Genomic DNA, 507193 nt, shown 5'->3' with positions numbered 1-507193 from the left:
TTAAAGTGTACAATTTCAAAAAAATATTAAATGTAACGACTGTTACATTGCAACTGCGCTTCGAATTGTCAGGATTTTTGGTAAATAACCATCAACAGATACTAGCTAGATATAACTAGCTCTTAAGTACAACTGCTGTCAACTTATCGTTGAAGTCCGAGACTTTTCAGACCCCACTCGTATGCTTGAATGATTACACATATATTTAGTTATGTTATGTTACAAAATACCGATTTACGGAGAGAAAAAAACTTGCAAGAGACGTGCACGGAATCCCATAAGTGTTTTAGGGAACCCCACAGAAATGCTGAATTTTCATTACATAAATGGGAGAAATCAATTTGACGTCATTAATATTTAACGTAGAATAATTCTTAGTCTTTCGACCAGTTTAAATTTTTTTTCAATCTATCTCCCGTTTAATTTCATTATTTCTCGGAAAATATGTCATCTTACAATAGTCTTTAAAATTACAAATACAGTGTGAATGATCAAATAAAAGGTCTAATGGACGTTAAAACATTTATTTATTTAGTATTTTGTAAAGTTTTTAACCAATCTGTATATGCAAAGTACATAAACTTTACTCCGACATTAGTACCTTCAATCTTTATTACTGCGTATTATGAAAGTACATACTTAGTTTTAATTTACAACCTTATTTTTTCCTTTTTTTCTATAATTATCATTTATTGTCTGCAGAAATTCGAAAGATATTCATATATTCGAATTTAATATTATACAATTCACTTGCAAGTATTTAAAATAATCACCTTTTTCACAATACTGTACTCTGTAATTACTGAAAATTTCATTCAATTATCTTAATTTTTAAGAAAGTTGTGTTGTTTTATTGACATATCATATTTTATTAGATCACAGATATTTGTGTAGGTTATATCATAAACAGTACGAAAAAAATACCGTGAATTTTGAGGCGAAATTGGTCATAACTCCTTAATATTGAAGCTAAAGACAGCATTTTAGAATCAAAGTGTCTTTTTACAATTATATATTAGTTAAAACAGGTTTAATGGGCAAAAATGATTTTGAAATTTTTTATTTCATACCTAATATCTGGAGGAACACGCAACGTAGAGTTACCAACATAAACTGTTTGTACTTTATCAAATAACATAAAAAAGAAATCTCAATCTGTCTTGTCTTAAAAGTCCTATAATACTTCCCCAAGAGCCTACGTCAATTAGACCCATTAATTTCTGCATAAAATAATTAAATGAGTTGTATGAGAATAAATAAATAAGGTAAAACGAAACATGGATTAAATTAAAGTATTAATTATTACATGTAGATTGTTATCCCGGAGAGTCGTTCTTGTAGGAAGGAAGAATATCCCAAACTTCGAAAACCAGTTTGAAGCGGTCGTTTGACAAGAAGTCAGTTCGATGTTCCACGTTGTTCTGTTCGACTTAGACAAGACTTTAAAAAGGCACAAATATGTTAGAGCCAGGGATGGTTTAATTGACTTATTGGTATAAAATAAGCCAGCAATATGATATGTTTTAAACATTTGGAGTTTGAGAGAAATGACAAAATATCCAGGGTTACGGATGTTACGGAAATGAACAAACTTTTTGGACTCACTGAACACATGATGAAAACTCTGTGAATTTATCTTTCAAAGACTAACAAAGTGAAACATCATTTTGTAGGGAAGGGTTTGAGCTACCCAAAAATCATATTTAGAAAACTTTTTTTTTTCTGTTAAAGAAAGTGTATTCGGCACATATGCACACTTTATCGTTAGGTTAGGCATTCAGAGGTTTTAACAACGCTCAATCATTATATTAAGTTCACCGCTGACTTTGTTTTGAGATGCCGTGGAACCAGAATCTATATAGAGAACGGATTTGGCATGAGATGTGGACCAGGAAGAATTCGGAGTTTAGGTATTGTATGTCAGGATTAAGGGTCCATATCTAATCAAAGAGGAACGACAGTTTGTGGAGAGATCCCAACCCCAGAGATAGACAGGCTTGTGATCCTCAAATAGGCTATGAACTCAAAGACGCCCTTCTTATAGCCATTATTGTTTTTTTTTTTTTTTTGTGAGAAGCAATTGCACTTTTCTTAAAAAAGAGAAATATTGGAACGAGTATTCTCTTTCATGGCAAGGAAAGAAAGGCCATTTTAGCACGCATACTTGTCCGTAATAGTGTTGTGTCAGTCCTTAAATATTCGTTCCTATCGACTGATCTTTAAGACTCTCAGTCCTTCGGACAGTCAGTAATAGAACTGATTAAAAAATTGATTGACGTCATGAAGGTTCCCAGACTTTATGGATACAGCAGACTATATGGAGACAGTTTTGTTTCTATATTTTTTCTGTCTCTATATTGTCCATTTTCAGACTATATGGAGGTCCTTTAAATACAACAACTAATTCAAACTCACCATCATATTAGCTTGCTAGATGAATAATTAAGTTCTAGTAACGTTTTCACCTTGTGACATTTTCGGCTTCTACCGTTTTAGTATTTAGACTTTTTCGCCTTGGATGATAATAAAGTGAATATTACCTATTTGTTTTTATAATTTTTATTGTTGTCCTGGAGTTTTTGAGAAATTAGAAAAAAAAAGTAAGCAAGACACAATTGTTCACACTTTAATACGTAGGTTTCAAAGCATTTGGAAGGAATCACGGAATTAGTACTGCTACGATCCCTAACAAAGAATCATCGGCATTTGTACCCCGTTCATTTCTTCATCAAAAGACATCGTGAAAAAATATCGAATATCTATAAAGGATTGAATTCTTACTAGTGTTATAGTCATAGATCTAGATGTGGAACTAGTCCATGGACGTCTACAAGGATTTGTGTTTATTATATATGTTATGTATTGTCTTGTATTTACTTTTAGATCATGACGTAGGGATTTGTTTTAAATAGATAGTAATGTACCTTGTGTTTTAAGAGTTGATATATTTTAATATTTATATGTATGTACATCCTTTTAAGTGTAATCCCTTATATAATATATGTTTTAGTGTATGATTGTACCCCCAATTCGAAGGTGTTCTTATTGGCTTTACTCCAGTCCGTTACTTCCGTCTGTTGGTGGTGTTCGTAGAACATTACAATATATCAGTTAATTATACTATATGTGTATTTTGTCTTTATATGTTTACACCAACTCGTTAATTTGTGGCAATCATCGATTTACCTATTACAGTGAGGATTTTGAATCCTAACGAATGTAAGAAAAATATAGTTTCGAGACCCTTCCGAAATAAAACATCCTTTGTAGTGGTTGATAAATACAAGAACCCGATAGATTTTTAGAGTATTCTATATTTGACGATTAAATAGGATAAGGAGATTTTCACAGTTTGAGGTTTATAGTTGGAATATATTTTATTATTAAAATTGGTTTTTCATTACAAATCACACTTAACGATTTGAAATATAATTTAATTAATAATAATAACTATAATTATTATTACACAGTCAAGTTCAACCTTATAAAAACTAAGAAAGTCCATGCCTAGAATGGAACATTAAGCATCGGCGACTATGTCCAAGGGGACCTCCTTAAAGAGCGAAAAACGGTTAATCCAAATACATTAATCTTCACCCATTTCCTAAGAATAACAATAATGATATAAGACTGAGGTTGCTTACAAGATTCGATGGAATATAGGATATGGAAACTCCAGTTTCGATAACAGCATAAATTATAAAAAATTAATATTCCATCTATTAGTATTACGTATAATATATCTTTATTATGATTAGTTTTTGTAAATGTAAATTATATAAATAGAAAAAAAATCACAATTTTCTATAAATTTTTAACAGAGTACAAATTGGCAATCAACTAATTATAAGTCAAAGTTTTGAATATAAAAACTCAAAAACACCTTCCAATTTTTTATGTTAATGTGTGTAAAGGGTGTAAAACTCCTTTTTCGGTCATCTAAGTTTCAGTTATGTATTGATCAAAAAGATATATTTAGAAAGGTTTAGTTTACAAAGGCCGTTTTTGTAACCTTTATTCATTTGAAAATAACATATTTATTGTTACCCTCCTCTCTTAGAAGCACGTACAACTCCTGTAGAGTACACGACCGTGAATAAAGGGTGCCTGAATGTAATATTCAGAGGTCATCGGTACTCTAAAGACAAGCAGAGGAACTCTTCAAAATAAAATCTCGTACATTAGGTTGGACTCCTCTGCTAGCTGTTCTCTCGACTTCATGGAATTGGTTGTAGTCCTTGATCAGGACACCCTCGAAGTAGGGTATGGATCCAGGTAAAAGACTCTTCTTTCTTCGATTATTCTCATAGTCGATGTTATTTTCGATGTGCTCAAAACATAGCACATCAGAGTCTTTTATATCTTATCAATACACGTATCTAAGTCTTCCTTTCTTTTGACTCCATTGGAAAATAAAAAAACGATATGTCAGGCCTGGGAACTGTCCAGTGATTTAAGTGATTTGCAATAGAACGAAGATCAAGCAGGCATTCTCACAAAATAATGACCAACTCAGCACAATAATTCTTATTGACTATTGACTCTTCCATAAGCTTCAGTTATTATTGTCACCTGTTTCAGCGTATAGACTCTCTTACTCGTGGGCATTGGGACCTAAAATAGGGTATGAACAAGCTGACAATTTAACTTTACTACTTGATGAACAATTTTCTCACGCGTTGGGCATCTCATATATTGGTATAGTATGCGGTTAACATAGGTAGAAAGTAGACTTGCTCATTCATCCAACCAAGGAATTCTTGAGATCTAGGGATACGGCGACTGTGCACATCAAGTCATGAGAAATTAATCTTGAGTCTCTCTTCTATCCGTAGTCCACCTACTACACGAAGTCTGTTCCGATTCAAAGAAGGAATCCGTCAAAACTTCAATCTTTGATTTGAATTGTATAATAATAATTAATACTTCATATTTGGATTATTTTTCTTTTCTTTTTTCGTCTTGTTTTTTTCCTTTTTAGGAAAAAACGGTTGGAACTTCAGATTTTTGAAAAAATTATTTTTAGAATCCTTTTTTCAAAAAAAATAATTTTCGGGGAACGGCTGTGGATTTTTGAAAACAAATATATTCCAAATTCATGCATCATATATTATTCTATTTACAATTGTCGACATTTGAAAAAATTAGCTTCATTACCGATATTAATTGTCCATCTAAAAGACGAAGGGTGGATAAGACGAAAAAGAGAATGTGAATAAACCATGGGAACGCCCCCACCCCCTTGTGACCTGACCAATGAGCTAGATAAGTCAATTTAGTAGATGTTGCAGACACCCTCAAAGTTATGGAGACAAACACAACCCTGTTTTAAATAATGATCAGAGGCTCTCTTTTTTCCATCCGATTCTTCTAAATGGCAACCATTGTTGAAAATGAAAAATGCTTCAGAACTAGAAGAAACGTCGTTTCAAAATATTGTGTAATCGCAACAGGAATGAGCTACTCCATTTTCTGATCGTGGTGCAGTATTTAATTTATGTTATATAGAAATGTGAATATAATGGAGGATATTCGAATACTGATCCATTTAACTTTGTTCTTCTCGATCTGATATGAAATTAAATATATCGAATTTAAACAGTCATTTGAAAAAAGTTATTTTTTTGTTTTAAAAGGCATTCTAAAAAAAAGTCGACGTGAGAATCAAAATGTTTCCTAAAGTAATTTGATAATTGCTCAACCAAACTTGAAAATTTACAAAAGTTGATTCTTTCACTTTTTCTTTCTTTCGAATAATCAACTCTAACCGGTTTTATATTTAGTTTTTATTGAACAATTTTGGATTGAGCACCCTTTTCGATTAAAGTCGATATCAAACATCAATTTTTTTACCATCAATAGTCAAAATCTACAAGTATCAATGCAAACATTATTTGTGAGTACTTACTTAATTAGTATAAAATCCCGGCTCAATAGTTTTATATTCGTTATTATTATTGAATTAACAGAGAAATAAATAAATAAGTTGATATACATTTTATGCATTCAATTTATTTATTTTGAATCAAGAATGTTGCCTCCTTGTAAAAAAAAATTAAAAAAATACATAGATACAAAAAACCGAGCACGCAATAATCGCATTGACTATACAAAATAGTGATGTATCAACTTGAGTCAATTCGGTCGAGTCGAACTGAGTTCAGCCGAACCAAATCGTTAAGGATCGACTTGAGTCGATAAATTAGAAAAGGAAAATAAATACAAAATTAAGTAGACACCTGCTCATTCATTAATTTTATTTAAATAAATACAGTGAGTCTGTTATACGTACCTACATTTTGCAGCGATTTTTTTACTTTATGAGTACTCATTAGCTTATACTTTTTAGTGAGTTGGAGATTCTGTAATGCGTTACAAAAACGTGCTATTCGGTATACCACAGTTTTATAACTATTTTGGTCTATTTCTAGACCAGAAGTTCTCAACAGTTTTTGAATGTTAGCCAAACAGAGATAAATAAATAATTTTGCAGGCTTTAATGAAACATTGGCTTTAATTTTATTTAATGGGACAATAATTAATATAAGCATGATAAAATTCATTGATGTTGGAATATTTTTATGTGTGCATATTATGAGCCTGTAATTTGCTCCTGAATTCTGAGTTATCTATATAAAGTTCACATTCCGACTGTCAGTCCTTATCTAATCTAATTGATCATGAGTAAATAGAGGACGCATTTACATTTTTCTCGGATCTGGGTCGGTTCGGATCTTTAGACGTAAATATTTGAGTAAACTTCGGGTACCAAAACATTCAGATCCTTATCCTGAACCCATAATTAGACGGTTACTTGTCTCAAATTTTATGGGCATTTTACAGAAAGGTCGGACCCAAATAAAATAGAATCTGGATTAGAATTATATTTCTTCGGATTATTGATGCCGAAAGAATGAATAACCCAATGTAGTTACTATTATAACATAATTACTATTTATTATTTTTATTTTTTTAAACATTGGAAACGTTGTTACCTTCATTGTATCTCCCAACCTCTCGTACAAAAAGAAACAAAACAAAAAGGGCCAAACTCATTTGGTAATAAGTTAATTCTTTCAACTATGTAATTATTTATCTGTAATAGTTGATCATTGTTCAGAGCTTAATAAGAGCTAACTCGTATTCAACCCATCAATGATTATCAATATTAATAACTATTTATAAATGAGGACTGATTCGAGGAAAAGAAGAATAAACTTCGACAGCTGATAGTGTATATTTTGCGTTTGAGAAATAATTTGGATTAATCACCCGATACAACTATTTATGTAGATGTGTCTCCAAGTACTAATCAAGATAAATGGAGATGCTAAGTTTGAAATAGATTATATTTTTTTATAATTAGGATTAAGTATTGAGAAATAAGTTTTTAATATCCGAAAAATCCCTTAGACCCTTTTTTTGATCCATAAAAGTTCGAGTACATGAAGCCGGTTTGGGTATCGGATCTCGGATCTTTTATGACATTACAAGTTTACTTATAGTGTACCTGAGTAAATTGGATCTGGGTCCAAGAAGCGTCTTAGTTTTACTCATGCTGGTGAGTTTACTAATATTTTTATTTTTCACTACACTCATCTCAGAGAAAATAGACTCGGATCCTTGATAACTATAAATATAGGATCAAACCAGGGAACACCAATTTTACTAGTGAACAATTTAGTGAGGATGTGATGTTGGTTGATGTTAGCGGTATGATGAAAAAAAGAGGATATTACCTAACACCGGTAAAAACAATTAGTTGCAATTGATTAACCGCCTCCCTGAGATTATTGGGTAGTGTATTTATATAAGTCCTGCTTTAAAAACGTCCAATTATACCAACCTCAAATGCTTTTATTTTAATTTTATTATTGTTATTAATATAATTTTCGTGGGGGGAGTTGAACCATGAGCCACCTGTTGAGCATCCATGGTGTAAACTGTCTCTAGAGAGGTTGCGGAACTTCATTACTAGCTATAAATATTGATTAATTAGAAAATCACGCCACAAAACTCAAGACGTTATTTGGTGAGATTTAGTGATAAAAATCAAGTTGATCAGAATCAGGTTTTTTCAAATTTAGAAAACCCATCGACACAACACTAATTTCAAATTCACGCATCGTTTCTTCAAATAACAAAACGTAGTTAATATATTAGACGAATATTCATGTGATTGTTAACCCCTATCATCAAAATATTTTTCCTTTTCCCTTCAATAATAAAATCACATCAAACTGACGATAGTCAAATTATGACTTATCATTAATTGTTGTAGCCAACTTCTAAAAGGACTAGTAGAGCTAAATGAGGAGGCTACTCACACTTAAAATCATTTGATTGAGCTGTGATTGAATTAGATGTTGATTGAGATGTAAAGATATATCTGTAATTAAATAAAAAGTTTAGTATGACGCTCAAAAAACTGAAGATATGTTATATATTTTAAAAAAATGCGAAAGCAGAAAAAAAAGATACAACTCTAACTTAAAGGAAATAATATATGAAATTGGCAATCGTTTCAGTTACTACATATATAATATACATTATCGCAGGTCATTTCAACTCATGAACAATCAAGTATATCATACATATACTTTTGTTTACGTTATAGCCATATGAATTCCGTTTCTACTCCTTCGATTCCCTCATCCTTCAAGGATATCAACTCCGAATGGATCATCTCCATGTGTAAGGAAACACTCTACCCACCACAAAAACAAGAAGGATTCCTTTCTCCTTCTCCAAAGATAGAAGTGGATATCAAACCATGGGCGGATGGTTCTCAAGGTGCCTTAAGTGATATTCTTCTTGTGTTTGTTCATGCCTCCATCCCTATTGGCCGTTCCCAAAGTAGAGCTCATCATCTATTTGTCAAAGTGATACCCCAGAGTATGAGGAAACTCATTTTGAAGCATAGGCTCTTTGAGAGGGAACTGATCATGTACAGGTAATTAATTATAAGTAATATCATTGTTCCACAATATTCATCATGAATAACGTAAATAAATATATTCTAAAGGTCCAGAATTAAAATACATTTCCAATTAGAACTTTAATCTATCTTAAAATTGACTACTTAGTATCTCTCTTATTTAATACAGCTTAATTATTATCCATAGTACAGGGTGTAGAATAAATACTGTCAAAATATGATTGGATGGAATATAAGTTATAAAATTTAAACTAATTTCAATTTAGTTCCTGCTTTTTATTATTACAATCAATAAAAATTACTTAATTACGTCAATTTCAAGAATACAAAAAACGAATTTTTCAATTTATTTTGCAAACTCTTTGAAGGCAAATAATTCGACAGCTAATAATGCCAGAGAGATCAAATGGATCCCATCAGATGTGGTGTCATGTAAGGATGGTTAATTGTTTTAGTTTGTACGAATCAAGGGATGAAACTGGATTTATTTTAGAAAAAGTAACATTTTTTAAGATGTTTACAGAATTGGCAATAGCTAATTACTCAAACTACTAATCCTCCACAATTATACAATAAGATATGTTTTTAATTAAATTTTGTATCTTTTTATACGAAATAATTATCCATTTATAACTCTCAATTATAAGTTATTTAAAGAGAGCAAAAAAATAGAGATAAAATCACAAGGTATTAAAACACCAAAGTTTGGTGTATGGGCAATGAAGGGCATCACCTATCTAAACAGCCCCACTACTGAAAATAAACCTATTGCTTTTGTTTTTAAGATGTTCAAATTCACTTGATTTTCATCACTATATATGAGTTTTATGTGTAAAATGAAATAAAAGATTAAATGAGGGATAAAAATAATTATTATCTTTTTTTCTTCGATTCCTACATAGTACAATTTCCCTTTATATTTTATGCAAATATCGTAAAGACTGAATAAAAGACAAAGTTGTATCTACCAAGTGGTCCATTAAAATCTGAACACTTTTAATTTTAAACTTCAACAAGATGATATAGTTTATTAATTAACAATAGTATTTCAACAAAGTTAATACTATAAATAGATGTGTGTTTGAGCTCTCTTAATCATTAATGTAGCTGTTCTTTGCGGCAATGATGGCTTCCAGACGGCGGCAGAAGGCATGGCACCTGCTGGAGGTGTAGTCCCAGTGCTGGCTGACAGTTGCTTTGAGGGACTCGGTGTTTGGATGAAGAACACTACAGTTCTTTCCCTCTATACGTTTAGGGTGTATATCAAGGGAGTTGGGATTAGGGCTGTAGGGTGGGGGCAAAAGTGTCAAAAAAAGAGTACAAGAGAACTAAAAAAAAAACTTATTCAAAAGAGTCTTTCAACGGAATAGATGGGTGTATTTCATTGATGGTGCCAAAAGTGGCCCCTCCGCCCCCATAAGGCTCTTTCCACCCACTTTTTTATAGCTATCTGGACAGTCTGGTGTAAAACCTCAAGATCTCTTGTATGGGCCCTCATGGACTTGAGAGGATTTGCTTGGCCTGTTTTGTTTTTTAACTCCTCCGGATCCATTTTGACATTTTTGACGGAGCTATTCTTCCTCTCCAACGTTTTGGACTTGCTGACGGCGTAGACCGCGATCCTGGAGACGCCCAACTGCTTTGCGTGCGCGAATGGAAATTTGTCGATCACATTCAAAAGTCATTTTCTCGACTTGTACGTAAGCAAAAGAGCTCAAGTATGTTTTATTTTATAAATAATTGTTTATGCTTTAATATATGGAAATATGAATTAATTTCAATCACTTAACCTTATTTAATAATTGAATTAGTAAGTGCTCAGATTTCAATGGACTCCACGGTCCTCAGAACATAAAAATACAACAGTTCTTATAATATATCACATACCATAATTTCATTCCAAATATGGATCAAAAATAGTCAGTGAGATACACATGCAAAGCTTTTGAAGGCAAGGACAGTCATATTTATAAATCAAAGTGTTGCGTCTTGACGAGGGAGAGACACAAGCTTATTTATAATAGGAGAGATCCAGGATGACCGAGAGAAATGAGGAGAAGAAATGACGTGGAGGAATAAAGCTACACAGTTTATATGCTCATGTGTCTTCTAACTATACTCTAGTATATTTACAAAAGACGATACTATTTATAACACGTAAAAACAGTACTTATAATACATAGACGAATTTACAAGAAGATAAAAACCAGAAAGGACATATTAAATACATAACACAAAGTGAAGCTATTAAGATAATAGCCCAGCCATCACCTGATGTTCAGGGTTAATGAGTGTTGTTTGTACATAGTTTTTTGATCCTTATCATTAAATCTAATTTATCCTACCTAGATAAATAACTCGTTTTCTTTTGAATAGAAGGCTAAATAAACAAAAACAATCATCATGTGCATAAATGTGTGGTGATAACATAAAAATATGCTGAGATTTTTTCGATGAAATAGAGAAAAACACATTTTGAGTTTTTTTACTTCAATGAAAAACCAAAGAGGATTTTTGAAAGAGTCAAATACATTATTAAATCAATGAAAAACTGCTCAACAATTTATTAATATGATTGATAATTGTTTAAAATTTTACATGAACATACTACATACAAATTCAGTCAATTTGATCGTGTGGTGTTTGAACTTTAAATCCAATTTTGATATCGTATATATAATAAATTTCAATTGTTGCGGTATGTTCTTAAACAGCTAATCTCTTTCTTCTTTTGGTTATTCTTTCAACGTGAATACTTATACACTCTTCTTTAAAAATATTTATCACATCATGTCAAATATTCGTCAAACATTTGTGCTTTCTTTTATTTTATCGCCACACAAATGTAAATATAATTTTGATATTTCATTATATCATTGTTGATAAGAGTCCTGGAAAACATTTAATTTTTTCCCTCGTATATGTACAAACAGCAAGGAATTACATTTTTTTAGATTTTTGAAGGAACAATGAACCAAAATTAACAACTACAATATTTAAGATACTAGGGTATCGCGCCCGATACAAAAAGTGAAACTGATGAAAACCGGGTGTCTTTTTCAGTTCGACCTTTTTTGGAGTCGGCAAACTGAAGAGGGAATTTTCTTTTCTTAAGCTTCTAACATTATTATTTCCTTCTTGAGGAATGAGCTTCCTTTTCTAATACATATAAGCTACCACACAGATATGGGATTTGTGTAAGAGTACCTGTTATATAATTTTGGGGGGAATAAATGAATTACTGCTATAAAGAGGAGAACCTTCTACAGTTAAAATAGCATTTGTATAGGGAAAATTTAAATATATATTTACTTTATTATGCATTTGAAAAACAATTTACACCAAAAATAGGCGAGAATTCTCTTTTATAGGATGATGCTAACACACCCATGACTGATTAAATAATGCACAAAAAAAAAAGAATGAGCTCACGTCCATGCGTTTTTCCTTTTCTAATAGCTACATTTCGTTTTTTCGTCTATAGCTATAATTGATGTATATGAAACCTGATTAAACATTTGTATGGGTTCATAAAAGACAGAGAGTAATCTTGAGGATTTGGTCCTTGTGCATTTCCTTTTTCCCTCGTCACAGCTGTTTATAGCTGATCTAATGAAACGTCATGACAGCTAAGCTGCTCTCACCCAAAACATTATACAAATTGTGAGCGTTTCCATGTTGATTTTAAGTTTCTGTTGCGTCTTGACGAGGGAGAGACACAATCTTATTTATAATAGGAGAGATCCAGGATGACCGAGAGAAATGAGGAGAAGAAATGACGTGGAGGAATAAAGCTACACAGTTTATATGCTCATGTGTATTCTAACTATACTCTAATATATTTACAAAAGACGACACTATTTATAATACGTAAAACTCAGTACTTATAATACATAGACGAATATACAAGAAGATAAAAACCAGAAAGGACATATTAAATACATAACAGTTTCTTTCTGTTAATATGCTTAAAATGTTCCCAATTTGCACATCTGAGAATAACTGAGGAATTACAAGAATGCCATAAGTTCAAAAGGCTATTTGTGAACCATTTGTCATATTTTGATGGGATGAAAACATTTATTATTAGATTATAGAATACTTTTTTTTACATTTAACTTTAAATTTTAGTATGGTTTATTTAATAAATAAGCAAAGTAAGGTTAAGTTAAAATGTTACAAAATTAAATATAATCGAGTCGGTTATTTGACTCATTATAATAAGTAATTAATATTTTTGATGGAGGAAGATTAACCCTGTATTAAATACAGGGTTTGAAAGCAAAATGTGGACCGAAATGCTAATTATGTAATTAAAATAGACAGGTTTTGTGATTTTTTTCTGCATATTCCGAATTTCCTGTCCTTTTTGAATAAGTAATAAATAATACCCAATTCTCAAATCTTTTATCATGAGTGAGTAAGAAGCAAAAAGGCAGAGGATCTCAGACCTTCAGGATGCCAAAATTGAGGTGGGAGAGATTATGGACATTATGAAGTGCTCCAAGAGCCTCATTTTCAAGGTGGTGAAGATGGAAAAAACCTCTCAAGGAAAGAAGGAAGTGGGGGAATCAACTTGAAAAGGGATTCTGAGTTTCTGGGGGACCTGAAGAAGAAGATCAAGGAGGACCGCACAAAAACCATGAATCGCCTCTCTAACAAGTTTGACGTGAACGAGGGAACAATTAGGAGGGCTGTGAAGGAGGACTTGGGGGTGTCCTCTTACACAAGGAACCCACGCTACCTGTTGACGGACACCTTGAAAGAAAGGAGACTGCAGAGGTGCAAGAAAGTTTGTGCGTGGATCAAGGGAAATGGACCGACAGTAAAAAATTTCTCTGACGAGAAGATTTTCACCATGGACCAGGTCTACAACAGTCAGAACGACCGTTGGCTTGGGAGATCACCAGAGGAGGTCAAGGGGGTGTTCCGTACAAAACATCCGAACAATGGTCGTGGCGTCTGATGGCAAGAAGATGTGTCCCTTCTTTTTGAAGGCTCGAGAGAAAATCGACCAGGAGGCCTACTATAAGGTGCTGAGATTCACGATACTGCCATGGCTCAAGGCCACCTATTCAGAGGACAACTATGTGTAGACCCAAAATGGTGCATCCTCATGTACATCGGCTTAATGCCAGAAGTTCTGCGCCGATAACATGGCTGATTTTTGGCCTAAGGACATGAGGCCATCATCTTCGCCGGATTTTAACTCGTTGGACTTTGCTGTGTGGGTTACTTTGGAGAGGGAGACTAACCGGACATCTCACCCGAACGTGGACTCCCTTAAAGCTGCCATTGTGAAGGAGTGGAACATCTTGTACAAGAAGTTCATCATCAACTCCTGCAAGGATTCCTGCCGTCGTGTGGAGGCTGTGATTGCTGATAAGGACGGGCATATTGAGTGAACATGTTGACAAAGGGCGTGTCTCAAAGTTTTGCTAAAAAATTTCTAAGTTATTGACATTTTTCTAAAATCAGTCATTCATCCCACGTTTTGTTTCCGACCCCTTAATATTTCATATCCAATGTATTGTATTAGCATTTATTGATTAGATGTAAGTCATTCAGAAAATTAAACTGAAAAAATCAATCAAAGTCGAACTTTTGATAGAAAATCCTTTGAAGTTGTAATATAATGTTTATTCTATAGTTTTAGCTATAATATAAAGACAAGACATTGATATTTATTTGATTTGATTTTTGTATAGTTAGACCCATTTTATAGGAAGTGTTTTCAAGATAACGTAAAAGAAAATAATTTATCTTACCTTGGTGCAAGGTTTTTTTAAAACAGGGTTATTACCTTTAATTTTCCTCAATATTGTTATTTTACTTTGAAAGATGGTTCTGAATTGTAACTATATTCTAATAACGTGATTTACTTACCCTCGTAACAAAGTTGGTTAAATGTTACTCTTTATATAAGTTGGCAATGCCATTTCAACGGGAAGTCATAAATATGTTTTATGACTTGAACTTTAAGTAATACATACATAATTAGATAAACAGTAATTGACTTCAGAAAAAGGCAAATTATTTGTATGATGACATAAATCTGTTGCAGAATGCATTTTTGTAATAAGGAAATTGAAAGTATGTAGGGATATCTGTTTTATCTATTCATTATTTTAGGGATGTTTTCCCACTATTGATTAAAAAAGTCATTGATGACCGCGTACCAGGATTTCAATTCAAGCATTTTCTTCTCCCGAAATACGTTTTTGGAGCTGTCAAAGATGGAAAAGGAGTCTTGGTTTTAGAGGATTTATCTCGTAGTGGTTACACAATTAATGATTCATCTTTTAAGCTCTTCGATGTTGATAAATTAGATGTAAGAATGAAAAATATATTATATAATAATTACAATGGTATATTGATCATATTTTAGTTGGCATGTGGAGCTCTTGCAGAATTCCATGCGCTATCCATGGCTTTTAATGAGATATCCGATACAAAACTGGAGGAAATATTTCCAATTTTAGATCCTAAAGGTCTCATTTGGTTTCAGGCAAGTTTTTTAAATGTGTTATATGTTTTTTGGCTCCGAAACTTTACCAGCTTTGAAAAAGAATAGATTTGGAAATGAAAATTATTATTTTTTTAATAAATAATGGCAATAAATCGATAACTTAGAGGAATTATAAATTGTGAACGCAAGCAAATTATATGACATAATAAAAATATATATTTCTATTGATGGGTTGGAAATTAAATACTGTTCAGAATCCAAGTATTTACCCTAGTCATTTACTATTACATATATGAACACTGTGTAAATGATCACATTAGTAATCACTGTAATGACCTTCAATATTCAGTTTTATGAATCAATTTTCACAATTAATATTTAGAAAGCTACTTCAATTTAATAAGAAAGTACAAATAGTAAAGCAGAATGAGATAAGACCATCATGTTAAGGGTAAAAGGTCTAAGAGGAGGAGGGGGGTTTAAATAGGAGAGAGGAGAATGTACAAAGACATCTTTGTCTTTGGGGAATGTCAGAAGTTAGTTTCCAAGGGGTAGGTGTCCTAGAGCTCAAACTAACAAAATATGTATTGCTGCAAGATCTCGCCTAGTAAACAGCACTCATACCTAATGTTGTATCAGTCTTAGAATTGTATTTCTAATCAGTCTTTTTTTCTTTTTTTTTTCTTCTTCTTTCAGTCTTTTTTCTAATCGGTCAGTATTGAACCACCATTTATCATTTATCAGTCAAAAAAATCATTTTTGTTATTTATTGACAGCTGTCAATTCACTAATCTCACTTGATACATCATGGCTATTTCATAATTTATTATTTATTATGAATAAACGAAGTAGTAAGACGGGACAAAAGGACAGGAATACAATTTCTTGTTAATCCCTCGTAGGCATTGTATATTTATAAATATATATTGCCCATTAAATTATTCACATGAAGAAATTTTAGCTATCATATATATTATACATGTGTATAGCTACGCTTTAAAAAAATATTACTACTTAAGAAATAAATAGCAATTGTTATGACTGACTTACTTGGCTAACTACCAGTTGATTTTGGGCCCTTTTTTCTGTTTCTTTTTTGAGATGAAATGACGTAGTTAGTAACTACTTAATTTCAGCTGTTGTAGTTACCATAAAGGACTGATAAGGAGCTATCCTAAGACTGAAAAAATAATCAGGACCGAACCAATAGGCTGCAGTCTATTTAGTTTTCTTAGGATTCTCCAACACTACTTATACTTTATAAGTAGATATGGGATTTGTGTAAGAGAGCCAGGAGAATGCGAGAGTTAAGCATATATTGTTATTGAATTAAGACCATTGTTAATATCAGCTGCTTGTTATATGATTTTAGAGGAGAAAATGAATTACTTCTATAAAGAGGGAAACCTTCTATTTTTAAAATAGTATTAGTGCAGGGAAAATATCATATTTATATATTTTATTATGCATTTTTAAATCAATTTATACCAAAGAAAAACGAGAATTCTTCTTTTAGAGGGAGATGTGATCACTCCCACAACTGATTAAATAATCAACAAAAAAGTAGAAAGAGCACACGCATCAACCGTTTTTCCTTTTCTAATCAGTATAATTTGTTTTTCTTTTTTTTAAATAGATCCCGTCTTTGCCTATTAGTTTACTTTAGCATACAAAAATAAAATATATCAGGATGAGTTTCCCTGAGCCAAATTTCTTCCGTGATTACATGATATATTTTGAATAAATGCTCTAATAAATCATTAACTCTTTCTCGTTCATCAGGATGACATGCTTCCATTTATAAATGCCATGAACGTCATTTCAAAAGCATTTTTAAAAAGTTTACCCAATGAACAAGAAACTTTGAGGTGAGCTGGACGGAATAAAGTATACAAAAGACTGCGTAAAGAACGGGACAGAAACGTACGCTAAGTCATACATCACATCCAAATAATATGTAAATAAATACTTCTCTGATCCACCCTTTTGATTAAAATTTGATTTTTTTGTCCCAAGTCCTCCTATTTCATATAAAACACAATGTTAGATATAATTGACGGGAATTTGAATCAATTACATACTTTCTTTGCTCTGATAGGCGTTTTGAAAAGGTAGCAATGGATCCCATGGATATATTCAACGATGAAATTAGTCGAAAGGGATACTTTGATTGCCTTCAACATGGAGACTCTTGGCACAATAATTTCCTCTTCGAAAAAAAGTCACATAAATCTGCAATCATTGATTGGCAAGTAAGCACTGCGAAGTTTTAAATATATTTACTAAAGGAATACATGGAATTTGCACTCTTTTTCCCCTTAAATTTTGTTTCTGTCCCACCACAGGCTATTTTTTATTAAACAATTCTTTTAAAAAAATTTAATCTCTAATTTTTTTATTTATTTTACTAATAGTCACTTTGAAAAAATACCTTTGGTGATCAAAGGAAGACTGCATGTTCCAAATATATATTCTTTGATTTAGCTTAATACTATATACTTAAATATTGCTATTTTAGTTGTCATACTATGGAAATGGACTTAGTGATCTTAGCTACTTGATTTACTCATCTACCTCCAAATTCACACGTTTAGAGCAACCCAACTTTTTAGTACATTCCTATCTTAATGTCCTAACTTCCACTCTAACAAAATTAGAGCTTTCAAATATTTGTATAAATTTGAGTGTGGATAACTTTCTGAATGAATTCAAAAAGGTAACTTATTTTGATATGCCTTGTTCTGTTCAATTCAGTGCACGTAAAATTGCCTTGAGGGGAAATGACTCTTCATTTACTACAAATGTCATGTTAGATATTAATTCAATAGAAAAACATTGATTAATTACTTTCAAAGGATACAAATTTGCTTAGGTGATTAATTTGAAAATGCATTAATTTATCAAAAAAAAAAAATCTTAGACTTACATTTTAAACATTAGAATTGAGTTAACTAGATTACATATTTTTCTAATTCTTAGAATGATTAATGATGAAATATATCCCTGCAGTTTAGCTAATAAATTAAAAATAAACTTAATGTAGGTCATTGTATATCAGAAAATTATAGATTTACACTAAGTGCTACAACATTTAGTGTATCAATCGATCAAATATATACAATAAAGTCAAATTAATATAGTTAAAATGCTTATTTTTTAAACAAAGGAAAATAAATGCATAAAATGTAAGACTATTTGAGAAAAATATGACGTTAAATTATTCAAATTTGCACCATAAAGTAGATTTAAAAATATTTTAATTTCAAAACAAAAGCAAATGCAATTGTGTAGCCTATTGGAACTATTAAAAGATATTTATATATTGAAGCAGATATGAGGACTCGAGTCCCTTTTTTATAACCCGTGACTTGGTGTTGAATCAAAATTAATTTTCTTGAGATTGACTTGACTTAGACTTGAGATTTTAATACTTGTGTCTGACTTGATTTTTTGATTTTGAGATGTAGGATAAACCGACTTGACTTGTCCAAGACAATAATACTTGAGAATTGAAGCCTATGACTCGAGATTTACGTGTGACTTGCGCATGGGAAACTTGGCCCCATGTCTGTTTTGATGTATTAATTCTCGAACCCCAAATTTTAAATAAATGAAGGGGAATTTTCCTAAAACAATTCAATTCAACAGTCAGGGAACTTTCAAAGGACATTTTTTTTTTCGGGAGGGGGGGGGGTCATTATTATTATTATTTTTTTAATTGAAAAATTAAAATTCATTTATTAATTTTTGGGGAGAAAATTTCAAACATTCATTGCTTTTCACAAAAAATTACAAAAATCGGCAGTTGTTCTCCAAAAATGCAATTTTTTGGAAAAAAATTTGGGAAATTAAATAAAATTTCTTATTTTAAATTTTCTAGTAAAAATCCCAGCCCCCCAGCCCACCGCCTGCAGACGCCCTTGAACATATAATACTAGAATTTCTAGTGTTACATGATTCCACTCAGCATCTCTTTCCAGAGTCTACCACTAACCCTTCTTCTTTGTGGAAATATCGAGGATCTAACATTAAGAGAATATGGAGACAAAGACAAAAAAGATTCAACATTGAAAAGAAAGACTTCCATTGCATCAAATATGGAAATGATCTATCTTCATCAACAAGGACGAACTCTCATGATAAGAATGGATCAGAAAAAGGCAAGATCAATACGACGAAAACATTATCTTGACTTATGTAAGGACATTTTAAAGTAGACAAATATTTTGAAATACAATCAGTAGTTGCAACAGACATGCATCATTAATTATTATCTGAAGTGTAGAATATGCGTTATGCCCTTCCAATAACATGATGTAATAACAAGTCAACATGACATGTTTAATATGGATTGAGCAAGTCATTGAACTATATTAAGTTGTTAAATAAGTATAACGGAAAACTTTATATCTCCCAAATCTTCACAAAAAGAGTTTTGTCCTTTGTCTGAGTTCAACTATACAAAAAAATACTACCTTATCGCTGTATTACTGTACAATCATGCATCTATATATATATGTATATATATCAAGGTACAAGTGAAGTAATTGTGGGAATGAACTCAACTAACTGTACTTCAAATAATATAATAAGGACCTCAGACATTATAATCCAACTATAATCATATGATGTCCAATCAGAAGATAACCTATGTAAAAAAATGCTAGTGTGTTGTTGATAGAGGATATTACCTTAAGAGAGGGGTTACAGTTAGGCCTTTACAAAGTCATATAAATTCTAGTTTGTACAAACTTATTATCGAAATATTGTATAATATAGAAATTGCATTCATTGTCATCAGAGGATTTTGAGCTAATGTTTTCGTAGCCCGAACTCGAGTCCAAGTCGAGTTTCAAGACTCAACTAAGTCTTCCAGGTACTCATCTGATATATCTGTGTGGTGTATTACAATTAACTATTCAGATTCGTCGCATAGATAAAGTGGCAGTGAGGAGTTAAGGGAACACCAGACAAAGAATAAAGATAAAAGGTGACTATATTCTCTTGAGCTCTAAAAGACACTGTTTGAACACATACACAAAAAGGTAAATGGATAAAAGATAGATTTGTAAAAGTATTGCATTTATACATCAGGTAAAAATGGGTTTAGACTTATCAGTCGTTTAATTAAAATACACAATAATCTGCTCTATCTTTCATGGAATAATAAATAAAAGACACAACTGCTAGAGCAGTTCCAACATTCAACAAGCTACAGCTACAAAATTTACATCAGAGTCACATAATATGAAGAAAGTTATTGTGCAAAAATCAATAATTTTTGTCGACTCTTCTTTGAGATATTGGATAAAAACTGGTTTTTTTGACATATTTTTATTTTGTGCCATTTTTATGGTAAGCTTTTGAAACAAAAGTTGGTAATTCAACAATTCTCTACTCTTTTTCTTCAATATGTCCTCCTCTATTCGGAAGGATGGCTTCAATACGGGGACGAACGGAAGCACATCTGGCCTTGATGAAGGCTGAGGACAAGTTTTTCCACCCCTCCTTGATTACGGCCTTCAGGGTATTGACATTCGGGTAATAAGTCCTGTTAGTCTTGCTCTCCAAGGCACACCAACCAACGAAGTCCAGGGGGTTCACTTCGGGTGAGAACAAAGACAATTAGTCTGCTAGCCAGAAGGGAGCCATATTCTCCCTGCATAAATGTTGCACTTCTTGAATGGGGGTGCCGAAAAAAAAAAGTAGGGAAGCATCTTGCTGCCGACTAAGGCCACGACACTGAGGATCATGACCTGAGCTAGATGTTTGGTCCTGTAGGTACCCTCGACCTGAGCTCTGATTCAGCCAAGAAGCGATCATTTCACCTATTCAAAAGAGAGTCCACTGTGGAGATCTGCTTGTCGGATATCGAATTGTGCGCGGATGAGATTGCCCACTCTCTGTCGTTTTGCTTGTTGCTCGGAAATTTTGGATCGCACAAAAACAAGAATACCAAACATCAAATTGTAGCTTTTTGTCAGTTCTTTCGAATGGCGCCAAGTACTAAATTCAAACTTATAGAACTGAGGATTCTAATTTTTAGTCCTAATTTTGTGACAAATATCTCGTTCATCAGGATACATTGTATCTTTCCAAAAAAATATACTAAATACATGAACTCATCATATGTTTATAAACTTTGAACACATCTCATGTTTTCATCATCATTCTCAATTCATTGGCATATTATAAATAGAATATAACAGATGTCATATTTAACACATACTACAATCAAAGGCATTATCATTTAGTTGTTGCTTCTTTTTTTGAGAAATAAGGCATACAATAAATATTCTATTCGTACATACACACGTGAAACTTTCGTGTTACTTTTCTAAAAAGTATTTATGAGTCATCCAAAATATTTGAGTCAATAACTTTAATGTCTGGACAATACGTGAGCGGAAATCATGTACCTACCCTATCTATTAAGGAAATACCTTAGGAAAAATACTTTTAGAGTCATTATCAAAATGATGAGTGATTAATTAGTAAGCATAGCACGTGCAACTAATAAATAATTTGATATATTAAACTTTACCTATACAATAAAAAAATAACTTTCCTTCAATTTCATACCTTTCTTTAACTAAAAAAAGTTACAGAAAAATGAAATATTCGGTGTTAATTTGTTCCGTCTTAAACCCAATTTCATTCGTACAAAGTATTATATATATTTATGAAATACTTTGTTCGGTAATCACAGTATTTTTATTGGGGGGGATGACTGGAGTGACTACTATGGATGACTCAACAAAAATGGCCGATAATTAATACTGTTACTTTTTGTGGAATAAGTTACTCATAAAATAGGTACTATTACTCTGTAGAAAAGTAATTTAGTTCTATATTTCTTATTACTTAGAATCATAATAATATTACTTTACTTGATATTACTTATTTTTCGATATCCCCTAAGGAGATGAATAATGCTACAGTCGATTTGGTGAGTTTCTTTAAATTGAATATTGGTTAAGTTATTATTTCTAGACTAATATAGAGTTCTACCCTTCAAAAACTACTTTATTCTACCTTTTTTGATGTTCTTTATCATCTCTACAATCAGAGGATGAGTTGCTTTGATTGATTTTTTCCTCTTCTTCAGATTGAATCGAGACATTTTATTAATTACTAACTATTGGCAGATTCAATGAAATAATATATATTAGGTGATTACATATTACTCGATTAATAATTAATATTGATTATTACAGAAATATATTAATAACTAACGCATTCCTACCCATATATTTCTTCAAATATGCTATGATTAAATTAAATAATTATCAATTTTGTCAATTTTATTTGTTTTGTTGAGGCCATGGCTTTATAATACATAGATTTGGTAATGACTAATGACGAATAGGCTGTTCTTGATAATAAAGGAAGCAATGACTCATGACTCATGGATTTGAAATATTTTATGATGATTAATCATTTTTTCAATTACTCTCAAGTCTTATCAAGTACCGTTGAATTTTTAATAATTACGAATATCGAATGCCGAATTATAGAACTGTTATTATATATGATTACTAGTTAATTATATATTCTACATATTGGAATATTATAATTTATATATTCTGCACAAGTTTTAATTTGTATAAATAGATTGAACTAGTTGCAATTTGCACCTCTCACGTGGTCTAATATAATTCATTTCAATAATAATTACTGACTATTAATTAATACTATCATGTCATATTGATCTATTAAAAAAACTTAGGTATTTAGTACGTATTTAAGATTAATATAACCGTGGAGATTTGGACTTTATATATCCTACAGTGTTCCATAGTAACTTTCATTAAGAAAGTATAAAATTAGACCATTAATAGGTATATTGACCATCTAAAGAGTGTTCAATTATTTCTATTTTCTTCATTCCAAGTATTGTAAATTCTTCATCTTATTTTTCATTACAATTTGTACCATTTGCTTTTAAAAGTTGCAACCTATAAAACAAATCATCACAGCTGTTCCCTGTTCAGGTTCAACGGTTCAGAGGCGTTGCAAGAAAATTTGCGCCCAGGAAATGAGATTAGATACAAACAGGGCCGCAGCTACCTAATACGCAGAGTGTATTGTGCCCCAAGTTCCAGCAGGGCCCCCAAAAACTAAGGTTGCTTAAGACAATGGTTTTCAAAGTGGGGCTATGAGGGGGCTAGGGGCACAGGAGGATGGAGAATTGAGGATTGCTAACAGTCCTGAGCTAAAAATGCATTAGTATAGGGGGTCTTGGTATAGTAAAGTTTGGGAAACCCTAACTTAAGAAATATTATAGTTATCATATTATAGGGACCCGTCAAGCTTAGTAGATGAACTAAATCCATAATCTACTCCACCCCTTCCCTCTTTTATTTACAGCGTCTTGTACCTAAAACCACTTTTACAGATCCATAGAATAGCCCTTAGATATTTGGAACACAGATACAACTGCATTACCCATGCAATGTAAAAAAATCATTGCACAAAAAAAAAACTCAGAAAATTGACTTATTGATTTAAGGTAATTATTCTTTTATTATCTATATTGTATTTTCTTTATTTATTCAATATAGGAACTAAAGCAGAAGACCGAGACCAATAAGCAATCAGGGCCGTAAGTCAGTATTGCGCTTTGTCCGCTTCAGCGGACCCAAAAAAAAAAACCTTACTCAACCGTCCACCAATCATATAGGTATGTAAATATAGATGAATTAAGTCATAATTAATTATTAAAATCTATTATATATATGTAACTTATGACCAACTCATAATAGTACCGAGTCATTATAATAAAATTACATATTTGTAGCACGTCCACCCAAAAGGAAGCTAGATAATTTTTCTCAAAATTGAACATGGAATACATTTTCCAACAAATTATAGTTCATATAAATGAAAAAATGATTCTGATTAATCCTTTGGAGGCACCACAAATTGTACTTAAAGTAGCCAAAATTCACCGGCCCATTTATAGAATTAGTAAATTAATAAATTATATCTCTAAGACAATATTGGGGCCAAATTAAGTCAGATAGATAAAACGGAGGTTTTAAACTACAGTTAACACTCTCGGGTATCTCAATTCATCGCAGAAATTTGAATTCAAATCCTGTAATTTACCGTAATATCTCTTTCAAATATTGTCTGTCATTTTATAAATATAAAGGATTGAACCTTTGAATATAAAACGAGTTTTCCGCTTCCCGTGATACATTTATGATAATTAATAAATTACTGCAATTATTTCTAGAGTACTTAACAGCCAAAAATAAAAAACAAAGACGCACACAACATTTTTCGTATGGATTTAAAGTACTTCACATTGAGTGGATATTTGAGTTAGATATTACGTTTAACGTTACTGGTTGCAAATGTGAAGTACTTTACAGCCAAAAAAAAAAAAAAAAAAAAGACGCACACAACATTTTTCGTATGGAATACACTTGAAATATTTAAGAGCGTGAGAATTTGTTTCATTGAATACAAGATAAATTAAACTATTACTGCTTAAAAGGGACATAAATAATAGTTATGTACTTTTTAGATTGGATTGTTGCAGTAATTCATTAATTATCAGAAATGTATCATGGGAAGCGGAAAACGCATTTTAACAGAGAGTTGGTGATTTGTTCCATCTGTCAGAAAGAAATACAGAAGGACAACTTTAATGATCACAAAGTTAAACTCCATAAGAATGACCCCAGCTGCAAGTATCAAGTGAAAATTGATCATAAGAAGCAGAAAACATTGAACTTTGCTGTTAAGAAAACTTCCTCTGCTACATCCTCATCTTCAGTCACTGCCTCCTCCTGTCCCGATGACCCTGCTCCAGTTGAGGCCTTACTGCCTGAACCAAGATCTGAAAAGTCCGTTTCTGCTGAAGACAAAGTTACTGCAGACACAGAAAATAATGGCGACTCATCAAATTACCCCAGCGGACGGATTTCTCATGGAATAAGACTTCCTAATCTCGATATCGGACCAATCTTCTCTCCCGAGCAGCTCTCTGTAGTCAACAACAACAATATTCCCTCTACAGAGGACTCTGAGACTAGCGACAATGTCCAGGGAGGTGAGAAGAGCAAGATTGAGGAGATGGAGTTTGTGGACGGAGGCCCAGAGTACCCTGTCGTCTTCACGAGCCAGCTGGGTGACCCGATACTTACCGAGCGGGAGCCAAAGCGGAAGGACATCCAGACCAGAAACAGAGTGGAGACTGAGCGGGAAACTGTGCCTAAAGTCGAGAGAGATCATCCTCTACAACCCAAGTTACAAACATACAGTCCTCAGATAGATGACAAATACTCCAGAGACTTTCAATATGATTGGTTCCGTAAGTTCCCGTGGCTAGAATATGACGAGGTTGAAAAGTCAGCCAAGTGTTTCGCCTGTTCCAAATTTTCCATTTCCAACCTTGGGAAATTTGAGTTCAAAACATGGAAAAACAGTTCCTCGTTGAAAGTTCATTTTTAACAACAAAAAACACAGACTGTCGATGGAAAAGCGGATCAATTTCCTCACATCAAAGAGAAAGAATACCTCGGTTCTTGGCCATGTTCAGTCTCAACATGCTGAGGAAGTCGTGAAGTGGCGAGCTTATTTGAGGTATCTTTTCCAAACTGTTGGGTTCCTCGCAAAGCAAGGATTGGCTTTTAGGGGCGATTCTGAAACAAGAGAAAAGTTGACGGAATCTAAAGAAAACAATCGAGGAAATTTCTTGGAGCTTTTGTCCCTGCGTTCACACGACAATCATATTCTCAAAGATAAACTGGAGGCCGAAGTCAAAAAATTTGGTTCAGCTTGGGCAGGTTTTGCCAAATGGACTTCACCTGATATCCAAAATGAGCTGATAGAGTTATGGCATCCAAAGTGACGGAAAATATAATTGAAGATGTCAAGACTTGTGCCGGCGATGATGACTACTGGTTCTCTGTGATTGTTGATGAGACATCAGATATGTCAAACACGGAGCGGTTCAGTCTGTCACTGGGATATCTGACGAGTGAAGGCATCAAGAAAGAGAGCTTCCTCAAGTTTGTAAAAGTTACCCAGACTGCAAATATTTGTTTGAGAAGCTTCACGAGGCTGTCAAGGATCTCGGCCTTAACCCCGCCTGCACTGTCTCCCTGGCCGCGGACGGTGCCTCCAACATATCCAGCATCAAGAAGGGTCTTGCCGCCAGGTGGAAGGAAGCAGCCCCACTGTGTGTCTACATCCACTGCTACGCCCATGTCCTCAATCTTGTAGTCCAGGATCTTTTCTCAGATATAACCCTGTTGAGAAATACAATGGGGACAGTACAAATTTTATACAACTTCATTGAAGGGTCACGAAAGAGTTCAGCAATCTACAAGTCGGTGAAGATACCAAGTAAAGATGAGGAGCATGACAAGGTGATGACCCTGAAGAACCAGTCTGCTACCCGCTGGAGTCTCTGCTACGATGCTGTACACGCTGTATCTCTAGGGATGGTCAGAATCATGAAGACCCTCATAATAATGAGAAAAGATAAAGATACATTGTCGAGTTCAACAGCAACTTCTCTGCTCAACAGCATCTTTAGTCACGAATTTGTTTTCGGCATTGAACTGTTGAAGACACTCCTCAGACACACATCTAGCTTGTCAGATGAACTTCAAGGCAGAAAGGTTGACCTAACAAAGGCCCGGAAACACGTCAACCTAGTGATTAGGACTCTTGAAGATCTTCAGAATGAGAAAATCTTTGAATCAATCTGGAAACTTGCTGAATTGAAGTCGTCTGAGATGAAATCAGTATTTGACCAGGAGGACTCAATTGATTTGGAATTCAAGGAGGCGAAGATTCCAAGGAGAATAAAGTGGAAAGGAACAACTAAATCCTACTTCCGGGAAACACATTTCGATGTTGCAATCAATAAGATTGTATTAGAGCTTGAGAGCAGATTTGCCACCGACGATACAAACATCACAATGGATCTCATTGCAATCGTCAATGACAGTGAAGTGGAGACCTGTGTCATTGAGCGTGTCACCAAGCACTACAGACTTGAACTCGAGCAGCTCCAGTCAGACCATGCAATCTTCCAGAAATTCAAGGTTAATATTATAATGTTTCATTTTGCATTATATGTTTAAAATTTATGTTTCTCTAGGCAGATATTGACACAGAAGACATGGTTTCGTCACAAATTGCTGCGGAGTTAATAAGCTGGGGAGTGTTCCGCCTGATGCCGGAGCTATACAAGGTGATCGTTATCCTGGCCTCAATGCCCATCAACAGCTGTGAGGCGGAGCGGTCATTCTCCTGTCTCAGAAGGCTCAAGAACCACATGAGGACCACTATGGACCAGGAGAGGCTCTCCTCCCTCACCCTCTTGAACATGGACAGGGTGATGGTGGACAAGGTGCTCCATGAAGACATGGACAGTTTGATTGACACCTTTGCGTCAAGGAAAGAGAGGAAAAACTTCTTCTTCTAATCATGATAAAGAACACATGCATTTTTTTCTTCATTTTTTTCAAACCCATCACCACGTATACATGCGAGTTAAGAACATCAAGACTTGTGAACATAATTTATTTTCTGTCGATGTAACCGTTTCATGGTATATTATAATCTCGTTCATTATCTTCATCCGTTATTATTTTAAAAATATTTAAGGTGGTTTAAATTGTTTGACTTAATTGTATAGTTCAAAAATTTTCTCTCATTCTTGCACCGTGCATTTTATACTCCTTCCTTTATGAATAGGTCGGCATTGACTTTCCGTCTAGAGTTTTTCCTTTCATTTTATTTTTCCCAATGTTTGCCTGAAGAAAATAATGGTCCGACAGTCCATTGGACGATATTCTTGCAAGATTTAATCTATGCTGTAGCATTTGCCCTGTTTAAATATCCCACGTTCACCACTGAAAATCAACCGTTCACCCTTGTAAAGCGGACCGAAAAATCTTCCTGACATACGGCACTGTAAGCAATATATTACTGTTTAGGTTATATTTTGTTGGTTCCAGATCTAGCAGTTCAAGAACCGGAACCTCTTGAGCCACTAAAACCACTAGATCGATAAAGGCACAACGTTGCATAGCATATACAAACCAAACAAGATATAAAAATTATTTTTCAAACTTTTGTTTTGGATAATAGGATATGAAATTTAAATTAAAGAACTTTTGAACTGTATTTACAACAGTTAGACTCAAAATGAACTTCTGAGGGTGTATAAATATAACTAATATATATTCAAAATATTAGTATTTTAACTCTACTTATCAAGTAGGGATAACTGGAGTAATTTGAGCCACTTTTTCAAAATCTCCTATATTATTGATTCTATTATTGTCATATTTCTAGAACTTTCTCAATAGATGTACTTTTATGTTGTGCATTCAACATTTAACATTTTCAGCACTTATCTATAACCAAAGTTGATAATCCTTTAGAGAAAAACGCATGCTAGGAGAAGGGGGAGAAATACTTATGGTATCATTGTTTAAAATACTGATGTGATTATCAGCTGCCTGATTTATTATGATTTTTGAGGGTATAACGAAAATATTTATCAGCAAAATGTTTAATGAAGATATACTACGTAAAATTGACTTCGACGTTATTTATCCGTTACAGTAGATTTACAAACGTCACACTCCATGAAATTGTAATTCATTATGAACCATATTCTCAGAATAATAACTAATGAAACGACAAAGTAGAGTACTTCGTAATATATTTGAAGTTCCAAGTTTAAAAAAGAAAGGTTAAATCAAATATAATCTACATACTAAAAAATGAACCATCATAAATTTATGTTAAATATACAAAATTAAACAATTATTAGAATCATATAACAAATAATAGTAATAAATTATTAATACAGAATATTGAAATAATAGATTGATCCAAATAATATTTCCTTGTTCTAACATAGGAATTCAGTTAAATATGTCATAACTTTAGGTTGCAAAACACAAGCCAGATGTGGAGTTTAATCAAAAAGATCGTCCCCCTTTTTTCCTAATGTGGAAGTTGCTATATACAATTGTGCACATGATAGATATATCTCAACGGATGAGATCTAAATAATTATTTATAATAAAGTAAATGTCAAAATCATAAAATTAAACAATAAATATACTAATAAAGAAAATGTTAGAATTAAATCCATCGTAAAAATTTTGAGCAAAAGCTAATTATGTAGTTATGTCCGGCGATATTACTCCTTATTAAGAGTATCAAGAAAGATTTTTACCAAGTTATTTATGCTTGTATGACAACATACTATTATTATGAAGGATAGACAGAATTGCTAATTATAATGATACACCCAAGGCAACTACCCCTATTGTTGTGACTATTTAAGCAGTTGTTTTTGCCTTTTATGAGTTTTCTGAACGCAATTTCTTGGAACTTATCAACCATAACTATTCCTTAAGTGATAAAAAAGTAATATGTATAGACTATGTAATATTGGAAAACCTAATGATCTTACCCAAGCTTAAAGTGAAGAAACTAGTGTCAGACAAACTAGTTGCGAACCATCCAAAGCTACTGTCCCCGTTGTTGTGACCATTTAAAGCAGTTGTTTTTGCCATTTAATGAGTTGTGTATCATAATTCTTGATATTCAATTGTGGAAAAACAATTCATGGCTTTTGCATCATGATAAGTGTTTCGAGGATTGAAAAAATTGTTGGCAGAAGTGCATTGTATCTAAGGGGGATGACTTTAAAGGGAACTACATAAATATTTCCACATAAAAATGCAAAGTCACATTACTTTTTGAACACACTACCCACAAGGTGGGCAAGAAGTATTGGTTAGGCTGGATATAGATTGTACATCCTATTTTGCAAAGTTTGACAAATCTGTGCCAAATTTAAAGTTTTGACTGCTCTGGATACACCTCCTACTAATTGAAGATTTGGAAGTCCATTGATAATATCAAAAATATTCACCTCATTGTTGGATTTTCGGCGAAAGTCATTATAGATATGGACTAGTTCTTAAGTTAATTGATGGCTATGGAACTAACGTTATTTAATTTTTTATTATTATTCTTTTTGTTTTTATCTTCACTTTTAGTTTGATAATTTTCTGATTTTTACCTTTTTATTTTTAACCTTAAAATTTTATGTGATGTGTATAGCTTTTGGTTTTTGTCAAAAAGTTTATATTTTGTTCTGAATGAAGTTACGCCATGTGGCTGAAAAAAAAATCCACAAAACTATGGGCAATATTACTCCACAGAGTCATTTCATATATTTTATTATGTTACTAATAAATGTAACGTCTTAGAAACTAATGCTTATTACCACATAATTAACTACATTTGATTATAACTATGTTTAATAATTAATCTGGGGTTGGACAACAATTTAATCCACTATAAAGGGCAATTCAAAAAAATATATTTAACATGGGAAAAACAGTTAAAAAAAACACATACCTTCATAACATGGATAGAATAATTACTCTGAATTTGATATGGCTGATAGAGGACATCATTTATTGTCACATGTGAAAAAATATTTATTCTAGAATTAATTTTAAATTGTATATTAAGATATATCATATTACCCATGGCCTCATATTACCCTGGTTATCCCATCAGTTTCAAAAACTAACGCTAAGGTTGTTTTGTAATTTAAATCTTATAAACAGTCTATGTTATAAATAGCTAATGGGTAAAGATATCGTATTATTAGGAACAAATTAAAGAAGAATAACTCTAAATATTATTGTCATTGATGCTTGAGCTATAATGGTTCTTACCCATTAAAAATATATGGACAAGTTAAATCGACGTATTTTTCTTAATACTTTGATTTCAGGACTTTAAAGAATAAAGTATGCAACTAAATATCTAAGCTATGAATCTATTCATTAATTCTGATCTCCAAAAGTTCATCCTTGAATCCTTTGCACACAAATTATGAAAAACAAAAATACGTATGATTCGGTGTACCGGTATATAGATGTGCCTGAATGCTGACTTTTTTTAAATATTACTATATTAAATTTATATTGGAACACGTACTTTTGAGTTGTGTCCCATAACATCATAAAAATATTGGCAAATAAAAAAAACTGAAGAAATAGTTCACTCCCATTTAATAGTTATTCAAATATTGTGCCTTATATCTATTAAGACTGTTGTAAAATATTTTTTTTTTTAGTTTTGAGTTCTATATAAATAGAAGGCTTTTCATTTTTTGTCAAAATTATGCACATTTGAAAATCTCGTTATTTTCTATTTTATGCAAATCGTATTTCTATATCATTCTCTTTAATTGAACCCAACAAAAAAAAAGCTCTTATCAATTGCCTCTTGTAACCTTAGTAGTAGTATTACGAATATAAAAAAAATAATGCGTTATAAACTTGAAATAACATGCATATATGCATCTAAAAAATTGTTTAGATGAGAAGTAAATTTTTTATTTACTTCAAAAAATTCTCAAATTGAAATTCGCCAAGAAAAGTGCAAAAAAAAATCCACTAATTTTGCAAAAAAAATAATTCACAGCATTTATTGGAATTGTAAAAGAAACACAAACCTACTAATATTTTTTCGTACTTGCAAAAACAAAAAAGTTATGAAGAATAATGTTGTCGAAAAAATAAAACTCAATAACTTGTTCCTTTTTTGTAAATATTGTAAAAATTATGTAATAAAATGTTCCAGGAATTGGAAATACTCCATTTTAGATGTTGTGTAGGCATCATTTTGCACAAAAAACATCGCCTTGTGTCATTTTTTTTTATTAATTGAAAATTGACGTTTGATGAAAAAATGCAAAAAAAAGAGAGACTAAATTGAAAAATTATTCAGAAAATGACAGATATTTCAGTTAAACATCAATTTATATTTGGGAAATTTATATGCAAACCAATCTCCCGACAAATTTCTGCAAACTTTATTCTATATACTACTATATACTAATCCAACATTTCAATGAAACTTTCGTTTTTTGTTTTGTTTTTCTGTTGCAAAAAAAAAAAAAAGCATGAACATGATGAAATATTGGATTTCTAGATAAAATTTAACTTTTAGAAACTATAAAAAAATAAAATAAAAATATGGACAAAATAAGAAATCGGTGAAAATTACACTTTCGTTTTTTGTTTTGTTTTTCTGTTTAATTTCTAGATAAAATTTAACTTTTAGAAATTTATTTGGAAATTTTTTTAACATAAAAATTGATGTTTAACTTAAATATCTGTCATTTTCCGAATAATTTTTCGATTTTTTTTCATCAAACGTATATTTTCCTTTTTTAAGAAGAAATGCTACAAATCGAAAGATTTTGGACATAGAATTATAAACCCTTACATCGATCATTTTCAATTTTCAGAACATTTTATTAAATAATTTTTAGGTATTTGTAAAAATGAACCAGATATCAAAGGATATTTTCTAGTCTACATTATTTTCCATAACATTTTGTTTTTGATAGTGCAAAAAAAAATATTGGTAGCTTTGTGTTCTATCCTTACAATACCACTATTAAATACTTTTTTTGGAAAAAATTACAATGTTCTTTGCGGATTTTGATTGAGCCAATTAAAAGTTGGACTTCTCATGTAGACAAATTTTTTCATGAATATATGAAGGTATGATATTTCAAGTTTATATCACAATTTTTGTCATCCTTAACATTTCATATATACTATTACTAGCAAAGGGTTATCCGACGTTCTCGGCGGAAGGAAAGAGTGGAAAATCATATTCACAATGATCAATTTTATTTCTTCTAAACTTTTAGACTCTTTGGTTCGGGTTGGTTTATAATAAATAATATTGATTTATTATTATGAAAAAAAAATGTGTTATAAACTTCAAATAACATAGCAATATATTTGCATGAAAAAATTTGTATAGATGGCAAGTCCATTTTTTATTTTTGTCATTAAAATCCCGAATCGAAATTTGCGAAGAAAATAGCAAAAAACTGTTTTTCACTAAAAAAAAAAGAAAAATTATTCAAAAACAGACAAATATTTCTGTTAAAAATCAATTTTTATGTATCAAATTTGTACGCATACGAATTTCCAGAAACATTCCTATAAAATTTATTTTTTCTACAAATCCAATATTCCATTGAAAATTCATATTTTTACCTGAAAAAAAAACCCAAAGTGCAATTTTCACCGATTTCTTATTTCGCCCATAACTTTTCTGATTTTTCATAAATTTAGGAAACGCTGTTATTCGTATATTTGTTTTTTGAGACGCCAATCACTTTTAGATTTATAACTCAACTCTCTATTTGGTCACTGAGCTCTAAAATACAGCTTTTGTCTTTGGGGTATTAGATAATTTTTTTATATGCGCCCCCCAAAAAAAAAAGATCCCCCCTCTTTGCTTCACCAGGTTGAAAAAAAGCAGCCATGCAAAATGTCTACCTCCTAGGTTCAACGGTGGGAGCATCCATAAACAAAGTTGATAATCTTGTAAAGAAAAACGCGTGCAAGGAGAAGGGGGGAGAAAAAGTTAGGTATCGTTGTTTAAATTACTGATGTGATTATTAGCTGCCCGCTTTATTATGATTTTTGAGGGTATAACAAAAGTTTTTATTAGCAAAAAATTTTAATAAACATATACTACGTATAATTCACTTAGACGTTTTTTATCCGTTACAAGTTGTTCTGACATTGGAATTCAGTTAAATATGTCATAACTTTAGGTTGCAAAACACAAGCCAGACGTGGAGTTTAATCAAAAAGATCATCCTTCCTTTTTCCTAAAGTGGAAGTTGCTATATACAATTGTGCACATGATAGATATATATCTACAGATGAATGATCTAAATAATTATTTATAATAAAGTATATGTCAAAATCATAAAATTAGACAATAAATATACTAATAAAGAAAATGTTAGAATTAAATCCATCGTAAAAATTTTGAGCAAAAGCTAATTATGTAGTTATGTCCGGCGATATTACTCCTTATTAAGAGTATCAAGAAAGATTTTTACCAAGTTATTTATGCTTGTACCTATATACTAAAATATTTAATTATACTTAATCAGTGCAACTCCAATTGACCAATGGGGCATGTGCATTGTTTGCTTATAATATTTTGTAAACAAAGAGGCAAAATAGTTGATTTTTAAGCAGATGAGGTAACTCCGTGTCAAATGAATAGAATTGACTCATTTCTATACATATAATATTGTGATATCATGGGATATTTGAAATTGTTGACTTTTTTTTTTTTTTTTGTTACAAGTCTATTTAGAAATTGCAATTGTAATAATAAGGTAAGAAATTGCTTAAAATAGGAGAAAGCTTTTCTTATGCAGGCAATTAAAGCCTCATAGTAAAACAATAAGTAATGGGATAAATAATTAAATATTGTTAGATGTGGTACCAAAGTGAGGCCACTCGGACAAAAAGTCATTTCATTACTTATAAATGTCCTTTGTGTTAGCCGAAGCCACTATTTTTAACATTGTATTATTGGTAATGATGAAAATCGGATGTATTTTTTAGTTCGCCACTGTGTTAGAGTTGGCAAACTGAAGAATGAAACTGTTGTGATTATAGTTTCATTCCTGAAGAGTGAATATCAATTTCTATTACATTAAACTATATTCCAAACCTGATTAAACATTTTTATCTGCTCATAAAAGACGGAGAGTAACCCTTAGGATTTCTTGCAGAGTTAGAAGTATAAGTCTTTGTTGGAATCAGAGTAAAACTGAGGATCGACATTGGAGTTCTTGCCTTTGTTTTGTTTATTTCCTTCTCCCACCCGTCACAGCTGCTTGAAACTGATCTAACGAAATGTCATCACAACTAAGCTTCTTTTCTCCAAAACATTAACATTCTTTATTTTCAATTTCCTTTTTTTTAAATGCCGAAAATGCTCTCAATTAGCATCACTATCTATGGCCATGTTCAAAGTACTACGTAGGTTAGAAGGGTGAATTTTGAAATTGCAAACAGACGCTATGATAAAGTACTTATATCATGTGTACCAAATGCGTACATGGGGAAGGGGGCGGGAAAGCAATTGCACCAATATTTGATATGTGGTAGTCTCTTATGTGTATTTAATATTATTTTTTGTGCCGCGAATGAGTCATCATTTTTTTACTCATGTCATTACTAATTAATTAAATCAATCCAATAAATTATTAGACCATGAATCATGCTCTATCCCTCCTTGTGGATGCCCTGACTGGACTCTATAAAAAGGTTTACGAGTATAAGGAACTTGAATTGGTGAGTGAAGATTTGAAACTAGACCAGATACAAAAGACTTTATACTCCACTTGGACATCCTCTCAACTCTATTAAATAAAATTTGAGATCAGTATAAACGTAGGAAAATAGGGGGGGGCATCACAAAATATTAAGACTAAATTAGAGAGTCACATAAAAGCAACCTATTACAAATACATTAATCTAGTGTTGGACTCAAGAGTATTCGAATTGGAGAAAAATCTAATTTTTTGATTTTCTGAAAATTAGTTGAACTTACCCTAAAATATTTTGCTGGAAATTTATTTGATTTAAACTGGAATAATCAAAATATTCCTGCAATGATGAGTCAATTTCAAGTATCACTCAAATGGACACTAAAAAACTACTGTAAACGCTCTTTATTTATTAAAATAAAAGTTATGAATTTAAAAAAAAAAAAAAGAGGAACCATTTATATAATAAATAGAAATTCCCAAAAACTTAAACTCGAAAATTTTAACAAAACTTTATTCTAGCCAGAACTAAGATACTTGCACTCAATTTTTTGGTTTGAATCCAACGCTTTAGTAACCTACTGCCCTAACCTTTAATGGTATTCCATTCTTCATGATATTATAATAATTATTTATTAACCTGTAATGGGAACCTTTGGAAATGACCTATTTTTTCAATAACTATCATCTCCATACGTTTTCAGTTAATTTTTAGGACTGGATTCATTATTACCAACCATTTCAAATATCAACTTTTATAGGCCAGAAGCCATCTTGAAGCAATTTTTCTTATCATATTTTGGAACTTTGTCAAGCAGAATGATGAAATTCAAACTTAAACCCAATCCTTTTGTTAAATTTTCTTTAACTTTCATCATTTTACACTTTCTGTGTACACACAAATGGACAAGTGAACCTTTTTCGTTGTCACTGCATAATATATCAATGTTTATTTACTTTGATTTTAATCAACTTTTTTTCCTTTATTCATCTAGAAAAGTAACATCATACACATATAAATAAATATTTTATTTTAAAATTTCTTTCATAGAATAAAAAGAACAACAAAATATGGCAATGCACTCCAATACACGCCTTTAAAACAATGACTAACCCATGAGCAAGAAAAAGTTTTTGAAATTTCAAGAAGCAACCCTAAAATCAACAAAGAAAATTAGTAGAATAACGGGGGGGGGGGACAAAACATGCAAAAAGCGAGCAGTTGTAGTAAAGAGAATTCTTTTTTGTGTGGGACTGATCAAGACAACTTTTTTGTGTAGAGCGAACTTTACAACAAGACCGGTCCAGATCGAACTTGGACATCAATTTAGTTCGTACAAAATTGATAACAAACTAGTTTAGGATGAACCCAAACCAAATCATTTTATTGCTTTAATAACAATTTCAAAGTTTATTCTATATTCGTTGCAATAATTTTCAAGTTATAGTTAGTTAAGTACTTTTTTTATGTTGTGATGAATCCAAGTATAATTAGTAAAGGTATGAAGTATAAGTACCTATCAAATAGGTACTATTTATCATCTTGAATTTATACATGCAAATTGTAAATCATATATAAGGTAGCAGATATTAACAAGGGCCTTGATTAAGTAATAGTCTCACTGTTTTTAGGATAAAATTATAGAATATTACAATAAGTTATCTTTAATACAAATGTATGTGTATGAAATAAATATATGTATATAAAGGAGATCTCTACTTATGTGCACAGAGGTCATTTTTTAAAGAAAAAAATAAGTTCAGCGATTAGAAAAGAAAAAACGGTTGTTGCGTTTGCTTTTTTTTTTTTTTTTTTTTTACTCTTTATGTAATAATAGGTTGTTCTGTTGTTATCTTCTCCCCTCTGAAGTAAGCATTCTCCCCTATTTTTGATTTCAATTGCTTTATAATGCATAATAAAATTAATAAATACAAATTTAAATATAACTATAATATTTTCTCTGTAGTAATGCTATTTGAAATATAGAAGGTTCGCTTCTGTATAACAATAATCCATTTTCTCCACCACCCCCTAAAAAAATAACAATCATATAACAGACAGCTGATACTAACAAGGCTCTTAATTCAGTATACCATAAGTTTTGCTCTTACCTTCTCTTTGTACTCATTTTTTATGTATAAAAATGACACCCTTACTTATGAGTTATAATGAATTGAAATATATACATAAGAGATGATTAATAGTATTGACTAAAGGACTCAAGGGAAATAGAAAACGCTCAGTAGAAGAAGTAAACTTTAAAAAAAGTAACAAAACGCGACCATTAGCTTGAGGAGATACAATGGTTTATATTTCTAGTATATTTTTACAAAATATCTCTCTTTCATTGATGTCACTCAGTTGACAGTTTTCAACATTTTGAACAAAAAATTTGTGGATTACATTAAACCTACGACTGGAATAATTAATATGGTTCGTTTGTAAAACGATAATATGGTGAAATTAAAATGACTAATAATTAAGTTATCTAAGTTCAGTCGATCGTTAGAAGCTTAGGTTATATTATAAATTTATTAATAATATTACAATGATTCTGATCGACAACACTTCTTATAGGCAATATGACGTGTTCCCTTGGACTTGAATCAAGTGATAGTTTGAATACTTAGCCAACTTAGCTATTTTTACAAAAACCTAACAGGGCGAGGAGCATTCCTTCTTTGATTTATAAAAGGGATTTGGGTCTCAATTTCATTCTCAAGGTTAGATGGAATTACTTCCTAGGTTTATGGAATAAATTTTCATCATGAAGATCCCAGACCAAGTAACACAGCACCGGATGCATTTATTGACAGAGCTGGTCCCTAGTCAACTACCAGTGGGTGAGACGTACAACTTTGATCATGGGCACATATTTTTATTTTATAAGAATTATCTCTTATTAAATTGAATAAACCCACTTCTTTTAAATTCTTATAATTTAATGTAAATAATTAAATTCCCTTTGTTATTTAATTACATAGTTCATATTATTGAACTTTTCTCCTATTGGGTTTGAAATGAACGTTGGTTAAGTAGTTTTTCCATAAAAGAACTCAGAATTGCCAATATTTACGTGCTAAAAGGACAAAATAACTATGGTATCTATAGATTTTAATGATATAAACAATTTAAAATAAGTTGAAATTAATTATTAATGACTATGGTAATTTAGTCATAGGACTGTTGTGATGTAAACAGGAGAGGAAGTAAAGACAATTAATTAACTAGAAAATTATGAGGAGAAATATCATTTATTTCGATCGTATACAATCGTAGTCGTAGTTAAAGACCTGGAAGAAATTATATAAATATTTATTGATATAAAATTATAGATAAAAATCATCAAACTTATTATTAAAAAATGAATCGAAGAAAAAGAAGTATTCGAATTTATTAATGTAGTCAAATTCCAATAAAATAAACTGCTTTTTCCAATAAAAAGTCGTTTTTATCTTGATTTTTTTTCAATTTAGAGAAGTAAATGATATAATTTTTGAAAAGTTAAGTAGGTATATAGTTGAATTAAACAATTTAATTACATTTGTAAAATAATTTTATATTTATTTCATTTATTTAGTCATTTTATTTTTATATATATTTAGTAACTTTATTTAAATATTTAGTCATTTTTTCCAAATAAATATTGATTTATTATAATATTTTTTATTGTTACGTTCGTTAAACTTGATAAATCGACTTAGGGAGCCCGTCATGTTCAGTTTTTTTCATTTTAAGAGTTTGTTCTTGTATGATTTTTTTCATCTTCTTTCTCTTGGAAAACATTCTCAACAATCGACAATATTCAAGCGGTATGAATTATTATAATTTCATAATTTTATTTTTACTAAAATCTAAATTCACGAATAAAAATGAAGTTTATAGCAAATTAAAATTGGCAAAGTTGATTGTATCCGAATTTTTTTACTTTATGTTGCTTTTTCCAAGTAGTTCATGTAGTGAAATATTTGTGTCTTGAGCGCACTGGACGAACACGGAAACGCGTTGTTTTATCCATTAACGAACCAGTTTCGCGCACACGCTTCACAAATTTATCCACAAACTACCTGGAAGGCGCTTTATTTCGACCGACGTAATTTTCTTGCAGTTTCGTTTGAAGACTCTCCATTTTGGAAGTAATTCTTCAGTATTTCTCAACTTTCTTAGAGCGTAAACTTAACCATTTCGTAAACCGGAGATCTTTTACAAAATATTAGACACAATGAGAATGTTACTACAGCTCTCAGATGTCAAAAAAGTTGTAGTTCAAAATGCAACCGCTAGATGGGCGTTATTAGATACTGAAATTCGATAGATAACTGAATAAAATGCCTAAAATAACGTCTCCTTCTGTCTGCATTTCTGAAAATGGAGGCCCAGGAATTTGGAAAACACTTACCGTATTAGAAATAGATGGCCTGTCGTATATGTCGATATAAATGTGCCTTTAGTCCCCCGTCTAGAATTAAACACCACTCATTATCTTCATCTCATATCAAGAGCATGGATATTCATCTAAAAAATCAAGTTAATGATGAATACATCAAGTCATACTTTAACTTTGATCTCACAAAGATGATTATTGCATGTAATATACCCTTACCCATTGCTAATCATCCTTCGTTTAAAAAAAAATTATGGATAAATACAGGGGTAAACCCATCCCTTCCCGAGGAACCATGATTAAATTAATGGAGGATGTTGGTAATGATGTCATTTATGCTAATAAATACTCTCGTTATACCCTCAAAAATCATAATAAAGCAGGCAGCTGATAATCATATCAGTATTTTAAACAATGATACCACAAGTCTTTCTCCCCCCTTCTTCTTGCACGCGTTTTTCTCTACAGCATTATCAAATTTGTACATAGTGAAACCTATAGTGCTATGGATCCCTTGTCCTCTTCCTAAAATAAACACTGTTAGCAAGATTAATATAAATACAAGGTTAGATCATCACGTAATCGGGCTTGCTAGAATTTTCAATCTGATGTATTGTACCGACTGCTGGGCAAGACAGGCAAATTTGACAAAACACGCAACCACTCATCTAGTATGACGTCAATATTAAAAGCGTGTCAAACATCTGTCGTACACGCATTATGGTACAAACTTGTATTTCTATTAACCTTGACTGTTAGTACGGTTGACCCCGTGTCTTCTTTATTTGAAATCAAAAGATAGTGACACTAGGTTTTGAATCAATACCTAGGATGAAAATCATTAACAGTATTTGTTTGTAATTTCCCTAAAAGAACTCTTAATCATGATTTAAAAAGTTATAAATGCACCCATATATTTCATTATTGAGTTATGTACAACACAGTATAACAGGGCGTGGGCTGGAGGGGCTGTACCACCTCAAAAAAAAGGAAATTTTTGCTTTTTACTAGAAAATTTATTATTTCACTTTTTTTTATAAAAAATTTGATTTCCTGTGAATAGGATATGGATTTTGAAATTCAATTTTCCAATTTTTTTCACAAAAAGATTAATATTTTGTCTACAGCTGTGGATTTTTTGAATTTTTTTTCTAAAAATTTAATTTTTTGAGAATAGTTATTTATTTTTATTTTTTTGTGAATAGCTGTACTTTTTCTAAATTTTTTCGAAAAAATATAATATTTGAAATTCAATTTTTAATTTTTTTTCCAAAAAATTATAATTTTTGGTTTCTTTACCAATTGAATTATAATTTTTGGGTTTAATTTTTAAAAAATCCAAAAACCAAGGCCCCTCCAAAATATATATATATATACAATCATGCAGACGCCCTTATATAAGTACAGATCATCATCTAACAGAATTTCCACTCAGGTTTTTTTCTGCATGCTACAGGGCATTCTTGCCAAAGACTCTCTTTAGTCTTTGCAACGGCTCCAACAAAATTATTTGGACCTCTTTTTCTCTGTAGGGGCCACGGAGTTGCATTTAAATATATTCTACACAAATATGAATCATGATGAAGTACGTTGTCTCGTCCCCAGTTATTCCAAACGTGTCTAAAATGGAGGAATTATTTTCTCTAGTAAACATATATTAAATACTGGATACTTGGATAGTAAATGTTGATCATGATTCCTATGTGATACACCAACCCAAACACTGGGATCCAATAAAATAGCCCTCCACGATCTTCTCCATAAACTACGGGATTTTACACCAGTTAAATTTGTTTCCCAGAGTCCACCTCATGAAATAGTTATTCATAAATACAATGGTATAAATTTAAATTGCTAAATTATAACTTATGAGATAACACATACCCAAAATTTCAGTACCATGTTGAGGATGATCTCTCATGGCGTGAAGGATTTTATCAGAGTGCATCCATTCGTGTACTGCAGCCACTTCTCTCTCGGAGAAAAGACTATCTAGATCCCTACTTCCCATTAAGTCCACTTGTGGATCAAGAGTGGGAAGAAATCTCCATACCATGCCAAGCATGGAGGAGACATTTCTTGAAAGACCTCCAGGAAGATTTTTTACATTACATAGATCAACGTGATCATTTCTACATACAAGATTACAAATACTTTTGAAAGAGGGTTTGGTTTTATCAAGATCATAGTAAAGACGCATGATCCATCCAGGAAAGTATTGCTTAAGAGATATAATATTGGCTAAAAATGTGTGCATGTAAATATATGAGATAAAATACAATATAAAAAACCTTACCCTCTATTCCCTGAATATAATGAAGAGATCTTTCAGTACTTATAGCTCCTGGATTTATATAGAAAGAATAAGCCATTACTTGCTGCCCATTACCTCTTCTCCATGCTGTCTCTGAACATGTTGTTTCTCGGTATAATGTTATAATTTGATTATAATGAGATTTTCCGCTCAGCCAATCATAATAACTACCAGAATATGTTCTACTACAATTGCAGCCCTCAATTGGCACAATTACACTCAGTTTCATAAGAGGATTCCCCCAATGGATCACCATTAAGATTTTTAATATCAAGATGAATATGATCAGCTTTTGTAGGATTTTACGAAATGACCAATGGAGCATCTTCATAAATATAAATATACATATATGTAAATATAATTTTAAAAATATCAAAAATGTCTTATTTAAAACAAAATGAAAAACGTCTTCTATATATTTTGAAACTGGCTCTGCCTAAGTCTCACACTTTAACATAAAAAATTAAGGCCCTGTTTGACCGTATTTTCTTTGAAGACTCCTCTTAAATTCAAATTAAAAGAAAAAGAAAGGGCCCACCAAATTTATCATTGCCTTTGATCCAGCTTACGATAAAAACTGCCCTTGAATTCAATTTCGAATTTATTTTTTTAGATTTTAAATTTTGAATCCTTTTTTTATTAGAAAATAAAATACGGGGTCCTTTTATGTTTTTTCTTTTAATATTTATCTCAAATGACCTTTTTTAGACAAAATTTATTAATTAATGAAAAATCTACTATTTTCGAAGCCCCTATTTTTATAATCAAGTACAGGGACAGAGCAAATGACCCCCTTATTCAATTTAAACCCGGTCCTTCTGGTCCTAAATAATCAGAACGGGTGGTCACTTTATTCTATATTCAATATGCCTGGTTATATATATATATATGATTTTATGAATTTAACTCAGCGTCTCCCAAAATAAGTGATACTGCCTCCCTGTGGGTGGTTCTTTGATGTAGGGGGGAGGGCAATGGAGGTAATAGAGCAAAACAAAAGGTGATTACATATTTTTACATACAACAAACAAATGGATCTTCAAATTTAAAAAAAAAAAAGTATGTCAAAGAGGAAACCTACAAATAATCTTTCCTATTCTTTGTTTGACATTAAAACTGGCCTCTGTGATGATCTAAAAAACATCAAAGATACCACTGCTTATTGTCAGAGATATTCATAAAACTCAATGAAATTATTTTGTAGTTGGAAGGAAATTATACCAATAATTTCTAAGTTATATCTGTTGTCTTCACCTTCTTGCCTAAGTGTAGGTTATTCAAACAAAATTTAGACCGTCATTAACTTTATCAATTTCTAAGTATGAGTGAATTGGATTAACAAAATAACAAATCCGATAATCACCTCCAAGAGTACTTTGCTCTCCTGGTAGAGTTGCGATGATACATATCTGAAAGATATCTAGCTCTTTTATGACTAATAGTACCAAACTGGGTTGTCAATCAATTCTTAGAAGTCAGCAGAGAGGAAACAAGAGAGGTAGAGCAAGATTTTTTTTTAATCAAGAAGGGTACATTATATAACTTTGTATGTACGTCATACTTTTTTTTCTATCTCGAAATTGGAGACAGCAACAGCTGAAACAATTGAATTTCAATCCTCGAAACCTTTTAATAATAAGGAAATAATTTCGCAAAGCGATTAATATATTATTAGAATAAGAAGCGAGGGATCTTGACTTTTTTCTAGATATTCGGACAATTAGCACTTTGGAGGATCATGAAAGTAAATGGAAGGTTTCATTATATGCAGGAGGTTATCCATGGACTGAGGAATAAGGGCGGGGGAGATCACATCTCATTGAGTAAATCACTATAACTTTTTCTTGTATCTACCATGAACCATTACAGTATAATTACAGGATGAAATTAATAGGTATCCTGGAGAGGATCTTCTATGCTATCAAATTCAATAACTCCTGAAACAGAAATTACTATAAATATACAGTACAAACTCTAATGTTTGTCCAAATCTACGTGGAAATTTATTCGAGCAATGGTGATCCATTGAGTCGGGATCCCTCTACTCCAGTCTTCATCTTGCAAAGTTTCGCTTCGTTTAACTTAGCAAAGTTCTTTCATTATTATGAAAAGGTTGCAATAATTGAAGTTCGACAATCAGATGTTGATGTCTCCAATTTGCAGGTACCCAAGAACGACATTGAGTTAAGTTGAGCGTATCACAACAAGATTTTTGCCTACAATAAAAAATTAGAATTACTGAACGTGGGGATATACGCCTTCTTCTTAGTAGGTTTAAACCTAATATGGAGGAGAGGAACTAATATCCCTACACCAAATACACCCATTCTATTCGAAGAAATTGTGAAAACATATGGTTAATTATTTTTCAAGAATATATTTGTTCTTTAATTAATAAATGTGTTGTTTTCATTTTGGAAGAGAAACTTATATGTGTTTAGGGGGGAGGCTAGAAGATTACATTGAAGCCAAGGGGCGGCAGCTAGAAAAAGTTTAGGACCTCCTGATTTAACTAAATGACTTTGGAGCTGGAAGTGGATTGGGATATTATTTTTTCGAAAAAACGAGACATATTTACCTTTATGTTCAAATTGAGATTATTATCCTTAAGTTAAAGTGAATACAATGATCTTGGCCTCTGAATTATGAAACACTATGAATGAAAACAATATTTGATTTTTTTCATTTATTATTTATATAAAGACTGTAAACAAGTCCAAGATTTAAAAAAAAAACTTGTAATATAACCCTTGTGAGTAAAAATCATAAAAAATTGCAATAAAAAATAATGTAATAGAGTTTCTTATCAAATATTGTACATTGTGTCTACGAGTAAAATATATTTTTTATTATACATATTATGTATTTCTAATCTATACATACATACGTAGGTACATGCACTTGTTCTCAAACAGCTTACTTTATGGTAAACAATACAAAAAGCTATTATAGTATTTATTTGTACTCTTCACGACTAGTATGAGCTTATCTGTTCCACGGACGCATGGGGCGGGGACGCAAAATGCTGGTGATTTTGTTTTGATTGTTCTTTGGTTTCAGGTGTGGTGAAGGATACCCAAGACTCTTCAGTTTTCACAATTGATTTAATGTAACATGTCGATCCATCTCCACAGTTAGACGCATTGACTCAATCATTTCCGGTGTCCTTTTCTTGTTCTTTTTTTCGGATCCACCACAGGTATCTGATGGGTGTTCTTCTGCTCGAACTTTGGCAATAATCCCATAAATTTGGAAATCTGAGATGGCAGAGACTTCAAAACAGCCATTGACCAACTTTATTATCTTGGAAAACCTTTCATTTCCACGAGTAAGGTCTGAAACGAAATCATGAACTCTCGTCATTATTATTATTTGGGAGGGGATAAGCCAACAAGGCATTTTGATTGTCAGTTTTTGAAATTAATGTTGTGTCTGATCCAGCTTATTCATATCAAAAGGATGAATCTGTATGAATGAAATTTTTAGTCTGTTTTTTTAAATTTTAACAATATCTTTAAAAATGAAGGAGCTGTTAAAATATTCGTATATTCAACCATAAGCCCGTATACATACGTATTCCTCAAAATGCACAGAACAGGACAACGGTAGCTTATAGTTATTCAAAAGATAATGCGCATAAAATAGACTACAACAATAGTAAATTTAAGGCACAAGGCAATCAAGATATTCTAGTATTATAAACATTCTAAAAAGTTTCGAATTCCATACATTTTGTTAAGCAAATTCAAGTTCCGCCGGCGGGCCCGATGAACTGACGTCGCGAACCGTAGTTTGATGACCACTGATCAAGAAGATAACTCCCCAAGAAATCATCAGTCTTACTTTCCATTTTCATGAGCATACTCACCACTTAGATGTTCTCTCCTCAAGAATAAAATAATGATAACAACAGCTTGAGAAAAAAAAATATGACGTGATAAGCCAGGGATGAGCTTGATGAGCTTTACCTACTCAAGCTCGTTGCTGATTTACTCCAAGGAATACTAGAGTTATATTGAAGGTATTGTCTTTTGACGCCAATACGTTATGGGAGCACGTTATTCCCTTCGTATTATTATGTATTGTATTTTGCTCTTTGCTGTAGAAGATTGGGAATTGTAATTTTAATTATTAGTTATTCATATAAATGTTAATTATGACTAATTACACCAAAATAAGTAAGAGTATAAATTGTGTACCACCAGATTGGATTGAGCTATCTTATGTTGATACAAAGATGGGAGTTCTATCACAGGGATTCCTTGAAATGCATGATAAGAGACTTTTTGTTTCATAGACTCAAAATTGGTGTGAATGGTTCTTTTATTTTCCAATGGGATTTGGATTATTTTTATTCCGACAAGTTTCCTTACTCAGACAAGGCTATTAAGAAAATTGATCTCCCCCCAACTCCACTTAAACGCCCGGTACTAGTACCGGGGATGGGAAACTTCAGGTCCCATCCAAGTAAAAAAAAAGAAGATTATATTTGTTGTCTGGTGTCTACGCCTAAATGCTCTTGTTTTTGTTGTTTTCATGCTAAACGTTGCTAGTTACATTGTATTAATGTTTATATTCGTCAACATTCAAAACTTTTAAAAAACTCATCGTCTGCCACGGGAGATTTCCCCCTATAAGGTATGGAAGGTTAGATCCTCCTAAAATTACTTATGTCACCCGGAAAACCTATAAGTCGAGGTATATTTACAAAATAAAACGGAGTCTCTTCCGACAATTTCTTATCATAATATAGTTGGATTGTCTGCATAAAATATAAATTTCAATAAAAATGTACTAGATCAGGGATGTCTAGCCTTTTAATATAATGGGCCGCATTGCCAATTGAAATATTTTAATGGGCCGCAGAACCTATTAAGTTAAATTTCTTGAAAAATGGCTTTATAAAACTAAACTATTAAATACAAATTTATTTCAATTATAGAGCAAATATAAATAAAGACCAAATTCAGGACCTGCTTAAAAAAGGAAACTGGCTACCCTGTTAGAGTCCCAGAGAATACGAGTTGCCGTCAAATATTTTTCAGTTTTTGTACGTACTATGAGCGTTCTACGCGTTTTGATGATATTTCGACTATTTTGCTAAAATATACTATTTTAAGTGTGAATGAGTAGTGGGCCACAATGTTACCCGCGATCCAAAGGTTGGGCATCCCTTCATTAATTTATCAAATTGCTTGCAATGAATCTTGTATTTTAGTCAAATCCTTAATGATCAAATTGCTTGCAATGAAATTGTATCTTAGTCAAATCCTTAATTGTCAATTTTGTAGCAATGAATTATTTAATAATCAAATTACTCAGAATCATTTTACCCGACAATGTAAATGAAGTTAAAATGACCATTGACCACTCTATTAGAAATTTTATAGATTGACCATGCATTTTGTACATTGCCAGCTCTAACGGACATTGTGCAATATTTGAAATCACCATAATTTGTTCTTGAGCGAAAAATTATAGCTTGACTGAATGTATACAACTCAAAATCAAAGTAAATTTATCTGAAAGGGTTTTTAAAGTAAAGGTTCAAAAAATTGATGTACTAATTATTTAAACTGATGATTTTGTCCTTCAAAAATAAAGTATCAACTTCAGCTTGTGTTTGTACGAGACCATTATGTAGTAAGTTTCATTCAAATAATTAATTTATATAAAATAAAAAAAAATTATTCTTCGATTGATCTTTTGGATACTAATATGATTAAGCAGATAATTGGTGATTGTATCATGGTTTTTTTGTGCTGTGCGCACATTTACAATTTCCAGCTTGATGACATTTTCTTATCTGCTGAGAATAAATTTATTGTTCCACCTTTTCAGTATTATAACCCATGACTATTCAGTCTAAGACGACAATTTTAAAATATATATATATATATCATTCCAAACTATCAATTAAGAATAATTTATTCTTAAATGTGTGTAGTTTTAAGAAAATTGTTTATGTTGATTTATTATTTTAGGGACTGATAATTTAAATTTAATTTCTAGAATATGATCAAGAATAGTTTCTTAAAGTTGGATTTATAATATTTAGAGATCCCAGCTCTGAATCTGCAGCTATTTAAAAATATGCGAATCCAAATCATAGATAAATATACATATTGTATGTGTGCCAAACAGACTCCGTGAGTAAATAGATGTGACTCAGCTAACACCCGGCTCACTCATCAGCCATAAGTATTACTGCATGGGAATTAGATGTACCTAGTTACTAAAAATTACATTATTTTGATTGGTTTAAGCTCATGAACGGGGATATAGAAAATTAATACAGTCTGATTGATGAAGCAAAAGTTGATGCTATTATAATACCCAGGAGTGACACTTTTAATGAATATTAATTATGAATTATAATAAAACATGAGATAATTCAGAATTTCAAATTCCTAAATGGCCTTCAAATAACAATACCATCATAAGAATTTTCATGAAGCAAAACTAATACTCCTTCATTTCAATCATTTCCTAATAAAGTATAACAATTCCACAGTTGAGAAGAATTAATTAACTATCCTATCATTTCGTCCATTTTCCTATCACTTTTTTGAAAAAAGGTTAAGAGAAACAATAAGTATTACCATGTTGATAAAATGAATTATATTAATTACCATATAGATAGACCATAGTCGCATATAAGTCATAAGTAAAGGTGGGATGTGTGTTAAGAAAAAAACTTAGTATGCCGATTAGAAAATGAAAAACGGTTGAGCGCGTGCTCTTTCTCCTTTTTTTGTTCATTATTTAATGAGTCGTGGGTGAGTCAACATCTCCCTCTAAAAGAAGAATTCTACCCTATCTTTGTTGTAAACTGTTTTAAAAGTGCATAATAAAATAAATATATATGAATTTATATATAGCTATAATATTTTCTCTAGACAAATGTCATTTTAAATGTAGAAGGTTCTCTTCTCTTACACAAATCCCATCTCTAGTCGTTAGTTATGCCTTATATGTACTATATTATGCATATGAAGTTAACTATAAAAAAACAAAAAGATGATTTGCTAAAATATATTGCAATAATTATCATCATTGATATCAAAAATAATAAGAAAAAGAGCATAGGTAAAAACTTAAAAAAATTTGTAAAATCAGAGTGTCATTTTTTAGAAAGTTGCACACTATTCATCATCTACGCTACGAGGAATAATATGAATCAATATTATATTATTTAATCCTCATGCACTCGAAGAATAAGCTCTCTTTCTTCTTCTTCTGAATCATGATCAGTATCCTCTGGATCCGATGGAGGTAGTGAGGAACATCGACTCAACGAAGGAGATGGAGGCTCAGAAATAGGTTTTGGAAAATTGATGCAGCCAGGTAATTTTTCATCATCATCCAATACGTCAGGAAATGTATGCTTAAGAGCAATCATGCGCGCTTGTCTGTAATAAATGCCCAAGCTCTTCCAATCTAGAAGGTCACTTAATCTTTCGGTTCTATTTCTCATAATAATACGTTGTCTACGGTTCATTCGAGAAAATTCATAGATGAAACTAAAGTATGATAAAAAAATAAATAAAAGTGGCTTCAAAAATCGTTAATTAAAATCTATAATTACTTTGAAAGATCATTAATGGATTCGTCTAATCCTTTGTGCCTTCGATCAACAACATAAATACCGTAGCTCTGAGGATCCACGACATGTTCTTCCATAAAACATCCAAAGCCAGAAAGGTTAGTTGTAATTGATGGAATCCCCATAATTGTGCACTCTGCTGGTGTGTAGCCCCATGGTTCATAATAACTTGGAAATACTCCCAAATGGCAACCTGCAAATGATTATATTACAGGTATTATTGTTAATTGTACACAGTTATATTTCCATTCTATTACCTCGAACAAATTCGTTGTAGTCTAAACCAAATAGAGGATTCGTTGATGACAAAAACTCCGGATGAAATATAATTTTAACTCGATCACTTTTATTATTGAAGAGTTTACATCTTCTAATAGCATTGATAATGGAATCATCCGCATCATTTACAATGTTGTGGGTTGTGATGGGAGGAGTCCCTGCGGTTTCTGCAGCATAAACACATCTTTTTAATCTAACTATATCCGATTTAAAAAGTAAATCATCTGATTCAGGTAAATGACCTTTTGAACAGATATCAAACATTCTTTCTCCGATTTCTTTTTGAACTTTATCGATGGTATCTTTAAGTGCTTTAGTAACAGCATGACCCCTTAAAGATTCCACGTTGAACCCTTTGTTCATTGCAGGAAAGATCAAAAAGACAACTATTGTGCGATCTGTACCAGATTGTTGGAGCATAAAATTGAGTCGAGCTAGGGATTCAATGAATATGTCCACGCCCTTGTTGATGAATTCATATCGGCCAGCAGAAAAGAGATATAAGGTTTTATCTAGATCAAAATCAAAATGGCCATAGAAGTGACCTCTAACAAAGTCATTTATTTTATTTTTTGATATTGCGTGAAGATTTTGAAATTCGTGAAGATCACGAGTAACATTAAGTCCATTTGGTGTAATGATATCCGGTTTTCTCTGTATCAAATACTCAGCTTCTACACTTGTTATGTCCGAGACAGTGGTAAAACAATCTGAAAGCGATGCCGCAGCACGCTCAAGGCAGTAACGATGATAAAATCCACGTTTTCCAGCTTCTTCATCCAGATCAAATTTAGATAAGTTATTATAAAAGTCTGTACTTCCAGCGCATAGCATTCGTCCCAAAAGAGTAGCATGGGTTGTAAAAACGGTTGCAATTTCTAATTTCCAAAGACGGGAAAATATTAATCCAACACCAGACATCCATTCGTGGAAATGAGCGACAATGTGTGGTGGAACATCAGCATATCCCTGAGACCAATAATGAAAAGAGCCCAAGAATTCTGCAACCATATTTCTGTAAAATCAAATCAGGTCGTTATTATAATTATAATGAATAAAAATAACTGTGTTAAAATATAAGAACTTACCCAAAAATTGTGATATCGTTTGTTTCTGCATCTGAATGAGGAATACCGATCCCTGCTTTTTCAAAAAGATCTTGCTTTATGTCATTTAATTTGAAGGCTGCAGATCCAATATCAAAGAGGATAACTTGTGGATTTCCATCAACAAGCCACCTTCCGGTATGGAGAACATATCCTCGTTCTCTCATTTGTTCCACTGCTTGTCCAAGAGGATGATGAAGCTCAAATTCCTGCTCTTCAATTTCCTGTTTTGCTTTATGTTCAATATATGGACCTAGAAGAGCATATTGATCCCCAAGTTCTGAAACGGTGACACCCGTTTTGGAGCGAATAACCGTGTAAATCCCTCCAACTTTATTAGCAACTTCCCATGCACACTCAAAACACCAGCGATTATTAGTAGCAAAGAATTCTCCATAGTCGAGATGTCGACTCAAATCCGCTATAGACTCGGAGCGATAAAAACGTTTCGAAGTTCGGAAACTACCCACAGAACCTTTTCTCTCCATTTCAAAGACACAACTGTTATGAGAAATTATTTAAAAAATATGTAGCCGATGAAAATGAAAAAAAAAATCTGTCTCGTGACGAGGATGACCTTAAAAGTTTCGTTGATTTTTCATAAGACGCTGTTGCGTATCAAATGTTAGTTCATGGGGGAAGGAGTATGACCAGGGACCGCAGTTTAGTCATACATCTTCGGTGAAAAATAATATGAAACTGAAGTAACAAACTCCACTCAACGATTTCATAAAAATGTATTTGTCAACTTTTTTAACCGGTTATGAATTGTGAGATATTAATGTAGCATTAATTTCACACAACTCATAACATTAATAATGTTATTTTAACTCATCTCTGGGGTTACATATGAGAGCAGCATTTCACACTTTTTCCTTATTCTCCCAATAGTTTCTTTACTTATAAGAAACTAGAGAGATTTCGTCATCCCATTCCTTACATTTTCCTCTCTATTTTATATTTTATTTTAAGCCATTTCATCATTAAATAAAACGAACGCAACTTTCTGGCACATGTATAGTAAAGGGAAAGAATAAGAAAGCATCCAGGACAACCTTTATTATATGAAATACCTACTCTCTACTCCGCAGAAAGCAACTCCTCATCAGGTCGAGGATCAGAATAATGAATAACATAAGTTAGGAAATACAGTGAACTTTGAGTCATTTTTTTTTTAAGGATGGATGGACGACAAGTTCAACTTCCAATTTGTTTTTCACAGTATCATGTACGAGGAAATTTATCAAATATACTTTTCAAAAGACGTAAAAGAATCCAGCATTAAATTTATTTTTGTAATATGATTATGCAAAATTTAACATTTCCCTCTCATGTGTAGACTCCAAAAATTTTATTGAATGTACATCGGACTGGTTTTTATTATTATTATTATTTTTATAAAAATTTTGGGAGGAGACATCAGTCTAAAAATATTCCTTATAGTAAAAAGTGAAGAAATATAAAGTTAGAATCATATTGATCAATGTTTAGTGGTTGTTTGGGGACTTTGAGTTTGAAATTTTACAATTTCATTTTACAAAAATGGAATCCCTACTAGAAAATACTCAACGTAAACCCAAATAGAATCATTGATAATAGATAACTATTTTAGATGAATAAGCAATCTTTCAAAAGCTATAAATTATAATATATTTCCCCCTAGATTGATTATTTCTTATTTTTAAAAAAATAGCTAAAAGCTAGGGTAGAACGGAATTACAAATGTATAGCTACGCTTTTAATAAAATATGACATTAATACAGTAGACTTAGTTAATGTCTACTATTATTATAATAATTTATAAAGTATATATGTGCCGCGTATATAACAAAAGATCTAATTACTATTAAAAGTCTTAGCAAAACATTTTCTCGATAAGCCTTTACATTGATCAATCAGGGCCCAAGCAACAACTCCAAAGGTGAAAGAGCTAGGTAAAATTTGATGTGCGTATTAAGGTAAAAAAAAAAATTAATACTGAGTCCATATTATAAATTAAAAACAGGATATTCAAATAAAATTAGACTTTATAGTGAAATATATCAAATGAAATCAAATATATTAGACAATGGGTATATTATGTTAATTTTCGAAATGTTTTTGAGCCGTAGAAACTTAGAACGTAGAATCAATTATAATTTTTTTGGGGAGATGATACGGAAACTAAAGTATTAACGCAGATCCGCTCTAAATACGGAAGAATTTCTCAATGGAAATGGTATCGAAGAAAAACTATAATATATTATACTAAATAATGGCCGAGTCTATTTTATAACTAGATTGGGTTTTTTTTTTTTTATTATTACTATGTTTGAAAGGCCTGTCAATATGGTTCAAACTTTAAAATGTCTTCCTTTTTTACAAAAAAAAAAACAAACAAACAAACAAAAAAAACATTCTTGATGAACGATGTTCCCCCCATCAACGTTTGGGAAAAATACATCTAAGAACCAGTCAATGTCATTTGGGTCGTCATTGATGAGCTTGAGAATTTGAAAAATGTCAATTTGTAAAAACTGTTTATTGAAAGGTAATTGAAGGACGTATTCCATATTAATGAATGACATATTACTCGCATCGACTCTACTCATGACTTTGAATTAAAAAGCTAATTATAATTTGTAATACCTCCCATGCATGACCAGGCACAAAAGTTTACCTTTTCCATTTTAAGCATATGAAGTTATTTTTATGTCATTGCTACTGAATGAACGTCCTTAAAGTACAGAATCATATAAAATTAAAAAAATTATATAAATGTGTAAATCTAATCATTACCTGGATTCAAATGAAAAAATAGCAATAACATAATAATTCAATGTAATCAACTATGAGTGCATTATTTCACTTAAATATTCGATTATATTTCTATTTACTTTGATTATTTGAAAATATTCAAATTGTCAAAGAACATTTACTTCTCTAACATTAGTTATACAGTATAAGTTATACTGTATAACTAATGTTAGAGAAGTAAATAACTTATACATTATTTTGGGATACTTTTTAATTCATTAACACAAATCCTTCTTGACGTAATAGCTAACTAGCTGGCACGTATGTAAAAGAAGGTACAAGTGATTTGTTAATCATGTGACTCCAATAATTTTAAGCATTCCCCTAAAAAAATCCTTTGATAGGCGATCAATCCCTTCTTAAACCTATTAAATTAATCTCATTAATGCAAGAGGGAGTCGATGATTTAGGAAAATGAAGAAATTCAACTGAAAAGAAGAGAGGAGTTACCTGCTTGCAATTTAAAGGTACATGCTCTTGTCAATTGAAGCCATAGGAACGTCAAAATGAATAATTGGAAGTGCAGTTGAAGGTTTCCTCACTTTGGGCACCAATTAGAAGAGAGATGTGTTGAATTAAAGGGGACGGTGTTACATCTAACATATCTAACACAGAAATATACCGTGTAGTATTTGTTGTCAGCTGTCTATGTTTCTGCTTCTTTCTCTTAATAAGTGCTCTGAACGTTCATTGGTTGAGTTATAATTTTAAGCTCATTTTAAGCTTTGAATTATAGGTATTAAAATTCCATAGTTGGGAAGAATTGGCTGACTACCAACTGACTTTGAGCGTTTTTTCTGTTAATCTTCGGTGAAGAGGTTGCGTGAATGAATAAAGGTAACATAGAGGGAGTACGAAGTGAAGTAAGAAGGGAGTGAGTGCGTCAATCTATTAAGTAGTAGAGTCAACAGTGTACTACTTCAGAAACTCATAGTATGTCCAAGGTCAATCCCTAAACATATTTTATAATTTTAAGTTTATTAAAGTAAAATAAGTGGATATTTATCCAAGAATGTCTAGGTCCGGAGGTCATCAGGATTCTGGAGTCTCTCAATGTTATAAACTAGTGGTGGTGGGGGCAGGAGGTGTAGGGAAATCCGCGATCACAATTCAGTTCATTCAAGTAATTATTTTGAACCCTCCTGTTGCATTACGACTTTGATCCTCATTTCTTGTATTCATTTGATTTAGAGCTACTTTGTGACGGACTATGATCCAACCATTGAGGACTCCTACACCAAACAATGTGTCATCGATGACTTTGTTGCAAAATTAGACAGTAATTAATTTTTTTTAAAGCCGCAAGGAATCAAAGATTTTCAAAAGTGACAATTCATGATGAAATTCTTTGATCTCCGTGGATTTTTTCATAACATATGAGCAATGTATGTATCCTTTCCAGTCCTTGATACGGCGGGTCAAGAGGAGTTCTCAGCCATGAGAGAGCAATACATGCGTTCAGGTGATGGATTTCTCCTCGTATTCTCAGTGTCAGATCGAGCTTCATTCGAAGAACTTACCAAGTTTCATATGCAGATCCTGAGAGTAAAAGACAGGGATGAGTTTCCCATCATGATGGTTGGTAACAAAGCAGATCTGAAGAACCATAGAGTGGTAGGTCTTCTATAATAAATTCATCCCTTAAAATTTTCTCGCATTTCTTATCAAAATTAATAAGTCATTGAATTTAGGGGTATCTGTCCAAAAACACTTGATTCAGATACCAAACGTTTTCAGAGTATCTAATATTTTTGTATAATTACTTGATTTATTTAATAATTAAGAAGGAATGTTCTGTCATTCTTCATGACAAAACTGCTCCAATTATAGGAGTTACTTTCAACCTTGATACAATTTTAATCGGGTGAATCTCTCATAACGGTGACTGCCTACATGAAAAATACAAACTTCTTTTATTTTTAAAACTGTTTCATACGTTTAAACATATGCAAGTCCAATAGAAACACATTTTTCCAAATACACCTCCATAAAAAAGCATCATATCCATTGATACCTCGTTTTCTCAAATGAACCAAACTAAACAGATTAAATCAAAATTCAAAAGTTCATTGCCTTTTTTTTAAATACTCTCGGCCTTATTAATCACTCATGAGTTAAAAAACTTTTACATTTTCTCAGATTTCTGTCGAAGAAGGGCGAGCAATGGCACGGCAGCTTAAAATACCCTATATTGAATGTAGTGCCAAAGTAAGGATGAATGTGGATCAAGCCTTCTATGAATTAGTTCGATTAGTGAGAAGATTTCAAACCATAGAGCGTCCTCAATCCTCTTCGAAAGTTCATCGTAGAAAAAAATCCAAATGTACCATTATATAGAGGGTCTCTTTTCTGGTTTAACTTATTATTTCTCAATAATGCAGTGTTTGCTTTACTATCACTATTATGTGCCTGATGATAATACCCACTTAACCGCCTTTAAGTTAACTTCAATTATTCTTATCATGGATTCCTTGATAATTGAATAATCCAGCTTTTAAAATTCACCCAACCTTTCTACTTACCTGATCCATTGAAGTGTATAATAAATATATTTCAAACATATAAATCTATATTTTTTTATAGAATATGTTTAAATTAAAACAATTTTAGATGTTGGAAAGTATTTGCTTAAAATACAAAATGCACCATGAAAGTCACCAAGAGTGATTATAATATTCTAAATACTTATTTTAACAAATTTCTAAATCAAATATGAATTAAATTAAGACAAATTTCTATTGAATTTAATGTTTCATGAACAAAATGTCAAGCAGACTTTAGATAGGTAGTACAACTAATCAATAAAGCTCGATCTTTAACAAGAGGCTCATTTTATTATTATTTACCCATTCCATATTTTTTTAAACTTGATAACTTTTTAATTTCCAAAAACTGTTACGGCATTACAACATTAGGAAACACTTTGACCATGAACTAATCTGGTATCTATGTTCTAATGACTAGAATTTTTGGAAAAAAAACATGGGTAACTACTACACGAAAACATATTCATATAATTTAACTTATCCCTATACCTTTTGTTTAACAAATGTATATATTTTATTACTATTAGTTATATAGAATATGTGCACAGTTTATTTTTAAAGTAGAATTACGATCCACAATATACATTTGAGTGTATTGCTGTCCATAACATTATACATGTGGATCCACTAACCATTTGTGAATGATTTTTTTATAGAGTTCTCTACAAAATTATTTATACTTAATTTTTTAATGTTGTTTCTCTTAGTATTAACAATGAATAATATTTTTAAACTTTGCAGCTATTTCCCCCCGACCCTCTAATGAAACTACATAATAGTCCATTAGGTGTTATCATTAGTTGTCATTTATAAAACAGTGGATTCATTTAACCCTTAATAGCGTTCAATTCTTGTTATCATCACCCATTGTGCACAAATTTTAAAAACAGTCATACTCAAAAATTATTTAATTATCATACACCTAACTATATTTTATTCCAAAGAATTACTTGTATGTGGTAATTGAACATAATATTTTTTTTTTCATTTATAATAAAGTTGAAACAATTTTTTTCTTTTAAATCTCAGCTCTTTCCAAAAGAGTATAATTTTTTAGTCCAACTATTTACTACAAAGAAATATATTTATTAATTAATTATGCGTCATATTAGGTTGTCGATTTTTTTTTTTTTTTTTTTTTTAAATAATAAATCTCAAGTTCAATACATAGTAATTATTGACACACTGCCAAATTAATCTTCTTTTGTTGTACGGAGAAAAAAAATCTAAATTAACAATTACGTACTGTACAAACCATTTATAATATCTGATGAGGTTTCTTTCAACGATAATCTCTTCTTTTTTTTTTTTTTTTTTTTTTCTTGAAATATTTATATTGCACTTTCCCCCCATCGATAATTATTTATAGATCCGAATTATAATTATATCTATATGATGATTCATTTATTAATAATGCTGTTAATTATCCTTTAGTTATATGATATTGTAATATTAATATTTAAACTAGTATAAATAAATATATAACTAATATCCCACTTTATACAGTTTCTTTTCTTATCGGACAGCAAGTCTTTGGATTGCAATTTGTATTTTTACAGATGTAGTGACATTCATGTTCAAAACATTCTTCAACATTCAAAAACTCTGGTTGTATAGCTACATGTCCATGATTGCTATCCAAATATTTCGTGAGCTCTTGAAAATGAGATGATCCGTTCTGGAATAAATAAAAGTATGAAACTAATAGCATAACTTATAACGGAGTTTGAAAATAATGTTTATGATGAAATTTCAATGAGAAATAGTCTAAAATTACCTTTGTCCTATAATCATTATTTTTTATACTTTCACATAAACGCATAGAAACAAACTTTGTTATGAAAAAATTCGTTTGATAGAATTTTTAAGATGTTTTAGAATTCTTCAAGAAACGTTAAATTAATCATTATTCTATATAAAATGAGCTACCTCTGTATCTTTAAAAATGATGTGACATGTGATTACATCCTTGCTGGGCGTCAAGTACCAATGATGGAATTCGTGTACACTAAGTACTGACGGAAACTTATTAATGAGATATTTCTGGAAGTTTTCTTTATTTTTGAGAAAGGAAGGACAGCTCTCAATATGCCCTTGCAATATTGTTTTACAAAGAATCTTCATGAATGAGCACTGGCTGAATAGAAGTACAAGGATTGTCACCAAGGCAAAACAAGGATCAACATATATTATGTATTTAGGATTTACAGAATAAAGTGATAGTAGCATGATAATTCCTGTTGCTGTCATGAGTGCAAAGCAACCTATAAAAAAATCATTAATCAATATCATTTGAGAGACAATTAATACAATTATCCATGCATTTAAATTTTATCAACGTTACTTGAAAGGTCACGAAAAAAGTTATCTATTCTAAAATTCCGAACAAAGTACCAGGGATTAGGCTCCTTCCCAATATCATTCATAGCTGATAATATACCCATTTGATGATTTGTGTTTCCTAAAATAAGGTAACATATTAATTAATTTAAAATAAAAAAAGAGCCAGGAAAATGCTTACCACCAATTAAAAGAAACGTCACTACCCATATACCAAAATGGATACCAGCCAATATACATACTTTACCAGGAGTGTGCATTACATCTAAATGGTCAATGTGGAATAAAGTTTGTAGAGTTTCTACTGTGGTAGCAAAGCACATCGAGAATAGAAATATTTGGCTCCCAATTAAACCAAGAACAGGTATTCTTGAATATCCATAGGTCCATCTCTTTTTTTCGTACGTTTCAAGCTATAAATTTTGACAGTATGCAACATTTAAGAAAAGGTGATTCTTTAGATATATCTCTGATTTTATTTGATAAGAGTATTCCCCAAGAACACTTCATGATTTGACAAGTTGTTTCTAAACATATATGAAATTAAACCTTAAAATACCAGACAGTTTGCTGTACGTATAAAACTATATTTACTCTTTCCCATCTTTTTATACTTTCATCGCAAAATAACGAGGTGTTTCCAGAAAAAAAAGAGTTTTTAGAAATAGACAGAATTGTCATTACTTTCTAAACATTAAACTATATATCAACACAATCAAGGAAAACGAATCCAAAAAGGTCATAAAAAACATGATATAGTCACTCGATTTAAAATGTACTAAGTTATTTATCATTAAGGTGTTTTATTACTTTTGGGGAAAATTGAAAAGGCCGATTCTTATTTTTTTTCGTAAATAGTTACCTTTATATCAAAGTAGGAAAAAATGAGATGTTGGCAGTACAATTTGGAAAAAATATTCAAAACTCTATTAAGGACAATCCTAGCATCGGCCCTGATTCTACAGTTGCAGATCATAACTTTAAAAATATTATACTTTTTTAAGCTATAAATAAATGTTTGAAATTTTTCATAGTTTTATAATTATATATTGTGGTTATTATTATCTAGATTGTACATGCAGCATCAATGTACTTGATGTTTGCTTAAAACCAAAACTAATATCCCCTTACACATACTTTCAAAAAATTTAATTAATTCAATTACATCACATCCTAGATCTGACATAACTAGTATTAATATAACTTTTTTCTATCTGTGTCAAATGAATTGAGTAATCATAACTAAAGGGCCTTACAGAAAATTCACAACATTGAAAAGATATTTCACAAAATTGTTACGCAAATTCAAACACGAAGTATTTATCAATAATATATAGTAAGACCCACTCCCTTACAAAACGAAAATGAGTAGTTTAAGCTGAGATTGTTCTTCAACAAAGAATATGTGGATAGCCCTAACTCGTTATTAGTTAAATAAAAAGTATCCAGAAGAAAGAAACACTAGGCTAATTACTAATGAAACGATAATTCTAACATTTTGTCACCCTTTTCTAACGCTCTGAAGATTAACCAAATAAATTTGAATCAAATATACCTTCTTAGATGCAGTTGAAGAAGCCAAATTTATTAAATTATGAATAGACTGATTTGTCACAACCAATAGAGTTAAACAATGCGTAAAGTGTCCCAGAGTCAGTTCTGCTAATACTAAAATAAATGTCAGCACGAGTGAGATAATCAATTTAATAATCGACTCCATCCTCAAAATACTAGTTGACACACTTGATCTCTGTGTTGTAAAGAAGAGGAGACACATATATGAACTGTTTCATTTAATTGTAGTAAATACACATACTCACGCAAAAAAAAAAAAAAAAAAAAAAAAAAAAAAAAACCGAAATAAAATGAAAAATGTGATCTAAATGTCCATTTGTCAGTTAAGTAAACTACTCTAAATTTGCGAAGTGATAAAAATAAAAGATTAGATAAGAAAGTTGAAATTTAAAAAAAAATCATATTTTCATGTTTATTAATTAATTAATTATAATTTAATATGAATGAATAATAAGAAAAAAAAATGTCCATGATGATAATGACATTTCTTTTTTTGGTACTTTTATATATATATATAAATTTCACTGATGGTGATCGACGGATTTTGGAACCTAAGAATTCAAAAAGGGCAGATGGAAATCACTAAAAAAAAAGTGTGACTTGGTTCACAATGTAATGAGGAAAAAAAATACGAACATTTAAGAAATTCGACTAAAAAAAAAAATCCAAGAGTTCTTGACTTTAAGCCGTAGCAGTTTCAGCAGTGGCTGCTTCTTGCCCAGGTTTCATAGCATCTGGAAGCTCAGGTGGAGAGGAGTAAGGAGTTTTCTTTAAATCCTCATAGGTATTTGTAGCTGAATCCTTGTACGCTAGACCCACTTCTGCTGGGAATTGAGCTTTCGCCACATTGGCGTTGAGACCATAGTCGGACAGAGATTTGTCGTCTTCCATTATCTAAAAGATAACAAACAAATTAAGTGGATGTTAAGATGCACTTTGAAGAAGTTTGAGGCTAGAGCGGACTTGTTCGTGGATCTTTCACACTTATCCCGCCGCACACCCAACGCATTTATAACGACAAACTACTACTGATAATCCTACAAAACGAATAAAAGAGTAAAAGCACCTGATCGTCCTTGTTAAACAGCCTTTGATCCCCAGGAGATCGTTTCGTAATGCCTTCTATCATCTTCTTCAATTCAAGAACGGAGGTGGTTTCTTTGGCATCTAAAAAGATTGTTGTCTCACAACGGCGTACCATTAAAAACACATCCATCCCGACCCCCTTTCGTCAATCTTGGAAATCCAAGTAGTCCAGCGGCAGCTCACTAGCAGAATTCAGGATCCCGAAATTTCCTCTTTCCTTCTCTGTTACTCACTCTTTTTCTTTTCTTTTTTCTTTTACTTCCCCCCCCCCCTAACTTTTTTTAGTAGCGGTATTGTAACTCCGCCCATTGAACCCCTTACATGTTCTCACACTGTCTCTTTCTTCTTTCCTTCCTTTCATTTTTATAAAGGAGCACCCTAAATTGCTGGAGTCTCCGGGGCATCTGCTGTTCTATCTATCTATCTTTCTCTTTTTCTTAGTGTGTAAGTGTCACACACAGCACACTTTATTCTTAAATATTGTAGCCTAGTAATATTATCTAGTCCGGTATTTCTATTTTTATAGCCACCAGCTAGCCACTGCCAATCACATTAGTTATCTATGAGACTATGACCAAATTATATCAATTAATAATTATCATCCTATACTGAAGAATTGACTTACCTCGGATTAGGATATCTCATATCACTATTCAATTATATCAATGATGACTATGATAATCAAAAGAAAGAAACTGGGGAGGAGGGAGATATTAAAATAGCTTTTTACTTTATTTGTATTGACCATAACGTATCATAAAATTAAAGACCTATGTTATAAAATAATCTTTAATAGTTTTATGTTCTGAAAGTCAGTGGTACTTATGAATATATATTAAAGTTGGTCAGTTCTGGATTCCACCTAAGCCATTAATAGTAAAGAAGAGAACCAACTAGAATTGGCTTGAAAAGAAATGTTTACTCCTTTGATAATTTTGTTACATAAAATACCTTCCTATGATGTCTATATACAACAATCAATGTTGTTTAATATTACTTAGTTTAGTAATAAGTTACTATTATATATCACTCCATTGAAAAGTAATTCAGTTACCGTACTTTTATAATAATAACTTTTGATAAATAATTTTGTTCTATCTGGATTACTCGTTACTAGGTAACGAATTACTAGTACCCTACATCAGGGCCCTATAAGTGTAGGGATCTGAAAAAAATCACAACTTATACTTATTATACTTTGTTGTATATAGACATCATGCAATAGAAAGAGGGTTATGGTCACCCTACTTTTTGAGAATTATCTTGTACCTAGTCTTGTTTTGATTTTCAGAAAAGGACATTTGGCCACAGCAATTAATATTATTTTGCTGGTTTTTTGGAAGGGAATATTTTGAAATAAGTAAAATTTAGGGTTATATTTCGATTCTTGTTTACATTCTTACATCTAAATTTTTTGGTTTAAAAAAAATTGAGTTTGATCTTTCTTTAATTTTACAATGACTTATTTTATATTTTTTTATTATTACAAAAAATCCCTAATGTATATTAAATTACGAAGAGCAATCGTCATCTTTAGAACGAACATTTTATCCCCTTTTTGTAGATCCTGAAGATAGACTTAATTAATAAAAACCGGACGTTTCATGAATTAAAAAAAAAATCAACAAACATATAGCAGCAAAATAATGATTATTTTTTTAATTACAGTTATTGGAGTTAGCAGAGCCTTTATAAGAATATAAATAGTTAAAGGACTCAAAAACTATTAACTCGTTAAAATCCCAATTTTATACAATAAATTAATAGTAAACAATAAATATGCCCAATGAATCTAAGAATTCATTGATATTCCTAATCAGCAAAAGAGATTGAGAAATGTCACAAAACCTCCTAGAATCAAACTATGTACTTCATCATGATGGTTTGGATGGATCTTTTTCGCGGAACATCCGGATATATGAATCTGAGTCCACTCATTGTTCCATTGAACTCATATGTGCTTATGACATTGGTATCCGGATATTTGTCATGCTCAGGGATCTCATCTCTTCAGAAAAGGCTCTTGCGCCTTACTCGATGGATATAATCTCATTTAATGGAAGTATCAGTCATTGTGGAGATATTTTTTATCGTCCAACCAAATCTGTTTCTTCATCATACATTGGTTCAAATACACATCTCCCTCCATAACTAGTATGGAATTGTTGTATACTATACTTCTGAAATGTGTAATGATATGTTTAATGAAGAGGAGTAATACCGGATTGAAATTTACGGTGTGGAACAAAGATACTTATCATCCTTCAACTACATCTCTTCCGTTGAAACTCTTTCAAAAGGCTATGCATTCTCCTTGTTTCTCTCGGTCGTCCTGAATTCCTGATATTAAATAGTTTTTTGCCTTTCACACTCGTCAAGACACAACAATTTCTACATTATATGCATCAAGGAAACTTAGCAATGAAATAGTTTTCATGAGTGTGAGTTACACATCTTGACTGATTTCTGTTAGTAATTCCTAGTTTGAAAGGCTCTGGATGGGGAAGAAAAATAAAAGAGGGACTTGTGTTAAAATTCTCATTTTTTTTTTTTTTCCTAAGCAATCATGGTCAAGTACTGAAAAATCTTCATACATGCAATTGTTTCCCACTCTGTTGAGTATGAGACCTATGTTTTGTGAATTGCATGCCTTCCGAGTCCTAGAGATTAGGAATATCTACTCCCTCTTCAAACATGCAAGGTAATCGCCCTCCTTGAATGACCGTTTTGCAAAGTTCAAGCAAAGGGTTAATATTCGTATATTTGTGGTACAAGCTCACCTCTTTCCTTAGGTCAATAATGACTTCACCGTTAAGACGCGAAGGCGTCGATGCTATATCACACTGAAAGGGAAATACAAGGACAATGAAGCGTATTCCCAGAAGAGGTTATGAATAAACTCTTCTCACATACTAGCCGATTGGGTTGTCCCACTATTAGGTGGCTAGGCCACTCACTTCTGATTTCCTCAGCTTAGCAGTACGGGCTAGAGGAAGCGGGTGGAGTAATGAGGAGTACTCGAATCTACTAAGTGCCTTCCTGAAAGAGGCGGCCATTCATACTATTCCCCTCTTGAGTACTGCTGCGCTAAATAATATTGAGTTTGACATAACTGTTAAAAAGTGCTACCTGGGTCAACTAAGAATGAAGAAAACTTATCCTTTAGTCACTGACAAGGTGGATGACAAGTTTGTGTCCTCTTCTGAGCAGGACGACCCCTTCCCAATAGTGGAGGGAGCTAGGCCTAAGTCGATTGATGCCAAAACTAAATGCCCCAAGTTACCATCCAATGAGAAGAAATTTTTGTTCTCAGTAGAGAATGCTTCTAAAAGGTCCTGTTATGCATAGCCAAAAGAATGGTAAACCACTTTCTTTGGCGTGGCTAGATATGCGTAGAGCATTCGACTCTGTTAGCCATAATCGCGGATTAGGCCCCTCATAATAGACGATGTCCCTTTACCATTGGTTAATTATTATAGAATGGTCTATATAAATGCTAGCACAAGTTTTGAGGGTGATTTAGGTGCTAAATTACGCAGAGGAATAGTGCAGGGAGACAAAATGTAAGACACTTTAGTGATGAAGTCTGGGTTTAATGATTTGGACACTGACGCGCCTTATGAGATTGACATCTCTGGTACTGCTATTAACAGAATGATGTATGCTGATGATACCATCCTAATATGTAAAAACCTTAAAAGTCTTCAGGTCTACTTAGAATCTTTTGAAATTGCAGCAGTTAAAGTTGGGTTATCATTGAATAGTAATAAGTCGGGTCTGTCGTCTATCATAGAAGGAAATGAAAAAGGCCTCATGTACGTTGACCCTTCCCATATCCTCACTAGTTCGGATGGTACTATCAAAAATATGGAACTCAATGATCTTTACAAGTTTTTAGGTATACGTTGCTCTAGTTTTGGGCAACAAAAAGCGGATATGATCAATTGTCTAAAATTGCAGCTCAAAAGGCTCGATAATACAATGATTTCAGATAAACAACGCATACACATCCTTAAAAGCAATGTAATAACACGGTACCTCTATGCAGTGACAAAATCCAAGATTATCAAGGGGAACTGTAAGGCTTTTAAAATTGTAATGATCAAGTATGTCCGTAAAAATAAGGGACCCGTTCCACGATGCGCCTATAAGTTTTCTTGGCTCCTAAGCTGAAAATGGTGGACTTGGAGTAATGAACCTCCTGTCAACTGCAAGCTTTGTCTACAATAATAGGATACATTCACTAGTGAAGAGTAACAATATTTATATTAGAACCCTCTACTGTAAGCTGTCTGGCTTTTTCGTGGACATATCGATAAAGTATAATACCACTTTGGTACATGAGAAGACCAAATTTCAAGAAGTCGTGAAGGCCAACATAATTATCTAGGTAAGCACAAGAGGTATGAAGTATGCCTTCAGGCTAAGGAGAATCACAACTTTCTCCAAGACAATACTTTTAACATGAACATACAGAGTTCAAAAGGGTGGTGCAAATCATGGCGCGCAATGTGGCAACCAAGTCTAAATTTAATAGATATAAGGTAATTCCAAAGAATAACAGATGGAAAAGGTTTGGTCAGCGGAACGTCAAAGACCGAACCACCTAGACAGGTTTTAAACCTCCTTAAATAAGTTTTGGTTTTTGTAGGTTGTAAGTGATATTTTGCTTTTACTTAGTTGTATATTCTATATATTATATTTATGTGTATGATAAAATAAAAGTAGTGATGTGTCACGAGTAAAACTCGAGTTTTATGAAGTAAATTAAAAAAAAAAAGACACAAAAAACTCGACTCGAGTGCATAAAAACCAAATTTTACTCTGAATTTGTAAAAAGCTCGTAACCCCTCAAAATATTGGAGCTCTTCAAAAACTTGGGAATCCCTATTTTTCTTTTTGGAACCCATTATTACATCAGGAAGTTTTCCTAAACTGACTTCCTTTCTCATTTAAATTTAGAATTTATATTTTATCAGATGTTGACATTAGTGAAATGTGTACTCTTATTCCCAGTTCGTTTTAAAATTAATCTTTGTCTAAATATTTGAATTCCATCAGGAAAACTCGACATTTCTTGGAATTACGCAGTTTATTAAGTACACACACTAAAGGCCTGCTCATACCAATAAAAATAGGACAAAATAGTCTGTATTAATATAGATTAATTAATATTTCTTAATGTATGACTATGAGGGCCGCTATTAAATATAAATTCGAATGTTCAAATTTGTTTTTCACTCCATTAGCTACAAATTCGTTTGGCTTATCCCTTGAAATTTAAGCTTAAATATAATCTTCTTCTTGCAGGATTTCAGGATTACGGTATTTACTTTGTATCTATCATAAGCATAATCTTTTTTGTTTCAATAGTAGTTATATCTTGAAATGAATTTATTGGTTAAAATTTTAATATGTATTCTTATTCGATAAATAATAATAAATTGGTCATTAGGAATTTTAATGATGAGGCAAGTAATTGTGAACCTATGCGACTCTAACAAACCTGTTTATCTTTTGAAGTCTATAGTTGAACCACGAGGTTGGGAAATTGTCAACCTTGCATATCTTATAGCAGCTATACTCAAGGTTGTGCCCCGTTCAGGTCCAGTGGTTCTATCGGTCCCGATCCTTTCATTTCAACGGTCTCGGTTCTTTTTTATACAGGCTTAGTTTGGTAACAGGCACCTAAAACAAAGGGGTTGCTAGAAAATTCGGGCCCAAGAAAATGGAGAATTGAGTATTACTTTCAGTCTACACATACATAGTGTACATGTTTAGTATAAAGGGGGCCTCAGCAAAAAATGTATTAGTTTTGGGGACCTTGGCATAGTAAAATTTGGAAAATCTTGGCTTAAGAAATATTATAGGACCCTAACCAGCTTAGTTGCGAACCTGGATCCATGATCTACCCCACCCCTTCCCTTTTTTATTCGTACCGTGTGGTGCGTAACACCACTTTTCCAAATCCGTTATAATCTTGGTTATACAAGGTTTTAATTCAAATTATGGAAACTTAAAAAAGGGAAAGGGTCAGAATCGAATTTTTTAATAGATCTAACTAACCAGGAAAAAATATTGGGATTTACAGTCTATGCAGCAAAAATATAAAAGTTTCTTGTGTCAATAGCACGACTTCAATCAAACGCCACTTCGAAAACATCCATAAAGTCGCTTTATAAGTTTTTATCAATAATAATATTTTATAACGAATTATTAAATTAACGGAAAAAGGGAGAACGTATATTGAATACAAATTAAAAAAGGGAATTTAAGAAGATTGGCAAATTAATCTTAGTATGTATTTTCAATCTTTATTATGGTTATGAAGATGGAAAATGACAAGCTACCAATGGCGATGACAATAAATAAACCACAAGGTCAAACATTAGAAAAAATGGCTTTATATTTACCATAATCAGTATTTTTACATTGACAATTTATGTTGGATTTTCAAGAGTGTCATAAGGGGGTGTAGGTTGGATTATATTTATATCAAATGGACAAAAAACAACAAAAAAATGTTATACACAATGAGGTTTTAGAATAGAAATTTACACATTATACTAGATCGTTTTAGTTTAGAATTTTAACATAAACAACCTAAATAAAAGTAAAATATTTTTAATTGGCTATCTTTAAGGTTTCTTGGTTCTAATGTTGCTGACATTTTCGCCCCTTACATTTTTGCCGTTGGTAATTTTTCCTGGAGGAGATTTTGTTGCATGACCTCTTCGCCGTCTTTTTATATTTTCGGTTCGAACTTTACTGTTGTATCTCGATCAGCTTAATTATACAACTATTAGAGAAGAAGAAAATAAGGAAAATAGTGATTAAATAATGACAAAGAAGTATTCTGTAATCTTGTACTATTTATACTTTATAAGGAGAAGGAGTTATGACTCACGAATCTGGGATGATAAGTTTATTTCAGAAGGATCAAAGTTTCTTGAAGAAATGGAAGACTTGATTTGACATGAGCACATCTTTAACTATTTAAAACATAATCTTAATTATATTGTTTTTCCATTTTTGGATGGTGTTTTTTTTATTGTAAAAATATACATAATAAAAGATAATGGTGTATATTCTCCGTTTCGGCGTTATTGGCGTTATTAATTCATTTACAAATAATCGGGAGATTAAGAAGGAATTCAAACTATTTACAGCGATTCGTTCAGCACTTATAAATAATGTTCAACATATTTGCTTTAGTTTTTTTGCTATTAGTTTCAACAATAATATTTTAAAAATAATAACTTGTTGTTTTAGTAATCATTGGTTTGAATTATCATTTGACATAATCATCATGGTTATATATGGTTTTACCTAGCTGCACAAATAAGAGCACTAAACATGGTCTTAGCTTCTATAAATTTCCTAGACATCCAGGTGCATCAAACTCCCCATAGGAGTTTGAATCAGAAAGACCACGTTTTTATTCTCAGGATCCGTTATGGAGACAGATACATTTAGATTTCGAACAGGGAAGGGGAGGAATAATGAATTCGTGAGTTAACTCAATCCTGAACAAAAGTACCGAACCAATCCATATGGATAACTAACTATTTTGCAAGCTCTCGAGAGAATTTTTAGAAATTTTATATGAATTTTTTGTTCAATGAGGACTAAAACAAGTATTTTCTTTAAATAAATAATTGTTTTCCTCATGATGACCAAATTATTTGACTTCTATGACTTAAAAATCCTCAAGATGAGTTCTTTTCAAAGTGTTGTATCTCTATTTCTTTTAAATCCCCGGGTTCGAATAAGATATAAAATATATCCCTATATTATACGACAAACGTGAACAGCCGAAGGCAATAAAACATCATTGCCTTGTCACCTCTATATATTTTTTTCTCCATGTATATCATCTGTCAACAGAAAATTGAAAAATATTTATAAATGATTTAAATGCAGTCGTTCAAAGTTACAACTTAGAAGACAACTAATCGTAGTCTACCAAGTTATTAGTATCGTAACAACTGGATCTAAATAATTTTACATTTATAGGTATATTATATTCATAAACTTAGAAACATAGATTAGTAAGTCCCCCTTTATATAATCCCAGCTCTAAGCTAATGAGTTTAATTCTATCTGGAGGCCCACAAGCTCCAATCATGCAACCCGTTGTAGTGAAAAACATCATTTTTCACCCCAACAGGTTGCGTGATTGAAGCATCTACTCCTCTAGAGAGTCCAGTACAATTAGAGATGATTGTTGTTTATGGGTTGAGAAGTCGTGACGTCATGAGGCAACATTGAATCTGCGCAGGAAAATCATAACATTAAATTAATATAATTCACATACTCAGCTCTACTTAAACTGTAGTTAAAAGCTGGCTAAAAGTCTTGGTGTTCCATGTTTTCATCCTCTCCGTAATGAAGAGCCGTGATCACGAATATGAAGACGACGATGATGGGGAAGACGTTGAGGAAAAGGAGGAAGTGTTGAGCTCTTGCACAACCTGTAATGGCTATTATGGTCCTTCATTCGGTGAGCCCGTTTGTGCCACTTGTCACGCCTTCCTATACGCTGACGATCTTGATCCAGAAGGAGTCAGAGATTTGAGTTCTGAAGCTGGTGGGGAAGATAGAGACTCTGGGAATGAAGAGCCCAATGACGATTTTCCCGCTCATGATACTAACAATAACACGAATCGGAATAATATAAATATTAATCATAGCCTAAATAATAGCAATGGCGGAGCGGTGGTTTATGGATTTTCTCCGAGAGTAGAAGCCTTGAACCAGGTTCGACTCGGAGATGGTGGTCCACTGGACGAACTTCCGCCTGAAGTCCTTATTGTCATATTTTCTTATCTGGACGATATTTCTCTGTATGCAGTGGGAAACGTGTCCCATCGTTGGAATTCCCTCCTCTCCCGCATTAGTTCCGAAAAATGGCAAGTCTATACGCAAAGACGATGGCCTCTCTTTGTACCTTTTGCATCCATTCAGGATTGGTATGCTGTCTATTCAGCGCTAATCGAAAGTTCATATTGTCTTACGTGCATCTACCAAATGACAGAAGTGATACCCGCAGATAACAACTCACTCCCACTTCGATGGAAACGCTTGGGGCATGATCTACGCAACTTTTCACAGGATCCCTTAGAAGGTGCATTTACCTCACTATTCTATTGAAGTCTTTGTAATTCTTATTTTTATGACTACTCCTTTAATTTAGGTATAAGGGCGCAACCCTTAGATTCAAGTTATTACCATTGGCAAGCTTCGATTACGGGTCCTGTTGGAAGTCCGTATGAAGGAGGAATCTTCTTTTTGTATCTTAAAGTACCTTTTACCTATCCATTTGATCCGCCAAAAGTTAGATTCCTTTCCAGAATATTTCATCCTAACATATCTAGACATGGTGATGTTGGAATTGATCTTATTCAAGAAAACAATTGGTCCTCTAGTAAGGAAATGAGTCAGCTAATCCTACTACATACGATTATATATATTTGTTTCTGTAGGTCTTACTATCCCCAAAGTTCTCATATCGATTCAAAGCCTTTTGACGGATCCTTATTGTGACATTTGTATGGAACCTAGAATTGGATCTTTGTATCGAACTGATAGAAAAAAATTTGATGAAGTGGCTCGACTATGGACGTGGAAATATGCAATACACGATGCTATTCCGCCCAAGAAACATAAATCCATGTTGATTTAAACTCACTTGATTATTTTTAATGGCCTTTACAATCAACAACTCTTATTTAAATATTTAGTTTTATTTAATTGTAAAATGTTGTTAAATGCAAGTTATTCATGTTTAATAATTTATGGTAGAAAATATATATTATATTGAAATATAAATCTGTCATTTTATAAGACTCAGCTCAGTATGTTTGTTCTACTGTTTAGTATTTTTAATATTAATTAATCATTGTAATCCATATTTTTGAAAGTGTATATACTTTCACGAACCGTCTTTTAGAATTATAATTAGAATCACTAAGCCCATTATTTAAATTGAAGAGTTGTCAACTCAATGAATCAAACATGCTTTATATTATATTCTTATTAAATTTATCTTAGATAAATTTAATTAGGGCACATGCTAAATGAAATAGTGACTTTCTTTGAATTGAAAGCTCAATAGTGCCTGACAGACTGTAGAAGTAACTATGAATGAGAAATAATCATAGCTAGAGATCCTATGATTTATGAACAGCTATAACAGGAGAGAAGAACCTATGGCAGAAGGTTGACTTTGAATATTGTGGAATTTCCAAATAATTTAATATATGATAAAAAGTCTATGTGCCCCCACAGGCAGTACGGCCAGAGGGTTTTTTTGTGGCTGGGGCCTGAGAGAGAGAAGCAGGGTGTGTAAATGAAACTTATTCCAGAATGAGGAGGAGTAGGTCGATAAAAGGAGGAAAGGAAATGAAAGCAGTTGGCCTCATTGATTTGATCCTATATTCATCCATTTTTCCGGCCTAAAAAGAATCCAATTTTTCTCTCGGCTCAATAGCAATAGACAATTATTAACAGAGCAATTATTTTTCCCGAGACTGGACTCCAATCTTGAATCTACCTGAACCGAGAATGACTGTTGAAATCGAGACCATGAGTGAGGGGGACAACTCCACCTTCCCCAAGAATGGGCAAAAGGTGTCCTGTCATTATGTGCTTACCCTCAAGAATGGAAAGGTGGTGGACTCCTCGCGGGATCGCGGAAGGCCATTCCAATTCACTATTGGCAAGAATGAGGTAATTTACACAAATTGACTCCGAGTCCTTCACTCCCTTGATTACAATGTTTTATCTCCTTCAATCCTAGGTCATTAAAGGCTGGGAAAACGGTTTGGCTCGTATGTCTGTAGGTCAAAGAGCTAAATTGACCATTCAACCAGAAATGGGATACGGCGCACAAGGAATTCCCGGCTGTATTCCACCCAATTCAGTTCTCATCTTCGATGTTGAATTATTGAGAGTGGATTAAATAGTTATAAACAATGTGATTTTGATATTTCATTAAATAAGGACTTAATCATTTAATGAATTCTTGTATCAAGATTTTTTATTAATAATCTCTTTTACATCTCGTATCGTAACTCCTTATTATAATTATTAATTACTATTCTATAAACTAATAAACTAAATAAAAAAACAGTAAGCGTGTTTTTTGTGATGTGAACAAAACACTCCAACATCTTCCTTAACCCTTTAAGTTCTGAACATGAGGGAAGTTAAAAAAACATTATTTATCATTTAATTTTTTGCTGAAATAAGCACTATTGGAAGAACCACTTAATTTAGAGATACCAAGATAAATAAAAAACATTACTTTTGTCACATGAACTTTAACCAAACTTTCTGGTATCATAGGCATGATAATTATTATTAGACTAAAGCCACATTACTTCAAAATAAATAAAATTTTGGATAAAAAAATGAAGCCATGTTTTTGATGACTAGACGATACCTGAATCAATAGTTGTTGAGATCACAGATAGAATTCATAATTAGCAAATCGGTTATTAGGCTTGTGAAATAATGAATTCAAAAGTAACTTAATGAAATATCCTTAATAAGGAATAATTCAAGATCTAGAATCCGTTAAAGAATATAGCCCTGGACTTGCTTCATCTTCAAGTGAAAAATGAGTTTTTCTATCTGAAAGTTAAACTTTTTTTTTTCAGAAATTGTAAGATAAAATAGTCTTCATTGACACTAATTGGAGTGCTGCTTAGAACTAAAAACAATTACTTTAGGTCCCACAAAGTAGGGTTTCCCCATTTGACATCTTTTAAAGAACATAAACATATTAATCCCTCCAAAGATTGAAATTTCGAAGGTCTTACAGATATGGCCCAAATTAGATAACCTGTTAACTATAAAAGATACATTGAGTTATTATATTGACAGGAGTCCATAGATTTCTGGGATGAAGTAACATCCAGTCTGTGGGACGAGGACAGTCGAAGGTGTTTTTCATAATTCTCATTGAATAAGTTATACTATAACTTATTTTGATATTTTTTATAATAATTCTACAAGTAAAATTAAAATGTATTTAAATGAAAAGTTAGGTTTTAGTTTTTTAATTAATTATATATGGGGTAGAGGGAGGATACATGTTACGATTTTTTGTTGATTTTTTTAACTACCAAAGTTTCACAATTTAAAGGATAATTCAACGTCCGGGCAACATGAAATAGGTAGTTACCAAATACAAATACTTCCAAACTATATTTGATGAAGAGCAATAATTAATATCCATTTATTGGTATTTTCGAAACCAACCAAAAAAGGGATACTTAGTACACCAGGAGTAGATATGATAAACGGTAGGAGGAAACATGGTAAATGGTATGATTAGATATGGTACAACAGGAAGAAACACATAAAAACTACCATTTGTTATATTCAAGTATTTATTTTACTTTTTATTACAGCTTGTCGGAATAAAGTAAATACTTATAATTACATGTATATATAAAATAAACAAATAAAACATTTTACAGAAATAGAGCATAGTTAATAATAAAATTTAAAAAAAACATTTTCTTAATATTTACTGTGATTGCTAATTAAAGTATAACATGAAATTACACAAAAAACATAACATAATTATAGATAATATATTTATATAAATGGTACGAGTATATATAATAAAAATGGTGAGTGTTGAAATCAGTGAACTGAATATTGAAACAAATTATATATTATAAGCATGTTAATTAATCGAACATCATACTAGACAATTACATTTAATAAATAAAATTAAAATCACATGTTTTATAATATAAATATATCTCAACAAACACTTACCTAAAATGTTTACTTTTTGTGTCAAAAATCTCAATGTCGAAATTCTCTATAATTGTAAGCATTAGGCAACCCGGGGGGGTATATTGACATGATAAACAAAGGAAAAAATTTAGTCGTCTAAGAACAGGGTGGTTAGATAACTTTTAATTTTAAAGTTATTGGCAGTGCAACATGTCTCCTCCGTAACAAGTATCCTCCCTCTCCCCTAGCATTATTTATCACAAACTTAAAATGTGCAAGTTGCAATATTGGATATTTTTAAAAGTGGGTCATTTTAACCCTTGGAACAACGAGTGTGCATTAAAAATAAATACCATACGAGAGTTAAAAATACAATTTTCATTCATAAGAAGCTTAACCACTGAGTTTGTGATTTTTTTTTAGTTAATACTTATTATGTCTATATATAGGTTTATGACAAGCACTTGTTAACTGTTGTTTTTGGCGCGCTATAGCCCAAAAAATTTGCAACTTCGTCACGCAATTTCTCTTCATGAAAAAACGATTCTTTATGACTTATCTTATAATAGGACTTTTTTTATCACTGAAGATTACTAATAATGTAATATTATCAACTTTTAACATAAATAAATTTCTTTTTCTCATTTATAAATTATCGTACAAATAAATATTAATTATACAATTGTTAGATGTGGAGCAAATTAGTCACTAATTATGATTATAACAAGACTTGAACTCCAAGCACTGGTCATTAAATCTCAAGTCACAGTCGATATATACCTTATCCTAAATTATAAAGATTCCTTATTTTCAAAAACATATTTTCGATAATTAGAAACATTGTTGCCATAATTAGTTTTTCACAAAATAACGTGAGCTCCTTAGCATTGGTATTTGCTTTGAAAAAAAAATATTAACCACTAATTAAGATTACATAAGGTTGAACACGATCACAAATATTTGATGAAGTATATATCTACATATAACATAAATAATTAGGTGTACATTTTGAATATAAAGATAGGATATAAAATACTTTAGAAATAATTCACAAAATTGCAAATTGTCAAAAAATTTAGTGCAAAAAAAATAAGTAGGTTCCTAAAATTAAAATACAGATACTTCTAGTTTTTTTCTTGCAATTCTTCTCACATTCAAGTCAAGTATCTAGTCCTTTCAAATTTTGCTAAAGTTGATTCATCAAATGATTAAACGACTCAAGTTTACATTTTTTTATCATCAAAACAACTTAATATGCTCATGGCTCAGTACCTAGTAGTAATAAGAAAATACCTTATTATTATAGTATTTGAATTAAAAAATGATCTTATCAACTAACAAAACTTATTCAACCTATTCCTCAAGTCTGTTTTTAACTTTATGATTTTATTTTTAAATTCATCAATGAGGTGTTTCCCCATATTTTTTACAAATTGAGATGCAATAAATTATAGGCGACCTCGTAAGTATTTATTCATAAATCGACCTCTTTTTATTTCATTACACATGGATAATTGATTGGTATTAAATATAGCCAAAAAATGGGAAATTTAAAAATGATTTATTTTAGCTGCAATATCATTTATACTAAAAGTGTAGTTACTAAGGTTTTATTCAATTATTTATTACTATAATGATTAATAATATCATTTATAATAGTTTTTCCTCTATATAATACTTCGTGGACAAGATCTAACTTGTATAAGCAGATTTTTCAAATTGCAACTAAAAAATTTGATAATATTTTTGAATAAAGAATTTACAGTGCTACTTGTAATGAGGATAATATAATATAATTGAATTTTTTTATTTAGATGGTTCATATAGCCCTGATGGTGTGATTTTCCACTTTTTTTTATAAAAATTATTAATTACGTATTTATAACGATTATGTGACACATTGTATATAATTATTGAAAGGGTTCACAGTTCCACTACTCGATCCTTAATGTATAATAAATCAGTTAGTTTAACTAGGTTTGATACATCAAAATGAAATTATAGCATCAATTAATATTCAGTAATTATATTTAATTACGTTTAAGATACAATTTATACGTACAATAGATCTATTAATTCGTATAACTTACAAGTTGTACAAAATCGCACACGACTATTTACTATTTGGATGTCATGAAATGTGCCAAATGTTTGTTATGGGTGTTTGTTAAGAAATGTAAACAACCTCTTACATGTTGATCAACAGTAGTTCTGCAAGTTCCATGCTCACGTTGGTAAATATAAATGTTGCATTTGTTTTGGATGTTAATGAACTATTAAGTGACCGGTTGAAAGAGTGACAAATATCATAATGATGGAGGATGATATAATTCAAATTGGAAAGACTGTGGTTATCGAGCGAGGTGACTATATGCGCCTTCACACGCTCTCTAACACGAATCCCTACGTATCCTTGGGTAGGGATAAAGTGGACTTGACGCCCATCATCGGACAAAAGTACGGAACTGTTTATGAAATGATGCCCGATAAAAGAGACGTATTCAAGCTCAAGGAGTGTTTAGAAGGTGAAAAGAGATTTGAGGAACACTTGATAAACGAAACAACCCTCTCTGGTGAGGATAATCGGAACATAAGCGACGGAAGTGTTCAAAAGCTGAGTCGCAATGATGTGGAAAAGCTTCGAGAGTCTGGTTCTTCAGGTACGGAAATAGTGGAGAAGCTCATGGAGAACAGTGATTCCTTCAACTCGAAAACGCGATATTCCCAAGCCAAATTTCTGAAAAAGAAGGCCAAAAAGTATTATCCATATCTCAGTATAGGACGTCCGTCCATCCGGGTTCTCATGGATATATTCTACAAACAAGATCCTATCAAACTCATGAATCTTCGCATTGACTCACTTTCCCTGATTTTAAGTCGTGCAGATATTCGTCCTAATGGGCGTTATATCATTTATGAGTCGGGGTGTCGAGGAATCATTGTTGCTGCAGCTTTGGAGCGCATCGGATCTTCTGGAAATATCATTCATCTTTATCAAACAGGTACTCCTCAAAATCAAAGTCTAGAAGCCATGAACTTCCCTGCCCCTGTTTCGGATCGACTTTCGACCATCAACCTATCCCATTTTCGCACATTATCCCACGGGGGCTCAATTCAACTCAATCCTAATGATGGTAAGGGGGGTTCCAAGAGGGAAGCATTTCGTCAGGAAAGTATGAAAGCATTTGAAGTAATGCAAAACAAAGACATGGATGGGCTCATCATTGCATCTAAACAACATCCCACAAATATTGTATTGACACTCTTAGATTACCTTGCACCTTCTCGCTCCTTTGTCGTATACTGCCCTTATAAGGAACCTCTAATTGATGCATATATGGCTGTCAAAGAAACCAATAAAACGATTATGGTTACGCTCAGCGAATCATGGTTAAGATACATACAGGTCCTTCCTGATAGAACACATCCTGAAGTTCTTATGTCTGGTGGAGGAGGATACGTTCTTGCTGGAATTAAAGTGGATAACTCTTAATTCAATAAAATATATTGAATTCAATTGTTTTATTTAACCTCCAATAAAATAAATATATTTGTACAATATAAAAATTACAGAATCTGGAATATAATTTACTACATAATAATTAATTAATATATCATTAATAAGTATGTACAAATATTAGATTTGAGCCCGAATATTCGAGTTTTTGAGTTCTGGATCTAGTCGAGCTCGTATGAGGACTATTTTTTAAATTTGATTGAGTACGATTACGTCACCAGGATGCTCCAAAGTGACATTTTTGGCCACCTTGAAGAGGTCAACGAGGACATGTCAAAGTTGGTCAAGGGTAACTTGTGACTACAATGACGGTAAATAAGACCGTCTAGAGCTTAGACCTCACCTCTTCTCAGCTGTCACCAAGCGCCTGGAGCGCTCTACCAAGATCTTGAGACAGTTAAAGATTGGCCAAATTCGTCCCCAGTGATTTTTCTCAGACGAAAAAGTTGTCACCTTCGACGGTCACACCAAGTGGATTGCTGAGACCGAGATAGAGGTCTCCCAAAGCTGAAGAGTAAGTAACTCACTCCATCATGGTCATCAGAGTCGTCTCGAAGGAGGACGACTTCATGCCAAGAAGCTGGATCTTAATCACGTCAGAAACATATGTGCTAGCTTTAGGTATATGATTGAGCATGTGGTAGTCGCCAAATCGAATAAAATGATATTATTATGCAGATATTTTTAATTAATGGCCGTATCATTGACCAAGTTACTCTTGTTATTGATCTTGATAAAGTCAAACTTTTTCAGATTTAATTGTTAGACCCGGTACACTTAAAAATGAATAATATAAATGTGTGGTTCTGGATATAATGGAATGATCGCCTGTTATATAATCGGGAGGGGGGGAGAGAATGAATTACCGTTACAAAGAGGATAACTTTCTAGATTTAAAATAGCTTTAGTGCAGGGAAAAGATTGTAATTTATTTAAATTCATATGTATTAATTTTACTATTCATTTTAAAAACACTTAGCTCTGTACTTCAGAGGAAGAAGTTACCACCACGGCTACCTATTAAATAATGAACAAAAAAGGAGAAAGAGCACGGACAACAACCGTTTTTCTTTTTCTAATTTTTAAACGTAGTTTTTTCATTACAAACCTATCCTCTTTAAATATACAGAAGTGAGCAATAACAAAAGCAACTAGAAATAGTGCTCTTTGTATACATGCTACATGCACAGTGAGCTCACCCCCGCATTACTAAACTCTACTAGAATAATGAGTATATTATTGAATGATTAAATCTTTGTATTAAAAAGTAGAATAAAATACTACATAAAAGTTAATTTTTTTTCATTTAGGATCATTCCAAATATATAAATTGTTGGGATGAATTTTCCTCGTGATCAACTTACTTTGAGAGAAACTTGCTTCAAGATGAAGTTGTCTTGGGACAAAAGGAGGGAGATGAACTTTCCGATGGTGAAAAGAGTGATGTGAATTTTCTGAACAAGGAATATCTTATCTTATCTACATATACATTAGCTTTCTAAATTTATAAATATAAAACTCAGTTTAACAAAAACAATTTTTAGACCAACAATGATTTATGAATACATTAACGAACTTTATGGAGTCACAATTCAAAAGCTACGCAAATAAAGTGCACAAAATAATGTCTTACACTGTGGAACCACTGTCGTAAGGGGTAGCTAGATACAAAAAATTTTTTTTTTTAATATAAATGAGTTTACAACAAATTTAAACCTTAAATTCGTACTTCTGAAATTTTTTAAAGATAATTTAGCTACAGTTCGTACTTGAAAATAGCTTTGCCTTTTCTTCTGATTTAAGATAGTTGTACCATGATGTTTTTCTTCCTATTTATATAACTTATAACTAAGCCCGGTACACAATGACATACAAAACTTTGGTTGACATTTTTATTTTATGTAAAACTTTTTTAGTAACATAAGTAAGATTTTGTATAGATGATTGCAAACACATCGAAAAAAAAATTTAGTATTTTTATATTAAATTCACTTGATATTACCCCATATTCACAACCGTAAAACATTTGAAAGCCTTACTTGTAGAATGATGTTAAAAAATGTGCTCAAATCGATTGTTACTCTTTTAAGAAAAAAATAGGCATACTAAATAATAAATTTTCCATTCACTTAATCAGGTAATCATTTTTAATATTTCATTTCATTCATATTGTAAGGTAACCAGATAACCAACTAAAACGATTTACTGTCATTTCCGTAATCTATGTATTTTTTATTACATATAAAGGTCTAAAATAGACTCAACGGTTTATAAATTTACTTAATCTATATTAAAAGTTTTTCGTATCAAAATATTTCAAACATATATAGACGTAGAAGATTATATTTTATTTGGGGAGCAACTTCAATTTTGCATGAATATTAATATGTAACTACTAATGAAATACAAAATTGGAAACAGAACCGTGAATACATTTTCTAGATTATAATTTTTCTTATTGATCAAATTGTCATTTTTTTGTATATTTTTATATGGGAAAGCAAAAAAAAAAAAAAATTTAAAAATTTGTCAATTTTTAACAGAATGTTTAATTTTTAGAATATAAAAAACATATATTGTTTTGGAGTATATGAATTATATTTAAAAGTTGGTAAAGGAAAAACGGGTGTTGCGCGTGCTTTTCTTCTTTTTTGTTCATTATTTAATATGTTTTTTTAGCTCGCCCGTTTTTTTTTGTCATTATTATTCAACTCTTGATAAGGTAACTTACTTTCCTACTGCATTCAATTATATTCAAAAATATCCTTATGTCCTTATAACAGACATAGAGTAACTTGAGTATTTATTGTGGGGTTATAATTGTAAGTCCTTGTTGGATTTGGAGTAGAATTGAGGATTGGGATCGGAGTAATTCTTGAAAATACCACGTTTTATTTCCTTCGAGCCCTCCTCCCTTGTCACAGCTGATTGTGGTGAAATGAAAATGTTAAGACAGCTAAGCTGCTCTCCTTCAAAACATTTTTCAAATTGTCAGGGTTACCATGTTAATTTTCCATTTCTTTTTTTTAATATGCCCAAAATACACAAAATGTTCATCCTATTAATAATTCATCATGGTGTTAACCTCTTCCTCTGAAGTAAGCATTCTCGTCTTTCTTTGTTGTAAATTGTTTTAAAAATACATAATAAAATAAATATTTGTGAATTTAAATACAATTATAAGATTTTCACTAATGCTATTTTAAATTTAGAAAGATTCTCCTCTTTATAGGAGTAATTCATTTCCCCCAAAAAAAAAAAAAAAAATATATATATATATATTACATAACAGAAAATAAAAGTTATTATACAATATACATAGAACCACATATTGATATTATTCAATTTTAGAATCTATAGGGGTTTAAAAAATCAATTCGGACAAAGTTTGACTAGATTAAGGTTAATAACAAGAGTAACCCCCGTTAAACACAACAAATAAATAAAATAATCATAAAAAAGGACAATTTACACACCTCAATTAAAAAACATAATCAAAAAAGGATCTGACAAATCATTTGAAGTTTTGATTAAACCAATGTAGAATGACTGAAATACTTAACTAATTTAAAAAAATCGCAAAACTCACGTTAAAAGAACTTAACTCATTTAGAAGCGGTATATGCTATATTCCTGTGGAGTCTAATTTCTTTTTAAAAATATTGATGAACTGTATTTTGCAAATAAAATAAAATTGTGTAAGCCCAATATACTAGTAAAAACAAAAAATTGATTGTATTGCTTGATTAAAATAACAGTGAAATTGGTGGAGTTGTAAAAAAATATGACCTTAGTCGCGTGCAAGACTTTTTGAAGTTACACCCTGAACATAATTTTTTTATTTATATACAGACGGTTAAGATTTTTTTACAACTTTAGCACTTGCCTCCTAACCACTTCCACACATGCAAACACATGTATATCCTAGGAATGGGATTTTAATAGAGAAAAAACACAGTTTATACTTTAAAAAATGGAAAACGGTTTAAAATAACACAAGAAGAGAGTTAACATAAAAATACTTTTATTTTTATAGTAATTTTCCTAATAATATTAGTTACATTACACAAACCCTAGCATTAAACTATATATATTATAATTTATTAGAGGGAAATGTGATCACAACAATGATATAGCAAAAAATAAACAAAAAAGATAAAAGAGGACACACAATACCCATTCTTTCTTTCTAATCTAAAAACAGTTATTTATCCATATTTTTTGGTGAGCTTGGTCCGCAAGTTCCGCTTCTGCCTTCTCCTTGCTATCTACAAACCTCCCATCCCCTGACATAGTGGGATTCATATTTTTGATCAAAAGTAAATTCAAACAACATACATTTTCCATGAATTATAAGTCCATTATCCAATACTATCGAATTTAGGGATAAGGTGATGATATAATTTGAAGGAAAACATTTATTTAACACATTCTCTATTCATATTTATTCCAATTATAAATACTATATTTATTTGAGAAAAGACCATTATTCATGTACCTATTCAATATTATATCATATTATATACAGCCGTAATATCGTGAATTACAAGGTACAACTGCTTCTGAGAAGTGTACGTAATCAAAAGTGCTCTTAAATCAAAACTTATTGACAGCTTATAAATTAATTTACAATAGTACCATTCGATGATAATGTGCCTAAACATCTGTTTTGTCATAAGCACAGGCCTGAGACTTTATTTTTTCTTTGGGTATCCAAAGAAAAACCTAGTTAAGGATATATTTTTAATCGAAGTGACATTTCTTTTATTTCAGGTAAAATTTAGAATGAATAACAAAATTTGACACTTTTTGACAAAACATTTAAAATTTGACATTTGGACAGAATGTTGTGTAAAAAAGTTTTGGAAGTCGTTTTTTTACTAATTTCACTTCTGACATTTGTTTGCAAATATATTTGAAATTTTAACTTTTTTTTTTCTTTTCAATCTGTTGTTGAATCTAAAAATATTAGATATTTAAGGTATTAAAAACAGGTAAAAAGAAAGAAAGTACCGTATAAAATTGTATAAAAACGGTATTTATAAATGAATGGAATCTTACAGGTGTTTAGCTCAACTTATATCAAAAAAGATAGGAAAATGGGAAGTACTTTATACATAAAAAATGAATGGGACATTTGATTTGCCCAGAGCTTCAAAAATTGCCTGAAATGCGCTAGTCTTGCACTTTTAAAGTTATATTTGCTCTGAAAAAATTGCGCTTTTAAATTTAGCATTAAAAATTAAATTTATAGAAGGTTTCAAAAGTTATACAGAAGTCAAAGTTGAGGCTCCAAGAAGAAAAGGATCTTACGCATCAAACAATGAATTTTCTGGTCCATTTGTGCAAAGGACTACAATCAAATTATCCTCATATCATAACAAGAGTATGGATATTCATCTATAAAATCAATTTGACGATGAATACATCAAGTCAGACTTTAACTTTGATCTCACAACGATGCTTATTGCATGTAATATAACCTTATCCATTGCTAATCATCTACGTTCAAAAAATTTATGGAGAAATACAAGGGTAAACATATCCCTTCCCGAGGAACCATCATTAAATTAATGGAGGATGTTGGTACTGATGTCATTTATAGAAGTACATATAAAAATGTTTTGAGTCATCCACACCAAATGATGATCATGTTATCAGTAAAAAGTATTTACGAATATCGAAATGGAACTCTGAATTTTGTACTATCTCACAGTAAGTATTCAATTTTTTTAAATCTAACCATAAAATATGATTTTATTTTAGCTAAACATATCAAGAATTATGATACACAACTCAGTAAAGGGCAAAAACAACTGCTTAAATGGTCACAACAACGGGGGTAGTAGCTTTGGATGGTTCGCAACTAGTTTGTCTGAGACTACTTACTTCGCTTAAAGACTTTGGTATGATCATTAGGTTTTCCAATATTACATAGTCTATAAATATTACTTTTTTGTCACTTAAGGATTAGCTATGGTTCATAAGCTATAAGAAATGATGTTCAAAAAACTCATAAAAGGCAAAAACAACGGCTTAAATGGTCACAACAACGGAGGTAGTTACATTGGGTGTAGCATTATAATTAGTAATTGTGTGTATCCTTCATTATAATAGTATGTTGTTATACAAGCATAAATCACCAGGGGTCTTTTTTTGATGCTCTTAATAAGGAGTAATATCGCCGGATATTACTACATAATTTTTATATCTAAGATAAGTAATTAAGGTTTAAAATTTTACTGCATGGATTAACTTTTCTTTTCTTAGATAAACATGAAATAAATGAAAGTGGGATTCTAGAAGCTGTTCGTACTAAGATTGGAAGAAGATATGGATTTAAATCTAACATTATTTTATGATTTTGACATTTACTTTATTATTAATAATTAAGATCTTATCGGTAGAGATTTTTCTATCCTGTGCACAATTGTATATGCAACTTGCACATGAGGAAAAAAGGGTGATGATATTTTTTATTAAACCCCACGCCTGGCTTGTGTTTTGCAACCTAAAGTTATGACATATTGAACTGAATTCCGATGTTAGAACAAGAAAATATTATTTGGATCAATCTATTATTTCAATATTCTGTGTTTATAATTTATTGTTATTATTAGTTATATGATTCTAATTGTTTAATTTTGTATATTTAACTTAAATGTATGATGGTTTATTTTTTAGTATGTAGATTATATTTAATTTAAGCCTTCTATTTTAAACTTGGAACTTCAAATATATTTCGAAATACTCTTACTTTGTCGTTTTATTAGTTATTATTCTGAGAATATGGTTCATAATGAATTACAATTTCATAGAATGTGACGTTTTCAAATCCACTGTAACGGATAAAAACCGTCTAAGTCAATTATACGTAGTATATTTTTATTAAACATTTTGCTAATAAATTCTTTCGTTATACCCTCAAAAATCATATAATAAAATAATATATTAAATAATCATAATACAGCAGGCAGATGATAATCTCATCAGTATTTAAACAATAATACCATATGTCTTTCTCCCCCTTCTACTCGCACGCGTTATTCTCTACAATCAAAAACCAAGCTGTCCCCAAAATATAATCCTGCCGACTCTGGACTATAGAGTAACTATGACCCATAGTTACTTGCTACTAGTTCCCTTGTTTTGCACTCCCCCAACCAGTATTAACTTCGTCAGCTATTTTCAGTTTCGTCTCGTCTTCGTCAGAAAAATATGCTTCGTCATCATTTCGTCAGCTTTCGTCTTTGTCAGAGTTTCGTCTGCGTCATAATATTGTCTTCGTAAGACATCGACATTTTTTTTTGTCATAGTTATCTTTTCTTTTGTCTTCGTCAAAGTTTCGTCTTTGTCAGAGTTTCGCCTTTGTCAAAGTTTTGTATTAGCTAAATTATACCAGCCACGTGTAGTGACTAGCCACGAGTAATTGACGCGTGACAAGTAAAACTCGTCACTCATTGTATATTAACCTGTTGATACTTGTTTTTCCTTTTCTTACTTTTCTAATATATAATATCATCAGTGTTCTTAGAAATGCAGGAAATGGGACTCATCTAAAAGATTTTAATTAATTCTATAAAATAGATATATACATAATTAATGTTTGTTTTGTTATAACAGTTAAAAAAGGAGTTAAATGGGATGAGTCCTAAAGATCCCGGACCGTTCATTCTAGTACCGAGAAGTTGGGGTTTCCTTGCACAAATTTTTGGTACTTCTTTAATGACGAGTACTTCATGAAGAGTTTTTTTCCTTGTGGCCCATTACTAATAACTAAGTAGTTATGACGTCATCCATTTGCAAAAATGTATCAAATTACCGTATATGGTTAACTACATAATAACAAAAGTTCAGAATTTATAAGATACCCCGTATTCACTAGTCAAAAATGGCATTTTCGCCTATTTTTGCCCCATTTTAAAAGAAAAAGCGTATGTCTAACTTCATCTGAAATCCATACGCTTATAATATGACGTAACTCATTTTGTATATCTTCATCTCGTCTTCGTCAGTTTCCTCTTCGTTATGATTTTTGTCACATTTTCTTATTCGTCATGAAAGAAAAAAAAATCGTTGACGAACTGATTTCGTCTCGTCAGGTTCGACGAAGTTAACACTGCCCGGTTTCTTTTTTTAACATGCCCATTCTACATTGGATTTTCATCATTGGAAATCTATCTCATCTGAGGTGAGATAAGAGATAAAATAATATATCGTTGGATCGGATGGGTTAGTCAACATTTCTGAGCCTCCCTCAGCTCTATAACTACGATTATTGTTTTTTATTATTAAAAGTTTGACAACCGGTTACTTATTGTAAATTTAATATATAAAAAATGAAACATCTTCTCAAATTGTTGAATATTTCACAAAAGATACCATATTTTAAATTATTGTACTTTTTTTTATTAAAACATTTATTGCTATACATCATTTAAAAACCTACAATCAGTACGGGGATATGTAAAAATAATTTTAACTTTTGGTGCCCTCGCAATAGTTTGCTAGATTAGGTATCCTACTGGAGTATGTCCTGTATGTGTTCTAGGGATTCAGTCAGCCCCCGATATCAGAATTCATTAAAAACTGGAGAGGCTGGAGACGTAATGTCTTTGAGAAGGTCGAATATTGTCTAAAAGCTGTGTCAGCTCAATTATAAATTTAGGACATTCATAAATAGATGAAGTGGTTCTCCATCTCTTAAATCACACCCACGTCATAGTGGGATAACTTCATGGTGCATGGGGTGATAGTGTAGGTGTAAGCGACAATGCCCAGTGGTAAACTGAACTAAGGAGTTCAGTTTTCCTTTCAAAAAATCCAAGAGATGTTTCCACCTCCCAAGTCTTAATCTTAGAAGCATTGCACGGCTTTGACGGCAATAGTCAAGGTTTGGCCAAAGTGTCTGGCATTCGTCAATATATGAGCAGATACCTTCTCCTTAACAGATGACCGAGGGATACCAAAAATTCGTGTAGGAGGTTGATTTAGAGCTTCAGCTATGGCTAGCATATCAGCTACCCAATTTCCAGTGTGGCATTACTGTTACCTCTTACCCAGTAGAGGTAGAGAAGGATCTCACTACCTAACGACCTCAAAGGAGTACTCTTTGTCTCTATCGACAGTAATGCTCCAATTGCTGCTTGAGAGTCTAATCAGATGCATCCCCTAGGACCCAATTTCTCACGATTGTCTTTAATCCAAGAAAGTGGCTCTTTTATGACGCCAATTATTAACGCTTTCATCCTAGGTATTGACGATGTGCAGACGGGCCATCGTTGCAAGACTCTGTGCCTCTAAGAAAAGGGCAGAGTTCTAAAGAATACCTCAAAAAGGAAATTAATAATTGTAAGTCCTTTTTGGACTCATTCTAGAATTGATGATAGACATCGGAGTAGTTATAGAAAATGTCCTTGTATATATCGTTTTCTTCTTCCTCCCTTGTCACAGCTGACTGTAGCTGATTTTTTCCAAAACATTCCTTAAACTGTAAGAATTACTAATTACCTTATTGATTTTAGTTTTTTTTTAACATGCCCCACACGATTTTTACCACTAACTACTGAATAATTTGTTAAACTATGATATAAAGTTTTTCAACACCTCTATTACCCACATTTATCGTGTTGTTCATTTGAAAGTTTCTTATTTTATATATTAATAATTGGGGTCAAGTGTAAATTTAACCATCTTTTTAAAAATTATAATTGTTTTATTAAAATTCCAAAAAAAAATTAATTATGTAGAATTGAGGATCGACATCATATGAATTCTTCCCAGTGCCCTTGTTTATTTACTTCTTATCCTCCATCCTTGTCACAGCTGATTTTAGCTGATCTAATGAAACGTCATGAAAGTTATGCTGCCCTCCTCCGAAACATTCCTCAAATTGTCATGGCTATGTCATGAGGATTTTGAAATATCCCTAAATTATATATCCGTGGAGATGCAAAAAGAACCTTTTTGGCGAGTGGGAATAACTCTTAAAGGCAAACACTATTTTGTAATTTTTAAATCTTATATATTTTTTTTTAATTGTCATCAATCATCATCACATCTGTCAAATAAACATATACATATTATGAAATTTCAAATGAGTATTATTTTAATAATGCATAAATCAAGTGATATCCTTTAAAAAAAGAAAATATTATAAAATACACATTACACATATTATGGGAAATTGCTTCTTAATTCATTTTGCATCTGATGTACTTAAATGCGTTAAAGAAAAGCCACTCTGAGATAAAGCAGCAATTTAATAAAAGCATCTTCATTAAGTCATTAATTATTATTTAAGACTCACAACCAGTGCTACAACCGATAAGTATATCAAAGAAGGGGTAATAAATTTTAAAATTTGTACTGAAATATTTTTTGGATGATCTTTTCAGGACCGTGACTACAGGGAGTTACAGACCCCTTGGTCCAAATTTGCTCGTCAAATTTTTAAAAAGATAGGGTTATGTGTCAAAAATTAAAGTTTGATTTTTTATTACAATTTGAAATAAATAAAAAATTTCCGGTTATTAAATATTTTAAGCTTTTCAGACAACCCGTGTCTTTTCCACAAAGTATTGTCAATTTTACTTACATCTATAAGGATAAAAACTTTCAACATTTTCAATAACATTTTGTCTGACTGAAATATTCCATTGGGATCGCCCCCCCCCCCTCTGTGGTGATAGCCCCGTAATGTTTATCTGCAGTTACGGAACTTCATAAGATTATTAAAAAAGTATTATTGTAATATAAGTATTTTAAGTACTCCTTTTCATGTCTTGGATTTGAATAAATTCCATTTATAACTTCATACAACGAGTAATTTAATTAGTTATGCCAGGAGATATAATGTCTAGTAAAAAGAAATTCATTATTTTTTCTTTAATTTCAATATTTTAATAAGCATAGTAAGAATGATCCGATTTTGATAAAATATGCACTGTTTTGTTGTTTAACTTGTAGCTATTTTGAAGGTAATCTCATAATGCCTCTTTCCTAGAAACCCCCGTCCCTATTGTACACTACTCATTCAAGCAATAATAAAATTGTATAACCAGTACTTTTAATACGAAATCTTATCTTTTTTATGTCATCTAGCTTAACCCGATCAGACTTATACAACGTGAGATCCAGATTACTAAAGCTATGTATCCGAAAAATAATGGATTTATTTTTACTATTATCATATTATTTAATGAACTCATAGCCCATAGCGAAGAGTAATATTCTACATTAAATATGATGTTAAAATACCTACCTATGAGCTAGGTAACTACATAGATTGCCTCAGTGTTTCCGTGAGATTATTTCACAGTAACCTATCTAGGTACTACTTAGTTACTTATGAAGGAGCATCAACGACTATGCAATGCACCGTTATCACCATTTATTTTGCCTCTTCAAATATGTATTAATTTCATTATAGGCCGTAATTTATGGCAGTCTCTCTGGAGTATCTTAAATTATGAGTCATTTACTTAAGTCTTGGAATTGATGTCATGATTCGCTTCCTTTTTTATACTTCATTGAATAATAATATGATCAGGGAAATCTTTCACTCGCTCAACAGGCATAGAGCATGAATTATGATATCATCTATTTACTGAATATAATACATATACTGTATAAATATATTTTTGAGAATGAACAATGATCTGAGGATCAGAAAGAGAAAGAACTCGCGTTTCCTTCCTAAAAATAAGGGGTTGTTATAATTCAAGAAACGTCCGAAATTATGTACATAAAATATTTATTATAAGTTCAGTATTTTTATTTTTTACCTATAATAAGTAGTTGTACGAAGAAGAAGTATTTTTAAGAATTAAATGGTGACTCAACAAGTGGCAGTACAGTACTTTTTATTTCTCTTCAAGTCAGTGCCTCCACCATCATGATGGGTGTGCGTCAGAGAACACCTTCAAGCCGGCCCGAAATTCTTTTCAATAAAGGCGCTGACGCCAGGCCTAAGAACATCTCCAAAGCTTCCTTCTTTAAAGAGATGAATTAAGTTCATAAGTTGTTACTTGTTAGAACCTCTGAGCGGTTGTGAGTGCTGTGCCAAAATCCTTTTCTGTGCCAAATATTAATCATGGCTTACCACGGACCATCATATGGATTGAGCCGAGAATGTGCTATGAAAGTAAGTTCCTTATTAAATCATGATCAGTACAAAATATGTATTTATAATATATACATCTGTAAAATCTACAAAAAAAGGAGCCTCTCTGAATGAGGGAGGCGGAATTAAAGTTATGTTTATGTATGTAGTATACCTTACCTCAATTACGGGTTAGCATTTTTTTAATTAGATCTACTTCCTCTGATTCATTTTATGTACCCGCATGTGGCATGACTTATCTGTAGCCATAGGTATACTATGCCCAAATGAATAATGCAGTAACTTTCTCTTTGAGGAAGTTAAAAAAGATGTGTAGTTCCTACGATAGGTTATAGGAGCCCAATAAATGGTCCTTAGGATTATGAATATATGTATATATTTGGGGGTTTTACATAACGATTCCTAAGAAGATAATTGCACAGGTCAAGGGGATGGGCTTTGCAAATTAATGGGAAAACACATCCCACTTTGGGGGATATTTATTAAAGTTATTATTATACTACAGTGGAACTAGATTTATTTCTAATGTATTTTTTGCCCATAGAACGGGATTTTATTCAATGAATAAAATAAATAAGTACTTGACTCAGGTTGTTATCTATGTTATGTACAATCACATATATACAGAGGTAGGTACTTGCAACTAAACTTGTACATGAGTCCATATTTTGAAGACTTGCGATTTGAGTTGATCTCACAATTAAAGACTCACATCTTGACTTTGACTTGAAAGTTAATTTTTTTTTTACTGGTTAAAAAATAATCTTAAAGGTATCTTATATTTTCTCAGGACTTGAGACTCGACATGGACTTGCAGCATGATGACTTTTCCCCCACCTCTGCATATCTGTACTAAAAAGTCAAACATATTTATAAACTCGTATTTTCTTACAGTTAGTCAGCTTTTTAAGATAATTGTGCTGACCTTTCAAAAAGTGGTTTCCTTTCTTTATGTTGATGCAATTCATGAAATAATAATTATGTATCAAAATTTAAGAAATGTTTATTATAAAATTTTATTTAATAGTCTCAAGCCAAGTTCTCAATTGAACGAGCCCAAGCTTCCTTATCCTGGTTGGAAGCAGTGATAGAAAAAAAAGTAGAGATTCCTAATGATGAAATAAAAGATCAATATGACTTCGGAGCTGTTTTAAAGGATGGAATTCTTCTATGCGAGTAAGTAACCCATTTTGGATAATAATGACTCATAGACAGTATACTCCTGGTATTATTTTTTTCTGTGGTGGTTAGCACTGAGTGTGAGCAAGGAATTGCCTGCAGGAAGCAGGAATATTATTATATGATAGATAAATGAATGAGTATTCAATAAATTCTTAATAGAGGCATTTGTTTTTATATCTTTTTAGGTTGATAAACAAGCTTAATCCCGGTTCAGTGAAGAAAATTAATACGCTAAATACTCCCTTTAAACATGTAAGTTCATTATGAAATAATTCTTATATTATTTTTCCTTTAAATGAGTGGCAGTAACATAATAATGTGGATACCTAAAAAAGGAAAAAAAAAAAAAATGAAATGAGGAGAATGACGAAAAACTGGTTAGTGAACCGTTTTTATTCCTTCAAGGTTAGGCCCAGTCAAGTTCTCTCTCTTCCTTATGTTAATATAATATGTACCTTCATGTATATAATATTGAATACTCTAATATCTAAGTGGGAAAGAAGTATTCATAGGACTTTTGTGCATACTTTTTTATGTCAAGTTAAGTTGTCTTGACTTTATTATTGACCGTGTACACTGTACGCGTACTTAATCATTTCGAATATTATTAAGGCTTTTCTTTCAACTCAATGAATTTAAGATCCTAATCATATTACTTGAAATCATATTTTTTTTTTAAAACTAAAAATAATAAATCATTTTTATAAATCCCACAGAGAGAAAATATTGAACTCTATTTGAAAGGTTGCGAAAATTATGGTATCAAACCACAGGATCTCTTTCAAGTCAACGACTTGTACGAAAATAAAAATCTCTACATGATTGTTGATAATCTCTTTGTTATTGGTGGATTGGTAATTAAATCCGTCATTCATATTTATAAAAATACTCATGTATCTCAATCTCAAAACAGGCCCAAAAAAAAGGTTACGAGGGACCTGTTATCGGTGCTAAAATGGCTACTTCCAATAAAAGAAACTTTGACGATGATGTATTAAAAGCTGGACAAAATGTGATTGGACTTCAATACGGTTCAAACAAAGGAGCAAGTCAGGCCGGTATGACTGCTTACGGAACAGGAAGACAGATTCGACCTGACGGTGGGTGACTAAGATATAATATTTAATGTGAATAAATGGTTTCAAATGTTTAAAAAATACTTTTTTTTTGTATATAGAAATTGGACAAAACTGAAGATGGGACATGGTGTGTTGCATTACAATGCAATAATAAATATTTACATTATCTGTTAACTTAACTTATTCCAACAATTTTGGGGAGAATAAAATTATTTAATTTAAATTGAGGATTTCGGACTATTTATTAATTGTTCGATAAAAATTCTAAACAGACTTAAGAATTTACTGTTGATAACAAAAAACGAAGAAACACTTAAAAAAGTTCATAATTTGTGGGAAAGTGGATGGGTTTCATTGAAGAATAATGACGGTAGCAATGATTCCAAGAAAGATTTTTGAATGTGTCTATGAGCTTGTTGTAAGTTTCTTGAGAGGCCTTATCTTCATACTGCTTGTTCAATATTTTTAAAGCTCTTCCGAAATGTTGCATCTTTTCAGCATGCTTGGAAGTAAATGTAACAACTCTTGAGTCTGTTGACTCCACGATTTTCATCAATTGGAATAAAATTTCAGTGGCTTCTTCAACCAAATCTTTTTCACATAGAGCCAAACCTTTCTTAGATAATGTTTCTAAATAGATAGTCTTTTTCTTTTCTATTTCCTTCTTAGTTTCAGAGGCATTTGAGCTAAAGTCATGCTTGGTAGCCATATGCACGAGTATCTCATCGGCGTTTATACCTTTGAGCACTTCATTGGACATATTAATAATCTCATCAAAATTTTTGTTCGTTTTTTCGTTGTCTAGCGACTGGAGGTGAGCAAATTTGACTTGAAGATTAGCTAATCCCTCTTTTTCAGTTTTTAAAAGTTCCTCATAGAGTTCCTTGTGTGCATCACAATTATAATCTAATTTTGCTAGCCACCCAACTTTCAAATCTCTAAGAGCTTCCTTATATTCATCAATTTTTTTTCTATTCCCGTTATCATTAATATCATCACTTTCAGAGGTAGTTGTTGATTTATTAGAGCTGTCATCTTTAGATTTCTTACAATCCAAAGATTTTTTATCTTTCTTTGGAAGTTCAGGAATGATGTATTTAAACGAGTATACATCGCATTTTTTTCCATATTCATCCTGAAAATAAAAATAAATATTGGTTGAAATTATGTTTTATGAATACCAAAGCAATCAAATAGGTTAAGTGATATATATATACCTTAGATAAGGTCATTGACCCAGATAAGTACTGCCCAAGACCGGACAAATTTTTTATATATTTATCTGAGTTCAAGGGACTGATAAACAAAGGAACTTTTCTGTATGCTGCCAAATTGAAAGAGTTTGACTTTTTCCCTCCAGTAGAGGCATTGGCGTGGGAAGTATGTACATCCAACATAATTGGAGAACTCAACTTTTGAGAAAGCAGTATATTTAAATCAGTAATCTTGTCAAGAACATCCTTTTTCTCATGACGAACATGAGCTTTAAGCACATAATCACCCTTATCAACCTAAATATATAAAAGTAGTGTAACTAATTAAATAAATGTACATTTTATATATAATTTGCTCACCTTAGAACTCCAATGGGAAGGATAAGCGTCACCAGAAGATATCAACTGTTTATTAGAATCATATAACATCCAAAGTTGCGACTCGTATTCAGATTCATAGAGTACACTACTTAGAAGAGGAATATTTGGAGTGATTTCCGTTTGCTTAGGAATGGAAAAATTATAAGTTAATTCTAGTTCATAGATGGTGCTATTATTAGGAAGAATATCTCGTTCTTTCAAGGGTGAGATACAAGACTCAGAAGGCCTTAGAACTTGGACAGAGTTTTTCAATTTGATTTCAGGTTGGACCTATCAAAATACAATTAATATCAAACTGAATCTATTGGAATAAAATACTAATCACCTCTTCATCGTGTAGATCACTAAAAATTTGAAAACGATGTATCCCTTCTCCTCCATGCATCATTATTTCTCTCGAATCCGTTTTAACGCCATAGAAAGTTACAGAATAAGACACATTGATAGAACCAAGATTTGACCAAAACTTGGCTAAGCAAATTTCAATGGTAAACCCTCCTATAATTAATTGGATTACATGAAAAGAATCATAAAAATAATAACGACATGACTTACCTCTAACGGAAATTCCATGAGTGAAATCCTCTGTTTCAGATAATGCAACAATTTTTTGATTTTCCATTGTCCGGACACTCCTTTTGGGAAGTAACTGTACAGTATGTAAAATAAATTTCCCAGCACCAACTTTTTCAGCTGAGCGAACATTTATAACTGCCCAAGTAGCATGCTCAGGGACAGAGATAAAGTGTCTTTTGATGGTTCCTGGTTTAAATGGTGTGTTTTTAAGTTCTAAATGCGGTCTAGGAAAGTCTATCAAAGATTCATTTCTTATCACAGTGATGGGTACTTCAAAAAGACAGCCTTGTTCAACATTTTTAAAGTTATATGCTTTGATGAAAGCGGTATGTGGACCAGGTGGTAGACCTGTAGGATCTACATGAACAATAATATGTCTTCCGTCATACATGAGATCTAGATATGTAGGATATTTAACCCAAGAGGCATCGCAGGAAAAGGACAGCTGGATATTGAACTTGATTTTACGGTCTGCTGGCTGACTCTCTTGATTTAAGAAAATGGGCGTTATTTTCACAGTAATTTCAGAAGCTTTTAGAGCTTTTCTATCTCTGAGATGAATTCCTTTTGATCCAGAGTTACAGGAAACAACAAACCTAACATCACGTTCTACTGCTTCTCCGTACTCAACCATATGATTAAAAGCTTTCTCAACTTGCATTAATCCATTACCTTGAGCAAATTCGCAATGATCCTTAATATATTGCGCAGTATTAGCAAGAGCTCTCTTGAAATTAAAGGGAGAGTATTGAACTCCTTTTTGTTTCAAACCAGAAAGTATGCACGCACTTGCTCCACACGCATGAGGTCTAAAAATGAACAAATTAAATAGTTTGCACATACATTGATAAATTTATAAGCATACGATGCCATTGAAGTTCCATGCATTAGTTGTCCACATTTCAATGTGCACTCTGCAACTGATGTGATCGCCCCCCCAGGAGTGCACACACAAACACCCCTATCTCCATCTATTGTTGGACCTCTACTAGTCCACGTATATGGCGTCCCTGGAAGTTTTTCCCGAGCCGAATACATAGCAAGCATCATTTCAGGAGAAACGTAAGCACCAATGCCAATCACATTATTAGTTGAAATATCTGGTGGAGTTCCAACTGTAAATAGAGCAGGCCCATCATTCCCTGCAGAACCAAACCATATCACACCATGTTTGTTAACAACCTCTCCCATCAAATGACCAATACGACCTGTATTAGACCAATGACTGTGTTCACCATAAGACATATTAATAACATCAACCTATTGTTAATATAAATTACAAAATAGAATCACTAAAATATAGGCTCTTATTATTTATTCACCTTATAATGCTCTGCTCGCATGATATGAAAGGATGCTCTAGCAAGAGCAGTTCCAGTCTCCATTGAACTAAGTCTGCCATCACCGATTGTAATTGAAACTATTTGAGCCCCAGGAGCAGTTCCATTTTTCTCAGGTTCATCCGGATAATGAGCAGCAGCAATTGAGGCAACATGGGTCCCGTGACTGGAACAGACACCAACAATTTGAAGCACATCTCCTTCATCATAAACATTGATACTAACATTCAGTTTGTCCAATTCTGTAAGACAGCCATAATCTCCAGTCTCTCTGAAAGAACGTAATTTAAGGCCATTTTTGAGGTCGCCCTTCTCGGATGTGTCAATGATACACGTCCAATTTTCGCCATCATGATAAAGTACACAGTCATAAATGGGACCAGGATCACTTTCCCGATATTTTTTATCCACAAAATTCAACATTTCACAAACTGCATCCACATTATCTTTTTCTAACTTTTTAACACCAGTCAAGGGCTCAGAATTTTCAGACTCAAATTCATCTAATTTTCTTGAGGCAGACACTAAGGCGGATTTATGCTCAGGCTCCCAACTTTTCTCGAGTCTCTCTTTCACAACTCTATCCTTTAGACCCCTAGGATACAGATCAAAGGCCTTTTTGACTCCAATACGAAATTTTCCATTATCTTTACTAGAAACAAGACCTTGCGGTAGATTCAGAGTGCGTCCAGATAGACCTGAATTACCCCCCAAAAAATATATATTTGTATAATTTGTTTGCATTAGCTAAATCATTTTTGACTCAAATCCCAAAGTTAATATTGTGGTAAATAAGCAGGACTATGAGCTGATTTATCAGTTTTTCCATAGTATTATATTACAAAGTTAAAATTCTTGGAATTACACAAGGAAAAAGGAAGTATCACATTTAAGAAAAAGCTATTTCTATGTCAAAAATAAACCTATTGATACCCTTCTACAAAAAATGATTTCATTTCAAATCATGACTAAAAGATGGGATTTGCAATTCTAAAAACGTATGAGAGACTTAACACTACCAATAATTTTCCCATCCGCTGATGGAGAACTAAGTGTAGATGTGTCAACATCCCCGGTGCCACTTGCGTCAATGCGATCTATTATTTTCCGCTTTCCGTCAGAGGTTGTTTGAAGTCCAGGCACTCCAGGATCAACACCTAATCATGACAAATCGAATATTAAAAAGGAAACTTCAAATATAGAACAGAAAAAAAGTGAACTTACTGGAATCAAGAATTGCAATAATAACTCCACGTCCATCATATGTTGGATACTTGGTATTGAAGCTAAAGAGACCCGTCTCTTTCTTCGGAATCAAGGAAGAAGTTGGTAGCTCATTTAAATCCATTTCTTTTTTTCAGCCACTCCTAAGTATTTCAATTTTCAATGAGTTAATGAAGAAATTCAAAACACGATACTTTCCCAAGATTTTAAAACTATTCTTTGTCTTTTTGATATTTTTTATCTCACCGCACGCTTTTCCCTTTCTATCTTTTCAATATTGATGTAATGTGAGTCTTTCTTTCTAATTTCTTGCCTTCAGCAGCTTCAGTTTCTTTCCTTTTAACATCACTTCAGCAGCAATGGAGGAGTACAGTGCTTAAAGGCCAGCTCTTTTAATTTATCGACCAACCAGACAAAACTTCACCATTTGTGACTTTCATACAATATTTTCTTACAGGTATATGTAGTAACTACTACAGGCTGTATGTAATTAAAGTTTTCCCCCATAAAATAATTAGTTATACTTGGAAGTCTTGAAGTATATTCCTAGTTCCAATTTCCTCTAACTAATTAGTAATTCAGTATTATTTGCGATGAATGTACGATTTAAAGAATAGTATTTCAAATAATTTACGTGAATTGCAATAATATGATGGATAAAATGAGTTAGATCGAAAAATACCCAATAATAAATACAAACACTATACTTAAATTATTTTTAACTCGAGTGTATTTTTATTTAAATGAACATTTAAATTACATCTATAATTAACCCATTAAGACCAAAGTTTTGGAATTTAATTTCCGAGTTAGCTTCTATTCTCGTCTGAAAAATAATAATAACAGCTCATAATTTTGTTTATATTACGTGATGAACCACTTTAGTATAGAAACTAAAGTACTCCCTCTGTGAGCTTTGGCTACACACGCTCGATGCTAAAAATAAGTCAACTAATATTTTCTGGTATAGACTAGAGTTGATCTAAAAACCTGCTAGATTACATTCATTTTTGCATACCATTCTTATTAGTGTTGGATCGGTTCTAGGACCAATTTCCTAATCAGTCTCTCCCCCCACTTTTCAGTCCTTTTTTTATAGGTCCGATCTTTTTTACCATTCAACGGTCCTAGCTATCTTTTTATTTTCTTCACTCCTAGCCTAAGATGGAAGAATATAAGAACTAAGAAAATAATAAATGATAGCTATAATTTTCTAGTCACACACCTCCTACTTTTAACTTCAGGTATTTTGTCTCTTTAAAAGAGGTTATGAATTATGATGGAACTTCAGCGACTCAAATGAGGTTGTTCGTAGTAACTACGGCATTTCATCTGTTGTAGTTACCATAATAGACCGATATTGATACATAAATATACTCATTTTTCTTTCTAATATGATGTGCGTGCTCCATACTACATGCAAAACGCCTGCGAAATTTCATTAATATGACTACATTCTTATTTCGTTGATCAAAAATGACTGTACGGATTATATACAATCATAATTTTTTCTCTCACTAGATGGCTCTCAAGTAGAATCATTGTTATTTTAAAGTCTTTTTCACGAGTAAGATTTTTTCATAAAAAACATATGTTTCACCAAATTCATTCAAACTATATCAACTCACTGAATGCTCAAATTGTATCTCATGGTCACATAATGAAATGCCCTAATTCCCTTTTAAATTGAAGGAAGCAAGAGTTGTTGTAACTGTAATCACCCAAGTGCGTACATACATATGTTTATTCAGACAAACCTTGCTTTATTAACAAAAAAAAATAACAAACTACACTTCTGTCCTAACGGGTTAATATAATATGTAAATGGGATTATATGATATTTGATTAATTAATTATCTTTCTCCAGTCGAGTTAGCCGTTGCTTAATCTTAAGTTGAAAACTAGAGTATTCTCCTAACAGTCGAGCCAAACGCGTAGACATTCCGTCAATGTGAAGTTCTAAAGTAATTTTCATGCAAAAAAAAATATATATATATATATATATAAAGTATATAAATACTCAAACCCCCTTACCTAATCTCTGTAGTTTCTGGCTTATGGACTCCTGTTCAGCTTCTTCTTGTCGAGCACGATCTTCATCAATGAGATTGTCTTTCATTAAGATCTGTTTCCCCTTCTCTAAAAGACTAATTATAATTGTGTTTTTTTTTAAAGAATGTACAGATGAATTATGATTAAGGATATTGAATTACTAAACTCACTTTCTTTTCGCCTCTGGATATTCTGACAATGTATCCCATAAATCATCCTTTGAAAGAGAAAATAGATCGGAATAGCCAACACTTCTTACATTGGCAGTTCTTCGATTCCCCGTTTTATTTCCTGGAATATTTAAAATGCTCACTTCCCCAAAGACAGCCCCATCCCCAAGAGTAACGAAGACCGTTTTCCCATCATCTGCAACAACATCAAGTTTTCCTCTTTTGATAATGTACATCTCTTTACCAACATCCCCTTTGCGACAAACGTAGTCTCCAGGAGAGAATACTTGGAGTTTTAATTTAAGAACAAGGTCCACCAAAAGACCTTTTTCACAATCTTGAAATATTCTCACTTTTTTGAGTGTATCCAAATGAACATGAATTGCAATTTCGGCTTTGAGTTTATCGGGTAGCATGCTTAAAACTGACTCTTCATCCATGGATTGCTTGTTGCTCCATAAATAGTCAAACCATTTGATAACTCGATTCTCTAGATCCTTACCCACTTTTCGAAAAACCATATATTGCTTGACAGCGTCCATCTTATTTTGAAAATCAGCTCGAGCGGCATTCATGTTTGTGATCATGGAACCAATATTACCAACGATCGTAGCAAAAATAAGAACTCCAATGAGGAAATCCACTGTGACAAAAAGATATTCGATATCTGCAGCGGGTTGAGGAGTTTCACCAATTGTTGTGAGAGTGAGCGTGGACCAATAGAAACTATATATATATTGTGTTGCTAAATTGGGACTTCCTTGATAAACCCATCCATCAACGCCGAACCCAATTGCAAAACTAATTGCAAAAAATATACAGGCATTCCAATGTATTAACACTAATATTGAGAGTACAACTTTCGTTATTCGAAAAGCATTTGGAAAATTGGTTCTGGTCTCAGTCTTTTCAAAGAACTCTACCGTTCTATCAAGGCGAAGAACTCGATTGAGTCGTGCAATGACCGGACAAGGTACTGTTTCAAAACAAGTATCCGATAAAAATATATAATAAATATCCATGGGGAATATACTCAGTATATCAAGGATAAAATATTTTGATTTTAAATAACGCTTTCGTAATTTAGTCGAATCCCTAACCAGGAGTCCTTGCTCTAAATATCCTTCATGCATTCTAACAAAAATGTCAATCATATATATTATATCTGACGTGTGATCAAGAATCCTCCATCCTATGGGTATTAAATTCTCTAGTTCCCAAAAAACTGAGCGACCAATCACAAAGATAATATTATAGAGGACAACCAAATTGACAATGGAGAGCCACTGAAAAATAAGAGATTACCCAAATTAGAACTGTATTTATTTTCTTTGTGGGTCTTTACCTTATAGAAATAAGGTTTACTCGTATCAAAGATGATTTCATTTGTTGATTTAATCTTTTTCACCCCTCCATTACTCCATGATTTGATTTTGGACATACAGTAATTCATTTTAAGTGTATTTTTTGTGTGATTTGACTCCAGCTGGAATAAAGATGATTTTGTTAAATATAATTTTTTTCATTTGAAAAGCAATTTCCTAGTATCTACATAAGCTTATACATATATTAAGCTTGTATGTTGTATTAATAAACGCATGAATTTTATGCATGATTGTAAATATTATTGACATAATTATACTTTGAAGGCATGAAACTGGTTTGGTAGGAAATTTTCATATCCTCTCTCCCTGTTTTTAATGTTATTTTATCAACTCGTAAATATAATTTCCTCAGATATTTTAGCTCTAATTACAGTATGTACCCATCATATTTCGATTTTCTGAGCGATTGTTTTCAAGTGGTTCTCAAACTTTTTAGAGTGTGTGTTATGTACCAAGATCTCCAAGTGTTTCCACTAGAACATTAGGGGTATATGATCGCCCAAAATGATACCCTCTCAACTAAATTATATATATAAACATAACTTAAATATTATTCTACTATAATTGCAGAATTGGAATCACATTCTAAATTCTTGTATTTAGCAATTGTTTAGTTTTTTAATGTGTTCTCCAGACCTCTGATCAACTACCTTGGACAAGTCCATACCCTTCTTTTTTTTAAATACTCCAAATTTTGGTCTCATTTAAAAAATGAGAATAAAATAAAATGTCATTACAAGCTAGTTAGCCCACAAATCAAAATCCTAGTCACGGTTATGATCCCTCCTAAAATTTAAAGTATCTCCCTTTAGGTATAATTCTGATTACGGGACTAACTTTACATCCATTATGTCTAACGGAATATATAGTAACCGAAGGCTTAACCTATTTTATTATAAGGGTGATAATTTTGGTAAGAATACAAAAGCGTGCTAGGAGAAGAGAAGAAATACTTATGGCATCATTGATCAAATAATAAACATCTTCCTCTATCAAGAACGTTATCAATTCCCACCTCCATTATTCAATATTAATATAATATTAGATACTGATAGTCGATAGAGAACTGAATAAAATGCCTGAAATAACATCGCCTTCTGTCTGGATTTCTGAAAATGGAGGCCCAAGAATTTGGAAAATAGTTACCATATGAGAAACATATGGCTTGTCGGATTTATCGATGTAAATGTGCCTTTAGTCCCCTGTCTAGAATTGCACGCCACTAATTATCCTCATCTCATAACAAGAGTATGAATATTCATGTATAAAATCAAGTTAACGATGAATACATCAATTCAGACTTTAACTTTGATCTCACAAAGATGCTTATTGCATGTAATATAACCTTATCCATTGCTAATCATCTACGTTCAAAAATTTATGGAGAAATACACGTATAAATTCTTCCCTTCCCGAGGATCCATCATTAATTAATGGAGGATATTGGTAATGATGTCATTTATAAAAATACCCCCATTGTAAATTGTGAAGTTAAGATAATTTTCAGCATGTTTAGAGTCATTTACACCAAAATTACGAAATGGAATCTAACAGTAAGTATTCATTTTTTTTAAAAATCTAATCATTAAATATGATTCTATTTTAGCTAAAATTATCAAGAATTATGATATATAACTCATTAAATGGCAAAAATAAGTGCTTTAAATGGTCACAACAACGGGAGTAGTAGCTTTGGATGGTTTGCAACTAGTTTGCCTGACAATAGTTTCTTCATTTAAAGACTTGGGTGTGATCATTAGGTTTTCCAATATTACATAGTCAATAAATATTACTTTTTTTATCACTTAAGGACTAGCTATGGTTGATAAGCCCCAAGAAATGGTGTTCAAAAAACTCATAAAAGGCAAACACAACTGCTTAAAGGGTCACAACAACGGGGGTAATTACATTGGGTGTAGCATTATAATTAGTAATTGTACGTATTCTTCATGATAATAGTATGTTGTTATACAAGCATAAATTAAGGGGGGGGGGATCTTTTTGATACCCTTAATAAGGAGAATATCGCCGGACATTACACCATAATTAGCTTTTGCACTAAATCTTTACGATGGATTTAATTCTAACATTTTATTTATTAGTATATTTATTGTCTAATTTTATGATTTGGACATTCAATTTATTATTAATAATTATTTAGATCTCATGGGTAGAGATATATCTATAATGTGCACAATTGTATATAGCAACTTCCACATTAGGAAAAAAGGGTGATTATCTTTTTTATTAAACTCCACGTCTGGGTTGTGTTTAACAACTTAAAGTTATGACATATTTAACTGAATTTGAGTCAGAACAAGAAAATATTATTTGGATCAATCTATTATTTCAATATTCTGTATTTATAATTTATTGTTATTATTAGTTATATGATTCTAATTTTTAATTTTGTATATTTAACATAAATGTATGATGTTTTATTTTTTAGTATGTAGATTATATTTAATTTAAGCCTTTTTTTTAAACTTGGAACTTCAAATATATTTCGAAATACTCTACTTTGTCGTTTCATCTGAATATATGGTTCATAATGAATTACAATTTCATGGAGTGTGACGTTTTTAAATCTACTGTAACAGATAAAAAACGTCTAAGTCCATTATACGTTTTATATCTTCATTAAACATTTTGCTAATAAATACTTTCGTTATACCCTCAAAAATCATAATAAATCAGGCACCTGATAATCACATCATTATTTTAAACAATGATAACATAAGTCTTTCTCCTCCCTTCTCCTTGCACGCGTTTTTCTCCACATAATTATCAAATTACGGGTATTTATGACGTTCCTCTACGTACCACTAGGGGGAGAGCTCGAGTACCAAAGTTTCAGAACCACTGGTCTAGTCTTACGCACTTCTTTTTTGTACAAACACACCCTTAATTCTAAATTTAATGTTTAGGTACATAGATTTTTTCTGAATGTCCTAACACATATTTACAGGAATTTTACTACTACTTAAAAGGGTCGGCTCTCCAATAATCTCATGATCATTACATAATGTGGACACACACAAGTGATAATCTTACCCTGATGATCATTGCTCAACTATTTCGAACGACTGCAAAATATATAGGCCATATGTGTTTCTAAAGTGTACATTGAAACCCTTTGCAATTCAATTATTTTAGACATTTATTAGTGTTTAATAACTGAACGCCTTCGTTTTATATAAATGTTAAATAATAGTTCAATTTAGAAAACAATTGAAGAAGTGAAAGATTTGATAAGGATTAAAATAAGGTTTGTACGAATATGATCTCTTAAACAATCAAATAAATGATGAATCCATACTCAAAATCGTGTAAAACTTATTTTTCCTTCATGATATACCACACTTTTAACGGATACACACATGTATTAGCGGAAATCATTATTTCCATTTAGTGGTGGTATTTGTCCTAGGTCCCACTCTTTAGCCTAAAAAATACGGGCCCCCTCCAAATTCTTTTATTTATAAAAACAAAATTTGAAATTAATTTTCTCAAAAAAAAAAAAAAAAAAAAAAAAAAAAGGAAAGATCAAAGAAAGAAAGAGAAGGATTCCACAAGTGATTTATCTAATACATATACCAATAGAGATAAAACAGAGTGATGAATAAAAAACCCCGCTTTTACTGTAAAATTGAAAAAAAAACCCTGGAATTTTTTTCTCAAAATATTAGCATACTGAAGAGATAAGAAGTCGAGTGTCAGAGATATTGTATGAGAGATACAGAGTTATATTAAAAGCAAATCTTTTTCGTTTTATCTATATTGGCCCCCATCAAGAGGATATTAATGTTATCATAATACAAATAGCGTGCATGCTTTATAAATTTAGAAGAACGAGGACTCCATAACCAGGTGATATTTTAGATTTTGTATATAAGATTTGTGATATGAATTAAATTTACAGTTCCATGGTTAAAAAAAACAATACTATGGTGTAAAAATATATATTTATATTGTATCATTAAGAAAAGTTGAATTAGAATAAAGTTGTACCTAGGTACAAAAAATAAACAAATTAATAAAGCTACTCCCAATCCAATAATTGGGGATAACAAAAATTAAATAATGTAATTCACAAACCTAAAACTTCTTACCTCTTATATAAAAAAAAATGTAATTGTACCTAAAAAAAGAATATAAAATTTCTAAAAATTATACTTCATTTCGCTCAAAGCTACATTAACTAAGATAGAAACTCTAATATAATTAAAAACCTACAAAATTTTAACAACAATACATTTAATACTTATTCATCCCTTACTAACTTTATTCAAATAGCAAAGACTCTCACAGTTAAACATAAAAGTATTTTTTATTACAGCAGAAGGAAACTGTAAGGCTCAATTCTGTTAATCATGGCAATTTCTATAATATTTTTTTATTGGTGTAAAGCATTGTTTCAAGTTGAACTTAGAGCTATAAAAAAATAATCGCCATAGGAATCAGGAGGGCTATGGTCCCTTAATTTTATTTAAATCGTCATATCCCGTGCCCCTTATATATATATACTCGTATATGCCGTGTATAAGTTGCAATTTCTTCGTTATAAAATGCGTTATTTAATTACCATATTGGTCGTTCTAATTACCAACTTTTCATTGATACTATAAATTCATTTCGATCTATTAAAATTACATGGGTATAAATTATTATATATTAAGAAGTAATATAACTTCTGGCATTTGAAATTTATAATGTGCTACTTAATACTTATATTTTAGTAATTTGTATTAAAATAGCCAAAAAATGACACCATTAACATATTGATCATACATGGAACATTCAAGAATTGCATGATCCTCATACCAAATTGCAGCACATGCACGAAAAAATTTCTTTTTACGGGAGGTTATGGGTCTTTTAGGAAAGGGCCCACACTTTTATCTTTGTCTTAGGGCCCCTGTTCTAAAAAAACAATCAATATACAGTCACCCTTGGTATTGTTATCTCTCTCATATGACTACTTTTAATTGTCCCCTCCTACTCTTAAATGGAATTTTTGCACTTGTGTACTGTATACGCAAATGTTTTACTAGATAAGTTTGTGAAATGTTGCGTTAAACAATCGTTGGAATTAAAAACACAATACAAAATTTAAGTCAGAGAGTAATGCTTCAGCAATCAGTTTGTGGCGTTGTTTGAAACTCATATTATTAACATAGTCAACTTGTATTATATAGTATTGTTATGGATATTTATGGTTCAAGACTGGTTTTTTAAAAATAGGTGTAGTATTCTTAAAAGATATAATAATCGTATTTAGAATAGAAAAATATGGGATTAATATCTTAAAAAATGGTAAATATACTATTTTTAAATCAAAAATGTTATCAACCGATCCAAAGAGAAAAAAAAAAGGCTTCGAGAATATAATAAGCAAAAATAATGACTTTTGCCAAGGACTACTAGAAGTCTTCTAGTAGTCCTTGCCTGTACCCACAAGTGAAAATTAATCGAGGTTGCATTAAAGAGTCAAAACGAATTCCGTAATAATATTTTTTTTTTAAATCTTTTATCTGTATGTTTTACAAGGCTTCTGCTTTTATTTTTGGATGACATCTCTAATTCCAAATGATTCAATTTAAGAAAAAAAATAATAGTAGAAACCTTTATTCGTTTTCTTTATTGAATGACTAACTCTGTAATTTTTGAATAATATATATTAACTAGCGGTAGTACCCGGTATTACTTAGAGTAATTAGTCATAAACTAATCTTACTTTAATAATATAGAAGATAACATCCCAAGAAATTCATTAGTATTACTCTCTGTTTTTCATGAACACGCTTACAAGTGTTTTACTCAATACAATCTTGAAAGTAAAATAATATCCATGGATGAAAATAATATAATCCACCAGTTTGTTAAAAAAAACCAAAAATTAACGTGGTCACCCAGAAAATTTGAAGAATGTTTTGGAGGAGAGCACCAATAATAATTAATTAAAGAATAAAAAACATATATTCAAGCCTATATATTATGAGCTAGGAAGTACTTTAGGCTCTAGAGCGCTACCTGACTGAGTCTTAACTATAAAGACTCGATGCTACATACAAACGACATTTGTGTTTCCTTTTTATGACTACATTATTATTTCTTAGATAAAAAATATGTATATGATACACATCAGGGATCACTATATACAGACACCCTGTATACACGCTCGATGTTATTTGCACACGTCCTCCAAATTTCATTAATACGACTGCATTATTATTTCTTAGGCTAATATATGTTTATGATATACAGTATGGAACACTACATACACTGCGCCGGTTGACTTATTTTCTTATACAGGTGTGCGCGTCTAAAACTGAACACTCCTTTAAATTTTACGCCATGCACATATTCGTGATTTTATTGAGTTGAACCCGGTTTATACTTCGAGGCAAGGGTCTTGACTAGTTATAAACAAAACTCCAGCAAAATCTAAATAGCAACAGTGGAACAAAAGCCAATAATATGGAGAGACGTCAAGTCGCAATTTTGGAACTTTCCGCGGAGGGAAAAACTCCCACTGAAATTGCCAAGGTTCTGAACTGCAGCCGCACCACCGTTTACAGCGTGGTAGGCAAAGGGACTCCTAAGGCGACCACAAGATCTAAGTCAAGGCCTCGAAGGTCGGACGAAATGGTTGCTGCCGTGAAAAAGTTTGTCGAGGCAAGGTCACCGTCAGCGGCCTCTCCAGGGAGTTCAACGTCGGCAGAAGGACCATGGACCGGCTAGTTAAGAAAGATCTTGGCCTTAAGGTCTACAAGAGAACCCCTCGTCAAGCCCTCAAGCCTGTAGACAAGGAAAAACGCCTCGCAAGGTCGAAGATTCTTCTCAACAAGCTTAAGAAAAAGCCAGCCGATGTCGTCATTTTGTTCAGTGATGAGACGCCCTTCAGCCAAGGCGAGATGGTGGCCAATAACACGGGCGTTTAAAGGGGATGCTGTCTGGAGTCCAATATAATTCCAAGGACCAGCTGAAGTCTGCCCTCAAGAATGCCTGAGCCAACCTCGACCAGAGCTTCATCGCCAAGTTATGCAGCAAGTTCTGGTCCAGGCTGGAGTTGGTAGTGGAGAACATGGGCGGCCATATTGAATAGACATGTATCTAAGACTCCCATCTTTCATGTTAAATAAATTAATTCGTCGACCACTCTAAAAATTACATAATTATTTAACTATTTTTAAAAATTTCAGAGAGTTCAGTTTTAGACGCGAACACATGTATTCAGACAGAAATTTTTTGCTTTGTTAATATAGATAACAGTATGTACTTAAAAGTGGACTGTTCACAAAAAAGTACAAATATTTTAGTTTATATCGAAACAATTTACTTGAATATTTATAGATTTGGAAGATAATGTATATTCATTCTTTTTTTCTTCTGAAAAAAATTATAAATAGATTTAAAAAATGCGATAAATTCACATTCCATTTACTTAATGAAATTCAAATGAAGAAAGATACACAAACAACATGAACTTTAATGTTCGGTAGGAAAAGATATTCTAAGTAGAGTATAAAGAGATATATTTCCATAAATCCATATAAGCAGTAGCAGGTGGGTCAAGGGATGCATCCCCATCCCCTTTGATGAATATTTTATAGGACGCCAAATTAAGAAAATATTAAAAAAAAAAAAATGATTAGTTTTTGTTTATTTTAAACCAAAGATTTGAAATTTTGTAGTAAAAAATTAAAATAAATCTTCTAAAGGCGGCAAATAATATTCTGAAGGCCCCCTAAAGAAAATCTCAAATATATTTTGTGCAAAATACTTGATCTAAAATTTCCCTAAATGCAGTTTTTTATACAGATTTTTTAAAATCTGTAGCTAAGGGGCGCTAAATTTTACACATGCTCTGCATTCCTCCACTGGATCATAGGCGGAGGTTGCGGAAAGACCAGGGGAAAACCCTTAAGATTATTGAATGAACTTATATATTTTATATACTTAGTACAGGGGCGTTCGCAGGATAATGTTTTTGGGTTTTTTTTTTAATTTTATGAAGAAAAAAATTTTAATTAAAAAAATTTCTTCACCCCATAATTTGGACCTTGTTTTTAGAAAAGAAATGCTTGAAAATTTTTTACTCCTATTCTTAGATATTTTTTTTCTTGCAAAACAATAAATTTTAAACAAGAGAAAAATTCCTTTATTTGGGAAGGGTTTCTACCCTTTTTATGCCCTACAGTTCCCTTCATGCAGACATCGCTGTAGAAAGTAAACAAATACAATTTTCCCTCCCCCTCAAGGAGAAATTTCAAACTCTTCTCTAACCCATTAGTGTAAATATCAAACATCGTCTTTTCACTATATATATCTACATATACGTATAAATTCTTACTTAATTATATATTTAGCTATCGGTGTTCAATCGAAGGATGATAAAACTCCAAATATAATTGGGCTAGCATCTTATACAATGAAATCATATAAGTTGTAATTTAATAATCGTTATATCAAGGTTAATAGAAATATAACCTTGCGTTGTACCACATTTTAATTGTCTGCTAATAATAAGTAATACTCTTATTTAATTTTATCAAATAATTATGAGTGAAAAAATAAGGGGTAATTTCATGGGGGTAAATTCTTAAGTTTCAGCCTTGATTGTGAAGAATAAGGGCTCTGACCAAGTAGATGTTTTTAATACAATGACTAGACATATTTTTGTTTTAATAAAAAAACATTATCCCAAAAAATATAAAGGAAATAAAACGTATATTCTAAAATAACGGGCTTATTAAATTATTCTTAAGAATACATTTAATAAAAATTTACATTTGCATTTACCTAGAACCCCGCTCAAGCTAAAACCGGATTTGCATAGGCACTTTAACGTAATGATTAATGAATAGGGATACCACGCAAAATATTTTCTAAAAATAAATAAAAAAATAACAAGATTAATAATTAAATTCGAATTTTAATAGAGATCAGCCTTGCTCACTTTAAAAACCGGCCTTGCCTGTAACTAGGATTTTTATTTGAGGAGGGGTTGATTCTCCCAGAAATTTCTTTTTTTTCTTAAGATGGTTTTTAACTAATTTTGAATTTTTCTATAGGTATATTTATTGGTGAAGACAATTTTTAAATGTTTTTTGTTATAAAATATATTTCTTAGATGACGTTTATTCAAATTTTAAAACCTATAATTTCTATTGCATTTTATCGTTTGTAAAATATGAAAAAAAGACATCCGTATTTCACAAGAAAAAAAAATAAGACACTATTTTGGTCCTCCCTTACAATCAAGGGTATTTAATTAATGTAATAGCCATTTAGTTTTAATAGATCAAAATGAAATGATAGTATTAATGTACTTTGATAATTAGAATGCCCAATTTTGTAATAATAATACATTTTAAAAAGAAGAAATTGCAACTTGTACATTTTTCTTATACAAGTTCAAACTTGTACATTTTCTTATACAAGTTGCAACTTGTACACAGTATATATATATATATATGATAAAAAACGGCTCTAGAAACGCCCTTAGTTCGAACATTGTATTGTTTAGGAAAAGTCCACCGCCTTGACCTACGATCACAAGTAACTTTTTCATTTACAAGGTTTCATCTCATTTTTTGATTACAGTGTATAAAATGTATGAAGTGACAACCTAAAAAAATATCAAAATGTTCCTTTCTTATTTGATTAAAAGCTTCTTTTTTTTTTTTTAAATAAAAGAGGAATTTATGACTAATACAAACCCAAGAAAAGATGTTACAATTTTTGATGCACTTTTTTACACACAAGGAAATTATACAAAACAGGACGTAGAATGGATATTATGAGAAAAGACGTACAAATAAACTGATCTTAAAACCCCTTCGAATTGAACATTGTAAATTCATCAAATTGATTAAAAATAAAAAAATAATCCCTTCAGCATTGATTTCTATTTAAAAGGATAGTCTTATACATATTGCATTTTGGAATTTAGATTTAATGTAATCCAGAGATGAGAGCGTAAATAACCATGCAATTAATTATATGTAAATAACTCATAAAGAACTAACATTAATTTCGTAATTTACTGTATCCTTAATCTACTTAAAATGTAAAGTGTCTTTGATATTTATGAATTAAATGAAGAACACAGTCAATCTAGCAAAAGCAAATGACACCCCTTAAAAATATTCCAACGATATTCTTTGCACACCTTTAATGATTAGGGGTTATACTCATATTATTTATTAGCATAATCATAAATATATATGACTTTTTATGAAGGACATTGAATGGTTTCTTTAAATATCTACTTGTATGTTTCTTTTTATTATATAAAAATAAAAATATCCCAACTTTATAGTATGTTGTATATATACGAATAATACCATTAAGAATTAATGTTTGTATAATTGAATAATTAATTATTTGAGGGAAACCCAAACCAGAATTGAAGAATATCACTTATCAACACTAATTTGACGTACGTATAAAACAACAAAAATGACAGAAGGATTCAACAGGAGCTAGAAAGAAAGAAAAGCCAGACAGAGAAAATTGAGTAATAATCAGCAAATGTATAGTAAGGATTCTTTCAGGTACACCAACTGAATATTTTTTAGTCAGATAATTTATTAATATTGATTATTTTATATTATTTACCAAAATTTTATGAAGTTCATAATATTGTGTTTGCAATAGTTATAGTTATATCAAAATAACGTTTCAAATATATTATAAGGAATTTCACTATAAGATTAAAAGTCATTGAATTAAAAATGGATGACCTCGCATGTAGCATCTTATATAACCGATTAACTTTTTTTTGTATGGGAGTATTTGTAAATTTTACTGACTTATTATTCAGATTATTCATAAGATCCGAAAGCAAGCTGCTGAATATTTTTTTTATAAATAAGTATTAATCTAAAAAATAGCTTAAACACCATTGAAATAGTAATAAGTAATAACAGGTAATATTATTATTATTTCAAGAAAATAAGATGTGGCTATAGATGACGTCATAACTGACGTGGCCGTTTAGCTTAGTTTAAAACAATCTTAAGGATCAATTCATATCAATCATATCATCGGCAAATTCAATGAAATGATTGAAGTCACGGATTTTCAAAGTAAGTGAATGGGAAATCGTTTTTTCGTCTTTCTTCTTTTGGGCTGGGTTATGGCGTTTTACGGAAGTCGCTCATCCCGGCTGATAGTGAACAAATTCCATGAGGATCAAGAATTACTCCGCTCTGATAATAAAACTCCGTGGTATAGAGTTGAAAACCCGGAATCCTCTTTTGTTCAATTGAGTTATGATAGTGAGACAGAGGTTTTTGTGAAGGCTTCTGTGGAGAAGTCAGATCGATTTTGGTTCCAAGTGTATCACAACCTTGCCATTCCATGTTTGAAGATCTTTTACTCTCAAACAGACGTGAATGGACTACTTCAGAGAGGCTCCATGTTTGTTCTCTCTCTTCAACAAACCATTCAGCTTTTGCCAGCACAGGAATATCGCAGTATTATCGACTTGGGCGCTGGGGATGGCGAGGTGACTCTTCGTCTCAAGTCTCTTTTTACGGATATGTACGCCACTGAAGCCTCCTCCATCATGCGCTCCCTTCTCACATCCAAAGGATTCACTGTTTTGGATCAAGATCATTGGGGAGATAGTGGACCATTTGATGCAATTTCTTGCTTTAATCTTCTTGACCGATGCGCCGAACCTCTATCCATCATAAAGACAATTAAAAAATCACTATCTCCAAACGGAGTAGTCATATTAGCCCTTGTATACCCTTTCCATCCCTACGTTGAGTTTGGAAGTTCTACAATGCCTAATCAAAAATTAAATATTTCTACTGAGTCTTTTGGGGCTCATGTAAGTTCAGTGGTCGAGCTATTTGCTCAAGAAGGATTTGCTCTCAAAGCATATTCTCGTGTTCCTTATTTATGTGAAGGAGATCTGCGTCGCTCCATATATTCCATAGATGACTCCATTTTTATTTTTACCCATAGATAATGATTTATTCATCATTGTTTTGCATGTGCAATACTTGAAATAAATATATATTTTTTCTAGAAATCGGTGTCGGGTTGGCGGGATTCGGTGTCGCCTTTCTGTTTTTGGGTGTTGTATTTTTATTTGATACTGGCCTTCTCGCAATAGGAAATGTGAGTTTCCCTTCATGTTTCACAACTTAATCCAGTCTCAAATCTTTTTTTTTTTAATATAATTTTGCTTATAGATTTTATTCATCAGTGGGCTTTCTTTCGTGATCGGATTGGAAAGAACTTTTAAATTTTTTTGCCAATGGCATAAAGCTAAGGGATCGCTCTCATTTTTTTGTGGCATTTTAATCGTGCTATTCGGATATCCTAAAATAGGAATGCTCATCGAATGCTACGGCTTCATTGCTCTCTTCAGCGGATTTTTTCCTGTCGCAATCAATTTCCTCCGCAGAATACCAATTATCGGAACGTTTTTAAGTCTTCCCGGAATAAGTTCGGTAATATAACACTTTTCTAACTAAGATTTTTTATGCTTACACCCGTTTGTCGTTTGATGAGAATATTAATTCTTCATTATCTCCTGTTATAATTTTATTGCAGATTGCTGAGCAAATGGCAGGAGAAGGAAGAAATAATATTAAATAATAATTTGTTATTTTGTTGATGACCCCCTGATTTATTACTTAAGTATCTTGTCTGTATTTTTGAGCAATGTAAGTAAAACCTTAGTTTTTGGGAGGGGATTGGAAGACGGAAATTTAATATAGCTCATTTTAATATATACACTTTATTTCGTTATGTTTCAGTATGTGGACAGGTTTGCCGGAGAGCCCTATAAGAATATGATATGATAATACTGGTTTTACTCGCAAATCAAAACAACAATATTTAATAAGTCTCTTTTTTACTCTAAATTCCCTTCCAATTATATAATTCCTTTTTCTACGAGAAAATATCGGATTGACTATCATCGGGAAGTTCCTGAGTCTTGATGAGTTCTGATTTAAATTTACTAATGGTTTCTTTGGCAAGCGCTAATTTATCCTTAAGCTCCGCGATTTCACTTTGAACTTTTGATCGACCTGTTTTGATGGATTCCTTGGTTTTTGACCTTCTTTCCTCGAAGTCTGTTTCATGCTTGTACGCATCAAGCGTGAAGGGTCGTGTCGTCGTTAATAATGTGTAGATATACTATTAAACAAATATATATATATATAGAGGATGATAATTTTAAATGTGTAAAGTGAAACGTGATAAATAATAAAAACTTTGATATTTATGTATGAAACTACCTATACACAGACCTGAGTGGGATCTTGAAAAATGACTTCGTCATAATACTCGGACACGACTGCTTTTTTCCCTTGTAATAAAATTTCAGATGAATTGGAAGAGGAGGTATGAAATAGCTTGAGAACATGGTAGAGCGTCACGGACCTCTCTGTGGGATGATCATTAAAGTAGATCTTTATTTGGACTTCAAATTCTCCCCAACCGGTTTCACTGACCTCATAGGGGGGCTTCGTTACGATTCTATTGGGATTAGGATAGGAGTCATGGAGTTTGAACTGCACTTTCTTCACGTAGTTTGACATATCTTCGTTGTTAAATGGCTTGACATAGATGGTCCAGTCATGGGTGTGCCCATCGGACTCTCGCTTCTTGCCAAAATGGCGAGATATATTACCATATACTATGGGTTTTACTATCAAATTGCCCTTTAGACGATTTATCCCACTATCCACGGATCCACTCATTCCGTTTGTGTTTCGCAATGAATAAATATTAATAGACGACAGTCTACTATTTAGTATTTACTTGAGCCGAGATGTCGAGTAGTAAATAAATAATAATCAAACCAAATGTAAACACAGAGTACGTAGGGGTACCAAATGAAATCTTATTTTAATTTCACATGAACACTTACGCAACCTTCAAATATCACTCAATCTTATCTACATTAATTCTTTATCTATTACTATTTATTATGACATCCATAGTTTTGCAACTTCTGCTGTACTCTTTAATAAATTACGTTATATTTTTCCATTCTATTTACTTATGCAATAAATAATGGAGATGATCAATTCGCTGAAAATATCATTTTTATTCATGATTTATTTATACGTTTAATCAAATTAATGAATATTCAGGACATGAATATGTCTTGTTGGCCTAAATCCAACTCTTCATTGATGAGTGCTGGCTGTTGTACTTGATCAATGATCCGAATATGTCCGAATATGATGACCACAAACCATGTCATTTTTGAGGAGAATGAATGTGAATGATGCAAGTCCCATAGCTATAAGTGACGTCATTTTCCTGAAAGAGAATGAGTGCGTCAGTGTGCCTCTATCAAAGGTCTAGTCCGGACAATCAAAATGATCCAGAGGCATTTAGTTCGGATTACCAAGTGTGGATCTATAAGGAACACCGAAGCTACAGTGCCATGGAGTGCTTTTTAGGTGGACGTCGAGTAGCACGGAAAATATTGAACGTTGCACTTTTCCTCATTTCCACGCAAGAGAATCTGAAATCCTCGTCTTTCATTCTTCCACTCATTCTCATGGCTTTACCACTTAGACCCAGTTTTCTCGCTTTTGGATATGGCGTGTCTCCTATACTCAGGTTAGAGCATTCTTGATTCGTCATTAATAATAACACTTAGTTACTCATGAGTCATGACTAATTTAATTTTTAGTGTGTGTAATTAACTTTTCATTAATATTTCCTATTTATTTGTCTTTCTTTATTAGAGAACTCACAGATTCAGTGAGCACGGACTCCATCCAAACCTCCAGTTGCCTCGCCTTCATTGTCCACCTTCTCACTCATCGCTATGAACTGACACAAGATTCATCCGTTGTGTTTGCTAATGCAAGGCTTAGTTTATGCGCTGCCCTCTTTGGATCCGTTTGTTTGGCATCTCGCCTTCAATCCAGCTATGAAGCTTTTCTTTTGCTAAGTGTTGCTGTTCTCATATTTGTTCTAATTCCCCTAATTGAAGTGGAGTTGATCCAAGATTTCGTTGCTTTCTGTATTCTCAGTCTCGTTATTCCCTATAAATTTACAGCTTATCCTTATAAAATAACCTCATTACTCATTCTCCTCCTTTTTGTGTCATTTGTTTGTCCTATTTTATATGTCCGATGGCAGATGTATAAGAGTGTTATGTCTGGACCATGGGATGAGGCTGTTCCTCATCTGGATAAAAGACAAGTGGTGGATAAATCACTATGATCATTAGTTATACTGACGTAATATGTACATTGTTAAATCTAATCGCTAAGTATACCCGTTGTGGAATTTCTTGATTCCTTTTATTAAGTTGTTATTCAATGCTCTTCTTAATTATCCTCATATTTTGATCCAGATTTATTATAATTTTTATACAAATGCATGTACAAAGAAATCAATTATTTAACTTTCAATCAGTCTCAATGTTCCTTAAAAACGTTTTCTAATTATTTCTTCCCCATTGCATAGTCACTTAACCAAAATACTAAGTTTGTTAAGTATTGTCAAAATTACAAAGTTGATTAATTATAATTTTATAAATAATGTTGCCTCTTTTTCTAGCAAAACAAATATTATTTTAGTTACATTTGGTACTCATGCTAACTATTTGTTTTGATATTTATGTATGTAAAAAATAAACAGGCATTATTAGGGTTTTTTACAATTTTTTATGTACTTAAAAACTAAAATGCAATTACCAATTAGTATGTTATGTAATAAATGTTTTATTTGTTTCAAAATCAATGACATGAATATTAATTATTTAATTAATATGTAATATTCAGACATAGTTAATGCATATGTCGAAGAAATATAGAGAAAGATCAGAATGGATTTAAAGAGATATACTTATAATAATACGGAAATACATGTCAAGTACACAGTTTGTCGACTATATTTACTAAAAACTGTCAGTATCAACTGTCAGTATCAGTTATCAGCTGGGAATGGAATCTTCAAAAAACAATGATATATTTTACTAGATGCTTAGATCAAGTACCTGTAATTAAAAAATAGCTTACGTCTAACAAATATAGATACTCACAACCTTTGTTTTATTAATAAAAAGATAAACATTTAGGTATTTCATCATATTTTTAAAAAGGTCAATTTAATATTAATATAATACTCAACATTTCATTTCTATCTCAAATATAAATAATTTTATCCCATCTTATTTGCAATCAAATTACCAGAGATAAAGAAATATAATAACTTTATATCTGAAACCTATCAATTCCGTATTTTGTGACTCTTCAAATTGGTATTACCTCACTAAAGAATTGCATGTCACATTATTACCTCCAGGGGGACCATGGTCTCCCCAATTTTTGTAGAACTTAATATTATCTTAGAGCCGCAAAAAAAAAAAAAAAATGTGATTCATTTTCATAATATAGTTATCCCCAATAACTTATGGGCTTGACCCCACTTTCAAAAAAGGTCCACGGAGCCTGATTTGATTGTATCCTGTAAACTTTTTTCAAAACAAAAACAGAAAAAAGGGTAAATACCAGTTGGTAGTTCGACAATTCTTCCCAAATTTTAAATATTATTCAATATAAATAGGCAGTAATAATTTAAAGCTTTAAACTGCTTAATAAAATTCTAAATTACTAACCAAGGTTCATAATACTGATAAAGAGGAAAAAATAAGATAAAATATCGAGAACTGATTTAAAAAAAAACACAGGTTAAATTTTGTTTGGATTCCATCAAGCGTGAGGAATAAATGCATCAAGACCATATTATCTATGTACAGTCATGCTGTGACCTGTATTTCAGGTCGAAAGTTCGACAAATCTATGGTGTTTGATCGGTCCTAAGACTGATGTCCTATTCAGTCTCAATGAGTTTTTCAATTATAATTTACTATAATACATCTTAATTATCTTATTATGAACATAATTCATACGTCATATTTAATTATATTGATCTTATAGTATAATTAAATGTATCCTTAAACGATTAATTATAATATTAAGAAACACCGTCTACAACTGTTTGTCTATTTATATATTAGAAAAGGGGGGAAAAGAAGGAAGAAATATAGAAAGGAAGGAAGTATGAGTTGCGTGAGAGTGAGGCTCTTGCATTGTATATTATGCTGTAGCCTGTAGCCGTAATCTATTGGTCGTATTAGGATTTTATTTTCCTCTTGAAACTCTACTCCGGAAGAGTTGAGACCTGATATCCGTAAAATGGCTGTGAAATTGAAGAAAAGGGCTTTGGCCGAGTATCACCACTCCTCCACAATCACTGAAACAGAGTGCAATCCTGAACCCTTAAAAAAGAGTAAGAAGTTGTGGATGCGACTCTTGCTACGCCAATCGGAGGATTCTGCTCGTTCCCTCCTCCCCAATCCGAGCCTTTTATCCCCAAGAGAGTTGTCCATGTACGCAGTGAATCTGAGTGGACGCTTATCCTTGTTATCGAGTGAGGAGATTCGGGACTCGTTGGTGAAACTCTCTGATCTCTTGGATTCCTCTGAGAATGAGGACGTGCGAAGTCAAATATGTGGGATTTTGGTGATAATCATTGGAAGAACACCCGCCACTCTAAAAAAGTGGACAGCACTTCTCAAAGAAAAGGCGGAATCCTCATGGTTCAGTGTACTAAAGAATGAGAAAAAGGGTTCTGAAACCATTCCAAAGATTCTTCATCTCTACGCCACGCTCTATAAGCTCCATCCTCCCCTCATTTCTCCCAAAGTTCATAATCTTGCTCTAGAACGCCTTAAAGATCCGGATCATGATGTCCAAGCCAAAGCACTAATTCTATTGGGGCACACAGCGGGTCTTCAAGGGCACAAAGAAGAGGTTGTCAGTCTTATTGCACAATATACTAAAAGCTCGGATCCACGAGTACGTTCTCAAGCCTTTGAAACTCTTCTCATCATTCATGAAACTCTATCCCCTCTAAATATTGAATTCTATAAGGAAATGGAAGGGGCTCTTAAAGATGATTTTGATCGTGTGAGGGGGAATTGTTTGAAATTAATAAGTGCCATGTCCAGAGTCTATCCAGATCATGTTCTCCGGAATAAAGAAGAATTAAGACTTGCAGATGATGCATTTTCCAAAATTTGTGAAGGTTTTAATGATGTAAACGTTCATGTGAGAGAGTTAGCGGCAAGTCTAATTGGAAATAATGCGAGGGTGTCTCAATTGTTTTTGGAGCAAACTCTTGATAAGAAACTCATGTCTAATATGCGGCTCAAAAAATCTGCTCATGAAAGAGAAGCAAAGATGGTTAGTGCTGGAGAGTGGTCATCAGGAAGGAACTGGGCGGACGATGCTCCAAAAGAAGAGCTAAATGCTGAAACTGTTAGTTTAATGAATTTCGGAGCATGTGGAGCATTCATACATGGATTAGAAGATGAATATATGGCTGTACGGAGTGCTTCTGTTGATTCTCTAACTAAGCTATCCATTGAAAATTCTAAATTGGCTATGTTGGCTCTTGACTTCTTGGTTGATATGTTTAACGATGAAATTGAGATGGTTCGTATTCGTGCCATTGAGAGTCTTACACAAATAGCACCTCATATTGTATTACAACTTCATCAGATTGAAACTATTCTCTCAGCCCTCGATGATTTTTCTTTCGTTGTTAGAGAAAAATTGCACATCATGCTTCAGTCTGTTTGCATTGCCACCAAAGACGGTCTACAAAGAGTTATTAATAAACTCTTGGAAAATTTAAAGAAATATCCTCAAGTTTGTATATTTTATAAATACTATTATTACATATATTTTGCTAAGTTCATGTTCATTTCTAAACATGGGACTCCTGATACTTTAATCTCGTACCTACCTACATATGTACAATATTTCCTTTCTTCAAAGGAAAGGGGAAAAAGGCAAGAGTATTAGCGACCTTCTCACGTTTATAAAAATTAATTGACTTATCTTACTATTAGAAAGGATTCATTTTATTTATTTTTTATTTATATAACTATGTAGAAATTTCTTTGTTTTGATAATTTTCTTTCTTTATTTTTTCTCATAGGATAAAAGATCTTTGTTTGTAACATTCAAGAAAATTGGCGCGAGACATGCAGAGCTATCACTTCCACTTGTGACACAATTACTGGAAGTCCATCCATTTTTTGACACGCCTGAGCCAGATGTAGAGGATTCTTCCTACATTTGTATTCTTATTCTTATATTTAACGCAGCAAAACATTGCCCTACACTTGAGGCTCTTTTAGATATTAACACAAAAAGACATTATCAATACTTGGTGGACACGTTTCCAAATCTTGTTCCTGCATCATTTGATACCAAGGGGTGTGTTAAAGAGGAGTATGACGATGGAAGCTCCTCAATCGGCACAAAGTTTCTTTCTCAGGTACTTCATCGGGTAAAAATCTCAGTTTCACGCTCTATAAATGAAAGGATAACTATGGCAGATCGAGCTTGTGTGGATTTAGAACGACTTGCCTCAATTGAACCTCCAAAATCTTCTTCTGCTGAATTCGCTCGTCTATATATTTTATCTCAATCCCTCTTTTTCAAGTGCCTCAAAACTAAATTTTGGGTAAATAATAGTGTTCTTGGAATTGACATGATCAAAAATAACATTGATACAATGTTCAAGATATGTCTCCAATTACGCCATAGATTTAGAGTACCCAAGGACTCTGTTTTGCACAAGAGAATCGGAGAACTCAAACTCGTTGTTATGGCTCTGAATTTATTATTCATTGTTCGAGCCTCAAATAAAAGTGCACTTAACGCGTCTGAAATGTTTATGAAGGAGATGAGTCGAGTTATATCCTCTTATGAGGATGAAGAAGGAAACGTGAAAGAAGATGAAATTTTGTCCACGTCTCCTTTTCTATACAATTTATTGTGTAAGCTCAACGAGGAGAAGGAAGAGCATAAACCTGGTGTCATAGCTCGAGTCGTTCAGCCATTGCTCTTGTCAGACCCTATAGAATCCCTTCAGGAATGGCCAACTGACGATAAATCCATAACCATGACAAAGGCTGTCATTTTTGATCCTCCCGGAAATAACGAAGTTGCCTTGAAATATACGGCGGGGATGGTTTTAGCTGTGCCGGTGGATGCAGAGCTCTATGGAGTTACTGATGAAGATATGCCAAACATTCGACTCTCTATTAAAACACCTGATCAAAAAATCCTCATGGTCACTCCAAGACCCTCAGAGTTTTTCAAAAAAAGACGATCATACTTACAGACTACTAACCAATGCACTCATGTCACATCAAATTTGGTCTGAGGCGATGCATGTTGAAATAAGTCTTGTTCTGGATTTAACTGGACTCTCTGAACCCTCTTCATCACACTCATCCTCTTCTTCATCACATCATTCAACCCCAAAGCGAAAAAAAGCCATTCAAGACGAAGAGAAAAACATAATTCATATATCAGACTCTGTTAAAGTTTACGTTTTGCCCAAGGCCGTTAAAAGAGGCATTTAAAGGAAATAAATTTTTCTAAATACAAAAACATCCGGCTTGAACAATATGTGTTTGTGTGCGTATGCAGTATGTATGTATTGCCGTTGATACATAATCATTATTTACTCAATGTTGGGCTCTATTTCGGTTATTATTGATTTGACACCATAGCCTCTCTTCCTGATTTCCTCATATTATTATATTTTTATTTATATACATACTTAATTAAAACTCCAGATGTTGAATATATAGATAAAAGTTTTTATTTCTTAGTTTTGATCATAAATATATATTTATATGTATTATAAATGAAGTATTTATAGTAATATTGATATTGTTTACAATAATAACATACATGCGTGTGGTTGGACTAGGAATCTTTTCATTAACTTAGGATACAACAACTCATGGAACTTAATATATTATTTGGAAGAAGAAGGTTAGCCACTCTCAAGAAATTATACAGTTTTTATCTTTGTCTCCTAGATTTCCTGGTGCTGCAGCAGCAGCTGCCGCTATCGCTCGATGACCATCAAGTACAGAGTTCCCAACAGCACTGCCAACAAGGCTTCCTTGATGAGCATGAGCGTGAGAGGGGAAAGAATTCTGTTGCTGAGGAGGGGAAGAGGGTTGAAGATGTTGGGGCTGAAGTGATGCAGCTCGCAGACTTTGCTGTCTTTGATGGAGGTGAGGGGGCTGAGAAATAGAAGCAACATGTTGAGGTGGTGGTGGAGGAGATGGGTAATTAGGACGAGAGAAGGAGCCAGATGTAGGATGTCTCCGATGACTGTGTCTGACCATATTGGCTCGAGCAAGTCTGTCATTTGGAACGTAGGATATTCTGACTCCTCCGTAAGCTCTTCTGGGTGGAAGTTCATAAGCGTAGGGATCATCATCACTGTCTGAAGATGAGTCTGAGCAAGTTGAACAATAAGCATCGTCCTTTGAATTTGTGTACTCTCCAAGGCTGGCCTTTCCGGCAAAGGAATTACTCTTGGAAAAGGTGGGTTCCGTCAAAGAAGGTTGCCTTCTTCGTTGACTCTCTTCAAGATGATGTCGCCCAGAAGAAGATTGGGACCTTCGTCCCATTCCAGGAGATATTTGACTCGTATCAAAGCGAACAGAAAGATTCTTTGCCGAACCATTCTTCTCCCCAGCGTTATCCTTCGGTCTATTTAAATTACTTTTAAGTTGTTGGGGAGGTGGGTTGTTTTCCTGAGGATCGAGATTCTTATTGAATCGCTGGCGAAGATCTTCATCGTCAGAGGAAGACTGATGAGGTTGCTTACGTTGTTGTGGAAGAGAGTTGTTAAGAGTAGTTTGCTGCAAGAGTCTTTCAATTTGTTCAGGTGACATTTCACTAGTTATAACCTCGATACCTTTCTCAGATATTAGTTTTTCAAGATTTTTTTCTAGGGCACGACGGTTTGCTTCAACTTTAGATCGTGGAACCATTTCACTATTGTATTGCTGAGGAGGAGAATTTAAAACAGATTCTCCGGCCTGAAGTGATACCTCTGATGAAGTTGTTGTAGGTTTTAGGATTTGATGAACAGATGTCACAGGCTGAAGTCCAGGTAGCTTTTGTTGTAAGGCTTTTCGTCCCATTTTGGGACTGCGAGGCACAGGAGGAGGAGGAATATTGTATAACTGGCTATTTCCATGCATTTTGGATGAATTTTTGGCAATCATTCTGGGAGATCCCATACTAAGACCTGCAATACTTGAGGAGTTACTAGGTTGGTATTTTTTATAACGACCAAGAGATTCTTTTCTTCCAAGACTTCCATAGCGATCATAATTTTGGTCTTTTTTTGAAGTAAAGATGGAGATTTTGGAGGTAATGAACTTCCGAGCGAGTTCCTGAAAGATGCATCTCCCTGACTAGAATCTTTAATGGTACGAGAACCAGATGAAGGAACAATGTTAGCGGTAGAGTCTTTAGAAGAAATGGGATGATTATGAACAGCATAGCTTCCAAATTGAGTTGGAAACAGAGCAGAGTTTCGATTAGATCTTGATACACTTGAGATGGGTGTATCGCTTCGATCACTACTATCACTATTAAGAATACTACTTCCTTTCCCAGCTCTAGAGCCCGGCTTCCACACGAAGGAACCAGCAGATGAGCCCCTTTCTTCTGATGGTAATTTCCTTTCAAACGTAGGAGATGTGGAGAAAGAGCTTTGTTCAGATAAGGACAAATCCGATGTTTCATTGAGAGGTCGTGGTTTTTTAACATTATCATACATTGGGGGATTACTTTCTATAGTAGATAAGGATTTACTGTGTGATTTGAGTTCAGATGTATTGATTTCTCCTTTGGAACAAGCGATAGAACAATAAATGAGTCCTCTACGAGGTAGAAATGGACGACCCAATAGTGTAATTCGACAAGAATGACAACAGAAGCACTCGTTAGTAGCATGCCAATGTTGACCTTCATGTGTCATTTGTCCTATAAAATAATATAAAAGAAATGGATGAATATTTCGGATACTTAATAAACCCATTGTTAATTCTTTACTATACCTTGGTCCACACCGATGGTTTCTCCACAAGCATCACAATATTCAGCAAACATACAGTCAAAACATTGTAAACAATAAGGTCTTCCTTCTCTCATGATATATCTTTGTCCTCCGAGTTGCCTATCACATTCGAAACAAGCAAAGTGTTTCATGTGCCATGCTCGGCCTTCAGCTTCAGTACATTCATCGGATAGTATAATCTATTAGAGAGATATAAAAAAGATTCAATAGTATAAAGAATGAAAGATTAATATTATTATTTTAGCATGTTTATGGGTAATTACTTCGTCACACGCAGAGCAGCGAGGCTTCATTGTTTCCGCATTGTGGCGACCACAGTAGAGTTTCCCATCTTTATAAAAATAAATCAGATCCACCAAAAGTTCATTACAGACAGTGCATGTAAAACAGTTTGGATGCCAAAATCGATTCAAACCAGCTCGAGATGCAATTACACTAATATCCCCTCCTCCAATGGACTCTGTACACTGAAATATGAATAGAAATAGGATATAATGTAATTATAAGATTTATTGTCTACAAAAGGGTCTACTAAGTTTTACTTACATTATCACATTTGGAAGGATTTTGAAGCGTAATAGGCATTTGTTTCACGGTTCCTCGTCCCAAAGACTCGCGTTTTCTTTGAGCGGAAAAGAGACGGAGCTCTTTTTTCTCTTCTTCCGAGAGATTGTTACAATACCTAATATAACAGAAAGGATATATTATGTAAAGTAATTATTACAATTATAATTGCATGTCCAAGCAGTACTACTCCAATTATTTTTATTATTACCGGACTTCATTGTCATGTGGAGGTAATTGATGTAATAGTTGTTTGATTCGATACTTTTCCCCTACGGAGTTGACATAGGGAACTTTATCTTCAGGTAACGTAGAGAAATAAAGATGAACCTAAAAACAAAAGAAAGATGCAATATAATATAACATAGATACTCGTATAAGAAACGTTAATTTCAGTCAAAAATATATTACATAGACACACACATTCCGTGATGGGAATGATGAAGTTTCATGTCAAAAAAGAGATAATAATAATATGTAGAACCAAGGCTCATGTGATGATGTCAGATGGGAAAGAGAGAAGGGAGGGAGGCTAAGTTGTTATTATTAATATTACAGACTTAGAAAACATCATCATAATAATAGCCTAGCTACACTTACTTAGTGAAAATATAACTACATTATAAATAAATATAGCAAGCATAAATACCTACATATGTATTGTATATGTCTGGAGACAAATGGGAATGCAACAAATGCAATGCACATTCCAATTTCCTTCAAATATATTATGTATACATTATGAGATAAAAACAAATATTATAAATGTATATTAGAAGGGACGGCCGAAGGATTATATTTGGGGGGTGGGGAAAGCTTGGTTTTTGAAAATTTTTTTTGAAAAAAAAACAAAAATCCGAAAATATTTTTTTAAATTTGAAAAAAAATTAATACTAAATATTTTGTAGAAAAATTTCCAAATCCATAGCTATTCACAGAAAATTACATTTATTGTAATTTTTTTTGTTAAATTAAATTAAATTTCAAATATTCATTAAAAAAAAATCAAAAAATCCAATATTACATTTTCTAGTAATAAGGAAAAATTCCTTAATTTTGGGGAGGGATACAGCCCCTCTAGCTCACCCCCTCTGATTAGTAATGCTTAAACTCGGCCATAGATTAATAATTTTTTTTCAAATATCCTTTTTACATAGAAAAGGTCGATCTACATGTATTTATTATTGATATGGCCTTTTTGAACAATTTAATAAATAATTTTAGAAAAAAAAATATCTAGCGGGGGGTCCCAATCAAGAATCAAGTGTGGGACCTGAAGGAAATGCTGTACCTCCTAAAACTGACAACTATATTTCGGTGCAGATTGGTGTTTAAAACTGTAGACCAAATTTATGAACGAAGACCGAACTTTCCTTTTTTTTTTAAACAAATAAATAACGTTCATTTTTTTTTGTGGGACCAGAAATGGAAATAAATTCGTAAAGCCCAAATTATGAATTTTTAATGAAAACTGTTTTAAAATATAACTGAATAGTCTTTTGTTCATTTATCTGACAATTCTTTAACTGTGTGTGTGTGTTTTTTTTCTTCGGAATTAGAAATAAATTAGCAAATTTTAATAAGACAAAGTATATCAAGGGTTCAAAAATGTCAGGCGGGGAAGAATTATGGTTATTGGGGTCTCAGACCGAAGCACAACTCAACACTAATAACTATGTATTTAGAATGTACACATACTTAAGTAATGAGTTCATAATGTAGTAAAATTAATTTCCAAAAATATTTTTTTTTTGCAAAAGAAGATGAAAGGGGAGAAACATATATATTTATATATGTGTGTAAGCAAAATATAATGTAATTACATGCCTGCAAAGTCTGTTATTTTTTTGAAGGAATAATTGTGATTCTATTTTTTCTCTCTCAAGTAAATCTTGGAAAAATATTATCTACATATTAATTATTATTTATGTGGTGAGTTAACACAAAAAGAGTTTTGAATGTAAATCAAGAAAATGAGAAAATAATATATCCTATTTAGGTATTTTTTTTTACATCATGGGACATCCTTTTTACTATACTTTATATCCCATTATTTCGTAGACATACATTATTCCCAGGGATGTTCTCCGTAGGGGTGGGCTGGAGGGTTAAAGGATTTATTTTCTAAAAAAGCTAATTCGATCAAATTATGCAACGGAGCAAAAATTTTCATTTTTCTAAATTTTTTTCAAAAAAACCGAACCCCCAAAAATATAATCCTGTGGATACCCCTGATTCCGATCAATCAGAGGCTTTCTATCCAAATTTCGAGAATGGATTGAGATGTCCAAGAATATTAACTTTAGTTCAAAATATTTCATTTATTTACATTACATCAATTTTTAATTATTTCATTGTTTATGAAGAATTTTTGTTACTTTGACATGTGTAATTTGCAACACCTCCAAAGGATTATTGGAATAATTTGATTATAGAACGATAATTAATTATTCGTAAATGAATACACAGATATGTAATTCAGACTCAATTGTGATAAATTTCATTTTATCTTGCTTTTGTGTTGACCGGTCACATGTGCATTTATCTAATAAAAAGGGTGAAAAGAAGAAGAAGAAAAAAAAAAAAAAGGATTTACCAAAATTTTCTCTCCTTTTCTTCCAAGATATATTTTTATTTTTCATTAGTGAAGAAAGGGTTCAAAAAATAAGAAAATATGCATTTTCCATTGAATAAGTATAATAAATGTCCTTACCTGATCAGGTTTGAGTCCTGGAGGAACCCAAGTGTACTCCTCCAATGCACAACCCGAGTCATCATCCGAATGACTTTGTCTCACGGAGGAAAAGTCTGAAGGATGAGCTCGGGATCCATTGGAACATCGATCCGAGGAAGAGGGATGTCCTCCAGTGGTAGTAGTGGTTGTAGATCCAGATGAACTTGCCGGAGATATTTCTGGAGGATGAGCTAAGCTACCACCTGCGGACATTAGATCTCCTGTGTGCTCTTCTCTAGGACATTTACAACTTCGACATACTTTCCTAGATGAAAGGAAGGAGAAGATGGATGTCTGTTATATCAAGTTCTATGTGTGTGAGAGATATATGCTTTTGTTTCTTGTGAGAACGAACAAACAAACACCTTGGCAATCTTCCCAAGAATTAACAATGTTTCCTAAAAAGTGCTGTTCTTTGCTTTATTAATATAGATAAAACTATTTCTTTTCTATAACACTCACACTGATAAATTATTATAATTTATATCTACGCACACTCCTGTCTCACTCACTGATTCGTAAGAAAACGACTGACTCTGTGTATTATTTTTATTATAAATTTTTGCCCCGAGAAGAAAGAATAAAAAAAAAAAAAAAAAAAATGCCTGGGAGCGATTATTTTAACTCTCAGGGCGTCGTTATACACCATCGTTGTAGTAAAAAAAACGCAGGTAAAATAGAGTATATAGGAGATTATAATATAATATGAGAACGAACCATTCTACTACCCCAAAAGGGAAATCCTCCATTTTACGACTCTATTTTTTTAATCAAGTATTTTTTTTTACCAAAAAAATAAATAAACTCACGGGAAAAAATAATAATTTTCTTTCCTCCCCTCTTAAATGTTCGCTTATCTGAGGTTCTCCTGTTTTTAAAAGATAAAATACTACCAACTACCCTCGCGACGGTTAGCAGGTTATTTACGATATTATTTTCATTATTATAAAACTAAATCCTGACTGGTCACTCATTTTGATTGGGCTTTTTCACTAAAAAAATAGGGAAAATAGCAACAACAGAGGATTAATTATATACCTATGTCTTTTTAAGTTATAATAACGATATATAAATGTACTACATGTCTAAACCCTGTGTGTCAGTGGTCTGAATTTGAAAAGGGGGGTGAATCCAACAGCGTGTCGAAAAGCTGAGTATTATTGAGAAGAAAACAAAACGAACGAAAAAAAAACAAAAAGAACACTAGGAAACATAGCCTACAAATGAAACTCTTTAAAAAAATAAAACAAAATATAAGCAAGGGGTTGTTGCATTATTAACTTTTAATTAAATATGTATACTAATGCCCCACACTGAGACAATTGCATTCCAACAGCTTGTTGTTATTCCTTCGTCTCGCATACTACTCAAGGAAGACACTGTGTTCAGGGGCGTCCGCAGAAAGTGGGATGTAGCCCCCCAAAATTAAGGAATTTTTGCTTTTTACTAGAAAATTTAATAAGTTTATTTTTTTTTTCAAAAAAATAATTTTAAATTTTTTTCCGCTAAAAGTTTTAATTTTTGGATTTTTTTTCAAAAAATTCCAAAAATCAAGCCCCCAGCCCCAAAAAAAAATATATAATTTTTTCCAAAAAATTCAAAATTAGAAACTTAATTTTTGAATTTTGTGTAAACAGCTGTGGATTTTTGAACTTTTTTTCCAAAAAAATTAATTTCTTGAGAATAGTTATGGATTCTTATTTTTTTTGTAGATAGGTGTGGATTTTTGAAATATTTTTCCAAAAAATTTATTATTTGAGATTTTTTTCAAAAAATATTAATTTTGATTTTTTTTTACTGCAGACACCCCTGGTATTGGAGATTTAAAACTATTTGTGTTGCCTTAAAACAAAAATTATATTTCCAATTTATTATATATCTAATACAGTTTGTATTCAAATTTATGGAATACATTGAGCTACCCAAGAATATGAACTATAGCTTAGAACATTCCATTGATTTATGAGACGTTGTTTGGCCCTCATATACCGATTTTTAAATAAAATCCATCAACTTCAAATTTAAATTCATTGTAACGATAAATTTTTGATAGGTATGGGCAATTTACGGTACAGCTAAGGGATTAATCGGAATCCTTTTGTTGATAAAGTTTCCAAATCAATCCAGAGCAGTGTTAATGTCGTCTTTATCGTCATTATACTGAACAAATGATATGTTGATTTGCATTTGTATATATTGAAAAATTGAGCATAGTAACAAATCTGTTTGTCTCATTCCTCATTCATTGAAAATAATATATTTTTTTCTCTAAAAAATCAACACATTACTAATTACTATTATTTATTTATTTTTTACTCTTGATATTAGTTGTTATGATTGATTCTGGATGTGATATTATTTATCGTGGACCCAGGGCTCAAAGGGGGTAGTGATCATCATCATGTGATGTGGAACTAGGGAACAACAGTCAACACAACACAACATGTTGTTAATATATGTGTATAATGGTCAAGGAAAAACCCTTCAAAATAATGGAGGGAGTGAAACCCTTCTTGACTCTTTCGTATTCCATATACAACAACCTCTCTACCACATATATTGTAGAGATGAGAAGAGTAAATTATGGCTCTTACATTTTTTTTAATCATAATAAAAATCGTTTTTATGATTCAGGGCCACGCCTTCCGACTCGTAATTTCTAACAAAATTATTTCTTAATTTCAAATATTATATATATATATATACATAAATTGATTACTTTTTACTCTTAAATTACGAAAGAATAAAAAATAAAAGAGTTTTAATAAAAAAATGGAAAATTCTCAGGGTAAAAAAGTTAAAAAAATATTGTTAAAAAAAATACATTGCTGGAAAATAAACAGAGCGAGTATCTTTCTAGCTATACGATCCTTTCAAATGCAATATATTATCTTATCTGCCTTTCCTTTTAGAGTAGAGTAGTTTATCTGGTATCTTTTGTGGATACACACATCAATTTACTCATAAATACCAAACATTCTGTGAACTCTACTAAATATATATAAATGTTTTTGTTAGAGCTAGAAATCCAGCCCAAAAGATAACAATTAGCTAGGAGTTGTACACATAAATATGTACGTGCAACTCGTAGCCACCACCATAATATAGTATATCTTTTATGACCCTTTAGCTAGGAGGAGGTGCGGAGGTCAAAAAAAAAATCTCCCCATGTTTTATTTTATTTTAATTTATTCACTACGTAGAGTTTTTAGGCGCTATATCTATCTATAGAGGGAGAAACGGGTCAAGATTATTGAGCTAGTAGAGGGGAGTACCACTAGTCAGTCAGGTATGGTATGATGAAGGAAGTTCCTCCACTTACTTATACGTGATATGTACAAGGGATTTTCTAGACATTCTGGAGATGTTCATAGCATACATATATTGATTAGATATGATTTAAGAATAATTATAAGAGACCTTCAGAGTATGCAGTAGTGATTGATGGATCCTTTAACAAAACGACGGAATGCATCAGTAGATTTATGACCGTACTGATTATGTTGTGGACAAGTTGTAGCTTTTATAGGGAGATTGTACAAGTTGGGATTTCTACGTCTATTAATGCTTTATTTGATTACAAACATTAGTCATTTTAATTGCCAGCCACATATCAATTCATCTAATTTTGATCCATTAATTTTTACTTATTTGTCATATTATATATACGAAGATCTCACTATGAACACTTGGACTAAATTTCAATGTGCATAAGAATGTCCATCAAACAGTCACAAATTTACACACCATTTAAGAAATATTCAATTTTTGCATTATCCTCACTACCACTCGAGTAATAGAGGGGAACGCTAGGGTCCATCGTAAACGAAATATAAACATAATTAAAATTTATTTCCACTCAAACTGCAGAACTATCAATCACATTCAAGATCCTTGTGACTAAGAAGAGTTAACTTTTAAATGTGCCCCATGACCTACATATGATGAGTTTAGAGAAGGATTTTGCAATAATAACATAAATGTTAAATTATATTATAATTGGGAAAAAATAAAAATATATATCATGGAACGACGTAGCTCAGTGGACAACGCGCTGGGAAGGACTTATTCTCTATAAGTCAATGTGTGTAGGTTCTCGCCCCGGTTGCTCATGGAAATGGAAATATACATCATATAGATGGAATTCAATGAAGATTCCTATGTCAGATTGAGGTAATGTAATATACACTTGTCCTCAACATTATTCATGCCCCTGTTAATTTTTGTGATTTTTCATTTTTGTGATGAAACTTATGCATTTTTGTCAAGTTTGCTTCTGAGTTATTTGTACCAACAAGTGAAAGAATGATATTAATATACAATTCAAGAAACTTTTGATTTCATGGGTATTTTATTGATGAATAACCAAAAAAAAAAAAAAACTTCATACCCCTGAGAATAATGTCAATGAAAATGTGTCAAAATTGTTGATCTTTATCTTAAAGTTCTTTCAAGATATTTTAATAGAATGAATACCTCTTCTGATGAACAAATGTTAAGCAAGATAAGAATTAGCATCTATCCGGAAGAGTATAAATAGTTTAATAGTCGTCTCGTCACACTCAATTTTTGGTCATCATGGTCAGAATGAAAGAGTTTAGTGAGGTCCTGCATCAGCGTCTTGTGAACGCCTACATTGAAGGAAAAGGTTACAAGGTAATTTCAAAGGAGTATGATGTCTCTGTGGCGGCTGTCCATAGAATAACTAACAAGCACAAGGGGTTCAACAAATTAAAAACCTCAACGAGCTTGGCAAAAAGCGTAAGGTGCCCCCAAATTTCCCAATAAGTCATGCCAAGAGGTCAACAAGAACCCCTGAACAACAACTAAGATTCTAATGGGAACGCTTGACCAGGCAGGGACAAAGGTGTCGTGGTCCACCATCGATCAAGTCTTTCACAGAGGAGGTCTCTATAGACGTAGTCCATGGAAGACACCGCTGCTCAGGAAAAAACATATAGACCTGGCCTTTGCTAGAGATTATTTGAAGCAAAATCCCAGCTTTTGGTCAACCGTCTTGTGATCTGATGAGACAAAGTTAGAGCTACAAAAATCACAAACATTAACAAGGGTATGCATAATTTCGAGGACAAGTAAACATCTACTAAAACAATGTTTCTTCATCTGACCAATTTAAGAAACATTAAAGAAAAGAAGATCATTCATAAATTTCATAAATATAAATGTCATTTCGAACTGTCCAGGCCCTATTAGAATTAGGAGTGTCCTGTTCTCCATGGATATATGTTTGGTTACGTAGAGTGACCAATCGTTTTCCTTTCTAAGAACATATCCTCTTTTTAAATCCTGTACGGCGCATCCGGTGACTACTTTTATTATCAATGTTTCTTTAATTGGTCAGAAGGAGTTGCACTGATTAAGCATAAATTCACATTATAGTATTACAATTACTCCATCTGACATAGGAATTGTCTTTGAAGTCCATACACACAAAGCATATTTCGTTCTCTAGGAATGACCCTGATTCAAATCTACACATATTAAGTTCAAGAGAATAATTTCTTCGGAGCGAGTTGTCCATGAGCAACGTTGTTCAGTGACTTTTTTTTAATCAATTTATGAGATTTCCGATTGTTGTTTTTTGAAGGGAAAAAAGATGAATGCCAATTTGAAATAAATAAAATTAAAATAAACAAAGAAAGATTAGAAATCCAGGGAATAAAATCCAAGTGACCTTTCTCAAAAATAATCTGAATTGATTAATAGTTTATTCATAAATTTTTGAAATATTAGTATTGATAGGCCACGTGTCCTGTTTTATGGAAATAACATTTTTTGGTGTCTCTCAGAATCTCAGTTACTGGTTTACGTGAGGTATACAAAGGCGATTAGATCTGGCCGGAAAGAAGCAATCACAGACTTTTCACTAACACTTTTTTGTTTTCGCAATTCGAAGTTTTTTACAGTTAAAATACAACAAATTGTTGTATTGATAAAACTATTATGAATCAAATTGTAAATAAAAAAACATTATGACTATAAATTTTCTGATATTTAAAAGACAAATTTAATATATAGCTTAGTAATAGTTCGCTTCCAAAATGCAGTGAAGTAGGATCCACCCGACTAATTTTATCATTCGGGACACTGCAACTCGGCAAATGCTATCAAGGGATCACGGCAACAGAAAGGTTGGGAACCGCTGATCTAAGGAATATATATTAATCAAAGAAAATTTGTCTATAGATACCTCATTTTTGAGAGTACACTTAATATCTTAGAACTCCCTGACTACATGATCTAAGAAGTGTGCGTAACTGAAGCTCAGCACGTCATATTACAAAAGAAAATATATGGAGCGAACGTATCTATATTATTAAAGCAAACTTTGTATGTCTGTTTGTCGATCCCATATAACTCCGGGCAATACATTCTGTTTTTATAAAAATATTAAGCTCATTTTTCCTTTCCTTGCCTGCAACTTGAACAATGCACATATATTCAAGTTGTGCACAAATTTGCAACTTTGCAACGACAGATATAATTATGTATGTTTGTAACTTACCTATAAAGAAAAAAACGAAAGAAAGAGGTTAATCATGGTCTTAAATATAATTATCATGTTACAATAATATGTTTGTACATCCAATGCGACTGTTATTCGCGCATCTACCCATAACTCATTTTTTTTTTTGAGTAATGACTAGAAAGCCTCAACATAGAGTGGGGAAGAATCGTAATCATATGTAATCAAAGAGAGACTTTTACCTATTATATAAATCCAGAATGATGATAATTTGTACATAATATTGTTTAAATGTAAATATCCATGTATTTCTACAATAATTATAATTGATATCAACTTATTCATTGCCAAAAAAAAATAAAACATAGAAATAAACACACGGAATGTGATGAAAGATCATCATCCTCATAATCATCTTCCTCGTTGTTTCTTTTTGTTCTAACTAGTAATTTTCTCTCTCTCAAATTTCTCTTTATGAATTATATCTAGATACATAGATTTATTTGAATATATACCATACATATGCTCCTTGTTACAATACTTATAAACTATAATTGTGTGGTAGATCAACAACACAGACGCAATCTTTAATAAATATTTAATAAAAGGAGAAATTCCGAATGGCTTTTTTACATTCATCAACATATTTTGGTAATTTATCAGCATCATATTCAAATTTCTAGGATTCGTGTCGATACCTTTGAATGTTACCCATGTCTTTAAACAATTTTTACATTATTAAAACTTTATTTGGCCCCGATCTGACCTTCCCAATAAAATCTGTCATTTTATTTATCTTAAATTATGAAAGTGCACAGGATTTTTTTTTTTTTTTGGTTCTTTGATTTTCAAAAAAATTAAAAATTAAATTACATATTTTAAATTTTTTGAAAAAAAAATTCTAAATTCAAAGCTATTCACAAAAAATTCAAATATAATTTTACTGTCAAAAAATTTCTAAAATCCACACAAGTTCTCGAAAAATTTCAAATGTTAAATTTTTGGTAAAAAATTTTTAAAAATCCATGGCTATTTAAAAGAACTAAATTTTTGTCAAAAAATTAAAAATATTAAATTTTTCTAATATCCATAGCTATTCTCAAAAATTCAAATTTTTTAGAAAAAAAATTGAAAAATTGACGGCTGTTCATAAAAAAAATAATTGAAATTTTTTTTCATAATTCCATAGTTCGTAGGAAATTAAAGTTTTTGGAAATTTTTTTCAAAAAACCAAAGTTATTCTGGAATAATTATATTTTTTTAGACAATAAATCAAAAAATTGACAACTGTCAATAAAGAATAAAAAATTTTTGAAAAAAATTTCAAAAATTAAATTTTGAGTATTAAATTTTTACAAAACAAATAAAAAAATCCATAGTTCCTTGCAGAAAATTAAAATTTTGGAAAGAAATTTCAAAAATCTTTATCAATTTACAGAAAATTCAATTTTTATTAAAAATTAAATTAAATTTCAAATATTATATTATATAGTAAACAGATAAAAATACTTTATCCTTGATTTTAGAGCCCCTCCAGCCCACCCCATACGGACGCCTCTGATATATTTGCATGTCGTGTATAAGTTGTAATTTGTACAAATTGAAAAAATAAATAAAAATGATATAAAAAAGCCTTTAAAAAACTAATATAATACAATGATTGGAAGACTCAATAAAGGGCTTCAATTATAATTTGTTAAATAAGTAATATTTGGCTTTTCTCCTGATGAAACATATCATACTAATTGACAAGTAATTATTTAGGGCGATCTATAAAATTCAAATGCCCACATGTATATTAATTATTTCTTGTAAAAATATATGCAAACTAAATATAGGTATACTTTTTTTAATAGATCAAAAGGAAATGATTGCGTCAATGTAGTATATTTGGTATTTAAAATAGTCGATGGTGTATTATATGTTATTAAATAAAGCATTTTAAGATAAATAAATTGCAAATTGTACGCAACATATACATATGTATGGCGCGTCAACATAAAATAATCTTGAACAAAAATTAAGAAAAGTGCCAATTACTTAATATAATCCAATACTTCATAGACATATTTGAGTCAATTACAGGCTCTGTATTCAAATTTGTGGTATGATTTAAAATGATACCAGAAAATGTGGCGCTACGTACTTTTGCCTCAAGGATATTTCGCCTTAATATATAAATAAAAATTGTTTACACATCGTTATTGTATATTTTTGTTCGAAATTGATGTTTCTTTTGGAGTTTTTAATAAAAAAAATTAAGTTTTGTTTCTATAAAATGTATTAAATGTTTGTTTTCTGTTGGAAAATGATGGAATTATGCCCCAAAATTTCTATACAAACACCAACAAAATCCCGAAAAAGTCAGGAATTTGAACCAGAGACAAAATAGGTAATAAAATTAGTATAATAATAAAGAAAAAAACAACACGTCAATTATTCGAATAGAAGAAGTGATAATCCCTTCTCCGTTATTAATTAATTATCAGCAGATATGATGGATTATTTATACTAGAAAACACTCAAGGATTGAAGAAGCAGCATAGTATGAGGAAGCTTTAATTCCATCATTATTCTTAAAGAAAACAATGATTATTTATTTTATAATAATAAACATTCCATTTTTTGATTAAAAAATTCTAAAGAAACATCAATTTTGACCAAAAATAAACAGTAAAGACGAAAAGGCGAAATATCATCTTTGAGGCAAAATGTCCTGGGTCAAAAGTACTGGGCACCAGAAAATGAAGGGGTGTTACCTCATTGTAGATATACTCTTTTAATGACGTAATAACATAGCAATTACCGGTTTCAATAACAATTTAGGTTATTACACGGTCAGTACTCCGGTACCACTAATTTTAGTAACGATAGATAGTGCTGTGTTGGTCCTAATTTAGGACTGAAGCCCTATCTAGTTCTGTCTCGGTCCAGTTCAGTCCTGCAAATCAGTCCTAAAACTCATAAAGTTCGGTCCTTGATGACGTCACTCAACTTTATTTAATATTTTTTCAGCCAGTTCTAGTATTTGCAATCCGAAGGACCGTTCCTAAGACTGGACTAAATAAATAAGGACTGCCTCAACACTACCAGTAAAGCAAAGAGCCCTAATAGGTATAAATATGTACAAAACAAACCAAACACTTGAAAAAAGATATCTATGTACATAGTATGAATGTTTTCGACGCACCCATTTTGAAGAGTCTCTAAACTCAATGAGAGCCCGCCCCTCTCTTACTATACTAGTCATTGTTTCCTTCCATCTCTTACTACTAATTGAATTTTTCATTCTAAATGAATAGTCAGACGATTAAGACGACAACGTCTTTATTATCAGTATAATAGGAATGGAAGTGTAGCAAGTAATAGGTGGGTACACTAGACACACTAAAGAAATTCCTCGTGTCAGAGAAAGAGCGAGAGCTCCTGACAGATGAAGGTTAGAACTTACAAGGAATATTTTAAAATAATAAATAATTCTTTTTTCCCCGTAAAAATAGCTTCAATTTATTTTTAACATTTTGATGATTTTTTATTTGGGTCGAAACACCCCATAAATTATTATTATTATCATAATCCTGATGATGCATCATACACCTAATTAAAGCCTCTCCGTCTACCAAGCAAAGAGGCAATTATTTCTATTAATTAACAATAATATTTTTTTAATTATAGCCAAGAGGCTTGAGGCTCTTAAGGAAGAAGAAGATATTAGTGGCTGTTTGATTGTATTACTAATTCATGAAGTTGTTTGTACGTTTAAGGGACACTCGTCATCATGATTCATGGTCCCGTCCATCCCTCTAATAATAATTATATGTCCTCCTCTCCTGCTCTCTGTACGTAAACAGAGAGTTTGACCCCCCAATTTGTTGTTCATATAACATAAGAATAAATGAATAGAAAAATCCGTTAAAAATTGATTCCATTGATCAGTGTACCTATATATTGTGTATATGTAGAAGAAAAGAACTTGTCGGACCGTTGCAAAGAAAAAAAAAGACTGAAGGGAAGAAAAGACCCCCATCCAAGAGTATAATAATATATTATGGGTAAATATGTATGTATGTATAATAATGAATTTTCCATATGAAATCTTCAATCTATTTACTATTCCCTCTCAAAGACACTTGCTGTTGTTGTCGTTGATGACAAGTCTCTGTCATTCAAATACATTGACACAATATAGATGTGCATATGATTACATTTATATATCATTTAACAAGCATACGCGTACCTTGTTAGGTAAATAAGTTACTAGTATTGTTCGGTACTCTGGTCACTTAGTGATACCGGAGTACTGTCTGTCGCTATTTAAAACGGTATTAAAGTTAATTAATATTGGAACTCCTGTACTTTATTAAACAAAGTAAGGAAAAAAATTGTCTTTTATGATCTCCTCAAATTTTTGACCCTTTTCCTTCCCTCCAAATCAAACAAAAATCAAGCAGACGCTCTTAAGTTATAAGGGCATTTGAAATCCCCTCCATTTTTAGTCGAATAAGTGTCGAGAAAATCGGAAGCAGTAGAAAAATAATGGTACCGTGGTAACATTAGTATGTATGTCGCTAGAGAGTTCTTGGGACACTAAATTAGCGTGGCTCCATTTTGATTTATTAAAAGAGGACACGTGGCCCACGCTCAAAAACGGTTTTAGAAGTTTAAGAAAAATATTTATACATTTTGATTATTCTTTTTGGTCTTTCCTTATTTAGGTGAGAGACAAAATATTGAATTTATAAAAAAGTACACTCTGGACACTCTGTTAGACATCCAAACTTAATAAATACTTTGATATACTTATATCACGGCGTTACTTCACCGCCGACAGTGTATTTTGTTGACAACTGTTGATTTTTCTACTTGTTTAATCCTAATAGTGTTTTGAATGTTGTTGATTGGTTGAATTCGAATTAGCATAGGTATACCGTGGAAAATGTTTGTTTCTTTTTGGAGAAAAGGTTGCGAGATATAATATACATAACGACAGGATATATACTTAGATCCCTTTCCATCCCCTTCAAGTGTATCAGCATTCATTCAATGGAACTTAATACTAAAGAAAAGGGAATTCTTTACAAAGACTGAGTGAGTCTCTTTTGAGAAATAATACCTACTATTACCAACTAACAATTCTCTTCCAATATTACGAAAAGGTAACAAATAAGTTGTAAAAAAATATCTACATTATTATAATAATAAATCTCTTTTTACAACGCTCATATTTTGACGAGCTTTTATTTCTTTTTTCTCAAAAAAAAAAAAAAAAAAAAAAAAAGAAAGATTTTTTCTTATACGTCCTCTTGTAAAAACCAAGAGCTACAATAAAAATACATACATGGTAAAAGAAGAAAGACAAGAAAAATAAGGCCATAAAAGATCCTTTCAGGCTTTACTGTCATCGTGACTTGAGACGCTTTTCTATCCAATACTTTTAGTTATACAATAGATATATATCTAATATTTTCTCCAACTCCTTAAAAAGATTTACAATAAATAAATAAGTTTATTTATCCCCATGAACTATTATTCCTCTCATATCTCATCTCCTTAACTTCTCAGTATCTCGCAATCAGAATAAGATGCCCATAATCAATTGGTCCTTCCTAATTATGTAGTGATTAGTTAGAAATTGTTCAATATACCTTAACAAGAGCTAGCCAGAGGCGGGGACTTGGATTCGAAAGCTAAGACTCGAGATTTGGCTTGGACTCGAAAGATAGTTTATACTGAACTCAAGAAAATCATATATCCTATAAGAAGCCTATATTAATACTATGCCTTATTATAATCATAGATTTTAAATGATCCCAATGGATAACTGATGTCTTCATCAAAATATTCAAGTACTTGGACTTGTGAGCAAAAACCTACCACTTTTTAGAACACTGCTATAGTGGGAAAAAAGCCAAAAAAATCCATAGCTGACAACTAAATAGAGTGTAAATTCTTGTGTTAGTGATCTCTATCTATTTCTCTAAAAAAAATTGCCTTCTTTTCCCGAAATAAGTATGCATATAATTATTTTGAGGAATTTTTATCCTACATAATTAATTTTTTTTTGAGGAATGAATAAAAATAATTTGGCTAATGTTCAATTGCGCTCTTAACGAACGTATTTAGACATTTTAAAAGCATATTAACAGAGTTTGCAGTCAAGCGTATCGTATGTAAATAAATATTATTTTCATTTCATTACAAATTTGTCTAAAAGATGTACTTGTTAGAATACATAAATGAGTTGTTAGGAAAACGAATCTTCTCTTTCTACATGTACATATGTATATGGGGAGTTAACATAAAAATAATCTTAAATTGATAAAAAAGATAAAAAAAAAGGATACATCCTCACTATACCTACAGATTGTTTGCCATCATAAAAATAAGCACATTAATATTCAATAAATTTATTTCCCTCAAACATGGGCTTTATATTTTTATCTCTGGGATACATTGAGATAGCTATGAATATTATCTATAGTTTAGAGCAGGGATATCCAAACCCATGACATGCGGTCCACATTGTGGCCTGCCTAATTTTTAGGTGCGGCCTACTACTCATTCTCACTTCATTTAGTAGTTTTAATAAAATTGTCACAGTATCATCAAAATGTGTAGAACGGGCATAATACGTACAAACATCAAATAATATTTAACGTCATCTTGTATTTTCTGAGGTTCTTACAAGATTCCTAGATTGACCTTTTTTTGGGAAGTAGTTTGGCCCTTTTTTATATTTGACTTAAAGTTTTATGAAATGTAATTTAATAGGTTTTGCTCCCCATTAAAATATTTCAAGTGTCAATGCGGCCACCTATATATATGTCGGCTTGTTTTTGTGTTGATATGACGGTATAAATAAGCCTGTATTCTCGGGAAATATTCGATAACCAAACCGACTTCGGTTAGTTGCACTTTTAAAGATCTTCAAAAGCTTAACACAGATAGAACAGGTCTTGGATCTGAATCAAAAGTACTTTGGCTCTATTATCCAGAATCTGAACAGGCTTTGGGTATTTAAAAAAAGATACGAGGGATTTTTTTGATATTAAAAACTTATAATATTACTTTAACCTTAATCATTTTTGGGCATCAGTCAAAATCTAACTTTAATCTGGATCCTATTTTGTGCAAGTCCGAATTTCAAATCAAATACTCATAAAATTTCGAGACAATTAACCGACTAATTTTAGGTTTAGGATATGGATCTGAAAGTTCGGGTATCCTAAATCTACTCGAATATTTACGTCTAAAGATCCGAACCGACCTCAGAAAATATGTATAACTAATATTTAATTACAATGTAGCATCAGGATTCATTATACTATTTAAAATAAAATTATTATTATATTATAAATGTTACAAATCGTTCACTTTTACAATTTAATCCTAGTGTACCGATACTTTTTTCTTGTAAATTCATAAAATATCAGTCTTATGATGTTGGAGAAATAACAGATGTTGAAAATCGACATCAAATTAAAATACAATTAAAAATACAGAGAAAAAAAAATCAATTATAAAAACAAGAATTAAAATTGATTAATATTTGATTCTCCAATTTTTAATTTCAAAATATGTCAACTGACAAAATATGTCGGATGTTAAAGAGTCCTTGTAGTTCTAAATTTAAAGTGATATCTCTCTGTCAGTAGATATGCCCTCTATCAAAGATGCCAACGTAAATGTACTTTTTAATTTACATTGACGAGGATTTAAACAATTCTCACATCCCTACCTATCATATAGCACACTGTTACCTTTATTGTTATCTATCAACCATTTTCCAAAAAGAAAACAGAATAGGGCAAAAATCAGTTCGTAGCAGTTAGTCACTTTTTACAATCTATGGAGTTACTATGTAACAATTATCACTGTGAATTTTTTAACAAAAGTTCATTAGAATTTACCAAATCAAATGTCAGAACACTAATAGGTGGAAAAAAAGTAGAAAAATCAAGAGCTAGAAAAATCATGTCTAAAAGGAAGGAAATATGCCTACGAGGTTGAGTGTCACATATACAAAAAATAAAGTTCCGAATATTCCCTCTATCAATTTCTACCATCAACATCCTTATTTACAATTCACTCAAGGAACTTAACCATTGTTGAATATAAGTATTTATAAGTATGTATGTATTTTTGTGTTGTTTGTTTGAAAAGAACCGGAAAAAACAAAAGATCCTCCCCCCTCCCCTCAATAGGTATTTATTTATTTACTTCCATGTTCTCTCATCAACCTGAGTGGTGGTTGATTGGTTGATTACCACCTACTCTTACTTTAGTGATGATGGAAATGATAACTCAAGAGGGGTTTTTGTTATTTTCTGTGCATGTGATGAATTAACTTTGTATAATCATGACTATAATATCATCATGCATCAATAAACATCACTAAATATCAGATATTTTTACATGTACATGAAAATATATGAACCCGTAAATGAAAGTGCTACCAACCAATTTTGGGCCTTTCCCCCCGCCTGTGTTTCTTTTTGTAAGAAAGGTTGCGTGGTGCAATATACAGATAACGACGTGTTAGAAACATCAAAGATGAGTAAAAGTATTTGAAGCCTGCGTGAATAAAAATATAATTCAAGATGCAGACACTATTTAAAATGAACTTTGAGTTAGAGCCAAAAATGACCAGCCCGTCTTCCATCAATATAAGTTGAACTACATAATGTCATTTCTCTTTAAAAAACAAACACACAATAACATGTATGTGAATTGTAGTATAGACAAAACAAAAATGGAAAGAAATTGACCTTTGAATAGTAATAATAATACGGCATTTTAATAAATTAAAAGTAAAAAACGAAACAAAAAACAACAACAACAGAGTCTTTGATGATAAGAAATGGGTCTATAACATACATACATTAACATAATATACTATCGAGTGCAAAGGCTTTTTTATTTTTGTTTTCCCTCATCCCATCAAATCAAAGGCAACGTATAATAATATACCCATGGTAAATACAACTTATCTTATCAAGATAAGAAATAAGTCTTATTATATATATATTTTAACTTTATTTTTGTAAAAATCCTCTATTTATGTATAACGATCCTCATCCATGATTCTTATTTTATCTTTATCCTCCCCCCTCCCCCTTAAAACGAAAGACTCAAATTTCATGAGGTAACTTTTAAACGAAAAGACAAAAAGAGTTTTATGAAGATGACCTAGCATTACTATAGGTACGTATATAAAAGTAAAGTTCTTATTACTAAACACATATCAGATATTAGTGTTGGGTTTTTTTTCCGGTTTGACCTGAGGGGATTTTTCCTAAATGGATATTTTGGTTAAGACCAGGGTCTCAAACTGTGGACTGAAATATAACTTGGAGACCAAACACGGCGTTATCTCTCTAACACACCAAATGATACTGCATTTTGTTGTACGCTATGGATGACACTGCGACCCCCTCCTTAAGCGGCTGTGTACAAATTAAGTAGCACGGGGATGTCTCGCTGACACAAAATATACAGTTATAATAAGCTTCTTTTGAACAATTCTCGAATAATAAATTCATATGTAACAAAGTTGAGAGAGGCTAGTCCAAAACAGATGTCAACAACTCAAAATTGGACGTTATCGAATTAAAATCCTTGGAACTATTAGTCATTATCTTCTCATTTGATCCAATTTAAAATATTTAAATGATCATTAATACATTTTTGTACTTACTTGTAGTTTTGAATCTAAATAATCTGGTACAATTGCATCAAACAAAATAAATTCTTGGCATATTGATTAATTATTCAATCGTATATGTACCAAGGTATTTATAATATAGTGAAGATTTAGCTTTAATTTCATAGTTGGGAAGAATAGGCCAACTGCTATCAACTGATTTTGTGTCTGTTTTCTGCTTCTTTTCGAAGGAAAGGTTACTTAATACCCATAAAGGTAACAAAGTGATACGTTGGATTGGAGGGGCTTTGAAATTTTGTAATACATCAGGTACTGGGTTTTATGAAATGCATACGTAAATATACATACTATCTACCATGCCCTGAACGTTGATTGGTAGAATTAGCTATTTTTAAGAACCTGTAAATAATGGAGCATGCCCCAGATAAATATAAAATATTATCTGCAAGGTTGAGTGACAGTATGTATCTTACGAACAAAACATAAATTCCATTAAGAATGGTATTTATTCTTCTTGTGCTCTGAATGGAAATTTGAATTTGTAATTCCCAAATATCATATATTCCATCGAGATAAAATACATAGAGTGAAGATACTGAGGAATAGCAAGGGAAATTCTTTGACGTCGAAAAAGTAAACGAGAGAGTTGACCGAAACAATATTTCCAGCTATAATTAAGCACCAACAATTTCATAGTATCACTATCAGTATAGCCGATGTAAAAAAATATCGATTTTAAGAAAAATAATTAGGCCTTTCCATCTATTAATGATCATGTCTTTGATTCATCTCCTGAATCAAACCATATATTAACACTAATTTAATACATTTCAAAATGTTATCTGGGCACAAAATTATATCAAATGGGAAAAAGTGGACGTGAGAGGACCAAAGATACAGGAAAGGTAGCTCTGAACTAAATTACCAAAGCCAACCAAATTTTACTACTAAAAACGGTCCAGGGGTGGTTTGATCAATCGAATTAGTTATAATGATAGGGTATTAACCCGGTCCAGGATTTCCAGACCGAAACCCACCACTAATATTATTGTATCTATATAATATAAGAAAGACCCCTTCTCAAATACCACATTGTCATGAATCATTGTTTGTTATTTCCCCACACACACAATTCATTAATAAATAAAAAAATATACAATTGTACATTGAACATTTTACAAACTAATTTCCTTCAATCCCCTTCATGTTTTTCATTCTGGTATACATTTATTTCAAGGCCCCTTCCTTCGTGTTAAAAGATGAAAAAATAATCCGTCGAATTGTGGGTAACTGCTACGTAAGTTTTTTTGTTTCTCGTCACGAAAATTTCATTAAAAAAAAACTTTAAAATAATAGGAAAAGAAAGAGGGTGTTTTTCTTCAACATTAATTCCTCTTTGAACATACCCTTTTAAACAGTCTCGGTTCTTAGCCTTTAATTAGACTTTTTATTCTTTTTGCTTATATTAAGGACATGAAAAACAGTGTTGAGACTCGGTCAAAGACACAATTTTTTTTCCATGTGCGATTTAGATCCATATTTTGGTACAGACCCTACATGGATTTTTTCGGTTTTAATATAATAGAACAATTTTTTTTTGGTTTCAATCTATGGACTAATTTTCTTCCTTATCCTGTGTGTACAAACATGATCTATGCACAACATTTAACATCATATGACGTTATGTTAGGTTGATGTTCATATTTTGAAACAAACATCTATAGAATCAATCTATGTCGAATTTAAAAAGAGACCGATAGGGTCCAAGACGAACTTCTTTAAACAACTAAACTAATTCGGGCCACTAAAAATAATAAGGACCGCAGACTATTATAGGATTTTACGACCGAAGCCCAGCACAAACACATACAAGGATTTATTTTGCGGGATATTACATCTACAAAAAATTATCGGGACGTCTAGAAGTTAATTATTTCACAATACGTATCGTACTATAATCTTTTTTTTAATGAACAGTTCAAAACATATTATTGAAGATTCATTTACAATAAAGTTTTTAAGAACAATTTATGCAATATTGCAAATGTTGTGCTATATGCATTGATAAAAAATGAGTTTATAGGAAGCACCTATACTAAAGGAACATGTATTTTAATTTTGGAAACATGGATTCATGTATTATATAGGTACTATCACATCTCTGAATTTCCAGGTATCTCCCTGAAGAATACTTTCCCGGGAAAGGGGAAACTCTAATAAATACTTAATTCTGCTCTTTCTAAAGGATAATATTTCTTATAATAGTACATGTTCATAAATATATAATCGTGATTGGGGCTAAACAAGAATAATTATCATTTTGTCAGATACTACATACATATTTGAGGGATCATTCATCATGTTATTTTTCAAAGAAAACTTCGAATCTCCCTAGGGAAATCCCCCATTAAAGGTGAATTCCGCGTGTGGTCGTTTTATTTATTGGCAGAGAGGGGAACCTCAACATTATAGTACTAGGCTAATTCTTCTCCAAAGTACCATGTATATTAAATATAATTTGTTTTAAATCAGTAAGCCCGTAGGTGTAATGATGGATTTATATACTACAAAATACATCTATCATATTTTGGTCTTACTGTTCATGTGATACGAAGTGATTTGGACAGGACTTTTGATCCGTGAGGGTTGTAAGACTTCTCTTTTTCCCGTAGAGCTGCCGATAATACTTGGTTTGATCCCCGTAGACGAAGCAGACCTTCCACCATTGCTTGCACATGAGTGGGGCCCCATCTTGTTTCATAATATTCGTCACTCCTCCTTGACGATCTCTTTTTTTAGAAATCATTTTACTTCTCGGCTCATATTTATAATATTTTTTGCGATCTCGGGGTCCTCGTAGTCAGCCACCTTCCAATATATAGAATTAACATATATTTTATGTATCACGACGATCCTGGTACAAATACTTGTATAAGTAACGAATTTACAATATATATCATATAAAATTGGCAATAAACAACTCCCAATCAATGCTGAGTGCTTATGGATGAATACACACCCCTCCATAGTATGTATTATGCACATAAATATATATATTTAATAACGTGATGAAAAAATCCATCAAAAATGATGGAGGTAAAATATTATAGTATATTCAAAAGGAAAAGAAACTACTCAGCGCCATTATTAATAATATTTAGCAAAAAAGAGAAGAAAAGAAGAAACGGCGTCCTCTTGTGAGTTGACCTTGAAAGATAGCAAGATGTGTAGTAGTACAGTATGTAATTAAAGTCTCATCGCATCCCTTTTCGTCCTTATTTTATTGTATCCTTATTTTCCCCCAATATACGGCCATGCCGGTACGTACATAATCAACATCAATGCAACAGGGTAGAAAGGGAAAGAGTGTTAATCCAAATAGAGAAGGAAAAGAAGATGGCTATCAGCAGCTGCCTTATCATCATAATTGATTCTCTTTGGCGAATTATAAATAGATTTTACTAGAAATACATACTAATATAATCGTGATCCCAGAATTGATAATTTATGGACGATTAAAGAGTTGGATAGAATAATGGTTTAGGAGTGAAGATAGAGAAAGAATGGAAAAAAGAAAGAACTGCGGTTGCTCCTCACAGTAGTAGGCGAAGAAGAAAAAATAGAAAAACTTTCCTCCTCAAGCCCTTATAATAAATACCAAGGATCTAATGACTTGCCGCTGTGCCATTTAGATCCATAAGTTGGGGTTCCCTCTTTACCAGTCTCTTTAATGATAACATTAAAAAATAAAGAAGAAGTAGGAATCCACGATGCTCAAGATAGTTATTTTATGACTTGTATCATAAAATTTTAACAAAGATATTCAAGAGAGAGAGAGGGAGAAAAGTTCGTTTAAATGTAGAATTAATACAAAAAAAAAACAATTAAAAAAAATGTCAATTTATGTTCCCCATTAAACAATTGACTTGAAGGAGTTGTACTACAAATCTACTACTCAAAAACAACAAAAAACAAGAGGGATTTGTGAGTAGGAGGAAGGGCAGTGTGATGGTACTTAGTTATAATGTATATTAACTTTATTTTATGTTCTAGGTAGACAGGACAAGAGAAACACAGAAGAATACAAGAGGAATTCTTAACGAATATTATTTAAATTAATTCATTAAAGAAAAAAATAATAATGTAGCTCTGTAATTGAGGAAAAGGATGGGTTGAATTGCCGTATTAAAGTAGACTCTTAAATAAGAAAAAAATCGTAAATCGGTCAAAGAGGTCAAGGAGCCTTTTTTTGGTTATTTTTTTTTTTTTTTTTTGCTATCAAATAATAAATGTGCAAGTATTTTGTCATCAAAGCCTTCAAAGCACATACATTCAAATCAACCCACACAAAATATATTCTATGATTCTGCATATAGCAGTATAGATATATGCAAAAACAAAAGTGGATATCAAAATACTCATTATTATGAAATAAATAACTTTTGTTTATTTCTTTTTTGGGTAGGCGGAAAAAGGGGGAAATATTTGAAAAATGCCTGTCTTTGTATTTAATAATTTACAAGACAAATAACGTTGTATTATAGAATGTTGAATGGAAGAAAAGGTTTCGTGAGCCATTCTCCTTCCCTGAATGACAAATTTTTAAAATGACTATGACTATATAAAAAAAGAAAAGAAAAGTAAAGATGACATTTGGTTAATTAAGCTACAACAACACGAATACGAGAGACAACGACATATGGATGAATTTATGTTATGTACCTATTTAATGGTCGCATCATTGCAAATTGAAAAATCAAATATGTAGTAAGTATATGCAAAAAACAACATCAAAAACAAAAAAGGAGAAGAAACGATAGAAATCAGAGCTCTGTACTGTACACATTATAGGTATAAGAGAAGATGATATCAAGGTTCATGTTACTGCCAATTTTATATGGATTTCAAATGTATTTTTTAACGTTCTTTACCGTAGGTTTTTAACGAGAGCTATGTATATTATTGAGTAAGTAAGGAATGACACAGATCACTATATGAACTAATAATACATATATATATATATAACTGCCTATTAATTAGGCTCACTTTGGATAAATAGTTTTAAAAAAAAACAACGCTCCACTCTCTGGCAACAATGGAATCAAACTGAAATTCTATTGAAGTATTTAGAGAACGAAGAACCTACCATTCCTGCCATGGATAGAAGAAGAGGAGGGAGAGAAGAGCAAGCACGGGCCCTAGAGTCGATCTTTTTCTTACCATTTTACAAGGCAGTAAGTACGCCTTTAAGAAGACGTCAGAATCATCTTTTTTCGCTTCTTCTTAGAGTAACACATTCTCTCTTTCTTCTCAGGTACAGTATATATAATATTATATTATTTATCATAAGTATTCAATATTATTATGTACATTGTACATGGAAAAATATATTTGTAATATATTCCCTCGGCAAATACAAAATAAACACGAAATATGTGCAAAATAGTATGCTTTAAAAAACGCACAACCGTATTTTTGAATTTCCCGCGCCAATCCCACCTCTTTTCTTGCTTGACAAATAATTAATCCACATACTATATGGCTATGCATTTAAAGTATTTTTTTTACTATTTACTATTTGATTGCTCAAATGCAACCCCGAATCTGTATTGAATTACAATGTATTTCACCTGAAATTTAATAGCTTTTACTAATTCAAATATAAGAATAATAAAATGTACTAATAAAAAAGATAAAAAGAAGATTAACAACAACATTACCAATGGTTCGTTCTGGTTGCTCATAAATCTTTGGAAAAAGGGGGGGGGAGGGAGAAAAAGTCTTAATAATGAAATACATATTATTATGTACATATATGCTTATGCCAAGAGAGATAAAAGAAGAATGATCCTCGATGGATGGATCCTATCAAAAGGGACATTCTGATAAATAATAATATTAAGGAACAGAAAAAGGAAAATACGATACTCTTCATTGTTGCCGTTGAATTCTCTAAAAAGGAGGAAAGAAAAAGGATCATGTTTCGAAACCATTTGGAACATACAATCTGTTCCTTTATGTATTAAAAACGTAATCAAAGTACACTTAGTAATCACGTAGACGTAAATTAATTAAATGAGATTCCGTTCTTTTAGTATCATGATAATCAAAAATGTACATTTATATACGAGTAGATGTGAGGCACAATATGTCTTACGCATGTATATTAAAGAAAGAAAAGTCCTTCATGTTGGATTGTTGTTAGAACTTGATTCTATTTTCATTTTAAAGTCCAAGTAAGCAATTGTATTCATATTTGGTTATATAATAACAATAACAACATGTTATAAACATTACTTTTTGTATATCTTATTTTAAGGAAGAGTAAATGACATTTACGCGGAAAATAAATGATGATGCTTCTTTTAAATCCAACCATTCAAATAAATCAACTCCTATTTATATAATATGCATACCTTATGCTTATAATGACCCTAAGAAGTTTTTAAATAGCTATAAAAAAGCCCCTCAAAATATAGAAGGAGGAAGCAAATTCTTCACAAAAGTTTATAACAAAAATAAAAACCAGAAAAATGCGTGTTGTACATTAAATTGTTGTATACAAATGAAGAAAAGGTATTTTAATAAATTGTAAAACATGACCAACAATAGAGGAGTAATATCATGAGGATGACGACAAGGTGTTGAAAAGGTGGTGTTTTTTTTTTTTTGGTTTGGTTTAGTTTGTAATATGTACACTATGTGTGTATCTAGTACTCATATATGTATGATAAATAACAAAAAAAATCGTGATATTTTGGACTCACACAACAATATGTAATCCACCCGAAATGACGTCATTCCCCCCTCAAGGAATGCACCTACAATATAGTAATCTATTAGTGTTGAGGCTCGGTTCAACACCGATTTGGACCGATATTTTGGTATAAACTGGGATCTCAGACTCTACTCAGTGGAGTCCCAAAACAGTATCATGACTAAATTACAAAAGAATTATGATTTTTATAGGCGCAAGAAAAAATAAATCAAAACCAATTTGTGGTATGTTTAAATACTATTTGTAGCTATTTTTTTAATTCAATATCTCCTCCTTTACAAAGAATAACAGCTTCTATACGACGTCGAATTAATTGACAGCTCTTGACTATGAAGGCCATGTCCATGCTATTATGATGGCAGCTTGGAGTGAATCTAACTTTAGATGAGAGCTGCAAAGTTCAAATAAATATTCATTGCTGAAGGAGGGCCATACAGTGTTAGACCAGATGTCACCCATATTGTTTGCTCCATAAGTTTTGGTTCTTCTTGGCGGCTGCATTGGAAAGGTAATTCATCTTGATGTTATAGGCATTCCCGATAGAGATGCCAGCGGTCTCTGCAGACTTCCTGGCACTGACACTGATGCCAAGGAGATTGCACATGCGTTACCTTATTTTCTTATAGACAACTCAACTTAGAGGCATTGAATAAAAACAAAACTAGTTAATCTTTGTTTCAGCTGTCGTTTCGCTGCATAATGAAACATTGCAATTAGAAATAACGGAGATAAAGTTTGTAATTAAATGCTACTCCAAATATTGGGTACCCCCTCTGTAGTCCAAAATTTAATCGTTTTCAAATCGTAGACCGATTTTTTCCGGTCTTAATCTTCGGACCCTTTTTCTTGCCTATCATGACGTACGAGCTGTACAAATATGATACATATGACCTTATAGTAGTTTGATGTTCACCATTTTGAAATACACATGACGTCATCAACAATTCATCTATAAAATCGGTCTGAATTTAAAAGTAGACCGATTCAGGTCAAAGTTTTTTAAGAGACAAGTCCAGACGGAATTAATTGGGTCTCAGACCGGTCTATGATTTTCAGATATAAACCCAACACTAATACGACATACATACATACAGTTGTAGCTCCAGGAACCAAATATGAGAGGAGGAAAACAACTCTGATCCGTCCCTTAGAAATTAAAGGAAAGAAGAAAAAACCAAAAGGTTTTGGTCGAGAGAGAGAGAAAATATGTTATATCAAATATGTAGTAGGTACATACTACAGCTATACGATTCATCATCATTCTCAACGTGTAGTTAACGCTGTTCGCTCCCTATGACTCTATGGCTGTTACCTATGTATATTATGTACATATAAATGTACCTATAGCTTTAATTCAACTCCCCTGCAGAATTAATTATAGAGTCTTGTTGTGGGTAAAGGAAAATAATATATCATGTATGTATAATGGAAATACTATGTACTCTGAGCTTTAATCATTGCTATTCCATTCTCAATCCCATGTACGTAGTTATGTTATAATATGTACTACTCTTGTACAATTCTTAATTACATCACTGAGTCGACATGGATCTCATCATGGTATTATATATATAGGTATAGGTATGTGTTTAAGAGCTGAGCAAAGTTGAAATTTAATAAAGAAATATTATGGGTGGAAAAACATGGAATTAAAAATATGTCGATGATCGTATGCAAGTTCTAACTTGCATACGACAATTCTACAAGTTGCATTCCAAAACTGAGAGGAATATTTTTAAATCTAGAATTTACTGTCCTACTTTTGAAGAGGATACTGGAATAATTCCTTAGATGGTTGATATAGCAATAGTGTAACTTGGATCTAAATGAATAAGTGATTGGACATATTGTGTGGCACTTACTAAAGTTCAAATGTTTGAAAATACAGTCATTTGTTCATGGACGGAGCTCATAAGTCAAGGCAATTTATCCCGTGAGAAATAACAAGAAAATAGTCGATTTGCGATCAGCTTGTATCTCAAAAAAATACTTTTATTATATTACAATGAATGCGTAATTTTAATAGATCAAAATGAAATAATTGCATTAATTAGTGGATGGTAATTAAAATGACTGATGGTGTCGTAAAAATGAGGTATTTTAAGGCAAAGAAATTATTACTTGTACAATCTGTATATACAAGATACAACTTGTACAAATATTGCAAATTGTTCACAACATATATACAGTCAAATTCGGATAAAGGATGACCATATCCGGATTTTTCTTATATCTGAAGTTTTTGAGAGATAGTCAAGAAATTTTTTCACTGAAAGTGTTTTTTGGGGGGGTTCTCATAATATGTATCATGTATTCATTGAAAAGGAATGTGAAATAAATTTTAAAAGAAACATACAGAACAAAAATGTTGGGGCCAGCTAAGGATTTGTTCCTATAAAAAGGAAAAATCCTTATTCTTCATTCCCATATATTTCTATGAAATTGATATGAAAAATGGAAGTAAAAGTTGACTATAGAGGGGCGTAGACAGGGGGTCGGCTGGAAAGGCTGTAGCTCTCCCCCCCAATCAAGGAATTTTTGGTGTTTTTCTTGGAAATTTAATTATTTGAAAATTAATATAATTTTTCGATTTTCTTTTCCAAAAATTTTTTTTTCTAAAAAATTTAATTTTTAAAACTGAAAAATTCTAAAACATTTTATTTTCTGTCCATGGTAATGGTTTTTTAAAAATTTTTCTCCAAAAATTTAATATTTGATATTCATTTTTTAAACTTTTTCCACAAAATAAATTTATTTTTTGTGAACAACTGTGAATTTTTTTTGAACAACTGTGAATTTTTTTACAAAAAAAAAATCCCAAATTTTTTTACAATTTTTTTTTTTTCAATTTCAAAAATTGTAACTCTTTGATTTTTTGTCAAAATAATTTCAAAAACCAAGTCCATTCAAAATATACTCCTGCCGGCGCCCCTGCCATATGCAGATTGTTTATTTCTTGTTTTATGTAATAAAAAATTGTTATTCGAGAGGACTTTGACTATAATTGTATTTTTACCTATAACCAATAATCTTATATCACATATTTATGTAAATATATTTGCACTTCTTCCGCCCCCTCCCTCCCCCTACTCGAAGGAAATGCCGAGTCATTATTATACATAAATGTAGTATATAGTATTATAGGCATCATCATGGTCACAAGGAAGAAGAGATAAAAATGCGTGTAGATTCACATTATCTTCGGCTCATTCCATAACACAATTGACCTACATACATAGGTACATCGTTTGTTCGTTAGTTAAAAGAATCTCATCCCTTTTTAGTTGTTTTTTGTTATTCCTCCGTGACATGGCTATTATCAAAGCAAAGGGGCATTATCGTAAATAAGGAACAAACTTTGTTAGACGAGATTCTGTGTAGCTTGTTATTATGGGTGAATATCTACTAGAGATTATTTGTAAACAGGGATCAATTAAGCCATGAAGTAGAGAGACATCCAACTGAAAATCAAAGGTATATCCGTATTTTTGATAATTGCAAGTAGAGATGTATCGGCCCTGAAATTTTGCAAATCGGAATAAATCATTTTCACTTAAGTCATTAATTTCATCATAATTGAACGAGATGCTCAAAGTTGATATATTTTTACTATATAAAAAGGACAAATTTCCAAAAAATCTTCATGAAACTTCATCAAATGCCCTTAAGACTTCTTGATGCAACCGATAAAAACTGAGATTTGAGTTAAATCAAATTAATATGTGCTAAAAATGGCTATATTTATACAATTTTTTGAACAATTATCTTATTTTTCCAATCGTAATAGTTAATTTGTATCTACAATATGGAAATAAGATTATATAACGATGTAATAACATCATTTAAATGAATTTTAGGGTCTGATATATAATAAAACTAGACAATAGAGTAATAAAATCTTTATAGACAGTAAGGTTTAAGTCCTTTTACATATTTGTTGGCCACACTATGGATCACTATTTTCCTTACTATTAAGAAAAAAAGAGTTTCCATTCTTATAAAACTTGATTGTTTAGGGACCCAAAATGGCAGATATCACCAATGCTGACGTCACATATAATCTCGATTATCCTACTAAAGATCTAAAGTACAAATTGAAAATGAATGTTTATGGAAGGATACTCAAAGTTTTACTAAATAAATTCAGAGGCGTTCCCAGGATTATATTAGGTTTTTTTAAATTTTTGGAAAAAAATAAAAAGATAAACATTTTTTGATCACAAGGATTTGATCATTTGTTTTCAAGATGCCCCTGAAACTAATTCAATTGATTAACTGAAGAAGATCATTGTAATTTAAGTGAAAAGGATGCCTTTTGTTGAAGGTTTTGTCCGGTTTCTATATCTTAAGGAATCTGAATCAGACGCCGTCCCATGAACACAATTTTTCCTAAATGATATCATCATAAATATTTTAAACTATTTCAAAGGTTCCAAAACAGCTTTCTATTTACCCTGTATACCCTTTAGAATTCAGCTAAATTTGGCAGTGATACACATTTGAGTACACAATCTATCATTTAAATTGTATAAATGATTCATTTTTCCATGGACCAATGGGAGGGACGGACAGATTTTAAGTACTGTATTAAGGTCCAATAATACTTCAAATCGTACTTACAAGACAACAACCACACTTTATATAATGTATATCATGTATTGTACAAGTTGAATAAAACAACAAACTAGCTTCCAAATGAAACGTCGGCTTTTTCTTTGTGCCCACAAAAAATTATAAAGAAAATGAGATCAGTATTCAATATATATATGAACCCATTGAATGTATGTATATATTTGGGTAATTTTCTTCATTTTCATGAAGGTAATAGGAAGGAAGGAAGGAAGGGGTTAATTTGAAGCCCTCATTCAAACCTTCCAAGACAGAAAGCAGTTATAATAATATCAAAAGAGGGTAAAATAAAAAAAGAGTTCTTCCAAACTGTGAAAAAAAACAAAAAATAAAAGGTAATTACGTATATCCATTCACGTACATTTTCTTACGTTAAAAGAAATGGAAAAAAAAGAAAAAAAGTTATCCATGAGAATATTTTCCAATTTTCTGTTAGACAGAAAATAAAATGTATTTTTTATTTATTATTTTTTTCCAAATCAAAATTCTGTTAATAAAGTCCATATGATCATAATACTAATATATTTTTTAATAATTAAAAAATAAAATCTGGAAAGTATTGAAGTCGTCTTTGACACAGATATGGTACATACCCATGATAGATAATTATCCTCTCTATGTATTATGTATGTATTTTCACAGCTCAAAGATCTATGCATAGGTATATTAAGTAGAGAAATATATTATTTATAGCGGAAGTGTCGTGTGGTTTTGCTTTCCAGACATGTATTTATTATTATTATTTATAAAGTGAAATCCTAAAATAGATGTGTTTTTGTTTTTTTGTTCTTCTCTCCTTATTCTTTTCTACCCATGACTGAGGAGATGGATAGAAAAAGAGAATCGGATCCACAATGAGAAAAAGAAATACAAAAAACAAAACACTAGAAGCACGTGCCAAATGTATGATGGCACATCAATGCATATAATATGAACAAAGGGTATATGAGGAGGAGGAGAAAAGATGGAGTCACAGTCACACCTTGGATTACGAGCCACATCCGTCTGAGGAAGGAATACTACTAATAAATCCATACAGACTTTTGTTACTCTGTACAGTTCTGTTCTAAATCTCTAATACGTATCCGAAAAAGAAAAAATGGAATATCCAAGAAATTTCAAATTTTGTCCAACAATAATTAAATAATTTTAAATAAAATTTAATTTTTTTTTTGTTGCTAAAATGACCTATTAAATAAGAAATATAATTTTTAACGACCTTTCTTTATTTGAAAAATACATTTATTAATTTTGTTTCAAATGGGAGTGCTCGAAAGATTACATTTCATATCTGTGGATTGAATTGAAAAGATCAGTATGTAAATATATTCTTTATTTGATTTAGATTGCTAATCCGACTCCCCAAGGAACAGTCTTTGCTAAATGAAGCCATCCTAGATATGAGCCAGGGACGTTTTGCTATTATTTTTTATTAACATACAATACCTATAAGAAGGATATATACTTTGTTGTTATTATTACATATTGAAGTTTTAATCAAACTATATATCGTGGATTACTATTGAGATTTTTATTTCTTAAATTATTAAATTGGTCAACACGCGTATTCATATACTTTAACTTGTGATTAACAATTTATATGAGGCGTTTTTCAAAAACATATAGGAGGGACGGGATTGATTTGGAGTCTCATATTAAGATCAGATCTATGTATAGAGTATATATTCATTGCCATATGATTCAAATTTGAAAAAAGGACGCTTCTAGTTCAAAAGGCTTGTTAAACAAAATGTTTCACATTTCGGTGAATTAGAGTGAATTTACAAATATCAGACATCTCTCCCATACTCTTATCATCAATAACAACAGACATGATTTAGTGACACGTACTCCTGAGTGTAAACGTCAACTTTTTAATATCTTTATATGATTAGTTATTGAGTAAATGGAATGAATGAGTCTTACTCACTCTCAAATACTTTGGTTTAACATTTTCTCATCATTTCGTCATCTGACGTATTAATGCCTCTACTTATAGCCAGAAATTGCTTTATAAAATACCCCCATCTACAATGTACACCAAATCAGGTCTATCCAACAGCTCGTACTATTTGACCACAAACCTTAGCAAATATTCTATTATAATTTTAAAGGTAGTTGATCAAAATACCTGTTGAAATATTGGATACCCAATAGATCATTGCGACGTTTATGATCTTTTTTGATCTGGTCAAATCAGTTCAAAACACTAACACTCTATGCTCAAAGCAAAATGAAAGGAAATTGATTATAATTAATTTTATATCTTGGAAGGTATAATTTATTAGCAATTTGGAAATAGCCTGTAAATTTATACTAATGAATTCCATTGAGTCTCAATCTCGTTTTTTCAAGGCTAGAGGTAAAAGTCAATTAATTCAGCGTAAAAAGACTTTCTAACCCTGAATGCATAAATTTGAAATATTTGCTATTGAAGCGAATTCCAATGATTCTGTGTAATATAAAAATTGATATAAGAATAACTGGTGTTGCATCAATCCTTATTTATTCGGTTCATTTCAGTTTAGGACCGGCCCTATCAATCCTTTGGACTCACAGTTTTAGAATTGATTTAAACGAGAAGAAATAAAGTTGTCTGAACGGAACAGGACTGCACTTCAAAATGCTTACCGACAAAAAACTAGCAATAACACTTTTTATTAAATAATAACAAATTATTAGGGGTATATTAGTCCCTAATATGGGGCATAAAATCAGCCCCGACCCTGTTATCGGTCTTTCAAAAAAGTCCCAAATTTTAGAGCACCCTCTAGAAGGCATTGTAAATGGATTATTATTGTAGAAAAGTACCTCCATTTATTAACACTTATATAGTATGGTAAAGCTATATGTATCTTTTCTGCACGAGAATAATTTTCTTGTCATTCTTAATTTAGGCCTAACGCCTAAAAAAGTATTTATCAGTCTTATGAAAATTGTTGAAGATCTATGATAATATCCTTTAGCCAAAAATGTTATATGGGACTACATTTTAGACGCATCCATTTATCAAATTTGGGGACCACTCAATCCCTACAAATCACCTTTTGCTCCCAACAAAAACAAAGTCAAAATTCAAGAAAAACAATTGATTCAAGGTTTCTTTTTTCTTTAGACTGTGGTAAACCATAATTGAAAAAAAAAAACAGCAAAAACTAGTCTGGTAAGTTACACGTTAACAAACAGTTATATAATTGCCGGTGCTAATTTTATTTTATGAAGAAACTGTGTTTCAAATCTTTAGGGTTATTTCATAGTCTATGAATATCAAGATTGAACCACGACGGAGTTGCAACAAAGAATTACAAATCAGAGCAAAGTATCTATACCTATACATAATTTATAACCATTTCTTGGCAAAAAATAATAATAAAACAGAATAAATAAATTGGTAGCTGCCCAACCATGAAGAAAAATAAATGGTAATCCAACTAACTATACCTATGTATGTATTTATTATAAAACCCATAAATTAAAGCCCGTAACCATTTTTTTGTAGTTATTATGAAAAGTACCATTTTGGTCATTGAAAAAAATAAAACCATTTTCCTTCGTAATTAGAGGTCACGTTGTCTCTGTATCTTGGGGTTATAATTCTATGGAGCAAGAAAAAAAAAAAAATGGAAAAAAAATAATAGAAAAAAAAAAAACCAACCCATTATTAGTATCTTTTTTTTTTACTTTTTTGCATATTTTATAAAGATATTATTTAGTCATGCCGAAAATATATAAAGTGTCATTCACTGATAAGGGCCTAAATTATGTTCTATATACATCCCCCATATTTTTATCAAGCATATCCAGAAATATCATATTCTTTTCCTAAGTAGTAATAACCATATCATTTTAAACAACTCATATTATGTGCGTAGATTGTGGGCAACTTGTTTCTTTCTAGATGCAAGAATCTACATAATTTTCCTACTTAAAAAAATATTTTATAACCTTCCACACAAAAGACATTTTAATTAATGACTCAAAAACTCTCTGTGTTTATGATGATACGACTCTAATAAAGATATTAATTATAATTTAATTGTTTTAAAAATTGTTATTTAACATTGTAAAAAAAGAGTGATAAATGAATAAATTATATTAGTGTTGTTCGGTATCTCGGTGCTATAGTTGTACCGGGAAATATACGCATTTAAAACGTTATTGACTAAATTTTTATGGGAACCATTACCTCATTAAAATAAATGATTTGTACAATATAGTTTGTACGTCGGCTGCACTGTATCTCCAGTATACCGAAGAACACTTTTCCATAAGCGATACGGAAAAAAACAATCCACTGGTTTGAAAAATGATTAAATTTTCGTCCACAGTCCGAAATATCAGTGCAAATCGCCCTAAAATAAAACCACTTAAATGGAGCAATATAGTTTAGAAGACAACAGGGTCTGGATTAATTATTCTTTCAAACTCATTGTCTGTAGATTCGATTCACAGAAGCTCCTTAGAGAAGAAAATATACGTTGTTTATAATGAGTTTAAAGATAATGCCTAGATCAGATGGAGTAATTAATGAAATACTTTAATGTTTACTTATATTTGATCTGTGTACCTTCATCTGACAAATTAAAGGAAAATTAAAAATATAATTTAAAAAAAGTCCTACCGATGATGTAGCTCTCTGACCCATTCTCAATTCAAACAAAATTGTTTTTGATAAATTCAATAGAATTTAAAACTGTCTTTTATAAATGAAACCCCTTGAAATTGCTGTGATAGCTCCCATTCCAAACAAAAACGCTGTGACCTCCCTTAATTACATTTTTGCCATATATATATATATATATATTTTAATATAAGAAAAATATGGAAATCTACACAAATATCAATACTTATTTTGGTACGGTAACCGGTATAAACATATTGGTATCATTATAATATTTAGAATTGATAAGGCATTACATGAGTAACATGTCACATAAAAAACATCTAAAATTGTTTAAAAAAATTGCAATTTTTGTATATGAAAGGGAAATCATTTATTTTTCGTCAATTCCTTTAAATAAACAATGGATTTTTTAAAGCATTGAATTAATAAATAAAGAAATAAAATCCATGGAAAACTAATTGCTACCATATTTATATACGTACAAAATATAACAAGACAATTATCCACCTATCAAACTATAATAATAAAAACAAAAAAATATTTATGATCTTGACAAAGTGCGATGGTTATCGTGGGGTTATATATATAAACCCTGTACCCATGTAATCTTAAAGTCTTTATAATACAAAAGCCTACAGAGTCAGTTGTTGGAATGAATATTATTAATTGAATTCTTCCTTTGTAAGCAGTTTAATATATATTGTATAGAATTACCAGTTGCTCGAATTCCTTTTTAATCCACCAAGGAACATGGTTCTGTGGATATAATAGACTTTTAGTATAAAATATAATACAAGGTAGGTAGGGATGAAAAAAATAACATACATAAATACAAAGTTGTACCTAGGTACAACATACGATATAAAAAGGTAATCCGATTATGAACGAATTTAACAAATAAAATTGTACATTTTTCCATTAAGAAAAGTAAACTGTTTTGTTTATTATACGTACCCTCTGTGTGTACATATCTTTAAACAAATGGTTGGGTCATATTCAGCACACACACACACACACACACACTTTGAGGAGAACTTTAAGCAGGGTCCATAAAGGTAGGAGTAACCGTCAGTGCAAGGAAAATCATTAAGATCGAATGGTTATAAAATAATGCCTATCTGTTTTTTAATCATTTTCTTTTAATAGAAAAATAAAGAGAAAAAAAAACCAACCCAGACGCATTTGTGACCTCAAGCCATCACTGATGACGCACCTATGTACATACTTAGATCTTACTTATACATATTTCCAATATGTACATTCTACAGTAAACCCTTGGATAACGAACAATAGGAGAAGGTTTCAATACATAAAATATATTGAGAGTATATATTGATCAACAATTATAATTATTATCGTTCTCTTATCAATATCCTCTCAATTGTTAATGATTCGAGTCCCTTTATTCAAGTGAGCCACTAGAAGTGGGAACGAACCAACAAATCAATTAGTCAAGAATTGATCAGAATTGGGAACGAGCAGCACTTGTTGTTCGGATACACTCGCAAATATGTAAAAGGCATTACCGAATATATATTTAATATTGTTACGTTTCGATTTGAAAAATCTTGGACCGGTCTGAGATCATTATAACTTTTATTGGAACGAACTAGTTCGTCTAGATTGTTCCAAACATACACAATGAAATTCAATGTTCGATCTAGATTGATTTAATAAATGAATCATGGATGACGTCATGGGTGATTCCAAATTATGAACATCGCTTCAAAAACGGCATACGGTGTTTATAGTTTATCGTGAAATGGGAGAAAATCCGCCCATGATTTGAAAGCGATTAAATTTCCGTTCAAATCGGTCTAGATAAAATCCCTTAAAACCAAACTACAAAACTACTTTTGGATCCCATATCAACACTAATATTTAATTAAATTCGGAACATTTATCTATATTATACAATTTGCAAGTTGGTTCTATTGTTCAAATAGACGGGGGGCAGCCCCTTCTCTCAAAGAACCCTCATAGTCTGAGAGGAAATGACTTTTTTTTTTTGTCTTCAAAAAGAAGAAAGTTTTTTACTTCTTAAAAGTTTTTATTATGAGGTGGTTTTTTTTTTTTTCAATTGTGTTACGCCCATTTCAAGTGAAATTTTTTGAGACTGTTTATTATGGGTATTTATATATGTAGTGTGTACCTACGTATAGGTTAAGACCCTTAAAATTATATTCGTCTGTTTACTCTATATTTTTTTTACGATATTTTTCTACTTAAAAGAAAGAAGAAGATATTTTTCGTAAAGTAATGTCTTTAAAAATAAATAATAAGTGGAAAAGATAAGACACATAAAAGGACTCAACTAAATTCATTAAAGTAAAGAGGAAGCAGGGCAGTGATTAGCCATTAACCATATATGTTATGCTTAAGTAGATACACACATATGCTTGGTTTCGCGTAGATCATGATGAGGTACATATAAACATACTAGTGTTGCGACTCAGTCCGAGAAGGATTATTTTTTTCAGTTTGCCTTTAAGAAACTTATTCTACAATGATATTTCGGTCAAGATCATCTCAATCACAGACATAATATGTAGCATTCATTGTATCAACCGCCGCTGCATATACTTACCCTTGCAACCTTTCTTTAAAAAAGAAACAGAAAAAAGCCTCAAAATCAGTTTGCAGCAATCAACCAATTCATCTCTCCGACTACGGAGTGAGGACCCAAAACTTGTAGTAGTATTAAATAGTGATTTTGTCTTCTTTATTTTTAATTACGAGGTTTCATTACTCAGCTCAGGGGCGTCTTCAGGCCCATGTTACTAAGTATAAAAGTGCCGGACAAGTGTGCGATCTCATCGCTGTTGGTACTAAGAAGGCTGCAGAATCCATTACAGCCCCATAGAGCCAGAAATATTTTCTGGAGCAACAATATGGCTGACTTTTGGCAAGTCTCCATGTGGCCTCCTCCAGTCCTTACAGCTGTCCCTGGACTTTGTAGTATGGAGAAGAATGTCTGGAGTATCTCTCATCCAAATTTGGATTCGCTTCGAGCTGCAATCATGACAGTATGGTATTACACGGGATTCATCGTCAAGAGCTTCTCATCTATTTGCCAGCGTGTCCAGTGCTTGTTGCTTGTTGAGGAAGACATATTGAATAAAAAATATAGTATTTAAAGTAGTAACAAATTGGTTTGGAGTTATCTTTTCTTGATTCCATAAAAATTACATTTTTCGCAGTTTAGTAAGTTTTGGCTCACCAATCATTATGGACTTATTATATATTCAATAATTGCTAAGAAATATTCACAGAATCCTAACAAGAGCTTATTCAAATTCAAGCAATCAATGTTTAGAATGTTCAAAAGTAAAAAAAAAAAAGCAAACCCATGTTTACACGTGTCTCAAACCGGCCTGAGATTTCGAGACTAAAATCCATCACTAATACTTACATGGATTTCAAAATTAGCATGTATGGGTCATAATAATACACATACGAGGGTTGTAAACTTTTATTCTCTTCTTTGTAAGAAGAAGATTGTCTTGAAGCAAGTAATTAAAAAAAAAAAAAAAAAAGACTCGTTAAATATAACAGCAGGGCGTACTAATCTCATTTTTTGTTTAAAAAATTGTCTCAAGAGATATCCTATAGATAGAGCACAAAATTTTCATTATCTCATATTGACCAAAATATATGTAGGTCCTTTTTAATTTTCGTATTTTTAATAGAAGCTCTATGCATTAAGTACTTTTATGTACCATCTTGTATAATGTATTGATGAGAGTTTCCATTACACGGACATTACCAGTCTTTGACCTCTAAAAAATGGTTATAGAAGTCCATTTTTACAGTCAAATGGCCAATTACAATATTGTCACTAATCGACAATTTGATCTTAATTTAAAATATTTGTCAATTCAACATATAAATATATGTATATCTGAAAAAAAACTGGAATTCAGGGGAGTGTAAATTTCTTTAAAATTTTCCGTGTCAAAATGAGAGCTATTTAAAAGTAACGATGACTTACTTAATTTACAATAGACTGCTATGGGCTTCATAATAATAATATATAATTATTATGCTCCTTTCAAATCCATATATAAAGTCCTTAGTTAAGAGGCTTTTCTTGAGTTCAGTATAAAATAGCTTTTCAGCTCGAGTGGAGTTGAGAGTCTTAGCTATAGAATCCAAGTCAAGTGACGAGTCTCTCAGAGTGAGATCAAGCCGAGTTGCAATTTTTTAAAATATAGACTCAAGTACAAGTCTGAGACGTGTCCGAGTTCATGAAAAAGGACTCGAGTCCGGACTCTGTACTACTGCTAGGACACTATTCAAAGTGTCCGAAAGAAGACCTGACTTACTTCATAATAGACATATATGGGGGACTTCATAACAATATGATGTACATACATACATTGAATCGTAAAATAACTGGACTCTATGTTTTTTTCTTGATTTATTCGAGATAAACACGTACGTACATATTTTGCAATGAATATGAACCTATAAGAATATACATATATCTTTATGTAGGTACACACCACTAGTATACAAGATATATATGTATAATATGACCGACGGATTGCTTTTAATAATATGGCTACACATGAATTCTACTTGTACATTATACATATTTTGAAATGGAGAGAAATTCCACACGATTGAGCAAACAAGTATAAATTGTGTGCGTATATCTAGTAGACATGTACTTTTTAGTGTTGGATTTGAGTTATAACTATCCAGTTCGAGTTTTTGGTATTGGAATCAAGTCGAATTTGAGCCAAGGCCTCTGGCGAAGATGTATATTTTTTCATTGAACCGATAAAATCATATTCCAATCATTAAGTCAGTTCGCCTCTCTCAATACGGCGGTCAATTCTTTTTAGTCAAATAATGTGAGTAGTCTTAGAGACAAAAACTGTTTGCAGAATAGGAAATTATTCAAAAGGTTGTATTATCTATAAACAATTAATCACAATAGGGTATGAATTAAATTAGTTTAGGCACCCAAATGCCATGTTGTCTAGTTATTCTGCATCACTACATATCATATTATTCTTTTTTTTTTAAATATAATTTTTATTTTTCGATAATATTCATCTACAAGCAGAGGGTTCCCGCGTTGCAGGGCTGAATAGAGTGGAATAGAAACAAAAAATGAAGGTAGGATAAAAGAAACAGAGAGCCGAAGGGGGAAGAGGAGAAATACAGAGAGAGATGTAGAAAGAGAGAAGGAAAAAATATTTTATTTCTCTCATAAACAGTTTTTTTCGAGTTCGAGTAATATTGAAGCCCAACTCTAGTTCTTTTACATACAAAATACATTTGATCAAAGTAAGTACTAAGTTAAAGAAATATTTCAAGAATCTGAGATGTACCTTTTATACATCCTATGAGGGAATATTATCCACTATTACTCTAAGTAAGTAAGTTTTCTATTCTTTTGTGAAGAGGTTAACCCAATAACTTACATACATATAGAGGTAGATATCTCTTAAAAGCCTTGTATTTTTTTTCATTCTTTATTCTTATAAAACGTGTAGGTACATTATGAAGAGATGAGACAATCAAAGGAAGAACAAGAGAATCCATTAAAAATGTAGAATCCCTTTATCCATTTAGATTCTCTCTCTTTAAAAATTAAGAAACAAAAAAAAAAAAATCCTAATTTCAACAGAAGTCTCCTTGATTACATAACTTTGAAAATACAGTAAATCTTCAAATTAAGAGTGTTTTAGCAAAGATAATGTCTTCATTTCGATTTATAAAATGATGACACATGATTAGTTAGTGGTTTCCCACCTTCAAAGAGGACAATTACCTTCCCCCAGACGAGAAAAAAGATGAGAAAACTCTTCAGCCTCTTCTTATTGACCAATGGTTTCAAACTGTGGTTCGCAAACTCCCCTCTAGGGGTATGGTGAGTCTTAAGTGGGGGCTTATGAGGGTTTTTATTAAAAAAGGTCATCCAAAAATATGGTCTATGTTAAAAAGGTCCACATATTCGTTTTTTTATTGAAGAAGGTGATCCACGAGAATTTTTTTTAAAAGGTGAACAAATACGTCTTTTATAGAAAAAGGTCATCCTAAAATATGAATTTTGTAAAAAAAAAAAAAAAAATGTCGACAAATACGTCTTTTATAAAAAAAAAGTCATCCCGAATTTTTTGTAAATTGTTAAACTTTAAAAGTTTTGAATAATGGCTGTGCTTTGAGATCTTGATAATTTTTTATTACACGAGGTACGCTTTTTCTTCCATATTTTTATAATTGCAAAAATTTCCCCATTTGCCACATCTAAAATATTCATTGCCGAAGGCCTCCTTTGTATATAATCCTTAATAATTGATTACAGATGGTTAAATATTTACTATGAAGAAGGGAGCTAATTGTTGTTTTAGTTGATGGAACACATCTTTCAAAAAGTTCTATTGAACTCGTAATCCAAGGTAGAACTGTTATGTACTCACGTAACTTGACACTATTTATTCTTTAAGCTAGAAATTGGCCATTAGCTTAGTTATATAGCACATTCACTCAGGAGCACAGAATGCCATACGTAATCAACTATGGGCGTTCAGGGAATTATTACAAAACATGCGTAAAAATCCCTTCTTAAGTATCTATTTTATTTCCTTCATCTTAAGTAGCAGTTTTTTGGCCTATGCATAAATACCTATGTATGTTTATATATAGGCATATACAGACATGCCTACCTACTTATGCATATATATAGCTTATATAAATAACCTGACATTTAGTTAATTAATGAGTTAGAGTCATAATTGATAATTAATTATTATTATTTATTCAAGACCTTGATATTCATTTCTTAGTAACAACTAGATGTATTGTGAAGAATCAAGTTGCAAAGATAAGGTTTTTTTTTAGTACAAGTATGACTGGTCACAAGTTCCATTAAACATATATATATAAATATATATATAGAAGAGAGAGAACCTTTTCCTCAAAGAATGATTTGTACAATTTCTATATTTATTTTCAAGATTTCATCTATTGTTTCATTATTATTTAATAATAATAATTTTACGTCAAAGAGAAAGGTCACTTCCAAAGAAATTAATGTGCCTATATAAACATTTATATATAAAGTTCATAGACAGTTTAAAAGTGAAAGAGATGTACAACAGAAGTATAAATGGAGATCAAGATATTTTTAAAGGGTTTCCACCCCTTCCTTTATTACTATTTGGTAGGCAATATGGACCCGTAAACTATGCGGGAGTACTTTAAAGAAAACAAACAATTCCGCTCCTTCAGATGTACTTAATGATGCAAAGACGTTCTTACCTGTAATAACATAAAAACAATAAATTAAAAGGGTTGTCATCGTAGTTAGTATGTAGAAAAGATATGTGTAATTGATAAATACATAATGTAATTTGAAACTATGCTTTGTTACTCACAAAAAAATTACGTATGCCCAGGTTTACCTGTCAAAATTAATACTTTATATTGTTTACTTTTTTGACTAAACCAATCCATTTTAGTGCAACAAGGACAATTTTTGAAGATGTTTTGAATTTAATGATTTGTGGGAAAGGTTTTAGTGATTTTAACTATGAAAAAAAAAAATAATCATCATATTATGTGTGTCTGAATTAGCACATTTCAGTGCTCATGAAAAATTTCAATTTTTAATCTATTCATCAAATATATTTTTTGTTAGTATTTTCTGAGGTTTATTTTTTGTTTAATAAAATTATGAAGACAAGCCAATATTTCAAGCTATATTTATGATGTCTGATGTGAAGTCAGAAATATATATGAAATAGGAGAACTCACTTATTTGTATTGCTAAAATTCAAAATTGCGTAAAATCTGTATTTCAAACGGAATAATCATTATTTTATAAGAAAGTTGAAGAAAGAAAATACCCTAGAACTAAAATGTCTATATAACTAGCAATGTAAATCGTGTGTATTTTTTGCATGACTGTTTTTATAATTGGTCATCTTAAGAATGAATTTTCTTTTCCTCAGATACTGTAATTTTTATTTAACTCCTGAGTAGTGAACATCCTTTCCTACTACATTCAGTTATATTCAAAATCTGGTTGAAAATTTGTGTGTACGTATAAATAAGGAGAATAAATTTGAGGATTTGTAGCGGATTACGAAATTGTAAGTCCTTGTTGGACTCAAAGTAGAATTAAAGATCGATAACGGCATAATTCTTGCCAATGCCCTTATTATTTGCCTTCTCTCCCTTCTCCCTTGTCACAGCTGATTGTAGTGGATCCCCTCCAAAACATTCTTCAAATTGTTAAGGTTTCCATGTCAATCTTTTTTTTTTTTTTTTTTTAACATGCCCAAAAAACTAACGATTTTAAGCACTACATTTAACTCAGTTATATGAGTATATCCCCTACGTTATTATGAGGGTTGCCGAATTTACTTATAATTACTTCAATTTGATGACTGATTGTTAAAATTCAAAATCAATTATAAACTTTAATGCAAACTAAATCATTGCCATTTTATGAAAAAATCATTACTTCTACTAATACAATGCCCATAAGGTTCGTTATTCAGTATATTCATATTTCCGGTTATTCAAATTCAAGATGTAAAATAGATAAATATGCCATTTTCTCTATGCCTTATTGCCATTCACAAAAAATATACGTACATGCAGGTTTACCTGTCAAAATTAATATACATAACTACATATGTATATATGTTTTTTGAAATTAAGTTTTGTTCTTGTTGTTTTTTTTCACATACAAAGGTCATTTAAAAGAAGGGAATGGTTGGTTCTGTGTTCGTAATCAACTTGTTTGTTGACTCGAATCACATCCGTTTTGAAGAGAGGCGCATAATTATTTGAGGAAGTAGGGGAGAAAAGCAGAGATAATTACTCCAATTACTCATGGGTACCCATGAGAGAGAGAGAGAGAGAGAATAAGTAAACCACAATTCAGTGATGAACAAATGATGATAAAATCTACAATAGAGTAGTTCTTAAATTTGATTTTGTTTTCGGTTCTAGAGGCGTCTGCAGGGGGTTGGTTGGAGTGGAGGTTTACCAAGGAATTATTTCTTTTTAGTAGAAAATTTCCAAAAAAATGATTTTCTTTAAAAAGCAATGGATTTTTGATTTTTTTTTTTTTTTCTAATTTTTTTTTTCTTTGAAACAATGTGTATTATAGATTTTTTTTCCCAAGAAATTTAATTTTTTGGGAATAACTAAGGATTTTCAAAATTTTTTCCAAATTTTTTCGAAAATATTAAGTGGATAGAGTCCAAAAATCTTTCAGTTTGGTAAAAACTGAGGAAATGTAAAGTTTGAGCCATATTGATCGATATTTACATATCGATAAATCTAAATGTTATATTTACTCCACCATTAGCAATGCGAATAATTTACCCATACTGTATCAATGTACATTGCAGAAGGTGGATAGCAAATGAGATATAATATATTTATTAAGAAAAAAAGTTTTTTGAAAAATCTTTAGATCATAAGTCATAAAATTTAAAAACAACGAGCTCCTTTTTCAGTCCATTTTTATAAAAATTAATCATTTCTTGGGGAAAACTAAATAATAACTTTTAAAATGTTGTTAATTCATCTTAATTAGTTATATATTACAAAGTGCTTTATTTCAACTTATACTGCCTAAAAATGTTATTTCCCCCTATAAAATTATGAAAATGAGAGAATTCAAAGCAGATGCAAAAACTCCTAGATATTAGTCAATATTGGTCAAACATTTTTGTACTTTTACGCACCTTCTTAAGAACCTCTCTAACGTACATCCATTGGCATGGTACTCCGAAATACATCCTCTGTTGATATTTTTTTATAGATATTTTTTTCTCTAACAAGTATAAGAAAGAGGGGTTCAAAAGGGCAGTGGGTCGATCCCCTTATTATACTTAAAAGAGAAGAATACGAAACAGTAGTGCCGCAGTCAACATAATAATAATCGTAAAAAAAAAAAAAATAATATAAATATACTCGTATCATAAATCCTCTTTTCCTCGTGTTGTGTGGAAATGGCACATACGTGCCTCTAAAAACCCCTCTTCAATGAGCCTCACCACCACCTGGGATGAAAAAGGATTGAATAAGTAATACATAGGTACACACCAATAACCGGAACGTTTTTTTAATTCTAGCTTTCACTCCTTTTTAACACTATTTATTTTTGCACGTAGTGTTCATAAATTGAATGGCTTTATTATATGCAGGGTTATTGAAAATTCTCTTTCTATATTTATACATCAATATATTCGGTATTTATCTACATAGAAACCGAAGAGTCAATGAATGAGAAAAAAAACATTTAATATTGAAGATGTGTTAAGGAAAAAAACAAAAAATTAACAGATTTTCATGCTGATGTTAAAATAATATATATATTTTTTATTTTTTTAAGCCGTCATGGGAGATGTATTTGTTTGAAAAGAATCTGTAGCCTTTTACATAAATATATGTAGCAACATATTCAAATGTTGTAAACATGCATAGAACTGCAAGTCATGTTCTATATAAAAATCAAAATCACCTGTGCATGTTCTAAGGGGGAATATTTTCATAAACCTAATGCAGTTTTATTTAAAACCTCAAATAGAGCGCACATAAAGACCCCTTTATGTATGTTTTTGAACGGAATAATAAATAAATAAATAATATTTTATAAATAGAGATGTGAAAAAGATACCTTCCTGGCGAGCGTGGATAATTCTAAAATTCTTAACAATATCTATAAAAAATAACTAACTTAGATGGATTTAAATCTCATAGATTCTTATAGACAACTACAATACTATTGTACTGCATACAGCCCGAAATTTTTGTACTTTATTTGTAACATAAGTTCTAAGCTTTTTTTTTTTTTTTTGAAGAGTGAAAATGGGACATATTTTATAGGTACAATTATTTGTCATTTTTGTATAAGAAATACGCACTATAAAGAGGTAAATAGTATGTTTACTTTTGAAAGATTGGTTATTTATCTAAATTATTTATGAATAACAAATGTCTCTACTTGGACAACATGTGCCATAGTTTTATTCACAATTTCAAAAGCTGAGCACTACCTCTAAACATTGATCAATCTGGTGAAACTTTATGTTTGAGCATTTTCTATCAAAAGGAACATTTTTGGATTATATGTTTCTTCAACATTTCGAAGTAATTTAAAAGTAAGGACCATTCACATGTATTGTGCTATGTACAATAACCCTTCCTGAGGAATAAGACGTTTTGCTAGGCAATTTGCGTATATATGTAGTGCAGTAAATATACTAATTCAAAACTCTTTAAAAATACATTTAACTATTGCAAAAATAGCTTCCCTTTTAAAAAAAAAATGACATCGTAAAATATTTACAGCTTTATTTGCAATTACATATTTGGATTTTTTTAAATGTAAAACATATTCCAAGACTAATTAGTTAAATTTCAACTGCCTTTTATGACTCTTTAACTTTGTTTCCCTCTCCCAAAGGTCACTTGACAAGGTAACATGGAGAATGGATTCTTAAAGGACCTTCAAGGTAAAAACCCAAAGAAATAGCGTAATAATTGTTCATGAGCAATTTTTATATTTTGCTAAATAAACAAGTATTTGTATTTTTTTGGTACATAGGCCTTCCAGGCTTTTTTATTTTATGTTTTACAATTATTTCACACAGAGATGTACGTACAATAGAATAATTTTGCAAGGAGATATGTATATACGAATATATATAATTAAAATAAGCTGTAATTAGTTTGGGAAAAAATACTTTTCAAATAATCATAATTATTATTTATAAAGTTTAAAAAATTTCATTATTGACTTTTATTTATAAGAAAGATAAACAAAAAACTGGTTAGAAAAAGAATTGATACATAAAAATATCAAAGTCATTCTGTCATGAGGTAAGACACACTCAATTTGCAGTCGAAATACTTTCAAATGATGGGTATAAATAAGTGAGTCATGCTCAAAAACTATTTTTTATTTTTTTAAATATTAAGGAAATGAGTTATGGTAAAATGTTTGTAACATACACGCATGATAAAATAAAACCAATTGGAATGCACCCCTCCTATAGGAGTACCTTGCTATATGATGAGTGGAATAACACTACGCATATATAGGTATACAACCATAAATAATAAAAATAATAAACTGAAACCATCCACTGTGCATTTTGAAAATATTCTCTGTTTTAATCACAAAAAAATACGACTAGGAATTTTTGGTTTCTTCATAGGTATTAGGAACAATATATGTATGTACATACATAACATCAAATCCAATAACAAAAAAAAAAGCTCTTGGATCTCCCCCAAGAACCCCCTCTCCTACAATCTCCCTCCACATAACAACAGGAAAACCTCAAATAAACATAGGTACATTATCAAATTATAATCAAAAGTCAGAAGTTTTATGCAAAAAAGTCGCTCAAAGATTTATCTTTATTATAAAATCAAATCCAAATTCAGGCTCTTGGGTCTCCCCCCAAGAACTCTCCTCTCTTCCTTTCCAAAACAACAGGAAACCCTCTCATAAATGAACCGATAATAAATAATTATCAAGAATATTTTATTCCATGCAAAAGAGTGACTTAAAAATGAATATTATAACATAAAAATCCAAAACAGAATACAAATCCTTGGATCTCCCCCAAGAACTCTCCTCTCTACCTTAGGAAAACAACAGGAAACCCTCTAATAGATATACATACAAAAAGGAATGATCAAGAATCTTTTATTCTATGGAAAAAAATAGATAAAAATGAATACTATATTAAATCATCAAATCCAAAAATAAACTCTTCTCTAAGAACCACCCTCTCTATAACAACAAGAAGACCTCTAAAAATATATATGTATCAGGGGCTTCCGCAGGGGGGGAGGGGTGGAGGGGCTTTGGCGTCCCCTTTAATAAAAACTAAGCCCCTCCCTCTCCTCCCAAATCTAATCCTGAAGATGCACCAGTATTTAATCAGAATTAAATCATAATAAAAAATCAGGATTTTTAATGCAAAAAAGTCACTCTAAGATTTATCTTTATTATGTCAGCAAATCCAAAACCAAATACAAGCTCTTGGTTTTCCCGTAGAACTCTCCTCTCTTCATCCCCAAAACGACAGGAAACCCTCTAATAAAAATACATACAATAAGTTATTATCAAGAATCTTTTATTTAATTCAAAAAGTGAAACCTCTAATAAGCATATATATATACATACATTATTAAGTCGTAATGAAGGGTCAAAATAATTGACGGGGAAAAAAAGTCATTTAAAGGCATAATCAAATCCAAATTGTGATCCTATCAATACCCCCCCCCTTCCCCTTCATAACAATAGGAAAACCTCTAATAAATATACATTTGATAAATTATCAAAAATAATCAGAATGTTCAATACTAGGATGACCAATGATTGTAATCATATCTTGATTTCCAAAAAGAAGAAATATGGCACCATCAGAGTCCTTGTATTTTTAAGGGGTGGAGGTGTTTATATTTCAAAAGCTATTTAGGAACAAAGTATATTTAATATTATTAGATTTTTTTCCTAGTTTTTTAAATATATGTTGGATCTTTTTTTTTTATTAAAAAAAAAATTCGTCTTTCTTAAATTGTACGTTTTTTAAAGTTAATTATTCAACGATTTGTCCCATAAAATCAGAAATATATTTTTATAAATTTATTAGAACGTCTCTGGACAGGTTGTAAAAAGGGGACTGTTATTCTACATACATTTGCAAAAAAAAAAAAAAAAATGTAAGTTACAGCCACATGTACGTATAACCTCAAATCCCCTTCTCCAAAAATAACAGATGTATGGCATATATCTACGCCATGTTGAAAGAACGTCATAAATCTCATACATTTTCTTCACTTAGAGACAAAGCCTGACTCTCATTTCAACTCCTTATGACAAAATAATAGTTTCACCCTTTCTTAGTTATGGGTAATAATTACTAGTGTTGAGTGTCCAGTAGCATTTTTTTATTATTTGGTTTTAACTATTGAGTCTCAAACCGAGGATCAAAATTTAAAACATGTACCAAAATTGTGATCCTGAACAAAATATCCTTTTTCTATAAGGTCATACACAACAAATTTCCTCTCAGACCGGTCTAGAATTTCCAGTTCGAATCCAAAACCTACTTATTAGTTCTTACAAAGGAAAACACAATAGTTTAATGAAATGTCATTTTTAACCTTTCAACCTTTCTATCAACTCTATTGATGTTTTAATGAACTCTTAGAGGAATGTTGATAAAAAAAAAAGAAGAAATATTTAGATAAAACGTTTCTCATAATGAGACGCCAACTTCTGTCTTTTTTTAAGACGAAGAAGAAGTCCTCTTGGATTAAAAATACAAATTTGGCAGGAGACATCATTAAGGGGGGAGACAGAAAATACAAATAAGAGGAAGAAGAAAGAAAGAAAAAGAAGAACAAATTAAGAGTCATGCCGTGACTTTTTTTTTTTTTTTTCAAAAGCTATAATTAAAAACTCATTTCAAACGTACTTTCAATACCTACCTATCTATAAGAGCCATTTAGTCATAGGAGATCAATTGTTACAATAATGGGTAGTAGGTACCTTCTACATTATAAAAAGGAAATGGACTTTCTAGATGGGTAAAAGAGAAAAAACGAAAGAAAGAAAAAAAGAATAAATCGTGATCCACTGAAATTGACCTTTATCCTCATTAGTTCCAAATGGTCAAATCCACGTTTGACCCCTTTATTATGTACCTAAGTGTATAGGGTGCATACTCAAAAATGTCTGTTTTGATACTCGAGTTTGAAGGTCTCAAAGGAAGAAATTTAGCCGTCATGTTAGCAGTTATAACATCGCCCAGGAGCTTACCATCGATCATAAAACCGTTTTGAACTATTTACAGAATGCTGGATACAAAAAGAAACTCAAATAAGATAAAAAATGTGTTTCATGAAGACAACGCCGGGCGAACACATGTTTGATGACAGCCCAGAAGCTCTGGTAGCTCGGATGGGAAGTTCTTATGCATCCACCCAACAGTCCTTACCTACCACCAAGTAATTACCACATGTTCCTCTCTATAGCTAATGCAATTGCAGGTACAAATTTGGCGTTAATAGAGGCCTTTGAAAATTGGCTCCTGCCGATTATTTTGCCAATAGGGACAAGGCCTTCTACGGGAAGGGCATTATAAAGTTGAATTATACTTGGCAACAAGTTACTAAACAAAATAAGGCATACTTGGCTTAAATTGGATGATTGTTACACTTCTTATAAAGCATTGAAATAAAGTGAAGAATACGAAATTACTTTTTCCCCAGCCTATCATTTTATGCAGATTTAAGTATTTTTGTGGCCTTATATATCATCCAATTGAAAGGGTCATTTTAGCGTACACACTCTGTACAAATATACGTTGCGAAATGAAGTATGTATGTAGCATCTACTTTTTGGTAATGTATAAATTTATATATATAAAAAAAACAGACAAAAAAGTCGAAATGCAAGATTTGACTAACGTGTTTTTTTGAAAGAGATCTGAGTCATGCAAAATATGTACGGCCATTAATGTAAACAGGAGAAGAGTGATGCAATTCTCTAACTGCACTGACCTTCATACATAATATACCATCATATAATATGGTATATGTACCTCCAACTATAAATGATAGAGAAATATAACGAAGAACCTGTCCTTTGATTGATACATATGTACACAACCAAAGGATTTGTCGTCAAGTGAAGAGTTGTTCATTCTAAGACTTTTTTTAGAAGTTGAATTTTTTAATAGGTAGCAATCAAAATTTCCAAAGCTAACATCATTATTCCTCAATTCTTACAGAAAGAACATCTAAATAAATAGTAATCATCAGTACGCATGCTCAAAAAGAACAAAAGAACGGTTCTACAAAGAAGTACACACGATTTATATCACTGGTTATATGTGTAAGGTTTGTTGGACTCAGAGTAGAATTAAGGAATGACATCAGAGTAATTACTGCCTCTGTCCTTGCTATAGAGAACTCCCACGAAATTGATGTCCAGTCCCGTCCTGAACCCTTAAAGACACGTCCGAATCGGACGCAAATAGAACAAACTTGTATAAATGATATCATCATTTATTTCAGACAAGTAACTTCTTAATCAATTAATACAATAATTAGGTCTAAGTTAAGAATAATGGCAAAATATTCTCATGCATAAAAGATAGTTACAGTTTTACGAAGCTAATTTAATTGGTAAATTGAGGTAATTTACTATAATATTCGTAAAAATGATGCAATGTAGAGGACACTCTTAAATTTGTAACTTTTTATAAGGACTGGATCGTTTTTAAGTACCATATAAAGGACATTAGAACTCTACTTTCAAAATATTATAGAGTAGGATATATATGTTTATTGATCTTCTTATTGATAATCTATTAAGACGTCTTGACAGCCATGCTTCTCTTCTCCAAAATATACTTCAAATTGTCAGAGTCATCATCTCATTTTTAGGTTTCTTTTTTTTTTAGATGCCTAAAGTACTTAGAATTCAAAACTCTATATACATATAATACTGAATATACTACTTACTATAAATCATAAAGAGTTAACGAGAAACCGGGCCTTTGATTAACACACAGCTCAGAAGTGACAACCAAAGGATTTGTCCCAGTTGTCATTAAATCTACCAATTACAGTAGTATCATTCATTAGCTTTTGAAACGACGTGTATACAAACATAGCTACAGTTAAGAAAGAAAAGAGTAGATTTGAACCTACACTACTCAGTACTCATGCAGGGGTTAAAGTCATATTTATGCATATATTATATTTTAATTGTATATTTAAAATATTCATGTTCCTGCAGATGTAAGGTCGAATAACATCATTTTGTGACTAATGCAGTCGCGCATTACCCTCTTTTTGGAGTTATATGTATAACCTATGTGGTGCTACCAAAATATAGCCTGGGGGAAAAGAAGACCAGCAGACCATTGGAGGAAAAAATAGTATCCCCTTGGATTTAAAATAAAGTTACATAAATTGTATCTCACAACCATTCCTCATTAAAAAAAGAAGCCGAAAAAAGACCCAAAATAAGTTGGTAGTTGGACAATTCTTTTCAATATTAGTTGAGAATGGTTCACAACTTCACAAGAGCTAATTACAATCAACGTTCAGAACACTCATTAGGGGGAAAGAAGCAGAAAAACCCACAGCTGACAACAAAATATAGTGATCATAAATTTCATTGTTAGGGAGGTAACACCGTTTTGTATACAAGTCTCAAGCATTAAAGTATTATTCAAAAGTAAACTTAATAAATTCACTTCGAGGACGAATCGAATCTAAAGTCCTAATTTATTGAGACCTAAGTGGGACACGAATAATTCTAGTTGTGAGTACGAGCTCCATTAGTCCTCCCTACTAAGCCTTCAAGATATCAGTTCTCTCAAGTCTCACGTAATTGGTGTAAGACAACATCATTTCCAATGAAACTAAAGCATTTGTACTCTATAATCAATTAAAAAAGTTCAACATTGCATATTTAGAAACACAATGCTTCAAATTGAAGCCAGCTATCTCCATCATAAGGGGGTCTCAAAACAAGCTAAAACTCGTTTAATTCTTCATCTTAGTCCAATTCTGCGTATATCAGTATCATAGGGATTTAGTTTTTTATCCGTATGATTGGAACCTATTTTTAAAACTTGAATCCCAATTGAATGGTGTCATAATACTATTGACGTCACAGAGTAAGATTATACATCTTACTCTGAAGGGATTACAAAACTTAAGAACCCTAGATATATCTAAACTGAAAACCCATTGGAGACGTCACTGAACATATTGTGTATATGTTAACTTTATGAAATATATCCATGTTAAAGAATTAGAAGAAAAGTTTGTCAATTTGTGGTTTAGAAGAAAAATAAGAAATAGGAGGAGGTGCTTCTCTTGCACTCTTTATCCACACTGCATAGTAGATATGAAGCAATTTGGGATAATTAACCTTGAGAGGGAAGAGAAATAAACAAAAGTATGAGATATAAATGTTTATTCATGTATTTTAATCTATTTATAAATAATAATCTTTCAAAAAATAAACCATTCTTTTTATGACATGGCAGATATTACTACAGCTCTGACTATAATTTTTTATTTGGTTTTTTTCCAAGAAAAGAAGTAGTTATTCTTACCATTTTTGCAATTACTCAACTTCTTAATTACATTAAAAAGTAGTCTCAAAAATTAGTGTTGGTTTGGAAACCATAGACCGGTCTTAAGCCCATATAACTTTTTCTATTGGACCAAACGAACTAATTCCAACCTTTAAAGAAATCCGTTCAGGACCCATCACATAGAAAATCTTCATTTCGATTGGTCTTACGAAAAAAGAAAGAAAGTTGGTCTTTATCAATGTGTACTACTTGTATATCGGAGATGGGCAATTTGTCCCCCTGATATTATCTCGCAACCTATCACAATAAAAAAGAAAGAGAAAAAAGGACTAAACTCAGCTCGTAATTAGACAATTCTTCACAACTATGCAATTATTATAATAACTGCAGTTGGAAAATTGTTCACATCACAATAAATGATATACTTCTTTTTCAATCAATCAACGTTTACAAGAACACAGATTATGGGCAAATACGTAGAAAAATCGACAGTTGACAACAAAATACAATTTAAACTTTGTTGTTAGAGAGGTTAATGCCGTATAAGATGAAGGCTGCCCATAGAGTGAGCCTGGAAAAAAATCGGGCCATAGATCTCATGGTCTCAACCAAAATTGGTCTACAAAAAAATACCTTATGACCGAACCGGAGGAAAAATTGGTCTGGGACCGTGTCCCAACACTAGTCTAAACCCATTTAAATGACTCATAAATTGCAAGGAAACGAAAAACGGTACACATAATAATGAAGCGTAATGAGACTACCCATAACAAATATTTACCCATTGATGATGACGATAAGACCGGAACAATTCCTCACCGCAAGGAAGCGGAAATGGAATTAAAGCCTAAATAATACATTATTATTATAAATAAATGTAATTGTTCACTTCTAAGAAAAAAAAAACAAGTGAAATAATAAAACGGGAAAAAACAGGGTTTAATTTGGTATATTATAATAATATATATAGGTATATATGTATTATATTATTTTACTCGTGTTCAATGCTCATTTTTAAACTAACTAAAACAAAACAACAAAAAAGTCATAAAAACATGGAGTCAGCCTATATAATAATATTCATATTCACCAGGTGTTGCCATGAATATTAAATACGTCTTCCCTTCTGCTCCCATGGAAGGTTCTCATTCATGGAGGGAAGAAATACATACTGATACATACAGGGTTATAAAACCATGAGATTATTATGTATATATATCTCCAACTTCAGTTCTTTATGTATAGAGTGCAGCACAATCACATACAAAACCATAAAAAGCGCCGTCTATTACGAGGAATCAAACTACATCATATATCATGAGTTAATGTTCAATTTACTATTTAATTTACGACATAATATATTTCATAGACATATTTCGGTCAATTCTAGACTTTGTAAATAATTTTCTGTGATGAATGAATATATTTAAGAATGTGAACTATGGTTTAAAATCTTTATTAGATTCCTGAGACGCAATGCAGCTCCGATATGACCAAACAAATGAAATATATCAATTTCTTATTTCTTTCATTGTGAAGATACATTTTTATAGCTCTTTCAAAGGATTAATCAGAATAGTTTAAAGATAGGAATGAACGGTAATTCAGACTCAACATAATAATTAATGTTCTTGTTTACTTTTGTGTTGATGGGAAACATATATACCATTTGATTTATACATAAAGGATTTTTATAATATTATATAACTATTTGATCAGTAGATGGCAGTAGTTATATATATTTTTTTCCCAATATAGAGTGCAGCACGCCTTAGTTATCTAAGAGCTTTCATTTTTACCAATAGAGGGCTACATGGTTGATAACCAGTATTTTATATTGGAAGGAAGCGCCACCTATATGCAAAAGAATACACTTTTGTAAAAGGTGGTGGGACTTCCTGATTTATTTGATGATATTACTAGGAGTGAGCAATCCTCAAAAACGGTCAAATTACGAACAAATCTCGTCTATTTTAAACATATATAAATGTGTCTGATGTGTACTCCATAAAGGTCCTACTAACCTTATCAAATTGACGTATAAAAAATCCCAAGAGGTCAAAGTTATTCCTTATGTAATATTCTAAATATACCCATATATAATATATATTCAACTCTGTAAGGTTAATCGATTCTTTCTTTCTTTAAAAGTTCGTAGAAGACCTCCCCCCTTTAAATCATCATTATCATCATCTTAATGGGACCCTCTGCATACCATGTTTCATGTTCTTAGTACCTACATATAGAATTAGTTTCATAATGTGTACATTACAAAGGCAATCAAGGAATCGAAAATTGAATGACCAAAAAAAAAAAAAAAAAAGAAAGAGATTCAAATTAAGTGCATGATGTATGTATTCATGGAAATAAGATATATTTATGTGAAATGAAATTCTACATATTTTTTTAATCACATAATATTTTAAAAAACCTCTGGACTCTCATTTCATGGTAAGTTGAAGACAAATAAAGGAAATCTCATTTGTGGTTTTTTTACAAATATGTTATTATATTTTTACTTTCAAATAACACTTTTATTTTTAACCATTAAAAAAATTAAGATGTTAAAAACACATTGTAATTACCTTCTATGGCGTTGACATCACATTAAAATTATGTATTTTACCTCCAATTGGAAATTGGAGGTAAAATACATACATAATTTAATCATTGAAAGATTTATCATCATGACATGACATGACATTTGTTCTAATAACTTGTTCTTTTTTATATGTACGTATATTTTACAAATTGACTGATGGCTTGTCAATAGATCTACACTAAAGATAGAATGTGTTGTTTTTTGGGTAACCCACTCCTTACGCTTCCATGAAGAACGACTCACTCAAGGGAACCCACAAATCAGTCAATAAATGAAAAGATAATGAAGTTTGGACTTTTATTCCTCACTCACAAATATATATTTTACAAAATTGTTAAAGGATAAGGGTATAACTAATATTTTAAGTACATTATACGCTATGTTATAGAAGTAGGTAGTATTGGGGATAAGAAATAGTAATATATTGTATGTTTATTGTACTAGGTTGTATTAGGTCTACCTAAAAACATCATAAAGTGGGCAAGTGTGTCACACTTTAATGCCTTTAAATTTAAAACAGGCTTTGAGTAGTAACTATTTATGTTTGTATGAAGGAGAATTGTACTTTGATAAAAATCCCAATAAACTATGCATAATAAAGCTTAAGCACCGTAAATAAGCCCCTCGCATAATGCCATTGGAATGAGCGTCCCCTGGCAATAATATATACAATGGTAAGAGACACTTTCGAAAAAGATGTTTCAAAGTTTTGATGACCCTCTTGACCCCGTGCTAAATAATAAGGTGTTTGGATTTAGTCTGTTATCATTTATAGATATCAGACACTGACCTCATCAATCTTCGACAATTTTTGTGAGGATGATAAACACTTTAATTAGCCCTAAATTCAGAAATACTAATCTCATTATAATTTACTGTAAAGTAAGAAACAATCCTTATATAGCAAGTTCAAGTTTGTTTTAAAATGTCTTTGATCGTAAGTATACTTGTAAAAAATATGCACTGGAAAAGCGTGTCACTTTTAGTATTTGCAACCTGAAGAGTAGACCGGTCTAATTTTAAACTTTTTTGATTTTCGATTAGGGTTCGTGAGGTAAAGTTGTCATATGGTATGAAAATAGTCTATTCAAAATTTTATCTTCCTACGATGTCATCTTATTCAAAGTTTGAAAGAAGACAAAAGTTGTTTATGTCGCCAATGAGGATTAAAATGTAGGATTAATCATTATTTTACATCATTTAACGATGATCAAAATTGTTCTAACCTATGAAAAAGATAAACCAAGTTTTTTTCTAAAGCTACCCTATGGAGCAAAAGCTGAAAAAAACAATTAAAAATTTGATCTTTCCTTTATGATAATGTATAAAAAATCATCATTAAATTTATCAAACTTTTTTGTCTTAGGACAATTTTAGAAAAACCATTTTTTACAAACTTTTTATAGATTAAAAAAATGGCTATCAAATTTATTTATACGAAATAGCTAAAAATTTCCTCTTAGTACCTATATTGACTAAGTAAATAGTTTTTGCCATTTTTCATAATTTGATCGAGATGACTACGTAGGACAATTCAATTTTGCATGGTCATTTTCATACTATATGACAAATTTTCTGGACTCATTGCAATCGAAATTCGAAAAAAAGTAGAAAATCAAACTGCTCTACTGAACAGGGTTTTTCTATTTTTCAAAAATGTTGAGGATTGGTTGAGGAGTTTGGTTAAAAGTTAAAGTACTTTTTGGACTCTGAGTAGAGTTGAGGATCGACATCGTATACCTATATCCTTGATAGAGTCAGAGTGGTATTTCTATATATTTTCTTCCTCTTATAGGTGATAGCAGCTTCCTAATGAAACGTCATGACAGCTTAGCTGCTCTCCTCCCAAATATCCCTCTTCAAATGGTTAGGGTTACCACATTAATTTTCTGTTTCTTTTCTAAATTCTTCAAAAATATAAAGATACTTTAAAGAGTACTTTACATTCAATCCAAATTGAGTCACGGATCTAAACTGTCGAGTCAAAATCGAGTTACGAGTATTAACTTTCAGGTCCAAGTCGAATCTTGTATTTTGATTCTGTGATCGAGTCGAGTTGCAATTCTTCAAAATATGGACTCGAGTCCATAATCTCGAATTCAAGTCCTTAACTCATCTTCTAGGGGGCCTTATAAAATTCAGGAATGGTTGGAAGACCAAACACATGGATTAAACATATTAATAAGCCCTGAAACAACCCTAACTCTCGACATTTCGTCATCAAAGTAGTAAATTAAATATCTTATAAATAATACTCATTAGTCCATGATTTGAATGGATTTCACAATTTTTTTTACCGCAAATAGGTACATAAATACATGCAGTTATTGCATTTCTCTCTCTCGTTACTGTCTTTATTATAATCTTTATACATATATATATACATTAACATAAAAAAAGAACTGTAAATTATTTCATTTAGAATCTGTCAATTACCGCAAAATGAAAAAATCAATCATATCCAAGGAAATATAATATGTTATAACGATAAACAAAAGTTCAAAAATACAAATAAATTTCTGCAAAATACCTCCATAAATATTTTTATTACAAGGAAAAAGTGACTTTTCACTATATAGACATAAAAAATGATGAAAACACGAAGAAGCACAAAAAATAATAATACTACAAAAATACCATTATCATGTGGTTAAACCACCAAGATCATCATCATCTGTTTGCAATTTTTTGTTTGAATCAATAACGATGATGATTGGTTTCCTGTGTAGATGAAGATACTAACAACATAAGCATAACATCAAACTATAAAGAGTTTTTTATTACTTGTAACTTAGATATTGCTATAGATCCTATAGTATGTTCCCAATAAACAACAAAACTGTTTGGCTGGAGGGAGAAACGTAAAGATATATGTATAACTTATAAGAGACGAAAAATGTGTTATAAAAATCTGAAGTAGAGAGAAAACGATGCTCAAAACAATAGCCTCAAGACAAAACATGTTATTTGTTGTCATAAAAAACCCTAAAAGATATAAACAAATACTCATTTTGAAAACATGGGTACAATGAGTCGGCTGAGTCGCATTGAGTAGTGCATACACTGAAGAATAATTACAGTAAAACTACGGAAATCGTCGCTAATTCCTTCCGGAAAGAGCAGCAAAAGCGATGCAGCAGTAGAAATCCAAATCAATTTTCCTACTAAGAAATAACTGAAAAAGAATGAATCCCTTCTCAACCATCAAGTTCTTTCCAATGTCAGTCTGGGGTATAATCTAATGTGATTGCTTTTGTCAAGTCTATCATTGTTAGATTATAAATACATTTTATTGACATAAATTATAATAATTTTTGTAGCCAGAGTCGGTACAAATTTTTCGACTCCTTACTCCTACTCCAGCAAAAACGGCACGGACTTCGACTCCACAGCCCTGCTTAAAACTGAACAACCAACCATAAAAAAACCACATAAAATGCAATAACAGCTTGTAGCACAGTCCTTCCAATGGTTTAAAACCCACTAAAGAGAAAATGTGACGGAAACACGAGTAGTGTTTCGTTTAGAAAGACAACGTGAGACGGATTGAATACCAATCCGTTTTGCTAGAGATTAGAGGCAACGTTTTTTCGCCATTTTGCATGTAGTTGTGAGTATTTCAAGTACTAAGGCGATCCAGAATGGAGGTTCTACACTCTATGGTTTAGATATGAAATAATCCATCTAAATATTTAACGCAACCTCTCTTTGAAAAAAAAAACTTCCGTGAATTATGAGAAATGAATAATAGTTACCTCGACATGGAACTAATCACTCTAATGATTATTATTCCTCCTCCATCCCCACACTCAGTCAATCCATCATAAATAAAACTATTTTTGATATCTTACTTTAGATGGATTTGAAGGCTATCATCACGTATGTTACACCGATTCACTACATAAACAATAATATGTATGAAAAACGATTTTGTTCCCTCAAGTCTCTCAAAGCTGAGGCATTCTACGTGGAATTCATTATGATGTATTTTGAAATGTGACGTATAGAATACATATTTAATAATAATTTGAAAATTATGATTTCTCACGAAAAAGAAAAACTTATGAAATAACTTCTTAATAAAAATGTTTTTTTTTAATACACGGTTGAGTCAGTCAGTCTTTTCCTTTTATTTTTGATTCTCAAACATATGCATGAATAAATAAGAGAAAAAAAATAAAGAATTAACTACGAATCGATAGATTCATACCAGCACAGAAGCAGATTCATGATATTTCGTTTTTTTTGACTATATGCCAAGAAAATAAAACAAAAAAATTCATTGATTCAAATGGCATTTGCAAGGATTCCATACTTTAGCACCTTTATTGTTCATAATAAGTAACTCTTGTAACAACTATATAGTTATTTTAGAAGGATCTTTGTTGAATTTTAAGCAATGGGGAGACAATGGGTTGAACTGCAATAAACCAGTTCAGTTTATAAACAAACTGAACTAACAACTATCAACTATTTTCTTTTAACATAAATGTACACCAATTATAAGACAATGATCCACCAGTATTCTTAAAGTTATACCAGAAGGTGAATGTCTCTTTCATAAAGAACAAAACGGTTTCAGAAAAGTGCTCTTTAACTCAAAGCTTCCTTCCAAAGTATAAAGATACAGAGTGATGGGATTTGCGTAAGAGGACGTGAAAAGGTGGGAGCGAGACACATGGTACCCCTGAATTAATACCTTGTTAATATCAGCTGCCTGTTATATGATTCTGTGGGAGAAAATTAATTATTGGTATAAACAGGAGAATTTTCCACATTTAAACTATCATTAGTGCAAGGAAAATGTGGTAATTATATTTAAATTAGTAAATATTTATTTCATTATGAATTTTTAAAACAAATTACATCAAAGATAGGCAAGAATTCTTCTTTTACAACTGGATGATAAGACACCATGACTTATTAAATAATAAACAGAAAAGAAGAAAAAGCAAACGCATCAACTTTTTTTCTTAGTTTTTTTCTTCACACAGATCCCTTCTTTAGATACTACGTCTGCTACCAATTTTTTCGGGAATATAATAAAATATACTTAATATGATCTAAGATGGTTGATGTTCTTGGAAGAGTGAACAATTACCTAAAACTAACTAAAACTAAGACTGATGCAAACAAATCACAGCATTTTAAAATGCCAAAAAGCATCTATTAACACTTCCATATGTTTATTATGTTATACAACCTTTCATAAGAAAATAAATACAAAAAAGGCCAAAAATCAGATGGTTGTTTAGGCAATTATGGGTTAATTCTTCTCAAATATGGAATTATTAGTCAATCAATCTTGAGAATTGTTCACAACGGAAAAGGAGCTCATTTCTATTCAAACAATCAACATTTAAAGTACAGGTTAGGAGAAGCAAAGCAAAAACATTGATAGCTGACAATAAAATATTATAATTTTGTGTTAGTGAGATAACGCCGTACGAAGCGTTATAAATGTGAATCAGCTGAAGTTTCTACATTTAAAAAGTTTTAAATTTAAATTCGTAAAACAAATTTATTATATGTATGGAATCTCTCAATTGTTCTTCATTTGATTGTAGTGCACATCACTTTAACAACTGATAATTCAAGTTTGACCATTCAACATTCAAAATACTTATAAGAGGTGCTGAACAAATTTTAAAATTCTGCAGTTGACAAAAAACATCATTTACAAAAATGTCCTTTTCCGAATGTTGCTCTTGAAAAATTACAGATTCTTTAATGTGGTTATGTCTCTGAAAAATTTGCCGCGACAAATCTTGAAGATGCCTCTTCATCCTACGAATTGAAAAGGGGGACTCGGAGAAGTTCGAAATGTTCGATAACTAAATGCCTCCAAGTTATGTCTCTACTGTAAATAATTCGAGAAGATCTACAAAGAGCTACTTAAAAGATGCAACTTGTACAAGGGCCCAACTTTACTACATTCAACAATTAAGTAAATGTACTGATAGGAGCAAAAAAATACTCTGTTGTTTTTTTGCGTGAAGGAACTCAATTAAAGTATTCATTATCAAAGTCATTAAGCACTCACACTACACCCTCATTTTCTATTCCTTCTCGTGCTTAGCTATAGGTATGAGTATATTGAGTATATACTATATACCCATGTAAGTATACATATGTATATATTTTTCAATTAAAAAAATAACGAAAAAAAACCTTAAATTAAAGTGAGAAAAAAGTAACTAACAACAAAAGAGAGATAAACTTTACCTTTCTTCAAAAGGAAGTCAATTCCCTTCGTGAATGTACGTACATTGTACATATATATAAAGTATGATCATTTGCAATTCATATAGAATATTCACTGCCAAAAAACAAACAGATCCTCTAAAAATATATTTAACTTGTAACTAACAAAGAACTTCCTAAGGATAAAGTTCCCACAGCCCTTTTATGTAGAGCCCTAAGTAGATGCATCATTAAATATGCCCATATATTGACCTTTGCAAGGATTTTTTTTGCATATATCTTTTGTAGTACTACATAACTAATAATAGGGATAGATTTGCAACATCATTTCACAAAGAAATTCATGTTGAAGACTTCATCATTTAATTAATAGTCTTGAAAATATTTTAGAATTATGTAAAGACTCTGAGGGATGAAAACCACAGAAACTAATTATTAATTAATATTATGAATAATAAAGAATCATTATTTTTTATTTATTCTTATGCTAATATAACATTAATGATATATAATCATTCTTGGCCAAGAAGTCCGGAACAGGTGTTTGATTATCGTGGAATGTAACAACAACAGTTTGAAATAACTTTTTTTTTTCAAACTATATTAAAAATTGCGTATGAGAACATAATCTCTAATGATGGCCTTTCAAACGATATCATCACGCTTTATCAAAATAATCTATATAAGTGCTTGAATGATTTTAATGGACCCTAGCTATAGATGATAGAGTCTCCATAAGAAGATATCGAATTATTATGGACAGAATAATACTATCTAAAAAAGGTCCGTGCATGATTTTAGTAACCTAGGCTGATAGTACATACGATTTAATAATTCCATCATCCAATTCGTTACATATCTCAAGGCACATCACACATTTTTGGATTGTGACTACGATAAGCATATAATATTTAAATTAAAATATTTCTTTGTGGCTTGCTTCTCTTATTAATATCAGAAAAAATACACAAAATATAAAACTTCCGTGAGTTTATTTAATGTGGACTTCACATGGCTTTTTTTTCAATTTATCAATTTTGGAATCATTTTTTTTTCTCAAATATATACAATTATATAATCATACATACACAGGATGATTAAAAATTCCTTTTATTTGCAAGTAATTCGTGACCGAAAAACCATGTACAATATATATTAGTCATATAAATCGGTTCGATATCGATTTTTTTTTCTCTCAGTTTGGTCTTTTTCTTTCTTTGGTGATTTTTCATAGACCCATTTAAACAAATATTTCCGTCTCAGCACGGCATTAACTCAATAACAAAAAGTATTGGTATTTTGTTGTCAGCTGACAATTTTTTTAACCATTTTTCCCTATGTCGGTGTTTGAACTTTGATTGTTTGAATTTGAATTAGTTCTTGTGAAGTTGTGAAAACAATTATTATTCATGCACACATGGATTAATGATAGTCCCAATGTACCTATTTACTATCTAGCGAAACTGCAGCCAAGAGAACGGACTTGGAAAGATCAGCGGCAAAAGAAGCCCCTGGTGAGTTTGACTAAAAACTTCTATTATGGGGGAGCATCTTAGGAGTAGAATAGGAAGGAGATGATTATATTGCAAGAGAAATATATCAACTAACATCGCTCCTCTGTTTACTTAGTTAAACAGGGTCAGGGGTGTCCGCAGGGGGTAGTTTGGTTGGATTGTACCCTAAATTAAGGAATTTTTTCATGTATGGATTTTGAATTTTTTTCTCCAATAAATATTAATTTTTGTGAATACCTCCGAAAAAATCAAGTCCTCCCCAAAATATAATTCTGCAGACGCCCCTGAGGGTTATCTTGATTTCAAGATACTTTCTTCCATCAATTATTGAATCTTTGTTATTCTTTGAGACCTGCAACTTGGATATTGTGAGGCAGGGAGTTTGACTGGGGTGGTACATCTCTCAAATGATAATGCAGGTGTCTTAAGACCAGGTCATTGAGAATGGAAACCTGACTTAGAGCAAAATGACCTCCCCTTCAGTACAGGGCGAGGAGCAGAAATACTAGCCTATCGATCTTCTTTATTTAAGAGCTTTAACTATATGAAATCTTTAAGCCTCGTATGCTGTCATTGTACCAATATTCACAATTCGGAAGAAAATAAAAAGTCATAAATAATTCATATGTAACATTGGTCTAGATATATATGGGACAGATCCATCCCGAATTTTCATATGTGACCAATCTAAACCGAACAAAGAGCCGAATTAGTTCGATCAAACAAGAATTATAACGTATTAAATACATTTATCTCGTTTCATTAACTACTAAATCATTCAAGTCAAATTGAATGTGGTATAATTTTATAAGCACAAAAGGCAACAATAAACACCATTAAATTTAAACAGTTCTCAAGGACGTTATTACTTATATCAATCTATATGTAGGCACTAGGCATATTTATATATATATATACAGGATGTACGTAGCAACCTTTAATATGATGGATCGATCAAAACACGTAGACAAAAGGTAAAAAACCCTTATAGGCATTACCCAGCATTTAAAACCATTCGTTTAATTCAGTAGGAATCAATATATACACAAACCACAGGGAAGATAAAAGATAATTTAATTATGCAATAATGACATATATAAATACTCGTATGAACCTAGATAGGTAATTATATAATGACATATAAATTCAAAACAAAGAAATACTTAATAAACTGTTAGGGTCGTCCATCAATTCAGATATCAATATTATGTTCTATCCTGTATACGATTTCCAATTTATACGTCACAAAACCATATTAATTACCAAAAATTAATAATGATAATTACATTTGTCTTTAAATGATAAAGTATTTTCCCCTTAACTTTTAAAACAACAAAAAACTAAAGGAACAGACTGATAGCTATTTAAACACACTAAAATTGTTTGGTTTTATCCAGAAATGGCGGACCAATAGGAATTGAGATTTCTACCATCCTTTTTGTAGGATTGGATGGAATAGAGATTGTTGAACATCCTCCTCGAGAACAATCTACACTGTATTTAAGCGTCAGGAGGTCAGACACTTCTTTAAACATAGTCCTGAGACTAGTTTAAGCTCAAAAAGCATAGTTTCAGTCTCAAGATAAATGAATTTTATTACCTAAAGAGCCTAGGTCTTAATCCATGGGACTTAACGTAGAATATGAGGCCTGAAAAAAGTTCCACAACAGTTAGGGCGACCTTAAGCTTATGGTAACAATGTTTAGGGCTACATGAGTCCCCAGTGTATATTAAAAAGACTGCAAGAGTTTTAGTTAATTTTGGATCATAGACAGTAATGATGGGTACATGGCTGAAATGTATTTTTATTATATAACAATTTATATTTGTTATAAAAAGATAATGGTGCAACACCCTCTAGAAGATATCATTTTTTCCTGACTTATTAATTTGTAATATTTATTCTATGTGTATATTTATGAGATGCCTATCCTTTAAATATTTTTATGTGTCATAGAATATGTATAAAATTTGTCATTGTCATTAAAAACATGTCAAAAGACGTCTTCATTTCTTATCAAACATCTAATGGAATTTTAATCCTAGGATCTTCTTATCAACAACTACTGTAAATTCCTTGTTTATAACGCTGACTCTGATTTGACGTAGATTGAAATATATACATGCTCAAATAGTACACAACATAATATATTTGTAAAGACGTAAATTTGACCTTCCTGTAAATGTCCACAATTCTCAAAACACATATCATTTGTGCCCATTTAAGGCCAATCATTGACATGCAATAAAAATTATATGGTTATAGATACCTTGTAAAAAGAAAAACAATACAATTTGCAATTACTTTTGACACATGAGTGTCAAAAGTAATATCATTTATTTTATTTTGGTCTTTGTATTTGGAAAACCAAACCAAAATATAGAATATTATATATAGGTTGTATACAAGTTGCAATATCTATACAAGCTGAAACTTGTATTTAAACAAATTGTTCAAATTGAAATTTCTTTGTTTTAAAATACCTTATTTAATCATAACATCAACCATTTTAATTACCAACTATTCATTGATGTTATTGTTTCATTTTGATTTATTGGAGTTACGCATTTATTAAGTATTTACGAGTAATATAAGTGTAGACATTTGAACTCTATAATGGGCCATAGCATACTTAATACACTATAAATATATGTACCGGTTCTATGATGTTTCACCCCAGAAATTTCGCCCTGGGAAGTTTTGTCCTTATGAATATATTATAGCAAAAATACATCTTCTCGCATATAATTTAATATGGGACCTTGAAGTCATGTCTAATACATTTTTCATTCATTTTGCAAACATGTCATGTTTCAATTTCTTCAAGACTCAAGAGTGAGGCATCATTCGTCTCTCTGACAGGTTTATGGAGTTTTTACCCAGAGACGGAGTCACAATATTTCTAAAAGTTGAAGTTTTGACTGTGTTTATTCAAACTTATTTGATTGTATTCTTCTTCCAACTTTATCTCAGCTAAAGAATACCGGTAAAAAACCAGTTCTAATTCCTCATAGTAAGAAACAAAATTAATTCCATGTGAATGCTATACATTCAAATTAAATTAAAATGACTCATTTCAAGTTATTCAAAAATGAATTAGAAAGGACTTCAAGGGAAAGAAGACACATTTTAATCTATAAAAAATAAGCACTAAAATCCATGTGAGGGGGAAAATTCCTGGGGTGAATCTTCTGGACACCCATCATATGAACCATCAGGAATGTTCAATCATTGCATTATCTTCATCCCACAACCATGGTAAATTTTTCAAGTTATTTTTGAGTGTCAACTTGTACAAAATCGCAACTTGTACAACTCATATATAAAGAAACTTAAATCATTTCTGACTTGTTAATAATTCTATGAATCTTTTATAATTAAATATGAAGGGGGGAGGGGGGAACAGGGAAATTTTTGTAATTATCTATTTCGTAGAAATTTCATAACTTTTTACATTTTGTATATATTTGTAATTTCAGTAAAAATATGTTCTTTTTTACTAATTTTTTTCTCGTTAAAAGAACATGAGACATAAAATAAGAAATGCACGGAGGGACAAACATTGTTTTGGGCATATGATGACTACGTCATGCATACCAGTGGCGTCTGCAGGTTCTGGAGGGGCTATTGCCCCCTTCAAATTGAGGAATGTATGCTTTAAACTTTTTCTTCATTCGGGTAAATGATGCCCGAATAAGGCAAAAATTTAATAATTTAATTTTTTTTTTTGTGTAGCTATAGATGTTTGTATTTTTTTTCCAACAAATTTAATTCTTTTGTAAAAAGCTGTGGATTTTTGTAATTTTTTTTATTAAAAAATGTAATATTTGAAATTTAATTTTTAATATTTTTCTACAAAAAATTTAATTTTATGTAAATATCTATTGTTTTTTTTAATTTTTTTTTCCAAAAAATAGAATTTTCCAAAAAGTTTAATATTTTAAATATAATCTTTAAATATTTTTTTTCCAAAAAAATGAATTTTCTTTGAATAGGTATGGATTTTTAAATTTTTTGGATTAAAAACCAAGGTTCCCCTCAAAATAAAATCCTGCAAACGCCCCTGCAACTTTATATTTTAATAACGTAATGAAGTAATTAAATCCAAAGATAGTTCACATATGTACATATATATTGTATATAAACAACTTAAATTAAATTTTAATTAAATTACATCTATCAGGAAGAAGATAAAAAAAAAAGTATCTCTCCTTAAAATAATGCGGCAAGGACAGGTCATGTTGCCTCATGTTGTGTGGTCTTATTTTGTAGCTTACTTACTTTGAACATACCTTATACATATGTTTGGTAAAGTAGTAGTCTTTAATATCTTTCAATCACGAAGGTGCCCAGCGTGAAATCCCTTCTAATTGAATTTAATAAATAAGTAAAAATTTTATCCAAAAGGGTTTTTAATGACCTTTAAATTTTAATTGTTTATTAATATTAAAAGCATAATTTTTGTTTCGTATTTAAAAGGCCCCCTTTTTCCAAATATTATTATGTACTATTTATGAATGTAGGGTTGAATCTGCTCTAACGCCCTAGTTATTATAATCATAATTACATTATAGGTAGTAGCATTGTTTGTTTAAGAAGGTGGTTAAAAAAAATGGGATTTTTCCTCCCTGAGTGGGTGTAAAGAGGTAAAAATAGGCTTCGTTAAAGGAACAATTTCCTTCTCTCTTTCTATTTCTGTACCATATACATAATATATAATCGTATGTAAATTCAAAGAAAACGTATTTAACAAAAAAAAAGTTGTGAATAACGGGTGCATTTGTCCTTAAAGAAACTTCCTCATCTGGAAAATAATGAGCCACCCGTTATTATGGTAAGCACATCTGTACCATGAATATATGTACACATATTGTAAAAACATTATTGAAGTTATTTTAAGTCAATATGGTGAGCAATACCTCGATTTGCAAGTTATTTGAGCACGAACTCCTACTCGTATGATAACGAATGGATTACTGTATTTGATAGTAATTAGTGATGTTAGTGATATTCGTTCTAGTCCTATCTTAGGATCGGTATTATCAGTCCTTGGGATCGGTTCTTTAGACTGTCAGTCCTTAGGACTTTGAGTGCTAGAAGTGATTTAAAAAAGAAGAGATGACGTGGAGTTACATCATCAAAGACCGAGCTTTATTAATTTTAGGACTTAGACTGCAGGGTTCAGTCCTAAATAAGGGCCGACACAACAATAGTAGTAGTATGGCTCCTTTCTTACTTCAAAAAATCTATAGCAAAGATCCTAACACAAGGACACTGATCATGAGAAAACCATTAACATTCTTGTCCAAAGCTGTATTTGTGTCCACCTCTTTGGAGTTAATTTATTGTATGAGTTTAATTGTTTTAACTGTTGTAGATTTCGAGTCATTTTTTAGAAACTCGGATTCTTCTCAGAAACATTTGTACCCGGATCTGAAACAGACTCGAAGCCCAATTGACGAAAAATTGACTCGGAGGACCTTTGAGGACCCTTAAACGAGAACCATTCACGTGGGCTGTGGCTAAACAGATACGCATTTTAATGAGAGTAAAAAATAATTAAGAAAATTATATTTCTAAAATTAAGAGGACTTATTCTGCATGGATGTTACTAATAATGCAAGATATGACTGTAATTATATCTATAAATGTTTTCTACATCTTAAAACCATAATCATGGATTAATCTCATTTTAAAGAGTTTTAATTTCTTCTGTTATTATTATTATTTTTTTTTTGCAGTTCTACTAAGGAACTTTCTATCGCTTTAATAGGTACTTAAAAGTACACAAAAAGATTAAGATTTAACCATAATCATTTTCACATATATTATGTAAGTATGTATATATCAAAGTAATTTGGAGATATCAACCTCATCAAGGGGGAAGGAAGAGATTTAAAAGGAATGAGGGATATAAAACAAAGGTCATGTCGAGGTTTTGAAGAAAGGAAGGAAAAAGGGGAAAGGTCAGTAATTAACCCATTTGTTAAGTTCACTATATACTAGATGGATAATAATATTTAGTACTGTAAAAAAAAACACGCTAATAAAACCCACGACCATCACCATAAAGTTTGCAAACAAATAAGTATATAATATATAGATATATAAATTGAAGAGTGATAAACCAATTCTTTTGATTTCAAATAATGAGACTACAAAATTCTTCAAATCCTTGTAGGTGGTGCACATACATATGTTGTACTTATGATGAATTATATTAAGTAACGAAGGGTTCCTTTAGGTGTGATTAATATTAAACATCCCTTCTTCAAACTTTGTGTATGCACTCTATCTAATCTGATTCATGCGCGATGATTTGGAGTGGAGCGTAGATAAATCATAGATAGACAGACATAATATTATATATAAAAACTATCCTCAAGTAGTGTGCATTATTTTATCCACCTTTGTATGTGCTTACATAGGTAGACTGATTGCTTGGTTGGTAGTACTTTAATCACCATCATGAGTAATTTGATGAGATGAGAAGTACATAGACTCATTCGTTTCCATTTTCTCAAATCTCACGATTTTATTAATATGTATTTCGTAAATATTACCTATAGGTTGAGAATGTATTTTTTCGAAGAGAAAATTTGATATGGGTTTTTAAATGTACCCACATTCATGGATATTAATGGGGATTATTGCTGTTACTGTGATAGGGAGAAAGGGAATCCTATGGGTTTATTACTATGTATGTAGAAAAATAAAGAAATGATTCTTCATGTCTGTAAATCTGAGCACTATCCAAACAAAATAGGATTAAAGAGTACTTAAGTCCCTACTTGAAAATGTTTTTTTTCCCCCTTTTCATTGTAAATACTAGTGTTGAGACTTCATTTGAGATTGATTCCCTCCCTTTCGGTCTTAATTGTTTTTTTTTTTACACAGATTTGGACCGAAAGGCAGTCTCACACCGAAATTTAATGGATTTTTTCGGTCTCTCTTATTGGAGATATATATTTCTCGCGATCCATAGTGCTGTGTCGGTCTTTATTTATTTGGTCTAGTCCATCCCAGTCTTAGGATGAGTATTATTGGCCTTTGGAATCGGTGCTTAAGACCGTTAATCCTTCGGACTATCAGTACTAGAACTGATTAAAAAAGAAGAAATAAAGTTGATTTACGCCATCAAGTACCGAACTTTATTTTAGGACCGATATGCAGGACTGAACTGGACCGAACCGAGACTGGACAGGACTGCAGTCGTCTGTCCAACTTAGGGACCAACGCAAGACTACCCATATAGTTATAAAAATTGTACACAATATATGAAACACTTATAACTTCATATGACATCATTCTGGAAACACACATGACGTCACCCACAATTCATTCTTACATAAAATCCGTCCAGTTTAAATTTCAAATGAGACCTCAGAAGACTGATTTAGGTGTCAGGTGTTCCATAAGAACAGTCCAGAATGAACTTTTCAACTGTCTAGAATTCTCGGACAAACATCGAACACTAGTTTTTACTACCTATGTATTACATAAACCAAACCCAAAAGAGGAGAAACTTTTTGAAGGCATTAAATCCACCGAAACTCAATGAAGCCTATACTTTTAGTAATGATTAATATTAATCATATTGATAAAGAGTAATTGAGTTTATGTCGAATAGTGGTAAGGATACGTCATCCTTCAAGGATTTAAAAGTGTGTCTTACCTGCAAAAAAAGAAAAAAAGAGATGAGTATTAATTTAATGAAAAAATCATTAAATGCAATTCACATTTTTAAAATCCCATAAATAAGTAAATCAATAACTGTCAAACTCATGGTCCTACTAACATGATATATTTGTGTATAGGTACAATTTATAGTTTTAAAATGATAAAAAAACCTATCAGGGCCTAATTTATTAAAAAAAAAAAATGCAAAACCAGTCTAATTTATAATTCTGCATTTATTCTTGTTTTTTTAATATTCAGTAATATCTCCGGTTGCGAGATTTTGGACACTAAGAACCAATGCTTACAATTAAAGTAATGTCTTAAGTGAGTCATTTCAAGCTAGTTTCCTTACTTTAATTAGGCTCAATCCATTTTTATCCAGACCTATATCCAAGAAGGGACCGGGTTCGTGACTTCAACTTTTATTGTCGGGTTTGTTTTTTGATTAACTTTTTTGAAACCCAGAAATTATTTTTTTATAGTAAAGATAATTCATTTGACATTTGTGTCATTATTCCAAGACCCTCTGTGGTCACAGTTCGACGATTATATTTAAAAGTAAACGATTGGTAAGCAAAATAATAAAGAATGTAGTCACATGTTAGGAGTGTTAGTTGAATCAAATTTGAGTTATCCATAATATTCTGTTGGGGGCACAAGCATCGTATTGGAGGGTCCACCTAGTGCCCTTGTATTTACGAAACTGGTTTGGGTTGATACTTAAAAAAATATACGGAAGAAAATTCCTTTTCGACCATTGTAGACTTTAATCGATTCGGATTCCGGTATCCAGTTATTCCAGATTAAAAAAAAAAAAAAACCTCACAGACAAATTTGCACTCTACATAGATATACGCAACATTTATCATGTAGATTGAACAGAGACGTACTTTACTTAATAAATGAACAGTTTAGCATACTTAATCAATGCATTGTTGCAAAAAATAGATTTAAAATAGTCATGGATTTTATTTCTAAGTATTTTGTCGAAAATTAACTCATAATTTGGAATTGATCCTGTTTCCAAAGAATCATGAATAGCTTTAGTCAATGAAAAAAAGGGCAACTATACCCATATAACCCTTAGACTAGGACACTGAAGCAAGAATAATTCTACTTTCGTGAAGTTAGACACCTTGTCATTTGTAAGCACATTTATAAGAAGCAAAAAGTCGTTATCAGTTTTGACTATCGAGCACTTCTCACAAAGCAAAATTTGCTCGTAATTCAAAGGACGATGACTGTACCTACTTTTTATTCACTAGTTACAAAAAAACCCATTCATCAATATTTTTCTATATGTAGCGATGTATAATATGATCTTGGACGAACATAAAGATAACCCCCTAAAAAGTCCTCCCATCCCTGAAGCATTCTTATATAGGTATGTACAATGTACATGTGGTTCTCATCTTTCAAATATAATCATCAGTTAAGCAAAGAGTTATTGCCTCAGATGATAACCTCATTTACTTATTTCTTTTGTTAAAGAAATAATAGCAATACTACATTAGTCAGAACTTTAAACAAATTTTTTGTGCTATACCTTATGGATCTGCAGAAATGGTTATATCCATAAATTGTAATTAGGTATTCAACCAAAATAAGAGGAGGCGGAGAAAAAAAGTTTCTACTACCAAAAGCACTAATCTATATGGAAATTCAATCTACTTCTGTTTCTTTCAACAAAAGACAAACTGATTAACCCACAGGTATGTGATGTGTCTTGGGATGATAATTACTCCCCCCTTTAAAAAAGCCATGATTAGAATCTCCATTCGTTTCAATGAACATACGTACCTTCATACCAACCACTACTGATGATGATAGGTAAGTACTTATTTTAGCACTTAACAGTAAAGGGATCTGCCCTCAAGGAATAATGTCTCAAGATTCAAATAATAGAATAGAATAGAGTCATTAACATTATTCATCTACTTACAAAAAATGTGACTAACTAACATGAAAAAATATGTAAAATAATAATCTATTGGCAAAGCGCTTAATCCTTAGACATAATGCACAATTACCCCTCCTCTCCAGGTCAGCTCCTTGAAATTTACATAGATACACATGTTAAAAACCACCTTTTTTGTTATGGCAGACCACACCTACGATACGCTACATTTTACGTACTCGTTTATATGTAAATTACAAAACTTTTTTTATTTTCTGAAGGAGATCAATATCTTTAAATGAATAATTATCATTAAAAAATAGCAAAAGTTATTATTCTAGGGAGGGATACACGTCATGAACATACAGAGTTATATACCCGTAAGTGAAAATATTCTAGAGTAATAAAGATTCTGCGAGATCTAGTTGGTCGATTATAATTAGAGTAAGTAAATAAATTGGGTGGATGCTTAACATGTGTACATAAATAGATAATATGGAAGCCATAATGGGGGTGTGAAGTCGGTAGGTACATCTCTTTTTGTTACTGATTTTATATACGAAAATATACATCAAAGTACTTCGTTCTTCTATAAAAAAATTAATATTGAGCATTTTCACTAATATCACTAATTGCATTTTGTTGGGAGCTGAGAGTTGATAGCTATATTGATCTGTATTGAAAATCAGTTACAGGGTGCACTGTACATACCTATATAGCTCTCCCTGATGTATACCATAAACATTTTTTGATCTAAGAAATGATAATGTAGTCGTATTAAAGAAATATGGCAGGTGTGTGAGGATATAGTATCGAACATGTGTAGAGGGTGCACATCATATAGTAATCCTTGATGTATATCATATACATATTTTGATCTAAGAAATAGCAGTGTAGTCGTATTAATGTTTTTGTAAGGGAGCGTTATAGAGACTAAAATACTAATCAGTCATCCCATCATATTATTTTTTTCTTCAAATTTTTATTACTATTATTATTAATTCATTCGTGAGGTCAAAAAACTTCCTATGAATTGATTACTTACGTGTGAGTGTGCTCATGACAAACACAGAGTAGGACTGATGATTTCTTGAGGATTATCTTCTAGATTATTAAGACAAAGTCATCCTTTAGTCGCCGCTTGGTTCCCAAAACAGGGTATTACTGCTATTAATATATATAAACGAGCAAAAACTCTGCTACAACAACAGCTGTATTAAGTACTACTTTGTTTTATGAGAACAATATTAATATTGTTATTAAAATTAAATAATAATTGATTACAAGTCAAATAGCTAGATTTTTATAACTAATTTGGTTTTTGAATCGAATTAGAGGGACGAGAAAAGAAAGATGATACTGATATCTGATTCTTACAAAATAATTTAGTTTATTTATACTCAACATTATGTCAACTAATGATGATGTAATATCATATCTGACCTGTCCACACAAAAGAAAAAACTCTTTCTAAATTGAGTTTGAATTACATTTGTATACTTCAGGAAATTATAGTTCATTTCTGTCATCAAATTAATCATATTAACCCGGGAATTGCACTTAAAATATCCAAAATTAATTTTGACAATAGAAAAATAAGAAATTGATGGATATTTATTGAAAGGCAATATCGGGGACAAAGTGAATATCTTAAACCAAATAAAGGTCTTAAAATATAGTTACAATTCTTGGGTATCTTAACTCACCCCACAAATTTGAATATAAAGCATATTGTTGTCTCAAATATGTCTGAAATATTAGGCTGTATGCATATATCAAGTAAAAAAATAATTGGGATTTATTTTCTTCATTTTTGTCAGAGATTGTTTTTATGTTGACATACATAATGTTTTAAATACTTATTAGGAGCTCATATCCATATAATATAGCCTTAGTTTTTGATAAACTGTAAATATTTAAGTTCTATTCATTGCCAGTTTTGCTATCATCTTTTGAAAAAAAAGTTTTGTATTCAGATAAAATTTGGTTGTTTAGGCTCCCAAGAGACGGCCAACATTGACGTCATAGTAATTCATTTTTATTAACATTATTAATTCTAATACAGACAAACGAAAAAGGAAATAAAGTCATTAAAACCATATAATAATACAATAAAAAAATGAACAAAAAAAACAAAAACATAATGAGGACTTCCTTAAAATAATAATAACAAAACCTAATTTGCATCCATCGTCTGTGTTTTAAAAAAATAAGTAAAATATATTATTGTTTTAATGCATAGCTTTGCTCTTTTTTATGAGTCTGTAAAGAGACTTATGCTAATCCAAGCATTAGACACATATTATGAACAAAAAAAGAAAAAAAGTCAGCTCAACTCAAAATCCTACAAGATATGAGCCTCATTCAGATCACTCCTAATTAATGACCCACTGCCTATTTGTTTTTCATTCTATTTTTATAAAGACAAAAATTGTCATATACTTAGGTACTTGACAATTTTTCATTAAATATGATTATAAAAAAAATCTTTACTCAAAGTCATTGGAGGGGTTCGTTCTTCTTCTTCTTGGTAGGCATCATTTCATCTCTCCAAGGACGGATTTGAGTAGGTATATTATACTGTATATAATATGTATGTATTTATGACATAACTATTTAGATGGGCGGGTGTGTATGTGTATATAATAAGTGTCAGTTTGGAAGCCAAGATTATTGATAAAGATCAGGAGTCATTGGATGGATGAATTCGTCATTTCTTCTTCTTTATTCTTTAGAAAGTAGGGTTTATACTTTTAATTGGGGAGGGATATTATACCTATTGAAAGTAATAGTAATTATTCGATGTCTAAAGATGGATCTCTGATCCTAATTTTAGATTAGGATAGTTTTGGTTATTAATTTTTTTTTTTGCGTATTTTGGTTAATTTTTCGGTTCTTAGTGTAAGAACCGAACGTTATAGATTCTTCGTCTCTCAGTACTAGAACCAGGGAAAATATTTTTTTTATTATTTTTCGCGGTTTATTTTAAGGTTCCCTTATTAAATGGCCAACGTCAAAGATCAATAAATTGAGTAAGACCATATATAAAATTTCCAATTTAAAATGAGAATAGCCGAATTCAAAATGAGAACAGTCCAATTCAAAATAACTTAAGTTGTTTTTTATGTAATGATGAATTATGGAATCGACGTAGCTCATGGACAAAACGCTCGGTAGAAAATATTCTCTTGAACTCAATGTGCGTAGATTCGCGCCCAGGTCATTCCTAGAGAGAGAAATATACTTTATGTATATGGACTTCACAGAAGATTCCTAGGTTAGATTGAGTAAATGTAATACTATAATGTGTCATTATATTTAAACAGTGCACCTCCATCTAACCCATTAAAGGAACATTAAAAAAATGATGGATTTCGTGTACCAATTTTAAATCCACGTAGTTTAGATTTTTTAAAGAAAACTATTCGAGTAATTTGCATAATTTATCGGTTCTTGGTCAAATTGACTCGTGTCAAAGATTAACAAATTGATAAAGACTACATCTGGGGTTGTCTTTTAAGACTCACTTGGAAACTAACACAGACTTACGACTCGATAGGGGTTTAAAAAAAGTTCTGAATCCGAATATATAGAGAGTATTTTGGGTCAAACCCGGGGTTTGATCTTTTCACGATTATTCTCCACTATACAGTGCCGTAATCACAATTTTGTTATAGGAAGGCTGAGTTGAGTTACCATTAATAAGACAATAAGTATTACTATTGAAAAAATATGGGGGAGTCCAGGACCCTTTGTTTTCTAATTAGGGGACCTGTTATTTTGATGAGTTGCCATTAATAGACCGAGAATTATTATTACGGATTTTTTTATGGAGGGCCCGTATGTATAAAACTGGCACCAAGTTATGGGTTCTACTATGTGCCCAAGATCATTCTCAACCCCTTACTTAGTTGTAATTTCTCAAAGAAATCACAAATTACAATAGTCAAAAAATTTAAAATAAATATCAGTCAATTCATCATGTTGTTAAGTGGTGATGAAAACAAAAACCCACAAAAAAAAAACCCTACCTATTTGGGTATCTCTCTTTCCACTTCTCTCCTTTAAGCTATCCACATTCTACCACTTTACTTCTTGAGTGTCAATACAAGCATAAATACAAGAGCCTGCATGATTATATTCCAACATTCACATCAAACAATTTCTCTTTTCATCATTATCTTTACATAGATTGAAAGTTAAGAAAATATGTAAGGAAGAGATGAGACAACAGAAAAAAATAAAATAAAGACGGAATAACAAAAAATCAAAACGTTTGATTTGTTATTGTTTTTTGTTTGCCCTTCATTAATTTTAAGGGCATCATCATTTATGCATTATCCCTCATAACAAAGGTATGTAAGTAATCCAATTTCTTAATTAAAAAACTGTAGATAATATTAATTAATTAAAGTAATGGTTGGATTTGATTCTTTTAATGAGGAATGAGGGATTATTTAAGTACACGGTTTGGTCAATTATATTTAGGACGAGATAATTCGGATTATATATATCAAATTTTGAAGCACACCATTATTATCTTGTCACTCAAGGGCCTACTAATTAAGGGCCCCTTTGGATGTATGTTTTTCATTTATTTTGCATTTGACTATGACCTGTCCTATTATGGCTTATAATTAGTTAAAGTTTAAGCCCAAATTGCCATGGGATATCATTGTTCCATAGCAGGGATCGGCAACCCGTGGCTTTGTTGGCACATACGAGTCTTTCATCCTGATAATCCGCCTCTAGGATGGGGTTTAGTAAACAGTAACATTTTAGTTACTTTGAGTGTTTATTTTAGTTTTAATTATTGCTTCTTAAATTCAGGTCAATGCTCCGATGTACGTCTCAAAACACGCAAAGTATCACTAAGATGATAGCTAACAGTACTCTTTATAATTATAATTTAAGGGCAACATTTTAATTCACTTGAAAAATATATTTTATTTGGCGTTTGTTAGTAGTTTTTAAGAGTTTTAAGAATAAATATACAATATATACAGTATTACCTTCATTTTATATTTCAAAAAGTATTTGCAACTCTCAGTGTTTTTTCAAAAAAAAAAAAAAAAAATAGGAGGTGTACATTAGTGTTGGAACTCGATCCGAGATCAATTCTTGTTCGATTTGTCTCAAGTGATTTTTTCAAGACCACATTGCTCATATATTTCAGTCGAGAACGCGGTCACGAAACAAAGAGAGATTTTTTTAGTCCTACTTTATTTGCATCTATTTTATCTCCATCCCAGACAACGAGTTGTACACATATGTAAAATTCAATTGTATAAGGTTGCCAGCACGTCAGAATTTCTCTCTATCTCAAAATTAAATACAGTGATAGGGGATAGTTGAAATTCAGTTATCGCAACCTTTTAATAATAAAGAAATCACTTTGCAAAGCAAAGAATATATTATTGGATTAGAAGGAGATGGATCTCGACTTAATCGATATTAATTACTCGAATAAATTTCCATGTAGGATTAGATAATCATTGTTGTTTGTGCTGTATATTACTATTAAACTATGTTTATAGCGACTTTTTGTTTCAGTAGTTAATGGATTTGACGACATAGAAGTCCCTCATAAAGATTCCTATTACGTTCATCCTGTAAGTATACTGTAAGTGCTCATTGTAGACACAAGAATAAAGTGGTTGTATTTTACTTAATGAGATGTGATGACCTTCCATTTATTTTCATGATCCTCAAAGTGCTAATTGTCCGAATATCTCGAAAAAGTGGAGGTCCCTCATTTTTAATCCAATGACAATAATATGTATATTCTTCGATTTGCAAACTAATTTGCTTATTATTAAGGGGTTGCAGTAATTGAATATCAACTATTCGCTGTTGCTGTCTCCGATTTGGAGATAGAAAAAGAAAGTGTGACGTGTACGTGAACAATGTATACAATTTACCCCATTCATATTCATATTGAATCAAATCCTCAAAGTCAAAGAACGGATTAATTTTCTAATCAGTTCAATGATAACTACTAACAGGATTAAACCCCTAGGAGCCCCTACAGGAATCAAGTGAACAAACCTTCACTCATTCTCATAGACCCAGCACACTATTTGCCTCACAAAGGGAAACTAATGATATAAACTATTTCAAACTTCATATGAGGTCATCATTGTACCAATTGTTCACAATTCGGAAATACAACTGATGTCATCAGTAATGAGTCTACAAGGATTTCTTCAAGAAGGATTTTTTGTGGGGCCGATCTATATTCCTTTTTCTTTGGGAGCCATCTTAAGATGCGTTCGCATGTGATCAATCCAGATCGGGGAACTTCTTTAAAGCACCAAATTAATTTGTTTGGTATAATAAAAATTGTAATGTTATCAGAATGGTCTAGAATGTTCAGATCGAAGCTCAGGATTAGTATGCATTTTAACTTATATTTTTATTTGGAGGACACCCTAATGTAGGTATCAAACTGACTGACCAGTGACCCCTTCCCTCTCTCTCCCTCTCAGTCCTTGTTTTTGTTATTCACCACAACTCCCTACCTATATGTATATACTCAGGAAACTCATCAGAAAAACATTGTCATCCCCCCCCCCATGAGAAAAAAAAAGGATGATGATATATCGTATAGATTAGTATAAACCATTCATTTAACCATCTTCCCATTATTAAATATATATTATAGGTAGGTATGCTCAGCCGGGAAATGATGAACAACTAGCTAATGTCTACTAGATATTATTCCTTATTTTGCTGTTGTTTGATTTTTTCGTCTCTCACAAATTATTTTTCATTATTATCCTTTTTAATATTTACCCATAAAACCATGTATTTCTATTTAATTACTTCCTTGGAGCAGCTTTTCACTCCACGCAATAGCTTTGCGACTTTATTTTGTGTTTGACTACCCCGGGGTTTGGTTCTGTGAATTTAAAAAAAAAAAAAAAAAAAAAAAAAAAAAAAAAAAAAAAAAAAAAAAAAAAAAAAAATTCCAAAATCCATGGTTATTACCGAACAATTCATTTTTTTGGAAAAAAATTTAATGGTTCAATTTCAAATATTACATTTTTTGGAAAAAAATATCAAAAATAAAATTATTTACAAAAAATTTTAAAAAACAACAGATTTTCTATAGAAAATTTCAATTATCCATAGCTTTTCAAAAAAAAAAATTTTTTTGAAAAAGATTTAAAATAAAAAAATATTTAGGCAACAAATTTCCAAAATTAGTAAAAAACTTTTACAAATTACAATTTAAATATTAAATTTTCAGAAATGTTTTTCAAAAGACCACAATTTCTAAAAATAAAAAAAAATCATAGCTACTAGAAAAAAATTAAATTTTTTGGAAAATATTTGGAGACATAAAAGTTTTAGGAAATAAATTTCAAATATAAAAATTATTACTCTGCTGCATAATTTACCCGAATGAAGAAAAAAATTAATCGTAAAAAGCAAAAAAAAATAAAAATTGGGTACTACCCCCTCTCCAGCCTACACCCTGCAGACGCCCCTGTTACACTTTACTACATATTTATGCATGGATTATGCCCATTTACTAGCAATATGTAAGGTACTGCTTTTGCCATTCGTTTTGTGGAGGCAAAGGAAGAGGCAAACACAAAGTAAGGATGACTTGCTATGTAGAGTGGTGGTACTAGAGATTTTGTATGCTAAGTAATGATGAAACACTAATAATTACATTAAAGAATTGGATGACAGAGTGGGAATTCAACTTTCTTCTGAGATTGGCATGAGAAGAAGGGTTTGTTTGTATATAAATATTATGATTTATTCAAAGCTTGGCATCCGTCTTCATTATTATCAAAATGGACGTTCACATATGGTACATCAATACAAAAGCAAGCCAGAATGATTTTTTTCTAAACTGACAATGAATGGATTACATTTGTATCCTCTGACAAATAAGTATCGTTCATTTTGCACTGTACAAATTAATCTGATAAATCCTTAGGAGGGGCAGCAAATTGAATTTAATTCCAGTTACACCAACTCAATATAAATTTTAACTAAAGGCTGATGACGTTACTACATTTAAAACTGTATTAAATTTAAGACACCCTTAAATTTCAGTCGTGTTCCTGTAACTGGACCAAAAAGCAGGAAAAATTTATTGTCACAATGGAAGATTTATAATTTCATGGATTTTAATGGAAAGACCATATTGGGGCCAAATTATGCTGCATTGATCAAATGAAGCCTCTAAACTATTATCAATATTCTTTGGTATCTCAATTCATTCCAGAAGTTTGAATAAAATGTCTATAAAAGGTTGAGTTAATATGATGCTAAAAAAGTGACCTTAGGTAATTTTAGTTTAATAATTCATAGTATCCATGTCTTACCTCAAAGAGTCCTCAATTTGTTGAACATCGAGTTCATCCTCCATAGAGGAGAAAGAGGAAAAAGATGAAGAGGAAGAGCGGAATAGGGATGGGGATCGACGAATCCGTGATATTTTCCCGGTTTTTACACTATAACACGTCGTATAAGGATCATCTGTGAGGTAATCCTCATCTGATGGAACACTTCGATTGATCATTGCACTCATTTATCATCCAGATAGTGAGGATGGAAGAAGATCATGCCAAGGAAAATATGAGCACGGATATTTATGTATAACTATATGTGTATAATTCACTACCCCAGCTACGTCAGGGTTCTGCACCACGGAAAAACCAACTAACATCAATATTTCCAGAGCTGTAAGTCCATTAGAAGCGCGCCTACTTCTTAAAAAGTGGTACACACTCCTTTGAAGCGCGTTGTACAAGATTCATTTCTTCATTATTTCTACGTACAGAAGTACTATATATTATATACAAATACATTTTATAATATTGTATACAGTGAGAGAAATGATCCAATCCCTCTAAAAACTCTATGGATCTACAGAATGTCTTCAATTTTCATTATTTTATTTTTACATTAATTGCTATTAAAAAATAATAAGAAAAAGAAACGCGTAGGTCCTTTTTAAAAAAGTATCTGAGGAAACCCTTTTTTTTTTCCTTTTAACAAAAGATAAAAACATTCTTCGTTTGTGAGGTACACATACAACAATAACATCTCTCGGATCAGCCAAGATTTTATTAAATCTATGAATAGATTCATAAATAAGTAAATATATTTGAAAATAAAAATTGTTAAAGAATTTATTCTTTAATAGAAATAAAATATTTAAAAGAATTTCTACAAAAATGTAAGCTCTTCCCCTTGCAATAAACGGTCATTTGAGGTAGGTAAAGACACGAAGGTAGGGTCATCATTAATTCACAAAAAGATGATGTTGCTGTCCTCCTTTTGGATATGGGCCACACAGACACACTTTACAAAAAAATCTATTTTTTTTGGATCGAATCCGAAGAAAAAGGGTTCAATATATACGTACTATAGGTATAATATATTGATGTTTGAGAATCTCGTAAATGCTAAAAAAACACCTTTGACCTCTTGGAATAAGTTTTATTTCTTTACAATGCCTATTTTTATCATTATAATCTAATAAGACATTTTCCCACACAAAACATTGATAATAAGATTTCAAAGGTCCTCCACTAAAAAACTAAGGATTTTTTAAAACACACAATCCTTCTTGATGATCACGCGTTCATTTTTCATGTTTTCTACATACTCGTAACATGGAATGGTGTTGTATATTCCAAAATAGCATGACAACCTCTTGCTTTGGTGTGAATCTTTTGATGCACTACCAACTCCTTCTTTTAACACTCGTACAAATAAGAGATTCTATATACAGGATTATTCATTTATTTTATAGGTTTCATATTTGTTGCAAAAGTTTACTGAACTTACTCAATCAATCTGGAATCTGATAGCCTTAAACTCAATCCTTGATCAGTCCTATCAAAACAAAGACAGACGAAGCTCTTTAAAATAACGCCAAGACGCCATTGTTAATTTATCAGAGCTTAGGCAAGTCGATTAATAACAATCTGTAAGCTTCGAAAAACTAGTATTTTTGATGATAAGGCAAAAAGTGGCCGGTCAAGGTCAGCAAAGAACATCGAAAAAGTCCAAGTTAATAATTATTATAAACAGAAACGATCAATGTGTAAATGCCATCAAGGAATCGGAATTTTGCTTTCATCAATGCATAGATTGGTCCAGAATGATTTGCAGATGATATACAAGGACCCTTTAAGTTGCTTACAGTCAGGATCTAGATTAATATTTTTATAGGAATGAAGGTACAATCCTCGGTTATCTCGAAGTTTCCTATTCTGACACAGCTGTCCTTTCCAGAATTCCCTATCGAATCATGGAACGACGTAGCTCCAAAGAAATTACTCTCTTGAACTCAACGTGAGTAAGTTGTCGTCTCGATCGTTTCTAGAGAAGGAAATATACTTAATAGAGATGGAATTTAAATCCAACTCCTAGTTCAGATTGAGTCATTGCAATACTATAATACATAATGTATAATTATACTTAATCAGGGCAACTCTATCTGATCAATTCAAAGAACATGAAAGAAAATGGAATCTTCCAACCAGCCTTTTAAGATACTTTTTTCTCCCAAACTTTTTAAGGGTCTAAAACTTTGAGGATTTTTTGAGTTTTGGTCCCACTTGAACTCTTATTTTAGATTGTTCCTCCAGATCCTCTGATACTCCTGCTGAAGTTTGGAACACCTCGTAAATTGCTTATTTTTTTACCATTGTATACTTTGGCGGAAATGTCGGTTGTCAAAAGATGACTTACTTATGACTATCTACAAAATGTAGTTATCTTTTATTAATTATCACGTAAATTAATACCTTTAAATCTTATAACTAACCCTGTAGGATATCCCTACGAGATATATCTACTCATAAATAAAACCTGTGGTACATTACGTAAAGCTAATCCCCCGATTGTACATACATAAAAAGACTTTTGTACAACTACTGTGAATAATAAATCTTTATTTGTATCTATGTGCCTATTTCAACCTCCTCAGTCAGCTCATTCATTTGTAGGCACAATGGCTTTGATATGTAAAAATATTATAATTGGTTTAGAAACACTCTTTATTTTGTTCATTTCCAAGGTGGAGGGATTATATATATGTTATACATATATCATTGTATTTCTGCAAAAAAATAATAATAAAAACACAATTTTCTGTCGTATTACATGAATACATACATACATATAATATGTAGCAAGGAACCATAGGATTCAACAACCCATTATTCCACGTCGGTATAGAATACATAGTATTATACAATAAACATATACCTGACTTCATAATTACATATCATTATGATCCCATGTAAAATGACTGACTGACTCCAAAGAAGATTCATCATGGGATGGTTGATATCAATTGTTGTTGTTGTACCATGACCAGTGTTGTCCGTAGGGGGTGCGCTGGAGGAGCTGCGGCTTCACTCCCCCCCCTAAATCAAGGAATTTATGCTTTTTATAAGAAAATTGAACACTTGAAATTTAATTTTTGAAATTTTTTCACAAAAAAATTAAATTTTTTGTATACAGCTGTGGATTTTTGAATTTTTTTCTCCCACAAATTAATATTTTAATTTTTTTGTGAATAATTATGGATTTAGGAACTTTTTTTCTACAAAATTTAAGTTTTTAAAATAATTACGGATTTTTGAAAAAAAATCCAGAAAATGTAATATTTAAATTTTCTTGTGAATAGCTGTAGATTTTTGAATTAAAAAAATAAATACAAAAACCAAGCCCCCTCCCCAATATGATCCTGTGGACGTCATGCCGGCCATACGGACACATATGTGTAAAGTATGTACTTGCTACGATGTTTATGTAATACTTATTAGTAGCGTTGTATGGGTCCTTCATATGGATCCTTAAAATAGGTCCCATCCAATCCTTGAAAAACGTCGTTATAGCATGTAATAATTTGAGTTTACTATTTAAATGATTTTTAAATTAAAAGTAACTTTCAGGCACGAGAATAATTTGTTATTTCTCATAGTTTAAACATAATTAAAGTATTTATTATTCTTAAAACATTGAGGAAGATTGATTGAGGATGACGTCACTGGCTGATATATATGATGACGTCATTGAACAAGCATTGTTCCTTGAGAGGGCAAGGGCTGGGTTTTTTCCATTAAAAAATATATATTTAAACTTAGAGCTAAAATACATAGAGTGCTTACGATGAGTAAAATCAATCGAAATTTTTTGAAGCCGAAAGTTAGTTGACCAAAACAATAGAAAATATGGTTATTTATACATCAATTACTACAGATCTAATATGGAGTCATCCTACACTTGTATTAAAACTAAAGAGCTTCATAAAAAATATGTAATCAAATGTAAAATACAGTGAAGATCCAACATAAGAATAATTGAAGCACCTTCTATGTCGTTAGCATACCCATTTTTACTACTTCAATGTCTTGGTCAACTACAACGGCGTCAACTTTTTTCTCACATCATCACTCTTGTTTTTTATCTCAATTGATTTAAAAATTTCAATTCCGTCGATTATCTAATCGAATGACGATTTTTTATCGGATAAAATATTTTATTCTATTTTTGCAACATATTTTTTTCTAGTAAATGTTCTTTCTTTTAGAAAAAAATATCCTATTTCTTATCTATATTTAAATTTTATTAAAAGTATATCCAGAGTGGGATCCCAATAAAGAGCGCGGCCTGGAACACGTTTCTTCTATGCCCCCCTAAAATTGACAGTTTCTGCATTTAATTCGAACCTGTCCTTAAAATTTAGGACATGTTGTCAAAAATATATCCCTACTAAGTATCCCTAACTTCTTCTAAAGAATGGTTCTGTGCGAAACTTGGATACTATATTCATTCACAGCATCAAATAATTAATGTTTTAATTAATTTATTACCAAAAGTGTTTACTCTACGTGTGGAACTGCTTATATATTAGCAATATCTAATTAGTTATGGATGATTTTTTTTGTGTGTGTATGAGGGGAGAATATGCAAAATATACGTCCCACAAGCTTTAATATAAATTATAAGCATTACTACTTCGCATTGCAAAACACATTTCGTTAGACCAATTTTTGAACGTCTCCCTCTCGACCCTTGAACGTCTTAATCAAAACCAAAGCTATTAAATGAAAAACGATATTAATCCCCCAAAGTCTTGGCCTTGTCTTCCTCTCGGATAAAGTGGTCTTGATCACAGTACTTCTGGTTGCATTGTGCGCTCATTTTCAGTTTGGATAACGAGTGCACTCTTTTTGTTATTTGTGTATTGTGTTATTCAATACTCGCGGCCATTTTAGTTTCATTGAGCTCAAACTCGTAGAACCCAAGCAGTATGATTGTGTTTCAGTCCACGTTTTTTTAACTGGTAACTTTGAACCTTTACTAGAAACCACCAAATTATAGAAATGGGTCATAACAACCTGACCATTGTAGAAAATATTCGTATTCCCACTCTAACGAAACAAGGAGTAAAAGTAAAGACGTTAGCTGCTTAACTGAGGGTCAACCGAATATAACTCTTCAAGCTAAAAACAACCTGCTGTCCCTCTTGAATATACATCACGACAAAAACTAGGCTCTGGACGCAAGAAGAAGGTTGATTAAATGGAAAATAATTTAACTTAAAAAATTATGTTAAACATATGATGTAACTTGGTGTTTTTTTATCTTAAAATTAACTATATTAATATTTACAATGCAGTAAACTCAAGAATGATACTGATGGGATAGGGTGTCGATCTCTTCGTAAAGATGAGTATCAGACGTCTACACGTCACGCAGTTTTTGGAATCGATCATACGTTTTTTAGAAGTCTGCATATTATAATCTTCAAACCTTAACAATTATCCTTTTCAAAAGGAAGAGGTTCTGTCATCTAAGATACATCTTGTTCTTAAAAGAGAATACGGGGGCGTCCACAGGATTTCATATATATATATATAGATATATTCCACTACCTATTTTTTTAGATTTGAAAATTAAAAATCAAAAAATTACAAAAATTAAATTTTTTGGAAAAAATTTCAAAAATTAAATTTCAAATATTATATTTTTTGAAAAAAATTTCCAAAATCTACAGTTATTCAAAAAAAATTAAAGAATTTTGGCAAAATATTTCAACTATTATATTTTTTTGAAAAAAATGCATAAATTTACCGCTATACCGAAAAAATTAATTTTTTTCTTAAATATAAATTAAAAAAGAAAAAAATATATTCTAGTAATTTTCTAGTAAAAAGCAAAAATTCCTTAATTGGGAATAGGAACATCCCCTTCAGCCCAATCCCTGCGTAACATGGCACAAAAACATAAATTTGTAATCCTGTTAGTAACTATTACGCTTTTAAAATGTATCGTAATATTATTTTCACTCCTATGAACAAAAAAACATTCAAAATCCCAGAAAAGTAATGTACAACATCGATTGAAGAAAGACCTGCCTTTGTGTGAGAAGGACTTCCCCAAATGACATCATGACCTTTCATAAAACCTAAATGATCAAATCATGCGGCAAATCATTAAGAAATAGGTGTGATGACGATAATTAATAATGACTTTATAATCGTCAATCCCTGATACGGAATGATATATAATAATGATCTCATAAATAGGAAGGGAATTTTATAAATCCAAAATCATTAAAAAATAGGTATACATCATTTGACGATATACCATTTGAGTTAATAACACAGTTAAAGAAAGTTTCGTCTATGAACTTGAACTCGAGTATAGTACATATACTTTATGTAGTCCAAAAAGTATTCAGACCTAAAACTACCAACTGATTTCGGGCCTTTATTCCTGTTTCTTTTCGGATTAAATGTTGCAAGATAAAATTTGAGATAATGACACATTTTAGTTCAGGGTCTGAATATTGGTTTAGATTGATTAAGCAAAAATTGCTAACGACCGAACTGTTAGCAAAGTTTGTTCTCAGACTCAATGGCAACACTAGCAAAAACCATATGTACAAACAGCAAATGGAAGGGTCTAAATGGGTTAAAAAATGAGTAGGATTGGATTGATGGTTAAAGAAAGAAAAATAAAAAGGAGGCAAACGAACTAATTATGTAGGTTTAAATAAATTGATTTTTTTATCTTAAAAATATATATACTATGTATATCTCCTACAACTAACTAAGCCCTTTTTTCAAACATTGGCTTACTGCAACATTATTTCTTTAATAAATACAAAATATAGTCACTGCAAACATATATCTTTTTCCCCATTCATTCATTGTACATTATGGACTCTACAGGGAGTCAAATACCCATGGGCATCCTCTACGTACATACAAGAAGTGAGTCATTATAATAATTGTTTTAAAAATTATTTAACAATTAAATATGTGTCATATAAACACAAAATACTGCTGGAATGACTTAAAAAAAAAAGAATCTGGATTAAAAATCTACGTATTCTTCAAATAATAAGTGGCGTCACTTTCTATCGTTAAATTATTTTGGAAGAATTTGCAACAGGAATAAAAAAGTCTAAGTAATCAAGATAACGTTTCAAAAATAGTCAATCTTATTAAGTATTTTATCTCATTCCATAAATTTAAATGTAAAGTCCATAACTTTGCCAAAGATGTCTATGAAATATTAGGCTATATTCCTTTATAAAGTCAAAATAATAATTGTACATTTCTCCTTTTTTAACATATATTCAAGACCGTTTTTGTGTCGACGCACGACGAATCAAAAATAGCGAGTAAAAATGACTCTTAAAATCTCATTTGAAACGGATTCAATTCTAACATCATGACGTGCCGTTGTGTTAATACCTCGTAATAGCATGGCCCATTCGTCTCGCTCCGTTTAGGCACGCGTAATCTATTTCATAGAAAGGTATAATCCAATAGAAAAAAGAATGAATAATAATTAATTATGATTGTTAATATTGTATTGATGTGGATCGAAGACCTTTAACACCTCTTATTAAACATATATGAGACACGTCAACATAAAACCAACCTAAGATTATGATTTTTCTCAAAAATATGTCCAAATATCATATATGTATTTGTGTTCTACAAGGCATGTTTTTCCTTTTCAATTAGTGAATTTACACTTCCAAGACACAACAAATAGCAATTCCAAGTGCAAAAATTTTCAAGAAACTGAATAGTATAGATTCTATTTAAAATACCATATCGGAGCTAAATTAAGTCTCATAAATAAAATAAAGGTTTCAAACTATAGCTAACACGCTTGAGTGTCTCTAAATATCCTAGAAAATGGGATATATAGCTCATAACTGACTCAGACAATACGTCTATGAAATATTGAGGTATTACATACATATGAATTAAAAAAATAAATAGGGAATCGATCATTTTTATGATCTTTATTCGAAATTTCTTTTGTGTTGACGTATGAAATGTGTGAAGGATATTTGACCTTGCTAAGTACATATGTATTATAAAAAATCACATTACATAATATTATTTTTTTTGTTAAAGATGTACTTCAAAATAATAGGTAAGTAGTACTTTTGTCTATTGGGGTATTGTTGACCCAGTAGAGCTATGGAATGTGGGGTTCTTTTAAAATCAAAGCATTCATGCTCCATTTGATTTCAGGGTGATAAGATAATTACTACTATAACAAATGACAGTTCCACATATTTTTTTTATGTTTCATTACAAATACCTAAAAATGAAGACAAATATGGGGAATGTCGTGATTCTTTACGTTTTTTGTTTGTTATTGTATTTTTTATTTTAAATAAAGACAGAAAATGCAATTATGTTCGTAGAAGATGAGAATCGGGGAAAAAAAAAACGTGCAAAAACAAATCTCTTTCGTCATTATAAACATACGTTTATAGGTACATTTCCCGCCTTTTTATTGATGCGATTAAAACCTTGAGCCTTGTAAAATATTACATAGTATTTACACTTATACATACCAAAAAAGGTATCAACATAAATTAAATATTTTTATATAAAAAAAAGAAGGATATTTCAATGTAAAAGTCTCGAAAATTGATGTTATACCAAACAAATAAAGTGGATTTTTTAAATTATTTTTGACTCTATAAAATCATTTTATTTTTTTCCAAAAAGGACGATCTACCAAGCCATATGTACAAAATAATTAATTATAAAGAAAATACACACCACAAGTTCATTTAGAATTATGATTACGACATTTGACACATAACTTGGAATTTGAATCGGTACCAATGAGGATTGTTTGGTATAGTAGCACTATAGGTGTACGGGGATATTAACACATCCATAACGCTACCTTATGTATAGTGTAACATCAGAAATATGTTATAAAGAAATTGTCCTGTCCCTCATGAATTCCCTCAATTTTCTGCGTTAAAAAATTGTCATTCATATATATAAATACAAATATGAAAATGGTCTTTTATTACATCATCAAATTTCTGAACTAACTAATCCAGGAGGGAGAGCAAGATTGCTTAGTTACTCAATCTATCACTCAAAAAAAAAAAAAAAAAAATTCTGCAGATGTCAGTGTAAGTGAATGCAATTGTCCTGAATGGGATTATTTTTTATATCTTAAGTCGAAAATTATCGAAATACCTTTACTAATTTTGGTATTGTGACAACGTTTGTACAAATTCCCTAAATGTGGTCAATTATGATCGAAAAACGACATTTATTCAATTTTGAATGGCCCATAACATACAAAAAATGATGGTACAGACATTAACCTTAAGAAATATAGTTTTTTGACTAGCTCAAAAAAAAAATGTTAATGCAATTAATTATTAAAAAAATATATATATATATTCATCAGGATACTCTACAAAAGTGTTTTTCAAACTGTGTAGAATGTGTATATCACCTGAAAAAATATCAAGATCTCCAAGTATCACCCTTAAAATGACCAAAATGAATATATAACAGCAGAAGTTTAACCTATACATTTGTGACGTTCCTCCACGTACCACAAAAGGGGAGAGTTTGTATCATTAGTTATATGTATAACAAAGTTTGAGAACAATTGAATTAGAGTAGGGATTGGAAATCCCTTTATATGTATGTATATATATGTACATATAAAAATGAAAAATTGTCTTGTGTTAATAAAAGGTTATTAAATGTCTCAGCTAAAAATCTAATAGAGAGATACCCCTAATGAGATTCCTAAATTGAGTAGAGGATAAAATAGTTAAGAACAGCTGGTGTAGAGCCCCCAAGATAACATTTTAGCTTAATCCCAATTCCTAAATATTAAAAAAGAGATTTTTTAAATTCTGGTTTCTCGAAATAAAAAACTGATCATAATTTTTTAATGATCTTGTTAAAGACATTTTTTGGGCCATCCCTCCAGAGTTGTCTCATACCCCTTCGGAGATATACCCGGAGGCAAAAATAAAATAAGACGAGACTCAACCATGTAATAGGTAAGAAACAATAGGTTATAGGGCCAAGAAATTAATTAATGTAAATAACCATAATAATGCTATTTAGATTTAAGATACTCACTAAATTGGATTTTTTTGGTAATGAAAATTTCAGGAAATAATTATTCAATTTTAAGGCCTTGAATAACGTTTTCTCTCTTTAATCACCTGTTTCCATCACCTACACTCTTGTCATTATTAGACACCAACCACAAGTTCTTACAAGGCATGGATAACGAAGAATAGGACGCTAGTCCCATGTAACCGTAATTTTAAGAGAGTTCAATCTACTTTATCTCTGGGTGTACTCCACAGTTTGAGACACACTGATCTAGAGTACAATCTTTTAAAAAAATCATAAGAACATAGATATAACTTAGTTACAAAAAGCAATCAGTAGTTTTACAAAAAGATGTAAAATGGGATCTTAATTGTTTAATGATTTATTGTTTAAACTTTGTTGATCCAGGCCTAGAAAACTCCCTTTTTTTATTATTGTTATTTCTACCTGATCTAAGCATTCATTTCTGTAATAGGAACTGCTTGAAATGATGTCGTTTTAGGTATGTATGAGAGTGCCTACCTTTTTAATGGGTACAATGGATACATAGATGAATAAATCACCCTTTGTAAACAAGAATTTTTTGTAAGAAAATACAATTTACAACAGATGTATCGGTTGGTTCACATAGTGTACAACTTCAAACAATAAATGTATAGTCTTTGTTGGAAAGTTATGAAAAATTTGCCAATTTTTTTGTTGTAAAAACAGCAAGCAAATGCAAACAAAAAAGCTACTAAGATACCCTATAATTATAAATTTATATTTGAATGGGGAGAGAAAAAATCACTTCATACCTCATATTCGTTTATAAAATGTAAATATGATGTGCTCAAAGAAACAAAAAAACCACCCACACCTTGTACAATAACCATACCTACATAGGTGATGAATGCCTACCTTTATTATCATAATTAGACAGGTCAGCATACATAGGTACAATATATGTACATTGCTGAGATGTTATTTTGAGTAAATATACACAAATTATTAGGTACATTACCCAATGCCCTTTAGAAATAATTATGCCTACATACATACATATGTTCTAGGCACATATTATTTTTGTGAGCAGCAAAATGAGAGTAGGGAGTGGAGATACAAGAAGGATTGACGACTTGAATGGGGCCCTTCATATTCGGCTATTAAAGTTCTATTAGTAAAAAAAAGTATGGCATAATAAAAATCAAGTATTGATGGATTTGCATACATAGGTCTATATACGTTTTACTTATTTATATGCAGATATATCTATTAAAAGATGCCTCGGATACTAATGGATGAGAGTAGAATCCTTGCAACGATCAAATAGGTGAATGCTTTGATACAAACAATGATACAAAAAGTACGGTTTAAAAGGAATGAGCTCCTCCTGAGTTAGTGTAATATATGTATGTATGGATAAGGGGCTTAATGGTTAACCTATGTACACTCTGATAGGATCTAAATTATGCTTTACATATATTATTAAAGGATCCCATGGACATAAATACATTGATAGACCATAGTTATACAGTTATGATTCTCAACCATGTTTTTGTTTTGCCGTTGTTTTTTATGTATCAGAAATTGAATCAATCAACTGATTTCCATTAATCACAAAATCCGGAGCTAAATTGCAATTAGTTTAATTTCACAAAAAATATTTTTTGTGAATATATATTTTGGATGCCAAACGTACGTTTTCACTATTCCTACATATGATAGAAACTTGTTATATTTTCAAGAAAACTTTAGAATCTCTTCTCAAGAGTGCCCATCCCGTTACTACTTCTAGATCCTTATTGCCACGTATTATAAAAAGTAAGTTATGTTGTTAATCCTGTAGATAAACTCTTTTTCCTAATAAGAAATGAACAAATTTTACTGTCAATTGGAATGATACTAGAAATTTGAGAAATGATTTCTCAAATGTTTTAAGTTTTGATTCTAATTCGAGTTCAAGACAAGTTGAATTTTCAAAATAATCTTTCGAGCAAGTTGAAGTAATTTTCCGAAAATAATTGGTAAAGTGGAGTAATACTCGAATCCCAAACTGTTCAAAATTATATTTTATATAAATGCAGTATTTGTATACATCCAAATTATATGATTACATCAATAATTAATTAATAGTTGTTAATTAAAATGATGGATGATACAATTAAATAAAGCGTTATGAGACGTAGAAATTGTTAGTTGAACAATCTGCTTATACAAGTCCCAATTTGTACTGAAATTGCAATTTCTAGACAACAAGTATAGCTAACCATAAGATAATATGTAACTTTGTCCAAAACAAAATCAAAATCGCTGTGGTACATGACTCGTCAAAACCATTCCACAACCAATTGAATAAAAACCATAATATTTATGAAATAAGAAATGACTTTGTCATTGAACATGGAAGATAACAAGAGAAGAAATTTTTATTATTATATAAAAAAGATTCTTTTGTACTAAATTAGAAAAAATAATATATAGAATGAAACCATATTTAATATATATATATAAATTTATGAATGTAGAACTCCAAGTTAAAAATAGAAAACATGACAGAAGAGTCCACCATTAATAACAACATTATATGAGAAAATATACTTTTTTTTCGTAATACACAATATTATAATAAAGTATATATTTATTATTTCAGTTAAATGTTGTTCAAAATGATAGTAATTATTATATTAGACTTTTTGTAAATATATTATATAAAAAATAAAATTGTAAGATTCATGTTACAAAAAAAAAGTATACATATTATTTCATTGAACATATAGACATGTGGTCCGTCAACACAAAAGCAATCTAAAAAGATTTGTCTCTAAATTGAATATGAATCAATTTTTTTACGAATTATCTTCCATGTCTATGTACAGGGATTATTCTAACTAATTATTTATAGGGTGTAGTAAATTGCTCTAAATGTTGCAAAAATTCACAATGGAAGAAATATAACGTGATGAATTTTATTTGAAAGATCATATCGGGGTCAAATATTGTTTCATAAATCAAATAAGGATTACAATCTATAGTTAACATGCTTAGGTATACATTATTACTCCAGAAATTTGAATACAAGGCATCTAAGTGAGCAAAATATGCCTATTGTAAATAAAAATATTTGGCATTTTTTTTCTTGATTTTTGTTTAAGGTTGTTTTTATATTAACTCATTACATATTTTGTATTTTCATGATTCCAAATCAGGAATACAGGTGTGCGCGTCTAAAACTGAAAACTCCTTTAAATTTACGCCATGCACATATTCGTGATTTTATTGAGTTGAACCCGGTTTATACTTCGAGGCAAGGGTCTTGACTAGTTATAAACAAAACTCCAGCAAAATTTAAATAGCAACAGTGAAACAACAGCCGATAATATGGAGAGACGTCAAGTCGCAATTTTGGAACTTTCGGCGTGGGGAAAAACTCCCACTGAAATTGCCAAGGTTCTGAACTGCAGCCGCACCACCGTTTACAGCGTGGTAGCCAAAGGGACTCCTGAGGCGACCACAAGATCTAAGTCAAAGTCTCGAAGGTCGAACGAAATTATTGCTGCCGTGAAAAAGTCTGTCGAGGACAAGAGAGGCAAGGTCACCGTCAGCGGCCTCTCCAGGGAGTTCAAAGTCAGCAGAAGGACCATGGACCGGCTCGTTAAGGCAGATCTTGCCCTTAAGATCTACAAGAGAACCCATCATCAAGCCCTTAAGCTGTAAAATTTTAAAGGAGTGTTCAGTTTTAGACCCTCACACCTGTAGGACTCAAAGAAATAACCGTTAGAAAGTCACGTGGCAACTTTTCTGATGTTAAATATTGATAAGAATATATTATATATCTATCATTGTTATGTAATTACACCCAAAGATTTTTCAAAAAAACATTTCTAATTTTTTTTGTAGTTTGTCAAAGACGGTATTAAAATAAAAAAAATTGTTGTTCTTTTTTGTAGGTCTTGTTTATAATAGTTGGAGGTATCTACAAAGGAAGGATCTAGGTAAAACATCTCTCTTAAACATCCATTTAACAAAACTTATATTGAATAAGATGAAAGAGATATATTTTTTTTCAAAAGAAATAGTACTACAGTACCAAATATCAAATACGAAGTCAAGGATTAATTTCTTGCCAAATACAAAATAAAGGTTTTACTTAGTAGTGATATGTTCAGTAATAATATTAACTTTGATTTCAACATCCATTTGTCAAATTATATTATTAAAAATCGTCAATGAAGTACATATCTATTTATATAAAAAGGACATAAAACAAAACAGAGTAGCTTCAAGCCATAAATTCTTACCAAACCTGCATCTCCCATGCACATTTTAAATGATAAGGAAATATTCCTCATTTGATAACCTTGCAAAATCTACTTACATACTTATAATCGCAACATCATTTATTTGTTTAGCACTAGAGCCTATCCATATATTATAGGTATATTGTATTTGTAGTAGAATTCAGGACCACCTATTTGGAGTTAAATGCAAACAAGGCCGTTACTAGTATGTCTATTTTAAAAAAAAATTAAAAAAAAAGAAGGCATACTTTTTGTTACAATAAATGCATTATTAATTTCAAATTGTGACCAAAAAATCCAAAATATAACAAAATACTTTTATTTTATGACAAAAACACAGATTTGACACCAAAATTGAATTGATCGAGTCGTTGTTCTCGACACGAGAAAACTTGTATTTGAGCTGGAATAAAACTTCGGAATACAACCATTGTCAAGTGATTTTTTTGGACATAGTATAAAGTTTCTGCTTCGTCCACATCCCGCTAGTTGGCTTTTGTTGGAAAACTGATTTGGAACTTCAGTAACAAATAAAGATTGAGTTTGAAGGTTCTGCTGTACCAGAGTTGCTCATTTCCAAAAGTATTGTCCTTGAGTGAGATCCTGGTAAATCAATTAGTAAATTTTGGGATCCCAGGATATTCCAAGATGAAATAGTAAATCATAAATATTGTACAATCTATTTCATATTTACAGAGGAAAACAAAAGTTTTAAATTAGTGATGAAGGATCCCAAAATTAGTCTATGCTTTCTACGTTAGAAAATGATGTTATCAATTAAATATTCATTTTTAGGTTTGTTATGTTAAATGCTTCGTTGGGCATCTTTTTTTGTGTGTGTGGAATCGCACGTTAGCATACCTTTTTAAAACTTATCTCAAGAGAATGTGTATTTGGTGCATCAACAATCTTGAAGAAAAATCAAACAAAAATAAAAAAAAGGAGAAAATATATATAACATACTTATTACATCATAAATACATCCAGCTCAATATTTTATAGATATATTCCGCTTAATATTAAGGTCCTTGTATTCTAATGAGTTGATATCACAAAGAGTACTAACTATACAAGTTTAAAGCTTTTTCTGATTTATGTGGTTTAATTTGGCCCAAATATGCTTTTTCTAATATAATCGATCGACTTTTAATTATTTCATTGTGAAAATAATTTTTTCCCCATTTTAAATGCAATTAACGGCGCCTCCAAAGGATTAGTTAGAATAATGAACGATAATTTGTCAAAAAATGCAAAATATATAATCATTTTTTTACAAAAATCACTCTAGCTTGGTTATATGCTGAACAGGCCACATTCAATCTCTTCAAATTAGACTTTTTTAATCTGAAAATACGGAACATATGGATATGATTTTCATTCTCCAAGGTCTAAACTAACAAACTATCAAAATAACTTAGACTACAAAAGCCCTTTACCTTTATTATTGAAGTTTTTAAAAAAAAGGCTGCAAAATTCAAGATACTTTGTTTTTATTTTCATTGTGCCTGCCGAGATGTCAATGAAGACAAAAGTAAACAAATTAACATTTGTGAAAAGCTTAACTATGATTAATTCCCCCCCCCACATAAAGATAATATAATAACAAGAAAACACAAGAAGTTGAACTTTCGTTGTGACATATATATGTGGTATTGTAACTTGTTCAATGTGGCTTTCTTGAAACTGTCAAATTTGTTTCTGTGGTACTTAACAATTTTAGAGAGCCAAATTTTTCTAATAGAGAATGAGCGTTGTTTACTAATATTAGATTGTAAATAAGGTGAACAAGAGTGACGCCGTTATGCAACAAAATGATACAACTCCCTGAATCATAATTATCATTATGACATAGAGGAGATACCAGCGCCCTCAAGCAATCTATACTTATATTAGTCTAGGACACAGAAAGACACACCATTTTGCGGATAATATATATTTTTTAGCTTGCTCAGGTTCTATTAATTACATAAAGGAAGATTGGATTATGAAATAATTAAATACAAGATTTTTCGAGAGTGAAAAATTCCGGAAAATCGGATATTTAGAGATAAGTTCAAGTTTATATATAAATGTGGCTTTAGGCTTGATTTGTCATGCTTTATTATTCCTCATCAAAACTCTATCTAAACTAATAGGATGATTCCTTGACTTTGCGCTACAAGGTTTTATTTTCATAAAAACAAAACAAAAAAACATATAGTTATGCCTTTTTCTCAACTTTGCACGATATATATTCAAAAAATGTACGTTTTTTTTTTTGCATTCCCTTTCCTTGATAAATAGTTCTTATATACTTACATTATAATAGACTTGGAGCGTCTTCTTTTTTATATTCATGTTCTCTTATTTTAAGAGTTTTGACTTTAATCATAGTAATATCAAAGATTATATACTCTGTGCAAGAAACATCCTTGCATGTTCCACGTTCCCCTTCAAATATTTTTTTTGTGTTATGTTTTTCTTCAAACATAAGTGAGGAACAGAGATAAAAAAAAATAAAAAAAAAAAAAAACGCACAAAAAACCCAAAAGAATACAAAAAATCTACTTGATATAAACCAGTGACTCATTTATTAATAATATCACTGCCTATTTCATCCAATTACTGATTGTTTTAAAAGGGGAAAAAATTAGAACCTCAATGTTGTGCAGTATATTATGTCTAAATAGAGAAGTATAAAATTATTTTTTAAATAGCAAAGTCTGAGTCAGTCTTGAACTACGGGAAATTCTCCCTCACAAATATTGATCGTAATCAAAGGTATTAATATATGTATTCATTAATCTACTATGAGATTCGTAACTTACAATTATTTACCGCTCTATTGACTCCCTCAAAGAAATATTATGTAAAAATCTATTTTTTTATCAATAAGGGTTCTATTAACATTTTAAAAGTCGACCCCGGAACCTTGATATAACTTTATCAATATTAGTTTGAATAATTCAAACCTGAATAATGACATAATCTTTATTTTTTTTTATGAAAAGATAAAACCATTTTTAAAATGGATTTTTATGAAGTCGTTGACAAAAAAGAAAAAAGAAAAAAAGAAATGAAATATTTCGTTTAAAAAAAAAGCTTTTTCCCCCTAAAGACAAAACCATTTTATTTCAAGGATGGTTTTTGAGAGTTTTTGTTCCCATGTTTGAAACCTTTATGATTATTAAAAATAGTCTAACATGTATATTACTTTTTCTTTTGGTGTGAAAACCATAAATGGTTTTGTATACAGGCTAAAAAAAAAGACATCCAAATTTAAATATCGGTCAGGATTTTAATATAATATACATATTTAATATTTGATGAATTGATCAAATTCAATGTAATTCACTTGAAATTCCATTTATGAAAAACTCAATTTTGGACTTATAAATTTCTCGAAAAAAAACAAAAAAAAACACGACATCATCAATTATAGGCGGGTAAACTTATATTAGTATTGAAGCATGTTTCTCCCAGATGAGCCTACCTACAAAAATGTGTAGTCCATTTTTGAGCATCCCATAATTGGCCTTACCTTCATTCCAGGAGTTACAAAAAGGTATTAAAATAAATATCTTTTATATTTACGTAGAATTAATTAATCTATGTCAAAATAACTAAATGGAATCTTCCCAATGTAAAATGATACATATTTAATTCCATTCCATTTCGTTAAAATTTTATTTTATTACATAAGCTAGGGCCATTTAATGTATTTATAAATCATACGTGATTTTGTGAATATTTGTCTTGTAGGGTTACACCTTGGAGTGAGAGTAATTTGAATAATGAGTAAGCTAAATTACTTATGAGGTTCCAGACTTGGAATTTATTTTCAATACACGACATTGATTTTGTAACTATTTTAAACTTCCTATATACTTCTATGCTAACGTTGTTGGCAAATATCGTACAGAAACATTGTAGCTTTTTTTTTATAAGACGATCTTTTCCCAAAAAAGGCCCAGTTGTTAGTTAGCCAAATAAGTCAATCATACCAACTGCACTTTATAACTTAAGTACTCCCTGAGTCCTGACTAATATTGTCATTATATTTTCCAACAAAATTTGAACATTTATTTATATTTATATGACAAGTAGAGCTGACATATTTGTAATGAAAAAACTACATTTAAAAATTAGAAAAGGAAAAACGGTTGTTGCGTCTTCTCCTTCTTTTTTTGTTCATTATTTAATACGTTGTCGTAGTGTTAACTTCTCCCTCCTAAGTAAGCACTTCCACCTATCCTTTGTATTAATTGTTTTTAATAACGCTTAGTAAAATAAATATATATATATGATTTTAAATATAATTATCATATTCTTCCTTCACTAATCTATTTCAAATGCAGAAGGTTCTTCTCTTTAGAGCAGTAATTGAAGTCTACTTAGCGAAATCCTTAACGCTTATGACTGGACCGGACGGGAGGGCCAAACTTTGTAACTGATACATCCCCAAATATCAAGTGTGGTGTGACATTAGCTATAAATGTGTGATACTTAAGATCCTTGCCATGTAATGAACATATATTTAGGATAAAAATTGGATGTCACTTTGGAGTTTTGTTAAGTATATTTACTTATAAATATGCTGCTCGTTATCCGAGCTATGCCTGTATTTCGTCAAAAAATGATTATGAAAATTATATTGTGAATATTGTAGAATGTAAATAATTTTTAATATCATGACTTTTTTTTTTTGAAGGACAGATCCAATAAGAAGAACGATAAGAATACAAAATAAATAAAAACATTGCTAGTAATTTTGAGGAACACACTTTGAAAAATCAACCCAATAGTAATATTTGCTCTAATAAAACAAAACTAATTTCCGGAGGAGTGGTTATTTGTACGTAAGCATGCAAATTAACCTTGCATTAAGTCATAAAATCACTAACTAAAAGAAAGGGGAAAAGACCCCGAATATTTCAAAAGGCATTCACTTTTTCCTCCTCTTCAGGCAGGACATGGTTAATATCCAGTTGTCCTTTTATAAGCATATACATATTATATTAAAGATGTCCACTATTATTAAAGGCCACCTATCTTACATCTTACTCCTTTGTAATTATTTCTTTTCTTTTTTTTTCGTACCTTTTGTTTCTTGAGTGAAAAGGGACCTCCCGAAAAAAAAAAAGTACAAAAGAAATTTAGATGGGTACTTACATGCTTCTTGAGAATAAAATACTGGGTGTTCACAGCTAAATTATTACGAATGATACTGATATGCACAATCATCATGATCGTAAGCCTACGTATTTCTTAAGGAGTCAAGTGTATTCTTAATATAGATACATAACATCATTTGTTCTTACATCCATTCAAACTAACGTAAATATGTGTTTAGTATTGGATTTCGGTCTGGAAATATATACTATAAGTAGACCCATCTAAAAATAGTTATATTTTTAGATGGACCAAGCTATGTAATTCGGCTCCATGAAAAAGTTTGTTGGTCTGGAGCAGTCATATAGAAAAATACGACCTTAACCGATTTTATAGTTGAATTGTTCATGTCGTTTTGTGTGTTTCCAAGTTGTTAACATTGTTACAATGATGACGTCATATCCAGTATCGATATACTTATTTCAATTTTGGTACTTATAACATTACGGTATTATTGTATAATGACAACGGTTTAGAGTTGCTGGGAGTTCGTTCTGGAAATCTTAAATCAGTCTGAGACCCTTATAATTTTTGTTGGAACTAACTCATTCAGTCCTATAAAGAAGTTTGGTCCGGACATTCATAGATAAAAATTCGGCCTTGAGGGAATAAAAGAATTGATATTGTTCAGTCAAAAATTTGGTATATACTGATTTGATAGATGAATGGTGTCGGGTGCGTTTGCAAATTGTGAACATAGGAGCAATGACGTCATATGAAGTTTGGGATGAAGGGAACATTGGTACTTAATATGAGACGAAAAAATAGTTCCACAAATTGAAAACAATCAAATTTCTGTCTATGGTCTAGACAACTGAGATATCGGTCTATAAAAAATGACATAAGATCGAACTGAAGTCAAAATAAATTTCGGACCGAGTCTAGTAGCCCTAGTATGTCTATATGTTGTGACTCTTTCTTCAAAATCTGTCAACCATCTAACATATGATGGTCATTTCCCAGTAATTTACGTATCACCTTGTCTCAATGCTATTGTCATCATTACAATATTATCATAAAATTCGCAATGTGTACCTAGCCATATGGCCCACATCGTAATTAAAACGACAAAAATAATTATAAATATTGTATGTATATTGTAAACGAAGGAGAACATCATTTGTTATTTGCAAAGACGCTATTGAATTCATTGGCAAAAATACTCAAATATGGATAATTACATATCCATTCAATGTCTTTAAAATTAGGTATTGATGCTCCTAATAACATATGTTTATAATTATTATAAAATCCCTTTTATTTGTGGGTGGACAAATCTAATTTCAAGGGTAATTTGTATGATTATTATTTCCCCATCTTCTTAATTTATTTTTCAGTGAGTACATATATTTCATTTGCAAATAATAATTGCATTTCTAATGAAAGGTAAAGCGATATCGATAAATATATATCCTTGTCTTGAGAGGGGCAATCGTTTTATATGCATCATACATTTCCGCCAAGAGTCGTCCAAGGAAGAAGTCATTAATTTATTATTTGAAGCCTTGATTCAATTGTAGACATAAATGCATAGGTTTGATATTTGCAGAGGGGAAAAATATTACTGCTAGCTTATATATTTGTACTAATCAAAAAAAAAGAATGATAGAAATGATAGATCCTGACAAAAAAAAAATATTTTTTTAAATGCAGTGGTTTGATATTTACAGGAGGAAGAAGGTGTTTGTGTAAATAGTCCCGTATCATGATTAAATATTTATAAAATATGGTCAAAAATATCAAATTTAGGAAAGAAAAATTGCTAAATCTTCTTTATTTTTTTCTACCTAAGAACATTTTTTGATGAGATGAGATTTTTTTTATCAAGGAACATTCCTAATAACAGTTTTTTGTTGACTTTATACTTTATAAAATTGTTATAGACGACTTATTTTATTAATGAACTCCTTACATATATAATTATATTGATATTTAAAAAAATAACAAAAACAAATTAGCAACATTAATTGAATTTTTTGTATTTTTTCAAATTTTGATAAATTTATCAAAAGTTTGACAACAACCCCTGACTTTTACATGAAATATTAGAGAAATCAAAATAGCATTTTTTCTCGGTACACTCGCCTCCCCATGTACTGTAATCAGATGGTTCAGACCATCTTAATTACAAAGTTGCAAGCAATATTTCAAGGAGGGATAAATGCTTGATAACCCCAACTGACTTTCTTCATTAGAATATCCTACGAATTCATCGTGTCTTAGAATTAAAGTCGCGAGAAACTAAATGGTTATTGAATCATTGTCTTCACTGATCAGTAAAGCTGGGATACACCATTGGTCCTAGTTATGGTCGTAGGAGATGATAATTTTTTAGGAGGACAAGTTCAACTTTTCCCGAATATTACAAACTAATTCAATCCAAATTTGGAGCAGTTTCTCCTCCTACGCCAATGGTCCTAGTCTATGTATGTATTGTGAGAAAGATTGCTGGTGATGAGGATTAAAGCAAGGAATTTTAATACAAATTCCTCATACTTTGTTATCATCCAAGTAAAAAATGAACCCATCCAAGTCAATCAGAATCACCTATTGTCTCGTAAACTATGATATGACTGCATTTAATACAACTCGTAAAATGATGTCGTAATGTGTGAATAGGTACAACATAGATTAATATCTCTTATTATATGTACATATATGATATACCGTCTTAACGACCTCGTTGAGTAGTAAGTTTGTTGAAGGCTTCAAGTTAATGGATAGAAGGAAAGAGAGGAAAAGAATTAACGTTCCAGGAAGGCAATTCATTTACAATACAATTGTTTTTTTTCTTCTTTTCTTTAGAGATTGGAGATTGTGATGGGAGGGGTCAGGTGTCTTTGATAATTCTAAATAGAAGGTTTGTTATCTTCTTCTTGTCAAATAGACATACATCATCAGTTATATCTACATATTAGTTACATACCTCAATGTCAACAAGACGAAAAAATGCAACAGGACTTTGGAGGACAAGGATTGAGTGTCTCTTCCAATGCATGCACCACTTTTATGTTTTATTTTATATACCTAATAAGTATGTATATCCAGAAGTACAGAGTGGTCAAAATATTTAGGAAAATCAATGATATTTTTGGAACTTTGTTTTTTTTCACGTATGAGCCACCAAGTAATCAAAAACCCTTTTCAAATGAATTTTGCAGGCCTATATATATATATACATGGTTAACCAATCAATTAAAAACAATGTCACGATAATGGTTTGGAGCCGAGGCCAGAAACTTGTCTCTATCTGTATAAGGGACAGTTTTTAGGGAATTTAAGTTAGGGTTGCGAGTTGCATTTGACCTCCTTCAACCACATCCTGGCAATAATAGTTGAAGGAGTAGAAGTCAAGGCTTGAAAGGGGTCACATCGATTTGTCCCAGAATATAGCGAAATGGTGGTCACGGTATTCTTACGTTTTTATGATCGTATGGGATGGACCACTGTTCTTTTGCCATACATAGGTTATATTTAGATGAACCTATACGGATTATTGGAGTACATCATTTTCAAGGACCAAAATGGTTCCTATTTTCCTTTTTCTGCCGTACTTTTTTCGTCGAACAAATCTTTGAGACCTTCGTATAACATCCCGGGCGTCAATCTCCATGTCAAAGATCATGGAGATTCCAACGTTAGAATCTTTTTTTTCTTTTTGGTAGACTTAGGGGTGAAGAAAATCGACTACTCCAAATCTCTGTTGATTTTGCATCCCTTTCGGCATGATACATATTAATGTAGTTAGACTATACGCAGGGCGTTGGCAACCTATGGCACACGTACCATAGGTTGCATGTGGAGTGTTATTCACTGGCACGTTCAAATTAAAACATATTCCTATAGTTTGGGTATGTCTTTTACCATTATTTGTTGCAGGTTGCAAGGGGAAAAAATATTTTTCCAATTTAATAGAAAATATTAGCAACTTGCAAACAACAAGCTGGTAAAGTAAATATCTAATAAAATTTACTCCTCCCAGAGAAAGGGGAATCCAAAAGTGATACTCGAGTTAAGGCCCGCACACCCTTGGACCTGGAAAAATAGCCAACATAGATATTCAGGTTTTTGGAGTGTATAGGTGCACTATTTACAATATCAAAGGTGGATATGAAGATGAAAGGATGGCTGGAAGTGACAGGGGGAAGATCCTTGATGCCAAGAATGTGTAGCAAATTATGGAGGTAAATTCTTTGCTTGCGCATTCACCAACCTAATATTGAGGCTCTAAAAAACTATGTCAGTGAACACTGGACTGACACGCCTGAGGAATACATCAAGAAGTACTATGGAGCTTTCAAGAAGAGATTGGAGGCCATCATCTTGGCTGACATGGAGTAAAAAGTTGCTCTTTAATGTCAATTTGACATTTATATGTTGATAATTTTTTAATTAGAGAACTGAGTCAAAAATTAGATTTTGTGCACAATTTATTTCACTTACCCGGTATATTTTTCTATTGGATTCTACTTTCTGATTGGTTTCCGCACTATTCTAAGATTACTTAATTATCCAAATAGTATTGTTTTTCCTTTTCCCTCCGCCCACCCTGTATATGCATGCATAATTTGTAGTTTATGCCTTAATGTACGATTTGAAACTATAGAAAAATTACCTACACACATACATAGGTATACCTGAGAAGCAACGTGACTTTCTTGAAGAAACAAAACAAAATAAAACCGTTTTGTACTCACTGTCATTGATTTTCTCACAGAACCTACAAATTAGTCAACTTATGATGATTATTATGTTCTCTACTATGACAACTCATGAACTACGTACACAAAAATAGATGATTGCTTTCTGAAGAAGATTTTTGTCATCTCCAAAACCACACAGATTGTATTTCCTCAGAGAATGATGTACACATATTATAATGTGTAATAATAAAATAGGAAATGATGTCTTCATAAAATGAAGCAAAAACGAATAAGAAATTAAGCCAACAACTTTTTTGTCATCATGTGAATAATAATTTATTCATATCTATCCATCGATGTACAAAAATAGAATAATTCCTGTCTTCTCTACCCAAAAATGAATGATGATTGTAATAGGGGAGACAGGAGTAAAACTTTTTGTTTTTAGCTCAATTACCTCAAGCTGGTTTGACTTAGGGACGTCAAAATTAACCACAAGATATCTACATATGTCTCCTACTGTTTGAATCTATTGAGAGATTATGCCAGTATGTACTTTTAAACAAATTACATTTTTATGTGACTGTCTCCAATTAGACTAAGTAATTCTTTTGGAGGGGGGATTCTATGGTGTTGCATAATGAGGTACTTTCTAAGTATTATAGGAGATGGAGATTTAATCAGATTTATATTATTGATCCCTGGTTTGATAAATTCACTCTCACAAATTTCGAATTTGAAAAAAAATTTCAGCTGTGAATTTTTGAATTTTTTTTCCATGAGATTAAATATCTAAAAATTTCATTTTTATTCAAAAAACTTAACTTTTTGGATAAAAATTGTAAATTTTTACACATTTTGTTCTTAAAATTTCATATTTGTAATTAAAAAAAAATTACAAATATAAAATATAATTTTTGAAATATTCTTTCAAAAAAAATTAGTTTTATGTCAACAACTGAGGATTTTTGAAACATTTTTACCAAAAACAATGTATTTGAAATTTTAATTTCAGAAATTTTTCATTCAAAAAATTTAGTTTTTGTGAATAACTGAGGATTTTTGAAATTTTTTTCGAAAAAATTTAATATATAATATTTAATTTTTATATTTGATTTTCCAAAAAAAAAAATTTCAATTTTTTTTTCCCAAAAAAATATAAAATAAAAGAAACTCCTCACAAAATATAATCATGCAGACGCCTCTGAATAAAGAAAAGCCTGTCTGTATGTATCTATGTTGAAAGTAAGTCATTCTAGAGTTTAGATACTTGATCTAAGAAATAACAATACCGTGCGCGTCATGTTAAAATTAAAAGAGTATTTTCGTAGAATTGTATGAAAAAATGAATTACATCTTGCAAGCGTTTAGTTCAACTCATATTAATACAGGGAAAAAATACTTAATATAAAATTTATAAAAAAACTCACTAGCACTTAAAATCATCTTAAATTGTTTATGGAGAAAATATATACGTATTCAGTAACTACATACGTGTGAGTGTACTCATGAAAAACCGAGAGTAAGAATAAGGATTTCTAGGGGAGTTATTTTCTAAACTATTAAAGTTTTTTTGTTTCTCTACGCCGAAATACTCCAGGCAATGCCCGGTACTGGCGCTTGTATCAAATATTACAGAAGAATAGACACTCATATAGAAATTGCAGTACTTGTTGAAATTGAGCTTTGAATTTTGATACAATGATATGAAATGAAGGCAAATTAATTATTAATAGAAAACAGAAATAAGGAAAACTTGACTGCCATATACAATGTACATATTGTGGTTATATCTCTTAAATACTCTTGCAAACGACCCTGATCTCCCCTACTAACTAATATTTCACTTATAGTAGTGTGTAATTTATTGAATGAATCTGATATGCATAATTGAACATATTTTCTAGGTAGGTACATGACTAAAAACTCTGTCTACTACACAATAAAGGAAAATGATTATAAATTAAAAATGCATTTACAAATTTGTGAAAAAACAAATAATTATTTATAATATTATGAGGACTGATGAGAATCTTTCTTTCCTCGTCTAAGAAACAAAACATGGTTGATGATTATGATGATGATATGAGAAAGATAAAGAGTGGGGTTATAAATCAACAAGTCTTCTCCATGTATGTATTTACAATGCATGTATCTACAATATTATAGGCCTATAGCTTACCTATTTGAAAAGGAAGAGCCAGAAAGAGAGAGAAATAAAGGCTCATTATTTTCAATAATAATAGCAGGAGTGTTCGCAGCGGGTGAACTGGAGGTGCTGTAGTCCCCCAAAAAAAAAAAAAAAAAATTGCTTTAAAATTATTTCTCAAACAATTTAATTTTTTGTGAACGCTAGATTTCATATTTTTTTTTCCAAAAAAGTAATATTTGATTTTTTTTTTTAATTTTTAGTAAAAAAAGTAATATTTGAAATTTTTTTTTGAAATTTTTAGTAAACAAAAAATTTTTGAAATTTTTAGTAAACAAAAGTGAATTTTGAAAAATTTTTTCCAAAAAATTTAATTTTTTTGTGAACGCTAGATTTCTGAATTTTTTTTCCAAAAAAAGTAATATTCTATTTTTTTTCCAAAAAATTTAATTTTTAGTAAACAAAAGTACACTTTTGAAATTTTTTGGCAAAAATTTAATTTTAAGTAAACAAAAGCATATTTTGTTTACTTTTTTCCCAAAAAATTAATTTTTTGTAAACAGCTGTGAATTAAAAAAAAAAAAAAATCAAAAAAATTAATTTTCGAATTTTTTTTATTCACTACAGTGGATATTTTTCCCTCCAAGAAATGTAATATTTAAAATTTATTTTTTGATTATTTTTTTCAAAAAGTTTAATAAACAGCTTTGGATTTTTGAAATTATTTTTCAAAAAATTTAATATTTAAAATTTAATTTTTTTTTATTTATTTACCAAAAAAATTCCAAAAACCAATAGTAATTCCTAATAATCTTGCTTGTTTGTTCCGTTTAGACGGCCATTGGAGGTGAATATATGTTTTTTTTGTTTTTTTTTGCAAGTGTATCTACATACTCAAAATAAGGATGGGGAAGAATTATTAAAACAATGGGTTCATTGTATTCATACTTTTTCTTTTTCCAAAAAAAAAAGGATAATTTATTTTCGTACTATGTTCGTTTATTGATTGCTTTTGGATAATGGATACCCAAAAAGAGTAATTAGTACCTAGGAACACTCTGAAAGGAAGGAAGACATAAAAGTACATTTACATAGATACATTAAGAACAACAAAGATCCCAGTAGACAAGAGTAAAGCCACAAATCAACTCTTCTCATGATATTTATCCTTCACAAAATATCAAGTTTATTTAAATCATATAGAATGAGCTCAATCACTCTTTGTATATGATATTGGACCTGAATATGAGGCTTAACATCGATCCTGTCTCGATTATCGGTCTTTGGAGAAAAATAATTCTAAAATTTTAATGTGTTCTTTAGAAGGGATTATTTTCACGAATCCATTGAATTCCTAGGGTTCAGTTCATAGAATGCTTACCCTGGGATAAAACCAAGGGGAATTTGTTGAGTTCGAAAGTTAGTTGATCAAATATAGTGGCACAATCATTGTTTTGGGTAAACACGGCTTCCTAATATTCCCTTCTCGAAATTACTGTACTGCCTTGATTAAAACTTTGGGTATAGTCCGCCATTTTTCTTAATCTAGCCTTAATTAATGTATTATTTATTATTCTGATAACATGGTAGACGGATGATTGACGTTGACATCACTCACGGCCTTCATGGACCTGGTAGGGTCATCCTCAACCATCTTCTTTACCTTGTCGACAAAGTCGGTGTCCCTGACCTTCCTGTCGGTGCCCTCCTCCTTGGGTGCCCTCTTTATGGTGGCATCAACATCCCAGGTGTCCTCTAGCTTCTTACGGATACGCTGAACAGTCCGTAAATTCACTCCTAAGGTTGAAGCAATCGTTGAATTGGAGATTCCACCTCCACTATTAACCAATGCCATGACTACGGCGGACCTCAAAAGCTCCTCGTTCCACTTATAGCTCTTTATCTCCTCATATGATGACGGCATGATGCAAACTGAACTACGTATCGTCAGCTGACGAGAATAGCTTTCCTAATTGGTAACCGGGTTTTTATTTGATAATGTCGTCTTCAAGTTATCAAGGGTTAAAGTAGGGGACAATTTGATCCCCGCTCCCTGTATTTGTTGACGTTATTTAGCAAAGATTGTTGTATTGAACAACTTTTACGTCTCATTACGTACTTATTGGAACGGCTCAATTACCTAATATGGAGGAACTCACGGCGTTACTCCAATTACATAAATATGTCCATAGTATTTTGCTTTTAGTTGTCCATGTTTGTGCTTTTTTTTCCTCACATAAATGTTCTGAAAGTTGATTTTTTTAGTTCAAAAAAGATCTTAGTAATATGTGAATAACTACCAACAATTATAATGTTATATTTGGAAACAAATTTATTATCCGCTACCAACTGATTTTTGGCCTTTTATTCTGTTGTTTTTTTTGAAGAAAGGGTTGCGAGATACAATTTAGGTAATGCCGTGGACTCTATGCAAAAACTCAAAGAGTTTTATAGATGATTGATCCAATCACATTTATGAACATACCAAACAAAAATCATATATGAAGGAAATGGAAACATTATTAACATTCACACAACTTAACAAAAGAGAGAGAGAGAGACAAAAAATCACTTAAAAATCTTTTGAGCTTTAGAAACCAACTTATGTATGCAAATGAGATGGGTAAAAAGTACTTATGTACATCTAGGTATAAATTACTCACATATATATGAGAAGGATCATTCCTGGTAAGTATATACATGCATAAACTTCTAGTTAAGGAAGGATCCTTGTTAAAGGGATCGTCATTGAGTGAGGGTATAATATTTAAATGGTGTAGGGTATTTAAGAAAAAAAGAATTAATTCACTGCTTTTTAAACAACTACTCATTTAATCATTTACTTTTCGGTGAATATGTGTGTTGTAATCAGCTTACATGCATGTATCTAGAGGTACCTATAATAACCACATTCATATAAAGCATGGAGTCGACAAAGAGGGAACAACAAACCTGCTCTCATTTATTATTTTCAATGTTCATTCCCCCCCATAAATCAAAATATATTATATTTCTTGTACGATGTTAATCAATTTATTATTTTTTTAGAGTTTTGGCCAAAATATCTCTTGCTATCGTTTCTTACTGAACATAATCAAACACAAATGCAGTAGATATATACATTAAATACTTGTTTTTTAAAGTGTACTGCAATATCTTGGATTACGAGTAACTTAAGTTAGAGGGACTCTTGAGCAGTTTCTTCGCTTCTGTCCTCATTGCCTGAGAAGAAACTGTTGCGACAAAAACATTTAGCTTTGTGTGACGAAACACGTTGATGGTTGTTATTCATGAGGTATGAGAGTTGTTGTCGCCGGTGTTGGTTTACTAGGCTCAATATCTATTGCACCATCTTGCAGCTATAAATGTTTTGTTAGTTTGTTTATGTTCTATTATTTGGGCATGAGCGTTGTTTACTGGACTACGAATTGTCACGCCATCTTACGGATTTAAATGTTTGCATAGTTCAGAGGCGTCCACAAAATTATATATACATATTTTTTTTTTGGAGGGGGGGAGGTTGTTTTTTAGATTTTTCAAAAAATTCAAAAATTACAATTTTTAAGAAAATAATTTGGAAAAATTATAAATAATGATTATAATTAAAAAATTAAATTTCTTGGAAAAAAATTTTAAATGTTAAATTTTTCGGAGAAAAATTTCAAAAATCCGCAGCTACTTACAGAAAATTAAACATTCTGTAACAAAAAATTGAAAAATTGAAATTGAAAAATTAAATTAAATTTTTGGAAAAAAAAAATTGAAAAGTTAAATTAAATTTTATAGCAAAAATTAGAAATTCCTTGATTGAGAGGGAGGAAACAGCCCCTCCAGGGCACCCCTAGGGACACCCCTGTAGTTTACTCATATGCAACGATCATCCAATGATACTACATTTATTGTGAAAAACAAAAAGTTCAGCATGATTTGGACTTTTTTAACACGGATGATGATTTTAATTTAAGAAAGAAGAATTATATTTAATTATTCTACGCCTTATAACAATAAATCAGAGACTAAATTTTAGATAGTATATCTGGAGTGGGGAGTGAACAATTTCTTTCTCCCTGGTAGCAAGCTTCCTCGTTTTTATTAGTCCAAAAAATCCAAACCATTATTAACTTAGAGACTAAGACTATATTCTATATTCTAAATAGATAAGATGATTCTGGTCATCGAATGACAGTCAATTGATGTATATAAAAATCAAGTTCTAAGTCATTTGAGCTTACATGGATGTGCATTTAGTCTGCTCATGTCCTATTAAAAGAAATACATGCACACAAGAGTATATACATAGTAAATCTTCCTTTTTTCATGCTTTGTATGCACACCAGTTGCTTATTTGATCAGAATTGCTTTAGAAACTTTACGCATGGAAGACAACAAATCACTGAAAATTTTGCTTTAATTAAACTCGCTGGATTTGTCGAGTTGCTCCTTACTTCCTATTTCATAAATATGACAATATCAAAGGAGATCACATACATACATACATATAACATATTACATACTATATAGGTTGTAATAATATGTAAAAGTAGCCTCATGTGAAGAAGCCTTCTTCCTTGTCTGGATATCCAACAGGGATCTTATTTCTACGGTATATACAATATACATAGATAGATAGATATAATTTAAAAAATAAAAATATAGTAATTTTGTAGTAATCCACGAGTACGTAGATAGATAGATATAACTTTAATTTCATTTATATGTATGTAAGTTTGTTCATGTGTATATATAGCTATAACAAATAGTACATTCTACAACAATAGATCATTTCAAACCATGAACGATCTGTCTGTTCTTTCAGTGTACTTTGAACAACAAAAGATATTTCTCTCTGATATTATTTCATTAAAAACTATTATATATTATGTATTTACATTGTGCACATATAATATGTACTTAATCTTTCTATAAATAGCACGTTTCCTACCATATTTAGAGCCTAAAGAATACGAAAAGTCCAGTTGATTAAATTATGTGGTAAAACAAAGACCACGTGATCAATATTTGTACAAATATAATAGGCTAAATGCATTGCTTGAGAACGCTAGTGTCATGTAAGATCACGTCATTTTTTGTATGCCCGCTGTATGATACACTTATAGTGACTGTTTGATGTACAAAAATAACCAATAACCCTTTCTAATCCAGTCAAAACCTGACAGGGTCTCAAATTTTAAACATTAAGAGAAAGTCGAATTTCTGTCAAAAATTCAAATGCCTCTGTTTGATCTTTTTTGTTTGATATAACCTTAGCTTTGAGCATGTACTTTCCACATTTCATTGTGTTTTTACTCATAATTATCGTTTACAATCTTATTGATTTTCCCCGCCATACTAGCGCCGTGCATCTGCAGACAAGTTGGGCCGGACATTTAACAGTCCCTGTATATTCTTTGAAAATGAAGGAAAAAAAATGAAGAGAAACACAAATTTATAGATAAATACTGCATAAATACTCCGAAAACAGTTGACGTCACCTGTAGTGGATAACCACCTCTTCCATAAAAACTTCCTCGCTTTTTATATAGAGTGTTTTCACATGACGTCAGCATGGTTGATGTCGGCCATTTTGGGACCTTAAACAATCTAAACAAAGTCCTTCTTTCATGAATATTAAAATAGATAGTGAACCATGGGAGCAATTAATAAAGGCCTTACTCCTTACATTATCCTTCTATACCTAGTTTGATTATATATCTGAGCCTAAAATGTACTAAAAATATGTTATCACATCGTTGTATTTTCTTATTTTCATAGAATAGACAATCATCTAACTATACCAACGGAAATAATCAAATATTTTTCTTTAAATATCCTAACTTTCTTGTCCTTAATCGATCAAAAAATAAATAAATATACATAGCCATTTCATAGATTTTAAGTACATACATATTATATTCAAAGATTTGTCCATTTTATGTGGTAAAATGCAATTATTGACATCAATAAAAATGCTCTATTCTTTATGACAACACAGCAACCTTTTTACCCACTAAGTAACGTAGAGAATACTTGAAGATTACTCTATAACTAACAATACCACCTCCATGAAATCCCTCAAAGTGAATTCTACGATGGGAATAACAAATTACATACGTCATAAGGAACAATGATAGAGTAATAACGTTATCTGTTGTATCTCAATAGTGATATTATGATTTCACGGGCACGTTCAGCCACTTTATTATATATTTTGCTACTGAGCAACGACAAATTTATGTTCCATGTAGGAAAATACAGTTCAATCCGAATATTAAAAAAATCGGCAAATATCTAGTTTTTTTCATAAACTACGTACTATTTTGACTACTTAGTCGACTTTATCAAAGAGCAATATTAATATATGAATAGTGTACAACTCGCAACTTGTACACTACTCATACTTTGTAACTCTCATAACGCCTTATTTAATTACCAAATCCTTCATTTTTTTTACCCACTTTTAATTGATGCTACCATTTCATTTTGATCTATTTATATTTGATATATGGTATATATATATACACATTATGTATTTACGAGTATTATAACTGTAGGCAGTTGAACTTTATAATGTGCCACAAAATACTCATTAATTAGTAAAGCCAAAAATTAGAGCAATTAATATATCGAAATCCCCTATTGTGGTACTTTTGTAGAACGAAAGGAAAATATAGCTGTAATTTTTATCTACAAAAATTCCATCCTTAATAACGATGGAAGTCAAACTATGAACAAAATCTATCATAATTTCATGTGACATTTTTACCCAATTGATGTGTGTATCGCTTCTTTCCAAAGAATATTTTTAGTATACACCATCAAAATTATATCTGAGCCACGAGTCCTTTGTCAGTATCTAGGTTGGTTAAACTAAATGTTATTAGAACAAGGTTAGACAACAAGAAAATCATTGGGTAAACAAATGAGATTGATTAAGTCATTCTATATCTTTCTCTTTACTGTGACGTCATTGGTCACATTTCTAAATAATATAGTCCTTTAAATTTGTTTTTCCATTTATTTCTTATTTATTAATGCTATTTTTAGGGTTGTCAATTATTCTCCATCGTTGTATTCCTATATTTGGGGTCCCAATGACATCATCTGTTATGCTAATAAACTTTAAGTTAGAACTGAAAGCCTTTGCTAACTAAAATAACATTGAGTAAACAACGGTTCTAATAAGTATTCTATAACATTGTGTTGTGAGCTTATCTGGCCCTCCATAACAACAGTGTCCTGTCATGTGGCTCTTTGGCCAATAATGTTGCATACTACTCAGGGATAATGTTCTACAGGGGGAAGGAGTGACAAATATATAAAAATATTAATTTATAAAAAAAACGTCATCAAACTAAATGCCAACAATGTCTAGTAAAATGACAAAAATTGAATTTTCAATTTATGAGACATTTGTTCGTAAGTAGTGACCAAGTTCTACGTAATATACTTTTTTTTGTGTGCAAAAGTATTAATTAAAAGTTTTTATGGACAAAAGTAATTTTTAATCGTCAAAAACAATTGCATTTTTTAGTTATCTGTTAGACAATATAAATACTATTTTTAAGGGGGATTTTTTTTTTTTGGATTTGTACAAAAGAGAACTTCATCTTCTATTACTACCCTCTTACTCCTCTAATTACTAACAATTAAAATTCCTTGCAAAACAAAATTCAAGTGCTTTATATATATATATAACATACTTTGTTTTCTTTAGTTTCTAGTAACACGTAAAATGAATAAATTCATTCTTATTAATAACAAAGAGATTAAGTATCATTCCAATGTCACATAAATACTATATAATTATCGATCATTACTACTTATGTATTTACCAATATATAAGAAATGCATCCTTGTAATTAAAATTACAAAGATGCGGAAAGATCATCTTAATAATAACCTCATTTTGAAATCTGTGAGGTCATTCCATTGTCACATAATTTAAAAGATTACGGAGACCGAGAAATGTTGATCTCAAAATTTTTGTAAATTTAAAAAAAATCTCCTTAATTTGATTCATTGTCTCCCTCCTCCTTCCCTTCCCCCAAAAGAAAACGTTTTTAACAGGTAGATGATATTCATAAGAGTCTTAATTCAGTAAGACCATGTGGTCCACTCCTACCTAATTTTTTCCTTACAAAAATGTCATCTCTACTCATTACCATTGTAATATATATTTTACTTGCTGGAACCATCTCATGTTGCATCTGTTTCCAGTCTTCCCTACACATAATAAGGCACCCATATAAATGCTTACCCATCATTTATCAATGAGTAACTTCCAAGCCCACAAACCTCTTTATTTTTCAGCATCGTCATTCTTCAAATAAAAAAGATATATTGACGAACTTAACTTCTACTCATTTCGTTGAGAGATTACAATCTATATATTTAAATATTTACAATTTATGTATATAGATAGGATCATGTAGGCTTGAAAGAAAAAAAAATGGAGTAGATGAAAAAGACTTTTGCAAAATTAGAAAAAAAATATGTTAATGATGACTACCTATCAAAATCTAAATTAACACATCTTTTCATAGTCTTGTTTACATATAATATGTAGATTGACTTATTGTCTTATTACTTTCGATATTGCATATTATTATAAGAATACAGATCGCGAATGAGATGTGCCTACGTCTTATGGATTATTTTTTCAGTGTTTGGCACATAGAAAAATTAATATATAAATTTCAGCTGTTTACAAAGAGGATGTAGTGAGGAATTAGAGATCCTACTAAGGATCTCCCTATCCAACAATCTTTATATTGCAGCTGAGTTCTTTTAAACAACCTTTCTATTAAAAAAAAAATGTCTGCCTCGCAATACTATATTGACATTAAAAAATTAATTGTTGTCTTTGAATTGTGAAGTTGTAGCAAAAGTATTACAAGTGACATTTTTTGATGCTTTGTTTTAGTATGTGAAAAAATGTTTTTATATATGAATGTTTGACATACTTCAAATATCAACTTTCCAAGAGTTCCATTTCCAAAACCAATAAGTTAGAACTATGTCTTTTATGAAATATAAAAATACTCTTTCCAGGGATGTCTGCAGGGGGAGGGCTAAAGGGGCTGTAGCCCCCTTCCAAATAAAGGATTTTTTTATTCTAACAAGAAAATGTAATATTTAAATTTTTTTTTTTTTTTTTTTTTTGAAAATTTAATTAAATTTTTCAAATATTTTTCCAAAACATTTTATTGTTTGTGATTAGTTATGAAATTTTGAAATTTATCTCCGAAAAATTTAATATTTGAAATCTTTTTCAAAAAAATTAATATTTTAAACTTAATTTTGGATTTTTTTTTTGTAGAGTTCATGGTTTAAAATTTTTTTGAGAATAACCATAAATTTTTGAAATTTTTCTCATAAAAATTTAATATTTGAAATCTTTTTCAAAATTTCATTTTATAAATTTTTTAGAAATTTTTTTTTCTGCACAACTCTGAATTTAAAAAAAAATCCAAAAAATTAAATATTTGATTTTTTTTTTAATTTTTGAGAATAAGGATGATATTTTGAATAACTGTGGATTTTTGAAATTTTTTTATGAAATTTAATTTTGTAAATTAAAATTTTTTAAATTTTTTTTGAAAAATTTCCAAAAACTAAGACCCTCTCCCCCTCAAAAACAAAAAAAAAATATAATCTTGTGGACGACCCCGCTTTCATTTATTAAAACAAATAGTCCCAATAGGTCACTTCTAAAAATTTTGCAACAGGCCCACGATATATTCGGTCGTCTGAAAAATTAGTTTTTTGACACACAGATGGAGTCTTAAGTGAGTAAGAACCTTCAAATTGTCAAGCAGATGATGATTACGTCGCAATAATTCTTTAGAGCTTCAACTTAGTATATCAAAAGAGATTGCTACACATTTCCAAATAGTTCTGTAAAAATTTCAAATTTATTGGTGATGTACTTTTTGAGTAACAAAGCTTTAAAATTCTAGGGTCTAATAATTAATATATAGTTAAAATTCAACACTTCTATATTTTCTGGTGTGTTACAATGTGAATATATTTTGTCTTCATATAGTTATATAAAAACAAATTTGCCGTTTTTTAGTTCAATAGGATTTTTGACATAGTAAAAAGGTATTTCGTGTGTTAATAAAGCCTTATATATGTAAAAAATACGGATCAAGCCAAGGCTTGGCTTGATCAACCTTATTCGGACTCTGCACCAGCGAAATCAACAGTTGAAAAATAATTTGCTAAATTTAAACAATCCAAAATGATGGTTGAAGGCGATGCACGCAGTGAAAGCTCGAAAGCTGTGTACAAAATGGGTGCTGGTGAGCTCATAATCGATCATCAGCTACAACATGTTCATAATTTGAAGCAATTTTTTAGAGAAATTCAACCATAATAAATAGGAATTTTATAGACGATATGTGTCTATGGGTAAAACCTGACTCTATCTCAAAACTCCTGAGTACAATCGATAATCAGGCAGATGAAATGCACGCGATAAAGTGGATGATGTGGAAAGACACAAGAGTCGGTTGCCAAGCTTATAACATCAGTACATTAGAAACATTCTTAAAATGTTTTTCTTTTTTGAAATGTGTTTTTTTTTTTCTGGGGGGGGGGGATTTAGTCTAAAAATTTTATTTTTGGTAAATATGAAAAATTATATAAAGTTTGAACCATATTTATCAATGTGATATATAAAGATTAAGTCCATCGCCATTGAAATTTCTAAATTAATCTTTTTCTAATAGCACTTGTACCTCAAGTGCTATGAAAAATAAAGAAGAATTATCTAATAAATAACTATTTTAGTTGAATAAATAGTTATCGATAACAAGTTATTTTATAGTTTTCGCTTTAAGGATTATTTATTATTAAAAAAAATAGAATCAAAGAATTGTTGTATCGCATATAACGCGCTGAGTTTTTTGTTTTTTTTTGTCCTATATGTATAATTTAAGGTCTACGTGTTTTGAAAAGCTTCATTCACACAAAAAAGTACTACACAACAAAATATTGTTTGTCATTAAAATCTCAATTAACACATATTTTCATAGTTTAGCTTACATATAGATTAACTTACCGTCTTATGATATTATTAGAATAAGCGCATTGAATGAGCCGAGTCTGTGTATTGTGAATTTATTTTGTAGTGTTTTTTATTTTTTTTTTGACAGATATTATACCTACATAGAATATAAGTAAATTGTCAAATGATTCTTACCTGAAAATAAAGCATAGAAACAAATAAGACTTAATCATCATTAAAATAAAGGAAGTATTTATTGTGTTCGAGTTCCAACTTTCATTTTTGATTAATATAATTTCTGACGGGGCTGGGAGGGATATGATATGGGAAAAAGAAAGACGGGGTTTGATATGTTCCCTTCATGTCACTATCAACGACACATCACGCAGCTATCTTTATGTTTTAATAATATAAAACAATGAAGATTTCTTCCATCCATCCCAATTTTTGAAATGATTTCACTTTGCATAATTTCATAAGAAAATAATATATTCTTACGCTACATATCTAACAAAAAGAATAAATAATAATCTTATGCCTTTACACATATTATTACGCATGCAAAAAACATATTTCAAATCCCGATTTCATTAATAAATTTGTTCAAAGAATGTTATTTTCTTGTATCTTGCAGCTAGAGGCCGTAGGTAATTGATTTAGTTCATTCACGAGCCCATGAATATTTATTTTACATAATACAACTTTATATGTATTATGTATAAATAAAGATTTGCAGTCCATTTGATCGTGATTATGAGTACAGAGTACATTAATGTACATACATAGTTTAACCGTATGATCTTGATAGTTAATTATATTTGAAAAAGAGGGCGTTAGGTACTAAGCAAGAATATGCGCCATCTATCCGTAAAACGAGGAAATGAACAAGGAGGGTGCTGTAAAAAGATTGATGTAGATTTTAATTTAAATATTAAAGCGCCACCTATTGTTTAAAGCTCTAACTAATGACCAAAACAAAAATAAACATTTAAAATACCGCAAAAATTAAAGGATTTTAGATATATTTAGTTTATTTATGTTAAAATTTTAAGCTAATACGATTGACTATAAACTATAATAGTTATATAATAGGTAAATTTATATTGTAAAACTTCCTTGCATACAACATGTTTTGTTATTTCTGTCCCTTTAATGTGAATATAATCAAACTTGCACATCCTTTTGACACTCTTGAAAATGCAACATCTAATTGACCATGGGAAAATACTGTTTTTGGTAAATATAAAGCAATTTTTTCAAATGTGATTTATTGCCATTGCTAACTCGTCATGTTCCTTCTTCAGCCACAATGAAGATTGAAGATACATACTAACATTAACTCGGCCATCCTCTTCCTAATTCCCTTTTTAAATTCGTATTTAATATTTGCTCTGTTAGTACAATAATTCGTTTTTTAGAATTTTAATTTATTTGGTGCATTTTCGAATTGACAACCTATACCTTAAAAAATTCAACTTGTTTAAGAAAAAATCAAACTAACTCTCCAGAGCCCAGAAATCTAGTCGGATCAGGATTAAACATAGTCTTAAGTAGGTAGTCAGAATTCTAAACAACTTATGTCTAAAGTCTGTATCTGTCTCCGTTTTTGTAATAAATGCGCTTTTATCTTTGTTTTTCTAAGCGGGACATCAAAAATTATTATAATTCTGGTAGAGTAAAAACATGAACTTACGCACTGAGAGTTATTAACTCAAGTAGTATATTTTTGAGTCATTGGCGTTAAAAGTGTCAATATATTATGTAAATAGGGATGATTCATTAACTGACTCAATTTTTCTTTTTGGAGGGATATATAACTGAAAGGCCGAAAATCAGTCGATAGTTGGCCAATGAGGTTACTCTTCCCAACATATGTTACCCCTTTCCCTACATTTCCTTCTCACTTATCTCTTCTTTTTATTAGCATACCGATAGTTCATTGGTTAAAATCAATTTATCTCTTGTTAAGCTATGCATAAATCCCAATAATCCCATTTGCAAAGAATTGCCTAAAGTAATAAACGAATCTTCAGGGTTTTTGTCCTTCTTGTTTTGGAAAAAAGTTACAAGATCCAATCACAATCAAACGTTCATTATTATATCCACAAGAATCGAAAGTTCATTCGAATTCCGAAAATTATATTGGGTAGACAAATCAACAGCTGACAAGAATGACGTCTTATCCCACTAACATGAAAATTTACTCCATACGTGACAAAAAGTCACAATATATTAATTATTTAATATGAACCCAGATTTAGAGTTGTTACTGTAAATTATCAGTTTGAATTTCCCACTTCTTTTGATGAAATAGAATAGTATAAATTATGAAAGATAGACAATTTCCATTTAGTATCTGTTTGAATATAATATAAAAAATAATCCTATTCTATAGATGTCTCTCACGTCGTTATATATATTGTATCTCGCAACCTTTCTTAAAAAATAAAAAGGATGAAGGTCCTAAATTCGTTTATTGTTGTTTTTTTGAATAATTAGATCAATCGAATCTTTTATTATTCAATAATTGTTGGTATTGTTCTCAGCTTAACACGAGCTAATTCGAATTAGAACAGTAATTTGAAGAAAATAAGAAAAAAAAAAAATCATTAGTTTACAACAAAACTTCCTACAAGAATAGTAACTAGAGCTGTATTAATCCAATTAAAATCTAACAGAATCTCAAATTTAAAGCAATATCAAGAAGTTGAATTTCTGTTAAAAAATTGAAATGACTCCGTGACATCATTTTTCTTGTAGTAAACACTTTGCTTTGAGCTTAGATTTCTGATGAACACGTTCTCTTTTGAGCAAAATATCAACTTATTTATTATATAACCCTGGGACCATGGTCCATGTATATGATACTTTGACGAAAATACATAATATACGGATTGACTTTTTATCCATGAACTGCTTGACTTCACGAACAACATGCTCTTATAAAAAATTAATATTATTTTGACGATCAGGGTTGTTCCATTAAGAATAAGCGTATCTACTACTTTTATTTTTTATTTTCTTATGTTGCAAGATCTCACAACATGATGGAATAGTTTTTTTTGCAATTGCAATTTAATGCTGAAATTTAATTATATTTTCTTCTTCAATAAATTGAATACATAATTGATTGTTCCAAGAGATGCAGTAATAATAAGACAAGAACTGAAATCAATCTTAATTTTTCATTTTTTCCTCTCTCTTCCACATATTATTTATTTCAAAAGTGGGATCTAGCTGCTTTATGTATTCGCTTATAAAGTATTTTTTTTACTTTATTCAATTATGAATAATAACTTTTGTTTCTCCATGAGGAGAGCAAAGGAATATTTACTAACAGATGATTAACCTTCCTTTTTTGCCCGGACATGTCATCTTTTAACATCCTGACTTTTTTATAAATAATAAAAAGTCCGTTATTCAGTGGGGTAAAAAGTTGAAGTCCGACTAAAAATAAAAACATAATAAAAAATTAAGAAAGACAAAAAAATATATTTAAAAATATCAAAATCTAAATGAATTAATCATTTGTTAATTTTAAAATATTAGGAATACGCAACCCGATTCTGATCGAAACACGTGTTAGATCTTCTTTTAACATCTTGTACGGAGCATACGGGATTTTTTTTTTATTAATAGCTCATGTTCAAAATGTATTTCAAATGAGAATACAATTTAAAAAAAAAAATCAAATTCTTAAATTTATAAATTTCAAAATATGAATCCTCCCTTAAAAACAACACTTATGGATCCATATGTCTCCTATTTGGAAATCAAAATATAGTCAATTTAATTTATATTGGTTTAAGACCCATTATAAAAAATATAGAGACATTGTAGGTAATATACATTTAAAAAAATGTTTGCTATACATTTAAAAAAAATGTGTGCGGTACATTTAAAAAAGAATCGCGCAACCTACTATATATATATTTTACTTGTTTTGTTATGGTCGCAATAAAGTATTCTTGGGCTATATATATTGAAACAAACAAAGAGTTTCTGCAACTGATGGCCCAAGATTTCCTTTCTTATGATTATTCAGTAGTCACTACCGCAAAAGTCAGGAGTGAATAACACAAAGAGCATAATACTAATGAAAAATTACTTTGAATATTATTTTCCAATCCTCCTCTTCTTCCCAAACCACCAAAATAGAAAAGGAGGTCATGTGAAAAACCCCTAGATAGAAACTATGCGTAATGAGCTCTTCTGTCTACAGTGTATAATACAATACATATATCTATTTCTAAATTATCATTTTTATTATTGTTAAGACTATCAATTCCGGACTACCCAAAGCCTAAGAACAGACACACAAAAAAATTCATTAAAATTCCTCAACGACTTTTTCCTAGAAGACACAGACACATCTCAACTCTTTCCATCTTCCTAGTCCCCAGATAATATATTTTATAAGTGATGACTACATATATTATATTATGGACCTACCTAAGTATACAGAGTGCAAACGCAAAAATGTCGGATTTGGAAACATAACTTTTTATTAAATAAGAGTGATTTCACTATATAATTTTATAAACACTATCCTTAATCCCAACTGTGGGCCGCAGTTAAACAATGACGGCATACTCAGAATTAATGTTTTATCGGACCTTACTTAGGACTGAAGTCTGAAATCCTGTCCACTTCAGTCTCAGTTCGGCTCAGTTCAGTCCTGCATATCAGTCTTAAAACTTATAAAGTTCTTGATGACGTCACTCAACTTTTTTTCTTCCTTTTAGAATCAGTTCTAGTAATGACAGTCCGAAGGACCACCGATCTTAAGGACTGGTACTAAGACAGGACTAGACTACATATATAAGAAATAACACAACACTATGCAGAATATTTGATATACTCGTAAGTGGTATGGCCAGAGTTGGGAGAAAAGTCCTTATACTGTAAGTCCAAGTTGAGTCTCAAGTGTTTGCTCACAAGTTCAGGTCAAGTATAGGTCCTAGAGTATTTTTATCAAGTCCTGGGATTTCTTATGAGTGTATTTCATCACCATAATTACAATATAAGATCCATAATTTAAAGGCTTTTCTTAAGTTGAGCGTAAAATAGCTTCCAAATCCAAGTCCAGTTGCGAGTCTTTGATTTTTTTTATCAGGTCGAGTTGTAATTCTTCAAAATATTGACTCCAGTCCAAGTCGACTAGCAAGTTTTGACTCCAGTTTCTCCTTCTGACCATATCAGCCTTTTTTTGTCCACCATTTCATTTCCTAATCCATCATTTTTGGCATGTAATAATCTCCGAGAATAGCGTGGGACATTCACTCCAACAATTTTGGCAATGTCCTTTTAATGAAAGGTTTTTTATTGTTCAATTAGCTGCACATTTATGATCATATATCAGACTTTGATCATAAGTTCGAAAAAGAAGCATGTAAATTAATAAACAATTTATACTGATTTAACATCTATTTAAGTATTTTGTTGCCAAGTATCCAACAATTTTAATGGACATTTTAGCTTACCCACTCTGTAGACGTACTACTTATGTACGCAAATACTTTTTTGAAACAAACGAGATATTACAAATATCTACGTACATACTATGTACGTAGATATTTATTTGCAACATGCCAAAGTATACAATGAAACTCAAAAGGTTGAAAATTTGTAACTCAAAAGAACCAAAAAAACAGAAAGATATGATTTGATAATAATCATCAAATTTGGAGGGCTTATAAACAAAATATATATGGTTGTGTTTGGACCCAGAACTTATTTTGAGTCTATGCTAAATACAATTTTAATAATATATGAACAATGGCTAAAAAAAAATATTTAAAAAAAATAGGAGCAATTCAATTTTCATATTTGACTTATAAATTATACGCTTGTTTCCTCACAAGTGAAATTTTAATTATTCAAATCAGGAGTGTATATGTCTAAGTCTAGTATCAGTCAAAAACGAACTGTATTTGAAAATATACAGTAGATATAAGCCATCTATTACATTGAGGTATCGGCGTAAGTGGTTTTGGGGCAGGCTTCCCCTCAAATTTGACAAATTGGAGAAGTTAATTACAATAATTGCGTAATGAATTAAATGTATTGTATCAAAAAATCTTCAAAGGAAGATATAAATAAGTCAAAAAATGTATTTTATTAAAAAAGGTCATCCAAAAAATGTATTTAAAATAATCTAGTCCAAAATTATTATTATTATTATTATTGGAATACAATGGGCGTTGTTGTTAATATTCTTCAGATTACCAACTGGAAAAAAATTCGCACGTCTTAAGATGACATTTTATACAACTTTATTCCTAGGGAACTCTGGTTTACAGGCCAAAACAGTACATTACATGCAATACAACTTAACATCCATGCTACCTGCAATATGGAATGGATATCCTTAACAGCAAGTAGACTACAGAGTACAATCCTATCGGAAGTGACCAATTTGTATTGGGACATCCCTAAGTCAAATTATGTACAAGGGAAACTTCCTTCTTTTTGAAATACACTTAATAATATGACGTGCATTTGAGTTAAAAACCTCAGCTCGGATATCCTTCCCATTTCCTGAGTGTTTATCTCCTCTTATATCCCTATAAAGCAAAATAAGCAATGTCCGTTCCTCCTGGATACATAGCAAGAACATAATTAAAGCCTTTTTACTCTCTCCTTCTTTTTGACTGAAAATAGCCCTCTACTAATTATAATTAACGGAGTTTATACTAATAATAACAGAGGCTCTAAAAAACTAAAAAGAAAATCCGTCAGCCCTTTCGTGTCATAAAAATATGTGTAATGTTTATAAATTAGATACAATGAAGAAGGGTTTTTAAAGAACAAAAAACTCTATATTTATAATCATTATTAATTAATTAAAAATATGGAGTCGCTGGTCAGAAAGGGATGATCTGACTCCCTGTTCAACTTGATCTTCCTACTATAAGTAGCTATATAAATATGTACATACATGTGGTATGTGGGTACTAATAGGTAGACACTGAAGCTATTTAACAAAATACCAAACAGGTTTAATCTTTCATCTAAATATTGCATTGATTATATTATTAAATCTAGGTAAGGACGCTCTCAGAATGGTTTAATCTATCGAAGTAAACACATAAGTGGGGGAAACACGGTACATTTTTTGTATTTGACGCCATTAATCAGCTATAATTTGACTTAAACACTTTAAAGTTAAGCATAACATAAATTGTATATTCACTTTATAACATTTTTATTGCATAAACAACAAAACCTTTCAAGGTCTTAAGATTTCTGAGCAATCCCTCAAAAAAAAAAAAAGAAAAAAAAGCCTCATTTAGTCCTTTTTGTGTGAAAATTGCTCATTTTTTTAAACTGGTATGAAATGAATAGAGAAAGTTTGGACTCCAGTTAGATTACACAATACCTTTAGATGATATTTTTCGACAAAAAATTCACCTGCAAAATTCTTCCTTCATTTGGCTCTGTTTTTGGAGGTAAAACTATAAATATGATGCCATCAGAGTTATGATTACATGCTTGAATATGTGAGGGAGCCAGATTATGACAACAACCAATTAGAGAAAGGATACATTTGGCCAAATATTGACTCTTAATTAATCCCCCTGGAATCTTGCTACAAAGCAGAAACACTTTTGTTCCAAATCTTGATTTTTCTATATAATATAGCAAAATATATCAATAAATTATGATAACTATAAAAAACATGAATTAACTTCACTATTCTTTTCTTTAAACACAAATTGCTTCATTTTGATACATTGAGTGCTCATTTTTCAAAATTCTGAGGCTCTTTTTTTGCTCATTTTGTCCAAAAATATTACTCAAAAATCCTAAGTGCATTCTTATAACAACAGATTAAGATATATAATATAGATCACTTTTCAGGATTATAGATATGAGGAATTAGCCCTATTTAGGACATATTCCCGGCTAAAAAATATTCCTATAGTGAAGTATACATTTATAACAAAAATAAGCATTACGAGAAAAAAATGAAGCAATTGTTCACTTGTCGATAATAAGCTTTGCAATATCTCAAATTAATCGTCAGTAAGTTAGTTAGTTGAATAGTTTGATAAACCTATATCAACTGATACCAAAAGAATCAATCACTCAAACCATATTATTTATTACAAAAACAATGAAAAATGGAAAATATTTTAACAAAAATTTGCTCCTCAAAAAAATATCTATTAAGTCTCTTTATCCACTGAGGTACCAAGGGCTATAGAGAGGCTCGCGCCCATCCGCCTCCCCTTCCCCAAGAAACAAATTTTGCGGGCGTCCCTGATCCAATAAATCGAAGGAAAGTGGTCAAAAGGGATTGATTGTCCTCTTCAATAATCTGCATTATTTGAATGATAAAATTGTTCTTATTTTTATGTTCCGTGTTTCAACTGTTCCCTGTCTCCCCTACGTCTACATTATATAGTACAACCAACTCTGAATATTGACAGTTTGTGCACGTTCTACCTTTTGCGCTGATGATATTGGCGATACAAACGTACAATAGGGTATGAGGTCGTCTTGCATAATATCATAGACAACACGTGCTTCTGGTGGCATTAATGATAAATAAAAAAATCCCTGATTTGTATCAGTTATCACGCCATCATATTTAAAAGTTAATCAAAACTCTTTTGATTGTTAAAAAAATCAAATTTAATACGAAAATAATATGTAACACAGAAGACTTTCAAATAATCAATTGGAGTCATGTATACATATAATGTTTAGTATAATGAAACTGGATGATATATATATGTGTGCATGATATAGCTACGTCGTATATATAACTTGGATCTGATCTTCAACTTCAAGGGGCGTCGTTCATAATTATCTAACTAATAAATCACTTTTCTTATAGTAGAAAAATTAAAGTTAATCAATTATACAACCAGCTATGCCTTTCCCCCCTCCTCACATCAGATCCTCAAAACTTTCTACTTCTCTAATGTATGTATGGATAATACCAGCTTACAAACATAAAAACAACTACCTAAAATTAATTATAACAAACAATACACATACAAACACTGAAACGTGGGAGTTGAAGTGAAATAAACGCACAGATGTACTGCCTATGTAGCTATGTTTGTACAAACGTCAAATCAGTAGTGTTATATTTAATAATAAAATATCTAATTACATAGACAATATTATATGTATGCCCAGGTCCATACCTAGTAGAACATAATATATCTGTTCTAACATGCAGATTACATACTATTAATAGCCATAACTCATTCAATAGCAAACCGTCACACTAAAAATTCCCACATGCAGAACCTTATATTATCTTTTTAAGACTAATTAATCAGTCATAAACGCTCTTCCATTTATATTTTTACATTGCATGAATGTATTTGTCCAATTTGATGCATAATCACATATAGATAGTGTTGGATCAGTCAACGGTCCATAGGTCCTTCAGTCTTGCAGTCCAGGCAATCTTTTTATTTTCGTCACTCCTCGTTAGGATTGAAGAATATAAAAAGGAACAAGATAACATAATTGAGCATTTTACTTTTTAACCAGACACCTCCTACTTTAAACTTTAAGTATCTTGTCTCTTTGAAAGAAGTTAGGGTGAAAGGACATAGTCAATGTTATAATAACATTGGACATAGTTTAAGCTGTTGCAGTTATCATAAAAGACCGATAAGGACAGGTCCTTGGACTGGTACATGGTATTAGGACTCGACTGATAGGACTGCAGTCTTTTTAGTTTTTTTTTAAAGCTGATTCAACAGTATATATATACATATATAGTGTTGAATCGGTTATCTAACTCAGAATATTGATGGCTTTTTTTATATGAAAGAAAATTTCCATTCTTGCCTCGTTTTATAAAAGGACAATTTTCTAGCTCAGAAATTTGGGGGTACGTCATAGTCACTTATAGTAAAATGATATATGTATAATCACATATGCAGGGGGTGTAGATACTTTTGTAAATGATCTTTTTAGAGGTTAAGCAATGCATCGCAATGAAAGAGTTCCCTAAATAATAGTAATTAATCACTCAACTGTTATTGTTCTGCATGTAGGAAAAAATAAAAAATATCTCAACGCATCCGAAATGAGATCTCAGGCTTGCTGAGATACTATATCAAATTGTGCAAAATTTGCGAGGAATTAAGCGTATTCCAGTCAACTGACATCTTTTTAAGAGCAAATAACCTTTTCCCGTCCCATACTGCTAAAATCATTGAGATAATTTTGAATGAAGATATTTTTTTTGTTTTGCCTCTCCCCTCGCCTTAGATCAACCCTACCGATTACAACATATAGGCGCGTATTGAGGCAAGAGCAAGGGCCGTTCGTATGATATTATATAAATGTATATATATATATTATTTTTTTTGTGTGTGTTGGGGGGGAGGGGCTTGGTTTTAGTGTTTTCAATCATTTTTCTAAAAAAAATTGAGAAATTAAATTTTTGGGAAAAAATTTCAAAAATTAAGTTTCATACATTAAATTTTTTCAAATAAAATTTCAAAAATCCCCAGCTATTGACAAAAAATTTGAGAAATTAAATTTCAAATTTTCTTCTAAAAACAAAAATCCTTAGTTTAGGGAGGGGTACATCCCCTCCAGCCCACCCCTGGGGATGTCCCTGAGAGCATATGCTAAACGTCCATCAAATTGCAGTTGTCTCAAGGAACGAATAACCGAGGGAAAGACCATAGTTTAGCCAGGATATACATATTATTAAGCCCTGTTGAAGCGTGTTATTAGGACCAAAGAGTCGATTTGGAATTTTTACGATTGTTGTGTTCTTTGTAGCACTTGTCAAAATATCAAGTGTCTAGTAATACATGTTTAAGAGATAATCCCAAAAATGTTTCATTAATCTCAAGTGCCCTAAAATTAAATTATTAAGCAATGTTTATTTTCGCAAATTTACCAAGATACAGTCACATCTTATAGACCTATAGCCAATAAAATTATGTACAACTCTGGTCCAAACAAGAAATCCCCTTTACAAAAATAAGTTAGTTATATTTTGTAAACTTTTTTCCTCTACTGAGATATATTTACATTATACATGACTTGAGTTTATTTCCTCTTCAAATTTCAAGTGTTATATTTTCGAGTAGGTATCTAAAAGTATCGAAACCCTTGAAAAAAAATTATTTTCTCAACTGAATTCAACGATTCTCAAACTGTAGTAACTGTGGCTCTCTCTAGTGGTTCAAAGAGGAACATTGTAAAGGTAAAGCCTCCTCTTTTGTATATTTAGTTTAGTGATAATGTTGTGCTTAGAGATGTTGATATTGTCTCAAGTGGTAGACATATTATAATTATTATTTTTTGAAGAATTGATCTATATCATTGCGACAAAGATCATAAGTATAAGCGTTTTTGGGGTTATTTTTTATCAATCCTCGAAACAGAATCTGTACAAACTTTGAAGCTCATTAAAATGAAACCCATGAAATTATGTGTGGTGTATTAACTGTAGATAATTTTTTTTAGGTAATCTTCCAATTTATTGCTCTATAATTGTTCTAATATGATATCAAATACAATTATAGAATGTGAACTCTTTCAAACTTTCCTTTTTAAGCTCATTGAGAAGAAGTAAGGTTTAAAATAAGCCATCATCCATAATAAGAAAATAATGATTTAATTTGTAATCAGCACGTTGAAAACGAAAACAAAAACAATTTATTATTTTCTTCGCAAGATGTGATAAAAAGAAAAAAAAATAGCTACTTGGAAACCATTTAAGTTTTGATTGGAATTTCTATTGAATATAGGTAGATACTAGATACAAACATAGGTTTAATAAAATATCCACTTAGGGAAAAATAGGTAAGAGAAAGGCTCCTTCCTTTTTAGAAGTCATCTCTCAGTGATAAATTACTCAATTTCATTTATTTTAAAGAAACAGGTCACCTCTACCTATGTATACTGTATATGACCTGACGTTCTGATATACCTACATACTAGCCCCGAGTAAATATGATGAAGTATAAAGGTCTTACTCGTAAGGTGCTTTGCTTGCAAATGGTTGGATTAAGGAACATTACTCACGTATAATATATGTATCACATCCTGTCATTCAACAAAAAGCAAGGGGGGAAGTAAAATTGCGTGATACAAAATCTTGGACATGGAGAAAAGGCCCAAAATTAGTTTGTAGCAGTTTGTCCATTCTTTTTGCAACTATAGAATTATTAAATAATATTATCGGGAATTGTTCATAGCACCTTAAAAAATTAAATTAAAAGTCAAGCAAACAATTTTCAAAACACTTCTGATAAGAGAAGGGGCAGAAGCAGATAGCTTGATAGCGGAACAAAAAAATACAGTGTTTAGCTATGGAGATATTTTGTAAATGAAGCTTTACTGGTACTTTTAGATTCTTCAAAAGGGGGAATTATGTGATTGTCTACAATAAAACATGTTTATATCTTTGTACGCAGAATGAGGTAGGTATGAAGTTGCAGGGCAAATAAATGCAAGGAGAGAATGTAACAACATATACATAAACCATACAATCGATGCTACGGTTGGTAAAACTCATATATCACACTTGAGAATAACTTATTCTCTACCACAATCATATGTATGATTAAAAGTCAAAAATAAAACCGTTTCATCTCACTTACATATGAGTACATATTATTTAAGTGGCAATTCTGGATTTTAAATAAGACGTCCACCACTTTCTAGCTGCATTAACATATGTAGTAACCTACATATGTTCATTCGCTGTCAGTCATATTCATTTGTATGCCCCCTTAGGAGAAGGACTCCAATATACATATTATATACGAGTACGTATGTAATTATTTTCCCTGATTGTATAATTAATTTCAACACCCGTTTTGAGGGGTTTCCACACTTTCTACATGCCACCAAAACAGGAAGATGGGTGATGTACATATACTAGTACATACATGACAGGGTGTCTCGATGAAAATCTATGCATAATGTACACATATAAACTAGGTACTGCCCATGCTAAATGTACAAAATCAACTCTTTTCCGTATTCCTGAGGAGTAAAGATCAAAAAGGACATATACTTGGAATAACTCATGATTAGTGATTGGTTTTTATAAGAGCTCAAGGAGAAGGTGGGTGCCATACATATGGTACAGCTGAATTAATACGATTGTTAATATCAACTTCCTGTTTTATGATTTTTTAGGGAAAAATCAATTAATGTTATGAAGAAGAGAAACTTTCAGATTTAAATATTATTAGTACCGAGAAAATATTATAATTATGTTTAAATTTATTTTATTATACATTTTTAAATTAATTTTTCACCAAAGATAGGTGAGAATTCTTCTTTTAGAGGGAGTTGTTCACACACCACGGCTGATTAAATAAGGAACAAAAAAGAAGAAAGAGCACACACAACAACCGGTTTTCCTTTTCTTATCAATATAATTAATTTTTTCTTTACACATATCCCTTCTTTACTCATGACTAAGGTACTACAATGGATCCAGAAGGAGTCTTATGGAACTTTGATCTAATTGCAACAGAATGGAGCTCCTTCCGAGACTCCAAAAATTGTGGATGTGTTGTGTGCGTCCAATTCTTAGCATTTTTGGTCTTCATTTTTGCAACTTTTTGGACTTTTATACTATCTAGGCTATGGAGAAAGGCCAATACTGTTTCAAGAGTCGGCGAGGATCTGCTTAGAGTAACTGCAGAGGCTTCAACAATAAACTGTTTGTGTTGATGATTTTTAAGAGACATAAGGCTCTGGCCAGTGACAAAGAAGGACATATTGCGTAAATAATTACTCACATATATACACTAGACAATCAATCTGATTTAGTAAATTTCTTTGTAGCTCTTATTTCAGAGCAAGTATGACCCAGTTTTGATGGGACAGTAATTTATAACAGCCCTGTAGTTATAACAATAATTAAAAAAATAATCATAGATGCATAATTTTCAAACACCATATGCCAATATACGTATTTAATTAACGATACGTTTCCTTAGACCCATCTTCAACACTTTTCTCGCACGTGTCTTCCAAAAATCCTTCAGATATTTGCATACATATGTTGTAAGGAAGAGATTTCCACCTACTTACTTCAAAATAATTAGGTACAAACATCAATAGAACTAATTATAATATATAAATTTTTAAGTTAAACATTCAGTAATTAGATGAAGGGCAGATTGTTTTGAAATTCACTTCCTACACAGAATATCTTAGCCTTTGCTAAAAGGTTTCAAATACTCAAATCTTATTTTCGGAGTTTATCGATGCTCATCGCATAGGTAAGCTTGAAACTTACATATAATGTGGTCGTCAAACAAAAACAAGCTAACTGATTTCCTAAAAATTATGTCCGGACTAGATTTACATTCTTCGGTGAAAAATCATCATCAATTTCTATAAACAAATAATTCCAATTAATCCTTTAAAAGTGCTGCAAATTACACTTAGAGTAGCAAAAATTAATCTATGGGCGTCCACAGAATTAAATATTAAATTTTCTAATAAAAAGTAAGAATTACACTATTTATTTTTTTTACTTTGGGGAGAGGGGAGAAACTACAGCTCTTCAGCCCCCCTGCAGACGCCCCTGTAATCGTTACATTAATTAAAAATTGATTGATTCTATTTGAAAGACCATTTCCGGGTCAAATATAGTCTCAGCAATCCAACAAATGTTTTAAATCATAATTAATATTAACTCATCCCACAATTTTGAATACAGTGTATGTTATTGACCCAAATGCGTTTATAATATATGCAGATAGACGATGTAAAACAAAAATTGGGTATTTTTTGGGGGGGATTTTTATTCATGATTGTTTTGGTATTTAAGCATTGCATATATCTATTAAAATGCAAGTGAATATAACCATTTGAGTAGGTGGCAATTTTAAAAACCCTTACAGTTCGTTATTGCACTCTAAATGCGTTTCCTTATTTTTTCTTACATTTTAAGAATGCATTTCAAAACTTAATTTTATTCAACTACAAGAAAAGGGAATATGAATTGTCGTTTGGGGCACTCTGTAAGTATATTGAGAAATAAGTCACTGATTTATACCTGAATACTATTTTTGAATAAGCCAAATAAAATTTTTATGGTCGAGCTTATATTATTATTTTTATCTCAACAAATAAAATAATAAAAAAAATCAAAGATGACCAAATCCATTATTGCAAAAAAATGTTTGCTTGCCTGATTATTTCTCTTAATACTATTTTGACCCAAAGATAAATGACAGTGAGGATAAAAATAGTTCCTTCGATTCATTATTAATCTTATCATTACTTCAATTTGCCTACGTAGGCAGACATACTTAATTCTATAAGTAATATTCGTATTGGGAAACTCCTCATAATCCGTAACGGACTCAGAGATAACTTCTTAAAAATATTAATTAATAGTTATTAACTTGTCTATCTCAGATTTGTGCGTGAATCAGTACTAAATATATTTAGTAATCCGGAGTACTGACACATTTAAAACAGTATTATACAAAGTTGATATTGTAACTGGTATCAAGGAATCTGTAGGTTTTTATGGGGTGAAGAGCTTAATTAATTAATTTTTTTTTAATGTAAACTTTTTGAACTTCTCTTAATTTCACCCAATAACCTTATTTTTTACGAAAAAAATCTTTTAATTTTTTTTGATCAGTTTTACCTTGTGAAATATTTCCAATAGAGTGGTAATAATTTTTAGATAATAACAACAAAAATAGTTCCTTGATTGGGGAAGGTGGGTTCAAGTATCTCCCCCAAGGACGTTCCTGGATATGTGCAGTGACATTAAGTTATAAAATATATGAAGTAACCAGGTAGTAAAAAAAAAAAAAAATTATATTATAAAGAAAAATCCGAAAATTTCTAAGCTAGTTCTGTTGCACCAAAAATCCAGCAGCAATTTTATAAGTGCACAATATTGGGCCTATTTATTTCATAGGAAATAATATTGAATTTCTTAGTACAATTTTTTTTTAACGTAACCGGTTTGTCCTCGTGCAATACTAGTCTATTTACAAGAATATAAATGTCCATAATATCAGTCTATGCAAAAGACTAGAGTAGTGCTTCCTAAACAAGGGAAAATTTAGATTTGTTTTTAATACATCAATTTATGATCTATTTATATTTATAAAATAATTAAAAATTGTGTTGTCTAAAATTGGTAATATATTTCTGAGCCAAAAAAAAAAAAAAATACAAGGGAGAAATTGTTTTATTGAGATTTTGTATTTGCATCAGGAAGGTTAAAAATAACTGAAATGGAGTAAGGAAACCACTACTGATTAGTAATATATATATTTCCAAAATTTTGATGTCCCGTCCTAAATCTGAAAGATACATTCGAATAAGACACAAAACCCTTGTATTAAATAACTATATCATATATATCCGCAAGTGATTAAATAAAACATCTATCTTGAAGGTATTAACATTCCATACTTATTGCTTATATAGATAATAAACACTTTAATTTAGCCTTAATTATGTAAGAATAATGATAAACTATTATACTGCATAAAAAAGGATACTTGAGATTTTAATACTGAAAGACTTCAATTGGTAAAATAGAGTAGTTTACATGCCATAATATTGATGGCTTTATTGATATATCATGGATTTTAAATTCCGTATAAAGGCTCAATACAACCCTACAATCTATTACTAATCCAATACATTATCCGAATTGTTAAAATATTCATAACGTGTTAAAAAAACTGCTCTGAATACAAGGGAGTACTGTACTCATTATTTGGTTAGAGGATATGGCCCAAAAACTCATGCTAAAACTACACATATCTTTTTTATCATAAAAAATAAACACAATTCATCAATCAATAAACAATCTCCTCGCATTTGGCTTATTTTATGAAATCATCATCAAATTGCAAAAATCAAAAAATATATCTATTTTATTTTGCAATTTCACAGGAATATATATTATATTGATCTTACGTGAGGCATTAAGCGTTCTATTAGGATGTTTATTTTATTAAAGCCTATTTGCAAATCGTTAATATGTAAACCCGTTGGAATAACTTTATAAATGTACATGTTTGTTATTTATTGAAAGCATAGTTTTTAAGATACTAGGAGGAGGAGTCTACCTGTATTTATTAAAATATTGTAACTAAATATATTTTTATTATTTTTGGGGTGGAATATATTTTTTTTACGAGGTTATTTTTGTGTGTGACTCCTCCACGAGAAAAGAAATCAAATAGGAATCGATCCATATAAAGATGAAAGAAAATTTCTTCAGGTACAATATGGTTTTACTTATTTTTTGTTATTAAGAAATATGCTAATCAATGTACATATATATATTTTGAATGAATACCTCTCAAAAACAAACACACACACTAATAGAAAAAGAAAATGTGAATTATTAATTATTATTATTATCATTATTATTAATCATCAAACATGGAATAAGCGCGAACAGATGTTGAATATTAACAAGGATAAACATATTTCTTATACTTAAGGAATAAATAATATTTTGTAAAGGCAGTATACCAAATAAATAATCTTCATACAACCATTTCAAAATAATATGTATACAAATGTTTTTTGTTTTTTTTGCATAGGATATTATAATGTACAATTAGGTACAAAATGCGGAAGGTGAAAGCAAGCTTTGGATTAACTACGCATTTGTCTACTTAAATAACTTCAAGTCGAAATGTACCTCTTTTTTCTCCTGCAAATCCATAATAATAAGGTTTTATACAGAGTGAGGGAAACCTTGGACATTTGCAATACTACAGTCCCATTATGTCAGAGATCAAAAAACTTTCAGGCACAAAATTTAAATTACAGTTGTATACTATCATAAGAGTTAAGTAATTTGTAGTGAAAAACTATTTTGTAAAATTAGAAATGGAGAAAAAGTTTTTGCGTGTGCTTTTTCTTCTCTTTAATCAATATTTAATATGTCTTGGGGTGTTGAAATCTCCCTCAAAAAGAAGAATTCTTTCCTTTCTTTGGTGTGAAATGTTGTAAAAGTGTACAACAAAATAATTCTAAATCTAAATTTTTGTATAATTACAATATTTTCCTTCTCCTAAAGATACTTGAAATATAAAAGGTTCCTCTCTGTATAGCAGTAATTTATTTTACTTCCCCAAAATCATATAACTAGCAGCTGATACTAACAACGATTATAATTCAAGCGTACAATTTGTCTTGCTCTCACCTTCTCCACGCGCTCTTTTTTCCATCACAAACTGCTCATCTCTGACTATAATACAAGTTATTGTGGGGGAATAGTCACAATTTTTGGCAACTTTTCAATTAGATACAAACATAATTTGTAGAAAAACTCCATTTTGGTATGATCTATAAGTAGATTTGCACAATTGCAGACATATGTATGTTGGTATTTTTTGTCAAAGTTTATCATATCTAGCTCTGGGTAATTGAAGCAAAATCCAAAAAGTTTTGTAACTTTGTCCAGTATCCTCTGTTTTGGTGGACACATATTTACAATTTAAGCACAGGTAATCTAAAATTAGGATCTGTTAATGATGTATGCTTATTTATTTTTTTGCAACGTTAATCTTTCGTAAAAAATAAGTACATTGGCAATGTGAATGAAATTGAATTCATTCACATTGCCAAAACGTCTTTAATTTATCTATCTTCCATAAACAGATTGATTCTTTTTAACTGGGTATTTACGATTATGTATACTAGAGTGGTTCTTAAATTTGGGTTTTCCTCAAAATGATGGGGAAGGGCATATTACAAATAGGTTCTTCCTTTATAAAAAATGAAGAAATATAAAAATTCATACGTTATCATCAATGTTCTTATTAAACTATATGTTTTTAGTAAACGTTCCATGATAATATTCTATCAACAGCCAAATGATCAAGGCCATTACTGAACAAGGAACATAAATTTTCTTTTTTTACTGGATTGTACATTTTAATAGAAAATCGAATAAGAGTCCCAATGACCAAAATGTGAATAGTGAAATTTATGAATGTACTACCTCAAATAAAAAACAATGTCTAAGCAAAAGCTAAAATTAAAAAAAAATAAACACTTCAGTTCAGATCTTATGTTCTACAACAAGGACAAAAAATATTATGTTGTTCATTTTTGCATAAAAAATCAACATTTTCGGAAATAACCTTAGTAAAACTTTTAAAGGATGATTTATTCATTTAAAATAGTTATTTATAACAAATAACAGAGTATTTCTAGTAAGAATTATTATAAATCTTATTATAATCTTAAATAAATGCTTTGACTTTATTGTTGCTTGTTTTCTGATACAATTAGGACATTTTTTTATTATTAATATAATGGCAAGTTTAATGAAGTAATATATAATAAGTGATTGCATATTACAAATTAATTATACTATCAGTTAGTAGAAAATGTATATTATTAGCTGACGCGGTACTACCCAACATTTGTTATAAGTGTACGCCCTATTGGAGTCAAAGTATAATTTGGATCGACAACGGATAATTATTGCCTATATCATTGTTAAATAAGGAGTGGGATTTTTGTTTAGTTCCCTCCTTTCATAGGCAGAAATGCATTTAATATTAATTGCCAGAAGGGTAAAAATATCTGCCAAAAGTTAACATGGTAGCCCGGACAATTTGAAGAATGTTTGGGAGGAGAGAAGCTGCTAGCTGTCTTGATGTTACATTAAATTAGCAGGAAGAAAGAGGAAATAAACAAAACCCCACTCTGTACTTTGCAATGCTATAGGCAGGAATGACAAACATGTCGATCCTCAATTCGACTCCTAGTCCAACAAAGACTTACATTTATAAATTCACCACAAATCCTCAGAGTTACTATTTTTCTTCCTCGCACTAATGATTATTTAATACTTATAATTATCTCTAAAACAATTTAAAAATAAAAATAACAGATATGATAAATAAAAAATCTTGTTCAAGTAGCACTTACAAAAAAAGGGTTATCTTTCAATTTCACGTTTTCTGAAACTCTACTCATAGCTACTCAAAGCTAAGCAAAGCATTAGTAAGCTGCTCTTTAGAACGCCGCTCAAAATTCTTGAGCGAGAGTGCATTCATTCAAAAATCATGTTTTTCATAATTTAATCATGCTACTGCAAGTTTTGGGTTCGCATTCTGTACATACAAAAAATGCTTGCTTGCTACAACCCTTATAATCAATATGGCAGAAGCTTCATTTTTTGTCCCAGTAGGAATTTTTTTGAAAAAAAAACAACACATTTCAGAACCACTCTATTGTACATTGTGTGTAAGTACCATCAACATCTTGCAATGATCCGTCAGAGGTTGTCAAGAGAAATAAATAAAGAAAATCAATGTACTGTAATAACCAACTGGTTTTTGGTTTTTGTTAAAAAGAATGACCTTAAATTTATATAGATAGCTACACAAAAATATGGTCCTACATTGAAAAACGTGTAGGTGATTAATACTGGATATGAAATGATGGATCAATTCCAGGGAAAAGATAAATAAATCTGTTTAAAATCAAATCAAGCTTCACATAAATTCTGTTTATATATATAACTTGTATATACATATATTTACTATATAAATGAAACATCATAATAAATTAACTCTTGCAGAGGACGAGGGTACAACCATGCGATAAATTATTGAAATTACCAAAAGTATAAATTATTATTAGAATTTAATACCTAGCTAATATCATTATGTTATATGCATAATAAACAAGTTCTGAGAGCAGTGTCTGCCTTCATAGCCCATCATGTTTCTGCAATAGAAATCTACATGTAGGAACTTAGAGAGGCTTAATTACCCATCATTATAATAATTACTTCAGTACATAATATTTATATAGTGTTTTCATGCTTATTGAATACAATTTAAGGAATTCAAAGACAGTGATCTTTGAATTAAATGGATTTAATTGTTTGTGAAAATCTTATTGAACCAGTTAGATTTGCACAATTAATTTTGTTTTGGAAAATAAGCACCCAAGAAAAGTAGGATAATTTGCTAAAAACATCTGCTAATGTAATAGTTAGTTTGTTTGTTACAGGTTGGGTATAAGTTGAACAATGATGTAACAACACAGGGGTGTCCACAGGAAATATTTGTATACATATGATTGGGTGGCTTGGTTTTTGAAAAAAAAAAATAATAATCCATAGCTATTCACAAAAAAATAAATTTTTTGGTCAAAAAATTGAAAAAATCCACCAATTTCACAAAAATTCCATTTTTTTAGAACATAACTTTCCAAAATTTAATGTTATTGAAAAAAATAAGATTCAAAATCCAGAGCTATTTACAAAAATTTCAAAATTTTAAATTTCTTGAAAAAAAAAATTCAAAAATTTAAAGCTAATCATAAAGACTTAATTTTCTGGGGAAAAAAAATCAAATATTACATTTTTTGCTCTTTTGCAAAATTTGTAAGAATAACTTTTTTTTTACGATAATTCTTCTTTAAAAAAAGAAAATCCCCCCTTTTTTCGCGTACTTTTTTTAATCCTGACAAAAAAAAATTCTAGTAAAAAGCAAAAATTTCTTAATCAGGGGAGGTGGCTATGGTCCCTCTTTCCTAGCCTCTCTGGAAGCCACCGATAATATTGTAATAACATATTTTTAAGATATGATATATCTAACTATAGGTAAGCTAAATGGTATGGAAATATAGTTTTGATAGACAGTAAAGGTTAAAACCTTTTTGTTTTGACATTCACCTATTTTGACATTCAAATAAACAGGAGTAATCTTAATGAAACAAGGGGTAAAAATTATATATATTTGATTGTTTAGGCTCACAAAATGCCTGATATTAGCAATGCCAAGGGAAAATACTTGATATATGCGGCTCGTCAACTAGAAGCTAGAAGGATATATATTAAAATGTAGTCTGTATTACATTTATATTCTTATACAAATTATAATTGTTAATTTCTATCAATAAACTATTATGAAAAATTGTTCTTTAAGTAACAAAAATTAATTGTCACAATGAAATAATTATACATTGATAGATTCCATTTCAAAGACCATATCAGGGTCAAATACAGTTTCAATAATCAAACAAAGGTTTTAAACCTTAGTAAACATTCCTGAGTATATGAAATCATCCCAGAAATTGGAATACAAAGTATGTAATTGACGAAAATACGTCAATTTAATTTTTGGGCTATATGTTTACATGATGTAAAAAAATATATAGAGTATAAAACACTATTTAATGATAAATTTATTTTTTGGCGTAAAATCATCAAAAAGAGATTTACAATTCTTTTTTCTCTAAATGTTCCCATGCCACAACAAAGTTCATATGACTTTGTTTTGATAGTCTGTTAGTATAGGTGCATTGGTGAGTAAGTTTAATTAACCTTTCAAAAGGCTTCTTGGAAGATTACTTATTTTTCTCTGTCTTCTACATATTTAAATGATTCTCATATATTGTAATATGTAGTATAATCTATTATTTTGACCCAAGCATTTTATTACTAAATAGACATACAGGTATATATTTAGTGGGCCTATAAAAAATCAAACAACAAAGATATTACAAACAAATATTAGTGTTGACACTCTGTCCGAGATCGATTTTTTAAAATTTATTTGGACTTGAGTTGTTATTTTTCCAGAAATATTTGGAGTCTGGACAGATACTTCAGGCAAAACTGCTGTCCAAAAATGTGTACCAAAATTGAAATAATCGTTGAAAATTGAAAATTCAAGGCCAATATTGACATATTAGATCGAAAATTGATAAAGATGAATCAATTTTTCCCCCAAAAAAAGAAGACATTTTTGTTGTTGGACCGATCGAGACTGAATTTTACTACGAGAACGTGCCCAGACTAGGTTAATCAAAAATAAACCAACCATTGAGAAAGAAAGGCGAAAATAAATAAAAAAATCTATATTTTTTGCATATTTATTGCATAGATACTTCTAGACTGATCTCGACCAATATTTCTGTCGAGGATACTTTTTTAAACTATGATCAAAATTGAAATCGTAGGTACAAAAATTGGAAAAGATGTACCAAAATTGCAAAATTACACCAAAAATATCAAGTGATGAAACAAAGTTTTCAGCCAATTTTTTTCTTTTCTAAAACAAGGTAATTTTTGTTACTTTGGTAGTGATCAAGGCCAATTTTTTTTTTTTGTAATAATTTCGATCTTACAAAAACTATAATGGTCTAGGATTTTCAGACCGAACTTCAACACAGACAAATATATTCCTTCTATGTAATCACAAAACCTCTCATTTGAAAATTATTAATTTATGGCAAAATTTTTATTCTTTATATACCTACTAATGTGTTCATATTTTTTTTATTTTCTATAAAAACTCATTTGATCGTACGTGATAATGATACAGTCTCATAAAAAATAAGATTAGGTGTTCAATAGATAGGTATTCTGAGGAAGATAGGATTTTGTAGGGAAGCCTATATTCACTCCTTAAGAAGGATTTAAGCCTCAAATAATATACTCTCTGTAAAAAGACATTAATTACGATCCTAATTCAATCATGTAAACTGCTGACTTTCAAACCCTTACAAGGATAAACGACATTAAATACCAATAAAGGGTGTAAGGGCTAAGACAAAAATATACATAAAACTCTGGCATTAAACAAGTGATAAACGACAGTTTAATGTTATAAGGGCAAGGCAATAATTAAGCAATATGCACTAAAAACAATATACATATTTAGCGTGGTATATCGCATAAGTTCACGGCAAGTATTGTTATGATGTAAATCATATACATATAAAAGCTCGAAAATTAAGAGATTTTTTTTATATACATACACCAAAAATCCGCCCTTAAAAACAGCTGACGTGAACTTATGCTATAACTTATGCCCTGAAGAAAAACTTCGTCACTCGATATATTATCTATGTATGGTGTTAGCTTGCTAACAAAAAAATGTAAACTGTATTTAGATGTCAGCCCCCTTATCAACCGTGTTCTTCTGATTGGTTGAATTCGAATTAAGTCTTGTTGTTAAAGTCTGAAAAATTCCCAATATTTATTAAATAATAACTCCATAGTTGGGAAGAAGATTTGGCTAAGCTTCTACCAACATATTTTGGATCTTTATTTTTCTATTTATTTTTGGAAGACAAACTGCAAGGCACGACAAAGATAACGACGATTTAGATACGAACTGGTGTAGAAATGTTTTTATAATCAAAATGTCCTTGTATAATAATCAAACTTTCATTATTAAATTAAAAAGCCTTTTAATTGCATTTTCTCTCTATTTACTCTTTTTGAACAATTTTATCTCATATTTTATTTCTAATAACGCATAACAGATTCAGTTTGTCACTAAACAAAATGAAAAACAACGATTGGGGCGATCGAACCCCTGCTGCCGTTGTAATTTTTGGAGAGTCTGATCTACATATGTGTATAAAATAGAAGCCTTGGAGCCCCTTGGAAAGCCTTGAAGTAATAGAAAAACTGTTTCCATTATATCTAACTATGTTCTTGGCCTCCCCCAAAGGGGATTATTAAAAAAAAATATTAGGTATCATAATATATATTATTTGTTTAATTAGAACGGAAATGACTGTTGCTTCATTTTATAAATAGGGAGTTTATTGTATACTGTACACACAATAGAACCCATTTCTCACCATTTAATTCATTGGTAGATCCAATAACAATAAAAAATAAGTCTTACAAAAGGTCAAAAACCAACTGAAAAAGGATGGAATTAAATTAATATTTCCTTTGTTATCATGAGATAGGTCAACTATTCCTTTCGGTGTCTTTGTGGGACCTTTTAGGTCCTATCATTTATCTAACAACGTATATACATGTATGTTAAATAAATTGTACATGTTTGCAGGAAGTGGATTTCGTAAGTTGCTTTTTGGGTTAAGAAGTAAATTATGGGGCTTAAAAGAGGAACAAATTGAAATATTATATATATTATTTCTATTATGATTTGTTAAAAAGAAATATTAAAAAAAAGTAATACACAAACAATGCTTCTTTGGGCTATAAGAAATAAATAATATGGAAATATAAGTAGATATCTACAGTAGGTATTGTTCAAAGACATACTATTTTGTTTGTTTAAGTAAGATGACGAATTAGGGCACTTATACTAATAGTATCCAACTACCCAAAAAGGAGGGCACTTTATTTGAGCACCTTTTGGCATTCATAAGATAGGTACGAGGAAATAGATTAATATTACCATCCTACGATTCTATTCATTTAATAAGAAAGAAAAAAGTTTCTTTTAGGAAAGAAAAAGAGAGGTTTTTTTTCGACAAACGTCTTTGTATAAAATAAACATGGCGGTTGTAATGTACATATATAAGACCTCATTTTCATAAGCAATGCAAATATTTTTCTTCTTCTTTTGCAATTAAAAATATATTTATTTATTTTTGGGAATCTGATAAATTTCCCTTCATATTTGCTAGTCAAAAAAAAACAAACACCATATTTTGGCAAGAAAGAAATGACTGTTAGTCATGCATAATCGTCATAAAATAAAGCATCCGCATAATCAAGTGATCAATAAATAAGCCAGGCAGTGGTTCTCAAACGTTTTATATAGCGTACTACACCCTGAGAAAAACGGAAGTTCTCCAAGAGCCAGCAATATTTAAAAATTGTCATTCATTTACCGAATGGTATTCAAAATTTTATATTTATAATACATTATCTTAAAAATATTTGTTTTTTGGATGACTTTTTTTTATAAAAAACTCCAAGTCTCTGCGTAGCAATAAAAGAGAGTTGAAAAATCACTGAAATTAGCAGGGGCAGGGGATTATCTATATATATATATATATACATTTTAGGACTTGGTTTATGTATTTTTTTCGAAAAAAAAAATCCAAAAATTCACAGCTTTTCACAAAAAAATCAAATCTTAAATTTTTTCAAACAAAATTCCAATTTTTTTTTCAAAAATCCACAGCTATTCCTAAGAATTTCATTTTTAGCCAAAAAAAAAAGGTATTCACACAAAATTAAATTTTTAGAAAAAAAAATTGAAAAATCCACAGTTCTTCATAAAATTTTAAATTTATTTCCAAAATTCATAGCTATTAACAAAAATTTCAAATAATAAATTTTTTGCTTTGCTACAAAATTTGTCCGAATAACCTTTTCTTTAATTAAAAGGAATCTTTAAAAAAAATCCCAAATTTACGTGTAAATTTTTTTCATCCTAAAATTTCTTCATTTGGGGCGGGGGCTACAACCCCTTCAGCCCAACGACTGCAGGCCTTTGATAAGCCATTCTATAAACAAAAACATAAGTTAAAATAAAATATAACCTATATATATATTAGAATCATTTACAAAATAAAATCTTTCTTATAATCATCATGAGAGGAAACTGTTTTCTATTTTATTATGTTTTAAATAGGAATTCTTACTTTAAAGGTTTTGTATGAATTCCTTGAATTTTCCAAAGAACGATTCACCAAAGCATTTCATGTTGGCTGTCCAGAGAAAAATACAAAAGCGTTCATATTTCAATAATGTGTTGACCGATTAATAAAATTCAAAATTGGGTTATAACTAAAAATCCAACCAAATGTAAAAAATTAAAATTTTATCTATTGTTATTTAAATTAATGGGGGGGGGCGGGGGTGTACACTAGTCTGATTTAATTAATTTTTATATGAGACCATGCCAGATCGAGCTTTTTGATGGACTGAACTAATTCGGTCCAACAAACCGTTCTAGGATTTCCTGACCGAACCCCATCACCACTTATAACATTGTTTGTTCAACAAAAATGATAAATTATAAAAAAGCCATGACATATCAAGACAGAGGAAGGTAACGACAGCAGGCAACAAAATGCATGGTGTAATTTTGTGTAATCGAGGTAACGTTGTGCTTCCTACGAAGAATTCAGTTAGAAAGACGAATTCATAGTGTAGTTAGCAATTGTCAACGCTTTTAGTGGGGGAAAAAAGTGTCGCAAAGACAAACTACATTGTACAAATAGTAATCATGTGATCTTCATTTCCCCCCTTATTTTATACCATTGATGCAGACAATAATAACGTACAGGGACAAGTTAAGGGATTTATTGATATATTACAAGTCCAACTATATATAATTTGTATCATTTGATAAGTGAATTCATTTATAAATATGTGTAACCTTTTGGATAAGGATTCTTTTAATAAGTATCTACTTAATCGGATCCATCTCTACACGCTTGAATTCCTATAAACAAAACCCTCATGAAGTCACTCAGTCATACCTATAATATATCTATATATTTAAGGAATGTTGAGCTACCATCACAGTAATTAAAAGATATAAGCAGTGACAGGATAATAAGTAGGTATGTGAAACCTGCATGATTTTGATTGTTTGTACAGGTGCAAGGAGTTTGTAATTTTTTGGTAAGAAAATATTCACAGTCAAAGTTTGAATAACTTCAAGATAAAAATCTAAAACACATTATGTTTACCGTATTTGGTGGACGGAAAAATATATTTGACTCTCTTGTAAATTGGCCTTCTTTATTTATACTATGACTCTTGAAGTATGGTATCATATATTGATGAATATATATGTGTAAAAATTAAGAATATACTATTATTAATTCTTCTTTTTGCTTTTTTACAAAAAATATTGTAGATTTTTGTCTTTTATGCTTTATTTTCGTTTTAAGCTTATTTTTAATGTGCGTCATTTGCCTTTCATAATACCAGACATCTCATGAATTAAACAAAAAGACCCATGTGACATGGGAAGTTTGTAAATAGAGAAAATGTACGTTAAAGAGACCACGGAAGGCTATCTTCAAGGTAAGTATAGAGATAAGAAGTTTCCCCCAGTTGACAAAAAATAGTAACCACGTCTCAGGAACAATGTTTCAAACCCTCTAACTATGAAAATTGGTTGTTTTTTTTTTCTTCGGCAATTGGAACATACTTGCGTTCATAATTATTCAAACTTTCGAGTATCCTAATGGCACAAAAAGTAACAAGATATGGAAATTAAGTGAATTAATTAGCAGGTGTTAAAACCCTGAATCTGCTTTATTTGTGATGATGAACTTTTGATATTTTTTTTGCAGCACGAAGCAAGAACATTTGGAGGTTGTTCTTATGTATGAAAATAAACTGTACAAACTAAGTATCCACTATGGCAGTGACCAACTCTCCTCTTTTGACAACTAGGTTTGTGCTCTTGGGGAATTTTTTTAATAATTCCATTACACGTTTGATTTATGAGTTTGATTAAAATCCTAAATATTTTTACTTAATATTGTTTCTAAAATAAAATCACATCTAGAACCACATTTCTAGAAAAAAATCAAGAAACCCAAGGTATTAGTTTTTAACTCCATTCTCGTCCTAAAATTATCACTGATTTTGGACATCAAAATATGGTTCTTTTACCATGAAAAGTTTTCGCCTGTCACTTCGACAAAATACACTTTTTTGTTATTAAATAAATTAATCAAAATAAGACAGTTGTTTTTGACAAAGCAATTATAGCTCAGGAAAATGAACTATGTATTACTATCATCATAAATAACATCACCCTCCACTTTATCGCTCCTACACTTTGAAAAATTTCCAACCCCTGCCTTAGGAACTACATAAATGTGATGTAAGACTCAATTTATGCAACATTTAAGGATAGAAGCATAACCTAGAAAAATAACTAAATATAAAAAAACAAGGTTGCCATATGATATGTATCTTTATATATATATATTTTTTTATATAGCTAGAAAAACAAAACAATGTTTTGTTTTAAATCTTTCCTCAACTCCTCTCTTATCTGATCTCCTACTTTCATTTATTTTAAGTGCTACAAATTGTTATTTTTTTATTTTATAAGAAGCTGTCAGTTAGACAAATATGGGGTCTGTGTTGAACAATATACCTACATATGGGTATATGTACTACTTATCATAGAAGACTACGTTTTCCCTAATTTTAAAAATAATTAGTCATTTTCTTTTCTCTTCTTATCTTTCTCTCCAAATGTGCACAGCAGATCTTTCTTAATTTCAATTTTTAACTAATGTGTTGTGGTTTTTTTTTTTGCTTCATGTTCTTTTTAATTCTGTCTGTTATAAATGCCTGATTTTATCAGGTATCAATATTAATATGTTTTTCTTTCTTTTCCATTCCTAATATTAGTGATATCAGTATCTTAATTCATATTTTTAATGATAAGAATAAAAAGAGAAATGAAACGACATTTAACTCATGCCAATCTTTCTACCCCCTCAGTTACATAAAAATAACTTTATAAGTTAACTTTTCCATCTTTTTTGGTATAGCTTTTTATGATGCCTCAAGTCAAGGCTTTAGTATTCGAGTCTGAACTCGCGTCATGTATCATGGACTCGAACTTGTCTCAGGCTCGGACTAAGAACCATGAGGACTCCAAACCTTAATCCATAAGGACTGAGAACTGTATACATTTGGCCTTTTGGCATATAATTGTTGATTAACATCTCTTATTTTAACTCACAATTTTTGTGTGAAATGTACGCTCGTCTGGATTCTAATTTTCTAATTCTAAGTCATCTGTTAATTTCAGAATACTTTCATTACTATGTAAAAAAAATTCCTGCCCTATGATATCCCTTTTGAGATACTACAACATACGTGACTATACCATTTTTCCTCGTGACGTATGCAAATATGACTTCCCTTTGGAGACTTCCTCTTCTTAATTGAATGAATTAATAGAGATTGCATAATTGGTTTCGTAGTAATATTAAATATGCATAGCACCCTCAAGGGTTCTGGCGGACAAAACATTTGTCGTCTCTTGTTTATACCTTTGATACAACTTAGCTTTTCAATGTAAATAATTATGCATCTATATCCATAGCATAAGTCCGCTCAAGTGTGCTGTACGATTTGTGACCACCATACATTATTTGCAATAGCTATAATGATCAAAATGATTGGTTTAATCAAAATAGGAGTGTCAAGAAATTTGTATTTGTTTTTTGGTGTGCCTTGGGAACAAAAACTTTGGGAACCATTGTCATAGGGACATGTATTTACAAAGTTTTATGCAATATCATCCAGTTAAGCATCATAATTAGGTTGAGCTTGTATAAAGGTTCCTCAAGTTTTTTTAACTTATGCCAGCGTGAGATTTCGAGATCTTGTGTCATTTACAACATAAAAATATAAGAAAGTCGTATTTCAGTTATATACAAATGATGAATATTTGTCTTTCAATCGTTTCTCCACACAGGAAGGAGCACTTCTTAAAGTGTCTAGCTACATGAGAAACAAACCCGTCAATCAAAACAGCAGATAGTCACAGATACAACATGGGGAAAAATATTCAAGCCTTTCTTGGGACATAACTTTAACCGTCTATTCTTGCAATCTTTAAAGTTATTCTGTATCCTTGAAATTTTTGATGTCATGTCTTAAGAGGTAGAAACAGAAAAAGTAATACAATCTTAAATAAATGAGTGAACATTCGAGCGATTTGATCGCTCTTCTAAAATGATGAGCACGCTACCACTCGTCTAAAAAAATGAGCTCACTAATGCTTTGTGTATATCCTCCATGTCTTCTTTTTACTTTTGTCCGGTTCGAACAGGTCATAATTATAAAAAAAATATTTACTTGGTTGCAATTAAAATTTAATGTTAAATATATAATTGTTACTTATTATTTCATTTACTTAGAACATCTAAATCTCGAATCTGGACTTGGACTCGGAAAAGGTGAACTCGATTACATTTACCTCAAATAAAAGTATGAGATTCAATGAAAGCGCCATCTCATCCCTTATTCATTAATAAAAGTGAATCTACTTATGATCGTAATTAATTATTATTAAGATCACAAGAAAAAACAACAACATTTTTATGACTATGAAGTAACTTTTATTTTATTTTTAATTATCGTTTAAGAGCTTTACCTGTTCCAAGTTTATGATTATTCTTACCGGGTTAATCTACATACATATGTTTTGGATTTTTGTGTACTATGTGTCTATTACTGTATACAACAGTAAATGTAATAGGGCTGGGGTGCGGACTGGAAATCCTAATCCGGTCTAAGACTATTATATCTTATTTTTACCTAGTAGTTAATTCCATCCTTTACTAGAAAATTCGGTTTAGAGCGGTTTACAGATGGATCGTCCATGACTTAAGCTGTGACTTATATGATTGAGTTATGACGTTTAACTCCATTGTTGTACAGGGTGCCGAAAAATAACTTCCTTTTTTATCGTGGGTGGTCATCAGGCAGTAGAAGTAATATTGGGGCGGAGGTAGTTTTAGTCTAGAGGCCAGATTCTATTTTTTCTTTGGAAATAAAGTGAGTCGCTATCATGCGTTGGAATGGAGAGGAACGTTCTTTTGCCGTCGAAAATAAATATTGTCAAAAAATGGCTTGACAGAATATTTCATAAAATTAAACTAATTGCAATTTAGCTCTTGAGTATTTATTAGTGCGGTTTATGAAATTCAGTAATTGCTTCAATTTCTAATAAATAAAAAAACACACATTTTTAATAAATTCATTTTCATATTCAGAAAATTATTTGGACGAAAATAACTTCGCGAATATTTATGATAGAGATCTATAACAAATTTCTAGTTGTGCATAAATTTTAAATTGGTTCAGTTTGTCCAAAATGGATACTTATTACAATCAGATTTATTTAGTAAAAACCAGGATTTTTAAGTTCTTTGTAAAATTGCCAAAAACGAATTATGTAATCAACGAATGATACACAGTTATAAAATAAGATATATTTCCAATAAAAAATTGCATCAATTCGTAGAAATTAACTATCCCTTTTAAAATTCTAAATGAAAATTTGTTTGAAGAGGAAAAAAAAACACCAGTATTAAAATACCTAAGTTCGGTGTATAAACAATGGGGGACGTTGCCTATTTGATATAATTTTCAAAACTGTAAATAAAATACTAAAAATGTTTACTATCATTAAAAAATAAAAATAAATTTTTTTTAGTTTTTAAAAACTTGTTTTTGTGTCTTTTAGAAAAAGGAAGTTATTTTACCGCAGCCTGTACATAATTAATTTGGTACCATTATTTATAGGAAAACCTACAATTTGAAAACCCTTAAATTACAATCTCAGACCACGGTCTTTACATAAATATGAGTCCCATTCGGTCTTAAAAAATCATACAAAATCGAATCGGGGGATAAATCTGTATATGTGTCAGGGGCGTCCGCAGAATTAGCAATGGGGAAGGGGCTAAATTAAAAAAACCCACTCCTGTTCATAAATTTGTTTAAAAATCCACAGCTGTTGACAAAAAATTACAAAAATCCATAGCTATTTACAGAAAATTAAATATTTTGAAAAAAAATTAGAAAAATTAAATGCTATTTATAATAATTTTTTTTAACTCCAAAAATAACACCTATTCACAAAAATTCAAAAATGCAAAGATAACCACAAAAAAGTTAAATTTAAAAAAATAAAATTATTTATGAAATTTCATTTTTGAATTTTATTCCCAATAAATTAAATGTTTTTGCAAATTATTCCTAGCTATTCACAAAAAATTAAATTGTTGGAATTAAATTTCAAATATAGCATTTTATCTACTGCTATATAATTCTATCGAACGAAAAATAATTTACCACTTTTTTCCATAAAATTTTTTCATCCTGACCCAAAAAATTCTAGTAAATAGGAAAAAGATCCTTAATTTTTTTTTTAGGGTGAGGGGAGACTAAACTCCTCCAGCCACCCCTGGCGGACGCCCTGTGTGTGTACAGTGTACACTGTAGTATGGAAGTGAATTGAATGCGTAATGATTCTTTTTCTACACATTTCAAAAGAAATATTCGATAAGGGAAATCAATTTGTTATGGTTGTGTAAGGGGTTGAAGATCCATATATGTATTTATGTGGATAGTTTCTTGCAGGAATAAGATATATGTTAGATCCCACCAGATGACTTCACAATGAGAAGGAAGGGGAAATTGACCTTAAAGAAAATTAGACAGACTCATTCATTCCTTCTCATCTTATGAAAAAATAGGTAAATGTACTTATTAAATATTTCATTAATTACACCAAAGGTGTAATTAAATATGTAATTAGAATATGATGTAATTATCTCCCATTAATAACGATCTATATATATAAATGTATACAAATTAGGTATATAAAAATATTTAACAGATTCTTTTCGTGGTATTTTGACAGTAAGACATACATATGTGTTACTTATGTTGACCAGTTGCTTTTAAACAGTTCTAGGTAGTTACGAGTCGGCGTGACTAGGGAAATATAGCTCCGTGATAAAATTTGGTTGTCAAACTTTGAAATGCATTTTTAAAATGACGACAATATTTTAATAAATGTATGTCAAAGGAATAAATAGCATGCCTTCTATTCCTTCTATGTCTTCACCAATTCTTGTTTATTATTGTTTAAGTTCTCGTTTGGTTACATAATGGAACCTTTTATTTAAAAATATTGGTGTAAAATTGTTATTAAATGCTATGCTATTACAAGTTTTGTGCCCCCCCCCTCTGTATAACTGGCAGTGATTCGAATTAAGTAATCTGAAACATATTAACTCCTAATTCAAGATATTACTGTACTTAACGTAAATAAAAATTATAAGGGTGGAGAGATTTCTTGGTAAATTACCCCTGGTCATTTTTTTATTTTGTTTTGAGTACATATATGGAGTACAGCCCAAGTAATTATGGGTAGTGAAGAAGGAATAACGGAAAGGTTTTTGTGGGTGAATGATGGATTTTAAACGCACAAATTTACCCTTGAAAATAAAGAACAAGATACCTATGAGAAGGCCTCCATCAGACCCAGCTAAATGAATGATGAATTTAATGTTGTGCCTAATTAGGCATCTATTGAGATATTTAAAGGCGTTGTTGCACCCATTACCTACCCAACTTAAAATAAAAAAACCACACAATTTGTAATCAATATGAAATAAATGAAGAAAGGTGGATCACGACGACGCACTGAGGCCTTGATTTTTATGCTGTTTCTATATTTATGTAGAGTAATTGTACATACTATACTATGTATTATATTCTAAATATGGGTTTTTATTCTTATTCCTCTTATTTTTGGTTATTAAGGAACTGTTTATTCAGGGAGGGGGGAGGTAAGAATATGAGAGAGTCCTAAAAAACTTTTTATTTTCTTATAATTTGTCGGGTCGAATAAACAAACGAACCTTAAAGGATCACGAAAGGCGCTACACGAACAAATTTATTATTTGCAACAACCATTTCAAAAAGATTTGACCTACAAAGTATGAATGTTCAATGTATGTAGATCGTTCCTAAATACGTACGTTAGACTGTCCAGTTTTTGGAGTAGTATGTTTTTCTACTGTAAAAATACCTTACCTGTTGGAGACAATCGGAAAAATGATTTTGGCAATGTTTTATTAAACATGAAAGAGCAAAATTTAACACTAGTTGAATAAGGGATAAAATCAGGGGAGTCACCCATCGTTGAGTACATCTCAAACCCCTTAAAATCTTACAAACAAAATGTAAAATATTTTTTTACTGATAAACCAAATACTAAAAAAATAAAAATACTTGAATTTCTGAATCATATCGTCTTATTTTAAATAGTACAAGAGGCCTATAAATGACCAACTTCCATTGAATAATCACATTTTTTAAAAATTAAAATAGTGTGAAAGTAGGGCTAAATCAGACCTTATCTATTTGGTCCAGTCTTGTCTTAGGACTAGTCCTATCGGTCCTTAGGACCGATAAGTGCCACTGTAATTGACTGAATTTCATTGAACTGGACCACGGTCTTCGTTTCTAAATAGAGACCAACATAATACTACGTGAGAGGCATCAAACTTTGCTAAAGTCAGTTTTTACCTTGCAGAAAGATTAAACATTAACCTAAAAATGAGCCAGTCTAATGTACATTTATAGAATTCATATAATTACGATGGTCAAAAAAGAAAAGATGGGTCGAAAGAGAATGGGACCTCATTAACAGCAAATTCTTCATTTCTTTCGCCCACCAAAAATAAAATAAAAGCCCCTATTCAAAAAGACTCAAGAAAAACCAATAAATTCTCACTTTCTCATATTTTTTTTGGGTAAAGACTAGACCACCCCACTTCTTTTTTTCCTCCTTTATATGAACATCAGATAAATTATATTCAAGATGGGGAAGATAATATGAATATAACTATTATTATGGGTAGTAGATGTTTGTCTAGAAATTATGAGTGTGTAACCTTAGCTGTGGAATATTACTTTGTAATTTATTAATCATTCTGGTCCTTGATAATATAACCATAATTTTAATAATTAAAATGAGTTATTAAAATCATATAATAAACCAGATATTGGCTTGATCAGAGCACAAACAGATGCGCGTCCTTGTAGGTAAGTATATAAATGCAAAAAAAAAACCAGAATCTTCCTGGTTGTATATCATCATTTTTATATATATGTTATAGTTGGCTAACCCTCCCCCCCCCTTATTTAGTTGTGGTATGAGTCAATTTATAATTTAATTAGAACTTAATTAAAAAAATAAAATAAAAAAACCCACGAAATCTAAGATTGCATTTTATAGTTAAAAGGGTTAAATAAAAGTGTGTAAAATGAAGTTATTTAAATGATATGTATAATAAACACGTCAAATTCTCTTTACAACCATGATTTAAAAAAATGAGTATCGGAGAAATAGAGAGAAAACCACTTTCTGATGGTGGTTTTTTTCTTCATTCTTTTTGTATTTCAATCATACATACATAAGCCCAGTTCCTATTTAATAGACACTTTTATATATTATATGTATTTAAAAAATTCTTCATTTTGATGTCATGACTGTTATTATGAGGTATTCAACACTTTTTAATGGGTGGAATCTTCCTTAATGGAAAATCTCTATATAAAGTCAATGGGTTTTTTTCCCCTTCTTGTTTTTAATATCATTGTGTTCACATTTCTATAAAGAATTTTTAAAAATACGACTAACTCGGACAAATGGTAGTATCAAGAAACTCCCCAAAAGAAACGAGGGGGTTGTTTCACTACCTAATACCTACCAATGGAATTCCTTTAAAGGCTGTCCCATGAGTAGGTTTTGGATAATGCATTAATATATTGGACCCCTTATCAGCCGATAGCAGATGTAAAATAAAGCCTCAAATACATAAATAGAATGAAATGTTTGTACGTAGAACACAACCATTTTAAAATTCGTTGCCAACAAATGGTTTTTTTAGGATTAAAAAACCATTTGGGAGTCATGGTAACAAATGTATGAGGTTATCCATATATGTACTTATATATTCGCCTTTTATATCTATATATGAAATCCACCCCAAAAAGCCAGTGACTAAAATTTTATCATTTTACAAACAATAATTTGATTAAATTTATTATTGAAGCGCCTTCACAAACCTCATAAATTGTATTTAATGGAATGTAAGGGCATATTAAAAGGTTTCAAGTTGATTTATTTATTAAATAAAATGAATAAATTTATCCCCCCAAAAAACTTGATGAAACTTTATTTATAATGCTTTATAAATATGAATACTTCCATTAAATACTACTCAATACCAAAGAACAACGGTGATATTGGAATTAAATCAAATTAATTGGTACTGATGATCCCTTTGAAATGGTTAGATTTGTAGAACTAACTTTGTTCCCCATATATTAGGGACAAAAAAGTATGATAATTAAAGAAAATTGCAAATTTAGAAGCTAATATATTATCTACACTATCTAAATAAAAGTGTATAATGAACGTAAAGAGAAGTGCATTGGAGCCCTTGTTCTCCATGGCGAATCTTCGAGTACTACGTGAGAGGTTTCATCTATATTAATAAAACAAAGTTTGTCTGTAAAGACCTCATTTTTGATTGTGCTTTAATACTTAATACCCAGACGACTGATTGATCTAAGAAATAAAAATATAGTAACGAGCAGTTGAAGCTAAATCTCAATAATCTTAGTATTAAAAAAGAAAAAAAGAGTACATATAATTTATATCCATGTTAGTAAATGAGTGTCTGTTTGTCGACTCTAATAACTCTGGGCAATGCTGGGAAATCCTGGTAGTAAATAATAAATAAAACATTTTTTATATGGCGCAAGATAATATATAAGGTTATGGGGCTGTATAGCGATGAAAATTTGGCAATCAGGGTATTAGTGAGATTGATTTTTTTTCTTCTTTGTCTGTCCCATTATGACATCCAAATACAAAGCAGCTTATTTTACTATCCTCCCTCATCTTATCATAGTATAAGTATAGTTTATTCTGATAAAATTTGATTGTTTCGGCCTCATTCAAGATGGCGGACATCAACAGTGCTGACGTCACAGAAAACCGCTCTACTAATTATTATTTCATTTTTTAATTACATTAAGTTCAGTAGGTTAAACAAATGCCTATATACATATATGAGGCACGGAAGTCCCTCTCTAAAAAATAAAAACTTCTGCAAATACCTAACATGTTTTTGCAAATAAAAGAAGTGATTTATTAGTACCTGTGCAAAAAGCAAATATGTATTTATATAATTAATAACAAATAATAATTATTTATCAGATCATTTTCTATTTTGTATATACTTTGTGGGGAACGTGATGGTTGTAGAACCATGGACATCCTTCCGATTGGTGAGACTACCTATGTACGTGCCTCTGATTGCATATTCAATAATAATGTACCCCCTCTTCCGAATATACCCAAGATTAGTGCCAGATAATGATGATTCTGGAAGTGATATTTTCCATGGGAAAAACCGTCTTAATATTTCACAAAGATTCATTGTTGTCAATTCTTCATGGTAATTTACGTGACAGAAGGTAATGTACATATTATTATAATATATATATATATATATAGATCGAAGAGCAACAAAGGATTTCATGTTTTTTTAATAGAGCTGATTTTCATACATATGTAGGTTAGGACGGTTTGTTTTCCAACTTTATCCAAATTCCGATTATGGCTAGTACGGAAAAGGTTGTTACGTAGTTTTAAAATAATTTTATATTGTTCTTTAGGGCACACATTTTGGGCAACGTGTGGAAAAGGCATTTAGTCGAATAAAATTGAAAAAAACATTATCCTTTATTTCGCATAAAATCATAACCCTTTAATAGGTTTGACACGAGATATCTTATTTTCAATTTTTTTTTTTTTTTTTTTTTGCAGCGGACGTCTTAAAAGAAACGTTAGGTAATATAAAAGAGAAATAATTTCCGGTAGCTTAGACTGGGATTAGAATACTCAAAAAGACAATTAGTTGGTATGGACAGGACTAAAAGAGGCAAGGAGTTCATAAACTTCATGTGAATCCGTGATAATGTTGATATCAATCGGGATTAACGAAAGGGATTTATAGATTATTTTAAATTTTCAGAAATAAAATATCATACTTAATTTATGTTCCAAAAAGTTCCAACTTTATTTTCGCCATTTTTGCTCTATATAACGACTTCATAAAAAAAAATTACAAATATTGTTTATAGGTTAGATAGATATCTATTAAAATAATTTTATGTCTAATAAAGAATAATGCCTTATTTTAATCTTTTCGACTAAATGAAGAACCTTTCCCCTTTTTCAGACTTTGACCCATATGTGTTTACCTAAAGAGATGACGTCACATTAAAACAATGAAATTTTGCATAAGTTATATTCGTACAACATGACCACTCTTTTGACACTTGTTCAAAAGCAAAATTGTAAAAAAAGTATAAAAACATACCCCATCCTAACGAAGATTTAAATGAATATTTCACTTTTTACGAATAAAATATGAATACTTCAAGATGTATGTAAGTATAAAATGTATTGTATATGATGAATTCCTCATAGGGTACAGGCGTGAGAGGAAATCAGATTCCAATCAGAGTGATGCTCTCTTAAAACGTACGTTCTGATATTATGAATGTATCGTTTTATTCAATAGGTTTGTAGATACATATACACCAATAAAGGAAGGAAAAAATGAGATAATTAGAATAATAAAAAAACTTGGAAGAGGGTTGGGGAAATAAAAGTGTATGTAATATTATAGGTAAATGGAGTCGTTTTCTCACTTTATGCCAAGAGGCGTTGTGGGGGAAAGTGTTTAAATGGGAGCTTCTATGAGATTGATTTTCTTTTATTCAATTTTTGAGCGTAGGAATTACATACTAATAATATAAAATGTATGTATGTACATAGAATTATTAAATATAAATGAAAACTGTTAAACTAGAATCCTTTTTAAAAAAAATAGATTTTTGATTAGATGTTCCATTTACTATCTGCATTTATACGAGTATATATCCACCTTTTTCTTGATCAAGGGCATGTGACCTTATGCCTCCCCTCTTAGGAGGAAAAGGTCACTTTAATAATTATTAATCATTAATCATACAAAAGCTTCATAGTCATTGCAACAGGACTCTACATTATGGTCTAGATACCCTACGAGGGCTTTTCATTTCTCAGGAAATTATGTTTGAGTGGGATCCCGGGACTTATCCGAATTCCTTTAGTAAATAATAAATACTTAAATTTTGTGTTTTTCGGTCCATATAGACTGCAGTCCAATCCAGTTCAGCCCTACAAATCAGTCCAAGGATTACTTAAACTCTGGATAGACAATAGATACACAACCTCGTTAATAGAGACTTATAAATACAGAATTATACTATTAAATAGCAATTGTAAAAGAGAAGAATTAATTTTTGTGATGAAATGATAAATCAGAAACGCAAAGACCTATCCCATTGCTCATTGAGAGCCTTCTTTTGGGATTTAATTAATTAGTAATGAAGTTGTAGAAATATTTTGTCGGAAAATTTCATTTCATGAAAAAGTACTCCAAAAGTAATTATTCAATTTGGTCGAAGAATGAGCTAAATTTTTGAGATTATCCATAACAGAGTTATTATATTGTTAGTGCCTTCATAGTTCAGTCTTAAGCCATTATATATTCTCAATTTTCATTTTATCTTTATCACTAATAGTGAGCAGGTTTTTTTTAGAGTCAAGGAATCCTGCTTTTATTAACCCAATAACCAGATCAGACTCATATCAACAAAAAACTTCAATATTAAGTAAATTGCAAACTAATTTTTGTTGGAAAAGGAAATCCTATTATAACAATGTTAAGCAACAAGAAAATCGTAGGCCAAACACAGAGGATTTATAAAGTAAATCTCTGTCCTAGCCTTTTTGTGACGTCATAGGGTATATTTGTTTAGTTAAATGTAATACATAAAAAGTAAAAAATAAATTAATTTAATTTTTTTTCATTGAAAAATCCTCGAAAAATGGGATTCGGAGAGAGATTCCCTACCTATAAACTGATTAAAATAAAACGAAGTGATTACATACAATTTGATATTTTATCATGGAAACAACAAAAACGACTTGTGCTACCCCCTGGGGGAGTACATTCTACCATCATCTCTCTACCCATTATACTCAAATCTATGAAGAGAGCGTCATTGCCAAAAGATTATTACTCAAAGAAATTATGGCAAGAGGTTATTTCAATTATATTATTTCAATATTGAAATATTCATTGACTCATATTTTACTATTGATTAACAAAATATTTTACAAGGGGAGGGTTTCTCATAATTTTATGTATGAAGCTAAAATTAGAAGAGTTTTCTTCAATCAATAGCGTTTGTGGACTTAACAATAGATAGTGCAACCAACGAGGAATAAGCGTTACTGATTTATATTAGTGTGTTTACAAAATGAGCCAGAGTGGCGCTGTCTTGCGGCAAAATAATACAATTCCATAATGAAAATATTATTCAATATATTTATGTGTAAATTTAAATTCAAAATTGTATTTGGCGCGCAAGAAAAATAAATTTAAAAAAATAATAGAATTAGTTGTGACACTCAGTCCGATACCCATATATTTTTTTTTAGTTTGGTCTTAATTGATTTATTTCATAACAGCGGTCTTAGCCTGTGGATCGAAATTGAATCGTTACCAAATCGTGGATCAAATTTATTATTCCTTAAATAAATCATTGTTGATGTTTTCGTTGTTTTTCCATAACAAAATGTTTTCTAGAAATATTTGAAACATCTTGAAAATCTATTAAGTCTTCATATAGTCATATCATTTGAACAATGCGTCTTAAAACTGGTATAAATTTCAGAAAGTATGATAAACATAATACCAAACTCAGTAAGCTCTGTATGACGTCATTGCACCAATGTTGACAAGCAAGAAATACACATCCATATTTCAACTATATAACTGGTGTAGACCGAATTAAATTAGTCCTTTAAAACCGAATTAGTTTGATTCAACGAGTGTCGTCGATTTCAAATTGATCTACGATTGAAACGAGACCAAACCCCAACACTAATATTAAATTGGGCTCTTGAGAAAAAAATATATATGAACTTCAGCTCATTGAGACTGCAAAGAGAAAAATTCATTGGAAGAAAAACAATACAGAAAAACATCTGACACGATTGGCAAGTAAACAAATAGTTGGTCATGTAAAAAAAATAAACAAACACCAGCAATTTATATTTCATCTAGAGATATTAAATAATTGTCAAAACAAAAAAATGAATGAAATATCAAATATTTTAAATTTTCGAGTTTTGTCAATGGTATGATTCTGATTGTTTTTACGCTGAGGAACATGATAATGACTTTTATAACCCAAGACCTCATATTTTGTGGCCTACATTATGCTTTATTGAAGAATATTATTTCCTACAATATCTATATGATTTAGTGTTATTTTTCACTTTAAAAGATCTAAATAAAAGTTAAAAAACAAATGTACAAAAAAACAAATCCCTTCTTTACAAGTCTAATAAATTCTTCAATTTCATTTCAATGAAGAAAAAACATATTTTTTCGTAAAGGGAAGACATATAACTTCATAACTATAATAGATAGCATCTTAAAAAACTAATATTTAAAAAGTTATTTAAGGTTTGTTTCTTAAATAAATATTTTTATATATTTATTTAAGCTATTAACATAAGTTTAATTTATATATTGATCTCTGTAGTTTACAAAAGCAAAGTTTTGCATTCTAAAGACAACTTTTATAGTTTTTATTTTTATGTAAAATATATCAAATAGAGATCGTCATCTCAGTCCAAGGGCACAACCCTATCTATATCTATTAATTTTTTTGCCAAATGATTTTTCAATTTTGAATCCTATATCCGTGGTGGATAAAATATATTATAATATATATATAGAAGGACCATGTCTCGAATATTCAATGTTAGATTAGCATCTATTATTTTCATCTATGTATTTGACAAAATATTGTTTGTAATTTAAAAACCCTTATTGAATTTTTTCGTATTGATGTTAATAGTAAGATTATATTGACGGATTTCTTTTTTTATTTTAAATTTCAGTATATTTTTTTACAAGCATCTACTTATGTATATTGTTGATGGTTTTTGCAAAAAAGTTATAACTATTAACGGATGCTAATTATTAGAGGGATTGAAAATACGTGAATAATCCATTATCGAAGTAATATCTTTGTACGCAAAGAGTCGATATATCGGATCTGTAGGCAGTTTTTAATCTATTATATATAAAATGGACGACTCACGAAATAAGGGAGAAGTGAAACTTAAGATTACTTTATGTGATTACTCCAATTGTTTTCTTGTTATTTTTTTTCTTCTTCCTTTTGGAAAACGAAGTTTTATGCAAAATCATCACGTTTCTTCCTTTATTTCTGGTCATCTTAATGGCTGAAGAGGGACGGATGATCAAATTTAAATACAATCATATTTCAATAAAGGAATGAGAAAAGAGTTATCACTTACATACATGGAATAAAATCATGATAATGACAAATGCTGTGAGTGAACACAAAAGCAATATTGTACAAACATAAAAAAAAAGAAGAGAAACAGACAATTTATTTATACTTCCTAAATCTGTATAAAATTCTATCTTCATATACATATTTCAATCAATTATAGGCATTGAAGTCAATTTCTAAGATGAGTTGAGATGCCCAAGAATGTTAAACATACTTTAGGATCTTCATGAACTATTTATGAGTCTTCATTTGGCCCCGATATGGGCTTTCTTATAAAATCTATCAAGTTCTAATTATTTCAATGAGATAATGTATTTTTTCTTCTTTAAGTGCAATTTGTGGGAATTCAATGGATTAATCGGAATGAGACATTGACGATAATTCGCCGGAAAATAAAAAAAATATCGAAGCTAAATATTAGTCATTGGAATAATAGTTAATGTTGTTGAGAGGGTGTTTATTGCATTTTTCTACGTAAATATTATTGTTGAGTTTACGTCTAAAGATTCTAAAACGATCTGTGACCGTCATAACTTTTGTATATGTAACCATTCTAATTCAGTCCAAGTTCGGTCTTCATGGATTTCAAAGTAAAATCCGGTCAACACGAAAAATCTATATATATATATATATATTAGGGATTAAGAAACTTTAGGTTTCGGATCGAGTCTTAACACTATTAGTCATGTAAGATCAAAATTTACAAAGTGTTGGATTCCAGTCAAAAACTTTGAAGTTGGTAGAGTTTAAAGTTTTCAGTTCTGCGTCGAGTCGAGTTCAAATTTGTGATAATTTCAGTACTTTCTTCTTTTTAATGCATCAGCTCTAATTTTAGTAAATATAAAAGTAGCGCTTTTAACTCTCTTTTTTGAGTAAAACTACTCGAATTCTCAAATTTCTCTAGTTTTGAATATACTATGAGTTCTACTAAAGTCAAATTTTCCAAATAAATATTTCGGCCGAGCTCAAGTAATACTCGAGTCCAATACTATTACAATATATACAGAGTGCGCAAGTTATATGTTCCACAAAAATGATTTTTTTCAAATGCAATTTTCTCACTAACCAATTAAAAGATTAAAAATAAATAAAACAGATCCTGAAAGCTTGATGGATTCTGATTCGTTTCATTTAATAAAATCACCTCCAGTCTCAATTACAGTTTCTATACGAGGTCAAAAGCGCAAGCAGGCCATCACCACTTGGTCCCTTGGCAAAACCTGGAACTCCTTCCTGATCCGTCTTGTAAGTTCGTTTTGGTGTTTCAGGGGATTCAGTTGGTTTGTTGTTCGATCGTGGCCCAAACAAAAAAATCTATCGGATTCAGATCCATTGAGTTTGGAGGCCCAAAGTCCAACAAGACGAAGTAGTCAAAATTGTCTTGGAACCATTTGAGACTTGTTTTCAAGGTGTAGCAAAATCAAAATCACCTTTGGAGGTGTCAATTCCCTCCTAACCTATCAAACAAACGTCTAACTTGGCCCCAGAGTTAGAGCAATTGTTATATTATCCCTCCCGTCACGGATTCCAATGAGAGATCTGTGCTTTTTCCTAATATTTGAGACAAAGAATTCATAAATTGATTCCATTTTTCCAACTGGTGTAAGTTTGAACAATCTATATAACCAAAAAAAAAAAATGTCTGCGTTTACTCAACAGAGTGCGCAAAAGTTACAGCATAAATAACTGGTACACCCTGTACATATGTGTGTAATATAGAAAGAAAAACTTTTTGCTCTCTTTGTTTTCAGGGCAATCTGTGAGAAAAACTCACATGAAACAATTAGTCAAAAAATTATTCTTCTTTTGTAAAAAAAAAAAAATATTATGAAACCGTTTTTTCATACATTGGTATTATTATAACGTATGGATAATAATTGCTTTGTACATAAAGAAGATCAGACATTCAACGAAACCCCTTGAAGTGTTGTGCTGGGTATCTAAAAAAACGAACTTTTTTTTTTACATATAATAGTCTTAATTTTTGGATAATTAAGAGCAATAACCGTCTGGGAAAGCTGCGCGATAATTATACAAATCAAAGTTGACTGGCATTGCGACTCGCTTTTGTCCAACCTATGTATGTTGAGTCAGTGGCACGACTTTTACAAGGAAGGTCAGCTATTTGTAGCGCTTATATATAAAAAATATACATTATTTTAAGGGGAATTACAAAATCTTGTATTGTATTGGTTTTAGAAAATTATTTCGATTATGCGGCCTCTAAATTATGTCCTCCCCCTTCAAAAAAGGTATTTTACTACTCCTATTTGACTGAGGTTTTTTATATCGACTGCATTTATAAATTTAATCGTTTTCAGCGGATTTTTTTTGGTGTTTATTTTTTCTCAGATCAATCTTCTTTCATGTTATCATTGTTTTTATGTAAAAAGAGTTCATTTTAAAGACACTTTGAAAGTTTAGAAAGTGCTTCAATTGAGTAATACGTCATAACTCAGTCACATAAGTTATAACAAAAAATAAACAGACCATGAAATGCTTTAAACTTCGATTGATGTCATAGTACCGATTTTTGTAAATTAGAAAATTTGAATCTTGCTCAATTTCGTTTCTTGTGATTATAAAAAAGTCACTAATCTTCTTAAAAATTTCACACCCTTAAACTATTCCTCGCAAAAGGGGCCATGACTCCCTTTGAGCCCTTTAGAACTCAATCTTAGTTCATAGTCATTACAAGGAAAAGTGAGGCTCTGAAGCTTTTAGGAGTAATGACTACATAAACGAACACTCGTTCTATTCATGTGTCTCGTAGGTCGATGATTGAACGTATTCTAATAAATATTTATACGTACACATGGAAAATTTAGGGTATTTTTATTAAGGAAAAAATAATACTAAATATATTTTCTTCCTTCTTTTTAAAATGCCTCGTAAAGGCATGTAATAAACACTAAGAAGGATACTTAATTTTTATGACTCTCCTACTGAAGTTAGTTCTCCAGGTGTTTAATTTTATTTCCTTATAATGTGAATAGACTCTACATACAATGTATATAAGTTCAAGTCATGCAAAGGGCAAGGCATCATGGACAACTCAAAAGCTGCACCATGACAAAATAAAATCCTTTTATCTTAGAGACTTTTAAATTATAAGGGATTACACCTCCATCGTCTACATAGGTTTATATATACGCACAGTTGGTATATAGTACATAGACCCACAACAACACGTGCCCTATGGAGATAATTATACATATGTAAAGAAATGTAGATCCTCGCATCATGATTTTCCAAGATTTAATTCTTCTTTCCGAGAAGAAACTTTTTATTTTATTTTGATCCAAATAATAAATAAATTTCGTCACATTTTCCTTTGACAAAAAAATGTGTTATTTTTATTATATATTATGTACCTGTAATTTCGGGACATAAACAAATTATTTTATCTACAATTCTGTATGTATGTCACGCCGTTCTCTCTATTGTATCTCACAACCTTTCTTCCATAAAGAAGCAGGGGAGACAAATTTACTCAAAAATCATATTGTAGCTGTCCCCCAATTCTTTCCAACTATGGAGTTATTGTACTATAAATTGCTTAGAATTGTTCACAACACTTCAAATTGAACTGATTCGAATGATCTACATTGGGCCATGGAGTTTTATATACATTTGGAAGTCCATTCACGTCATTTTGTTTACAGACCTTTCCCACTTGAGTCATGGATCATATTTCCTATACAAACTTGATACAATTACAGTTTGTAGTGCATAATTTGTATTTAAATACATTTGTCGTCCGTAATTATTAAAGTAATAAACATTTTAAACTATATTTGTGGAATTAATGTGTTTTTTTATTTAAATGTTTTTTGTCAGAAATAATTTGTTGCATTAAAGTTTTTAATTTGGCATTTTAAATATGTTCAACACAATATATTCGGGCCCTATTGTACTCTGGTAAGTAATAAAAGCAAAAATAACTCATTTGGGAAAAGGAAACACGCTGCCTTTATTCCAAATATCCTGAGTTCCATGGTTCAGAGCACTGATTGTTGGAAAATAAGTAGAAAGTCGACAAAAAAATACAGTTTAAATTTTGCTATAGGTGTAGAAATGAGCTCTGTGTGTCTGTAAATACGTTATTAAAGAGATACTTCTACGGGTGTAATATGATATTATAGAAAATAATAGAATCCAATACCAAAGTTATAAACCAAGCGGCGAAACGTCCCTGTAGCTTGAGTAGATCCTATGCCCAAGGTAAAGAGATTAAAAACTACGTAACTACAAAAAGAAAAATACGACTCATGAGGGATGTATCAATCCCAAAATATTGATATTCTGTCGTTAAACTTGAAGGATACGTTTAAAATGGGCACTTAAAATACGCGTCGTCACCTTAATTGTATCTCAGAACCCTTTCCATCAAAAAGAAATAGAAACAGGCCTAAAATCTCTTTGTAATAGATAGTAAATTCTTCCTGACTATAAAATTATTAGTCAATAGTTGTTGGGAATTGTACAGAGCACCTTAACAAGAGCTAATTATAATTCAACCAATCAAAGTTAAGAACATACATATATAAAGGAAAAAAGAAGGAGACAAATCGAGAGGTGACAAAAAAATACCGTCTATATTTTGTTGTTAGTAAAAGGATCGTCGTGATGTTGTTGATCAGATATTTGAGGACTGGATCAGTTTTTTTATATGTATATAACAAATGTTATATGTCCATATACATAATTTAGTATTTGTATCTATCCCCTTCTGAAGTAAAAGTCTCTTCAGCTATCATTAGTAAAAAATACATAAATTACTGGCGCTTAGGGTATAAATAAAGTGTACGTTTATATTATGATGTAATTAAAATATTACACATTTTTGTGTATCATACCTCTTTTATTTTTCACCCTCTAATTATAAGGTTATGAATTAAAACATTAGATAATGATGACGAGGGAAATAGAAAGAAAGGTAGAGAAAGCCATAAATTCATCTCCTGACATTTTTTTATTCTTTCTGAGGGAGGGGGGGTCCTTCCCTCTCCCTGAAGAACAGCTCATCTTATATTAAGTACCTACATATTAATTAAAGGAACCTACCTGTCATTTCCATAGTAATTAGGGATAAACATCCCACAGTCCTTGTCCATCTCTTTATAGTCACTACGAAATTGAGCATGACTCATAGCAGACAAAGAAGTGGTGGAAGAATTAATCCTTGATCCTCCTCCCCATTCGGGTTCACTCTCCTCTCCAATGGGTAAGTGGATTGGTAGTGAGGGTCCAAGAGAACTTGTGGAACGACTCAGCTTATAGAACAAAGGATAACTCCCTAATATCGTTCGATTCCGCACAATTCTACTCTTAACAGGACTTCGAGAGTTGATCGAAGTCGAGCAAGAGGTTGTCGTGGTCTTTACAGAGGCCAATTTGCTTATATCCGAAGCACTCTGACTCCGAGACAACAAAATATGTCTCTTTGTCTGTTCACTTTCTTCTACTTCTTCTTGTAGGGTATGAGCCGGCGGTCCCTCAAGGGATTTGACATTCAGATAGGAGGGAGGCTTTAGCTCGTGGGGTTCGTAGATGTCAATGTGTGAAGGAACAGAGGAGTAGGAGAAGCTAGGAGGAAGCTGTTGATGTTTTTTAAAGGAGCTCAACATTCGACGTACAGAAACCGAGCTTGTACTTCGATTGAGTCGTCTTTTTGAAGCCATTTGTGACAGGGATTAAAAGTATATAATAACGTGATTTTTAACGTGGAGGGGATGAACTAATGTTGTTAGTTAATAGAGTCAAAACTCACTTCCCTCAGGGTTGTTGATAGTTTTAACTCTCACGGGGTTAGGAGCAACAAGTACGCATAATAAGGAACCGACAGAAGCACAGACACAAATAATGCACGTCACTCCGCTTCGCGAGACTCAATCAAACTAAATAAAGTTGAATCTTTACTTCATGCGAAGGAACGGAAGTTCTGTATATGTTCATACATAATATAATATCGTCTTCTAAGAAGTAGAAGTAAAAAAGAAGAGTAGCCTGCGTGTAAAGTAATGGATCTACGCGCTCATCATAACCCCGTTGCAACAGGAGTTTTTCCCAAACCGTAGCTATACACATTACAAACATTATATTATATAAATGTATTACTCTGCGGGAGTTACAAAAAATAGTATTTGCCTCTCTTTTTTTCTTCATCTTCTTGTTGCTATATTTTTGCAATAAAGAATTACATATACCATACATATATATATACTAAACAAATTGCTTGTTGTCCATGACACAAACAGTCTATTATTACTTTTTTAAATAGTGTATACAAAATCTGTTTAAACAATGAGAACTCATTTATATTCCAGTTTATTGCAACAATTGTTCAACTCCAATCTATGTCAGCAATAAAATACAAATTGATTTTCGGGAGTAGAGAATCTACTGTTCGTGTAAAAAATATATACATAGATACCAACAAAATTCAGTGATCTCAACGGAAGAACATCACACCATCGTTGGAGTTTTCTGTATAAAATATATAGAATATTATATACTTTGGATATTTATACACTTGGTTAGGGAGTGACTTGAGCATTTGGGTCCCTGTTTACACATACATAATTTGGTCAATACCTTACGTTACTTTAGTCAATCCAAAAGGTCATCGTATGTAGTTTATTATAGCAATAAACAAGTAAATCATTGTCTATGAACATAGGTAAACTTGCTTTAAAAAAGTAAATTTATTGTCCGTTGGGATATAGAAGCATTTTGTGGGCTGGGCAATTCTCTAAAAATATTGTTAGATCCGTTCTAGGACTGTTTTTTCGATTATCGGTCCGATCTTTTTTACCATTTAACGGTCCTGATAAACCTATTCGTCGACACTTCAGTCCTACTACAATTGAAGAATATAAAAACAAAGAACATAAATAATGATAGCTAGAAAATATAATAATATGTTCTAGCCACACACTTCCTACTTTAAACTTTAGCTATCTTGTCGCAGTGAATGAGGTTATTATTAAAATTCATAGCTGACATTATATACTTAGTAACTACGTCATTTCAGCTGTTGTAATTATCATAAAAGACTGATAAGGATTGGTCCTAGGAAGGGCAAATTTTATTAGGACAGGACTGATGGGGGTTTCAGTTTTTTTAGACCGATCCAGCATAATCTGAAACTCATGTTACATGTAATTCAATGCATTAAGTTGTAATGTGGTTCTCGAGATCAAGTTTTGAAGGTATTTGCCTCGTCTTGCTCGGGACCTCTTCCAAATCTTGGTCTTGGTGTCAAAGCCAAGACAAAACCAAATAAATGAAAATTTCATTTCTAAAACAAAATATAAAATATATATTGGAATAACAATATTGTTTTTGGTTACAGGACAGATGTCCTGTGAAATTCGTGTATCTCTGTCACGGACATTATCACTAGATCGACACTTGTGACTCGAGTCCAATTTTTGAAGAATTGTAAAACGACTTGATCACACAATCAAAGACTCAAGACTTGACTTGGACTTGAAAGCTAACACTCGCGCTTTGGTGAATATCCTTTCAATTACGCGTCACAGAATATATATAGTAGAACTCTTTCATTAGTATCTTTTATTTTTGAGGACTTAGATTTGTGAGCAAAGACTTAAGAATCGACTTGAACTTGTTGTGTAAGAACTTTTTCTCACCTATGCTGAATGTTAGTAAGTGAATTATTTTACAGAAACACTCAATTTCTCTTAGAGGGATGTTGCCGCTCGCATTGCAAGGTTTACCTGCAATTAGTAAGTGGATGTGACTTTATGATGAGAAAATAAAGAGTGTTATTCAAGGAGGGGTGAAAAAGTGCTGATTCATGTGGGTTTATGTAGGTATTTTTATTTTTGGTCATTTTGAAGATGAGTACAAAAAGAGATTAGTGGTCTGCCATTCATTCATCAACTATTGAACTACTCTTTTAAGTGCTGATGTGTTTTCTAAACGATGAAAATACATACATAGGTAATGAGTTGATGGATGATGAGCTCCTAAGTACAAGAAACGAAAATAGTCTCACAACACGACTCATAATAGTTGGTACCCACAACCATCATAATAAAAAAAAAAGTCATTCCCTTACATCATCTGTTCTTTTGAGTTATCGCGTCTTGAGCTTAATTTGTTTTTATCTACGTTTTGTATCTGTAAATATATTACTTACTTTTTAGGTATAACGTGTTGGGAAAATAAGAAAAATAAAAAATAATGACAACTGAAATTTCCCAAGTTTTATTTTTATTTATATTTTATATCTTTACTCTATTTTCGTTCTTTGACCTTACAATGTTGGGGAGAGGGGAGAGTGATGCTAGTTGGCAGGAAGTTCCCTTTTTGGGCATACCACTCTAATTGTAGAAGGGATATTGAGATATCAAGGGGTCCCTAAATGGGTGGGATGGACCTGGCTGTAGCCCCCTCCCTCTAATATCCAAATTAAAAATAATTTTCTCTAAATAATAATGGATTTTTGAATTTTTTATCCAAAAAAATTAAACTTTTTAGTGAATATATATTTTTCATAAACATTACATTTTTCAACAATATTTTTTATAAAATTTAATGAACAGCTGTGGTCTTTTGAAATTTTTTCCCCAAAAAATTAAACTTTTTTGGAAATTTTGAAACACAAAACCTACTTTTTTTTACAAAAAACAATTTTCAATAATATTTTTTTCAAATGACATCTTTTTGGGGAGGGAAGGAGCCTACCTCAAAATTTCGGGAATTAAATCATCGGCAATTCAATATTTTAAAGACACTATAATCGCTAACATCGATTTATCTAGTTCAGTACCGTTACAAATGCGTCAATACTGAGATTACATGCAACTGTCCCTCTTTTATATATCTATTAACCCATAAACCCTTAATTAATAAGAGTTAATGTTTTCAGGGTCTTTGTATAGATCCATATCGATTAAGAAATGTCATTTTATATAGCTCGTCAGTGATTGAAACAACAATTAAAAAAAGAAAAGAAAAAAAACACATTTTGCAAAATCAAATATGACTGACATACAAATAAATAGTCAGTGACAAGATAAGCGAAATATATACATATATATATATCAGTCTCTACAAATCTTATGTCCACTAGGTGACGAAAATAAATGTCATTTTAAAGATAAGAGATGGATATTAAAACAAAGGACTTCTTCTACATTTTAAAATGGTATTTCTTTGACCCTATGATAGTTGCACTACAATAAAAAAAAATCCATGATAATTAACTTTATACAGAGTCATTTCTTGGATTATCAAACTACCAAAATGCTTCTAAATCAGCTCTAGCTCTTTAAAATAAAGAAGTTTACTACCATTCAGTAATGTCAAGTGATGTATCTACGTGTTTAAGTCACAAGAAGCTCTTCAATAGTTCTCACTTAGAGAAGATGGCACGACCTTTTTGGAGTTACTGAAGTAAAAAAAAATTGTATTAATCCAAGACATCATTCATATTAAATTGGGACACTTGGTGTAGGGTCAGTTCTTGCTCATCATCAATCTGAGCCCGTGTCCGTCTGACTCTATTTTTCACAAGAGAAGGGGCAGGTGTAAATATGGTCGCCATAGACTTCACCAGATTTATAAAATTTGGCGTCCCTTGACGTTCTTAATTTTATTCAAATTGATTTTTTTAGTGTATTTTATATTGTGTAACTTATATTAGCAAATTTTATAAGCAACAATCTAAACATGACATGAATAATTTTAAAGGAGTAATATAGAGTGGGACTTGTAATGATTATAATAGAATAATTAAATATTCCATGGATATTCGTAACATTAAGTATGTAATTTTTGTCTATTTTGATGACAATTAGTCATCTACGTAACAAATATGTCAAAATGAAAGAGCCTTCTAATTTTAAGTCCTATGGAATAAATTTAAGAAGTTAATACAATTAAAAAAAGTAATCCTACAAATTAAAATTCATACATGGAAGGGTCAAGAAATATCTATTCTCTGTCATATTATACAGTTCAAATAGTTATATTATTCATAAATAAATTATAAATTCGAGATTTGAATAGATCAAAAGGAAATGATTGTGTCAATTAATAATAGGTGTTAGTGCAAATGGTTGGTTTGATAATTAAATTAAGCATTTTAAAACGAAGAAATACAAACTTGTACGAATATACAAGTACAATTTACTAATTGAGCAAAACATATATAAATCTTTTTTTTTTTTTTTGATAAAAGTCTGAATTTTCGTCTATGGTCCTGTTGTTTAGCCTAACAAAAGAAAACACTATAACTGAAATTTTAGACTTATGTGCGCACGAGGGCCCATTTGGGACTTTTTTGAAGGATCCTCAAAATTCAACGGAACTTTGCTCATATTCAAACAATTTCAATTTTACTTCAAAATTCTTACAAGAGCAAATGATTTAATCAAATTATTATTAAAATATAGCACTTGTGTAAAAAGTACTAGGAAAACATTATTGAGAAAGGTTAAAAATGGCGCCTCAGCCAAGCTGCCAATTCGACTTTTTCAATTTTTTCTTAGAGTTTTAACCTTTTCATACTCTATGATTATGCAAAAAATTAGAGCGGGTTCTGAATGGAATTACCTTCATATACGCCTATAACTAAAAAATTTGATATATTTTTCTATTGAGTGGCTAATTTTTTCGCCTCTTAGAATATGGTGCCCCTGAAAGATTGGCCCCTTCTGCTAGACTACCACTGATCCGAGGTATAAATTTAATTGTTTAAAATATTAAAAGATTTACTAAATCCAACAAATTTGTAGGATTTCTAAAGAATGTACCACCAATCTTGATTATAAAAACTACTAAATCAGTCATACCTTGGATTACGAGTAATATCCCATAAAGTAAATGTGCTCTTATTGAATGTTCAACTTTTTTCCTTGAAATGCATTCGATGAGAATTAAATTAATGTTATCAACGCACCTAATCAAAATAAGCTGAAGTGTAACGCCTTTTTGGTATAATTAAAGCGAGTAAACTACGACGGTATACCCGTATTATAGTCATGCAGGAGTACTGACGCATTTAAAATGTTTCTATGATATTTTGATAGCTCAACATGCAGATACAGCTCCATTATTTCATATAAACCTTGGTCCTGTCAATGATGGAACACTACCAGATTGATTTCTGAGGTAGGTAAAATTTGAAAATGGACGTAATCAAATTTCTGATCTAGCTCCTCCCGCTGAAATCTCCACTTTTATTCGTTGTAGCCTCTTCTCTCAGCGGCGGGCGCACCTCTAATAAAAAAACTACCCTTAATACGAATACCCTTCAGAAAATTGTTCTGACGTCCCTGTATCGTGACAACACTACCTACAAATTCAAAAAATGTGTTATTCATATGCTATCTAAATTGATATGTGCACTCTCATAAGCCCTCCCCGACTTAGTTGTCCTCTCGCAATCCGAGGTATGACTGCATTAATTTTTTGGATCTTTAATAAAATTTATTTATACTAACAAAAAAAAAACATACAATTTCTTAACTTAATTAAATCCATTTTGATATTTTATAAATACCAAACTCCTATAATACAAGGTGATATATAATTAGAGTTCTATTATCTTTAATATCATTAAATTTATATAAGGTATGGTCAAGAAGGAACCCAATGAAGTTTCCACTGTCAACAAGGACTCCTAGAGGGCAGCTGTGGAGGCCACATGGGCAAATTTCAGAATACAATGTGCATACTTGCGGCAAGTCAGTGAGTAGGCAGGCGTCTCCATAATGTTTTCAGAACAAAGGCAAACAATTTGAAGGATATATTTGTCAATTGTAGTATGACAATGTAATATTAAACTTGTAAAAAAGTTTTAATAAATATTCAAATATAAATCATAATATGTGAGTAATGTTTGATACTATTTATGATTATATCCAGGTTTGACGTATTTAAAACACAGCTATACTAAATTAGTATTGAAACTAAGTACTTTCAACGGTTTAACATCATAAAAAATTGGTCTGCCGATAACTTAATCCCTTAAATTTCTAACTCTTCCTTCTCTAAACAAAAAAGTTCTTTATAAAAAAAACATGAATACAAATATTATTTTTTTAAATAAAGTCCACAAATTTCTTAGCTAAAACCCACCCCAAGCAAATAAGCGTATGTAAATAGCCTCTTACAACATTTTTAAAATATAATTTTACGAAAAGTACTTCAATAACGATATTTACATTAATACCGATTCCGGTACGAAAATATTGTTATCGTCACCAGAATAATGATTAATTTTATTCGGTTGATGGTACTCTAATTCTGAACCACCTTCTATGTAAAGTGAATTTGTCTAGCACTATGTACAAACGCTTAAAATGCAATGGACAAGAAAAGTGTGCTCCTTGATTTCTGCCAGACATTCTTTCAATAATAATAATAATAATTCCTCCGAGATTCTAATATGAGTATATACAACATGGATAAGAATCTCGTAATTCATTACATTTTTTAATAAATTTTCTAGTTGTTTTCAAACAGGTACATTATTTATTTTTTTATTTTTAATATTAAAACACAGCAGGTGAATATCCAATGAAACTCGACACAGAACTACCCATGGCTAAGTATAGATAGATATGTATGGGCTATCAAAATAGGAGGATTAAGTGAAGACCAAATGAAAGCAATTTTTGATTCTGAAAGTGTTTTGTTTATACAATATGTACATAAAACATTGATTGTTGCATCGTGCCTTTTTTTTTTGTTGTTTTTTGTACACGTCATTTGTCATGAATGCCCTCACTACGTGTCTTTGACATTTAAAAAGGATGCAAGTCAAATGTAGTTATAAGTAGATTCATGCAACAGATGTTGTTTTAAGTTTTTCCTATTTTTTAAACATATATATTTTTGTACCTTTGAAAATGTTTTGATTTATAGGGAAAAGTCAATATTACAAAATTGATTTGGGGAGGAAATATTTATGTGAACAGTGAAACCTTGGTTGACGAGCAATATTCGTTAGGGAGAAATTTTTTACATCCAAAATAGATAGCTTTAAAAAAAACTAATTTACATGTATTACAAACTATAAAGAAGCTGAATGGTAGATGTACCCGTTTAATTACAACAAAAACTTGCTACCAATTCCAGATTTCCTTTTGATTGAAAATGGAGACTATTTATTAGAAAGAAATCACAGTTGTAGGAATTGAAGCGCATAGAGGAGGGAAGGGGCAATTGCCCTTCTATTTTCTAGAAATAAAACACGATTTGGGGATATTGGGTCGGAGAGTCTTTATAACGAAACTTTGTTGTCATTTTCTTGTGTAAAAAACAGTTGTTTTACCTCTACCAGCGAAGTTGAACGAAGGTTATGGTTTTGTATTTGTTAGTCACCAGGATTACGCCAAAAGTTATAATGGGATTTAATCAAACTTGATGCGAAGTCACAGTAAGAGGCCATTAAATTATATAAGCTCAGGGTAACACAAAACGTTTAAAAAAGCATAATTGACCATAACTTTGGAATAAATTAAAATACATCTGGGCGGCCGCAAGATTATATTGCAGGAGGGGGGGGGCATGCTTTTTAGAAATTTTTGAAAAAAAAAAATTGATAAATTACATTTTTCAAAAACAAATTCAAATGTTAATTTCTTTATAAAAATTTTTCCAAAATCCATAGATATTCTCAAAAAATTATATTTTTAAGACCCCATTTTTAATATTAAACTTTTTGAACAAAAAAACTGCAAAAATCCATAGAAAAATTTATATTTTTTAGAAAATTATTTCAAGAATTAAATTTCAAATATTTAATTCTTGTGAAAAGAAAAACTTCCTTAATTTAGGAGGGGACTACAACACCTCCAGCCCATTCCTGTGCATTTCTCCATTTGACTTTCAGCGGAGGTTTTGCAATCTATCGAGTGTTTGAAATTTTTTTATATTCATCAACAAAATCAAAAAAATAAGTATTTATATATATAATTCGAATTAATCCGTTTAAAAATCCAGAAATGACAATTAACTTAGTAATATTAAATTTGCAGCTAGTGGATACGGTTTCCTTGTATTGTTTAATCTTTTTTATTATATAATATACATTTTTTCTCCATAATAATCGTATATGTTGAGCAAGGTAGAGCTCTGAAATGCCTGTAAAATTAATTTATCTTATCTACGATCTATAATATAAACCTTATTATATCTTAATCTGCTATAATAAGTACATTGAAAGTTCATAATTCCACACCTTGTAAAGGCATATTATTTATTCCTCAAAAAATATTCCTATTTTTCTTAATTTATAACAAAGTCTAACATTTGATGGGTTGCATGAAAATAGAATTTGTGAAAAAAACTAATAACTACAATGACCTCTCAGAAGCATATGCAAGAGATGAGCTGGAGGGGCTGTACCCACCCTAAATTAAGCATTTTTTTCTTTTTACTAGAAAATTTAATATTTTAAATTTTTTTTAAATTTAATTTTCCTTGAATAGCTGTGAATTTATGAAAAAAAATTCAAAAATTGGAGATTGGAATTTTTATTCCAAAAAATGTAATTTTTTGCGACTGGCTGTGAATTTTTAATTTTTTTTTTGTTCAAAAAATATATAGTTTTCGAAATTTTTTCCCAAAAATTTATTTTCTGTGAATAGCTATGGATTTTTAGATTTTTTTTTTAAAAAATTTACTTTTTTGATAATAACTACGGATTTTTGAAAAAATTTAGTATGTGATTTTTTTCGAAAAATTGTAGTAATTGAATTTTATTTTCAAAAAATTTAATTTTTCAAATTTTTTGCAAAACTTTTTAATTTAATTTTAGAATTCCAAGCCACCTCAAAATATCATTCTGCGGATGCTCCAGCAGACATTTGCTGGGTATGTTGCCTATGTATGTAATACCCCCAAGTCAAACCAACTCCAAGTGTTTGTGTCAAAAGCAAAAAGTGTTTCAACTGTCCCCGGTCTCTCCCAAATAAATAAAAAAATGGAATTATTTTATCATAGAAAAAACAAACAAAAAACAACTGTCATTAAGTTTGCGTTTTCAAGAACCAATCAAATATACATATATGTAGTTGATCAAAATTGAAAAGGGTGGCTATTAAAACGAAATATCGCAAACAGATATATTACTATTTATACCTATGTACATTTAAGTAAGTCAACTCATGAGGAACATTCATGTACTGCTGTAAATTTCCTCGAATACATATGTCACCAGCCCTTACCCATAAATATGTAGGTACTCACAAGTAATTTCAAACAAAGGTACATACATACTTAAAAAGTATTAGGTGTACCTTGTGATACACAATCCTTTGCACCTGACTATGCCTGGAATGTCCCCTGAGACAAAGAGTCAAGGAATTTGGCTTAAAAAACGAAAGGGGAGGAGGAAGAAAGAAATCAAAACAAAACGATATCTTATCATGCTTACGTCACGATATCTTCTTCCTTCCCCTAATCACTCCACAAGTTCGTGAATAGATAATACCATTTGGGGCTTCCTTTTTTTCTTCTTCATTTTTTGAATGAGGACTACATACAAATAATTATTATCTACAAAGTAAGTAGTTTGTCTGTTGTTTACTTGTTATTTATTTTTGAAGCTGACGATGAATAATACATATAGTTACATACAAACAAACAAACAAACATATAACAAATGGATCACGATGACGGCCATGCATGATGGTAACCTTGAATTCATTTTATACCTACATATAATGTTATATGTAGGTAAATATGCAAAACACATGCTCAAGAAGGCTCAAAACAACAAATATATATTGTACATACATATTAATTCATCTGATCCGTGAAAGAGAAATCAGCACTTGCAACATATTATGTAAAATGCTACACACAATTTATTTGGACAAAACATGCATAGTGTATTGTATTTTAAATTGTCGTAGAATGCATGCATATTATATCTATACTTATGGCCAGGCCGTCTTCGAATTGCGAGGTTTTTTTCACAGCACGGAGGGTTTCTTTTCAACATGATTGATAACGAGTACTTTGTTTCAGTCCCTAATGAGTTACTCCTATTGTTCCTTAAAAAAGTTGCATATTTTAATGACTACTTTACAAGGCATCCTTTTCGCTACATAATATAAAAGCAAAGTACTTTATATTTATAAATTGAATTAAGTTAATAAAACTATAACTACTAGATGTTAGTTATTAGTGATTTATAGTAATATCGCCAATAATCGGTCACTTTGCCCCAATTGACCAATAATCTATGTGAAGGAGAAATATTACGTAATATTCTTTTATAATTTGTATAAAAGTCAATAATTATTTTCAAATTTAAACTTAATGTGTCAAAAAGTGAAGATCTGTTTTTAACTTTTAACATTAGTTAAATACGTTTGTTTATATGTATGTACAAATGTGATCCCCTGGTTTTCGGTTCATTTTTCTCTTTAGTGGTGATTTTGTAACTTTCAGTACAGAGTTTGTTTTTTCAAAAGTTTAAAGATATGGAAAAGAATTAACATAAGTTTTAAGAATGATTTAAAAGAGTGAAGATATTTAGTGCCTTTTTCATTTTTGCTTGAGTGATACTTTGACTTGTATATGCAGTTTTTAATGTAATTAAATAATTACCTTTGTATTGTATAACAGGAATATTGATTTTGTCCTACGAATGGCCGATTAAGTTAAATATTTTAAAGTTGTAATCCTAACATTGATGGTCTATTAAGGAAATTCTTCTGGATTCTATCAAATTGATACTTTTTATTATGATATAAAAACCTATTTGAACCATGGTTACCTTCTTTGTCTTCCAAAAATAAACAAATAAATAGACCCAAAATTAATTGGTATGTAGTTAGCCAATTCTTCGCAATCATTGCTCAATAATTGTTTACAGCTTAATAACTCGAATTATACCAATCAGAGTTTAAAACTAAATATAAGATGAAAATAAACAAAAAAATCGACACATAGTGCATTAGTATGTTAGTTAACTAATGACGTGATTATGAGAAAATAAGTCTAAAACTGTCTAAAATAATCCGATTTAATCGACTCTCCAAAAAATTGGTCCTAGACTCTTAAGTAATTAGATGATAACTTTCTTGTTAAAGTTACTTACTAATTGACAGATGTTACTCGTAATCCAAGAGTATACTGTACATTGAAGAAAAAAAAATATATATATCATATATAGTTTGTCACCCGCATGAAATAATGGCCCATATGTTGATGTTGCACATATTAAATCGTCGTGTGAAATATGATACGTATAAATATGAACAATTACTAAAATTAAACGAACCACAAAAACTCATCAAGAAAATGTGTCTTGTCCACATTCTGATATTGGTGGTCATAATGGTATTGGTCATAACAGCTGACTTCAATTAACAAAAAATTGAAGAAATTGAAATGACAATAGATACATATGTGTACCTTGAATAAGCCCCTTTTCTCAAGAAATGTCTTCCTAATGAAGTCTTTGAATGTCATCATGTACATATACGACAATTTGTCTTTCTCTTTAGTATTGAGTAAATGTGTCTTAATAATAGTGTTGAGAAATCCAAGAGGGTACATGTTTGAACATGATGTTATTAAGAGGATTGTATCCTTCACGAGGATAATTTTTCAATAACAAAAAAAATATTCATATAAATAATATCCAGGAATTTTCAAACGCCCCACCAATCAAAGTGAAATGTTTTTATTTTTATTTTTGTAGACCAAAGCAGACTATGCATACGAATTTTCGTCATAAAGATGTACACAGATATGTAGATCCAATAAAAATAACAGAAAATATCTGTTTTATGATTGATAACTTTATTGAAGGAAAAAATATGAAGAACTTGTGGTCTAGTTAAATAAATATTATCTACATAGTTAGATTATATTATATTATATCCTGCTACACTTAACGGGAAATTTTAATATGAATGGATAATATATATTCATATCCCTCAATTAATATCCTGAGAAGTAATTGTAATCATGCTAAATCATAATATCATGTGGTCAGTTCGAAAGAAAATAGATTAACTTTCATATCATGATACATATCAATGATCAAATTATATAAAACATTTGTATCTTCATATAATATGTTAGGCTGACCATATTTGAATTTTCAAAAAAAGAGGACACTTGGCTTAGGGAGGAGTGGGTTAATATTTTGAAATAAATAAATAATAGTGTTGGATTTGCGATATATTATCCAATTCGGTCGAGTTCAAACTTTTGAGCATTGAGTCATAGAATTCGAGATACATGAGAGTCTATCAACATCATTTTATTTTTTATTTTTTCCATCAATCTTGAGTCTTTTTCACACTATATGTACACTTTATAAACTTACGGTTGTTAGAACATAATTTGTATTTAAATTGTAATCCTTTGGAGATAAATATATTTTATATTTAAAATTTTATTAATTCAAAACAAGGAAATTTTAGTCAAAATAATTGTTAAGATTAAAATATGACTCATTTGTGAAAAAGAAAAGGTATAAAGAGTTCCTAGATTAGTGATGAAAATTGTGAGTATTTTGGGAAAATTAAAAAAAAAAAAAATCAACATGTTAACACAGACAACTTGAAGAATGTTTTGGAGGAGAGCAGCATAACTGTCGTGACGTTTCTTTATATCAGCTATGACAAGGAAGGAGAGGAATAAAGAAATAAACAAGGACCTTGACACGAACTCAATAATTAAGGCAATTAGACTATCTTAATTAATTATTTATCAAATAATGTACGTAATTATAGAAAATATTTATTTGCCAAATAGAAAATTATTTCAAAAAGCTATTTCTATATAATCACAACGGAACAAAGGATAAATGAAATTAATTTAGGTTGCCATTTTGTATAGTAACTAACATCTCAGCCCCATTAGTACTAATCATATTTCTTCTTTTTAGATAATCTCCCTTGTAAAAGAAAAGACCAAGCACCGAAATTGATGGAATGGATAATTTTTTCATTTATAAGTAACTACTATGTGCAAATGAAAAAAACAACTGGAGATGAGATTAATCATTAATCGAATATTTAGAGTTTCGATCATATCAACAAATAACAAGTACTAGTTTAGTATAGCTTTTCAAATAATATTTTGGGCAAAATGTAATTATATATATTCCAGAAAATTGTAGACTTTTTTATATAGTTAGATTAATATATGAATTCATCACTAAATAAAGTATCATTATGAAACGACGTAGCTCAATTGACAACGCGCTCGGGAGAAACTATTCTTTTGAACTCAATGTGCATGGGTTTGTGCCCTGATAGTTCCTAAATAAGGAAATATACTTTATGTAAATTGACTTCAAAGACAATTACTAGGTAAGATGGATTACTTATACTTAATCAGACAATTTGACCAATTAAAGGAAAACTAAAAAGTTTTATTGATTTTTCTTTTTTTACTAATTATTTTTCAAGATATATTTGAGTTTTTTTTCTTTTTACAAAATATATTTTGTATTTTGTTATTTCATTAATTTAAAATTTATACCTCAATAAAGTCTATTTTGAACATGCACCATTCATCCACCATAAAACTTATAATTTTATGAATTTATAAAAAGCCCTCGGACAGGATGTAAAAAAGGGTATGTCTGAGAGGAAAGGAGGATATTATAGTCACTTTAATATATGTACATTGTACATATAAGATTTGCTTTTTAACTTATCCGGACCTCCCTCTAAACTATCCCTTTTCATGGGAACTTTTTGGAAGTGGCACGTTGCTTAATTGCCGCTGGTGATGTATTTACGATGTACATAATGTAAATTGTGTGACCAAATAAGTAACAATAGACAGGAAGGGAGTGCTTGCAAAAAAGAAAAACATCTTATGATCTATGATTTTGTTCCATATTGTTTAAATAAATAATGTGTATTTGATTTTAGATTTTTCGCTTCATTAATCACAGTGACTATTTTGAGCAAATTATCCAGATCTCAATATTTATATAATCTGTGCATATATACTGGTTCACGGAGTAAATAATTATTCAGAAATTTGGCAAAGAAATACTTGGCTGGAGTCATGTTAATATGTTCAAATTAAATTTGCAAGTTTTATGTAATAAATCCTTAAAATAACACTAACGAACACAAAATTTCTACCAATAAATTAAAGCCAAAAGTAGAATTAAACTTTGTTGGTAGAATCCAAAAATGATCTCAACTTTTATTAGGATCTTCAGTTATAAGAATAATCTGAGATTATAATAATTCGTTCCGAATTATTAAGACTAACACCCAATTAAAAGTACGATTAATAAAACTGATATAAAGGTATTTTTATTGATTCTTTACCTTGTTCTGAACACGACATATTTCCATTTTTAGGCTAAAAAATGATGAAAAACGACACTTTTCCTTAGACTCTTAAAACTTATTCATTATTTATAGTGATAAAGAATATAATAACTTATATGATTGAAAACTAAAGATTTTATTATTTTAATGAACTTTTGTTTTCGTCAATGTGTGGGCTTTTTAAGTCCCCAAGGGGGCTACAAATTTCGACAAACTAATTAAACTTTAAAATAACTGATCAAATTTAGATACACGCTAGTTATTATTAAAAAGGGCATTGACAATTTGTATTGAAATAACGAATGGTACATAGGAATCGATCTGGAGCTTGTTATTTTAGGACACAAAAATGATAATCTAGCTGCTTAGTTCTTCATTACAGAGACGTAGATAAGATCAATAATTTAAGATGAAGATACAAGGATGAGTTCAATACCATCAAATATCGAACTCGAAAGCAAGAACAATGTCGAAAACCCCATAACTAATCAATTTGGCAAATTGTCCACCTTCTGCCTCAACCATGGCATTAATTCTGCCCTTGAAGGAACGCACCTCATAACATAGTCGTCCAGCATGGCTGCCCATTGTTCCTTAACATCAGCTTTAAGAGGGTTGGCGTACGATTGAGGGTTGGCAAGGGCTCTACTAGGGCTCATAATCTAGGGGAGTAGAGTCAGGAAATGATGGGGACCAAAAGTTGTATAACCAGAAATCCGCTACATTAGATCGGTACCACTCCTGGAATTAGGCCGATTCAGTAAATAGCTGACATTTCCTTCTAATATATGAGGTCCAAATATTTCAAATGTGGCCTTTGAGACACTCATCTCCCCTGAAAGTTTTAGCATTGAACTTCTTGGATTATCCTTGATGGTGTACTGCAATTAATCTAAAAACTCATGGAAATTAACTAAAACGGCTGAAAGGAAATTACACTACATCTTTGTTTATTTCAAACAGCGACCGTGGATAACAAACAAATCAATGAAGTGAAATAATATATGAGTTGAATTTGAGAACCGCTGTAAGCAGTGTCTCAATTCTGTCTCCAGTCCTTCCTTTTAGTATTCCTTGATGTATATATATATATATATATAATTGATATACCTTAGTTTATAATGTTGTATTTGATAACTTACTTTTAGAAAGTTCATTATCAAATAATTCAAAGAATCAAGATGTTTTTCTTTCCTCTATTTTGATTTATTTTTCTTCTTCTCTCTCAAGATTCTAAAGAATAAACGTACGTATATCAAAAAATTGAAATATTATAACCAATTATCATGGACAAAGAAATTAAGAATGATTCTTCTTTGTGTATGTGTACAAGTCTTGGATATTATGTTGATGATGGCCAAGCTACGGGCTGATGCAAAAGGTGAGTGAGTGAGATGGGGGCTATCTCTTTTAATCATCTCTCTCGTTCTCTCCCTTTGGTGGAATGACAGGAATAAACAAGGAATAATGATGAAAAGGCTTGCTAATTAGATATATATAGATACAATGCCTTTATGTTTCTCTACATAATAATATAAAAGAGATATTATTATACAAATACAACTGTATCATGGCAAAGAGATGGTCACTCTGATACGTCGTTGTTCACCATTGTTCCAAGGATGATCATGATTTCTCTCTCTATTTTATGAATCACAAAAGAAGAATAGTTCATGACAATCCTCTATACGTACATATATATAAATATCATTAAAATAATTATTTTATTTCAAAATAACGGTTCCAAGTTCCTTGAAATTAAAGCACGATTTCGAAAATCCCTTTTCACAAAGAAATATTTGTATAAATTAGAATTAAAACAGTTGTTTTCCTCTCTTGAAAAAAGGATACTTTTAAGAGAAGTATATATGTAGGGTAATCCTTTTTCTAAAGCACAATGTGAGGCCCTAAAAAATATGTACTTGTCTCTGTCGGTGATTTAAAGCAAAAACACTCTTGAACAATCATATATACCTGAATATACAAACCTAATACTTCATTGACATATTTAGGTCAATTATAAGCATTGTATCAACAGTTCTGTGATAAGTGAAGATACCCCAAACTGTTAACTATGGTTTAAAATCATCATTGGATTCATAAGACTGTATTTGAACCCGATATGACTTGCCAAATAAAATCCATCAATTAATGATTCTTTCATTGTGATAATTTTCTATATTAAGTTCAATTTGCAACGCCTCCAAACGATTAGTCAGAATGGTTTGTTGATATAAATTGATGATAATGTAATTGAGGCTCAATTTTGAGAAATTTCATTGTTAGGTTGTTTTTATATTGACGCTCCACATATTTAATAATATACATAATAAATATGTGTTATATAAGTGTAACAAAGAAGTTGTTCTTTAAGAAATTCTTCAAAAAGAAAACGCAGCATTGCCATTTCAATAGTTTAAAATTCTTCCGTGATCATATTTTTTTTTTTTGCTTATTTGACTGGGCTGTGGTGTGTGTAACTATAGGTATATAATATAAGCCATTATTATTACCAAAGAGCTTGGATGTCAAAATTCCATTGTTGACTGGTATTTTTTTGCACTTCATTTTTTTTTTTTTTTGCAAACAGATATTGTGTGTTTATATATAGACGCACATATTTATACTAAATCTGCCCATGACCTAATAAAAAAGAAAAATTCAGAGTTTTAAAAAAATTACTAAAGACATACCCATAAAGAAAAAATACAGCAACTAAAAACCTACAATAGACTCAATGATTAACAAAACTGAATATTTTAGAGGAATGAAAATGCCTTCTTTTTTTTCGCAGAGGGAGGGTAAGTGTAGTGGCACTGGGATATTGAGGTGTTTAAAAGGATACTAATCTAAAATTGTCAATGTACGTCTATTTGCAGTAGTGTACAACGAAAAAACTTGTCTTTTTCTTTCAAAATAGATAATAGTTAAGCAATTTCATTGGCTCATCAATATTTAGATAAGATCGTCATCAATTAAAAAAAATATTGAAAACAATTATGAACAATCAGGAAACATTCTTAATTTTGAAGGCTAAGCAAAAAAAAAAAAAATGATATTTTTCTATTAAAACATATTTTTCTTATCTATTTCCGTTAAATAATATGAGAAAGTATCAATTTAGGTATTGTAACCAGTTCAAAAATATTAATATAATGACAAAGGTCTAGTGTTGGAAATCAGTCTGAAAATCCTACAAATACAAATATTCGATCTAGATTAGTCTCCAGGAAAACAATGGATCTGAATCGCTCACATTTTCACATTGTCTATTTTCAAATTGTGAACATTGGTACAATCATGACGTCATATGAAATTTCAAGTCATTATATGTGAACTAATTTTGAATAATAGTGAAGTTAAATTGATCACATGACTGAGCTTTTACAGATATTAAATTAACGAGTTGGGCATATCGTTAATGGATATGTAGACAATTGTGTGCAAAGTGAGTGCCGTAGTAGGTGACAATAGATCAAAAGCAAAAGCGTTTTCACCAACCCTAATAAATTATGTGACTATGGATAAAACGTGACTCCATCGCTATACTCCAGAGTCCAATCGACAGTCAGCTTAGTGGACTGCACGCGGATGGAGAGAATCAAATGTTGGCAAGGCTATGGCATCAGTATTCTATGATACACATTTTCTAATACTCAAGGCAATGTCACAAATCATTGAAAACGATCCCAAGATTGTCCCATCCACTGTATTTTCCTGCTGGCTAGAACAAAACTCAGAGGTAATAAAGAGGTTATTGCCCAAACTGAGTCCTATATCGATACTAAAGAGTAATCATACTATAAAAATGGCAAAAAAATGATTGTTATAATTCTGATAACTACACACATTGAATAAATAACTCAAATTTTGCCAAATAAATGGTTTTTGCTATATTAGACCTACGAAGTTTTTAGCCGACCTGTTATTTACCTACATTAATAAGTATTTGCCATTTAAAGCATAAAAAAAATAAAAATAGTAAACAAGCAACAAAAAGAAGAATAGAAGAGAGAGAGAGCGAAATTTGCAACTTCGCTATAGGAACCTTAATTTCAAAAATAATAACAAGAAAATATTCATTAGATTCACGAAGCTATGTAAACAAGCATAGGATGACTTAATTAAAACAACCAGAAATATTAAAGTATGTATATAGCTACATACACGCAATAATGAACTGAGGAAAATATCAAACAAAAAATGCATTCGTGGGTTATTGAGCTCTGCCCAATCACCTCCCCCACTCCTCATTTGATGATGGATCGCACTATAGGGCATATGCCCCCTTTAAAACATTCACCTTTAACACAAATTCTCATGCAATCCCCTTTATTTCTTCTTCTTCATTTTTTAGACCACCCAAAATAATAAGAAAAGGGCCACGGAACAACTCTTCTTCCAGTTTGTTTTTATTATAAAAAATTGTTACTCAAAGTATTTATATATAAGTATATACATATAAATAAAACTCGCAAAAAGTTAAATGAAAAAGTTAATTAATTTTTACTTTCCATTTTTTTTTTTTTTTTTGGTTGTTTGAGAGCCTACTTACTTTGGCTTTTTTTAAGCTATCTCCTATTTAGTCCTAAATAATAATTATTATCTTTTCTCATTCATAAAACAAATTATAAAAAAAGTGCTGTATATAAGTTATATATAGAGAGTTTGACGATGCCCAAAGGGTTTTTTATCAAGTTCATTAGGAATCCTATTTTTTGTTTCTTAATAAAAAATCTTGCTAGACCTACGTATGTTACTGAAAGATAGTAGACCAAGTATAATTATAATATATTACAAATAGGGAAAATCGAAGGAATTAGAGCAATATTCTGTGCCCATTAATCAAAACTTAAAAATACATTTAATACCTTTATAAAATAAATGTTCTTGAAGGTATGCAATCAAAAAATGTATTTTCATGAAGATTTCAACAGTTTCCACATCCCTAGTAAGTAATATTTAGGTTTGCATCTGTCATTAATATTGGATTGAAATCAGTCATATCCCACGTTTAATCCAGTTCCGTCTCATCCCTGTTATCAATCCTCAAAAACTCTCAGATTTAAAAGCATCCTTTTCATTAATATTATAGTAAAGTATTGCAATTTACCATTTAAAAACTGAAAGTCTCTTTATTGCCTTAATGAAAGTCTAAATAAGACTTATTATAATTATATAATATTAAATTTTGCTGACGTCACTGGTATAAATATATGATGACGTCATTTTATCAAAGATTACTCCATGGAAAGGACATTGCGTCCGATTGGGAAGAATCTTTAAAATTTAGGATCAATACACACCTAGTGATAGCCAAGTATATTAAACGCCCCCTAGCGACCAATAAAGTTGTTGCATAGTCAACTATATTTGGACAAATACGGATCACGTTCCACTTTTATTGCTGATGGTGTCAAAGACTTTAATGCTGATTTTTGTTAGAATTGTAACAACCCTTCTTACCTCGTAAGTGTTAGATTCGTTAGGATTATACGTTTAGCATGGTAGTTCTCCATCTTGGTTCTTGTGTCTCAAAGAATTACTGCATCAGCTTACTGCAGATAGCATAGATATTTAAAAACGTCATTTTTCGTTGCATCCAAGATTAGAGAGTTTACATTTAGAGACAGGATGACTAGTGCCACTAAAATTTAGTTAAAAGTCTAATCTTTTACTCTTTCTCAGACTTTTAGATAGTCGGGGAATTTCAACTGCCATGAACTCACTGATCTACTCCTCTTTTATTGAAGAGATCATAACCTTCTTCCGGCACATTGCATGAATTTTTATTTACATCTTTTGTAGATGAAAATTCCGATTTCCTCTCTATTTGACAGTTCCCCAAAGAGTTTAACAGTAATTTTCTGAATTTTTTTGTTGTGTAATGAGTTTCTTTACTTGAAGTTCCATTGTTCATACCATTATGATCAGAGATGGGTGAAAGGAGGAAGTTTTGATTTTCACATTTGATATACCTGCTCAAGACAGTAGCATCAGATGTTTCATCGGATACAAGTGTTGAGCTGCTTTTAAGAATAGGTTCAGGAAATATGTTATAGTTAGTCAGCTGAGTATAATTGTCATCCGATTTCTCATTAGGACTGATCTCTCTCCCTTCGAGTGGACATAATAATAATAAAAAGTTACTAGATTGTCATTTATATTTGGGCAAATACTGATCACGTGATTTTCATTTCCACACGATATTTATGGCTTTGGGGTGAAGTACCTAAGTACAGTATATATGTATGTACAATGTACATATTCGATGTGAATCTCATCCATGCATAAAGAGTGTATTTTCTAAGAGAAGAAAAGAGAGACAAAGTGAAACTTTGTGTGTGCCATGGACACATTTTCTTATTACTCTATATATATATATAGGTGTATACCCCAAGAAAAATATCTTAATATGGAAGAGTGTGGAGAAAAAAAAATGTAGCTACAATATTAAACAATTATATATTTCCATAAAAAGCTGAGGATAACAAATCTTTATAATGATATGTATATAATACATATGAAATCCACTCCTCATTAAAACCATATTTTTACGACCCTTTCCAACTGAGAAGTGGTCCACCATTCATGAGGGTTATATCATTATCATTATACCCTGATTTGATATCAACGACAACAACAACAAAATGAAATAAAAACAGTTGTCTTAAAAGCATTAAGAGATCATTATAGCCTTTGATAATATAGATAAATATTGTGCCTTTGTCAACGATATAATAATATATATATATATATTTAAAATGTACGATATAAAACATTTTCGTGAAGTAATTTATGAATTTATGAGATTTTACAGCATTAAAGTAATATATTATATTCATAAATATAAATAAATGTCTAGATAATAGAAATTTGTGCATTAAAAACACGGAAGGTCGATTTGTTCGAGTGGAATAATAAGGATAGTTTGATATACACATACCGATGCATAACAACAAGAATAATAAATTAATTGTCCTCAGCATTGATGTAGTGCATTTCTATTGGCCTCTAACTTAACCTCATTATGATAAATTTATGTGGATTAGACTTGCTCAAAAGTATGTTTGTAGATGGAATTCTAATTTTGTTTCCTTATCATCCTAGATACAAAGGATTTTCCATCTTCATTCGTGTGTAAAGGCCACACGAAAAGGAGTAAATAACTCGGAAGGGATTCATATACCTAAATCAATTGATATCCCAAACTTTTCATCATCGGTTTGCCGGTTTGGAAAAATTATGATATGGTATGAAAAGAATCAATGCAAAATTGCATTGTCCTGCTCGGTCATCTTTAGGTCGTACATCTCGATCAAAATATGAAAAAGGTAAAAACTCTTTAATTAGTAAATATAGATACTAAGAGTACTTTTTTAGTTATTTTGCATAGAATAATTTTGATAAACATTTTTCTACTCTATAAAAAGTGTAAATAAGTTTTTTTCTAAAACTTTCCTTTGTAACAAAAAAACTAGAAAAATTGGAGCACCATTCTTTTTTTACAATTTCATAAAGGAAAGATCCTAATTATCTTAGGCTATTTATTCTCTCTCTTTGATCCATCATGTAGCTTAAGAAAAAACAACTTTTTTTTTGTTTTCCCAGGTTAGAATACTGTCTATCATTGTTAATTAATACAAAAGAACGAGTTATGAAGTATTCTAACGTTAATAGATGAAATAAATAAATTGTGCATACTTTCAATCTATAATCGAGATGTGTGATCTAAAGATGACGTCACAGAACAACAAAATTTTGTATAGGTTTTTTCCTTACTAACTGACAGCTTTTCCAAATTATCCGTAATTGAAATTTGAAAAAAGTTTAAAAACAAACCACCTACTGTGGAGCTCTTAAGAACTGTGTCGTGTACACCACAAGAATCTGGCTTAAAACTATGTGTTTCCTTTTTGAGGAATGGAGGGGTGTACGGGGCTAACTTAAAACCATGAAGACCTGAAAGGTCAGATTAAAAATACAATTAAGCATTATTTGCTTAAAAAACTTCATTTGAGAATTATAGGAAAAAAATTCGTTAAAAGACCACTTCAAAGTATATTTACTTAAATTCAATTTACATTTTTAGCAGAGGGGGCTCAAGGGAATTTTAATAAATTATTTGGACAAATTAAAAAAAAAAAAAAACTTGGAAAAACTTCATAAAAATGATTGAAAAATAAAGAAGATTTAACAAGGCTCTATTGAATACGATTTAATGCCAAAGAAAAACGTCTATATTTAAATTGAATCAAAAATCTATATAAATGCAAATCCTTAAAAATTGTACATTGTATTTATTAGATCAATTAGGAACAAAGAAACTTGCGTAATTTGAGTAAAATATCCTTGCAATTGTAATAGTTAATTTATTGGCATACATTAATGATGTAATAATGTATTTGTAATACCCGTTAGGATCTGATATATGCATTAGGCTGATAAAAAAAATCAATTTTTCTAAAATTGCACCGGTAAATAATTGGAATTAAACCTTTATTCTCTATCAAAAATCTATCAATCAAATCGTTTTGCTTACTAAAAAATGCATATTAGGGAGACAATAATATCTTTTTTTTTGTTGTTTTTTTGAAAAAATAAATGCCTTAGGTTAAATATGGCTCCTAATTTTAGAAAAAACATTTAAGAAAAGTTTGAACAGTTTGGAAATATATTTAGAGGTAACTCAGTGGCCCTAATGTTTTGAAAATTTACATTCCAAAAGAAATGTAGGAGTATTTGCTTAAATACTATCCGTATACCTCAAATTATAGCTTTTTTGTTAAAACAATAAATTAAGCTTACCCTATTTTCAATACAATATATTTTATAACTATTTCAAAAATAAATATATTTATATATGTTCAAAATAACATCAATTAAAGTTCATTGAAATTTAGCTCGTGAGCCTTCTTTAGCCTATCGCAACACAACTAGTGGACTGAAAAACATGATGATTTGTAGTTACGTTTAATTCACACTAAACTCAAGGAAAGAATTTAAATTTTTATTGACCATGAACTTAGTGGCCTTGTTATGACCTTTTCATAGAAAGTGACCTTGTTATGACCTATTCATAGAAAGTCACCTTTTTAATTCAATTTTAACAAACAAAACCCGCAAAAAAATGTAGGTCATACCAAGGTTAATAGAAATACAAGGTAACACCATAACGCCTATACGACTGATGTTTGACTTCCACCATGCTTTTTATATTGACGTCATAGGAGATGAGTCGTTGCGTGTTTTGTCATAATCTGTTTTTCTTGCCCAGCACTCGGTACGATACATTAAATTGAAATTTCTTTTGTAGTGACGTCATAGACTATGAGTGGTTGCGTGTTTTGTAAAAATCTGCTTATCTTGCACAACAGTCGGTACTATACATCAAATTGAAAATTTTAGCAAGCTCGATTGCATAATGGTCTAACCTTGTATTTCTATTAACCTTGGATGATCTTAGTGGAAGATCGTACCTACAAAAAAATATCCTTTGGATACACTTTTGTTCTCTTTGATATATCAAATAAATGATCAAGTATATAATTTATTTATATTTACAAATTTAAACACAAGATTACATGATTCAGTTCAAATTATTTCATTTTTTAAAGTAAATTTATTTTCAAGTCTATATATTTATATTTCTTATCATATGAAAGATATAAATAATTTCTAATTTCTGATTATAAGCTTCAAAAAAATGTTAATGTATTTTGGTAAATATTTTCTTGTTGGTTACCCATACAATTTGGCTAACCTGTTTAAACGATTATGAACCACAAACTATAATACATAATAGTATTATATAATAAATATTATTCCAATTGTAATCGTAAGTAAGTACTTACTTGAATGTAAAAGTATTTAGTTAGTAATGATTTACAAAGTTAAGAACTTGACATGGGGATTCAGAGAATGGTCCATGCTAGTTGTGTGTGTTTTTTCTGTTTGTTTGTTGTTTGTACCGAGTAAAAGCCCTCTGCATAAAAATACAAAGTAGTTAAGTATTTTGAATAGAAATACCCTTTCTATGCACCTTGTGTGGTCCTCTGTCTCTTCAACATATTGAAACGTCAGTGCTTATAAATATATACATACATACATAGGCATAAATAAATATGTTCTTTTCATCGACCATATGTTTGTTTATTCTAGCATAAGGGACTTGGATAGGTATACTACATACTTACTTACAACTTAGATATTGGTACACTCTACATGCTTGGATATTTTTGTCAGGGTCCTTGTTTTCATGAGGGTAGAAAATGGGGGTAACAAAGCCTCTCATATTTTTATAGAGCGCTTTTATATGACAGTATCATTTTTGTTGATGTACGCCATCTTGAGAGCATAAATAATCAAATTGTATAATAATAATATTTTTCGTTAAGATGAAGGAAATTGGTGAACTATACTGCCGTATATTTAGATATCAAAATGGGCTCAACGATAAATAAAAGCACTCAAACCTTTACTCTGTCAAACCTTTACTCTGTATCAAAAATGATTATCTCTTCCCAATTATTTTTGTTATATCCTGGGCAAATTGTGAAAGGATTTTCCCAAGCTCAACTTTATCAAGATTCTCTAAAAGTACTCGTAGCAAGACAATGATACTCTATATATTTATTTTACAGTATATATAAACAGTTAAATTTAAAAGTGACTACCCTTAGACTCCATTGTGTCCTCGATCCTAGGCCTTACAGGTCTTCTTCATCCACCATATCAGCCCACTTCGTCTCTCCGGCATCCTTTAGGATATTCACTTGGGAGGTTTCCTCCTCTTGATGGCACCCCAGATCCCATAGTGAAGAGTGTGATAGTCTGGTGAAGACGAAAGCCACATTGACCAGGACCGGAAACTCGACATGTTGTCTTTGCAACACTTTTGAGTTTTTTTGATCCTGTAACTTCCAGACTTCTTCTCAAGGCTCTTGTGGTTGTCCTTTAGCTTTTTAATCTTGGTAATGGGACCCTTGAAGCAGGAGACAATGATGGATATGTCTGCATAACTCATTGCCGCGTCAAGAAGCGTTGAAAAAGGATTTCTTTTGGTCTTCATCTGAGTTATCCTTAGTCTGATAAATAAATATGTTTCAGAAGAATTCTTTGTTTTTATTGCTTTACCAGTTGATATTACAGAGGAATATCGGAAAATTATTTAGTAAGTCAATGAACATTTTCAAAGTTTCATTCACGACCCACTGGGATACTCTATACATATATCATAATCTAAAATATGTATGCTAAAAGTGGAGGACTAGAAACTGTAATTTATAAATAAATAAAAAATGTTTGTTGCTATATGTTGGGTACCCAGCCATACTTACTTAACAGACGTGTTCTCTTTTTACATCCTGTCCAGAAGTCCCGGGAAATTTCTTATAAATTCATGAAATGTCCTGTTTTTATGGGTTAAGTGCATTTTCAGGATGTAAAAAGAGGACATGCTAGCCCAAAACAGAACATTTGGTCTCTCTAATTTAGTATAAGTGAAAATGGGGATTTTCTGTAAGAGTAAAATATAAAAAAAGATTATAATTTTTTTTTTTATTAAAAAATTATAATTGTAATATAATAAACAAAAATCAAATTTTAACCTTAAATTTGACTAATTTCAAAAGATTTATCATACCTCCCTCTAAAATCGACTATAAATAATTAGGTCACATGCCCTTTTTTTGGAATGCAATAAATATGATAATTGTAAATTATCAAAAAGTAAGGTGTTGCCAATAAATTATTTATTACATTTGCAAGGATCAAATATTTTTCTACTATTATCCTACATTTATTAGAATTAATTCATCAATAATAATAATTAATTAATAGTAAAAATCCACACCTTACTAATTGCATTTAATTCAAATATTAATATTTATCATTCTTTGGTATCAATTGGTATTCAATAGAAGTATGAAGTCTTTTTTTTTTTTTTTTTTCATTTTAAAAGCCATTTGATGAAGTCACATCAAGATTTCTTTGAAATTTATTCATTTTATTTGATAAAAATATTAACTACATAGCGCCAAAATGGGGTGACCTTGAATTATAATGCAATTCGCGACATTAGTGAAAACAATCTCTTTTGAAAGCAATCTACACAACTTCATATCTTTGACAACTGAAAAGAGGAGGGTTTCATATCCCTCGACTATAAACTTGTTATCAATAATTTTTTATTACTGCAACAATTTTCTGTATTCAAAATGGCGTCTTTCTTTAGAATCATTTTTTTTTGTCCAAATCATCAATAAAGTTATCATTTCAAAAAAAAGTTTCAAAAGTGTTGTCAAACTTTGTCTTTTCTCACTTTTCTTATATTTTAATTGTCAAATTCGATATATATATATAAAAACAGTCTTTTAAAACTGTCAAAAAGACAAAAGAAAAATTCTAGTCACGCCCTGCACCCATTCTTCCCATCTATCATTACCTCAAAAATATGTGACTGTAATATACAAAGACACATATTTTAATTGCATACATCTAAAACATATTATGAACATTCTTTGACTTTAAGAGGGTCTTTAAATTCCATTTACATCTTTGTATCTAATTGGCAAAGTGTTGAGCTTACTGAAAAGAGGTAGAAGGGTTGTTCATAGGTGGAGCTATGTGCTGTTAGTTTCTGTCTTCTTCTTTTTAAGAAGAAGAAAAAAAAGGAAGTAGATCAAATTTCAGTTATTAGATTTGTAGATGAAAAGAAATATTCAAAAAAAAACACCAAAAAAAGTCGTGTTCTGGGATACGATAGCCATAAAAATAAGAAAACAAAGAGAGATGAAGAAACGCGTAGAAGTATCTTTGAGAGGGGGGTTTCTTAATAAATCTTAATAAATGTATATATATATATATACCTACATATACCATAAGTATATAAACGTTCCCTTCTAAGAAACTTTTCTTCATAAACAAAACAAAAAATAAGAAATTATTTAACTACCATTTCGTTTCTTCTTTTCCTGACTTGCCAAGCTAGGTATTTATTTACATGTCACTTTCTTATGAGTATCTTCTTGTTTTTATTATTGTTTTTCTTAGAACATAATTTTTTATTTATATATGTATATATAAAAATCTAGATGAAACCATCTGGTAGCAGTGGCTCACTCGTTAAAATTGTTTTATATAGGGGGAATTAATTTTTTGTTATTTTTCAGTTATATAGCTAGTCACTACAAACGTCTGTTGTTTATATTTTATTTTTTTAATAACTCCTCAAGAATATTTTTTTCTTTCTATCCAACCCGCCCTTAAGGGATGGATGGCCCTCTTCAAGAAAATTGTACATGCGTAGAATCAAAAAAAGTACCACATAAATATAATAATTAACATATCAAATCATATGTTTTTTTTATATATATATAAAAATAAGAAGTTCGACAAAGCTATTCAAATCGGTCAGTCGTAAATGTTAAATTAAGTTAATTTTACTTGATTATGTATATGGCAGAGTTAGATTTTATAATTAATCATTCAAAGAATTAGAAAAATGCATCAAGTTTCAATGTTTAAAATATAAGTCTAAGGAATTAAGAGGATATATTCAAATTGAACTCAAAAATACATTGAAAGATATGTCCTGTCTGTATATACATATCTAACAAAGGTTCAAACAAAGCATTTTGGGTGTATTTCTACGATTTTAAATTCAGCACAAAAGCTAATACAAAGTTGGATTATTTTGAAACTAATTAATCATTAATTAAACAAACGCAAAAATTTACAATAGTACAATCAAAGTTCGATTCAATAGTTGGAAGTAATGGGTCAACTCCTATTTTTATCAAGAGGGCCATTTTATGTCCAGTGTATATTACTAACTAAAAGAGTTGAAAGGTTTAGAGAGTTCTTCATTGCAAGTCCACTCGAACAAGTCGGTAACTTCATAAACAATCAACTAAGTGGAACATATGGAACGTTGAACAATGGATTTGAAACAACCTGTGACTTTTCACACTCTTACACACACACACATATCGTAAGTAATCATAATAAATTCTGTTTTTGGGTAAAAGGAGAAAATTATGATTAAAAAACCAAGTTTTTTTTCTTTTTTCTTTTGGGTGAACCCATATTAATAAACATATAGATATATGGAATATTCTTAAAAAATAAAACGGAAAAATAATATGTGAATTCCTTGGGTTCAAAAACATAAAATGAAAGTTAACAATAAATAAAACATTCAAGTAAGAGGCAATTGTTGAAGATAGTATAATGTAGTAAGGTCATGCACACGTTGCTTACTTGCTTGCTCACTTATTTGTTTTAGGTATCTACATATGACCTGTCATAAAGTTTATAGCGTGTTAACTTGTTGTTTAGCAACATGTAAAGACAAAGGTCTATTATTACTCATTACAGTACGAGATATTGAAGAATATTTCTTTTTTCATTTTGTGTTTTGTTTTATATGAAATGACAAATTGGGGCTCATTATATGATTTGCTATTTGAGGATAGGTAGGCAATCATGTTGATGATGACGATCATTAGTACACAACAATGGAGGAATGGAATTCGTAAAGAGGCATTTTACATATGTATAGTTTATACTCATTGTGTTTATCTAATGAGGTCACATTCTTTAGAGATGAAGCTGATATTCCACTCAGGGATTCCATCATTGCAAGTCAATAATGTCTTACATACATATACATTAAAGATGTCCGGGATACCCGAGTCGGTTGTTCTTGTATTTCAGTTTTTCAATCCGTAGTTTCAACAAAAATCAATCATGTATCTAGTAAAAAAAAGTTCACAAGTTGTTGTAACTAGGTTTTTATTAATAGATTTTGAATGGGAGAGAAGCTGGGATATATGTATATATGAATGGGTAAGAATCGGGCGTTTTTGAGGTATTGGAATTAACTCAATACCGTGGATTTTAACGAAAATAAATGCATATTTTTTTATAAACATTATAAAGCAATAAAAAAATATTCTATTTATTTCAAATGGTCAACTAATGGACGGATGTGAGAATTATAGTATATCCTCATATAAATAACAAGCCTAGGAGTCCTGAATAAAATTATTTTTCTTCAATTTTTATTTTAACAAATAGGAAGTACAATAATAATAGACCTGAATAACAAAATTCAGGTATTGAAATGTTATTGGTGTAAAATCACATTTATTGTTGTTATTTTGAGTCGTAAAACAGGGAAATGACCGATCCATTTGGTCTTTAAAGCCTTTTCAAAAATCAAGTCTCATGCATTTGGCAAGATGTTCACACCATTTTCCTCTCTGAAAAATGGGTTTCTTTTGTTTATGTATTAAAGTGCATAAGATCCCAATTCTCACGAAAGTTTAAAATTTGAAAGCCCTTCAACACAGTATAACTTTACCCAATCTGAGCAGGAACTAACCGTGAATTACCCCAGGGGAGGAGCTCTTTTAAATCCGTACAGATAAAAAATATATGCTCTAATATTTTTAAAAAGTATTTAAAATAACAAATTCTTGCATTAAATTTAATTTCAGTTAAATTGATATAGACTAGTATTTATTATTCAATAGAGCTTGAGTTGATAATTTTGACTTAAATAACATGTATTTTACAAAAACAAAGAAGAATTAGAAAAACTGCTTGTAAATACTTATTGATTTGGTATCGTTACATCTCAAATATGGATTGAAATGAGTAATAAATGTTAGTCGATGATATTGTTTAAAAGTTAAGTTGATCTGAATTTTTATAATTATAAATGAAAATGAAATATATTGTAAAAAAAAATACATTATTATATTTTAATATTTTGATCAAAAAATTATTTTCCGTTAGTCGAATTAGATAAAATTTTAGAAGTTAACGAATTCAAAAGAAGTGAAATCTGAAAATTGAGTTAAAAATATACCAACACATATTTACTTAAATAAATATTAGTGCCCAATTTTAGGGGTATTTTTATAACACAATTTCTACTAGGTAAATATAAATAACCTTATTGACAAAATACATATAAGTCATTTCTCACCGTTTTAGGCACAATGCCTCCTATTTCAAACTTCTAAAAAAGACCATGTGTGTGTCAAAATGAACTATTTTTACACCGTTTGTTCCATGTCAATTTTTAAAAATAGGGGTAAAATAATAAAAGTAGTCGAAAGATTTATCGAACTTTAATTCAGAATTTAAAAATTATGATCCACACTGAACACAGATGCGGGTAAAAAACCCCGGTTTCCCTTATTTATTGGTTTAATTAATAATCTGGTATATAAAAAACTAATGCAATGAAAATCAGAGAAAAACAAATCCTAAATCAAGACTTTGAGTGATTGAGACAAAAAAAATAATGGTTCTTTATATTCTCTCTTCCTTTCATATCCCTGTTATTTTGGGTTTGATCTTGACAACAACGGCAAAAAAACGTTTATATCTTGGGTCACAGGAACTTTAACAGGGCGTCTGTTTCCGAAAAAAAAAATATTTTGTAAACAGATGTATTTTTTTGATTTTTTTTTTTTCTAAAAAATTTAATTTGTTAGGAATATCTATGGATTAAGGATATTTTTTTTCTAAAAAGCTTAATTTTTTGAGAATAGTAGTAGATTTTAGATATTTTTTTCAAAAAATTTTTTTTTTATGTGAATAGCTATGGATTTTAGATATTTTTTCTAAAATGAAATCCAAAAAACAAGCCACCTCCCCCCTCCCACAATATATAACAATATATAATCCGCGCATCCCCATGTACAGGTGTTCTTAATATACATACTTTGAACAAACTTCAAGCATCTTAAAGTTGCAATTAAAATTTGCAATATTTTAACACAACGGTTAATTGAACATTGAGTATACATATTTTCATACCATTTGACTTTAAATTTGAAATTTAAAAGGTTTTTTTTTTTTTTTTTTTTAAACTCCAACTTTTTTATCACAATATCCATGTGGACCGAAAGGATATATACAGGAACTTAATATTAAACTTTGGACCGAGCACACAATATACGAAGTAGACAATAAGGATTTTTCTACAAATGAAGTCTTTATAACATTTGTATTCTTCTACGGATAATTAATCATCGTCCGTTTCTGTCAAAAATGTATTCGGATCAATCCTTTGAAGACGCCGCAAATTGTACTTAAAGTAGCAAAAGTTTATCATGACAAGAATAAAAATAAGGAATTGAATGATGATTAAATTTGAAAGGCGGCCATATTGAGGTCAAATATAGTTTCATAAATCATATAAATGTTTTAAAATAGAGCTAACTTGTATGGTAATTTTAAAACATCCCAGAAATGTGAATATGAAGCCTATAATTGTACAAAATAATATATCTATTAAATGTTATGTAAAAAGATATATTGGAGATTTTTCTGATGTTTCTTCAAGACTGTTTTTTTTTTTTTTTTGTAGACTCATTACAGTCATCCCTCCAAGGTTTATGCGCCTATATAAGTATTACATGAATAACATGAATATGCAGAACGGAAAAATTATTAAATAAGCATAATGCTATATTATAATAGTAATATATTAACAACAAGGGAGGCATAAAGCACACACAAAAGACGAGAAGGGGGGGGAGGGAAGACTCCTGTCAACACAAAACCACGTTGGATTCAAATGAAATAATAACTTTATGTATGTATATTGTATATGGACAATTGCTGGTATTTAATTTATTTAACAATGCTTCACATTTATTACATATACTATGGACGTTAAGCTGTCCCGTTTTTGGAAGATGTGTGACTTCTGCAATGCTTAAGGGCTCTCAGGACAATTTTGGCTCGGTACATGCTATTTTAGATATGAAAAAGAAGAAAGGTTCAAATTTGGGCAATTATAGGCCAATTTGTACACCCATCCTGAATATGAATCATCCTTTTTATATTTAGCATTTGAAATATTACTAAAACACTATTTTTAATCATTCAAGGGATCTATGATATGCTCAATGATTTGCATTTTCCCTTTTTTATCAAAGATAACATATCAAAACTTAACCCTAGTTAAATATAAGGTTCTTGGACAAAAAGAAGGAACATTATCAGGTCTTAGGTTTAGTATTGGATCGGTCTAAAAAACAACAACTAAAAAGAATGCAGTTCTCTCAGACTGGATCTAAAAAATGCTTCAGTCCTAGCAATGGTACTTATGTGCCTTTTATGGAAACTACAACAGCTGAAATGACATAGTTAGAACAGTTGTTGAAGTCGTTTCATCCTTACCTCATTCTAAGAGATAAGTTTCGGGTACTTATTTATTGAGTCTATTTCGGTCTAGACATACTCATAGAACCAGTCCTATCGGCCTTTGAGACCGGCCCTTAGAACTGATTACACAAAGAAGAAATAAAGTTGAGTGATGTCTTCAAGGACCTAACTTTATAAGCTTTTAGGACTGATAAGCAAATCTGAATTGGACCGGCACGAGACTTAACCTTGAGGTATTGCAGTTTTCAGTCCTAAATAAAGACGGACACAACCCTACTATTGAATAGTAGATTGGATCGATGAAAGGAAAAAAAACTGAGAGGGGGAAGGAGACTGTTTAGTAAGTTAGTACTAGTTATTTTAGATAAAACAGGGATATAATCAATCATTGTCCCCATCTTTGACTCTGGAGAGGTTTCAAACTTTGCCAATGTCAGTATTTTTATTGTCCCACCAGAAAAGGTCTTTAAGCAGGGGAAGAAAAATATTAACTCAAAAACGGAACAGTATAAATTACATTCATCATTCTAATTCCTACATCTTCTTATTCGTCTTCTTCAAACTAGGCACCTAACTATGTATATAGGTACTTCCTTGAATCGGAAAGGGAGTGAAGAAAAACAACCTAGGTATAATAAATATATATACATATATATTTATTATTTTTGAAAAGGAGCCGTAAGAAGGAGAAGGCAGTGTTATTATTGTTATGTTAATTAGTGATATTCAAGTCATGTGCATTCAAGTAACAGATGATTCTTCTCCTTTGGACGACGATGATATAATTGGGAGTCCTCTCTATCTCCTCATGATCAAAATATATGTATGGATAATATAAAATATAAATAAATAAATTTTTGTTAATCAACAAGTCCTTGAAACTTTGATAACAAAATATAAAAATGATAATTTATACGAAAAGGAAAATCGTATAAATGATGATGATTATTAGAACATCCAAAAATATTAATAACAATTTGTTAAAACATGTTTCCCAAATACTAATTTATCAGAGACATCTTACACGTTGTTACCTTTATTGTTTAAAGCAACATTTCTTCCTATCCCCCAAAAAAAAAAAAAAAAAAAATATATATATATAATTAGGAAAAGGTCCAAAATTCAGGTCGTGACAGTTAGCCAATTATTCCTCAAAACTACCAAGTCTCTTACTAAAGAGGTTGGGTGTCATATCTCCCTTACTAAAATACTGTTATCAAATTTATCGAAGAGAAAACGTTTTTTATCAATACTTTTTTTTTTGTCACAATTTTGAAATTAACTATATTATGCCTTCAAAATTAAATATTTTCTTTCTAAATTTAGCTGGATCAATTTTTGGAAAAAATGTCTTTCAATTAAAAAAAATGAAGTTTATTACATCAAAATTTGTTTACATTAAAAATATGTGAGTCAAATTGTTCAAAAAAGTAAATTGTCAAATTTTGTCTATTGCTATGCTTCTAAAATTTTATAAATCAAATTAAGCATTTGATTAAATAAATAAAAATTACGTCAAAAAGATCCCCATCCCCTTTAATTATACTAACATTTGAAATTTAGGTTCGTTTTTCCAATTATTTTTTAGTTATGAAGGAGTTGCTGTACTTAATTAAGTTATCGATAATAATTTGTTAGAATATGCACCTACCAATACAGTAGAACCCCGAAATTCGACCCTGATATTTTAGGTAGAAAAACTTTGCCTTTTGTTAACAAAATACTCAAATAGTTTTCGTGCTTTCCGCCAAATGCCGCTAGTTAGCATTATTGTTGACCTGTTTTTAAGCTATTATTAAGGTTATCTTTACTGCAGGCCGAATTCATGCTAAAATCGGCCCTATGGCTTACACAACGACAAAGCATAAGTAAATTTCTGCATCGAGATTTTAGTCATTTTTATACGAGAAAAAAAGGGGTATCCACCTACACTCGTCATTCTGTGAAACCTCCTTAGGGCTGTCCTCCAAACTTTAAGCTGAAACTTTTTGTAGTTTTACGTGCTATTTAGTTAGAGACAAAATATGGGCTCTAAGAAAGAGAACACATAATTCTTTTGGATAAAACAAGCAACACTAGGTTAAAACTTGATGGTTGAGATTGGATTAATCTATTTATGTTATTTCTTATGGTGCAAATTGATTTTTAACTCGACTGTATCCGGTACAAATGAGCATCGAGTTCTGGAGTTCTATTTTACAATCACCGATATCTCGTTACATATATATATATATATTGTATATATGTGTATATCACACGACAAACAATGGAGGAGTAACTCGATCCCTTAATTATAATCAGTATTGGAATCAAACAAACTAACAACAAAAAAAAAGACAGTTTTTGTCTTCCTCCTTATCGACGACCCTTCATTTTCTTTGTTTTTTCTTGTTCTACGTCTCACAATAAATAAATAATGAAGCCATCATGATTCCAATGAGGACCTGCCACTCACTCCCCAAATCATTGATTCATTGGAACCTGTCTTTCAGATAAGTATATAGATCCTCATCATTGGATCTATATACCTATGTACATGCCACAGTAATGTTTCAGAGTACGAGCAACATCCCTCAATACAGATAAGTGCTTCACATTACAAAACTAACTGAAAGGCCTTAAGTTGAATATTAATTAGGTAATGTGTACCATTACATTACAATTGGTATGGGAGGGCAGAGACGGTTGCAACACTTTATGCCTTTGGTTTGGCTTGAAGGTGTCAAAATTTATTTTATAAATTCACTCTCACAGTCCTCTCCAAGGCTCCACCCTGGTACATATTCATGCATCTGTGAACTCTAAATATGAAAAAGAAGAATAAACTATACAAGGGAAATAGCAAAACTTTGCAACAGATCCCTTAAAATACTGAGCGTTACATTATCTCAAATTTCTTCTCAATTAGTTAGTTTTGAATCAAATTATACAAATGATGTCAGTTGAAGGGAAAAAAATGAAAAAGTGACTACATTAATATAAAAATAATGCTTCTCAAAAAATTACTTTATCTCTCAAAATAAGTAGCTTGAAGAAAAGTCGAGATAAATTGTTGATTTTATTACAATCTTTGCCATAATTATAATATAAATTTTGTGGTAAATTTTAATGTTCGAGAAAAAGGGTATGTTGCAACTAAACCCGGTCTCTCTAACTTTCCAAACATTAATTTCGAAGATTCATACGAGCAATTAATCAGTGTCCTTTAAAACGACTTTTTTTATAAGTGACTACTACATAAAAAACAAGGAAAATACATTCTTCCTTGAATACGTATGTATATTCGTAGATCGAGGTATTACTGTATAAACTTAATCAGAAGAGATTCATGCATATGAGTACATAAGTGCGTATGTTTGTATAAGTACTCAATTGATTGACCTTCCCTGTCAATATGAAGTCAATTGAAAAAATAAAAATATTCACAGCAAATTGTCATCGCGTGCTTGAAGGAGAGGGGAAGTTCTCTCATTATTGAGGCTATGCATACACCTCAAAAGCCCTTATTTCATCCAAGGGTGTACTTGTGACATGTACCTATGAATACGTCTAGGTAAATATGTGAGGACTTCTACACAGAATCCCAAACGTCAAATGACTTCCCCACCTACTAGACTACTAGAAATACTCAATAAATAAGTAACATAACGTATGTAGGGGTATTATTTATCAATGAGTTTTAATTGGTTCAATGAATAAATTTGTAGATATGTGCTACATACATGAGTTCTCAGTGGGTCTTCTCTCCCCATAACAAGTTACTACGTCTGTCATTCATATAGGCATCTATAATCTATAAATAATATACAATGTACCAACTAATGATATAAAATTAATCAAATAAATTCTTAGGGAATGAACGGGGATTTTTTAATGAAATACATTTATCTATTAAATAAATAAATAGAACACAATCTCTTCACAAATGAAGACAGGTATCTCTACTCACATACGTTATTATCATATCTTTTTCTCTTAAATGTTTGTAATGATATACATCTCTTACCAGATGACACCCCTATACTTAGATAAGTAGTGTATAATATTTTGATGGCATGCACCTTAATAGCTTAATTATATTAAGAAGACTCATGTTTTTATTTCCTAATTACGAGCCTCTTTCAAATATCTAGTAGAGAGATATATATAACATATTATCTGAACGGTATACCTATTTAGGCTAGTCTCTAATGTCTCTCTTTTTCTCCTCTATTCTGTAGAGATATAGACATATTTGATCTTTTTTACAAAATATAGTTTGAATTTTGATATTGTATAAATGGTTCTAGGACTTACGCCCCAGGAAGTTTCGCCCTCATATATATATTTCAACATAAAGGTATCTTCCACATATAATTTAAGGTTTAAAATGAGTTTTCCCCCACTTAAAGCCATTTGTAATGCATTTTTGTACTCAGTAGTGTAAAATGAGTGGATTTAATTCGATTTTAATATATTTTAAAATAGAAAGTATCAAAAATGAATGTTGCAATAATTGCATCAAGGGTATTTCATTTCCTCACTTCCCTCTTATTGACTTTTGTCATTTCTATAATAATATTTTATAGTAACCTTGTGTTTGCTGGCCTTAACCCCAAGCCTAAGTAAGATTAAACAACATCAAAATAATTAAGATAAATTATATTTTTAAATTTACAATTTAAGGTTTTTCTAAAACTACTCAATTAGTATAAGTCTCAAAAAATGTATAAGGACCTTAAAAATATAAAAAGAATACTCTGAACTAACTTCACCCTGAATAGCCCTGCCATAACTATTATACCTGTGTCCCCCTCACCAGTCAAACCAATGTATGAATTACTACATCCAAATTGTATTAAAATGCCATAATTTCATAATTAATTACAAATGGCTTTAAGTCAAGGAAGGCCTTAAATTATATGTGGAGGATACATTTATGATATAATATATGTAAGAGGGCATCACTTCCCAGGGCAAAACTGCATAGGGCATATCTTCCGGTCACTTGTATAAATGTTTGTTAGAACGGAAGATACACAATTTTGTGAGTTGGTATTCACTAGGGTGGGGTTCTCCTCAAGGATCTCGGATTCAATTGCCAAGACTTTGCAGGGTTATACACATACAAACAATTTACGGGAAATCTTGCATTTATTTATTATTTAATTAATTTCCGAAGGTCACACAAAATTTGAAAATTTGTTTCAGGGGATCTCACTAACGAAAAATGTCACGTGAAATGAGGAACACGACTTTGTACCGGTATTTATGAAACAAAATCCATGAGTATTTATCCCACTGAGTAAAAAATTCATTGCGCTATATTGAAATGATGTTTTTTGTCTGAAAAAAATTAATCTAGATAATTGTATAATTTATTATTCATAGATGATAAATATTAAATAAATGTTTACATATATATATGAATATATATTATTCAGTAAAACATACTTTAACTCTTATATCTAAAAGATGTTCCACCCAAGTTTATTTTTTGATTTCTTTGTCTGTTACTTATTTATTTATAGTGTATGTGTGTAGAAGTAATGTGTTTTTTTTTTTGTTAAAGTTATATAATGAATATAATTTTTCTAAAAATTCGGTGAAATGAGGTGAAAATTTCTTTTTATCACTCCTATTCCTCTGTGAGATATATGTACATATATATATATTATGATATTCAGAAAATGCAAAGAATGGTAGATGTGAGAGGATCAGATGCTTTTTTGAAGGAATGATTTGCACAATTTCTCTACCTCTCTCTCTCTCTCTCTCTACCTATCTTAGATTTGTCATTCTCATTCTCAGTACATACTTACATATTTATATACTTGAAAATAATAATTGAGTCTCTTCCTTTGACAGATGTTGCAAAATGGCGGCACAGATTTTAAATGATAAATGATATTGAGAGCTTTTGATTCATTAGTGTTATTCGGTAATTCCGTGCTATATATAAATATATATTTATTTTAGCGGAGTACTGACACTTTTAAACAGTGTCATTCTAGACTAGTATTGAAACTAATACTGGTTGTAGCCCCATTACGTTCTACACATATTGAACTCCCTAATGACATAACTACCTAATTTATGAGCTAAATCCCCCACGTCGTTACTTTTATTGTATCTTGCAACCTATCCACTGAAAATAAAATAAAAGAAAGCTCCAAAGCAGTTGGTAGTCAGCCAAACAAGTCAATCATACCAATAGTTATTTATCTTTTTAGTACTCCCTGGGGCTATCATATACATATTAATGACCACATATTATAGTATGAATGACATATATTTTATTCAATATTGCATTATCAGGGCGTTTGCAGGGTTACATATTTATATTATTTTTGAAAGGAATGGGGGCTTGGTTTGGAATTTGCTTCACTGCATAATTTGATCAAATGACCATTTTTTAGAAAGGAAATCCTTAAAAAAGGCTTTCATCCCAAGTTTTTTAACAAAAGTAGAGTCATAATATTTCAAAAATACCTTCATTGGGGGAAGGGGGCTACAGCCCCCACCGTCCTCCTGCGAACGCCCCGAGGGATCAACAATAAATTGTATTCCTGTCCTTTTGGAAGCGGAGCATAAGACGTATAGAATAGCTTATTACTGAACTTTCCTTTATAAAAAATAATATATTAAAAGTATTTGTGTAGCCAAGTATATTTGGGGAAATATTGATCACGTGATCATCGTTCACCAATAAGGAATGACCAAATTAAAACAAATATCCACAAGACGATGCAGTAATAGTTGTAATAAAGAAATTGTATATAAACTCTTAACAACCGCAAGATGGAGCCACTGTCCTCGAGTATGTAAACAAACTATTACTATGTAATAAGTTTGTTTTATAACTTTGAATAAAAATAAGACTTTTATAAATCACGTAAAAATTAAAATTGTATTTCCGAGAAAATAAAGGATCTTCAAATTTCCGAGCAAACCAATTGCCTTACCACTTAAAATCAAACGCTTTTGCATGTGAATGTGAATTGCCTATTTTTGGTTGAAAATGTTTTTAAATACTTTTATCTAGTTTTGTGGCGGAACTTATACAAAAATAGTTGTATCCGTCGTTAGAACACTCATTCCTAAGTTAATCCTTTTACATATTACATCAGGTGGATTTTAAAGACATAATTTGCAAGAAGATAAAGTAAGTACACCACATAAAAAAGACAGAAATATCTAATAATCACCAAAAATAAATAATAAAAACCGTGCCATAATTATGGTTGGTTGGTTGGTTGGTACTTGGTGGTGAGGGAAGTTCTATATATATATATATCTCTAAAGAAATGGAGTGAAATAGTTCATGGGATTCTGGGTGGAGGAACCTCTTTGAAAATCTAAGCATTATTAGTTTTTAGTTTTTTTTGACAATAACCAGGCCATAAAAGGGAATGAATCTAATATTGGTGCTCTCTTTTTTGAGTAGTTAATTACAATAGCCTACAATATACTCACATAGAAATATCTAGAGATTCGGACATGAGTCATAAAAACAAAAAAATTCCTCAGACTTGACTTAAACATTATGTTAAATTGAATCAAACTTTTCCATTACTACAATCATCCTATATTTCAAGTTGTTAGTCGAAGTGTTACTATTAGGTATGTTAACTGCATAGAGGGTGCTTCAAATATTTTTCCCCGTTTGAAGGAGAAGGAAGTTTTTTCTGTAAATTTCAAGATTTCAAAAAGGATCTTTTATCAAAATATTGAATCAAGTAATTTGTCAAAAAGATAAAGTATCCTATCAAATTATTTTATATTTGTAAACAATGTAAAGATAAAGCATTCTATTTTTATGACTAAATGTTATCCCAAATATTCAGTCAAAAGTATGAATATTGTCAAATTTTTTTTTCAAAATTAGCTGTAAATCTACTTTATCTCTGGGGAAAAAAAAAACTTATCTAGTCTATGAGTTAATTAAATCCCAGTACTATACTTGGACTCAGCCCTGTAACTAGACCTATACCTAATCAGGACCACTCTTAAATTGGCGGCAAATTTAAGAATTTATAAATAAAAAATACAGGCCCTCTGTAGTCACATGTCTAGGGGAAAGAATTTTTGTGGAATAACATTTGAATTATACTTATATTTCAGCTTAGATGGACATATGCATCGTATGAGACCCACACCCTCTCAGTAAACTCTGTAGAACCGATACTGTTTTGGATTAAGCTCAAACACGAAAGCCGAGACAGGGCTTAATTGCAAGATACGACTATTAAACCGTACTATTGTGTATGCATATTAGAGACCTATATACTTGAGTCCCCTCAAGGCCTATGTATGCCTAAAACATATCAAAAAACATGGGTCAAAGATGAACTTACATAGACATTAAATGACTTGATAATAATGTCTTAACAAATCCAATCTCTTCTTTAGGATTTTTTTTTTTTTTCAGAATGCATATCTTGTAATAGTTGTTATAAAAATATTGCAATAAAAGTATTAACTCCCCCCTTGCCTCTTTTCTTCCATTCAAAAGGACCCCCTGGGACTTAATGGTTGGACGTGCATTTAAAGCAAAGTAAAAAAATATGAAGATGATACATTAAACATCAACAAAATAGAAAAATACTTCCACAAGAACATGTTAATAGATTAAGACTACATACGTTTTGAGTCACAAACCCTAATATTTCATCCTCTATCATGAGAAGGAAATGTTTTGTTTTATGACAGATGTTCCGTTAACTGTTTGCTTGTTTGTTTGTTGGTGTTAATAAAAAAATAAAAAAGTCATACAACCACACAAAACAATAAAAAATTAAAACCAAAGTCTCATAGTGATTTTTAAACCTTTAAATGTCAACAAACACATTAAGAAAATACGGAATTTACAACGAATATGTTAATTAGTCAGTTATGGTTTACTAATTACTACATATAACAGAAGCTAGCGAAAAAAAAAAAAAAAACCACAATCTCATAAGAACCCTTTAACACACTATTCAATAAGTTTGTAAAGAAATAGAAATTTTTCAAATACGTGTTCTGCAATTTACATAATATTTATTTATTTTTCTCATCCTTCTTTGAATTTATGATTATCTTGGAGAAAATGCTACATTCTATATACATATATCAGGGATGCCCAACCGCTTAATATAATGGGCTACATTCTCACTTGAAATATTTCAATAGGCCGCAGAACCTATTAAATTAAATTTCATTAAAAATGGCTACATAAAACAAAACAATTTTATTTAAATTAAATCGAATTTTTCAGGACCAAACTGCTTCAAAAAATGCCAATCTGGCGACCTTGTTAGAGGCTCAGGAAATACGAGATGACGTCAATTATTTTTCAGTGTCTGTACGCTCCAGAGTATTATGCGTTTTTTGATCCTATCGTAACAATTTTGCTAAAAAATACTACTTGAATTGAAAATGAGTATTGGACCGCACTTAAACCATAATGCAGCCCACAGGCTAGGGGCTATACAACACTGATATAGAATATATATATATATATTTTTTTTTTTGATTAGGATTAATGAAATAATATGAGGTTATCTTTTTATTTTAAATTTTGATGTAATAGTAATTTTTTTATTGTGATCACTATAAAAATTCTATAAAAGTTTGGGGGTGGGAGGCATTGCCCCAATGGTTCCGTCGCTACTGTTGCAGGGCCATTTACTTAATATTTATTATCAAGACACATTTTGCAAGAGAATTATCTTGGCCTCTTCCGTTGCTTGGTTTTGATTATATAATTAAGCTACCATTGTTATGTTTATTTAAACTTCAAAATCATTATTAAGTGCTGTTGTTGAACCTATATATGTAGTTGTCGTCGTCCAAAAACCTTGAGGCGTTTGATTTAGAACAATGGGATAATTAAATCCAAGGAATGAGAATTCTAGCTTTACCTTTGTAAGTCTACATTTGTTTTTATAGCGTCAATATAATGAATATGCATTTAAATCCATTCGGGGTTAATATGGAATGAAGTCAAAGGAATGAAGGGTAAATATATAATACATTACTTTGCACTCCTCCAAGGTCCGACGAAGGAGTCAAAAGAAACCAAAAAGGAACATTTACTCATTAACCTTTTATCGAATATACATAATAATCCATTGGTAAAATGATTTTTATATAATTACTTAAAATCATTTAAAAACAATTAGTTCGTGACAAGAACAAGAGCCTTTTAAAAATTCCTCCTCTCCTTAAAAGTATGTAACTAATATGCAAAGGGGTTACAAAGGCATTAATGATGAAGAAAGATGCAAGAAGAAGAAATAATAATAATTCCTACAAGGTTCTCAACTCAAGTAGTACTCATCATATACAATAGAGGGCGTCAAGGTATAAAGAGCGTGTAACGAAAGCGACATCTAACGTTTAAAAACATCAACATTAAAAAAACAAAAAACACTATGTTACCTACCTCCAAAAATGTGGATTCCATCCCTCACATTTCTCTACGCAGAGACGACATTTTCGCCCGATATTAATTTCCACCTCTGGACCCTTGTAGCTCAGACTCGGAACCTGTAAATGAAGAGTAAAATAATGAATCAGAATCTGTATTACAGCGTGATCCTGGAGTAAAGTCTTACAAGTGACATTTTGTAATTATTTTTTGATATATAAAAGAGTGCTTTTATGTATCATATTTGACATACTTTTAACACTTTTCAAATATCAACTTTCCAACAGTTCCATTTGCAAAACCAATTTTTTAGAAGTATGCATTTTATGATATATAAACACACTCTTTTATTTATTAAAGCAAATAACTACAAAACGTAACACTTTTGCTTCAGACCAACGATTTATATGAATAAGTGGCGTCCACAAGGGGTGGCTGTAGCCCCTCTAAAAAAAAAACCCTAAAATGTAATTTCTTGTGAACAGCTGTAGACTTTTGAAATTTTGTTCCAAAAAATTTAATATTTGAAATTTCTTTCTTAAAATTTTTCTCCAAAAAATTTAATGTTTTTAATTTTTCTACAAATACAATAACTTTTTGTATACAGCTGTAGATTTTTGGATTTTTTTTTAAATACATTTATTTTTTTGGGTTAATAGCTGTGAATAATTAAATTTTTTTCCCAAAAAAATCCAACTTTGTGTTAACAACTGTACTAGATCTTTGAAATTTTTTTAGACAAAATTTGTATTTCAAATTTTTTTTTTGAATTTTTTTCCGCAAAATTTAATATTTGAAATTTTTTCTACAAAATTGAATTTTTCAAATTGTTTTCCAAAAGTTTATAGTTTTTGGATTTTTTTTTCTCCAAAAAAATGGAAAATATGATCTTGCGGACGTCCCTAGGATACCACATGCAAACGTTTATGTTGTATAGTATCCAGGGTCTGAGATAAGATTGTAGGCCTGGTAACAACATTAGTTTGAGGGCCCTCACGTCCTTTGCGATTTACACGCAGACAAATATACATCAGTTTTTGTCTCTATACTTGGGATTTAGCGCAACAGATTTATTATTTCATTCACTCATCTTCACACAGAGAGGAATTACTTTAAATCATGGTTAAATATACTATGATTTCTATATGAACCGGCTGGGAAAGAGGGACAAAAACATTTACCTAGCCTTAGGGTAAAAAAAGTTATCCCTGTTACCCCCTGTCTCGGACCCTGATTGTATCACATCACTGACACTGAGTTTATCAGCATAACTCAATATGGAATGGGCGGGTTATTATCTTATTTTATTCATGCATGTCATTTGGATAAAAATTATCGTGATTCTATCATTATTTATACGGAGAATTCCCCTATTCCATTGATTTATGGTACATAGCTAAGTGTAAGGTACACCGTAGGTACATATTTGTATACCTATTATAGGTATACAAATATCCATAATCGAGAGTAACGCACATTGTAATAAGATCCAATGTGTGCGAGTCAATCTACATTAAATATGAGATGTGTGAGAGTAATCATTATCCACTAATTTTCAAAGATTACTCCATATTACCCCTCTGTTTCATCTCTCGTTGATCTTGGCAATACACTCGGCGAAGTTGTAAGTACATATTATTATAGGTATGTATTTACTCGCATCATTCAAATGATTTTTGCACCATTTGCGTGAGAAAAATCATTTCTTTTGTCATGGTTGATTAATTATTGACAAATTATACGTATTATTATTATTATAAAGTAGTGGTAGAAGATATGTGATTGAATCAGGAGCGTAGATAGATAGTTATAAAATGCACATAACTTTGATTTTTATTTAACAATTTGTGTCGAAATTTGAATGATCTTTAAAAAAAAACCAATTTCATCAATGATAAATATACGATTCTTACTATGGTTGTGTTTCGGTATTATAACCATTAGGACTTTAAGTTGACCGAACTAATTTAATTATTTAAGGAAGTTCGGTAGGTATTGTTTTAAAAAATATTGGGTCTCAAAGAAGAATTCGGTTGGAACGGTTTTACAAAATAAATGGCTTTCATTTAAAACTCAGTCTAGAACCCTTCTAATAATGAATTATTGATAATGTCATATGAATTTCAAAATTGTGAACATCGACCAACAATAACGTGTATTTGTACAACTCATAAATCAGGATAGATGAGAAAATTGGTTCATGGATTGAGACCGGGAAAAATTGGTCTATTTATTGATACTGAAGAAATTGGTACACATTTTGATAACGATTAAATTTTGGTATATGGTCTGAGATTACGGGGCAGACTGAAATATCGGTCCAATGTTGTATAGAAAAAATCACTTAAGATCTAATCGAAAAATATTGGTTTTGGGACCGAGTCTCAACAAGCTTTTTCAAGATTAAATTTTATACAGTGAAATCAGATATTTTCCTTTCTTATTATGAATTATTTTTTTATGTAGCTTATTTTTGGAAGAGCTCAAAATCCAAAATGATTTATGTGCTATTATTGAGAAAGAGTAAAACACTTTTTCTAACAAAGAGGATTTGATTCTTTTGATATAGATATATTAGGTATAAATTTAAAGCCTGTTAATCTTTGAGTATATATTTATTTACAACTAAAGACTTTTATAAATGTGGAAAATAAAGTTTGAGATCCTAAAGTCCATATCTGTCTTGCAGTTCCGGTTCATAAACTGCTAGAAAAGAACTGACATACTTGAACTGAGACAGGATAATATTTCTTCGATAATTTGCAAGATATATTTTCTAAAATAATAGATTAAAAAGTAGTCCCAAATATCCGGGCTAAATTTACTACCCTGATAAAAGATTATGATTGGAGCAAATGAATTTTTGAACCGAGAGATTATTATTGTTTTGATGGAGGAGGAGGTTGGACTTTTTTTATATGAACTTATTTTTATATAAATTGCAAATTTGACAAATAAATATTAGGAAAGTGATCAAAGATAGAGCTTGACAAATAACTCTTTTCTTTTAGAGAAGAAAAAAAACTTTTTTGAAACATTAGGGGGTGTCAAAATGATTACTTTTTGAATTAGAGGGAACTGATTCATAAATTCATAATTTGAGAGGGGCTGCAGCCCGCCCTTATGCCGACGTACCTGTTGTTGAATCGGTTACAGACTCATACCTCAATAGTATTAGTAATATCCCTATATCTTAAACCCTAATCACGCCATCGTGCTGAATAAATGTCTGAACAACAAAAATGTATGTTGGATCCTTGAGATTTTTAGTGAAATAGAGGAACTATGTATACATTCAACATACAATATGTAGATCCATTGTCTTGTGTTGTTGCTCTCTACTCCTCCCTCCTGACATCTTCCAATCTCTTTACTTAATATCCCATTGCATGCAGGAATTTATATTTAAAAAAAATAATTTTTCTTTCCATAATCATATTTTAAATCGTGCTTTAATGATTAACGATTGAGTCTAGTCCCACCATCTATGTATGTATATGAGCTATATACTAACACTATCTACCCTTGGGTGATGTAATATGTACATAATTTGTATATCTCTAATCATGCTTCCTTTTTTTTTTTTTTTTTGCATCTTATGGTTTCAGTTAACACAAAAACAATCTTGAACAAAGATCAAGAAAAGGGCTAAATATGACCAATTTATTTTTGTATTTCACATAAACTATAGACTAATCCAGGACTCTGTTGTCATATGTATCTACTCAAGAGCTCCTGGTAGAATATATTTTATAGTATATTCAACCTTTCAAAGCCCTAATTTTCTTTTATTTTCCCTTAAATTTGACTCTATGAGATCCTACCTCCAAAAAGAAAAATGATGAAAGGTGAATAAATTTTTTTGACTATATTTTTGAGCCTTCATTTTATATAAGAGAATGTATTTGACCTCACTATGTAGAGGTGTAAAAAGTATGACCTAGAACGCATGTAATACTTTTTATAGTTGGAACTTGAATGGTTTTTATTTTATTTTCCAAAGCTGTTATCAATTATCATTATTCTTTTATTTGGTAATAAGTATTAAATTCATGTAATCAACTGATCGTTTGTGTTTACTGGAATCAAAATAGAATTGAAGATCGAGAACAGAGTCCTTATTGCCAATCCTTGCTAGATATGAGCATGGTCTGAAGAGTTTCCGACCTCAACTTGAAGTTGGGAGCACTCTACAATAAAAGCTATTCAAATACATTTATCTAGTATCTATTGACGGATACTCACCAAAGTTTTAACCATTTTGGAGACGCAGTTGTTAAGTAAAAGTCGTTTGAGTAAGTTGATGTGAGTGTTTTTGTAAAAAAAAAAAAAAAAGTGAGTAGAGATACAATACTATGTTGCGAAATAAAAATTGAGAAAAAAGTGAACTTTGTACTTATTTACTTCTTCTCAAAGCTGTTCACTGCAAAATCTAATAGAAAGGTATGACAGCTAAGCTGCTCTTCGTACCAACATACTTTAAATTGTCAGGGTTGCCAGATGATATTTTCCACAATTTGACCATTATAGCTTTTTTTTCAATGTATCAATTTTTTAATTTGCGGCGCCTCCAACGGATTAATTAGAATAATTTATTCATATAAATTAACGATACATTGTTAGGGAATACAAATGTAATTTTCTAGCTTGCTTTTGTCTTGACAGGCACTTGTGTTTTATATAAGTTAAAACAATGGATTAGGGATTTTTATATACATATAAATGAATGTAAATATTAGTATATCAATTATAACTATTAATTTGAATTAAGCACTACTTTTCCAAGATAAAATAAATAATTGCCGTTTGATTGTGAAGAGGTTTGTAGGCTCAAATATATGTAGCTATTTGTCGATGATCTTTATATATATTTATCTATTCATTTAGCACCTATCCCTGCCTTTTTATAGGTAGTATCATGTATTAAGAAGACACATTATAATTAATTAGAATATAATTATAGGTATAATTATCCTATTAAAAGTGTAATAGGTCATTCTTTATCCATTAAGATTTATCAGAGATAATGAGTCAAACAACGGGAATGTAATGGGCTTCACGGTGTACATATTAGTGTTGAGACTCGGTCCAAGTTGATTTTTTTTCCTGTTCTGTCTTAGTAAATATTTATACATATATTCGGCCATGTCCAACTTTTTTATACACTTGTGACTTCCACTGAAGAAAGGGAAAGTAAATCTTCAAAAAAAAAAACATATGGTAGGTACCCTTCTGTATTTTTCCAATTACCAACTGTTTATTATTATGGGCGGATTTGTTATTTAGATATTATCAAAGGTAAATAAATACTTATTTATTATTGAATAATACATATGTATATGAAGTCTTTGATTTATATAAATTAGTATAAAATCCAAGTCCTATCTGTGTAATACCATTTTTGAGTTTATGGTATGTAGAGTGACCTGCTATAAATCATACAAAAATTACCTCATGAAAATTAATCAAATAAGCTGAAAGGGAAAAAAACGTATCTTTGTTTATTATAAAAAGTTTGATAGGGCCGATAAGGACTGTTATTGCAAACCAGACTGCAAATATGAAACTATGGCCCAAAAGTAAATGACCAAAATTGAAATTATAGATGTAAATTAAATAGTGGACCGCCAGCATATTTACAAGTGGAAAATACTGGGGGGCGTAATCATGGGTGCTTGCAAGACCTTTTTTGTTTTTACAGTTAAATTTTTTAGAAAAAACTACATTTGAACAAATAGTAATCTTTTTTTTTTGTGATAACTTTTTAAATTCTGAAAAATGCCTTCACCCCTATGGATCTATTGCCACTCTGGTGGACGGATGTCTACCAACAATATAAAATTACTTTTATAAAAAAAAAAATATGCAATTAAATTTTAAAAAAATAGTAATTTATTTTTATTTTGGACCGATCAAGATCGAGCTTTTTTTAGTGTAGATTTACAACGAGACGGAGTTTGGTCCCAATTAGTTCGTTCTTACAAAAGTCATAATTGTATCATACTGCAACACAACCCTAGTACCTATGTGGTATCATGTACCTACCTATTGTATGTATGAATGTATCGAAAAGTGTTTAAATGGACGCTCAGCACGCTGTAAGATGTTTGACACTAAGTTCAACTCTGAGTAATTAATCACTTTTCTCCACAGGAGAATCATGAATATATGTACATTTTTTGTTTTTGTTCTCCGAATAATGATGCCTTTCCACCTTTATCCATCCCAACCCATGCCCATCCGTATCAGACGTGAAACAAAGAAGAGAAAGAGTGGAATGAGAGAAATTTTTTCTTCAAAATTATGAATATATGTACATGACCTATTATTGGTTCCTTGTTGTTACTAATTAGTCATGAAACTACTTTGAAGAAAACGAAGAAGACAAACCTTTTATTCGTATCGTGTCGTCGTCACTCATGGCTCCTTGTCTTACATACGATAGAGAGATAGGTACATACACACTATTTTTAAAATAATAGGTACCTATAATATATATACTAGGTAATATCAAATATGTACTTGAGCTATGATTTATGAAGTATCTATCCCAACAACGAAGAGGAGAAAAAGAGGAAAAGCTATCTTTTTTACGACTTTTTGGTCACTCCCTATTCTTCAACATTATCACAACAAAGTATGTATATATTTTTTTTTTGTTTTTACCATTCAAAAATGTCGGGTTTTTTAAATTATATACATACATATATGAAGAGTTAACATAAAAGCAATCTTGAACAGAAATCAAGAGATCGATAGGTATCGAAAATTCAAATTCTTTATTTTTCACATCGTTACCCTTATGTATTCTGTAAAAAGAAACAGAAAAAATGCTCCAAATTAGTTGGTAATTAGACAATTAAGTCAATTATACCAACTGTTATAGATCTCAAATGGATATTTCCATTTTATTTGGCATATTATTTCTCATACACTTTAAAAATGAATTGCACATACTACATATCATTCGATACCGTGTTAGAAATATTGCTTACCAATATTACATTAAATGCGTTGCTATAAATTTGTTATTCATAGAAACAATCAATTCCCAATATATATATACGACAAGGGATCAATAAAAAATTGTATTTCTATCTTTTTGGAAACGTAGCATCAGGTTGTATGATTTTATTTATCAAAAAGAAATTATGAAATAGCCATGACGTATCAAATGAGACGAAGGAATGGACAGCTGGTATATTTGTCTTAGTGAGATAACGCCGGATTGTTCGTCCGTACGACAATGAAATACCAGAGGTGAGGAGACGGTACAGTAACAATGGGACTGCAAAATCAGGAAGGATGATTGGGTGGTGACAACATTGTCCAGTGACCCAAAGAGGCCTTGATAGCTAAAATACATTCAATTATGCACCTCGCAAGAAATAATATAAAAGGAGATGATTGGAAGATCAATATCAACTACATACCTGAAGTCTTCTGCAATGTTTGATAGCCAAATATTTGGCCTTTCAAATAAAGTTTTAAATCTTTAAAACTCTTCAAAATCATATATGTATCCCGTCAACATAAAAGCAAGATAGAATAATTTTTTCTCCAAATTATCTTCGGATTACATTTGTATTCTTTGACGTGTTATAATAATCCATTTTTATTAATAAATTATTCTGATTAATCCTTTAAAAAGCCGCCAATCGTACTTAAAGTGGCAAAAATGCGTCGTTAAAATGAACTAACAAGGAATTGATTAGTTTTTGATAACTGTAAAGGGACCATATCAGAGCAAAATAAATAAAAAACAGGTTCTAAACAATAGCGAACGTTCTTTTGGAGTATCTTCAATCATCCCAGAAATTTGAATAGAAAGACAATCATTTCTTGATTTTTGCTCAAGATTATTTTTATCTTGACTCACCTCATCTTTAATTTTTTACCCTCTTTCCTTATATTATGTTAATGATTCCGGGGACGAAGTAACGATGAGTAGGTACTCGTGGGCACTCCACCACTTTAAAATTAAACAGTTCTTCTTTTTTTTCCAATATTATATATTTGATGGATGAAAATAAATCAATATATATTCTGTCAAATCTTTTTTTTTATTTTTTAATAAAAACTGATAACAAGAGTATTTCAAAAAGAATCGTAGAGATAATAACAAAATCCTCAATAAATGAGTAGTCTCATTTAATAAAAAAACAAAATAATAATACTCAAAAGTTATTTAGATTAAAATGAAGAAAGAGACACCCATCATTTCATATATTTTTATGGTTTTTTAAAGAGATCTTTAAAAATATAATCTTCTTTAAATACCTATGGGGATAAACGTTTTGCTATCTCTCCTTGATTGAAAATGATTTTTAAAGACATTTTTCCTCCCCACCCCTGAATAGAAATTATGATAGTATGAACGTAAATAAAAGCTTATTCCATTTTTCTTTGTTTCGTATTTCAATAAACCATTTATGAAAATGGTTAATAACTCAAGCAGAAAGAGTGAAGGATTTGTTTGAGAGATAAATAACGAATTGGGCTTTGAAATCAACAAAAGTAACATGAAAGCTTTTCATCTCATATTTTTTATGAATAAGCAATAAAAGTTATTATTTGAAGTTTTCTATTCATAAATTTAATCTTCATTTTTAATTGACACATTGATCAATCAGTTCCAAATAAAAATATTAGAAACATAAACTTTTTTTTTTTTTTTTTTTTTTTTTTTTTTTTTTGCAAAAATTGATTTGAATCTATCTTTTTCCCGTAAGCTTTGTCGAATGCTTGTTATTCAGTTTTATTTTTGTCATCTATGAGAGACGAAAGAATGTTTTTTGCTTGATGATTACGAGACGAAACAATTTTTTTGAATGTTTTGCCTTACTCAAACAATTTATTTATTTTCTTGACAAAAAAAAAAAAAAATAAAGACGAGACACGAAAACTATTTCTGATGCCGATGTTCCGTTTCACATAAAACGATGTTTGATGTGAAACGACTTCGAGAGTAAAAGAATCTAATAACACCATGTACGCTTTAATTAACTTCTACAATCTGTCTATTTCATAATATGCGAAAAGCTGGCAAAAATCCACATCTGTTCAAAAAAAAAAAAAAAAATTAAGGAAAAAAATTTCAAAATCTACAGTTATTCACAAATGATACAATTTTTGAGATAAAAATATCGAATATTTAGCTTTTTTGCAAAAAAAATCAAAAATCCACATCTATTCACAAAAAATTATATTTTTTTGGAAAAAATTTAAGTATTTATGCTTAAGCAATAAAATTTAAATAATTATTTTAAGCAATAAAGTTTCAAAAATTCATAGCTATTCAGAAAAATTAAATTTTTTGGAAAACAATTTTTTTTTAAATTTCATCTTGTTCAAAAAAAATCTAGTAAAAAAGCAAAAATTCCATAATTGGTGGAGCTACAGCCCCTCCAACCCAACCCTTGCAGACGCCCCTGCAATAGAGACAAAGTCCAATGTCGAGAAAAATATCACAAGTGGAAGTTTAAAGTGTAATTACGGTTTTACGACAATTCTGAATCTGTTTTTTTTTTTTATTGGAAATATTAAAAGTGGATTCATTATAACGTCATTATGAATTTTTTTAAATATGATTTTTTTTCCAAAAAAATTAATTTTTTGTGAATAACTGTGGATTTTTGAAATATTTTTTTTTTACAAAATTTAATATTTGAAATTTTTTTTCCAAAAAAAAAATCAACTTTCTGTGAATAGGTATAGATTTGTGATTTTTATTTCAAAAATTATGATGTGACGAATTAGTCACTTAGGGGCGTAAAGGATTAAAGATTGACATAGGAGTCACGGAGTGGGATTTTGTTTATTTCCATCTTCATTTAGTTGCTCACATCTAATCTAATAACCTATCATGACAGTTAAACTGCTTTTTTATCAAACATTTCTTCAAATAGACCATGTCACTTTGTAATTTATTTTATTTTTTTCATATCAGCAGATCATATTTGATACACATCCAACTTTAGGCATTGGAGAGAGTTATTTTCTGTGTTTTTTTTTGGATAGAGGCCCTGAATATTTTTTTTAAGAAACATTTATATTTTTAATATTTCCTTGATTACTTTTTTGTAGAGAGGTTTAATATTGCCCAAATGTAACCCATATTACTTGCTCGATTATGGATAGTTTTCCCTCAATCTTCCCTTCTCCTACAGCAGTAACTGCAACTAATATAATCATTGCAGGGGCCTCTGCAGGGGGCAGGATGTAGGGGCTGTAGCTCGCCCCAAATTAAGTAATTTTTGGTTTTTACTAAAAGATTTTATATTTGATTTCTTTTTTTATTTTTTTTATTTGTGACCATCTGGTGGTTTTTGAATTTTTTTCCAAAAATTTGATTTTTTCTGACCAGGTGTGGGTTTTGACTTTTTTTTCCAAAAAATTTAATATTTGAAATTTCTTCTTAAATTTTTTTTCAAAAAATTCAGTTTTTTGTGAATAGCTGTTGATTTTTGAACTTTTTTTTAGTGAACATTTGGGGATTTTTGTTTTTTTTCCGAAATATTTAATATTTGAAATTTAACTTTTCAAATTTTTTTCCAAAAAATTTTAATTTTGGGCTTTTTTATCTAGAAAAATCCAAAAAAACTAAGCCCCCCACAAAATATAATTTTGGGGACGCCCCTGCATTGATGCAAACGTCATAATGTCATAACGGGAAGCGTGGCTTGAGGCTTAGGATTTTTTAAAATTAGTTTTATTTATTGCCACCATCCATATATCATCTCTATGACTTATTGACCCATCTTTGAAAATAATATTACTATGAATTTATATTGTAATGATAGTATTATTAGAACTAGCGATATTGGAATCGTTTTGAGTGAATGCGTGTGGAATAGGTCCATGAATGTATCACGTTTTCAGGTATAGATACGTACATAAAATATGAATTATAACCTGAAATCAAGGGTTGGTCATCTTCATCCTTTTCTAACCTTAAACGAACCCCATTGAAATTAAAATAATAGTTACTTATCTTTTCCTCTATTCTTTTAGCATTGTTTATGATTACTTTCTTCTCTCTATGAAACAATAATGCACAAAATCTGCATAATATCCAAGTGCTAATAGTGTGCATCTCATGAAAGAATTGTGTCTTGATATAATGTAACAAAAGAAAATATTTAGTTACGTACTATACATTAGTCGTCAGCATCTTCCATTCTTCTTTTCTATAACTTACTCCATTATTGAATAAACGATGAATTCATAATTTAACATATATTATTTTAAAGAGCTGTTTCACTCTCAAAATTTATTAATATTTAGATAATAATTCTTTTAAATAATGGAAGATCTCTCTGATCCCCGGGATATAAAAAAGGTTATCCTGACTAGAAAATATATGTTATGCTTACATAAGTTCTCATCAAATTTTAAGAAGAGACAAATAGATAAAGGACATTAATAAAGCTAGCGCCGAGTAGATTAATCTCCCAAATAGCAAAGAACCTCTAATCTAAATTCCTAAAAAATATGTAATAGAGCCTCACTGAATCATCATAAATGTGAAATGTAGTAGTTTTATTTATTAGCATTTTCTATGACGAGATTTGGAAAACTCATATCCTCCAAAAATTAATTATAGATTAAGGAAGAAATCATCCTTATTTGCTGCTGCCTCTACTCAGAAAATGGTGTTTGAAAACTTAATAAATATAATCTCAAAGATGAATGCAGATTAGGTAGTAGTTTCCGTAACCAAGCAAACATTATTGCTAAGAAATTATTTATGTAATCATGATACATTTTGTTACAGAAAAGAGGGATCAAGTTCAACAAAATTAAAACAGGATACAATTTTGATATGAAAGATTGTGCGACGGATCAAAGAAAAATATCAAAATTGGCTGGTACATAGTAAATATTTATTTTACATACATATATGGAAAATAATATTTTATAAAATATTTTATATTAATGTATTTTCTAGTCATTCGTTATCAACCTTATTAACGAAATTTTTTTAAATATTTATTTCAAAAAACGTACCATGATTAGTAATCTAGTGCAATTGCCTATATTGGTTATGACAACTAATGTACTTGTTTGGTTTTATTCTCTTCCTTCCCTTGTTAGTGGATCTCATGACAAAATCATAGGTATTATTACTTTTGAAAGATTTTTTTTTTAAATATGTCTTTTGTTACAACAAACACTTCCATTTACTTGCAATGATGACAACAGCGTTTCTCTTTCAACCTAATATAATAAATATTTGTGTGTGTGATTCATAGTCATTGCCCCCTCTCCACATAACAATGCAATCTGCATCAACAAATATGCCTTCTCAATAATAGCCATTCAATTAAAATAATATTTAATAGAGGAATTTAAAATATGTGCAGATTTGTGACCACAAATGGTTCTTTTATTTATTTTTCTTCTTCCTTCCGAGAACTTTTCTTATATTAATTTAGACCTATTAATTATTGATAATAAAATAATTAATAGAGAGGCAGCCTTTTGCAAAAATAAAACAAATGTTTTAATCTGCAAAAGATAAAAAGGTAGACTTTTAAACAACAAAAGTGTTGAAATCACTTTAAAAAGAATTGAATTGCTATCGAATGCATGTATGCATGGTTGGTCATTAGCGTAGGTATGTAAGAGCCTGCTGCTGTTTTATTAAAAGGGAATGGTACAGGGTGTCATTTAAATGAATTGGCTACATATTATGTATTGGAAGGCCAATTGTAGAAAATGTGGATAAAATAATGGAAAATGTAGAGTCCAGCCGACATATAAGCACTCTTGTGATGGCCAAGCACATAAAAATTAAACATTATTGGAAAAAAATGAGATTAATAATGAATTGCTTATTAACTTCTTTTTTATTACACCTATTATATTGGCCGTATTAGTTGTACTATTTATTTAGAACAGTGTTATAGTCACATGGTGTTGGAACGAATAAAACATTGGCAAAAAACAAAACAAAAATATGAGTCACTTTACTCTAACAGAATGTATAAATAAGTTTATGCATTGTATTTTGAATATACTGTTTTAAAATATATATATATATTTATTTTTTTCAATTATAAAAAAATTAGCATCAAAGCTGGTACCCAAAATGCTCATTTGAATTGTTCGTAGGAACATTTTTGTTATATATTTTTAGTAAAAAAATTTGGAAATAGTACTATAAAACAAATTTGGTAGAGGAACGGGTACCAAAATATTGGCTTCGTGGCAACACTACACATTCAGTTGTCTTATTAGTGACTTTTTTATGATGTTGTTTTTTAGAGCCCGGTCTTTCTAAATTTATTATATTCGATTCACAGATATGGAATTTAATATTCAAATTATTGAATTTAAAAAATCGTTAGGAAAAAAATAAGAAATGTCTTTTGTAAAAAAAAATAGGATGTTTACTAAGAGGTTAATTGCGAAAAAATAAAAGAATCCCACAAAATTCAATATTTATTCGATTATTATTGTTCGTGAAAATTGAGGCTATTCCATTTTTTTTTTTTTTTTTTTTTTTTTTTTACATTAGTGTTGGATCGGTCCAAGGACTGATTTAATAATCAGTCTTTTTCCTCCCCTTTTCAGTCTTTTTTTTATTTATTGGTCCGATCTATTTTACTTAGAACTGACTAGTAGGTCCTCCAAACTTACCGTCCTATCTATTTAATTTATTTTCTTCACTCCTAGCTAGGACTGAAGAATATATAAACAAAGGAAAATAATAAACGATAGCTAGAAGTTATAATAATAAGTTCTAGCCACAAATCTCCTACATCAAACTTCAGATCTTATCCTTGAAAGAGGTTTATTTTGTAACTTCCACAATTGAAATGATAGAGTTATTAATTACGTCATTACAGCTGTTGTAGTTATCATAAAACACCATTAAGGACCTGTCTAGTACTAACAAATTTTATTAGGACTCGACTAATAGGACTGCAGTATTTTTTTGCGTATTTTTCAAAATTCTTTAAATTGTCACTGAGGCCACATTTTTGACAAATTTAATTAAAAATTAACTTGAATTGTTCATATGAATATTAAAAAAGACCTCATTTGATGTATCTTCCTCCAAAATCACTCACGGCGTGTATCCAGCCCGGAAGGATGAGCAGAATCCAACACTGAATAGTATTATTTTCCCGCGCAAGATGTTGATTTTTATTATACGTCACATGACGTCCCTTTATCCTTTTCCTTTATTTTCCCTCTTGACGTATATAACTTTGTCTTCCCTTACTAAGATTCAACTTGTCAATTTAGTTAAAAGGGTGATCCAATTCATGGAGACTTCATAGTTAGGGATAGATTAGTCCTTGGTACCCTCAGTGCCCCCTAGTGGATAAAAAAGTAGTTGCATAGGCAACTATATTTAGACAAATATTGATCACGTGCTCTTTGTTTCGCCCCTTTGGAATGGATGGCTGATCTTCGTGTTTTGTTTGATATCAGATACAAATTAAGATATTTTTTTTCAATCAATCAATCCATCAATCAATAATATCTACCCTCAATCCCTTAAGGAAGAACAACGAGGAGATAGAGTCATTATTCCATGCTACAAGAGATTTATTCCAATAATACGGAATGAAAATTGGATTCTAAGAAGAAGCCATTAACTCGTACCTACATTTATGTTTGTACATAGAAAAACAAAACAAATTATAGGTGTATTTTTACTGTCTAAGTAGATGTGCATAGAAGAAAATAACAATGTAGTTATCTACATACTTCATAGGTATAGCCGAATAGGGAGCCAACGAAGCATGATGATGCAAAACACAGAATAATTAATTCTCAAAACTACACACGAAATATATAAATACACATATTTTAAAGTTATTGTTAATGATGGAATGAGTTCAAATAAACATGGAATAAAGAATTTATTTATGAATTGCCTTATACTATCCACGTAGATGTGTATGTATTTCACCGCTAAATTATGTTCAAAGCAAGACAATCAATATTAATTTTACGGAACCTAATTATTTAGGGGCGAGGTGAGCAAACTTTTATATTAAAGAGAGTCACTGGGGAAATTGTAATTTTAAAGAGCTGCATTCAATGAGTGATTTCATGTGACGTCTGCATTCTTGATGCTTGGCCACCATCTTGGGAGTCTAAACAATCAAATTTCATTTAGAAAAAAAACAACATATTCTGTAAAGATAATGGTGAACTGACTAAGGAGTAAAAGGGCTTCAACCTTTACAGCCTATTAAAAAGGTATACATCTAATGTTTGGTTCAAGGATATTTCGCTCCAGGAATTTTTTCCCCCTCATAAATATATTATGGCAAAATATATCTTTTCACATATCATTTAAGGTTTAAAATGGGCTTCTCTCTCTACTTGAAATCATTTCTGTAGCATTTTTGTATTCATTCTCGAATATATCTTGCTAGCCAATGGAGAAAATTTCTTACTATTCAACAGTGGGCAATTCGATGAGGGTTCTATTGTATTTTTTGGAGCAGAAAGTGGGATTCTCGACCTCACTAATTATAAGTGTTTGGCTTGCAGTGGAACTTTAAGATGCTGCAAAGTATATATTATGAGCTTTTTACAAAAAGTGCAATTATAGGACAAATATGTATACCTCGTCTTTTTGCATTACTTTCATCTAAATCGCAGGAGATATACCGCCACCTTTTCCATTCGTTGAAGGGACCAAACAAAGCTCTGAAACTTGAATTATTAATGATTCCTTTTTAAAAATGTCCTGTTGAATTCATTTGGTAAAATTGTTCATGTATTAAAAAAAAGAATTAAAAAGGACTTTAAGTGAAGGAAGACCCATTTTAAGCCCGAAAAAATATATGCGAAGATTTATATATGCTATAATATATATATAAGGTCGAAACTTTCACAGGGTAAAAATCCCTGAGGCGAATCTTCCAGTCACACTAATGTTTAGCTTTAGTATATATCAGTCCCTAATAATCATTTCAAATATTTTGGTATATCTTTATAAACTAGACTTACAAAGCTGATATATTTTTCTTCAATCATCCCAATTTTCTGCTCCCTAACTGATCCTAACCAAAATTATTTATACAAATCCAGTTATTTCAGTATCTGGATATTTGATTGAATTCAATTATCATTGTTTATCATTGGCATCAAGTAGATAGTATTATTCAATACAGGTGCCTGTCAAAATTTTGAGAAGTTATATCCTCAATTCGATTTATTTTATTGATGGATGAGGGAGTCATCAATACGATGGGTTTTATACAAACTTTTAGGGTTTTTTGATATTGTATAACGGTTACAAGTGATGTCACATATCTTAAATACTAAATATTGTCAATATCAAAAATATTAATCAGAGGTTAAATAATTTTCAAAAATGATTCCACTGAACACATTTGGGTTTATGATAAAGGAGCTAAAAAATAGTAGGGTATGGTAGCAACAGTCTAAAAAAATCTACATTATAGTTGTATATTAAAATGCCATTTATTGTAGGGAAAAAAATGGTCTATTTTTTTTTTAGCTATTCCATAAAAACTGATATTGAGGGGTAAAAATAATTCATTTTAGGAATTATATTTTTGTATTAATTCAGTTTTTTCAGTTTTTTTTTAAATGTAGTTTATGTAATTTGCTATGGGACAGTAGCATCATTTGACAGGTTGCAATCACATACAATTTGTAAAAAACTACTGGGCGGTATAATCTATAAATATATTTTATCCAAAGCAAGAAATACATTAACGATATGTCGTATCAATTTTTGGCGTTCCTAAGTTAAACCAGATCAGAGTAATTGAGCCAAGACCAAAAAATGATGTAACTGTTGTCCCTCATTTAAAACGTTTAACGTTTTTTGGAAGAAAAAAAAGTATTCATTAGCTTTTAAATAGAGAAATAAAAAATCAGTAATAATCCACCACTTTGGCTGTTTCGGATGATTAAATCAAAACTGCTTCGTTCAAAGAGTGAATAAGAACGATAAAATATGTTGAGACGGATGGCCTTGCAGCTTAGACTACATCTTCAATAAATTTGCATCAATTATAATAATTATTCTCATTAAATATTCATCAATTTATCTATTAGAAAAAAGTGTTTGTTTTTTCTCAATTTTTTTGCAGCACCTAAGTGATCATTCACAACGTTCAAATCCCTTCATCATTATCATAATCTTAACAAAGAGAAGGAACATCACCAAAAACTGTTTGCATCAAAAACAGTCTCTTGTGCCAAAACTTTTCTTAATAACTATTGTTGGGTTTCGGTCTGAAAAACATAGACGGGTCTTAGACCTTGATTTTTGTTGGGCTCAACTAATTTAGTTCTTTAAAGAAGGTCTATCGAGATCATTTTATTACGTTTATGTATTGATCCTAGTAACCTTTTCTCTGAAAGATAAGCCCAAAAATTCAGTTGGTAGAAGTTAGTCAATATATCTCAACAGGAATTATCATTCAATAATTATAACAGAGAATTGTAGACAGCTTAATATAAACTACTTAGAATTCAAACAATTTTTAATTTTAGAACTTTATTAGGAAGGGGGATCAGAATTATCTACAGCTGACAATAAAAACAATGTATTTTTTTTAGTTAGCGAGGTAACACCGTGTGATCAGTCCATCAAACAAAATCTCAAAATAGTATATGACAACCTTTTGTTATACAAATTTTGGTACAATGATGACGTCATATTCAGTTTAAAGTGTTTCATGTATGTATGTGTGTACAATTCATAGTATAAATTGGTAGAGGGATGGGACAATAGATTGAGACAGAAAAAATCGAGCCACGATTTGGAGATGATCAAATATCCGTCCACGGTTTTAAACTGGAGTCCATCAGCTGAAATACCGGTCCAAATCGTTATAGGAAAAATCACTTGAAACATAATTGAAACTAAAAAAATCAATCTCGAACCGAGTCTTAAAACTACCATGAATCTTTTCTTATAAACCCAATAAAAAAAAATTAAAAAAAACCACATTATCATAAAGACTTATTCTACTAATGAAGGTCTATACAAAAGTAGTTCCCCTTATGGATCCTCTATTGATAATTTATTTAAATGCAATTTATTTATGAACATAGACAGAGAATGAAAGGCTTTCAAAAGTACTCTTTTGGGCAATTTTACAAAAATAATTGTTCATAACAAAAAAATATAGACTCAATTCAATTTTGTATTTTTTTTATAATTTTCCTGTCTTCCAGATATGGAGTAGGTCTATAAAGTCTAACATTTTTAATATATAAAAAAATAAAAATTCCTCACATGAGAAATCGTAGCACTACTGAAGTACATTGTTAACTCAATTATATTACATTGAGCTAAGAAAAAAAAAAGAGTTTTTTTATTGCTTCTTTAATTTTTATTTGGAGGAAGGTGGCTTTAACGTACCATCAACATAACATATCCGCCCCTCATTAACGCTACTTAAAAGACTTACTCGTAAACTAAAATAGGATTCTAATAAAAATCAAATGAGAATTTAGATAAGAGTTGCTCATAACCAGTAGTAAATCCTCCACATTCGACACCATCGGTTGATGAGGAAATAGTACATATTTTAATTATAATACATATATAATATAATGTGTCTACACAACAAAGTCTAAAAAAACAACAGTTTAATTACATATATTATACATATATGTATAATATATGTAATGAGATTTGAGTGATGATACTTTTTTGTTGTCAGGGTTGGAGGTATATATTACGACATAAGGAAGACCGAGTCACTTAAAAATGAGGATCATTCTCTGTAATTAATTAAGAAAGGAAGTAACACCAATCTAGTGTTGTTTGCTAAACCGGTACAATTATAATATATTAAATATATATATATAAACTAAAATCGATGTTTGTAGTGATATAACGTGCTAAAAATATTGGACTGCTGATGGCGTAACCTCAAAATTGATGTCCTTGATTGAAAAAACAATAATATAAAGTTGTCTTACATCTACAATATAAATAAAGCAAAGTTTATCGGTCAGAGTGTATCTTTTCCATAAACTCATTTTTGACTGTTTTCTTACTTGATTTGTGTGCGGCGTCATATTACAAAAAAAGACAAGAAGGTGTATTATGTATAGTTTTATATAAAAACGGTTTGTAAAAATAAATGAAATCTTAAGGACATTTAAGTATATTTTATACAATTCTATACTATAAAATATAAGTTGAGGAGCGCCTATAGCTAAAGATAATATTAAAAAAAAGAAAAAGATAATTAAACTATATTATACAAAATAATAAATGTGACTTTAAATAAGGTTTAGCATCGAATTGGTGTTGTTAGAGCTTAGTTAAGGAGTACTTTAGTGTCTAGACCTAGGCATTCCTTGCTTCATAAGCTTATATTATTTTTCCAAAACTTTTATTATTATTCTTGAGGATAGAACTTCTAATTACTGAGAAACTAGGCGTGAGTGTGCTATATAAAAACGTAGAGTAACACGTAGGGTTTGTTGGGGAATTATCTTCTATATGATAAAAACAAAGTTTATCTCTTCCCATGCCTAATTACTCTGGCAATGCCGGAGTCTGCTCCTAGTAATTAATAAAAGGATCTCAAATTTCTATGATTGCGACAATCCTGTGGCCGCCTCTGTAAGTGCATGTGAGTTGCCCTTTAGATCATTTTTTTAAAGTACAGAAGTACCGAGAGCGATACGAAAAGATCGGTATCCTTATAATGCTAAAGCCACATATTAAATTTCTTGACTTGTTTAGTGTTTTGTTAGTAATCAATTTTTGGGTTCAGTTATAAAAAATACTAGTATTGGTTCTAAGGGTGCATTTGTTCTGAATCAACATATACATGAAGATGTAAAGTAAATATTAATTTTAAGCATTCTAATTAATGTCACAGAGTCTTCATCCCGTTTCTTCATGGATATCACATAATTAATCAAATCAGTAATGATTTGATTAATAAGACTTTAAAGGATATTGAACGCATCAAGTATACATTTTTCTTATCTTGAATGACTAACCTGTGAGTCTGATCTACAGTCATGCTTCTACAAATTGCAGCCCCAAAAATATTATACAAACAGTTTTGAATAAAGAATGTTATAACAATAATTAATGCATAATTGAAACTCCATTATTTCCAATGTATTAAAATTGTAATCTTTGACTTTTAGGAACAAAATTTATAATTGATATATGTATAATTAATGGTCCAATATTTAATATAGTATTTGACATGTGATAAATAAGTAAGTTTGATAAATCAAAGTAAATCGATAGCAACATTAAATAATTATTTATTTCTAATTCAAATGACTCATGCTATAATTAAATATACCATAAGAGACGTAGAAATGATATTTTGTACAATCCCCTTATACCAGTAACAATTTGTACATAACACAATCTATTTGATTTGGTGGGGGCATGGTCTATTACGACATACATTACGGGCCCTAACTCAGAGACATTGATCATAATAATAATACTACGGAACAAAAATAAAGGAATTATGGGATTATTCTTCCTTCCTTCTTCAATCCGTCATTCATTAAGATGAAACCTCTTTGTCATTTTTCTCAAGGCGTTCATTTCCTATCATTTAGATTTAGATTGTATTTTTTATCAGCTGTAGATATTTCTTTTCTTCATATCTGTATTTTTTTATGGAGGGGGCACATTAATCGAGTAGTTTTCAATTTTATTTAAAAAAAAAGTAATTTCGATTTTTATAAAATAACTTTGAAAAGATTTATTACTTTATTAAGACTTTTTACCCCTCTCCCCCCCCCATTTCTTTTTTCATTCGTAGAATTAATTCATGGGCAACGTGGCTCTTTTTCCACATATTTTAACCCAAGCCCCCACCCCACCACACTCATGTACATTTACATGGTTCTTTTCTTCATCCCCTAACTAGAATCACGAGTTTGTATTTATTTACCATTTCCCAATAACTTTAAATTTAAAAAAAATGTTTTTTACTAATTTTTTAGCCATAGCTATCACAAAGTGTTTCATTTTATTTTTAAACAGACATTTTCTTTTGGAAAAAAAAAGAAAATTACTTCTAAAAAGAACGTTTTTTTATAAGAAAATGTCATTTCTTCCTCTATTTTGCAAATTTTGGCATTTATTCCCTGGATCGTAATTCTGTGCCTTTCCCCCTGGTTCATGTTAGAGGAAAGGTTGCGGGATAGAAAGTAACTATGTAGGTTTTCCCTTACCTTTTTTTCATAGTACATCAATTGTCACGTAGACAAACTCTTCTTCTCCATGTTTCTCAATAATTCCACCAACAAATTGAAAATGCAAAATAGGCTAGTCATAATAACAATAATAAATAAATAAAATGAGCACAATAGAATCGCTTTTATATTATGTGCCTATCTGAATGAAGGTAACTTCATTATTGAAATGCCTTTGAGTGAAGAGATAGAAAGAGAGAGAGAGTGTGAAAAGATGTGGCGGGATGAATAAATATTTTGACAGGTGTTTTTGTCGGGCCATATCAACAAACAATAAGTACAATGTAGATAATACAATAAGAAGTGCAAAAAAAAAAAACATTTGCAAAAATAAGTGTTGAAAGATTGCATAAATAAAGCACCCAAAAAAAAGTTTAATTATTTTTTTGATGAAGGGCGCAACATAAACAATAATAATCCCTAAACAAATTTGTCAATTAGCTGTTTATTATTTATTAAAAAAATATAGTAATGCAAAACGGATTGGCTAATTGGCTCCTCTCCCCCGTACGACCCTAATTTGGCAATCAGGACCTTATATAACTATTATTAGATCGTTATTATTGCCTTATTATAATGGGTAATGATTATAATCGATTTTTCATAGTGATACTAGTATAAACTATGCCTTGTACCTAGAGTCAGGCGGCAATCTCATGACAGGTATTTATTTGGCAAAAAAAAAAAATCTTATTAAAACGCCTTCTCAAAAATAAAACAAATATGTTCATAAATATTCTCTCATTTGAGCAATTGGGTTCCTACTTCATTCATTGAGGGAGAAAAATGGGTACATACTAGTGTTGTTGATCAGTTTGAGACCAATTGTTTGTTTTTTCGGGTATTCTTAAGTGATTTTTCATGGACTGATTTTGACCAATATTGAGCGTGGATCAAAATTTAATTATTGTCAAATCGTGTAACCATTTTTTCAATCTCATTCTATGGACAAATGTTCTCCCCATATCAATTGTACAGAGCACAGCGTTACCACACTAAAAGAAGTTGACAGACTATTTTGTTCTCTAAGTCTTTGCTTTTGTCTCTTCTAATCAGTTTTCTTAACGTAGATTAGTGGAATTTGAATACGCCCTTGTTAAGGTGCTGTGAACCATTACCAACAAATATTGAGTTATTTTATTTTCATAGTTGATATAAATTGGACATGTTTCTTTTTAGGGAAAAGCCATATGTCGAATTACAATAAAGGTGTAACGACATGACATATAAAAATACATATTAAATCTGATGTTCACAATTTGGAAACTCACATAACGTCATCAACCAATTAAGACCGATTATTGTGAGACGGAACTAGACCAAATTTTTATATTGAGAGTGATTTAGATCAAACTTCTTTAAAGAACTCTATGCGTTTGTTGGCTCGAACAAGAATAATTAGTGTTCAGACCGCTCTATTATGTATTTTCAGACTCAAACCCACCACCAATAGGTACTTCATTAATAAGAAGAGGTAAACACAATTATTCACCAGACGTGTGTAAGCCCGTTCATATTAATAAGAATAGGAACCGAAATAATAACTAGGCATGAAACAAAAGGCAGACTCCACAACAAATCAATCCGTTTCAGGTCATAAATTTTGATTCGTCGTCTCCTTGGTACCTTTTTATATTTTTTTAAATATTTTTTGTAGCGAGAGAAAGAATCATTTTATCTATTATAAGAATAATATAGGTATTATTTTGGTTTTGTATTCAAGAAATAGAAAAAAAAAAGTACGGGTATGTAGATACAATGCATTGAATATTCAATACCCATTGAATAGAAAATGTAGATTGTAGAAATGAAGCATTTACATACATAGCCCATAGGTAGGTAGAAGGAGACCCTGCTCTATTGTATGTACAATACAAATACCGGGTGCGAAAAACATTTTGTCTGCATACTAAAAAATGATTTTTTTAGAGTTGGGTTCAATGTACTTCCTATTTCATACCAAATACAATGTGCGCCAGTTATTTATGCACCCACTTTAGGCTCACTCTCCTGGACAAACGCAGGCACTTAGGCAGCTGATTTTTTTGTTAGATAACTTATTCAAACTTGTACTAGTTGAAAAAAAATTGAATCAATTTATGAATTAGCTGTCCCAGATATTTGGAAAAGGCACGGAATCCTCCTTGGAATCAACCCCGTGAGCAACAACCTGAACGTGCTAGAGAACAAGACGAAAACCAGGATCAACATGGTTGCCAATGGGAGGTCTTATATGTGGCAGCAGGACTCGGTCTCAAATGTCTTCATGACAATTTTGACGACTTCATCTCGCAAAACTTTTGACTTCCAAACTCTCGGTGTCTGAATCTGATGGATTTTGTGTGTGTGTGTGTGGGTGCGTTCGAAAGACAAATCCATCGAACACTCTGCAGCACCAAAGACAAACTTATCAATTGGATAAAGGAGGAATTCCAGGACTTGTGAAGGGACGAATTGGCGAAGGCCTGTTCACGCTTTTGGCCTCGTATAGAGACTCTAATTGAAGCTGGAGGTCCAGAATCCATCAAGATTTTAGAATCTAGTTATATTTTTTTATCTAATAAATGGTTGTAGAGAAAATTAGTTTTTCTCTATTTAAAAAATCATTTTCGTACCACAGATAGCATGTGCAGTGTGCACTTTGTACATACAGCCCCAATAGTTCACATACATATTATTCCATTCAATTATAGGCTCTATATTTAAATTTCTCTGAGGAGTTGAGATACTCAAAAAGAATGTTAACTATAGTTTAGAACTGTCATTAGGTATAATGAGATCCTATTATACCTCAATATGGCCCCTTTCAAGTAAACCCAATCAGTTTCTAATTATTTCATTGTGACAATGAACTCAAAAAAAATATACCTTGATTTTGTGTTGACTGCCACATACATAAACATGTGTTTAAAAAAATAAACAAGTTCAACTTCTTTCTCATAAGAGGAAAATGACTTTCAAAATTGATAAATGAATTCAAATCTACGCACTTTTAGAAATATTTATGTTAAGATATGGATTTTTAAGTAATTGGGTGTACACATGCCTTTTTTTTCACAATATTATGAAGAATGATCGCATCCAAAGGAATCTTTGAAGTTGTAGCGGATCTGTTGATCTGTTTTTCCATAGGAAACTCAATTCGACTAACTATATGAACGAATTGCCCATCAATTTTAATCATATGGGATAGAACGAACTTCCCTGATGTTAACATTATCTTTCAGCAGGATGGTGCACCTATTGCTGTATCTAGCAAGATCTAAGCTGTTGACAAATGCATTTCATCTTGTGATATAGCTGTCACGTGTTGAGTCTAAAAAAATATCCGCACTCAATATAGACTATTAACCATTCTGCATAATAATATGTAGTTCATTAGTTGAGGTATGTACATGGTGAAAAATACATTTAACTTTTTTTTTAAATTGTCAAAAAACACAAAGTTATTTTCATAATTAGAGAAATAAATAAAATAACAAAAATGGATGATGGTAACACCTTGAGCCTACCTAAAAGAAAAAAAATATATACGGTTTGTGCCAAGTTATTTAATAACAACAAAAAGCCATGATTTATAAGTCCCTTTGGCGTCCAAGACCCGAACAGTCGGTCCAATCAGTGGCTAGCACATCTTGCATTTTAATTGAAAAATAAGTGTATAATAATTCGTTAACGAGCATGACTTTGATTTAAATAAATAGGCACATAGCAAGAGAGTCTGAGATACTTGGACATGGAATGATGGCTCCAAGTCATTATTAATAATATTATATAAATTTATAATTAATAGGTAATATTAATAGAATCTCATTTCCCCAATGTATTTAATATTATAATTATCAAATAGGACGTGAGTAACTAAAAAAACTAACAACGTGGGTGCCAACTTTTTTTTTAATTTTTTGTAGTGCAGAAGAACCTTCTTATAATAAATATTATGTATAAGTTATTATTATAATCAACTCCTTCCTGAAAGACAAATCAGCAAATGGGTAAAGAAGGAAGATTCTGCTTACTGGATTGACGGGTTAGTCCACACATCCAATGCTAGGATTGAATCCTTTCAACAACTAATGTATTGTTTCATTGCCCTATTAACGAAGAGATGACCGGAGGAAACAACAGAGTAAGGGAAGGAAACCCTCATCTCCCCACAAATATTCAAACCGAAATAAGTAGAAACCTAACCAACTAAAGACGAACCAAAGTCACGACTTACTCTCACAAGATGAATATTATTATTGTTTTTAAATAGAGAACAAAATAGCATCTTTGCATGTGATTAATCTGTAAATAATTAATAATTTACTTTGTACCGAAATTTAATTAGAATAATCATTTTCCTCCTTAAATTAAAAATTGCTACAAAGAAGGTACACCTTCCTACCTACCCAATTTAATAATTATTCTGTTCACCTTTTAAAAGGTATTTAATTTGAAGCAAGAGTTATAATAATGATACTTTTGACCTTATTGGTGCAGTTTTTAAAAGGAGTGGAGGTGAGATGGTAGCGAAAAGGGAAGTTATTTGGGATTCTCTCTGTTTGGATTACTACATATTATAATGGTACATTTGTGTGATATAAGTCAGTTTTTCTCAACTGGATCTCCCATAAAATGGTTCTTAGAGAAGAATATCTGAATAATCAATATGCTGGAGGCCTACTGAAATCATTTGCTTGTAGAAACCAGACAATTTAGTGCAAACCTGGTAAAATTCGGGAAGTTAATATTTGAAAAACCCAGAAATGAAAATTTTAAAAAAACTTCATCTTTAAATAAAAAAATGGGCATCAGTCAACGTAATACAAGTTTACTTATACCATACCCGGTTACTTTGGATCTGGATTCCACAACTCATTTTATCTCAAGTCTACATATGATGTAGACAGGAAAACGTCATTAATTATTTTACTCTTATGAAACTCTAAAATAGACGAAACGAAAAATGACGTAATGTGAGTAACTGATATATGAAGATGAAGAAATGTATGCCTCAATGCCCGGGAACAGTCGATAACATATAAATAACAACTCACAAAACAAGGATTTCAACGCACATATCAGGGGTGTCCACACGATTTTTTTTTTCTTGTTTTTTCGAAAAAAATTTAAAAATCCATTGGTATTCACAAAATAATTTTAAATATTAATTTTTTGTTTAATAAGGTTCAAAAATCCATAGCTTTTCTACAAAAGTTGATTTTTGGGATTTTTTTGGGCGGCGGGGCTACAGCCCACCCACTGCAGACGGCCCTGCACATATTATTCACCACCTGAACAGCAAATGGAAGACTTTTAGAAGACATTTCAAAGGAACGTACAAATAAGGGAACGTTTTTGCAGAGAAGAAAAAAATAAAAGTGCATTGCGTATAATATGGATTTGTATTCCGTAGACGAAATAATTATAGGTTTAATGCAATGCAAATTTCATTAGTAGCCTCGATTCAAAGGGATGTATTATGATGAATATGTTAAAGATCTGGAGTCTCGACAAACACAACCGTTATGTAATAACTATTAAATATACCAGGGATGGTACAACATTTAAAAATAAAACAACCAGAGACAACAATAAGAATTATTATCAGGAAAAATTCCTAAGCTCCAAATTCAACTCCATAAATAATGAAAAACTGTTTAAATTCTCCTATACCTATAGGAGTAGAGTATTATTTTTCTAAGCTCCCACACCCATTAAATGAAGATATTAAATTATGTTCATAACTTATTGAGTGATAAGAAATCTTTCGCTCTAAGCAAAATATAAAAAAAAAAAAAAAAAAATTAATGAGATTTTAAACGAAAAGAAAGTTTGATTTGTATATATATATTGTAATATTGTGTAAACACAAAGTTGTGGATTTAAAATACTTATACGTCGAGTTAACAAGTAACAACAGGCATAGATAGTACTTAAGTAATTAGAAGAGGAGACGTATCCAACTCAATACCATATCCATCTTTTAAGGCCTATGAAAAAACCGTGTGTGTGGTATAATATCCTCAATTATTGGTACACCAAGGCGCTGTAATCTATAAATATGTGGAACGGGGAACTTCTACAGGATGGGGTTTTTAAGAAATAGTAACTTGTACAAGCGGATTGTACAAGTTGCAATATATTTGTCGTATGATGTTTTATATTATAGTTAAAGTAGCAATAAGCATTTACAATTGCAGCCCGTTAACTTTAGATATTTCACATCAGAATTATATTTGTATCAATGGATCAATTATCTTCTATTTCTGTGGGCAAATATTCTAATCAATCCTTGGGAGAAACCGCAAGTTATACTTTAAAAGTAGCAAAAAATTATTTGTCATAATTAAAGACAAATAATATTATATAGATATTATATTTGAAAGGAGTCATATCGGAGGAAGTTACAGTTATATAAACAAAACAACTGCTTTAACGTATGACTAATACTCTTGAATGTTTCACTTCATTCCAGAAATTTGAATATAAAGCACATAAGTGGCCCAAAATTAGTTAATGAAGTATGAAAAAAAGAAGGAATTTCTCCTTTTTTGGTATTTATTAGTTCCTTAACGAAGTTGAAGGCAGATAATGTTTTTGGCTTTGTTTGTTTGTTTGATAGTCACTAGGACTACGTAAAAAGTTCAAATCAAATTTGATCAAACGTGTTAAAAAGATTAAATATGATCATAGTAAGGGACCATTACATTTTGAGAGTAACAAAAAATGTAAAAATTGCATAATCGACTATAACTTTCTAAAAAATAAGATACATAACTCATTTTGATTTTAGGCAGATATTTTGAGCTCCACCGATAATAGCCCATAATAGCTTAGTATTATTTTTGTGTTGAGACAGCGCAAATATATACTGATTCTACTATTTCATTTTGATCACTTAAAATTACTTATTTGTTATATATTTACGTGTATATTAAATGTAGGTATTTGAACTTTATTTCTACCACAGTATACACAGTTTATTCACAAAATAACTAAATTTAAAAAGAAAATTATTCATATATTAAATTTTATGAAAAGAAAATTTAAAAAATCACAGTTATTTACAGAAAATTAATTTTTTTGGAAAAAAAATTTGGAATAATTAAATTTTTGCAAAAAAAAAAATTACAAAAATCCATACCTTTTCTAAAAGAATTATTTTTTTAAAAAATAATTACAAAAATCCATAGCTTTTCTAAAAGAATTAATTTTTTTAGAAATAATTACGAAAATCCACAGCTATTAAAAAGAAATTTCTAAAATTAAATTTCAAAGATTAAATTTCTTGGAAAAAAATTTCAAAAACTCACAGCTATTTGAAAAAAAATTAAATTTATAGGAAAATCAATTTTCAAATATAAAACTCTTTTAAAAAATTTAAGAAACCCAACAACTATTTACAAACAATTAAAATAATAAATTTTTTGGAAAAAAAAACATCAAAAATCTATTGCAATTTTCAAAAAATTTCTTAAAGGTGAGAGGGACTACAGCCCATCCATCCCACCCCTGCATACACCCCTGATTTTTCATTTAAAATTGAATGATTTGTTTATACAAGCTACAATTTGTACACATCAAATATGTCAACATGCAAGTATTTGGCTCAAAAATGAAGTAAATAAAAAAATTAATTAATTTATAGTTTTACTTCATAAATATAAATGCCCCATTATTTAGTCGACTTTATTGGTTTAATTATGGGATTTATATTATAATTTATAGGGTGGGTTAATATATTTATGAATATTAACGATGGTCTAAAGTAGGGGGTGTCTAATCTTTTAATGTAATGGGCTGCATTGCCAATTGAAATATTTCAATGGGCCACAGAACCTGTTAAATTAAACTTCATGAAAAATTGGTAAATAAAGCAAAACTATTAAATACCTATTTATTTCAAGTTTAGGCCAAATCTAATTTTTAAAAGCTAATTTTCTTTTAAAAAGCCCAATATGGCAACCCTGTTCAGTGGCGTGCACCAGATTTTTTTTTTAGCTTTTTGAAAAAATTTAAAAAAATCCTCCGCTGTATAATTTGATCGAATTTCCTTCTTCTTTAGTAAATAAATCCTTAATTTTTTTTTTTTTCGGTTTTCTCATATTCTTTTTTTTTTCGAGAGGGATAATTTTTCAAATACTTCTTGAAGTGAGAATGAGTAGTTGGACGCACTTAAGCATTAAATGGGCTGCATTGCACCCCGCGGTCTATGCGTAGACTTCCTTGGTCTAAAGCCTTCATATAATATATGATACTTCGTATAGTTCCAATACGGCCTTTCAAGTATAATCTACTTAATCTTTTTTCTGTAACAGATTGAGAATTTGGTCGATCTTTAAGTGCAATTTGAGGCTTCTCTCAATTATTTATTGAAAGAAGTTAAAACTATAAATATAAGGTAATTAGATTCAAAATACAAATGTAATCCCGGCTCACTTTTAAGAATAATAATGCCAGCTTGATTTTGTCTTGACAGGCCACCTATATATACATTTTATCCTTAGGGGGATTAGGTAGGTCGGTTGTATTTATATGTAGCTATAATAATATCCATTATTCTAATAACAATTATAATAAAATGGAAGGTTGGCTACTTCACTTTACAAAAAAATACATTAATACTTTATATATATTAAACCTTTTTTAACAATTTTGTTTTAAATTTACATTTTAAGGGGTCATTTTAAAAAAAAAAAACACCTGTCTTGAGGCATTTACTTCAACATAGTGCTGAGTTTTTTTTTTTTTTTTTATAATTGTTAGTTTTTGCAATGGACACTCACTCGTCTTAATAACATTGTCCAAGGAAATAATGGGGTTGATGCGCTAGAAAGAGTACGTTGCAAGATTTTTTATTGAGGGGGGTTACAGAGTAGAATATTTTTGTCACATTTTGGGCCTGATGTCCAATTTTTTCAGACTGCTAATATAAAATGTACTTTTATAGGGAAATAAAATATAAACTTCTTCATTTTTTTCTAAAATATTTTTTAATAAATAATTTGCTTCCAGTTTAGAATGACTCTGTCAATATTTTAATCCAAGGACGGGTTTTTTAATAATCTCTTGTATCAATTTATATTGAGTCGTTTTCAATAAAAAAAAATAGTCCATTTCAATTTTTCAAAGGGCTTAATTGACTTAATGTTAAGTAGAATTGGAGCAACCCAGAGTTACGAATCAAAGAGACAAAACGTAACTATGGAGGAGATTTCTGTGAAATTTAGTAAATTTTTTCTTCGCATGATGACGTTCCTTTATCATTTTTTCTCATGACGTATACAACTTTTTTCTTCCAAACATCGTTTTTATTCTTGAAAACACATGAAAAGTAGAGAGTAAAACTAAGGATTTGTTCAGGAATTATAATTATCAATCCTTTCCTATTTAATTTATGCTCGCCTATACCCGATGTCTATGCTAGATACGGTACGAGAATACTGTTTAGTTCTTTGTTTTCATACCTGATTGCGTCTAATTTGATACAACGCAATGACGCCTAAGCTCCTCTTCTCTCAAACATTCTTCAAAGTGACAGGATTAACATGTTACTTTCGGTGTTGTTTTGGTTTTTTAAATACCTACGTCCTGCAGGTAATATTTTCTACAACTATACTCATGACAGCCTCAGCGCCCCTAATGTACAAAAAAAGAATTCTTGTAGCCAACTTAATTTGAACAAAAATTTGATAATGTGGACATTGTTTGGCCACAGGATTTATAATAATTTTGGTCTTTGTCAATCACATAGAGTAGCGTTTATTTATAATTAAATAGACTTTCAATTGAACTCTAAGTAATTAGTGAGTAGAAAAACGACGACAACCACTCATTATCATCGTTCTCATCACCAATAAAAGCACTTATATGTATACATGTCTATTATTATTGTGACTACGAAGTTATTATTTGATAAACCAAGAATAAACCATTCATAAACAAAGTATGGTGAAGAAGTTTAAGAGAAGAAAAAGTTCAGAATCATCGTTATTTTGAAAAAATAAAAGTAATATGTGTTGTATATACATTGTACATACATACGAGAATATGAGAGGTGAATATTCAAGTAAATAAAAAATAGACAGTAGCATCACAATAAGCCTTGAAAACAACAACAATTAGTTGATTGGTTGATGGTTCTTTGGTCAAAATCCTATATATTTATATGAGTATATGTAGAAATAAGTAAATAATTTAAAAAGGGGAAAAATTGTAAAAAATTTCTACCATTTTCTTTTTTTATTCATCCATTATGTAATATGATTTGAACCCCTATCGTGATTGAATATTGTACATACAACGTAGGGGGGGGGGTGAAATGCTTTAATGACCTCTCTTCAACATTATCACGAATCATTTCCCCCTTTCATTCTCTAATTTATGTTTTTTATGTTAATATGAATTATATATTAACGACGATGGGACGAGGAACGATGATCATGTACATAAGTACTTATTATAAAATCACCCAGAGTCGATGATCATCAAACGATTAGTTACATTGGATATTAATGATGATATGAGCAGCATGACAGAACATTACTACTGCTAACTTATCTTCACTCCTTCTATCTGTCTATATACCTACTTACATAAATAGGTAGAATACATATTAGGGTTTCTCTTTTGGGATTCCGTTTTTCTGGAATTTTTCAAAGTTTTAAATATAGGAGAAAGTTTAGAGGTTGAGGGAAGCCTTGATATAAGTCCATATTTTGAAGACTTTCTTCAAAATTTAGACTCGAATTTTAGTTTATACGTACCTCAACAAACGGTTTAACACTATCTACTTGAATAAACTCAAAAGAAATCTGAGGACTCTATCAAAGTATTCATGTTTTGTGAGTAAAGGGTTGAAACTCAAAATGTACAACTGAGCAAAGACTGCTCTCAAATCATTCATGCATCTCTTTTAATTTGTTTTTATTTCAATAAATTATTAAAAGGGAGTTGAAATGGAAAATTATCAAGCGATTTTCGACTTTTAGCATACGGAAGGTACATCAATGTTCTATCATTTGTGTATTAAATGTCTTCAAAGTGACCAAACAAGAACGCCATCCCCTACCCCCGTCCAGTTGCTCAAGAAAATCAACTCTATACAATTGGCTGAATGTAATAATCTTGACGAGGAAACCAATCGTGTTAAGATGTAAGAAGGAAATTGAAGGCTGTCACAGACGCTGTGAGGTGTCATTGTGAGTGAAGATCAGGATTTAAATAAATTAAATATTGTTCTTTTATTTTATAAATTAAATAAAAATTTGGTCACACCAAAATAAAAGGAGATGGTCGTGCTTAAAAATAGTCTAAAAAATATGCCTTTCCTTTATGTAATTCATTAAATAAAAAGTTGAATACACATTACACATTGAAGATTCACTTGAGATAAAAATCTAATAAACTATGATTTTGCAAATGAATAGCAATGTATGTGCATTGACAAAAATAACAAATCAACCACATATTATAACAGATCTACAAATGAATATTTAATTAAGACTTCACTTTAAAATATAGGAACACTAGATTAACTTTGGATCTCTCACGAATAGTTTGAGATTTATGTATTCTTCCTCTGTAAACATAAATGAATGACTTAAATTTTGCAAAATTTATAAATACAAATCATGTTCCAACCCAGATTTTGCTCATAAAATCCCATTTTTTGACATCTTAAGTCTAACATAGTGAGATGTAATATGAAATAAAACCATTTACCATTAATTTCAAAGCATATCATGGCATTTTATATTGTATGTTATTTTTCCCTGTGTTTTTGCTAGGAAATATTGATTCAATGTACATTTAGAATAAGTTGAAAACTTACAATAAGGAGAACTAATGAAAACGTTGAGGTTATAGTGAATGAAAAGATAAGCAGACAAGGACGAAGTTATACCACCTTTTATTGAAATAAGAATTCATAAAATATTTTTGGTACGTCCGCATAAAAACAATCTTGAACCAAAATCAAGAACAAGAGGTGATTCTAATATATTTTTTTCCTACTTTTAGAATTTTAGCTATAGTTTAAAATCTTCATTTGATTAAAGAGACATAACTTGGCATTTGATGTGGCCTTTCCAAAATAACATATCCATTTTTAAACTTAAGAGTCATTTTTGACGCCTCCAAAGGGTTTATAAGAATAATTTATTAATAGAAATTGACGATAATTGGTGATTGAAGAATACAATTGTAATCCACACTCCATTTCAAGAGCAATCATTTTAGTTTGCTTTTGAAATTTTTGGTTTTCTATTGGTAATTTTAGATCGTTTTTAATGTCACAATTACGTTTTAAAATTACACTTATCCTGGTTTTTAGCATTTAGCATAGATTTAACACAAAGCAGTTTAGGGATTTTTTAAATTTGCAAAAAAATGTTGTTCATAATTTTATCAAATACAATTTTTGATACATGAGCTTTGAAATCCTTAATTAGAGCAGTTGAAAAACTTTTTGGCTTAAAAAACTTGATAGATACAATTGCAAATATAAGTATGATCAATCGATAACTTAATGAAAAAAAATCAGTTTTTTACTTATGACTTTCCAGGATTGAAAACGAAAAAGTGTACGGGTCACATGTTTTAAAAAAAATCACAAATCTAATCTTAGAGGTGTTTTATGTACAAATTGATTTATTTGTAATTAAAAAAAAACGTAAAACTGTCAATGAATTATATATCATTAAAAAAAATCTCAATTTCCATTCAACGACTCAAAAATCCTGGAAATCAATTATTTATTATAAAAAAACACACACATTTCTGTTCTTAGAAATGAACAAGGATTTTAATTTTGATAAGAAAATTGACAGCAGATCAACTAAGTGGGTGTTATAGGGTTTAATAATTTTTACCTATATATCGATATCCATGTATTTATTATGTAATAGTGGAATTTTGTTAAAGGACAATTTTCAGGGAAATTAGAAGACCCTGGTACATCATAATGTGTATGAGTGTAATAACTGAACTAATAACTATTTTGGTTAATTTATAATAATTTAATAAACATTCACCTTTTCATATATATATTATGTTTGAGCATTTTTATTAGAAATTTTCACTCTACTCTCAGGCAAAAAAAAAAAAAAGGCATTAGAGAAAGAGATTCAAACATTCAAAACCAGTAATAATAAAAATGAAAATAATAATACATAAATACATTATTACTGGGTGGTATAACAAAGGCACAAAAAACAAAGCATGAAGAATTCCTGAGTAAAAGTATGTGGAATGATGGTTCGTAGAGAGAGAAAACCAGCAGTGTATTGCACGATTTGACATTATCATACACACAAAAATTACCACCAATCAAATGATGTACACACATATATGTAACTAACCATGATTTTACGGGGGCGTCTGAAGGATGATATTTTTTTTTTTGGGGGCAGAGCTTTGGAATTTTTTTGAAAATTTTGAAATTAAATTTAATTAAAATTTTTTCCAAAAAATTTAACTTTTCATTTTTTTTTTCAAACAAATTAATATTCTCTGAAAACTTTGAATTTTTTCCATTGTTTTTTTAATTTCCAAAATCCAAACTTATTCATGCTAAATTTAACTTTTTGGCAAAAAATTTCAAAATCCACAGCTGTTAACAAAACTATAACTCCTTTGAAGAAAAAAACCTCAAATATTAAATTTTTTGTTGAAAAATGTAAAAAATCCAAAGTTTTCAGAGAATATTAATTTACTTGAAAAAAAAAATGAAAAGTTAAATTTTTGGGAAAAAATTTTAATTTAATTTCAAATTTTTCAATTTCTAGGAAAATGTAAAAATCCGTATTTGTTCTCAAAAATTTAATGTTTTGGAGAAAAATTTCAAAAATCAATAGCAATTCACAAAAAGTTTAATTCAATTAAATTTCAAATATTAAAAGTAAAAATTTCTTAATTTCGTGGGGCTTCAGCCTATCCAGCCCAGTGGACTCCACCTGATTCTTCAAATATTGGTCTTCTTCCATGGTGAACTCTAGCATTTCAAGTGGCCTTTCAGGCCGTTATAATTTCTTTTAATTTTAGGAAAAACTTTATAGCTCTTTAGAGACTAGTGAGGGGCTTATGTAGGTCTAAAAAATCCAATTATAATTCTGGCTGGATAGAACTAGTGTTGTGTCAGTCCTTATGGAGGACTGAAGACTTCAATCCCGTCCAGTTCACTCTTGGTCCACTCCAGTTCAATCCTGTATATAATTCCTAAAAACAAATAAAGTTTGGTCCTGGATAACGTCAATCAACTTTATTTCTTATTCTTTTAATCAGTCCTTATACAGATAGCCCTTAAGACTGGACTGAACCGAATAAATAAGGACTGACAACCATTAAGAAAAAAAAATACATACATAGAGGCCCCAAGATGCACAATTTATTGAGCAAAGACGTCAAATGACACAAAGAGTATATGAAGTAAGATTTGCCTATTTTTCTTACATTAACAGGGTAAGAACTTCCTTAATAAACAAGATGGGGACTAAAAACTGGAAAAATTTTAAAACCCGTTTTCACTTCTAAACATTTTTATTTTGTGACATTGATATGGTAAACTTTAGAAGTAAAAGTTGTTAATTCAACAAATTTCTACACTTTTTATTCAATATGTCTCACTCCATTCTGAATTATAGCTTTAATAGGGGGACGAACAGAAGCACAGCTTGTCTTGATTAAGTCCAAGGACAAATTGTTCGACTCCTTTGGCCTTCAGGGTATCGACCTTTGCATGGGAAGTAATGTTTGTCTTGCCCTGTAAGACACACCAAACATCGAAGTCCAGGGATTCCCGTCAGGCGATGATGAAGGCCAGAAGGAAGCTATGTTCTCCCTGCAGAAATACTGCACCTTCTTGGACGTGCCTATATCTTGGCTAAAAACACAGAGCTGTCCCTAGGGAACATGCTCTTCAACCATGGCAAGACATGGTAACTAAGGATCTTGTAGTAGACATCCGAGTTTACTTTCTCGTCGGCCTTGAAGAAGTAATAAAGCATCTTGCTGCCATCATACTCATCATGACCTAAGCTGGATATTTGAAGGTTACCTCAACCTGAACTCTTTATTGAGCCAAGAAGCGAACATTTCTCCTGTTCAGAACAGCGTCCACTGAGAAGATCTTCTTATCGGAGATCGACTTGTGCGCGGAGGAGATCACACACCCTCTTCCGTTTTGCTTGTTAATGAGACATCTTTGATCGCACAAAAAGAAAACAAACATCTTTTTAGCAGCTCTTTCGAATGGCGCTATAAATAGAATTTTCATCCTTTAGAACTGAGGCTAGACGGCCTCGAAGAGTAGTCAAATTTTTGAGTCCTCCCTCTGTAACAATCGGTAATTCCACATTGGGAAATGAATAATGATATTCAAACCCTGGATAACTTTTTATTACAATCATCAAAGGCAATCAACTTATTTCCTTTAGCAGACGTTGAAGTTATTTTCAGCTTGATACCCTTTGTCATAGCTGTCGTTCATTGCTTCAGACTGAGCACTTTAATCTATACCGATTTTATAGAAGAGTGGCAGGTGACGTATTTTACATATATGTAAGTTGTATAACTGTGATAGGGAGAAAATGGGTCCTTAGATTGAGACCGATAATCGGTCAAACGATTAAGTTTTGGTTCCACAGTCTGAGTCTCATGTCTTCACGACCAAAATAATAGTACAAATTAATTTATAAAATGTCACTTAAGACTAGCAATGGGATCATTAAAAAAAATCCCCATGCCGATTCCTTAATATTTTAAACAATAGTTAAAAAATACCATAGGATAATATGTTTTTTATGGTTTTGGAATTTTTTAGACAAAAATCCAAAAATTTAAATTTTTTGAAAAAAAATTCAATTATACAATTTATATTTAAAAAATCTAAAATTGTTCAAACAAAATTTAGTTTTTAAAAAAAGAAATTAAAAAACCTATGGTTATTCTCAAAAAATTAAATTTATTGGAAAAAAAATTCTAAAACCCATAGTTGTTCACAATAAATTAACTTTTTTGAAACAAAAATTTACAAAATCCACAACTGTTTACAAAAAAATAAAAAAATTGTAGAAAAATCCCCAAAATCTCCAGTTGTTCCCAAAACAAAAATTTACAATATTAAATTGTCTTGTAAAAAGCAAAAATTCCTTTTTTTTCATAACTTAGAAAAGTAATAAATATTTAAATACCAGTAAATAATAAGAATCCAACCGCAAATTAAACCTTATTTTCCCCATTCCGATTCCTGAAAAAAACACACAAATCTCTTATTACTGATTCTGATTAATCGTTCACTCACTACTTATGACCTAATTTCAATTCTATCTAGAGTCATGTCTACCTTACTCTTGAAAAAAGAGGTTCTGCTTGGCTTTAGAAAAAAATAATAATAAAGTTGCTTTAGGACTTGCTTTGACACCGAGACTAAGAATTTAAAGGATAGAGAACGAGATCCAAATCATCACTAAGATAGATACCAAAAACTCCATGGAAAGACAAGTATAAATTAAAAAGTTTTTGGAGAGTGGTCTAACTAAGCAAAATGGTTAAATCCTTTGGATATTGACATGTGGGTAGAAAACTAGACATTCTCACCAAAAGTATTGCCACCCCTCTAATACTATATATATTTATTTTTTAATAAATACCCGACACAAACCTTAATAGGAAGGTACATCATTTATAAATATTATTAATAAACTCTTTTCAGTACTGATAAATGAATAGAAACAGCAATTAATTAACATAATGCCCAACTTGAATATATTTCAAGTCAAATTTCAGTGGTTGTGTTTTTGGTTAGGTTTATGATAGTATTGGTATTGATCTATAACTTTGTTTTTAAACCATTTTTCTCTTAAATTTGGATTATCACAATTGACAAATATGCAATTATCTTTTTTAAAATGAAGAAATTCTACAAAAATTTAAAAGTGAGCCCTAGTGTTCTATTATTTCTTATTTATTATGTCTATCCAGTCTCTTAAGACCGGTTTTATCAGTCCTTTGGAAAGGATTGAAAACTTCTCATTTTCATGATTTCTGTCTGTGATGGATTTTTTTTAACGCAACACATATTTTAACCTTATTTTTCTATACCTATGTAGGTATTGTAATAAAATACCCCCCCCCCCAATTTGGCATTTCTCTTGTTTGGTATTTGAAAGATATGTAAATTGTACACCATCATCGATCTTTAAATAACTTGACTTGGTGCCAATACGAATCTCTCCTGATGAATTTTAAAATTTATGGCATTCATTATACTTAAGTAATAATGTAATGCCTAAAACTCGTTTTCTATTCACATTTGGGATGTGTTTGCAATTGGGGAGGGGGGAGGTTGATTTGCCTTGAAAATAAAAATAATAGAATATTATGTAGTGGGGACGAACGGACTTTGTGAATATTTGCGGTTGCTGAGTCTATAAGGAAACTAATGGATAGTGATATGAAAATCCCTTAAAATATTTTGAGAAGCTACATTATATTAGTTATTACAAAGCATGTTGTTATCTTTGATTGTATCATGCAACCTTTTCTTCAAAAAGAAACAAAAAAAATGCCTCAAATCATCTGGTAGTTGCCCAAATAAGTCAATCATACCATCTGCTGTGTATCTCTTATGTACTCCCAGACAATCACTGTCATAATATTTTTCACCATTTTTAAAATAAATTACCCATTATTACAATCTATATAGTATTTTATTCCATACTGTATTATAATATTCCTTAGTAATATTTGATTAAAAGATTATTATGTATAGTTATTATATTATTTCTATGAAGAAATAGTCAAAATTTCTTCATAGAAATAATAAAGTGGCCTATATATATATATTAAATAAACGAAAAGGGATCAACAAGAAATTGTATATATGTCCTTTTTAGAATGGCGCATAAGTTAAAATCAACTTATTTCTTCGTTTATTTTTCAAAAAAAAATAATTGTACAATGGCCATGATGACGTATCAAGTGAGATGAGTGAATCGACGGCTGACAACAAAATATTGAGGTAACAACACCCTGAAAGGGATGAAGAGGAGAAACGGTAAAAAATCGCATGTTTGGTTTGGACATAGAAAGTATTGAGAGGAAGGGAGAAAATAATGAATATACAATAAAAGGTCAATAAGGTCATGTAAAATATTTTGTATTATTTTAAAATAGACACGAAAGGGAAGGGTGAATAAAGGGATTCAAAGAAGAAAAAGGTATGGGTGAGCAAACAGACTACAGTCCCCACTTTCCTGTAGATGTACACATATTATTATTTCACGTAAACAAGATTTCCAAATTGCTTTAAATATCTCAGGATTGGAGGAGTTACATCCATATGTTTAAGAGCAGGGGTTTGCAATTTTGTTCACCAAAGAGCCACTGGTACTGAGAAACTCCTACTATGGACACATAATCTTACAGTAGGGACATGAGCAAATCAAAAAATATATATTATCTATTAGGTTTTTTAAGTATTCCCTTACAAATTGTATCCATAAAAATAAACATCAATCAAGGCCGAAGTACTCGAGTCCTTTTTTTCCATGGATTTGGTACGATAAAATAAAAACTTGAGACTAGAAAACCATATGAACTAGGACTTGCCTTAATATGACTTTTAGACTCAGAGTTTTTTTTTCAATAGCTCTCATTTTACCACAGATACTGTATGAGAAATTTACGGATGCCTGGACTTAGATAAATTATATGAATAACAATTTAGTATTAGCATGTCCTCTTTTTACTTCAAGTCCCGGTGACCAGGGAATAATTAGTAAAATATCCCTGGGTGTCTTATAAACATAGTTCCCATCAGTGTTTAACATTAAATACATATTTATAATTAATAAATTATTTCATTATATTGTTCTCAAAATTAGAAATGCATTTTTTTATTGAAAATATGTGATTAATATTGTCAGATACAGTCAAATCCAGATAAAAGGAACTGCTATTTTTCGATAAAAAGTTGAATACATATCCAGATTTTTCTTATATCCGTAGTATATAAAAACACACTTTATGGATAATTTTGTAAATAATTAATTATGGAACTCCCCATTTTAAGGCAACCCCCCCATTTGATTATATTCTTTGGAACTGCCCCTTAACTTTCAATTTTATCTTCTTTAAGGACCGACAAGTGGGACTAGACTCCGGTCCTCGGTCCAATATAAGGACCCACACAAAACTACTTTGACATGGATTCTAGCTTGTAGTACTCTGACATCAACTCTTAGGACATTAAGAATCTGATTTTACTTTATTGGCATTTATTTGAGATCCGTAAGTAACCGACTTGAATTGGATATTAAATCTTGACGATTGACGATTTGTAAAATACAAAAGGGATAGATGTAAGTAATCTCTGGGTATCATATATCCATAAACTTTTATAATACTATTACAATGTAGATGGAAAATACAAAATAAGCTCGTATATGCAATGCATGGATAGGCAAATAATGTATATTATGGAGATACCATTGGGAATTCAAAGATTAGGATTTGTAAGAAAGAACAAAAAAAATTTGTAAATGAAACAAAACAAATATTGTAAAATAAAAGTGGATTATTGTAAAAAAACAGTAAACATCAGTTTTTTGTTTTTTTATAAGCTCGTAAAATGAGTTTTTATGGTACATAACTTGTATTTTGTTGTTTTTTTGCAATGATGTTTGCGAAATAAGGTAAATGATAGAGGGGAGAATTATAGAGGAGGATGCATTATCATGTAAAGTAAATTAGATTTTACCCATAAAAAAAGCAAGCAAAATCGTCTAACAAATAATAACTAATCCATAAAACCAATTGGAATAAAACACTACGTAGTTTTTAAAATTGGAATATAAAATAGAATAAAACTTTGCAAAATGAATAGAATTATTATCATTGTGTGTTTTTTAGTAGATTGTAGAAATAAAATTATTATATATATATATATATTTTTTTTTTTTAAGTTCTTTGTTTAATAGTTGTTATATAGACTTTATTCCAGATAACTCCATTCTATTCGACCTCCTACATTAAAAATAAGAGGGGGGAAAAGCTAACTTTAATTGCAACTACCAGAGTAATTAAACTTAAATTAAAGTTGTTCTCTTTCTTCTTCTTTTTTGTAATTTAAAGCCGTGGTTAGTATGTGGTTTGCGTTGCAACATAAACATAGATTCATATAATTGCTCTCGAGACCGACCCATTAGTAGATCATTGAATAGGGCCAAAAACCATTAAATTATAATTATTACTGCATAGGTCAATTATATTATTAGGACATCCACAGGGGCGTCCGCAGCGGGGCAGGACACTGTAGCCCCCCCCAAAAAAAAAAAAGGATTTTTTTTTTCTTTTTAGTAGAAAATTTCTCATTTGAAATTTTATTTAATTTATTACAAAAATTTTATTTTTTTTGAATACCAATGGATTTTTAAAATTTTTCTCCCAAAAATTTAATATTTCAAATTTTTTTGGGAAAATTATATATTTATCATTTATAATTTTTGTGAACAACTGTTGATTTTGGATTTTTTTTTTTTTAAATTAATTTTTTTATGAATAACTTATTTTTTTTTAATAATCCAATAAATGTATATGTTTGTGAAAAGCTCTGTTTTTTTTTGTTTTTTTCCAAAGAATTTCCTATTTAAAATTTTTTTTTTGAATTTTTTTTCAAAAATTTTGTTTTGTTTAATTTTTTTTTTCTGAAAAACTTAATTTTTCAATTTTTTTCCAAAAAACTTAAGTTTCTGTTAGTAGCTGTGGTTTTTTGAATTTTTTTTTCCGAAAAATGAAATTTCTTTGTGAATAGCTGTGGGTTTTTTTTTATTTTTTTTTTTCAAAAAATTTAATATTTATAAATTCATTTTTGAAAAAAAAATCAGAAAAATTCAATTAAGGGAAGTTTTTCAAAGAAAAACCAAAAACCAAGCCCTTCCCAAAATATAATCCTGTGGATGCCCCTGATCCACAATAAGGAATTATGATTTGAGAGCAGACGGAAGTCGAATCGCTCGTATCAAAGGATTGCAAAAGTCAGCCCAAAGACATCCTTTTCTCCATAAAGAAACAATAATCCATAATCAATTAGTAGCAATTAAATAACGAAATACAGTGTACATGCTTCGGTTAATGAAGTAACGCCCGGACATATTGATATATTATGTTGAACGTTGGTGGAATTTGGTCATTATAAAAGATGCCTGAACAACCAAGTAGTATAACTTACTCTAAGAATAGAAACACCTTGTTTTTATCTATTTAAAAGGAAAATAATGTATTTGGATGTCATATAGTGATGAGAATATTGTTTAAATTACGGTGAGTGCTAAAACTAGGCTTGAGAGAATGCCCTTAATATATGGTCACTTGAAAGAGGCAATATATCTACTGACAGAAATCACAATAAACTATAGTGCTCCTTCTTTGTGGATACGTTAGAATTTTGTAGTAAAGAGTAATAAATAATATGAGTATTCATATCTTGCTCTTAGCGATATACACCATGTCTCAAAATAAATGCTACATTGATTGATCAGCCTATTTGTCTCCTGTTAATTCGAACGAGTATACTTGTTGCATAAAAAGTTTCAAAAGTACGCCAAAAAAACAACAACTGTTTATGTCTACATATGCGAGTAGTACAACTCATTTGTAGTTCCAAAAGAAGAGGTGAAAATATTAAAGTTCGAGCCCTGTCATGTATTAGGATTTGAAGGTCAGATCAGAGGCTGTGGGTGAATAAAGGCTGGATCACCAATCAAAAAGGTTGCTAGTGAAATGAATATACTTTACAAAACTGTTCAGAAGTAGTGGATGAGGTCCAAGAAGGTGACAGCCTCAGAGAAAAGACTGGAAAGAGACGGAAGAAAACTCTAAGCACCAAAGCAAAAATTATTATTTCCAAATGTTTGGGGAAAAGGCGTCAAAACTGCATAGAATGGGCTCGACGTTTATCAGGGATTGGCGAAACGTACTCCAAGGACACTGTTAACAGATATCTAAGCAAAATTCTTGGTTGCAACTCCTTCAAAAGGCAAAAAAATTCCCAGATTCCCAGATAAAAAAAAACATTCGTGATGGACATGAGTTCTCGAAAATAGCCAGGAAGCTGTCTCTTGAATACTGGAAAAATTTTCTTTTGTGACGAGTCACCCTTTTCCCTGTTGTAGATCCCAAACAAGCAGGTAGATCGAATTTGGCAAGAGATCAGGCAATGTTATGCCTCTTCAGACTGTTAAGAAATCTCAAGAAATCCAAGTCTGGGGAGTAATGTCAGCTTCTAGACTCTTTAACCCTCTCATAATGCCTTTAAGCTTTCGCCTGACAGCTCAAAGCTATATCTCCAATATATTGCAAGGTCATCTTGAACCAATTTTGGCCAGAACAAAATCTACTGGTCCAATTTCATCAAGAAAACTTGTTCACAGGAGGTCTGATGGTGCTCCTGCATACACTCCTGACATGACTAAGTCATGGCTCAAAAACCAAAATTTTCTGTTTTGGGGTAAGGGAGTGTGGCCATGCAACAGCCCATATATCAACCCAATTGAAAATATTTAATCAATTTTAAAAGACAGGCTTGACAGTCTGCCTTCCGCTCCTCGAAATTTGAAAGAGTTGGAGAAAATTCTAAAGAGAGAGTGGAACAACATTCCTGTGGAGACTCTTCCAAATATGATATTAATTCTATGCCAGCTTGTATATATGCTATATTTAGTAGCAAATACCGTGTGCATGGGGTGCAATTTTGGAAATTATGAAGGTTTTTTTACTGTTGCCCGTCTGCAAATAGCACAGATCGGTAGGTTAATTATTATAAATGTAGTGTAATTGGGGACAATTTAGACTAAATGGGAGTTTTTCAAATGGAAATTCCCCACAGACAATCTTCCAAGCACAATTAATTGGATTTTATTCAGGATATAACTGTGTTTCTTTGACATCAAGTTGTACTCTATACAGATGCTGACTACTCTAATCTTTTCTCATCTTTAAAGCAATCATTACTACATATTTTTTTGGAATTTTTTCATTCAATTAATAAATCAACTAATTATAAACTTTATCTAACGTTGCGTCGGTCACAGTTCAATCTGTAACGTTAGGTAAAACAGTCTTCGTGCACTGCCCTGTTATTAAATCATGTCTTACCCTTTTGATGGTGGCCGAATCCATGGGAGCGATTTCAAATATTGCGAAACAATTAAGCACTCAATATGTAAATATAAACTTCAACACCAACGGAACAATATGATGTTTATTATGAAGGAAGCAATTCTCACTAGAATTAAATGGATGATTCCAACAAAAATATAAAAAAAAAACAAAAAAACTTGTTGTACACTGATGAAGGATTTCAAATAATATAATATTCTGTACTTTTTTCCTTTCGTACTATCCATGAATTTTGAGTATTAAAAAAAATTACAACTCTCATTTTTCGGTGGGTTTTTTTCTTCATTGGAAGCGCTGAGTATTTTTACATCAGACATGCTGTGATGATGTTGCAAAGCGTGCAAGTCTCTACAACGTCACTACTACTAAATACCTCCATCTTTAAACAAAAAAAGGCAATAATATTATTTATAGAATTTAGGTTGTTGTTTTTTGCTTAAAGTCTGCAGCAAAATTATATATTAATTCTGTAACATATTATTTTATGATATACTATGATTGTGGGGAATTAATACAAAAGCTATGTATATTCAACAAAAATATATAAAAGGATATATTTCGGTTTTTACCCCTTGTAAAAATAATAAGAAAATCATTTCTGAAATTCAAAAAAAAAAAAATTAGAGATGTACCTATCCGAAAATTTCTGACGATTCCAGTTAAGATTACCCTAACATCCTTCTGAATGATTTTGATACCGATTCCATATTATGTAGTAATTAATTACATAAATTAATGGGAATAATTATCATCTCCTTTTATCGGTTGAGCATTTGAAATATTAAAATTTAAAAAATTAGAAAAATAATATTTTTTTGCTTAATCTGTATATACATATATAATACAGTTTGAGCGTATGTGTGTGTCTTTTATGGGTGCCTACATTGTTGGGCCTAGGAGGTTAAGACTTTGCATGCACTTGCTTTTGAATCTGGTCAGGCTAAGACGGGGGTGCCGATTTTCGTGGGTGTCATATACATATGGGGGGGGTCATTCTATTTCAAAAACAAAAAATTGTTTTAGAAGCTCAAGGAGACTAGATAAGGGGTGAAGCTATAAATCAAAAACTGACTGGCATCTTTAAAAACAAAACACAAAACACTAAAATGGTGTATTATTAATTTCGAGAACATTTTATTAAATAATTTTTGCAATATTTGAAAAAATGAACCAATTATCTAGGATTATTTTTACGACGACATTATTCTCCATTACTTTTTTGGTTTTGTAAGTACTAAAGATCTTGGGTATGTTTGTGTTCCTATTTACAATGCTAATAAATGCTATTAGTTACTTTTTTAGTAAAATTAGTGCAAACATTTTTTTTTTTTTTTTTGTAATTTCCTTCACGAATTTCGATTGGGCAATTTTTTGACGAAAATAATGGGTGGACTTATCATATAAACATATTTTTTTATGCAAATATACTAGTACGTTCTTTGAAGTTTATAACACAACTTTTTTTTTTTAATTTATAATAGCTAATTCATTTCATAGAATATAAAGACGCTATATTATAATTCCTGAAAGAATACCCTAACGATCGCTCTTTGCTAATAATGCATATATATCATTGAAATCGGCAGTATGGAGCCAATCACCATTATTTTAAAAAAAAGGTCGATTCTTGATGATTCCGATGCCAATTCCAAGGCATTAGTACACCCAGTAGGTAGGTAGATGTCGTGATAGTTTAAGAAGATCAAAATATTGAAGATTTGGACATGAAAATAATAAAACATAGGACGATAGTGTATAAACAGTTGATTGGGTTTTTTTTTAAATAAAAAAAAACATAGTACCCAAATACGAGTATAAGAAATTAATTTCCCGAATTTGCCATATCCCCATTACACCTATGACTCAGGCCGTTATATTTCTGGAATTAGTTTAAAATATTGGGGATATTAATATCTTAGATCATTTGCTTCATTTATGTGACTTTATTTGATTTTTATACGGTCTTTCAAATATAATTGATCATGTTCGTTTACTTTTCATTTCTTAAGCATACTTTATAAGAACTCCACTCTAATTATGTGTTCATTATTAGATTTTAAAAAATGCAAGTCAAGTCATTATTTCTTTTAAAAGTTGGTTCTTTTTTAGAGGGTCTATGCACATTCAGAGAAGTTGGTCTTAATCGATAGATATCTTTATCTGGATTGCGAAAATGTACTCGTATATATGAGTTGATAAAACTCAGTCATTGCTGAGAAAATATCATCTTTTTAAATAATTTTTCATAATATATTCACATTGATTATTCTCATTTTAATATGACGTCATGCACTCATTTAAAAACGGATTGTGCATTATTTATTTCCTTAATACTATTACTTATAAACTTAAAGAGATCTCTCGAAGTAAGGATCCTTTTTTACTTTAGCAATTAATTTAAAATCTCCATTCATCAATAGATAAGCTTCTTCAATGGCTCTCTTGATTGTGTCATTGTAAGCATACTTTTGTGAAGGAAATTTGAAGATAAATATATGGTGGAGTTAAACCCAGAGCTGCATTTGAATCCAACTTGTACGAGTTCAAGTCAAGTTTGAGTCTATAAAAAAAGGACTCGAGTACTACATCCCCAATATTTTTTTCAGAAGTAGAATTTATTAGTCTACCCATAGTTACTCCAACCACAGATACACCAGTAACCAAAAGGTAAAATATGCACAATATTGTGAATATTTATTTGTTAAAACTTTGTGATTTATTTTTGTTTTCTATTATTTATTATGTGTTAAAAATCAATAGTGACAAGATGCATTGGGAATCTAATAAAAATAAGTGTTTTGATATCATATTTCATATTCTAGAAGCTACATGCTTAGTCTATTATACAAAAAATTATAAATGCTAAACATTTATGTTGTTTTCAAACAATTAAATTGACAGTTAAGATACAGAGTTGCTGAATCTTTTTGATTTTCTAATTTATGGACTTGTGTCGATCCATAAAAACTTGATTCGATTTATGTCGACAAAGTGGCATCAAATTAATGCTTTGATTCATGGGCGCAGGTGGCACAGTGGACATGTCTGCTCAGATTTCTTGCAATCCCAATTTGTCCAACAGGCTTACAACATTTATTAAACTAAGGACACTCTGAGCTAGTTGATCCGAAATTCATACTTTTGGCACGTTACTCAGCATGTAGAAGGGATATTATTGACATACAAGAGCTATTTTTTGTAGAGATCATTTTGATAATAATTTAAATAACGGAAGACTTCACCAATTCACCAAATTTAGACTTGTGACTACGACTTGACTAAAGTTTTGCTGTCAAATTTGTCGAAAGATAACATTTGTTGTAAGACAAAAGTATGCTGTCAAAATTTGGATTTTTGTCACATTTTGAAATTAATAATTTTTATTGTTCATACTTAAAATTTAGCTTTCAAAATTTCAATTTATTAGTTTATTTGACCATACTTTAGGTTTGGCTAAATTGACGCCACTGAATCAATATAACATTTATTAGACTGCCTTTTGAAGGATTAATCAGTGCAACTCTATCTGGCCAATTAGAGGAAACATTTAACGAAAATATTAAACAGAATACTTAATTAACTTAAATTTAAGGTGAAAAATGCATTTGAACTAAAGCTCGGTCGACATCATGTAAAAGGAAATACCAATGATAATCCATTAATCATCTACAAGTATATATGTACATTGTCAACAACAAAGCAAGCAAAAATGAGTTTTCTCACAAATGAATTGATTACATTTTTATTAACGAATTATCGTCAATTTCTATCTACAAATTATTCTTATGAACACTTTGTGTGTTCTGGAAATTGCACTTGAAGTACACAAAATTGGTTTCACAATTAATGAATGAGAAGCTGATAAGTTTTATTTGAAAGAGTCCATATTGGAGCCAATATAAGTCTCTTAAATCAAATGAAGGGTTTAAACTGTAGTTGGTGTTCTTGGGTATCTTAACTCATCCTAAAGATTTGAATACAAAGTCTATAATTGACACAAATTTGTCCATGAAATATTGGCTTGTATGTATACAGGGTAGGACAGCAAAACCTTGGACTCGAGAGTTGGATTTAGAAATAAAACAATAATTTTATATTTTCAATAATAGACTAAAGAATAATATTAATGAAACATGTGAACAAGGTCTATGAAAAACAAATATGGCCACCTTCATTATCAATCACAGCTTTTACACGTAGTCTGAAGGCCATGCTGGAATTGATGGAAAACTTATCTGACAATTTGTCCCATCCAGCCACTATGGAGGACTTCAGTGAGTCCAAATAGGTGTGTGATGTCCTTTTAGTTTCCCTCTCCAAAGAGCCTTATATATAAAAGTCTAGTGGGTTTAAATCGGATGAAGAAGGGGTCATATCTCTTTGGACCAAAATTGAGCCATGTCCTGAGTCCACACGTAGTTAACCTCCGGGTAGTTGATCCTCAGTCATGACAAGATGGTGTACCTAAGCACCTTAGAGTAGGCCTCCTGGCCGATATCCAGTCTAGCCTTAAAAAAGAATGGAGGCATCTTCTTTCCATCAGAGGCCACAACACCAAAGACTATTGTTTGGGGCGGGTATTTGGAGTGGTAAACCACTAGCTCCTTTTCTTTTGTTTTGCAGGCCGGAATTGATCATCTCTGAAAATCTTCTTGGCCGAGAAATTTTTCATAATTAGCTCATTTACCTTGATCCATTTGAGGATTTTCTGGCATCTCTCAACCCTCCTGGCTTTCATTTCCTCTGTCAGAAGGTGGTTTGTTGTCCTTGTGAAAGAAACTAATCCCAAGCTGTACTTTATAGCCTCCTAATGGTCCTAAGAGCCTCAGAAATGTTGTTGGCAAGGTGATTCATCGACTTAGTGGGATGCTCCTTTATTTTCTTCTCCAAACTTAACAAGAACTTCGTATCCCTCTTTAGATTATGCCCATCACTTCTTCACATCCTAGAGAGTTCTTCTCCATTTCCTTTTTTGTTTTTATCATCTTGGCCAACTAAATAACAAGCCTACTATAACACTTAACAATGTCCGTAATCTTCATCACATCAACCCAAGCATCTAGGAGATCTAAGATGCGCTGCCTTTTTGTTTGTTGCTCGCTCATGATGGTGAAATGTACCGTTTTAAGAATCCTTTCCACTACAAAAACTCCCTGTATTTAATGAAATTTCATTATGAAAGGGTATGTACCTGTTAGATGAAGTTATGAAAGAATTTATTTAAACACAAGAAATGAAATAAATACTAGTTCAAAAAAAAAAAAAAAAAAAAAAATGAAGCGTCCCTAATGAAAAACACTTTACCACACATGTGCCAAATATTCTAATGTTTCACACATAGATGGCGCTTTTCTAAATCACCTCATTTTCAGTTTCCATGATAATCTATTCCTTAGTTTGTGAGTTTTTGTGGTAAGTGTGACGATACTTTTGTTATTTCCAAAACAATGGATCAAAAACAATTGTATGATTTAATTTACACTGCTTCTTAATAGGAAAAAATACGTTTCAAGCTAAACAATGGCTTGAAAAGTGTTATGGGGACTCCACTCCATAAAACGAATAAAAATGATATAAAAAAATAATAATAATAATCTTTAAAAAAACCAATATTGAATGAAAAAAAAATACATTTTTTTCGTGTTAAGTTCGGTACTTACATAGAAATAAAAAACTCTAAGTTAACTAATTTTGATTGTATAATTATAAAGATATATATTTCATCACCAATGACGAACAAATCTTTTTTCATAGTTAACTCCTCTTTTTTAACCTTCACGAAGGAATGGTGTTTTTTTCTTCCCCTCGATATCTTGGAAGATAAATCGTTGTTCTATATCCAATCAACTACTCTATATTTGGTTTTGTGTATTTATACATTTTTTTTTTAAATTTATTTTAATTTATGTAAATAAATTTACACACAAATAAATAAATAAAATACTCCGAACCTCTCACAAAGTTAATTAATGAAAATGGATCTAATAGGTAACTACGTACCTACTCGTATATGAATTGTTTCTTTTAATCTCCATAATCCAGAATGGATCTCTTTCAGTCACTTCTTTCATTTCTCGTTGAGCTAATGCGTATCTTTGGTGAAAGTGTGAGAATCTTACTAGATGTAGATGGTGAAATGAATCGACTTTATCGAAAATTAGAATCTTTAGATTGAAAAAATAATAAGAATAATATTTCTGCTTAATTAATTTTTTAACTCAGGCGTAAAAGAATGAACATGGATCCTTAATATATTTTGCTCTGATGTATAGATATATATATATATTAATTAATGTACAGGGATGTTATAAATTAATTATTAACATATCAAATTGCCAAAAACATACTCTGGAATAGGAGTTTAAAAAAATGTATAAAATAAGATTTATTATCCATAGAATAGATATTTATCAATTATTCATTCATTTTTTTTTTTTTTTTTTTGGCATTGCCTTAAGGACACTAATACACTTTTTCCGTTCAAGCATCATATACCTGTACCTCACTTCAACGTGAGGTCATGCAGCTATCTAGCATCTGTTGACAGTTACTCTCCAAAGTTTCAGCCATCTTGTTATGTAACAGAGAGAGCACTTTTTAAAGGCTCTCATCGAATATGAAAGTTTCTAATACTCTACCTTAACTCAAACATATGAACTTGATCAGTTCAATAAACCTGAATCATGGGGCCGAGGCTCATGATTCGACCCGAATGTAAGCAAACGGTCCACTAAAAATAATAAATTCTGCTCTCATGTATTGCGAGGGCTGTAGTATAGTTCAGCTGGAAAACATAGTTTCCATCTGGGTAGTTGGACTTGCCCAGGGCAGGACCACCTCCTTGACGATGTCCTGGTACTCTTTGGCTCCATTCTTCAGGCCTTTCAGGAACTAATATAGGACCATCCTTTTCACGTCTGAAGCAATGATTCCCACCATTTGAATTTGTGGCTTTAAACATAGACTGGTCGACCAGAAGAACTTCATCGACCACGTAGGTGAGGTAGCAGTCGTTTCTAGAGCTTCTCGACTAGTCCACAAGGCAGGGTTTTTTTTTTCTTTTTCTTTTGGCTTTACTGGGCGCGAATCAAATCTGCTATACTTTGCCTTTTCGCCTCCATCTCGACAATAAATGAACCAGTTTTAGTCAGTTCTATTTCATTTGAACGCTAGCATTCATTGGACTATTGTGTTAAAAAATCTTAAAACCTAGTTTTCAAATTAGGCTTTCCTATCACTATCAATGTAGAAGTTGCAATTTGCTGTCGTACATCATATATGGTACTACCTTATGATTGGAACGTAGAACGGAACATAAATAATGGCTGAACGATGAACGAATTGATCGGAACGCCATAATAGCGGAACACTTACAAGCCTGAATCGAAGAAACTTCATCAATCAACAGTCAACAGTAAAACTAAAGTTATAGTTTGAACCCATAATAAAAAAACTAAAAAGGCGGCAAATATATTATGCGGCAAAATCTCAAAAAGGTGAAATTACCAGGGCGAAAATGAATGCCACAAAACTACCAGGAAAATACCTAGAACTAACCAGTGTGTATATATGAGTTATAATATGTAGGTCCATGTATTGTAGAATATAATAAGAAAAACACAAAAGAGGATTGATTACAAGGAGCTCAAGAGCGGAACCAATGTTCTGTCAGATTTTTTTGGTACATGAATTCATTAACGAATCTATGAGCAATGAGCATTCAATGTACATTTTGTAGATTTGCATGTGGTATATACCTATATAAATACATAATCACCATTGCTTTATTATACCTTATACAAAGATTTATTTGCCAAAATGGTCGTATGTACCTATGTATATAAAGAGATAACTATTATTCATTGCAAAGATACATACTCTCAAAAATGATTTGCCTCATCTGTATTCTAGACATGCTGTTTCTTTAATTAAGGGAATCATCGATTCACAAGATACAAATAAAATTAAATCTTCCCTAGAAAGTGGGAAATTTCTTATCTCATGTGTCGACATCTTTCCCTTCCTTGAGTAATTGAAGAAATACATATAATATAACAACATCCAATATTCTCGAATTTCTGGTATAGAGTTTTAAAAATGACTTTGGTATAATATACAGCCCGCAGTAACATAACTTCCTTCTTTATAATACTTGACAATTAGGCTGTACAAGTAGTAGATGTATGGGTGCTGTTTCATTCTAGAGGCAATATTCTAAAGTATTGTTGGAAATACAGTCAGTTGCTATCATGCGGTGGATTAGTGAGGAACGTGCCGTCGAAGATTTATATTGCCAAAAAATGGGATGACAGGATATTTTATAAAATTAAACTAATTATAATTTAGATCCTGAGTTTTTATCGCTGCAATTTATGAAAGTACATAAGTTAATTGCTTCAAGTTCTTATAAACAAAAAAAAATTGTTTCTATTTCAGTTTCATAATTTGATTTTTTTTTAACGTAAATGACTCCACAAATAATTATAGTATAGAGATAAAATTAATGCTATCAGATACCCCGTTATTCAATAATTTTAAAATGGTGCAATTTATTCAAATTGGATCACTAAAACAGGACGAATTCCGGAAAAACCAACATTTTTTCAAGCTTTCCAAAATCTCCAATTACTGATTGCTTAATCAACTAATCATCAAAAGTATAAAATAGGATATCTTAAGAAATTTAATTTTTCATTTTATTTTGTACTAAGAAATTGTCCTTCTCAATAAAAAAAAAACCTCAAATGAAAAGTTATTTATAGAGAAACAAAAAAATAAAACACCAAAGGTTGGTTTATTCAGTGTATGGACAATTGGGGACGTCACTTATCAGATATGACTTTCAAAACTGTACCAAAAAAAAAACTATTATACATCGAAAAATAAAACTTTTTTTTTTAATTGATCTTTGGAAAAAGTAGGCTATGTTCTTTCACTCGGTACCTATAATAAGTAAAGGTATAAAAAATATAACCTGCCTATAAAATAATTCAATAAACCAAAAAATGACATAATAACCCTGAAAATTCTAGCAGATCCATTGGAAAAAATACTCCGATGTCGATCTTCAATTCTACTAGGAATCCAATAGGGGCATACACAAATAACTCTCCAATAAATTAACAGTTTCACTTTTTCACTTAATATTTAGATGTTCTCTCCTGAAGAATGAAAAAAGAATAATATCAGCATTAAAAAATAAAAGCCACAACTCAGGTTCCCAGCAACAACAAAACTTGTACGCAAAAAAAAGCTTAAAATTCACAGCCCTAAATATAGATATTTACTATCCATTTCTTTTCTTTTTTAATATGGCGTGCTGAGCTTAAGTTACACAGACTCGTTACTACAGTGTTATTTCTTAGATCAAGTAGTCATACAGTTCTCAAAAATGAATCAGAGACAGACAGACGAATAAAGTTTGCTTTATTATATATATATATTTTTTTTTTTTTTGTGCAATGGAAAAGATTGTTATTGTCCATTAGAATTAATCAAGACTGACATTGTTGTCTTATCGCTTTAGTTGAAAAAATACCAGACGACTTTTGTTAACTTTGGAAAGAAAAATGGTATTTTGGCAACTTTCAAAAAATACAAAAAGAGGACCCATTTAAATATTATTTACTTATATTATACATTTATGAATTTGATTATAAACCTCCTATGGTATCAAAAAGTAGAACAAAGAGGCTTTCAATTTGATATATGCACAAAATGTAGGACATGAGAAGTTAAAGTATGACTTGCTCACTGGAGCAAAGGAGAATATATATTTACCTCAAAGCTAACACTTTATTTTGTTAAAAATCAAGACCAATTTAAGCTTTAAGTCTGAGTCGATCAAGTTATTTATATCATCACAAATCAAAAAGACTCCCTATTTTTTTAAATCATATCTTTTCTGTGTTAAAAATACTGGGATCCAAGTAATACGTGGAAAAAAATTCGAGCAATATGAGCACCTGACCTAACATAGAACATGAGCCCTGGTCACCATTAAATATGTAACAACATCTTTATTTTTAAAATTGATTGTTTATATATTTTAGAAAATTGTCTTAACATGTTAACGTTCACTCTCAAGAAATATTTATTATTAGTTTTGTACAATTGATTTGAATTAGAATTTATTGAAGAATCAAGTACTAACATAGAGAATAGACAGATATAATATATATTACATGGAAGTAAATATGAACTTGGAACTTCTCACAAACTATATCCTCAAAAAATATTTCCTTCAATATCGAAAACTGATATTTTATGACTTGAAATATGTAGATACTTTTCCTGCGAGACTTCTCAATTGAAATAACTCCAGTTCCAAGGCTATTGGAACAGATTAGGGGTAGCGCTTGCCTCTTCAATAATGTTGATATAATACCCACTTTTTATATCAAAAGATAAACTTTTATGTTATTGATGTCTCTCAAACATTTGAGACCTTCCGACTGACCTGAGCTCAAACAAAGTGTCTCAAGTCATAGATATTCATGTTTAAACCGAGATTTAAATTCTTCAACATTTATTTAAACATAAAAAATAAAAACTTATAAACGAAGCCTCCCAAAAAATAGGTGATATTTTTCAACTTAAAATTGTTTTACCTCATGTTTGGATGATGTTATATGAAATATAACCCCATGTTTATTATTGGGGATTACTGATTCCTGCTCAAAAATTGTTTCAAACCCATCAAAAGAATCAAATTAGTTATACAAATCAAATATAAATATGTATAAACATCAAAATTCTCAAAACCAAATGTGATACGAAAAAACTAATTAGAGACTCGTAATTAGCCCATCAAATACTACTATATGTAGATATGGAACTTAAAAGGCTTTAGAAACAATATAAAATATTTTTGACCTGTGTAATAGATTTGTATACAATCCAATTAAGGAATAGAGACAGACTGGATTTTCTGGTATTGCCAATGGACAGCGTTATAACTATATCGAACTAGATAATATTGCTTATCATTTTTGCTCAACTTTTAATTGTTTGTATTCAAAAACATTAATTAACTAGCACGAGTACTCGGCATTGCTTGGATTTATTAAACTAAAATAAAAAATGACTAACTTTGCCTTAATATTTCTTCATCTCGTCATCATGAATGAGTTAACATCCCAAAGACAGCGCATCTCAGATTTCCTAGATGCAGAAGTTTGAGGTGGTGAGTAGTCTTGTGTTGGTCCTTATTATTATTAACGAGGACCACAGTCCAGTCTAGTTCGGTATCATCCAGTCCAATCCCACTTGTCGGTTCTTAAAGAAGGTAAAATTGATCTCCCTCGTGACGAAAATGAGGGGTTTTTTTCCTCCCTGTAATGATTTTGTTATATAATAGAATAAAATTATATAACTAAGTAACAATATATTATGTTGGTATTATAACGAAAAATGTCCTATTTCTTACAAGATATGTGCAATAATCTTATTAAAAATTCCAAGGGCCGTCCAGCTTGGAGAAGAGATGTGGTCCCTTCCTTCCCAAATTTGAACCTTTGCTCTAGGGGGCAATTTGGAGAGAGAAACCAACAAAATTCCATACCCAAATGTGGATGCACTGAAGGGTGCCATAAAGTCTTTGTGATGCAACTTGTCTGAGAAGTTTGTCATCAACTCCTGCAAGGCCTTCGGACGACGTGTAAAGACTATGATTGATGCTGAAGGTAGTCATATTAAGTTACCAAGTTTGTAAAGGACTCGATCAATAGTTTCGGGTTTTTTTAATTATTTTTTTTGCAGTATTTCTAAAGCAATCAATTGAGTCCCCTTTTTGCTGCCCAGCACTGTACATTTATGCAATAATATAAATGAGAATGAAACTTCTTAGAACAAAAATTCTTGAGGCAAATCTTCCGGTCACCATTCAGACATGGTGGCTCGACTCGCTTTTTAATCCTTGTGACTTGACTTGGACGGGCTTGATATTATAATACTTATACGTGAGACTTACTTGGGATGACTTGATTCCATGTTTGCTTCTATTATTACAAGTTGGACATACTTTAGAAATTTAATGGAGTCCTTCAAATAACAGCATATTGATTCTACTAGCCTTGTATAATGTACATACACGGGAATCCATATATTCAAAATCAATTCTGATTTCACAGAGATCATAGCGAGTGAGGATTTCTCCCAAGGTATTTATTAAGGGAGAACTCTACTTATATACATACTTATAGACTACTCTCGTACATCCCATACATATGAATGTAAAACATGGGTACCCCCCTCCCCACCCCATTTTACATACTGTTTATGTGCTCTTCATTCTCTTAGAGATACCGTGACTAATCTTCATTAATTTTTCATAATTATTTTTTTCTCCTTAGTTAGTTAAAAAAGAAGAGGAAAGGGAATGACTAGGCATTACCAACTACATACATAGTAAGATACCTACATTAAATAATTTCCAAGTAGATACTCCAATCTTCATTTATGTACCTTTCATTAACGATAACAAAAGAGGAAGATAATAGGGTAACTCGTATATTGAAAAGGAGTAGCTAGGAAAAAACTCACTTTGTTACGTACATACTTGAGTTATCCGCCATTTTATAGAGTCAATTAGTATAAACAAAGTCACTCACTGTGAAAATCCGGAATTGAAATTATAAGCTTTATTAAATATGGTACACATCCATCCTTTCTTCTCTAATCGCAAAATTGAGTCTTTTTCTTTACACAGATCCCTTCTATACTCATTATTAAAGAGGGGATATCTGTGAAGATTACTAGATTTCCCTCTAGAAGAAGAATTTTCGCCTATCTTCTGTGTAAATTGATTTAAAAATGCATTTTAAAATATGTACTTATGAATTTAAACATAATTACAATATTTTCTCCTCAGTAATGCTATTTTAATTCTAGAAAGTTCTACTCTCTATAGCAGTAATACCTTTTCTCTCTCCAAAATCATAAAGCAGACAGATAATATTACCAAGGATCTTAATTCAGGTGTATCATATGTGTCTTGCTCCCGCCTTCTCCTCGTGTTCTTACAAAAGCCCATATCTACTTATTAGTTATTACGGTTCTATTCATTGAGAATATATAGTAAGGAAGTTTTACTTGAGGGTGTTGTTGATGCCATAAGTTCGTCTGAGATGTTGTTGGATAACTTATCCTATATTTATAAGCTTTCTCTATACTAAGTATATTCACAGAGCCACAGGTGATTTTATTCTTTTTTCTGTCATAGTATTTAAATGAAAGACGGAATTGAATTAAAATAACGATAATGTTACACAATGTTTTAATTCAATTCCCTTTTTCATTTCATTGTTATTCTACAATTAAAATTGTCTTTATTTTGTATAGCTGTATCGGTCCGTATCCGTATCGGACGCAAAAACTGTCGCATAGAAAAAAAAAATTGATTTTGAATAAATTTAGAAACGCCCTTATTCGTATAGTTGTTGTTGGAGACGTCAGTCACTTTTTGATTTATAAATCAACCACTTATTGAGCTGAACTTTTAGGTCCCTGAATAAATAACAATTGAACGAATAACGGGAAAATCCTTGAACGGTGTTAATTTAGCCGTTCATACTTTCGTCCCATTTACGTTTTCTTTCTCCTCTTTTTATTGCTCTTCTCGACCTTATACAGGCAAATCAGAAAACATCTAAGAGTCTAAGATTAATACAATTCTGGCAACAAGCTCCTCAATTAAAGCTCTTTCCTCCCAGGCCAAATGAGGAACAGACAGCAAGTTTTAAACATATACATATTAGGACTGGTACAGTATGGAGTTGTGCCGCGGTTCGGTACGTTTTTAACCTCAGTGCAGGAATTATATTTATAATCAAATATTAAATATATTGATATAATATAAAGTTTTGGTAATTTCTTTTTTTTAATATTCTTTATTTGGCTTATATATAAAACATAAATAAATTGCGTTGGTTATCATTTTTACAAAATCGAACATATATTTTGCATCATAAATATATATTCTGCCTTAAATATTCGGGCAACCACAATTAAAGAATGATTCGGTTCTTTTTTCTGATTTACTACGGAGTAATCTGTATTTTTTTAAAAGGTTTCATTTAAATATCATCGAACAACGAATATTTATGGACAGCAAGTTTGATATGGAGTTGAATATACCTCTAATGATGCGTACAAATCTGCAATTTGAGACCATTTTGGATTTCCATATAAGGATGGCGAAAATGGGTGAAAGGCTGTGGACAAAAGTATCACCATCTCTAAATATTATTCCACACAAATCCTTTATGCCAATGGAATTACATATTTACATCAAACATAGCTCCAATTTAAGTTATGTAGCATTGTTATCAAATACTTTGGAAATCTTTTTTTTTCTTATAGCAAACACAAGTTCCTGACTGCTCCAACACATGATAGCAACTGACTGTATTTCTAAGAAAACTTTAGAATCTAACCTTTATAATTAAACCACGCCCACTCCACTACTACATCTATTTCAAAAGTAGCTTTCAATCAACAAATTCTAAGAAGCCTACTAAATTAATAGTTGAAAAAAGGGTTTTAAAACAACGTGATCAAGTTACAATGAGAGGGTTTCTAAGAAATTGTTCTCTTTAAAATAAAAAATGCCTTTGTTTTTATAAAAAAGAATTATCAAATCAATTTGGGGAGACCAAGTAATTTCCTATACAAATTATTAAGATCAATATGGAATTAAAAACTGATTTCAGTGAGGAGCTTCTTTTAAACTTTTGGACTTTCTGTGCTACTTATGAAAAAGTCTTAGAATTTTAATTTTATTAAAATGAAAATTTAAGAGGTTTGTAGGTACTTTATTATTATTTCCTTTGTAAACATCAGGTTTCGGTGTGATAGTTTTAGAAGGTAGTTCAGCTGTTTAGATCGGATTAAATACTCTTGAATATGGAATCTAAAAGAAAGGAGGTTGCCGTTCACATCCGCCTTGGTTACGCCAACGTTATGAACATACTTTCAGTCAGCAACCGGACGGTCTGGAAGGTCAGAAAACGACTTAAAACAGGAGATAAAATTAAAAACAATCTCTAGAAGTTGCTCGAGATTCCCTTGAAGCCAATCCAAGGATGAAATTATTTATCTGGCAAAAAAAAAAAAAAAAAAAAAACAACTGCCAAGTCCAAAGTCTCAAGACCTGTAAAAAAATACTGTTGTTAAGATAGAAATGACCTTGGTCAGGTAAAAGAAAATACTCATCTCCAGCGCTGGAAACGCATCTTCAATTATCTTCAACATCATGGAAACAGGGATTTTTTTTTTCAGTGATGAAAAATCTTCTCTTATTAACAGGGAAAAGGATTATATAAAACCCTGGATAAATCATGCAAAATGATCCCGAGGAAGAAACCTGCTTCATAATCCTCCAGAATGTCCAGTTGCTGACTCAGAGCATGTTCATAATGTTGGTGTGACCGGTGCAGACGTGAACGGCAGCCTATTTTCTATTGGTTTTCATTTTCAAGAGTATTTAATCCAGCCTAAACAGCTGACCTCACTTCTAAAATTATCGCACTAAAAAGTTCGACCTGTATGTTTACAAAAAAATGCCTACAAAACCTTTTAAATTTTCATTTTAATCTCATTCCAAGACTCTTCGAACACACGTTACTCTGAGCAATTTTAACCCATTTCAACATTATAAGTGTTTCCAAACACCAAAAGTGTGATCCTTATTATTTTAATCAAGGAACATATTTTATGTGCCTATATAGGCATATAAAATAAATATTTATAAATAACCAGTGAGAACATCGATAAAATATCCTTAACAAGTAAAATAAAAATAATCTATAAAAGGAATATAAGCTTATCCCTTTGACCTTCGATCACCAAATTTATGGATCCCAAAAATTTGTCAAGGATATAAGAATATGTCGTATTCTTTCGTAATTGTGAATATGTTCTTTATACATCTCTAAACACGACGTTATTTCATTAACATGAAATATATTTTGTATTTTATTGTTAGCAGTCGATTTTAAACATTTTTTCTCTATTTGTGTTCTGCACGTTGATTGGTTACACTCGAACAAGCTTTAGTTAAGCTGTGAAAGATTCCAAAAACTAATCGAGCGTTTTAACTGACGTCACAAATGACCAAACAGCGAAATAAAGTAGTAGGCATAAGTATCCGACGTATGATATATCAAATACAATGATTAAATTTTCCGAAGGAAAAATCGTAATTTCTACAAAAATACAAGATTTGAAATTTGATTCAAACATTTTTTTCAAAGAACCCAAGTAGATTTATCATTGTCACAGACTCTGCTCCTCAAGGTAAACCCAACCTTGATTAGGCCCCTAATTATTTAACTTGTATAATATTATCGACAAATAGGACTCAGAGTTGAGATGTCAAAAATTTATAGGATTCAAAGTCGGAATCAAAACTTGAGGGACCTAATCCACAGTCCTAAATATCATTCCCTCCAATAGGGCTAATATGACCTCTTTAAAATGCAAAAGTTAAATTGATATATTATATATGCCTATTCAGCAATACAATGTGTTCCTCTCAGAGATTATAAAGCAATTGAGTGCCACACCTATTGACAAACTTGAGTAATTCCAACGGTGTCCACGATAAATTGAAACTACTTTAAACTTCATCCAGATCCATAATATGGATATTCGGGGTTAAATCATACTAATATAAAAGGTTGCTTGAACAATACGCTATAACTTCCACCACAATTGTTTTGACAACAAACAATAGTCATCATGGAACAAGCAAGGAGAGACACCATCCTCGAATTGGCTCGTGCGGGACACAAGCCCTCCGCTATCTACAAGCTTCTTAACTATCCCAAGACCACAGTGTACCGGGTCTTCAATGCCTGGGAGGTTTAGTGGAAAGTCTGCTGCAAGGCCCACAACATGAGAAGTGACCGAATCCGCACACCCCGCTTCCTTGAAGGCCTCCAGAAGTCCGTCAAGGCTTCGCCGGGGACTTCGTTGTCCAGGTTGGCCAAGAACTGTGGAGTAAGCAAGCATCTGGTCTCCAAGGCTGTGAATGAGGACCTCGGGTACAGGTCATACAAATGGCCAAACAACACATCCTCACGGCATCCATGAAGGCCACCAGGCTCACCAACCGTAAGCGTCTCCTGAATAACCTGAAGAGCTATGGAGGAAGAATCATCTTCTTCTCTGACGAGAAGAAGTGGACTGTCGACAGAAGCTACAACGTCTAGAATGACAGGTGGCTTGCCAAGGAGAGAGAAGAGGTCCCTGCGGTCTTCACCACAAAGTTCCTGGGCTCCATTACGAGGGAGTGGAATGCTGTCGATTCCACAGAAGTCATCAGGGTATGCAAATCCTTTAGGGGCAGGATGGAGAAGATGGTGGCTGCTGAGGGAGGACATGTTGAATAAATTTATTGTTTAATATCATGTCTAACTTTTTCATATTAACAACTACACTCCAAATTCCATTTTTATCAAGCAGGTTGAATTTTAAGATAGTTCCAATTTATCGTGAACACCCTGTATTGATGAATAAGAATTCGTACATTGCGCCCACATTACTTATGTCAGTAAACTGATCTTATACATTATCATATAAGAACATATCCTCAATTCCAATGCCATATTTTCTAGTGCTTTAAAGCACTCCGTCGCCATCCTCAGATAAAGGAGGCTTACAGGTAGGGACCATGCTAGGATTTTTCTTGGGAGAGGAGGGGGTTGATTAATGTGTTTTGCTAATTTTTCGACTGATATTTCATTTTTTCCTGCTCTGATATGAGCTGATTTAATTGTATATACTCCACCAAAAATGAGCTGTTTCATCCCTTACTTGGTATTTAATTATTATTTTGTGGTTCGATTCGACTTAGATCTTTTAAAAGAGCTGGAACCGCAGGCTCTTAATAAAAACCAACCCGTGCACTATTAGTGATAAGGATTTTTAAAAAAAACACGTTAGTATTGAGAATACAGGGTTGTCCAAAGGTATTAAACCTGTAAGATTTGACGTGTATGATTTAGTCAATCATAGGGACCAAATATTTCGGATTTTGAGACATTCGATTAGTCTCACGTCTGTAAAATATAACATAAAGAAGACTCGAGTGACTGGAAATGTTGATGGCAATCCAAGAAGTGTACGCCAAATGTTACCTAGCACTCCGGAAAAAGAGACCTAGATCAAAAATTCAACCGATAAAATTACCAAATCTTGCCCAAGTGTCTCTTTAGACCTGTGAACTATTCCAAAGGGGTTAATAGTCGATCCATTAGGATTTGGGCAGGGGTTTCAAATTAAGGAGAAAAACTCCCCTTGATTTTTATCCTGAGGGTCTCCTTATGAAGACGGGTGATTACATTTCATATGTTTTGAAACCTGGTGTGAATTTATGCTTTGAAGCCAACTCATTCAAAACTAAAAAATTTACTTTTCAGCAAGATCGAGTTCTTTTACATACCAGCCTCCAATGCTAAGAGTTGCTTAAAGGAAAAGTTCATTTTTGGAACAAGCCTATGTGGCCCTCTTCGACTGTAAATTGATTACTTTCTATGAAACGTCTCACAGCACACCATTTGCAAATCACTGGACTATGAAATGGGTATTCTAGGTTAGGCTAGAGTGCAATGTTCTACATACCTATTCATTTCTTATTTTTATTGCTAAACATTAAGACAAGATGGTGAATGTGGTATACAGTCAAATAGATTCATGGGGATGCTTGTAAATATTTAAGATTGAAATGGTTTGGTGTCCCAAAGAGATCGGTCTCAGATTATTAGATGTTAGGGCCAAGTAGGGCGTAATAAATAAGGTCTAGAAATTTCTAAATAATGCCATGGATTTTTTTGTGTTCCTTTACTTCCGATCTTATTTAAGTGCCTCTGAAGTCTAAACTAAAGTTTAGACACTATATACTCTTAAAAGCATTTCAGCTGTGGACATTCCCAATCATTTCCAAAAAAAGACCCCACAAAATAATAATTTTCTACAGTTTCTTATTTATAATACTCTTGATTTAAAAAATATATATACTAAGTGATTTTTTGGAGTATTGGGAGAATAAAGCAAATCAACAAAGATCCCTATTTAAAAAATAACAAAAAAAAGCAACTTAGTTTTAAGAGAACCTAACCTTTATACTTGGATTGGCAGATTTAGTTTTTGGCATCAGCGATAGCTTAAAATGCTCATTTTTTTTAAACAAGATAGGTCTAAACAGTTAAAAAGTTGAAATTACAGCAAAGTTTACTCTTAATTTATTAAAATCATTAGTTATATACAGAAATGGACTATTTCCAGGGGATATCTAGCATTTCAGCAAACATTTCATATAACTTAAACTATCAAGTCTAACTCATTATGAACAGGGCACTCACCTTCAGAGGTCCCATAAAGCAAAAACATAAATTTGCTATCTCTATTAAAATTAAGCAAAGTTTGTCTGTCTCTCTGACTGTGGAGAACAAATTTTGACGAACGTGTGTAGCTAAGGCCTTGTATTAAAAAGGAAAGAGAAGTGCATATTTAGTGCGTCAACATTAGATAATATTGAACAGAATCCCAATTAATTTTTTTACTTTAGCTATATTTTAGAACCTGTGGCCTTCCAAATAAAATCCATAAATGTATCATTTTTATTGTGACGATCAATTTTGACAACTTTATGTGCAATTTCCAACACACTCAAAGGGTTTATAAATTTAAAATTTGTCGGTAAAAATTGATGATAATTTGTCGATTTAATCCACACTCTATTTTGAAAAAAATCCTTCTAGCTTGCTTTTGTTTAAGCTGCCACATATTTTGAATTCTTAAAAAAGGACATGTGCTACATTCTGTTTCAGTTTGAGTAAGAGATATGGTTAAATGTTTATGTATAAATTAATATAATTAAGAATGAAATGTTGGGAAAATGTATTTACATTTCATTCTTAATTATTTCTTAGATATATTTGACTCAATATTCAAATTCAATATATATGTATTCCAATTCTGGGATGTGATGAAATACCCAAGTATTTCAACTATAGTTTAGAACCATTATTTGATTTCAATGACTTATATTGGTCCCGATATGGTCTCGATATGAATCCTTTAGTACATAGTATCTACACCTATCAGAAGCCGGCTCAGCCCAAATGATAGATTTTTTACTTTTAATTATAAAATATTTCCTCACCTGGAAAAAATTTGAAGCGAAAATAGAAGGAAAAACCTTTTTTAACGGTTTCCTCCTTTAAAAAAAGTCATTTGGGCAAATTATGGAGCCGAGCAAAAAAATTTAATAAAAAAATTCCAAAACCATGCCAAGTTCTGAGCCGATTAATCTGTTGTAGGAATTTTTATCATTTCTTCCTCCAAAAAGGAATATTAAGAAATATATTTTTCATTTGCACATTTAGTGTTTGCTACAGAAATTGAAACTTTTTCCCAACAAAATATGAATTTAATGAGATTTAACTTCAACAGGAGTTTTTTAATGACGTCATTTGACTTATAAACATAGAATTTAAATGCTATCTATTCCTACTCTGCTCATGACGCACGACTATAAATTATAATTGTCCCTCTCCCTAAACCTTTCACAACAAAGATTGAAATCCATTAACAGTAAATTGACTTGTAAACACGTGAATCTGGAAATGAATGTTCGACGAAACGAAGTTTTAGTGACGGGAGATGATTATGGAGCTCAATGGAATCTTGCTGTTTGGGATCCAAGCAATGGGACTTCGCTTGTAACTTACAAAGGAGGTACTTCCATTCCCGGATCATTTAACATCCTTGGATCTTCTTACGTCGTGTCTGTTCTCAAGAACAAAGCTGTCTTGAACGTATGGAGATTGGATCGACATGAACAACTCCCTCAAAAAGTAAGCCATCTATTTTTGACGTGTTATTTGATGATTCATTTTTAATGTTCTATTTAATTAAGATAACCACACCTGGGAAGCTCAAGGCCTTAAGTGCGAATCCGAATGATGGTCGATTTCTTGTTGGATCCATTGCAGAGTCTATCTATTTATGGCAGACAAATACGGGGAGACTTCTCAATATATTAGTTCGACACTATCAGGAGGTAAATCGACTCGCCTGGACAGATGATGGATCTTTTATTCTATCAGCCGGAAAAGACGGAGCTCTCATCGCATGGAGTCTATCTGAGGTTATGTCTCCTTCTGAATCAACAAAAGAACCCTATCACATTTGGAATGATAGTGCATTAGAAGTAATTTTTTTTAATTACATTTAATTAACTTCCTGAGAATAATCTTCTTTTTTGTTTGTTTCAATCAGATTACAGATCTTGTTGTGGGTAAAGGTGGCCCAAGAGCCCGTATATTCACTTGCTCCTACGATCAACATGTGAGAGTGTATGACCTTCCATCTGCATCACTTCTCTTAGAAGTTACTTTTTCAAAGCCACTCACTTCAATTGCTGTCGACAGCTCCGAAGTTTGGATCTATCTAGGCTCGTCAAAAGGAGATATACATACTTTTAGCCTAAGAGATACTCCTTGTAAAAGTGATTCCATCAAAACAATGATTTCTCCATCCCAAAAAAACTCATTCCTTGGACACTCACTACCCATATCTTGTTTATCTATTTCTATAGATGGTAGTACACTTGCTTCGGGATCAGAAGATAAAGATGTTCGAATTTGGGATGTGAAAAGTAGACAAACCCTAAGAATAATTTCCATGAAAGGCCTTGTGACTATAGCGACGTTTTTATCTCCTCCTCCACGGGGTATGCTGGATCATGAAGACTTTCTGCAAGATTTGAATCTATGTCAACTGGAAAAGAATATCGGTTCAAATGACAACTATACACTTAAAGTGTCTACTCCTTACGGTTTCGAGGACTCCTTCCTTGAAGATGATACTCTAAGCCCTATTCCATACGCAGCCAAATCCGAGTCGTCCAATATTAATAATAATGACAAAGAAGTAGAGCGCCTTAAGAAAATTAATATGTCCCTGTATCAATCAGCTGTGGAGTTGATATTAAATAAATAACATGCAATTTAGTCAGTTCCAGAACTTAAGACAATTCTTAACTTTATTGTTTTTCTAACCCGGTTGTTGCTTCATCATTATTTGCAACCCAAAGACACATCAAATTATTACCAACTGCTGCTGTGAGGGAAAGAAGTTTGTTAAACTTCCTTTTTTTTTTTTCAATAAAATATTAGGATTGAGGCAAAAAGATAGGAAAATTTAGATAACATCAAAACAATCCATTTCGATTTAAAAAAAAAAATATTAAATGAGTACATAAAACATTTTCTACTTAAGCTTGAAGAGAAAAAGTGATTACTTTTTCATGTACATATTATCACAGATCTTTCTCAAAAAAGGGGGGGGGGGAAATTAACATATACTCAATTTCAATCTTTAGTGTCTCTGCAATAAGCAATATATATTTAATGTCAGTTTATACACCTTTTTGCGTCTTTCAGAGACATGGGATACTACTTCAGAGGGACATATTTAAGTTGTTGATGAGAAAAGAAACATTGAAATAATAGGATAAATGGATCAATCGGCATTATTAAGAGAAAAAAAACAGATGATGAAAATAAAGTCCCAACTCTTATAATATTTATCGAATAAAATTTTACTATTTTATGCAAGATACACATAGGTTTTTCTATCAGATTCTTGCCGACAGATGTATTCTCTCTCTATCAAACCTTCAATCCTCTTCTTGATGACGACCGGAGAAGGTTGGAATCTTTTGTTTAATTGTTCAACAACTTCAGAGACCAGTTGGTTGTGATTGAGCGTTTTCCTAGATTTCATAATTCTCACAATACAAGCTTCTATTTCGTGCTTACGATCTTCGTCGACCTTGCGCTTCGTTTCATTTCGTTCGGGTTCAGATTCTCCTTGTCTCGCTGAGGCTTGTTGAATTTTCACCCTATGGAATTGGGAAGTGAAGGCATCGTTCACTGAGAAAAAATGCGATCCCTCAATTTCCTTTGTTTTAGGGGATTTAACCAGTATTCTTTGACTTGCTTTTCCTATTGCTAAAGGCTGAAGAGCTCTGGTCAACTCTTTCTCAGGTATGGAAGTCTCTTCTTTTATCTCATCGAAAGTAAGTCTATCTCGTAAATTGAATAATAACAAAATGCACATCTGGTACGTGTTAACACAAATAATATGCTTCTTGATTTGGGACTTGGTTGAGGAAGTTGATGTAGCAGGTCCTTCACATAGTGAAGAAGATGCTTCATCTTTAGAGTCTTTTGTTGTTGAACTTTTCGTTCCAAAAAATAAGGCATTCAGGTCGGCAGTACCTGTAGACGGCTGCAACGTTAAAACCCGACCGGAATGCTTTGCAAGATAAAAGTGTCGGAACACATCAAATGCTTGTGCGGGCACGACGGATAAATTGATTGCGGGAGGCGCATTCTGTCCAGGCCAATAACCTGTTGTGAGTACTCGCACGGTTATATCTAAGCCTCCAAGGCTTCTTTCTGTTTTACTCAAGTACTGTCTGAATTCATCATTAACAGTGTTGCTCAGAGTCATATCTTTAAACATTCCCTCCAACTTAGATGTAAACTGACAGCCACATTCAGATTTTAATTTACTTATCATCATTTTTTCTGAATCATCGGAGGCAGACTTCTGATTCAGTAATCGTCTAGCAAGATGACGCTTATAATATTCTTCGAAAGCATCCTTTTCTTGGAGAAATCGAAATAGAATCATAGCTTTATCAAGCACAGATTCAACTTCAGCATCACTTAATCCACGAACTCCCTTTTTGAGTTTGTCATCGATGAACAAGCTTAAATACTCGGGTGAGCGTTTGTTTAAATTGAGAAAATGTTCGAATGCAGATGATATGAATTGTTTAAAGAATTTGTCGTTCCGGAAAGACTCAGATAAAAAGTGGTCATATCGATCTTTGAGATCCAGAAGATTTTGAACATAAGTAATGGCATTTACGTTACTCCCACCACTTCCTCCAGAGCCATCTTCCTGAACTAACGCTTTTCCCTGCATTCTCAAGTGTTGTGACACACACTCTGCCATAGCTCGATGACCAGAACTAACTCTGTCAAACAGATCATACATACAGGCTAAATCATCTGTCTTTTGGTTTGTCAGCATGTGCACAACCCCACTGTTATCCATTTCTACAATTGTCTTCATGTGTCTTTCAATGAGCTCTTCTTCGACAACCTTAAAAAAATGAATAGCATAAAATTTAATAACCAAAACAATAACGCAAATGATCTAAAATAAGAACCCACCTTAACTATACGTTTCTCAGTACTTTCATCTAAATAATGTTTTGCTCTTTCCGCTTCTTCATTAATTCTGGCTTCTACTTTACGAATGTATACAGATGCGGAATTTTCCGCAAGGAACTTATGGCTCTCGATTCGATAAAATTCAGCAGACTGACTGAGGAAGTGACTCTCAAAATCTTCTTCGTAAACATGTCGAGTATCAATACCCAGCATCATCAACATTTGACATGCATTTTTGATAGCCAAACGATCAATTACTTCTCCTCGTCTTTCCTACAGAAGTAAGATGAAATAAGTTTATCTCTACTCCTTTGAAATATAATTTGAATTATTATCTTTTACCATCATGATCATATTGAGAAGAGTGACTCTCAAATGATTTCCGATGCATCCATATCTGACAACTCGATCTCGAAAAAGAGATAACCCCAAATTATAAACGTTCTCACAATTATTTTGTTGTACATAAACTCTATCCATATACATTAAAATGTCTCTTATCATGACCATTGAGGTTTGATGATCATTCCACGCCGCATTCAGAGTCTGGAGAAAATTGTTATTAAGAGAACCTAAAACATCAACTCGAACCTGAAAATGATTTGAAGGGTTAGTCCTTGTTTGTAAAAAATATATACATATATGAATACAACTGGATTAATTTAATTTATAAGAGGGAGTAAAGAAAAGGGGGACTTTATCTAATCAGTTCATAAAGATTATTAGATATCTAATTGATATAACTTAAGAACACTTTTCAATTTTGGAAATCCATGAGGTGTCACAAATAATTAACGACTTTTTCCCTTTAATTAAAATGAAAGAGCATTTGATATATCCTTAAGACAGACACTCATTGACTTGTGTCAGCAGTATTCCTATTAATCCCATATATTGACTTATTATATGTCAGATTCCAAATATTGGATGTCTCCAACTCAGTGTCATCTTTAATTTGTAATGACATTTGAGGGGTTCTGCTACAAAGACTGCACTGGCTCGTCTTTTGCTTGCACCTTCACTTTCAAGCATCAAGCAGAGCCAGGAGGATCTGTCCAAGATCTTACTTTGGATTCAAGATGCTGTGTAACGACGTCGCGAAGGCCATTGTAGAGCTTTTCCCCGTGCTTGTGAAGAACCATAGTATATGCATTACGATAGAGCTCTTCAAAACTCAGTCCAGAGTTGTTTTTCCTCTGAATTTCTTGAATAGCCTCCTTTAGTAGATTCCAAATCGTTTCCACAAACTTTTCGTCCATGGTTAAGGGAAATGCGCGAATCCGCATTTTCCCCTCTTTTTTGGGACCCATACTCTTCATCATTGATGTGATGATCCAATCTCCAATTGATCTCAGGAATCCCAAACAATGAAACAAAAGCAAAATCCCTGAATCTTCAATCACTCCCTCTCTTCTTTCGTTTGTGTCTCTCTGTCCCCAACTTTACTTTAACTTTACTTTTCTCTCGCTCTCTCTCTCTTTCTCTTTTTCCTTCTTCTTTCTTTCTTCTTCTCATTTCTATTTTTTATTTCTTCTTCGGAGGATGAAGACAGAAGGAAATATTTTCCCTCTCTCTCTCTCTATCTGTTTGTCTTCATATCTCTTTGTAATTCGCTCCCCCTCCTCCCTCTCCCTATTTTCCTTCTTTTTTTTCAGCACCTTGAATGTTGCTCCTCATTGGACATCAATATCATCTCGCTCTTTTCAATGTTTCTTTCTCCTTTTTTTTACAATTTTCCTTTTTTAGTGCCCTCTGTTAATACTCTTCTACAGTAATTTCTCTTTCTATTAAGACATATACCAAGTGCACTTGCAACTTCGTGTGTTCCTTATCCCAGTTATCTGGAATAATATCTCACACATTTCAAATTAATTAATATCGTTATTCTACAGTGCATTGAATATGAATATGTATACTTGTATATTAAAAGATTTGGGGTTGAGCAAGGAGTAACGCATTGACATGACCTCCCTGACTTATAGGTCATTGAAATTTAAGGAACTTTCAAATCCAAGTTCAAATAATTAATTAATCAATGGAATTGGTGGAGTTTTTACTTGATAAATTCGGGTTAATATCATGCAAATTGAACAAGAATTATCGTTTGATAAGTCTGAGATCCATGATTACTCAATTTCTGATTGGATTTCTGCTTATGCGGATCAAGAATTCTCTTTTTTTATATATAACTATCACATTATGTACAGTTGTAAAATTGAGGGAAGTCATGCATAAGTATATCCTGATGTATACAATTATCTTCGTGAAAATGACCTGGCCAAAGCAGTAGATTTGTCATTGCGTTTAATGTAAAATAGTGTGGAAAAAATATTTTAGACTTTTCCAGGCTTATAAAATCAGATTACAAACACAAAATATAAACTTTCCCGATGTTTTTTAGTTAGCGATACTTTTGGGTTAAAAGGTTTCATCATATCTTTGTTCGTGGAATTGAAGGATATCAAGATAGACTCCGAATAAAATCTTAAATGACACTTGGGATGGATATTAATTTAAATTTGTAATAACGAAATTCAAAAAAATAAGAGGGAAATCAGTAGAAGAGGACCTTTAGCGAGAAAAGGGTTGAATGGACCAATCACTGCTTGTGAAATGGAGTAAGGAAGAAAGCGCAAGAAAAGAAGAAGAAGAAGTAGGTGATGCTGATGCATGTGGAATGAAGAGAGTGTGTGTGTGTGTGTGTGCATGGAGTGTGAGGGAAGCTGGTGTAGCTGATGATGGAAGGACTGAAAAGGAGGAAGCAAAGTTGGCAGCAGAAAGGAAAGCGTGTGCGTGCGCGTGTGTGTATCTGTAGATGAGTGAGGGGGAGTGAGTTACCCTACAAGTCCAAGTCCACGGGATTCGCCGATACTGAGCCACGAGGAATATTTGAGATCCAATCTTCTTTTGTTGATAGGAAGAGGAGATGCCGTCATCTAACCCTTTGCCTCCTAAGGAGAACGCTCTCTTTAAGAGGATACTCGTGAGTTGTGACTAATCTGAATCCTTGATCTCTTGCTACGACTCTTTGAGTTTCTTACAGAAATGCTACGAGCAGAAGCAGTACAAAAATGGTCTCAAATTCTCCAAACAAATCCTGTCGAACCCTAAATTTGCGGAACATGGGGAAACGATGGCAATGAAGGGCTTGACCCTGAATTGCTTGGGGAGGAAGGAAGAAGCCTATGATTACGTTCGGAGAGGTCTTCGAAATGATGTGAAGTCCCATGTCTGTTGGCATGTCTACGGTTTACTTCAAAGGAGCGACAAAAAGTACGAGGAAGCCATCAAATGCTACCGAAATGCCTTGAAATGTGACAAAATCAACATCCAAATTCTTCGGGACTTGTCATTACTTCAAATTCAAATGAGAGATCTTGAGGGTTACAAAGTATTTAGCCTATTTCATATTGTAAAACATGCCTCATATTTAATCTAATATCCACTCAATACATCACAGGAAACTCGTTTCCAAATATTTTCCATCCGTCCTGCCCAAAGATCATCATGGATTGGTTTTGCTATGTCGTACCATCTTTTAGAAGATTACGATATGGCTCTTAAAATTCTCGGGGGAATTTAGAGAGACGTATGAAGTGAGTATCCCATTCATTTACTCTGCAATTTACTTATTACTTTTTTAATATCATATCCGACATTACATTAAACAGAGTTCGGGGGTCAATAGGGAATTAGTTGGTAGAGTTATGGAAGCTTTATATAATAAGGTAAAAGTTTGTAACAACTGATGAGAGTTTGTTTTTTCCCCATATCATCTTCTAGACGATGAATTAACTAATATGAGTGGCTATTATTATGTTAGACCCGTTTTTACCCATGGTTTTCGAGATGAAATTAATTGAAAGTCCTTCCCACCCTGTGAATCACTTTTATATATTATCCTTTTTATGTAGAAAACAACTTATGACTTTGAACATAGCGAGCTTCTTTTGTATCAAAATATGGTGATGAATGAGTCTGGAGATGTCGAAGGCGCTTTGAATCACTTGGAAAAGTACGAAAAGCAAATTTGTGACAAAATGACACTCCTTGAAATAAAAGGAAAGTATCTTCTCCATCTGGGTAGAAATAAAGAGGCTGAGGAAGTCTACAGATCCCTTATCAAGCGAAATCCTGAAAATCATAGCCATTATGACAAGCTTATTGACGCTTTGGAAGTGAGGCAGGATGAGGATAAACAACTGGAAATGTATCAGTCGTATACTGAGAAAATGCCTCGAGCCCAAGCTCCTAGAAGATTGGCCTTGGTAGTTGCAAAAGGTATTGAATCATTAATAATCATTCAAGAAGGGACTTCCTTGTAATGTATGTCTCTAATCCTTGTTTAGGTTCAAATTTTAAGAAACTATTGGACGCTTATCTTAAAAAAGCTTTAAGAAAGGGTGTTCCTCCTTTATTTGTGGATCTAAGGGCGCTATATTCGGATCAAGACAAGGTTAAAATCATCGAAGAAACCGTTACTACCTATCTTGAAAATTTGTTGGAGTACTCTTCTTTCGAAAAAAAGGGAAGTGAGGAGCCAGTTACAGCTGTATTATGGGTCTACTACTATCTTGGGCAACACTATGACTTCCTGGGGGATCATATTAAGGCTGTAGATGCTGTTGATAGAGCTATAGAACATACTCCGACGCTAATTGAATTATTACTACTTAAAGGCAAAATAAATAAGGTAATTATTTAATTTTTCTAATTAGGCTATTATGTTTGGGTTTGTTTAAAAAAATCCTTTATATTCATGTTTCTATTTACAAATATTTAATTTTACAAATTGATGTTATTTTTGTTGTACGTACTTTTTTTTTCGTCCACATTTTTTGCTTTCCAATTGAAACATTTCCAAAAAAAATATTGATGAGCTTAGATTATTTTTAACTAAGGTTGTTTAAATCAACATGTGTGTATGTGTATGTTTGTGTGTGTGGTCAAATTCTCCTGTCAACTGCGTTTACATAATCTTAATTGTTTTTCTCAAAACAAATTTCCATATTATTATTATTTGTCTGTCGTTTGTTCTTTCGGTTTATTACATATACGTTTTAGGTAGTTTATTTATTGAGTGATGGAATTTATTTATTTTTCCTTAAAAATTACATGGCATGACATTTTCTTATATCTCCATGAATAGCATGTTGGAAATATTGATGAAGCAGTTAAGTACCTCAATGAAGCCCAATCCCTTGATACCGCGGATCGTTACCTTAATTGTAAAAGTGCCAAGTATCTTCTTCGAGCAAACAAAGTCACCGAGGCGGAAGAAATGTGTCAAAGGTTTACACGTGAAGGGGTTTCTGCAATGGAAAACTTGAATGAAATGCAGTGTATGTGGTTTCAAACGGAGTGTGCTCTTAGCTATTGGCGCAGCGGACAATTTGGAGACGCCTTAAAAAAATGTATTGAAGTGGATCGCGTAAGTTATAATATATTTTACGTTCATTTCTTGTTTTTGAAAAAAAAAAAAAATAATAATAATATTACTCTTGTAGCATTTCACTGACATGGTGGAGGATCAATTTGATTTCCATACTTATTGTATGAGGAAGATGACTCTGCGTTCTTACATTGAGCTTCTTAGATTTGAAGATCAATTGAGGTCTCACACGTTTTTTGAGAAGGCTGCACATTGTGCTATTAAAATTTACCTTCAACTTTTTGATAAGCCATTGCCAGATCATAATACTAATGATTATATCGACACCGAGAACCTTGATCCTTCTGAGCTTAAAAAAATAAGAAACAAGCAGAAAAAGGCGCTGAGGAAGGCAGAGCAAGAGCAGCACCAACAACAACAAGTAAGACGTTCGTTCATTGATTACCAATAAGTACATATGGAGTATTTAATATATTCTTTTTTAGGTTCAGGCCAAGAAGAATCTTCATAATAAAGCTCAGAAAAAGAATGACGATGAATTAGATATTCCAATGAAGGAGGAACTATTTCCTCAAAAGCTGGAAAGACCACAATCTCCACTCAATGAAGCAATTAAATTTCTAACACCGCTCCAGAGTCTCTGCAGTGAAAAAATGGAAACTCAGTTGTTGGCTTTTGAAATATATTTTCGTAAAGGTATTTGGAAGAAATCCATTCTGCATATTGCTTAATTACTACTACTACTATCAATTTCTTTCTCACGTTTAGAAAAACCCTTGTTAATGTTGAAATGCATAAAGAAGGCCAAGAAAATACTAGTTGATACATCCTTGAAGGCTCTCCCTCCGAAAGTTTATCTCATGTTTTCGAAGTTTCATCGCTACATCGAATCCAATATGTCAAAATTTCATAGTCCAGTCAAAACCGTCATAGAACAAGAAACACAAGATATATTTGGGAAACAAACAGCGACTCAAAGGAATGAGGAGTTTATAGCCTCTAACGCAAAGTCTTTTGAACATCTTGCTGCAGGTATCTTCATATATTTTTATGTGTCTACAGTTATCTACATTGTTATAATTCGTAATAGGTGCGCGTATAATGGTGTATTTAGACCACAATCGAAAGGATGAGGCTCTAAAAATTATTACTCAGCTCCATATTGACGGAACAAATATTGAGGTATATATCCTCAAATTTGACAATTCTAAATATTAACGCTAACAATTATTTTTCAGAGATGCAGTGATGTGCTTGACGATCTAATCAATGGGGTTTTTGGTCATTCTGGAAAATCCTTCTCTGAAGAGTATAGAGAGAAATGCTCAAATCTCTTCCCTTTGACGCCTAAATTTAAATCTAAGGACAGTAAACAAGTTGACCTACAGCCTGTTGTTTCCCTTAATTGTGAAGATAGTTAAGGAAGAAGATGATGATATTTATAGTCCCATTCAGACACTACTTTTTTTTTGTTTCTCGTCAAACAATCATGTATAAGAAGAAGATGCTGGGTGTGTGTACCTCTGCCCTCGTCTTAAGTGACCTCATTTTTTTTGTCACTCGCATTATGTAAAGATTATCACGCAACAAAAAAAAATAATAGATAAAAAAACGCAATTATGTGTTCTTTTTACTTTATTTGCCTAACTTTTTTTTATTCATATGAATTATTATTGATATTGAATTAAACATATGGTTGCTTAACAAACAAAACAAAACATTTGAGTCGTCACATCAGAAATATAAATAAAACAGATAAATATGATTCGAATTTTTATCTATTCGTAGCTGGAATGGGGAGAAAGCTGTTATGCACAGAAAAAAGTCATAGGAACAATACTCAAATTTAGTTCATAATTGTCATTATTGGAGGAATTGCCCCTCTGAGGGATTCATATCAATAAAAATAGTTATCACGGGGATTTCCCTGCTAAAAAGAAAATATACATTGTGTTTAGTACGACTAGGCCTATTCGTTTAGGAATAAATATGTAATATCAAAATGTTTAGAATAAATTGAAAGATCTATTTATTCCTTTTGTAGGGGGTGAGTCGTTATTAGTAATATATGGTTTCATGAGCCAATACGAGAGCGTCAGTAGATATAATATGCTTATTGATTGATAGGTAGTTTTCATATGTTATGTACTTATGGTATCTAATTCTGAGGTATGCGGTATGAACATTTAACATTGATGGAAGAGGTGTTTTTAAATAAATTAATCATGTCACCTTCGCTACAAAGCAAACGGGCATGTGTTCTTCTCTGCAAGTTTCTAATAGTAGATTCTTTTAAAATATTGTTTTTATTAGAGTAGCTAGAGGAAAGGAGTGCTCTTACAAAATAAAAAGAGTAAGCTGGAGTGCGGAAATCCCTATTTATCACAGAATTGTCGGCCCAGGGTATTTCTCCTTTTCCTGCGTCAATTGTTATTTGTAATCATAATGTAACATATTTGATATTACTCTTACTAATAACTTCATAAGTTAGAGACAGTAACTGAAGATGTCAAGCGCAGAAGATTTCACAGATGCAGCCTCAGAGACCAAAATCGACGAAAGGAAAAGCTTGTTGCACAAGTTGGACTCCTTGATTCTATTGCTGTATACCTGCCTCCTCACCTTAACTGTCGTTACGATATGGCTCTTCAAACATCGTCGAATCCGCTTTGTTCATGAAACCGGACTTGCCATCGTCTATGGTCTTGTAGTTGGAGCTGCAGTTCGTTATGGTGTCACTCAGGATACGAAATCCTTTGTTGAGGTTGTGACAAAGAATGTATCTGGTGATTGGCCAAGATGGCCTCCAGATTATTTACTTCTTGATAGCAAGGATAAAAATCAAAGTATTGAGAAAACGATTGCATACTCCTATAAAGGCAAGTAAGCCCTTAATATGAAGGCTTTTCATGCTAATGAGCAATGTCATACATCTATAAATATTAATGGATTTTAATTGATTTAAAAATGAAAATGTGTTCCAAGAAGGGCTCAAATGTGAGATCCCTTTGGAACCGTTACATCCCTTTTAGGGTTTATTATTATAATAATCTTATCAAGGATTAAAGTATTCATTTTCATATATTTAATATTATTAATAAACATATTTTGATTGCAGGTGAGTTCTCGCATTCAAGTGAAATTGATCAAAAAACAACATTTGATCCTGAGATATTTTTTAACATATTGCTCCCTCCTATCATATTTCATGCGGGTTATTCCATGAAAAAACAATTCTTTTTCCGGAATATTGGAAGTATTTTAACACTCGCTTTTATTGGAACAACTTTATCTACATTTGTGACAGCTGGAATCCTCTATGGAATTGTCAAAATTCTCCCAAATCTAGAGTTCTTTAGATTTATTGATACCCTCCACTTTGGAGCTCTTATTTCTGCTACAGATCCCATCACTATATTAGCCGTGTTCAATGATGTTAAAGTTGATGTTAACTTTTATGCTCTGGTATTTGGAGAGTCCATCCTGAATGACGCTGTTGCAATTGTTATATCAAGAACCGTGGAGGACTATGAGTCCGCTTTAACGTATGGAACAGACACGTCTCTTAATGCTATGCTATTTTTGAAGGCCGTTGGAGATTTTTTGGGGATATTTGGAGCATCATTTCTTGTCGGATCTCTGATGGGCTGCACTACAGCTTTGCTCACAAAGTTTACACATATACATCGCTTTCCAGAGTTAGAGTCTACCCTTTTTGTGTTGATGAGTTACTCCACATTCTTGGTTGCTGAAGTATTGAATCTGACTGGGATTGTTGCTGTTCTTTTCTGTGGTATATGTCAAGCTCATTACACATATAATAATCTATCATCTGAATCTAAACATATTACGAAACAATTCTTTAATTTGTTGAATTTCATGGCAGAAAACTTTATATTTTCTTATATCGGAGTCTCAATGTTTACTTTTGCGAATCACAACTTCAACATAGGATTCATTGTTGGCTCTTTTTTTGCAATATTTATTGCTCGAGCGATTAATGTCTACATACTTAGTTTTTTCCTCAATTTGGTCCGTCAAAACAGAATCACTATGAATTTGCAACACATGCTATTTTTGAGTGGTCTTCGTGGCGCCATTGCCTTCGCTCTTGCCATACGAAACACTCTCTCAGAGTCTCGTCAAATGATTTTAACTACTACACTTATCATTGTTATTGTAACTGTTATTGTAAATGGTGGCTCCACAATGAGCCTTGTTACATGGTTAGGAATCCCTTTAAGCTCTGAAAATAATGAAAATGATGCACAGGAGGAAGAGCCTATTACATCTCCTAATAAAGACTACAATTCATTGGAGAGACCCTCTGAAACGGGACGAATCTTACCTGCCTCATGGATGGCTCGAATGTGGTCCAAGTTGGATAATCGTTATTTGAAACCTTTTCTAACTCACAGCAATCCCACACTCATGGAGACACTTCCAGAGTGTTGTTTGCCCATTGGGAAATATCTTACGTCAGTAGAGCAACTCTCTCGACATCCTGCAATGAGAGCAGCTTCTATGGAACAAGATAATAGTACTAATACTGTTACTGAAGCTCCCAAAAATTCAGCTGGTTTTTCTAGTCTTGTCGGAAGAAGTCCTGGAAGGAAACCCGACGAACCTAAAGAATTTGAAAATCGACTCTCTTCATCCAACATTTGATGTTTTCTTGCCATTTACTCAATAAATATAATATAATTATGTATTGTTAAAACAAAAAGCTTCAGCATACAGAAATGAATGCGGTGGTATGATATTATAAAGGCAATTATATATTTATTTTTTAAAGTTTATAAGTTATCACTATGTTTGAGTCTGTGATTTACATACTATAATTATTATCCATAAGAAAGTTATCCCAGGATCGCTCTTTTAATCGGAAGATCCTTTTCTTCTTTATTAATCATTAGAGAATTAAAATATTTATATATTTTCAAATGCACTTATTAAAGCTGTCAAATGTTTTGTCTATTCTTGAAATATATGTTACTCTTTTTAATTTTAAAAATTGACTACCGCCATTCACTCATAATTATAATATCCAGGGGGTAAGTACAAACTTATAGTTGGTTAGGAGCAATTTACACTGAAACTATAAGGAATAATTTAAGAAAAGGAAAAAAAGCTGGAGTCTGTCCCGCATTAATAATCGTATTCCAAATTATTCTAGAGAATCGCGTTCATCCACTCCTGATGATTAACGCCTACGTACTTATCCAATTCTAAATTTTACTGAAAAGTTATTAGTTCATCATTAGAAAATCTAATCAGATTTCTTTTTATCTCCGGAGGTACACAATTACATGTGTGTTTTTAAAAAAATCGTCATTATACGTAGAAAATCTCACAACACCTTCTCAAACTACTACCATCTCAACTCCAACAATTAACACTTCCGGGTTCTTTTTTCGCATGAACTTGCGAAGAAGAGAACTTCATGGAAAATTACAACGAATTTATGTAGAAATTTTTGAACACAAGCCCGATTTTTCGTATTTTGGCTTATGAAAAGATTATACACAACTAATTTCAAATAGTTATATAAATATTATAATTTGTTTTACTTAAAAATAACACATTCACTTGGGTGATGTTGATTAATAATTATTTCTCAATGTAATTAATCTACTTTCATGTCCCTTAATGATGGATAAGATGGAAAATTTTGTTCTCAACAATAAATAACCTTTATAAGGATCGAATACTAGGAGTATATAAAGAATAAACTCAATAAGTAATAATGATAATTCTGTAGAACAACTGTGTATGAATAATATAATATATACACTTAACAATCTATTGATGTGAGTTACTAATATTTTTCGTCACATCTGTTACAAAATGCGGACATTAAATTGAATAATCAACTCTTGGACGTCTGAAGGTATTCAATAATAGACTTTAGAAAACAAAAAAATCAATTGGCACACTATTAAGTTAATAAAAGTATTACGAAGTATCCTTTTTTAGGAACAAAATTTTTTGGTTTTGAGTATCAGAGAAGCAAAAAATTCTTACTACAAATATATTAATGATTGGCGTGTTTATTTTGTGATTTAATATGAATAAATCAAGTTAATTACTCCTCGCACATATAAATTAAAAAGGAAATGGATTCCATATCGCCGTAGCTAGGATTTTGAAATGAATGAGGTCCTTCAAGTACGCGAACTGATTACCCTATAAGGTTTATTGTTGATCCTTCCCTGTTCCAGTGGTTTTATATAGTTCAGCATATTTCCGCTTAAAAAAATCAGAGATCTCACTGACCTCATCCTTGACTACGTAATAATAGGTATACAATCTAGAGGCCCAAAATCTCATTTTAGGGTTGGGAGGGGGGAATAAACATTTTGGAGAATAATTCCAGGGGAATCAGTTTTAAAACAAATTCTTAAATTTCGACGGATAATGCTTTGAATTTTTTGTACTGTTTATGGACCTAATGAACATATTTGTGGAATAGATGATATTAATATTTACCTTGAGCTCAAACTCAATAAATTTTGTTGAAAAAATGACAAAAAAAGCTATTAAATTCATATGTTTACGTTTTCGAATGTGAATGCTAACTTTTCTTTTTAACAAGTCACACATTATGGTTGTCAAACAAACGTATTATATGGTAAACATAAAGTTGTTCTTTTTTTTAATATAACCTTATGATATCCTATAATGTGCTAAGTTTAAATAAGGTCATCAATCACTATTATTCACAATATCAAGCTGTATTATAGCATAGGTAAACTCAAATTAACTTTACCGATATTATCTTATATATTCCAATGCTGGACAGATAATATGTACATCAAGTCCATCCACCCTCCTAAAAAAAGGTTAATACTTTTTAGATACAGGGAGGAGGGCTTCAGCCTCACTCTAAAGTTGGTATAGGTTTTATTTTACTGGATGCACATATATATATCTGAGATCGAGACTCTTTATCTTGTCTGTAGCCAATGCATCCCTACGGAAACAGGCATATAAGAGGAACAGGTATTCAAAAAAGTTACAACTTGTCTTTTACTAATTATATCTCAAATTATTATAGGTGGTAGATATGTATCTCACGAGATTTTCGCCGCCAACGTTTACAATAGATATCTGCTTCTTTTACAAATTACATCTGATGAACGCTCATCTCTGATCTAATATAACAAGAAATGAATCACAATCACTGAATATTACCAATTTGTCTTTATTATTAAGGATTGATTTATCCCATTATTAATGTTTTTTAAGTATTGAGACACAATAAATGAGTGGGATGAGATATCTAATGGAGAATCAGAGTAAAGCTTCAGAATGAAATTTATAACAAAACCCAAAATTACATATTTGCAATTACTATTATAATTTGCCTCCATGTATAATTAAAAGTATATTTTCTATTTGCGAAGTTAAAAATTAATAATTTAGCAGGCAGTCATTCGTTATTGTCACGAATCATTTTTTATAAGTCCCTTTCTTTCCATTTGTTTTCGCTTTTTTGTTGGATGTTGTTTTGGAAAGTGGTTCATTTGACTTTCTTTTAGGACTTGGAGTTGAAATTACTTTAAAAAAACCATCTAATCGGCCTTGTGTAGAGCCTTGTCTCGCTTTGAGTAATTTCTTTGCACCGTTTCGAATTCGATCTTCGGCAAATCCCTTTTCTTCACACATGAACTTTATCAGGCCCTCTTCATCTGGTTTCTCCCATTTTAAATTAATTTCTGAACAGGGTGTTACCTTAACAACATTAAGAGTCATCAGATTATTCAAAATATTAAACTCCATTATTATTCAACCACCTACCTCTGGATGCACGAAGAGTTTTCTAGCTTCGGCAAACATCCAATTTTCAGGTATTGAATACTTTTTAGAATCTAGGTTTTTAATAAGATTCTCAATACTTTTATGTTCACTCATTAGCTTAAAGGCGCTCTTGGGACCAATTCCACGAATTTTATCACAATAATCACAGCCTAAGAGTATGCATAGATCAATGAACTCTTCTTGAGTCAATCCAAATCCTTCTAGAACCTTGTCGATATGAAACTCCTTAATTGGCATTTTTCGAGCTTCTGAAAAAGTCAAGTGACGTAAGAGGATGGTTGTACCAAAAGTAAGAGAGTCCATATCTTCTGTACCAACTCCGTAAACGAGGCCTCCCTAAAATAAAGTCGTGGATAGTGTCTTAGTTATAACTTATAAAGACTATATCAATGTCATTACTTTAGATAATTCAGCACATTGCGCCTCAGCTTCGCAAGGAGCAGATACAGTGGGTACTCCCATGAGTTTCAAAAGAGTTTTAGCCTCTTCCACATGAACGGAAGATACCTTTACGAGTCTTCGAGCCTGTTTATCGATTTCTGAGGTATCTCCCAATTCTTTTGCTTTTTCTAAGGCAGCTTCCGCCTCAGAACGCTTCTCTGACCGTTTTTCAAGTTCACCCGACTAAAAAAAAATTTAATATAAATTTAAAATGATTTAATATCCGAAAGAATATGAGAGATAACCTCGTACCTTGAGATTGGGCGGCTTTCCATCAAAAACATAGACGGGCTTGATCCCATTTTCTACCATGCGAATGGTCCGATAAAAAGTACCCATGAGATGCGACGTCGTCTCTCCGTCTGCATTCGTCAATTGATTCCCGCCGTCTCCTCGAACAGCGATCAGAAACTGATAGAGGCTCATAGAAGCATCAATGGCCACTTTACGTCCAAAATAATTCTTGATTTCATTCTCTTTGACGGCTTCAGGGGAAACATCCGCAATTAACTTACTTAATCCTAAAATTCCCATGTTTCGAGCTCCAATTAAGAAATTAGGATATTTTTTGATAGGAGCATGAATAAGTTTCAAGGCGCCAAAAATAATAGAAAAAGTTAACATTCGCGCGACTGACGAATGACGTAAAGAATAATAAATACACTTAGCCTACATACACAATGAGGATTTAATTATTACACCACGCAACCCTTCAAATTTATATAGGAAAATTGCATACAAATTAACTATAAATTCTTGAATAAAGTCAGTTTGTTTTCAAGACAATTAAGTTTTAGTTAATTTACTTTATAAGTAATATTTATTAAATGTGAAACACTTATGCATGAGTAATGTAATTCAATACATTAGCTATCATGGATAACTATAAATGTCGACTAGTTCGAAAGTTAAGGATTTGAAATGTTACAAGGGTAATTACATGGAGTACTAATACTGTTTAGTTACGAACCCTTCACTTCATTTCCCTATACAATCGATCATTACTCCACAAAATGAATCCTTATCTTAACGGTATTTCTTGTTAGAAATAAAAATAATCTAATCATACAAATTATATTCCTTTAATGAATCATTCAATCTAGGTGCAACAATTTGCTAAAATGTGTGACATACATTTTCACAAGCTCGGTTTTTGATCTATAAATCATCGATAGGAATTATATTTTTCATAAGGTTAAGTGATTACTGAATGCTATGTCCGCTGTTAATATCGTAACATGAGGCATTCATAGCTTTGTTTGGTTTATTATTTATTTATTTCTACAGTATTATTATTTAATAAGAAACTCCGGTAAATTACTGATGTCGGGATCTATGGAAATAACCGAGGCAGAGGCTCAACTCTATGATAGACAAGTAGACCTTTTCTTATATTTCTCTCTGATCACTTTTACTAGATCCATGTTATTATATATTTTTAGATCCGCTTATGGGGATTAGATGCTCAAAAGCGGCTTCGGAATGCCCGTGTTTTAGTGATAGGCATGAGTGGCCTTGGTACGGAAGTCTCAAAAAAATATAGTTTTAGCTGGAGTGAAGTCTCTCATCATGATTGATCCCGAGAACGTCTGTGCAAAGGATGCGGCGTCTCAGTTCCTTGCTCCAAGAGACAAAGTACTTCATTAGTGTTTTTTAACCTCATTCCATTAATTTCTTTAATTAATTGAATCCTTTCCCCCTCTTAGATGGGATTTAACCGTGCAGAAGCCTCTCGTGAGCGCCTACAACAACTTAATTCCATGGTGGAAGTTCGAGCAGAGTCTGGAAAAGTTGAAGACAAAAGTGATGATTATTTTAGAGATTTTGATATAGTTTGTGCCACCGGACTGGTGCTATCTGAGTACATGCGTATCAATGAGGCCTGTCGTGCAAGAAATGTCAAGTTTTTCTGTGGAGATGTGACTGGGTTCTTTGGATACTGCTTTGCAGATTTAATGAAACATGAATTTGTTGTCGAAACTCCGGCAAAAAATGTGGAATGTGTTGATCTCGTACAAAAAAAAAATTAGAAACGGATAAAAATAACGACTCCAATGATGAAGATAATATGATTATGGTAAAGAACGAGTTGGAATTTGTTACACTTCGAAGTGCAATGAAGACAAACTTTAAAGCACCTGGAATAAAGTTGAAGAGGATGGATCCTGGCTTTTTTATTTTGAGAGTAAGTTTGGAGTTTATATTTTTGTTAAGTCTATATTATAAGAAGAAGAAAAAAAAATTTTTTTTAGGTTGTACAGGACTTTTATACAAATCACGGCTCTTTGCCACTTCCAGAGAAAAAGAGCGAACACATTCCACTTTTACACAAAATTAGGGACAAAATCACACGAGACTATGATCTCCCTGAGGGGAAGATACCAGAGACTATCATCCCTATGCTTTTTGGAGAACTTGCGCCCGTTTCTGCAATAGTTGGCGGTGTTCTTGCTCAAGAAATGATAAAAGTGATTTCAAATAAGGACTTCCCTATTGAGAATTTCTTTTTGTATAACCCACTCAACTCCAGAGGAGTTGTAGAATGTCTTAAAGGATAAAAGTTATATTTTTTCTATTTTTTTATTATTTAATAAATAAATAATCTTTGATCAATTAAATTCTATAATTTATCACTATAATAATAACAACAATTTTAAAAAATGTAACAACTTATTTTCTAGGGTGGTTGTGCTTTAGTTGAGCCTCTTTCCTAAAAAAAAAAATATATATATAAATAAATCGTTCTTGAAAGTTGTCAGTTAATTTTATTTAATTATTCACTTACGAATATTTGTTATGGACTTTGAACATTGAGGTTGTACAGTTCTTGAAATATTTCCAACATTCTCCTTCGTACCTTCCAGCATGCTCTGCCTCAATGTACTCTTCCATCAACTTGGAGTAAGGGGATTTGCTAGCACTGAATGAAAAATATTCTAAATATAATAGATATATTTGTTAAATTATTTTATTTACGTAAGAAATAGCTCAATCATTTCTCCAAAAAATCCATATCCTAACAAAGGGGATTCGTGCATCTCACAAATAGCTCGTAGAAGACAACTCTTTCCTTCTAGACCAAATTTAAATAGCATTTCTTCCGCCATTTGGTACAGAGTAAATCGTTCCCCACCAGGTATTTCGTGTGGCTTAAGATTTGGTTCTGGAACATCCCTTCGTCTTCGTTTTCCAAAAAAACCAAGGGATGGATTCAAGAATGGTAGCAGTCCCAATGGATGGGAATTGTCAGTCAGACCCATTGCATCCATTCCAACTATAGTTAGGAGGGGAAAAAATGTTTTTGTTATTTTTTTAAACAATACTTTTTGGAATATTTTCATTCTATCCTTTCATATCTTCTCTATATATATCTTGTGTACAAGTTACAATTTGTACGCGTTATTTAATAAAACCTCCGTCATTTTAATTACTAAAAATTAATTAATGCTACCATTTCATTTTGATTTATCAAAAATCACTTTGTTAGTATCTATTTGGGGGATTTGAACTTTATTATGTACCACAGAATATTTATCAATTAATAATCTTGAATAAAAAATTACACCATTAATAAATCGAACATCTAAAATATATTCAATTTTTGCTGTATCCTCATCACAAATCTACTGTAAGTTTTTCATTTAGAATTATTTTTCTCATTTTTGGTTTGCAATTTGTGCACAACATACATTATTTATTAATATGTTTTAAGGAAATTAATGTATGTAATTAATTTTAAAAAAGTAAAGAGATCTAGTCAGTTGGTTATTAATTTTTTTATTTATTTCAAAATCATAATTCATTTAAAATTATCATTTTGATCAATAGATAAATAACTTTTCTTCTTTTAAAACGTTATATTAAAATTGCTATACGAGAGTTCTTTACAATGTAACGCATGGCAAAAAATGCATTATAAGCCGAACTTACATCAATTGACAGACAAAAAAAAAAGAAAATCTGTATTTGCTAATCCCCTGATGTGTAATAAATTTGTAAATATTTATAAATATGTTTGTTTAAACATGGGAAACGTCAGTTTATACTATTATTTTATATATTGAATAATTAATAATAATAACCGTATCGGTCCTTTATATGAGAATTAAAATCGGTCCCGTCTAACGTCTGTCCTGTACCAACCCATGCATGTAATATATACTAGAAAAACGTCCCAAATTTGAAATGAGTCCTCTAAAAGGGACCATTTTTACAGTATACAGTAGAACCTGGTCTAGGCATCAATGCTTGATACGGATATTCGTTTAAAGTGGGCATTTATGAAAATCTTGAATTAATTCTTTAATAGTATATAATTAATTTAATACGCTTGATTTTTATTATAGCGAAAATATTTTGTCCGCGTCTTTTGAGATCCAGCTTAAGTGGTTCTATTGTACCTCAATTTGTTGATTGAATTAGTCTAGTAATACTTCAATTATCTTTTATGCACGAGAATAGTTTGTCATTATCCTTAATGACGCCCTAATTAAAGCATTTATTATTCTTATAAAAATTTTGATGATTGACATCTATGATCACAACATTTAGAAAAATTGTTCTATGGACGGATTTTGCGTCCGATATGGAGGCTTTCTTAAGATTTGGAAGGGGATGTCCAAATTTTGAACACACTTCATCCTTAATAACTACAGTAAAATATGGGGGGGGGGACAAATACAGTCAAATCTGTTTCAATGAAAATGTTGAATATATTTAAAACTTTTTAGGTGTGTATCTTTTTATATGACCTTTCTAGGTAGCGTATATGTTAAACCGTGTATTACTTCAAAGATAATTTGATTTCTTGGAGGTTTAAAATTTTTTCTAAAACTTCCTTTTCTCAATGTATAACTTGAATCCTATATTAAATTTCCAAACTACAAACATAATTAATTAAAATATTGAACATGATATCATGAACCTTTAAAAATGTCATTTAAAACCAAATATATACCAATTGTGGTACACTTCGCCACGCCTTCCTTTATTAATGTCATAAGTTATTGAAAGCGTACATTTAATATGAAAATTTGTTGCGCACTATATGTTGTAAACTTTTTGATCAACTTGTTAAAGAAAAAATTGGATACATATGATATTTTTTTATGGGACGACGATGATAGAGTTAATATCTTTCATTTATGCCAAAAAATAGGAGGCTTTTCGCTATAAATTTTTGGAAATATTTATCGAATTACAGTTTTTTAGAGAAGAATGTAATATTTCCATCTATTTCTAAATAAGCCTTTTAACCAAAAAGGACAACTTAATTTTTTTAAAATGCCTTCCTATTTTGATTCTTTCCAACTCAAATATGAAATGAGACATCCCTTTCTGATACATGTTTACCTAGTTCAGAGTTAAATTGTAAGGTTATATTCAAACTTGGATATTGAGTGGTAAATGAGCGCCGCTCATATAGCCTTTCTAATCTTTAATCCTTTTTTATTTTTCTACAAAGACATATTTTATTACACGACCAAAGCTAAAACCAAGTGGCAAAAAGAAGACAAAATTTAATGTATTTTTAGTCCATTAGGTGGACACTTAAAGTTATCATGAGTTACTCTTTAACTAACTAACCAACCTGTATGAATCCACCAGGTGAATAATTATCCGACACGCCAACTACCACACAAATTACACTGTATTTCTTGTCAATGGTCGATTTGTCTGCTTCTTTTTCTCCTATCAGTATTCAGAACGTTGATTGGCAAATTTGAAATCCTCTAGATTTAGGTGTGAACTATTTGTAAATAATAATTTCACAGTTTTTTTCGTACCAAAATATATTTGTACAAAAATTTAGAGGTTGTCGTTTTGTTTAAAAAAAACCGAAAGAATGATTCAACTGAAACAATTAGCGAATAATCGCCTGTGCACAAAAAAGTTTGAACACATACTTAATGCATAAAATTAGTCATTATATTAACGTTTTGTTCTTCCTATTTTACTAAACGTTGAAATTAGGAAGTGCATGTATGTGGATATTTTGTATGGTTATTATAGGGAAAAATAATTTTTAAATACATATTTGATGAATATTTTTGGAATTTATGTGTAATAACATTAAAAATTGTATTTTATAGGGATAATTTATAATAAAGTCAATCCCATGCCAAGTCGTATAGAAATTTAAAAAAAAAATGCTTGTTAGAAAAAGTTGCACTTAAATTTTTTTTCCGTATATCAGGATTAAATGTACTTTGATTTGTGGAAATATCAAAGTACATTTCCATTTTGCCATTTTCCTCAAAAAAGGTCTTAAGTGGCAAGAATACATCATCACTTCAACCTTTGACGTAGGTTAGATTAGTGTGAGGACTAGGAACCTATTATATTATATGATATGAATCCCCCCCCCCTTACACTCAAATTAGACAAATTAAATCCAGAACAAATTTTTATTGGATTATTAAATTTAAGGCATAATGAAGTTGTCACCCCTACAAAATTAACATGTCCTACGTCTATTACTTCACCTTTATTGACTGATAATTAAGCGTTACCTTTGACCAGGAGTGTCTTCAGGATTATTTTTTTTCGGCTTGGTCTTTGGTTTTTTTTGAATAATTTTTCAAACAAAACAAAAAATAATAATTTTTGAAAAAATTTCAAAAATCAATAGTTGTTCACAAAAAAATTACAAATTAATTTATAAATATTAAATTTTTTGGAAAATAATTTAAAAAATCTATAGCTTAGAATTATTTTTTTTGGAGATTGAGATATCGGGGGAAGGGAAGGGCTACAGCGCTCCAGACCCCCCCCCCCTCCGGACGACGCTGTTGACGGTCTCTGAATTTCTTTATCTCAAGTTTTTTATCCTTAATGAATTTACTTCCTCACAGATGTTAATGGACTATTGATTTTCTAAGAGCTAAGTGAAGGAAGATCAGCAAATCTGTTTCTATTGCACTAGTAATTTTCTTTAGATTTTGTTGAGAGCCCCCCTGGTTGAGCCAGTTGGTTGGTTGGGACATACTATTTTAGGGAAAACATAAGTATAAAAATCCAAGTGGATGTGGTCAAAGCATTTAATGAGAGTTTCCTGACCTGTGTGGAAATGATATTTCCTCAAAATGCGATTTCTTCACATAATTTTTATAACATCAGGGAGAATAAAAGTTTTAAAAAAACCAATGAAAGTGTTGACTAAATACACTCTAATTTGATTCTAAATTAGTTTAATTACTACAGAATATCAAATAAAAATGCTATGAATATGAACTAATTATATTTCAAATACGACTTACTTGTAAATGGAGTAGATAGAGTAAAATTGGAGTCCACCCCAGGAGGAGGCCATCGAATGAGTGGCATGGCTAACGTAGGAGTAATAACAAATTGAGTTCCAGGAGGAAAAACTATCCTTTTTTCCTTAGTAAGCCAAATGAATCGCTTATCTCTACGGTGAGGTAAATGAGAATTATAGTACTGTGAAAGAGATTCCCAATCTCCGGTCTCTGAATCTGGAGAAGTAGAAGGAAATGTGAAGTTCTCATAGTCTAGGCAATTGCAACTGAGGAATAAGAGAGAAGAAAGGAGGATCCAGTATTTTGGGAGAGGGAGCCAAGATTTTCGTATCACTATCATCATCACTGACAAAAAATGTGGAACATGCAGATAGTTACGTAAGTAGGGGGAAAGAGGCCTGAAAGAGAAATGAAATTAAGATAGTTAATAATTGTTGTGCAAATAATTAATATACCATGGACATCCGCAGGAGGAGGGCTGAAGGGGCTGTAGCTCCCCCCTCACAAAAAGAAAAAAAAATATTTTTACTAGAAATTTTTTTAAAAAAAAAAAATCAAATATTTAAAATTTAATTTTTCAATTTTTTTTCTGAAAAATTTATTTTTCAATTTTTTTCCCTAGAAATTTCATTTATATGAATAGCTATGAATTTTTTACATTTTTTTCACCAAAATTTAATCTTTAATATTTATTTTCCTAAAATTTAAACTTCAATGAACTGTTATAGATTTTTTAAATCTTATTCATCAAAATTAAATATTTGAAGTTAAAATTTTTGAATTATTTTTCCAAGAAAAATTAATTCTTATGAATAGCTATAGATTTTTAAATTTTTTTTCAAAAAATTTAATATTTGAAGTTTTTTTCAAATTACTGAATATTTGAAATTTTTTTCTAGAAAATTTAATTTTTAACGAATGAGATATTTGAATTTTTTTCTAAAAAATTCAAAAAACCAACCCCACAAAAAAAAAAAAAAATCCTGCAGACGTCCTTGTATATTGATTTTCATTACACTGGACCATAATTATTATTTTTTTTTTCAAAATGTTAGAAGTGTATAGTCCAAAAATGTTTTTTGAAAGAAGAATTGATCAAAATGAAAAAGTGAATATTCTTAACTTAGGATATCCAACAAGCAAAGTGTATTGATCCAGGATGTCTCAATTGTATTCCTTGTAATTTTTCCCTTTTTATTATTTGTATTACATTTCACTTCATAAATTATTTTCGAAAATAAAAAAGTTACTACACAAGGACAATGATAAAAAGTAAGCATTTCAGTGAACCCAAGGTTAATAAAAATACGAGATTATACCATAGCACTTTTCCGACTGATGTTTGACTTCCACCACGCTTTTTATTAGTGACGTCAAAGAGTATAACGGTTACCAAGAGTGGATATTGCCTTCCTTAAATGTTAGAGTTCCGCTGTTATACTCTATGAAGTCAAAATCCTTTCTGTTTTGCCCTGCAGCATGTACATCAAATTGAAAATTCTGGCAAGCCCGAATACAGGATGACATGATTTTGTATTTTTATTAAGCTTGAGCGAACCTAGATGTTGCATCAGTTAAAAAAACTAAATAGACTACAGTCTTATCAGTCCGGTCAAAATAAACTTTGTCAGACCTACAACAGTTGAAATGACGTAGTTACTAACAATATCATTTCAGTTTTATAGGTTAATGCATAAACTATTATTATTCACAAAGAGAAAAAATAGCTTAACTTTAAAGTGGGAGGTGCGTGGCTAATAGTCGAGTGTATGATATATTCTAGCTATCATTCATTTTTTTCTTCGTTTTTATATTCTTCAATCATAGCTGGGATTAAAAGGTCAGACCGATAAAAAAATTGAATGAAAAGGGGGGAGACTGATTAGGAAACAGGTGCGTCCGTAAAATCAGTGGGAAATCAGTAAAAATGCGAAGATACAAATTCCTAAAGTTCGGCAAATTAGTTAGCCAGTAACAGGAAACAATCAACAGATTGCTACGTAAGAATCCTCTCAGTATGTTGCTAAACCGAATTTATATGATTTTTAGTTGATGTTTCATTTTTTTAATTACAAACAATTAAAAAGTTTATTTATTACAATATATTATAATAACCTTTGTTTACTTATGTTACGTAAATTAAACTCTGTTCAATCCAATGTCACTAAACTAACCTACTCCTAACTTGCCTTGTCACAAATTTAGACCAGAGTGAAGATCGCTAAATACATGCATCAACTACAACTTATCTTGTGCCTCTTTGTACAACTGGAATTATTTGTCACATGCAAATAAAATTACTTTACCTCCAAATGAATTATTCTCTTGCGTTCTACCAGACTACCAACTTTCATATTATTTGCATCAATCCCAGACAAATCAACTGGTTAATGCAATTTTCCTTTCATTTCTAATTTTTCCATTGTAGAGTGTTGTACAAAAATGTTATTACTTGAAAAAACTACTCAGCAGCAGGCGGAGGAGGAAGATTCAAAAGTTTATTTTTGTATATTATATAAGATATTTCGAATTAAGGACGATTATCATGCTCTTCGTTTCCCAAAAATTATTAAATTAAAAAACTTTAGAGACGATGCTCACAATCTCTAAGCATCGATCAATATAAATCAAGTTTTATATTTATAAAAGATACATTTAAGGACCACTCTATTACTCATATTATGTAGTAAACAGTTTATCCATTCAATTACAAAGTCTTGTTGTTTTTTTTTTTTAATATTTGCAAGTAATTAAAGTTTTTAATTACTACGACTAAATTAATAATATAATTACACATATGATCAAATCGGACAGAATATGACTTATTGTTTTAAGGATGAATTTAACAGATGGTCAACGTATTACATCATTGTGGACGGATTTATGTATGTATGTACACATTAGAGTCCACATTGATGATAAATATAATCGGTTTTTGTTTGTGTTTTTTTGCAATAAAGCCACATAACGTGAATATAGAAACATTTTATTTCAATCTTAAATGCAATTTTACTTTTCCAAGACCTTGTTTAAGAATGAAGCATTATTTACGGGATATTTCACATATTTATTAGGGTTGTGTTCGTTCTTTATTTGGGACTTTAAATTGCTACTGTCCCACATCCTCTCTCGTCCTTGTTATCGATCCTTGAAAAACGTTCCAAGTTTTAAATCGGCATATACCATGCATCACCTTCACTATTATTATACTAATGTATGTCAGCATCCACTATAGCTGCAGTTCAAATCCCAGTCCACGGATTGTGTTGCGAGCCAACGTGACTAACAAACGGGTTGTACCCCACTGCCAACTCATGTAATATCGTCGTTAATGGCGTCCACTATAGACACGGTTTCTATCCCGGCTCACGGGTTGTCTTGCGTGCGAACTCGACTAACAAACGGGTTGTAACCCAACACCAATTCATGTAATATTATCATATTTGGACTTGGCGGTGGATTCTAACATGTGTTAGTCGTGCTGGCACGCAAGACAATCCCTGGGTTGTTATCACAACTGGGGTTACAGTGGATGGATTTCTTGATTATATTATATGAAATGGTGGTGGGCTCCAACCCGTATGTTATTTTTTCTGGCACGCAAGACACCCCGTGGAATGATATAACAACCGGGGTTACAGTAGATGGTGTTTCTGATGATATTACATGAATTGGCGGTGCTTTAGAACCCGTTTCATAGTCGTGTTAGCACACAACACAACTTGTGGTCGGAATATCAACCGTGTCTATAGTGGATGGCGTCTCTGATGATACTTCATGAACTGGCCGTGGAACACCGCTTTAGCCTTAACAGGTTCAAAAAAGGGACCTATGCAAAATTTCAGCCTCCTAGGCTCAACAATGTGGTACTTATAAAGGACAGACAACCAAAGACATTCTCTTTTATATATATACAGAAGATTAGTAATTTCATGATTTCTCTGAAGAAATTTTGGCTATCAGTTACAAGCAAAAATGTATAGCTACGCTTATAATAAAATATTACGAAGCAATATTTATATTATATACAGTATCAAATAAAATACTATGTAGGATTTTAATATTAATAGGACTAATGGTAGTCTGAGAGTACTTAAGAGTTGAATAACAGTTGGTATGATTGACTTATTTGGCCATCGACCAGTTGATTTTTGTCCTTTATTCTGTTCCTTTTTGGAGGAAAGGCTGCGTGATAGAATAGAGATAACGACGTGTTCACCATTGAAATTACTTTAGTATAATTAAAATACGTGAATATTTTGTCATTATTCTTAATTTAGGTCTAATTAAAGTATAAATTAGGATTTTTAAAATTAATTTAGGATATATATGATGACGCCACTTATCAAGAATCGTTCTATAGGGCGGATCTAGCGTCTGATACAGACGTGTCCTTAAAATTTATTTATTATTCTTAATCATTGATGTGGATAAGGGTTTTCATTCTATAAAAAAAATCTATACATTTTGGGATCCGAGTGGAGCCGTGACTAGGATTTTTCTTATTGAGGAAGGGATGAAGGACTTTCAGTATTAGAAGGGATTAAAAAAAGTTGAGTGACGTCATCAAGGACCAAACTTTATAAGTTTTTAAGGCTGATATGCAAGACTGAGCTGACTGGACCGTGACTGAACTGGACGGGACAGCAGACTTCAGTTCTAAGTAAGGATCGACAAAACACTAGGCTTTTGACTTGACAATTTTGACAGAATATTTTTTGACTGATTTTTTTTTATTAGAAAAGACAAAATTGACAATATTGTATTTCTAATTTCAAATTTTGACAAGAAACATCCATAATTTTGACAAAAACAAATTTGACTAAGGATTTTAGTAAGAGGGTGGCGTTATGGCATCCCAATATGCCTCTGTAGTAATGGGCCTGGATCCCAGGATGACTGATGAGATAGTTAATATGTAAAATTGAAGTATCGTATTTCATACTTACAGAAGAAAAAATAAATTTGAAGCTATCCGTGAAAGAATCCCTTTTTTCTGTATTTTAAAAATATTGAAGTTATAGGTAAATATTCATTTGTCGGATTGTTTTATAGGTACTTATGTATCATTTTCTGTCGATGAGTATAATTTTACTTTAAGATATAAATCTTTAAAATTTTATCTAATGTAAATCTTCATTAATATATATTCAACTTTTTATGTTATAAAGTAATTTTTATATTATGAACTAATTAGATGCAAGAATTCACCAGAGTTTAAACCCTGAGAAATACTAAGAAAACGGGATCCTAGGTGCTGAGAAACCCTAATGTGAATGTATCTTCTCGCGTGCTCTTTTTGAAGACAATTCTTTTCAAATACTGTGATATCTTGACATACGAGTTTAAATCGTTTCTGGAATAACTTTTTAGTAAAAAAAACTCGAAAGTCAAAACAATTTTTTCTATAACAAATGACTAAACAAATTGTTCTTGAAGCGACTCTCACCAGTTTCCTGCCACCAAATCTAGAGAACACTGAAGGGGGAGTACTCAATCATATTTCAAAAAATTAAAAATTAAGTACCTATATCTTTATACTAATTTAATAAAATACCATAAAATAGGAAAAGGATTTACCTTTAAAATAAAAGATATATATTTTTCTTTCGAAAAATATTATGAAACATTCTCTAAAAAGAGGTCAATATTTTTTTTTTTCTTGCAACAAAGTTCTTTCGAAAAGAAAAAGAAAAAAAAAGGACCCGCACATTTATCTTGCCCCAGGCCCTGATTTCAATGTTAATTATCGCTTAGAATCCACATCGTATCTCCAAAAAATTGTATGTTAGGACACTCGTATAACAAGGTATTACTGTTCTCCTTAGTTATTTTTATTTTTTTTTCTTTAAAAATATAATTGACTGAATCTTTTTAAATATGTTAGAATGTCCATTAATTTTTATATTTCCTAAATCGATGATGAACAAACACGTAGGAATAAATCAATTTTCATATAGCAATATGGTATTTTTGGCATGCCATCATTCCTCAGTAATATTTAACCTTTAAGTACATGTCATTAAAAAAAAAAGATTCTTCAAATCACATACTAATAAAATATACTATATATATATATGAACTAATTGTTTGAACTAAGAATGAATCAGCATTTATTCATAAAAGCTACATGAAGATAATTTCATACGAACCTACATGCACCAATCAAAGCTCATTATTATTCAAATATTGCATGTAATTATATAGATAAACTGTCAATAGTATTAATAATAAGCTCCCTGTCAATATGATTATTAACTTAACAAAAGTCCCAGTATGTAGTTGGTAAGTAATTAAAAATATTAACTCGAGCCAAAAAAACAACTACTATTAATATTTCGTAATTATAGAAAACCCCAAGAAATTTTAAATGAGTTGGTTATTAGATTGAGGCTACTTAATTATGGGCAAGGTTGAAGAATCCCATAAAAATTGATATATTCCTAAGTAAAGGTGACTTATCACTCAGAGGCCTTGGCTCAAATGGAAGGGAATGTAATAACTTTCCTGGTGTAAGAGGTTTATATATATATTTAACGTATATTTAAGAGAAACCCTGCAATATAATATCTGACCCGTCAACACTAAAGCAAGATAGAAAGATTTTTCTCAAAAGTAAGTCTGGATTACATTTACACTCACAATTAAATAATCATACATTTGTGATCAGTTATAGAAAAATAAATAATGATAGATTGTATTTGAAACCTGATCATATCAGAGCTGAGCAAAGTACAGGGGCCGTCCGCAGGAATAAATTATTTGGGGAGGGACTGGGTTATTGATTTTTTTTTTAAATGACCAAAAATTAAAGTTTTTAAATTTTTTATCGGAAATCTATAGCTATTTACAAAAAAATTAAATATCAACTAATAAATTTTTGCCAATTTTTTTTCAAAATCCATAGCAATTGACAAAAAAATAATAAATTTTTTGGTAAATAATTTCCAAAATTTAACTTTACAGAATTTGTTTTCTCGAAAATCCAGAGCTATTCACAAAAAATTTCAAAAATTAAATATTAAATTTAATTATTTGTCAATACAATTTCAAAAATTATATTTTACGGAAAAATCCATAATCATTTACAAAAAAGTATTTATTTTGAAAAAAATTTCAAAATTCCATTGTTATTCACAGAAAATAACAGAAATCAACAGCTACTCAGGAAAAATTTCATATATAAAATTTTTTGGAAAAAAAATTCAAAAATCCAAAGTTGTTAACAAAAAATTTCAAAAATTTAATTGTATTTGTAATACAATACAACTATTTATTTTTTTCTCAGCTGAATAATTTGGTCAAATGATTTTTTTTTTTTAAAAGAAATGTTTTAAAAAAAATTATTTACGTAATTTTTTTTTTCCTGACCAAAAAAATTTCTATTAAAAATCAAAAATTCCTCAATTTGGGGAAAGGAGTAACAGTCCCTCCAGCCCACCACCTGCGGACGCCCTTAAATTAGTATTTATTAAATGTCGGCTCTATACCATAGCTAATATTCGTGGAATTTATGAATTCAGGCCATAAATTAGAATTTAAAGCCCATATTTGATCAAAAAAAATAAAGTTGATGCGTATATATTTATGATATAAAATAATAGATTGGAAATGTCTCATTTTATGGTTTTCTACTTTACTTCCTTGTTGACTCATAAAGTATACTGAAGAAAATTATGTTAAAACCTGATGAATTACATGTAGTATTTCCATGTTGCATTTGTTATGATTAAATGAAGCGTGGATCAAAATTAGTCTGATGACAGATTTACACTTTATTTTTTGCATAAATTATTATACAGTCATAAATAAAATAGCACATAATAATTAAATTTATTATAAAAATCTGTAAGAATTCCACAGATATAATTAAAAAGAAAATAATTATATTGTTCATAAAACACTTTACATTTTATTTTATTATCATGTTTAACGTAAAAAGGGTTTGACGTCGTCCATGGCATTAAATATCCATCTGCCTTATAAAATTAGACATCTGCAAACCTAGGTGTACGTATTATATTAATGTTAACAGAGACTTTCTTGTCTACAGGTGATTCCGACTCGATTTGTTTTTTACATATGATATTATATTAATATAATGAAAATATGTATATTTAGAAGAAATATAAATATAGCTTGGGTTACTAACAACCCAAACAAAAAAAAACTACTCCATTGAAAAATCATTTTATATTGCGAAAAAAATAATAATTTTTTAGATTATGTGAAAGTCCCTATTATTTGATAAATTTATTTTTACTAATAAATATATATTTCTCTCTATCCATCTCCCAATGGTTCAAATGGCTCAATCCCTCGAAACATCTCATAGCTACATATGCATAAAAAGGAATTTCTGGTCATTCAAAAAGGCCATCATTATCACTTGAGACGACCTTCAAAGGATTTATATAAACGCATACATATTGCATATATATTTGCGAAAGTAAAATATTTTTATTATTTATGTGTTATGACCAAAAAATTATAATCAAACCATTGAGTTATGTATTTCCACTCAGAGTCAAACAAGAATGGGTAATCAATGTTTCAGTCCTCCAAAAGACTTCAAGAGTCCACTTAACATATAAAATATACCTGTCCAATTCCCTTATGAAGAATAATTATTGGATTTAAAACATCTGAACATGTAAGGTAACCCCCTTCTGTGTATTGTAGTCCTTGAACCAGCCTCTATTGTTGACTGTTTAATTACTTCATTATCACATAATATGTACGTGCATTAATATATATAATATGGCATTTATTTCCAATTGAGAATTGATGGTATATAAAGAGAATCAGACTAACATATATTATTAGGTAGAATAATTTTTTCTTGTTTATAGTCATTAATCATAGGCTCGTCTCAAAGTAAGATCAGTCATACTATTGAATATTTTGTATCATCCTTGTAAAGTACATATATATAATTTTCAATAATATGAACGGCTCTTCAATAAAAACCACTACTTTACTTATTAGTTGAAATATCCTTCATTTTTTGTTCGAATAATACATAGTTACATTTATGTAAATATTATGTACACTTCTTTACGATCCCTAGAGGATATGTTGTATTTCTTTTTCCATTATTCCTAATAATATATCCTTACTATTGAAAAAAAAAATACATAATATATTAAATGGAAATAGAAACATAACTAATATCCTTTCGTCATGACAAATGCAATAAGTCTATATACAAGGTTGTGCCTTTATCGGTCTAGCGGTTCAAGCGATTCCGGTTCTTGAACCACTAGAACCGGAACGTGCAATTACAGCGTTTTCCAATAATTATTTTACTTCGCCAGGGTAATACAGAGGTATCTTAGTTCTAAATAGCTAAGGGCTTCTTGTGGATCTAGAAAAGGGGTTTTAAACACCAGAAGGTGTAAATAAAATAGGGAAGGGGTGGGTAGATTATGGATCCAGGTCCGTTACTAAGCTTATCAAGGCCCTAGAATATAATAATTCTTAAGGTAGGGTTTCTCAAACTTTACTATGTCAAGGCCCCTTACACTGATACATTTTTAGCTGAAACATGTGTACTATGTATGTGTAGACTGAAAGCAATCCTCAATTCTCCATATGCCTGCGCCTCCCTCTAGCCTACCCTCAGGGCTCCCACTTTGAAAACTGCACCATGCACTCTGCGTGTAAGGTAGCTGCACCTCTGTTTGTACCTAATATCATTTCTTGTTTTAAGTCCCTGTTACCAAACTGAGCCTGTATAAAAAAGAACTGAAACCGAAGACCGAAACAGAGACCGAACCCCTACAAATGATAGAACCGAGAGCGGGACTATTATAACTACTCAACATAAACCGAGCACAACCTTGATATTTTTTATATATACTTAATATTAATACTCTATATACAGTGAAGTATGGGTGTACAATGTACAGATCCTAATGATTTTTGTAGAAGATAACATCATTTTTAATTAGTTTTTAATCAAATTGAAGAAGGAACGGTCATATGTAGTAAGTCAGTCAGTTAGAAGGTACTTATAGCTCAGTGTAGTAGTACCTAGGTATATATACTTAAATACTTATAAGTATATACTTTTATAAACAAGTTTAAGACATCCATTTTTAAATATTTTTTTTATTAAAAAAAAACAAAAAAACTTGCCATTTACGGCATTTTTACAAAAAAATAAACGAGTATTTTCCATTGAACCCCGGGTCGTTTTTTTTATTTATTTTTTTGCGACAAAAGTTCATTGACATAGAGTCCTACATATCCTTAGTCCTCCCATAGGATATAAAAATTTCATACATACATATATATATTCAAAGATATCATCAGTTCAAGCCAAAAATATATGTACATTTTGTAAATTAAGAATGACAGATTTGAATCTCCTTGAGATATTATTTGAACTCAGATTTTTAATCTTATTATTTGTAAAGTGCAGGTTTCTAACTTCTCAGATGATTTTAATGATAATATGATTGCCTAATGATTGCATCATCGAACCATTGCCATCATTGAGAAAGAGAAGAGATTCAAAACTCGTTTTCCTTCGAATATATCTACATCATGTAGGACTCGTACAACATCGTAAGTACATATTGATATTATATTACTTACAGTAAAAGAAATACATAATATCAATACAAAGTAAAATAAATTCTTCGGAAAAACATCAGATGTTAAACTTTTTATAGGAATGAAAAAGTGATCAGATTATAATAAAACCGCAAAAAAATATGAAATTCAGATGAAAACTATGATTATATATATATATATATATATTAATGAGTAATTATACATCATTTGAATTTCATTTTGATCAACTCCAAGATGTGAAGTCTGTTTTTAATCGGTTTTTATAGATACAAAGTGAGAGAAAATCAATGTAAATGCCTCTAGAGTATTTAACTTAACCCTTCTTAAGCATGTATTAATTATAAATGTGCAATATAATATGCCCACTATGACTTAAAATAGTCCTTTGTTCCATGGACTTTTAACATTTTGTGTAGGGTGCTACTTTATTAATGCAATAAATTGTCTTTTATATATAATTTGATAAATGAATCGTGTAGAAGTTTACAGAAAAATAATTAATATAATAAGTTTTTCGGTAAAGATATTTTGCAAAAATATGAATATAATTAATGATCGTCTTACCTTTTAGACTCTCTTTGATGGGGAAGAACAGGAGAAGCAGTTCTCCAAAGTATCAAATTATGTATGTATTTTTAGAGGGAAATAATGATTATCATCGAATACAGCACAATCACACGTCCAAAGAGACACTAACTAAATGGTGGGGGTTAATATTTAGTTATATATATACACACTTGGTTCTCCAAGCTTGATATGAACAAAAAATCATTTGATCTCTTTCAATATTTGGCTTACGTGTGCGCAATCAAGAGAATCATTCAACCATCTCCTCAAGAAGACGAGGCGAAGGAAAGGAAAGAAAAAAGGATACCATCCAATGTTATTATAATTCATACTACTACTTACTACAACTCTCCTCGGTCAGAAAAATCACACGGAACATATACTGTAGTACGTGAGTATGCTGAGGTGTACAATGTACTTACACACTTAGTGCCAACGAACGGACATATACATATTATATGAAGCATTTTAAAACCTATCATATCATATCTACGAGTGAGTACGGGATCCTTCTCATAATCATCACAACTTTGCTAAATGATTAACATATTTAGTTATTAATTATACATTTCTGAGCAGGAGTCCCTAACAGAAGATTTAAAAATAAATAAATAAATATTTAGATCAAGGCTACCATATGTTTTATATGTAATTATCCAATTGGGCAAAAGTGAAGCCGGTGACATGTTTTTTATGGATGATACATGGAACCTATTTGAATATTATTATTGTGAACAAAAGACTCAGCCCATCACGGAGTTACCTCACAATTATACCAATATACTCTGTATTTTGTTGTTAGGTGTCGATTTTTAAGCTGCGGTTCCTCTTATCAGTGTTTTGAACTCTTTTTGGTTCAAATCGAATAAGATCTTGTTAAGCTGTGAAATATTCACAACAATTATTGAATATAAGGCATATAGTTGGGTAAAATGGCTTAAGTAGTAAATCTCAACTGATTTTGGGTATTTTTTTTTCTGTTTATTTTGGGAAGAACGGTTTCGAGATGCAATAATGGTAACTAGGTCGGTAAAAAATAATAAATATAATCTCTTTAAAATTATGTTTATATATATTATACATCATGGAGTAGATTTTTTTTTGTAATAAAAATCTCAGGATATAATAATTAAACCATAATTATTCAATCTTAGGGCCATAAAATGACGTTTTTTTTCTATTTATTATCTTTTTTGTCTAATGTGCTATCTAGTTTCTTACCACTATCACACAGCAAATTCAATCTATCACTAAACATAATTGATAATGGGGATTGGGGAACTTGTCTCATACTGTCTTAACTATGGTTATAGTCCGATCTATGTATTACTTACTTTATCTCTGTGTGGACTAAGAGTTTTTTCTCGGGTTTTTGGGATTTGCTGAAATTGTACACCTACGAGAAATTCCCGAGAAAAGAGAATATTGTCCGAGAAATTAATTATTTCATAATACATAGAAGCTTCCTTTATTAATTTTGTTCAACTAAATGTTGAATACATATTATTCAAGATTTACTTTTTAACGATTTAGACTATAATTGATGTGTATCCACAGAAAATGATGCTTAAGTACGAAGGATCTATAAAACTCTCCAACAAATGAATATTTCGTTATAACTTGAATATTTTAAAATGCACAAAAATGGATTCTTGTAAGATTTTTCAAGACTAGCTTCAAATTTATTTATTCTTCTGTAAATATAAAATAAATTGAGTATGACTCAAACTCGAAAAAAAACCAACGATTTTACTCAAAATTACACAAATTTGCTCAAAATATTTTTTGCAAAATTAGATTTCTCTTAGACTCGAAGAATTTATAACTTGAAAAATTCAAAGAATGATTAATCAAATGCTGACATAATATGTATCACTCGAATGACAGTAAAACTATAGAAGCTCTAAAAGTTGATTAAGAGTATAAATGTACTCTACTCTTGAATATAACACAACTACAGGGTTCACAACTCTTGGGCGCTCTCTCTTGGGAAACGCAAGTACATAAACACCTGATTTTTTGCTTGTCAAATAGCTTGTTGAAACTTGCATCAGTTGGGAAAAAGTTGAATTAATAGACGAGTTCGTTATCCCATATACTTGGAAAAAGCATGGATCCCTGCTTTGAATCCGCGCCGGGAGCGACAACATAACAATTGGTCTAACTCTGTCATTCAGTGAGACGTTCATTCGTAAGCCTTAAGAGGGAATTTGAGGCTACTAAAGGCGATGATTTTGAGGCAACAGCAATGTGGAATGAGTCTCAAATGACTCCAAGACAATTTTGACGACTTCATCTCACCGGACTTTTGCCCTCCAAACTCGAAAGATCTTAATATAATAGTTTTTTTTTTGTGTAAGGAGTGATCGAAAGGAGAACCAACGAAGCCCCCTGCGACACAAAAGACGAACTTATCAGCCGGATGGAGAAATAAATCCAGGATTTTCCTAGGTACAGAATGGCGAAGGTATACTCCCGCTTTCGGCCTCCTTTAGATGTTTTAATTGTGACTGCAGGTGATTTTATTGAATAAAATTAATCAAAATCCATCAATTTTTTGAAATCTAGTCTTATATTTTAACTGGTTGAGAGAAAATTGAGTTTAAAAAGTCCTTTTCACGGCAAAAATAGCTTGTACACCTTGTATTTACTAGCCAGATTTTCCCGGGATCCCTTAATGTATAAATGCGTTTTTTGGGGATCTTGCTCTAGGTTTATTTCCTGTGAAATTAGAAACTTTTTTTACCTTCCCCCTCCCCTCCCTCCCATAAAAAGAAATATGACGTGACCAAGGGAGGGATCTCATTCCTACTTAGTTTATGGGCCCTACTTATTATTACATGTATACAATATATTTTGATATCCTCCATTTGTACTTTTTTAACTTCTACAACATATCTATGAATATACAAGCCTGCTGAATGAAATGGCGTTGAAACTGACACAATTTGAAGGGCAAAAAATCCTTCAAGCACCATGAAAATAGATTAATTTTATCTACCATAAAACAATTTCCTTTTCAATCTATAGTATATACATGGCATCTCATTGCTCTGTCGTACATATCGATGTAACAGTGTAAAACCTTTGTGTTTGCGAGTGAATATCATAATCTGTAAAATGTAAATAGTGGTTAACCATTACAAGATTCTCTTAAAAATTCCAATCATTATTAATTCACATGCATACAGAGGAGAAAATAAAATAAAAGTGGAAATTGCGAAATTGCAACGTGTTTTGTACAACCTTTAATTCTACAAATGTTTATTACTTTCATTTTGAACTTATCATGTGACAGTAGGCATTTGGTTTTTTAATTAACTTGTTTTTTATTCATTTATGTCTTATAGACTCAGGGTTACCCCCCCTGCTCTCATAACCCAGATTCATTTCTAAGGGATCTCAAACACATGTTCCCTTCTTTGCCAATGTTACTTTTTTTAATTAATTCATAATTCTCATTATTGCAAGAGATTGCAATCTGAAGGGCAATGTCAAACAAAACAATTGTGTCTATTATAGGTGCTCGGTAATTTTGCCTCAGGACATTTTGCCTTAAAGATATTTTACCTTAATATATGAAGAAATGAGATTTATACGTTGTTATTGTTTATTTTTGGTTAAAATTGATCTTCCTTTTGAATGCTAGTTCGCCAATCCGTGAGTCTTTTCTTGTATGAATAATTCATCATGTCCAATGCGAACGGAGAAGTGATGAGCACTTTTCTATTCGAATCCTTGACGTTTTTATTTGTTTTAGTTTTTCTTATTACACAAACTATATTACCTATTTTGTTTTTCGTTCAAATTCATTGCATTGTGAGATTTTGTTGTTGCATACATTGAAATTTTGGGCATTAATCCCATCATTATTCTAACAGAAAACAACTATTTCATACGTTTCATACTAATAAATATTAATTTTTTAATTAAAATTTTAACTAAAAATAACAAAAACGGTAAAATATCCTTTAGACAAAATGGCTATAAAGTAAGATATCCTGAGGCAAAATAGTCTAAGTTAAAATAACCTAGCGCCCTAAATACATATTTCATCGATTCATATTCATTCAAGCCAATTTATTGAGGTTAGGCCTGAGATGATTAAAGAAAAGGGGAAATCAGGATTGACCATTTATTTTTTTACCATAGTAGGGGAGAACTGGACAGTTGGAAGGCGTTTTGTTTTTGACTTTATTACTCCAAGCTGGTTTGACTTAGACTTGCTAAATCATTGACTCTACAATTTATTTCTTCAGTTATTGTTTGATTCAGAAAGCAATCGATGTTTTTTTACTTCAATCACTATTCAGTAAATGGAGGTGAAAGATTTAAAAAAGTAAATATCAAAGAAGAATGTAGATTTGGTACTACTTTTCGTAGCAAAGCAAACATAATTGTTGGGAAAATGCTCTCTGTATTCATGATACATTTTGTTGCAGAAAAGAGGGATCACGTTCAGTAAGTTAGAAGTCAAACAACTTTTATAAAAACATTCTACGACGGATAAAATTCAACATATCAAAAGCAAAATTGAATAATACATTTCAAATATTTTTTAGTAACCATTTATATTGGTTTATTTGTTAAAAATCATTATCGATCTTATTATTAGTCTCATTTACCGAAAAGTTTTCAAAATATGCAAATTTTGTCAAAAATTCTAAGATTTTTTTAATGTTTGTAGCCATGTTTCTTATGACAAGTAATATATTTGTCCTGTTCCATCCCTTGTTAGTGTACCCCATGAATAAAAGCACAAGAGGGATCCTGTTCAACAAAGCTAGAAGTGAAAAAACTTTGTTGTATCTCTCAACCATTCTGCCTCAAAATAAATAAAAATATATATATATATATAGAAAATATATCAATAATCATTTAAAAGTTAGGCAACTGTGAGGCTATTCTTTATTGACATATTGTGAGGAATTATTCAAAGGTTTTCCAAAACTAATTTTAGTTGAATGAATCAACCTTTAGAACGGTAATTATGGCGGCGGTGGTTTTCTTTTAGGGAGGATTTGGGGGAACTTATATATTATATACAGGGTTTGTAAGCTATCTGTACCACGAAAAGTTTAATTTTCCTGGTCCAAACACAATTTTATCTTTAACCAGTAATCAAATTAAAAATAAAACCAAGTTCTGAAAGCTTGATGGATTTTGATTTATTTGATTAATAAAATCACCTCAAGTTTCAATTACAGTCTCCATACAAGTACAAAAGTGCAAGCAGGCCTTCATCAATTGGTCCATTGAGAAAACCCTGGAATTCCATCTTGATCCGATTGTTATGTTGTCCCTCCCGGAGTGGTTCCTACGTTGGGATCCGTGCATTTTCCAAATAGTTGGTAGCACAAATTCGTCAATTGATTCCCTTTTTTCCAGCTGGTGCAAAACTTCCTAAGTGCCTGCGTTTCCCCAAGATAACGCGCCAAAGGGGCAGCATAGTTAGCTTGCGTACCCTGTAACATATTTATATTTTTAAATGATATTTAGGATTTGGGGATCTTTTATGAAAAATCAACTTTTTTTTTCTTCTAAATATTCAATATTTTTTTTAAAGCACAATAGGCATACCTGTATTTACAATTATGACAAACAAAAACAAACAAACATTCTAACTGAATATAACACACTCCTTACACATAACTGATATGAGTTAATGAAAAAAACAATAGTAAGAAAAACGGCGATAAAAATCACAGCTTTGTTCTATTTTTTTTCTTCCATAGATGTACCCAAAAGCCGAATTAACGACCATTGTCGGAAAAATTAGCTTAAAACGTTGAGTTCTTTCTGTATTACACCTTACAAATTTGTTGTTTTGGGGTTCTTGTTATATCTGCAAAAATATAAAATTAGTTGCACTATACAGATGATGAATGCTGCTCTTTTCAAATTACAACCTTCTTAATTGTAAAGTTTTCCCCCGTGACGTGTACGAGTTGCTTAATAAAGTCGATGATACTTAATAAACCCACAAAATAATATTTGTATTTCGTTTGATAGATTGTTTTCATTTATGAATATATAACAAATGGAATATTCAAAATAGTCATGGAATCAATTTTTATGTCTTGTATTAGAAATATATCCAAAGTTTGGAATTGATTCAATTTCATGATTCTAAAGAGTCGTCTCACCCCTAATTGAGAACTTTGTTACATGTCATCAAAACAATTAACCTTTTCCGTTCCATCAATTTTGATAAACACAAGTATTCTAAAGTTTTCTCATAATATAATTAATTACATTTTTAATTGATGGGGGAGAATTCATATCTAGTACACACGTAGTTCCTCATAAGCCACACTTCATAAATATTCTCCACGTGGTTTATTTCTAAAACCATAGACATATTAATAAAGTTAAAGTATCAAATGAAAACTTGGTACTATCAATCCACTGCATAATTCAATTTGAGTAAGCAATTATATGCACACTCAAATTACATAACTCGTCAGATTGCATTGATCAGTTGAATTAAAATATAAATGAATAACACTTATGTTAGTGTGACTTGATTTCCAAAGAAGAAGATCCCAGGAACGAATATCAATATCAGTATATGAGTACTACAAGGGTAGTAAGAAAAGTTTCTGACCTCAATGTGAAGATGGCAGGACTCGTAAATAAAAGCTAGTCACATCTAAAGCTTTAAACAAAGTAGTGAAACTCGATTGTTAGTCTGAGGAAATAGTATTTTTCATACTATTTTCGCAAGATGTCGCTTTTCATATGACGTCCTTCCTTTATTTATACTAAAGACGATAACATGGATTGATCTAATTTTTAGTCTTTTGAAACTTTTATTCAGTAAATTTGAGATAATGATTTTTTTCTTTTTAGTTAGAAATTAATTATATCAGATATTAAGATTAATCTATCGGAGCTTTCTGATAATGTTTTAGTTTGTGAGCTCTGGAAATGTCAGAGACCTAGTTGAACATTCTTGTCTTCATGTTTTGGAGGAGTTGGATTCCTATAAGGAAGTGTCTGAGAAATATGAATACTATGAAGTTGAGGAAGGAGGTATGTCGGTAGCCTCTTTTCCTTCGACGTTGTCCTTTATAAAATGATGGTCAAATTTTGTCTCGTGCTCTCCTATCCTCCGTAAATTCAATCAATATTTAGAAATTCATCCTGATGCTTCAACTTTCTTCAGCTGGTAGATTCAGACAAGGAGAATGGTCTCTAGAAGTGATGAAATTACGTATCAATATGCCTAAAGGTATCCTTTTTGCTCAAATTATTCGCAAAGTTGCCTGTACTATCTTTAAAAGATACAATTGTGTACCTACGGAAATGAAATTAGGAGAGCTGAAGGCATAGTCTCAGCATCACTGTTGCAAAATGAGTAGTTTCAATTCAGTTTAAAATATGATTTTATAATGAAGGCCCCAATTACTTCGTATCTCTTTAAATATGTGAATTTTGACCTCCCGTGTTCCCTTGAAGTGATCCACTCACTCCCATTGCCTGCTCATATATTTTCTAGATCTTTGCTTTCCGTACAAAGTTTTCCCATGAAATTTGATAAGTGGTGTACACGAAAATACTCTTACAGGCTACATATAAAGAATTTTTCAAAGGAAAAATTACCTTAAATGTGATTTTACACCAGGATCATGAGATACATGATGTGACCGGATAATGCTAAATCAAATTACTAATTGATACATTAAATAGTAATGAACGAGATATATAAGTTAATAAAAACTAAAGGAACACAGCATTCATAGCAAAACAGTCCTCTTGAAGGTTCCATTAATATTCGTAACCTTTAGTCTGGGCCGCCATTTGTCCTCTTTTCCGTCTAAAAAAACGAGCATTACCTGTGCTGACCAGTATTGAACTATCCCAACTTCCGATTTAACCTCACGAACTTCCATCAATTCTTCCACTTCAGGAGATCCCAAAAAATTGTATTGTATGAAGGATTTATAGATGGAACCTTGAAGTTTGATGCCGTTTCAGGAAAAAAAAAAAAAAAACATAAAAACGCTAATCATCATCCTAAAGGACCTCCTGGCGAATTTTAGAATGGGACTTCTTTAAAAAATGGAGACGGATACGTTCTAGTAGGTATCATCCGACAGTGGGCAGCAAAATTATACAGTACTTGTAGAGGTTTGTTGACTAGCAGAGTTCCTTAATTAAATTACTCTTGGTATGGTTAAAAAGATTATTTGCAACCTTGAAGAGCTGTCAAAGCAGACCATTCTCAGAAGACTCCCACACGTTCATCTTATCACATTACATAATTTCTCACTAAAATAACTAAACTATAGTTAATACTTATTTATTAATTCTAGAATTAGTAGAATAGGATATATTAAACTTTCTACATTTGTAACTCAAATCTAGCTATTTTTTTTTAATTTATAATGTACTCTAGTTTATAGCTAGAATTATTATTTTCTTGGAGTTAGAAACAAATCTGACGGACAAAAAAGTAAACTCCAACCAAGACCTTTGTGGACTGTTTATTATTTTTGTCCTCATTTCGCTACTTAGTTTAAAGCTTTATTATCCATTTAGTATCGGTTAACAGTTACTCACCAATTTTGCATTTTGCACCCGCAGTTCTTTAGTAACTATCGTTTGATGATATGGTTTTTGTGTAAATGAACACAATCGAGTATCAAACTGTCAGTGAATATTTGTTCTGAGAGTGTAACCCTTAAATAAATTCCAACAAAAACATACATATAAAGGCTTGTTGTGTTAAAATTTGACATGTCTAAGACAATCAAACTCGGAATAATTCAGACTAAAACAAAAAAAAAAAAATGTATCGTGAACAATTATTTTGAATAATAAAAAATAATAGAAAAAACTTTTCCACCCTCGTATATTGATATGGAACGAAGCAAATCTGTATCGATACCAATGGAGCAATATCGATATTGGGAATGAAGCAATGGACTACATATTTTATATCTTAAATATATTTATAAATCTGTTTTTAGTGTTATCAAATTTGGTGTGCCCAGGTTGCAGGGATGAATAGATGAGAATAGAAACAAAGAATGAAGGTAGAATAAAAGAGACAGAGATAGAGGGAGAAGAGAAGGGGGGAGAGGCAGAGAGAAGGGGAGAAATATAGTAAAAGTGAAGGGAAATGAAGTTTTTATTCCTGGCAAAAACAGGCTCTAATTGATCTCTGACGAACATCCCTGGTTATTTTATACTACCTTCATTCTTTGTTTCTATTCTCATCTATTCAGCCCTGCAACGTGGGTACCTCTTGCTAGTATTTTATATAATTATTAATTGATAAATTACCCTTGAATAAATTTGTCAAATATTCTAGTTTCGTGTATGTCGTAAACACACTCTCATAAAAATGATGAAAAACCAATTTTGTAAAATTATCAATTTCAGAACAATATAATCGAATGGTCCAGTTCCAAGAGGAAACTTCATAGCCGAGTATTCTACGATATTTTTTTAAAATCACCCAATATTGATAATTTTTGAACACGGGTAGTAGTGAGGGATCTGGAGGAACAATATGAATCATAATTCATATCAGACCAAAACTCGATAAATGCACAGAATCTCTGGACCCAAAAAAGGTTTGGCACCAAAAAAAGTGATTCAAAAGGCAGGGAGGCGGATTCAATTGTGAAAAATGGCCAGTATGGACTTGTAAGTATCTAAAAAACCTAGGATTGTACCACTTGTTACAATAAAATGCATCATTAAGTTTGTGATTTACTTGTGATTTCAGATTTAAGCATGAAGCTAGTATTTAAAAGAATATAAAACCATCAGAAGCTCTGTAGTATTTAGATAAAAATACAAATTTATTGAATCTAAATAACAAGTTTTTTTTTTTTGCAGAGTCAAGGGTATAGAGTTAAAACATTTGGTTTTAAAAATGTTATTTTCAATCGTTTTACTATAGAAATTATTTCCACAATGCTATAATTTTTTCTTTGTAATGACAATAATATTTCATGTTTCATTTTTTGAAAAGATTTGTTTAATTTAGTTTAAATATATATATATATTGTAATAAAATTCTTTATTTTCAGTTTTACGTTGGTTATAAGTTGATTTTTAAGAGTTTGTTCAACAAAAAACGGACATTGCAATGGTAAATGTAGGCTATACTTGAGAGATACAGAATAAAACATTGAGATAAGTCACTCTAAATTCAGTAAAATTCACAATATACATATATGGATGAGAGATGAAACCCTGGTTATTTGTCATTGCAATTTTTTTAAAAGGAGAAAAAAGTGGTATTCGAGATTATATAATCAATTTCTAAAGGTACAAATGATTCAGACATGGAAATTACATATATCATTGTCAGAGCACGAAAATATGATATCTGGAAAAAGGCTCAAACTGAGATATTTAACTTTCTTTATTTGGATGACTATATCTTCAACAATAATGAATCCAGTACATTCAAATTTCGCTTCATCATTAGCATAATCCATTTATTAAAATGATCAGTTTGTTTAACAGTTTATGGCTGTAATAAATATCAAATTTAAATAATGTATTTATTGAATTGTACTACTTTTTTACATGGAAAATATCTTAAATTCAGTGCTAAATGGTACAGTCTTGTTTGAATCGAATAATAAAATTGCTATTTTAAGGATATATACAAGGTTATACCATAATGCGGGTACAACTGATGTTTGACTTCCACCACGCTTTTAATATTGACGTCATATTAGATGAGTGTTTTGTCAAAATCTGCCTGTCTGGCCGATATTTCAGTAAGCCTATTTTCGCTTCTGAAATATAGAATTTGTTTGATTTTTGGCATAAAAAATAAAAATTTAAAAATCCAAAACTATTTACAAAAAATAAATTTTTTGAATAAAAATTCAAAAACACTTACAAGCATTATATTTTCTTGTTAAAAGCAAAAATACCTTAATTCGGGGAGGGCTCCAGCCCACACCCTACGGAAGCCCCTGATAGTATGAAGTTATTACTAAAATTACGGTTTAGCTGAAGTATTCTCATTCTTCCAAGCGTACGTTTCAACTATTGTTGCTTATGGATACTTTATTGAATAATTTTAAGGAATTTCTAATGTAGATGTTAATTTACAATAACTCTTAATTACAAAACTCTTAATTTTGAAAAAAATGGAATTTTTGGTGAGTTAATATAAATAATAGGACTATTAAGAAAATAATCGATACTAAAATGTTCGATATTTCGACATCCTACCGCCAGATCCGTGTGGGTTTTAAGTAGAAAAAGGAGGGATGAATATTTTAAAATTAGTAATATGTTTATAGATTTATAAAATGTCACCTTTTAGCCGGACATGTCCTTTTTTAACATCTATATGGGTACCTCAATTTTTTTTTATCACGAAATTTCCGATTTTTTATTAGACAAACAGCTAGAAATTGACTTATTAATGAATTACTGAAATTAGTAAATAAAAAAGAGCTAAAATAAAAATGAATATTAAAAAAAAGAAGGGCAAGATTAAAAAAATTTAAATCCTAAAGCAAGAATTAAGATTTATTTTCATTTTTAATTGTACTAATACATGTCCTTTTTTAAGGAATCAAAATATGTGACCCATCTACATACATAAATGCAAGTTGGAGGGATTTATATTAAAATTGTGTGTGTGGATTATATTTGTATTCTTATACGAATATTCCTCAATTTATATCAACAAATTATTCCTTCTAACCATTTGGCTGTACCTTAAATTATACTTCAAGTAGCAAAAAATAATCGCCGCAATAAAAAAATGATCAATTGATAGGGTTTTATTTGAAAGCCCATATCGGGCCAAATATAAGTCTTTTAATTCAAATAATGATTTTAAACTATTGATAAAGCTATTGGGTATCTTAACTCATCCCACAAGTTTAGACACAAAGCCTATAATTGACACAAAATGTTCTATAAAATATTGGGTTCCATGTCTACATGAAGTATAAAATTAAATTGGGATTTTCTCTTTTTCATAATTTTTGTTAAAGATTGCTTTTATATTGACGCACCACACATATTCTCACTAAATAAGATTGATTCTTGTTCTTATAAAAAAATAATTTTTTTAAACTGTATACTTATAGATTTTTATAATCGATTTTCTACAGTTTTCCCTTTAAAACCGGGCATTTCATGAATGCATAAAATAATTCCTCGACCTATATATAAAAAAAGGGCATGTCTGGGGAAAAAATAACAATTATCAATATGTATACATATGTAAAATTCTGTCTACAGTATATTTAGGTATATTTTGAAACAAAGAATTATTCAAGTATTGAAGGGTATCATGGCATGTACAAATCTGTAGTATGATTCATCAAAAATAACTTTATTTTATTATGATTTAAAATAATTTCTTTTTGTTTACTAAACTTGTTTTTTTTTTTCGTGAATCAAATGCATTTTAAGAATTTTTTTCTTTTCCTTAAAAGGAACTATTCAAAATAGATTGTTTATTTGACAATTTAGTCTAGTGATCCTCAAACCACCTTGAAGATAATATATATTTTTTTAATTCACTCTATTATTTGTTACATGATTATCAAACCAAGTACTTGTGACAAGGTACGTGAATACAAGTTTTTGTGGCCTCACAAAATTAATTTTCGACCTATTTAATAACATGTCATGTCAAAGAGAACAATGGTTGTCAAACATGAAAATGATTTTTCAAAAAGTGAAGAAAAGTTGTCAAATTTTTTATATTATATATTTTTTTTAAATGATGCCATAAATTTTGAAAAACTTGTGGAAGAAAATATTAAAAAGTTTCACTATGTTATGGAATGTTGTAATTAAAAAAAAACTGTTCATTAAGCTTTCTTGTCCAACTATTTGTGAACCCTTGGTTTTAATAGGATTTTGTGGGAATAAAATAGAAAGATATTATGGTTTTCTCACAAATCAACAAAAGAATGTTATTTTTTCTGATCTAAAAGTACAACTAACATTAAACAATAGTTTTACTTTTATAACTATTTTAGCCGTTTACACTAAACACACTTTGAAGCTAAATAATAATTGACACAAAGGATGATTAATTATATATTATAAATCATCCACACATTTCCTTTCTTTCCGTGATGGTTTTTTTCAAAAGTTCCAGAAGTCAATACTATTTTCGGTTTATATTAATTATGATTGAATATAGTTATCCTTAAGATGGCTTGTAAAGCATAAAGTATCATAATAAATAGATATAAGCAGCATGAAGGGTAAAGCAATTACTCCATCCCCCATCTCAACTACTTTCAAGCCTTTTTTACAAAGCTTTGTCTTATCTCTTTGTTTGACAAAGTACACATGTACAATATATGTATTATATAGAAATTACATATATGATTCGATAGTCTCAATAGACGACTAGTCCTCCTCATTTTTTATGGCTAAAAAAAACCTTTAAAAAAACCAAGGTTATTTTCAGGATCTGGTCATTTTTCTAGGTCCATTAGAATAAAAAACCTTTTTAACACCGAAAGGGAGAACTTTTTTAAAAGTTCACTTTGATGAATTAACCAAGAGGTTTTTTTAAAGCCATTAGACATACATAATTTATTGCATATTAGAAAATAATTAAGGAGAGAGACCCATCCATAAACGTAGCTACAAAAACAACAAAAAAGTGGATATTATCCAATTAAAACCTTTAAGCCAAAAAAAAAAAAAAAAAAAAAAAAAAAAAAAAACCATGAGCTTCAGGCAATGAGTCATGTCATTATCCCTTAATAATATGATGGATACTTTACTGTACAAAAAAAAAACAAGGAATGAAGAGCACTTAAAATTATATTTGAATACAAACTGATGACTGGTCGTTTCTGTTTTGATAGGGGTATGATTTTCACATCTAATGTACAATAATGCCTTTTCAGTGCTCCAAGAAGTGGTTCTTGACCTTACGGATTTTTCTAAGACTCATTTATCCATACATGTTTGCATTTACGCTGTAATTTTTTTTTAAATATTTAAAAAAAAATTAATGATATTAAGCATTTCAAGTTTTTGGATACCCAATTTATTTTAGTTTACTTCAAAATCCAGATAAGGATGCTTACTGTTTGAAAATCCACTTCCAAAATAAAAAAATTGTAACAAGGAACATAGTTTATACTTTAACACGTATAAATTTTCTTTCATTTCTGTCTAAAAAATGTATAACTCCAAAATACCATCACTCAATAACCAATGAATCAAATGATTTTGTATTTTAGTAGACATTTTTCCACTTCAACGGTTTTTTTTTATTGAAATAGTCTTTGATACATAATATTTTTTTAATATGTAGATCATATTAGTAGGTTTGTAAAACGATTCCAAAAAAGTCAGATTTGAAGGCAATAACAAACTTTTTTTGATGGTGCCTTTTCTTCGTATTTCAGTGATGCCATTATTTCTTGTATTTATTGGACAGCGACGGAGAAATTTAAACTTTTAAACAGAAATGTCTGCTTCATTTTATCCCCTTTTTTAATTATATTGTATGATTTTTTGTGATACAATATCGCATAGATGGTTAATGTTAGCTTCATGAAATTTTATGAAATGATGTTTGAAGCATTTTTGTATGTTGACAAATTTCAAAAAAATAAAATACTCTAAAAATGAAAGAAATATTTTTTCAATCTTGAAATTTATAGAAAAAACTTCATTCTCCTTCAACAAGACAAAATATTTGAAGATAAGGGCTATAGAGGCATAGAGGGCTATGTTGTTAAAATACCTTCAGGGTTCGGAAGCAAAACGTGGACTGAATGACTGATTTTAGAAAAATATCAATAATTTTATTTTTTGATAAATAACTGCCGTCGGACGCCACGTCCCCCAGGACTATTGCTTGGGACGGATGTTTTGTACAGAGTATCCCCTTGATATCCTCTTGTGATCGTCCAAGCCAATGGTCGTTCCGATGGTTGTAGACCTGGTCCACGGTGAGAATATTCTCGTCGGAGATTTTTTTACTGTGGATCTATTTGCCTTGATCTACGTACGAACTTTCTTGCACCTCTGCAGTCTCCTTTCCTTTAGAGTGTCTGTCAACAGGTGGTGTGGGATCCTTTTGTAAGAGGACAAGTCCTACTTCACTGCCCTCCTGATTGTCCCCTCGTCCAGGTCAAACTCGTTAGAGAGGTGATTCATGGATTTTGTGGGGTCCACCTTGATCTTCTTCTTCAGGTCCCCCAGAAACTCAGAATCCCTTTTCAAGTTGTGCCCCCCCACTTCCTTCTTTCCTTGGGAGACCTTTTCCACCCTTTTTTATCTTGACCACCTTGAAAATGAGGCTCCTGAAGCACTTCACGATGTCCATCATCTCTGTCACCTCAATTTTGGCATCCAGAAGGTCTGAGATCCTCTGCCTTTTTGCTTCTTGCTCACTCATGATGAAAGATTTGAGAAAGGTTTATTTTTGTTTACTTATGCAAAAAGGACAGGAGATTCGGAGTATACAGGAAAAATCACAAAACCTCTTTATTTTAATTACATAGTTATAGTTACATATTTATTAACAGTCCACGTTTTGCTTTCAAACCCTTTACATATTAGGGTTTCTCATTTCCCGGGAAGTATTCGAATACTGTTACTAAGTACTTTAATACCATTTAATTTATGTATTTGTTTTTATAGTTTAAGAAGAGATAAACAAGTCTTACCCATAATGTATTTATTCCTAATTCTCATTATATTTATTTTATCATTATTTCTAGTGATGTACATTGAGAAAAACCCCGTCAATTCGTACCTTAAGTATGCCTAGATAAGAAGTAAATGATCTGCCCTTAAAACAACATTCAAAGAATATGAAGCCAAATTTAGACGGGAACTTGGTATTCCTATAGGAATTGTAATTGACAAAGACAATTATACAGTAGCGGTCTCCCTCCTACATTCATCAATATGTTGTGTCCTTTAAACTCTTTCTCTAGACTTGATTTACCAAATGCAAAAGGAAAGTTTTTAGTAGAAAGGGAATGTTAACTAGGTGATCCTATCACTTCTTCGATGTTCCCGATTACCATTAACGATATTCGTTGCAGACTCAATCCGGACCATCTAGTAAAAGGTCTAAAAATTAATGATAAATCACTTAAGACTCTTTTATATACAGATGATCTCACTATTATTACTACTTGATCACAACGGAAAATCCAAATCTCATTAAAAAACGTTATGGATGAACTGGTCGAATTCGAAGGAGTATCAGGCTTGAAAATAAACATAACTAAAACAGAATTAGTCACCTCATTAAAAAAATAACTGGAAACATCATTTCCAAGCTTTTGGAACGCATTTTTGGCGTTGCAGTCTCTTCGATATCCCAAGAACATGCTAATAAAGAGAATTACGAAAAAAATGTCGAGAAAGTGAGAAAGGAAGTCAACAGATATACTTCGGTGTATGTCACAAATTAAAAAAACTACCAATCTGGTACAAACTGGTCGTTTCCAAGATACACACCATTTTCCAAAACCCAATGCAAGAAAATAGACTGTCTCAATAAATACCTTGTCTGGTGAGATAAACAATAACTTATCTCCAACGATTGCCTTATTACCTTTAATATCTGGGGACTGTGATCAGTCGACACAGAAGTATTTTGGAAAAATATAAAACATTGTTGGCTAAAAAGACTCATAAAAAGGAAAGACGTTTGGGCAAAAATAATCAAATACGCGTTGGAAAGATAAACTGGATATGGATTCTCGGATGGAATATTTTCTGGACCAAATAAAGTTTTCAAAGTAATAAAGGCCTTGGGTAATTAGTGATATATAATGGCATTTTCTTGGGAAAGTTCAATCTTTGGTACTTCCATTGCTTTAGGTCCTGATGAACCCCTCAACTATAACTTTCACTTTAGAACTTTCGATAAATATTATAAAGAACATACCCTATCCTCGAGAGGTGAGCTGAAAAGATTCACAGAAGCATTGCTAATTGGATTCTTAATGCAAGGGTTACTTCCTTGACTCGTGCTGCTAATTTTCTACAACAAAGCCCGTAAATCCCCTTCTTCATCGGAATTGGTTCAGTAGAAAGGAAAAACAAACAATCAATTATTGATGCATGCAGATCAAAAAGTACTTTTCTTCTTGTATGTCTGACCAAAACAATCGTAAGTTATATTAGCTCAATAAACTTTAAACTATTTTACATTTCATAATTTATTATTTATTGTATAAAGGGGACTTCTCCCCATCTTTTAAAAACTTTTAAATCTTGCATTTATTTTTAAATAACTGGAGAAAACTCCATTTTATGCATTTGGCCAATTTTATAATAATAATAATTAAAAAGTAAACACAAACAGACACCAAAAACTCGCCTTGTGTATCAAATATATTGTATATATATACCCGGCTATAGTAAAAGATTGATGTGTTGATTATATAGACTGTTAAATGTCGCTTATGACTACTATTCAAAAAAAGTTTAAGTCAATCCTTGTAAGATAAATTACTAAAACAATATTGAAATGACGAGTTTTTTATGATTATTTAAATAACATAATTTTTTTGTTTGTCAAATTTCTTAGGGATCAGAGAGTGTTAGGGAGAGTAACAAGCCTTAGGGCAAGGCATAGTAATTCCTTGAGTTTTTTTTATTAGTTCAAAAAAACTCAAGCAGCAAAATTCAGCTCGCAGCATATCACTAATAGGGCGTGGGTTGATCATTTACAGAGCGTAGGTCCCATTTTATTGGAATTCTGCATCCCACAACAACAACAAAAAAACACTTCAGTACGTCTAATTAATGTTGTTTAAGTCCATATTGATTTGCTCCATTCCAGTCTTGGGATTGGTCCAATTAGTCTTTGAGACCGGTTCTTCGGATTATCAGCACTAGAACTGATTAAAAAAGCATAAATATAGTTGAGTGATATCATCAAAGACATAAATTTATAAGTTTTAAGGACTGATATGCAGGATTGAGCTAGACCGGACCGACCAATTGACACAATACTACGTCTAATAATTCGAAAAACTGGTTCTTCATTGGGCATAACTTATTGTATATACTATATAATTGATGAATTTTATACGTGAATTGATAAAGCTTTTAAACCAAGTGTTTCTTCAATATGTAGAATTTAAAGTTTCTTTTTTTAATTATAATTATAATTAAATGAAACTTAATTATGAGTTTCGAGCATAATATATTATTTTTGAGTTTAAAATGGATAAAGAGGCTTAAAAGGTTATTTTAAACTAGTAATCAATAGTCCACAAAACTAAAATTTAGGTTTATATCAATTAAAGTATTCAGGTCCGTCACTGCGGGAGAGGTGTACACCGAGGTTAATAGAAATACAGGGTATCATCATGTAATGGGGCTTGCTAGAATTTTCAATTTGACGTACCGTACCGATTGTTGGGCAAGGCAGACAGATTTTGACGTTGTAGATAAAAACACCGGTGCGTTAACACCATATAAAACTATAAATTATATGATTAATAGTAATAGTATATACTTTTTGACGTCACTATTAAAAAGCGTGGTGGAAGTGAAACATAAGTGGGAAAACGTTATGGTATAGCCTTGTATTTCTATTAACCTTGTACACTAAAATATTGTTGTGAAGTTCAAAAAAATGGTTTTAATAAAAAAAAAAGTAAGGTCATTTAAAGGTTAATTAAAAAAATAGTGCTTTAAAACAAAGTATTCTCTCAAAATAGACACACTTTGTCAAAAAGCCCAACATTCCCCCCCCCTAAAAAAAAAAAAAATCTAGTAACAGTCCTTAAAGTGTAACCCCATGATGTTTAAATTCATTCTGAGCATATAAAGTGGTGATCACAGATAGCCAATTTTGCTTTAAGAGAGCGTTGTGACGCAAAAAAAAAAAAAAAAAAAAAAAAAAAATCGGGGGTTGTCGCAATGGTTGAGCGATTATTGTACGATAGTCGTACGACTTTACCGACGATTTTTGGAGGTCGCAAGACCTTACGATTTTTTTGGAACTGTTTAAAAATTTTTAACCCGTCTCACGACATTTTGTCGTCGTTAGGGTGTCGTAACGACAGAACTAAGGCGTCGCTAGGTAATTTTGCGACACTTTTAGCAGATCGCAGCAGTTTTTTGTCAATAATCGTATGGGTGCCGGCATGTTATCCCACAAGTGTCGCACAACTGTCCTGAGACTTTCCAAGGACGACTTCATATTAGCCCTGTTGTCATATTGTACCACGGTACTTGCATGCGATAGTCCCTCTTGCAGGACCATCAGTAGACTATCCTAAGGCAAATAAAAATATTTTGAAAATTTCGATGTCGCAAGATTTCTGGAAAGGCAAAATTGTTAGGCCATCGTTTGGAGACGTCTTGTATGTGTGAGCTAGGCTTAATATAAAAAAGAATTGACAGCTTACTTATGAAAGAAAATGCTATGAGTAATCATATCCCTAGGAAGAGAAGATAAAGCATTATAAAAGGTCAAATGTGTCTTATTGCATTTAAATTTTCAGACATGTACATGGACAACCCATAAATGCATTCGAATGTTCACTATTTTTTTATGCAATATTCATTGTTTATTGTTTTCCTAATAATAATAATAACTCAAGGTTCATCTTTGGTCATGTAAATATGTATTAGGTACATTAAAAATTTATACTAGGAGTACATGTACCTACAGGTTTCTCTAATCAGATAATTACGATACTTTCATTCGTAAAATCTGCAAAAAACAATAATCGATAATAACTAAGTTTACGGTATTAAATTCATATTTTATTAAAAGCGTAGCTATACATTTGTAGTTCCGTTCTACCCTAGCTATTTTAGAAATAGACACCAAAATATGAATCTGATCAATCTGAATCTCACTACCTTTGGTATTCCTTCCCTATTCTCCTTCTCTTTCTCCTAATAGCCGCAACTTCTACCAAGGAATACTAGAACTGTTTTTAGTATTTTAGGGACTACTGACACTTTTAATAAAATATGATATTAATATAATAGACATCAATTGCTATTTATTTTATTGTTCAAAATTAATAAAGTTAAAGAACTAGTTCTAGCTATATTTGCCAAAGCGTATTTCATATGATAAAACTATACAGACACCCTTAATCTTTTAATTTATTAAAGAACATTTTAACATTCTTGATATTTGGGTAACGGGGGATTGAAATTGAATGAACCAAACATGAATCTGTTCAACAACTTATCTGATGATAACAACTTCGGCCTTAATTTATTCCTTACTGAAACCACTTTTGCTGTTTCAAGGGCGGTATAGGAAGACGTGGGATGTGATACTAAGTATTCTTACCACATTCCCTGACACGTTAAAGGGAGATAAACCCTCTTTCAGATAAAACTTAGAAAAATATTTAAAACACCAATGTGTAAGTCCTCTTAGTTGAGGAACGAATATCGGTAAAATAATACACAATATATACTAACACATCTGTTTATCTGACCAATATTGTAAGATTGGAGGAACCAAAATTACTATCTTTGACCAATCAATCATATTCATAAAATTATTTGATTCATAGTTTATTTTATTAGGAATTATGAATTGCCTATGGGGGAAATATGAAATTTACTTACTTTAACTTTTCCTACAACAGCCCTGAAATTGACGACTGGTATTTTTTGTAAATTTTCATTTATTGATTTTCCAATTGAGCCCCTATAAATACTTGGGTCTTGCTGACAACCATCAATTTGTTTGAATGCCTCCTTCAATGTCAATACATTCATGTGAAGTTGACAAACCAGCCATTGAAGGTGTCTTTGAAGGGAAATTTCAGCCCTCCTTACAATGCCAGACCAAATTCCTACATTTGTGTAGCAACTATCACATATGATAGCAAATATGGTTTCTTAGCTTTCATGATCTTCTAGAACCGATGGTAATTATCTAGCTTGATCCTCAACCTTCCCACTTCTTGATGAAACAAAATTTCAAAAAAGATAAGAAAGTGTATTCTTGTTAATTTAAATTTTTAGTGTCAAATCATGAAAGACACAATTCCCCACCCCTATCTATATATTTCATACGAATATAAATTAAAACAATTTCATGTTAGAGTACCTTTAATAATGGCTATATGCTCCTCTTTTTCTGTGCAAAATATATATATTTTTGGTAGGAAGCAGCAGTTGCTTCTCTCTTGATGCTCAACACTTTTAACCATTTTGGCAAGGGGATCTTTTGAAGAATGAATTTTCCTGTACTTTTGTCGTTCCCTTTTAACTTTTTGCTTTTCTATTATATTTAAAGGCACAATTAATTCCATATCTTCTAAAAGAAAATTTCCTATAGCAGCTACTGCTGTTTCTGGCAACATAAATCTGTCCACCATTATTACAAGATTAGGGTAACTCCCCTTATTATGGTCAGACTTTTTGAATTGCCTCACAGATTTTTCTTCAAAGTCCAAGTTCTCATCAGCATGTTCATGGATAGGGAAATCTTCCACATCTGAAAAATTTGTTAGGGACTGATTATTAGAATTTTGGTCCATTAGCCGTTTCTCTTCGTTATTTTCAAGCTCAATTTGGCATTCTCTCCTTTTGGCAGTATCCAAATTCTTTCTGGTAGTAGCAGAATCAATTGGTCCTAACATCCCACCCTATTTTTTTTAATCAATAAATGCCTGCCACTCTTGAAGGGGGGTCTTTCTCTGACATATACATTTATCTCTTGGAATTTTATTATCATAGCATTGCCGTGAAGCGATATCAAAATTTTCCTCACATTCATTAACGAACTTTTTGACCTATTGATTATCGGGTTTCAGCCCATTTTTAGAAATCCTCTCAACTTTTTTGACTATTTTTTGAATTTTACCAGCAACAAAGTATTTGTTCATTGCAGCAATGCTGAATTGCTACCATATTGACACAACTAAATCAGCAGTTGTTAAGTAAGCCTCTCTTTTAAACCATTTACCAGGACGAGTTTGATTTGGGTCTTGCTTTATAATTTAAAGGAATTTAGAAACATCCTCTATAGATGGGAGAATTGCTGACCAAAAAGTAAATGCAGAGTTGAACTTCTTGTAGCCATTGTTGTTTCTGTTTGTATACTAATTTGTGAAAAAACACTTGCATGGCATGTATAATTAAGTACTCTTGAACAATGGTTACATTTGAAGTTGTTGTATAAAAGAAACATGTTAATATGTCTATTTTTCAAAATACAAAGATGTTTTAATAAAGAATGTTAAATTTTGATATTTTTCTTCCAAATGTACAAAGTACTTTACAAACATTTAGCATTTATGTTATCCACATTATTATATACTAACTTATAGAGAAACAAAAAAATTACATTTTGGCAGAATTTTTTCCTTTTCATAAGTAATTTTTATCTTTTTCGTCTATTTTTCCACTAAATTCGGGGGTGTGCAACGTTTATATCGCTGTAGAAGTAAGGGATTTAACTTTAGCAAAAAATTAAATATAGAGAAAAAAAAACTATTTCATAAGTTGTTTTTTTTTCACTTCATACGGATATCTTTCCAGACAAAAAAGGGGGGTAAATTATTTTATCCGGGATTTTTTTTAGTGAAACGATTTCTATTTACCATTCGCGACTTTTGAGGAGTCAAAATGCGTGATAGCTCAATTTTGAGCTCCCGCGATACCCCCTACTGTGTATGACAATATTTTTTTTTCAAAATATATTTTATATCTTTAAAATACATCTAAAAATACATTGGATATTGTTTTTTATTTTATTTTACAAAAAATATTTCGCTACTTGAATTAAGTTTAAATTATTATTCTTTTTTTCTTTAATTTTCTTTTCTTTTTTAGTTGATTTTTATAGTTTGTCATTTGATCTTCATTAACCGGACATTTCATGAATTTATAAATAAGTACCCAGCCAGATACAAACGGAATAAATATCCAGAGGAAAGATTACTATTGAACGCGACTCATTATAGTCTTGAATTAAAAGTTCTTACTAGAGCACTACCCCTATATTCTAGGAATTGGACGGTGCAGTATCGCAGTAGTTCGCAAAGATAGGGTCGAGGGACACAATGACGGGATCGCGAGATGATTTCAAAAAAAGAAGAATATAATTTAAATTGTGGCATCAAAATTTATATATGTACATATTTTGTAATGATCTCTTTAGGATCATTTTAAAAAGTACTGCCCAGAAGATAGTGCTCCACAAAGACATAGCTGGATAGGCCCCCTTTACAGCTAATCATCGGTCGTTTGACATGGTAAATGCCCATATCGAACTTGTATGTGAGCAAACAATAAAATAGATTTTGATTCTGAAACACTTGACGAATTCTGTGTATTACTGCTGCACAAAAAAGCTTTAAATTTACTTAATATACCTGTTTCGCTCCATGCACAGTGCATATCTGTCTAATTAAGACATTGATGCGTTTATGAACCAATTTGCACATCCACAGCCTGTAATTTTATGTGTTTGTGAGTCTCAATTCTTATTTTGTTTACCGGAAAAAAATGAATGGATACTATGGAAATGATTTCAAGTAGTACATAATAATTGGTAATTTAAATATTCAAATAACTTATGTTATTTGACCCTGGGAGCAACTTTATTGGGGTTATATGGCCTTTAAATCATCTATTTGCCTAAAATATACTCCAAATTTTATACTCACCTATGAATAAGAGGTGTAGGGGTCGCAGATTGTCTAGTCACATATTTTAAGGGTCCAACTCAAACAAATTTGGAAACCATTGCTGTATCGAACCAGGATTTGGTCTGATACAACCAAAGATAAGTATTGATTGCTTGAGGGCACGTAGTTCGCATAAGACACCGCCAACTGTTGTTTTCCCCCGCTGTGTGACATACTTTTATATTCTTGGAAAAGAAATAAATAAAAAATATATACATATATAGTCATCTCGAGTCGATAACAACCTTCTCAATAAAAACTTTATAAACCAATAGAACATCTATAGATACAGCCATTTACGATACTGAACTCTTTATACATAAATAAACCTTAATTTATTTATATAAATTATATTTTACACTTCATCCCTATGCCTATTTTTAGAATAGTTGATGTTAGTTCTTACTCAATATAATTTGTACCTACTATATTTATACGAGTAGATAATGAAATTATTTGTTCCATCCAAAAATAAAAAGTCAATAATGAATATCTAACGTACCGTAAATTGCTAGTATTGTAGATTTTGCGCATTCTCCAGGTCTAGTGGGCATGTATAATAAGAACAATTTGTAAATAGTTTGAAATCATTTCCATTCGTTCAGTAGGTCAAAAAGCAAATATATTTATCTATTTTTATTAATACAAGATCCTCCATGGATTACTTAACATCTGGTTAAAGTATTCATTTTGAACTACACAACCTCTCAATTATAAAAATTACTGTTTTGATTCAATAAGTTAAACTATTTTATTGTCAATTAGTTAAAAATGAATATATAATCTGCATAGAAAGTGATTGTTCTTCCTAGACGTGAAATATGCTTTCAACTGGCATGGTTCCTTGTTGCTACACTGATAAAGCATCTGGTTGAAAGCTTGCAGATAATAAAATAAGAACTTCTTTTCATAAATTTCAAACATCAATCATGGAAATTCTGATTCAATGGAAATCATCTATACGAATTTATAGGATACCTGATAAAAATTATATATAATAGTTTGTGGAAAAGTAATTTCGTATTTTTCGCTTTTTGCCAACGAGAATCCAACTTCATAATACCATTTTTGTAGAAGGCCTTGTCCCTATTAACAAAAATGTGGACATCCAATTTTCACAGGCCTCTATTGAGGCCAAATCTGTATCTCCAAGCATGTTAGCCATAGAAAGAAACAGGTTGTTTCACTTGCTGTCAGGTCTGGATTGACGAAGCTTCTGGATGGGTGCTGCCCGGCATTGCATGGATGATGTTTTGTTGTCTCCTATCCAGCAGTGCTGGCCACTTCTATTGGATCGTCAGCTTCAAACGGTCGAGTTGTTCACAGTAGAGGAAAGAATTGAGCTGGAAAAAATTCGCTCGCACCACTGTTGTGTAACACAGACCGAAAGAGTATTGGGCCTCTATACATCAAAAATCTTCTTGGTTGCTTTCCACCCCCTTTTTCTTTTCAGGTAGTAAAAATTTAAAATATGGGGAATTTCTTCCTTTGGCACCTCCATACTCGAGGCATGATAATTCACGACTGAACTCGCAAAGCACGACTGTTCAAAAAGCGTTTGTAGTATATGCCCACACCTTCACAACGCCGTATCATATAATCCGATTTAAGCAATAATGATCAAGATACAAGTTAAAAAAGGATGGGGAAATACGAAATTACTTTTTCCCCAACTTAATATTAATATATTTTAAATTCATGGTGAATCAAAATTAGCAAAATTAAAGACTGGAAAAGTATAACTATGATATATTAATATGTCATAATTAAAACTAAGATGAAATTAATAAAGGATGAATAATTAAATTAATTATTCATTAATAGGTTATTTGAGAGTCATATTAACATAATCTAGGAATTGAAGTGGAAATATGTAATTGCACCCTGCACAAACTACTCATATTTTGAGCAAAATAATTGCAAAATATACTATATATAAAATATGTTCCAAATAAGAAAACAAAAAGTTACAACTGAAATAAATTATTAATTTATTTATATAAAAAAAAGAAGCCATATTTTGACCTTTGCGTCATTTGTGCTAATCAAATAATTTAACCAAAAGGTCTTTGTGGTCAATTATTATGTTATCAAAAATGTAAGAAATATATATTTATAATTAATTATTATTAATAGTAAATGTTGTTATTATTATAATTATACATCTCCCTGAAGTAAATTTTATTTTTTTAGAAACGAAGAAAATCGCAGCAGATGTTCCTTCGTTCCTCTGACCTTTATTCTAAAGCGTTTAAAATACAATGTAATTATCTATTAGTGTTAAGACTCTGTCCAAAACAATTTTTAGTGTGATCTTAAACGAGGCCAATATTTCGGTCCAGATCAGAATCTGGAAAATTTCTTTTATAATAAATAATATAAATTAAGTATTTGTTTTAAAAAGGAAGTAATTTTATTTTTTTATAAAGTTTCTTTTTTTAACTTTTTTAGTCTATAACACCGATCAATACTGTTTTTTTTCTGTGTATGTGTCTACAAAAATATATATATATTTTTTTTTTGGGGGGCTTTTGGAATTTAAAAAAAAATCCAAAAATTAAAATTATTTTGAAAAAAAATTCTAAAATTAAATTTCAAATATATAATTTTTTCCAAAAAAAACTTCAAAAATTCATAGTATTCACAGAAATTTAACTTTTTTGGAAAAAAAATTAAAAAATTATATATTTCAAATATTAAATTTTTTGAAATAAAATTTCAAAAATCGACAGTTATTCTCAAATAATTAAATTCTTCGGGGAAAAAATTAAATTAAATTACATTTCAAGTATTAAATTTTATATTTAAAAACATTTCTAATAAATTTCTAGGAAAAAGTAAAATTTTCTTAATTTATTCGGGGGGGCGTCCCTTGAGGACATGCCTACCGAGTCTTACAAAAATTATAAGGATCTCAGTTCATTTTAGGATTTATATACACCCAAAATTCAACACTCGTACAAATGTATGAATCGCAATTAATCTTAAAAATAATATGTTCGCAATGAGTGATGAAGTAACATATTAAATTAAATTTTTTACTCCTCAAATAAAATGAGTAAATTTTTTGCAAATATCCTTTGTTTTTTCTATCTACAAATGCACAATATTATGTACAATACATAGATGGATAGGTATTTGGTGGTGCGGGAGGCTTATACATGGAAGTCAGTGAGCCATGATTGAGGAATGGGATTGAAGGAGATCCACACAGTAAGACACTTGCTTTACAAGTATTTTGGAATACAAGTGACTATGAGAAAGATTGCAATAATACTTAATTGCAATATATATTTTGTAATGGTATCGTGTAGTGCAGTGTATTGTAATAATAGATCAACTTCGACTAATAAGTCTTCTGGCTTATCGCCCAAGAAAATGTTTAATTTTCCAAAAGACATCAATCGTAGGAAGTTATGGATCAAACGTGCGAATTGGACTCCCACCAAAGAGTCAAGAGTTTACCAAGTAATATAATCAACAATTTTTTACTATGTGAGCTATGTGAAAGTTAAATTAATGAGCTGTTGTATAAGGATGTCACTGGGCTCCATATTCTAATTATTCATACTTAAATTATTCGCTTTATGCTCACACAAGAATCAAGAATCAGAAGGACGGTAGCGTTTGGTACATGATGCAGTTTCTTCTTTATTTGAACATTCTAAGATAAAAAACAACCAAAGCTCCCGTTCAGCCGTAAAAAAAAAGTGGATGTATCTACGAAATCAAACAATACTTGTCTTGATTATTGGCCACATTTAATTAGAATTAATTATTAAAGTGTATTATTTCCTACAATATTATTTTAGTTTACAGTGTAAAATTAATTTAAGTATTTAAAAAGTAAATTCGTTTTTTTAACTTAATATTTATTTAAAAGAATTATATTTTTGATTGAATTCTTTAATAAAAATAATAAAACAAATGATTAACAACTATTTTATAAAACATTTTTAATCATGAATCATGAGAGGATTACAACCCTATGGGCTTAAATCATTTAGACCTTATATTTTTCCAATAAATATTTTTGTTGTTCTTGTAGATTTTTTGTCTGTCTGCTCTTTCCCTTGGGTCCTTTAGTTATAACTATAGTTGATAATATTGTAGAGAAAAACGCGTGCGAGGAGGAGGGGAAAAAAAAGACATATGGTATCATTGTTTAAAATACTGATGTGATTATCATCTGCCTGCTTTATTATGATTTTTGAGGGTATAACGAATGTATTTATTAGCAAAATGTTTAATGAAGATATACTACGTATAATTGACTTCGACGTTTTTATCCGTTACAGTAGATTTGAAAACGTCACACTCCATGAAATTGTAATTCATTATGAACCTTATTCTCAGAATAATAGCTAATGAAACGACAAAGTAGAGTATTTGAAATATATTTGAAGCTCAAAGTTTAAAAAAGAAGGCTTTAATTAAATATAATCTACATACTAAAAAATAAACCATTAAACATTTAAGTTAAATATACAAAATTAAACAATTAAAATCATTTAACTATTAATAATAATAAATTATAAATACAGAATATTGAAATAATAGATTGATCCAGATAATTTTTTCTTGTTCTAACATCGGAATTCAGTTAAATATGTCATAACTTTAGGTTGCAATACACAAGCGAGACGTGGAGTTTAATCAAAAAGATAATCACCCCTCTTCTTCATGTAGAAGTTGCTATATACAATTGTACAGGATAGATATATCTCTACCGATGAGATCTAACTAATTATTAATAATAAAGTAAATGTCAAAATCATAAAATTAGACAATAAATATATTAATAAAAAAATGTTAGAAATAAATTCATCTTAAAGATTTAGAGCAAAAGCTAATTATGTAGTAATGTCCGGCGATATTACTCCTTATTAAGAGCATCAAAAAAGATATTTCCCCCGTTATTTAGGTATGCTTATATAACAACATACTATTATCATGAAGGATATACACAATTGTTAATTATAATGCAACACCCAATGTAACTACCCTCGTTGTTGTGACCATTTAAACAGTTGTTTTTGCCTTTTATGAGTTTTCTGAACACCATTTCTTGGAGCCCATCAACCATAGCTAAGCCTTAAGTGATAAAAAAGTAATATTTAATGACTATGTAATATTGGAAAACCTAATTATCATACCCAAGTCTTAAAACGAAGTAAGTAGTCTCAGACAAACTTGTTGCAAACCATCCAAAGCTACTACCCCCGTTGTTGTGACCATTTAAGCAGTTGTTTTTGCCCTTTACTGAGTTGTGTATCATAATTCTTGATATGTTTAGCTAAAATAGAATCATATTTTATGGTTAGATTTAAAAAAAAAATTGAATACTTACTGTGAGATAGTACAAAAAAATTCAGAGTTACATTTCGATATTCGTAAATACTTTTTACTGATAACAATGGATAAGGATCGTCATTTGTCTGACTTGATGTGGATGACTCAAACAGTTTTTATATGTATTTCTATAAATGTATTTTCCAAATTCCTACATCAGTACCATTTTAACATCCTCCATCTTAATTTAATGATGGTTCCTCATGATTGGAAGGGATATGTTTACCCTTGTATTTCTCCATAAATTTTTTGAACGTAGATGATTAGCAATGGATAAGGTTATATTACATACAAAAATAATGAGATATTTTTATACAGAAATCAGTAGAAGTTAAAAGTCTGACTTGATGTATTCATCGTTAAATTGAATATTTTTCGTCATCTACATAAGTAATTTGTAAAGCTAAGAAAAGAAAAAGTAAGTTTATTTCTTCAGTATTTCAAACGACTTATCTTAAAATAATTGTACTGCAACATATTGGAATCCATGGAGCATACTTCATTCTTAAGCCGAAGAAACTGATGTTAGACAAACTATTTGCACGCCATTTGATGCAAATATCCCCTTTGACACCATTCATGCTATTGTTCTTGACCATATTACTGTAGTTCTCTAACATCTTATCTCGAAGATTATGAACATTTAGCTATATGGTAATCCTAATTTGACGAAGTATTTCTTTAATTAATTTTGAATATTTCAATACATCTATAATCACTTACTCAAGTCTTAACAGGAAGAAACTGATGTTGGACAAACTATTTGCACGCCATTTGAAGCTAAGACTCCCTTTGAGACCATTCATGCTGTTGCTCTTGACCATATTACTATATTTAGGAGCAAATGTAATTTGTTCTTTAAAAAGTTATTTGATAAATATTTACTCTTACGAATCTAATATTTCAATATTACATTTCATTATTAGCTTGTTCCTGACACTTTTTACTGATAAACAGGATCTTATTCTCAATATGGAGAAAATTATCTCTGAGTCACAATTTACAATAGGTTTTTTTTCTGTAAATGGTCTCCACAGAATTTGCTAGGTCTTACAAATCGTTGTACGCTGGATTTTCATTTAAAAATGTTTTTAATTTTGTTTTGGATGGGCCTAACTTGATATCGACGCGTAAATGTTCGACAATAGTCAAGCTAACAAATAAAGGCATTCTTCCATCTAACACGGTAATGACCTTGGTAATTAGCTTGAGATTATGATTAATTATTGATACTTCTTTATAAATAAACTCATCATTTATAATCTCCTTAGCTTTAACGACCGTTGCTGTTTTTTCATTAGGGTTGTTTAAAGATTCCCTGATTACTTCGAAGTACTTGAAATAGAAAACAACTGCTTTCAACCAAGATAAGGACGCCCCAAGAAACGTCCATCTAAAGGACCCGTCAATATAGCTGTCATTGATCGTTCCTGGTTGTCTTTCATCTCATCAACAGCTATGAAAATATCCTTATCTGCAATTCTCCCTTTAATTTTAGAGATTACATCCTTGCTGATAACCTCCATTAATCTATGTAGAGTCCTTCTAGTAGGGATTTTCTGTTGGCATATTTCTTCATAAACTTTGAGAAAATGGGATTCTCCAAGGTGAAAAAGGATATATTACAGGAAACTAGCATCTTTAAGAGGTCGGTGTTAAAGTTGTCAGAATCATCATGAGTCAAATGTTATTCGGATGCATTCATATTCTTGATGGGTAAACGAGGACTGTAAGTGTCGTTTGACTCTGGAGGGGGGGGTTGTAGGAGTACTTATATCAGCATTTTTGACAAAATATTTGTTGTCGTCCGTTTGATAGCTCCAAATTTCATGGCTTCCATTATTTTCAACCCAGGCCTAGGGAGAATTTTTATTTTGTATTTCACTAATTTTCTTGTACAAACTCAAAGGTACTCGGTGAACAATAGACTCTTTGAGAAGATATTAGCACAACAATAATTCGAGAAAGAATGAATAAATAAGAAAAAGGGAAATCTTACAACTGTTTTCCTCTCTCTTAATCTCAAAATAGTAATTTATTTAACCAAACAGCCCAGCTTTAGTTATAACCTACACTAAAATCTATGGGCTAATAAAATATGATATTTCAGTCCAACAACACAACTTTCGTAACCCTCAAGAGAATTGAATGAAATTTTCATGAATTATAGAATGGAGTATTATGCAAAAGATTAATTTTTTAAATACCTGCAATTGAATTGTATAATATGATATTCGAGTATATCTACCCAGGCTCTCCAGATAATTAATGATAGTTATTAAAAAATAAATAAAAAAAGCTTAAAAATTAGGACAAAGTACTTTCATGTTGTACAATAATAAGGATTGAAGGTGTTAATGATCTACGTCTTATTAATAGATTTTTGGGAAACTTTACAAGATACCAGATCCACAAATGAATTGACGTCCATTATATCTTTATTTGATCTATTACACCCTATTTGTAATTTTGAAAGCTATGTTGAGATAACCTATTTTCTAGAGAATGGTGCGATTAAACGAAGCAATGGATTGAAAAAAGAAAAGTAAATTGAGTGAAAGATTAAAAATTTATCTACATAAAATATAAATGACGTCAAATTGGTTTCCCAATTTAAGTAATAAACACCCAGCATTTCTACAGGGATCCCCAAAGCACTTCTAGACTTCCGTGCACATACAAGATTTTTCCTATCCGTAAATTGACATTATGCAACATACATATATTTTGTTGTATATTGTCAATTCACTCGTCTCACGTGATAAGTCATGGCAAATTCATAATTTTTTTATCTATTTCAAGAAATTTTGGCTCTTATATTAAAAAATAAATGTATAGTTGTGTTTTTAATAAAATATTACTGAGCAATATTATGATGCAGTATCGAATAAAATACAATGTAGGATTTAAATATTATGAAACAGATAATAATATGCAATTCATTTTAAAAATTGTCGACAAATAGTCGGGGAGTACATAAAAGGTAAATAGTATTGACTTATTTGAAAACCCAATTACATGATGGTCAAGCCTTGTATTTCTATGAACATTGAGAAGGATGTTCTTCATCTCTTCATTAATATTCTTTCTTATTGGAAGAGTAGGAAACAGGCTGCACTACGTAGTCACTCAAGGGACTTGAATCCCCAGAGTGATATATCTAGAACTGGGAATTCATACCTCCAATGGATCTCAAGCCAAGTTATGAGAACCTTAACAAGTGAATTTTAGACTCCTTCTACGAATTTTTTAGTGTATTTTCATACTATAGTACAATGACACTTGAATATATAATTTCATTTGTAATAATTAACTTCAGTGGTATTTATCAAACAATATTATTAGTACAACTTTATATATTCATTCATTCCAATTCAGAATGAGAATCCTGCTCCCATTTTATGAATATGTATTACTAATATTAATATCTATCCCTTTGTCAATGTTTAATTCCATTAATTAATTCATTTGTTTTAATATATAACTATTGAAACGAGTCTATTTTTTTCCCCGACACTTTATGTAATTGTCTAATATGGTTAATTATAGTACGTATCGTTTGGGAACATATCTGGTGCCTTATTTTTCTCTTAATGTTTTTGTACTTTAAATTGTCCTAATTCTATGCTTATGATACTTTTTGCAAATAATTCCAATAAACCTTTAGTTAAAATAAAAAAAACTATTTTTTAAATAGTTGTGTGTAATGTTGCATGATATGGTAAATATAGTATCAACAAATAATTGATAAATAATCAATTAATAAATGTAATTGAAGACACATTTAAATTAGGGTTGACCCAAATTATTATTACTAGCATTTTGTTTTATTTTATAATTAACTATTTACAGATATATATATACCTATAAGATAATATTAAATATTTAAAAAGAATGTAAATTCAAAGATATTACCTTCATAAATTTTAATTTTTCATGGGGATTAATTGCTCCAAATCTACTAAGCTGTACATTTTTCATTACTTATACATCCTGGCTCATAACGGAGAGGAAATTAGGGCTCTCGCCTAATCTGATGTTTTACTTGTTCGTCCTTCCAAATATGAATAATGCATCATGTCTAAAGTCTAATGATAATTCATAATGGATAATTAAGTAATTCAAATAATATCTTAACAACTTTGTTTATGTATTCATTTGTTGTTAGTATTTCATCTATTCGAATTAGTGTTGTGTTTACTTATTTTTCTTTAATCATTTGTCTCTAGTTCGAACACATTCGTCATTACATAAGTAAGATTATCTTTTATATTAAATAAAGGATGCGAGTCTTCCCCCTGGCGAGATTTATCCTATACGAATTTTCCCAGTGTGAGTAATCCCAGTACAAACGTTCCTTATACAAATTTTCCGTATGCGAGCTCTCCTGACACCAAAGGTAATGACTTTATAGTGTTAAGACTTTATTTGAGATCAGTACAAATTAGCTTGCGAGTCTTATATATCGAGTCCAAGTCAAGTAAATTCGAAAGTCTCGAGTCACTTTAATTATTCAATTGAAGGCTTTTTAGTGACATTTCGTTGTTCCTTTATCAGTTTTTTTAAACGACCCTCATATGTTGGGGGCGGGGGCAGTTTTATAAAAATGACTCAAACAAGGCAAAATACTCTTATTTCAAATATAAAAAATCATACATGTTCCTTTTGATTGGAATAAGAAGAAATATACGGATCATTAAACAAGAATTCCTTGATCATTCCAAAAACACTTCTCAGCCACGGACGATGGTTTATTATTGTATTGTATACAGGGTGTCCACGATAAATTGGAACTACTTTAAACTTAAACCAGATCCATAATGTGGATATTCGGGGTTAAATCATACTAATATAAAAGATTGTCTGAACAATACACTCGAACTTCCACCACAATTGTTTTGACACAAACAGTGGTCATCATGGAACAAGCAAGGAGAGACGCTATCCTCGACTTGGCTCGCGCGGGACACAAGCCCCCTGCTATCTACAAGCTTCTTAACTACCCCAAGACCACGGTGTACCGGATCTTCAATGCCTGGGAGGTTGAGGGGAAAGTATGCTGCAAGGCCCACAACATGAGAAGTGACCGAATCCGCACTCTCCGCTTCCTTGAAGGCCTCCGGAAGTCTATCAAGGCTTCGCCGGGGACTTCCTTGTCCGGGTTGGCCAAGAACCTTGGAGTGAGCAAGCAGCTGGTCTCCAAGGCTGTGAATGAGGACCTCGGGTACAAGTCATACCGAATGGCCAAACGACACATCATCACGGCATCCATGAAGGCCACTAGGCTCACCAACGGTAAGCATCTCCTGAATAACCTGAAGAGCCATGGAAGAAGAATCATCTTCTTCTCCGACGAGAAGAACTGGACTGTCGAAAGGAGCTACAACATCCAGAATGACAGATGGTTTGCCAAGGAGAGAGAAGAGGTCCCTGCGGTCTTCACCACAAAGTTCCCGGGCTCCATTACGAGGGAGTGGAATGCTGTCGGTTCCGCGAAAGTCATCAGGGCATGCAAATCCTTTAGAGGCAGGATGGAGAAGATGGTGGCTGCTGAGGGAGGACATGTTGAATAAATTTATTGTTTAATATCATGTCTAACTTTTTCATATTAACAAATACACTCCAAATTTCATTTTTATCAAGCAGGTTGAATTTTAAGATAGTTCCAATTTATCGTGGACACCCTGTATCCTACAGCAAACCCTCTCTATAAGTATTGTGGTTAGGGAACGTCTAAGCCAACAAGTATTTAAATACTTTAAAAAATTAAGTATATGTATCTCATCTTGAAGTATGATCAATTTTTTGCGCCAAATTTTACAATGAAGGCTTAAGGATTTTTTTTCTTCAATTATTGACTAATTCAAATATGTAGGATGTATGTTTTTGAATAGGTCAATATTTTTATTGGCTATTAAAATGATTTACGCTTGGAATATCTTCTTATTTTTTAATCTTAGTTATATACCTACCACATTATTCCTTTAAATAACGCCAAAGTCATATTACATATTGCAAAAACTATGTATGTATTTAATGAGATGTGAAAAACAAGATAAAAAAAAGGTTTTTAAAACCACATTTTCAATACAAGACAGAATCAATAAATATTGACCATGCTATGTACAATACATGAAAGAGATAGATTTTTTATTTATTTTCGAATCCTTAAAAGAAAACAAGGAGTGGTGAAAAAAAAAGAAGTTAATTTCAGAATGAAAAGTCATTGAGAGGTATTATAATATACTTAGGCCCCCTAAGTATCATCAACATATTTAATTAAATATTTAAAATGTCTGGAAAAAGGTCTATAAAAACGGAATAAAAATTCATACCCTTATGAATTGACAATAGGCATACCTTATTTGTATCCCGCAACCTTTCCTTCAAAAATAAAAATGACCCGAAATATTTTGGTAGTGGTTAGCCAATTCTTCCCAACCATGGAATCATTAACTAGCGGGAGTCAGGGGTGTCTGCAGGCTGAAAGGCTGTAGACCCCTCCCATAAATTAAGTCATTTATTATTCGTACTAGAAAATTTAATATTTGAAATTTAATTTAATTTTTTGTGAATAGCTATAGATGTAAATAGCTCTCCGAAAAATGTTATATTTGATATTTAATTTCTTTTAATTCTTGATAAAAAAGCTCAAAAATTTTAATTTTTTGAGAATAGCAATGGAAATTTTTTTCCAAAAAAAATCTATTTTTTGTGAACGAATATAGATTTTGGAAATTTTTCACCAAATAATTCAATATTTGAGATTTTTTTCCGAAGAATTTTATACCTGAAACTTAATTTTAGAATTTTTTTCCCAAGATTTTCATTTTTTTTTAAGTATTTTGGTTTTAAAATTATTTTTTTACGAATAGCTGGGATTTTTTGAAATTTATTTCCAAAAAATTTAACATTTAAAATTTTTTCCCAGAAAACATATTTTTCAAATAAATTTCAAAAATTATTATTTTTGGATTTTTAATTTGGATTTTCATCCTTTTTAATATGACACGCTGAGTTCTAGCTATTTGTTAGATCAAGTAGTCACGTAGTTCTAAGTGTACGGCATCAACAGACATACATACATTGATTTACTACTGTAGATAAGTGATTGCAATTGTTTAGAGCTCTTTAACAAGAGCACTTTTGAATTTAACCAATCAAAGTTTATAATTATTATAACAGGGGGGGGGGGAGCAGACAAATTGACAGATGACAACCAAATTCAGTGTAAATTTAAATGGTAGCGCTTGTAAATATTTGACTTTTTTTTTTCATTCTGGCCATTCATGTGGAAGGATATTTACTTCGACTGTGACCTAAGACAACCATATCTATCAATATGTAACAAATAAAAATAAAGTAATGATGATTTCATCTAAGCACATACAATATACCTATTATAATAGCACTTATAATTTCAAGTTTAAGACCATAAATCAATATTTGAAATCTTTTAGCTAACCAGTCTTAGCAAATCATTTATTAAATTTCCATCAAAGAAATGTATAAATCAATTGCATTTACCTACCTAGGAGTTATGAAGGTATACAATTAACATTTTTGTATATATTTCTTCTTCCTTTGGTTTACTACTCATTTTTTGGTTTAAATTAAATCACCATAAATGCATTCAAATGAGGTTGCATACAGCGGGGGTTCTCAAATAGGAGTAAGCGTACTCCTTGGGGTACTTAAAGTGCATTCCAAAGGGTATTTGAGATTTTGAAAGAATATTTTACAAGTATGCGTCCCTAAGGAATGTAATATTTGAATTTTTTTAAATATGAAATTAATTTTCTGTCAATAGCTATGGATTTTTAAAAAATTCCAAAAAATTTTATAATTGAATTTTTTTGAAAATATAATTTTTTGTGAATAGCTGTGGATTTCGATTTTTCATTCCATAAAAACTTAATTTTTTGAGAATAGGTATCGATTTTTAAGTTATTTTTTTGAGAACTGTGGATTTTGATTTTTTCCCCATAAAAACTTAAGTTTTGACAATAAATATGGATTTTTGAATTATTTTTTTTTTGAATAGCTATGAATTTTTGAATTTTATTTCAAAAAAGTTTAACATATTGAAATTTATGTCAAAAAATTTTAATTTTTGGATTTATTTAAAATATATATGTACAAAATCAAGATTTCCCTACTAAATATAATCCTGCGGACGCCCTTGTCATTGAATCTAAAAACACTTGATGTTGGTAAGGGGGTACTTGGTTTAAATAAATATTTTACAAGTGGTACATCACTAATAAATAAAAAATATTGATAATTCCTGGCATACACAACGTAAGTATGTTTATTGATAAACAGGGTGCTCCAAAAATGGTAACCCTATTCACTTTAAAGATAATTAAATTAAGATAATTGTGGGTACAGATTTTGTTACTCAAGTCAAAAATGGGACCCGATACTTTCACTTTAAACTATTTTGCTTCAGAATATTTTGCTTTAAACCATTTTTCCATAGAACAATTCGCCTTAATATATGAAATAATGAGGTTTTCACCTCTGCCAACAAATTTTAACAGATCTTATGTTTTTGCAACTGTTTTTTGTACGCCACCAGGATTACGACAAAATTTAATTGCTGATTTTGATCAAACATGGTACCAAGATTATATATGGTCACAGTAAGATGCCATTAAATTTTGATAGTTCAAAGTCAAAGGTCAAGGTCAAAATAGTACAAAACGTTAAAAATGCACAATCGACCAAATCTTCGAAACGAATTGAGACACATCACTTCATTTGATTTTAGGTTGAGGTTTTGCACTCTACTGTGTGTCCATTCTAGTTAATATTGTCATTGTTAATTTTGGATAAAATTGATGCTTCCCTTTAATTTTTGTAATCAATCATTATTACTATAATTACAATGAAACGCATTAAATGGTTATATTCTCTTGCCTCATATTATACTTGTTCGTCAACCCATGTGTCTTTTTTCAATATGAATAATCCATCTATTCTAATGATAATTGATATGTGATAAATGATTAGCAATTTTTCCTTAGGAAATGTTGTCATGTTTGTTTATTTTTATTATATATTTTGTCTCTGGAACACATTACATAGTGAGATTTCGGTAGTATGTATGCATTTAAATTTTGTGGATAAATCCATAATTATTTCTACAGACAACAGCCATTTAGTGAGTTATTATAATAATAAATATTACTTATTTTGATTCAAAAGATTCAATTGGAACATCAAAATCTACCAAAAATAAACAATAACCACTGATGAAGAAGGTTCAGAGGTTCAATCGTTCTCGTTATGGGTTCTTTCATTTCAACGGTTTATTTCTCTATCTCGGTTCAGCTTTATCGGTCTCAGTTCCTTTCTTCGGCCTCGGTTATTTTTAATATAGGCTCAGTTTGGTAACAGGTACTTAATACAAGGAGTGTCGCTAGAAAATTCGAGCCCAAGAAATGATATTAGATTCAAACATGGTTTCAGCTATCTTATACACATAGTGAGTAGTGCCCCAAATTCCAGTAGGGGTCCCGAAAACTAAATTTGCTTAAGACAATGGTTTTCAATGTGGGGGCCGTGAGGAAAGGTTAGGGGGGGGAGGGTGACTTTAATATTATGAATATATAATATATACGTGTAATTCTAAATTCACTTTTAAGAATTGTGAAGAAATAATATGACAATAATAGGCTCGTAGTAGTTAAGAGAAAAATAGTAGTTGGTATGGTTGACATATTTTGTCTAACGACCAAATGATTTCGGCCCGTTTTTGGTTTCTTTTTGGAGCAAAAGTTGTGTGATGCAATAAAAGTAACAACGTATTTCCATTGCATAATATTATGTATATGAAATGTTAGAAAGTTATAAATATACCAAAAAAATACAACAAACGAAAATAAGTACAAAAACCATGGCCGATAAGCAATATATTGCAGTCTTGGTTCAGCTTTGTCGGTTCCGGTTCTAGTTCTGAAACTGCTTGAACCTCTAGACCGATAAGGGCACAACCTTCCTTATAAGTCTCATTTATTTATATATTAAGGCGAAATATCTTTGAGGCAAAATGTTTTAAAGCAATGGGGGTTAATGCAAATTGTTCTGAGGTAAAATAAGCTATCACCCATATAATTCTAAATACACGAACTAATTACGTATACTGCTTGGATTGTTATTCTTTATTTCCTCTCTTGAAGAAATGGAGTACAAAAATGATGTTGAGTCTTACATTCCTTTTTTTTTTCAACCCATCACTACATTTTTATTTCCCTCTTGTGGGAATAAAAAATTATGCGTGACTATTTTAAGTTTATATAACTCCATATACTGTGCATATACATACATCTGTGAATGTTGCAAAAAAAAGGAAGGATTTTTGCACTCCATCTTCATCTGACTTTGCAATGGAGGATATAGTGAAGGAGAGATTCCAATGAAGTTTTTAGGGACAGCAATTATTCCCTAATGACAGCTGCGGATACCAGCGGTACAAAATATTCCAGTAGATCTTGTACATACTAGCTACAAGTCAATGAGGAGGCAGTCAAGTTGTTCATAACAAGGATAATGACATTGAATGAGATATTAGTCAATTGTATGACAAAAAGGGAGTTGAACCCTTTTTGTACAAGGGACAAAATAATAAATAAATCTAAAGACAATGAAACTCTTATTCATTAGATTTTTCATTAGAGACGTTTCAATTTTTTTTTTTCGTTCGGGGAAAAAAGACGCCATATTTATTTTCTTCCTCTCACACCTTATTAGAATATGTTTCATCATGGAGCGATATATACTTGATCAACGATTACAAAATATCCAAATTTATTATTAAAATAACCGTTCAATTATTTCATTGCAAAATCCTCTTCAGTGATGAAGCTCATTATTGGCTTTGTTAATATACAAAATATGCGTTATTGGTAAGGAAGCAATCCACAAGTGCTTTACAAAACATCATTGCATCCCCCAAAATACTATTTGGTGTGGACTTCATGCTGGAGGGATCAATGTGTCATATTATTTCGTTGATGATGACAAATGCCACGTTACTGTAAATGAAAATCGCTATAGTAACATGATAACTGATTTTTTTTTTTTTTTTTTACCCCAATCGCAAGGTATGGACTTGGTAAATATGTGGTTTCAACAAGACTTCTTTTACTTGTCACAGAGCAAACGTTACGATTGATTTATTTTAAATGAAATTTAGTGAGTGAGTTACTTCGAGAAATGGAAGAGTTGAATGCCTCCTCCATCATGCAATTTAACGCCTTTAGATTATTAAAATCCTACAGAATAACACGTTACTTCTTTTATTTAAAAAAAATAATAAATTATGAAATAGCCATGACGTATCAAGGGAGACGAGGGAATCGACAGCTGAGAACAAAATACAAAAGGTTGTTTTTTTGTTAGCGAGGTAAGTAAGGTATAGAATAAACAAATGCTATAATTTTATTATCTGAGTGCAGTTCAAATCCTATCTAGGAGTATGATACAGCATTAATAAGATAATTTTGCAAACCAGAGTTGAAAGCTATATATTTCATGAGAACAAGGTAATACATCATTATCTGAAAATATAAAAGTTTACACTGCATTTTGTGTTCAGTTGTCAAATTTTTGCTTTTCTTCTCATTATGGTGTTCTGAAGGTTGATTGGTTGAATTTAAATCAGCTCTTGTTAGACTATGAACGATTATATATTGGCTAATTCCATAGGAAAGAAGAATTGCCCAAGTCCTACCAACTGATTGACCCTTGTCCCCATGCTTTTATATAGATGTGGAAAGGGTGTGAAATAAGATAAAAGTATGTTCAAACTAAAAATCTGAGACATTTAAAATTTAACCCATGAGGTTCATATTCGGTCTAAGCCTGTCACATAGTAAGATTTGGTCTGGAAAAAATATGTCATTCTCTGGCCCTACGTCATTTTAGAAAAGGAAGTTCGGTTTACGATATAATTCTCAGTCCACGGGTTGAGTATGGATCCAGAATAGAATAGAAAAAACAAAACTGAAAAAAAAATGGTTTCTAACCTTTATTGTATCATGCAACCATTCATCTTAAAGGAAACTGAAAAAAGGCCCAATATTTGTTGGCAGTCATCCAATTTTTCCAACTATAAAATTATTATTCAATAATTATTGGAATTGCTTCAATTGCAATTAAAAGATCTTTTTGTTATGATTACCATGATTTGAGATTCAATCACCCATGTTGACACAAAACTTTCCGTAATATAAGCAATGCAAATTTAAAATGTCATTGGCTGTCCTTCGTGCTTTTAGGGTTATAAGGCCACACTTCCTGAGATTCTCTTCGTAAGTGTTCCCATTGTATATAATTCGTACAAATATCCTCTAAACTTTATCATTTGCCTTTCATTAGGTAAAATTGTATTGGTTCCACACTTCGGACATCAAGATAGTTAAGACAAATTTAAAATAAAACCTGGTCAGAGTATCTGGAGTTTTCTTGTTAACGAAAAGTGCAGAGCTTTTTTCTAAATTGATAGGTAGCTTCCAAGTTCTACTCCATGATATGAATCTATGAAACATTTAATGGGCTTTGGAACGGATTATCTTGATGTTATCGGCATAGAGATGTGCTACATTTTGAAGGGTAATCGCTATATCATTAAAATAGATTGCGAACAGAATAAGACCCAGAACACTTCCTTGTGGAACAGAGGATGTAACTGGAGAGAGGGAGGACCTCGCAGAACCTATGAAGACCCTTTCAGTCCTGTCTTGTAGTCATAATTTAATAAGTACAGGAAACCCCCTCTGATCCCTTCTCCATAAAGCTTAATCAGAAGTTCTTCGTGGATAACCTTGTCGAACACTTTACTAAAATCCAAATATAAAACCACATATTTCATATCGATCAGTATTAACTATCAACCCTCTTATAAACTGTATACCAAAACGATATTAAATTTGTTATGCAAGATTTATTTTTTCTAAAGCAATGTTGAGAATTGCATAATAAACCATTTGATTCCAAATAATCATGAATCCGTTTATTAATTTGTATTTTAATCAGCTTCCCAACATGAAATGAAGCTGAAACATTGACAACAAAATATAATTTGTATTTTTGTGTTAGCAATTATAATAAAATAATATTAGGATCTTTAGTTATACAAATATACATACATACAATCTTTATTTCATCATAACTCAAAATATTTTAATAAATTTGTCAAGTTATTGCTAATTTCGTTTTAGAAAAGAGGTATCATACTATGTACGCTACAATGAGTATACTCAGCTAGTCTGACCTCCAACGCGAAAATCTAGTTATTCTATCAAGACTAGGAGGACGAGAAAATAATTGGGTTAAATGTGCAGAAGATAAAAAAAGACCTTGTAAAACGAGTTTCATTACTTCATACATTTATGTTTGAGGATTTACCAGGGTGCAGGGTTCATACCATGAAAGTAACTAATGGCATAATCCATATTTTATGACACAAAAACAAAACAATGATTGAGTTAAAACGATTCACATCAAGTTATTTTCCATGAAGAAAACCAAAACAATGGATCTTAATAAAAACAATAAGGTCATATGCATTTATATTTCGCTACTATTATTATAAGGCCTATCCTTTTACCTCAGTTATAATTTTGTCATACAATAGCTTGTTTATGAAGGAAACAAACAAATAACTAACGCCTTAGCGTGCAATTATTCAGCACAAAATGCAATGCACAAGACCATTCACTTATTAGTATGAATATTGACGACACACATATGTATGTCTAAGTGCACTTTCAATCACTAATAACTCGCTTTGATGTGGGTAGACATTTTTTTTAATAATTTAAAAATAAAAGAGTAAGATATAGTTAATTCAAGTCCGTATTTTCACTCACAATGACCTACTATACTCCTTGGGCTTCTGCAACGAAGTCAGACCATGCAGATTTCGACCTGTCTTCAATATATTCTTAAACCTTTGGATGGTGTAGCTGACGGTCTTCGTGTTTGGTCACTTTGAGGACCTTAATACGTTGATAAAGCCACGTTGACATTTTTATGCTTATAAGAAACCGACGAATTATTATAATTAATGAAATGACGTTTTTCCTTTCCCAGAATTTCCTATTAACTTTAAATACATTTTTTGTAAACAAAAATAAAACATAACGGATGCATAAATGATATGAGAGCAGAATCAAAGCCTGATAAATTCATATAGAATAGTAATACTTTTTTTTTAAAAGTAGATGTTCTAAAAAAAAATGGTGGGTCCTGTAGACATCATTCAAAAGTATCTATTCATACCATAGCCAAGCCTTGAAGTTGAACTTAAAATGAGCACTGTTAAGGCCTGAACGGAAAACACTTGAACCGATTAGCATAGAAAAAATCTTTCAATGGCGTTTGTTTAGTATTTCATTTCTCTGCTCCTTTTTACTGTTCTCCAGGGGCATCTTTTCCCTAGGGCCAAAGTAAAAACCAAAAGGCCAAAACAACTACCACGTGACCATTTCTTACACAAATTTAGTTAGCAGCTAAAAGTACTTTTGTGTCCGTTGGGTTGCTTATGATATGATAAATTACGCTATAAATAACTATGCAACCTCTATGAATGCATAAGGTGAATAAATAATTGCATACGTCACAAATACCCTCAATAATGACATCCTGCGAGAAAAAAGTTTTTGTGTAACCATTCAAATTTTTATAAAGCCTGTTTGCATGGTTGTTGTTATTTTTTTTAAATACCCAAATTAATAGAAATAAATTAAAGAATGAATGTCTGATTGTACAAGAGTAAACGGGTACAAGCCTGACAAAAGTGTAATATTCTGAAAAAAAGGGATTTGTGTACAGAAAAAAACTAAGCTTAGCGATTAGAAAAGAAAAAAACGGTTGTGCCTCTTTTTCTTTTTTGAGTGTGTTAACATCTCACTCTAAAAGAAGAATTCTCGCCTATTTTTGGTGTAAATTAAAAATGTATAATAAAATAAATACATATGAATTTAAATATAATTATAATAGTTTTCTTACACTAATGCTATTTTAAATGTTGAGGGTTCTTCTTTTCATAGCAGTAAGTCATTTTCTCTCCCAAAATCATATAATAGGCAGTTGATACTAAAAATGTCCCACTCCCGCCTTCTTCTCACACTCTTACACAAATCCCATCAATTTATTCATCATCTGTATCTGACAATACAGATGATGAATAAAAAGTAAGCATAGAAGTCCAAATTGTCCTTGAATCCTTTGAAACACATAATTATTGTTCATTCTCCGATATGTAATATAGGGAGTATATACCTATCTTTTGTGATGAATTAAATTCTTAGTTCATTCCCTGTTCTTAACTTGCTATCGATAGGTAGTTTATATAATATGCACTTATATAATATACTAGTGGTGTGTCGAAGATTGGAATTTGCCTTGGCGAATTATACCTCTTTTCAAAAATAATTAACCTATCATCAAACTTATAAAAATAAATAACAGCATTCTGTAATATTTGATACATAACTAATCCATGCCCCCCCCCCAAAAAAAAAAAAAGCCTCACAATGTAAGGTATGATATAATCATTAGTGTTTAGACTGGGTCCAACGCCGATTTTTGGGCTAGTTGGGTCTCAAATAATTTTTTCTATGTTGACTTGGACCGATTTCTCTGTCCGTAGAACTCAATTTAATTGTATTCAAATAAGAGAAACGATTTTTTTTTCTATCTTCCACGTTGATATTTTTTTTATTATGCAACCTTTCATCTGTAGGAAAAAAAGATGACTAATTGCCTAAAATTAGCTGTTAGTCGTTTGCCAATTCTTCCCAACTATGGAATTACTATTCAATTATAATTGAAAATGGTTTAAACCTTCTAATTCAACCATTCATCGTTTAAGACACTGATTAGAAACAACACAGTATACAATAAAATACATTAAAAAATGAGTGTTAGCTAGGTTACACCGTGTTTGATTCATCAATTATTCAAATATGAATAATCCAACACATTTAGCCTCATATGACGTCATTGTAGGCCGATTTTCAAGTGTTGAAACACACTAAAGGACATCAACGGTTTATCTACATCCAAAATCGGTGGAGACGGAATTATAAATGACACAGATACATACAGAATTTTGTATGTGACCGATCTAGACCGAATTTCTTTAAAGGACCTAATTATAACAATGGTCTCAGACCGGCTTAGTATTTTCGGACTCGAACACTAATGGGTATATTGCATGTACATTATATTTTATGTACATGCGTGATTTATATATTATACTCTCGTACATATTACTTTGAGAAAAGCCTTTTCAAATACTTGAGTCTAATTGAATGCAATTATTTTTGGGGTTTTTTATAAGTGGATAATATTTTATAGTTGCATTGTTCGTTATTTTTGTAATCACTTGTCTGAGCCTGTGTTTTCTGATATTCCCCGTCTTACAAAGGCACAATTTACGAATACATCTGGAGGGGGAACTACGAATCGGCAAATACTTTTGTGATCCGTCAAGATGCTAGCAGTAAGCGGTGTATATGTGATTTATGTGAGGTTTAAAGATATATTAATGTAGCATATCTGTATGTATGTGAAGAAGTATACACAAGTTGGTTATCTCACTTCAACTCATCTTTATTAGAGTCCTTTTATGAGACATATTAACACTGTATAAACAAGAAGAGCTCTAATAGGTCCTTGAGTGCTCCCCCTAGATTCTACGCCAAAGTTTAAAAAAAGAATTAATGAAAACAGTAATAAATGATAACATGCAAATAAAAAATATTGATAAATGCCAAAAGCAGACAGCATATGGTAGACCGATACAATGTCGAACCAAAGACCCAGATTTTTTTTGAAAATCCTGTAGGATTAAGAAAATCAATTGAATGGACCAAGGTACGTTGGAGACAAAGCTGGCTTGATCGGCCTGATTTTAATAAACACGTGACTCGCCTTTTTGAGCATGCACATCTAGAGAAATCTGGACTCGGCATGAAGGCTGAGAAATTATTCTCGGTGGAATATACTTAATATTTGTCACTTAATTGAGAAGGTACATGTCCTCTGGAGCATCAGAGGAATAAAATAAAAAATGATTTTTTTTTCTCCTTAGCAATTGTCATTATTATTTAATTTCTGAGTAGTTAACATCCGTTCCTAAATAGATTGAATTATATTCAAAAATTGTTTGTGTGCTCATATAAGACGGAGCGTAACCCTGAGGATTTGTTGCAGAGTTTTAATTGTAAGTCCTTGTTGTACTCAGAGTAGAATTGGAGATCGATATTGGAGTAATTCTAGCAAATGTTCTTGTTTATATACTTTTTTCCTTCCACTCTTGTCAATGCTGATTGTAGCTAATCTAATGAAACGTCATTCTCTCCTCCAAAACATTCTACAAATTGTTGGGGATACATTGTTGTTTTTCGGCTGTTTTTTTTTTTAATATGCCTATTCCAAACTGAATTTTCACCTGTGCATGTAATACTAGAAACCTGTAAGCAAAGGCTCAAGCTCGCCTGCTACAAATATAGTAGAAGAACTGATAAATTACTACCATGACATTGCATCAGTTAAATTGCCATTTATCATATTTTTATGGGGAAATAAGTATTTATTTGATTTAAATAGTCAAATAGGTATATACCTATATTTAAAAAAAAAATAAGGCCTGTGAAATTCATAAATCATAATATTTATCAAGTTAACTAGAAATACAAAGTATGTCAATTACTCATATTTTTGAGTCTTTCACGACGCCTTTTCCTTTGTTTCCTTTGTCGATGGAGCGTGACGTCATAGTCGATATTATATTGAATTCACGCATAATTATGAAGTAATAACTAAGACTAAAATACTTTTCAGTTTTTAAAACTAAATATACCTTCAAAATAAAATATTATAAAGGGAAATTACCTATATTTTGAAGACATAAAAAATACATAAATTACTTCCAATCATGCAATCAAAATAAATTAGAGTAGGATATAAATTTGATATCTAATTACTTTAAAAATTAACAGACAAAATGAGTCATATTTCTTATTTTCCTTGCTAATTTATTTTTATACGTTTTTTATTTAATTTATTTATATATTTTAGTTCGAGTACGTATAAATTTTTTGATAACTTCATAAAGTTCATTATGGTATTTTCTATGAATAATTTTTATCAGTCTATCCATATAAAATGGTTCAGTATCTACATAATTGCCGGGGAATTGATTATATTCATCTTCTATTTTCTTTGAAAAGCTTATAAATTCTGTAGACGGTTGAATTAATACCCCTCTGAATAGAGTTTGTAGACATGGACTAGGCGGAACGTTGAGATATGAGGTATGGATTCCTAATGTTTGGAATTTGAGGAGGATAATTTTGGCCATATATCTCACAACATTTATAAATCCATCTTCCTCAAAGTTGAAAAGTTGCTCCTTTGTTACTTCACAAATGGGTCTAAGAAAAGGTTTGCTTCCAAGATCTTGCCAATTCATAAATGAGTATGCATAACTTGAATTCGAGACATAAATTATGAGTAGTAGTATTTATCTGGGAAAAACAGAATATTGTATCGATATAAATTTACATGACATCTGGAAAAATCATTGGATTTTTTTCAATGAATAGACGATTGAATTTATAACTAATTATATCTATTTTTTCAATGGTTCTAATACCAATAAATATAATACACTACTTGACTATAATTTTTATTGATGAATTGTTACTGAGCGTCATTGAAGCAAATGTTTAACAAAACAAAAACTAGTACATATTTGTATATTGTAATTTATATCAAAGTCATGGATTACTTTTGTAATTAATGGTTAAGTATATACGACAGTAAAATGCAAAAATACCCACAAAATTATCAACTTAGCTCAATTTGTGTTCCGATATGAAGAGTTTCACTTTCATTCTGGCAAGATATGAAAAAAAAAAATTATGTAAACATATTAAAATAATGCTAATATATTTGACTTTATTAACCCGTTTAATACAAGGCCTTCAATATTATACATAGATCTAACTCATATATATACAAAGGGGTATACCAAATAAATCATTATAAATGTAAAAGCAAAAAACTGTTTCTTTACGTTTTTCAATATATTTAATTAAATTAATTTGTTGGTTATGTAAATGTTCAGGAGTTGATGATTGAATCACACTGATACACACTGGAGTTAAAAAATGGAACTTCTTATTCGTTGACATAATCATGGATAGATAAGCTGGACGTAGCTCAAAGCATGACCATATATTAATGTATAAATTCACAAAAAATGGCAACTGCTCAAATCAAAGTTTATTGCAGGAATCCAATGCCAGTCACTAGATAAATAGAGGTATTCTAGGAAAATTTATAAATTTAATATAATAGTAATTTATTATTAATTACTATTAAAACGATGACTAAACAATATTATATTATGAACCTTTCTCCTCTACTCTGACGTCACAAAAACAATCCTTCTAGTTTGGTTGACCAGTGGTCGGTACAGTACAACAATTTTAAAAGGAGGGCTGGCCCGATGTATGTTAATGACATACCTTTTATTTCTAGTTACCTTGGTATTTATGAAATTTATTCATTCCGATATCAAGCCTATCACAGGTCTTTTTTTATGTATAGGCAAACGTTCGACATGTTGAATCTAAAAAATAGGTGTCTTTTTTTTCATAAAAATATGACTAATTGCTGACAAATGGCCTTATAAACTTATGTTATGTCGTTGTAGTTGGATTGATTTAAATGTGTCAAATTTTAACATAACAAGCCTTTGTATGCCTACCATTTTTTAAATCTATTTAAAGGTTACACTTTCAGAAACAAATATCTAATAACTGCTCGATACTCAATTATGTCACTTTTCAAAAAAAAACAGTCCCATCAACTCAAACGACTGTCATATAACAACTACGCGTCCAAAAAGGCTGAAACTTTGGTAAATAACTGTCAACTAATACTAGATAGATGTGATTAGCTTTTATGTACAAGTGTACATTTTCACGTTGAGGGCGGACCTTTTCAGACCACTCTCATATATACGTATAGAGTACGTTAGTTTCTAGAGACTAAAGTACTCCCTGACTCATCACATCAGTTGAAAAAAATGTATCAAGCTGTTATTATTATTTGAACATCTCAATATTGACGAACTACTTATAAAAACGAAGAGTCACAGAAAGGATTTCTTTGGGCGTTATCTTTTATGTTATAAAAAAAAAGTTTGTCTTTTCTTCGATGCCTAATATTTGAATAATCCCGGATGCTCCCGCTAGTATATAAATAAATAAAACACAATAATCTTGAATAAATAAAGTATCAAGTTTTTATCTTCTTTCACAAAGAGAAAGAAAAAAGGGTATCAAATCAGTTGGTACTTTTTAGCCAATTATCCCCAACTGTGGTCTCTTGTTCATTCAATAGTAGGGAATTGTTCATTGCATCTCTTCGGTAGTTGGTATTCAACTAATCAACATTTAGAACAGTTGGGGAGAATTGAAAAGTAATTTTCTGAAAAAATAAATTTTTCGCAAAAAAGTTTTAAATATTCAATTTTTTGGGAAAAAAATTCAAAAAAACTTAGCTATTCAAAAAAAATTAAACAATCCACAGTTGTTCACAAAAAAATAATTTTAATATATGTATATCTTTTAGAGAAAAATTTAAGAATTCATATCTATTGACAGAAAATTAAATTTTTTGGAAAAAAAATTTGAAAAATTAAACTTTCTAGTGAAAATAAGAAATCCTTAATTTTTTCTTATTTGGGGGACTTTATTCAAAAACTATCAGTATCAACTTGTCTATGATATGGTCGATCATTAGTCGAGTTTCAAATTCATACTGTGTGGGAGGTACTTGTATTTATTTTCATACTAAGTATATAAAATATACATGTTCATCCAAGGACTAAAAGAAGAAAAGTAGGCTTTGGTTCATCAAACTCTTAGTTTTATTGTATCTAGCAACCTTTCCCTAAAAAAACAGATACCGGCTGAGAATCAGTTGGTATTAGTGTGTCAATTATTCACTACTGTGTACCTATTATTCAGATACTGTAGGGAATTCATGACAGCTTAACAAAAATAATACAACCAATCAACTTTCAAAACACAGATTAGGCATAAAAAAGAAGAAAAATCAACAGCTGACAACAAAATCCACTACATATTTTTTTTTGATATTGAGGTAACTCTGTGTTATAAAAGGGGTTTTCATTAACAGCGCACACATTTTTTTTAAATAAAACGAAAACGGTTTGAGATATCGACGATTTCTTTATTTGCCCCTAAAATACATTCAAGTTAATTTATGAATGAAATTCGATGTCGTTTGAATGACCACCACGTGTACGGTTTACGAAGTCCAATCGTTGAACCCAATTTTAGACTACTTTTCCGCATAAATTGGCTGAAACTGCAGCAATTTCGCGTTGAATATTTGTTCTGAGCTCTTCTAACGTCGACGGATTATTGGTGTAGACCAGAGCTTTCACGTGACCCCAAAGAAAATAGTCTAGAGGCGTTAAATCGCACGACTGAGGCGGACAATAGACTGGTCCATTTCTGGAGATAAGACGCTCACCAAACTTAATCTTCAATAAATCGATTGTAACATTTGCTGTGTGTGATGTGGCACTGTTTTGTTGAAACCACATATCTTCCAATTCAAGCCAAAAAAAATGGTTATCATGGCGCGGTAACGATTTCCATTCACAGTAACGTGGTGATTGTCATCGTCGACGAAAAAGTACGACCCAATGACATCGCCAGCATTCAATCCACACCAAACAGTAACTTTTTGGGGATGTAATGGCGCCTCATGAATCACGTGTAGGTTTTTTACGGCCCAATAGTGCATATTTTGCTTGTTAACAAAGCCATTGAGCCAAAAATGTGCCTCATCGTTGAAGATGATTTTACGTTGAAAATCAGGATCATTTTCGAATTTTCCTTCAGCCCATTTTACGAATTCCCGACGTTTGAAGTGGTCAAGCGGCATCAGTTCTAGTGCCAACTTGATCTTATACGGGTGTAGGCCAAGATCTTTTCGCAAAATTCGCCACAACGATGTCACAGAGATGCCCAACGATTGAGAACGGCGCGTAAGAGACAAATTTGGGTCATCTTGAATTGATGCGCTTGCGACAGCAATAATTTCTTTTACACTTCGTGCATTTCTTTCTCTCACTGGCACAGGAACATTATGTAGCGTGTATATGGACTCAAATTTTTTCACCAAACGTTGAATTGTTGATTTTGTAGGTCGATAACGTTGACCATAAATTAGTGTGAACGCTCTTAAAGTTTGGATCAAAGACTCACCACTTTTGTAACAAATTTTAATAATTTGCAAGCACTTCTCGAGTGTGTACTGCTCCATAATGAAACTACAATTATTTCTGACCACAGCTGTCAAAGAAACAATAACAAATATGACGTTGTTTTCGAACCCTATCAACCTAAAATGTGAGCGTCCCTATTGAAAAACCCTTTATAATCAATCTTGAGATTAAGGCTCCTAGCCCTCCCTATGTCACCAATCCTTATGTGTTGAATGGATTGTGTTGGAGATGCACGTGCGATGATTACGAGGGAAGGTAGTGTCATCCCATAAAATTCGTTGAAAGTTTCGTAAGCTGTTCTGCAATAACTTCTTTAAATAAATGTTGTGTTTTTTTTGTTTGTTTTTTTTTTTTTTTGTTTTTTTGTATAGTTTGAATATTTTTTAAGTTATAATATGTCATTTAAATAGCTATTAAGTTTTGTGGGGAGATTTTGTATTTAAGCTGTTATGGGTAGACCAAAAATATACTTATATCCAGGAACACAACCGGTTTTTAAGGATAAAAGGGGGAAAATAGAATCAACAACTAACAGAAAATACGTAGCGATTGGTGTTAGCTAACATAACAAAGAATTATAAAAATTTACACATGTTGTCAACTGTTCATTTTTATATTTCTTTACATCTTCTCAGAATTCTAAAATTTATTGATCGGCTAAATTCGAAGAAGTACTTAGCGAGCTGTAAACCATCCTCAAAAATGATCAAATATAGTTATTCTGTTGATGTGAAAAATTGGCTGACTCCCATTTACTGATTTTGAACCTTTTCTTTTGTTTCTTTTTGAAGGAGGAAAGGTTGAGAGATACAATTAAGTTAACGACATGATAAAAATTTCCCCATGACCTTTTTTTTAGCTCTTAATTTTTCTACTTATTTTCCACTGATTAATGTTCTGAATGTTTAGAGGTTGATTTCAATTTAACTCTTGTTCAGCAATAAACCATTCTCGAAAATTATCACATATAGTCATTTTAGAGTTGTGAAGAATTGATTTATGTCTACCAACTGATATTGGACAATTCTTTTGTTACTGAATTTTATATTAATGTTATAATTATGAAAATTTTTAAAAATATGATAAAAATTGATGTGGTTCTTTCAATGATAAGTTTGCTCAACTCTGATGTACATCATCGAAGGGCGTCCGTAAAATCTTATAATTATTTTTTTTATGAGGAGGGTGGGAGGGGCTTGGTTTTTGGATTTTCTCTTTAATCCAAAAATATAAAAATTTTGAAAAAAAATTGAAAAATTAATTTTTGAGAATAGCAGAAATTTTTTACCAAAAAAATTAACTTTTGAGAATAACTACGGATATTTAAAAAAACTTAAATTTTTGGGAAAAAAATTCAAAAATTTACTGCTTTTCGCAAAAAAATTAATTTTTTTGAAAAAATTTCAAAAATCCACACCTGTTAACAAAAATTAGATTTTTTTGAGAATATATTTTAGATATTACAATTTTTGAAAAATATTTCAAAAATCCACAGCTATTCACTAAATATGAAATTTTTTCGGAAAAAAATTTCAAATATAAAATTTTTTGGAAAAAAGATACCAAAAATCCATATCCATTCTCATGAACTTAAACTTTGGAAAAAAAATTTAAAAATCTACAGCTGTTTATAAGAACTAAATTTCAAATTTTCTTGTAAAATGCAAAAAAATTATTCATTGGGGGGAGGGGGGTTAAAGCTTTTCCAGCCCACCCTCTGCAGACGCCTCTCATTATAGTGATGTGGTTTTCGAGGTCAATCTTGGTATTGATCCCTTCAAACTATTGGTTTCTTTGTGAAGAACAAAGCAAATAGATAAATATGTATTTTACTTTTCCTGAAAAAGACAAAAAACAAGCCCATAATTTTTTTTCTTAGTCTCAATCTCTGAAAGTCTCCAATGCCTAGGTCTTGTATGCATTCCTGGTAAGGTGGTCTTGACTACATTAATATTACATCATTTCGTATGAGTAGAAATATTCATATTTGACGTTGGTCATGCTACGGAAGGTTTGACTCATTAAAGATTTTTTTTTTCTGAATATTTGTTTATATATCCTCAATTAAGCAAATATTTAATATGTATGAAAAATATATTTTCTATTCCTTAATTAATTTTGTATGCTCAAGCCTATTTTTTTTGTAAAAACAAAACAAAAAACAATTTGATTTCAGCAGAAAGAAAATTATACTTTACATTCCCATAAATTTACGATGACACATAGATTGAGTTATAACTTTGTCCAATAAATAATTAACAATAAAAACCATAATAATTCTCCAAAATTCGAATTAATTATTTGTGATGTGCCTCGAGGAAACTCGTAAAATGGTTCTTGAGTTGTATGAAGTAAATAAAAAAGACGCAAAAAAAAACTTGACTCCTGGGCAAAAAATCAACAACAGAGTATTACTCAGAACTCGTCAAAGCTTAGGATTCTTTTCCTAGCCCATTATAAAATATAAATCTTACTAAATTTACTTCCTGTCTTTGCAAAATTTAGAATTTATGTTTTCACACAGGTAGAAATCTCTGGACTTTTCTGCAATAGTACTCATAATCCCAGCTCGTTTAAAAAAAATCTTTGTTTGATTTTTTAAAGACTTACTACAGGGGTACTCGAGATTGCTTGGAATTACTTAGTCGTCCACTTTTTCTATATATTATCATTAATATACATTCATATTAATAAGCATCAGTGCCACTAAATTATATTTGTTACAAGTTATAACTAGACTACAGTAAAATATTGATGTATTCACTTTTTAAACTGTTGAATTACGCATATGATCAGGATTCATATAAGTTAAACTAATTTTTAGAATAATTTGTGGAACATAAGTTTCGAAAACAATTTTGTGTGGTCATCAGTACCTTATTTAAAATGTATTATGGTCCTTCTGGTATACTAGTATTATTTTTATTATAAGATCCTTTTATATATATGTACATATATAATATATTCAATTACAAATCTATCTACAGAACTACACAAATTTTTAAATGACTCGTTTCAATGGTTCATTAAAAATATGATTTTTTCGACTGACGAGTTTTTTAGGGAGCAAAAAATGTTAGAGGGAGTATCGAGTACTCAGGCAATTAAAGAGTATTCAAGGGAGTATTCGGACGAGTATGGAGTATTCAAGTGAGTAACGAGTTAAGCTCGTAATTCCTCGAGTATTTTTCTTAGAAACTTGAAAATTATCATGTAGTAAAATTCAGCTCGCGGCACATCACTAGAAATTATTATAGAGGACAAATGCTTTTTTAATTTTTCAAAAGGATCGTCATATTTGAAAGACCTTGAAACAAGAAATTTATGGACATGAGTGTGGAAAAGTTGAAGGAGCTTATAGGCCAAAGCATAGAATCAAGGGGTTCCTTCAATACAAAAAACAAAAACAAAGATTGTACAAAAATATGTACATTGTTCAAATTGTGTAAGTGTCAATGGGTTTCAGTAGGGGTCTAAACACATTCAATCTCAAACCTCCACAACAACAACAAGAATTGTTTCATCTTTTGCTGTTTTGCTTGAGGAATTCTTATGGAATGTTAAGGTGTGTTACCTCATCTATTATGCGTCTAAGGCGTATACGCAATTTATTTCCAATAACCTTGCTTATCATAATCTTCAAACCTCGACAATTCCACCTTCCACCTTAAAAATAAAGAGGTCCTGTGACTTAATATGTTTCTTATTGGGGTGAGAGAAAATGCTCAATTAGTAATCTTTGTGATTCCAGTATATAATTTATCCTGGGATTTCCACTCCTACAAACAAAAGAAAGTTTAAATCACAAAACCTCTTCGTTTTGATAGGAAGGAGCTTGAAGATTATAATATGGAAAGTTTTGTTGGGAGCTATTGAGTATCTAAGGGACAAAAGGAGGTTAATTTATAGAAACAGGGTAAAATACAAAAAAAATCGAATTTGTATATAAAGTCTCAATAGGGCATAAGTGAAATAAAACAATAAATTATCTGCAAGGTGGTGTGTCAGGTTGTAGATTGGAAGTGCATCATAAATAAATTAAAAAGGTTTATATTATATGATAATAATATTATCATTTAGGGAGTTGTATTGTTTTGACGCAAGATGGCTCCACTATGTATCGCTTTTGTTTACAAACTATTATAAATGAACAACGCTCAGGCCCCATTCAGAAACATATACATTTTAAAACCACTTTAACGTCTTGCAACTAAATGCTTAAATCAAGGACAGGTTCTATCTTTCATCAAAATATATTATTTTAATTCAACTAAAATTGTAGTGTAAAGTCAAGGTTGGTTTTTGGGCCTGGGACATTGGGATCAATTAATAAATGTTTTATGCAAACAACGAAGGCTTCAAAATTTATTTACAAAAAAATTTATAATTATAAATTTTTATATTTTCCGTTAATAACAAGTTTCAAAAGATAGCTGTCAACATTTCACGAAGATATCTTCTTTAGTTTGTGAGTTATTGTGCTAAGTTTGTACTTTTGTATTTTCCAAAACAATGGATCAAATTGAGTTATGTACCTTAATTTGTTTTTAAGTTATGGTTGAGAATGCATTTTTTACCTTTATGTTTGACCTCTAAAAATTGAATGGCCTCTTCCTGTCACCATTTAAAATCTTCTTACCGAGTTTGATCACAATCAATCTGTAACTTTTCCGTAATCCTGGTGACTAACACACCAACTAAATAAAGATCAAACAAATATAGGCAAAAGCATAACAACTTCGTTGAAGGTGGTAAAAATAGTGATATATATCAATACTATTACTAAGCAACATTTTATTAAAAGCGTAGCTATACATTTGTATTTTTATATGATAGCCAAAACTACGAGGGATCAATATGGATTTGCATTTATGTCCTTTAAGGAAACGTATTACTATGTTTGTATACCAAAAATAATAATTTATTATGAAATAGCCATGAGGTATCAAGTACGACGAGGGAATCGACAGCTGACAACAAAATACATTGAGTATTTTTGTGTAAACAAGGTAACACCTTGTTAGAAATTCATGGGTTAAATTAATTCAGTATACTAATAAATTCTCTGTGAAAAAGAAACTTAGAAATTATGCATAGTTTCGGCCAAGCCTATAGTGTATGCAGATAAATGATATTTCTTCATGGGTAGACTAGTCATTCTAATGCTTAGCAAGTGTTAATGATATGGAAATTATTTCTAAATATTTATTATTTTCTTAGGTTCTTAGTATATATATTTTAGGAGCCTTTACAAATTTTATTAAATATCTACATATTTTCTAGTATTTTAATTAAAAGAGGTAAAAAGTAATTATACAGTTTGAACCCCATGACCTAAGAAGGGCTTTAAATAGTACAAAAATACATACAATAACAGACACTGCATAGGATGATTGACCTTATCCCTGACGTTTCTCTAATTGACATTCGTAACATGAATCTTTGAACCATAAAGAGGATTCCTTATTAAAGTAAGGTTATCTGAGGAATGAGTTGGTAATAAAAGTTTTACGAGAATGAGAGATATCCAAGTCCACTGGTTTTCAAACTATATTATACGCACTTCTGGGGGTATGATGATAATTTCTCTATGGTGGTATGTAGAGGCTTGAGAAGGGAGAAGGGAGTTTTATCTTCCAAAACATTAAATTTAATCATTGTTGAATTTTCAAATTATAAAAAAATAGTAGTATTTGGAAACCTTGATACTTTCTCAATGTAAAAAGTTTGAGAACCGCTACTCTTCGTAGTTAATTTGATGAGAGGATTGTTGTACTACTTAATATCCGGTCTGCAAATGACAATTTTTTAAAGTTGAATTTAAAAAAAAAATAATAATATATGAAATATTTACTGATAGGCAAGAGCGTCGTTATCCCTTTTAGGGTTTTACCATCAAACTTTGAGCGCATGGCCATGTATAATGTTTGTTTTTTTGGCGTCTAGCCAGAGTTGTTTGTTATCGTTTAAAAAAATAGCATCCATCAACGAGGTATTTAATCCACAATCGTGGAAAATGCAAAGTGTCCTTATTACAATCTGTGCCGGACGGGAGATTAAGATTTCAAACTTCTTAAACCAGGAGAAGTCCATTGTCTAGAGAGTCAGGAAGGAACTGGAAGAGTATGGAGGCGACAGCAGCAATCTACTCCGTGCAAATAATTGTCATAATTTTTTTGACTTTGTTGATCCAGTGTTTGGCCTCCAAGCTCATTGGATATCCACCCTATGGACTTCTTTAAGTGGGGCGCAGTTGAGCAATACACCAAAAGATCCCCAAACAACACAAAATCCGAGCTGATGTCCAGGATCCGGGATGAACTTTGGGAGTCTGCCAAAGTAGACAGTCATCAAGACCTGCTCCTGTTTCGGAGGTCGAGTCGAGACAGTTATTGCTCCAAAGGCATTTATTATACTGAAAAGTAATAGTTTTTTTCACTCAGCTTTGATTTAGCATTTATTTTTATTAAAATTGGATGACTTATGAAGGAGAAAAATCATTTTTTTTTAAATCGTGTTTGTTGTTAAGTAGAGGTTGCACTTCAAATAACATACGAACATTTCTACAAAAAAAAAATTATAGGGGCAAGGCCATTTTTTATTTTTGTCTAAAATTTGTCAAATCGGAATTCGCGAAGAAAATTAATAAAAAAACTCTTTTGCACTAATTTTGTAAAAAAAAAAAGTAATATGAAACATATATTGGCATTGTAAAGATGACCATAAACCTGGGAATACTTTTGTTCGTACTTGAAAAAACAAAAAAAGTTATGGAGAATAATCTCGATGAAAAAATAACCCTCGATAACTGGTTCATTTTTTCAATTATTACAAAGATTATGTAATAAAATGTTTTGGAAATTTCAATTAAATTTAGTTTATCATTTGTAAAATATTTTTCATCACAAAGTTAAAAGGCTTGATATCAATAGTGGAATATATGTATAGAAATATTAAACAGATGTGCTAGTTATTGTTGATATTTAACAGAATATGGGACACCCTATAATTATTTTTCCAGAAAAACACTAAATATTTATGAGCATGAAATAAAAAGAGAGGAAATCTTTGTACCGTAAATTTCATTTTGAAGTTTTTAAATACATATACTCGTACATGCAAAATTAATTAAATCCATGGAATAACTGAGGCCTCTCCTTCTTACTAAACCTTAAATAAAGAATGCAATTTTAAAGATACTTAAAGTAGCATTATTTATATAAGGTCATACAATTCGAGATAGATATGCAGAAGAGAGATGTGCAGAGTTAGCCAGTTTTAGATATTGATTGTGATATATATCCAACAATATAAAATACTATTCCTTCCTGTTGTTGAAGATACTCTAGAGTAGGGGGTGTTAAACCCATTTGGGTTTGGGGTGCCAAATGCAGCTTTATCTGATCTCAAGCGGGTTGGCAAGTAGCGTCATTACAAAATAACATAAAGCTAACAATAAATCTACAGTCTGTCCAACTCTATTCCCTAAAGAATGTCGTTTCTCAGGATATACCACTTCAGTATTGATGCAATAGCTATTCAGCTATTGCAATTATGTAACTGGCTTTCACCGCAGTATCACTGATTCTTCACTCCGGATGGAAACAGATTGTTGTTTCCTCAGACCCATCATACTTTTATATACTTTTTTGTTATCTCAGTTCTTCATGCAAGCTGTTTTATTTTTACCTATGTTGAGTTTCATCATAAAGACACGGAATATGATATTCTTTAAACATCCAAACTTGCTCCTGGTATTCCATGAACACGGTTTTTCCATTCATCTCTGTAAAAATATAAGAAAATGTATATTTTTCTTGAAAAATCCTACACTCTAAGTGTCCGCTTTTCTCGATTTTGACAAAAACAGTTCGCTTATGTAGGTTAAATTAATAATGCAATTGCCCCAAACAGACAGTAAACAGACTCAATGAATGCTATTACCTACTAGGGTTAGTTCCACCTCAGTGTTGCTTTCATTTTTATCTATGAGTACTAAAACACTGCGTCTCTAGCAGACAATATAGGAATCACATATTTTACTGTGAATTCTTTTGTTTATTTTAATAATACAAATTTATTTCCCAGCTGTACCAAACTTCTAGGTGGGCTGGATTCGGTCCAGCAGACATCGCCGGTCTAGAGTAAGTTTCTCTATGGATATCAAATGACATTTCTCTATTTTCAGAGATTAATTACCTGGGTACCCCTCATGACGTCATAATTATATAATTTGCCCCCACCTCCACATGTAAGCACAATCTGGCAGGGGTAGCTACTCACTGTCTCTCCACAAGAATAAAAAATAATATTAACAGCTTTATTGATATGATTTGATGAGACAGAGAGTACTTTATCTCGTTGCTAACTCTCATCTAAAGTATCTTTCATTTTTTTAAATTTTATATAAAGTATTTCCCTTTTTTTATTTTTTTATATGAGTTGAACTAAATGCCTGTAAGATCTAATTAATTCTATACCGTACTCTCTGCATATTATGCTCCTTTTTTTTTCTCTTGTAGACTGTATTGGTATATGATATACATCATGGAGCATCAATTTAACAGAAATACATACGTATAACGTAACGCTTTTTCGACTGATGTTTGATTTTCCCCACGCTTTTTACCAGTGACGGCAAAGAATATATACTGTTACTATTAATCATATAATCTCTCGTATGATATGGTGTTAATATACGGTTTTTATACTCTATGACATCAAAATATGTTTGTCTTGCACAACAGATGAGGATGATAGCGAAATAGTTACAAAATCAATAACGAGTCACTTTTTTTGTCAAATATACAAGAAAATGAGGATGTAATTGAATTATAGGAAATTTAGAAGATGGAGAACTTCTTGAAGGCCTTGAAGCCGAAAAAGCAATTACAGCAGATACAAAAGAATCATTTCAAGTTTTCAATGATTGTATAGACCAGGGTCTATCTTATATTACAGGATTAATTGCTAATCTAGGGAAAAGACTTTGGATTTTATGAAGAAACGTCTAGCCCTTGGATTGAATTGGCCTCTAAGGAAGGAATTACGATCCCCTCGTGTGATTTTTTAAAATTTTACCAATGTCAACAATAGTATTTCAAAGCTTTTCATTGTAACCATGAAGACGCAATTGATACTAACCCAAACGTATTTGAAAGGCTGTATAATCATCTAATTGAATTATATTCTAACTGACCTAAAGAAGTCATCATATCCTTTGTGAAAACAAGGGCAAGAATTAGAGTAAATAACCTTCATAAAAAGCTGAAACTGAACAACCCAAGTGCTAATCTGAGAAAACTTAGACCCATTAGTCAATTTACAAATTAATATTTATTATTCATGTATGTATGTAAAAAAATATGTGGGTGCTATAATGTTTACTTATTGCTATTCTTTTATTCACCCACTCTCATATTATGTAATAAAATGGCAAATTAGATAATATACATAAAATATATTAAAATATGCTTATATTATTAATATATACAAAATATATGCAAATTAATGTTAGTTCTTTTAAAAAATTAGTTCTCTGAAATTGATCTTATTATTCTATAAAATATGAAGCAAAGATATCGTCAAGTTTCATAACAATCGAAATAAGTGGAAAGGATTTATTTTTATAGATATTAATATCAATATAAGTTAAATATTTTCCTTTTTATACTTTTTGGCATGCTCCTAAGTTTACCATTGTGTACTATAAATAAATTATAATTATATTTATTTAATTTATTCGCTTAAATTGTGTTACCTTACAATTAATTAACTCTGGATTTTAAAATTATTACTTTACAATTATATAGGACAGAGCAGAGCCATATAAGATGACCTACGTCACAAAATCTCAGCGCCCCCTTGTGACATATGTCAAATGGCCAAAAAAGAGCTTAATACAATATATGAATACTAAATAAATAATTTTATTGAGCTTAATTATTATTAAAAAATGGAATGATTACTTTGATAATAATTTCTTTAACTTACTTAATTTAGCAAACACATTATTTCAAAAGGAGAAAAACCTATTCTATTTTCTTTGATAATCGCAGTTTGCATTCGTAAATGTATGTGCATTATTACACTAACATACTTAGACATTTCCTTTATTTCTGCTTCATAGACTCCAAGTTGGTATTTATTTCCTTCAGATGTTTTACCTCAGGAGAAATATCTGTAATACATGAAATTAGGTTCATGTCCACTAAGTCTAGTTCTCTATTTTTGGAAGTAGGAGGTTCCAAATAAGTAGTAAAGTATGTATGACCCTGAAATTGTGGAGATCTTTTTTTACCTGAAATTCGAAATAAAAAAGTTCCTTGAGATTTCCTAAATTATTAAATTTTATTAGCATCAGCATTGTTCTCCCGAATGAAAATGGGTTTGTTCGAGTTTTTGGTGAGCCTTAAAACTTTAGGTTTTAGATGTTAAACAATGTTGGAATGGCTTGAGAGTTGGAATTCCTTATTTCTTCAAAATATTTAGTGCAAAATCGAGAATTATATTATGGTTTCCTAAGATTTAATTTCATTTTTAGGGCACATTGCCTTCCAGGAAATTTGTCTCTTGAAAATAAAAAAAAGTGTCATCCCCTCAGCTCAAGAAAGATTCTTGTAATCAACGGCGCACGACAAGAGGGCATAATTGGGGTATTTTAGCAAAATATATCGCCTTTGTAGGATTCTTCACCTAAAATATAATATTAAATTTTGAATGTTTTGGACCGTGACTCAAAGACATGAGGAAGTCAGCTATCGTCAGAGCAGATAACCAGGTGACGTAACTCTACTTATAGGACTCTGGGACAGAGTGCTTGTGTATCAACTGTGACGTCATTAGATTTTCCTTCTTTTCTTGATAATAAAAAAAAACGTAGAATTTCCTTGGCTACAAACCTGTACATATATTCACCTTGATGATGATATAACGTTGTATTTCTATTATCCTTGAGGAAACACTTTATACAGTGCACCCGGTGACTGTTTATCATACATACATACAGATAAACTTTGCTCTTTTCATATAAATTTATCATTACTTTGGTGAAAGAAAGGAATACAAAATAGTTTACTAAAATTACGCGGTAAGAAATTGCAATACGGAAGTGCATAATTTAGAATTTGAGGGCGACGCATCGGATATATTCCTTTATTACGGGATTTATCTTTTGATACAGAAATGAAGTCATTCACTGTTGGTGACAAGGCTTCTTTGATATGCCTCATCCAGGGATAGTACACTTGTATCCTATGATGAATGATAATTTATATCATTTAAACGTCCCGAAACGAATTAAATATGGAATCTCCCGAGCCACACTTTCCTTTGTTTTGAAACAATAATAAAAGAATAGGTGACTTTAAGACGCGCATACAATTGTTTTTTTTTTACTATTCCATAGTCTGACGATGGAATTTACTGCGAAGCAGATGAAAATAACGGAGATAAGTATGGCGTTATCTCATATAAGTGTAAAATTACACTGCATTTTGTTATCAGCTTACGATTTTGCTACTTATTCCCCCTTATCAACATATCCTTTTTCTGGATGTTCTTTTGTTAAATTTGAATTAATTCTTGTTTTTAAGCTGTGAACAATTCTTAACCATATTATTAAAGAATAACAATTTCATAGATAGAGAGATGTATTGGCTAACTATCAACTGATTATGTTCATCTTTCGGTCCAGTTCAGTTCAGTCTTAGGACCAGTCCTATCGGTCTTTGTGACCAGTGTCTTAAGGACTGTCAGTACTAAACATGATTGAACAAAGAAGAAATAAAGTTGAGTGACGTCAACAAGAACCCATCACTACCGAACACGCTTTGGAGTGACTAAAACTGAGAGCAAGGAATCTTACAACCAATCCAAGACATGATACAAATTGAAGATGGACTTTCGGTGTCGAAAAATCAAAGTTACTCAAAACTCAAGGTAGAAATTACCGACTGCAAATATATAGACACATATTCAATATAAATAGTTACATATTATATGAATGAGGTAATAGATGCAATGTTTTAATACCTACTTAAGACTTTGATTCTTTTATAATCATCATTATTATGCCATCTAATAATTTTCATTGCTTTGTCTACAGAATTTAACCATGAGATTGTAAAGTATATATTCATACCTTCTTCCCGTTGTATGAAATCAATACCTTATCTACACAATGATCCTAAGCACATAAAATGATTAAAGTTATCATCCTTTCATTTCACTCAATGGATTGAACATAAACAGTCTCAATTATGCTTTAAACTATTACATGATGGAGTTAATTGGAGACTGTTCTAATGCATATTTCGCATTAATTAGATTCATCCAGTATTTTGATATAGGTATCCTAATGTTATCTTTATTGTACCTCTCAAGTCTCAACCACCTTTCCTCCTTCAAAAAAAGGAGACCAAAATCAGTTGGTAGCACTTAGAAAAGATGGAGAATTACAACTCGACTTAGACTTGATATCACAATCAAAGACTCGATACCTACTGCTGCGACTTTACTTGAACTCTAAAGCTATTTTTACTAATCCCAAGAAAAGCATTAACATTATAATAAAGGTAGACTTGAAATGAATACAAAATAATTCTGAGTACTCAGCCTGAATTTGATAAAAATATGTAAGGACATAGACTTATGAGCAAAGACCTGAAACTAGACTTTGACTTTTTTTTGAGAACAATAATAAGGGGCATGAGTCGTAGAAAAATCGACAACATACAAAATATACAGTGTAAATGCTCATGTGAATGAGATAATACCGTGATAGCTGGTCCTTTGTTGAGGCTATATATATAATCATTAATTCATGTCGATGTGTGATGTACATACAAGGGCCAACTCTCCACTAGTTAAGATTTTATTTTACACCTTCTACTATTTTTGGGGATTTCTAATTTGGCTCTTAATATTTGCCTATATCCATATAGAGTCGACCTTGTCTACATACCTATACTTGTATATTCACTTATGCCTGCATTTAGAACAAGGTCCTTCAAAACTTTTCCGATCCGATGACCCCTTAAATGAGCTATAATCAGAAAAAGATCACTGATATAAACTTTATTTGTTTTCAAAGTTTTTTTTTTTTTATTTTAAAGTTGGTCAATAATAATATTAAAATGGTATAATTTATTCATCTAGATGAATTTGACAATATAAGGTAAAATGATTGTGTTAAAAACGTCGCAGATAAAATCGTTGGGGCAATATCATTGCGTGGTAACGTACATTATCATTGTGAGACAAAACCGTTGTGGGCAATGTCATCGTGAAGCAACATCATTGTAAGCAATATGATAGTGAGTAATTTTATTTCAAGACAATATGAATATTATTGTGCGCAATTTCGTTGCAATTTATGTTATATTCGGGAGATAAAACTATTGAATGATGAAAAAACATGCCAGGATAGAACCCTTCTAATATGTTATAACACACCCTCGCCCACATGCAGTGTATGTGAGCTTCTGTATCCCAAGCAAAGATAAATTTATTCGCTGTCGCTTCCCTGAACATCGAAGAACCCTTCCAATATCCCAAAATACACATCAGCCCTCAGGTTGTACAGGTAAAGTGCTGGGCCCCAGGGGAGTATAAACTCCACCCCCGCTGCGGTTCTAAGCAACAAGTAACCCTTCTAATATGCTATAATACACCCTGACACAAAGGTTGTATAGGTGAACTCCTGGTCTCCGAGGCAAGTTTAATTTATCCACCGCCGCATCCCTGAGATTCAAGAAACACTACATACTGCAAACTTTTTGAAAAATTTGGTTCGAGAAAACTTCAATCATCTCTTTGATAACCATCAAAAGCTGAGTGGTTTGACTCTTAAAGTCTGAGTCTATTTAGAAAACATCGTAAATTTAATTATTCAATTCTTTCCTATAGTTATTTTTTTGGAAATCAAAATGGAATCATATTAAAATTGCCAGCTCCCTTTCGCGGATGAATTTCAACTTTTTTTTATTTTTGCGTCTATTGTGATTCAACCCACGGTTCAATATCTAAACATAAACTGATTCATATATTAAATAATTACATTAATAGACTTCTGTGTATTTATTAGCTATAAACCCCATAAGAGTTCAAAGGATTAAGCTGATTTTTATCAGATACTCCATTGAACACAAGCTACATTTTTTTGGTTCTAAGCAGAAGGTTGTCTTGGAAGCATCTATATATACAATTCTCCCCCAACTTTGTTGTTTTAAAGAAATATATTTGATATAATAATATTTACCTTATAACATTCGGCACTTGTCTGCAACTTGAAGTGCTTAGCTTGAAAAATGAGTTCACCAGGCCCTAATAAAGATTTTTTGGGAAGGAATTAATAGCAAAACAGAGCTAAATAAATGGTTAGCTCGGATAAAAAATTGTCCAGTCTATAGTATCACTCATTATAGGCTTCTGATGTTTTTGGTCCAATGCGCCAGGGAGTATAGCAGTAAAGCCAATATTTCTGGAAAATAATATATAGTAAATTCTCAAGGTATTACATAAATTTATATACATTTACAGACAAGATCTAGCGCTTGGGGCATAAAAAGTAGATTCAGTGCATTAGTAAATATTATTAAACAAAATAATTAAATCTTTTTTGAAAAAAAAAAAATATAAAAAAATACAATTTTTTGAAACAAAATTTTAAATAATACATTTTTTGGAGAAAAATTTCAAAAATCCATAGTTATTGACAGAAAATTAAATTTTCTAGAAACAAGCAAAAATCCCTTAATTTGGGAGGGGGCTCCAGCCCACCCCCTGCGGACGCCCCTGATATAAGGTTTTTTAATTTCTTTGGGTATATAGAGCGTTTTCATGGGACGTCATCATTGAAAATGTCGGCCATTTAGGTCGCCTACACAACCAACTTTTATAACAATAAAAACCCCTTTTCATTCATATTTAGAATAATAATGAACTAGTAACAAACCACCAATAAATACGACTTCAACCTTATTGTCTTTCCAAAATATACTCATTGTCAGATGTAAATAATACTATCAGCTGGGAAGTTTAAAAAAAACCTGGTCAACCTAACAATTTGAGGAATGTTGGGGAGAAGTGCATTTTAGCTGTCATAACGTTTCATTAAATTAGCTGCGAGCAGCAATGTGAAGAAGGAAATAAACTCAAATCCCACTCCGTCTCTAGCAATGTTATAGGCAGGAATTACAGCAATTTCGATCCTCAATTCTACTCCAAGTCCAACCAAGACTTACACATATAACTCCGCAACAAACCATCAATGGTACTTATCAACTTACACCTACTAGTTATTACTTAATACTTATATGTTCTCTCTTCAAGAATATAAGAATAGCAACAATAGCATTTGAAAATTTAAAAAAAATACATATATTCAGGTAATGCCCACAACAAAAAGCTCTTCTATTATTATATCATTTTCATCTAGGAATAAATCCCTTTCTTACCTAGTTGTACTTTATAGTATTGGTAGTAACTGGAGTAATTAGGCGTCGACTAACAGACAAATTTGCTTTAATAATATAGAAAATAACTCTCCCAAAATAGATTCGGTGTTACTCACTGTGATTCATGAGAACACTTACACGTAGCTACTCAATACCTAGATGTTCTCTTCTCCAGAATCAAAGTATAATAGTAGCAACTTAAGAATTTTGTTTAATATGTGATGAGCCAGGGAGTACTTTAGTCCTTAGAACGCTCATTGGCTGTGCTTTACATAAAAAGGATTGCTGTTAAATCTCATCTAAAGTCATATTCATTATTTTTTATATGTAACGATCTCTGTTTTTCTTTTTTTATCAGCAAAAATGACAGTACAGATTACATGCATATTATACTTTACTTGCTAGATGGCGCTATAGTTACATCAGTGTTACTTTTTAAAGACTTTTTCACGGTAAATACCAAGATTTTTTTTTGTAAAAGAAGAAATGTTAGACTCAATTCAGTAAAATTGTATCAATTGACAAAATACTCATGACGCCATAATTCTCTTAGATTGAATGAAGCAAGGTTGATATTACCCAATAATGTCCGTACACACGTACAAAATTTGTTTTATTATTATAGAAAATGAAGAAATGCCTCATGGGCTTAGAGTTAAAATGTATTTTATCTCTATGCTCATGGACAACTATGATGTGACCTTAAAATGTAAATTGTTGTACAATCTTATTTACAATTTCCATATTGTAAATAAAAATTAACTATCTTGATGGAAAGAATAATTTTTTTTTATCGAATTACTTTACAATTCTCGTCCCTAATCGATCACAAAAAAAGTTGTACAAATCAAATTTCATTTGGGATTTTCAGTACTTATTACTTTGATTGTATTAGAATATCAGTGTTTATCATTCCCATCAAGCAATATTCAAACAGGTATTAAGTCTTCTTTATTATTAAATCCATTTGATGGAGTTTAATCAGGATTAGTTGGAAATTTGTCCATTTTATGTATTGAAAATATCAACTTTAAGCCCCCAAGATGGTGTCTCCATCAACTATGATGCAATTTAGGACGTCAGTGAAAACGCTCTATTAAGATATAATAAAAATGACTTGATTATTCACTAGTTAGTGAATAATTAATCCAATCATAATATACTTTTATGATATATATATTATATATGTAACGACATCTAGCTAGATGTTGGTAATCGTTACTTTTGTTACAATATGACGGATCCCTATAACGTTCTACAATGACGTCATACAAATCGCCTGCTCCTTTCTTCTTTTCTCTTTTACATCACTGCTGCTACTCACTTCTTCAGCTGTTCCGTAGTGAGACATCCACTTATTTATTCCTCAAATATGGCTGCCAGACGGATCTCCTCCACTTCCATCGATTGGGCTGAGTTCGCAAAGAAGATTCCTACTGGTCAAAGGGCTTCTTTTAATGCTCTGAAGAGCAAACAGTATGCCCTTGTTCGTACAATCAATGCTCTCCCCGCCGAACTCCCTCAAATTGAATTTGCCAATTACAGGAATAAGATCGCCGTTGCTGGTAGGTATTTACATAGTAAAGACCCATCACATGGAATTAACACATTCTCAATACACTTTTAGGCATGGTTGACAACTTTGAGAAGCAATGGGGAGCCCTCAAAATCCCCTTCCCTGCAGATAAAATCACTTCTAGCATCGATGCTGAAGCAAATCAAGCCAAGAGCAAGTTTGAGTCTTTAGTGGCTGAGAGTAATGCTCGAAAAGTCAGTATTGAGGCTGAGAAAAAGAACTGGGAGAAAATGATTCCTCTTGAGGAGATGAACCGAGAAGAGGCACTCGAAGCTGTACCCTGGTTGAGCATTGACGTCAATAATCCCACTCATTATCCCCATGATGAAAAGAAGATTGCTACCATCAATTTGGATGCCCACTTTGCCAAGGGAAAAAACTAAATCTAGAATCCTTCACTATCTCTCTCTCACACACACTTTTAGTCTAGATAAAGTAACTCAAACATGTTTTAAGCGATTCATTATACAAACATTTGAAACGATGTAGAAATGAGTTGATAGTTATTTAAATCGTCGAAAAGAATAAATGTTTCTGTTTGTCTAATATATTTTGTAGTTATGTATTATTTGAATACGGATTCTTTAAATCACTATCTTTCACCTTAAAAATTTAGGTATATGTTGCGATTAGCTACACCGGTAAATATGACCGGTTCTCCCCTTAAGCACTTTAGGTTGGAGTAAAGAGTATCGCCCCAACTTTCCTCCTCGTCGTCGAAAGTATTCAAGAAAATTGTCGTCCACAACCATATTATTTTGCTGCCTCTTCTGAGACCTTACACAATGCAAATTGAGCCTCAAGTAGGATAAACCAGGACTTGGGTTTGTCTTGCTAAAACTCTATTATTTTAACTTGGCCTGCAACTGAGGGACTTATACGACTTGCCCGCTTCTATCCATTAGGTCGGAGTCCCCAGTTGTCCAGTTTCAATAAGAACTCTTACTTCTTTAGATCCATAAAACTGACTAACATCATTATTAAACACTAAAGTCCTTAAGGGGAGAACCGGTCATATTTAACAGTGTAATTTAACGCTACATATATAATATATCCCCGAAAGTTTCAATTTCCTCTTCAAAAGTAAATATACTCGAATCCACTGCGACATATATAACATGTAAAATGAACCAGTTAGGAAAAAGTCATTTTTTTTATTGAGTCCATTCCAAGTCCTCAGAAAATAAAAAATACATTTTAAGTTGTATATTTGTAGTGGACAAAAAAAATGAAATAACTTCGGAGTCCAAATCTAATCCCAATTCCTAGTCCCATCTCTGAAATGAAACTTAGTAATATTATGATCAGTCACTCCATAAATAGTTAAGAACAACTATTCATCACGTGTGAACGCGCGATGAGTATACAAATAACGCAGGATCATTGTCAGCATCCACACATAATTAAATTAATCAAATTATGAACTTCAAATATGGATTTTTAATTGTAATTAAAGTTAGTTGTCCATAATAAAGCAACTCAAACCATAAGGAGAATTGCGCAATTTCTTTTCTAACAATTATATATTTTACTTTTTCAATTTCTTAAGTTTTTGTAAGGGTTTCTTTTAAACGCTAAAATTACTCCTAATTAAAAAATCGGAGGAGACAATACCTTGCAGTATGTTACATTAATGTATATAGCTTAGGGGATGCGTAATTAAAAAAAAAGTATTTGAGTCATCTGTAAATTTTTCATAGCATATAATTAATATAAATTAATTGACACTTTGATGTACTCTACAAAGAATATTGAAGAAGAGATAAATTTCCCATGAGCAAAGTTGGATTCTGAGATCTTTCTATGTGTATTTGATATCGATTAAAGGAAAATCTGTTTGGTGTATATCTTATTTGGTCCTTTAGGATAACATAAAGTAAAGGAAGTCCGATATTATTATAATAATAACTTCCATGTACTCTTCTTTTGTAAATAAAAAATGTAGTATGTACATCACGCCTAAACTCAGAACTGTATGCATGCGAGCAATAATCAAGCAAAAATCTTAGTTAAAGATCATATGATTTCAATCATGACAATAGCTGATAGTCAATCCAAAAAAATCTTAATGTCCAGTTTTCTTCACTTTATTAGCCTTTTTAGGAGGTGTCCACTGAAGGCAGGAGGAATCCACAGTTAGGAGTGGTCTCTTATATTCTGAAGATTTTAAATGTTCTTCAACAAGTTTTGGGGTGACACATATCACATGCTGACCCTTCCAGTATTTGACTAAATTGAGAGACTGTAAAGTAGTAATAATATCATGCTGAGTAATTGCCGTCATTGCACTCAAGTCTTTGATACTCAAAGTTCCTCTGAAATCTCTGAGGATTTCTAAAAGTATCCATGACCAATAGGACCTATAGCTTAATTTGCCAAGATCCGATAACGGTTTTTCAGGACTTCCTTGCACTCCTTCAATTTTGGAAAGCTCGTAACTAAATGCAATCAATAGTTTTCCATATCCTTTTCTCTGATGAGGTGGTAGGGTTAGTATACAGGCAACATTGTTTCCTTAAAATATAAAAACACGTCATGTATTTTAAGTGGAAATATATGGTTAAGGGATTATCTTGTCATACCATCAGGAGACTCTTTTTCCTTTGAGAAATAGCCCACGACATGAGCTCCAAAACGATTTATTTCACACAGAATGTAAAATAAAAAGGGCTCCACATCAAAATACAAAGTTTTGTGATCCAAAAATAATTTGGCCAAAAGACATAAGTTCTGACAGTACAATTTGAAGTCCTTGCCATCTGTTTCGAAGATGGATAGGGTTCCTTTACGATAAATTTCTTTGCCAGGAGGTTGCCGATTGAAACATTGAGTTGTATGATACCTAAACAAATAATTTAGAGATGAAACTTGGAATGAATTGAAGCCTTTAAATAGCAAACCTGTAAGTTTTTTCGAATTTCATATACTTTAAGCAGTATTGACATATCCATAATTTTGGCTGTTTTCCATATTCTTCTGGATATGGAGAGAAGTACCATGTATCAATTTCGTATTTTCCGAATTGAATCCGATCAATGTATTTGACTTTAGTCAAAGCTTCATGCTCTTTTTCTAGAGCAGCAGTTGTGGGATCCATTTCCGCATATGTTCTTTGTACGTGATTGATCTCATCGTGTTTTCTTTTTTGATTCCTTGTTATTTTACGCTCGTTGCCCTCTAAAATTTCCTGGTTGATCTATAAATTCAAAATAAAGTTGGATTATCACGGAAGAGTCACTCTTGTCCTCTTTCCCCTCGAATAAATGGCGTTACCTCTGTATCATTGGAACTTCGAATACGACTTCGCGGAACCCACTCATCCAAGCGGCGGTTAAAACCCTCATAATGGACATAGTACTCATTACTACTGATACTATCATTAAACCGCCGCTGTATGACCTCTGCTGGATACCAAGACCCATCGGATCGACGAACCTGGATAAGAAAATTGACATTTGGACATTAGTCATTCCTTCAACTTAAAGGACAATAGCCTTCAATAAGGAGACGTCATGAAAACACGTGACTTGTAGCTTAAAAGCCTCTCCAGTGTCAAACCAACTACGTCACTCAGACTTACATTTAAATTCGCGCCTATTTCTAAAAGTGTCTCCTCAGAATTTTTGAGATTCTCCTTATCCGCTGTTGAAGGCAATGAGTCTCTCTTCTCGGGACCAGGCTTTTCTGACGACACATCCTTGCCCTTCATCTTGGGATCCGACGATTTCTTAATTCTTTCCTTTGTTG

General features: G+C 31.0%; 27 protein-coding genes and 5 long non-coding RNA genes across 42 annotated transcripts in view; 17 read left to right on the top strand and 15 right to left on the bottom strand.

The window, feature by feature from the left end:
* Nucleotides 1–8456: 8456 nt before the first annotated feature.
* Nucleotides 8457–19661, top strand: LOC121120658 (uncharacterized). 4 transcript variants are annotated; one of them, XM_071889283.1, is made up of 8 exons: nucleotides 8457–8558; nucleotides 8618–8953; nucleotides 15071–15269; nucleotides 15327–15446; nucleotides 17190–17275; nucleotides 17506–17659; nucleotides 17926–18123; nucleotides 19388–19661. In XM_071889283.1, the coding sequence occupies exons 2-8, from the start codon at nucleotides 8622–8624 to the stop codon at nucleotides 19622–19624; spliced, it is 1326 nt and encodes a 441-aa protein (XP_071745384.1). In that variant the 5' UTR covers nucleotides 8457–8558; nucleotides 8618–8621; the 3' UTR covers nucleotides 19625–19661. The 4 variants fall into 4 exon arrangements, with proteins under 4 accessions (XP_071745384.1, XP_071745385.1, XP_040571460.1 ...); XM_071889284.1 differs by having other exon boundaries at nucleotides 19375–19661; XM_040715526.2 differs by having other exon boundaries at nucleotides 8531–8953; nucleotides 19375–19661.
* Nucleotides 19662–40735: 21074 nt separating this feature from the next.
* On the bottom strand, nucleotides 40736–47978 carry LOC121120942 (uncharacterized). The gene is made up of 5 exons (XM_040715822.2): nucleotides 44864–47978; nucleotides 42268–42610; nucleotides 41856–42212; nucleotides 41644–41779; nucleotides 40736–41591 (listed from the first exon to the last, which is right to left on the bottom strand). The coding sequence occupies exons 2-5, from the start codon at nucleotides 42608–42610 to the stop codon at nucleotides 41387–41389; spliced, it is 1041 nt and encodes a 346-aa protein (XP_040571756.1). The 5' UTR covers nucleotides 44864–47978; the 3' UTR covers nucleotides 40736–41386.
* Nucleotides 47979–49306: 1328 nt separating this feature from the next.
* Glys (glycogen [starch] synthase) lies at nucleotides 49307–54817 on the bottom strand. Of its 3 annotated transcripts, none has more exons than XM_040715463.2 (5): nucleotides 54523–54817; nucleotides 51259–51777; nucleotides 50149–51185; nucleotides 49874–50084; nucleotides 49307–49808 (listed from the first exon to the last, which is right to left on the bottom strand). In XM_040715463.2, exons 2-5 carry the CDS (start codon nucleotides 51762–51764, stop codon nucleotides 49481–49483), a joined length of 2082 nt encoding a protein of 693 aa, XP_040571397.1. In that variant the 5' UTR covers nucleotides 51765–51777; nucleotides 54523–54817; the 3' UTR covers nucleotides 49307–49480. The 3 variants fall into 3 exon arrangements, with proteins under 3 accessions (XP_040571397.1, XP_040571396.1, XP_071745383.1); XM_040715462.2 differs by lacking the exon at nucleotides 54523–54817 and adding an exon at nucleotides 51854–52183; XM_071889282.1 differs by lacking the exon at nucleotides 54523–54817 and having other exon boundaries at nucleotides 51259–52250.
* A 236-nt stretch (nucleotides 54818–55053) lies between these two features.
* Nucleotides 55054–58114, top strand: Ras64B (ras-like protein 2). Its single transcript, XM_040715466.2, has 4 exons — nucleotides 55054–55195; nucleotides 55264–55351; nucleotides 55475–55686; nucleotides 56212–58114. Exons 1-4 carry the CDS (start codon nucleotides 55085–55087, stop codon nucleotides 56407–56409), a joined length of 609 nt encoding a protein of 202 aa, XP_040571400.1. The 5' UTR covers nucleotides 55054–55084; the 3' UTR covers nucleotides 56410–58114.
* LOC121120589 (uncharacterized) lies at nucleotides 57995–60850 on the bottom strand. Its single transcript, XM_040715465.2, has 5 exons — nucleotides 60514–60850; nucleotides 59140–59371; nucleotides 58963–59079; nucleotides 58548–58882; nucleotides 57995–58296 (listed from the first exon to the last, which is right to left on the bottom strand). The coding sequence occupies exons 1-5, from the start codon at nucleotides 60733–60735 to the stop codon at nucleotides 58117–58119; spliced, it is 1086 nt and encodes a 361-aa protein (XP_040571399.1). The 5' UTR covers nucleotides 60736–60850; the 3' UTR covers nucleotides 57995–58116.
* Nucleotides 60851–60913: 63 nt separating this feature from the next.
* On the bottom strand, nucleotides 60914–61869 carry EloB (elongin B). Of its 2 annotated transcripts, none has more exons than XM_040715468.2 (3): nucleotides 61600–61869; nucleotides 61170–61427; nucleotides 60914–61115 (listed from the first exon to the last, which is right to left on the bottom strand). In XM_040715468.2, the coding sequence occupies exons 1-2, from the start codon at nucleotides 61747–61749 to the stop codon at nucleotides 61215–61217; spliced, it is 363 nt and encodes a 120-aa protein (XP_040571402.1). In that variant the 5' UTR covers nucleotides 61750–61869; the 3' UTR covers nucleotides 60914–61115; nucleotides 61170–61214. The 2 variants fall into 2 exon arrangements, with proteins under 2 accessions (XP_040571402.1, XP_040571401.1); XM_040715467.2 differs by having other exon boundaries at nucleotides 60914–61084.
* A 6138-nt stretch (nucleotides 61870–68007) lies between these two features.
* On the bottom strand, nucleotides 68008–68558 carry LOC121120795 (uncharacterized). Its single transcript, XR_005865207.1, has 2 exons — nucleotides 68527–68558; nucleotides 68008–68418 (listed from the first exon to the last, which is right to left on the bottom strand). It is a non-coding gene; the product is annotated as an uncharacterized lncRNA (long non-coding RNA).
* A 987-nt stretch (nucleotides 68559–69545) lies between these two features.
* LOC121120233 (uncharacterized) lies at nucleotides 69546–71467 on the top strand. Of its 3 annotated transcripts, none has more exons than XM_040715074.2 (4): nucleotides 69546–69635; nucleotides 69820–70746; nucleotides 70816–71046; nucleotides 71105–71467. In XM_040715074.2, the coding sequence occupies exons 2-4, from the start codon at nucleotides 70008–70010 to the stop codon at nucleotides 71302–71304; spliced, it is 1170 nt and encodes a 389-aa protein (XP_040571008.1). In that variant the 5' UTR covers nucleotides 69546–69635; nucleotides 69820–70007; the 3' UTR covers nucleotides 71305–71467. The 3 variants fall into 3 exon arrangements, with proteins under 3 accessions (XP_040571008.1, XP_071745249.1, XP_071745248.1); XM_071889148.1 differs by having other exon boundaries at nucleotides 69790–70746; XM_071889147.1 differs by having other exon boundaries at nucleotides 69729–70746.
* A 517-nt stretch (nucleotides 71468–71984) lies between these two features.
* Fkbp12 (peptidyl-prolyl cis-trans isomerase Fkbp12) lies at nucleotides 71985–72752 on the top strand. Its single transcript, XM_040715280.2, has 2 exons — nucleotides 71985–72350; nucleotides 72421–72752. The coding sequence occupies exons 1-2, from the start codon at nucleotides 72186–72188 to the stop codon at nucleotides 72580–72582; spliced, it is 327 nt and encodes a 108-aa protein (XP_040571214.1). The 5' UTR covers nucleotides 71985–72185; the 3' UTR covers nucleotides 72583–72752.
* A 1247-nt stretch (nucleotides 72753–73999) lies between these two features.
* On the bottom strand, nucleotides 74000–74852 carry LOC139905638 (uncharacterized). Its single transcript, XR_011780567.1, has 2 exons — nucleotides 74415–74852; nucleotides 74000–74284 (listed from the first exon to the last, which is right to left on the bottom strand). It is a non-coding gene; the product is annotated as an uncharacterized lncRNA (long non-coding RNA).
* A 1706-nt stretch (nucleotides 74853–76558) lies between these two features.
* Trmt6 (tRNA methyltransferase 6 non-catalytic subunit) lies at nucleotides 76559–77977 on the top strand. The gene has a single exon (XM_040715038.2). It carries the CDS (start codon nucleotides 76687–76689, stop codon nucleotides 77866–77868), a length of 1182 nt encoding a protein of 393 aa, XP_040570972.1. The 5' UTR covers nucleotides 76559–76686; the 3' UTR covers nucleotides 77869–77977.
* A 5284-nt stretch (nucleotides 77978–83261) lies between these two features.
* Nucleotides 83262–84648, top strand: LOC139905729 (uncharacterized). 2 transcript variants are annotated; one of them, XR_011780752.1, is made up of 4 exons: nucleotides 83262–83607; nucleotides 83659–83798; nucleotides 83861–83950; nucleotides 84010–84648. It is a non-coding gene; the product is annotated as an uncharacterized lncRNA (long non-coding RNA). The 2 variants fall into 2 exon arrangements; XR_011780751.1 differs by having other exon boundaries at nucleotides 83659–83950.
* Nucleotides 84649–89771: 5123 nt separating this feature from the next.
* On the top strand, nucleotides 89772–92500 carry LOC121120696 (calponin-3). The gene is made up of 6 exons (XM_040715559.2): nucleotides 89772–90037; nucleotides 91044–91192; nucleotides 91384–91450; nucleotides 91915–92052; nucleotides 92112–92298; nucleotides 92376–92500. The coding sequence occupies exons 1-6, from the start codon at nucleotides 89987–89989 to the stop codon at nucleotides 92390–92392; spliced, it is 609 nt and encodes a 202-aa protein (XP_040571493.1). The 5' UTR covers nucleotides 89772–89986; the 3' UTR covers nucleotides 92393–92500.
* On the bottom strand, nucleotides 92501–97723 carry TppII (Tripeptidyl-peptidase II). Its single transcript, XM_040715556.2, has 9 exons — nucleotides 97013–97723; nucleotides 96808–96945; nucleotides 95771–96486; nucleotides 95314–95708; nucleotides 94428–95257; nucleotides 94198–94370; nucleotides 93852–94142; nucleotides 93495–93788; nucleotides 92501–93412 (listed from the first exon to the last, which is right to left on the bottom strand). Exons 1-9 carry the CDS (start codon nucleotides 97134–97136, stop codon nucleotides 92591–92593), a joined length of 3783 nt encoding a protein of 1260 aa, XP_040571490.1. The 5' UTR covers nucleotides 97137–97723; the 3' UTR covers nucleotides 92501–92590.
* A 1-nt stretch (nucleotide 97724) lies between these two features.
* Nucleotides 97725–111132, bottom strand: CngA (Cyclic nucleotide-gated ion channel subunit A). The gene is made up of 5 exons (XM_040715558.2): nucleotides 110972–111132; nucleotides 100580–100720; nucleotides 99235–100520; nucleotides 99047–99159; nucleotides 97725–98971 (listed from the first exon to the last, which is right to left on the bottom strand). Exons 1-5 carry the CDS (start codon nucleotides 110972–110974, stop codon nucleotides 98862–98864), a joined length of 1653 nt encoding a protein of 550 aa, XP_040571492.1. The 5' UTR covers nucleotides 110975–111132; the 3' UTR covers nucleotides 97725–98861.
* Nucleotides 111133–111560: 428 nt separating this feature from the next.
* Nucleotides 111561–113877, top strand: LOC121119609 (vesicle transport protein GOT1B). Of its 2 annotated transcripts, XM_040714319.2 has the most exons (5): nucleotides 111561–111715; nucleotides 112669–112760; nucleotides 112835–113095; nucleotides 113199–113311; nucleotides 113405–113877. In XM_040714319.2, exons 1-4 carry the CDS (start codon nucleotides 111691–111693, stop codon nucleotides 113241–113243), a joined length of 423 nt encoding a protein of 140 aa, XP_040570253.1. In that variant the 5' UTR covers nucleotides 111561–111690; the 3' UTR covers nucleotides 113244–113311; nucleotides 113405–113877. The 2 variants fall into 2 exon arrangements, with proteins under 2 accessions (XP_040570253.1, XP_040570252.1); XM_040714318.1 differs by lacking the exon at nucleotides 113199–113311.
* LOC121119606 (protein-L-histidine N-pros-methyltransferase) lies at nucleotides 111712–112662 on the top strand. Its single transcript, XM_040714314.2, has one exon. The coding sequence runs from the start codon at nucleotides 111724–111726 to the stop codon at nucleotides 112606–112608; it is 885 nt and encodes a 294-aa protein (XP_040570248.1). The 5' UTR covers nucleotides 111712–111723; the 3' UTR covers nucleotides 112609–112662.
* Gas41 (YEATS domain-containing protein 4 Gas41) lies at nucleotides 113367–114445 on the bottom strand. Its single transcript, XM_040714316.2, has 2 exons — nucleotides 113903–114445; nucleotides 113367–113789 (listed from the first exon to the last, which is right to left on the bottom strand). Exons 1-2 carry the CDS (start codon nucleotides 114353–114355, stop codon nucleotides 113541–113543), a joined length of 702 nt encoding a protein of 233 aa, XP_040570250.1. The 5' UTR covers nucleotides 114356–114445; the 3' UTR covers nucleotides 113367–113540.
* Nucleotides 114446–114663: 218 nt separating this feature from the next.
* Nucleotides 114664–116363, top strand: PIG-C (phosphatidylinositol glycan anchor biosynthesis class C). Its single transcript, XM_040714315.2, has 2 exons — nucleotides 114664–115229; nucleotides 115358–116363. The coding sequence occupies exons 1-2, from the start codon at nucleotides 114934–114936 to the stop codon at nucleotides 115839–115841; spliced, it is 780 nt and encodes a 259-aa protein (XP_040570249.1). The 5' UTR covers nucleotides 114664–114933; the 3' UTR covers nucleotides 115842–116363.
* Nucleotides 116364–117699: 1336 nt separating this feature from the next.
* Nucleotides 117700–121312, top strand: IntS4 (integrator complex subunit 4). The gene is given in 3 exon segments (XM_040714313.2): nucleotides 117700–119338; nucleotides 119631–120796; nucleotides 120798–121312. Coding segments are annotated over 3 exon segments (2955 nt in total). The 5' UTR covers nucleotides 117700–117820; the 3' UTR covers nucleotides 121069–121312.
* Nucleotides 121313–121472: 160 nt separating this feature from the next.
* Nucleotides 121473–291274, bottom strand: LOC121119610 (uncharacterized). The gene is given in 8 exon segments (XM_071889146.1): nucleotides 121473–122754; nucleotides 122757–123505; nucleotides 123580–123778; nucleotides 123863–124066; nucleotides 124146–124281; nucleotides 124375–124493; nucleotides 126877–127162; nucleotides 290562–291274. Coding segments are annotated over 8 exon segments (3567 nt in total). The 5' UTR covers nucleotides 291179–291274; the 3' UTR covers nucleotides 121473–121497.
* Nucleotides 291275–399311: 108037 nt separating this feature from the next.
* LOC121119529 (WD repeat-containing protein 18) lies at nucleotides 399312–400930 on the top strand. Its single transcript, XM_040714213.2, has 3 exons — nucleotides 399312–399622; nucleotides 399685–399978; nucleotides 400047–400930. The coding sequence occupies exons 1-3, from the start codon at nucleotides 399392–399394 to the stop codon at nucleotides 400767–400769; spliced, it is 1248 nt and encodes a 415-aa protein (XP_040570147.1). The 5' UTR covers nucleotides 399312–399391; the 3' UTR covers nucleotides 400770–400930.
* On the bottom strand, nucleotides 400777–404607 carry Cul3 (cullin 3). The gene is made up of 4 exons (XM_040714211.2): nucleotides 404086–404607; nucleotides 403361–403609; nucleotides 403019–403291; nucleotides 400777–402947 (listed from the first exon to the last, which is right to left on the bottom strand). Exons 1-4 carry the CDS (start codon nucleotides 404338–404340, stop codon nucleotides 401379–401381), a joined length of 2346 nt encoding a protein of 781 aa, XP_040570145.1. The 5' UTR covers nucleotides 404341–404607; the 3' UTR covers nucleotides 400777–401378.
* A 1203-nt stretch (nucleotides 404608–405810) lies between these two features.
* Naa15-16 (N-alpha-acetyltransferase 15/16) lies at nucleotides 405811–410128 on the top strand. Its single transcript, XM_040714210.2, is given in 12 exon segments — nucleotides 405811–406001; nucleotides 406062–406409; nucleotides 406479–406589; nucleotides 406591–406614; nucleotides 406933–407299; nucleotides 407368–407711; nucleotides 408168–408449; nucleotides 408526–408831; nucleotides 408896–409106; nucleotides 409179–409442; nucleotides 409501–409592; nucleotides 409649–410128. Coding segments are annotated over 12 exon segments (2589 nt in total). The 5' UTR covers nucleotides 405811–405944; the 3' UTR covers nucleotides 409832–410128.
* Nucleotides 410129–410710: 582 nt separating this feature from the next.
* Nucleotides 410711–413424, top strand: LOC121119528 (sodium/hydrogen exchanger 7). The gene is made up of 2 exons (XM_040714212.2): nucleotides 410711–411289; nucleotides 411529–413424. Exons 1-2 carry the CDS (start codon nucleotides 410917–410919, stop codon nucleotides 413076–413078), a joined length of 1923 nt encoding a protein of 640 aa, XP_040570146.1. The 5' UTR covers nucleotides 410711–410916; the 3' UTR covers nucleotides 413079–413424.
* A 2170-nt stretch (nucleotides 413425–415594) lies between these two features.
* Nucleotides 415595–417308, bottom strand: Fen1 (flap endonuclease 1). The gene is made up of 4 exons (XM_040715156.2): nucleotides 416925–417308; nucleotides 416631–416855; nucleotides 416211–416567; nucleotides 415595–416144 (listed from the first exon to the last, which is right to left on the bottom strand). Exons 1-4 carry the CDS (start codon nucleotides 417294–417296, stop codon nucleotides 415863–415865), a joined length of 1236 nt encoding a protein of 411 aa, XP_040571090.1. The 5' UTR covers nucleotides 417297–417308; the 3' UTR covers nucleotides 415595–415862.
* Nucleotides 417309–417960: 652 nt separating this feature from the next.
* Aos1 (activator of SUMO 1) lies at nucleotides 417961–419427 on the top strand. Its single transcript, XM_040714971.2, is given in 6 exon segments — nucleotides 417961–418049; nucleotides 418115–418204; nucleotides 418206–418307; nucleotides 418379–418690; nucleotides 418693–418857; nucleotides 418925–419427. Coding segments are annotated over 6 exon segments (1029 nt in total). The 5' UTR covers nucleotides 417961–417995; the 3' UTR covers nucleotides 419231–419427.
* On the bottom strand, nucleotides 418689–435666 carry LOC121120129 (uncharacterized). Its single transcript, XM_040714973.2, has 7 exons — nucleotides 435422–435666; nucleotides 435311–435344; nucleotides 435077–435208; nucleotides 423932–424329; nucleotides 419649–419946; nucleotides 419458–419592; nucleotides 418689–419382 (listed from the first exon to the last, which is right to left on the bottom strand). Exons 4-7 carry the CDS (start codon nucleotides 424272–424274, stop codon nucleotides 419343–419345), a joined length of 816 nt encoding a protein of 271 aa, XP_040570907.1. The 5' UTR covers nucleotides 424275–424329; nucleotides 435077–435208; nucleotides 435311–435344; nucleotides 435422–435666; the 3' UTR covers nucleotides 418689–419342.
* A 27424-nt stretch (nucleotides 435667–463090) lies between these two features.
* Nucleotides 463091–464069, bottom strand: LOC139905718 (uncharacterized). Its single transcript, XR_011780721.1, has 2 exons — nucleotides 463866–464069; nucleotides 463091–463803 (listed from the first exon to the last, which is right to left on the bottom strand). It is a non-coding gene; the product is annotated as an uncharacterized lncRNA (long non-coding RNA).
* Nucleotides 464070–464617: 548 nt separating this feature from the next.
* LOC121120321 (uncharacterized) lies at nucleotides 464618–464951 on the top strand. Its single transcript, XR_005865009.2, has 2 exons — nucleotides 464618–464734; nucleotides 464790–464951. It is a non-coding gene; the product is annotated as an uncharacterized lncRNA (long non-coding RNA).
* Nucleotides 464952–503179: 38228 nt separating this feature from the next.
* On the top strand, nucleotides 503180–503994 carry ATPsynD (ATP synthase, subunit D). The gene is made up of 2 exons (XM_040714576.2): nucleotides 503180–503435; nucleotides 503498–503994. Exons 1-2 carry the CDS (start codon nucleotides 503243–503245, stop codon nucleotides 503827–503829), a joined length of 525 nt encoding a protein of 174 aa, XP_040570510.1. The 5' UTR covers nucleotides 503180–503242; the 3' UTR covers nucleotides 503830–503994.
* A 586-nt stretch (nucleotides 503995–504580) lies between these two features.
* mof (males absent on the first) overlaps nucleotides 504581–507193 on the bottom strand; it is a 3096-nt gene continuing 483 nt past the window's right edge. The window contains exons 1-5 of the mRNA XM_040714572.2: nucleotides 507027–507193; nucleotides 506720–506881; nucleotides 506347–506642; nucleotides 506029–506288; nucleotides 504581–505960 (exon numbers count right to left, since the gene is read on the bottom strand). The exon at nucleotides 507027–507193 is cut by the window's right edge and continues 483 nt beyond it. Coding sequence (XP_040570506.1) covers nucleotides 505512–505960; nucleotides 506029–506288; nucleotides 506347–506642; nucleotides 506720–506881; nucleotides 507027–507155 — 1296 coding nt within the window. The 5' untranslated portion in view covers nucleotides 507156–507193 and the 3' untranslated portion in view covers nucleotides 504581–505511. The remainder of the gene's footprint in view (nucleotides 505961–506028; nucleotides 506289–506346; nucleotides 506643–506719; nucleotides 506882–507026) is intronic.

This window comes from Lepeophtheirus salmonis, chromosome 6 (genome assembly GCF_016086655.4).
Source record: "Lepeophtheirus salmonis chromosome 6, UVic_Lsal_1.4, whole genome shotgun sequence".
Classification (NCBI taxonomy): Eukaryota; Metazoa; Arthropoda; class Copepoda; order Siphonostomatoida; family Caligidae; genus Lepeophtheirus; species Lepeophtheirus salmonis.
This window is presented reverse-complemented; position numbering and strand designations above follow the sequence as displayed.

Excerpts from the sequence above, each read along its gene's own strand:
- LOC121119606 (XM_040714314.2), top strand. The coding sequence starts at position 111,724 with ATGGGAAATCGTTTTTTCGTCTTTCTTCTTTTGGGCTGGGTTATGGCG.
- LOC121119609 (XM_040714318.1), top strand. The coding sequence starts at position 111,691 with ATGATTGAAGTCACGGATTTTCAAA. Across the intron at positions 112,761-112,834 it reads GCCTTCTCGCAATAGGAAAT|ATTTTATTCATCAGTGGGCT; the intron begins GTGAGTTTCCCT and ends TTTTGCTTATAG. Across the intron at positions 113,096-113,404 it reads GTCTTCCCGGAATAAGTTCG|TATGTGGACAGGTTTGCCGG; the intron begins GTAATATAACAC and ends GTTATGTTTCAG.
- PIG-C (XM_040714315.2), top strand. The coding sequence starts at position 114,934 with ATGAGTGCGTCAGTGTGCCTCTATCAAAGGTCTAGTCCGGACAATCAA. Across the intron at positions 115,230-115,357 it reads GGCGTGTCTCCTATACTCAG|AGAACTCACAGATTCAGTGA; the intron begins GTTAGAGCATTC and ends TTTCTTTATTAG.
- Fkbp12 (XM_040715280.2), top strand. The coding sequence starts at position 72,186 with ATGACTGTTGAAATCGAGACCATGAGTGAGGGGGACAACTCCACCTTC. Across the intron at positions 72,351-72,420 it reads TCACTATTGGCAAGAATGAG|GTCATTAAAGGCTGGGAAAA; the intron begins GTAATTTACACA and ends CTTCAATCCTAG.
- LOC121120942 (XM_040715822.2), bottom strand. The coding sequence starts at position 42,610 with ATGCTCCATTGGTCATTTCGTAAAATCCTACAAAAGCTGATCATATTC. Across the intron at positions 42,213-42,267 it reads TTATATTCAGGGAATAGAGG|CCAATATTATATCTCTTAAG; the intron begins GTAAGGTTTTTT and ends ACACATTTTTAG. Across the intron at positions 41,592-41,643 it reads GATCAACATTTACTATCCAA|ACACGTTTGGAATAACTGGG; the intron begins GTATCCAGTATT and ends CCTCCATTTTAG.
- LOC121120129 (XM_040714973.2), bottom strand. The coding sequence starts at position 424,274 with ATGATGATAGTGATACGAAAATCTTGGCTCCCTCTCCCAAAATACTGG. Across the intron at positions 419,593-419,648 it reads ATGATTGAGCTATTTCTTAC|TGCTAGCAAATCCCCTTACT; the intron begins GTAAATAAAATA and ends TTTTTCATTCAG. Across the intron at positions 419,383-419,457 it reads AAAGTCCATAACAAATATTC|GAAAGAGGCTCAACTAAAGC; the intron begins GTAAGTGAATAA and ends TTTTTTTTTTAG.
- Fen1 (XM_040715156.2), bottom strand. The coding sequence starts at position 417,296 with ATGTTAACTTTTTCTATTATTTTTGGCGCCTTGAAACTTATTCATGCT. Across the intron at positions 416,856-416,924 it reads GAAAGCCGCCCAATCTCAAG|TCGGGTGAACTTGAAAAACG; the intron begins GTACGAGGTTAT and ends ATTTTTTTTTAG. Across the intron at positions 416,568-416,630 it reads AATGTGCTGAATTATCTAAA|GGAGGCCTCGTTTACGGAGT; the intron begins GTAATGACATTG and ends ACTTTATTTTAG.
- LOC121120658 (XM_071889283.1), top strand. The coding sequence starts at position 8,622 with ATGAATTCCGTTTCTACTCCTTCGATTCCCTCATCCTTCAAGGATATC. Across the intron at positions 15,447-17,189 it reads AAGGTCTCATTTGGTTTCAG|GATGACATGCTTCCATTTAT; the intron begins GCAAGTTTTTTA and ends CTCGTTCATCAG. Across the intron at positions 17,276-17,505 it reads AATGAACAAGAAACTTTGAG|GCGTTTTGAAAAGGTAGCAA; the intron begins GTGAGCTGGACG and ends TTGCTCTGATAG.
- EloB (XM_040715468.2), bottom strand. The coding sequence starts at position 61,749 with ATGGATGTGTTTTTAATGGTACGCCGTTGTGAGACAACAATCTTTTTA. Across the intron at positions 61,428-61,599 it reads TGTTTAACAAGGACGATCAG|ATAATGGAAGACGACAAATC; the intron begins GTGCTTTTACTC and ends GTTATCTTTTAG.
- LOC121120589 (XM_040715465.2), bottom strand. The coding sequence starts at position 60,735 with ATGTGTCTCCTCTTCTTTACAACACAGAGATCAAGTGTGTCAACTAGT. Across the intron at positions 59,372-60,513 it reads CTTCAACTGCATCTAAGAAG|CTTGAAACGTACGAAAAAAA; the intron begins GTATATTTGATT and ends CAAAATTTATAG. Across the intron at positions 58,297-58,547 it reads TCATTTTTAAAGATACAGAG|AACGGATCATCTCATTTTCA; the intron begins GTAGCTCATTTT and ends TATTTATTCCAG.
- ATPsynD (XM_040714576.2), top strand. The coding sequence starts at position 503,243 with ATGGCTGCCAGACGGATCTCCTCCACTTCCATCGATTGGGCTGAGTTC. Across the intron at positions 503,436-503,497 it reads GAATAAGATCGCCGTTGCTG|GCATGGTTGACAACTTTGAG; the intron begins GTAGGTATTTAC and ends ATACACTTTTAG.
- LOC121119529 (XM_040714213.2), top strand. The coding sequence starts at position 399,392 with ATGAATGTTCGACGAAACGAAGTTTTAGTGACGGGAGATGATTATGGA. Across the intron at positions 399,623-399,684 it reads ATGAACAACTCCCTCAAAAA|ATAACCACACCTGGGAAGCT; the intron begins GTAAGCCATCTA and ends TATTTAATTAAG. Across the intron at positions 399,979-400,046 it reads GGAATGATAGTGCATTAGAA|ATTACAGATCTTGTTGTGGG; the intron begins GTAATTTTTTTT and ends TGTTTCAATCAG.
- LOC121120233 (XM_040715074.2), top strand. The coding sequence starts at position 70,008 with ATGAAGAGCCGTGATCACGAATATGAAGACGACGATGATGGGGAAGAC. Across the intron at positions 70,747-70,815 it reads TTCACAGGATCCCTTAGAAG|GTATAAGGGCGCAACCCTTA; the intron begins GTGCATTTACCT and ends CCTTTAATTTAG. Across the intron at positions 71,047-71,104 it reads AGAAAACAATTGGTCCTCTA|GTCTTACTATCCCCAAAGTT; the intron begins GTAAGGAAATGA and ends TTGTTTCTGTAG.
- TppII (XM_040715556.2), bottom strand. The coding sequence starts at position 97,136 with ATGGATTTAAATGAGCTACCAACTTCTTCCTTGATTCCGAAGAAAGAG. Across the intron at positions 94,143-94,197 it reads GTGATCTACACGATGAAGAG|GTCCAACCTGAAATCAAATT; the intron begins GTGATTAGTATT and ends GTATTTTGATAG. Across the intron at positions 93,789-93,851 it reads CTTCCCATTGGAGTTCTAAG|GTTGATAAGGGTGATTATGT; the intron begins GTGAGCAAATTA and ends TTATATATTTAG.
- CngA (XM_040715558.2), bottom strand. Across the intron at positions 100,521-100,579 it reads GTAAACCTTATTTCTATAAG|TGGCTCTCCATTGTCAATTT; the intron begins GTAAAGACCCAC and ends CTTATTTTTCAG. Across the intron at positions 98,972-99,046 it reads CCAGAAACTACAGAGATTAG|AACTTCACATTGACGGAATG; the intron begins GTAAGGGGGTTT and ends AAATTACTTTAG.
- LOC121119528 (XM_040714212.2), top strand. The coding sequence starts at position 410,917 with ATGTCAAGCGCAGAAGATTTCACAGATGCAGCCTCAGAGACCAAAATC. Across the intron at positions 411,290-411,528 it reads GATTGCATACTCCTATAAAG|GTGAGTTCTCGCATTCAAGT; the intron begins GCAAGTAAGCCC and ends TTTTGATTGCAG.
- Trmt6 (XM_040715038.2), top strand. The coding sequence starts at position 76,687 with ATGATGGAGGATGATATAATTCAAATTGGAAAGACTGTGGTTATCGAG.
- Ras64B (XM_040715466.2), top strand. The coding sequence starts at position 55,085 with ATGTCTAGGTCCGGAGGTCATCAGGATTCTGGAGTCTCTCAATGTTAT. Across the intron at positions 55,196-55,263 it reads TCACAATTCAGTTCATTCAA|AGCTACTTTGTGACGGACTA; the intron begins GTAATTATTTTG and ends CATTTGATTTAG. Across the intron at positions 55,687-56,211 it reads ATCTGAAGAACCATAGAGTG|ATTTCTGTCGAAGAAGGGCG; the intron begins GTAGGTCTTCTA and ends ACATTTTCTCAG.
- Cul3 (XM_040714211.2), bottom strand. The coding sequence starts at position 404,340 with ATGATGAAGAGTATGGGTCCCAAAAAAGAGGGGAAAATGCGGATTCGC. Across the intron at positions 403,610-404,085 it reads CACAGCATCTTGAATCCAAA|GTTCGAGTTGATGTTTTAGG; the intron begins GTAAGATCTTGG and ends AATCATTTTCAG. Across the intron at positions 403,292-403,360 it reads TTCTCAATATGATCATGATG|GAAAGACGAGGAGAAGTAAT; the intron begins GTAAAAGATAAT and ends TTACTTCTGTAG.
- Gas41 (XM_040714316.2), bottom strand. The coding sequence starts at position 114,355 with ATGAGTGGATCCGTGGATAGTGGGATAAATCGTCTAAAGGGCAATTTG. Across the intron at positions 113,790-113,902 it reads TTTTTCAAGATCCCACTCAG|TATATCTACACATTATTAAC; the intron begins GTCTGTGTATAG and ends TTTGTTTAATAG.
- LOC121120696 (XM_040715559.2), top strand. The coding sequence starts at position 89,987 with ATGGCTTACCACGGACCATCATATGGATTGAGCCGAGAATGTGCTATG. Across the intron at positions 90,038-91,043 it reads GCCGAGAATGTGCTATGAAA|TCTCAAGCCAAGTTCTCAAT; the intron begins GTAAGTTCCTTA and ends TTTATTTAATAG. Across the intron at positions 91,193-91,383 it reads GATGGAATTCTTCTATGCGA|GTTGATAAACAAGCTTAATC; the intron begins GTAAGTAACCCA and ends ATATCTTTTTAG.
- Glys (XM_040715463.2), bottom strand. The coding sequence starts at position 51,764 with ATGGAGAGAAAAGGTTCTGTGGGTAGTTTCCGAACTTCGAAACGTTTT. Across the intron at positions 51,186-51,258 it reads AACGATATCACAATTTTTGG|AAATATGGTTGCAGAATTCT; the intron begins GTAAGTTCTTAT and ends TTGATTTTACAG. Across the intron at positions 49,809-49,873 it reads TCCATTAATGATCTTTCAAA|TTTCATCTATGAATTTTCTC; the intron begins GTAATTATAGAT and ends ATCATACTTTAG.